This window comes from Sitophilus oryzae, unplaced genomic scaffold (genome assembly GCF_002938485.1).
Source record: "Sitophilus oryzae breed Bouriz unplaced genomic scaffold, Soryzae_2.0 scaffold_1297_pilon_pilon, whole genome shotgun sequence".
Lineage (NCBI taxonomy): Eukaryota > Metazoa > Arthropoda > Insecta > Coleoptera > Curculionidae > Sitophilus > Sitophilus oryzae.
This window is the reverse complement of record NW_022145945.1, coordinates 12,631,113-13,203,297: the sequence shown is the minus strand read 5'-3', so window position 1 is coordinate 13,203,297 and position 572,185 is coordinate 12,631,113. Positions and strand designations below refer to the sequence as shown.

Below are 572,185 nucleotides of genomic sequence, written 5' to 3'. Positions count from 1 at the left end.
GTCTTCGGTCATAAATTAATAGACAAGAGTTCCCAAAACCAACCGTCACCAACAGTAAATCCATAAACTTTCACTTTTGAATAGGATCGAGAAAAACATGTGCATCTTAAACTGAAATTACCTTTATTCTAAAAAATGTAACAGAAATTGTTCCCTAAAAATATATACTGGCTCTGACAGCAATAGACAAGGCCGAATCCATCGTCGTCGCCTTGTATTATATCTCGGATCTGCCGACTGAACAGATTCCTGTGAACTAGTCTTTTAATTAGTTTCTCTAGGTCCGGATCCGATAACATACGGCTGGCACTCCCACGCCTTCCTAGCATCAATCGCGCTGGCCGATCCGTACGTAAAGTGGTCTTTTATTTAGTTCTTCTAGTTCCGGATCCGATAACCTACGGCTGGCACTCCCCACTCCTGCCTAGCATCGATCGCGCTGGCTGATCCGTACGTAAACTGGTTTTTTATTTAGTTCCTCTAGGTCCGGATCCGATAACATACGGCTGGCACTCCCCACTCCTGCCTAGCATCGGGCTACGCGCGCTGGCCGATCCGTCGCCTTCGCTTATTATTATATATCGGTCACAGTCTCGATCCCGGAATAGATCCTGAGGAACTAGTTCTTTGAGAAACCAGGAACTAGTTGCTTTCATTCCGGGGTCGGAATAGTTCATTGGAACTAGTTCGTTGACGAACTATACACCTCTGTCTTGTTATATGGTCTAAAGTAGCTCTAGTAGGCTTTTAAAATTTGAAGTTCTTTTTTGGTTTGTATTAATGAATATAAGAGGCGTCATTAGAGATTACATTTTTACGCTAGTTATAATATACAGGGTGGTCCGAACTGTATTCCGGAAATTTGGGTAGCATATTCTGCAGATAAAAAGAAGTAAAAGACTTCTTATAAATGTATGTCCTAAAATGCTTAGTTTCGGAGACACAGGGTGTAGAAGTTTCATTTTTATTTCGATTTTTTCCAAATAATTTCTGAAGTAACGTCAATATTTGGATAAAAATTGGTGTCTGGTAGTTTTTTGACATGAGAAATTTGATTTTGATGTCATTGTGACTCCTATTTGTTGAGGGCGCCATCTACAAGTGTTTTAACTGTTTTGAAGAGTAATAAATTTTTGTGCGTACCTGTATAGAACTACTGAGTGAAAAAATATACATTTTCGTAATGTAAAAAATATCCCTTGGTAAAAATCGTTATGAGCATCGTTATGAACTGTTGAGTGAAAAAATATACATTTTCGTATTTTTTTACGTAAAAAATGTCTCTTGGTAAAGATCGTTACGAGCAACCCTTCTCGAGATATTTAGATTGGAAATAGTCAATACATGTCATTATTGACAAAAAATAAACATGTTGGGTAGATGGTTATTTGACTGAAATGATAAATTTGGGAAATTTTTATTTTTTTAAATTATAATTATAAAATTTTCTTCGGAAAAATGATGATTGATGATGATTTGGCACAAAAACATATAAAATTTATTCATTATTTTCAGTATATTAACTATTTAGTCAACATGTTTATAATTTATGTCAATGATGACAGGTATTGATAATTTCGATTTCAAATATCTCGAGAACTATTACACGTAGCGATTTTTATTAAGAGACCTTTTTTACGTTAAAAACGTCGTAAATGCATATTTTTTTACTTAGTAGTTTTATACAAGTACGGACGAAAAGTTATTACTCTCCAGTTAGTCTACCAGTTAAAAATATGTAGGTGGCGCCCTCTACAAGTAGGAGTCATTTTGACCTCAAATCCAAATTTCTCATATCAAAAAACTCCCAGACGCCAAATTTCATCTAAATATTGACGTTACTTCAGAAATGATTTAGAAAAAATCGAAATAAAAATGAAACTTCTACACCCTGTATCTCCGAAACTAAGCATTTTAGGACATACATTTATAAGATGTTTTTTATTTCTTTTTATCTGCAGAATATGCTGCCGAAGTTTCCGGAGCACAGTTCGGACCACCCTGTATATTTACATACCGTTGTCCGGCAAAGTCAACAAACATTCTTCATGTAGCTTTTGCTTAGTAACACCGGCTTTCTTTTACTGAAAAGTGCCTTACTGAAAAAAGACAGAACCGGATATTAAAAAGTGGTCTATAGGACGGGAATTCTCATTTGAGTAAGTCGTACAGCCACAAGATAAACATCTAGATATTGAATAAACTTCAATAAACTGTAACTGTACAGGGTGTTCTATTTTCGTATATTTTATGTCTTTTTTTGTTTATGAGTAGAGATACAAAGATGCGGGCTTTATGTAACTTTGCTACTTTTTTATGAAACTAAAGATGCTACAAACATATTTGCCCTAGCCCTCTTAGTTACTGAAATACAGGGCGAATTTAAAATTTTGCATTTTTCGAGTACCTTCGTATCTCGGGTATCCTATAGCTTATGGAAAAGATGAAACCTGAGTTTCGTAGAGTTTTTCACGCAAAGTCTAGTGACGTAACTAGTTTTTCGCTGAGAGCTGTCGTTTTCGAAATATGACTTAAACTTATGTGCTTTTAAATGAGACTCCCTGTAGGTATATTATCTTTTTATTTTATTTGTTTTATAATGTGCTTTCAAAATTTATACTATAATCTACAGGGTTGTTCACCACATACGACACGGAGTATTGTAGCTAAACGATTAGATTTTTACAAACTGTAAGTTTTGGGTTCGTTGAAGGACTATTAGAGCTACAATTTAAAAATAATTATTAAGATACAGAGTGTCCCAAATAAGTAAAAAATATAATATTTGTATTTTTTTAAATAGAACGCCCTGTATATTATTCTATTTTTAGATTCTACGGTTGAAATAAAGGTAAATTTGATTAAGGTCTATCACACTTAAACCTTACCGTTTTTGAAATATTATCAATTTTGTGAAATTGCAGTAAAAAATTTAAGGCTTAATTTGTCAAAGGTTATCAAAGTCCTTAATACTAAATATTTACTGAAGATTATTTATTCATCAGATATTGTGTTGCAATAATAAAAATTACATTACCTTATACAGAGTGCCCAAAAATTTATATTAAATAATTAGTAGCTTTAAACGGCAATAACTTGTTTAATTTAAATGGAACAATCTGTATATTTTAGGAGAATCAGATGCACAATTTAACTGTCTGTCAAATTGTATTATACCATTTTTCACCTATCTCTTCAACTTTTCGTAGAAAATGCATTTTCTTAGAATTTAGACCTCATTTATCACTATACCCATGGAATATTGACATTTTAGATTATTGTTAAAGATGTAACACATGACATTTTTAAAGTGTACCAGATACTAATATTGTCGATATAGTTCGCTCATTTCATTAAAAAAATAAAAACAAAAACTGATGAAATATTTTTTGTTAAAGAGGGTGAATTAATATGATCCGAGTATTCCAACTACATTAATTGACTTTACATTGATTAATAATAATTACTCCAAATGCTCACATGTAACACCTTATAAATTTTATTTCATTTTTTGACGAATGCTTATAACAACAGAAATGTTCATTTTCTTAATTTATTATTGTATTGATTTCTGAATCGAATCTACATTTATTTAGAATAATTTATTAATTAAAACACTTACACAACAAGTATGTAATTAACTAATTTTTAAATTAAATTTAAGGTATTTGGTGTACTCATTTACAAAGATTTAAAAAGTTTTCGATTTGTAAACAAATTGTATTGCAATATTATTATTTTTACCACCTGTACATTTTGTACATATGTTGCTTTAAAAAATCTAAAATGTAAATATTCCATGGATATAGTGATAAATAAGGTCTACATAAATTATAAGAAAATTCATTTTCTACGAAAACTTGACGAGATAGGTAAAAAATTGTATAATACAGTTTGATAGATAATTAAATTGTGCATCTGTTTTACGTAAAATATACAGGGTGTTCTATTTAAATTAAACAAGTTATTGCTGTTTAAAGCTAGTAATTATTTAATATAAATTTTTGGACACTCTGTATAAGGTAGTATAATTTTTATTATTGCAACATAATATTTGATCAGTAAGTAACCTCTAGTAAATATTAAGTATTAAAAACTTTGATAGCCTTGGAGAAATGAAGCCTTAATTTTTTACTGCAATTTCACAAAATTAAAAATATTTCAAAAACGGTAAGGTTTAAGTGTGTTAAACCTTAATCAAATTTACCTTTACCTCAATCGTAGAATCCAAAAAAATAGGATAATATAGAGGGTGTCCATTTAAAAAAAAACTATACTATTTTTTACTTATTTGTGACACTCTGTATCTTGTAAAATTATTTTTAAATTGTAGCTCCACTAGTCCCTCGACGAACCCAAAACTTACAATTTGTAAAAATCTAATCGTTTAGCTACAATACTCCGTGTCGTATGTGGTGAACAACCCTGTATACTTATTTTCATTAAAAAATGCTTTATTTAACTTTTTAACATAATAATAAAAATAATATTATATTATTTCTTTCCCAATGTTAATTTTCATTTACTAAAGTTTGTCTAGTGCGCGTGGATTATATTTCTTTTGTCATTTGTTGGGCGTAGTTTGTGAAAATCGAATAATCTTTTGCCAAATAGAGCAAAATAATAACTAAAACTTTATTTTCAGGTCCTGGAATGGTTTTCATAGTTTATCCAGAAGCAATAGCCACGATGAGCGGTTCGGTATTTTGGTCCATCATATTCTTCCTGATGCTCATCACCCTAGGACTTGATAGTACTTTCGGAGGCCTGGAAGCTATGATTACAGCTCTATGCGATGAATATCCTCGTACTCTTGGCAGACACAGAGAAGTTTTTGTTGCCGTATTGCTTTTTGGCATCTATATATGTGCCTTGCCAACAACAACCTATGTTAGTAACAGGACTCAATAATCTAAAGATTCTATTATTATTATTAATTTAAATGTTCTTAAAAATACAATTTGAGTTATTTTTAGGGTGGTGTTTACCTGGTGAATATGCTTAACATCTACGGGCCTGGTTTGGCCATCCTTTTTGTGGTGTTTGTCGAAAACGCTGGTGTCTGTTGGCTCTACGGTACTGATAATTTTGCTAGAGACATCGAAAAGATGATCGGGCACAAACCTGGCATCTTTTGGAGGCTGTGCTGGAAATATATAAGTCCTATATTTCTTCTAGTAAGTACCTCTTTTAACACAATAGGGGTTGCTTGATCATTTGTCTATTAAAGATAAAACAAACCCTTATAGTCCATTAAATAAGTACACGGAAAGACCCAAATCTTGGCGTAATTTGTCGACCTTCACTTTTTAGTTGGATTGTGTACCTTTTGGGGAGTAGTTTTAAGGGAAAAACACCGTGCTCGGCCAGCTTTGGCTAAAAAATGGCACAAAATGGACGAAAAATCACAGTTTTTCGCAAATATCTGCCAAAATATGTAATTTAGAAAATTTTTCTTGGATAAATGAAGCTACCTCCAAAATTGTCCTTATCATTTTTTACGTAGAATTAGTAGTTTTCAAGATATTCCGCATCGATGATCCCTAAATTTTCTCTCCAAGTCTTAGGGCTCCGAAGAAAAAAAAAGAGCCGCAAGAGTGACAGAGGATTTGAATTTCATAATAACTGCCTATTCTGTGGATCAGAAACGTTAATATAAAAGGAATTGAAGAAGGCATCTGCTAAAAAAAGCGGATCTATATCATTTCAAAGCCAGACTTTTCGATAAAACAGGATGTGATAGAAGATAATACAGCAAACGAAGATGTCAAAAATCTCTTGGCAAGAATTTCATTGATTGATCTGGCCAGTGCGGGTGCCAGATATCACAAGCATTGTGATACACAATTTTATAAGTCATGTTCCTCAGTCTCTGGACCATCAGGAACGTAGGACGTTCCTTGGATGCTGATATTTCAGACCAAATGCTGAAGGTAGTCTATTATATCTGATATAGTGAAGGTAGTCTATTATATCTGATATAGTCAGAGTATCTGACACGAACAATATATTCTGAAAGAGTTGCAACACATTGCAGGCAATTTTGAACTTTTATTATTGATTTCCAACTCCTTATTAATGTTTGTTACTTATAAAGTTATTATGTTTTGTTTTGACACTTTCCGGAAATTCCCAAAAAGCGGAAAAAGCCACTCACGAATAGTTAATAATCATTCGTTAATAATAGTTAATAGCCACTGCCAGAACACAGATCTTGACAAATAAGCTATTATTAGTGAAAATATTAATAAGTTTGTAAAAATCTGAAAATTTTTGGGCTGAGGAATGTTTCCCCGATTACTTTATTATCATAAAATCTGACAAAATTCAAACAAGTTCCAAAATGTGAGAGCTGTTGATTCTACTTTTTAAATGAACTTTGAATCATCAAAAAATATTAAATTTTAGCCGAGTTATTAAACAATTATTTGTCCTATCAATCAATGATACGCTTTTGAAGTCTATCTTCGGAACGTTAAGATTTGGAGAGAAAATTTAGGAATATTTGAGGCGAAATATCTCGAAAACTACTAATTCTACGTATGAAATGATAAGGACCATTTTTGTAGGTAATTACCTAAGCTTCATATTTTATTCCAAGAAAAATTTGTATTTTTCTTGTAAATTGCATATTTTGGCAGACATTTGCGAAAAACTGATTTTTTGGCCATTTGGGGCCATTTTCGGCCAATCACGGTGTTTCAATTTTCCTTCCAAAACTACTCCCTAAAAGGGGTCGACGAATTAGACCGTGATTTCAACATACATTTACCGGATTATTATCTGAATGGGAAGAATGAAAGAATAACAGGAATATTTGAGAAACGTACGTACATTAAATTTGTTATATTTTAGATTATTTTTGGGTGCTCTCTGTGGACTAATCAAGAGATGCTGGGCAAAGAGTACGAATATCCAGAATGGAGCCTTCAAGTGGGATACGTCTTAACTGCCTCTTCTATAATTTGTATCCCCATGTACATTTTATATAAGTTTGCCTTGACACCAGGTAGCATTCTACAGGTAAGTGTGTGTCACGATTTTTAATATAGGCGGTAAAACAGGCGTTAAAAAGGAGCAAAATTAAGATAGCCAACTATTTCAAGTATTGTGGATTGCTCCGTACAAGAGCTCTGTCTGAACATCTGCGTGCATGCAAATGTACCTTTATGTAAAACTTATAGAGTAAAGACGATTATATGAATTTATTTTTATCTGGTAGAGGTGGAGAATGATTTGGCAAGCAGAGCACTCGTCCGACAATGCTCTAACTTACTGCGCCGGAACAGAGGTGTGACCAGAATCAGCGATGGTCAGGTCCCATACCATCGAGTGGTTAGTTTAAGCTTAAATTATGAAATTTACTCTAAAAGGTTATCAAACTAGCTATATTTATGATATTGTTAAAATTAATACAATCTGTCTTGAGAAGTTCTTAAAAAGAGACTTTACTTAATAATATATACAGGGTGAGTTTCCTACGATGTTCTCTATGGGTATCTCGGAAACTACTGGAGATAGAGAGTCGGTTATATGTGGAAAGAATTTCAGTTTTGTGGGGTCATAAATATTCGCCTTTCATATTTTTGAAAAATTTCATGGCTTACTAGATATTTCGAAAAAAAAAACAAATTTTGGCTATTTTGAAAATTGTCCCTAATTCCATTATAATCTATTTTAGACAAAAAGTTTTCAGATAAAAGTTGTAGATAATCACATCCTTAATGAGTTTGTGTTCTCCGATTTTCCATAAAGCCTGTCACTTTTGACATATGACATAAACATATGTTTTTTTAAATGGAAACCATTGTTGGCCATGACTTCATAAAAAGCGAAATCTTTTAATTTCACTTAGCACCCCTGGTATGATATTCTTATTTTGTTATGATTTATAACTTACATTACACAAACTAAAACTCAAACAAATAATATCACTACATACACTTTAAGTTATTTTAGAAAATGTTCAAAAAATCCACCATTGTTTTGAGTACATAAATGCATCTATTTAAAACTGAATTTCTAGCTATTCTCGACCGGTCGACTTAATTAAACTTTTTCTGTACCGCCTCTTCGAGTGCATCTCTTAATTCATAAGTCTTTTTGTAAACCTTGTTAATCATACCGCATAAAAAATCTAAAATAGATAGGTCAGGTGATCGAGGAGACCCATGCAATTGGTCCACCTCTTTCTATCCCCGAGTCTACATAATTATGATGATATAATTTTTTTTTAACATTTCTTTCATTGCAGGGGGGGGGTGTGTCATAATGAAAGTCATGTTGGAACCGCTCTATTAATGCGCGAGTATCTAAATTTAACTTTTCTAACATGTCTTGAAAACCGTTCTCTAAAAAACGACCAAGGAAAGTTGAACTAATAATGCTACACGTTTTTCTTCATTTGAAAAATTCATATTTACAATTTTTATTCATTTTAATTTATAAAATTTGGATGTGACAGTTTCACATTTCTGAGAGCAACGACGATTGGACTTGTTTTCACGGGTAACTAAGTGAAATTAGTCAAGAAAGATAAGAATTGGCCATAACTCACTAATTTTGTGAAAAAAACATATTATAGCTTATATCGCTGAAAAACTTAAAAAATGGCGCTTTTTATGAAGTCATGGCCAACTATGGTTTCCATTTAAAAAAACATATGTATGTTTGTCATATGTCAAAAATTACAGGCTTTAGAAAAAATCGGAGAACACAAACTTATTAGGGATGTGATTATCAACAACTTTTATCGGAAACCTTTTTGTCTAAAATAGATTATAATGGAATTGGGAATTTTAAAAATAGCCAAAATTTGTTTTTTTTCTAAATATCTAGTAAGCCATGAACTTTCTCAAAAATCTGAAAGGCGCATATTCATGAACCCTCAGAAACAATTCTTTCCCCATTTAACCGGCTCTCTATCTCCAGTAGTTTCGGAGATACCCATAGAGAACATCGTAGGAAACTCACCCTGTATATTTAAATCATAGTCATAGTGTATATTTGAAAAAATATATTCATAATGTGCGCTAATATTTTTTGCATTTGGAATACGACCACCTTGTATACAAGTCATTAAGAATCAACCAAAGATATTACATGGAATCAACATTATAACAAATTTTAAATTCCTACATGATACAGGGTGTCTAAAATTTCATGGACTACTATGTATGTTCGCAATCAAAGTAATAAAATTGAACATATCTTTTACCTTTATACAAAAGATGCTTTTATTGTTCATTAGATAGTAACAAATTTAAACGAAAATACAGTTTTTAAAATATTTCAAGAACTGATATTTCAATTAAATGGGGAGTCTCTATATTTTGCTAGATGCTTTAACATTTGACTTCGGAATTGGACGGCGGATTTTCTTTGTCTGGTCTAGGTCTTTCCAGTATATGCTATATTATTTATCTATTGTAGAAAAACGCTATCTGGCATTGTTTTTCTTAAAGAAAATAATATTTTTCCGAAGCTTACATACAACAATAATTTTTTGTTACAAAAATCGTTAAAATCCAGTGGCCAATAATCTAGTTGAAAAAAAATGTGGAATGTTTGATTGATGCCCTCTAACGGACACAAAAAACGAAGCAATTTTAGAGTAGAGTAAAATTGGTTCCAATTATTTTATTTTGATACCAAGAAGAAGGAGTAGTTTTATGGATAACGTAGAGGAAATCGGTTTTCAGCTGAAAAAAGTTAAGAAATTCTTGAGACAGATTGTATTAATAAATTATTAACAAAATAGAAAAAAACATAAAACCAAATCTACTTATATCAAACTAAAAATAGCCCATTTGTGATTTTTTAAAATTGTCTAGCTGGTAAGCAAAACCATTTTTTTAATAATACTCATAGGTTTAGGGGAATGTTAACTAAATATAAATCTACTAACTGTGGTAATACTTTGTACAACTGAATAGATTATTCGTCTATAAATAAAGAAAATTAGATATAATTTTTGATACATAAGAAACTTACGTTTTTTCAAATAGCTTTAATGTGGAAATAGGATTAAGAAATATAAATATTTTGTGTCAAATTCTATGGGATTATATGCCTTCAATTTTGTATAATTTGTCACAAAACGAAGAATGAAAAATTTGTATTTATATGGAAATACTATTTGGTAAAAATATATTATGCTTAAAGATATATTAAAAAAAATAGATATATAAATATAATATACACTCATCGGCACGAAAAACGGGCACCTTAAAATTTTGATGTGTTTTAAAGTTTAATATATTTTGTTCTAATTGGCCGATTTTGATGATTTTTAAGCAGTTTGTAGCTAAATTATTTGACTTTTTAGTATCTCTTTCTAAATTAAAAAAGAAAGTTTCCATCTGTCAATTTAGGAGGGGAAACCACATGTTGATATTTTGGTGAAAGTTGTTTGGTGAAATACCCTGTGGAATATGTTAAAAAAGGAAGGAATTTAAAAATCATTTTACCATCTATTAGGTACGTCTTTTCACGGTAGTTTGCTTTTTGATTAATCTCAATAGCTTTATTTTTATTGGAGATATTCGTTTCTGAATAAGCCAGTAACGATTTACAGCTTTTTTAGCATTGATTTTGGGTCCCCATCAACACATTTATTAAAAGTGCTTATCGTTTTTATAATGTCACTGTCAGTGAAAAGTCATATTATATAATTGTCGTGTACTCTAACGGGGCGGGAAAGTGAAATAGCAAAAGCGGCTCCACCGTTTCCACGGAAATTTCAAATAAAATAGTTCCAGCCTCAGGCGCTAGGTGGTAGTACAATTAATTTTTAGGTTAAGAAGTTGCTACTAGTTATTGCCAGATGGCGTCAAATCAGAATTTTTTTTGTAGTTTCCATAGTTTCCAACGGCCATTGTCATACTATTGTCAAATTCTCAAAAAATATTGTCGTTGTCGTTGTCATAGTTGTCATCATAATCTTATCAAATGATTATCAAAAAGTTTTTCAAACTATAATCATATTTTGTTATGTGTTTTAATTAGACAATTCCTTTTGTTTGTGGCCCTAAAAATATAATGTAAGTCTTTTATTTTTGCTATCATTTAAGTACATATTTATATTTACTCCATTTACAAAACTTTGGGCGTATTAAGTTGGCCTTGTTTTATTATAATAAACGATGTTTAAATATTTGACTTATTAATAAAAACTTTAAATAATAAATAATATTCACACATGTTTGGCTCTAATTTTTTTTAATAATTGTATTAATTATACTGTTAAATCTTATTTTTTACACATCACAACGATACTTGTTATTAGTATTGTTGAATTTGTGTACAAAATAAGATTTAATAATCAAATTTAATTATTTTAGAGTAAAATTCGATAAATACGCTCATTTAAAAAGCCCGCGTTTCGATCCATTTAAAACAAGCCCTGCTCAATAGATGGCGCCACTTCTGTAGGACCATTTTTCAGTATGGCAGAGTCCATTCTTTTTCTAGCTAGGTATATTCTTTGCACTCTAATAGAGATGGCTTTAAGTTCTGAAATATCGGATATTTCTGCTTGAATTGATTATGGGAGTGATCAACTTTTGGGCTTAAAACCATATCTGCTAGAGTAATTGTCCAGTAGATAATAATAATAAATATCAAAGAATATACCTAGCTAGAAAAAGAATGGACTCTGCCATAAAAAAATGGTCCTACAAAGTGGCGCCATCTATTGAGTAGGGCTTGTTTTAAGTGGATCGAAGCGCGGGCTTCTTTAAATGAGCGTATTTATCGAATTTACTCTAAGATAATTAAATTTGATTATTAAATCTTATTTTGTACACAAATTCAACAATACTAATAACAAGTATCGTTGTGATATGTAAAAATAAGATTTAACAGTATAATTAATACAATTATTAAAAAATTAGAGCCAACATGTGTGAATATTATTTATTATTTAAAGTTTTTATTAATAAGTCAAATATTTAAACATCGTTTATTATAATAAAACAAGACCAACTTAATACGCCAAAGTTTTGTAAATGGAGTAAATATAAATATGTACTTAAATGATATCAAAAAATAAAAGACTTTATATTTTAGGGCCCACAAACAAAAGGAATTGTCTAATTAAAACACATAACAAAATATGATTATAGTTTGAAAAACTTTTGATAATCATTTGATAAGATATGATGACAACTATGACAACGACAACGACATATTTTAACAACGAACAATGTTTAATAATATGACAATGAAACTATGGAAACTACAAAAAATTCTGATTTATTGACGCCATCTGGCAATAACTAGTAACAACTTCTTAACCTAAAAATTAATTGTACTACTACCTAGCGCCTGAGGCTGGAACTATTTTATTTGAAATTTCCGTGGAAACGGTGGAACCGCTTTTGGCTATTTCACTTTCCCACCCTGAATAAATATGATGTTTCAAAAACAGTGACATTAGAAAAACCATAAAAACTATTTTTTATAGTTCTGTTGATTAGCATCAAAGGTAAAGGCATGGTTTTAATGTAAAAATTACGAAAAAATAAATGTTAGCGTCTTCTTCAAAACCGAATTTCTCAAAAAAATAAAGCTTTTAAGATGAACAAAAACAAACTATCGACAAAAATGCACCTTGATGATAAAATTATTGTTAAATTCCTTGCTTTGTTAACGAACTCTACAACTCTACAGAGTGTTTCAAAATTTCACCAAAATTTCAACAGTTTGTTTTCACTCGTATAATTGACAGATGATAACTTTCAATTTTAATTTAGAAAGGGATACTAAAAAGTCAGATAATTTAGCTACAAATTGCTTAAAAAATCATCAAAATCGGTACACTAGAACACTATACACAGAACTTTAAAATACATCAATATTTTAAGTTTTCCGTTTTTCGTGGCTATGAGTGTATCTTCAAATTTGTAGACGTTAACTAATTTATGTAAGAAATGGTACTAACAAATTGTAGAAAACTGTGTTTCCTACTGTTATACATAGATGTGACAAGGAGGTTGAAGTTTCCTAAAAGTGACAACCTTTTAAAGGACATCACACAGTGTTATAGTTGGCATCTATTATAAGTTATAAGACAACTAGCTACTACTTCCCCATTCATTGTTCCCAAACATTTGGAATCATAGACACATATCTTTACATATCTTAGTTAATTTTCGTATTTACGAGGGTTGTCTTTTATATTTTGCTATGGAGCTAAAAAAAAAAAAGTAGATACTTTTTAAACAGTATTGTTTTTCGAAGCATTCTCCACGAAGGGAAATGCATTTTTGCGTTCGTTGGAACCAATTCTGAAAGCAGTTATTTCACTTGCTTGTTGGTACATCTTTTGGGGACTGGAACCTTTAAATACACAGTTCACTCTTATTTTTTGGAAAAGTAATAAAGTCTTTAAGACTTTAGTGGGGACTGTACGGAGGATGGTCCAGGAATTTGATGTTTTCTTGCTTTAAAAAACTCAATTGATTTTTGAGCTGTGTGGAAACTTTCATTTTCTTGGTGGAGGATCACTCGTCGTTGATGGTTGGTTTTTCGAAAGTCAGCAATTACCTCCGGCAAACAAATGGACAGTAAAAGCTCTTAGGTTTTGCAGAGGACTTATTGCTATATGACCCGTTTTTGAGACAAATATCGCCACCACCTTTCGTCGGTTTTGGTTCAAGTCGAAGCGATTCCAAACAGCCGATTGGCGTTTATTTTGGGATTCATAAGAGTAAATCCAGTATTTATCACCACTGACAATACTGTATATATCTTTTCAGTTTCCTGCGTTAAACCGGTGTAGAGTCTTTTGATCTGGACCACAGAGATGGACCACAACAGATGCGGTATCCAACGAGAAACTATTTTTTTACAGATAATTCTTCATGTAAAATTTTTTGAATTGAGGTCTCTGAAGTGCTGTGATGCTTCAATTTCGCGATATATGACATGTCGATCTTGTTGGATTAGCTTAGGTACAGCATCGACGTTTTCCTGGGTGACTGCCGTTGTTGGTCGACCTGTTCTTGGATTGTCACTAAAACGGCCTACACACGTAACGATTTATCGTACTGCGCGTTGAGCTGCAGATCGTAAAGAAAGTCGTACGGCTTGCAGTACAGCCATTTTTTGTACACACGATGCAACACATTGTACTGCCGCAGTTCAGATTATTCACTTTTCGTCGAGAAGGGCTACCGTTATGTCAAGAATATCAAAAAAGAAGTTTTAGCGGTATTGCTGATAGATGAAGATGATGAATAAAAAGAAATCAAAAAGCGAAAATTGTGTAAAAAGTGGTTGCTGGAGGGAAATAAATATTCAAAAAAAAAAAAATAAACAAAATTTCATAACTGGAATTTCTTTTCATTTTATTTGCATAATCTTTTGATTTCACATCACATAGGCATCTATTTTCTCTATATAAATCAATACAGTCTTCCCAGAACGTCTTATTTTTTAAATCCATAATATTGATTAAACGAAAAATAAATAAAAATTATATCGTAACTGCGCGCCGCGGCATAGGGAATACACTCCACACGTTCATACTTGCGTTCAAACCCCGCCCCAGACACGACCCGTTGATACGATATTTTACGAAAGCTCCGTACTGCAAACGATTTGACGACTGCATACTGCAAACCATCCAATTGCCCTACACACGCTACGATTTATCGTTAATGCGGCAGTTTCGATGTATATCGTACTGCATGCAGTACGATAAATCGTTACGTGTGTAGGCCGTTTAAGACCAATCCGTCCACATTTAAATTCTCTATACTAACGCGAAATTGTCGACTGATGTGTTCATTGCCAAAAGCAAAAGCCAACTCGGTAAGGCATTTTTGTTGAGACAATTGTATTCGAAAATTGTAAAAAAAATATTGCGCGAACATTTTTCCAGCTTTATTCCATTTTTCGACTTCAAAGCTTCATTCAGAACCTCAATTAGGGGAATAAATTAGAGGTTTCAATTAGCGTAGAAGTTTGTTCCTTTAATTTCAATGCAAGCATTTAGCAAGTCTAAATTAGTGGTAGTAATTTTCAGTTTATAGAAAAAGTAAACAAACTTTTGACTTTTCCACCAATTATACTTCAGAATTTGCGGGTAATGTCATTTTGACCTTTGATTAGCATCTATCAAGAGAAATTGTGGATAGAAATCAAAAGTTGTTTTATAAGCTAAATATTTGACTTTCTCTATGGACACAACTGACTACCGCAAGCTGTTGCTAGGATATTCTATTAATTGTGTTTTTTAGACATTGTGAATGATCGTAAACTAAAAAGTATAAAGTGTAATTGAAACCACTTATTGCGAGATTCTGAATGAAGCTTAACTCGTCAACTTCAAAAATTCAGTTTAGATACAACTTTAAAAAAAGCGTTCCAAGACTTTGGCGTTAAGTTAACTAAATATGACAGTTAATTTTGACATTTGATATATTTTGACAGACGCCTACTATGTTTCTATATGTAAAACGTAAAAGACAGCCCTCGTACAGAATGATCGAAAAAATGTTTATACGGGGGCTACAAAATATTTTGTTTTTAATAGGGGTAGAATTCAGCCATGTTCTACTCACTTCTCAGTCTTAAGGAAATTATATTTTGTTAATATTTATGTAGTAAATATAGTAGGTATATCATTAAATATATGAATGGTCAGTGATAAAAAAAATCTAGTGTTTGTTCAACTAGTTGGCTCTCAATTGAGTTTAACTGAAAACTATTCAATAAACATTCCTTCTTCAATATAACAATTTTAGTAAAAGGATCAAAATACTTTTACTATTAGAATTATTTTAAATTTATATATATTTTAATAAAAAAACTGTTTTAAGACCAGTTATAACTAAAACAATTGAGTCTAGATCCGTATTGTCTGCAAAATAACTGTATAACTATTAAAATTAGTACTTAAACAGAATTAAAGCAGTTTTAAGAATAAAAATAAGTGTAGTGACAGCCATTGTTACACTTAAATCACATAAATATTAAGTAAAATAGTCTAGATATGTTGTAAGGGAGATAATATCTGTAAAACAATCCTCCTAAATCGATGTTTTTGTAAATTAATTAAAAATGTATGTAAGAAATAAACTAAATGCTTTTGACACTGGACAAATACGTATATTTAAATGTAAAAAATGATTTTCATATCCTGCAAATTAACCTTTTATATATTTTTAATATTGTTTGTATTTTTCTTGATGTTAAAGCATACCTTAATATTAACATTAACATATCTTCCGTAACACTTTGTATATATAAAATATCAGCCATATTTTATATATCGGTTAAAGTTAGCCGACATAGATATTAAATTCACTTCATTTACTTATGTTGATTATTGTTTCTTCATAATTTTATTACAAGCGTATTATAAAACTTATAGCAAAAAATCTACACAAATACAGGGTGATCCAGCAATAGTGCCTCGGACATTGGTAGCTCAAAGGGCCTAAAACTTAGAATTTAAATGCAAACTTAAAACGTGCTTTAGGATGTATTTCAAGAAAATATTTTAACTTCTACAGGGTGGCTCAAAAAAGTGTGAGTGGATCGGGATGATTTTTTTAAATGGAACACCCTGTATATTATTGCATTTGTGGCTTCCATTCACGATCACTTTACCTATCTTAAGATATTATTATATAGGTTTTGATAGTTTCAAAGGTAATAATAAGTAAATAAAAATATTTTTTAGACTTTTTCAAAAAAAATATTAAAAATCCAAGAAATGTCCTGAAATCAAAACTATACTAGGTATTTACTATAGTTAGTCTGTATTTACTTTGCTATAAATATAGTAATCTTAAATTATACAGGGTGTTAAAAATTCTATGCCAAACTTTCAAAAATATAAAATAGTTTTTCTTCGTTTTTTAATGATACACCCTGTTTATTTATTTTAAAATATTTTAAAATTTTTAGCGGTTTCCCAAATATTCGCGTTTTTATTACATATGGCTCTTTACACAGTAAAATACCAGACAAAAATCATTACTAGACAGCTTTCATAAAAAATTACTGTTGAAAAACCCATATGGTAGTATAATATTGCGAATATACGCAAAACCGTTAAATTTGAAAAATTTTAAATACAAGAAACGTTAATTTTTTAATTCTCCATCTAACAAAGGTTACAGGGTGTTTCTATTCTAAAAAAACGAAGACAAACTATTTTATATTTTAGAAAGTTTGGCGTAGAATTTTGAACACCCTGTATGATTTAAGATTACTATATTTATAGGAAAGTAAGTACAGACCAATTATAGTAAATACCTAGTATTGTCTTGATTTCAGGACATTCTTTGTATTTTTAATAATTATTTTCAAAAAGACTGAAAAAACTATTTTTTTTATTTACTTATATATTTTCTCTTAAACTATCAAAACATATTTAATAATATTTTAGGATTATGGAAAGTGATCAGACAGGAAGCCAAAAATACAATAATATACAGGGTGTTCTATTTAAAGAAAATTATCCCGATCCACTCACACTTTTGTGAACCACCCTGTAAAACGTAAAATACTTTCCTGAAATACATCCTAATACTGTGCTAATACATACTTTAGGTCTGCACTTATACAAAATTCCTAAATTTTTTATTATAGGAGCTACAAATGCCCGACGCACTATTGCCGGATCCTGTATATCCATTCTACAATGTATCTTATCTTACTTAAGTTACTGTCATCTTTTAGTGATTTTTAATAATTCTAACTCTTTTACAGCCACAAAGAGTTGGATTATACCGTTGTTCCTGAAACTATTATAAATATATTTATTTTTCTGTAAAAAAATCGTACTTTTATTTATCCTACTATAACCAGAGGGCTAATGTGCGGATTGTTTTTTTCGAAAATAAACACTAGACCCGTGTGAAATTGAAATGTAAACATGTGTGGATGGTCGTGAGGCTGAGTAGGATATTATTAAGGGTCTAAACCCTAAGAAAATAAATATAACAAGGGTTTCAGTTTCCGAGACACTTTGTTGATGGTATAATTTTAAGGATTTCTTGAGGTATCAATCCAACCAAACCTAATGAAATCATCATATCGTATCTTCTTTTTATCTTTTGAATATACCGTATGATCGAATAAAAACGGGGTCAGCGATGGCTGTGAAATGAAGATCACTGTCATTTTATATAAAAAAATGTAAAATTATATGGGAAATGTCATCAATTGTCATTTCCAAGCCAACTGGACGCCGTTTTTTTCGATCATAAGGTATCAGGTCATTATGCCATTTTTATACACTTACGAAAAACGGGCACCTTAAAATTTCCATGTATTTTAAAGTTTTATATACTGTGTTCTAGTGGACCGAATATAAATATGAGTTTTCGATGACAGTGGCATTACAAAAACAATAAACGCTATTTTATAAGGGTGTTGATGAGGACCAAATTGAAAAAATATTAAAATTGCTGGAAATCGTTTCTGTCTCATTCAAAAGAGAATATCTCCAATAAAAATAAAGTTATTGAGATAAATCAAGTAACAAACTATCGAGAAAATTATTTTTAAATTCCTTGCTTTTTGTTTTTTGTTAATATATTCCACAGGGTGTTTCAAATTTTCAATAAAATATCAAGATTTTGTTTTCCTTCGTATAATTGACGGATGGAAACTTTCATTTTTAATTTAGAAAGAGATACTAAAAAGTCAAATAATTTAGTTACAAATTGCTTAAAAAATCATCAAAATCGGCCCAATAGAACAAAATATATAAAACTTATTTGAAATACTATTGTGTATTATTGTGAAATTAAAAAATGTTTTTAAAAACTTCTTAAGATTTAAAAATTATTGTAAACAAACCTTTTAATTAGAGATAGGTAACATTATACAGGGTCGATGTCGATCAAATTAAGAAAATGGATTAGGAGGAGGGAGGGGGTAAATATAATTTTTTTCACTTTTTCCCTTATAAAAGGAAAGCACTAAGAGTAATAGTTCTCAAGTTATTTGGAATCGAAATAATTCATACGTCATCATTGACACAATTATATATAGTCTAATAACTATTTGTTGACCAGATAGTTATTAGACTGAAGTAATAAATAGGTCGTAGTGATTTTTGCCTTTTGAGAGACTTTTTGCCTAAAAAACGGCAAAATGTAGATTTTTTCATTCAGTAGTTTAATACTGGTACGGACGAAAAGTTATAACCCTTCAAAACAATAAAAATCATGTTGGTAGTGCTCCCCAAGTGCTCCCTACAAATATAAGTCATATTGACATATTGTCATATTGAAAATCAAATGTCTCATGTCAAAGAACACCCAGACACTAATTTTCATCCAAATATCGATGTTAGTTCAGAAAATATTTGGAAAAATCGAAATAAAAATTAAACTTCTACGCCCTGTATCTTTGAAACGAAGCATTTTAAGACAATCTTATACGAACTTTTTGACTTATTTTTATCTATAGAAAATGCTGCCGAAATTTTCCGAATACAATTCGGAACACCCTGTGTAATACACTAGATATGTTAACCTATTCCACTGACAAAGTCAGAAACATTTTATTTCTGACAGTTCAAAATTCTTGTGTGTAAATATACTGAAACAATTTTTCAAACATTCTAAAATGTATGATGCCAAGGAACTTCACAGTCGATTCCTAAAGGAAGTTGCGGAGTCATCGAAACTACTTCCTAGTTTGTCCTGCACTGCACTTCCAAGTTTTCTGTTTTTGTTTTCAGTGTTTTTGCTGCTCTACTTTCGATTTCATCAGTACGAGACCTATTTTGCTGCATGGTACTCTAAATTATATAAGGTATATAATATATTCAATAGTGTTAGCGGGTGAAGTTTTTTTTACTTGAAATCACTTATAAAAATAAAACAACAAAACATCTAGTATATAGAAGCCTCCCCAAACACAAAATCATAAAAATTTCACTGCGGAACTGCATCATTCTCTTTTTTCCGATTTTAAAATAACTGAAATCAGTTATACGAAAACGTGTTCCTGCTTTACATTCCAAACGCTTTTCTTGTGTAGGTATGAACTTAACCTAGTAGGTACTGTAATTTAGACATCAATACCGTACCGAGAAGAAACGAAAATAAACAAAAACAAACCAACAAACCAAATCAAAACAATCCTAACCGAAGCAATCAAAACACGCTGTAAGCTAAAACGCGTCTGTTTACGAATTCCAATTGCGGAGTAGTTTTCAAATCTTGCTATATTTTATCAATAAATGAAAATTATATATTTCCGCAAGAAGTTTTTTTGCGTGTCTATGTTTAGAAAAATTTCTGGAATGAAAAACAGAAACGTGTTTTCATGTAGGTAACTGGCTTCACCTATTCTAAAGTTGAAAATCTGAAAATTATGCATTTCCATAGACAATTTCTTGTGACATACTAATCAAAAAGGCTTCCAAATACTAAATAAACAAATATTTCTTACATAACTGATTTCAAGTAAACGTAACTTGAGCCGTGTAAGCTTTTTATTATTAGGTCCCTTTACAAACAAAAAAAACTTCAGATCAGAACATAAGTTAATTTTAATTGGTACATTTTTATGTAATCCCAGTAACTTTAAACATGATTTGATACCTAGATTTTTTTGTAAAATAACTAATCTCTTTTTAGGCTTTGTTATTCCACTGGACGTATTTTTATACTACAAGAGTATGGTTTATATTTTTGAAAATTTGCAAATGGATAATCGAAAACGGAGATCATTTATTCACAAATGTAATAATTGGAATTCTTTTAATTGGTTGATTTATTGGTATAGCGATACCAATTAAACTTTTAGTTACGTAATCGAGGGCGCGATTTTTAAATATTCATTATTGCCAACCATGGACATATTCGGCGCCGGGCTGACTAATTGGAATTTAAATTTCCCGCTGGGGATTCAGGTGGCAGTTCTGCTGTAAAAAATGTCAAGTTGCCACATTTATTTATTTATTTCCTGGCATTCGTTTTGACACTTCAGTTTTGTATTACGAGTTTTTGGTTTAAATAAATTGTGTTGTGATACTTTAAGCTTAAACATTTTTATTAGCAGACCTTGCAGTCGAATATTGTTCTTTTTAGAACCTCTTTTAGTTCGAAGTGTACAAGATAGCTTAATAGCCGTTGCAAAAAACTCATTGCAACCTTATTAGAATATTTTGAACGGGAAAGCGGTAGTAATGGCGTTTTCTGTCCCTTAAGTGCTGTTAAGGAGGTGAGTTTTGTTGATGTAAGTAATTGTTTATATATTTATAATTCATTTATTTTTGCTTCCTAAAATATTTGAGCAAGTGGGCAACGTTGTGCCGGTCAAGTTTAATCACGTGACTAAAAGTTTATTCTGGTATGATCTATATTTATATAATATATTTTATAAATATTTTAAGGAAAGTAACTCTTATACGAAAATGCACAAAAATCTAGTTACCTGTGTCATGTTCCTGATTGTCTTGGGCATATCGTTGATTCCATGTATTGTATTGACTATTAAATGTTTTGATAGGACGATAATACCCAATTTTCTGATGATGGGGTAAGTATTACATTCAATATAAAGTATTACTAAAGGTACCCGGTGGCGTAGAGGTACAGGCTCTCGTTTATCAATTTCAAAGTAGTGGGTTCGAATCCTACACCCGGCATTTCATCAGCCGACTATTTTTTATTAAAATAAAAATAGTTTGGGTATATACCTATGCCGACTCAGCCTTAAATAAGTACTTGGGATTCACAATCCTGAGTTTAGTTTAAAAATAGTGTGGATACCTAGGTCGACTCAGCCTTAAATGAGTACTTGGGATTCACAATCCTGAGTTTAGTTTAAAAATAGTGTCGACTCAGCCTTAAATGAGTACTTGGGATTCACAATCCTGAGTTTAGTTTAAAAATAGTGTGGGTACCTAGGTCGACTCAGCCTTAAATGAGTACTTGGGATTCACAATCCTGAGTTTAGTTTAAAAATAGCGTGGATACCTAGGTCGACTCAGCCTTAAATAAGTACTTGGGATTCACAATTCTGAGTTTAGTTTAAAAATAGTGTGGGTACCTACGTCGACTCAGCCTTAAATGAGTACTTGGGATTCACACTCCTGAGTTTAGTTTAAAAATAGTGTAGGTACCTAGGTCGACTCAGCCTTAAATGAGTACTTGGGATTCACAATCCTGAGTTTAGTTTAAAAATAGTGTGGGTACCTAGGTCGACTCAGCCTTAAATGAGTACTTGGGATTCACACTCCTGAGTTTAGTTTAAAAATAGTGTGGGTACCTAGGTCGACTCAGCCTTAAATGAGTACTTGGGATTCACAATCCTGAGTTTAGTTTAAAAATAGTGTGGGTACCTAGGTCGACTCAGCCTTAAATGAGTACTTGGGATTCACAATCCTGAGTTTAGTTTAAAAATAGTGTGGGTACCTAGGTCGACTCAGCCTTAAATGAGTACTTGGGATTCACAATCCTGAGTTTAGTTTAAAAATAGTGTGGGTACCTAGGTCGACTCAGCCTTAAATGAGTACTTGGGATTCACACTCCTGAGTTTAGTTTAAAAATAGTGTGGGTACCTAGGTCGACTCAGCCTTAAATGAGTACTTGGGATTCACAATCCTGAGTTTAGTTTAAAAATAGTGTGGGTACCTAGGTCGATTCAGCCTTAAATGAGTACTTGGGATTCACAATCCTGAGTTTAGTTTAAAAATAGTGTGGGTACCTAGGTCGACTCAGCCTTAAATGAGTACTTGGGATTCACACTCCTGAGTTTAGTTTAAAAATAGTGTAGGTACCTAGGTCGACTCAGCCTTAAATGAGTACTTGGGATTCACAATCCTGAGTTTAGTTTAAAAATAGTGTGGGTACCTAGGTCGACTCAGCCTTAGATGAGTACTTGGGATTCACACTCCTGAGTTTAGTTTAAAAATAGTGTGGGTACCTAGGTCGACTCAGCCTTAAATGAGTACTTGGCATTCACAATCCTGAGTTTAGTTTAAAAATAGTGTGGGTACCTAGGTCGACTCAGCCTTAAATGAGTACTTGGGATTCACAATCCTGAGTTTAGTTTAAAAATAGTGTGGGTACCTAGGTCGACTCAGCCTTAAATGAGTACTTGGGATTCACAATCCTGAGTTTAGTTTAAAAATAGTGTGGGTACCTAGGTCGACTCAGCCTTAAATGAGTACTTGGGATTCACACTCCTGAGTTTAGTTTAAAAATAGTGTGGGTACCTAGGTCGACTCAGCCTTAAATGAGTACTTGGGATTCACAATCCTGAGTTTAGTTTAAAAATAGTGTGGGTATCTAGGTCGACTCAGCCTTAAATGAGTACTTGGGATTCAGAATCCTGAGGTAATAATAGGCGGTTGAAGCGTAGTGCTAGCAACATTACCTTCCTTGTATACCGAACGGCTCTAGCATGGCAAGCTGTACCTTGCTACTCTCAAAGCGTCAAACGCTATATACGGGAGTTATTATTATTATTATTATTATATTAAGTATTACTATTTTACAGGGTGTCTCATTATCATCGTTTTTAATGCAGCTTATTAAGATAACAAGATAGAAATCAAAATTATCTAGTTAAATATAATAAGATTAAATAATAACACTTTTTAAAATAGTTTGATTTTTGTTAAAAAGTTAATACTTACACATTGCATTTTAGTGGAGCTGAGGATCCTTGGATGAGGAGCGAGATAGGTACAGCAGGACACTATCTAGAACGGCCACCTAGAGCAGGAATGTTTTCCTATAAAAAACAGAATGTGTCCTACCGATCCAAAAGGTCAACGAGTGTGGATACGGATATTTATATGCCTCGTCAACCCTTTGTCTTCAGATCCAGTCGATCTCTGCAAAATATAAATAATGAGCAGTAATGTTAAAAAAACTTGTTTTTATTACTAAACTATTGTCTTTCTATATTTTAATAATTCTAAAGTTAATAAATGTTACCAATTTTTTAAATATTATTTTTACTATAGATAGCAATAATATTATGCACAATAAATAGCAGTATAGTTTTTAACATAAGTAACTTTAACATAAATAATAATATAATAATAAGTGTTCCCTAAGAAAAATGTTACAACTTCGATGATATTTGACTTATTTTTCCGTGCGTAGTGGGTAATCCTTACCAAGAAGTAAATCTGAAAAGAGGATATAAAAAATCCGTTTAATAGAAATAACATTTTTCCAATCCCATGTGACGCTTATCCGATTTATGAAATAAAAAAAATGCTGTCAATATAAACAATTTATTATCTCTTGTTTTGCAGAAATAAACTTAAATTATTGATTTTTGAAAATATACTAAATCAGTTTTAAATATCGGCTAGGCGTATGTAGTGTCTGCATCTCGGTAGGTGTTCTAAGTTAAACACTAGTTCACCACAATACACCAAAACACTTTGAACACTGAACACGAAATGCTTGATGCTTACAAGTAATTCACAAAAATCCAAACACTAGTACCATATCCATATAGATTATACAGGGTTAAATTTTGAGAACCACTGGATCTTTTCTGGGTTGTCTTTCTTGTAAATTTAATATTTTATCTTGTTTTTTTAACAAAAATTAAAAAAATTTCGAAACATTTTTTCAAAAAATTCCGAATTTTCAATTTTTTTTTCGCGAAAAAGCATATAGAGGTGTTTCTGGGGTCGAAATATACTACCCCTAAAAATATTTGCACTTATTTAAGACTCACCCTTTATATAGATATTTTATTCAATTATTATTTTATTAATTAAACAAAAGTATAATACTATAAATCTAAATAAAGTCCATAAACTAACTTCGATGTTGAAAACAGCTACTAACTGTTACTAGCAAATTGCCATGGCAATACCTTAGTTGTCTTTTTATTTAAAATAGCTTTTTATTCAAAATCTGAGCTAGATAGGTATAGGAAACGGTATTGTAGTTTGAAAGAACAAACTTAAATCTGTTAAGATTTATTTTAAAAATACATAAGAACATTTTTATTTTTAATTTAATATTTAAAATTGAACAGCAATAATTTTTGGCACCCCTGTATACATTTAAGGGAGTAATCAAATTTTTCAGTAAATTTTGGTTTAAAACACAGCACACTAATTAATTCTAAAGAGTAATGTACAGGGCATCGACAATCTTTTTTATTATAGCATTATTTTTAATATATCATATTTAAATATCTCAAAACCAAAGCTAAACAAATTTGACTCTTATAAGATTTTTTAGGCCCAAGAGCTTTTTAGGCCCAAGTATTTTTTTAGGCCGAAAAATCCAAAAATTAAATAAAAAACCGAGTATAAAATATTGGTATGAATCTTAGTTCTGAAACACCCTGTACATTCCAAAATTTTAAATTGTGCACATGGCCTTGATAAAATATTTTAGTTCTACATCTTTCTGTTTTCGTATAATCCTTGTTTATATATCCATAATCAAGGGTATAATCAACCGAGGCGAATGAGGTGCGCCACCCTGTATTATTTAAAATATCAAGAGACTAATGATATTTCTATTCAATGATTTGTCATGTTGTTACCTATCATTTCTTCCAATAAAAATCTTGTAAAAGTTTGAAAACTGGTACAAAACGCTCAAAATTCGCTTCATTTTCTTCGGCATCGTGTAAATTCATATCAACACCGGTATTTAAAAATAACCCAAAATAATCAATGTTCACGCACTTCGCTCTCAGTCAAATCTGTGCAATTCTATTGGTCCATCTAATTCGGTCCTTAGGGATAGAGGCGGGATTAACAGAACTCCACCCACAAACACACCACTACGTGATGCCATCAATTAAGCAAATTAGTGAAGATTGGGGTAAAGTGAAGTGCTTAGAGGGAATACATAAAAAAGTGAGGAATTATATTAGATATTGATAGTGAGGTAAGGTTGTGAGTTTATTAAGAGTGAAAAAATGCCAAGGAAACGAAGATCAGTGAGTAGTGAGGATTCGGATGATGAGTTTGATGAAATGAGGCATCCTCAGAGGAACGCTGCTAATGCTAGAGAGAGAGCTAGAATGAGGGTGCTGAGCAAAGCTTTTTGCAGGTAAACAAATATAAAAAGCTTTTATTAAAAAAAGTGTTGAGGATATTTCTTAACACTTGTAGGTTTTTAAAAAGCAAAAGCCATTTGATTTTCGGATTATTTTTATTAATAGACTGCTTAAAAAATAAAAAAAAAATACCAGAAGTATGTGCTTACTAAAATAATATAAAAATAAAGTCAAAATAATTCAAACGGTAAATGAATTCACAAACAATGACTGAATTGCCGAGAAAAAATACAGTTTAAACATTATATATCTTTCTGCAATTATTAATAAAATTCATCAACAATCTCTTACACAATGCATTTAATTCAAAACCTTAGTTTTGGTTCACTAACTCTAAATAAATAGATTATGAGAAAATTTCATATTTAGTAGTACAACAATACACTTATTAGCAAAATAAAACACAATTTAACATTGGTCTTGATTAGCATCAGCATCATCATTCATTGATGAACATTGGTCTATTTTAGCATCAGCAGATGGTTAAAATTATTTAATTTATTTAGTTTCAATCATCTGCTGATGATTAAAAGGGTTGGCAACACTCGTCCAATGTTGAAAGTAAAGCGTTTTGATGTATTGTCGGAATTAGTACCATACGATCGAAAAATCACGGCTTCAAAGACGGCTGGGGAATGACAATAAATGATAATTTTTGCGAGGTCAAGCTCTGATGTCATTTATTTGATCGTCCACTTATTTATTTTTTAATGGCGCCTTCTACCAGTTGGCGTATAAGTAAGTTGTATCTAAGTTGTACCTAAGTTGGCCTTAAGAAAGTTGTACCTAATTTATTTTTGTAGAGAGTAAAAATAATGATTTTTAAATGGCGAAATCGTAGTTCTATATTTTTTGATATTTTTAATAATGGGTTAATTTTCGACGAAGTTTTCATTTTTTGAAGATTTACGTCAACTTTTATTAACTGACGTCTAGGAATTAACTGATAACAAAATGATCATCGATTGTCAATCTTTAGCCGTCTTTGACGCCATTTAATTTTGCTATTGTAACACCAGATGTTCCAACCACGAAATATAACATTAAAATCATTATATTTTATGCCTACATGTTTTGCTCAGGATATTATCTATTTGAGATAACATTTATCTAGGAAATAATGAAATAATAATTTTTGAGCAATCACGAAATATCTTGTTTCTTGATAATTATTCCGCCAAATGCAACACGATTTCAAGATTAAATAATCAAGGCACAAAAATGATTTTAGAAAATTCAATAAAAAGTTGTTTAGATTTGAATGATATAATATTTTTATAAACTAAATTTTTAATTTTTTTGGTGTATCATTTTAGCACAAATCAAACACAATACCAAAACAATTTTTATACTAAATACTCTAATACATTTTAAGCCAACGCTTTAATTTCAACACCACCTGCAGATGAATAAGGAAATATATTTGTAAGCATTTTTCATAATTTTTAAAGTATAATGACTTATTTAATTTTTTTTAAACTATTCTTTTAATATAAATTCATAGCTGCGATTAGTGATATATGTATAATATATTCAATAATAAATACAATAAAATAATTTCAGATTAAAAACTACCTTACCTTGGGTACCGGCTGACACCAAACTTTCCAAACTTGATACATTGCGACTGGCCACGAGTTACATTGCTCATTTAAGAGCCGTATTAATGGACCAACCACCACCAAATGACCATCTACATAAGCATCCTCTCACACTCGTAAGTAAACTTAAAAGTAGTATTAAAACTGCAAAACGTATCGCAATGGAACATTGGACCATACTGATTCGGCCATATCATCTCTTTGAAAGACAATAACCCATAGTGTCAATGAGGTAAATAAAGGCAAAATTTGGGCTCGAAAAAATATCGATTATCATAATTATCAATATTTTTTTTTTTTGAAAAATAATTTATTTAAAACATCATTTTTTACAAAATTTAACAGTCCACTTATAATATGTACTACCTATGTTTCCATATTATGAAGAAATATGTTTCTTTAACTAAAAATTTAAAAAGTTTCAATTTTATTTTCAAAAAATTGCAAACCTAATTTTTTTTGGCGGAAAAAAAACACAGTGGCGTGTTTCTGGGGTCGAAATATATCAACCCTAAAAATAGTTGCACTTATTTAAGACTCACCCTGGATAAGTGTCAGCAAATCAGAAATAGCATGGCAACACAACATATTTCTTTTTATAAAAACTAGCTGACTCGGCAAACGTTGTTTTGCCATATAAATATATATTTTATCTACAACCGTTTAGTTATAACGCTTTTATATCACTATTTTTTTAGTTTTTTTCAGTTACGTTATGAGATTCATAACACAACTAGTGGTGTTATGAATCTATAACACAACTAGTTTTTATAATAATGACAATTCCCCACAATTATAATTAAAAAAAATGTGACAAATATCATGTTAAAGGTGTTAAAGGTGGGCGACTAATAAACGAAAATTAAAACAGTATTTTCTTATTTTTCGGTTGTAGATAAAACGTTGTACATGACACGTGCGTTTAAACATGATTACAGCACACGTGTGATTAGAACGACTCGGTCTACGACCCTGATTTAATCAGGAAACCTTAACAACAAATTAATAGAGGGAAAAATTGACCAAAAGGTAAGGCGCAAAAAATTTCCCCTTCTCACAATTCCACCCGGTTAGGTTAGCTCCTCTCGTCCAGTCCGACCCTGTTTGTAGGTACATATTATAAATAGTTCAGGAATCGAGTCTCGCAGTTAAAAAAGTTTTTTTCATTCTTAGGTGTTAATTATTCCTGCTCCTTATCTAAACTTACTCTTTGATTCGTCTAAGAGAGCTGTCGTAAAACCTGAAGAGCGTTTCCTGGTGAATCGAGTGCGCCGCGACCGTGAAGAGGATGCTCTTGCCTATCAAAACAAAGCTCGAATATCAACAGTGTCGCCGAGGACCTTTCCATCCACTTTATTCCCTGCTCGCGTGGTAATAATTAGGATTCCGGCAAATGCGTCCAGCTGTTCCAGGCGGCCGGCGCGCGGAGGCATTTATAGCCGATTTGCGGTGTTTACACGATATTTAAATAAACGTCGAAGACGAACGGGCTTTGTTCTCGTCTTTATTCCCCTTTTTTCTCGTTTTTCGTTCGTAAACAACGAGGAATTAAAATATAGCAGCGCTAAGAACGTTAGAAGTTTGATTTTTTTTTGGTTTTGGTCAAAATCAGCAGTTAATCCCAGGAAGTCCAATATCGTCGTTGTTAATAAAGATATGAAAAAAAATCATATAAATATTGCATGGTTAATAAGGGGCATAACCTAAAAGTATTTTGTTTTATATACAGGGTGTATAAAATAAGTAATAATAATTAAATTGCAGCTTCCGCTTTTCTTTGTAGAATCAGATTAAGCATAAAATTCTGCATATACCGGGTGCGTCTCGAAAGTGATATCTTTTTTATTTGATCAAATAAAAAACGAGATTTGGTATGCTAGTATATTATGACATAAATTAGGATTGATTGGCGTATTCAATTGTTTTTGGTCACTTCCTATTTCACCGAAAATGACTACAATTTTTGATTTTTAAATGGCACCCTCGGTATTTTTTTACTTTATTTGATAGAAAATGACATTCTGAATAGAATGTCATATCATATGTCAACTTTTGACATTCTCGCTTAATAAAAAAATGTATTTTAAATTTCAATATAGAGTGTCATGGCTATATTAAAAACACTGAGAAAAACACTAATTTTTAATCAAGAAGCCTTGGAAAAATAGATTTAATCGTCTAATGTTTTAGTGTCTTGTCCTGACCAGTTAAAAGATGCCTAAATCGTATTTTTAATCATATCTCGTTTTTTTCAAATGGGGCGAGGGTGGCTCATTAGCATATTTGGAAAAAGCATTTTTTTACGAATAATTTGGTACCACACACTTGTTATTTCGACTCAAATTGTCGTTATGAACTACATGTTACAATTTCAAATAAACCCTATTCGAAAAAGTTAAAAGTTGACATATGATATTCATATATCAATATAATATATATTGTCATTTTCTATCGAATAAAGCAAAAAAAATACCGAGGTTGCTATTTAAAAATCAAAAGTCGTAGTTTTTCCGCAGCATTTCCGGTGAAACAGGAAGTGACCGAAAACAATAATTGAATACGTCAATCAATCCTATATAAATCCGGTATAATAATCCGGTATACCGGGTGCGTCTCGAAAGTGGCTCACTCCTATATCTTTTTTATTTGATCAAATAAATAAAAACGAGATTTGGTATGTTAGTATATGATATAAATTAGGATTGATTGACGTATTCAATTGTTTTTGGTCACTTCCTGTTTAACCGAAAGTTACTACAACTTTTGATTAAAATATAGTTAATCAAAAGTTGTAGTAACTTTGCTAATAAAAAAGGTTTTGGGGATAACCTCAGAATATTACCGTAATTTTTTTCTGTTTTATTTCTACACGGAAAATAGTATTTATAAAGAAAAAACTAAAACATTGCACTACAGATTGTACCACAGATTGTTGATTTTCAGATAAACAAACGAGATTTGGTGTGTTAGTATATGACATAAATTAGAATTGATTGACGTATTCAATTGTTTTCGGTCACTTCTTATTTCACCGGAAATGACTGCAACCTTTGATTTTTAAATGGGACCCTCGATATATTTTTACTTTATTTCAACAGAAAATGATACTTTGAATAGAATGACATATCATTCGCCTCATGCATCATACATGTCGACTTTTGACATTTTCGCTTAAAAAAAGTCGTAATTTAAATTTCAATCTAGAGTGCCATGGCTGTGTTAAAATTACTCATTTTATATAGAATAAGTTGGTATCACACACTTGGTATTTTGAGTCAAATGGTCGTTATGAACCGCATGTTAAAATTTCAAATAAACCATATGCGAAAATGTCACAAGTTGACATGTGATATGTCATTCTATTCAGAGTCTCATTTTCTATCGAATAAAGAAAAAAAAAATACCGAGGGTGCCATTTAAAAATCAAAAATTGTAGTTATTTCCGATGAGACAGGAAGTGACCAAAAACCGTTGAATACGTCAATCAATCCTAATTTATGTCATATAATAACATATCAATCCTCGTTTTTTTTTATTTGAAAAAATTAAAAAATTTATAAGAGCCAGCCACTTTTTGCACACAAAAACATGAAAAAAAAATACGAGACCGCAAGAGATGCTTGGTTAGGTCTTGCTCACCACTATTAGCGGCGGATTGGGAATCTACAGACATAAATATATAATATATCAGTGGCTAATGGTTCATCGTTCATCACTTGAACATCAGATTCAATAATGAAAAAATACTTTTTTTAAGTTGTATATTTTCTTCCTTAATCAACAGTCAAAAATTAAATTAATTTTTACTAAATTTTTACCAATACAAATAAATCAACACCAGTACAATCTACATAAATAAAATAACGATTAATAGTCTTATTTATTAGCTTTTTTTTCAGCTTATTTTGACTGTTCCAAGTTGTTTTACAGTAACTATATATTTAGAGACTATGCAGAAAAAAATGTATAACTTTTTCTATATAACTTTCGGAGAGTAATTTTCACATAGGCCGCATTCTTCGAATCACTTTATATCTATCTTTTATAAAAAACATTGTTTTTTTCCAAATTTCGTGGTGTACTTTATTTTTGATTTCCGCCTTCACTTTGTCAACCTCAAAGTGAAGCGAATAATCTGAAAGTGTCTGGCCCGACTTTTAACACTTGTCATTCCCGATGACAAATTAATGGACCAAATGTTTTGTTTCGCGATCAGCACCTTATGGTCCAATGTTTACTTTATTTATTGGCGCGAGCCATTTGACAGATAACTATCAACTTGTCCACTTGGGTGTATTGTTTCGTGTTTGTCTTAAAACCTGAATTAAAAATAAAATATTATATTAATTTAAGCGAAGATAAAAAACATACAAGTTTAATTTATGCAACACTTCGCATTAATTTAAATAACATTTTTAAACACACAATTATTTGCTAATATTAAAAAATAGAGAGTCCTCGAACGAGCTAGGGAAGATTTAGATAGCTATCATTCAAAAAATAACAGAAAATTCTATTTTCCTATGACTGAAAATGACAAATATCTGTCACTGTTATGTATTCTCTCAGAGAGGCTTTATTTTATTTTGAACATAGATTCTTTCAGAACTTAAAGCTTCATTCGGAAGTTCGAAATTAGTGGAATGGTGTTTCTCTAATTTCAATATAATCATTGAAAACGTCTAAATTAGTGGTATAGTAAACGCCACGATTGTTTGGGAGTGATTCGTCGGTCGCTACCATGTGAACTAATCTGTTCAAGTTCACATAAAACTTAATTCCAGTACCGTGGTGTTTCAAGTCATATAATAATCAATATATAATCTGTTGTAATTTGTTGTTTTAACTATCAAAGTCTTGTCAATACATATATTTGGTTATAAATATAAACTGGAATGCCCCATTGGTCGCACTGCAAGCACACCAATGGACTGACGCACAAAAACGAATCAATCAAAGAAACGCGATATGTATCGTCAATCACGCTAACATTTTAGAATAAGTAGGAGGTGCGCAGGCAGATGATTAGACCGGGCCTTTAAAAACCTACGTCTGCGGTAAAAATCTTACTCCAAGGTAAAAATTTACGTTTTTAATGTAAAAATGATAGCGCGCGTGTCGATTCTAACTTCATCAAGCGATGAATCACTCCCAAACATTCGTGGCGTTTACTATAGTAATTTTCAATTAGTAAAAAAAACAACAAATTTTTAACTTTTTTCACTAATTATGCTTTAATATTTGCAAGTAATGTCTTTTTTACCTTTGATAATCATACTCAAAACAAATTGTAGTTAGAAAAAAGTGCTGATTGTTTTATAAGATAATTATTAGGTTTTCTTTATGGATACAACTGATTACAGCAAGCTTTTGCTAGGATACTTTATTAATTTTTGTTGTATTTTTTAGATATTGTGAATGATCATAAGCTTAAAATATAATTGAAAGCACTAATTTATTCCGCTAATTACGAGGTTCAGAATGAAGCTTTAAGCTTCATTCAGAACGTCGAAATTAGTGGAATAAATTAGTGGTTTTAATTAGCGTAGAAGTTTGATTCTTTAATTTCATTGTAAGCATTCAGAATGTCAAAATCTGTGGTAGTCATTTTCAATTAGTAGAAATAGTTAACAAACTTTTAACTTTTCTTCTAATTATTCTTCAAAATTTGCGAGGAATGTTGTTTTGGCCTTTATTTGTCATCTGTCAAGAGACAGTAGCGTAACTTCAAACCCCTTGAATTTTTTTTGGGGTCCTTATATTAAAATAAAAAAAAAACACTAAAAAACATAATATAGCTTTATGTAGGTTTTACTTGGCTAAAAATTATGTGTTTAAATTAAAACATACTACATTATTAAGGTAACAATGTAGCTTAAAAATTAAATCAAGTCCAAAACATTTTTCCTTTTTTTCCATAGACTTAAAATAAAATATAGACTGAGCATCTCATTCATAAATAGCTGGAACATGAGGTCAGACACTGTCTTGTTATTGTTGTGTTATTGTTTTAGGTTATAACGAGTGCGACACGAGCGATAGATAGGTTGTCTCTGTCGTAACGGTCGTTCCCTGACGACTCTGCCGAGAAACACAACACTGTCTTTCGTTTCTCAAGTACACCTGAACTCTCCGTATCATAGCCGGGTAATTTTTTTATTTTAAAGAAAGCTATAATTAAATTAAAAATATATCGTATTTAAACTTTTTTATATTTTATTAAGATTTAGGACAGGTTTTTCAAAATAAAAGTTTAGAAAAACAATTTAGAGTCCAAAAGGATAAAAAAATAATAAAATACACGTTATAGAAGAAATGTTATAATCGAAATTAGGTAATTTTTGAAATTAATAATAAATTATTAATTTTAGTCAAACATTTACAGCCCCTAATATTAATCAAAACAGGATCTATTCCACAGATATAATAGAATCGGCGACAGGGAGAGAAAAAAAAATATGATTCTTGTAATTTTTTTTCTGGTTAAGTGATGTCTTATTATGTAAATTAGAGAAAACATAAATCTGTTCCATTAAAGCAAGGAAGGTGATAGGAAGTGGATAAAATAAAAACTACATTTATTTAACTCGGTACTGTCTTTAATATACCGGGTGCGTCTCAAAAGTGGCTCATCCCCATAATTTTTTATATTTTCAAATAAAAAAACAAGATTTAGTATGTTAGTATATGAAATAAATTAGGATTGATTGACGCATTCAATTGTTTTTGGTCACTTCCTGTTTCACCGGAAATGACTACTAATGTTGATTTTTACTACTACTAAATGTTGATTTTTAAATTTTTTTTAATTTAATCGATAGAAAATGACATTCTGAATAGAATGAAACTTTTGACATTTTTGTTTAAAACAAAATTGAATTTTAAATTTCAATCTAGAGTGTCATGGGTATGTTAAAAACACTAATTCTTAATCAAGGAGCCTTGGAAAAATAACTTTTAATTTTTAAACGGCACCCTCGGTATATTTCTACTTTATTCGATAGAAAATGACACTCTGAATAGAATGACATATCATATGTCAACTTTTGACATTTTCGCATATGGTCTAATTGTAATTGTAACACGCGGTTCATAACGACAATTTGACTCGAAATACCAAGTGTGTGGTATCAATATATTCATAAAAAAATGCTTTTTCCAAATATGCTAATGAGTCACCCTTGTTCCATTTGAAAAAATTGACATATGTATGATTAAAAATACGATTTGTACATATTTTAACCGACTTAGACAAGACACGAAACCTATTAGACGATCAAAACTATTTTTCCAAGGCTCCTTGATTAAAACTTAGTGTTTTTAACAACACCATGGCACCCTGGATTGAAATTTAAAATACGATTTGTTTTTCAGCGACAATGTCAAAAGTTGACATATGATATGTCATTCTATTCAGAGTGTCATTTTTTATCGAATAAAGTAGCAATATACCGAGGTTGCCTTTAAAAATAAAAAGATGTAATCATTTCGGTGAAACAGGAAGAGACCAAAAACAACTGAATACATCAATAAATCCTAATTTATGTCATATACCTATAACATACAAATCTGTTTTTTTTATCTGAAAAAATAAAAAAGTTATAGGGGGTGAGCCACTTTTGAGACGACCCGGTATATTAAAAAATATTGTTTCATAATGTAATATCAATTTAAAATTCTTGTATGTTATTTTATATGCTCAAGATAATTTTAGAATAAACCATATTTTTAATAAAATCATTATTAATTATTAACAGGGTTATAATTATGACTTTGTTACAATGTAAGTAAGTAAATAATGTAATGAGAAAAAATTCAGATTTTACATTTTACTAAAATATTATCTAAATAAGCGCCTTTCTACAACAACGCCACTGGCTCCCAATGGGCAAATTGAGAGTTGTCTACCGGTCGAAAGTCGTTTCAAGACTTAAATGGATTATTTAAGTCAAATTTCTTGCAAATTTGGCACTGGCGAACCATATTTTATAGTTCTTGAACAGAAAAAGTCAATAAAATAAACACTTAAGGACTACAAACTAAGAAAATGCGTTAATACAGCCGGGGACATAGCGGCATCAAAGCTTTACCGCACACTTGCCACGCGTACTACAAGGTAATAAATGAATGAATAGGCTCCCTCGCCTCTAATCGGTGTTATCATATTGTAAAGAACTTATCCTTTTTAAACAGTATCCGACTTATAATTTAGTAGTATAAGGACTATTTAATACATCTATGGAATATTAAAACCTACTTTATTAAACTGTAGTATTAATATCTCAATATATGTGTATAACAAGAAAAAAAATATTGATAATATTAAAGACGTGACAACATAGGCTGGATGAGGAAGGCTCGGTCGACTGTACCCGGAAGTAAACATGTGTACAAAAAAGGTTGTTTGTCCGCGTTGAGATGTAAATAGTGTAGTCTATATTTTATTTTAAGTCTATGTGCCCGACGCACTATTGCCGGACCTTGTATGTATTTAGTAAATAAAATTGGTGGTCAAATTCGCCGTTGCGGGTGCTGCTTAAGCCTAGGGGAAAGGGGGGCACTTTCGGCCATCGGGCACATTCAGCTACCCCAATTATTTCATAAACTGTTTTGAATTTAGCGCCAGTTTTGCCCGTAATCTGTCACTTATCATAAGTGTCCATTCGGCAGTTGAACATTGATGGTGTATAGGTGAAAGAAAATATTTTGTGAAAAAAATTGGTTTTACAAACGAAAAGGTAAGATTTTTTAGCCCTACATTTTCTTTTATAAGTTGTGCATTTTTTGTTCGATCGACGTGGTTTATAAGTCATATGTTAGTGGAGAAATCTCGCTCTTGATTTCTAGCAAAATTATAACCTGAAAACCTCTGTTTACAAATTTTTCGTGTTCAAAACCTTATTTTGGTCGGGTGGGTAACATTCGGCTATGAAAGGTGGGTAACATTCGGCTATGGCCGAACGTTACCCACCTTCGCCTACCCACCTCCACACCTCCCCTTTATCGCACTTCTGCGATAGCTCTTGGAAACAGAAATGGATGGATGGCCGCAGAACTTTTTCCCAAAGTGCTTGAATATTTTGCTGGTCACGTAAAATGCTCTCCTTGGATAATAAGGTTCTCCTTATTATAGGCAACCACGATTCACACATCTTGGCTGACGCCATTAAAGTTTGTCGCGAGAGAGGAATTGTGCTATTAACAGTTCCTCCTCACACACAGGTTACAGCTCCTGGATACGGGAATCCAATACTCATTGAAAAACTATCTTAGGATCGCTCAGCACGATTGGTTACTTGCAAATCCAGGAAGAGTGATAACATTTCGTCACTTGGCACGCATGGCAAAAGCTACTTATGAAGGGGCTTTTACTATGAAAAATATTATCAGCTCTTTTAAAAATACCGGTCTCTGGCCTCCCAATCGACTTGTATTTTCTGATTCCGATATCATGCCGAGTGAAATAACTGACAGGAAGTTGCCCAATGATGAGCAAACGTCGACTGTTGAGCAAGCATCGATTGTTGAGCAATCGCCGACAGTTGAGCAAGTGGTGGATGAGCAAGAAATATTCATTGAACCCATTGATTTATCACCACCAAGGGAAGAAGATTCTTCGTCAAAAGGTTCAAACTTATTGACCGATATAAGACCCTTTCCAAAAAAAGTTTGGTTTGGTTTGGTTTGAATATATATATATATATATATATATATATATATATATATATATATATATATATATATATATATATATATATATATATATATATATATATATATATATATATATATATATATATATATATATATATATATATATATATATAAGACCCTATATATATAGTATATATATATATATATATATATATATATATATATATATATATATATATATATATATATATATATATATATATATATATATATATGTTTATATCGGGACCAAGAAAACCTAAAAAGGCAGATCAGCTATTTACACAGATACTCCTTAGTATAATAAGAGGCAAAAAAAACCGAAAACGATCTGTAAAAGAAAATAAAACAGTTAAAAGAAGCATCACTACAAGTGATAGAAAGAGGAAAATGTCATCATCCAGTGAATCCAGTGTTGATATTTATTACAATGAGTCATCCGATGATGAAGAGTTTTTTGAAAAAATAACAGAAATATCCGAGGGGGATGATATTGTTAATGGCAATTTTGTGTTCGTGAAATGCGTGGTTTCGAAGTTTGATATTTATTATATTGGGAAAGTCCAAGGATTACCTGGTGGTAAATGAGGACTTTAAAGTATCATTTTTAAGAAGAAAGGGGACATCAAATAATTTTGTGTTTCCTGATGCTGAAGACATCGCCTTGATGGAAAAAAAAGATATTGTTTTCATTTTACCCTCTCCTATTACGCAAGGTACTTCAAGAGTTGCGAATTTCCAGAAGTTTAACGTTAGCTTCGGGGGTTTAACTGTGCGTTAATTATTTATTTAGTGACTAAGAAAAAGATGTTTTGCTCAGCTAGTTTTAGTAGCGATATTATTATCATTTATCCTTAACAACCTTATGTTTTATCTTTATTTTGAAGCTTATTATAGAATTTAAGAAGTTTTGTTCAGCTAGTTTTAGTAGAAATATTATTATCACTTATCCTTAATAATCTTGTGTTTTATGTCTAATTTGAAGCTTATTATAACAGACAAGATGTTCTTTCCGAATATTAAAATATTTGTAACGTTATTTTTTTTTTTATTTTGTTATGCTTTAGACAAATATGAAACAATGCCAAATGTTCCCCACCACATAGCCGAAACTGCCCCACCAGTGGGACACATTCAGCTAAATGTCAAAAAAATTATAATCTTAAAATTTTGATATTTACACATTACTTAAAATTACTTTTTTACTTAAAACAAATTCGTAATAGACAACACTTCCATCACTACCAATTAGTTTTTTCTAATTTTTTACTGTTTTGCCAAATTTGTTGTCCAAAGCTAAACTTGCCGAAAGTGCCCCCCTTTCCCCTACGCTACGCTACTGTCAAAGAGAAATTGTGATAAGATTTATCAAAAGTTGACTGTTTGAAAAGCTGGATATTAGGCTTTCTCTATGAATACAACAGAGTATCGCTAGGATAAGCTGTTGCTAGGATATTCTATTAATTTTAATTGTGTTTTTTAGATATTGTGAATGATCGTAAACTAAATAGTATAAAGTGTAATTGAAACCACTAATTTATTCCACTAATTGCGAAGTTCTGAATGAAGCTTAACTTTTTCTACCAATCGAAAATTACTATCACTAATTTTGACATTCTAAATGCTTTCATTGAAATTAGAGGAGCAAACTTCTACGGTAATTGAAAATTGAAACCACTAATTTATTCCACACTCCAAAGTATAAAGTTCTGAATGACGCTTTAGAACTCGAGTATTTTTTACACAAATTTATTTTGCGAACTATTTAATTTTTTTTTCTTTTCAGACTTGGCCTTTCAGTTTTCAAAGAACAGACACATCCGATGGAACCTACTCGGAACAGACCAATCAGCATCAGCATTCCTGGGATGAAATACCATCTTCCCAGCACCCCATCGTCAGGGATAAAGATATGACTTATTATTATTAATCCGTATATTAATGTTATGTGGGTTACGATTTAAATGAAAAAAATCATCAATTAACATTAGGGATTGAAACAAATGTTTAAGTATATGAAATGAAAATCAGAAAACCTCTAATACTTTTTGGAAAATATTGTTTTTTAATTTTGTTCAATGAATTAAAATGAAATAATTCTAAACATCTGTCATGGGTTGATTAGTAGAATTTTGAAAAAAATTATTATTTGAAAAAGTTTTTCAACAGAGCAAAAGTTCTGTTGCATTTCTCAAATTTTTACTATTACGAAACATAGTTTCTGAAAAATTATCTATCATTTTTCTCACCAAATTAACCATTGTGCAAATCTGGTTTTTCTGGTTTGTATATCACTCATCTGTCGTTCAATATCACTTGTTTAGTAAAAAAAACTTAAACTGTGACGAGTTTAGCAGTTCATTTACAAACAATTTTTCAATATTAAATTTTATTGTAAAAATGAATATAGCATGACTTCAATAAATTCTATAATAAAAATATTGGAATTTTTACACATTTTATCAAATGCTTTAAATAAAACATTAAGGACAGAGATCATATCAACATACATAGATAGATATTTAGATAGATATATGTACTTTATTTCTTTTTGTTTAAATGTTAGAATACGCCGATTTTGATATTAGCGAAATGATGAAATATGTGTGTAAATAAATTATAAATACATTAATCTCTTCCTTGAATGGAAAAAAGCATGCCTTCCTTAATCTTTTTGTTCAAAGACTATTCCCCCGTATACTATAAACGATATTTTTTCAGGAATCTTACTAAAATTAATCTTATCAAAACTTTAAGGTTAACCTGATTTTACAAAATTACATTTTTTAAAAAATAATTATGCCTTTTTAACTCTAATTCTAAGAAAAAAAAAGTAACGCCAAAATCAAAATTCAACTAAATCAATTAATAAAAAAATCACATATGATTCAGACTTTCTCTGCGACACTGTATATCATCAAGGATTACTGTGAGACGTGGAGCGACTTCCTGAAACTTTCGCCACAGGGGTGGAGAAAAGTATCCGATTTCACACTCCCAAAAACGCCCCTAGACTAATCGGCGTTAATTTATTCTTTCTGGATGAAATTCGGGAACGGTTTGGGGATTAACAATCGTTTAACGGTGTGAAAAATTATGTCAGTGATGATAGCAAATTTATTAGAAAGATTTATCTTGTATCTTTAATCTTGTGCGTTTGTTTTTATTGTATAATATGTAGCTTATGTTATTTATTTGGTTGTTTTTAGATTGTAATATTTTGTAATAGTGATAAGTATGTATTTTTTGAATGTAATACATGGTATTATAATAGATTTAATTGTGAAGTATAAAAAGGAATATTTATTTTATAAATAAAAAAATATTACACTTTTCTAATAAGCACTGAGAGAAAGTATTTTTTTTAAATCGTCTAAAATCAGTGATTAAGCTTTATATTGTTTGCAGTATTTCAGATAATTATTCTGATGTTTGTAAAAACTGAATGATTCTATTGGTTTCATTACATATCTAGCTCATTTATTTTAGTTCTATAATGCCTTTCATGTAACTTCTCCCAGCATGACAGAAAACGATCTGACAAAATCAATAAAATAATGCTTGAAAAAACTTGATTGTTTCGTAAGTCAAATAGAAATTTAAGAAAGGTATTTTTTTCTCAAACGTCACAAAATTATTCATTTTTGCGACGAGACTTTTTTATATTGCTATAAAAAAGTCATTTTAACGCCCAGGCCTAAAAGCAAAGCAATTTTAGGGTACAAACATAGTGGAGGCAGGTTTCTGCTTACCGGCAACCAGCGTCGTCTCTGGGTACCTATTCTTGACCACTCGCATCTTCAATTTCGCTCGCATCCAGGCTTCGAAAAACTACATGTTACTCTTAAAAACTACATTACATGTAGTTAATGTAGTTTATGTAGAGGATGTAGTTTATGTAATCTATGTATGTAACTTTTAAATATCAAAAGTTTGAGGTAGGTTTGAGGTGGGGTTATAATAAGTTGAAGCTGTAGGGTACAAAGTACAAACATAGTAGAGGCAGGTTTCCGCTTACCGGCAACCAGCGCCGCACAGTGGGGTATTTGACACAGATAGTTGATCGAAATTTTTTTATGTAGACCTTATATAAATTATTGCTATTTTCAATTAAAGATGAAATCGACTGATCCGCGAGCAATGTCCATACCACTAAAGTCGCTACTAATGCCAAATTGTGCTATACTGCTAATGGCACTAATGCGATCGCTTTGTACACAACAATGCCATCGCGGTTTACACCTAGTATATCACTGATTGGCAAATTAGAGGAAACCAAGAATGTTTTTCTAATTTTATCAGTAAAATCGCAAAACGTCGCAATATTTTATTTTACTGTATGAAAGTCCAAAGTTTACTAAGTAAAACGTATATAGACAATGTGCTGAATTCTTCGAAATGCGCAACTAAATCTCTAAGTAATATTAAAAATATCACAAATTTAATCAAATTTTCTGAAAGCCTAACTTTTAGTTGCAAAAAAAATCGTTAGTATAGAGAATATCAAAATAAATAATACGTTTTTGTAGAATACATACCTGTAGCTTGCTGGGTCATTTTCAATCAAAACAATAATATAAATGTAAATAAAAAGAGCACAAGAACAACAATTTATAATTTTAAACATAAAATTTAGCCATTTAACTCTTATCTGTGAGAAGTAACAACTTTGACGTTTCGTTGAAACAAATGAATGCAACTAAACACACCCATAGCAACGCCATTCATGGCAGACATGATTTAACTTATCATTTATCTTTTTTTGGGAAATCTTAAACACATGTGCTTTTTCGAATTTCGATCACCTTTTTCATGCTAATACCCCACCGTGCGCCGTCTCGCGCTTATAACCTTGAAAAATTAAAGCGTGTTGTTAAATCGTCCAGTGCACAGTGAGAGAGCAGGTAGGCGTCGTCAACCAGCGTTCATTGGCGTTCTCGCTTTTACCGGAACGAATATTTTGTTTATTTCTGCTTTTGCAAAAATATCAAAAGTTGTCATACGATATGCCATTCTACTCAGAGTGTTTCTATCGAATAAAGTAAACAAATACCGAAGGTGCCATTTAAAAATCAAAAGTTGTAGTCATTTCCGGTGAAACCGGAAGTGACCGAAAACAATTGAATACGTCAATCAATCCCAATTTATGTCATATACTAACATACCAAATCTCGTTGTTTTATCTGAAAAAATAAAAAAATTATAGGGGTGAGCCACTTTTGAGACGCACCCGGTATACTATTTTTTTTCAAACAACAAGAGTATTAATTTTAATTTTTAAGACGTGATTGAATATAAAAAAGTCATTTTAACACCTAAGCCTAAAATAAAGCATTTTTACGCCGAAGCAAATAGCATGTTCTATTCTCAGGGCTTGACAGTGCCAGTATCTGAGACGGATTTAGAGAGATTAGTTCTTCACCTCCGATATCAGTCGTACCAAAGTTTATGGCACGAATGGTTTTGATTTTTTCTTCACAGAATCTGCATTTGCCGTTATTTCTTAATTTCTTAGCTTTAATCTACTGTTAGGTTAAGACATTGAGGAGACAGTGTTCCGTTAAAAACCCCGTGACCATCCGAAGATTGTTCTTTTTTAAATCAAGGAAAATCTTTGAAATTTTTTGAAAGAAATTTCTTCGAGTGTCTTAGAACTTTGGAGGATTCCCTTCTCAGGGTACGGAAGGAGTCTTCCAGGTTTTTGAGTTCTACTTTAAGTTGGTTTCTATAGGGAAGCAGAACGGTTCTGGTCCAGTTAGTAAGAGTGTTCCCTCCTTTTGTAGCTAGATCGTTTGCTTTTTCATTACCTTCTATCTCCTGGTGGTCTTGCACCCATTGTAGGAGGACTTTATTTTCTTTGCCTAGTTTGTTTAGCTCCTCTAGACATTTTTTAACAAACTTTGAAATTATATACGTAAGACTGTACATATTGTTATTATGATTGGGAGAAATAAACTGCACTTTTTGTTGTAATACAAGCAACTTTATTTATTCTTACACAATACATTCGAAACTTACAAATAACTTTTACCCCTGCTCTCTAAACCAACAGGTGTTGATTCGATCTGAAACCTACAGATTTCACTCTTTCCAAAAAAAATACAGTACTTGTCGAAAAATGTATGTTTCGTTAGAAATACGCTGTTATATAAATAAAAAAAAACGTAGACATTTTTATGAGAGTGGTAGTTATATACTTACACCTAGAGATAGTATTTTACATAATTATTTAGATTGATAATAATAGATTTATTATGTGCACGAACGATGATAATAACTCAAATAAAAACAGGATTTTAGTTTTAAAAGATTTGCTCAAGCTGGTGGTGGTGGGGGAAGAAGGGAAGAATTTTTTTAGATTTCTGCCGCCCGGCTTTCCTGAACTAAGTATACCTGGAAAAAGAAATATGTATTAGTATAACCCAAAATAATTGTAGTATATTCAAAGTGTGATTTAAAATTAATGTGTAAAATTTCACTTTTTTCCTGGCACAGCATGTGTAATATTGTTACATTAGGTGGGCATACACGAGAGGTATTTTTAAACGATCTGTCCCGCTGCTCGATCTGTCATTCCGGGTCTGCCAGGGGATAGATCTTTCATTACCCACTAACGTAAATATCAGATCTTTTTTCTTATTTTTTGACCGGAATTGATCTGTGATTAGTTAGTTGTCAATTTTCTCAAATTTTGAAGGGATTGAATCGCGGGTTAAATATTTTATACTCGTATAAAATCTCGGCAGATTTTCAGTAAAACATCCAGGATAAAGAAAAAAATGGCATTACTGGGTTTGTGTATGCTGAAAATTGTGCAAACAATGAATAAAAAATAAGTCACACAAAACTATGGGCACATATGTATATAAACAGGGTGTCCCAGAAATAAGTGCAAGTATTTTAAGGGGTGGTAGATCTCGATAAAAGAAACATATTTCCTCTTTATCGTTTTTCAAATAAGTCCAAAATAACGGAGTTATTTCACTTTGAAAATTTTGCAAAAAAAATGATTTTTTTGCTAAAATTTTGAGAACCACGGATCTTCTTGTAAATTTAATCTAATACCTATGTTGCCATATTATCAAGAAACTATGTTTTTTAACTAAAAACTAAAATTCCAATTTTTTTTTTTAAAATTTCGAATTTTCAAATTTTTTTTTCGCGAAAAAACCTCATAGGCGTGTTTCTGGGGTTGAACTGTACTACCAGTTAAAATACTTGCACTTGTTTCTGGGACACCCTGTATATCCTTACGTCGTGAAAAAAATGAAAAATTTTAAAAATTATCTGCGAATGTCTACAATGTATACATCTATACAATGTTCTATTTTATCAACAATATGTTCGGCAACGCAAGATTTATCCGGTCTACCATATCTTATCTGAGCTAAATGTTCTTTAAATCTAGTTAATATTGATCTTCTAGTTTGCCCAACATATTTCTGATTACAATCTTTACAAGAAATTTCATAAATACCCGACCTTTCCAGTGGAGGTGTTTTACTGTATAGATCTTAATAATTTAAAATTAATTAAACAAGTCTCAAATTACAGGCAATTAGATGCATATGAAAGCATCAGAATTAATAAATGTAAAGATAGTATGAACAGAGTCAACGGTCCAATTCCTTCAAGTTCTTTGTTCCTACTACTCTAGTGGCGGAAATCTAACTGTTACGCTCAGCGGGCTCTGACTCGGTTGGCTAGATTTTGCCACGCCCACTCGGTGCCCACTGAGCGAGTATATAAACGCTCAACTTGTAGATTGCACTTTAGTTTATAATCATCTGCTGATCATGCTAACATGGTTAGCGAAACGCGCGTCCAGTGTAAAAGTAAAAGTGTTTTGGTGTATTGTGGTGATTTAGTGTTTTTATTTTGCCATAATATTTAATAATAAATTAGGTAGAATATATAATTTATTAATTTTATTTTTATTTTAATTTCATTAATTGTGATTAATAAACTTGCGTTTATCTGATCAAGGAGGCTCAATTACACAAAATATCAACAGATAACTTTTAATTGGCATTAAAAGGCCTACACAATATTGATATCAAAAAAAAAGTCAGTGGAGCACATGTTTTTTTGGAAAATATTCCAGTGATAACCCATATGCACATCCCCGATGAATTTATCCACACTTTTTTAGCATTAAAATATGTAGCACTTATAGTAATTTTTACTGTCAAAATTTCATTCAAATCACTAAAAGTACTTGGAAGGAAATGAAAATAAATCGAAAGATTATTAAGACTTTAACACCCGGTAGCTAAGAAACAAAGCAGAATCGGACCTATTTTGATATGAAAAATAAATCTTATGACGTGAGGAATCTTATTACGTGAGGAATCTCCCCACGAGAGATGGCACATGTTTTTTGAAACATCCTGTAAATACCTGGAAATAGCTGTCGACGTATACATGGACCACATATTTGCAGTTTAATCAACCACAATTTGCTGTCAAGTCGAATCAACTTTTGCAGTTCATTCGACTACATCTCGACCACATTCTTGAAGTAGATTTGCAGTCCCATCAACTGCATCCTGCAGTCGGTTTAAGCTCTACTGTTATGGAATCATAGCCCCACCATACAATAGTTTAGAAATTACTTCTGAGGAGAAAGCATTGCTGTTACTTTTCTTAAGAAAAAAAAGAAGAATATGCACGGATAGTTTTGAATTTCGGAGATAAATGAGTCGGTATCAAAAGCTTCCTCCATGACGTCTAGAAGACAAATGAAATTGCGATTGCAGTTGGCTACAAAAGCCAGGATGTGGTCCGTGTACGGCTGTACCGGCGCGAACGTCAACGCGACCACTCGAAGGTGTCGACAGCAAATGAACTGCAGATGCCCACTTCGAATGCAACTCGACTCCCGTGTATGGCATATACTGTAACTACTACGATGAGCTGCAGTTCGCTGAAACGCGACCACAGTATCTGCAATTATGTGTTCCATGTACGTCGACCATAAGAACTATCTATAGGAAGTATAGTCCCATCTTAGGAAGTGGAAAAATTATGGTTTATGAAGAAAAAGAAGATAAGAGTAAAGAATAGATTATTATCTTTACCTGGCTTCCGGGTACTGAGCTGGTGGTAACGAAGGTGCGGTGCTTGGCGCGGATCAGTGACAGACTGCTTTCGGCCGTATCGGCGCGGTCTTCTGCGGCCTCCAATTCCCTCTGGAAGCGACGGACGCGAGTCACGGATTGGGAGGACACACCTTCCTGTTCCTGGAGCTGTCTCTTGAACAGCACGATCTTCTGGTTGGACTTGTCCAAGGCCTCCTGCAACAGGGCGATGTTCTTCTGGTCCTCTTCGCACTGGATCATCACTTCCTTGACGGTGCGTTCCTTCTTGCGCAGGATCTTGATGGTTTCAGCGTGACGACGTTTCTCTGAAAGTTAAATAATGTGTTAGTTTGGAGATGGAGTTTGAGGGGCAAGCGGTATCTTTTTTGCAGATAGACAAATCTAGGGTTAGATCTTAAAATACTTTTAATAAACGTCTTGTTTGCAAAAACATGTTTAGAAACTAGGATTATATTATGTGTCAATATACAGTGTGGTTCAAATTGTATTCGGGAAACTTATTAGGCAGCATATTCTACCGATATAAACAGATGTAGAATGTAGAATATTTAGAAGGGGAGTTAATCACCGCGACCTTACAGATCTATTGTGTGGCCCTTTCTTGAGTTATAACCACCATAAAGTATCAGGGCCTTAACAAAAGCCAGTATCTGAGATGGCTGCACAGAGGCCAGCTTTCCATTCTCGCCATTACCCGTACCAAAGTTCTTGGCACGAACGGTCGTCGTCTCGGCGCACTCAGTGATGAGGTTTTCTGGTGTTTCTCCATGTTCCCCACAGAATCTGCATTCGCCGTTGTTTCACAGCTTCAGCCTACTGAGGTGTTCGTTGAGGAGACAGTATCCTGTTAGAAACCCTGTGACAATCCGAAGATTGTTTTTACTTAAATCAAGGAAACCCTTTGATTTTTTTCGGTCGTAAGTTCTGAGGAACTTTTTCGAGTGTCTTAGAGCGTTGGAGGACACCCATTCCAGGTTACGTATGGAGTCTTCCAGATTCTTCACTTTCGCTTTCAGTTGGTTCCCGCTTGGAAAACAGAACGGTTCTGGTCCAGTTAGTGGGAGTGTTCGCTCATTTTCTAGCTAGATTATTTGCTTTTTCATTGCATTTTTCTATTATATCTACTATATTGTTCAGCTTCTCTATAGGCATCCTTTGACCAACTTCGAATTGATGGTTACTGAGTTGATCGCGTTTAGTGCTGTTTGACTACCAGAAAAGATGGCTATTTTCTGTTTTCGATAGTACTAGAGTACTATCGAGAGAGCAGTATAGATGCTGGGGAAGGTGCCCATTGATTCGGAGTATTTAGTTTAATATGATAAAAACAGCTAAGAAAGAAAGATAATAAATGAATAAGAAACTTCGTATAAATTTATGTCCTAAAAGACTTCGTTTCGGAGATACAGGGTGTAGGAGTTTCGTTTTTATTTCGATTTTTTCCAAATAATTTCTAGCATAATGTCAATATTTGGATGAAAATTGGTGTTTCGGAGTTTTTTTATATGAAACTTTCATTTTGATGTTAGCATGACTACTATTTGTAGAGCGTGCCACTTATATATTTTGGTTTGAAAGTGGTTTGAAGGGTAACTTTTCTTTTGTACCTGTATAATACTACTGAGTCAAAAATATACATTTGCGCCGTTTTTACATAAAAAAGGCTTCTTAGCAAAAATCACTACGACTAACCTTTCTGAAGATATTTGGAATGTAAATTATCAATACATGTCATTACTGAAAGAAATCAACATGTTGATTATAGATAGTTATTTGATTGAAAAAATAAATCTAGAAACTTTCTTTTTTAAATTAATTAGAGTTTTTTCTAGAAGAAATTTTGATGAAACGTTTCTATTAAAACTTTGGCACAAAAACGTTTCAAATTTTTGATTTAAGTCAAATAACTATCTAGTCGATATTTTCTATTTTTGTTAATGATGCCCGAGATGATGCCATATATTGATTATTTCGATTCCAAATATCTCGAGAACTATTAGTCGTAGTAATTTTTACCAAGAGACATTTTTCACGTAAAAAACGACTGAAATGTATATTTTTCTACTCATTAGTTTTATTTTTCTACGAAAGAAAAGTTATTATTTTTCAAACCAGTTCAAAAATATGGCTCAAAAATATCTCCTAGAAGTAAAAGTCATATTGACATCGAAATGAAATTTCTCATGCCAAAAAACTAGCAGACACGAATTTTTATCCAAATAACAACGTTAAGTTTCAGAAATTATTTGGAAAAAATCGAAATAAAAATTAAACAGACACACATTCTCTATCTCCGAAACGAAGCATTTTAGGACATTTATACGAACTGCTTTTTTTTATCTGCAGAATAAGCAGCCGAAGGAGTCTTTCCAGAATACAAAAATTCACACCACCCTGTATAGTTACCTTCGTCTAACTCAGATTCGAAATCGCGAATGCGGGCTTCCAATTTGCTGATGATTCTCTTTCCACCGACGATAGCGTTGGCTTCGACTTCCTCGAGACGTACGGATAGGTTCTTGACTTCGATTTCCAGAGACTTCTTGATGGCTTCAACCTTGACGACGCGTTCTTGTTCTTCGTGCAAGATTTCGACGGTGTGTTTAAATTCAGCCTAGAGTCGTAAGAAATACATTATACATTAGGGTGTCCGTTATTTACAGAGTTAATAATTAATTTTCATGAGGCCCTCTAAATTTTTAGTTTATTGTATAAAAAAAATAACAGACCATTGTAAACCCTTAATATTCACAAACCTTGCCCCAAAAACGATTCATCTCCCAAGTTTGACGGGAATTTGCCACTTTTTGCAAATATATATTTTTTCTATCGACCTTGTTCTCTTGCAGCCATGGCAATTGCATATTCTTATACAGGATTGAACGCTCTACAACAAAGGTCTCTAACAATTTTTCGATAAACCTACTGCTTCAAAAGTTATTCACGGTTAAAATTAACCACTCGGTAAATTCCTAAATTCTTCAACCTTTTTGACAAAATTATGATTATTTTTGAAAAATTTAATCTATTACTGTAAAAATATACAATTCTGATGGTGTTAAGGTTGTGAAGTATAGCTGATTTATTTTAATAAACATTCTTTAGTTGGATTTTCATATTTCTTCTTATACTCGCTTACAATCTGAATCACATATTGCTCTTCATCTTCACTTCTAGATAAAATATTAATGTATTCTTCTGATAATTTAACAGCTCTTTCTGCAGTATCATTAACTACTCTCAAATTTTTAGAAAACTTATATGTATTATTTATCGGTATCAATATTAAACCGTGTAAAAAATTTTAACGAATTTAAATTTATGAAATAATCAATGTTTTTGTTTATAAACCATTTAAAATCATTCTGATTAAAAAGAAGCGTTTAGAAATATCGAAGTTTTCGTCATTATTCACTTTTAAAGCTTCAACCATTTTCTGTCTGATACTATAATAAGTATTATAATTAACTACCTGTCATGCATTCAATTGTTTTTCATGATTCAAAATTGTTTATTATGGTATCATGAAAATTGCTTTTTTTCAAATAATAGATTAAATTTTTCAAAAATAACTATAATTTTGTCAAAAAAGTAGAAAAATTTAGGAATTTACCGAGTGGTTAACTTTAACCGTAATTAACTTTTGAAGGAGTAGGTGTATCGAAACATTGTAAAAGACCTTTTTTGTAGAGCGTTCAATTCTGTACAAGAGTTACATTTGGTGATTGTCATAGCTGGGAGATAACAAGATCGAGAGAAAAAAACATTTCTAAAAAAAATCCTTTATGTGTATTTCGCCACTGCACTGCAAGAAAATCTACAAAACAAAATAGTTATATTTTGTAAACACTTCTGCGTTAAATCTAAACGGACACTGCTTGTCAGAAGTTATGTTTACAGTTATAAAAATTTGCCTAACAAAGAAAAAAATGCTTAAACTTAACTTAAAATGCTTAAGCTTAACGTTTCGGAAAGTTTATCTCTTTCCGTCGTCGGAAGCAAAAAAAAATACAAAGAATAAAGAAAAAAACAATTTAAAATATTTAAATTCAACTATTCCAGAACACTTTACTTTTTTAAAACAGATACGTCTACAAGAAACGTTCTGTTAAAATGACATTATATATCCAAGTTAAACTTCAAAATTAACAATTACTACCTGATAACAATTACTTAATAAGGTAAAACCAAAAAGCCCCAAACTTTCTGTATGATTATTTTTAAATTTTACGTATTTTATGTTTATTTATGTTATGTTCTTTAAAATCAAAGAAGTGATTGCCATACATTACTAACATCCACAGATGCACGAGCAATACATTTATTTTTATTAGATTGAATTAAAAAAGCCTCTTTTATTTTTCTTTTAGAGGCTATCTCTTCTTTCATTATAATTTTAGCGTTATTAAAATTTATTCTGTGCCCTCTGTCTGACAATGAATGCTGACAAATCTTAGATTTGTGAAAATCTCCCTTTCTTAAATAATCTTTATGTTCTTTAATTCTAACATTTAAGGGTCTAGATGTTTCACCAATATAAAATTTATCGCATTCACATGGTATTTGGTATATATATTTTTGTTTGTTGTTCTGTATTCATTGGTTTAGTATGTGATAAAATGGATCTTGTGTTTTGAAAGTGTATTTTGTGTTTTGAAAGATGTTCGTATGTTATATTGTTTTCCTATCCTTCTTATTTTTTCCGAAACGTCTCGTATGTATGGAATTGTAAGTTGTATTTGTATATTGTTATCATTGTGTCTATGATTTGGATATACATATATGTGTCTATTTTTTGCAGTGCAGTGGCGAAATACCCATAAAGGATTTTTTGAAGAGATGAATCCGTCACATAGGTATAGGCATTTAAAAAAAAATATTTGCAAAAAGTGGCAAATTCCCATGTAATTTAAATGGGAAATAAATCGTCTTTGAGGCAAGGTTTATTGTGAATATTAAGGGTCTACAATGGTCGATTATTTTTTTTAGACAATAAACTAAAAATTTAGAGGGCGTTGTGAGAGAAATTATTTTTTGAGAAAAACAACTTTGTAAATAAGGGACACCCTATTATATATTATCCTCGGTAAAAATCGTACCTGGACACGTTGGTAGCGTTCGTCGGAGATTCTCAATTCCTTGGTGACTTCATCGTAGTCGGCGACGACGGTGGACAATTCCTGTTCGATCTTGCTCTTGGCCGACTGCAAATTGACGTTGAGCACGTTCAATTCGTTGATGCGGGTGCTGGCGTCTTCGAAAAGTTGTTCGGCTTGTTTCTTTCCACGGAGGGCCTGAAAATATTTAGTTATTAGTTTTAACTCTTATACACATGTGCGTTCTTCTACATTAAAATAATTTTGCATAGTTTATACCAAGAACAGTTGTTTATACCATTAGCGTTCAATCTTTTTACTTAACAACCCATTTTCAAATTAATGGTTTCAATATGCCTCCTGTTTCTGTCTGTAGAGCTGTTCCAAATCTGGAGATATGGTGGTATAATAGGAGTTTTTCTTCCGAAGTGTAGTATTAGTTTTTTGTATGTCACATTAACTTTTCCTTGTTCAGTATGATTTCTATTTATTTAGGAAATAATTATGTTTGGCTCTTGGCAACCCATTTCCAATTTTTATTAAGATTTAAAAGGTACGCTCGTGGATTTTCGGAGAGGGCATTCTGATAAAAGCACGGTCACAAAAGAGACAGGGGACAAAAACACTCCAGAAAGAACATCAAAAACACTCCAGAAAGAACACTTCATAACAACAGTCCAAGATGTAGCTCTTTACTCTCTTTTTACTTTTAGTTCTTAATTCAGACTGTTCCTATTCGCGGTTTTTATATCTAAGTTTACTTTTAAATTAATTATTAAAGATTTATTAAATAAAATATTTAATCAAGAAGAAGTGTAAATTATTATTAAAAAGCAACAGAAGAAGATGCAGAAAAAACCTCAGTATTGTCAGAGTTCCTTACACTACTAAAGAAAAACAAAACAAAAACTTTTATCAATAATAAGTATTTTAAATAAACTTTGCTTTAATACTACGGCTAGCAAAGGTTAGTCTTGGGTCGAGATTTCCATATATAAGAAGGAGTACAATGCGTTTATAATGTACTGAACAAAGAGAGAACAGTAAACACGTTGCCAGACGTAGAAAATAAACCGAGACACTGTGCACATTGCTAAGAGACATGAAAGGGGATATAGCAGATACAAAAAATAAAGGTTGTACATCATGCGTTCAGCTGCATGATTTAATTACGTGTCGTGATACTTTATTTGTTTATTTATAAACGAGTCGTTGTAATTTTCCATATGCTTGAAAATTTTTAAGTGGAAGTTAGAAACACTTGCATTTTTGGTAAAAATAAGTGGAATTGGGTTGGTGTTTGACAGTGATCGCGCTATTAGAACTCTGAATTCAGAAATCGATGTTTTGAAATCTATTAGAAATAATTGACTGTAGTTTTTTCAAAAACTTTCTTAACATCTCTGCTATATTTTCTTCGCAGACAGTATGTGAAAATCTTTATAAATAAACAAGTTACGCGATTGCTGAAAATTGCTATGCACTAAAAGTAAATGGGTTGTTTAAAATTTTTGAATGGACAAAAACAACCTTATATCCAATTTTTCATATTTAAACATATTGTAAAAGATCCGATCTTCAAAATAAAAAAAAAGTTTCAATATTTGAAGTGATTTTTAAGTTATGGCGTGTTATTTAACAATGAACGTCACGCCACAAAAGTTATTAAGTATTTAGATTGAGTCTTTACTTTTTTCTTTTACAAAGAATCTCTTTGTTCTATAGATTCTTATCTACTTACGGATTCATAGTTGCCCCTAATTTCTTCGGCTTCAGCGGTCAATGCCTGTACTCTCCTGCTGGCAACGCTCAATTGATCCAAGGTGACTTGCAATTGTCTCTGGATTTCCTCGTAGTGAGCCTGGATCTCGGTCAGTTGGAACGATTGCTTCTTGATGGTCTGTTGCAAGTTGATGTTGGTCTTGTTGGCGCTGTCCAAGGACATTTCCAATTCGGTGATTTGGATCTGGAGCTTCTTCTTGATGCGTTGGACCTCGGTCTTGAGACGAGTCTCGGCTTCGACGACGCGAGCGTTGAGCTGCTCGATTTCGATGCTGGTAGCTTTACTGAAAACGAAAATGAGTGTTACTTATTTCATAAAAAAAGAGCACCAGATAAGTGTCTTTTGAATATTACCTGAAAACAATTTTGTGTGCACTATAAGTGGGCATATCCGGGTGCGTCTCAAAAGTGGCTCACCCCTATAACTTCTTTATATTTTCAGATAAAGAAACGAGATTTGGTATGTTAGTATATGACATAAATTAGGATTGATTGACGTATTCAATTGTTTTTGGTCACTTCCTGTTTCACCGGAAATGACTACAACTTTTGATTTTTAAATGGCACCCTCGGTATTTTTTTAATTTATTTAATAGAAAATGACATTCTGAATAGAATGACATATCATATGTCAACTTTTGACATTCTCACTTAATAACAAATCGTATTATAAAATTCAATCTAGAGTCCCATGGCTATGTTAAAAACACTAATTCTTAATCAAAGAGCCTTGGAAAAATAGATTTGATTTTGTCTAATGTTTTTAGTGTCTTGTCCTGGCCAGTTAGAAAAAGCTCAAATCGTATTTTTAATCATATCTCAATTTTTTTTAAATGGATCGAGAGTGGCTTATTAGCATATTTGGAAAAAGCATTTTTTACGAATAATTTAATACTGTTGCGGGCCGGTGTGGACTCGACCTAACCTCACAATATGGCCCGCCCTCGGATGACCTTAACATCGCATAGACACCGCAATGATTCATTCGTTCGAGAAGAATCGAGTCCCACTGGAATGGACGAGTACATACGAGAACATTCGAAAACCTTCTCTACGCACCTAACGATCTATGGACAATTCTAGAGTTCTTTACCTGCCGGTATAAAAGCCGGCGGCCGTGGCCTTACAGGGGGGCAGTTATAAATATACAGTTGACGCGCTAAAATTCAAAATAAATTCTTAGTTATAAATCGTTTGTAAATAGTTCTATAAGTCTTTTATCGTTATTATTTTTGTTCATTAGTGTTAAATAAATAGTGTTTAAATAAATTGTGACTTTCTATCCACACGGAACCGACGAAAAACGTAACAAATGGTGTCAAGTGTGGCGTGTGTGATAGACTAGAGAAATAAAAAGACTGACGATGGCTCCGAGAAAATTATTGAAAGACCTGAAAGTGTCGGAATTAAAATGCATACTGGAAGAGAGAGAGTGCGAGACAGATGGAAAGAAAAGCATTTTGCAAGCCAGACTGAGAGACGTTTTGGTGGAGGAAGGTGAGGATCCTGAAACATTTTGCTTTGAGTTGGAAGGTGACCTTGACTCGTCCTTACAAAAATTAGAAGATAAAATTACGAAAAATTCCGGGAATTGCAAGACAGTTTGAACGATAAAATTACAGAGAATTCTCAAAAATTAGAAGACAGTTTGAAAGATAAAATTATGGAAAATTCCCAGGATTTAATTAATATTTTAGAAGATAAAATCGCAGAAAATTCTAAAGACATACAGGCCAGCTTTAATAATAAAATACTTAATTTAGAAGAAAAGATAACAGAAATCCAGGAATCTTCCAGGGAATTAGAAGAAAAGATTATAGATAATTCTACAGAACTACAAGACAAAATAACACAAATTGAGGACGATGTAAATAAAAAAATCGAAATTTTAAAACAAGAAATAGAAAAGGCCAATTCACCAAAATGTCAAGAAACATCGGAGGCACCGAAACTAGTCGAAAATAAGTATATCTCAAAGTCAGTTATTAAGCCTCCACAGTTTGACGGAAAAACCGCTTGGGCCAATTATTTTTGCCAGTTTGAGGCCGCTGCGAGAGCGAACGGATGGACAATCGCTGAAAAGGCTACCGCTTTGACTGTCGCACTGCGAGATGCGACTGATATCCTGCAGACATTGTCACCATCGGAACAGGGAGATTATCAGCAATTGGTACGACATTTAGAAATGAGGTACGGCCAAGCTCATTTGGAACATGTCTATCATTCCCAGCTAAAAAATCGCATTCAAAAGTCAAATGAGTCTCTGCAGGAGTTTGAAGCCGACGTAGCCCGCCTCGTTCGCCTTGCGTACCCTGCTACGCCAGAGAATGTAATGGAGCGGTTGGCAGTACAGGCATTCTCCGACGGCTTACGTGACAACGAGACAAGACAAGCACTTCTCCTAGCCCACCCAACGCACTTGGTGGATGCTTTAGCACGTGCCCTAGAATTTGAGGCCGCGAAACAAAGTTCTCGGTCTTTTAGGAAGAGTACGGGCCATCGACGAATGTTCCGACGAATCCGTGGAAGGGATTGTTCGGAAGGTAATGGACCAGTATATGGGCAAGAAGGGACCGATACGTTGCTGGAACTGCGGACAGGTAGGACACGTGCGAAGCCGTTGTAAGGAGAAGAACGAAGAACCGGCTCCGTCGAGGTCGGAAAACTACTAAGGGTCGAAATGAAGGGGCACACGTCGACCTGTACCCAACATGCCCCAACGAAAACTGCTCAAGTCGCCTCGCTACAACACAAATTCAACAGCATTTTTGTGGATGGTTTTGTTGATGGAGAGTTCCGGACCATGCTGTTGGATACAGGTGCGACGAAAACTATCATCAGACCGGACATTCTTAAACATCGAAGAAGGTTAAAACAACACAATGGCGACTACGTACTGCTACGGGGGGCTCCGCTGCTGTCCATGGAGAAGTAAATCTTAATTTTGTTATTGGGAGCACCAGTTTTGAACATCCAGTGTTAGTAGCAGATATCGAAGATGAACTTATTCTCGGAATGAACATCATGACCACTAAAGGTTTTGACCTAAACTTCAAAGAGGGAATTTTGAAAATAAATGAGGAATAAGTGGTTCTACATCGAAAATGTGAGGAGACGCTTCGCGTGGTAGTAGCAGAAGATGTTTCGATCCCTGAGCGCTGTGAGGTATTTTTGGATGGTTGCCTGGAAGGTAAAATGAATAATGGGAGTATTATTCTGTTGGAGCCAAGGAACCATGACAGCGAAATAGGACGAGGGATCGCTGTTGGAAAAGCCCTGCTACGAGCGAAGAAAACTGTACCGGTGAGAGTAATGAATACGAATTATTATTCTGTATCCTTGAAGAAGGGAACCCTGTTAGGGTACTGTTGTTCGGTCTCCTCAGTCATTCGAAGCGTGGAAGCCTCCAAAGTTTCGACTTCAAAAATTCCGGACAAAATGGTGAAGGAGTTAGTAAACGTTAAGGGATTATCTCCCGAAAATAGTAGAAAATTGGGAAACCTGATAATCAAGTATCAAGATGTGTTTGATAAAGGAGAAGCAGGACACAGAGGTCGTACCAATTTAGTACAACATAAAATTGATACCGGAGAAGCACGACCAATCAAACAAAATCCGAGAAGACTTCCGCTCGCCAAACGTGAAGAAGCTGATAAAATCCTTCGAGAAATGAAAGAAGAGGGTGTCATCGAACCATCTAACAGCCCGTGGACATCGCCGGTAGTACTAGTAAAGAAGAAAGACGGTACCACCAGATTCTGTGTTGATTATCGGCAGCTCAATAATGGTACCAAGAAGGATAGCTATCCCCTGCCGAGGATAGACGATACTCTAGACACACTGGCGGGGTCAACGATATTCTCTACGTTAGATCTGAAGAGTGGATATTGGCAAGTCGACATGGCGCCGAAAGACAGAGAGAAGACAGCGTTCTCGGTGGGCTCCGGACTGTGGCAATTTACCGTCATGCCTTTTGGATTGTGCAACGCGCCAGCTACCTTTGAGAGACTAATGGAGTCTGTGTTAAAGGGACTATCCTGGACTACCTGTTTAGTGTACCTGGATGACATCATAGTGGTTGGGAAATCCTTTGACCATCATCTGAAGAATTTGGAAGAAGTTTTCAAGCGACTAGGGAGTTCTGGTTTGAAACTTGCCCCAAGAAATGTCATCTGTGTCAAGAAAAGGTACACTACTTGGGCCATGTAGTCTCCTCCCAAGGAGTTGCGGTAGATCCACAGAAGACCAAGACAGTGGAAGAGTGGCCGATACCTAAAGATAAACATGAACTACGAAGCTTTTTGGGACTATGCACATACTATCGACGCTATGTACAGGGTTTCGCCACATCGCAAAACCATTGACCAGACTTACCGAAGGCGAGAGGCGTTTCTCTTGGGACTCAGATTCTGACGAGGCATTCCGAAAATTGAAGAAAGCCCTGACTAGTGCGCCCATACTTAGCTACCCTCTTGGCAACGGAAACTTTATATTGGATACCGACGCTAGCAATGTTGCGTTAGGCGCTGTTCTGTCTCAGATCCAGCATGGTCAAGAAAAAGTCATTGGTTATTTTAGTAAGACCTTGTCAAAACCGGAAAGGAACTACTGTGTAACCAGACGAGAATTACTAGCAGTAGTTAAAGCAGTGGAACACTTCTACAAGTATCTCTATGGAAGAAAGTTCTTGTTAAGAACAGACCATGCTGCTTTGAATTGGCTGTTGCAGTTTAAGAATCCTGAAGGGCAGGTAGCTAGATGGATTGAACGATTACAAGAATTTGACTACGACACAGAACATCGAGCTGGGGCAATCCATCGGAATGCCGACGCACTTTCCAGAAGACCTTGCGCTAAGGACTGTAAGCATTGTTCCCGAGCAGAAGAGAAAGAAGTGAAACTCCTAAGAACAACTGTGGTTAATGATAGTTGGCAACCCGAAGATCTTGCAAATGACCAAACCAGTGACCCAGAATTAGGTTTAGTAATTAACTGGAAAAACACAGGCCAAAGACCAACGTGGGAAGAAGTTTGCAGATATTCGCCGAACGTGAAGTCGTACTGGTCCCAGTGGAATTCATTGGTAATAGATAACGGATTACTTCGCCGTGTGATTGAGAGACCAGAGGGACAAGAAGAGAGAAGGCAGATCGTCATTCCAAAGAAGAGGGTCCCGGAAGTCTTGGCGGAAGTTCACAATGGAACCAGCGGTGACATCTTGGTGTTACCAAGACACTTGGCAAGCTGCGTGAACGGTTCTACTGGGTGAACTGCAAAGAAGATGTGAGGGCCTGGTGTAAGAAATGTGACATTTGCGCAGCCATTAATGGGCCACAAAAGCGTGGTAAAGCCCCTATGCGCCAGTACAATGTTGGTAGTCCCTTCGAACGAATAGCGATCGACGTGGCTGGTCCTTTCCCGGAGACGAACGATGGCAACAAATACATTGTGGTAGTAATGGATTACTTCAGCAAATGGGTCGAGGCCTACGCGTTGCCAAATCAAGAAGCGTCCACGATTGCTGATGCCCTTGTTAAAGAATGGATCTGCAGGTTTGGTGTTCCCATGGAGCTTCATTCAGATCAGGGAAGAAACTTTGAGTCCAATCTGTTCCAAGGCGTCTGTGAAGTCCTGAACATCCGCAAGACCAGGACGACTGCTCTACATCCACAATCCGATGGGATGGTTGAACGCATGAACAGAACTATCAACCGTTATCTGGCCAAAGTAGTCTCTGACCACCAAAGAGACTGGGACAAATTTCTTCACCTGTTCCTGTTGGCCTACCGTTCATCCGTCCAAGAATCTACAGGGCAAACTCCAGCCAGCATCGTTATGGGACGGGAAGTGCGCCTACCCTGTGATCTGAAATTTGGTTGCCGACCGGGAGAAGAAGTCGCCGGAGAAGATTATGTCCACACACTACGTCAAAGGATGGACGACATTCATCAGAGAGTCCGCCTAAATATTCAAAGTGCTAGTGACCGAATGAAGGAACACTACGACATTCAAGCTGAGCATGGAGGATACCAACCAGGGAAGTTGGTGTGGCTATATAACCCGCAGAGACGTCGTGGGTTATCTCCGAAGCTACAATCCTCGTGGGAAGGGCCATACGAAGTCATGGATAGAATTAATGACGTCGTATACCGTATCAGAAAATTGCCAAAAGGAAAACCGAGGGTAGTCCATTTCAACCGTTTGAGCCCCTACCAAGGCGAAATAGAAGATCGTGCTGGGACCGTGAGAACCTGCAGCTTTGATCCCCCTGATTCGGAGATGTCCTTTGACGATTTCATGGCCCGATACAACAGCAGTGAGAAGGCTCGCTATGGTGTAACCAAAGAAGATCAACGAGACCTCTTTTCCGTGCCTCCTGATTATTCGCTCGCTCATTGTGTGGCTCGAGATTTGCGGATGTCCAGAGGAATCGCTGCGACGTTCAATGAGAAGTTTGGGCGTGTCGGAGAACTACGCCGACAGGATCCAGAGGTTGGAAGCGTCTTGAGGCTAACCGACAATGCACATGGTCAAGCAAGGCACATCTTCTACCTGGTCACCAAGGAATGGTCCCCGAGTAAGCCGACTTATCTCAATCTATGGAAGACCCTGATTGAACTGAGAGAAGCCCTGCTAAACAACAACATTGCACGATTAGCCATTCCGAAGCTGGCGTGTGGACTCGATGGTTTGAGTTGGCGTACAATCCGGAACATGATTGAAGTCTTGTTCAGATTTACGGGAATCGAGATCCTCGTTTGCTGCTACAACCCAAAGCTGAGATCGGGAGAGAAAACTGTAGACTGCTATTTCTACCAGACTTCGCAATGTACCAGGGGCCAGCTTTGCAAATACCTTCATTCACCGTATACATCTCGGGACGAGCATGTACCTAAGAAGGGGGGCAGTGTTGCGGGCCGGTGTGGACTCGACCTAACCTCACAATATGGCCCGCCCTCGGATGACCTTAACATCGCATAGACACCGCAATGATTCATTCGTTCGAGAAGAATCGAGTCCCACTGGAATGGACGAGTACATACGAGAACATTCGAAAACCTTCTCTACGCACCTAACGATCTATGGACAATTCTAGAGTTCTTTACCTGCCGGTATAAAAGCCGGCGGCCGTGGCCTACAGGGGGCAGTTATAAATATACAGTTGACGCGCTAAAATTCAAAATAAATTCTTAGTTATAAATCGTTTGTAAATAGTTCTATAAGTCTTTTATCGTTATTATTTTTGTTCATTAGTGTTAAATAAATAGTGTTTAAATAAATTGTGACTTTCTATCCACACGGAACCGACGAAAAACGTAACAATACCATACACTTGGTATTTCGAGTCAAATTTTTGTTACGAACCGCAAGTTATAATTTCAAATAAACCATATGCAAAAATGTCAAAAGTTGAGATATGATATGTCATTCTATTCAGGGTGTCATTTTATATCGAATAAAGTAAAAAAAAATACTGAGGGAATCATTTAAAAATCAAAAGTTGTAGTCATTTCCGGGGAAACAGGAAGTGACCGAAAACAATTGACTACGTTAATCAATTCTAATTTAAGTCATATACTAACATACCAAATCTCGATTTTTTTTAATAAAAAAGTTACGGGTGAGCCACTTTTGAGACGCTCCCGGTATATAAATTTAACGATTTGAAGGATATGTTTGAAAAAGTGTAGTTTGTTGAAAAAGTAATAAATTTAAAAAGTATTTTTTTACGCGTAAAAAATAATTTTCTACGTGTAACAAATATTTTTTTTTATACGTAAAAAATAGTTTCATGTTTGTAACAAATAGTTTTTTACGTGTAACAAATAGTATACGCGTAAAATAAAATATTAATAAATAATTTGATTCCCTTTCATACAAATAATTTTAATTTTTTTAATAATCACGTGGACTGCTCACAAATACACGTCACGTCACTACGTATATGTAAGCCATTACTACTATCTCGTGTGTCACGGCCTGGAATTTTTACTCCCAGCCCGCGCAATGAATTTTCACCTCAAAAATGTAAATCTTTTCAAAAATTCACTTAAATGTTTTATTAAACACCAACTTTCGCCATGAAGTACAAACATCACTTTATATAAATATTTTTATCTTGATAATAAAAAAATAATATGTTTCATCATATAGTTATCAAAGAATATACTGCGGTCTTCCCGTATGAGCTATGAGAGGATTTGCTAACTCAGTTAACAGCGGCAACCAAAAAGTAAAGAGGCAACCAAGCAATGAGATTTTTGAATGTCCGGAGTGCGGAAGAGAGATAACATCACGTATCGGGCTTTTCAGTCACAGAAAAGCTCATGAAAGGAAACGCCTTGCGTAACCATCTTCTGATGTGTATCAAATACTCGTCAGCAAGTAATGGCAGTAATAGAGTAGAATGTTTAGGAGGGGAGTTAATCACCGCGACGTTACAGATCTATTTTGTGTTCCCCTTTCTTGAATTATAACGAAATATAACTCATTATACAGTCTCAGAGCTTTAACAAAAGCCAGTATCTGAGACGGCTTCACAGAGGCCAGCTCTCCATCCTTTACCTTTTTTATCAGCCGTACCAAAGTTCATGGCACGAACGGTCGTCGTCTCGGCGCACTCAGTGATAAGGTGTTCTGGTGTTTCCTCATTTTCACCACAGAATCTGCATTCGCCGTTGTTTCTCAGCTTCAGCCTACCGAGGTGTTCGTTGAGGAGACAGTGTCCTAATAGAAACTCCGTGACAATCCGAAGATTGTTTTTACTTACGTAAGAAACTTTTATACCCATTCCAAGTTACATCAAGGAAAAACTTTGATTTTGCTTGGTCGTAAGTTCTGAGAAACTTTTACATCCATTCCAGGTTACGGATGGAGTCTTCCAGGTTCTTCAGTTCCGCTTTCAGTTGGTTCCCGCTTAAAAAACAGAACGGTTCTGGTCTAGTTAGTGGAGTGTTCGCTCCTTTTCTAGCTAGATCATTTGCTTTTTCATTGCCATCTATCCTTTGGTGAGCAGGTACCCAGAGTAGGAGGACCTTATTTTCTTTGCCTAATTTGTTGAGCTTCTCTAGGCATTCTTTGACCAAGTTTGAATTGATGGTTACTGAGTTGATCGCGTTTAGTGCTGTTTGATGTAATAAACAAAGTAAGGTTGAACCTGATCACAATAAATTATTATTTTATTCTTTCTTTTAGAAAGCTGCAATTGAAGAATTTCTGTTTATATCAAAAAATTTTACCAATTTTATATCTGCAACCCTGACATTGGAATTCAACTCTCCAATATCACAGACCCCCTGTGATAAATTGTTTGAGACAGGTTTAATTAGAGTCTAAAATTAACTAATGGATTTTTTATTAATAAAATTATTTCCCATCACGTTAATTTGTTTATATTATGGTATATTAGCTGGATGCCAGTCTGCGATCTAAATTTAGCGACATAATTAGCACGGCCAAAAGCGAAACCTATTTAATTTGGCACTGGCTTTCGCCTTTCTTTCATCTTTAACCGTCGCCTATTTTTAGACCTTATAAATTATTGGGGAGCCGCTCTTACACAACTTCCTTATCAAGTGACCTTTGGAGAATCTCTCTTGGAATAACATCTACCACGTTAAGAATTCAACAGTGTCTTTTTTATTTCTATGACAAGGCACACTCCCAGTAGCGTGGCAAATTCTCGCGGGGGCCCCCCCGCAAATTTTTTAGGGGCCCCCCTAAGTACACTCTAAAATTCCTTCAAATACATCATTATTGTGATATCTGCTTGAAATATATTTTTGAATGAACCAATTTCACGAGAACCACAATGTGATATATTTTTTTATATTTTGATAATTGTTTCAACATTTATTTATTTATTATTATAGTACTCTTAAAATACTTAAACTAGAAAACAAACATTTATGCTTCTAATTAATCAAAGTTTTATTAGAAAAAAAACCACTCAACATTTAACTACTAATAACTAAAACACAAATGTGAACAAGAAATTTTAAATATTTATGAAGTACCTTATGGTATATTAGAAAGCCTATTCCTTTTTCCTCGAACTTAACAAAAGGAACTTGTTTACGAAGCTGTCCAAGTCTACCTCTTTTGCTCGATCATTCTTAACTAATATTATGGCCAGTGAGCTTAGGCGATTTTGGGACATAGTAGACCTCGCAAAACTTTTTATTATTTTCAGCTTACAAAAAGTTCTTTCTGGTTCAGCTGATATTGCAGGGAGAACCAGAAACAACTGGGGAATACAGTGCAAATCTCAATCAGTAATTGGTTTTTTTCAAAAATAAAATCTGAAAACTCTGATACTGTGCAAATTTTTGATTTTTTCGTAAAGTAAATTTTTTGCTTGAATAATTATTGTTGAAAAAAGGATTGTGTGCCTAAATGTAATTTTAGTTTTCGGTTTGTTTGATAATTGTTTTTGAAGGATGAGGAGGGGCGGGGGCCTCCAATTTACGGGGGGGTGCCACGCGCCTGCACACTCCAGTCTCAATCTTCGAGGATTATTTTGTAGTCTAATGCTCGGTTTTGAAATGTGGATGTATCGTCGGATGCTGAGAATAAGTTGGACCTCCAGAACAACAAACAGAAGTTTTAAACAGAATGAAAACTCATGTACACCTAAAAATATGCCATATTAATCGCCAACCTCAACAGAGAAGGCATCTAGAGGGAGGAAGGCCAGGTTGTACAAACACAGTTTAAATTCGACTTCATTTGAACTGTGATAAACGCCGAACATTTTTGTTGAGGTATATTTTTCTTGCAATATAAGATTATAAGATGATTAAAGACCCAGTTTCAATAAGTTCCAAGCCTCAATAATGGCTTGCTAAATTTCAATAGTCTATTACCAAATTTTTGATCTAATTTCAACGATAAGAAGTTATTGAACATCTCATTAAAATTTTGAACTTTAAGTCTGAAATCACCTTGAACCAAGTATGTACAATCGGGACTAAGAGGCATAAAATATCGAAATACCTACTTGACAGATGAATTGAAACTTTTAACATTTTTCTACGAATTCTTTTAACTGCTTCTATGATTTTTTTCATTTTTATGTCACATAACTGTACTAATTTACAATAATATTCATGCGAAACCATAGGTATAACACAATACAGTAAATTCGACGACTTGTGTGACGTCATAAATCTTAGGGCTGTGTTTCACAAAGGTCCTGGCAAAATAAGTTAAATTTTGACTAATTTTTTTTGTTTGCTGAAGTGTCGTGATTTTTTGAAACTCCAGAATTATAATATTATTTAATTGCTTCCTTATCAAGTGAACTTGGAGAATATTTCTTGAAGGAACAACTTTACTAACATCTACCAAGTTAAGAATTGTCTCAGAGTAAGACTCTAAAACACACCAAACATCAAATACTTTACATCGTGCATCTTATTGTTGAAAACTATAATAAAGAAATAAAACAAGACGCTTAATAACAAAAAATAGCCAATAATATCTTAGAAAAATTACCATTTTTCATTGCGTAATCTTCAAAACACTGTATTTTTTAACGATGATAGTTGCAGAACAAAACGAAAGTTAAATAAACCCTAACAATCACAAATAACATACATGGTCACCTTTGGTCGATGAGAATGTGCGTAGTTCGACGATCAAACCCTCTTAATTCCTGGCTCAAAGAATCCAGAGGCTGCTTGAAAGCCTGTTCTAACTGTCTGGTGTTTCTTTCATCCATGAACTTCGAGTGCAATTGAATAACTCGTCCAGCTGATGCAGCACTAACATGTTCTTTTTCCAAACCTTGTTCTATGGCCTTACGACTGCTTAAAAGCAGTTGAGCTGCAATTCCACCGGAAGATTTTCCTCTCAAGAATCTTTGTTCTGCTCTGAGTTCACGTTCGATCTGTTTGTCTTCGTCTGGATTATATTCAATATCGTCCTTCATTCTGCTTTTCAGTTTATTAATTTCCTTGACTAGTTTGTCCTTTTTACGTGTTTCCTGTTGGATTTTCGTGGTGATTCTCGCAGCACTGACCGACTCGGACAACAGGAAGCTGGAACTGGCGTGATGACCACGGGCCATACGAAGTTTGGCGTTTCTTTCCGTTCTTTCGGACACTTTCGCCAGGTCTTGCTCGGAGTAACTGCTAATTCGCGTCGGGTCAAACTGGTCCAGGCCCAGTTCCTCGGTCCAGGGAAGGTGGGGGACCGATACGTGTTGTCCGTGCGTTTTTTCATCGATAAAGTCGACCATGGGTTGGTAAAAATTCATACCGACGCCGTAGTTGTACTTGTAAAGCTGGGTTTTCGGTTGCCATTTGATTTCGGCAGGCATAGCGAGCGCTCTTCAGTAAACAAACTCGGAAACTGAGGTCGTTAAGCAATGAAAACTTTATATATGGGTCTTTGGTAATTTTTTGGCGGTGTTCGGAGGTGTTTGTCACTTAGTCGAAATATCGTTTGCTGAACTTTGGGTGTTTTATCAAAGTCTAATTAATTACATAAAGGCTATTTTTAGACGAGTTGTCGTTATTTTTAATTAAACATTTGCGACAATAAACTCTATAGGGTGGACCAAAAATTTAATATTCCTGATTATAATATGCATGTACTATAATAAGCTAACCTACTTGTATTTGAAAGAGAATCATTGCCATATAATAGGTCTGTTCGTTTTCCTGTTATTATTGATTCTGAATCGTCCTAGAACTCTCCAGCGCATGCGCAAATGAAATAATGTCTCCATATTTCCTTCTGCGCATACGCATCACAATTCTAGGACGGTTCAGAATTGGTAATAACAGGAAAACAAAAAAAGCTAATAAAGCAATATAGAGTAGTACTAGATTTAAACAATAGCATTTGAATTTTTAGCAACCAATGGTTAATTTGCAGTTGAAGTTCCTATTAGCACGTAGTCTCCTGCTAGCACTTAGACTACTGGTAGTAAAATGCTACATATGGCCCATCTTACTATAGGGCGCAGAAACGTGGTCTCTCAAGGCTAGCACCCTGAACTGCACCGAGGCTTTCGGAATGTGGACTCTCCAGAGACTCTTACGTGTGTCATGAACCGCACATGCTACCAACGAAGAAGTTTTAAGAACTGCAGGCTATGAATGAGAAATACTTAACATAGTTAAAGAAAGAAACGTTTCCTACCTCGCCCCTATCCTTAGAGGAAACAAATATTACATTCCTAAACTAATTTTACAAGGAAAAATAGAGGGACGGCGAGGCCCACAAAGAAAACAACATTCCTAGCTAAGAAACATACGGGATTGGTGTAATATCAGCGACGCAGCCACCATATTTCAAAGAGCCGAAAACGGCACTCTACACATTATATGAAGAGTACAGACAATCGCCAACGTGCGGCTAAGCACAAGACACAGGAAGAAGAAGAATGGTTAATTTAACTAAATATTTTATTTATTTAAAAAGCTTGAAAATGCCTATTATAACAGAACGTATACGATAGCAATACAACTAAGAGGAGCTCTCTTTGTGTAAAACTGTTTTTAATAATGACTAGAAATTAAACACTTACCGGATAGCTTCGATTTCCTCGTCCTTCTCAGCTAAACGCTTCTCAGCTTCGTGACGGAATTGGGCCAATTCAGAAGACAAGCGCTGAGAACGTTGTTCCTCAGCTTTGCGGCCCTAAAGGCATAAAAATAAAATAAAAAAATTTAAAATGAAATGAAATAATGTAAGCTTCATAGATTATTTTAAGTAATAACTAATTTAATCTAAATAGACAGATTAGATTTTGGATTTAAACAAGTTAATTCTCGTAGTAACTTTATAAGTTCCGTCTAAGGACTGAAACATTGGTCTCTATTCTGACAAACCAATCAACTAGGGCGTATCAAACTGATCCTCATCAAATTGACACCTTGAATTAATCTTGTTAAAGACTTAAATTAATATAAGGTATCAGAAACATCAGACGCTTTAAAATAAATTTTTTGATCTAACAAGTACATCAGAAAGGAAATAAAAGTTATGAAGTATGCAATGCATTCGCCTGATAAAGACACAAACAAATATTGACAATTGCAACTGATGAATGAGATGCTCAATAGATGAAATTATTGAATCTATTAAAAATAGCTGATCGAATGTCCCAGGATTGATAAATAAACCCCTAGACCAACAGATTACCATAAAGATGTCGAGACAGCTGTGAATTTATGGCCCAGAAAAGATTACAAATGCAGACCAAGACAGACTCTCAAAACAACAGAATTGAATTTACTAAACTCAATATGTAGCAACTTCAATATCTCTATTTCTATGAGTTGCAATTTTGAGCGTTAAAGTTATTGTAAATCATATATTAAAAGTACCAGAAAAAAAAGACAGCTAGATATGTTCTTCAGTTTTTATGTAAAATAGGAATAAGAACTGTGTCATCAACATATACATTATACATACCTTATATAACCGGAAAAGAAGTGAGGATATAAGAGAAACATGTGAAATACAGGATGTAGTAAGATGGGCAAGAAACAGGAGAAAAGAGTGGAGAAGACCATGTGGACAGGATGCCAAACGACCGGTTAGCGAAAATTGCTAAGGAGAAAAGATCCAACACTCCTCGACAGCCGGGACGACCACTTATAAGTTGGTATGAAAACTGGTCTTAATCATCCCAACTGTTCTTAGGGAACCATTGAAGAAAACACAGGCCTTGGTCCTAACGTACGAAGAAGAAGAAGAGAAAGACAACATGATCAACTCGATGAAACACATGAAGACACATATCATAGCCAAACTGTTTCCAAAAATCCAGAATGTAGACCGTTTCAACAAAATATTTTTGTTTCTCTACAGAATTGAAACTATTTGAATACGAACACTATGGGATACCATGGAACTTTAAAAGAAGACAGCAGTGCTAAGACTATTTAGGGAAATGTGATAACATTGAGCATTGAATGAGTCTATTCAGAACGGTACTTTACAATGACAATAGAAATTACATTCACATTTCAGGTAGGTTTATTTATTCACTCAAAATAAATTATAAGTTATAATATTATATTATAATAGCGTATAGTATTCTGTTGAAAAAAGTTTAAATATTACTTACAGCTTCAGCTTCTTTGTATGCGGCGGTGAGTTCATCACGTTCATTTTCCAAACGACGAAGTTCAAGTTCCACTTCGTGAAGGCGGCGGGTGAGTTCGGTGATGGTGACTTTGGCATCACCCAAGTCGTCTGAAAATCATTAAGTACATTAATTGAGATTGAAAGTACAAAATCTATTCACAGAGTGAGTCCTTGGAAAAGATTTTGGTTTTCAAAAATGAACTTAACTGATTTTTGTAGTGTAATAAATGGAGTTTAAAAATTAGTATTATATAAATCTTTTATCAGAGACACTAAACGTTATTTTACTGACTTTTTAAAATCCTAAATAAAACATTACTTATCGATAATAATAATTATTGTAAACAATAATTTTAGTTTGATAAATTAGTCAAACCAAGACGTACTGATAGCGTCTAACATATCTAATAATTATTCACATAAAAGACAATATTTTGATTAAGGGAATTACTGCATGTCATAAATTCAAAATTTTTTGGACATAGATATAGGCATTGAAGAACTGGAGGTCAACACTTGCAGTTCTTCAATGCAAATAAGAATCGATGGTTTTATGGACTGTTAAAGACAGGTAGATAAAGAAAGGGACATACCGGCCAACTTCTTGTTCTCTCTGATCAAGGCGTCCTTTTGTTCCCTGGTCTTGTCCAATTCGTGGACGGTGCGTTGCAATTCGGAAACCTTGACTCTGAGATCCCTCTGGCTTTGTTCGTACAACTGGACGGTCTCGTCCAAACGGCTCTTCAAATCGATGTTGATTCTCTCCAGCTGTTCCACGCGCTTTTGCAATTCCCTGTAAAACTTATTTATTAATATCAATTAACAAAATACTTAAATTATTACAGGCTTATGATTTAATGCAAATGGAACTAGGAGAAATTAATTTTTGTAATAATTTTGAAAAAAAAACAACGTCAGGGTGGGCTTTAAGACGCACCACCATGCAATCAGTGAGATCGAAAACTGTGATGGACTGCCGAGAAGTGCTGTCCTGGCTGCGCCAAGGCGGAACAACTCTGTGCTGGGTGTCAGGGCACAGCTATGTGGTGGGCAATCAAGGAGCAGACAAACTCGCCAAAGAGGGCGCCAGGAGAGAGGCTGTGGCAGATGATCCACCACCTGTGACGAATAGCGCACTGAAGGGAGTTATAGAAACTACCATCAAGGCCTATCAGCAAGAGATGTGGCAACACCGTGAGGACTACGCTATAGTTCGAAGACTGTGGCCAGTGGTCAATAGCAAAAAGACAAAACAACTACTATAGCACAAAAAAAATCTAGTACGCATAATTTTATTTTACCCCACGGGGGTAAATCTCGTGAGATGGAAAATTTCCAACGATGACTACTGCGGGGAATAGGGATAAGAAGAAGAAATCATAGAACACCTGCTGTGTCATTGTCCGGCACTGGACTACCGACACTTTAAAACTCTAGGGTACGATTTTTTGGAGGGACTTGAGGAAGCAGCAGAAGCCAACATCAGCGGCATCGGGAACTTTAGGAAGAGCTAGAAATGTTTTAACGCAAAGAAAAAATGAGAGGAAGGTTTTGGAAAAGGCTAGAACCAAAGGAACTATGCACCCATCCCTTCAAAGACCTGCATGAACTGGGTGCAGATATAGAAAATTGACACACAATAGGCCTTTTCCATAGGACGGTCCCTTTACATTGAGAAAAGAAAAACTGAATTAGAAACTCACCATTTTAACATACACCAATGATGAGTTATTAAAATTTAATAAAGATTCAAGTCTAAAATGATAGTTTTATTCAAAATTTGACTTTATCTTGAACATTTAAACAAATATTTTCCAGTCCAGAAAATAATATAGTTTGATTACAAATCATCCCAAGCCTGTCTTATCTAAATCACTTTACCTGGCGGTGTTGTTTGCCTTCTCCAAATCGATGATCAGAACCTCAACCTCCGACTGCAAGCGAGATTTCTGCTTCTCCAAGTTGTTCACTTTCACAAGCAGAGCCTCGATATGCTCCTCCTGTTCCTGAAGACGGGCGTTGAACTTCCTGCGCAGTTCCTCAACTTCTTCGGCACGAGCGGCGGCCTCGGTCTCGTACTTGGACTTCCAGACCTGGACCTCGCCCTGGGACTTGACCAGTTGCCTTTCGAGGTCCAAGCGGGCCTCGCTCTCTTCTTCCAGCTGGACGCGGATGGATTCCAGTTCGACCTCGACCTGGTGGAGCTGGGCCTCGAGGAGGGACCTCCTTCTTTCGTCGTCTTCGGCACGGCGACGAGCGTCATCGAGTTGGCCGGCCAGTTGGGATTTGAGGTAGTTGGCATTTTCGAGGTGGACCTGGGAATTTGTGAATAATAAATAGGTTAGTTTTAATTACTCGTTGATACTACTAACATGGTTAGCAAAACGCACGTTCATATACCGGGTGGCGTATCGTCGTTGGAAACAGAAATACCATGCAAATTTTAAACTGTCTAAATATTGGCTTTCCTATTGATTTTACAGCAAAGTCGTAAATAGATTTTTTTTGAGTATGATAAGTATATACAGGGTGCGTCTCAAAAGTGACTACCCCCTATAACTTTTTTATTTTTTCAGATAAAAAAACGATATTTGGTATATTACATAAATTAGGAGTGATTGACGTATTCAATTGTTTTTGACTACTAAGTGAAGACTACTAAGGTGAAAGAGGAAGTCTTCCTCTTTCACCGGAAATGATCACAACTTTTGATTTTTAAATAACACCCTCGGTATTTTTTTTACTTTAATCGAAAGAAATTAACACTCTGAATAGAATGACATATCATATGTCAACTTTTAACATTTTTGCATATGGTTTATTTGAAATTGTAACGTGCGTTTCATAACGAGAATTTGACTCAAAATAATACAAACCTTAATGTCTTGGACTTCCTTTGTAAGTTCGATGTTCTCTTGGGAAAGACGTTGCTTGTGGGAAGTGATGTCTACGACGGTGCGGTTGAGTTCCTCGATTCTGACGTTGAGTTCGGTGATGGTGATCTCGAGCTTTTCGGAGTGCTTTACGGCGATGAGGCGTTCCTTGTTCACGCTCTCCACTTGGGACAGGAGTTCGTAAACTTCGGTTTGGAATTTGGATTTTTCCTTTTCAGCCCTAAAATCAATAAAATACTGTTACGTTTTTCGTCGGTTCCGTGTGGATAGAAAGTCACAATTTATTTAAATACAATTTATTTAACACTAATTAACAAAAACAATAACGATAAAAGACTTAAAGAACTATTTGCAAACGATTTATAACTATTTATCTAGAAAGAATTTATTTTGAATTTTAGCGCGTCAACTGTACTCGTCTATTGTCTGCCCTCTACAGGCCCCAGCCGCCGGCTTTTATACCCACAGCTAAAGATTTCTCGAATAGTCCATAAATCGTTAGGTGCATAGAGAAGGTTTTGAATGTTCTCGTATGTACTACTCCATTCCAGTGGAACTCGTTTTTTCTCGAACGTTCGAATGAATCATTACGGTGTCTATTCTTTAATGCGATGTTAAGGTCATCTGAGGGCGGGACATATAGTCAGGTTAGGTCGAGTCCACACTGGTCCGCAACAATACATATATTTCATATCAATTAAACTTTTAGTTGCGTAATCGCGCGATTTTTTAATTCATTGTTGCCAACCATGGACATATTCGACGCTGTGCTGACTAACAGGAATTTTAATTTCGCGCTGGGGATTCAGGTGGTAGCTCTGCTGTAAAAAATGTCAAGTTGCCGCATTTATTTATTTATTTCCTGACATTGTCATTCGTTTTGACACTTTAGTTGTGTATTAGGAGTTTTTGGTTTAAATAAATAGTGTTCTGATACTGCAAGCTTAAACATTTTTACCAGCAGACCTTTACTAGTCGAACATTTTTATTTTTAGAACCTCTTTTAGTGCAAAGTGTACAAGATTGCTTAATAGCCGTAAAAAACTCATCGCACCTTTATTAGAATATTTTGAACGGGAAAGCGGTAGTAATGGTTCTTTAAGTGCTGTTAAGAAGGTGAATTTTGTTGATGTAATTAATAACTATTTATATATTTATAATTAATTTATTTTTGTTTCCTAAAATATTTTGATTAAAAGAAAATATATAAAAGTGGACAACACAGTGCCGGTCAAGCTTAATCACGTGACTAAAAGTTTATTTGGCATGAACTGTAGATATGTTGTTAAATTTGGTAGTGTATTGTTTTCTCTTAATATTTAGATATTCATGAAAAAGTCTCTGTATGATTATAAAAACTGGTAAGTAATATAAAATTGAATTTATTTATATCATGAAAAGATCCATCTTTTCATGATATTTTGACAACGTTTTGTGCAATATGAAACTCCATCATCAATGGCGAAAAAATCGTCCAATTTAAATTAAAGGGTATAGCTGGATTAATATGGGAAATCTGCCCCGCAGCTTTTTTGACTAGCACTGTGGGGATCGATTTGGTGTTGAATCAAAATAATTCAACTAAATTTTTAGCCCTTTAACTCAGACGGGTTTCGAAATTTTCAAAAACCCTGTTTTTTCAATTTTATTTTTATTTTTATAGTGAAATTCAAAATTAATTAATGATGATTTTTTTCTAATTCTTAGAAGTCCAACACATGAAAAAATAATATGATCATGATTCTTAAACGAAAAGCCGATTTTTAGCGGAGGAAAATAAATTAAAATCTTCATTTTTTCACCTTTGTGAAATATGTCACTACTAAAAATCGTTCGAAAATGTCTTTTATACTTCTTTACATTGAGGAATTTTTTGAAGTGTGAAACAATATGAAAAAAATTAAAAAAACATAGACACATTTTTCTTCTGAAATCATTTTTGTTTCTAAAATCTTCTCGGACTCATTTTTTATAATAATCTTTTGTTTATTTTTGGCAAGGATGTATTTTTAACGAAAAAAGATTTACTAACGCACTTTTTTAAACTAAACAAAAATATGAGTTAGTTAAAACAAAAGATTTTAGAAAAAAAAAATTAATTTTTTCATATTGTTCCACCACTTCAAAAAATTCTAAAAAATTCCTGAGTGTATAGAAGTATAAAAGACATTTTCTGGCGATTTTTAGTGAGTGACATATTTCACAAAGGTTAAAAAAAATGAAGATTTAAATTTTCTTTCCTCCGCTAAAAATCGGCTTTTCGTTTAAGAATCATCATCATAATATTATTTTTTTCATAAAGCTAAAAATTTAGGTGAATTATTTTGATTCGACACCAAATCGATCCCTTGAGTGGGAGTAAAAATATCCGCGCGGCGGGGGCAGATTTTTTTACTCTAAACTTTTTTAAACTATTTGTGATTTATTTTTTCACCAAAAAATTATAATAACCGTGCCTTAAAACTGACATTAATTGTGTTTAACAATTCTATGTCATAGAATAATAAATAATAATCCTAGTTTGTTTTTTTTTCTTCGGTTAAAATATCAAAATAATGTTTTACTTCACAGTTTAGATTAGCCAGCCGGCTATTTTGTCGGCTAAAACGAGATATTTAGAACACCGGCCGTATATTTCTGTCATCTAAAAATAATTTTCCCCTGTTTACCAGATATTTTCAGCCAGGCGTAGTACGTATATTTTGTCAAAATACCACCGATAGATCATTTCATTACAATTCATAAATGTCATAGCCGAATTCTAGAACTATATTTTACGTAACTATGCAGTTTATTAACTATACCGGGTGCCTCTCAAAAGTGGCTCACCCTTATAACTTTTTTATTTTTTCAGTTAAAAAAACGAGATTTGGTATGTTAGTATATGACATAAATTAGGATTGATTGTCGTATTCAATTGTTTTCGGTTACTTCCTGTTTCACCATAAATGACTACAACTTTTGATTTTTAAATGGCACCCTGGGTATTTTTTTACTTTATTCGATAGAAAATGACACTCTGAATAAAATGACATATCATATATCAACTTTTATATCATTCTAAGGCTGCATTCCGTTGCAAAACCAGGCGAACCAGACCGGTAAACTACGGTAAAGAGCGGTTCCTGAAAAACATCGGTTTGATACGGAACGGTTTGGTAAAATGCTGGAAACGTCAAATGTTGACATTTACTAAATTTCAATACCTCTATTATAAAATTTATCTTTTATGCATTTTTAATGTACAGCTGGTTCCAAAAAAAATGAATACGACTCTTTACACATTTTTTTCGAATATTTGAGCAGTGTATATTTATGTGTCAAGTATTTTGACATGTTAAGGTTATTGTGACATTGAATAAAACGATTTTGTTTTTGACAAAGTGGCAAATACATTTTTCAGAATGTCAGCATGACATGAGTAGAGAAATGGGGGACTGGTATCATAAAATATACTGCCCGAAATAATAAAAATAAGTTTTAAATCGTATTCAATTTTATTGGAACCAGCTGTACCTATTCTCTGCCTTTACGTTTGCTTCTTCCTTTTCTTCTTCTTCGTTTGCGTTTTCTTATTCTCAATGGAGTTTAATCTTCATTCTCAATGGAGTTTAATCTCCTTCAATGGAGTTTAATATTGAAAATTACTTTATTAATAAACTGTAAAACTCGTTAGACAGTTCAAGTGAAGATTTGCAGGTCCAATATTAAAACAGATCAATAATAAATAAACAAATCTAATCAATATTTATATTTTTATAGCTTACAAAACATTCACGATTACTTCTTTTCTTGTTTTTCATGTTTTCTTTAAATGTTTCCGACTTTAAGAAACTATGCGCGGGTGATCTGGCAAATGTTCCTATCCACTGAAACAATAACTTTACAGGAGGCAATAAAAACGGTATTTTCAAAAACGGAACGATTTAAGCTTGATTTTCATGCATCCGTTGTCCGACGATACGATGATACGATATTAATTTTATTGGTTGAATTTAAAGACTTCGGTTGGTTAGAAACGGTTAACCAATCGAAGTCTTTAAAATCAACCAATAAAATTAATATCGTACCATCGTATCGTCGGATAACGGATGCATGAAAATCAAGCTTTAGAAGGCTGGGCTATTGAAAATACATTATAATATATGTTTTCTATTAAATACTATTTATTTGGAAACAATTAAACTGCAAACTTGTTTATTAAATCAGATAGGATTTTTTGCTTTTGATAAAATGGCACATAGGATTATATTTGTATTTTAGGATTATAAAGGATAGGACGTTTTGCTTGTGGTAAAAGTAAGATAGGCTAATTTGCTTTCATAGTTTTTTAGTATATATAGTAAATATATAGTAAATCACCTTAATTTTAGTTCAAAATATAACTAAAAAATCCAACAAGCACAAGAAGCGTGTCACGACTCGCTGGTTTTTAACGCAAAGTTATGAAGATAGGAGAAATTGCTTCTTAATATCACCCGATCATAGATAGGAGCTTTTGCTGTTTAATCAAAATACGTAGATAGGAGTTTGTGTGACCAGAATAACAGCCGGTTTCAGATAGGAGGTTTTCTTTTCTTTGAATTGTGCCGTAAATTTTTTATTTTCAGATATTACCTTTTGTCAATACGTGCATAATGACTCATAGAACGTTATGCTAAAATAATCTCAATTTTTAAAAAAATGACAGATAGGAGCATTTGCCAGATCACCCGCGAATGGTTGCATAATAAGTTTAAATGGTCCTAAAAAGTCATTCTATTTAGTTAATGAAATTTATTCACCCTTACTGCCTACCTCCATTGCTTTTGGATGTAAGTACAAAATATTATCACAAATTTTAGAAATTAAATAAGAATTTCACTCGAACTTCCAATATTTGCTTGATTTGTGTCACATAAATGACATTGATTGACAAACAAAACCAGAAAACCAGCCTTTTCGCGCTGGTTAGTTAGGTGACAGTTATAACCGAATTTTTCAGGAACCGTGTTCCGTAATAAAAAAACTTTCAGGAAACCGATAGAAACGGAACATAAAACCATAACCAAGGTAAGCAACGGAATACACCCTAACTTTTACATATGCCAAAAAATTGTTTCTTAGAAAAACTCGAATTATACAGATTATGGCAAGGTGAGTTAATTACCTACATAATTGTGTGCGTTTAAATAATCTGACGTTTTATCGTATATGGAAATGATGTGCTACATGACATTAGTCTATGATGATGTGGGTGATTGACGTGACACAAAGGGTTGGTTGTGGTTGATTTCTCTTCAAAAATACCTATTTCCCAGAAATGAAAATAAGCTCCTAACAAGATTTCTGGAAGATATGGTATAATATTGTATATGGCATTTTAGTCAATATGAAAATATATGGTTTTAGATTTAATGCTGTTTATTATAGACAAAAATGTGCCATTGTTTAAGAAATGAACATTATTAATATCACAATCGTAATAAAATACTGAGGCTAGAAAACTTCGTTATGCAGGACTAATAAGGCGGGCGAGTGCTATTTATAACTCTATACGACCGGTGTCGAACAAAAACGAGTATTTCGTAAAAATATTCGGAATTTTTGTGGAAAGCTCCGGATTAAAATACTTTTTCTCAATTAATTTTTGTCAAGGATTTAATCTGTTAATTCTGGTTTCGATTGTACTACAAAAAGATGTGGTAAAAATAACAGATATTTGAGGCTTAGGCCGGCTTAGGCAATGAAATTTTCCAAATAATGTGAGAAAAATCGCATATTGAATAAAACGATTAGAAAGGAGCATATGCATAAATTTAGGTGGAACGCGATTGGAGATTAATATGGGTGACGTAATTTCCGGTTCATCGTGCCGTTCTAATTATATTTAAAACGTGTAAAAATATAATGTAGGATAAACTCAAAAATATGTTGGTCTTGTTTTGCGCTGTCAATTAATGTTATTAGTTATCAATTTTGTTAAAAAAATATATATCTAACAAAAATATGTAAGTTATAATAGTTATATATTTAATAACAAAAATATCAGATACACTATTGAAACACCTAAGTCAAATTGCCGTAGCATAATTATTTTTCACAAGTAGAACATTTCTACCAGCTCTATTAATATTTTGCTGATATTTATTTATTCTTTCACCTCTTAATCAAATTTATTACTTTTTTCAAAGGAATCAAATTTTTAAAATAAAACTTTCGTAATGATATAAATTGTAAAATAAAAAGTATGGAACTGATACGGAATGGAACATAGATTTAGTAAGAACAGATATCACATTGTGCATTTTAACCCGATCAAACAACCGGAGGTTGACTACGTACTGTAAAAACCAATTGAGATAGAGAAGGCGACATTGCCACATCTCAAATTTGCGCCTATCTACTTAGTTTGATTTGCAGAAAAGGTGACTTTAAAACCTTCACCGGATATCAATAAATCTCAATTTCTTAATTAAATTAATAGTTTATCTTTAAAGAAGCATGCGTAATAATATGTTATTAACCAGAGGATCTATGCGTTACTATTAAAGGACATGTTTACTGTTTAATGTGCTGAAACGTCTAGAACTATTGGCAACGTCGCTGCTTGCCTTCCAGAATGAAATGAGCCGTCCGTCCCACTACCCCTCGCGACGGCCCTTGGTCCGTTATAGCGTACTACGTTTAGCTTACGGTGTGTTTGAAGTCGGAATCAAGGCCGAAGTGAACTTTTCAGTGGTTTTCAGTAGTTTTTGTTTTTGTTTAACGTACTTTTGAATCTGCTAATTTTCCATATGGTAGGACAGTGTCAAATGTGTAGAAGAATAAGCTCAAATTACCCGAATTTGTCTTTTCACAGGTAGGTATTGTTTCCGCCGTAATCGTACATAGGCGTCCTACAAGGGAGCCTCTCAAAATTAAAATAATTTCTAATTATATTTGTTGAATTTTGATCTATTAAAACAAGAACGTAGTAGCCGGTAATTGAATTATAATTCGTCTCAATTACTACCCAACTGTTGTAGATCATAACAAATTTGAATGTAAACGTTGCATTTGAAACTTTATTATATACCAGAAAGTGACAATTTGATGACTTTTTTTAAATTGCGTCATATTTTGGTCATTATATACGATATTCTAAAGGAATTTTGCTCAACAAATAAACAAAGGTGTTTACCCGACCTTTTTTACATTTTATTGCTTAATTATATCTTGTATCTGCCCCTTCGGTCTTGTTTAGACAAGTTTTTACCACCGTACAATACAAATACCTCTTCCTAGAGTTATTTGTACGGTGTGTTTACCTTTATTTTTTAGGCTACTAGTTTTATACATACCTATATACAGAGTGACCCAGGCCTCCAAAAAAAAGCTTTTTACCTATTACGTTTTTGGTTTGTGATTTTTATTTCAATCTTTACATAAGATCGGGGCCATTGTAACGCACATTTTCAAAATATTTTTGTCAACATACAGGGTGATTCAATACATATGCTTAATACAGTTCATGAAGATTGGGACGTTTAACTAAAATTTGATTGTCTGATTAAGCTACCTAAGTAATGGATTTGTAAATAAACGTAATATCCATTATTATGCGACAGAAATCCCATACTGTAGCACACAGATTTGATACTTTTAATGATAAATGCCCTCTATTGAGAGACTAAAAGGATTAAAATAAATATTGATTTTAGATATAGGAAGTTGATAATAATACAAGATTAAACAACTATTACACAGTACTTCACAGGAAGCTATCGATTGCGAACTAACTAAATCGTTACTAACTACTAATTTTGAAAAGTTCTTTTTAAGATCAAAAAAGGTAAAACTAAAACCTAAACTATCATTTGAGATTAAACGGGAAATTCTAATCATATTCGAATAATGTTGCCTATTCTAAACAAGAAAAATTTACTTATAAGTTTTATAACACCTCTAATTAAATTTGGACGAAAAGAATATTTCTGTTTGCTGTAGGTAATTTTCTCAGAGATTAAACGGGAAGTTCTAAGTTATCTTCTTCTCTCAGGGAAAATACGTAAATAAAATGACTTTTAAGTCAAAAAAGTCAAAAGGACAAGTTATTCCAAAAAGGACTGTCCTTTTCAAAAAGGATAGGTGGCAACCCTAGGTATTTCTGGAATGGAAATTTAATGGCAAATCTACAACTTTAGTTTGAAAATATGTTCCGGCCACCTATGATTACAAAAATGTCTAAAACGTGCTTTACCATTGCCTCCATATTCTAAAAAAAATTGAAAGAAAAGTCACTAACCACAAACCTAATATAGAACTGTTTCGGAAGCCTGAGTCACCCAGTAAGTATTCAAAAGTAACTGAGTGTTTATATAGAAGTAACTGAAAGTTTAAATTGAATATCGACGTTTGGAGCGATTTTCGAAAACTATCTACTAACGTTTCAACATAAGTATATGTGGGATATTAATTATATTATTATATTAGACCTTATAACAAAACTCATCTAACGAAAAGTGTTAATGTAGTATATTAGCATGGAGTAAAAATTTTACTAATTACTTTACTTTTACTTTACTAATTAAATTCGTTCCAAAAAACGATACGCCACTGGCCATTAGAACAATCCAAATGCGCCTAGTTGCCGGGGTCGGAAATTTTAGACTTCTCTGTCTCTTCTGTCCTTGTTTGACACATTGGAATGTTTGATACACTACCAACGAGTATTTATGAATGAGATGTTCGGTCTATCTTTATAATGTCTTTGGAATGGAAGCTTACATATAGCGTCAATACAATAAAAATACGGGACGGATATGGAATGGATTTGGAATGGAAACGGAAGGTATAGTGAGAGTCAACCTTTAAAGGGATCAAATACAAAGCGTATGCGTAAGGTGAATCTCTACTATTGATCGCTACAACAACGGCAACAATGCATATGAGAAAAACAAAAAAGTCTGGCAACGCCATAACCCTATTAAAGGTTCGAGGCCACGTCGGCGTTTATCAGCAAGTTGAAATAAGTGCCACATCTGTAAGTCAATCAGTAAGTTCATCTGTGATGTGCATTGATGGGAATCAGTTATTGACATAACATTTCACTGATCTCTTTTGCCATCACCTGATATGTGTTATTATTTATTTTATTCTAGTTTTTTATGATTTAGTTATTTACTTTTTTTAATTAAGGGGCAAACGGTTAAATATTTATTTACTTTACTGCTTTGTTGACTTTTTTTACTGTACTATTTCCTATTTAGCATTTTTATTCTTTACTATTACCACATATTCGTTTTTTATTTATTAGTTAATAATTCCAATTTAAAAATGATTGAAACTATGTATCTCATTAAACCAACTAGTATACAACACCCGGCATTTCATCAGCCGACTATTTTTATTAAAATAAAAATACCTAGGTCGACTCAGCCTTAATGAGTACTTGGGAGTCACAATCCTGAAGTAATAATAGGCGGTTGAAGCGTAGTGCTAGGCCACATTATCTTCCTTGTATACCGAACGGCTCTAGTATGGCAAGCTGTACCTTGCTACTCTCAAGGCGTTAAACTCTATATACGGAAGCTATTATTATATATTATAATTAATTATAACACTCTTCACGCTGATATTAATAGCAGGGGTGTTTAAGGGTTAAAACCTTAAAGGGGCTCACCTGGATTTGGCCTTGGCAAGAGTGTCGATTTGATCTTGGAAATCGACAACGATTTCTTGATGTTTCTTTTTGAGAATGGCAGCAGTCTCTTCGGATTCGATGTGGACATCTTCGAGAAGTTTACGCAGTTTCAGTAGTTCAGTGTCGCGTTTTTTGTTGATTTCGAACTAGGGAATGCAGAAAAACATAAGTTGATTTTTTTAACTGATATAATCGGTTTCTGTTTTGAACTTACCTGAGTTTCAGCGCCACCTTCGGCTTCTTCCAAACGTTCTGACAATTGAATAACTTGAACGCTGAGATCAGCCTTTTCTCTCTCTATCTATAAGAACAAAATATAAAAAATATTTAGTTTATCTTGAATAGTAAGGTGTTTTCTTCAGTATAGTTATTTTAAAATTAGTAGAATTAATACACGGTGTCCCATATAAGCAGGCACAGATCTCGTTAACCAAAAGAGGTATATAAATGATTAAATTATATTCGAAATGTGAAAAAAACCCGTTTACTTCCGAATCTATCTGGGAAAAACTGAATCTTTACGATTATGTTTTAATTTTTTTTGTCTCTATTTGAAAAGATAATATGATAATACAGATTTCACATTCCCATTGCTGCTTTCCCTGGTCTACAAATTGATTTATTGGATTTTCAATCTAACTTGTTTCTTGACATCTAGTATCAACTTTATTTTTTTTAAATACAGATCTAAAATCTAAAATTTTTGTTTTTAAACTTCATGACCTTCCATATACACTAATTCAAAAATGCTTTTTCCCATATCTCTTTTCAACACATTGTCTCTTATGGGGATGTGGAATGAAGAATGAGAGATGTTAAATCGCGAGTTATAAGGAGTTACAACTCATCATATTATCGTTTTGGCAAAAGCCAATATCTGAAACGGTTTTATAGGTTAGTTCTCCATCTCCAATATTAGGCGTACAACACTTTATGGTACTAATGGTCGTCGTCTCGGCGCACTCAGTAATAAGATGGTCTGGTGTTTCCCTACCTACTAAAAACCTCGTGACAACCTGAAGAGTGTCCTTACTTAATCCAAGAAATGATTTTTCTTTATCGTAAGTTCTAAGGTATCGCAGGTTCAGATCCAGTTAGTGGAGTGTTCGCTATTTTTCTAGCTAGATCGTTTGTTTTTCATTGCCTTCAATGCCTTGGTAGGCCGGCACTCTTATAGGAATAATCATTATTATACATTTTCTGGTCAAATGTGCTGAATCATTGAATTTGCGAGGTCACAATCTTTTAAAAAATGAAATAAAAAATTGGTATCTCGGTAAAGAAACGTGATATTGAAAATATAATAACGTCAACTTGTAGAGAAGAAAAAGTATAAATAAACAAAATACGAGTAGCGGAAAAAGAGGCCAAAAAACCCTACATATATGCTTATTCTCTGCATTAAGTTCATCAGACCGAAGGGAACAGCCATTCGACCACCGGTTTCAGAGATTTTTCTCCATCGTCAGGCCAACTTTGCTGTAACCCTCGATCCGACCAACGAAAAGCAGAGAATAGCATTTCAGTACAAAACGTACTACTATGGCGAGAGTGCTAGACGCTCTACGCCATCTAGCGGTAGCTGTGACAATCACAGATCGTACCGCCAACATTAAAACCAGCGGCCTACTGGACAAACATGCTTGTTTCATCCACGTTATCGTAGTTGGAGCTAAGAAGGCTTAGATAGGGTATATAAAATAAATAAACAAAATACGAGTAGCGGAAAAAGGGGTCAAAAAACCCTACATATATGCTTATTCTCTGCATTAAGTTCATCAGACCGAAGGAAACAGCCATTCGACGACCGGTTTCGGAGATTTTTCTCCATCGTCAGGCCGACTTTGCTGTAACCCTCGATCCGACCAACGAAAAGCAGAGAATAGCATTTGAGTACAAAACGTACTACTATGGCGAGAGTGTTACTATGGCGACGCTCTACGCCATATGTAGGGTTTTTTGGCCCCTTTTTCCGCTACTCGTATTTTGTTTATTTATTATATATACCCTACCTAAGCCTTCTCAGCTCCATCTACGGTAACTATTTATTGAAAGAGAAATTTTTTGATTATCGAAGGTTTAAGCAGTTACAACAAAGTTTTAATTTCTGATAACTCTTGAAATATGTATATTTTCCTAAATCCTGCATATTTTATTATTTAATTAATCAGATATAAAAAAAAATCTCACTGTTAATTGATAAATTTTATGTGTAAGACATTTTAAACTGAGAACCAGGATGGAATTATAGCAATGTAGAATACAAATAAAATTCTTTTACTTGGTTATACAGGGTGTTCCAATATTCCGCGGACATAGAACTAATATGTATTTTTGTAATCAAAATAAGTTAATTGGACATATTCACAACCTCTATACAAAATACGCCAGGGCAGTTAACAAAAATAAGGGAAGTTTTTGCAATCAAGCTGATTTTTTCACAGATGATAGTACTCATTAACAGTACTCTGTAAAAAAAGTTACACCTCCTAGAGCGCTTGCTTCCTCCGCCATGTTGAATTAAAAATGGTGTCTGATCCTATTCTTTAAAAAATCGTAACTTTCTTATTTATTAACCGATTTTCGTCAAGTAAAAATCATTACCTTTATTTTGGGCTAAAGAATGAAATAAGAATACAAAACTATTTTGACAGGTTGTTTTTCTGTCAAAAATAAAAAAAGGGAAAATAATAAAAGAAATCGACTTGCTTTTCTTCAATTTTTTTTTGAACTGTACTCCGTAGCAAAAAAGGTTAATGAATATGCGCTCTTTTGTTCTGATTTTGAAACAGTCCTTGAGTTTATGATAGGTTGAGTAGTGCGGGAGATATAGAGTATAGTGTATCCTTAAGGATACAAACAAAAATAAAACTTTATGCAGGATATAAAAATACTTTATTTTTTGCTTGATTGACATAAAATAAACACAGTTGCTTTTGGTTTTAGGTTAAACACATGAATTAAAAAAAACATTAAAAATAAATTAAAAAGAAAAGAAAAAATTGTTATTCTTAATAATAGATAATAATAAACTCTTGTTATTCCAACAGAAAAGTATAAATTCAACTTTTAATAGCTTTGAACTACAAACACATAATAATAACTTTTTCACATTTGTATTTACACGTCACCATCATCTATTTCCACTTCTTCATAATCGACTCTGGGTGCTTTAGACAGGCTTGATTGCATTCTTTACACAAAATGCTGCATTTCCGATTATAAGAAGCACAAACACAGTTTGCTGTGCAAAGATCTTTGCATTTGCAAAAAGAAGTTGCCATTATAGGTTTTCGGGCCCTGGAGGTTTGGTGTAAGTCACTGGGAAAAGCTCATTGCCACTGGCAAACCACCCCCACTTATGTGGATCTAACTTGTTTCCTCTCCTTGTACCTGTAAATATACTCTAAAAACGTGTTGATTACTGGAGTCTTCTGTGGGAGGAAGATTTGCCAAATCAAAATTAGATCCCAAACCTTGTGTTCTCAAAGTTCAATTTTGGCTTCAAATCTTTTTGGAAATTTTCCTTTTTAGCCCTTTTTTTTTAAATATCTCCCATATCCTTCATTTGTCTGTAATTAGTTATACATTGTTAGATAGAGCATAGGTGGTGCTCATTAACGCGATTTTTTTTACTTTTTAATATTGTACAGAGTGTTGTAGAAATCGATCCAAAGTCAAAAATTTGCAAAATCTAAAAATCCTAAAAATCTCGAAAATGATAAATTGTAAAATGATGGTTGACCCCTGTGTGGATAGAGCTTGTGGAGCCCTACAATTGTCCCATTCAAACTGTGAATGAACCCATCTAAAACGAATAGCTTTGAGATATTTCGAATAAAAGTTTTCAATTGTCGATTTCCTGAGTAGGTACACCCCTTTAAAAAAAATCGATTTTCGAATTTTTCAATTTTTTGTACTTTTTTCACCTGAAACGTGTAAAGTGCGTTAAAATATGAATATTAATAGCATTTTTATCTTTTTTTGCATTATCATGTATTTTAAAAAATTCCCGAAAATAAAAAAAATCGGTTTTTATTTATTTTTCTCGCCCTGTATACGACTTTTTGACAAACTTTTTTATAAAAATAGTCTTAGCTTCCTCCTTAATATGGAGTTTGTTTGAGGTAAATCGGTTAAAAAATAAGAAAGTTACAGTATTTAAAAAAATATTGTGTCGGCCATCTTTAATTAAACATGGCGGAAAAAGCAAGCTTCCTAGTAGGTGTAACTTTTTTTTACAGAGTACTATTGATGGGTACTATCATCTGTGAAAAAATTAGCTTGATTGCAAAAACTTCTCCTAACGGCCATTATTTTACCTAACTGCCCTGGCCTAAAAGCGCTTTCTTTGTGCGTTAGAGGGCTATAATCAAAAATAAACTCAAACTTTAATTAATGTAAAATTTGTGGAGCTCATTGACAAACATTATTATTTGTGACATTGACATAATATTTCATACAAAGATTTCAAATTTTCGCCAACTAGTTTATTATCGCCCACTAGATTTTAACTACTAATATGTATACTTGGGCCATGAGATCAAAATAAGCAGAGATAACCAAACCTGTGAACTGGCTAGACGAATTACCTTGGGATGGGCGGCTTACGGAAAAATGAGGGACATCTTTAGAGCAAATATCCCAATACACCTGAAAAGAAAGGCATTTAACCATTAAAGCAACCGCAGAAAAATTGAAAGTGACACAGAGGCGGATGGAGAGATCTATGATTGGCCTGACTTTGAGAGATCGAGTAAGAAATGAAGAGATACGCCGACGTACGGGAGTGGATGACATTATCCAGCGAATCACAAAACAAAAGTGGAGATGGGCTGGACACATTGCTAGAATGGCAGACGGGAGATGGAAAAAAAGACTAGAGTGGAGACCATTGAATGTAGACAAGAGCCGACAAGCGTAGCCAAGGCAGACCTCCCACCCGATGGACCGACGACCTGAAACGAATAACAACTAACTGGATTGCAACAGCTAAAAACCGCGAGAACTGGAGACGTTTGGAGGAGGCCTATGTTCAACTATGGACGTGAAAGGGTGCTGCGTGATGATGATGATGATGATGAGATTTTAACGCTGGATGTGACAAGAAATCATTTTTGGAGGTCATATGCGGAAAACATTTTGTTTTCTCAATAAACAATGCTAAGTGACGTTTTTTACAATGGTATCTGCGTACAGAAGGACGGATTTACGCCAAAAAAATCAGTCGCCATTGAACTTGCAAAACTTTTCTATAAAAAATATGTAGCAGTGAGGGTAGTTTTTACGTAAAGTCAAATTTTTAAACCCCTAGCAAAACATAACCATCCGCAATCTTATTCAAATCGAACAAGGTACCAATTCTTAAAATATCGTATAAAATGCGATTACTTTTTTAAACTTTGATGCACTCACGGTCAACCGAAGCACTTTTGTACAGGGGTAAATTGTGTTTAGTTAAGTTCTTTTGATTCCAGAAATAACATAGTAGTTCGATGTCCAATACCCCAGTCAAATTAGATAAAAATTGTTTATGGGGCTGCCACATAGACGGACCCCATATGATGTGAGACGAGACTTTTAGAGCGTATAACAGTCTTTGTCAAAACTCTTCTTTCAACAAATTTTTCTAATTTGACTGGACCGTAAGGAATGTTGGAACATGAAGTTACTGTTATGCAGGAAACGGTGCGAGGTCATTTTTAAGCTTCAACTCATACCACTTAACACTTGCCTTTTTCAAATTTACTAAGTAAAATATTGAGTCAGAAGAGTAAATATTTGTTTTGATCCTTACTTCCCCAAAATAGAAAATCAATTTATTATTCTATAATTATAAGTTCACTTATTTCCAATTATTGCCTGTTTACATTTTGTATTTTACAAATCATCACTTGGACAGTTCCAAGTGGCTCAAAGGAATAATTTTGGATCGACCCAATCATCCGAAATGAAATATTTCGCTTTTTTAACCCGTATCCGAAAATATATCCGTTTATTTAGGTTACAGCGGAATGAGAGGCGAATAAGTATTTCAGTAGGTGTGAAAAGCATCGTTGGAAATCATATTTTTGGAGCCTTTCAGCTGGGGTTTTGTTCATTTTCTAGCTCGACCAGAAGTAATAAAGCCTAGGTTATAACACTGTAAGTTAAACATATCTTCATCGCATCGTATTAAATAAAAGCAAACACAGTTGTGAATTAGGATTCGTAATTCGAATAGAGTAAGAGCATGAATTCTGGAAATTTCAGGAGGTTATTCAATACAAAAGATTTGAATTGCTATAACTCAATAATTTTTCGAAAAAAATATATTATAGCTTATATCACCGGAAAGACTAAAATGGTGCTTTTTATGAAATCATGGCCAACTATGATTTCCATTTAAAGAATATGTTTATGTCATATGTCAAAAATTACAGATTCTAAAAAAACAGAAAACACAATCTTATTAAGCATGTGATTATATACAACATCTATCTGAAAGATTTTTGCCTAAAATAGATTATAATGGAATTAAAGAGCATTATTGAAATAGCCGAAATTTGTTTTTGTCGAAACAAAAAACTTTTTCAAAAATCAGAAAGGCGCATTCTATATTTGAGGTAACAAAACGGCAATTCTTTCCCTATTTAACCGAGTCTCTAAAAATCCCACCCTGTATAGATAAGACAATAAATTAAACTTATTATAAAATGTAATAATTTATATTAAGAATATTATAATTTACTATAGTGTGCCAAAGAACTTTTTAATACCTACTCCAAAATTACAATTTGCTAAGCATATTAGTATCATCAAAATCAATCATGAGAATCAAAAACGTTATTTGTATTCTCTATTTCTCAGTTATCTGCTAATAGAGCTCAGTTTAGCAGATAACTGATACAACTAAAGCAACTTAGAAATATTATTAAAGCAGTAGAAGGGGGATTTAAAAACTGTGATAAAAATAAATCAATTGATTCTAACCAACAGTGTAAGTTCAAATATTAAGACTGTGTCAAATTATCCTAAAAGTGACTTTTGTAGTAAATGAAAGTAACCTCCTAATAAAATGGATTACTAAATTTTCGCCTTCCAAAATCTATTTAACACGGAGTGTTGCTGAGTAAATAGTGACAACTTATATTTAGGGTGAGTCTTAAATAAGTGCAAATATAATAATAATAAATTTTCAATTTTTTTTACGAAAAAACCTAATAATCGTGTTTCTGGGGTCAAAATATACTACCCCTAAAATATTTGCACTTACTGAAGATTTACCCTATATGTATATTCGCGAAAATTAGAACATTATCTGAACATTTTTAAATAAATTTCTAAACATTCTTAAAAGTTTAAAGAAAATTTGAAGCTAAATCCTTAATCAAAATTTCTCACGATACCATATCTGTATTTTAGAGTTTAAGCGTATGCATAATTAATATAATAATAATAACACATTCCTTTGAATGTGGTAGACAATGATTTAGTTTTAAAATAATACATGACATTTGAAACATAAAGTGAATAACTTAACCGGAAAAAAAAACAGATAGATCAACAAAAAACAAAATTGCAAATTTACACTAACTAGAAAAATAAAGATAGTACAGGAATAGAGTAATTATTCTAGACATAGTACACATAATCTTTTGAAATAGTTCCATTTTAGTGCGATAGCTGATAAATGTGCGGTTTTTTGTAATTGGAAGTGATAAAGCATTGATAAAGAACTATATGGAAGGCTCAGTCTCTAAGTTATTGCACTTTTTGAAAATAACACGACAGCAAATGAAATTTAGAGATAAGAAGAGGTACCACAATTAATCTGTAAGGTCGAAGTTGAATAGACTAATAGTAAACTCAAAAAATATCGTCTAATCTAATAATTCATAAGTACCTACATTAGTTATAAAATTGCATTTTAAACACAATGGGATAACAAGGGTCTTGCGTTATATTATTCTCTTAGAACAAGAGTCTTGCGTTATATTATTCTCTTATAGCTGCAAAAATGTTTGTAAAATACTTTTAAAGAAAAAATATATTAAAAAGAATCACTAAATTTAGCTAAAATTTCATAACCTAGCAAAATAGTGGGACAATTAAAAACACCACCGTACAAATATTCAAGGAGTACTGCATCAAGAAGAAGCAGATCATCCACTGGAAAAACAGAATTGGACACACGTAACGTCTTCATACAAGATCATAATTCTAAAACTACAAAGGAACTGCTAATGATGAGCGGATCGCAAGCAAAATCTTCTATTTAGGAAATCAATACTAGAGCCGGAGGGACTATTCTCTTATCCTATCAAGGACCTGCACAACTGACCAATTGAAGAAATAACATAAAAGAAAACAATGCAGTGGTAGCCCAAATACTGTAAAAACAGTTCTCTTTTAAAGTATGTATAAAATAGAAATTGATTTGCACTGTAGGTAAAAAAAAATACTTAGGAAAAGAAGATGCTGATTTTGGCTAAAACTTGAATTGAGATTCACGGATAACCTATGAACGCGAATTTTACCGTTTATGATAATTATTGTGTTTCTAGGTTATACGTGAATCATGACCTAAAAAATTATGTTGTTTTGAGGTGATTTCCTTTCTTTTATTTTACTGCCAATATATAACAGGTAGTGATTTTAGATCATTTATAGAACATATGACAGAAGACACTCTCTTCAAATATGATAGTGAGATTGATGAAAATGAGATATTAAGCGATGATACAAACAATAAAGTACATGTATACAAAAGGTAAAATTTAATAGATAGTGAACAAATACTATATGAAAAAACGAGCAAATAACAAAATATATCATTTGAAAAAAAGCGAAAGGAGAAGGATAATTATAAAAACTAGCATATTGAAAAAATACTAACACGAAGCAACAAAAATACTACAAAGAAATGCTGAAAGATAGCTCCATAGCCAGTAAAAATATGACATTGACTGACTAGAGTTATGATGATGATGGAAATTTTTCCATTATCGCGATGAAGGATCTTGCAGATGATTTTTTGCTACTGCACAACAGCACAACAAGTTACCGTTACCAAAAATGCTACGTTACTAAACATGCTAACATGGTGGGTGAGTAGATAAAGATAAACAGTTTGATTCATCTGCTAACGGCGCGACGTGTGGCTCTTTTTTTAGTTTTTGGTACTTTTGATACTTACTTTACTTTGATACAACTGATGAATTGATACGCATGACGGACACGAAACATTAACTGCTGAACATTGTAAAGAAGAGAGAGACGGAATACTTTGAACATATTTATAATTGTAGGCCCCAAATATTAGCTACTGCGTCTTATAAAACAGGAGAAAATGGAAGGAAAAAGGTAGATAGACGTAAAAAGCTATAATGGCTACTATATCAGACAATGTTGAGAGTGCGGCAGCCAATAGAGACAGATTCCATCAGATCATAAACAAGATGATAACCAACGTTTGAAGACAGAGAAAGCACCAGAAGAAGAAAAAGGTTGTCTTAAGATCAGAAAACTCATCAGCCCAATAAATTTTCAAGATTGGTGGAAAAATTCACCAGGGCGCTGACAGGCGAAAAAGTTCATAGTAGAACATTCGCCAAAATTTACGGTAGACTTGATAAGCAAAGTCAGAAAGACATTCACAGCTGTAGTGGGTCTATACTAACAGGGCATTTTGTAAGTTGAATAGGCATCTAAAGCTAATCGGATGGACAGACGGCGCCATGTGCTGGTTGTAATGTCTTTGCCATTCTGAAGGAGAAACAACAGAACACATTGTATCCTGGCAAATGTGCCGTTCTCTGTAATAAGCAATGATTGACAGCTATATGAAGGATGTAGTCTCCAAATTGCTAGATTTTTTGAAAAGTACTTTGGAAGGAAGGACTTAGGACTGGAGAATGGTAACGCAAAGATCAGAAGAGGACCACAATAGATTTGAAAAGGTCGCAGTAGATCTGGCCAATAGCCACCTCCAAGAATCTAAACTATAAGGTCATAAAAATCGTTATCATTAGAAATTAAACGAATTATTGAACTTTACGGACTTGGTCACCTAATTCGATATTTTACATAACTTTGGCCTATTTATCGACGAAACCTGGTAAGCAATTACCAGCAATTTATATCGGTCGAATGAGGTGTATCGAGAAATATTTCACGACGGCCGGCGGCCACCGAATTTGACACAATTTTGGCCTGGCGAAAAACGAATTTTTTCGCATCGGTCGGTCCAAAGTTATTTTCGGCTTTTCCGAAGGCGAGTCGGACCCCAGCGGATTGCCAAATTGAAAATAGCACGGAGCGCGTAGCCGATAGACGACTCCTCAGCTAACTTAGCTGTACGGCGGTTGATTCATTTTTCTAAATTCAGATTGTGTGTAACGGAGACGATATTTCTCTCTAATTCACTTTCGGATTGGCCACCGAAGTGACATTGTTCGAATCGTTCTTCTACAAGATTTTATAATTAATACAAAGTAAATTAAAAGACAAATTTTATCTTAAATAGTTTGTTTTTCTCAGTTATCTGCTAATACAATTCAAGCAACTTGTTGTAGAAGGGATTTAAAAAATGTGATAATAGTTAGTTTTTTATACAAGACGATAAAAAATAAAAACACTAAATCACCACAATACACCAAAACACTTTTACTTTTACACTGGACGCGCGTAAAAGTAAGTGTTTTGGTGTATTGTGGTGATCTAGTGTTTTTATTTTGCTGTGTAACACCAAAGGTTCCAACCCTCAACTGTAATGATAAAAAATGGCATTTTATCGTCGACCGAAAAGATTAATTCACGAGCGATGAAATTGCGAGTGAATTAATTTGTCTCAGACGAGACATTTATTCTTTATCGTCGTGAATAAAACAATATTTTTTTCCATAGCGTTACTTATTAAAAAATATTCAGAAATTATTATTTCAAGGAATTTATTACGAGTAGAAAATATATTATGCTGGGTTGGCGTTGGTTTCTATATAATTTGACAAATATAAATAAAGTTGTCTCTTTAGTTGTCAGTTTTGAGTCAATATTTTTTAATTCTCTTTCGTGTCAATTGCTGATTGAATTGGAGCCAGAAATGGATCAAACGAAATAAGTAAATTACCAACAGATATTCAGGTTGAGGCGACAAACTCCATATACAAACTACTTCCATTTAAATCCCGAATAACTTATGAAAAGGAATACAAACATTTTCAAAAATGGAAGAAATTAAAAAACGTGCGAGAAGAAATAAAGTTTTTAACCTATCCTCGCTGTTAAAGTGTCATTTAATCTACGCTTGCGGTTAAAGTAATATTTTATCTACTATTTTTGATAGATATAAGTCAATTTTAACAGTTGCTATGGAAAAAAGAAATCAACTGATTCTAACCGATATACAGTGTAACTTTAAATATTAAAACGTTATCAAACTCTCCTAAAACTGACTCTTGTAGTAAATGAAAGTAACCTCCTGTATGGATTACTAAATGTGAAAGTTAGCCTTCCATAACCTATTTATTACGGAGTGTTGCTGAGTAAATAGTGACAACTTATATTAGTGGAATGGGGACATGGTAGATATTTCACGGTGACCTAATTTAATATTTAATCGCGAAAATTAGAACATTAAATAAATTTCTAAACATTCTTAAAATTTTAAAGAGAAAATTTAAAGCTGAATCTTTGATCAACATTTCACACTATACCATATCTGTATTTTAGAGTGTATGAAACAAAATAACACATGACATTTGAAACTTAAAGTGAATAACTTAACCGGAAGAAACAGGTAGAACAAAAAAAACAAAAAAGCAGAAATGACACTAACTAACTAACTAAATAAGTACAGAAATAGAATAATTATAATAGGCATAGTCTTTTGAAATAGTAGATTAAACTTTTATAAAGTACTTCCTAAAAGTACTTTTTCATAAGTTCAGCTCGTATTGACAGTATAAGAAGACGTAAAGAAGAATGGCAGTACATATTCCAAGTCAGTGCGATAGCCTGATAAATATGCGTTTTTTTGTAGGTACCTACTTGGAAATGATAAAGCATATTGATATATGGAAGGTTCACTCTCTAAGTAATTGCACTTTATTTTTCAGAATTAAAAGACAAATTTTATCTTAAATAGTTTGTTTATTTAGATTTAATGTATGACTGTAAACTTATTTTACTTGACAGCTTGTATATAGTTTCCGTAACTAATAACATAAAAAATATTTCAACGCGTCTAATTTATAAAACAAGGAGTTCCTGAGACATATAAGAACTTACAACAGTCTAATAAAAGTAACCACTGAATGTGTATATTGCCCATCCAATAAACCCTATCAACATCCAATAAAAAAAGCAAAAAATCCAAAAAAGGAAAAGATAACATAAATCCATTCTTAACTCAACAAGTTTTTACAAGTAGACTCCAAATATAAAGCCAGATGAAAAAGGAGATGTGAAAATATTTTTCATACAACCATATACCGGGTGGTGCATCGGCGTTGTAAACAGGAAATCCCATGCAAATTTTAAACAGCTCAAATATTGGTTCCCTATTAACCATTGTGCAATTATTGGTCCCGAATAACACTTGCGGTGTAATTGACCTCAAATCCAAGGAGGCAATAGAGAAAGAGGGATCTATCCTCTATTATAGATTCGGGACAATACCGGTATCAGGTCTAAAGAAAGACCAAGTTAAAGAGATGGAGAAAATGGAGACAGATCCTTCAGCCTCCACCTCACGGGTACCTCAGCCGGAGACAAGCTCCTCGACTGTGCAGGGCAGGTAGATACCCACTCCAGATGCCACATACTACGGATGAATATACGTTGTCAGAGAAATTATCCCCCCCCTCCCTACAACAGAGAGATCTCAATGTATGATGAGTTATAAATTGTATGATGAGCTATAACTCAAGAAAGGCGGACACAATAGATCTTTAAGGTCGAGGTGATCCTCCCCTCTTACTCATTCTACTACTACTACTACTAATAGTTGATAAAACAACAATATTTTGGCATCCGTGTGTATCAATAGATTTTACACTTTTCCCTTGGACAACAGCACGATACAGAGTTTCGAACCGGTCACCCGTCCATCCATCAGTATCGCCTTACGTCGCTTAACTTCGGTGTTCTAATGGGAACCGATGTTTCAACGTAGCTAGACCGTTGCGTAAAGAAACAAGAATTTAAAATTATTAATAATCGTTGCAGCTTAATTCTGGAATCTCATTTTCTACTATAACGCTTATCATGTTATCATTTACTACCGAACACCTCCTAGTCGTATAAAAATAAAACTATTCGTTAAATAAGTTTATTAGGTGTTTAGCAGAAAACTAAAGCAAGCAAAAACATTATAGCAAAGTGTTTAGGTATTTAAGCATGTACAACAAAGCAAAAAGTGTACGAAAGCAAAGCAAAGTTAGTGTATAAGCAACAATAAAGCTCAAACGTTAATAATTCGATCAAAACTCGTCACTCGTACTCACTCTCGATCTGAGTTCTCTTTCTACTTCGAGGTCATCTTGGAGAAGACGAATTTTGTCCTGAAAAAATAATTTTCATATAAAATTTTGACAATTAAAAAGTTTTTAGTGAGAGCTTTGAAGTTGTAACAAGCTTTAGTTTTCCATGATACCTATGTAGTCTTTTTTTCATCTAATTTTTATAAAATCAAGAGAATATGAGTATGAAGTTTTATATACCTTGACTCAAACTGACTTGGTGAAACTGTAGGGAATGAAATTTGAATTATGATAACTTTGTTATCCGGATTTATGATATAATGATAAATATCATCAAATGACAAATGGCGTTATTAATATGCGTCATCTGCAATAATTATTAAACAACTTTATGATTTTTTTTCATATGACGTTTTGTCAAAATATAGAATAATTATTTTCTTATAGTGAGAGAAAAGTGTCAGCTTTTCGTCAGACTATGCAGTTTTAAAATTGACGTCCATTCATTGCCAAAGGTAAGTCGTTGATATTTGCGTCATTAGTTAATTGACATATTTAACTAGGACTGATGACGTAGGTAGACGTCTATTTAAAAATATGAAACAAATATTTCTTTTACACTTTTTTATAGTATCCTGTAACATTAAAAGAAAAAAAGAAACATAATATATGCGTTATCAACCTACATAAAATGTTTTTGCAAAAAATGGATGCACCACGTATTTTTGATCAGTTTAATATGAAGGACATCATTAAATTAGATCCTTCAAGGTGAGTATATTTTTAGTTATAAGATTACTGTATTTTCATAATTTTAACTAGGTATAGTCTGTGAAACGAATAACTTTGAATTTGACAGTTCCCGCGGGCTTTTCTAGTGTTAATTTTATAAGGTTAGCAACTTGCGGCATGCTGTCTCTTAATAGAACAGCCTCGGAGCGAGATTCATGACGTCACGCTAGTTACATACTACATATTAATATGTTGTAGAATACATGGAAAACATAATTATTCCTCGTATTTTTGGTTTGTATTTTAAAAATGATATAGTTTACATGAAATATGCATAATATACAGTTAATATAAACAGTTAATATAAATAAGTTAATGTAAAAAATATATATACAGTTAATAAATAAAAACGCTGATTAAGTTTTCATTTGGGTTTTCATTATTTTTTTCTGTGTCATATGATTTTTTTTTCATTTTAAACCAACAAAAATAATGAAAACCCAAATGAATACTTATTCAGCGTTTTTCCCGAACCTAAAGCGTTTTTCCCGAACCAAGAAAATCAAAAATTTTAGAATAATTTAACATATAAAAAGACAGCGATTTTTATTTCATAGCCATCGCTGACGCCTTTTTTTCTATGATATTGTATTATTTACATATGTAATTCTTCGAACATTGATACTTGCAAAATATACATATAAATTTTGTGAATGCAAATAATAATACATCACTATTAGTAGATATTGAATGTTTTTTTGTTAAATTAAATCGATTTTTAAACCAAAATTTAAAATATATTTTACATTTTACCCATTATCTTATGTACCTATTCATTATTTGTATATTGTAAAACATTTGCTGCATTTGTATGGTTCATAGTTTATTTGCCCAAGTATTTATTACTATAAATAGGTATATAATATATTGTATTTATTAACTGTATATTATTTATATTTCATGTAAACTATATCATTTTTAAAATACAAACCAAAAACACGAGGAATAATTCTGTTTTCCATGTATTCTACAACATATTTATTAATCCGTAGTATCTAACTAGCGTGACGTCATAAATCTCGCTCCATGGCTGTTCTATTAGAGACATTGTTCTGATATTTAGAAATGTCAAAAGCTGATGATATTTGACTTTTGACAATTATGCCATTTCGTGTTGATTTTTGTAAGAAGAGGCAGAACTGTGACTTGTTTTATAATTTTCCTTTTCTATTTCACGAAAGTAACAAGGGTTACCTATCTGATTCGTTCAGTCACTCAATTTAAAGAATATCAGTAACTTTATTGATAGAGGGATTTTATATTTGCCATGTTGGTAAAAAATAACGGTCAAAATTCAAAGTTATTCATTTTATAGACTATATTTATAGGTATCTTACTTTTGTATAGGTGATAGAATGCCAGTTTTAGAATTAAAAGAGAAATGACACTCCCCCAAAATGTATCCTTATACACTATTCAAATAAATGATTTTCTTTTACACACTTAATATGATATTACATTTGTAATTAAGCGTGGTTAAACTAAGATATACCGGGTGCGTCTCAAAAGTGGCTCGCTCCTATAACTTATTTTTTTTTGGATAAAAAAAGGAGATTTGGTATGTTAGTGTATGACATAAATTAGAATTGACTAACGTATTCAATTGTTTTCGGTCACTTCCTGTTTCACCGGAAATGACTACAACTTTTAATTTTTAAATGGCACCTTCCGTATTTTTTTTACTTTATTCGATAGAAAATGAAGGCATATCATAGAATGACATATCATATGTCTACTTTTGACATTTTCACATACGGTTTATTTGAAATTGTAGCATTCGATTCATAACGACAATTTGACTCGAAATACCAAGTGTGTGGTATCAAATTATTCTTAAAAAAAATCTTTTTCACAATATGCCAATTAGCCACCCTCGTTCCATTTGAAAAAATTGAGATATGATAAAAAATACAATTTGGGCATCTTTTAACCGGCCGGGACAGGACACGAAAAACATTAGACTATCAAATCTATTTTTCCAAGGCTCCTTGATTAAAAATTAGTGTTTTTAACATAGCCATGGCACTCTAAAGCGACAGTGTCAAAAGTTGACATATGATATGTCATTCTATTCGGAGTGTCATTTTCTATCGAATAAAATTAAAAAAAATACCGAAGGTGCCATTTAAAAATTAAAAGTTGTTGTCATTTCCGGTGAAATAGGAAGTGACCGAAAACAATTGAATACATCAGTCAATCCTAATTTATGTCATAAACTAACATACCAAATTTCGTTTTTTTATCTGAAAAAATAAAAAAGTTATGGGGTGAGCCACTTTTGAGGCCCACCAGGTATAGTGGAGGATATTATAGTTAACCACAGAGGTGTAATTAAATTAACTATTTTCGATAAAAACCCATCAAAGAGGATTATAATAATACTTTCGTAAGTAAAATTGTTCCAGGTAAGATTTGCATCATTAAAAATGTGTTTTTTCAAAAATTCCAAATTATAATTGAATTCATTACATCTTTACATATGATATACAAAATAGTATACAACAATTGCATAGGCGAGATAAACGATTGAATTATAATATTATTATTGATGATATAAGTGTATACTTTGAAAACAAATCTATACCTAAAAAAGGACTTTTTAAGCCTGGATCCGCACAATTAATTGCTATAGACTCAAAACAATTGAGAAGGGGTTACACAAGTATTTCCGATAATTTTGCACAATAAGGAGATTGCCAAATTAGGGTTTGAACGTAACATAATATACCAAAATATATTGTGACAAATGTGACGTCACTGTATATGTAAAAGAATCGGACAGTATGTTAAGAATGTCGTTTATTTATACAGGGCGAATCAGAAATAAGCGCAAATATTTTCAGGATTGGTAGATTTTCATAAAAGAAGCATATTTTGTCTTTACCGTTTTTCAAATAAGTTCAAAATAACCGAGTTACTTTACTTTGTAAATTAAAAAAAGATTTTTTGCTTAAATTTTGAGAACCACAGGATCCATTTAATCTACAACCTATGTTGCCATATTATCAAGATATTGTAAGTTTTAACTAGAAATTTTAAAAAATCAAGTTTTAAAAAATCCAATGTTTTTTTCAAAATAGACGTGTTTTCTGGGGTCGAAATATACTACTTCTAAAAATATTTGCACTTATTTAAGACTCACCCTGTATAATGTTTTTGTGGCTGAAATCAAACTAAGATAAAAATAAGGAAGAATCTAACAAGAACTCTTCATCAACTTTGATTAATTACATCTTAAAAACTGAAATTTGAACATTTTCTAAAACTAACTAATTTTGATTTATAGAGAGAAAAGAAATACTTGATGAATGTAAAAGTGTGAATGTAAAATACTTGATGGTGTTATAATTTAAACAAATTTGAGCTGGTTTTTAACTCACTCTTATGTTAATTTACTCGTAATTACTCTTAATCGAACTCTTTGTATTGGATTAAAAATTTGGAAATTTTTATACTGTCTTTTTTGCATGATATGATGTTAAACTTGAAGCAAATGTAAAAATGCGTTGCACCAAAAGCAGCTATCCTCGATCACTGTCACATGAAGGATATCACCAAAATAGGTCGCGACATGTCATCACTTTGTAACCCGATATCACTCAATTTTCGCGAAAAACCTCTTTACCTCGAGCCTGCTCAGGGCGGTCAGATCGGCGCTGTACTCGATGCTGACGTCAGCGGAGGCCCCCTGCGTTCCAGACTTGTACGAATATTTCGAGCTCCTGGCTACTGCGGCACTGGACGAAGCCATCTTTTTTTCGTTCTTCTTCTTCGGTACCTGCGGTACTACTTTCGGATCAGAAACTGACTAAACTAGGTCGATAGGTATATCTCCTGCTTTTTGGCTTTTTTGTGGAAAAAAAAGCACACCGGGTGGCCGAGGAAATAACCGCGCGTGGCAGCCGGGCAGTGCGTCGTTCGTATGAGCGTCGCGGCGCTTTCGACGGCTCGATTAAGGCGTCCCACGGGGGCGGGCAAGGGTGGGGGGTTGAGACGGTTGAGTCGGTCATGCGCGAACGGCGGCGGTTTTCAGAATTCTGGAAGAAGCGCGGAGGACGCCGGCGGCGACGGTTATAAATAGCTTCTAAATAAATAGCCTCGTTTTTTTTAAGTTCTTTGTGAGTCGGCTGCTTTTGCAGTCGTTGCCGTACGGATTTTCATCAAAATAATGATAGTATTATTTCTGACTGTTGGAGCTTAAATTTGACGAAAACTCATATCATAGTAATTTTAAAACAAATACTTTGTTGTATGAGTTTTCACTCTATTAAATTGTATTAACAATTTTGACGCGTTTAGGTCTAGTAGAGAGGCCTAAGCGAGGATTTAGGATTTATTCAAGCATGGCAGAATAACATATAACTCCCGCTATGCCATGCATGAACCTTTTATGCAGAAAAAAAATGATTGTTAAAAAAACTAGAGCGCGTCAGTACGTAGACGTAGTAGAGCAAAGGCACGTCCATAGTGCACCGGGTTTCCGCTTTTCGGTAGCCGGCTTATTTCGCGGCAGGTTTTATCACTTTGTGAACCTGTGCCATTGAAGTAGCTTTATTATTTTTATATAGCTTTATTAGCTAGTGATAATGTTTATATTAAACTGATACCGTTGATTGAAAAAATAAAAAGATGCGCAATTTTATGGGCGACTTGTAGCATAAAACCTGTCCGACATGTAGCTGGAGCTACCGTTAGCCTGTCCGAGAATTCCGAGATTTACTTTAGCTCTGCGCCGCTGCGCGCTGATAGTCGTTTACAGCACAGCAGATAAAGAATACTGTACCATAGTTCTGCTTTCACTCTACAGAGTGGGTGGTTGCCGGAGATAGTGTTGCAAGAACTACGGATTAATCCGTAGATTTACGGATTTTGGGTACAGTACGTTAATAATGCGGATTTTCTATCATTATATATTATACTGTTGTTATTTCATATACAAAATATTACGGTACATGTCAATAGTCGTCATTTTCAAGCCAACTAAACGACTTTTCCGATCACACGAAATATTCAGTACCTAAAAAAGAATTTTAATTTTTGGTGTTTATTCTATGTTCAACACGAATAAATTTTCAATACATAAACGCGGATTTTTCATCCAAAGATATTTTCGTGAAACGTATTACAGATATTACACATTTTAATATGGCAACACTGTGGCTTCCAGTTCCACACCGTTCTTGACATGCCGTCGCTAGCCGAATTAGAGAAAATGAGTGTTTTTTGCGTTGACGGCAGAACGATTGGTGTCTCCACCGTACAGCACTTGAGACGTAAGGAGAAATCAAATCGGCCTTGTCACGAATGCGCTCATGGTGGCGTATCTTCCTAATTCTTTCAATCAACTGTATGATGTATTAATAATAATCATCTTTCAACCAGGCACCATTTGCAACCTGGTTAAGCAGTAGCTCACAATTCGCAAGCGTTACTACCAAAAAACCGCTGCGGAGGTACTTCAACATATACCTCGCCGCTATCACCTTGGCCCAGAGAAAACAATAAACAATAGATGTTATCGTGGGGACTATAATAGAAAAGGAGAATGAAATTATTGGGCAACCCAGTGTTTCTGCCTTCCGGCTTCATCAATACGGGAGGAATCAGCAACGATGAACTAGCGATCCTGAAAAAAGAAAAAGGGGAAGCAAACGAGGCACTAGGCGCCATTTGCAAACTGGTTAAGCAGTAGCTCACAATTCGCAAGCGTTACTACCAAAATCCTACTGTGGAGGTACTTTAACATACCTCGCCGCTATCACCTTGGCCCAGAGAAAACAATAAACAAAAGATGTTATCGTGGGGACTATAATAAAAAAGAAGAATTAAATTATTGGGCAACCTACAGTAAGATTAGCCACGAAACATGGCTAAAATACGACTACCCGTAGACACTTAGTGTTTCTGCCTTCCGGCTTCATCAATACGGAGGAATCAGCAACGATGAACTAGCGATCCTGAAAAAAGAAAAAGGGGAAGCAAACGAGGCACTAGGCACCATTTGCAAACTGGTTAAGCAGTAGCTCACAATTCGCAAGCGTTACTACCAAAATACTACTGTGGAGGTACTTTAACATACCTCGCCGCTATCACCTTGGCCCAGAGAAAACAATAAACAATAGATGTTATCGTGGGGGCTATAATAAAAAAGAAGAATGAAATTATTGGGCAACCTACAGTAAGATTAGCCACGAAACATGGCTAAAATACGACTACCCGTAGACACTCAGTGTTTCTGCCTGTCGGCTTCATCAATACGGGAGGAATCAGAGGAGTTTTCTCTGGGCCAAGGTTATAGCAGCGAGGTATGTTGAAATACCTCCGCATAGGGGCGTAGATAGGTGTACGCTATGGGGGTGGTACTATGATTAAGTCGCAAAAAAAATCACCGTCGGAATTTTTTTGTCGAATTAAAACGACGGCGATTTTTTTGTCTTCAAAAAGATATAAAAACATAACACAAAAATTAAAATATAGAGTTGTAAATAACATAAACAAAAATGAAACAACGACGTTTATTAGTTAATTTTCTATAAACTATAAAAAAAAAACTCTAAACTATCAAAAAAAACTATAAAAACTATAAACTATAAATAAAACTACAAAACAAAATCAAGTTTTCTAGTACGCTGTTTGGAAAACCTATCAATAACAGCATCAACATTTATTTCAATATCTTTATGGATATTGATTAGAGTTAACCCCACTAATCTGTCCTGGCCAATGAGAACACTTTGTGTGCTTTTAATTAGGTCGAACATATTATAAACGATAAATCAACATAATTAAAAGCATACAAAGTGTTCTTATGTCGGATTTTAATTAAAAAAATCCTTTCATAGTCAATGACTATTTCAATTCTCGTATCTCGTCAAGCGTCAGGGGGGGTACTGTCCCCCAGTACCCCCCCCCTTATCTACGCCCTTGCCTCCGCAGCGGTTTTTTGGTAGTAACCGAGGGGTGTCTCACTGTTGGAATTACATGTACATTTTCTTGGCAGTCGCTGGCAGTCTTTGGCAGTCTTTCGGCAGTCGCCTATAATTACATGGCAGTCATAGGCAGTCGCTCGGCAGTCGATCGGCAGTCGCTAGGCAGTCGCGGCAGTCACTGGCAGTCGCTAGGCAGTCGCGGCAGTCATTGGCAGTCTTTTGGAATTCAGAAGTCAATCGGCAAATTCCCAGATGTTTTGTATAAAAACATGTCAATTTTGAAGCAAATATATATATATTTTTTTTCAATTTAATGTAAAAAAACTTGCAGCATAATTCTTCTTTAACAAAATATATATAAAACGAGTCATAATGATTGGATAAATAAAAATTTTCTCGAAAATTTCACGTACATCCAGATAGATTTTTGTTTTATGGTTAATGATGCTAAATTAATTCATAATAACTGCAGCATAATATATAATGAAAAGCTATCGACTACAAGGTATATAAAAAATGTTTTGGTTTTGTTATTTAACGCTTTTTAGAACAAAATGTTAAACAGAAAAGTTATAAGGAAGGTTAAGAAGCACATTTTAAAATTACTGTAGAGTATACAGGGTATATCAAAAAATGTTTGGATTTGTGATTGTTGTTCGGATATAACATATATTTTTAATGAGAATACCCTATTTTTATTTTATAATTAGATTCTACGTACAATTCGGTAACTAATTCGGTTTTTTGTATATCAAAGGTCACAGTGCAGTAACTCGTATCATTTTTGATACGATTTTCCAGGAAATCCCCAAAACATACCCAATTTTACATTAAATTATTATATTTTTTTTAAACGAATTATTATCTTATAGAGCCGAGTTATCAATACTTTATTATCAAATGAAATATTTTGAATTATTTTTGTGAAAATATCGCAAAAATTGTTTTATAATTAATACGAGATCCTGCCTTGTGACCCTCGATATGATATTATATATTAAAATTAATAGATTTAGAGAAATGTTAGATTTCGATACGGTAAAAATTATCAGTGATGCAAAATTTGTAGATTCTATCAGAAAAAATGATAATACATACTTTTTTACTGGTGCGACTAATTCCGGTTATACACTGCGCGTTTTTGTGGTTGCCGCAGAAACGCGCCACCGGCATCGATCTTAAAAAAATTTTCGAATTCTCAAAATTTTTTTTTCGCGAAAAGAACCTCATAGGCGTGTTTCTGGGGTTGAACTATACTATCAGTTAAAATATTTGCACATATTTCTGGGACACCCTGTATAGCACACTTAATATTTTGTTATAGTCCCCGTTGAAATATAGAATTTTTAAAAGTTCGTCACTTTTATCTAGTAGGCTGTGGACCTCTTATTGATGATCTGCCCCTAATCGAAAAACAAAAATTATACAGGGTGTATAATTTACTTTTATATTATTATTATTATTTTTAAATATGTGCCATCTCTCGTGGGGAGATTCCTCACGTAAAATTAAGTCTTATTTTTCATACCAACATAGTTCCGATCACAAAATAGAAATCAACCAGAAGGTTGACTCCCAAAATGCGCGCGAAACGGTGGCTAACCTAAAAATTCCTTTATGAGCGGGTAACACCTGTCAATGTAGCGGCGTTATCGGTTTAGTCAGGGCAGGTCAGGGTTTAGTTGAATTCTGACTATCGCATAATAGGAATATATCACATAAATAGGAATTTTAAAAGCGGAACAAATAAAAATATATTATTAATATGGAGAAATACTGTATTAACCCATCTTAACACAATACTTATTACCTACCTACCTAATCATAATTTTATTATTATAATGAGCCCCATTTATCTGGGTAACATTGTGTTCAAGCGAAACTTTACCAACATTAAAAAAAAATTATTTTGATAATGTGTACCCAAAACGCAGAACGTGCCTCTAAAAAATAAATTCAGGATTGTAAACTGTTACACTTTAGAACGCACCAAACGCAATTCGCGTAATTTCCCAGACCATAAAAACTTCTAAGAAATGTATAGGGATAACCACGGGTTTTTGCCAACCAGTAAAACGCAGCCCAAGGGTTCGAGTAGAAAGTTGACCTTTAATTAATTGGTTTAGTTTATTTTTAAAATTCACATCTCTACCCACTTCCAAATTTTTGACTAATTTTTACTAATTGCCAAAAACCGCTGCATAAAAATTACATGTGGTGGTATCTATACAATACAAACTTTACCTTTCGAAATAACGTATTACGCTAAGTCTATAATCACATATCAGATAATAAAAATACTTATTCAATATAACTCTGACAACAGCCTGCGAAAGCGTTTTAATCCGGCCCTGAGAGTTACCCGCTGCTAATATGGAGTCGCGATTCGTGAAACGTCATCAAATTCGGCAGAGTCGGCGTTCTGGTTGATTTCTATTTTGTGGTTCCGATTCTGCTTTGTTTCGTAGCTACAGGATGTTAGTCTTAATAATCTTTCGATTTATTATAATTTCCTTCCGAGTACTTTTAGTGATTTGAACGGAATTTTGTGGGTAAAAGTTACTATGTTACATATTTTAATGCTAAAAAGGTGTTAATAAATGTATCAGGGACGTGCATACGGGTTATCACTGGGATATTTTCAAAAAAAACATGTGCGCCACTGACTTTTTTCATTTGGTATCAAAATTATGTAGACCGTTTAATGCCAATTAAAAGTTATCTCTTGATATTTTGCCCAGTTCGGCCTCCTTGATGAGATAAATGCAATTTTATTATTACAATTAATAAAATAAAATAAAAATAAAATTAATAAATTATATATTTTACATAACTTATTATTGAATATTATTACTGTTTGTTATCATTACTACTAATATCCAACATACAGCATTTTCAAATAAAAAATAATGATGTTTAAGATAATTATTACAAAAAAAAATTATTTTAAAAAGTTTTAACACCCTGTAACTCTGAAACTATGCATTTCCATACCCATGTTTATAATAACTTTTTTCATATTTTTTGATGAGGAATCAAAAAGTACTTTTTAAAACTTTTGCAAATTAATGATATTATTCTTTTATAATAAGGTTACTATTGCGCTAACAAGAGAAAAAAAGGCAGTGGCGTACATGCTTGTTTAGAAAAATATTCCAAAGAAAACCCATATGCACGTCCCTGGTGAATATGTTGACACTTTTTTAGCGTTAAAATATATCGTATTAATAGTAACTTTTACCCTCAAAATTTCATTCGAATCGCTAAAAGCACTTGGAAGAAAATTACAATAAATGGAAAAAATATTATAAAGACTTTAACACCCTGTAGCTGCAAACAAAGCAGAATCGGACCTATGTTGATATGAAAATAAATCTTATTTTTATGTGAGGAAAGATGGCACATGTTTTTTGAAACCTGTATATACAGGGTGTCCCAGAAATAAGTGCAAGTATTTTAACTGGTAGCATAATTCGACTCCAGGAACAACACGCCTATGAGGTTTTTTTCCCGAAATTTTTTTTTGAAAATTCGAATTTTTTTGAAAAATTTTTTGGATTTTTTTTTTTAGTTTTTAATTAAAAAACATAATTTCTTGATAATATGGCAACATAGGTATTAGATTAAATTTACAAGAAAAAAAATCCAGAAAACATCCAGCGGTTCTCAAAATTTTAGCAAAAAATCATGTTTTTTCGAAATTTTCACGAGTAATACCACTAGAGGTCAAATTATTTCCGGAAATTTTTTCGAGCCCATGAATATTTTGAAAATTATCCCGAGTCGAAGACGAGGGATAATTTTCTAAAAATATTCATGAGCGAGAAAAAATGTCCGGATTTAATTTGACCTCGTGTGGTATTCGGTAAGAAAAATTCCACACCAAATTGTGTTTGAAAATCAAATAATTAAAATGTGTTTTTCGCTTTTTGGTCGAATTGATTATTTAGTTACTATGACAACTAAGAGACACCCAAACTTAAAAACTATTTCAGTTTTTAAGCTGTCAAGCAGCACGGCTTAAAAAAATGTTTCCGCTTCGGTCATGAAAGCAAAGAAAATATTCGCCAGGAGATTAAGCAGTTGACACCCGCGAATACTAGGAAATCGAAGTCAAGCGTATGGAAGCAGTTTACAAACTTTCATCTCAGCTTTGTAATTGAAATGTATCAAAATTATCATGTAAACAAATAAAAACCAGACTCTCAAAAATATATTCTGTCATTATAAACGTCAAAAAATGTCCAGTATAATTTGCTGTTGGGTGCCCACAAGGAAAAAATTTTCACTAAAATTTATCCGTTGCCATGGTGATTTATCAAAAAAACACGTTTTGATTGGTTAAAAATTACAGGTGTGTAATTTTCAAAGAAAAATAAATCCGTTATTTTGGACTTATTTGAAAAACGAAAAAGAGAAAATATGTTTCTTTTATCGAGATTTACCACACCATAAAATACTTGCACTTATTTCTGGGACACCCTGTATATTCGAAAAAATCGAAAACGAAAACTTATTTTCCCAGCAAGACAAAGCACCGCCTCAGAATGCTGAAGTTATCAGCAAATTTTTGCAGCCAATTTCGAGAATAATTGAATAGCTAACCAAGATCCGAGGCGTTGGACATCGAGGCCGGCGCGGCGGACTTAGTTCCTATGGATTTTAATTTTTGCGGGAGAATAAAGGTTCTTATTTTTAAATTGCCCATATATAATCTAGGCAAGAATTAGAACTACTTATGCGGGGGCATCTTTCATTCCCACTGAGTTAATTAATTCCGCGAGAAATGTTCAAAAACGGCCCCGTCTATCCATAACAGAAGACAGTCGACATATCGAACAACCAAAATCTCAAGTCTTGGTTTTATATTAATTTTTATTGTTATTAGATATAGTTCAAATGTGTTGATGTTGTTAAATGTAATTTAAATTGTTATAAAATTCTGCATCTCTCATTGCAAATATTATTCCGCCGTTCAAAGCCGACTTATTCAAAGTGGGCGAATTTTTACAAACTGTATATCTGGAGAGAAGAGGAAACGAGCATAATATCAAGCTAATTTTAAATTCTTTTTCAATGAATTAAAAAATATACAGGGTGTCCCATATAAAAAATCAAATTTTCTATTCATAATTCCTAAATTGTTAATTTAAAAAAATATATTCTTAAACTATTAAATTCTATATAAAAAGGTGCTTTGGAAATGTTTTCATAAAAATACAAAATTTTCTATAGCAAAAAAGTTACGGTGATTTGTTAAAAATGCACTTTTTTGAAAACATCCCGTAACTCCGAAACGGTAACACATATCTGTGTGCGGTTTTCACCGTCATGTTTTTGATAAAAATTAAGCTCCAAACATGTTAGTTTTCGTCTATCTCCTACAGAAAAAGGTGTTTCCCTTTAAAAGCGTCCAATTTGGCCCACCCTGTATATGTGTTGATAAATAGTATATGTCAAGGGTCGACAAAGGCCCGGAACTTAAGATACCGCTGAGTCGGCAGTCGTTGGTAGTCGCTGGCAGTCACTGGCAGTCGCTGGCAGTCGTCGGCAGTCACTGGCAGTCCCTGGCAGTCGTCGGCAGTCACTGGCAGTCGCGGGCAGTCGTCGGTAGTCACTGGCAGTCTTGTATAAAATGACATTTTGGCAATACGTGTACATTTTTTACCCTAGTGAGACACCCCTCGGTAGTAACGCTTGCGTATTGTGAGCTACTGCTTAACGAGGTTGCAAATGGTGCCTAGAACCTCGTTTGCTTCCCCTTTTTCTTTTTTCAGGATCGCTAGTTTATCGTTGCTGATTCCTCCCGTATTGATGAAGCCGGAAGGCAGTAACACTAAGTGTGGGTAGCCGTATTTTAGCCATGTTTCGTGGCTAATCTTACTGTAGGTTGCCCAATAATTTTATTCTTCTTTTTTATTATAGTCCCCACGATAACATCTTTTGTTTATTCTTATTTTTTTATACAGGATGTCCCAATATTCCATGGACATAGAACTATTACGTATTTTTGTGAATCAAAATAGGTTTCTTGTACATAATTTACCTGTATACAAAAGTGCTTCATTTGTCCGTTAGAGGGCATCAAGCTTTAAAAAAATAAACTCATTTTTTAAGATCTTTTAAGTACGGGAAGAGTGAAAACTACTGCCACTTTTACATAAATAAACTCCACTGAATTTTTTTTTGTAAAATGGTCCTTATAATTTTTACTACATTTTTTGTCTCTTGTAAAAAATGCATGTGCGCATACTTTTTGAGAATTTTTATTTTCTAAATCTGACTTCAAAAAAATGTTTGGTTACAGTACAATTATTTATTCACTTTATATTTTAGTTTGGTTAAAGTACACATGTTCACATCAAGATATTTGACAATAAGCTTGTAGCGTTTTATTTTTCTTTTTATAAAATTCCAAATTTTAATATTGCTGGCGCCATCTATTCGCTAGATGTTAAACTTCATTCAGTACAGGTAGCGGTTCCTTTCCATAAAAACAAATTTCATTCAGAATAGACGATAGAGTTCACTTAATTGCCTTTGGTCATATGACCTGTCAATTGGAAGACTTCCGTTTTGCGAAAAAGAGGAAGGGAGGCTTTGTCCGAGAGATTGAGATCAGAAAAAAGACGCGTGGTTCAGCGTCCGACGAATCTCAGAGAAAAAGGGCTTTCTGAAACACTTTTCCTAACAGTAAAGGCACGGGTATCCAAAAGTGGAGATTTGAAATCCTGTAGAATATACTGTTCAGAGCCTAGTTCGTGTTTTTTGGCCTTTTCCTGAATAAGATCACATTATTCCCGTTTTTTTATTTATTTTGATAATGTTTGATTGTGCATTACTGGTTTGGATCAGCATATAGTTTGGCTATATTTTTGGAATGTGTACAGCTGATTTTCAGACCAGTAACTGGCGTATAAGAAATTGACGTATAAGTGGTTGGCATATGAGTAACCACTTTTGAGACAGTATTTATGACTCTACATTTATTCTACTGATATCGAAGACTCCTGCTACTATCGAAGAGTCTACATCCACTTCCGTTAGTCTGGAGACTGCCTGCACTACCTGTTCACTACGTCACAAAATAAAAAAAAAAATACAGATAAGTTCTAAGTTCAACACACAAGGTATTCCCTAAATTTTTTTACTTTGAGACAATATTTTTGAATATCTCTGTAAATTGTTGTCATTTATTCCATATATTATAGTCAAAATTTACCTTTTAGTTAACATTATAAGTCATGCTTTGTCCTTAACGGTACGTTTTTACTTCAGTATGATCTTTTATGTGAGAATCGCTAACACGGATTCATTTTTGAAGGTTATTGTACACGACTTGTTTCGAAACATCATCGTATTGGTACTTACATAAATTTCACCTGTTTATATATTACGTAATATAGTATACTGGAGAGAACTCTAACTAAATTTGAGTTTACTTAAAGTAACTAACGATTTCATTGGGATAATTGAAACTGGGTTTAAACTGATTGATAATTGTGTTCGTTTTTAAATAAATGTTCAACGTAGGATAGTTATATTCTGACTTTTATTCTTGATGAACATAATAGACCCTTATTGCTGTTGATTATTTTATTTTAGCTATTTTCATGATCAAATTTTCTTACTGGTTTCTTACTTTACCTTTTCATACCCAAAGTAAGTGGCGCCCTTTTACTGTCTTTGACCATTACTATTTGAATACTTAACATCAATTTTAGAATCTTTGCAGCCTATACATTATTACTTTTATTTTATTATTTAACAACATTATTAAGTCACCACAGGTCACAAGCCTTACCTACGAACCCAGCTCTCCTCTAACCCTGAGCAACGGATACCTTTTTCTTTCTGTTTGAGTGATGACAGAAAAAGTCGTCACACAAATAGAAGAATAAAGAATATGACGCCCTGTCACGTGGGGCTTTACTTGGTTTAATTGGCTCGACTTAGTTTAATTGGCTCAATTTAATTTAATTTGCTTCACTTATTTGGTAGACTTTGTAAAATAATTTTTGTTAGGCTCAGATAAATTTTCTATAAGGCAAAGACTATAGTTTTGAAATTTTATTTTCATTATTTCTGTAATTAAATTCTAATAATTTCAGTTCAACAGCAATTTTTTTGTTTTATAAATTCTTGAGGGTGTTTGTTTATCTATTTAAAACCCAGATAAATAACTTAATACGTATTTCTGACTACATTTTTTATTGACGTTTCGATTTTGATTTAAATATACAGGTATGGTTATATTTTGAATATACAGAGTGGACATAATTTCAGTATACAGGGTAGCACTGTTAGTATTTCATAAAATTTTGGAATTTGTTTCGAATACTTGAATCTTTTTTGGTTTTGACATTGAACATATTTTCTTTCTGATAGTTTGCGCCGAATCATAACAGCTTTTTGTTAAAATTAGTAAGTTTTTCTGAATCATTTAGTCTTTAGTATTTCATATAGCTGAATTACAATGGAGAAAGAATCTTTTAAAGTTAATCATTTACGACAAGTAGAATTAGATTACGAACTTCTTATTAGGGGTATTAAAACATCTAAAAATGTTGACAGTAAACGTAAAATTTTGTCAGGTCTTTTAAGTAGAGAAGTAAATAACCCTTTTTGTTTAGTTAATATGGAAGATTATCCTGTTTCTTTTGATCAAGAAATTTCAGAAATTAAAGCAACTTTAGATTCAATTTCCTTGTCAATTTCTGAATTTGAGGGTGGAGTAAATGATTCAATGTTCAAAGTTATAAGATCTCGTCTTGCGCATTTGGCTGGTAGAATCAAGAGAATAATTTTAGATGAAAATCGTGCTGATGCAGAAACTATTCAAACTGATGTTTATACTAGTTGTTATCAACTTGAAGCTGACCTGCTTGTCAAAACTTCAGACATTAATGAAACTTTAAACGTTAGTTCTGTTCCTTCAGGACCAGTTATTAATGTACCGCCTCCTATTGTTACTTATGTTGCTAAACCTTGTCCAGTGTCAGACTGGCCTATTAAATTTAATGGTAATCCTCAAGATTTATTTTCATTTTTAGAAACTGTTACTGAGCTTTCTGAATCACGTAAAGTTAGTGAACAAGATTTATTTTCTTCTGCAGTAGAACTTTTTACTGGTAATGCTTTTATTTGGTATAGAAGTATTAAACAACATGTCGCAGATTGGAAATCTCTTGTAGAAAGATTAAAGAAAGACTTTTTACCACCAGATAATGATGATAATATTTGGTCACAAATTAAATCTTATAAACAGCGAAAAAATGAAAGTATTTTAATTTTTATAGCAACTTTAGAGAATCTTTTTAGTAGATTAAGTAAATGCCCTAGTGAGGTTACTAAAATAAAAATCATTAGACAAAATTTACTTCCTGAATACATTACTCAGTTAGCTTTAGTTGATGTTTTATCTGTGTCTGAACTGTCTAATTTGTGTAGAAAATTAGAAAATGCTAAACATCAGAATGAAAAACATTCTAGAAATTTAAATGTTTCTGAATTAAATACCACTCCTGATTCTAGCTCGTTTGATTCTCGTCGCGTACAGTTTAGTAAAAAATCTAAGAATGTAAATGCTCAGAACAAAAATAAAAATACTACTGCTAGGTCTCCTTGTTCTGCTGTAGCGTCGTCGTCTTCTGACCCTGATATGGTAAATACTTCGAGTATGCCCCGATCTGTAGAAAATTCAGGTAAGGAAACAGCTTCGCGTTTAGTTTGTTGGAATTGTTCTGGTCCGAATCATACGTTTCATGATTGTCGACAGAAACGTAGGGTTTTTTGTTTTAAATGTGGTAATTTAGGGGTTAAATCACCGGCGTGTCCAAAATGTTCAAAAAACTAATCGGACGAACTCGTGTTTCTGGTCATGTAGTTCAAAAAAAATTCAAACCCAGAAATTTATTTTCAGAATCTGATTGGAAAAAGTGGTTATTATGTGTTAAAAATTTTTATAGATCCACCACTACCAATCATAAAGTTTCTCCTCTTTTTTGTCCTAAGGTATCTGATAACAGACCTTATATTTTAGTAGAAATTCTTGGCGTTGAAATTTGTGGTCTTTTAGATTTTGGAAGTACATCTACAGTTATTGGAGCTGCTGGTATTCCTGTTATTGAGAATCTAAATTTGAATATTAGGGAACCAACTCATTTGTCAATTAGTACTGCAGACAATACTGAAAAGAAAATAGTTGGTGTAGTCGATCTACCTTTAGTCGTTGATGGTTCATGTCAAGTTATCAGTGCTATTGTAGTACCTTCATTGCCTCATAGTTTTATTTTTGGTTGTGATTTTATCTTGCGGTTTGATCTTATGGAAGATCTTAAGAAGAATTGGTGGGAAGTCAACTCTAGATCTCAGCCAAAGTTTTCTTCATTTCCCTATAACACTCATGCAGTAAATATGTTGTGTACCCTTGATGATTTAACACCAAATCAGAGAAAACCAGCTGAACTTCTTATTAACTCTTTTGACAGTATTAACAGTGATCATGGTCTTGGTCGTACCGATAAAATTACTATGTCAATTGACACTGGTGATGCCAAACCATTTCGTCAAAAACCTTTTTTAATGTCACCTTATATGTCAAAAATCTTAAATGAGGAATTAAATGATATGCTTAAACTTGGTGTTGTGGAACCTTCTAATAGTCCGTGGTGTTCCCCAGTGCTTTTAGTTAAAAAACCAACTGGTGAATTTCGTTTTTGTTTCGATGGTCGATCTTTAAATCAGGTTACAAAGTATGACTCCTACCCTATGCCAAATATAGATAGAATTTTAAACTCTCTTCGTGGAGCTACGTATATTTCGAGTATAGATTTGCGTAAAAGTTTCTGGCAAATTCCATTATCAGAGGATTCAAAACCAAAAACTGCTTTCAGTATAGTTGGTAGAGGTCAATTTCAATTCACTACGGTGCCATTTGGTTTGTGCAATGCCGCTCAGACACAACAAAGACTTGTTGATGCTATTTTTGGACCACGTTATGAACCACACATTTTTTGCTATTTGGATGATATAATCATATGTTCACCCAGTTTTGAGGAACATACCAAATTGCTTTCTGAAGTTAGAGACAAGTTAAAAGATGCTAACTTAACTATAAATATAAAGAAGTGTGAGTTTTTCAAGAAATCTTTAAAATTTCTTGGATATATTGTTGGCTCTAATTCATTAAGAACTGATCCAGAAAAAATTTCAGCAATGTTAAACTTTCCTCGCCCTACCACGACGACTGAAATTAAACGATTTATAGGTTTGTGTAGTTGGTACCGTCGTTTTATAAGAAATTTTTCGACATTAGTTTCACCCATTAATGATTTGTTAAAAGGTAAAAAGAAAGGTCAAGGAATTCAGTGGAGTCCTGCCGCTGAAGATTCTTTTTTGAAAATTAAACAACTTCTGGTTTCTGCTCCAATTTTGTCCCAGCCGGATTTTTCTAAACCCTTTATTATAGAAACAGATGCATCTAACACCGGTCTTGGTGGAGTTCTTCTACAAAAAATTAATGACGAAGACCGTGTAATTTCTTATGCTAGCAGATCTCTTACTAGATCCGAGCGGAATTATAGTGTAACTGAGCGAGAATGCTTAGCTGTTATTTTTAGTTTGGAAAAATTTCGTCCTTGGATTGATGGCGTACGTTTTACCGTTTGTACAGATCATTACTCTCTTTTGTGGCTTAATAAATTACAGAATCCTACTGGTCGTCTTGCTAGATGGGCTGTCAGACTTAGACAGTTTACTTTTGATTTAGTTCATCGTAAAGGTTCACATAACGTAGTTCCTGATTTTCTTAGTAGAATACCTGGCGATGATTCTCCTTCAGATATTTCAGATAATGATTCCTTTGTATGTCCACAAATTTCTATTTTGAATATAGATTTAGATCATACTGATGCATGGTATGAGACAATGAAGCGAAAGATTTTAGCTTCGCCTAGTTCATTTCCACAGTGGAAAGTTGAAGATGGTTTTCTTTTTAAGTTTATTCCGGTACAGCTACCATTTTCATCAAATCTTCAAGAATGGAAGAAGGTTGTTCCACGTCCTCAACGTCGTAATATTATCGAATCATGTCATAATCCGCCAACTTGTTCGCATTTGGGTTTCTATAAGACTTTATCAAGACTTCAAGAACAATTTTACTGGCCCAAGATGAGAGCCGATGTTCTTAAATTTGTTAGGAGTTGTCGTGTTTGTGGAGCTCAGAAATCTTCAAATACTATGCCGTTAGGTAGGATGGGAAGAGAAAAACAAGTTAATATGCCTTTTCAGACAATCGCTTTAGATCTTATGGGTCCTTTTCCTAGATCAAAAAAGGGTCATAAGTGGCTTTTAGTTGTTGGCGATTGGTTTTCGAAGTATGTTCTTCTGTGTCCGTTACGTTCATCAAAATCTCCGTATGTTGTGAAGTATCTTGAGAGTGAAGTTTTCCTTACTTATGGAGTACCTCAATATATAATTTGTGATAATGGTCCTCAGTTTGTTGCTAAAGAGTTCAGAGATTTAGCAAAGAAATATCAAGTTCAGAAGATCTGGTATAATGCTGTGTATTCTCCTCAATGTAACTTTGTTGAGCGAATGAATAAAACAATAGGAACAGCTATTAGAACTTATGTTAAACAACATACAGATTGGGATGTTCAACTCTCTAATATTCAGTTTGCTTTAAACACTTCTAAACATGAGGTCACAGGTTTTTCTCCTTCGTTTTTAGTTTTCGGTAGGCATATTCCCATCTCTGGTAATTATTATGGTCAAGTTAAGTTCTCTGAAGATTTTGAAATTATGCCTGGCGATCGCAACTCTTACGCTTCAGAACTCAAAAATCTTTATAGTGTCTTTAGCGAAGTCCGTAAGAAACTTCATGCTGCTTACGAAAGAAACTCAAAGTCTTATAATTTGCGTAGACGTGATCTATCTTTTCAGGTTGGTGATTTGGTTTGGAGACGTAATAAGGTCTTATCAAATGCTGGTGTTAACTTTTCAGCCAAGTTAGCCCCTCGTTTTGTTTTATCTTCAGTACGAAAGAAAATTTCGAATTTAGTTTATGTTTTAGTAGACGAGGATGGTAATAACGCAGGCCGCTGGCATATAAAAGATCTTAAACCATACCAAGGTCACATGATTGACGACGATGATACAGGAAATGTCTCTACTACGTCACAGTAATTTAAATAATCTATTATGTCCGATTCCTTTTTAGGGTTTAGTCTAAAGGATACATAGATTATATTTTAGTTTTTTTAGTTTATATTAAAAAGTTATACAACAATTCGCTTATCGTTTTTACGGATTTGTCGCGAATCAGCATAACTATTGTGTTATTTAGTTTTTTTGCGTATATTTTCAGTATAATATAGTATTTCTATTTAGAAATGCGAGCATATAGCAGTATTTTTCTTTTTCCGAGTATTCTACAGATTACCTAATTTTGAGTAAATATTTTGTGGGATGGTAATTCTGTTAATCACTCATATGGTTTTGTGCCATTTGCTCCATTCTATGACATTCAGTTCACAAGAATCTGAAATTTAAGCAATTCTTGTATTTTGAGAACACGACTTCGTGACAAAACGAAAAGTTGTTATGATTCTGATTGCAACCTAATGGTGAGACATAGCTGACCTCATAACTTCGTAAGTTTACTGTGTATTGGGTATGATTGTGATTTTCTTTCCATATTTGCAATAGCGTTTCATAGGCTGGAATCCTATGTTACGGATATTTTGGGTCATTCGTGACAATCTTTTCTCTCTTCCTTTATATGTTTATCTATTGTGATTTCTATTGTTATTTTCCTTTCTTTTTCTCATACAGGTGAGTTACCTTGAATGGTTAACCGGTGAGCACACAGGTTGTGGCGAAGGTAGTTTGTTTTGGTCACGCCAAACTTACCTCTTATAGTGATCCGTAGCATGGCTTTTGTTGAGGTTCTTTTGTTGTTTGTTTTGTTCTCCGCTTCCTTGGGTGTGAGGGGTCGCATGACTGATTACACGCGATTTGTGAATCTTTCGTTGCCTCACACTAGGTGGGTTGAGTACGGACAATCAGCTTGAGGATTTCTTCAGGAACATCTGCGCTTCCATGGGATTCTTTCTTTCTTTCTTTTCCTATCCCATACTTTTAGGTTTAGATTTAGTTTTAGTTTTCATATATAGTTTATATGAATGTTTTTATTTGGATTATATGGTGATTTGACTTTCCCGATTGTGTAATCTCACTGATTTGACATACCGATTGCGACTTACCAATAGTGACTCCTTTATGGACGTGTGATACACGAAGTTATCATCCACCAAATTTTCATTTGAAAAATCCAAAACCCTGTACAAACTTAGTTTAGTTTTCCTATGTGGTGTTTGGGCGAAAGTCCTCTTTGAGGGCCTTTCTTTTTTTTGGAGGGGGGCAGTGTAGCGTTTTATTTTTCTTTTTATAAAATTCCAAATTTTAATATTGCTGGCGCCATCTATTCGCTAGATGTTAAACTTCATTCAGTACAGGTAGCGGTTCCTTTCCATAAAAACAAATTTCATTCAGTATAGACGATAGAGTTCACTTAATTGCCTTTGGTCATATGACCTGTCAATTCGAAGACTTCCGTTTTGCGAAAAGGAGGAAGGAGGCTTTGTCCGAGAGATTGAGATCAGAAAAGACGCGTGGTTCAGCGTCCGACGAATCTCAGAGAAAAGGGGGCTTTCTGAAACACTTTTCCTAACAGTAAAGGCACGGGTATCAAAAGTGGAGATTTGAAATCCTGTAGAATATACTGTTCAGAGCCTAGTTCGTGTTTTTTGGCCTTTTCCTGGAATAAGATCACATTATTCCCGTTTTTTATTTATTTTGATAATGTTTGATTGTGCATTACTGGTTTGGATCAGCATATAGTTTGGCTATATTTTGGAATGTGTACAGCTGATTTTTCAGACCAGTAACTGGCGTATAAGAAATTGACGTATAAGTAATTGGCATATGAGTAACCACTTTGAGACAGTATTTATGACTCTACATTTATTCTACTGATATCGAAGACTCCTGCTACTATCGAAGAGTCTACATCCACTTCCGTTAGTCTGGAGACTGCCTGCCTACCTGTTCACTACGTCACAAAATAAAAAAAAAAATACAGATAAGTTCTAAGTTCAACACACAAGGTATTCCCTAAATTTTTTTACTTTGAGACAATATTTTGAATATCTCTGTAAATTGTTGTCATTTATTCCATATATTATAGTCAAAATTTACCTTTTAGTTAACATTATAAGTCATGCTTTGTCCTTAACGGTACGTTTTACTTCAGTATGATCTTTTATGTGAGAATCGCTAACACGGATTCATTTTTTGAAGGTTATTGTACACGACTTGTTTCGAAACATCATCGTATTGAGCGCACATAAATTTCACCTGTTTATATATTACGTAATATAGTATACTGGAGAGAACTCTAACTAAATTTGAGTTTACTTAAAGTAACTAACGATTTCATTGGGATAATTGAAACTGGGTTTAAACTGATTGATAATTGTGTTCGTTTTTAAATAAATGTTAGGATAGTTATATCTGACTTTTATTCTTGATGAACATAATAGACCCTTATTGCTGTTGATTATTTTATTTTAGCTATTTCATGATCAAATTTTCTTACTGGTTTCTTACTTTACCTTTTCATACCCAAAGTAAGTGGCGCCCTTTTTACTGTCTTTGACCATTACTATTTGAATACTTAACATCAATTTTAGAATCTTTACAGCCTATACATTATTACTTTTATTTTATTATTTAACAACATTATTAAGTCACCACAGGTCACAAGTCTTACCTACGAACCCAGCTCTCCTCTAACCCTGAGCAACGGATACCTTTTTCTTTCTGTTTGAGTGATGACAGAAAAAGTCGTCACAAGCTTCATAAAAATCTTAACAAAATTAATAAATTTTAAATTATTAACGTTCAGATTGACGTTCAGACCCTCTATCGGACAAATGAAACACTTTTAAATAGAGGTACTTACTTAAATTAGTGAGTAATTACCTTATTTTGAGTCAAATATTACATAGTTGTTTTAAGTCTGCTTTTTGTTGTTGTAGGTCTGTTCTAAAAAATTCTCAAATTTTTTTTTCAAAAATTATGCGATGTGAAGTTTTTTACAATTGACAAGAAACGTTAGTAAATACTAGGAGGACCATTGAACAAAAAAATCATTTGTCTGTGGAGCTGGAAAATATTTCTACTAAAATTTATTAGGGGTATGGGTAGTTTTCACCGTTCCCGTACTTTCTTTTTTTTGTAAAAGTCAAATGTTAAAGCCCTTAGCAAAACATAGGGATCACATGTCTCATTCAAATCGGAATATCGGTTCCTAAAATATCTTAAAAAACGAGTTTACTTTTTTAAAAATTGATGCCCTCTAACGGTCAAACAAAGCACTCTTTTGTATAGAGGTAAATTGTGCCCAGTGAGTTTATTTTGATTCCAAGAATACGTAGTAGTGCTATGTCCACGGAATATTGAGACACCCTGTATGTAATGAAATGGACAATGTATTTGATGACACCAAGTATCTTTCGAATGCAACGTCGCCTGGATCGGTTTGTTTTGTAAAGTGTTTAAATTGCAATCGTTCCTCTCTTCCCGAGAAAACAAAATAAGACTACAGAAGTATCTCTTCGCGAGCAGGAAATTCTTAACGCGTTTTCGTTTAGGAATGTGACACAGTTTCAGTGTAAAAATAACCGAAAATAGTAGCTCACAGGTTGAAACTTTGTTGCCCACTTGCATATGTCCCAGCGACGCATTAAAACTATAATAAAATTTAACGATTTTCGCCATTTTAATGTAAATTGTTATTTCAATTTTCCAACAGGCGATCAACAATGATCAATAATTAAAAGAATTTGATATACTGATTTTGCTCGTTTGGTTGGTAATAAATATAAAAAATTCGAATAGATAGCAGCTGTTATCATTAACGTCAAAAAGAAACAATTTTTTAGTTAAAAAAATTGCTGATTTAGAAAAGTTGATGCCTGAGAGGTTTTTAATAATGTGCATCAAGAAAGATGTAAATGACTTACTTGAATCACATATTATTGAACTCACTGACGAAGAATTCGAAGAATTGGAGCATAATAAAAGAATGAAGGAAGAAGTGAAGATATAATATAGTCTTGGCACCAAGAGTGTTAACTCTACACAAATATCTTATCATAGCACATGCTCTTTGAAAATTGAAGAAAGATGTTTGGAAATTAAATAAGAGTTCACCGTGGCATTGGCATCATACTTTATGTAGGTATTTGTGTTTACATTTATTGAAGTGAAACTTTTTTACGAGCGATGGGAGTAAATGTTCAAGGCCGCGACACACAACCCTGCATTAAGCGAGGCGTCACGCCAAGGTCGCCAAGCATCACGCCAAGCATCACAAAAATGGTAATAATCTTGGAGCGTCGTAACTCTGGCTCCATATGTGAGCTGGGGGGCTGAAACTCGGAATGTAGATGGAGCTCGAAGAGGCCCATCTTTTCATGATATTTTGACGACGTTTCGTGCACTACGAAACCTCATTATCAATGAATCTAATCAAAAAATCGTCCGATTTTAATGAAAATTTGTATGTCGATAGATTGGACCAAGGCCAACTTGACCGTGTCGATATGTGCCATTATGACAGTTAGTTTTGACGTAAGTAACGTCAAAAGTCAGCTGGGACTAAAGATTTGATATTGAAGAAAAATGTGGGTCGATTTCGGCATAATCGGGGACGGGCTACAGGATGACGCCCTCAACGTTTCGGCACGTAGATAGAGGTCAATGGATTCCTCAGACGGACAGACTGAGACGAGCAGATGGACAGATAGATGGAAGTAAGAAGAAGGTTCACTTCAAATATGCGCACATAATGCACTTTTAAAATTTTACATGTTTTTATGTTTATAATATTTATACAACTTTTTCTTTTCTATGTGCCCAGGTTGGCGAACTGGCATCAACTGGAATTCCACTCTGTCTGTCTAAGAGATTGACACACCTATGAAATAGAATTTTTTGTTTTTCTAGTCACTGCCATGGAAAAATAATATTATTATTGTTTGTTGGCAGGTAATCTTGAAAAGATGTTCTACCATGTTAAATTTTATCAACAATAGCCGATACAACCTCTGGATTTAAAATCATCTCTGCTAGCTGGTTTTAAATCCATCTTGCAGCAAGTTGAGCTTTAATTAAACGTAATAGAGATATCATGTTCAATTAAAGTTTAATATCCTCTAAATAATCTAAATCGACCCAATAGGACAAACTATATTGAACTTTACAGTAATACATCTGTGTAGTTTAACGATATTTAACAATTTAAATACGAAAAAAAGTTATCTTAAGGTAAACATATTTTAAGAGCAATTTTAAAACAACTGTCGACATTTCAATGCCCGCATCTGCAAGCAACATAACAATAATAGATTTTTATTTGCTTTCGATTTAGAATGATTCACAAAACGCCAATTCTCTCTGTTCCTATACGAAACATAAATCATCTTTCCCCATCGTCAAGTTTTACATACAATCGACTTTGGCAAGCAAAGTTCAAACCGTTCTTAAAATAATCCCAAATTGTTTTTTTAATTCGGATAGAAAATATCCCAAGGAATTCTCTATTAATAGAACCTCTGGTTGTTATACGGAGGGACACGCACATATATAACGCGATCTATTTTTTTCGACCGCCAGAAATACCAAATAGAATTCCTGGATTGGAAGGAGTTTGTGCTGCTGGCGGCAACGGCGCAATAATACGCTATCGGTATCGGCGCGTAGCTCAAGTTACCTGTGGGGGGCGTCAGCCTTTTATAGGCACAGCGAACGGCCGCTATCGTCCGAAATCGCGACGGCCGAACGAATGAGAGTTATGTTTACCTGTATGCGACGTCGCCGTCGTTAATAATATTTCAGAAAATTTAAAGAAATACCTAAATATGAGGAGTATAATATCTAATATGTCTGAGTTAAGGAAAAAATCGTAACAATTATTTTTTCAACGTTCTATTTTTGTGGAGTGTTTGTTGGATCGAGAAATGGGGTGGGGGCTAGCCTACATATGAGAGGAATATTGAAAAATTTGGAAATGTTTTGGCCTCTTTCTTTCTTATTATGTAGTCATGAAATAGATGACTTTGATTCGTCTACCGGCAAAATTGAAAGATTTATTTTGTCGAACAAAATTACCATAATTTTTCTAGTATTTTAATCAACAAATCCTGAAAAAATAAGCTCGATATCAATTAAATCTTAAAAATGTTATCGAACTACACAAAAAGTGACAAATATGTCGATCTGGCGATTATTTAAGGTTTATTGACATTTAGTTGATTTTTCCGGGATTTGTTGATTAAAATATTTGAAAAGCCTTGGTAACTTTGTACTATAAAATATTTTCTTTAATTTCTCAGTTGGATTAATTAGTCGTTGACTGGACCAAACCGTTTTCAAAAATTTTCACAGAAGAAAAAAATTATAGTTGAATGAGTTTCTTCCATAAGTATTCCATGCCAACTAGGGTTCCGAAAACCCTTTGAATTTGTGATATTTTTGAGACCGAGATTTCCCGGTTCTGAGGCCTAATCAACACAAATAAACACAAGTGAAGGAAAAATAAAAAAAATATAGGAAATTTAAAATTTACGCCAAACGACATAAACTAATTTATAACTAAATTTAAAAAAAAAACATTTTCAATAAAAATGCAAATGCCTATAAAAGCATAAAATAATATATAACTAATATTGAGCAACATTATACTTAATAATAAAATAACATAGGTATCTAAACTTCAATAATTGTTAATAAACATTATAGGAACTTCAAAATAACTTCAGAAGTAAGAACAATAAGAGATAACATCACTATTTATTTAGAAGAGTTTGATTTCGACCGCTAGAAAGTATCAATGAACTTTGGCATGTAACAAAAATAATTTTTTAATTACATTCTATTATATATAAACGGGATTTGATTTAAGTATTTAATACTCATTTCCAACTACAGCCTATTGCTGCCTTCCCGTTACCCTACGCCACACATCTCGATTTAGAGCGTCATCAGCTTCTAGATTACGAGCTTCCATTGCTTCCGTAACCGTTCCGTTCCAGGATTTTCTAGGTCTACCTCTCTTTCTTCTGCCCTGGGGAGCCCATTGAAAAACTCTTTTTGGCCACCTGTTCTCCGGCATACGCAGAACATGTCCAAACCATTTTAAGCTGGATTTTTCGATTCGATCCAGTACTGTCTCCTCCGATGCATTCATGATACGCCTGACCTCGATGTTTGTCTTTTTTTCCATCCTAGAAAACAAACATTCAACAACTTGGATTTTGCGCTTCGCGTCTGCACTCAGAGTCCACAGCTCTGAATCATAGCAAAGAACTGACTCCACCAATGTTCTTCCAAGTCTCTTTTTAGTTGTTGCAGATAAGTTTCGGTCCCACCAGAGGCTGTTAAGACATCCAATAACTTGTTTGCTCTTCTGAATTTGGGTTTGTATTTCTTCTTTGCCCAAACCCTCGTTGTTGATAGTAGCACCCAGGTATTTAAATTTGTCTACTTGTTGAATTTGGACGTTATCATTAATGAAGACTTCAAAACAAGCGTTGGAATTGACAGCTAAGTATTCGGTCTTCTTTAGACTAACCTGAAGTCCCCATTTGTTGTATTCTTGATAAAGCCTCTTAGTCATGAACTCTAGATCGTATGAGTCCTGCGCAATCACGACCTGATCGTCTGCAAAGCTCAGGGTAAATAGTGTGTTGTCCCAAATGGGTATTCCCATACCTTGACATTTCGTCTTCCATTCCCTACTTCGACGTAAGCGTTGAAGATCAGAGGAGATAAGCTGCATCCTTGTCGCAACCCTTTTGTGGTGTTAATTGGATTAGATAGCCTGTGTCCTATCTTAACGTACGATTCATTTTCTTTATATAACTCTTTTATTATCTTAAGCAAAGGTCTATCTACTTCTAAGATATTCAATACTTCCCATATCTTGCTGCGGGGAATAGAGTCGTACGCTTTCTCCAAATCAATAAATGCTAGATGGACTTCTTGATCTACTGCTATCTTTTTTCCATCACCTGCTGCAGGACAAAAAGGTTATCTGTGCAAGATTTCCCCGGTGTGAATCCGCTTTGGTCTTCCGAGATTTTGTCACCAATACTGTCCCTGAGCCTACCCTGTAGCACCTTTCCAAAAAGTCTGCTGACCGAACTGTTAATGCTTAGGCCTCTATAACAAGTGGGGTCGTTACGATTTCCCTTTTTAAAGATGGACACTATGTGAGCCACTCGCCATTCTCGGGGTAGTTTACTTTGCAGGCAGCACTGGTTAAATAGCTCTGCCAGACGCCAGCGCAGTCTTTGGGTTCCACACTTTAACAATTCGGCTACAATATTACCAGGACCTGGTGACCGTCCATTTTTCATTCTTTTGAGACTTTGATGTACTTCTCTTTCGCTTATCATTAAAGGTGGTCGAAGGCTGGTAACGGATCTCAAGGAGATACTCCAATGTCGAGTAGAAGTATTTCATCAAAAACTGAGAAATGTCCACTGTTTCATAAGCTCTGCCAGCAAGTCCTATTTCCTACGTCCTCGAAGGCTCATGAGAGCCGCGTGACCACTGGTAATGTATGGCATCCAATGGATGGGTGTTATGCAGCTAACAGGAATAGGGCGAAGGCGAGATTCCGGCGCCTCAAAACCGGTTCTCTCGGCTAAGGATGGGCATCCCTACAGAAAGGCCCCTGGTCCTCCAGGTTGGGGGTTGAGGCAACGGGCTAGCGACCTGTTACTCGGAAAAAAACTTAATTGCTCAAAGAACCCTAAACACGCCTCGGAATTCGGACAGATATTCTTTACGACGACAACTGGCTACGAAACGGACTATGCGAATAGGAACTTGGAATGTCAACAGCTTTGTCAACAAGACCTCGGAAGTTACATCAGAGATGGCTAGGTTCAACCTAGATATAGTTGTTCTTTCTGAAACGAAGAAGAAAGGGAGAGGAAGTGAACATCTCGACAACTTCCTTCACTTCTGGTCTGGGATAGATAAGGCAAAACGAGCTCAAGCTGGAGTATCGGTACTGATTGCGAAAAAAAATTACATTCTATTAACTAGTAAAAAAAAATTCGGTACCGAAAGAACCGGGAATTTTTATTTCAAGTCCCGGTTCTGAATCCTAATGCCAACTGACTATATAGGGAAATTAAAACAACTTTGGGTGCACGTCACCAATAACACCATGCGTCGTCTTATGGAGTTTGCTGGTGGTAGTATTATGATGTGCAACCAAAGTTATTTTAATTTCCCTATAGACTACTCATAGTTAACCAACATAGAAAGTTACATCTTATTAGGCATCTATCAATTTGACAAGCTCACGAGAAATTAAGAGAACCAGAAGAACGCCAAACCTGAGATGGGACCCCCAAGTAGCATTTTCACGACTTGCGACCACCATCTTTACTAAACACCCCATACAGCACATCAAATCACATTTACGATGTGTTTACATTATTAGATGTAGACACAGGGTGACACACCCGATGTAAATATGCTACGTTTACACATTGTAGTTCAACACGTATGCACAAAGGTTAAACGTCCGCCTCACAATATAGCCACAGTATAGCATTTACGTATACACAAAGTAAGGGATACACAGTGTGCCGTAGGATACACAGTGCTTGTGTATTACGTTTAAACTATGTTTACACATTGCAGTTGTGACTACCGCGTGTATACGTATGTATTTTTCGCTTCGTGCTAGATAGATCTTGTGCTAGATAAAACTACTTCTTATGAACGAATTTAAGAAATAATACCAGTTTTGATGCCTAACTTTTCGTACTTTTTAAGAAATATTTATTCAATGATACCAATTATATCTTTTTAGAACAAAAATTAGGAAGGCAAAACTTTGTATTTTCCAAAAGAAGTAGCCAAAGTGTCCAAGAGAAGTAGCCTTAAAATTGTTCCATTTTTGTTTCGTATTAAATGTACCATTTTTCTTCCATAAAATGGATTAAGTGGTTAAAAAATAAAATTTTTATATTTCTTTGGAACGCAATAGCGCAAATAACACAATAATAATTATTATTTACACTGCAGAAACCAGAAGTAAGAAAACACTGTAAAAGAACAGAATTTGTATCAAAATGTATTAAAAATATAAGTACCTAGTATAGCAACATACTAAAATGGTAAACACTGGTATATCGCCACGATTTGGCGGACCTCGTTTAGTAATTTTTTCAGTTTTTTTCTCCTCTTTTCCCTCCAAGCAGTTGGTTTATTAGCATACTCATTCATCGAGCACTCTGTTGGACTTATGACTGTATTTTATTTTCAGATTAACAATTTCACCCTTAAATTTTATATGAAACTGATTATTAAATATTAAACATATCTTTATATTGATTCATCAATAACTTACCGAATATCAGTGTAAGAAGTTCTTTGAAGTGTTTAAATCTTTCTTTCTCTGGTCCATTTAGATTTTTATTATTTCCAAATTAAAAAAAATATATTGCAGAGCTAACTCAGCTAACCTCTTTATCATTATACAAGAATATTTGGAGTTTTCATTCATTGGAGTCAAAATTTGGTAAATTGGGTATCGAGTAAGGGAAGAGTCGCTGCTATAATATTAATAATACTCTTACCCCCGGTGTTTTCAGGTACGGATAGCGTGTTATAATCTGCCAGATATATTTTATTTGACGGATAGCAGAAAAACGCGTATCTTCACCTATAGATAACAGTATCTATTAGATAAATTAAACTTATCTCCCAGATACCCTATCTGGCGCCCGAACTGCCAAATAGTGCTTTATTTGTCGGATAAAAATTTGACGCATGTGCAAAGGCATGAGGAGATATTGATTTTATTTGATATTTGACAAAATTGCTTAACATAACCAAGACATTGTTATTATTGAAGATTTCGTTTATTCCAATAAATTCGATTTTAGATTATTTGGAAAAGACTTACCTATTCTGTATGTAGGCTATAATCATTTTAGAACGTATGGGGTATAAACACCAATAAACACATTGAAATGGTGCAAAAAACTATTGTTGCTAGTGCCGGACTTTATAAGGACTGTTACAAAATAAAGAGAGTCTCTGTTCTGTTAGAGTATCAGAACGAAGAGAATGCATTAAGTTAGGATAATAGTGATAAAACAGTAATTTATATATTAGTAACGCCTTGCATTAGAAAGTTGCTTTTTTTACTAAAAGATAGCTAAATGGCTCTTCTAAAAACTGTCGTCGCCGGATTTTTTGTTTTTCATTTAATTAAAAAAAAAATAAAAAGTATTTTTTTTCCTGATCTCGTGGCGGATGCGCCAGGCCTCAACTAGTTTTTAATAAAGCTCTAAAGTAGGTAAAAAATAAATAAAACTTTTTAAATCAAACTATTTATTTCATTTTTAATTCGCATATCTTAATTCATTAATATTATAACAGGAACCTTATAAAACCTGTTATTCAATTCACATTTGCTTTTATTTCTTTTGTGTTACAATTTTAGTTTAATTTCTTGCACTATGTACCTTATACCGAATGATCGAAAAAAAAACGGCATCCAGTTGGCTGGGAAATGATGTTCGATGATATTTCCCATATAAATTTACATATGAAATGACAGCAATCTTTATTTCATAGCCATTGCTGACGCCGAATTTTTTTCGATCATACGGTACATCTCTTCTCCATGCTGTTTTTTAAGTAACTCTCTAGCTAAACCTTGCTAAAACATCTGTATTGTGGTCCTTTGAATTCCAGTTAATTCAACTTTGTTTAGACAAGATTTTTCCTTTATTTTTTCTTTTTTTTCTGAAGTTCCATCACTTTGAGTTCTTAAAAATAAAAGTAATATGACAAAATTGTTTTTATTTAATTTTTTTTATTAAATAATTTGTACATATAATGTGTAAATGTAGCAATTATTATAGGTACTATTCATTTATTATTATTAAGACAAAAGTATAAGTGCATTTATCTATTTTATAAAATAAAAACTCAACTTAATTACTATCATTGATGCTATCCTACCTATTTCTTTACTATGAGAAGCCCTAGAACAACATATTTGTTATTACTAACAGTCTTATGCTATTTTTAATTTTCAATATTAATAACTTACCAGATGGTGGTTTTAGGATTGGTTTATAAATCTCTGCTTGCACTTTACCAGCTTCTTCCATATTTTCTATTATCAATTGTACTAAAATGTTAATATAATAAATATAACAGTAATATCATGTAATTAAACTATAAATTACTTACAGATTATTTTTTCTTGTTTTAATTTCTTATAAATTGCATTCCATCAATAGATATATTGCACCACCACCACTGCTGAAATTGAATTATCTTTCCCTTTTTCCATAAAGGTAAATTTAAATAGCCTATACCATAATAGGACTAGTTGGAGTTGAACACAAAATATATTTTAGTTGAATTTTATTGTTTTTATTTTCATTTTGACGATCTTTTGACAACTGAACAATAACCTCACTTTTTTAATCTAACGATTTGAAATTCCGAGTTTCTGTCTCTGTCTGTTGTATCGACTTTTCATATATAACCATCTCAATTTCAGATATCTTATATTGGCAACACTTTCTCTACGGAGTGTCTACCGGTCCGTAGGCGGCCGTCCTCCAAATTGTTATCTATTGGATTATTTTGTATGAAAATACCCAAATGTTATATCCTATAGATATCAGGCTCTAGATTGTTTATCTTTTAGATGGTTATTTGTCAGATAAAAGTTATTTATTTATAACTGAAGAGACCGCGCCTTAGGAAGATGTAACAAGGTAATTAAAAACTTGTACTTACCTTAAAATCTCTTTTAAACTATACACAAACAGAACATTTATATAGAGCTTCCGAATGATAAAACAATAATGGCTGCTAAACACATACCACTCCTAGAAGGGAGAAAGGAGAGAGGACACATAAGATACACTTGGTCGGTGTATATACGCTGAGGCTATCCGCGCATGCGCACGCCTTCATTTCATGCTAGAATGTAGACACAACAGTACACTATTACAAAGTGTCTATACAGATATTTATATTATGTGTATACGTCACATTTTTACAAGATGCGTACTATAGGCACAACTATAATACGAAGTATCACACATACATATATATGACTTATACATTGTATGTCTCATATACCGACGTCAGATTTCATCATTTTAATAATTATTTGTTATGTTACAAAAAACTCTTTAGAATCTTGAGTACATACGGTATACAACTAGTAAACACTGTATCACACAATTCTATCAATATAATCCTGCGTGTATCTCATATGTATATGTTAGAACTAGATGAACACTTAGGTTCACTTTAACATATGTTGATTCTCATGTGCCCTTGCAGAAACGTAATTTCATTTGGACGTGCTATATGGGACAACGTTGGATTAGTTACAAAAAATAGTTAGCTCCGTAACTTAGGTATTAAAATAAATGTAAACGTTGTTGTAACGTTGTGCCTTGTGCCGACGTTGAACTTGTACTACAACAAAGTAAAAGCTTCTGCGACGTCGAATGAACGTTGTCTTGTAACCTTTTTTGCTTAAGTGATCTTTAGGCGATTCGGACAACGTAGTTACAATGTTGGGCAATAAAGAGTTTTCCGACGTCACTTTCAGGACCTATTCCAACGTTATGCAAACGTCGTCTGATTTACTAATTCTAACGTTGTTTAGATTTCATTATTCTTACGTTGGTAGGACGTCGAGCCACTACCTTTTTGCAACTGTATTGAACCATAACCTTAAATCATAAATTTTCACTTCATTGTTCTGTTCAGTCAGACAGCTCAGTGCTGTTTTTGTTTTTATAAAAAAAACTTAATTAAAATGGGACATAAGAAAGGTACATATAAAACTAAATTTAAATATACTTCGACATATTACCGATACTTTATCCACTCCCTCGTTTATTTAGAATATAGAGGGCGGCACAAGCTAGACTCTAGGATGACTAAATTAGGCAATCTTGCGACTAGTATACTATCTGTTAAGGCTGAACTGCGACTTTATTAGTCCAGTATGCGACTATTCGAACTACTCCATCTTAATCTCCAAAACAACAAAGTGAAAGCCGCCATGTTGTTGAATAAGAAAATGTTTCGTTCCTAAAATAGCAATTCCTGCTTTCTGAATACATTAACTTGAAATATTTGACCCTAAACAACACGCGGAAACAATTTTTTCGACTGCGAATAAATTATTCTCATTCTACTAAAAAAAAATTCAAGACATTTTTTAAAACTTCTTTAATTTTAAGGCGCACTAGTATTTTTCAAAGTAGAAAGAATTCATTTATCAATAAAGTTGTTTGTGTTTAACTTTTTTGCTTTGGGTAACGAGTTACAGAGTCGGTTAAAGAATTTCAAAACTGAAGCGTGGAAATTCAAAAGCGTCTAAGTGCCAAATTGATCGAATATAAGATTTCATTAATTTTTTTTAATTAAAAAAAAGCGAATCGACGAAGAGAATAGTAATGTTATTATTAATTTTAGGGTAAATTATAATAAGAAAATTAATTTACCAGTCGATATCCTGAGGGATTTCTATAAAAAGACCATTTCTTCATTATATTAGATGTATCCTTAGACTTGATAACGTCTAGATGAATTTGCAACAGGTTTTCCAAGTCGCATCAAGTGGGTTCGATGTTAAATTGTCGAATTTGAGGGCTTGAAGGCAGGTCTCAACATCTTCTTCCGGTTCTAAAAGACGTATATCAAAATAATTAAAATGCCAAATATTAAAAGAATATTCGAATTTACCATAATCAGTTCCATGCCTCGACTTGTTACTATGTTTTTCTTCTTTTTGTTTTTTATCTTCTGAAACATATTTGGAATGCGCTGTTTTAATGAATACCAGAGATCTCACACAGCGGAATTTGATTTGACAACACAACAAATTAACTACAATACGATAGGACTTTTATTTAAAATATTTAAAATATTGAAGAGAACACTTACCGCTCTAATGAAACTAAAGCCTCACTGAATAACTCAACCGCACAGACGTTATTAAAGTGCCAAAGTAACCGATCCACATGGCGGACATTAAAGCCCTAATATTTTATTCATGATATTAATAACCGCGTACATTAATATAATGTAGTGTGTTCGTTGTATTAATAACATTGTTCATTGTCAAAATGTACAACTCATTAATCAATGATTTAATACATTAATATAATGAATATGTGTTTATTAAAGTTTCAGCACTAAAATAAAGAATGCGTTCATTGGGACAATGAACGCGTCCATTATATTAATGAAAATCTTACATTAATTTAATAACCAGATTTTTATTATATTGATGAAATTAGATTCATAGTATTAATAAATCGGACATCGATCTATGATTAACAAATCATTATATTAATGAAAAAAATCATTGTCCCAATGAAACAACAGTTAATAATCAATGTTCATTAATATTATGAACAATATTTGTTTCAGTGTAAGAAGCTGTGTATTTCCCGATCTGTAGGAACACATGCGCCCCGAACGGCGATTTTCAAACTTCATTTAGATCATGAAATTTGGGCCCAAAATTTTTGCATTCTATTCAACTCCTCCTTTTAGCCTCCATAGTTTTTGCTAATTCATTTTGAAACCCACTTTATTGCTGGCTGGATTTTATTCATTAATTTGTGTTTGTAGTTCTTCAGAACTAATGGTAATTAGGACTATGTCATCAGCGAATCTTAGATGGTTAAGATATTCCCCATCTATTTTCAATCCTTTGTTGGTCCAGACCAACTGACGGAAGATTTCTTCTAGTGTTGCTGTAAACAGCTTTGGGAGTATCGCGTATCCCTGTCGTACTCCTTTGCCAGTTGGGATAACCATGATAAGAAACAGAAATACAGCCTATGATGTATAGGTAGGTACTACTTGACCTTTAGTTTTTGGAGAAGCAAAAATTACATGTTTTACTAGTCTTGTGCCGCTTTTGGCAAAGTAATGCGGGTATTTTGGCGAACATTTTGTGGGGTATCATGTTTCATGTTAGTTTTAATTATTCATATTTATGACTATTTTTTATTAGAATATAATATAAACACGTCGCACATACAACATTACGATTATTAACTAGCCAAATGACAAGCATTTAATGTTCGCCGACTATAAATATTAAATCCAGTCAGCATCTTGCTCACTGTTCCATTCCAGAACGAAAAATAAACACTTTAATTTTAGGCATTAAATACGCCACAAGCATTTCCATCCAAATACAAGCTTAATATTATTCATTGGGTTTGTTTTCGAATTTTGAGTTCTTTTGAGTCACAACCTAAATATTTTTGTCGAGGTGGAATTTGGACAGGAGCCAGCGTCTTTTAAAAGATTATTCTCAAAATGTTGTGTAAAATTTTTATTTGTATCGTTGGTTTTTCAGATATATTATCAAAGATTAATATAATTTTTGAAGTTACATATATAGTTCTGTAACAATGTCTTGGATTAAATAGAAGACGGGAAATTATTAAGTGGCTTCAGAGCTGTAACAAATCAGTTTGAATAGACTTAAGCCATTTCTAAAATCAAAATGATTTAAATAAATTTTTAAGTTAATTTTAACATAAAGTTTAAATTATTTATATCATAAGTCTTTGGCTAAAATCATTTTCTTTCAAGTCAAGTTATTTTTGTAAAGACTTAAAAATTAATGTAATATGTCGTTTTTAAGACTTTAATTAACATCGGTTTGATACGGAACTGTTTAGTCTAGGGGTAAAATACTGGAAACGTCAAATGTTGACGTTTTCTAAATTTCAATACCTCTATTATAAAATTTATCTTTTATGCATTTTGAGTGTATCTACTCTCTGCTTTTACGTTTGCTCTTCTATTCAATGGATTTTAATATTGAAAAGTGATTTATTAATAAACTGTTAAACTCGTTAGACAGCTCAAGTGACGATTTGCAGGTCCAATATTAAAACTGATCCTGATGATATATAATCTGTTGTAATTTGTTGTTTTAACTGTCAAAGTCTTGTCAAAACATATATTTGGCTATAAATATAAAATGAAATGCCCCATTGGTCGCACTGCAAGCACACCAATGGATTGACGCACAAAAACGAATCAATCAGAGAAACGCGATATAGTATCGTCTTTGTCAATCACGCTAACATTTTAGAATAAGTAGGTGGAGCGCAGGTAGATGATTAGACCGGGCCTGTAAAAACCTACGTCTGCGGTAAAAATTTACTTTTTTAATGTAAAAATGATAGCGCGCGTGTCGATTCTAACCTCATCAAGCATTTAATCACTCCCAAACAAATACGTTTAAATAAAATATACGACGGCCTCCCCATAAGAGCAATAAGAGGATTTACGTCCCAGTATTGAAGGAGGACAGAAAATCGAGTCGAATGTTCAAGACATAGGTTCATCCTTGTTTAGTCAAACCTCCTACAAACCAAGGATAGACTTATGTAGGAAATGCATTGAAATTCTATAGCCATCCTTCAATATCGGGACAGGAATTTAAGCGGTACCCTCCGTATACTTTATTTTAAACGTATTTGCTCCCAAACATTCGTGGCGTTTACCAGGGGCCGGATAGCGAAATAGCAAAGTTCCACCGCATAGAATAACTAACTGAAAGAAATGAAAACTCCTATGTTAAAGCCTGGAAACACGCGCTCGACGCGATCCAAGCGCGGGCTACTGGCAGAACTAAAAGTTCGCGCCATATTTTTAAATGGACCTTTACTGCCAGTTCATAAGTTTTTTACTTATATTTGGTAATTTCAATCTAGATTATGAACTTATTTGTAACAAAACATTTTACAAAATAAAAATAATGTATTTTGATACAAATAAATTAATAATCTAGGTTGAAATTATCCCTGAAATTAGAATAAAACACGAAAAATCTGTAACTTTATTATTTTATTATAACATTGTTAAAATTACATAATAACACATTCAACACTATACAAGTATATATAAAAGTTATCAGAATTTATACAATCAGTTTAAGTAATTATAAAAAAGGTTATAAATTATAAATAAATAATTCATTATATAAAAGACATATAGTTACCGTGAATATAATTTGGTATAACTTTAATCTCAACTTTAATGACCTATTCAAATAGAAACATCTTACAATTCACATTATATAATACACAAAGCCAAGGGACAAAATTGTTATTAAATCTATTCTCGATGACTCGAAGCATTTTTTTTTCAAATAAAACAGGACATATAGGGCTTATAAATAATACAAGGGTATAGAAAATATATAAATAAGTAAATACAAATATATTTTCAACCTAATGATTAATGATTATACTCGTTTAAATAAATAAATGATCTTTTTAAAATTACTTGTTTGTCTTTGCAAATTTGTATATTTAATATTTATCTAAAAGCGTACACTTACATAAATTACTGCACAACCTTTAAAATTAAGCTTTTAATATGTTATACAAATTCTTGATTCGATATAAATACACTTAAATAAAACTTTAAAATTAATGATCTTCCAAATTTCTGAGACAGCCATTTTGTTGAAAGAATTTGTTTTGATTATGAGAAATTTCATAAAAATTATCACAGGGATTAATTAATCTTATATATGAAACTACTTGGCTTTTAAATTTCACAATCCTATCGTCCAAAATACTCTAAATTCGCAAAAATCCGTAAATATTCCCATAAAAACAAATCACAATTCACTTCCACTTCACAGAAACTGACAGACATTGCCAGATATGGAATGACGTTTATTTTTCAATTTATTTTACTGATCTAACTGATCCGGGTCACTTAGAAATTAAATTTTTATTAAATTATTTAATTATAATTGTTTCTGGCGAAAGCAACTTCATATCAATGTTTATTCATAGGGTAACAAAGCACATCGCTGTAAAATTATCAACATTTTATATAAATATTTATATTTTTCAACTACTCCAACTACTCCAATTACTCCACAGAGAATCAAACGAATTGTTAATTAAACTATACTCTGTGGATGACTTGATAAAATCATGATGAAATTAAAGTCCCTAGATGAATATCTAGGGACTTTAGATGAAATTTCTACGCAGCGCCATCTATCCCTCTACTGGCAGAAACTCCGCCGTGTTTCCAAAATTCAAATGGCAGTTTCATCCGCCTGTTCCACCGTTTTCACGGAGATTTCAAGTAAAATAGTTCCAGCCTCGGGCGCTAGTTGGTAGTGCAATTAATTTTTAGGTTAAGAAGTTGCTATTAATTATTGCCAGATGGCGTTCAATCAGATTTTTTTTGTAGTTTCCATAGTTTCCAACGGCCATTGTCATACTATTGTCAAATTCTGAAAAAATATTGTCGTTGTCAAACTATCAAAACGTTTTTCAAATTAATTTGTTATATGTGTTTTTATTAGACAATTCCTTTTGTTTGTGGCCCTAAAAATATAATGTAAGTCATTTATTTTTGCTATCATTTAAGTACCTATTTATATTTACTCCATTTACAAAATTTTGGGCGTATTACGTTGGTCTTGTTTTATTATAATAAACGATGTTTAAATATTTGACTTATAAATAAAAACTTTAAATAATAAATAATATTTACACATGTTTGGCTTTCATTTTATTTAATAATTGTATAAATTATACTGTTAAATCTTATTTTTTACACATCACAACGATACTTGTTATTAGTATTGTTAAATTTGTGTAAAAAATAAGATTTAATAATCAAATTTAATTATTTTAGAGTAAAATTCAATAAATACGCTCATTTAAAAAGCCCGCGCTTCGATCCATTTAAAACAAGCCCTACTCAGTAGATGGCGCCACTTCTGTAGGACCATTTTTCAGTATGGCAGAGTCCATTCTTTTTCTAGCTAGGTATATTCTTTGGCGTTTACTTTAAACAAATCTAATCAATATTTGTATTTTTATAGCTCACAAAACATTCACGATTACTTGTTTTGTTTTTCATGTTTTCTTTAAATGTTCTTGACTTTAAGAAACAATGGCTGCATGATAAGTTTAAATGGTCATAAAAAGTCATTATGTCTAGTTAATGAAATTTATTTACCTTTACTGCCTACCTCCATATTTACAAATTTTAGAAATTAATTGAGAATTTCACTCGAACTTATTTACAATATTTGCTTGATTTCTGTCACATAAATGATCTTAATTGTTAATGATTGACAAACAAAACCAGAAAAACCAGCCTTCTCGCGCTGGTTAGTTTGGTGACAGAGTTTAGATTGGAAAGCCCGTAAAAATTTTAGCAAAGTAAAAAAAAAATAAAAAACACATATAACAAATTACTTTGAAAAACGTTTTGATGGTTTTGATTTGGTTTTGATAATTATTTTTGATAATATTATGATTGGCGCCATAAAATAATAAATACAAGAAGAAGTGTCAAGTCAATGTTAAATTATGGAAACAGCGTGGCTGCCTGGGTAACTAATTTTCAGATATGGCGGCTGGGACATTTGACATGACATAGACATGACAATTTCAATTTTATGAAATTTATTTCCGTTTCCGGTTTTTAATGGCGGGCTGTTCAGGAGGTTTAAATGAGGGTTAATATACTTTTTACTCTTTCTAGTAGTAAATAATACAACAAAATTACTCAAAAATATTTATTTGGAATTTAGAACAATGTAAATATGCAAATCAACACAATTAAAGAGCTATAAACCAATAAACTACTGTATCAATATTAAATATTTAAATAATATCAGAGATGCTGTGTTAAAGCGAATTAGTAAAGTAACAGTGCATTGACTTACAGAAACTTGAAGATAAATAAATGTTTTCACAGCTTCACGGATAAATAACTGGAAGCAGGAAAAAGGCAACCGGAACCCACACAAAACCTGGAATCAAAAAAAATATGTAAAAAATATAAATATAGGTACCTACATAAGACTTTTGTGAATTAAATCAAACAGGACTTGAATGAAAATAAAATGAATAAAAAATATGATACATATACATCTAATACCTCATTTGTATTTTAAAAATAATCTACATACATAGATTTATAGCATTATTGCTATGAAAATACATAATAGGTACCTATGTGATATGTAATTACGCATTTCTGTTCATCTTGTAGAAATTTAACGTAGGCTAATAATAGTTCAATAATCATAATTTACCTTGTATAACTTGCTTTCAATTGCTCAAAATCACCGATCAGTCTTTAAAGTAGAGATACGGAAAAATCCTTGAAAGAATATCCCAAGATCCTTGGGTTTAAAGCTAAAAAAATATAAAAACAGTTAATATATTACCTATTTTTACCTATAATATGGCCCATACCTGCTACACGCCGAAACGTCGATTTCATCATTTTCTTCATGTAATTAATATCATATATACTTTATTAAAGTGTTAACAAGGAACTTTATATCAAAAAACATCTTTGTACTTATAAATTTCAGCCGAAATATCAGAAACAAACTTCCAATCAAATCTAAACGGCAAAAATTAAAATGGCGCCCGACCTTACCAGAGGCCTCGGGAGCTGCCGCTGACACACAGACAAAAGACAAAAGAATAGGACGCGGACGTGCATAAAAATGTTCCGTAGCAGAAATTGACAGAAATCATATAGAAATATTCAGAATATTCAGATTTTTGTCTAGGACAGTCTAGAAGGCCATGCTTTCTGTCTGGGTAGAACCGCGCCACAACTGTTTCCAATTTTCCGGTTTACTGTCACCCCCCTGATTGGCGCTATGACAACGACAATATTTTTTGAGAATTTGACAATAATATGACAATGGCCGTTGGAAACTATGGAAACTACAAAAAAAAATCTGATTTAACGCCATCTGGCAATAACTAGTAGAAGGCTAGTAGCAACTTCTCAACCTAAAAATTAATTGCACTACCACCTAGTGGCTAGGGCTGGAACTATTTTATTTGAGATTTCCGTGGAAACGGTAGAACCGCTTTTGATACTTCACTTTCCCGCCACTGAATTTTAGGTTGCGAAATTATTTTGGGTCGCGACCGTTATACGCGATCTGGCGCTGCTATAGCGGTTGCTATCAGCAACCGCAAACAAAAACAGAAATAATTTTTTATTGTCAAAGTCAGAATCTTCAAAAATGATAAAACCTTTCAAAATCTAAACCGCTCTTATTGAAGAAATTCCGAAAAGTGTTTATAAACATCCATTTTCAAAGTAATTATTGCTATCTTGTGAGTTTAATTCAAGTTTTATTTACTCCAACCCGTGATAATTGTGAAAAAGTGGCATTAAAAACTTAAAAAGCTGTGCTGTGAGCTGTGAACTGCAAAAACCATCGTGGATCGAGGCATAAGGCATAACGTCGGTTTCCAATGTTTCGTACAAGTATTTCGTACATTTCCTTATATAAAATAAAGTCTTGTATGCAACACACTGTATTTTATTTATAGAATTAAAAGAAAATAATAATAAATTTGAATAAACAATATTTGGCGGAAAAAGCCGAACCGCTCCGAAGGTTGCAAAAGCTTTGGGTCGCGACCGTTGCAAGAATAGCGCCAAATAGTGTTTACATTGTCCCACAGCATTGTACTTATGGGCACTTTCTAATCTAAACTTGGTGACAGTTATAACCAAATTTTTCTGGAATCGCGTTCCGTAGTAAGAGAACTTTCAGGAAACCAATAGAAATGGAACATAAAACCATAACCAAGGTAAGCAACGGAATACACCCTACATCGAATGCTGGTGGCTGCGACCTGGTCGTCAGTGCGTTTGAGATCTAATAAGAAATGTTGCTGTTAAAAATGTATCACAAAAATAATTAAAAATCTGACTTAAGTCTTTTATAATAAGACTTAAATCTTTTTAATGACTTAAGTCTTTTCCAAAAAGACTTAAATCATTCTTGACTTGAGTACAAAAACAAAACTTGCAGTATACCGAGCAATTATAATCCCCACCATGATATATGGGAGCGAAACCTGGGTGCCTTACCGCCGACACATGAACGCATTGAACAAGTTGCAACAGAGACACCTTAGACAACTCTTAAGAGTCCGGTGGTTCCATCATGTCTCAAACGTATCGGTCCTTGAAAAATCTAACTGCGAGAGTATTGAAGTCATGGTCACAAAATCCCGCTTAAGATGGGCTGGTCACGTATGCAGAATGCAAGAAAACCGCATACCAAAATCTCTGCTTTACGGTGAGCTTGTGGACGGTAAAGAGGAGGCCGGGTGGACAACTGAAAGATACAAGGACATTTTCCACGAAAATTTAAAGGGAATTAACATGCAGAATGAGTGGGAAAAAGCAGCTCACAATAGAACTCAATGGAGAAGGGTTGTAAACTCAGTTAACAGCGGCAACCAAAAAGTAGAGAGGCAACAAAGCAATGAGATTTTTGAATGTCCGGAGTGCGGTAGGCAGATAACATCACGTATCGGGCTTTTCAGTCACAGAAAAGCTCATGAAAGAAAACGCCTTGCGTGACCATTTTCTTTATGTGTGTCGAATACTCGTCAGCGAGTAACGGCTGTATGTATGTATGTATATGTAAATCATTCTTTAAAAGAGATTTGCCAACAACACAAATTATCCTGAAAAAAACACACAAATTATCCTACATCACAAATTATTCTGAAAATTACTTAAATTTTAAGTCTTAAGTCAGCTTTGAAAAAATGACTTAAAATCAAAAAAAGACTTAAGTTTTCTGTGAGCTCTCAGCTCTGGAAAGGCTTGGTGATTCTGCCATTGGACAGACTATATCTACGAAACTATTAAATAATTGGGAACACTTTAAATACAAAAAATGTTTATTTTTTAATTCTGAATCTAAATGAAAAAATTATACGCTTAAACAATACAATATGATCGAAAAAAAAAACGGTGTCAGTGAAGAAATGAAGATTATTTTTGTCTATGTAAAATTATATGGGGAATGTCATCGATATTCATTTCCAAGCCAATTGGACGCTGTAAAACCAAATATTGTAGGTGCTGAAATTTTTCTATTTACAAAATTTTGTGTTGCAATATAATAAAAGTTATACTACATACTACCTTATATACGGAGTGTCTAAAATTTTACTTTATATAATTACTAACTCTAAACGACAATAACTTGTTTAATTTAAATAGAACACCCTGTATATTTTACAAGAATCAGATGCACAATTTAATTCTCTATCAAATTGTATTAAACCATTTTTCGCGTATCTCTTCAAGTTTCCGTAAAATATATGCATTTTCTTTTAATTTAGACCTCATTTTTCAATATCCCCATGGAATATTGACATTTCAGATTACTTTTAAAGATGTAACATTTTCAAAGAGCACATATTACTAATATTATTGTCGATATACATAATTAGCTTATTTCATTAAAAAATGATACAAAAACTGTTTAAATATTTGATAAAGAGGACGAATTAAGTACCTACCTACTGTATCTCTACCTTTTCTGAAATCCAAATATGGTAAGAGTATTTTAAAAATGTACTATATAAAAATTAAATAAAAAAAATTGCTGTTCAAAATACATTTCAAAATAAATTTCTAAAATCATTTTCAATCTTTTTAAACTTTCCTGTCCACGATGTTAGTATAGCAGTGAAACAATATATCAGTCATCTGGCCCATTAGCTCAGTTGGTTAGAGCGTCGTGCTAATAACGCGAAGGTCGCGGGTTCGATCCCCTCATGGGCCAAAAACTTTTTTATTTTTAAATTTTTTAGTTCTTTATACACTATAAAAAATCAATAGAAATTAAATACAGTTGCATAAGCTTAATACTTTTTTTATATTTAATATAGGTATCAATTAAAATATTGTTAATTTTATCAGTCACTGGAGACAAAAAAAGCAAATGTGTCATATCAAGACGAGGTAAAAATTGGTTAAACACAACAATTAGTATATAAAACAATAAATTAAGGCAATTAGATTCAGTCAGTGTGATATGTTATATAAAGCAAGAAAAAAAAATAGAAATCAAATTGTAGAAAATGACTCTGTCGATGGAGAAATGGGTTGGTAAAGTGGCTATTGTAACTGGAGCTAGTGCTGGAATTGGTGTTTCAATTGCGGAAAAGTTAGTGGAACATGGAGTGCAAGTAAGTCGAATTTGAATAAAAATAATTTGTTAAAAAAATTGCCAAAAGTTTAAAAGATATTGAATAGACTTTTTTTAAGTTTCCCAATTCCCAACAAGCAAAATTTTATTACAGCCACATTTCCGAAACATCTTATAGCAAGGTTATAGCAACATTGCTTAAGTTCAAGATTTTTCACAAGAGGAGTTAAAGTGGAGTTAAAAGAAGTGAAACTACCAAAATTATAATTGACTGGCTTTTTCGCGTTACACCTCGAATCGTTCATGCATTGATTTAAATGATTGTTTATCTCTTTATGCATAGAGCTTATGAGCCTTACAATTGCACTCCTTAAACTATGTTATTAACAGTTTTAGAGCTACTCGTATTTCATATGAAAGTTTGCAATTGTCGATTTTCTGGGTATTATACAGGGCGAGTCTTGAATAAGTGCAAATATTCTCAGGGCTGGTAGATTTCGATAAAAGAAACATTTTCTTTTTAGCGTTTTTCAAATAACTCCAAAATAACTGAGTTATTTTACTTTAAAAATTTCCAAAAAAAAAATTTTTTGCTTAAATTTTGAGAACCACTGGATCTTTTCGGGTTTTTCTGTCTGGTAAATTTAATCTAATACCTATGTTGCCGAATTATCGAGAAATTATGGTTTTAACTAAAACCTAAAACAAATCCAAATTTTTTTTTAAAAAAATCCGAATTTTTAAAAATAATTTTTGCGAAAAATCGTGTTACTGGAGTAATGATCGTGTTTCTGGGGTTAAAATATACTACCGCTAAAAATATTTGCACTTATTTAAGACTCGCCCTGTATATCCTTTCAAAAAATTGATTTTGACTTATTACACATCTCTTACTTAAAATTTATAAAGAGCCGTAAATATAAATCAAAATAATTTTGAAACCTTGCTTTTAACACTCTTTTTCAGTTGGATTTTCTAACTACTTCTATTGACTGAAACTAATTATGTATGGTTTTATATTGCACATTAAAAAATAATTTATAAATATTCTCTATTTGACAACCTTTTCTTTCTATAAAAAATTATGGTTCAAGAAATGTTTATACTTTCTGAAACATTCAAGTGTTTACTCTCCATATCTGGTTTTGTTTTGTTTATTGTTTTATAAAGGTAAATTAAATCTTTATTGGTATATTATATGCATTTTATACAGTAAATTAAATATTTATCTTGTAATCAGAAACAATTGTTACTTTCAAAAAATTCCATCAATGAGTAAAGATATACAGGGTGTCAAAAAATAGTGTACCTAAGCCAGGCTAGAAAACGGCATACAGACGAATGTTTTTTGAATCATCTGTCAAAATCTTCTCTGACTCGCTGGAACTTTATATTCCCTCTCGATTTAATGGATATAGTCTATGAAACGAATAACTTTGAATTTGACAGTTCCCGCGGGCTTTTCTAGTGTTAATTTTATTAGGTTAGCAACTTGCGGCCATGCTGACGCAATGCCGTCTCTAATAGAACAGCCTCGGAGCGAGATTTATGACATCACGCTAGTTAGATACTACGGATTAATAAATATGTTGTGGAATACATGGAAAACATAATTATTCCTCATATTTTTGGTTTGTATTTTAAAAATGATATAGTTTAAATAGAAATATACATAATTCTAACCTAACCTAACACCACATAATGTTTACTGTAATTAATAAATTAATATAAACTTACCAAAAGATGACCACATATTTTTTTCAAATTATTATTCGTAACACTAAAACTATCTACATTGACTATGATGGCTGAAATCGTACTCCATAGTCAATGTAGATAGTTTTAGTGTTAAGAATAATAATATTAAAAAATATATGGTCATCTTTTGACAAGTTTATATTCGTTTATTAATTGCAGTAAACATTATGTGGTGTGTGGTGTAAATATTTTATATGTAATTTTTTGGATTATATTCGACACTATTTTTTTATATGACACAACACTGATGAAGGCTATAATGTTAGCCGCAACGTTTTTTTTTTGAACCAAATAAAAATAATGAAAAACCAATTGAAAACTTAATCAGCGTTTTTCCCGAACCTAAATCCCAAGAAAATCAAAAATGTTAGAATAATTTTACATATAAAATGACAGCGATTTTTATTGCATAGCCATCGCTGACGCCTTTTTTTCTATGATATTGTATTATTTGCAAATATAATTTTTCGAATATTGATACTTGCAAAATATACATATACATTTTGTAAATGCAAATAATAATATTTTACATCACTATTAGTAGATATTGAATGTTTTTTTGTTAAATTAGATCAATTTTCAAACCCCAAAATTCAAAATATATTTTAAATTTTACCCATTATCTTATGTACCTATTCATTATTTGTATATTTTAAAACATTTACGCACTTGTATAGTTCATAGTTTATTTTCCAACGTTATTTATTACTATAAATAGCTATATATATTGTATCTATTAACTGTATATTAAGTATATTTCATGTAAACTATATCATTTTTAAAATACAAACCAAAAATACGAGGAATAATTATGTTTTCCATGTATTCTACAACATATTTATTAATCCGTAGTATCTAACTAGCGTGACGTCATAAATTTCGCTCCGTGGCTGTTCTATTAGAGACGGCATTGGTCTGATATTTAGAAATGGCAAAAGCTGATGACATTTTACTTTTGACAGTTATGACATTTCGTGTTAATTTTGCGAGAAGAGGAAGAACTGTCACTTGTTTTATTATTTTCCTTTTCTATTTCACGAAAGTAAAAAGAGTTACCTATCTGATTCGTTCAGGCACTCAATTTAAAGAATATCAGTAACTTTTTTGATAGAGTGATTTTATATTTACCATGTTGGTAAAAAATAACGGTCAAAATTCAAAGTTATTCATTTTATAGACTATATCTGTAACAGAATCTGTTGTATTTTTTAGGTGGTTGGATTGGCTCGTCGTAAGGCATTAATGGAAGAGCATAAAAATCGCTGGAAGAGTAAAAAAGGGTCTTTCCATCCGGTTCAATGTGACATCAGGAAGGAGTCTGACATTCTAAACGCTTTCGACTGGATAAAGAAAAATCTAGGCCCAGTGTCGGTACTTATTAATAACGCTGGCATAGTAGGCGCTACAACTTTAATAAATGGTAAATAATTGCTTATCAAACGATAAGTTTCAGTGGAATTCGCAATTAGTGGAATAAATTAGTGGTTTCAATTAACGTATAAAGTTTGTTCCTCTGATATTAGCATTCAGATTGTCAAAATTAGTGGTAGTAATTTTCAATTTGTAGAAAAAGTTATCAAACTTTTAACTTTTCCGCTAATTATACTTCAAAATTTGTAAATTAATGTCATTTTGGCCATTGATTATCATCAGACAAGAGAAATTATGGTTAGAAATCAAAGGTTTATTGTTTTATAATCTAAATATTAGACTTTCTCTATGTATACAACATACATACCCCAGTCAAAATAGACATTTCAATTAACAATAATTCGCATAATATTCGCTGAAAATTGGCACAGGTCTTAAATACACTATTATAAATGATATCTGAAAAATCCCCACCCCTTCCACGTCTGCTAAAAAAGTTATTCAAGGTCAAAAATCAAAAACATGTTTTTTGCTTTTTTTCTCCTAAACGGTAAGCGCTATCGCAAAAGTACCTTAAACAAATGTTGTAGACAAAGGTTGTAGACCATTAAATTTTCTACAATAATGGTTCTTATACTTTTATCTTACAAACAAAAACTTTTTCAAAAGTTGAAAAATTCGTTATTTTTCATAATATGCACACCTCTGATGCACACATTTCCGCACCACCTGTGAAGAACCATTATTGCAGAAAATTTAATGGTCTACAACATTAAATTTGTTTAAGGTACTTTTTGGAGGAGAAAAAAGCAAAAAAACATATTTTTGACTTTTGACCTTGAATAACTTTTTTAGAAGACGTGGGAGGGGTGGGGATTTTTCAGATATCTATATATATAAATCTGACTGTTCTGACTGATACTGACTCATCAACGCCCAGACCAAACCCTTGACCCTAGAAAGCTGAAATTTTGCACAGGGGTTCCTTTTATGATGTTTACGTAAGATAAGAAAGGATTTTTAAAAATTCATCCCCTAAGGGGGTAAAAAGGGGGGTGGAATATTACAATATTTTTATTTAAAAACGGTCAAGTTTCCGAAAAACGCTGAAACACGTATATTTTATTTTCTTTTTTACATATTTTCAGATTTTTTAAAAATGTATACAGGGTGTTTCGAAAAATCTGGTCATTGATTAATCACGATCCTGCTTAAAGCGCTTGACGTAAAAAGCTGATTTTGAAAAACGATTGACTTTAGGGTGTAGAGGTTCGATAAGAAGGGATTTTTCGAAACTCGAATTCTAAGGGGGTGAAACCGCCCCTCAAATATTAGAATATTTTTTATTTAAAAACGGTCAAGTTTCCGAAAAAACGCTTAAACACGTATATTTTATTTTCTTTTTTACATATTTTAAGATTTTTAAAAATGTATACAGGGTGTTTCGAAAAATCTGGTCATTGATTAATCACGATCCTACTTAAAGCGTTTGACGTAAAAAGCTGATTTTTGGAAAACGGATTGACTTTAGGGTGTAGAGGTTCGATAAGAAGGGATTTTTCGAAACTCGAATTCTAAGGGGGTGAAACCGCCCTCAAATATTAGAATATTTTTATTTAAAAACGGTCAAGTTTCCGAAAAACGCTTAAACACGTATATTTTATTTTCTTTTTTACATATTTTAAGATTTTTTTAAAAATGTATACAGGGTGTTTCGAAAAATCTGGTCATTGATTAATCACGATCCTGCTTAAAGCGCTTGACGTAAAAAGCTGATTTTTGGAAAACGGATTGACTTTGGGTGTAGAGGTTCGATAACAAGGGATTTTTCGAAACTCGAATTCTAAGGGGGGTGAAACCGCCCCTCAAATATTAGAATATTTTTATTTAAAAAACGGTCAAGTTTCCGAAAAAACGCTTGAACACGTATATTTTATTTTCTTTTTTACATATTTTAAGATTTTTTAAAAATGTATACAGGGTGTTTCGAAAAATTGATTAATTGGTCATTGATTAATCACGATCCTGCTTAAAGCGCTTGACGTAAAAAGCTGATTTTTGGAAAACGGATTGACTTTAGGGTGTAGAGGTTCCATAAGAAGGGATTTTCCGAAACTCGAATTCTAAGGGGGTGAAACCACCCCTCAAATATTAGAATATTTTTTACTTAAAAACCGGTGAGTTTTTCGGAAAAACTCTTAAACATGTATATTTTATTTTGTTGTTTTACATATTTTAAGGTTTTTTAAAAATTTATACAGGGTGTTTCCCCTTTTATACAGGTGATAAAATATAACCATTGAGTAATCACGATTCTACTTAAACTGCTTGACGTTTAAAGCTGATTTTTGGCAAACGGATTGACTGTGGGGTGTAGAGGTTCGATAAAGAGGGGGTTTTCGAATTTCAAATTCCAAGCGGGTGAAAACGACCCACAAATATTACAATATTTGTTTTTTAAATACGGCGAGCCTTTCGGGAAAACACTTGGACACGCATAATTGATTTTGTTTTTTTACATATTTTGAAATTTTTTAAAAAATCATACAGGGTGTTCCAAAAAGTTGGGTAATTGATTAATCACGATTCTGCTTAAACTGCTTGACGTAAAAAGCTTATTTTTGGCAAACGGATTTTTCGAAAGTCAAATTCCAACGAGATGAAACTACCCCTCAAATATTATACCAAGTTATATAATAATATCGCCATATTGTTTTTTCTCATGCTGACATAAATGTTAGAAAATTTTATCTTAGTTTGTATGTTAATGGAAATTCTTGCTTTGCTTGATCATCACCATTACAAATGATTAATCCGACGCGAACGAAGTCGCGGGTACACACTAGTCATTTATAATAGTGTATTTAAGACCTGTACCAATTTTCAGCTCTACGCGAATTATTGTTATTTAACCCCTTTTTGATAGGATATTCTATTAATTTTAATTGTGTTTTTTAGACATTGTGAATGATCGTAAACTAAAAAGTATAAAGTGTGAATGAAAAGACTAATTTATTCCACTAATTGCGAGGTTCTGAATGAAGCTTTACATTTTATTGCTAGTTTACTATCATTTCGCTAATTTTTTTTCTTTATTTTTTATTATATTGTATACTATCAACACGGATAACACAGTAATACTATAACTAATAATATATAAATATAAAAAAGGATACAATACATTTATTTTATTATTTATTATTTTTTATCTTATTGTTTAGAAAACTTAAAAAAATTCCTTCGCCCGAAAGTCAAGAAAGTTAAATTTATTTAAGTATTAACTCAGTTTTTTTTTGGTATTTTTTAGGTGATGCTGCAATATGGAAAGACATTTTGGACACCAACGTTTTAGGTTTATGTATCGCCACAAAGGAGGCAATAAATCATATGAGAGAGGGCAAAATTGATGGACACATAATCCATATTAACAGTATTGCAGGTACCCACAGAAAATACTACCTTTCTAAATACTTATAAAAAATTTAACTTAATTAAGGGAATGTGCTTTATAACTAGGAATATACCAGGTGCATCTCGAAAGTTGCTCGCCCCTATAATTTTTTTTTCAGATAAGAAAACGAGATTTGGTGTGTTAGTATATGACATAAATTATGATTGATTGACGTATTCAACTGGTTTTTGTCACTTCCTGTTTTAGAAGAATTGACTTTGATTGATTGAATGGCGGTTACCTCGGTTTTCTGCATTATTCGATAGAAAATGAAACTCTGAATAGAATGACATATCATATGTCAACTTTTGACATTTTCGCTAAACAAAGCGTATTTTAAATTTCAAACTAGAGTGCCATGGTTGTGTTAATAACACTAATTTTTAATCTAGGAACATTGAAAAAATTGTTTTGATCGTGTAATGTTTTTCATGTTTTGTCCTGACCGGTTAAAAGATGCCCAAATCGTATTTTTAATCATATCTCAAATTTTTTTTCAAATGGAACAAGTGTCATTAGCATATTTAGAAAAAGTATTTTTTTACGAATAATTTGGTACCACACACTTGGAATTTTGAGTAAAATTGTCGTTATGAACAGCATATTACAATTTCAAATAAACATAAAAAAGTTATAGGGGTGAACCAATAATATAGGGGTGAACCAATAATATAGGGGTGAACCAAATAGACATAAAAAAGTTATAAGGTGAGCCACTTTTGAGACGCACCCGGTATTTGTTTTAACGAGGAATTTAACTTTTAAAGTAAATGTAAAAATGTAAGAGTACTAGTAGTATTGACTTGCTGCATTAATGTGTATTTGAATAGGATAATTTTACTGAAGTGACGACTAAAAAACTAATTTAAGGCAAATATTAGTATAATTTTTATAAATTATAGGTTTTATGATACCATTTCATCCTAATTCAAACGTATATCCTGCCTCAAAACACGCAGTTACTGCATTGGTGGAGACTTTGAGAAGGGAGCTCAACCTGATCAAGTCTAAAATTAAAATAAGCGTGAGTATAAGTGGATGGTTATAAAAAAAGTAGTAGCCTTGTTTATACTCGTATATTCTGTAGTAGCAAGCTATCTTAATAGTTTCATTTATTAAGTATAACTTTGATATAGCATTTTAGGGGAAAGTGGGTGGATTATTAATATAAGATTTTTTCTTTATTTAGGATATCAGTCCGGGGTTAGTAAATAGCGAGATAGCAGATGTATTGCCTAGTGATTCCTTTTTAGCTAAGGCTATAGCTAATCCTACCAACTTACGACCTGAAGATATAGCTGACGCTGTTATATATATTTTATCTACACCTCCTCACGTACAGGTTAGTTCACTTCTAGCTAATCTCTTAAATTATGAAATGAAATAAATAATTACACTTAATATTTTAAGAGTCTATTACGCTGTACTGTTCGGGTCGCTTTCAAGTTCGGGTAAAGCGAGTGTGTGGCCGAAGGAAATATATATTACAGTACATCTGCTGGATCTGTGTCTATGAAAGGAATGCGGACAAAAAACATTTAAATAAACAGCAATATATTTTATACGTCGACTTGACGAGTACGTCACCGCAAATCGCTCCGCCCACTCATTTTATTGGCCACTTGCAAATTTGTCGAATTTTTATTGATGGGACGCGTCGTCTAATTTTTTACGAAAAACTTCGAGAGGATATCGTTTCCCCTCTCACTGATACCCCATAGCTACAGAACGGACAGACGTACTGTATTTATCAGAAATCTGTCTAAGACTTAGCCCGATCCTGTCGTGTTATACCACACCTAAAATTCTAAACACACGTGTTTTGATTAAGGCTTGATCACGGTTTGCAGATCTTCAGCATTTGCCATAAAACAGCGAGCAATTTGTCACAAAACCATATAAATTATATATCACTGTAATCACAAAACTTCAATCTATTCCCGTATTGTAACGGAATTTTAAATTATGTCTTTATTTTCTAGAAAATTTAGTTCAAATATAAGGAATATTGTGTCGATGTTTGGGCCTTCAAAATCTTAAAAATAAGGAAGTTGTCTAAAAATGTGCGGATATAGTATACTTACACTATATAGTACACTACAATACGGATATAGTATAATACTTTATCTTTAATTTCCTTCTTCATTTGCGTAAAAATACCTAGCCAGTTTTACATAAAACGTTAAATGCCGAACGCTTATTTTGCTACTTTTTCGGAATAGTGAAATGGATTTTTAAGATGTTACAATATTGTAATCGTCAATGTAAAAATGAGAAGCAAGTTAATATGTACCCATAGCTATGTAATTTATAATATACAGCATAACTTCTGATACTTATGCCATACTTACTTATAAATTATTAGCTAGGTACTGTAAGTTAACGCAGAAAACTTTTTTTCTTGCTAATGTTTCTTTCTTAATAATTTTTATAAAATGTTTGTTTTGCAGATTCACGAACTGGTTATAAAGCCTGTCAACGAAGCTTGGTAAAACTATTTAAGGAACATACAAATTGTCTATTTCTAACCGTAGTTTATAATAAAGCTTTTATAAAATAATAATGCTTTTATTTTGTTGTTCTGTTGACCCCAAAACAAGGAGGGGTAGTTGCAATATTTAAGTGAAGTACTATTGTTTGTACTAAGATTGTACTATATAGATTAAATTTACTCTGAAAGGATATTAGATTGTGAAAAAATAAACTTGCACTGGCATTATTGGCTAGATAATTTTATCTTTTTTATAAATTTTACTTCCTGGGAGGAGTAACGACCACCACCTCTGTATGTACGACGCCACTGCCACAAAACAGTGTTTTTTTGTTGGAGTTAGGTAAAATTAAGCCCGGGTTTTCAATTTAATAAACTTTTCAGTTTGCATAGTAAACTGTGCAAAAATACCGTATGATCGAATAAAAACGGCGTCAGCGATTGCTATGAAATGAAGATCGCTGTCATTTTATTTGTAAATTTATATGGGAAATGTCATCGATCGTTATTTCCCAGCCAACTGGACGCCGTTTTTATTCGATCATACGGTATATTGTATAAAGTGTACAACAGATACGTCTCAAAAGTGGCTCACGCCCTATAACTTTTTTATTTTTTTAGATAAAGAAAACGAGATTTGGTATGTTGGCATATGACATAAATTGGGACTGATTGACGTATTCAATTGTTTTTGGTCATTTCCTGTTTCACCGGAAATGACTACTGATTGATGAATGATGAGATAATGAACTTCTGATTTTTAAATGGCACCCTCGGTAATTTTCTACTTTATTCGAGAGAAAATGACACTCTGACTAGAATGACATATCATATGTCAACTTTTGACATTTTCGCTTTAAAAACATCGTATTTTAAATTTCAATCTAGAATGGAAGTATTAAAAACACTAATTTTTAATTAAGAAGCCTTGGAAAAATAGATTTCATCGTCTAATGTTTTTCATGTCTAGTCCTGGCCGGTTAAAAGATGCCCAAATCGTAGTTTTAATAATATCTCAATTTTTTCAAATCGAACAAGTTTGGCTCATTAGCATATTTGGAAAAAGCATTTTTGGCGAATAATTTGGTACCACACACTTGGTATTTTGAGTCAAATTGTCGTTATGAACAGTATGTTACAATTACAAATATACCATATGCGAAAATGTCAAAATTTGACATATGATATGTCGTTCTAGTCAGAGTGTCATTTTCTATCGAATAAAGTAATATTAACATACAAAATCTCGTTTTTTTATCTGAAAAAATAAAAAAGTTATAGAATACAAAATATACGACCGAATATATACGACCAAAAAATAATTCATGCATTTTTATATCAATTGGAATGTCTACTATTTATTCTTATCAGTACACATTTTTGGCTTTTATTTCTAACCAAACGGTTTTGTCCCGCTAGATTTATCTTCCGCCGCACTGTGCGCTCGTCCGTCAAATGCAAAAATAACTGTCACTGTCTAAAATATTTAGCGCGAACTTCAGCTCCGTCCCTAGATAACGTCAAAAAACTGACAGTACAGGAAGATAGGAATCGAACTATCCTTATCTCTATAGTATCCTTGGGGTAAGCATAAATAAATAAATACAATAAAAGTCCGAAATTGTTTTAGTTTCAATACTGACTGAATCATTGTCTACCACATTCAAAGTCAAAACAAATGAAACCAATATTGTTTTATAAAACGTTTATTATAAACTACAGTTACAAATAGATATAATGTATACCTATATATTACGTAGGTATTTTTACCACGGTTCGTTAACAGGCTTTATGACCAATTCGTGAATCTGCAAGAGAAAAATCTTATAAAAATATGCATGCATATACGCCGAAAAGTTAATATATTCAAAAATCAAATAATTTATCTTTAAATATACATATCTATGAAATATCTATATATTTAATCAACATTATTTGATAATTTAGTATCTTTAATTAACAAATATACAAACATAAAAAATATACACTTTTTATTAAATATTTTAAACCAAATTTCATAAGAAGATGACGATACAAAATTTATAATTGTATAAATAATTAGTCACTTTCATTTATACAACTTCGTTTACATAGAATTATGATTTATATCAATTAAAATGGATTTATCATGAAATAAACTACTATAACCTACAGAACTAGATATTTTTTGTTAAATTAGTGTTCAAGTTAAAAGCGTTAAGATCCTGACACTTAGCTGTTAATGTGCTATAAAAGTTCTTGTTAATAAATAATTAACAAAATGTGTGTAGTTCTTTATTTTATTTATTTACTGACAGTACGTGAGTCAACAAACCTGTACATGCGGTGGCGTGGATAAAATATATATAACAGCGTCAGCTATATCTTCACATTTCAAATTGTTTGGATCAGCTACAGCTTTAGCTAAATAAGAATTACTATCGTATACATCTGCTATTTCGGTATTTACCAACCCTGGACTAATATCCTAAATAAAATAAAGCTTATATAAAAAAAATCTATATTATTGAACTTTCTTTCAAAACACCCTATATCACTATATCATAATAACACTACTTAATAAAACTATTAAGATACCTTGCTACATACTACTTTTTGGTCTAACTATCCACTTATACTCACGCTTATTTTAATTTTAGATTTCATCAGATTCAGTTCCCTTCTTAAAGTTTCGACCAATGCAGTAACTGCGTGTTTTGAGGCAGGATATACATTTGCGTTAGGGTGAAATGGTATCATAAAACCTGTAATTATAAAAAATAAACAAATATTGGTCTAAACGTTCTCTAACCCAGTGTGAGTACATATTATCAAAGCAAAACCTTTGAAGGCGGGTAAAAGGACAATAACTCACAATCTTTAAGTAGTTTAATTTAAATTTTAATGCTTAAAAAAGCAAGGGGGCATGTTTCGGGAATTTAAACTATTCCCATCATCAGGCCCAAAGCTAAAACAATTACAGAGGTCAAATTTATAAAATACAATTACAACAAGTTAAAAAGTCAAGCATTTTTTACATAGTAAAAAAGTTATATCTATCACAAAAATTGTTCAATCACAGATAACAATATGGTATGCTAAATTTGAAAAATTAAAAACAACTAGACTAAAATCATAAGGTGAGGGGAGCCGTATAATCAGCTATAATTAGATAAATTGAAAGAAAAAACCAGGCAATAATCAAATCACACCTCAATGCACAATTCAAAGAAATTTACTTAAGCATTACTTAAATTTATTTTGAGTGATATATTTTTTTATATATTTTTTTGTATTAGTAATGTAAGTTGAGAATTAATTATTTTAATCTGTATATGCTGATATTCAATTTTGTAGGATAATTTTTTTTTTAGTTATGTTAGTTAGGAACAAGTTAAGAATTTTATTATGTTTGTTTTTTTTATTTTTTAATTAGTATATGTTGAATTTTAATTTATATGTCAAATTTATATATTGTAGAAAATTAACATTTACTTAAGTTTAATTTTTAGAGTTTAATATTTATTTTAATTTATATATGTAGAAGAATTATTTTTTATTTTAATTTAATTAAACTTGTGTTCTTTAAAATAAAAGCGTACTCACACAAAAGTCACCTAGGAAGTACAACCACTCGGAAGAAATAAAATTAATTAGAGCTGTTAACATTTACACAACTCATTCATAGTAATTATAAATTGTATAACTCTTCAAGAAGGAAGCCAGGCATTACAACGAAAGATGACACACGAGACTCGAGAGGAAAGATGGATAAAAACTGAAAGAAAATCGTATTTATATTTCAATCTAGACTACCATGGTTGTGTTAAAAACACTAATTTTTAATCTAGGAGCATTGGAAAAATAGTTTTGTTCGTGTAATGTTTTTCATGTTTTGTCCTGACCGGTTAAAATATGCCCAAATCGTATTTTTAATCATATCTCAATTTTTTTTTCAAATGGAACAAGGGTGGCTCATTAGCATATTTGGAAAAGCATTTTTCTACGAATAATTTGGTACCACACACTTGGTATTTCGAGTCAAATTCTTGTTATGAACCGCATGTTACAATTTCAAATAGACCATATCAGTCAAAAGTTGACATATGATATGTCAACTTTTCAAATCATTCTATTCAGAGTGATTTTCTATCGAATAAAGTAAAAAACACCGAGGATACCATTTAAACACTAAAAGTTGTAGTTATTTTCGGTAAAACAGGAAGTGACCAAAATCAATTGAATACGTCAGTCAATCCTAATTTATGTTATACAGGGTGGTTCGAATAGTATTCCGGAAACTTCGACAGCATATTCTGCAAATAAAAATAAGTAAAAAAGTTCGTATAAATGTATGTCCTAAAATGTTTAGTTTCGTTTTTTTATCTGAAAAAATTAAAAAGTTATAGCATAAGTAAGCCACTTTTGAGACGCACCCGGTATAGTAAATTCGCGGGGTGTCTCACTGTTGTCGCTGGCAGTCCTTGGTAGCAGTCTTAAGACAGTCTAGTTTATCACAAATAAATCTTATTATTATATGTGAGAAATCCCCCCATGAGAGATGGTCAATCGCCACGCTTTTTGAAGATCCTGTATAGAGTTTTAAACCTAAATACCTGGTGAAATCTCATAATTTTCTATTTATAAAAAATATTGTCATTAATTATAAGTTTTAATATTTTCAATAAAAGTACTTGAAATATAATGAATATACGGGGTGTCCCAGTAATAAGTGCAAGTATTTTAACTGGTAGTATATTTCGGCCTCAGAAACACAAAATTTTGGAAATGTTTTTAGTTTTAAGTTAAAAAACACAATTTCTTGATAATATAGCAACACAGGTAGTAGATTAAATTTACGTGAAAGAAAATCCAGAAAAGATCCAGTGGTTCTCAAAATTTAAGCAAAAAATCATTTTCTGGAAATTTTCAAAGTAAAATAAATCGGTTATTTTGGACTTACTTGAAAAATGGTAAAGAGAAAAAATGTTTCTTTTACCAGATCTACCACTCCTTAAAATACTTGCACAGCTTGCACTCATTTCTGGGACACCCTGTATATAGTAATATTTGTACCTGCAATACTGTTCATGTGGATTATGTGTCCATTAATTTTGCTTTCTGTCATTTGATTGATTGCCTCCTTAGTGGCCATGCATAAACCAAGAACGTTGGTGTCAAAAATGGCTTTCCATTTAGCAGCATCTCCTAAAAAATATTTAAGTAAATACACACTTAAATTTAGGGTTCTTGACTTTAAGGCGTAGGCACATTTCAAGTTTAAGAAAAAGTCAGATATCAGATAATAAACTGTAAATAAAATTTATTTTTAATAAATAAAATAATAACCATTAAATTCATTATTGTACCAGAAAACTGATACTTTTAATAAGACATTATTTACTTTTCAAATAAAAAAAGAATTCTAAAATCTATACTAATACATATATAAAATCCTTAAGTGACTGACTCACTGATTAATCACGACCCTGCTCAAACCACTCAACCTAAGAAGCTCAATTTTCGCATACAAGTTGACTCTAGGGTGTAGAATCGATAAGAAGGGATTTTTCGAAATTCCAGCTCCAAGGGGGTGAAACCACCCCTCAAATAGTACAATATTTTTTATTTAAAAAACGGTCAAGTTTCCGAAAAAACGCTTAAACACGTATATTTTTTTACATATTTTAAGACTTTTAAAAAATGTATACAGGGTGTTTCGAAAAATCTGGTCGTTGATTAATCACGATCCTGCTTAAAGCGCTTGACGTAAAAATCTGATTTTTGGAAAACGGATTGACTTTAGGGTGTAGAGGTTCAATAAAAAGGGATTTTTCGAAACTCGAATTCTAAGAGGGTAAAACCACCCCTCAAATATTAGAATATTTTTTATTTAACCGGTGAGTTTTTCGGAAAACACGTATATTTTATTTTGTTGTTTTACATATTTTAAGGTTTTTTAAAAATTTATACAGGGTGTTTCAGAAAATATGACCATTGAGTAATCACGATTCTGCTTAAACTGCTTGACGGGTAAAGCTGATTTTTGGCAAACGGTTTGACTTTGGGGTGTAGAGGTTCGATAAGGAGGGGTTTCTCGATTGTTTTTTCTCATGCTGACATAAATGTGAGAAATTTTTTTCCAGTTTGTATGTTAATGGAAATTCTTGCTTTGCTTTATCATCACCATTACAAATGATTAATTCGATGCGAACGAAGTCGCGGGTACACGCTAGTACTGAAATAATTCTTTTCATCCCAACAAACCATCGAAAAGCAGTAAAAATAGGTAAGGGGTCTCCCCCTAAAACATGGGGTGGTGAGGGAAAACGGAGTTTATCTTTTGATTCAGGAGGTAGTTTTACATAACAATGCGTAAGAATTGTTTCAGGGCCGATTTTCATTCAGACCAGTATATACCTATGTTGGAGGCAGATGCCGAATTTCGGCCAATGTCCAAAATAATTAGACATAATATGGCGATTTGTCGATACTAAAACTTGCCAGGGGGTTAATCTTTTTTTGGTATAATATAACAACAAAAGATTAGCACCCTCCGCATACAAGTTGAAACCAATACAATCAAAACTCTTCCGCGTAACTTTGTGGATATAGGTAGGTATATTTAATTATAATCGCTATATGTCTAATTTTCGGCATCTGCCGCCAACATATATAATCTTACCGTTTATTAAAGTTGTATATCCTCCTATGCCAGCGTTATTAATCAGCACGGACACTGGGCCTAAATTTTTCTTTATCCATTCAAAAGCGTTGACAATATCAGATTCCTCCATTACGTCACATTTTATGGGATGAAACGTTCCTTTTTTACTCTTCCATCGATTCTTATGCTCATCCATTAAAAACTTCCGACGAGCCAATCCAACCACCTGAAAATAACATACAATTATTTATAAGAAATTATAAAAAGAGATCTTCCACTAGCCAAAGCCTTTACTTTGAGAAGGATCTCTATTCGATATATCCTAAGGCAATAATAGAAGACCTAGGGAATCAATGAATTGACAGGCCTTACATAGAAACTCTCGCCAATATATACAAAGAAGTCAAAGCAAGAGTATATAAAACAATCCCAGAGTTCCCAACCAGAAAAGGAGTACGACAGGGAGACACAATATCTCCTAAGCTGTTTACAGCAACACCAGAAGAAATATTTCGTCAATTAGACTGGACCAGCAAAGTATTAAAAAGAGATGGAGAATATCTTAACCATCTAAGATTCGCTGATGACATAGTCCTAATATCCAATCTTCTTCTCAGAGTGCCGTCTTCATTGTTCATGGAAGATTGGCAACAATCTTGGCGAACTTCTGATGACGATCTTGGGCAGTTCGAAATAACGAGTCTGCATCCATACCCGTCCAACCTCTGATGTTTTTCAACCATGAATGCTTCTTTCTACCTATACCCCGCTTGCCCTCAATTTTTCCCTCCATCATCAATTTTAGCAGCTTATATCTACTTCCACGCATTATATGACTCAGATAGACTGTCTTACGTTTCTTGGCTATGTGCACTAATTCTCTTTCGCACTGGGCTCGCATCAGCACTTCTTCGTTTGTGACATGTGCCGTCCAAGGTATTTTGAGAAGTCTACGAAGAATCCACATCTCAAGGGCTTCTATTCTGTTAATGGTGTTAGCCTTTAGAGTCCATGATTCACAGCCATACAACAAAACCGGGTGTACATAGCACTTCACACACCGGTATCTAAGACACATACTTAGGGTGGCATTACACAGTAATTGCCGCATCAGGTTAAAAGTGGCTCTTGTTTGCTCGATTCTGGATCTAATTTCTATTTCTGGATCTAGGTTGTTGCAATCCAGGTCCCCAAATATTTCAATTTTTCTACCACTTCTATTCGCGCGCGCGCGCGTTTCCCATATAGTATACTAATATATACAGGGTGGTGCACCTCATTCGCCTCGGTTGATTATACGAAAACGGAAAGATGTAGAAATAAAATATTTTATGGGTATATGTGGAGAGGCAATGTGCACAATTTAAAATTATTTTGAAATATAAGACTAAGATCCATATCATAGTTATATTTTTTCTTATGGAACACCCGGTATTTTATTTTATTTTTGGATTCTCGGGCCCAAAAAAGACATTCATTATAAGGGTTAAATATGTTTAAAATCTTTTGTTTTTGAGATATTTAAAGACTTATTATTAACACCCTGTGCATTACTTTTCAGAATTAATTCTTGTGCTGAGGTTAAAGGTAAAGAAATAAACTTTACTGAAAAATGTCATTGCTTCCTTAAATTTATACAGGGGTACCAAAAATTGGTGATCTACTTTAAGGATTTATTTTACATAAAAACTTTGTTATTTCAAATGCAACACCCTGTATTTTTTTAAATAAATCGAATCAGATTCAAATGCTCTTTCAAACTATATTAGGGTTTCCTTAACCTATCTATTTCATAATTTGAATAAAAAGCGATTTTATAAATAAAATGGCAATCAAGATGGCTGGTGTCGTCATGGCAATTTTCTAGTGACAGTTAGTAACTATTTTCAAAATCGAATTTAGTTTATAGACTTTATTTAAATTTATACCCAGTTTATTATTATTTAATTTACCTACAATAGTTTAATAAATAATATTTATTAATATGTATTTATTATTCTATCAAGAAAAACGAAGATGTAGTTCTTTGTTTTATTTTACGATAACTAGTAGATATATGGATTTTCTATAAAAGAGCCAATTACGACAAATTCAATAAATTCACTTCCAACGATAGGTTTCTGCCTAATAGGTTTTTTTTTATAAACTACACTACCAACTCTGCGAAATAGGAAATAGGACAAGTTGTTTTTCAAAGGAACACTTATCAGGAAGATTCCTATTTGGATATCTTTGAGCATAAGCTCTTGAGGCCAAGAAATAATTTTTCTCACAAAATAAAACCACTAGTAACATATCCATTCGTTCCGTCAGCAGATACGGCTTTATTTTTCTTCATAAAATAAAGAATACTTACTTATTAAACTATTGTGGGTAAATTTTAGTAAACTGTTTAAATAATAATGTCCATAAACTAATGTCGATTTTGAAGATAGTTACTAACTGTCACTAGAAAATTGCCATGGCGATACCAGCCGACTTTTGATTGCCATTTTATTTAAAAATCATTTTTTATTCAAAATCTGAAATAGATAGGTATAGGAAACCTTAATATAGTTTGAAGGAGCATTTAAATCTGCTTCGATTAATTTAAAAAATTACAGGGTGTTGCATTTGAAATAACAAAGTTTTTATGTAAAATAAATCTTTAAAACAGATCACCAATTTTTGGTACCCCTGTATAAATTTAAGGAAGCAATTACATTTTTCAGTAAAGTTTATTTCTTTACCTTTAAACTCAGCACAAGAATTAATTCTGAAAAGTAATGTACAGGGTGTTAATAATCAATTCTTTTGCAGCGTGCATATTTAAATATCTTTAATATCTCAAAAACAAAAGATTTTAAACATATTTAACCCTTATAATAAATGCCTTTTTTTGGGCCCAAGAATCCAAAAATGAAATAAAATACCGGGTGTTCCATAAGAAAAAATATAACTTTGGTATGGATCTTAGTTCTGAGATACCCTGTATGTTTCAAAATAATTTTAAATTGTGCACATTGCCATCCCACATACACCCATAAAATATTTTGTTTCTACATCTTTCCGTTTTCGTATAATCAACCGAGGCGAATGAGGTGCGCCAACCTGTATATGGGCGGCTTTGGGATTTTTGATATTATAAGTATTTTTGTTTTAGTGGTATTTATTTTAAGGCCGTAACGATCTCCGACTGCAGTAAGTTGATTTAACAAGTGTTGCAAGGCTTCTGGACTATCTGCTAGTACCGCGGTATCATCAGCATATTTTAGGTTGTTAAGTGTTACACCGTTGAGCTTAATCCCATCACTCGTGTCTTTAATTGCCTCTTCAAAAATATGTTCGGAGTATAAATTAAATAACTGATAATAATAATAATATGTAATATGATGATAATAAATAAATAATATTAACCAATAGTCCTGAAGAACTACAAACACAAATTAACAAACTAAATACAGCCAGCAATAAAGTAGGTCTCTAAGTCTAAGTAAATAAATCTAGCAAAAACTAAAGTAATGTACAAAGTACAACAAACTAGTAGACAGAAAAGACATTCTAAAAAATAACACAAAACTGGAAATAGTAGAAGAATACACATATTTGGGACAACTAATACACAGCTCGGATCTCTACTACCAGAAATCAACAGAAGAATTAAGTTAGCATGGAATATTTATGGAAGAAACTCAATCATATTCAAATCTAGAATGCCACTCTATTTAAATAAAAAAAAACATTCGATCAATGTGTACTACCATTCTTAATCTAAGGTACTACCATATCACAAATTAACTACAACAGATGCGAAAGAACACCGAATTACGCGTTCAGGTTTCTGTGACCTTCAGAAAGAGTTCATAGACAATCCGCATCAATGTATAGTTTGGGTTATTATTTGTTTGGGTGAAAATAATCTGCACCAATATGTTATCGAGGCATACAAAAAGGTCCACAGACTTCGAGACATACGAAAAATCAAGTCCATTTAGCGTGTGTCGCAATTTTCACACCTTAAAAAAATAGTTTTTTATAGCTATAGCAACTAGTGATGGGCAAAACTGTTATTTTTAGATAACAGTTGAAACTGTTATAGTTATTTATAAAAAACAGCTTAAAATAACAGCTTAAAAATAACAGGTTTCTTTATTTTACTACTAAATATCTGAAAGAGTATGAGACGGTCATCGCCAGGCGTATTAACGCAGTTACAAGTTGCAACAATGACGTGCTCGGTGGTAGTATTTCCAGGGTGTCAAAAACATTTCTAAATATCGATTGTTATCTAAAATACCTCTCTAAAACGGTGGTTATTTACAAATAAGCGCTGTTTACAAATTGCGATATAAAAAAAAGCCAAAATTCGGCCACTCGTCTATAGTATATACCTACGCCCTGCCCCTCGATCCGCGTAGATCCTGAATTGCGTAGCAGTGTACAGGGTGCATCTCACTCGACGGGCGAGAAGCTCTTAGTTATGATTTTACCATTTGCGGTCAAAAAAAATAGCAATATAAGAAAATGTGTAGTATATTCTTCATAAGTAAACCAACTACACACTAGAGTTCGAATTAATTTTACACTTAAACTAGCGTGTACCCGCGACTTCGTTCGCGTCGAATTAATAATTTCTAATGGTGATGATAAAGCAAAACAAGAATTTCCATTAACATACAAACTGGATAAAATTTTTCACATTTGCCAAAAATAAGCTTTCTAACGTCGAGCAGCAGTTTAAGCAGAATCGTGGTTAATCAATTACTCAACTTTTTGGAACACCCTGTATGATTTTTTAAAAAATTTCAAAATATGTAAAAAAAACAAAATAAATTATGCGTGTCCAGGCGTTTTCCCGAAAGACTAACCGTTTTTTAAATAACAAATATTGTAATAATCGAGGGTCGTTTTCACCCTGTTGGAATTTGAGATTCGAGAAACCCCTCCTTATCGAACCTCAACCCCACAGTCAATCCGTTTGCAAAAAATCAGCTTTAAACGTCCAGCAGTTTAAGCAGAATAGTGATTACTCAATGGTCATATTTTATGAAACACCCTGTATATATTTTTAAAAAATCTTAAAATATGTTAAACAACATATTAAAATATACGTGTTTTAAGAGTTTTCCGAAAAAACTCACCGGTTTTTAAATAAAAATATTCTAATATTTCAGAGTAGTTACACCCCCTTAGAATTCGAGTTTCTGAAAATCTCTTCTTATCGAACCTCTACACACTAAAGTCAATCCGTTTTCCAAAAATCAGCTTTTTACGTCAAGGGCTTTAAGCAGAATCGTGATTAATCAATGACCAGATTTTCAAAACACCCTGTATACATTTTAAAAAATCTTAAAATATTATTCTGAAAATTTTTCAGAATAAATATATACCTAAATATTGAAACTTAATAAGTAAGTACTGAAACATAGAGCGCCATAATATCTCGACCTCCGTCCGTTATTCTCGTAACAGGTTGAAACAGAATGTATCTAAAACAACTGATGCGTTATTCCCCAACCTGTTTCGAACCTCCATCGACAATCGACCGATGCAGCAGCGTTCCTTTCCACACCTATTATCTCGTCCGCCGCCCTGTTATGCTTGTAACAGGTTGAAAAACAACATATCTAAAATGACTGCTTCTCCAACCCGTTGCGAGCCTCCATCGACAATCGACCGATGCAGCAGCGTTCCTTTCCCACTCCTGTTATCTCCACCGCCAGGCGTTATGCCCGCAGCTTTGTTTCAAAAACCTGCTTCTTTTATATCCTATTATTTTTTAAAGCTGTTGTAAATACGACCATTGACGGTATCGACCGAAGCAGCTACGTTCGCCGTAGCGCGCTTTCCCCCACCGTTGTCTCGCCGCCTGTATCGATGGTTGACGAAATAATATGTTTTCCATCCATATTAGTTGTTTTTTGGAATTGCTTCGAGCAGCATAGAATTTCGTGGTGATGCAGAGCGCCGACTTCGTTTTCCTTTCACGAGCGGCCGATCTCTGCACGTATCGTTATTTTATATCTGTTATTTTTTAAAAGTAGTAACGGTTGCGTTATGTTATTTATAAATAATTGTTATAAAATAACAGATAGTTAAATAACAACCCATCACTAATAGCAACTGCAGCGACTATGAAAAAAGCTGTGTGATTTTCATAGAAATTAAGGGCACCTGTAATTCATTTGAGAATGTTATAAATCGCTAAAAGAGGTTTCAAATCTCTTGGATTTCTATTAATATTAAATAAATTTTATTAAAAATTGAACTAAAATTGTTAGTATCATTAAAAACAATTCAAATTCAAAATTGTATCCAGTCAAATTCCCTCATTTAAGGTGAATATTAAAGTAAATATAAATACAGCTCATTCTAAGCTCTACTTATCTTTAAGAAAAATTTAAATCATTGTTGCAATTGGGCCTTAATGCCATTTCAGAATGAACAATAGTATTAATAATGTACATTATAATAATAATAAATTTTATATCATAGTGTGTATTAAAACTACTAAAACACTTTTAAATTGGTATTATATTAACAGCTTTTGTTTTTAATCCAAAAAAAGTTACCAATTTTCTCAATCAAAATATTTGTGGTCCTGAAAAGGACCTTCGTTTTCTATGTTCGTCAAAGGTTGGTAATGGGTAAACGGTAAAAAAAAAACAGGATAATGAAATTTAAAAATTACCCAAAAACTGTTCAAAACTGCCTCCCTTGCATTAAACAATAACCCAAACGATCATAAAATCCCCCCCTCTCACATTGGATAACATATCAGGGATGACAGTGTCAAAGGCATTAAATATTTTCTGCCTTAACTGCTCCAAGTTTTGAATTTCTTCATGGCCGTAAATTTTAGATTTTATCTACCCCCATAAAAAGAAATCATTCACCGAGAAGTCAGGTGAAATTAAACGCCAATCTAAACAAAACTGTCCCTTTTTCAAAATTTGGACACAATATACAGCTAAATAGACTTGATTTTCCTATGTCTCGAAGTCTGTGGACTTTTCTGTATAATCACGCAGTAATTTAATAGATTACTCGTCATGTGACGACTTTTTCTGTCATCACTCAAACAGAAAGAAAAAGGTATCCGTTGCTCAGGGTTAGAGGAGAGCTGGGTTCGTAGGTAAGGCTTGTGATCTGTGGTGACTTAATAATGTAGTTAAATAATAAAATAAAAGTAATAATGTATAGGCTGCAAAGATTCTAAAATTGATGTTAAGTATTCAAATAGTAATGGTCAAAGACAGTAAAAAGGGCGCCACTTACTTTGGGTATGAAAAGGTAAAGTAAGAAACCAGTAAGAAAATTTGATCATGAAATAGCTAAAATAAAATAATCAACAGCAATAAGGGTCTATTATGTTCATCAAGAATAAAAGTCAGATATAACTTTATCCTACGTTGAACATTTATTTAAAACGAACACAATTATCAATCAGTTTAAACCCAGTTTCAATTATCCCAATGAAATCGTTAGTTACTTTAAGTAAAACTCAAATTTAGTTAGAGTTCTCTCAGTATACTATATTACGTAATATATATAAACAGATTGAAATTTATGTAAGTACCAATACGATGATGTTTCAGAAACAAGTCGTGTACAATAACCTTCAAAAAATGAATCCGTGTTAGCGATTCTCACATAAAAGATCATACTGAAGTAAAACGTGTACCGTTAAGGACAAAGCATGACTTATAATGTTAACTAAAAGGTAAATTTTGACTATAATATATGGAATAAATGACAACAATTTTAGAGATATTCAAAATATTGTCTCAAAGTAAAAAAATTAGGGGAATACCTTGTGTGTTGAACTTAGAACTTATCTGTATTTTTTTTTATTTTTGTGACGTAGTGAACAGGTAGGCAGGCAGTCTCCAGACTAACGGAAGTGGATGTAGACTCTTCGATAGTAACAGGAGTCTTCGATATCAGTAGAATAAATGTAGAGTCATAAATACTGTCTCAAAAAGTGGTTACTCATATGCCAATTACTTATACGTCAATTTCTTATACGCCAGTTACTCTATAAAAAAACTCTCAGAACGAATCACCGAATACCAAAAAAATAACTTACGGTCTGAAAATCAGCTGTACACATTCCAAAATATAGCCAAACTATATGCTGATCCAAACCAGTCATGCACAATCAAACATTATCAAAATAAATAAAAAACGGGAATAACTGAAATAAAATTTAGTTAGACATGGCGATACAAAAATGGTAGATACACTTACTGTGATCTTATTCCAGGAAAAGGCCAAAAAAAAACACGAACTAGGCTCTGAACGGTATATTCTTACAGGATTTCAAATCTCCACTTTTGGATACGTGCCTTTACTGTTAGGAAAAGTGTTTCAGAAAGCCCTTTTTCTCTGAGATTCGTCGGACGCTGAAACCACGCGTCTTTCTGATCTCCTTCTCTCGGAAAAAGCCTCCTTCCTCCTTTTCGCAAAACGGAAGTCTTCGAATTGACAGGTCATATGACCAAAGGCAATTAAGTGAACTCTATCGTCTATACTGAATGAAATTTGTTTTTATGGAAAGGAACCGCTACCTGTACTGAATGAAGTTTAACATCTAGCGAATAGATGGCGCCAGCAATATTAAAATTTGGAATTTTATAAAAAGAAAAATAAAACGCTACACTGCCCCCCTCCAAAAAAAAGAAAGGCCCTCAAAGAGGACTTTCGCCCAAACACCACATAGGAAAACTAAACTAAGTTTGTACAGGGTTTTGGATTTTTCAAATGAAAATTTGGTGGATGATAACTTCGTGTATCACACGTCCATAAAGGAGTCACTATTGGTAAGTCGCAATCGGTATGTCAAATCAGTGAGATTACACAATCGGGAAAGTCAAATCACCATATAATCCAAATAAAAACATTCATATAAACTATATATGAAAACTAAAACTAAATCTAAACCTAAAAGTATGGGATAGGAAAAGAAAGAAAGAAAGAATCCCATGGAAGCGCAGATGTTCCTGAAGAAATCCTCAAGCTGATTGTCCGTACTCAACCCACCTAGTGTGAGGCAACGAAAGATTCACAAATCGCGTGTAATCAGTCATGCGACCCCTCACACCCAAGGAAGCGGAGAACAAAACAAACAACAAAAGAACCTCAACAAAAGCCATGCTACGGATCACTATAAGAGGTAAGTTTGGCGTGACCAAAACAAACTACCTTCGCCACAACCTGTGTGCTCACCGGTTAACCATTCAAGGTAACTCACCTGTATGAGAAAAAGAAAGGAAAATAACAATAGAAATCACAATAGATAAACATATAAAGGAAGAGAGAAAAGATTGTCACGAATGACCCAAAATATCCGTAACATAGGATTCCAGCCTATGAAACGCTATTGCAAATATGGAAAGAAAATCACAATCATACCCAATACACAGTAAACTTACGAAGTTATGAGGTCAGCTATGTCTCACCATTAGGTTGCAATCAGAATCATAACAACTTTTCGTTTTGTCACGAAGTCGTGTTCTCAAAATACAAGAATTGCTTAAATTTCAGATTCTTGTGAACTGAATGTCATAGAATGGAGCAAATGGCACAAAACCATATGAGTGATTAACAGAATTACCATCCCACAAAATATTTACTCAAAATTAGGTAATCTGTAGAATACTCGGAAAAAGAAAAATACTGCTATATGCTCGCATTTCTAAATAGAAATACTATATTATACTGAAAATATACGCAAAAAAACTAAATAACACAATAGTTATGCTGATTCGCGACAAATCCGTAAAAACGATAAGCGAATTGTTGTATAACTTTTTAATATAAACTAAAAAAACTAAAATATAATCTATGTATCCTTTAGACTAAACCCTAAAAAGGAATCGGACATAATAGATTATTTAAATTACTGTGACGTAGTAGAGACATTTCCTGTATCATCGTCGTCAATCATGTGACCTTGGTATGGTTTAAGATCTTTTATATGCCAGCGGCCTGCGTTATTACCATCCTCGTCTACTAAAACATAAACTAAATTCGAAATTTTCTTTCGTACTGAAGATAAAACAAAACGAGGGGCTAACTTGGCTGAAAAGTTAACACCAGCATTTGATAAGACCTTATTACGTCTCCAAACCAAATCACCAACCTGAAAAGATAGATCACGTCTACGCAAATTATAAGACTTTGAGTTTCTTTCGTAAGCAGCATGAAGTTTCTTACGGACTTCGCTAAAGACACTATAAAGATTTTTGAGTTCTGAAGCGTAAGAGTTGCGATCGCCAGGCATAATTTCAAAATCTTCAGAGAACTTAACTTGACCATAATAATTACCAGAGATGGGAATATGCCTACCGAAAACTAAAAACGAAGGAGAAAAACCTGTGACCTCATGTTTAGAAGTGTTTAAAGCAAACTGAATATTAGAGAGTTGAACATCCCAATCTGTATGTTGTTTAACATAAGTTCTAATAGCTGTTCCTATTGTTTTATTCATTCGCTCAACAAAGTTACATTGAGGAGAATACACAGCATTATACCAGATCTTCTGAACTTGATATTTCTTTGCTAAATCTCTGAACTCTTTAGCAACAAACTGAGGACCATTATCACAAATTATATATTGAGGTACTCCATAAGTAGGAAAACTTCACTCTCAAGATACTTCACAACATACGGAGATTTTGATGAACGTAACGGACACAGAAGAACATACTTCGAAAACCAATCGCCAACAACTAAAGCCACTTATGACCCTTTTTGATCTGGAAAAGGACCCGCAAGATCTAAAGCGATTGTCTGAAAAGGCATATTAACTTGTTTTCTCTTCCCATCTAACTAACGGCATAGTATTTGAAGATTTCTGAGCTCCACAAACACGACAACTCTAACAAATTTAAGAACATCGGCTCTCATCTTGGGCCCAGTAAAATTGTTCTTGAAGTCTTGATAAAGTCTTATAGAAACCCAAATGCCTTGAACAAGTTGGCGGATTATGACATGATTCGATAATATTACGACGTTGAGGACGTGGAACAACCTTCTTCCATTCTTGAAGATTTGATGAAAATGGTAGCTGTACCGGAATAAACTTAAAAAGAAAACCATCTTCAACTTTCCACTGTGGAAATGAACCAGGTGAAGCTAAAATCTTTTGCTTCATAGTCTCATACCATGCGTCAGTATGGTCTAAATCTATATTCAAAACGGAAATTTGCGGACATACAAAAGAATCATTATCTAAAATATCTGAAGAAGAAACTTTATGATTGGTAGTGGTGGATCTATAAAAATTCTTAACACATAATAACCACTTCTTCCAATCAGATTCTGAAAATAAATTTCTGGGTTTGAATTTTTTTTGAACTACATGACCAGAAACACGAGTTCGTCCAATTAGTTTTTTGAACATTTGGGACACGCCGGTGACTTAACACCTAAATTACCACATTTAAAACAAAAAACCTTACGTTTCTGTCGACAATCATGAAATGTATGATTTGGACCAGAACAATTCCAACAAACTAAACGCGAGGTTGCTTTCTTACCTGAATTTTCTACAGATCGGGGCATACTCGAAGTATTTACCATATCAGGGTCAGAAGACGACGACGCTACAGAATAACTAGCAGACCGAACAGTAGTATTTTTATTTTTGTTTTGAGCATTGACATTCTTAGACTTTTTACAAAACTGTACTCGATGAGAATCAGACGAGCTAGAATCAGGAGTGGTATTCAATTGAGAAACATTTAAACTTCTAGATCGTTTTTCATTCTGATGTTTAGCATTTTCTAATTTTCTACACAAATTAGAGAGTTCAGACACAGATAAAACATCAACTAAAGCTAACTGAGTAATGTATTCAGGAAGTAAATTTTGTCTAATGATTTTTATTTTAGTAACCTCACTAGGGCATTTACTTAATCTACTAAAAAGATTCTCTAAAGTTGCTATAAAAATTAAAATACTTTCATTTTTTTCGCTGTTTATAAGATCTAATTTGTGACCAAATATTATCATCATTATCTGGTGGTAAAAAGTCTTTCTTTAATCTTTCTACAAGAGATTTCCAATCTGCGACATGTTGTTTAATACTTCTATACCAAATAAAAAGCATTACCAGTAAAAAAGTTCTACTGCAGAAGAAAATAAATCTTGTTCAATAACTTTACGTGATTCAGAAAGCTCAGTAACAGTTTCTAAAAATGAAAATAAATCTTGAGGATTACCATTAAATTTAATAGGCCAGTCTGACACTGGACAAGGTTTAGCAACATAAGTAACAATAGGAGGCGGTACATTAATAACTGGTCCTGAAGGAACAGAACTAACGTTTAAAGTTTCATTAATGTCTGAAGTTTTTGACAAGCAGGTCAGCTTCAAGTTGATAACAACTAGTATAAACATCAGTTTGAATAGTTTCTGCATCAGCACGATTTTCATCTAAAATTATTCTCTTGATTCTACCAGCCAAATGCGCAAGACGAGATCTTATAACTTTGAACATTGAATCATTTACTCCACCCTCAAATTCAGAAATTGACAAGGAAATTGAATCTAAAGTTGCTTTAATTTCTGAAATTTCTTGATCAAAAAAAACAGGATAATCTTCCATATTAACTAAACAAAAAGGGTTATTTACTTCTCTACTTAAAAGACCTGACAAAATTTTACGTTTACTGTCAACATTTTTAGATGTTTTAATACCCCTAATAAGAAGTTCGTAATCTAATTCTACTTGTCGTAAATGATTAACTTTAAAAGATTCTTTCTCCATTGTAATTCAGCTATATGAAATGCTAAAGTCTAAATGATTCAGAAAAACTTACTAATTTTAACAAAAAGCTGTTATGATTCGGCGCAAACTATCAGAAAGAAAATATGTTCAATGTCAAAACCAAAAAAGATTCAAGTATTCGAAACAAATTCCAAAATTTTATGAAATACTAACAGTGCTACCCTGTATACTGAAATTATGTCCACTCTGTATATTCAAAATATAACCATACCTGTATATTTAAATCAAAATCGAAACGTCAATAAAAAATGTAGTCAGAAATACGTATTAAGTTATTTATCTGGGTTTTAAATAGATAAACAAACACCCTCAAGAATTTATAAAACAAAAAAATTGCTGTTGAACTGAAATTATTAGAATTTAATTACAGAAATAATGAAAATAAAATTTCAAAACTATAGTCTTTGCCTTATAGAAAATTTATCTGAGCCTAACAAAAATTATTTTACAAAGTCTACCAAATAAGTGAAGCAAATTAAATTAAATTGAGCCAATTAAACTAAGTCGAGCCAATTAAACCAAGTAAAGCCCCACGTGACAGGGCGTCATATTCTTTATTCTTCTATTTGTGTGACGACTTTTTCTGTCATCCTCAAACAGAAGAAAAAAAGTATCCGTTGCTCAGGGTTAGAGGAGAGCTGGGTTCGTAGGTAAGGCTTGTGATCTGTGGTGACTTAATAATGTAGTTAAATAATAAAATAAAAGTAATAATGTATAGGCTGCAAAAGATTCTAAAATTGATGTTAAGTATTCAAATAGTAATGGTCAAAGACAGTAAAAGGGCGCCACTTACTTTGGGTATGAAAAGGTAAAGTAAGAAACCAGTAAGAAAGAATTTGATCATGAAATAGCTAAAATAAAATAATCAACAGCAATAAGGGTCTATTATGTTCATCAAGAATAAAAGTCAGATATAACTATCCTACGTTGAACATTTATTTAAAAACGAACACAATTATCAATCAGTTTAAACCCAGTTTCAATTATCCCAATGAAATCGTTAGTTACTTTAAGTAAACTCAAATTTAGTTAGAGTTCTCTCAGTATACTATATTACGTAATATATAAACAGGTGAAATTTATGTAAGTACCAATACGATGATGTTTCGAAACAAGTCGTGTACAATAACCTTCAAAAATGAATCCGTGTTAGCGATTCTCACATAAAAGATCATACTGAAGTAAAACGTACCGTTAAGGACAAAGCATGACTTATAATGTTAACTAAAAGGTAAATTTTGACTATAATATATGGAATAAATGACAACAATTTACAGAGAGATATTCAAAATATTGTCTCAAAGTAAAAGAAATTTAGGGAATACCTTGTGTGTTGAACTTAGAACTTATCTGTATTTTTTTTTTATTTTGTGACGTAGTGAACAGGTAGGCAGGCAGTCTCAGACTAACGGAAGTGGATGTAGACTCTTCGATAGTAGCAGGAGTCTTCGATATCAGTAGAATAAATGTAGGAGTCATAAATACTGTCTCAAAAGTGGTTACTCATATGCCAATTACTTATACGTCAATTTCTTATACGCCAGTTACTCTATAAAAAAAACTCTCAGAACAGTCACCGAATACCAAAAAATAACTTACGGTCTGAAAATCAGCTGTACACATTCCAAAATATAGCCAAACTATATGCTGATCCAAACCAGTCATGCACAATCAAACATTATCAAAATAAATAAAAAACGGGAATAACTGAAATAAAATTTAGTTAGACATGGCGATACAAAATGGTAGATACACTTACTGTGATCTTATTCCAGGAAAAGGCCAAAGAAACACGAACTAGGCTCTGAACAGTATATTCTACAGGATTTCAAATCTCCACTTTTGGATACCCGTGCCTTTCCTGTTAGGAAAAGTGTTTCAGAAAGCCCTTTTTCTCTGAGATTCGTCGGACGCTGAACCACGCGTCTTTTTCTGATCTCCTTCTCTCGGAAAAAGCCTCCTTCCTCCTTTTCTTAAAACGGAACTCTTCGAATTGACAGGTCATATGACCAAAGGCAATTAAGTGAACTCTATCGTCTATACTGAATGAAATTTGTTTTTATGGAAAGGAACCGCTACCTGTACTGAATGAAGTTTAACATCTAGCGAATAGATGGCGCCAGCAATATTAAAATTTGGAATTTTATAAAAAGAAAAATAAAACGCTACAATATCAGTTCGTAGGAGATTAGAAAAAAAAAAGATATTTATAGTATAAAAATTAATTTATTTAACAAAATTTAATTAAAGATGTGACAAAATAGTTACATTTCTATTGGTTCTATCGGACTTTTTTCGACTATATAAATCTTATTTTTTGTAAACTTTAATGCATAAAATATTTTCAATCTAATAAATAATTTAATGATGTAAATAAGAGGAAATTTCTCACATGGGTGGTCAAATTCACATGGGTGGAGAAATTTCCTCTTGTTTACATCATTAAATGATTTATTAGATTGAAAATATTTGATGTATTAAAGTTTACAAATAAAGATTTATATAGTCGAAAAAAGTCCAATATAACCAATAGAAAGGTAACTATTTTGTCACATTTTTAATTAAATTTTGTTAAATAAATTAATTTTTATACTATAAATATTTTTTTTTCCTTATAAATAAACACATTTGCATCCCATTTTAAATAAGATATACAAATTACAAAAACTTAGAAATAACAGTTCAAAAGTTCAACAAAAATCCTACACGCGTTTGTAAAAAGAAACATATAACCACGCACTATGTCATTCCAGCAAGCGAATACGACACAGCATAGGTTTCCGGACCATACGACTGGTGTATTTACACCACTCAATAGGCGTGTCGGGTTTGCCGAGCGGTTTCCGATGCAGTCGCTTTCTTTCGCATCTGATATGATCGAATAAAAATCGGCGTCAGCAATGGCTATGAAATGAAGATCGCTGTCATTTTAAGCAAAATAAAACACTGAATCACCACAGTACACCAAAACACTTTTACTTTTACACTGGACGCGCGTTTCGCTAACCATGTTAGCATCATCAGCAGATGATTAAAACTGCATCAGGAGATGATTAAAACTTCAGTTTTAATCACAGTTTTAATCAAGAATTTATATCATTACGAAAGTTTTATTTTAAAAATTTGTATCTTTTGAAAAAGGTAATAGATTTAATTAAGAGGTGAAAGAATAAATAAATATCAGCAAAATATTCACAGAGCTAGTTAACGTAGCGATGCACCTTCCGGTATATAATTTCTATTTAATTTGGACTTACTTGCATTCCATGTTCAACTAATTTTTCTGCAATAGAAACTCCAATTCCAGCACTAGCTCCAGTCACTACTGCAACTTTACCGACCCATTTTTCCATAGACAGAACCATTTTCTTTATCACATTTTATTTCTATTTTTTGCTTTATATAATATATTACACTAATTGAATATAATTGTTGCATTAATTGATTTATATAATAATTGTTCTGTTTAGTTAATTTAACATCGTCTTACTATGACGTATCCGATATTTTTTTCTGAAAAATTAATTTACTATTATGTTTTATTATTAATAACTATATCTATAGTACTCTAAACATTTATGAGGTTTTTATGAAACAAAGCTACATTTATTTTGCATTTTATTCATGATTTTGTCTGCAAGAAATCAGATGCACGCATAAGCTTTGAAAAAATTACCAGGCGACCAGGTCTAAAAAGACTTTCTTTTGGCTATCAAATCGTAAACATATTTCATTAAGAAAAAAACCAAAAATTCGGTCTACTAATTTTTATTGCCTATGAAAATTACATGTTAATATCATTCTTGTAGTGAAATAAGTAGTTCTAAGTCGATGGTGATAATTGCGAGCTGCAAGTGCACGGATTACAAGTTTACATTGGGCATCCAAAGTTTGACGAATTAGATCTAATATTCTGATCAGTAGTGAACGAATCGTAGAATTCTGTAAACTCTGGCAACGTTCAGGGTACCTATTCTTGACCACACTCATCTTCAAATATCACTTGCATCTCCGAGAAAGCCACATAATAATACATGTAAATGCGCATCCGGAATAGTAACCTATTAAATATTTTTAGTACATTTATTGTATACCGGGTGCCTTTCAAAAGTGAAAAAAACGAGATTTGGCATATTAGTATATGACAAAAATTAAGATTGATTGACGTATTCAATTGTCTTTAGCCACTTCTTGTTTCACCGGAAACGACTACAACTTTTGATTTTTAAATGGCACTCTCGGTTTTTTTTACTTCATTCGATAGAAAATGACACTCTGAATAGGATGATATATCATATGTCAACTTGTGACATTTTCGTATGGTTTATTTGAATTTGTAACATGCAGTATATTACGACAATTTGGGCATCGATTGGCAAGATACTATTTGGGCATCTTTTAAGCGGCCAGGGCGAGACACTATTTTTCCAAGACTCCTTGATTAAAAATTAGTGTTTTTAAAACAGCCATGGCACTCTAGACTGAAATTTAAAATACGTTTTTGTTTTAGGCAAAAATGTCAAAAGTTGACATAGGCTGTCATTCTATTCAGAATGCCATTTTCTATCGAATAAAGTAAAAATATACCGAAGGTGCCATTTAAGAATCAAAAGTTGTAGTCATTTCCGGTTAAACAGGAAGTGACCAAAAACAATTGAATAAGTCCATCAATCCTAATTTATGTCATATACTAAAATACCAAATCTCGTTTTTTTATCTGAAAAAAATAAAGAAGTTACAGGGGTGAGCCGCTTTTGAGACACGCCCGGTATACTGGGTGTTTGGTTTGGTATAAATTTTTATATCACGCAGTATATTGTTTACATCAAAATCCTCCATAGTTAACCTTAGTAAATCAATTTGGCGATTTTCTTCGGTCGTAGAGCGCTATATTTTAAAAAATCTTTCTCATGTTAATTTGTAAATTTGAAGTACCTAACATTAAAAAGAGTACTATCGCAAAAAATCGCAATAAGAAACTGTCATTTTTAATTTCTCAAAACCATTAGGTATTCAAAAATCTAATTGAATTGTTGGCACTTTTTGCCCCATTAACATTTTTCTTCTACCAAAGTTAAAATAATAATAAAAAAAATAGTGCATACTTCAAGCAATCACTTTCCAGCGCAACACTCAATGCTTATTACAGCATTTTTCAACCTGTCAAGCAAAATGGAAACTTAAATGGCAGGCTGTCAACTGGCGTAAACTAAAGTTTTGTTTTCCATAGCCTTCTGTGTTAGACTAGCAGTATAATAAAACGATTTTACTATGGAAATTAAGCATAACTATCTAATTTAAATTACAGTACGAATTTAATTATTAGCCAAAGAAAAACTATGAGATATAACTCTAATTCATTATTATTTTTTATCAAGTTGGAATGTTCTATATAAATGAGATAATATTATCAAAAGTGGCATTTCTAAAGGTTACTTTTTACCACTTAGATTTTAATTCTAGCCCTATGTGGGATAGAGCCAAGTTCTTGAATTCCTCTTTTAGTTGGTTTCCACTTTAGAAAGCAGAACGTTTCTGGTACAGTTAGTGGAGTATTCGCTTCTTTTCTGGCTAGATCATTTGCTTTTTCATTACCTTCTATCCCTTGGTGAGCTGGTACCCAGAGTAAGAGGACTTGTTTTCTTTGCCTAATTTGTTCAGCTTCTCTAGGTCTTCTTTGACCAATTTCGAATTATTGATTGATACTGTTTGGAATTGGGCAGGGCACATTGCAAGTCTAAACGATGACCGATGACACGCTGCATTCAGGAGCAGAGGCCGTCCTTCAGCCAGATGGCATGACGACTTAAGGCGTATCCACAGTAACTGGATGCAAATAGCTCAAGAAAGAGAGTTATGGAAGCAAACGAGGGAGGCCTACGTCCAGCAGTGGACTTTAGTGGCTGGTTGATGATGATGATGATGATTGATAATGAGTTGATCGCTTTTAACGCTGCTTAACTATCAGATAAGATGACTATTTCATGTTTCGGATAATTTTTATCTAAGATAAGTTGTACGCATTTTTATACAAGTCTTGGTCTTTTGTTGGTCTTGCAAACATGGAATCATCAAGAGAGAGAGAGATAGCGAAAAGCGTCTTTGGGGTTCCAGCCTGAGAAAGGAGCCCTAATTCCGAACTTTCTTTAGTATCACAATAGTACAATGTACATTTTATTAGTTATATTGTAATTATTGCAGAAAAAAAATCGGATATGTCATATCAAGACTAGGTTAAATTAGATAAACAGAACAATTACTATTTAAGCTAATTACTGTAATAACATTCTATTAGTGTGATGCCGTTATATAAGCAAGAAATTTTAGTCAAACGTATTAAAGAAAATGACACTGTCAATGGAAAAATGGGTCGGTCAAGTTGCGGTAGTGACTGGAAGCAGTGCTGGGATTGGCCTTTCTATTACAGAAAAACTAGTTGAACATGGAATGAAAGTAAGTCCAAATTGAATAGAAATAATATTCCTGGAAAACACCTGCATTTCGTCAATTTAAGTCTACCTAGTCTACCTACTAGTATAGTCTGTCCAACGAGGAGATCCTTGACAGTGATAGATGTGTCTGTCATTTTAATTTCAAAGTAGTTTATTTTATTTTACAAAGAAATAAGTTGGTACAACTGGAACGCATAGCAGGAAATTAATATATATGTATTTAAAATTTGACTGACAAGTAACTTCAAAATATTGTGAAAAAAACTGTATAAAACTGAAAAATGTAATCGAGTTATTTTATTAATAAAAAACGGTATGTGTTAATACAAAACAAACAAAAACAAGACACCACATACCAAAAAATATAAAAAAGAACCATTTCTTACTTTCAAGCTTTATGAAACTTCCCGCATTTATGATTATATTTATCAATATAACTTATGTACAAATACAAATTTGTAATATTCCGCAGGAATAAATAAAACAACATAAATAAAACAAACTACTTTATTAAGAATAACACTTACCAAATTTTATACGTCACAGGTTGATTAATTAACTTTAATCTTAATTTTTTTTTAAACCAGTACCTTTTGACATTATTTTTCTGCAGTACTAAAATCCATTATTTACCTATAGTGTGATGTCGATATTTTACAGCTACTCCAGTTTTTAGTATGTGTTTAGTATGGTCCTTCTACCATATTCGAGATGCACTTATCTCCGACGACGACGAGATGGTATACGAACTTTATTGATAGTAACTTTAATGGTGTATCTGTATAAAGGTGCGTATTCATTATCCGCACGAACGAACGAACGAACGAACGAATGTTCGCTAGTGGTATGGACGGGGACCGCACGATAGGACCGCACGAGAAGACCGGAGGCATTTGTTGGCGAACGCCTTTGATGTACCGACTCGAAACGGATGGTAGAGCGAACGAACGAACGAACGGCCGCATGCGTTCGGTCCCCGTCTAAATATACCGCACTTTCATTCGTTCGTTCGTTCGTTCGGATAATGAATACGCACCTTAAGACTTTCTGCCTGGGCGGCGAGTATTATCCATAAACTGTACTCTGGGTTCTACAGTTAATTTTCACTCGATTTTTCCTCCACTTGACTTCAAAAGACACAAAACACGTAATAACACGAATCAAAATGCATCATCTTCCAAAACGCAGAGTATTTGACAAAAGTTGTCACAAAATTATAACCACAAACTAACGTTAGGTTAGTCTGTGTTATAACCTATAATTTGGCAAGACTTTGACAAACGTCAAAAATCTAAAGGTGAGTTCATACGCATCGGCGTCCGTTTGTCGTTCATCGTTCCGTCAAACCAATAAAATTGAAATACGATCTGTCATTTTTGAAATAAACCAATAAAACTGGTTAAAAACAACAAGTGACCACGCATGACGAATTTATATTTAAACCCATCCATAGTTAACTTAAAAATTATTAGAAACTTTTTTTAGTAAAATAAATAGATTGGTATGGGACGTCATCTGCTTTTCTTCTGTCATCGTCTGTCGAAATCTTACCTGAGAAAAAAAAACAGAGTATATCATCATCTCTCTACAGTATGTCCCCGGATTGTCTTTACAAGATAAAAAAACTTTTTTGTCGTTGACATTTTCAGAAAAAGGCATACGTTATAAAAAATTTTGCTTGTTTCAAAATGGTTAATCCCGTTTATACTTTTCCAAATTTCCATACCGTTATGGAGAAAATTAAGGAAAACATGAAAATCTGGTTAATTTTTTTTCTACGATCCAAAACTTCTAAAAATCAAAAGGCGTTTCTATGGTAATATAAATTCAATTTCATTTTTTGATAGATGGTTATAGTCTAAGAGCTAGCAATGTTTTCGAGAAAGTATTTTAAGACGTCTGGCTCTTTGATATATCTTTTACTATGCTCTCTGGAACAGCATGCGGCCCGTCTGGCTGCCGATACCCGTTGCGTTTACTACTGCGCATCGGAAGAAGATCCTATATTTTTTATTAATTTAGTCCTATAAATTCTAGTATTGAATATAAATCGAACATGTCTCCATAGCGCAGTGCGTAGAGTTTCCGACCACGAACCGAAGATTCAGAGTTCAAATCCGGGTCAGGTCAAAGATTTTTTTCGTTTATATTCTGATAGTAAAGTATTAAATAATTCTGGTAATTAAAAAAAACAAATATTTAATACTTTACTATCGTAATATAAACCAAAATAAAAATAAAAGTCTTTGACCTGACCCGGATTTGAACTCTGAATCTTCGGTTCGTGTTCGGAAACTCTACGCACTGCGCTATGGTGACATGTTCGTTTTATATTCAATACTAGAATTTAAAGGACTAATAAAAATATAGGATCTTCTTTCAATGCGCAGTAGGGAACGCAACGTTTACCGGCAGACAGACGGGCCGCATGCTGTTCTAGAGAGCATAGTAAAAGATGTATCAAAGAAAAGAGCCAGACGTCTTAAAATACTTCTTTTTCCGACGTTGCTAGCTCTCGTACTATTATAATTAATTTTGATTCATTTCATATTCTCTGCTGTTGTTAAAGTATCATATTTTCCGATAACTATCATCACCCTTTCCGTAGCATTGAACTAAATAAATTTTGTGCTTCTTTAACATTTTGAAACAACAAAAAACATTACGTTAATTCAAATTCTATGAATAACAATCTATGAAAGAATGAAAACGAAGATATATTACCACAGAAACGCGTTTTAATTTTTAGGACTTCAGCTTCATTCAGAACCTCGCAATTAGTGGAATAAATTAGTAGTTTGGTTTGGTTTGGTTTGGTATTAGTAGTTTGAATTAGCGTAGAAGTTTGTTCCTTTTAGTAGACATTTTCAATTTTTTCACTAATTATACTTCAAAATTTGCAAGAAATGTCATTTTGGCCTTTTATTATCTTCTGTCAAGAGAAATTGTGGTTAGAAATCAAAAGTTCATTGTTTTGTAAGCTAAATGTTAGGCTTTCTCTATGGATACAACTGACTAAGGCAAGCTGTTGTTAGGATATTCTATTAATTTTAATTGTGTTTTTTAAACATTGTGAATGACCGTAAACTAAAAAGTATAAAGTGTAATTGAAACCACTAATTGATTCCACTAATTACGAGGTTCTGAATGAAGCTTAAAAAGTATAAAGTGTAATGGAAACCACTGATTTATTCCACTAATTGCAAGGTTCTGAATGAAGATTTAAAAAAGAAACTTAGAACTGTTAAAGTAATGTTAATAAAACTCTAAAAAAATTTATTTGGAATAATCATACTAAATATTAGCAATAATCGCAACCATATCCAGTCCAAAAAAATTGGTGATTTTTTAACGTTTATGCAGAACCGTACACAGTACTTTGATTGAAGCTACTTTTCCCAAATTAAAACTGTCAAAACTATCAAAAACTTCTATATTGGTATTTCGTATTATTTTTAACGTATTATTATTTTTGTATTTAATATTATTTTTGTAAACACCGAACGTCAACGGTTTTTCTAGATGTATCTGTTTTAAAAAAATTAAAGTGTTTTCGAATAGTTGAATTTAAATGTTTTAAATAGTTTTTTTTTCTTTATTCTTTGTAATTTTTTTTTGCTTCCGACGACAGAAAGAGATAAACTTACTTTCCGAAACGTTAAGCATTTTTTTTGTTCGTTAGGCAAATTTGTATATTTGTAAACCTAACTGCTGACAAGTAGTTTCTGTTTGGATCAAGGCAGCAGTCTTTACAAAAAATAACTATTTTATTTTGTAGATTTTCTTACAGTGGCGAAATACCCATATAGGATTTTTTGGAGAGATGAATCCGCCACATAGATATAGATATTTTTTTATCAAAAACTTGTGTAAAACTGGAATAATTTTCTATTTTCTCGGTTAAAAGTACTATCTCATAAATAATGGTATGTTATTTTCAGGTAGTTGGATTGGCTCGTCGGAAAGTTTTAATGGAAGAGCATAAGAATCGATGGAAGAACAAAAAAGGAACATTTCATCCCGTCCAATGTGACATAACGAAGGAATCTGATCTTGTGAACGCTTTTGAATGGATAAAGAAAAATTTGGGCCCAGTGTCGGTGCTGATTAATAACGCTGGCAAAGGCGGCGATACGACTTTAATAAATGGTAATAATTAATAACATATACCGGATATTTCTCAAAAGTGGCTCACCCTTATAACTTTTTTATTTTTTCAAATAAAAAAAACGAAATTTGGTATGTGCGTATATGCAGAGCTGCAACAAGTCAGTTTTAAAACGACTTAAGTGTTAAGTCATTTCTAAACTCAAAATGATTTAAGTTTTTAGTGAAATTTAACATAAAATTCAAATAATTTAAGTTTAAAGTGACTTAATTAAGTCTAAAATGACTTAAGTCTTTGACTTAAGTCATTTTATTTCAGGTCAAGTCATTTTTCTAAAGACTTAAATCAATATAACGTTATTTAAGTCGTTTTTATGACCTAAGTCAATATTTTTGACTTAGAATGTAGAATGTTTAGGAGGGGAGATAATCACCGCGACCTTATAGATCTATTGTGTGTTCCCCTTTCTTGAGTTATAACGAGTTATAACTCATCATACAGTCTCAGGGCTCTAACAAAAGCCAGTATCTGAGACGGCTCCACAGAGGCCAGTTCTCCATCCTCGACATCAGACGTACCAAGGTTCATGGCACGAATGGTCGTCGTCTCGGCGCTTTCAGTGATAAGGTGTTCTGGTGTTTCCCCATTTTCCCCACAAAATCTGCATTCGCCGTTGTTTCTCAGTTTCAGCCTACTGAGGTGTTCGTTGAGGAGACAGTGTCCTGTTAGAAACCCCGTGACAATCCGAATATTGTTTTTACTTAAATCATGGAAAACCTTTGATTTTTCTCGGTCATAAGTTCTGAGGAACTTTTTCGAGTGTCTTAGACCGTTGGAGGACACCCATTTCAAGTTACGGATGGAGTCTTCCAGATTCTTCAGTTCCGCTTTCAGTTGGTTCCCGTTTGGAAAACAGAACGGTTCTGGTACAGTTAGTGGAGTATTCGCTTCTTTTCTGGCTAGATCATTTGCTTTTTCATTACCTTCTATCCCTTGGTGAGCTGGTACCCAGAGTAAGAGGACTTGTTTTCTTTGCCTAATTTGTTGAGCTTCTCTAGGCATTCTTTGACCAATTTCGAATTGATGGTTACTGAGTTGATCGCGTTAAGTGCTGCTTAACTATCGGATAGGATGGCAATTTCCTGTTTTCGATAGTTTCTATCTAAGATAAATTGTACGCATCTTTCGATAGCGCAAATTTCTGCCTGAAGGATACTGGGGTAGGTGCCCATTGGTTCGGAATATTTAGTTTTCGGCCCAAATACTCCTATCCCTGTCCCTGCTTTGGTTTTGGAAGCATCAGTATACCACGTGATGGTATGGTCTTTTATATGCTGAGTAAGCGTTTCTTTCTTCCAATCCTTTTTATTACTCAGTACTACAGTGAGGTGTTTCTCGAAGTTGTAAATTCTTGGTATGGCATCCACTGGGAGTTGGAGAAGTGGAATTTTCTTTTTGAGGGTGTTCCAAGCCCCTGACCTGAAAATTCTCCCAGTACTGTTTCCGTCAATGACCATTCTATTCACTGTCGCATTGGCATAACTACCGACGACAATATGCAGTTGTGTTAGGTCTAGAATGACCTCCATTGCTGCTGTTGGACATGTTCTCATGGCACCTGTGATGCAGATACATGCCAGTCTCTGTACTTTGCACAGGTTTTGCCTTGATGTACGTTGCTCTAGTTTTATATACTAAGCAACTGCTCCATAAGTAATCATGGGTCTTACTATCATGGTATACATCCAGCGCAAAATGTTTGACTGCAAAATTTTTGACTTAACTCATGATGATCTGCAAGTTAAATCAGTAAAATCACTTAAATCAATATAATTACCCTCAAGCCAAGACAATCAGAATTCAATTTAAGTACCTTTTATTATTAATATTAATTTTATTGTATTACCAATAAGCGATTTTCTTATAAGTATCATATTAATTATTTATTAATTTATTGTAAATACAGATGGTACAAAAAACGTAATTGCCAAATGACACTGAAACACTGAAAATTTACACAAAATGTAATTGTCAATATGACATTACCACAATAGTCACCAAAGCCACAACGTCACAGATATCAAACAATATTATCAAAAAGTAATGATATTAAAAAAAAAATGCAAATTGTTGGTGGCAGGATCATTTCGCTCTTTAAAATTAACCAAGGCCTGATGTATTTACATAAATCAAAAAACAAAATTATCAGGAGACTGTAAAATAATGTCTAAGGAATTTTTTTTACAGACGAAATTATTGCACAGGGTGTTTTAATATTAGATATTAGGGTAAAAGACAACCCTTCGATTAACCTTCTACTATAATAAACCAAATATTAAAGTTTAAAAAAAAATGAGTTTACGAATTATAGTCGACATACATATTTATATATACAATTCCTTAAAAAATCATAAAAATAGGGTTAAAAAAATATAACACTTATAATACAGGGTGAGTCTTCAATAAGTGCAAATATTTTCGGGGCTAATAGATCTCAACAAAAGAAACATATTTTCTCTTTACCGTTTTTCAAATAACTCCAAAATAACTTACCGAGTTATTTTATTTTGAAAATTAAAAAAAAAACAGATTTTTTGGTTTAGTTTTGGGAACCATTAGATCTTTTCTGGGTTTTCTTTCTTGTAAATTTAGTTTACTACCCATGTAACTATATCATCAAGATATTAAGTTTTTTAACTTAAAATCATAACATTTTCAAAAAATTCCAAATTTTCCTTTTTTTGCGAATAAAACCTCATAGACGTGTTTCTGGGGTCGACATATACTGCCTCTAGTAATATTTGCACTTATTTAAGACTCACTCTGTATACTAAATTTTCCGAAAAATTTTTCCATTGCGTTTTTTTGCATCTATGTGTATTTTATCTGATTTTGCCTTGTATTTGCATTTTACCTTCGCCTTAATGTCAAGAAAAGTTAGATATAAGTATTCACATAAAATGTTTTTCAGGTGATGTTGAATTATGGAAAGGTATTTTCGCCCTCAACGTTCTAGGTTTATGTATAGCCACTAGGGAGGCAATCAATCATATGATAGAAAGCAATATTAATGGTCACGTAATCCATATAAACAGTATTGCAGGTACAAACTTTACTACTCAACGTACTTCAAAAAAATTAAAACTAATTAATGGCGTACTATGTTTTAAAAATAGGAAACTATTGGATTCAACTAGGTATTTAACTTTTTTTTTAATAAATAGTACTTTAACCGCAAGTATGTAGATTAAATGATACTTTTACAGCGAGGATAGGTTAAAATCTTTATTTCTTCTCGCACGTTTTTTAATTGCTTCCATTTTTGAAAATGTTTGTATTCCTTTTCATAAGTTATTCGGGATTTAAATGGAAGTAGTTTGGATATGGCATTTGTCGCCTCAGCCTGAATATCTGTTGGTAATTTACTTATTTGGTTTTGAGCCATTTCTGGCTCCAATTCAATCAGCAATCGACACGAAAGAGAATTAAAAAATATTGGCTCAAAACTGACAACTAAAGAGACAGCTTTATTTATTTGCCAAATTACATAGAAACCAACGCCAACCCGGCACAATATTTTTTCTACTCGTAATAAATCCCTTGAAATAATAATTTCTGAATATTTTTTAAAACGTAACTTGCTATGAAAAAAAAAATATTTTATACACGTCTTCCGAAATTAATTCACTAGCGATTTCATCGCTCATGAATTAATATTTTCGGTCGACGATAAAATACCATTTTATCGTCTTGTATAAAAAATAACTATTAAAGTCTATGTACAAATATTAATGTGTATTTGAGTTTGTTAATTTTACAGAAATAATGCTCATTCGCCTCGGTTGATTATACAAAAACGGAAAGATGTAGAAACAATGTGCACAATTTAAAATTATTTTAAAATATACAGGGTGTCTCAGAACTAAGATCCATACCAAAGTTATATTTTTTCTTATGGAACACCCGGTATTTTATTTCATTTTTGGATTCTTGGGCCCAAAAAAAGACATTTATTATAAGGGTTTAATATGTTTAAAATCATTGGTTTTTGAGATATTTAAATATGCATGCTACAAGAGAATTGATTATTAAGACCCTGTACATTACTTTTCAGAATTAATTCTTGTGCTGAGTTTAAAGGCAAAAAAATTAACTTTACTGAAAAATGTTATTGCTTCCTTAAATTTATACAGGGGTACCAAAAATTAGTGATCCTAGCTCAGATTTTTAATAAAAAGCGATTTTTCAATAAAATGGCAATTAAGATAGCTGGTGTCGCGATGACAATTTGCTAGTGAGAGTAACTATTTTCAAAATCGACATTAGTTTATAGACTTTATTTAAATCTATACCAGTTTACTTTTATTTAATTGACCTACAATACTGTAAATAATATTTATTAATATGGATTTATTATTTTATCAAGAAAAACGAAGAAGTAGTTCTTTGTTTTATTTTACGATGTAACTTGTAGATATATGAATTTTTTATAAAATAGCCAATTACGGCAAATTCAGTTTCTTCACTTCCAACGACAGGTTTCTGCCTAATAGGTTTTTTATAAACTACACTACCAATTCTACGAAATAGGAAATAGGACAAGTAGTTTTTCAAAGGAACGCTTATCAGGAAGATTCCTATTTGGATATATTTGAGCATTAGCTCTTGCTCTTGAAGCAAAGAAATATTTTTTTCTTACAAAATAAAATCACTGGTAACATATCCATTCGTTCCACCAACAGATATGGCTTTATTTTTCTTCATAAAATAAAGAATACTTACTTATTAAACTATTGTGGGTAAATTTTAGTAAACTGTTTAAATAATAATGTCCATACACTAATGTCGATTTTGAAAATACTAACTGTCACTAGAAAATTGCCATGGCGATACCAGGCATCTTGACTGACATTTTATTTAAAAATCGCTTTTTATTCAAAATCTGAGATAGATAGGTAAAGGAAACCCTAATATAGTTTGAAAGAGCATTTGAATCTGCTTCGATTTATTTAAAAAAATACAGGGTGTTGTATTTGAAATAACAAAGTTTTTATGTAAAATAAATCCTGAAAGTAGATCACTAATTTTTGGTACCCCTGTATAAATTTAAGGCAACAATAACATTTTTCAGTAAAGTTTATTTCCTTATCTTTAAACTCAGCACAAGAATTAATTCTGAAAAGTAATATACAGGGTGTTGATAATCAATTTTCTTGTAGCATGCATATTTAAATATCTTTAAATATCTCAAAAACCAATGATTTTAAACATATTTAACCCTTATAATAAATGCCTTTTTTTGGGTCTAAGAATCCAAAAATGAAATAAAATACCGGGTGTTCCATAAGAAAAAATATAACTTTGGTATGGATCTTAGTTCTGAGACGCCTTGTATATTTCAAAATAATTTTAAATTGTGCACATTGCCTCGACACATATACCCATAAAATATTTTGATTTTACATCTTTCCGTTTTCGTATAATCAACCGAGGCCGATGAGGTGCGCCACCCTGTATATTTAAGACTAGTATTAGTATAATTTTCAAAATTATAGGTCATTATATACCATTTCACCAATACTCAAATATATATCCTGCATCCAAATTCGCAGTAACTGCATTGGTGGAGACATTAAGAAGGGAACTCAATCTAACTAAGTCTAAAATTAAAATCAGTGTAAGTATAAGTTGATGGTAACAGGGGCGGATACAAGAATTTATTTTAGGGGGGGGGCCAAATAAAAAATTATGTAGAATATGCTGTTTAGGGCGCAATTTTTAACCCAAAAGGCTCATATTTAACACAATTTAGAGATTTTAGGGGGGGCCCGGGCCCCATGGGCCCCCCCTGCATCCGCCACTGGATGGTAATAAACTAATATAATAATAAGAGTAGTAGCAGGTCATCTTAATAGTTCTATTAAGTATTATTATGATATATGTACATAGTGATGTAAGGGGTAATATTACCGATAATTTTGGTAATATTACGTAATATTACCACAAGATCGGTAACATTGGAAAGAGATGGGGCTCCTTTGTTTCTTATCTAAAAAGCTTTTTGGACACTAAACGCTCCCTAAAGCTTAGCAGTTGATGACATCCCAGATATTTCTGATGTTCTTTCACCAAACACAGTAGCCCTTCTGCTAAGAAACTTATGACTTGTTCAAGCCACTCTCTAAGTGGATAACGATTTTTGAAGCTAACCGGCCAGCAATACAAAATGTTTTTATCTTGTTTTTTATTTATTATAAGGTCTATATTACGTAGCAACATATCAGATTCTTCTCGTTGGAAAACGAGAAATTGAACTGAAAAAAACAAGCAAGTAAATGTTAAAGACCTATTCATCTTCCTCTACCTATTCATATATTCTGCCTACCTATGGAGAAGAACATCCAAGAATGGTAGAAGCTGCTGAAGAAAGAAATGGAAGAAGCAGATATCGATTTCGAAGGACTAGACTTGTCTCAAGTAACGAAAAAGAAACAGATGACAAGATTGAGGATGATTTACCATTATACACTTTACTACGTACTACAACATAGGCCACTCTGATTCTGGCTAGTTTAAAAAACGTTCTGGTTCTGCTCTTTTTTGTAATGCTTTACAGTTTTAAAATAAAAAATAATATTATTTAAAAATCTGTTTTTTATAAATTACCAATGTTACTCTAATATTACGTTATACTACCGATAATATTAGCGATTTATAAATTACCGGTAATTTTACATTACTATACATACCGGATGCATCTCAAAAGTGGTTCACCCCTATAACATTTTTATTTTTTCAGTTAAAAAACGAGATTTGGTATGTTAGTAGGTATGTGACATGTATATGACATAAATTAGAATTGATGACGAAATCAATTTTATTATTTTCGGTCACTTCAGTAGAGGGAGATGGCCGATTCACCATCCGCCGCAAGGAGACGGAAGTGACGTCATATGACGTCATCAGCTAGGAACACGTAAAATACGCTAATAAACAAGAATAAACAGGTTTGAACCGCTTTGAACCGCTTTTGAACTGCTTTAAACCGCTTTTTAGCTTATTACAACAGACCTGTTCATTTTTTGTTCAAACCTGTTTATTTCTGTTTTAAATCTTTTTCGTTTATGCTTGTTTATTAGCGTATTTTACATGTTCCTAGCTGATGACGTCACATGACGTCACTTCCGGCTCCTTGCGGCGCACGGTGGGGCCGATTGAAGAATCGTTGGCCAAAACCTTCAAAGATATATGAATCAACCAAAAATATATAGAATTTAACAGTTTTTGCTTAATTGAATTTCTAGGTAGTTAATCTTCAAAATTTTAGTTAATTAAATTATAGTTCACGTATATACCCAGCATATTAGCTCATCAATATAATGTGAGAAAAAATACCCGGATGACAAAACTTTTACACATTTGCCTTGCAAGCCATTTCGAATATTGTTGTGGCATGTCTGTGTGTCTGTCTGTCTGTTTATCGGTCTGTTTGATCCGATTTTTTTATCCGTATGTAACCAACAACTTTGATAAAAAAATAAATATTGTTTTTGGATTCTAGTTTTGAAGAAGTAAAAAAATAATTCATTCGTGGTCTCACATGTCTCAAAATGAGTAGTAGGCACGTAATCAAGAAAGTATGGGCTAGATTTTTCGAGTACCTATTCCAGGCAAGCGTCTAAAAATTAATTTCGGATGATGAGGGGGTTCCAAAAATTTTAATAACCATTTCGGGGGAAGGGTGAATTTTTTTTTCTCCTTCTATTTTTGGATTTGAACAACTAAAAGGTTTTAAATTTAGCGCAATGTAATGTGTTTAAAAATAATTTGTTTAAATGCTTAAATTTTTAAAATCGGTTCATTATTTGAGTACGTATCATAGTTTGAATTTACGTGCGGATATTTTAATAAGTTTAGCAGCCATCTTGAAATTTTAAAATGTCATATTTAGATTAAAACGTAATATTTTTAAACATATTGCCTTACTTCAAATCTCCATGTTGTTCCATTAAAAAGATAAAAAAGGAGTGGGGACATTGTATATTATCTAAGCCTCGATCTAAGCATTAATTCAGTTAAAACCCACAAAATTTGTAGATTTGAGGTGGGGTGGGACTGAAGGGTCTAGGACTCTTGGACCCCCTAACTATGTGCTTGATTACAGGCGATTCATGAGTATCAGATTTTATTAAAATCACACGAACTTAATCTAAATAAATCATAAAGACCTATAGTATCTATTACTCAAAGTACCAGGGATATACAGTAGAACCCCAATTATCCGAGTCGCAATTATCCGAGCTCCGGATTAACCGATCCAATCTAAATACCCTGATTATCCGAGGTCGCGCGTCTATGCTCCGTATTAACCGAGCTTCTAAAATATACTATATGTATATTTACATATTTCCGTTTAAAATCGTTGGGACCGACGGGGAATCCCCTTGGCCCGTGTGAGTGGTTCTCTTTATTTATATTTTTGGACTCTTTTAGCATGTAAATTTGAGTGAATGTAGCTCGTTATTGCGTTCACTACGAAGAAGTAGTATACGTACGTACTCGCATGATTTATCGGGGTGGGGTTCTAGTTAAGTGTATACCAACTACTTTGTTTAAATTTTCGTTTGTCGTATTATAATGGAATGAAACAAACGTAAAAGAATTGTCGTTCCTATTGAAGAAAAATTAAAAGCCATTAGGAGAATTCAAGCAGGAGAGACAATTAAAACTGTTGCACGAGATTGTGGAGTAGGTGAGGTAACAGTTGGAGATTGGAACAGAAACTAGGCACTAAAATAGAAGAATGGTGTATAAAACAAGCCTCTTCGTCTTCAAGAACAAAATCAATGAAAAAAGGCGACTATGAAAAAGTTAACGAAGCTTTATTCACGTGGTTTACTCAGCAAAGATCAAAAGGTGTGCCTCTGTCAGGTCCCATTTTGCAGCAAAAAGCAATAAGATTAGTAAACAATTTCCAGAGACAGATAGGGTTACCAGCAGTTCTGGATGGAAAGGTCCTGTACAAATTTAAATGAGACAGAAGAACAAGAAAGTTTATTAGAATTAATGCAAAACTTAAAAGGTTGCGAAAATGTGACAAGACAAGACGTTGATGAATGGGTTACAGCAGATGATTTAGAAGAAGAAATGACTATTGAAGAAATAGCGAACGCTTTTCGGGAAACCGAAAAATCAGATGACGATAACTATGACGAAGAGGTGGATGAACAGCCTTCCACTAAGATTACCCATCAAGAAGGTTTTGCATCTCTGGAAACAGCTCTGAGGTGTTACAATCAGAGGCAACCCCAGCGGATTTGCTTCTTCTTAACAGGTGGAGAAATATGGCAGCGAGAAAAAGAAGATGCAATATGAAACAGCAGCGCATAGATACTTATTTCACTGTTTTATAATGTAGATAGTATCTACATATGTAGGTACTTATGTATTTACATGTTAAAAATGTCAATAAACCGTTTAAAGTATGTATTGGTGCTTATTTTTTAATAAATCCGGATTATCCGAGTTTTCAGTTATCCGAGGAGTTATGTTCAGTTATGTCCCCCCCGTTACCTCGGATAACCGGGGTTTTGCTGTACTTACAATTAAAATTGTTTTTTTAAAGTTGCGCAAAGTTGCGCAAGATGGTAACAAATGAAGGTTAATATCCAATCTTTCAAAAAACATCAGCCAATAAATTGGGCAACTTTGGGCACTCAACAAAACTCAAGGTTAAATAGCGTATTTTATTTTTTATATTATACTAATTTATTAATTAATTTAGTATGCATCAGTAAAAAAGTTTTTTTTTTCAAAATATAGCTAGAAAGAGTCAAGTAGTATTGTACTTTTATAAAAAATGCAAAAAAGTAATTGTATTTAAAAATTAACCAAGAAATTTTACTTATTATTTGGGCCCTACACATTGCAATTATTATACACGGTAGAACTAAACCTTCGACATTACTGCCCTTCACTGGTTACAGATCTGCATCCAAAATTTTTTTCTGTGCATAATATAATATTTCGGTCTTTTCTGTATTCTATGGTCATCAAAACTTTTTGAAAAAGCAACTTCTGTTTTATAAGGTTCTGGCCGCAAAAATGGCAATCGGCCCCACTGTGCGGCGGATGGTGAATCGGCCATCTCCCTCTACTCAATTCCTATTTCACCGGAAATGACTACAATTTTTGATTTTTAAATGGCACCTTGGATATTTTTTTTTTACTTTATTCGATAGAAAATAACACTCTGAATAGAATGACTTATCATTTGTCAACTTTTGACATTTTCGCATATGGTTTATTTGAAATTATAACTTGCGGTTTGTAACGAAAATTTTACTCGAAATACCAAGTGTGTGGTATCAAATTATTCGTAAAACCTTGTTCCAATTGAACCACCCTTGTTCCAATTGAAAAATTGAGATATGATTAAAAATACGATTTGAGCATTTTCTAACTGGACCAGGCACTAAAACATTAGACCATCCAATCTATTTTTCCAAGGTTCCTTGATTAAGAATTAGTACTTTTAACATAGTCATGGCACTCTAGCTTGAAATTTAAAATACAATTTTTTATTAAACAAGAATGTCAAAAAATCATTCTATTCAGAATGTCATTTTCTATCGAATAAAGTAAAAAAATGCCGAGGGTGCCATTTAAAAGTCAAAAGTTGGTTGAAACAGGAAGTGACCAAAAACAATTGAAAACGTCAATCAATCCTGATTTATGTCATATACTAACGTACCAAGTCTCGTTATTTTACCTGAAAAAATAAAAAAGTTATAGGGGTGAGCCACTTTTGAGACGCACCCGGTATAGGGTTAGGTTAGGTTAGGTTAGGAAAGTGTAATAATGATTTATTTGATTTAAGTTTTCTTTTATTTAGGATATCAGTCCAGGGTTGGTAAATACCGAAATAGCAAATGACTTGCCTAGTGATTCTTTCTTAGCACACGCTGTAGCTAACCCAAACAATTTGAAATGCGAAGATATAGCTGACGCTGTTATATATGTTTTATCCACACCACCCCATGTGCAGGTTTGTTGAGTTACCTAGTGACACTTAATAAATAGAATAAACATATCTATAGATATAGTTGCGTTATCAAAAATACTTTTATACACATCGTCAGAACTAAAAACGCAATAATAGCTAGGCGTGTAACTATAGAATGTTTAGCCATCATTCAACGTCACGCCATATATATCGTCGAACTTTCTCAATCACTTGCCAACCAGATGAAAGAGATTGGTGACGTCATTACGGCATTTCGTAAATTACGTCATATTTTTTTAGTAATACTTCTTCTTCTTCTTTCTTCTCAAACTCTCCTTTTCAGGAGAGAGTTGCGTTGCCTAGGCTGCCAGGACCATTCTGGCAAAGTACTTTTCTGCTTTTCTTTTTTCTAGGTGGTCACGTTTTATGGACCTTCACTGATTTATCTTTCTTAACGACTAACAATTATTAAGGCTATTAAACAGGTTGCTTTAGGCTCTGCGACTATTCAGTTATACATGCATTCTACGAGTACTAAGCAGCTCTAAGCACCAATAATTACTGTGCATTTCAAGAAAATGTGATTATGACATTTCAAATTTGCGGCTAGTTTTTTTTTTCTAGATTATAAGGTTAATGTTAGGCTTGTTAATAGTAAATATTTAAAGTTTTAAATTACTAACAATCAAAAACAAAGCGATTTGTTTTATGTGTTCTGTCTTGTTGAATTTGAAAAGGATGTCATGCAGGGAAATCGGTTTTAGCTCTATCTCATTGTCGAAATAGGAGTATAAGATTTTTTGGTGATTAAAATTATTGTGTGGACATTCAATTATCAAATGAAAGACATCAGCAACCTCTCCACACTGACACAAATTGTCTCTGTTGATTCTGATTTTATAGAGATGTGACGGGGATAAGCAATGGTTTGATCTGAGTCGACACATGGTGGTTATTTGTTGCTTGGTCAAGGATTTGTATTGTTTGAACCATGGAGTCCTGTATGACTGTTGAACTGTAGTGCAATATTCTTTCCCTTTCGTTCTACCAATCGTTACAAATCTTTCTTTCCATTTATTGTATATGAATTCTTTAATTTTTTTTGATTAGGGGTTATAATTTTATTGACGGACATCGATCAATATCAAAATTAATATTTGATTGTTGCTGTAAAACAAAATTCAAATTTTTTTATTGCAAAAATACCTCAAAGATTTAACCAAAGCGAACAAGACCTCATTGCTAAGCTTATAAATTATTTTTCGAGAAATAGATGCTGGCAAAACACTCTTGGGGCTCGTGGACGCCGTATACGAAGTAAGCACAATGCAAATGTGTAATATTCCTATGTAAAATACAAATTGATAACGTTTTTAAATAATATAGCTAGTTAATAATATAGGAACGTACTTAAAATTTTCTAAACAATATGAACTGATCTCAAACTAAACCTAAAACTCATATTTGCTAGATAATGATGACGTAACAGTGAACGATGGCTGAACAGCCTTTACTTATCCTATAATGGAACACTTCTAGATAATTCATAAACTAATTTAAAAAAAGTATTTATTACTATAAGTTATGTGAGAGGAAATAGCATGGTTTTCCCACGAAGACGCGAGCGAAACCGAACTTATAAATATAACCAAGCGCATTAAAATTGTCATTCTGTTCTTAACCATTGTATTCATTGTATCTGTTAAACATACTTTATGAAAAATAAAATTTTTTAAAAAAGTATTTTCGTTGTCTTAAATCAATAAATGATGTTGAATGTGACGATTGAACAGACAATGACAATCCGACATGGTGTCTGCGACTAATATCACTGGTCTTTAGTTGGTGGTGATTGGTACTAAAACAACAATCTTTTATGTATAATTTTTATTAGTTTGTAAAAGTAATTTTCAATCGGAGTAATTTTTTGTTCACTTTAAATTTTATTTTAATTTTTAATAAACCTTAAAATTTGCAGTATACCGGGTGCGTCTCAAAAGTCTGAAAACCCCTATAACTTTTTTATTTTTTCAGGAAAAAAACAGATTTGGTATGTTCTCGGGTATGTTAGTATATGACATAAATTAAGATTGATTGACGTATTCAATTGTTTGGGGACACTTCTTGTTACACCGGAAATGACTACAACTTTTGATTTTTAAATGGCACCCTCGGTATATTTTTACTTTATTCGATAGAAAATGACACTATGAACAGAATGACATATCTTATGTCAACTTTTGACATTTTCGCTTAAAAAAATCGTATTTTAAATTTCATCCTATAAATATCATTCTATCCAGAGTGTCATTTTCTATCGAATAAAGTAAAAATACCGAAGGTGTCATTTAAAAATCAAAAGTTGTAGTCATTTTCGGTGAAACGGGAAATGTCCCTAAACAATTGAATGCATCCAATCAATCCTAATGTATGTCATATACTAACATCAAATCTCGCTTTTTAATCTGAAAAATAAAAAAGTTATAGGGGTGAGCTTGTGAGACGCACCCGGTATAAAGGGAAGATAATTATTTGATTTTTGACCATGTTAACAGTTTGTCGAATATGCTGTGATGGAGTCCTTGCTTTTCATAAGATTTTTTTCTTGCAGATTCACGAATTGATCGTAAAGCCTGTTAACGAAGCATGGTAAAAATGCCTAAGGAACACATGCAAATCATCTATTTGTAACTGTAGTTTATAATAAACGCTTTTTAAGACAATATTGGTTTCCATTTAAGCAAGTTGGAATATTAAATTTTGGAGTACCTAAATGAGTATTAGTGTAGGTTTTATTGAAAACTTATTTAGAAACAAAATTAAGCCAAGAAAAAATATACAGGGCAAGTCTTAAATAAGTTCCAATATTTTTAGAGGGGTATATTTCTATAGATAAAGAAAATAATCTACTATTAAGATAGATATGAAACTTAATAGTAAAATTTTGGGGTCAAAGCGCCCTCCGTGTTTTCAGTGGAGACTACGTTTAAGGGTTTAACCCAGCGCCTTTCGCCTTTTTTTCTGCTGTAAATGTTTTTATGTTTATATTTGAATTCAGTGGATTTATTTTTAAAGTTACACTGATATATTAGTATATCAGGGTAACTTTTAATAAAACATAGGAATATATATATATTTTTACAATTTATTTTTTTATTTATTTTACCAGAGTTTCATGTAAAATGATCGTAAGTCGACTGGCTGTCTAATGAATAGACCGAGATTTATAGATTTTAAAGCGAACGAAAAAAATCAAACAACAAATATATACCATATATTTTTCTTTTTATCTAAGATACATACCTTACCGTCTTTTGAAACACGTACATTTGCAGTTTTGTTAGTTTCTTTGCAAGATGCAACACAACAAGAAAAACACCATTTTTACAGTTAATAAATAATAAAACTATTTCTGACTATGATATTTAAAATTTAGATAGATAGAAAATTAAAATACAAACGAGTATTTGCAAACGCAGGCCCAAATTCAATAAAATCAAAATTTTTCCTATGAAAATCAGGCTTTTTTCACTGAAAAGGTATTTTTTGATTTATCAGCAGTCATTGTCAAGTTGACAATATACAGGGTGTTTCTCGAATTAGTCTAAAAAAATTATGGTGTGATTCCTCATGTGTTCTTAAAACACTTTTATATAAACCATTGGTCTAAAGTACTTCCTTTCTGATCTACAGGGTGTTAAAAATTTAAAAAAAAATGATTTTTTGTTGAACATAAATGGTACACCACTGTTTTTAAAGAAAATATATTTTTCTTGACTGGCCATCCTTTTTCAACAAAATTGATCTTTTTGCGTTTTTCTTGTTCATCAAACGGTTGTCGAGAAAAATAAATATACTCTATTAAGAGCCCGCCCTTAATTCGTTTTCTAACGATTTTTTATTTTTTAGATTAATTAGAAAACACCCTGTATATGCATATCACAGGCAACCAAATAAACTAGTAACCTCTAAAAATTATTTTTCCTACCTACCACTTTTTAGTGTGTACTAAATTATTTTATCAAAATTTCACCGTATAAGTTTCCAGGCAATGGGTATATTTCGACTTCAGGAGCATGCTAATAAGGTTTCTTTCGCAAAAAAATGTTAAAATTGACTGAATAGTACGCAGTATTCGACGTTATACCTCTACTCAGTACCTTATAACTAGGGATTAGCAAAACTGCGATTCTTCAACCGCCAACCGCACATGAAATTGCGATTGCGATTTTTAAAACGCAGCGATTGTAACCTGCCATTGATTTTAATATTTATTAAACGAAATTATTCCTAAAAAATGCTTTTTATAAATATGCCAAGGAGCAATCCTCGTTCCATATGAAAAAATTGAGATATGATTAAAAATACGATTTGGGCATCTTTTAACTGGCCTGAACAAGTCGCAAAAAACAATAGACGATCAAATCTATTTTTCTAAGACATCTTGATTAAAATTAGTGTTTTTAACACAGCCATGACATTCTAGATTGAAATTTAAAATACTATTTTTTTAAGCAAAAATGTCAAATGTTGCCATATGATATGTTATTCAGAGTGTCATTTTCTATAATAATAGTAGAATAAGGTAAAAAATATCGAGGGTGTCATTTAAAAATCAAAAGTTGTAGTAATTTCGGTTAAACAGGACGTAAGTGCTGAAAACAATTGAAAACGTCAATCAATCCTAATCTCGTTTTTTATCAGAAAAAATAAAAAAGTTATAGAGGTGAATCACGCTTGAGAAACACCCGGTATATTATTAATCCTGGCCCCAGAAAATAATACCTTCTCTATAAATAAATCATATCAGAAAGAGAATTCAATCGCAGTTTACTATAAAATGCTTCAATAGAACACAAAATTACATTCGCACCAATATCGCAAAAAATTCAAACTCCCAGATAGAAATCACGGTTCCAGTTTGCAAAATCACAATCGCAACAAAATCGCAAATCGCAGCTATAGTAATACTGGTTGCCTAAATTGGAACTCGCAAATCTTAGACAAGGAAAGAGAGGGGACAGGCATTGAACTATATACTAAAGTAACTTAGTTATATAGTTCAATGGGGACAGGTAACACCGCAGCTGAAAGTGAGGCAAGTTGTCACCACTCGAAATTCTCCATTGGCGTAGCATCAGAAATTAGCTTGTACCTAGACGGTACAAAATATTTATAAAACGTAAACTAATATATCGTTAATTTTTGAGTAATGCATATACAATTTTGTATTTTATAGTCTTACCTTTATAATATTATAATATCTAAGTCGATAATGCAAAATTTATTTAACAGTCACAGTGGACTGATTATCAAGACAATTATTTATTTATTAACGTATGTATAATGTATAATTAAATAAAAAAATAATGTAATAACATATGTTTTAAACGTGTATATACATATATACTGTATGATCGAAAAAAACGACGCCTTGTTTGTTTGAAATGACACCATTAGTCGAATATAAAATTACATTATTTCATTGAACTCGTATAAATCGTGAAGGAATTGACTAGAATTTATTATAATATAATCGAAATCGACGTCTAAGTTGGCTTAAATTACGATCGATGATATTCCCCATATAATTCTACATATAAAATGACATAAAAACTATACAAAACGACATCGAAAAAAGACGGCGTCAGCGATAGCTATGAAATGAAGATGGCTGTCATTTTATATGTAACATTATATGGGGAATGTCGTCGATCGTCATTTACAAACCAACTGAACGTCGTTTTTTTTCGACCATACGGTATAATTCTAGCCATTCCCCTTCACACTTGCGTACGGATTCAATAAATAATGTAATTTTTAATATTTGTTACCTTCAATCATAAGAATATCCTAATTTTCCACAAAAAAATAAACAATTCTAGAAGCTTTGTGTTATTTTATTTATTTTTAAATTTTTATTAATTATTCACTGAAACTATTATTATACACCTAAATTAGCAAATTTTTTTGAAAGAATATTTAAAAATATATATGTAGTAAATGCAAGTAGCCCACCACAAGTTTGTCCACCCCCAGCAAAATCTTTGGCAGGTAAATTTAAGTTTTATATAAACTATACATATAGATTTTTATCACTAGAATTTTTATTTTTTTTTATAGTTTACAATTATTTTACATATTTGATAATAATATTTTATACATTTTTTACATGCAAAATATATAAAAAAATAAGTTTATTGCAGAAATTGTATTTCTCTGATTATAATTCCCACGCCACTGGAGAAATCCATGCTGAGTAGCATTATTTACATTATTTATAGTTTCAAACATTAATTATAATAAAGGATATTGAAAATACTACTTGAATTATTAAAATAGTTTGGTTTGATGTGGTACAAAACATATTAAAAGTTATTTTACATATTTTTACTGCTATAATGAAAAAAATGTACATTTTATGACCACATAATAAAAGCTGTGTATCGATTTTTACCTGTGAAATGTAATTCCAGTCACTTTTCTCGCGCTTTCGGCCTTTGCAGCCATACGCTGAGCATCTCACCATACTAAACAATACAGTTTATAAATTTAAAACAAAACAGTTTTCACAAAAAACATAAAAATTCGCTTGGTGTCACCTCGAAATCTTGTCACCAAAGTATGGCCGCCGATCGAATTTTGCTCTCACAAACCGATCACAGGAGAATATGCTTAGCCGTCCCCTCTCTTTCCTTGTCTAAGTCGCAAATAGAAGAAATCGCAATTACTGCAGTTTCCTATGAGAGCCAACCGCAGGTTGCGATTGCGATTTTAAAAACGCTGCGATTGAATCGCAGTTTGCGATTTCTTGCTCATCTCTACTTATAACCTTTCTGACATATCCTCTTTAATTTTTCCTTTCAAAAACCTTTCCATTTCAGACTAAACCTCGGACGATCCTCTCAAAAAACCAAAACAAAACTGTCTGCACCGAAAACATTTTCCAAAATAACACTGGCCGGTCTTTAAATAGTAGAGGCACAGTAGAGGATTGAGCTCCCTCTCTTCGGATATTAAATGCAGTAGATTCTGAATTCTGGCGCGGTTGAAAATATTTATTTTTGCCGGAAACTGTCAAATCGTGATGGTTCGATAACGAAAGTAATAAAAATTAAGGAGTTGTCGTGACATAAAGAAGCAGATTAGATGTTATTGTTTTATTGACAGATAGACAAAATACAGACGCAAAATTAAACAGGCTATAAAATGTTATTTGATTCTAACTTTGATCTTATTTTAGATAAAAAGTGGTTTATAAATTTCTGTTTAATTAATACCGTGTTCATCATGTTTTCAATTCTCTTGTAACTCTTGCTGTTTACTTTAATTGGTTCTTCCTAGTGGTTTTTAAAAATATAAACACTGAGTCTATACTAAAAGTGTATTTATATACCTAATACAATAAAATAATATTCAAACTAGATATAATATTGGAGCAATGCTATTTTTATATAATTTAATCGAATAATTTATGATTAACTGAACTGTTAAAATTGACATTCTTGAGATTGCTAATATGCACATACAATATAATACACAGTATATTTTAGTTTCTATAATACTTTAACACAATACACAATAAATTTATTACAATTTATCAAATGACTCTAAATGAATAATTATGAGAGAGCTTAAACTAAAAATACCTTACTTAATTTTTTTTTAGTGTATAACAGAACTTGATCTCAAATAGTTCTATGAATTAAAATAGTACGAATAGTACCTACTAAATTATTCATAACAGATGTTTTCGACTTAAAATATCTACACTGCAATGCACTAGGTACCTGCTAACAATTTTTTTTATTAATTATTTATCTCCTCATCTCAATTAGTTCTACCCATTATACATAAAATTAGCAAAGGTTATTATACAACCAACAACATAAATATGGCTGCTTATGCTTCAGATTCTCCTGGCGTATTAGATTGGCAGATTCTCCTGGCCTATAGGTATATAAATCTCGTCTTCTAAAATGGGCACAATCAAATTGTCTTTAGACATTAAGTTATACTTAGTAACAAATTGAGTAAATCTTTTAGTGTCAATATATGTTTAGAGTCAAATATAAGCCTGTGATGGAAATAAACATGTGAGAAAATTCAATAAACCCTTCTGCAAACTGATCCTAGCTTGGCTACCGAAGATTCTTTTATACTAACCCTGCTAGGAAAATATTTATTACTATTTAACAAACACGCGGCCCCATCTAATGTATGTCTAGTATAATCTATGACGGGACATTCTTTAGGAGTTTTATGGGCGGCACTAAGAAATATCCACTGTTCAGTTGCTGTCATCTGTGTGCAAGTTTCAGGATGACATTCACCTTGTAACCGGACAGCTAAACGTTTAATTCCACGCAAAATTGCCTTAGATGTTCATACTTCCAAACACTTGTCTTGAGTTTCAAGCATTTTTAGAATTAAATAAATATTGGTTGGATCTTTTCTAATTAATTGCTGAATATATTGCTGCCCCGCTAAGGTGCTATCCATTTCTTCAAAAGGTTCATCTGGCCATCGACAAAAATCCTTAGCTCCAGAATCCAGGTCTATTTCTTCGCAAAATCTTAGAGCTATCGGCCATCTTCATCTTTGACTTTTAAAAAATCCGGTTATAATGTTAAATGTTGTTATACAGGGTGGTCCGAACTGTATTCCGGAATCTTCGGCAGCATATTCTGCAGATAAAAATAAGTCAAAAAGTTCGTATAGATGTATGTCCTAACATACTTAGTTTCGGAGATAGAGGGTGTAGAAATTTCATTTTTATTTCGATTTTTCCAAATAATTTCTGAAGTAACGTCAATATTTGGATGAAAATTAGTGTCAGGGAGATTTTTGACATGAGAAATTTGATTTTGACGTCAATATGACTCCTACTTGTAAAGGGCGCAACCTACATATTTTTTAATTGGGTTTGGAGTAATAACTTTTCGTCCGTACTTGTATAAAATTATTGAGTAAAAAAATATACATTTACGAAGCTTTTTACGTAAAAAGGTCCCTTGGTAAAAATCGCTACGAGTAATGGGACTCGAGATATTTGAAATCGAAATTATCAATGCCTGTCATCATTGACATAAATTAAACATGGTTGACTAAATAATTATTAAACTGAAATCATAAATTTGAAATGTTTTTGTGCCAAAAGTTTAACAGAAACTGTTTTATCATCATTTTTTGGAAGAAAAATTTATGATTAATTTAAAAAAATAAAAAGTTCCTAAATTTATCATTTCAGGTAAATAACTATATACTCAACATGTTTATTTTTTGTCAATAATGACATGTATTGACTATTTCCACTCTAAATAACTTGAGAACGGTTGCTCGTAGCGATTTTTACCAAGAGACATTTTTTACGTAAAATATCACGGAAATATACGGTTATATACAGGTCCGGACGAAAAGCTTCAAAACAGATCAAACACATGTCGGTGGGGCGCCACCTACAAATTAGGAGTCACCAATTTTCAAATATTGACGTTACTTTGTTTGGAAAAACCCGAAATAAAAATGAAATTTCTACACCTCCGAAACTAAGCATTTTAGGATTTAGGACATACATTTATTCCAACTTTTTTACTTCTTTTTTATTGCAGAATATGCTGCCGAAGTTTCCAGAATACAGTTCGGACCACCCTGTAAATAAATTATAAACAGAAACAGTCAATTAAGAAACAAAACAATCAATAACTGATACAATTAAAATTGTTCAAAATTTATTGCGTAGAAAACTTAAAAAATATATATTTCACATATACTGCTCACAGTGTCCACTGTGGGTAGGTTTGATGAGGTAAAAAAGCCCCGAGACTGTGTGATGAGTAAAAGTAAGAAAGGGGAACATAATAGATCTGTAAAGCCGCGTACCCACTGGCGAACTGCAACTGTAACTGCAACCGTTGCTGCAACAGAATCGTCGCGAAGGTATGCACGTTTCTCTCCTCGCGAACCTCTCGATTCGCAGTGTTTGCACAGAGCTCGCGAGCACAATGTCCCATTAAAGAACCAATTTCTGTCCAAGCATCTTCTTTTAAATGTCTCTTGTAATAGTCTTTATTTTTTCGATCCCATATTATAGGCATGTTTTTCTACTTTTCAATTAGCGCCAAAACTTTTTCTTCGGTCCCACGTACTCATATTTTTGTTGGTTGCGAGACTATTGCACGCACACACTGGCGAACGTCCCAAATCGACGTCTACTAACCAACCGAGAATCTCTTTGTGTTCGTCCTGAAAACCGACAACTGGCGGCTCGCTGCGAGCTGTTCGAAGCTAGCTCGCGAACCTGGATCGCAACGCGTCCACACTATAGAATTTGGTTACAGCAACGGTTGCAGTTACAGTTGCAGTTCGCCAGTGAGTACGCGGCTTAAGGTCGCGGTGATTAATCCCCTTTCCACACAAGGACAAGACAACAAGGAAGAGGTAAATACTTTTACGACTAATTAAGATTTTTTTATGGAATCTTCTTCATAAATCTTTCACCCTGTATTATATAGCCATCCGAACAAATTCAAAAAGCAGAAAACGAAGAAAAAACGGTTATTTACCCGACAAAAATCCTCGTCTATCGTTTTGGGCGCTCGCCAGTTTATTTTCGAAAACGTTCGCGTTTCTTCGGGTCCGATCGGCTCGGACGCCGGACGTCGCCGTCTCGCGACGTCTGTAACGGAACCAGTGGTGAAAATTCGGCCGGTATTCGGTTTTCCTTGCCCCGAACTAAGTCAAAATTCGTTAATGAAAAGTTTTAAAGTAGTTTTCGGTTGATAAATAAACATTTCTTGAATTATTTGATCGCGTGCGTTGGTGGGTGAAGTTTTGACAACATTCAGTGACTAGTTTTTGATAAATATTATTGTTAAATGGTTTAAGAAACTTTGATTGGTGATGCTACAGAGTTTAAGAAGGAATGAATGCTGACAATTCAGATTTGACAGAAATACATTCAAAAAGGTATTTGTAATATAAAGTTCTTGTAATTCATTTCTTAATCTTCAATTTCATTATTGAGGCTGTGACTGAATAACAATATTATAAATATTACTACTTGTGTTATAATTTAAGTAATATAAACTAGAAAACAAAGTAAAGTAATCCGCTAAGATTCTAATCTAATCTAAACCGCTAAGATTTCAAAAAATTTCTAGCCATAGTCGAGACGATCAAAAGTTGAAAGTTTTACTGAAGTTTGACAGTAAACATATAAAATGCATGGCAAGTACGCAAGTCTGTTGTTATATTTGATTATAATGGTTTATAAGTATACTTAACATATTGTCATTGTAACTAAGTATGTATATACAATTGGTCAAGTAGTGTTTCAAGAAAAATACTTTATTTAAATTGTTGTGATGCATGATAGGAGTTCTGTTGTTATATTTGATTATAATGGTTTATAAGTATACTTAACATATTGTCATTGTAACTAAGTATGTATATACAATTGGTCAAGTAGTGTTTCAAGAAAAATACTTTATTTAAATTGTTGTTTTTCTAAGAATTAAATACATAGTTAAAAAAAGTAATACAAACTATATCTATTAAAATACAAGTATAATCTATTCCACTAATTTCGAGGTTCAAGTTTTCCCTTTCGTTGTTAATTTTTGTTTACTTTGATACGTAAGGTGAAACCCAGAAATAAAACCCAGAAAAGATCAACTGAAACATAAAAATGATAACACAAGAAAAACTCAAAGACCTGAATATGAAATTAAACAATAATCGCATGTGATATTCAATTTTGAATATCACATAGAAATGAAAATATTTTGAATATCACATATCATACAGGGTGGCCCATCGAAAACGTTCCGCAAGGCATAACGGCCAGGGTATATTTTAAAAAAAAAATCCAAAAACACGTCAATTTTGTTTGTGAGGTGGACAACTTTTGACGCAAAAATGATTGCAAAATCTTTATCCCTCTAAGCGGAGGTGTCATCCCCCAACTTTTTTCAAATGGGAAGGGGAGTGGAGTGGAGTGGCGCCGCAATGAAAAGGACTTTCTATTTTCTATATTTCCCCGCTTCGTTTTTAAAAATCGGTCGAGTTATTTTGAAAATATGAAGGATTGAAATTTGAAAAGTACTTTTTGCAAAAAAAACGCATAAATTGAATTAATTAAAAAAACTTACCTTATTAATGAAGCAAATGCTGAAAATGTTGCCCGTCAACCTCCATACAGTAATACAAATTATTTTCAAACCGTTCTCGAACATTCTGAAGAATTTGCGGGGTCACTTCGCGGCCAACATCAATAATTCGTCTTCGCAGGTCTTCTAATGAGGCGGGTTAGGTTACTAGTGCTATACACTTTACTTTTTATGTGTCCCCATAGAAAAAAAGTCTAAAGGAGTCACGTCGGGTGACCGGGGAGGCCACTCAATTGCACCCCTTCGTCCTGTCCACCGACCGGGAAAGTTATTATTTAAATAATTACGCACATTTTGAGAGTGATTTTAAAGAGATTTTTTTTTGAGGTTTACCGTCTTGTTGAAATATTAGTTTGGCTTCAACGTATCCAGGATTGTTCTCTGTGATGTCAGTTAGGGCTGGGTCGATGGTATTTTCCAGTAAATCCAAGTACATATCACCTGTTAGATTTCTAGGAAGAAAAAAAAGATAGAATTTCCAAAAATACCAGCCCACACGTTCAATTTCTGAGGGTTTTGTGTGTGCACCTCGTGAAAAACCCTGGGGTTGTCCTCAGCCCAGTACCGACAGTTGTGCCGTTTAACTACACAAAAAGAAAGTACACTCATCCGAAAAACACACATTAAATAGGAAATTATTATCATTCGCCACTCGTTCACTCATAGTTTCGCAAAATTGCAAGCGACGGTCAAAATCGTCTTCGTTGAGTTCTTGTACCAATTGAATTTTGTACGGGTGGAAGTTATTTCCACTTTTTCTGCATGTGAGTACATCATAATTGTTAAAAAGTTTAACAATATTGAGAAGAACTTCAACGCACAGTCTTCAAGTCACAGAACAGCTATCTAGCAACTACCGCACATGATCGTCCAACCTTGTGGCAAGTGAAAAAATGTGTATAAACATCTAGAAATGATAAGAAAAAACAGCAAATTGGACGAAGGAATTTATCCTTATCATTTACTCTGATAAATGTTTAAATAAGCTTTTCAAATTTAAATCCTTCAAATATGAATTCTTCTCAATGACTCGACTGATTTTCAAAAACGAAGCGGGAAAGTATAGAGAATAGAAAGCCCTATTCATTGCGGTACCACTTGAGCCCCCTGCCCATTTGAAAAAAACTGGGGGATGACACCCCCGCTTAGAGGGTTGAAGATTTTGCAATCATTCTTGGGACAAAAGTTGTCCCCCGCGCAAACAAAATCGACGTGTTTTTGAATTTTCTGAAAAAAAAATTACTCTAGCTGTTATGCCTTGCGGAACGTTTTCGATGGGCCACCCTCTAGAAATGAAAATATTTTCACGATTTAAAAAAACCTAATTTGAAAAATAGTTTTTTGTACAGATGAGAAATTTAGTCGCAGAAATAAATTTAATTTTGTAAAATCATAAAATGTTCTATACAGGGTGAATCTTAAATAAGTGCAAATATTCTCAGGGCTGGTAGATCTCGATAAAAGAAATATATTTTCTCTTTACCGTTTTTCAAATAAGTCCAAAATAACCGAGATATTTTACTTTGAAAATAAAAAAAATGATATTTTGCTTAAATTTTGAGACCCCCTGGATTTTTTTCTGGGTTTTCTTTCTTGTAAATTTAATCTACTACCTACAATGTTGCCATATTATGAAGATATTAACTAAAAATTAAAAAAAATAAAAATTCCAAATTTAAAAAAAAATCCGCGAAAGAAAATCGTAGACGCGTTTCTGGGGTTAAAATATATTACTCCCAAAAATAGTTATTATTATTCCACTTATTTAAGGCTCACCCTGTATAGTTAATGTAAATATAATGAATAAATAATAATAAATACTAATAAATAATAATACATATAATGTAATTAATATATATGAACATTTTTATACAGGGTGTCTCAAAAAACATGTGCTATCTCTCGTGGGGAGATTCCTCACGTAAAAATAAGACATATTTTTCATATCAACATATGTTCTACTTTGTTTCATAGCTACAGGGTGTTAAAGTTTTAATAATCTTTCGATTTATTTTAATTTTCTTCCAAGTACTTTTAGTTATTTGAATGAAATTTTGGGGATAAAAGTTACTATAAGTGTTACATATTTTAATGCTAAAAAAGTGTCAATAAATTCATCAGGGACGTGCATATGGGTTATCACTGGAATATTTTTCAAGAAAAAAAAACATGTGCGCCACTGACTTTTTTCTTCTTGATATCAAAATTGTCTAGGCCGTCTAATGCCAATTAAAAGTTATCTCTTGATTCCAATTCCAATTCGGACTCCTTGATGAGATAAACGCAAGTTTATCAATCACAATTAATAAAATTAAAATAAAAACAAAATTAATAAATTGCATATTTTACTTAATTTATTATTAAATATTATTACTATTAGTTATTACTACTATTAGTCCAACATACAGCAATTTCAAATAAAAAATAATGGTATTTAAGACAACTACAAAAAACCTAATTTGTATTGTGAAGCAAACATACCCTCTTTAGAAGATCGAAGAAAAATACGGTTGTCAAATTACATGACAAAAATATTAGCCCTGGATGAACATCCTTATAATAAAATATGTATGAGAGAGGCTGAAAACCATCCCCCCTTCAGTAGATCAGCTTTTGGAAGAATTAGGGAGTATCTGAGAATTAGAGAAGTAGACCCACCTCAATTATTACGCCTTGAGTCAAGTGAAATTCCTCCTTGGAAGTGTCCTCCGCCTGTAGTAAATTTCGAATTGGCGCAAGTTAAAAAAGGTGAAATCTCAAATACACACTGGCAGCAGAGCTTCCTCGATATTAAGAATCGAGAGAATGTAGATTTCGTCATCTACACGGATGGATCCAAAACTAATGATGGCGTCGGGTGCGCTTTCGCTACCGAGGACAAGACTTTTTCTTGGACCTTAAGTAATATCTCCACAATTTATTATGCAGAGCAATATGCACTTTGGCAGGCTCTGCTTTTCCTTACCTTATCGAATGGTCCCTCTAAATGTCTAATTGTTTGTGACTCAAAGAGCGTCTTAGAAAGTCTCTTAGATATATTTACTAAAGATCCTATGACACAAAATATCCAAATATTGATTCATGATCTAACAAGGAGAGGTTATAAACTCACATTATTGTGGGTTCCAAGCCATGTAGGAATAGCTGGTAACGAAAAAGTGGATAATGCTGCACAGGAAGCCAGTATAAAAGATGTAGTAGATGTTACAATGGTTAAACCTTCCGATTACCAAGCTTATCTAAAATCTATTATTCTGAACGAATGGCAACAAAGGTGGCAAAATCTAAACAAGAATTTATATAGGATAAAGCCACTGGCTTATGGTAAATATCTACGTGTTGAATTAGATCGAACCAGTTTAACCAAGACTCACAGATTTCGCATTGGTCATACCGCACTGACGCACAAACACTGGGGAAGATGCACCTCTGTGTGCGGATTGTCAGATTAGACTGACAGTCGAACACATTGATTGTGATTGCCCAAGGTATGAACCCCAAAGACACCTGTTTAATCTTGTGAGACCATACGGAGAAAACTTAAAAGATAAACAGTCAATTGCTAATTGTTTAAACTTCTTAAAAGCTATAAATCTGTTTAACGAAATTTGAAAATCTAGATATTTATGTATCTATGCAAATTATTTATTTGTTTGATTATTTGTTTGTCTGTTTGTTCTATTTATTTATTTATTTATTAAATTGTGCTGTACCCTATACTCTTACCTGTTTGTTTTAATATTTATATTAAGATGTTTACTTATACATTTATACCTATATAGTATTTATTAGATTATTTGATTATTTATTTATTTATTTACTTTTACGTTTTTATATTTGTATATATTAAGTGTTCGTGTTATACTTAAAAAATTGTGCTGTACCCTATACTCTTACCTGTTTGTTTTTATATTTATATTAAGATGTTTATTTATACATTCATACCTATATAATATGTTTTTGTTATTATTTTACACTTACTGTTGAAGTAATGTCTCTATAATAGGCGAAATGACCTTGGATGTCGAAGCCTTATTAATAATAAAAAAAAACTAATTTTAAAAAGTTTTAACATCCAGTAACTCTAAAACTATGCATTTCCATACCCATGGTTATAGGAACTTTTTTTCATATTTTTTGATGAGGAATCAATGAGTACTTATTTAAAATTTTGCAAGTTAATGATCTTAATTTTTTTTAAAGGTTGCTATTAGACTTGGAACAAGACAAATTAATAAAATTGCGTTTATCTCATCAAGGAGGCTGAAATCGACAAAATATCAAGAGACAACTTTTAATCGGAATTCAACTGCTTACAGTATTTTGCTAACAAGAGAAAAAAAAGTCAGTGGCGTACATGCTTTTTTTAGAAAAATATTCCAGTGATAACCCATATGCACGTCCCTGGTGAATATGTCGACACTTTTTTAGCTTTAAAATATGACGCATTTATTGTTACCTTTACCATTAAAATTTCATTCGAAATGTTAAAAGTTATACTTGGAAGAAAATTATAATAAATTAAAAAAAATATTAAGACTTTAACACTATGTAGCTATGAAACAAAGCAGAATCGAGCCTATGTTGATATGAAAAATAAGTCTTATTTTTACGTGAGGAATCTCCCGACGAGAGATGGCACATGTTTTTTGAAACACCCTGTATAAATTTTATGCATTCCAGATTTTAAATATCCATCCTTAGGCTGGCTGCATTTTAATTTTTCTTCCGAAATTTTAATTTGCAATAATTTCCGAAAATAAATTCTTTAAATCAAATGTGAATAATAAACAATGTCGACATTGTATTCATAACCCAATTTTCTGTTCTGTTGTTCTATATTTAAAGTGATTCTTTGACACAAAAATCATTAAATCCATATATTCTATATTTAAAACTGAACGTACTTATTGCTACACTCTGCATTTCATCTACTAGCTGAAACCATCAGACGTGAGTAGCTTAAGCCATAAAATCTTAAAAACTTAATAAAGATAAGTGAAGAGGATAGTGCCTTTAATGGGTTAATTTAATTACAGACAACTAATTGTGATGTAAATAAAAAGATAAATATAGTAAAATGTATTTTGTGTTACTATAAAAACTTTCAGTTCATGTAGGATTCTCTTGTGATTGTGAAAAAAGTTTAGAAGCAATTGGATATCAGAGGTTTATATCGTCACCTCCACACAAAGCGTCGTATAACTTGATAACTCGATTTTGAAAATTTTACTTATAATTATTTATTTTTTAAAAGTCTTTTTTATCATCAATCAAAAGTCTTTTACACAAATCTAAAAATTAATTTTTGTTAGTTATGCCTTATACAGGGTGGTCCGAACTGTATTCCGGAAACTTTAGCAGCATATTTTGGAGATAAAAATAAGTAAAAAGTTCGCAAAATGTATGTCCTAACATACTTAGTTTCGGAGATAGAGGGTGTAGAAATTTCATTTTTATTTCGATTTTTCCAAATAATTTCTGAAGTAACGCCAATATTTGGATGAAAATTCCACACCTGTAATTTTTAACCAATCAAAACGTGTTTTTTTGACAAATCACCATGGCAACGAATAAATTTTAGTGAAAATTTTTGGGCACCCAACAGCGAATTATACTGGAAATTTTTTGACGTTTATAATGACAGAATATCTTTTTGAGAGTCTGGTTTTTATTTTTTACATGATAATTTTGACACATTTCAATTACAAAGCTGAGATGAATGTTTGTAAACTGCTTCCATACGCTTGACTTCGATTTCCTAGTATTTGCGGGTGTCAACTGCTTAATCTCCTGGCGAATATTTTCTTTGCTTACATGACCGAAGCGAAATATCTTTTTAAGCCGTGCCGCTTGACAGTTTCAAAACTGAAATAGTTTTTAGGTTTGGGTGTCACTTAGGTGTCATAGTAACTAAATAATCGAAAAATACATTTTAATTATTTGATTTTCAAACACAATTTGGTGTGGAATTTTCTTACCGAATATCAAACGAGGTCAAATTAAGTCCGGACATTTTTTCTCGCTCAATGAACCAAACCAAAAATTTCCGGAAATAATTTGACCTCTAGTGGTATTACTAGTGAAAATTGGTGTCTGGGAGTTTTTTTACATGAGAAATTTGATTTTGATGTCAATATGAGTTCTACTTGTAGAATGAGCCTCGTACATATTTTTAACTGGTTTGAAGATTAATAACTTTTCGTCCGTACCTGTATAAAACACTGAGTAAAAAAGTATACATTTCCGACGTATTTTACGTAAAAAAGGTCTCTTGCTAAAAATTGCTACGAGTAATGCTCCTCGAGATATTTGGAACCCAAATTACCAATACCTGTTATTGACATAAATTAAATATGTTGACTAAATAGTTATTAGACTGAAATCATAAATTTGAAATGTTTTTGTGTCAAATGTTTTATCATCATTTTTTCGAAGAAAAATTTATGATTAATTTAAAAAAAATAAAAAGTTCCCAAATTTATCATTTCAGGCAAATAATAACTATCTCCAGGAATTCCGCTACAATTGGAATATGTAGCGGAATTCAATTACCTCGGCAGTTTGATTTCGGAAAAGGCCAATATCGACTCGAAATTCAGCACAGGATTAGCAGCACCTCAAGAGCATTCTATGGAAAGTAAAAGATTGGGTTTTCTACAATCATGACTTGAGCACAAAAACTAAACATGCAGTGTACCGAGCAATAATAATCCCCACCATGTTATATGGAAGCGAAACCTGAGTGCCGTACCGCCGACACATGAATGCATTAAACAAGTTGCAACCTACTCTGCTAAAATCTCTGCTTTACTGTGAGCTTGTAGACTGTAAGAGGAAGCCGGGTGGACAACTCAAAAGATACAAGGATATTTTCCACGAAAACTTAAAGGGAATTAACATGCAGAATCAATAAGATAATACATCTGTAAGGTCGCAGTGATTAACCCCCTCCCACTCAGGCAGTATCAATGGGAAGAAGCAGTTCACAATAGAATGCAATGGAGAGGAATTACAAACTCAGTTAACAGCGACAACCAAAAAGTAAAGAGGCTACAAAGCAATGATATTTTTGAATGTCCGGAGTGCGGTAGACAGATAACATCACGTATCGGTCTTTTCAGTCACAGAAAAAAGGTCATGAAAGAAAACGCCTTGCGTGACCATTTTCTGATGCGTGTCAAATACTCGCTAGCGAGTAATGGCAGTATGTATGTATATATGTATGTAACTATCTACTCGTGTTCAGTTTTTTGTCAATATTGACATGACTATTTCCATTCTGAATATCTTGAGAGATCGGTTGCTCGTAGCGGTTTTTACAAGGAGACATTTTTTATGTAAAAAATCACGGAAATGTACATTTTTTCACTCAGTAGGTTTATACAGGAACGGACGAAATGTTATTACTCTTCAAAACAATAAAACACATGTAGGTGGCGCCCTCTACAAACAGGAATCATATTTACATCAAAATCAAATTTCTCATATCAAAAAACTCCTAGACGCCAACTTTCATCAAAATATTGACTTTACTTCAGAAATTATTTGGAAAAAATCGAAATAAAAATTAAACTTCTACACCCTGTATCTCCGAAACTAAGCATTTTAGGACATATTATATTTCTAAGAACTTTTTTACTTATATTTATCTGCAGAATATATCTCCGTAATACAGTTTGAACCACCCTGTATATTGTTTTACAGTTATAGCTTCGGTTATAGCTTAAAGTAGCGTTACATTTTATGTTATAAAACCATAAGATTGTTATAGAATTATAAGAATTCTCTTATATTTCTTTTCTATATCTAAAAATAACCCTAATCAATAAACATTTTCGATATAAATTCTCAATCCATTTTAGATTGACATGGGCACGCAATCCTTATTTTAATTCAAATTATACTTTTGGCAATTCTATGCCCAATTATCAAGCGGTACAGAAACACTGAATCATTTCTTCTTCTTTGTATTTTTTAGAGTGAAGACCGCTACATTATTTATCTGTATTAAGACGCCATTTTTATGCCACATCACGAATTTGGAGCTGTTGAATGAACTTGAATCAATGAATGGACATTTAAAAGTTTGATCAGTGGTGTAGATATTTTTGACCAGTTGGCTGGCGTTATTGGGCCTAATGGAAAGTCCTGTTGAAAATGAGCAACTACAGAAATTATGTAAGTATTTAGTAATTAGTTAATACTTGCAAAAATATTGATCATACTTTGGGCAAAGTTAGTACCTAGTTAGGGAAGATTAGCCTAAACTGGTGGTTTTCTGACCATTTAATGTTGAATTTGACAACAAGTTCTTAATAAAATTTATTAGAGTAACTTAAATTAACAAAGGATACCTGGCTATATGCCGGATATAAAGGTGTTTACCTAATTTCAGGCGAGTTTATTAGAAGTATCTAGGGAACTACAATATCTACATCGGAGATTTTTTGCATATCATTGTCTCACAATGAGATCTATCAATTAAAAATATTTTCCATAATCTATCAATTAATATAATATATTTTAAATAGGTACTTTCATTTTTTATTAGATATTTAAATTCTCTGTAAAATTTTATGTATTTTTATATCAAACACTCTATACCGAAAATTAACCGATTTTGAGAAAAAAATATTTAAAATTTTTGGAGGGAAAAAAACTGCCTGCCTAAACGTCAAATTTAGTGATTATCACAGCCACTGTAACATAAAGCGAAGACATGTGGCTATCTATTTCAAAAATTAAATTATTCGAAAGCCATATTATAATACTGTCATGGAATTGAGAGATTAAAAAATTACCATAAATATTTTTTTTTGAAATAGTAATCCACATTTTTTATTTCACCCGTGAAAATGTTTTTCAATTAATTACTTTTTGATTATACATGTTCCAATTTCCAATCCCTAAAATAAATCGTTTTTTAGTTTAGTACAAGATTTAGTTTTAAAGGGTAATTTTTTCTTGATTTTATCTAGCTTCTTTTGACATTAAGTGTCAAACAATCAGTGTCATACATAAATGTCAAACATAAGTGTCAAACAAAATATTTCTTTCTGTCAAAAACTAATTATTTGGATTTCGCATATGATTCATTATACAAGGTCTGAGACACTGATATCTAATAGTTGACATTAACAATACACCATACCTTTGAATAAGAAGACTAAGGAAGGAGCATATCAAAAATCTTAGGTGCACCGCGATAGGCCTCAAATATGGCCGACTTAAATTCCGGTTTATCAGTGCCGTTCTAATTTTATTTAATAAATGTAAAACTATGATGTACGGTAGACGTGGGGTAGACTCAATAATTTTTTTTATTATTTTACGTTGTGAGTAAATGTTGGTAGTTATTAAAATTGTTATAAAAATATAAAATTCAAATAAAAATAGATAAGTTATAATAATTATTTATAACCATAAACATCCGATACGCTACTGAAGCAGGTAAGTCAAATTGACAAGTAGTAAATAAAAGCAAAAATGCAAGAAAAAATATATGATTAGTTAATTTAAGTGAATTTCATAAATGATCGGTTTACTACACGTATGTATATTATATAGTCACTTACTAGCGAAAAGTTGTTCCATTATTTCACTCGATTTTTGCCGAGATCTACCGCACGCTACACAACCAACTATTTTAGAGTCTTTTTCGATAAATCGCGATAGTGTCACTGTTAATTTAAGTTCTGCCACAATTTCCATCTAGATTTACTACCTTTATACAACTATCAGTAGTAGAATAAATAATAAATAACATAAAATAAGCTCAGTAAAGACTGACAAATCCACAAAATTTCAAATCAAATTCAAATGTGTCAAATGAATCGTCAAACAGAACTGTCAAGGATCCCCACCCTAGAGTGCTTTTTCCGCCCACCATGCATGAATACATGGATAGCATTATGCTCCTTCCTTAGTCTTCTTATTCAAAGCACCATACGATCGAAAAAAAAATGGCGCAAGGTTGTCTTGGACATGACGATCGATGACATACTTATTTTTCTTTTATCAAAGTGTCGTAATATGACATGGCCAGATATATTGTTTTACATCGTTTGACGTTTAAAGTCATAACGAAAAAAATTGGCGCCGGGAGGCACGTATAGCCACCCATACTAAAATATGTTAATAAAAAGTTGGTAGGCAGTTCTATTAGTTTAAAAGTAAAGGAATTTTTCCAATTTTTTTTATCTCAAAAACTGCGACTTTGACTGATTTTGATGTTATTACAAATTTTGTTGCAAATATTATTTCTAATCTTAAATTGAAAACCGCGTTTAGCTAGCTACTGTAATTTTGGAGTTACGATTTTGTAAAATTTTTAACCCCCTCCCATACCCCCTTACCAACCCCCCACCACCACCAAACACTAATGGCCAGATTCTCGGGTGCTACAGTATTTTTGTACCAAATTTGGTTAAAATCGGTTTAGCGGTTTTTGAGTTATCGTGTTACAGACGGACAGACGGACAAACACACAGACAGACACCATGAAAATATTTTGTATTCAGGTCATTTATGACCCAAATAACTCATTTTGAGTGAAATTAAGAAAAACTTTTTTTTGTCGATCTTAATAGCCTACCATATCTGTTGGTATGGTCGGCTAAAAATGATTTATGATAATTTTTTAGTCTCCCAATTCCATGACAGCTACGGCCAATATTACATGACATGTAATGTTGTAAGTATGTAATAAACAATGGGGGTACCGGTTTAAAATATGAAAGTTGCTGTCAAATCTCTCACTTCCGGTATTTCTTGAACTGCCGCCATATTGAAAATATTTTTGATCGATAAAAAAAATCTCCGATTTGGATAGTGTAGTTCTCTAGAAACTTCTAATGAATGCTCAGCCTGGGTCACCCTGTATACCGGGTCCAAGACCTTCAGTATTTAATTGAATTTCAATATACTAGGTGTTTGCTCATCACTGCTTATAGTCCTATAAAATACATCCAATTCAATAGTAAGTTTATCTTAAGATTAAGATAATACAGTAGTAATTATATAAAAATATTCATGCCTTACATTATGTGAATCTAAAACAAAATTATGCATCCTAATGTATCATTCCCATGACAAATTGGTCTATTTTAATTCAGCAATAACTTTATAATTTAATGTCCTACTATTTTAAGAGCACTTATTTTGCAAAGGTGACAAACAGGTGTAATTATTCATAAACAACTTTAACTGGAACTGGGCACCAAAAGAATAAACAAATATGTTTGTGAACTTTTGTTTATAATCTTCAGGTATATTTGACTATTTTAATTCAACTTTGATAATAACGCAAAGAAATTTCACAGATGAATGTCACGCTATTTTAAAAGTTGCTTGTTAATATCCATAAATACACTCATAGGCAAACTGAGGACATTTACATGCATCTATCAGACAGGGCGGCATTTTCATTAGTAAAAATAGACGTTCGGGATCCAGAAATAGGTAGATGGAAGAGTAAAACAACCTGCAGAATGACTTTTGGCTCCTTTCAAAGGGTTAATTATTTTCCAGATCAAAGAACTCTTGTCAGATACTTATAATGAATATACTGGAATATTTTCTGGATAATATTACCCCTATCAATTTTGATTTTTATTATGACAGATAAACAATTATTATGGAAAATTATATTATTTATTTTTAAAGCTTGCTTGATCATAAACTACTTTAGAGAAATCTAACTATTTTAGACAAGGAATAGCTTTCTCCGTAATCTATCTTTGGATAGGTTATGGGGAAAATAACGGCAATCCATTATTGTGCAGAAGAAATAATAAGGCAGGAAAGAATACATCTGTTCAGTTGTCATTTTCACAGACAGCCAAGCAAGGTTAAAGACACTCGGTTCCACAGTTGTTAATTCTAGACTTGTGTGATCAGAGAAGAACATGCGGTTGTTCTTCTCTAGTGGGTGAGCTTTGAATATGAGCGTAACAAAGTGTTGGGTACCGTGGTATGATAGTCACACGGCCAAACAAGGTTTATCAATGCCACTCATAGATGCAGAAGCATTCAGAGACAGGTGACAAAGTTCATAGTAGAACGTTCGTGAAAAATTACGGCAAAATGGTAAGGACCTGATGAGCAAAGACAGGAAGACCCTCAAAGCTGTAGTGGGTCTCTGAAGAGAAAACGACAGAACATGTTTTATTGTGCGACAGCCTGAAAAATGTGCAATTTTTTGTATTCGGCAATGATAAGCCATTGAAAAAGAGATATGGAGGGTTCTGTCTCCAAGCTGTTAGTTTTTGAAGTGAAACTTCTTTACGCGCTATGGGAGTAAAAATTGAAGGACACGAGTCGGCCTTGATTGACGGCTGCGGGACGGTATGACCTTGTCATATGACGCGAAGGTCATGCGAAGCATCAGATCAAAGAAGTAATCGTTGACAGGAGATATGCCTTATTTTGAGTATTTTATAGGGTTATGGCACAGGTTATCTTCTTCTTCTTCTTCTTTTTTTATGATGGCTCTACTACAAGGCAACCGCCAGCTCAATTTGAGAGTGACCAAGATGTTGACTGGCTCTAAACCATATCAAGGCCACTGATTCTTATCTGAGTACAATGTATAATGGGTAAATTTTAATATAACTAACTTCTATGAAGGTAACCTGTGACTGTAAAATGTTATTATTATTATTTATTAAATATATAAATGACATGCTGAAAGGAAGATTATATCACAAACAAAGGCACATAGGGTAGAGATCACACAAACAGACTGCATTCGGAAACTGAAACAAAAAGAAAATAAAAAATAGAAAGTTGAGCATTATAATTTAATTCTATTAATGTTTAAAAATATCATAATAGTTTCTATTAATTTTTCACTTGGCTTAGACAAAACTGTAAATATTGATAGTGGAGTAGGAAAATTAATTTCAATAAATTTTTGATATAAATCCAAATTAAACAAAAAAATTATAGGACATTCTAAAAAGATATGATTTAGGTCTTCAACAGAGCCACACTCACAGTATGGATCTTCCTTCACTTTAATTTTATATAAATTGTTTTTTGTTAAGCAATGGCCTGTACGCATTCTAATTAACGTTGTAATATCTTCTATCTATATACTGGAAATTTTTAAACCATTGTTTATCTGGAAAGATTGTTTGCATATTAAAATACACATGCTTTTTTCCTTTCATACGAGATTTCCAATTTTCTTTATAATTACACAAAATATCAGTTTTAATTGAATTAAAAATATCTATTGAATCCATCTCCATACATTTTGGAATATTTAAATCTTTTCCAATATTAGCCAACAAATCTGCCTCTGCATTTCCCAAGATATTGGAATAACCTGGAATCCAGACAATCCTGATGTCAAAACCATTAGAATTTGCTAAACAAATTAAACGTTTGGTTCTTAAGGTCCAATAATCAGTAGATGCTTTAAAGAGATTTTTACTAATTTTTTGAATTGAACTTTAGGAATCTGAAAAGATAATAACACTACGCAAGTTCTTTTTAATAGCAAACTTTACTGCATCATGAATAGCTATGGTTTCTGCCTTACAAATACTTAAAGAATCAGGCAGTCGCGAAGAAAATTTAAAATTTATATATGGAATATATATTCCAAATCCTGTTCTTTTATCTTTTTTAGATGCATCTGTAAAAATAAAAATATGAGAATTTTTAAAACGTTCAGATACTGACAAAAATTGTTTCTTAATAGAAAAATCATGTTTATTAATTTGACAATCAACTAATTTAATAGAATCACATTCAAAATATTAAAACTAACTTCATAACACGGAACATTTTGACTAACATAAATATTATCAATATAAGGCAGAAAGTCATGTAAAGCTGAGACCACATAAGGTACATTATTACTATTAATATAAATTGGATTAACAGTTTTTCTAATATTGTAAATTAAATTTATTAATGGATTATTTTGTAAAGTTAACAATTTAGACAGAAATTTGCCTACAAGTATTTTTCACTACGTTCTAAATCAATCATAGAAGATTCTCCCAACAACGCTAATCTAGGAGTAGATTTCATACAACCTAGACAAATACGTAAACCCTCAAAAAATACTATATCTAATTTATTTAATTTTTTTTGACTAGTTGGTTTAATAAAAATTGTTGCAAGTTCCAAATGAGATCTCACCAGAGCAGAAAAAATAATTAAAAGTGTACAAGGATCAGCTCCCCACCGCACTCTACAAACAGCTCTTAAAACATTTAAGGCTTTTTTAGCCTTATTAGTAATATTTTCAATATGCAAATCCCACTTTGAAAAATAACGATATACCTTATTTTATAAGAGATATGCCTTATTTTGATTATTTTATAGTGTTATGGCACAGGTTATGGTTGAGAATAATTCTCAACCATAACCTGTAGGAACTAAAAAACAATTATTGTTTTTTAGTTCGTTTAATTTAATAATTACTAAAACCAGCAGTTCCAAAAATATATTTAAAAATAAAACATAAAAATCCAAAATATTTATTATCTGTTAACATGAATTTGAACGATAATAGATACAAACACTAAATTAAGTCGAATAAAGCTAACATTTGCCTATAAAGTAGTGTCGCTATCTTAATTCTATGAAAATGTGACATCTGGGTTTTCCCATGTAGTCTTCAAATGGTCTAAAAACAGCAGGAATTCAGCATTATGCAGTAAAGACAATATTGTTGAATCATAGGTCTTTTGTGGGCATTTCACAAATAAAATCAATTGTCTTATTAAAAAAACTGAAAATGCAAAACAGATAGTAAGCTTTATAAATATCTATACAAATAACCATACTTACATCTATTTATGTCCTACAATCCAACCATATTTTAACCAATATTTTAATATCCTAGCATAAGTAAATAATCAAAAATGCACTTTTTAAATCAAGAATAGTAATGGGTATACCCAGTTTCCAAGGATTTCAATACATTTTTAATATCCAGGATACAAAAAACACGATTCTTGATTTGAGGTTAGGTCATTCATTACCAACGATTACCAATATGACGTTAGCCACGGGCAATGGGTCATTCTGTCACCGAACTAGTCAGGCGCTTACTTTTAATATATCGATAACATATTTTTCTAACAGAGAAAAATGCAATTACGCGTGGGCTACTCTCGTTTCCTTGTATGGCAAAATAATGAAGCTGTAACATCTCTGAGACTAAGTGTATATTGCTTTCTTTGATGGTGCCTCGAATAACGCTAACATTTGCAAATAAAGTTGTGTCGCTATCTTAATTTCTATGAAATGTTTAATAAAAATTAAAAAAACATAAAATTATAAATCTAGAATAGTATACGGTTTTATATTAACTTTAATTTTTTTGTTCTATTTTTAAGTTTATAAAAAGCATTTATAAAAAATATATATCCTTCAAATCCTTCAATTTAATAGCTTTTAGTAAGAAGTTTCACTTCAAATATGCGCACATAGTGTACACACTTTTTTTTAAATGATAAAAATGGAGATCAGATATAAGACTGGCAACCTGGAGATCAGAAGAGGACCATAATAGATTTGAAAAGGTAGCAGTGGTTAATAGCCGTATCAAATATCCAATCTAATCTTATCTAAAATATTTTAGGTAGTGTTGCAGCACTTTTGGTTATATTAAAACTATATGCCAATTTGATTATGAATTGATTAGATATTAATGTGGAATTTTGAATGAAGAAATTTTACATGATTTGTATCAACACATATTATTATACTATACGATATTTTTGAAAGTCGATAAAATTATGATTTTGATCCAAAAAATTCTATTTTGTGCGAATTTGTCTAACCAAAGAATGCCTAGATTTGCCAGACAATTTTTTAGATTGGCCAAAGAATGCCTAGAAAAGCTGAACAAATTAGGCAAAGAAAATAAAGTCCTTCCTCTCTGGGTGCCCGCTTACTAAGCGATAGAAGGCACTCCACTAACTGGACCAGAACCGTTCTGTTTTCCAAGCGGAAACACATCCGTAACCTGGAATGGGAGTCCTTCAACGGTCTAAGACACTCGAAAAGTTCTTCAGAACAATCAAAGATTTTCCTTGATAGTTTGAGTAAAAATATTCAAACAAACAAACAAATAAACAACGCTTTATTGTGCAAAAGCCAAAACAGCTTCATCGACAAAGCACTCACAAACAACAAAATCACAAAAAATACAAACAACAAAAAAATACACAATACAAATAATACAATTCAAAAAATTTAAGTTTTTAAAATTACAAAAGAATATACATGGACAATTTTAGAACAGTACGCAGTAAATAGATATAATTTTAAAGTTATAGAATATTAAATACTTGACCTTTGACCAGTGTGTGAGATGATCAAAATTTTAAAATTCAAAATTGTTCATAATCAAACATCAACAAAAAAGTCGTTTACCGCATATAGGGCTCTCTCCAGTAGGTATGATTTTAGAGCCTTGCGAAATGCGGGAAAGAATGAAAGCGATTTGATATTTAAAGGCAGATGATTGTACATTTTTTTGGCATTGTACAGTATTGAACCCTTAACTAGTTCTGAGCTCGGGGTTGGCAGATAAAGATCGTGCTCTGCATTCCTAAGTGGATAGTTATGAGATGGCCTTTCGGGAATAGCAGATATGTGCTTAAGCAAACGGATTCAAAAATGAATAAAGAAGGAAGAGTCAGTATTTTCAAATTTTTATAGAAATTCTGGCAGTGAGTTCTACTGTTCAGTCCCAATAAATATCGAACTGCTCTCTTTTGAAGTATGAAAACACGATCAAATTTTGTTGCGCAGCAAGTACAGCACCATTCTTTGGATTGTCACGGGGTTTCTAACAGGGCACTGTCTTCTCAACGAACACCTTAGTAGGCTGAAGTCGAGAAACAACGGTGAATGCAGATTCGGTGGGGAAAATGGGGAAACACCAGAACACCTTATTACTGAGTGCGCCGATGCGACGACCGTTCGCGCCATGAACTTTGGTACGGCTGATGTCGAGAGTGAAGAGCTGGCCTCTGTCGAGTCGTCTCAAATACTGGCTGTTGTTAAAGCTCTGAGACTGTATGATGAGTTATAACTCAAGAAAGGGGAACACCCAATAGATCTGTAAGGTCGCAGTGATTAACTCCTCTCCTACACATTCTACAAATAATAAGAAAACAAACGATCTATCTAGAAAAGGAGAAAACACTCCACTTAGTGGACCAGAACCGTTATGGTTCCCAAGTGGAAACCATCTTAACGCAGAACTCAAGAACCTGGAAGACTCAATTCGTAACTTGGCATTGGAATCCTCCAACGGTCTAAGACTCTCGAAGAAAAAAAATAAATCGGAGATGGAGAACTACCCGTAATCTACAAACCCGTCTCAGATACCGGCTTTTGTAAAATCCCTGAGACTGTAAAGAAACTGTATAACTCAAGAAAGGGGTGCACAATAGATCTATATGATCGCGCTGAATAATTTCCCCCCCCCAAATAAAATCTAAGATCTCTAGGTGGTACGAAATTAGCCGAGTGAGGTAGTAATTTTATAAATAGCAAATGACGACCATTAGTTTGTTTGTTCTTGAAAATAACGATCACCTTTTCTCTAGATTTTTACCGCGAGCTGTTGTAACAAGGTGAAAAGAAACATCCTTCATTACTCGGTACTTGACAGACATCGTCGGTTTTGTCGAGCGGAGAAAGAACCGAAACGATGACCGTGACACGAAGAAGAACACGAAACGTCGGCCGCCTTCAAGAAAGTACCGACGTCGCCAATAAAAAAGCGAAATGCACTTATATCTCAGTCGCTTCCTTTCGATACGTCTGAAGCTGCATCCGGAATATGCAAATTTGAGCGTTTTAAATTTAACTACCAATTATTTTTAGCGTGTCTACTCATGCGAACGGGATCTTAGAGTCGTAGATAAGAGATTCGAATGGTTTTCGGGATGAAAAACTCAAACTTATCAACGTAATCTTCTGGAAACATATCTAGTGACTAAAGTTCTATTCACACTAGGGTTTCCGGAACCGGAGCTGTTTTTCGGAACCGGGAATTACGGTACTGCGCCTCTTAGGAACCGGGATTTCTCTATTTTCGGTACTGACTAATTTTTGTTCAATGGTGTTGCAGTTCATCAATCAAAAAAAATCGATAAAAAAATTAAGATTTTTAATGAAAATAATATCAAATTATTAAGTAATCAGTCATGAAAAAATTAACATGAACACAAGTAAAAAGTAAAGAAAAAAGTATACGTAATTTAAATTTCACATCACACAACATAAACCAACTTAACTGAATTTGAGATAAAAGCCCGAAAATATTGAATTAAAAATGCAAATATCTACTAAAACATAACATAATAATCATTATAGGAACTTCAAAAGAGAAAAGTAACAAGAACTATAAAAAATAGCATCATTACTTATTTAAAAGAGTTTGATTTCGACCGCTAGAGAGTATCACAGGACCTTCTCACGTAACAAAAAAATATTTTTTTGTTTGTTTGTTACCGAAAGCCGGTTCTGTGATCGCCAAAAAGATCCGAACCCTAATTGGTAGTATTAATTATAATTTCCAGAACCGTACTAAAATGTTTTCGTTCAATGATTGTGGAGTTCGTCAATTAGCAAGCAAGGGATGGTTCCCAAAAGTAAAACCGATAAAAAATTGAGTTTCAAATCAAAATAATATGCAAAAATGCCTATAAAAACATAACACAAAAAAATATAACTAGTACATTCAGCAATATTATACTAAATAATAAAATAACATATTAGAACTTCAATAATTGCTAATAAACATTATAGAAACTTATAAAAAATAACTTCAATAAACTAACTTTTTTTTTTAAAATAACTTTATATAAAATAACTTCAGAAGTAAGAACAGTAAGAGATAGCATCACTACTTATTTAGAATAGGTCATTTCGACCGCTGGAAACGTTGATTAAAAAAGACATTCGCACGTAACAAACAATATGTTTTTAATTATTATTGTTTTAAGTCCCAAAAGTACCGAAAGAACCGGGAATTAATAATTTCGAGTCCCTTTGATGTCTCAAAAAGCCGGGGATTCCCGGTTCTGAACCCTAATTCACACGTTGACTGCGAAACACGAGTTAATTCGTTGTTGGCATAGTTTGCAAAATAGATAATATTCAGTGTTCTTGGCCATCTATCTCCAGATACCAGCCATAAGTTATCTCGTTCTTGACCAACTATTAGTGATGGGCATTACGATTCTTTTTAGTGAATCGATTCACACGATTCAATTTCTCATATTGAATCGACTCCTACGATTTGATCATTTGAACGAACCACCTGCACAATTTACGTTTCATAAAAACAAGATTTGTAACTGCCACTACCGGCGATAATTTGGCCGGACAATTACTTAAGGAACCAGAAAAAGAAATATACAGTTCTTTCATTTTATGACATTGGCGTAATTGAATTGATTATTTTACCAATAATATTAAATTATCAATCCAGTTCATATACAGGGTCAGGCAGTAGTGCGTCGGACATCTGTAGCTTCTAGAATAAAAAACTTGAGAATTTTGTTTAAGTGCAAACCTAAAGTATGTACCAGGATGTATATCAGGAAAATATTTTAACTTCTATAGGGTAGCTCAAAAAAGTGTGAGTGGACCTGGATGATTTTTTTTAAATGGAACACCCTGTATATTATTCCTTTTTTGGCTTCCTTTCAGATCACTTTACATAACCCTAAGATATGAATAAATATATTTCGATAGTTTCAGAGATATTAAAAAATAAATCAAAAATATATATTTTTCAGCCCTTCTTAAAAAAATTTATTAAAAATACAAGTACTGTTCTGAAATCAAAACTATATTAGATATTTACTTTAGATGGTATGTACTTACTTTGCTATAAATATGAAAATCGTAAATCATACAGGATGTTCAACATTCTACGCCAAACTTTCTAAAATATAAAATAATTTTTCTTCGTTTTTTTAAATGGAACACCCTGTATATTATTTTTCCAATAGACGAAGAATTAAAAAATGAACATTTTTGTATATAGAGTATTTCGAAATTTTTAACGGTTTCGCAGATATTTGCGGTTTTATATTTCATATGGCATTTTCAACAGTAAATTTTTATCAAAGCCTTTTTTTATGATTTTTCTCTCGTATTTTACCATTGAAAGCGCCATATGAAATAATACTGCGTGTATCTGCGAAACCGTTAAAAATTTTGAAATATTCAAAATACAAAAAATGTTCATTTTTTAACTCTCCATCTAATAAAAAAATAATATACAGGGTGTTCCATTTAAAAAAACAAAGAAAAAATATTTTATATTTTAGAAAGTTTGGCGTAGAATATTGAACATCCTGTATGATTTACGATTACCATATTTATAGCAAAGTAATAACAGACCATATAAAGTAAATATCTAATATAGTTTTGATTTCAGAACAGTTCCTGTGTTTTTAATAGTTTTTTTAAGAACGGCTGAAAAATATATATTTTTGATTTATTTTTTAATATCTCTGAAACTATCGAAATATATTTATTCATATCTTAGAGTTATGTAAAGTGATCTGAAAGGAAGCCAAAAATGCAATAATATACAGGGTGTTCCATTTAAAAAAAATCATCCAGGTCCACTCACACTTTTTTGAGCCACCCTATAGAAGTTAAAATATTTTCCTGAAATACATCCTGGTACATACTTTAGGTTTGCACTTAAACAAAATTCTCAAGTTTTTTATTCTAGGAGCTACAGATGCCCGACGCACTATTGCCGGACCCTGTATACTATTTATTAAATACTTTTTAATACCAATTTAATATTTCTAGAGCCATATTTTAATTCCACGGCTACTTTTATTCTACGGCTCATCGTTCAAATGTTATGGATCCGTACTGGCCACGATTCAATTGAACGAACCGTATTGCAAGCAATGAATCGAATCTCACGATTCATTTTTAATACTCGTTCAAATGAACGACTCGTTCAAATGAACGACTCGTTCAATATTTGTCCACCTCTACCAACTATTCTTCAGCTCCCAACACGAGTAAATTTGTGGCATTTGCGTTGAAATTTGTGGTGCTGGGCGTCTGCAATAGACTAGTAAAATGTGGTATATTAAAAATGTCGTTTTTAATACATTTTGACGCATTATTTCGATTTTTTCATCATGGCACCCGGGAAGGGTTATTCTACAAATGCCATAACAGTCGTGTTAAGCAATTTGGAGCCAAATTATATGACTTTCTGGTCTCTGTATGTATGAAGAATTATAAACTGTATGATGAGTATGATAACTCATGAAAGGGGGACACAATAGATCTGTAAGGTCGTGGTGATTAACCCCTCTTCTACTCATTGTACAACTAAAACAATAATTCACTACAACTAAAACCACTAATTTATTCCATTGAATTCAAGGTGTGGCATTAGATTGTAGCATTAGATTGTTTTAAGCATCAATTCAAGAGGCATTAGATTGACGAATTGATAGCCCCAAAATTGTCTTTTTTAGTCACTGCAACTATTGTTCTACAGATGCTATTAGCCAAAATACCAGTGTCGACGTTTTTTTCTAAGTATCAAATACTAATTGTCAAAATCGCCGACGCCTGCAGAGCTAAACCTCAGAAATTCATTCCAAATCAACCATTGAAAAAATAATGAAAAAATCTATTAAAAAAGTTTTTTCCGTAAACTATTTTTCGGTAATATTCGTGACAGTTCGGTCACCTCTCCAGATTATATCAGGTATTTTTATGTTCCGTTTGACCTGAATGTTTTAAAATAGATTTTAATATTTTCTACGCGGTTTCGTATAGCGTACTCTCGAAAGCATACTTTATGTTAAAAACTATTAATATTTGTTTATGAGATTATGTTGAATGTTTTATTATATTTTTCTCATTCTATTTTCACCTATTATACACGTGTTTGTAATAAGTTTAAGACATGATTATTCGTTTATAATAAAGTTTCCTATATAGAAGATATAAATTTTTTACAACTTCCTGTTACTCGAGGAGACTCCGTGGAAGTGTAAAAGGGGGCCTTATAAAACTGTCAACGACGGTACTCGTTTCTAGTAATCGAAGCGCCACGCTGCGCTTATTTTTAGAACTATTTTCGTAAACAGGCATTTTGTTTTACCACGTTACGATACTTCTTCGATGCAGATTACAACAGATTGTGTTCTTGATTAGTACTGATAATACTCTCTATTGAGAAACAAAAATAACTTTCGAATTTTTGAAAATTGATCTTTGTAGTATTTTGAATTTTTAAGTAGTGGGGTGTTTTTCAAAAGTGTATATACAGGGTGTCCCAGAAATAAGTGCAAATATTTTAATTGGTAGTATAGTTCATCCCCAGAAACACGAATATGAGGTTTTTTTCGCGAAAAAAAAATTGAAAATTCTTAACTTTTTGAAAAATTTTTGGAATTTTTTTTAGTTTTTATTTAAAAAACATAATTTCTTGATAATATGGCAACATTGGTAGTAGATTAAATTTACCAGAAAGAAAATCCAGAAAAGATCCAGTGGTTCTCAAAATTTTAGCAAAAAATCATTTTTTTTGGAAATTTTCAAAATGAAATAATTCCGTTATTTTGGACTTATTTAAAAAACGATAAAGAGAAAATATGTTTCTTTTATCGAGATCTACCACCCCTTAAAATATTTGCACTTATTTCTGGAACACCCTGTATAGTCCGGTCAATATAGACATATGACCTATATAGTCCGGTCAATATAGACATTCGAAGGTACATAAGTTTACAAGCTTAAAGTGCGTGTAATTGTTTAAACCATAATTAAAAATTACGTTTTAAAATTCCGAATCATTCCGGTTCCTGGAAAAAAAGTTATTCGAGGTCAAAGGTCAAAAATCTCGAAAAAAATGTTTTTTCGCGATTTTCATCAAAACGGCAAGTTTTATCATAAAATTACCTCAGACAAAAATTATAGATCATAAAATCCTCTATAAAAATCTTTCATCAATACTTTTTTCCTTAGAGCCACCGTTTCTGAGATATAACGAGTCAAAGAGTTGTAATCGTCATAATATGCACAGGTTTCCACGCCCCCTGAGGGTAGGTAGTGTACTTTGCGCGTTTTCAACGTGGTTTCCCCAGTAGGCCTCTTCCACATGTCTTTTGTGATCTGTTTAATTGAAAACTATTGCAGAATAAAAGATATTAGTAAGGATTGGAAATAATAAAAGCGATGGAAATAAAAAAAAATAGAAATTTACTAATCTGATTCATAACCTTCCAATACTTCTTCTTATTGTTCTTATTGATCTTCTTCATCTTCGTCTTGTTCTTTTTCTTCATCCTGGATGTAAGTAAATTGAGTCAATAATGATGTATCGCATGTTTCTTCGTTGGTACCAAACGAATCCTCTACTATTGGTGATTAGAACATGACCGGCCTTGACAATTTGTACATGCCAGAGAACAAAACAGTCCAACTTTTTTACAACCACATTTAGCACTGCATTCCTTTTAACTGTAACAAAAAATTGTGTTTAGATGTTTTTCCGGTGCAGGTGAGAGTAAAGTCTGAATTGGTTCTAATGTATTGTCGACCAACTTCCAACCCCAGTCTTTTGGGTCTAGCTGATAATCAAGCCACACTTGAACTTGGTAATATACCCGGAAAAAAATGTTGATGAGCAGCAACTGCGGTTGGAGGAAGACCAGCTAATTGCACCTGTTTTTTATTTTGAGTGTTTTTAACGAAACATGCATATCGATACTTATCTAAGCAGGTGGTTTTTTTTCGGAGCTCCGTATATAGAAAGAAGAAAGCGAATCCCGTATATAGATGATAATATCTTGTTGACTTGAATTACTTTTTTTGAAAACTTCAGTACATTGAACTAAGTTTTGTTTTTCAAACATTTTAAAGACTGTTGTTCTACCCCTCCTGTAAAATGCAGACGTCGTATGCCAGTTATTGCGTGTAAAAATAGTACATGATTGACACTTTGCAAAAGTAGATAAACTTTTTGATGAAAATAGTATTTCGGTTTGATGTTGAGCTTTCCCTGGTTTTAAGAACAAAATAGTTTTTTCAGCTGGAGTTCAAGCAGTGGGTAGTACGAGTAAGTCTACATCTTCACCAACAGCAATAGTAGTATTTGTCAAATTAGATTGCTCTATAGTTGTTTCAACAATCAGTACGTCCGCATCGTTATTAGCCGGTTTAACACATATATTTTCAGCAGTAAACTTATCTTTTAACATTGAAATGAACCGAGATTTGTTGTGAGTATTTGCAAGAAATTTCTGTTGACTGGTAGGAACTGTCATAAGTTCATCAAATAGAATATCAGAAGATGAAGACCAGAGATGAAGACGTTGCTAAAATTCGACGACGTTGTTCTGCAGTTTTAATATTTCTCGTGTAACCATCTTAGCCATCAAATACGACAGTAATTCTGGCACTAAAATGTCCACGTACATCTATCTATCTATCCAGCCTCTTCGGTCCATCGTTGGACATAGGCCTCCCCCAATCTCTTCCACTCTTCCCTCTCTGTCGCCATACTCATCCATCTTGTGCCTGCATGTTTCCTCAGATCGTCCGCCCATTTCATCTGGGGTCTTCCTCTACTTCTTCTATTCTCCCAGGGCCTCCAGTTTACGATGCATTTGTTCCATCGATCATCCATCTGTCTGACATTGTGACCGGCAAACTTCCATTTCAGTTTTGCTACTTCACTTCTAACATCCCTTACTTTAGTTTTTCCTCTGATCCACTTATTCCTTTTTCTATCTGCCAGCCTTATATGTAGCATTTATCTTTCCATAGTTCTTTGAGATTTGGTTACCTTATCCATATTTGATTTTGTCAGTGTCCAGGTCTGTGATCCGTAAGTAAGTACAGGGAGTACACATTGATTATATAATTTGGTTTTGAGGTATTGTGGATATCTTTTGTTTTTTAATATGTAACTTAATTTTCCAAACGCTGCCCAGGCCAGTCTTACTCGTCTCTTTATTTCAGCTGTTTGGTTTTCTTTTTTCAGTTTAATCGTTTGTCCCAGATATATATACTCTTCAACTTGTTCTATTTTTTCTTGGTTTATTCTGGTTGTTATGTTTTCATTTGTGTTTGTTTTGATTTTAATTTTAGTGTAGTTCATATTTATGCCTATTCTTCTAGCTGCTGTATCCAGTTCTTCCAGCATTTCTACCAGTTCTTCTTTCTTTTCTGTTATTAAGGCGATATCATCCGCATACCGGTGATTCAAGTATTGTCCACATATTTTGATACCTTTCTCTTCCCAGTCTAAATTTTTGAAAACGTCTTCTAATGCCTGGTTAAAGAGTTTAGGGGATATTCTATCACCCTGTCTGACACCTCTTCCTATGCGAATTGGCTTTGTTCCTTCGTGGATTTTAATTGTTGTTGTTGCTTCGCTATATATGTTGGCTATTAAGTCTGCGTATCTGTAGTCTATCCTGCTATATATTAAGGAAGTTTTTACTGCCCAGTACTCAATACTATCAAAAGCCTTTTCAAAAACTACAAATGCAATATATAGTGGGATGTATGTATTCATTGGCTCGTTCTATTAGTATTTTTATAGTTAATAAGTGGTCAACTCTACTGTATCCTTTTCTGAAGCCTGCTTGTTCTTTTGCTTGGTATCCGTCAAATTTTATTGTTATCTGTTAATATTTTTTTTTCTATCTGTTAATATTTTCGTGAAGAGCTTATAAATTACGTTAAGGAGTGTTATAGGATGATAGTTTTTTAGATCTGCCCTATCACCTTTTTTATGTAGAATGATGGTTATAGATTCCTTCCAGTCGCTTGGGATTATTTTTTCTATTAGGATTTTATTCAGGAGAATATGAAGAGTATTAACTACAGCTTTTCCGCCGTACTTTAGCATTTCTGTTGTTATTCCGTCCTTTCCAGGTGATTTGTTGTTTTTCATTTTCTATCGTAAATCTAAAAATAAAAATACTATCGTCGTAAGTTCTGAGATTCCCCTACATGATTTGTTTCAAGTAATGCATTATCTATCATCTTTAAACAAAGGATATTTAAAATGTTAGAAATAAAAAATATGTAACAGCACACATTTGATGAATATTTCTTGGAAGTAGCCGATACAGAATCTTTAAAAATACAACACTTCTTCGTTCTCAAAAAAAACACTTCTAAAAATAGTACGGTCGTGGCGCTCGCACCCTCATAAACGCGTACCGTGTCGTTGACAGTTTTATGTTTGGTCGTGAAGCCCCCATTCACACTTTTACTACTTTACAGCAGAGATAAATGCAAATGGGAGAAGTAGGTAAGGAAATATATTGAGTACTAAAAATGGGCGCGACTAAAAAATAGTGCATTTACTATGGGGTGTATAGAGGGTCACAGTAGAAGGGTATCTTTAATTAAATCTCTCTCTCTTCAGTCCTTCACCAGTGAGAGTATGGTGACATCATCTGGGTATCGGGCCACAGCGGCATCCAAGGCAACGAAAAAGCTGATGGGCTAGCTAGGCAGGGATCATCGGGGCATCCCGAGGGGTGTCTCACTATTGGAATTACATGTACATTTTCTTGGCAGTCGCTGGGAGTCATTGGCAGTCTTATGGCAGTCGCCTATAATAATTACATGGCAGTCATAGGCAGTCTTCTTCGTAGTCATTGGCAGTTACTTGGCAGTGGAAGGATATTTTGGCAGTACGTGTACATTTTTTACCCGAGTGAGACACACCTCGGGGCATCCTATCTTGGTCCAGAGCCAGTACTGGGAATCAGGGTTCGGAAAACTACATGTTACTTATAAAAAAACTACATAAACTGCATTACATGTAGTTAATGTAGTTTATGTAGAGGGTGTAGTTATGTAACATATGTATGTAACTTTCAAATATCAAAGGTTTGAGGTGAGGGTATAATAAGTTGAGAAGCTTTAGAAAACACATAATGTATTTAAGGCAACAGAAGAAATATGGCTTTAAATATAACCATTCACATCATATTATTTAGATTCATCATACAAAGCAAAATTATTCATAATATCAATAGATAGTTTATATTAACGTAGTTTTCATGTAGTTAATGAACGGGAAAAGACGTAGTTTTTGAAGAAAAACTACAAGTAGTTAATCAGGTAAATTACGTCTTAATTAACTACTTCCGAACCCTGCTGGGAATACCCAAGTGTATGGCCCGTAGTGCGCTAAAACTCTGGATCAGGGAAAAGCAGAATGTCCATTGGAGAAACAGACAGAGGCACAGGGACAGCAAGGCTTTTATCCAAGGACCTAGCTCTAAAACCGCAAAAGAACTGCTAATGCTTAGCAGGAATAAAGTGCGGATTACAACAGGCCTCTTGACAGGACATATGGCTGTCAAGTGTTACCTGAACAAGCTTAACCTGTATCCAGGAAGTCTTTGCTGCAGACTCTGCGATAAAGATCCTGAAACAGAGGGGGAAAGCTAAGCTAGAATCGGAGGAACTATGCTCCCATCCTACCAAGGACCTGCATAAGCTAGTGCAAAATTACCCTTTTTTTAATAATCTTTATGTTTTTTTATTCGAAAATTTAAGGGTCTAGATAAGTGGCAAAATACCAATAAGACTTTTTTTGAAGAGATAGACCATATTCAATTATTTTCCGTCACTTGCTTTACTGTTTCACCAGAAATCACTACAACTTTTGATTTTTAAAGGGTACACTCAGAATTTTTTTAATTTATTTGATAGAAAATGACATTCTGAATAGAATGACATATTATGTGAAGTTTTAAATATGGTCATAAATGTAACGACACTTTGACTTGAAATACCGAGTATCTATGTGCATGGTACCACTTTATTCGTAAAAAAATGCTTTTTCTACATATTATTCTAGTAAGCCACCTTCGTTCCTTTGAAAACATTGAGCTATTATTATTTATTTGGGCATTTTAACCGACTAGGAAAAGACACGAAAAACATTAGACGATCAAATTTATTTTCCCAAAGCTCCTTGATTAAAAATTAATACCGTGTGATCGAAAAAAAAACGGAGTCAGCGATGGCTGTGAAATGAAGATCGCTGTCATTTTGTGTGTAAATTTATATGGGAAATGTCATCGATCGTCATTTCCCAGCCAACTAGACGCCATTTTTTTTCGATCAAACAGTAGTTTTAACACAGTAATGGCACTCTAGATTGAAGTTTAGAATTATGAAAATAAAATGGCTTTGTTATAACATTGTACAGGGTGGGTCAAATTGGACGCTTTTAAAGGGAAACACACTTTTCTATAGGAGATAGACAAAAACTAATGTCGGTGTCTGCAGCTCAATTTTTATCAGAAACATGATGGTGAAAACCGCACGTCGATATCTGTTACCGTTTATGATTACAGTTGAGGGTTAAAACCTTTGGTGTTACACAGCAAAATAGAAACACTAAATCACCACAATACACCAAAACACTTTTACTTTTACACTGGACGCGCGTTTCGCTAACCATGTTATAAACTGAAGTTTATAATCATCTGCTGATGATGCTAACATGGTTAGCGAAACGCGCGTCCAGTGTAAAAGTAAAAGTGTTTTGGTGTATTGTAGTGATTTAGTGTTTCTATTTTTTATGGTTATTATGGGGTGTTTTTCAAAAATGTGCATTTCTAACAAATCGCTGTGACTTTTTGCTATGGAAAATTTTGTATTTTTATGAAAACATTTCCAAAGCACCTTTTTACGTAGAATTTAATGGTTTAAGTATAATTTTTTTTTTAAATATTAATTTAAGAATTATCAACAGAAAATTTGATTTTTTATATGGGACACCCTGTATATTTTTAATTAATTGAAAAGAATTTAAAATTACCTTTCCAAAAATATAACATACTTAATATTTTGCCCGAATCCTCTTCGAGATATAGAGTTTCTAAAAATTCGCCCACTTTGAATAAGTAAAAAAAAAAACAACGCTTTATTGTACAAAAAGCCAAAACAGCTTCATCGACAAAGCAAAACAAAAAAAGCACTAAAACAAATATACAAATAATAAAAAAATGTCATACAATACAAATCAATTAAAAAAAAAATTACGTCATAAAATTACAAATAAAACATATATGGACATTGCAGAACACAGGCGTATCTAGAAATTTTTTTTACAAAAGGAAAACTGTAAATGGATAAAATCAGGTTATAATAACATAAAATCAAGAGTTGTAAAATATTAAATACTAGACCTTTAACCAGTGTGTGAGATGATCAAAATATTAAAATTAAAATTCTAAATTGTTCATGATTAAACATCAACAAAAAAGTCGTTTACTGCATATAGGGCTCTCTCCAGTAAGTATGATTTCAGAGCTTTGCGAAATGCGGGAAAGAATGAAAGTGACTTGATATTCGAAGGCAAATGATTGTACATTTTCTTGGCATTGTACAGTATTGAGCCCTTAACTAGTTCTGAGCTCGGGGTTGGCAGATAAATATCGTGCTCCGCATTCCTAAGTGGATAGTTGTGAGAAGGCCTTTCCGGAATAGAGAATATGTGCTTGCGGATTAAGCAAACGGATTCAAAAATGAATAAGGAAGGAAGAGTCAGTATTTTGAAATTTTTAAAGAAATTCTGGCAGTGAGTTCTACTGTTTAGTCCCAATAAGTATCGAACTGCTCTCTTTTGAAGTTTGAAAATACGATCAAATTTTGTCGCGCAGCAAGTACCCCAGAATGGAAGGGCATAACGAAGATGCGACTCAAAAAGGGCATAATAGACCATTCTAGAGGTTGATGAGTTAAGTTCCTTAGACACTGATCTTAGCGCAAAACAGGCAGAGCTTAGTTTCTTTGATAAGGCTTCGATGTGCAAGTCCCATTTTAAAGAGTTGTCCACAACAAGTCCTAAGAATCTCACAGAGTCCACGACGTCAATAGTGGTGTTATTAAGTACAAAAGGTTGTATAGTACTTTTATATGACAAAACTTTAGTTTTTGAAAGGTTGAGGCATAGGAGATTAGAATCGCACCAAGATTTAATGGTGCGTAAGTCACTGGATATAGTATCATATAGTGCCGTAACATCTGGGCCGCTCCAAGTGAAACTAGTATCGTCCGCAAAGAGGCAGATTTTACCGCTAATGTCTAGATTTGCAATGTCGTTGATAAACACCAGAAATAAAATAGGACCAAGTACTGAACCCTGAGAGATACCACATTCTATAGGCTTACAAGAAGACATAGACGTATCAATCCTCACAAGCTGCCTTCTGTTGCCAAGATACGACTTAAGCCATTCGAGCGGCACTCCCCTGAATCCATAGTATTGCAATTTGTTAATTAAGATATTATGATTTACACAGTCGAAAGCCTTAGAGAAATCACAGAAAATTGTAGCTGTAGAGTGATGGTTATTCAGGCTAGAGTATACATTATTAAAAAGGTCGAACATAGCATCATATAAGTACAAAGTACTTTATATTTAAGGAGAAAAGATAGAAGCCTTTTTTTAATCAATCTTTCAATGATCTTAGATAATGTGGGCAGGAGAGCAATTGAGCGATAGTTCGAAGCTTGATCTTTATCTCCTCCTTTATACAGAGGAAAATTATTGCTGTCTTAAGGCAGTTTGGGAAAACTCCTTTTTGGAATGACTCATTAATTAAAGTAGTAAGACAGATTAATGTGCATTTCGGAAGTTCAGAGAACATTTTGAGAGTAAGCCCATCAGTCCCCCAAATGAGAATTTATTTTTAATACTTTTAATTGTACTACGGAGCTCATCTAATGCTACGGGCGTGAAACCAAACCAAACCAAACCAAACTGTGTACATTCTCATTTGCTTTAGGGAGATATGAAAGTGAATCATGAGAAGGAGTTATGGTGTTCACTAAATTTTTAGCCACATTAACAAAGTAAGTGTTTAAATCTTCAGGTGAATTAAAGACTGTGCCAGACGAAGAAGTCTTATTCCTTAAGTCATTTACAATAGCCCAAGTCTCTTTAGCAACACATTACCGGATTTGGCTAGCCTCCCATTATAAATGACCTTGGCAGCTTTTATAGTCTTACGATAAACCCTTCTATAAAGTTTCACGTAATTATGAAAGAAACATTTTTTAAGGTGAGATAATGAGCGCATGTTCTTTGCAGATATACACAAGCCTGTCGTAGACCAGGGTATACCTTGCTTACTTTCGATAGGCCTAAGAGGAAACGCCTTGCACGCCAGATTAGACAAGGTATTTATAAATCTAGAAAATTCGGAATCGACGTCAGCCGAGAGGACAACCCACTCAGTTGTTAGACATAGGTGGTGAAAATTTAGAAAATTTTTATCCGAAAAAATACGGCCCAATTTGCGCGGTATTTTTGCATTTGGAATGTGGCAAAAACGTTGTCAATACTGCCTCATGATCAGAGAAACCTGAGTGAAGGACTCTACAGTCAACGAATTCCGGGTCAAAAGACGACACGACATAATCTATAGTACTAGAGCCAGTTTTAGTTATTCTAGTTGGTGAGGCAACATGCATGAGTATACCAAAAGAATGAAAAATAGACTGGAGGGACTCCCTAGCTGCACCCACACTGGAAAAGTCAATATTTAGATCGCCACACAAAATTAATTTACTTTTTATAGGTAGGGATTCAAGCAAGCTTAGCAATTTTTGACTGAAAATATGCACGTCAGCGTCAGGTGCATAAAGGTCAAAAGCATTATGATAACCGACGGAAAATTCAAAAATTTTTTCGGATATTAGAGTATCGAACTTAGTAATTAAAATTGTAGCTGTGAGCAGCAATTAAAACTAAAATAATATTTAAAATGACAGATTTAGAATTTTATAACAATTTAAACTATATTTAACAACATCAACACATTTAAACTATATTTAATAACAATAAAAATTAATAGTAAACCAGGACATGAAATTTTGCTACAGGTGTTCGACATGTTGACCGTCTTCTGTTATGGACAGACGGGATAGTTTTTGAACCTTTCTCGCCGAATTCATTAACTCAATAGGGGTGAAAGATACCCTCGCATAACCCGCTAAGTACTTCTAATTCTTGTCTAGATTATACAGACAATTTAAAAATAAGGATCTTTATTCTTTCGCAAAGATAAAAATCGAGGATCTTGGTTAGCTAATCAATTATTTTCGAAATTGGCTGCAAAAGTTAGCTGATAACTTGAGCGTTCTGAGGCGGTGCCTCGTCTTGCTGGAAAAATATGTTTTCGAGTTCCATTAGGGACAGATCATCAATAAAGCGTCCAAAGCCTATATACTAGTTAAAAGAGGCGAACTTTTAAAAATGCTGTATTTCGAACTGAGAGTTCGAAAACCGAAATGAGAGTACTACGCAGAATAGCTGGAAAGACGCTTCTGAACAGGGAGAGAAATGAAGAGCGTGCAAGGTGGAAAATGTAAATGAGTGGGTACTCACCAGAAAGGAAGAATGGAACGACCATATCAGCAGAATGGACAACAGAAGGATAGTGAGAGTTGCACGCGACAAATCACCGCCAGCGTTGTTACAAGGGCAAAAATTTTTGTACTATAAATGGTGTCGAAATTGTACTTTTTTAAGTGGGATTGTACATTTTTGGTGCAAAAATGTGGGGTCATGTGATCTCTCTATTTACCCCATTTTTACCAAGTTTTGGTACGTAGGGTGCATCCAAGAACAGTTAACCTAATAGGACTGCTCATTCAGCCAAAAGTGTCCGCCAGGTGCATGCGAAAACTACTCGCTTTGTGACGTCATTGTAGCCCTTGTCATGGTTATTAGTCCTTATCCGGCAACCAATAATACACACACGTGCATTATTGGTTATCAAATGCAAAACGTTCATTATTTAGTTTATTTATTTAAACACCTTATATGTATGCAGTATAGAAAATTAACTGTATAAATCGTATTAAATACTCGGATAATGCATTTTTAAGAACAGCAGTTCCCAGTGTATCACCTTTTGCAAGCATTCTTTTTAGAGTACTTCCATATTTTGCTTTAAAATAATTAATAAACAAAATCGTGGGCACTTAGTATGCACTTTGTCACAATCCACAACACAAAATGAACGTATTTATACACTCCATAGCTCTAAAAACTTTAAAGACACCTTTTTCACATTTAAAATTGACAAAATAATTAACTCAAAATTTCTCAGCTGTTATTTTTATAAGTTTACCATAGGCAACTAATATACAGACTATCATGACAAGGTCACGAAGGCTTTGACAAGGGCTACAATGACGTCACAACTGTCAGCTGAAGCGAGGGAAGAGGCGAACGTACGTCTTATGAGGATGAGCAATCCTATTAGTTTACCGTTCTTGGGGTGCATCCACACTATCCTAAAAACAGCGGAATGGCGTATTGGCTTAACGACCTTGAATCGATTTCCTGCAATTCTATTGGCTGAAATTTTTGCCAGGTGAATTTAACAGATAAGATTTCTGACAGATGAATTTTTCAGCCAATAGAATTGCTGGAAATCGATTCAAGGTCGTTACGCCGATACACCGCCGCCGATCCGCTTTTTTTAGGATAATGTGGATGCACCCTCACAGAATTATACACCATATGCTGTCCTCCTTTCACGCAGTTGAGCAGCTCTGAACTTTCAAGAACGCGATACTCTCCCTCCATTCAATTGAGTCATAAAGTTCAGAACTGGTTCCGCGCCATATGGAGGCACCAGGCTATCTCGCACAGCTCCTTTCAGAACCGTTCTGAACAACCCAGGGCGTAAAGCTCTGGAACTTGAAATTCGCAAATGGAGGACAGCAATACAGAAGCTACAAAGAGCTTTGAATAGCATTGGTTAAATGGGAACTCACAATAGATCTCTAAGGTCGCAGTGATTAGCCCCCCTCCTACTCACCGCATGGATATCAAACTTACGTTTGACATCCGTTCGGCTTGAACAGCATTTCAAGTGATGTATATTCTGGGCGTCTGCTCCTAGCGACCTGCATTTCAAATCCACGCATCGCGTATCACCGTTCGTCTAAAAATTTGTACGTGGGTTTAAGTTTGGGTTAGTTTGGGTTTGAGAAGTAAGAATTGTACATTTTTTCTTGCAATTGTACCTATGTACTCCTTGACTATCAAATGTACCCAAAATAGTACAATTGTACCTATTGTAACAACACTGATCACCGCTAGGTCGCAGAAGCTTAGGACGTCCACGAAAACGATGGAGCGACAACTTGTCAGTCTGACCGGTAGAGACGACGAAACCAAACAGGCGATTCGCCTAGTATGAAGAAGGAAGAAGAAGAAGAAGAAGTATTTCGAAGGGGATTATAACAAAATATCAACTGTGCTATATTTTTGGAAAGGTAATTTTAAGTTCTTTTCATTTAATTAAAAATATACAGGGCGTCCCAAATAAAAAATCAATTTTTCTGTTGATAACTCTTAAATTATTAATTTTAAAAAAATTATACTTAAACTATTAAATTCTACGTAAAAAGGTGCTTTGGAAATGTTTTCATAAAAATAGAAAATTTTCCGTAGCAAAAAAGTTACAGCAATTTGATAAAAATGCACATTTTTGAAAAACGTGTGGAGTTATGTGAACCCCTTAACTCCGAAACGGTAACAGGAGATATCGATGTGCGGTTTTCACCATCATGTTTTTGATAAAAATTGAGCCCCAGACACCGATATTAGTTTTCGTCTATCTCCTATAGAAAAGGGTGTTTCCCTTGAAAATCGTCGAATTTGACCCACCCTGTACATTTTTTCTTTTGCAATGGTGACATAAAATTTTCTAATAAATATATGAAGTTTAATAACTGGTAGTCCTTTGTCTATTCTTTCTCTATTTATACAACAGGATTTTCTTCGGTAGTTGTCGCATTTGATTTTGAAATACCTTAAATTATAATACTTTCACTTCCCCGCTACCCTGGCACCGTTCGTTCGCGCAAAACTATTCGAAAGTTGGCACCAGTTCACCGAGAGCGGCAAATTAAAGGGACAGGAAGATAAGTTGAAGTAGCGAGCGGTATTTACGGGAATTTGCCGCGTCAAAGCCGTAAGATAGCGCCTAGATTTAGTGCTGGTTCCCGGTCATAATTCATAAGTTGTGCAAGGCTCGTGCGTATGTCTCCCTTTGGATCGGAGTTCTGTTTGTTTTGACGTTGATGAATTAGAGATGAGTAGGTCCGGGTGGATATACGAATCCACGGACCTCTCTCCGGTGCCGGTACTATTGGATGTAGATTCTACTGAATATGGAATCCTATTCGCGGAACTGCATTGCTGATAAATAATGATGGGATAACTCGAGCGAAAATTCGCTCGATTATTGAAATAATCGACATCGCTCGATTATGAACGGGCGATGCAAGTGACGAGTTACAAGCGACCAACGCAAGCTATCCTAGAATGAAATAAATTGAAATCCGATTTTAATGTGACATAAAAAAAACTTTTAATAAAACATAAAAAAAGACTCGATAAAAAGCCGAGCGAAATTTCTACATACATTGCAGGTAACAAATTTATACGACGCTGTATATATATTTATCCGTTGTGTATCTGAGGGACAAAATTTTACGACCTACAGCGACAATGCTTTTTTTTACTTGCCATTCATCACCATCACCCAAAGAATATGTGCCCTGCGCACGCAACTTACAGCTTGGCGCTTGGCGTTAACGAGTACTTACAAGCGACGGGCGAAAAACCGTATTTTTAAATACGAGTGATATTTCGCTCGAGCGAGCACTCGGTTATTGCTATCGCTTGAAACTCGAGTACTCGATTATTCAAATTAATCGGTTTTTCCCATCACTACTGATAACAAACCGGCCTCGTCGGTCGTGGGTAGGTAACGAAAATATAACGATGCAGCGAAGTTAACCATTCTATTGGAGAGTATTGGAATACAGAAGGAAATTGTAATTACTGCTGAGTTGTATTTCTGTAAATATGAAGGATTGAAATTTGAAAAGTTTATTTAAACATTTATCAGAGTAAATGATAAGTAGAGATAATAAGGATAAATTATTTCGACCAATTTGAGGTTTTTTCTTATTATTTCTAGATGTTTACGCATTTTTTCACTTGCCGCAAGGTTGAACGATCAGGTGCGGTATTTACTAGATAGCTGTTCTGTGACTTGTGCTTTGAAGTTCTTCTAAATATCATTAAACTGAACCACAATTGAATTTTCAAAAATACCAGCCCACACGTTCAATTTCTGAGGGTTTTGTGACACACCTCGTGAAAAACCCTGGGGTTGTCCTCAGCCCAGTGCCGGCAGTTGTGCAGATTAACTACACCGTTCAAAAAGAAAGCATACTCATCCGAAAAAACACACACTAAATAGGAAATTATTATCATTCGCCACTTGTTCACTCATAGTTTCACAAAATTGCAAGCGACGATCAAAATCGTCTTCGTTGAGTTCTTGTACCAACTGAATTTTGTACGGGTGGAACTTTTTTTTGTGGAACGGGTTTTTATAATATCCTTTGGACACTTGTACGATTCATGCCGGTCTCTGGCTAATTTTCTTGTACTCAGCGTACTATCTATGACAACTTGGCCCAATACGAATACCTCCATAGCTTCTACTACAGGATTTTCTCTCTGTCTCTTTTTATTCATAACGGAACCAGAGTTTCGCGAAATTTTGCTACTAACACGCGAACAATTTTGCCATAAAGGTGTTTGTCAGGATGCCGTTCATTGAATATCTGCGCAACCCGATTGCCATATTCATTATTTTTAAAATAAAAGTCGATTATTTCCACTTTTTCTGCAAGTGAGTACACCATAATTATTAAAAAGTTTAACGATATTGAGAAGAACCTCAACGCGTAAGTCACAGAACAGCTATCTATCAACTACCACACCTGATCGTTCAACCTTGTGGCAAGTGAAAAAATGCGTAAACGTCTAGAAATAATAAGAAAAAACAGCAAATTGGTCGAAGAATTTATCCTTTACATTTACTCTGGTAAATGTTTAAATAAACTTTTCAAATTTCAATCCTTCATATTTTCTCAATGACTCGACCGATTTTCAAAAACGAAGCGGAAAAGTATAGAGAATAGAAAGCCCTTTTCATTGCGGTACCACTTGACCCCCCTTCCCATTTGAAAAAAATTGGGGGATGACACCCCCGCTTAGAGGGTTGAAGATTTTGCAATAATTTTTGGGGCTTTTTGTTTTTAAGTTTATTTTTGCGAAACCGTAGCCACATACGTAGTTTTAAATAGCGATCATTTTGCTTCTACCTGCTTCTACCATTAAGCAATCCCTATGCAAATGTGGATATCCCTGATGAAAGGCTCTAATTGTGTCTCGACGATCTTATATTGGCATATAAAGTTCGTAACGATTTGCATCATAGTCATAAATTTGAATATTAAGGTACCTCTACCAAATTAATAGAACAGCTAAGATCAGGTGATAAAGATTTGGCAAAACGTAAACATCAGATTTGCCTAACGGGGTACAAAATTTTGAACGCGAATTGCTTCGTGCAAAACAAAATTCAGTTAAATTAAAATTAAAGGTTAAAATGATATAGATCTTGCAGAACTGGAATCTGGAACCTGGTCCATGAAGCTTGACGTAATTCCGGACTCGACGATATTGATACAAAAATAATTGAATATTAAAGAATAAATATGACCAAAGCGGTAATGTTAATGAAAATGTTAAAATACTAAGAGACAAAGTAGTATTACTTTTAGCGTTGATTGAATAAATAATATCCACTTTTAGAACTCAAAGTACCCTGACGACCAGGTCGCAGCGACATCATTTCATTTAATGGTATTACTAGTCGCAGATTGGTCGCAGCGACCAAGCGTTTGATTTAATGGCCTGGTCGTTAGCTGGTTCCTGCGACCTGGTCGTCAGTGCGATTGAGCTCTTAGGTATAGTGTGACCAACGGATCTGTAGCTACGGGGTATCGGCAGGGGAACGCAGTTGTAAACAAAACACGCCTAATTTCATTCATAAAATAGGCATGGGCGTACGGTGTTTTATGAAAATAATGTGTATCATAAATATAATATTCAGATTAATAATTTTTTTCAAAAAACTTTATCCTGTTTGAATCGTTACTGTTGAATTAGCAGATAAACACTAAAAGCTTTTATTAAAGCTCCCTTAAATATTTTGAATAATTTTATTATTATGTGTTGTTAATATAATTGAAGAAATAATTACAGCTGGGGGTTGGAACCATAAAATAATAAATACAAGAAGAAGTGTCAAGTCAATGTTAAATTATGGAAACAGCGTGGCTGCCTGGGTAACTAATTTTCAGATATGGCGGCTGGGACATTTGACATGATTTGACATGACATAGACACTTCATTGACATGACAATTTCAATTTTATGAAATTTATTTCCGTTTCCGGTTTTTAATGGCGGGCTGTTCAGGAGGTTTAAATGAGGGTTAATTTTTTCTAGTAGTAAATAATACAACAAAATTACTCAAAAATATTTATTTGGAATTTAGAACAATGTAAATATGCAAATCAACACGATTAAAGAGCTATAAACCCATAAACTACTGTATCAATATAAAAATATTTAAATAACATCAGAGATGCTGTGTTAAAGTGAATTAGTAAAGTAACAGTGCACTGACTTACAGAAACTTGAAGATAAATAAATGTTTTCACAGCTTCACGGGCGTAAAACTAACTGGAAGCAGGAAAAAGACAACAGGAACCCACGCAAAACCTGGAATCAAAAAAAAAATATGTAAAAAAACATAAATATAGGTACATAAGACTTTTGTGAATTAAATCAAACAGGACTTGAATGAAAATAAAATGAATAAAAAATATGATACACATATGATATACATGATATGATATACATCTAATACCTCATTTGTATTTTAAAAATAATCTACATACATAGATTTATAGCATTATTGCTATGAAAATACATAATAGGTACCTATGTGATATGTAATTACGCATTTCTCTTCATGTTGTAGAAAATTAATGTAGGCTAATAATAGTTCAATAATCATAATTTACCTTGTATAACTTGCTTTCAATTGCTCAAAATCACCGATCAGTCTTTAAAGTAGAGATACGGAAAAATCCTTGCCAAAGAATATCCCAAGATCCTTGGGTTTAAAGCTAAAAAAATATAAAAACAGTTAATATATTACCTATTTTTACATATATAATATGGCCCATACCTATTACACGCAGAAACGTCGATTTCATCATTTTCTTCATGTAATTAATATCATATATACTTTATTAAAGTGTTAACAAGGAACTTTATATCAAAAAACATCTTTGTACTTATAAATTTCAGCCGAAATATCATAAACAAACTTCCAATCAAATCTAAACGGCAAAAATTAAAATGGCGCTCGACCTTGCCAGAAGCCTCGGGAGTTGACACATGGCTGACACACAGACAAAAGAAGAGGACGCCGACGTGCATAAAAATGTTCCGTAACTGAAATTGACAGAAATCATATAGAAATATTCAGATTTTTGTCTAGGACACTCTAGAAGGCCATGCTTTCTGCCTGGGTAAGACCGCGCCAGAACTGTTTCCAATTTTCCGGTTTACTGTCACCCCCCTGGTTGGAACCTTTCGTGTTACACATCAAAATAAAACACTAAATCAGCACAATACACCAAAACACTTTTACTTTTACATTGGACGCACGTTTCGCTAACCATGTTAACCATGTTAATCATCAGCAGATGATCAAGACTGAGTCATGAGGTATATTTATTTATATATCTGTACTAACTATATTTTTTTCTATAATACATTATTTTAGATATAATTATTTCCAGCAAAAAAAAAAATCTTGAAAATAGTTAACTTTGGAAGCGCAAACAAAACATAATTTTACACACCAGTAGATCCAATATTGCCTATTACACCAAATATGGTATCGCTCCGCCAGCACTTTTTAAAGGTTAGGTCATTGTCTACCCATGTTTTATCCAAATAGATAATACCTACTTGGCGATATATTCGAATTTTGCGTATATATTTATATCTCTCTCTGCCAGATAATGGGCCGCTCCATTAATATTTATCTATTATTTTGACATTTACGCCAAAAAATCCATTTGATTTTAATAACCCCCCTAAGCGTTTCCCTGCCAAAGGAAAATTCAATTCTTCCTGCAATTTTTGGAAAAGCTTTCTAATTGTGGGGACGACTTTGAATTCGAGATAAAATCTATTTATCAAATTCTTGACCACTTGGAAATCAAAGTCGAGCTTTTCAACAGCAGTCTCACGTGGCCGTTTCTTTCCAGGGCTGGATATCATTTTATCGGGGTTAGTTTCCAGTCTTTTTTTTATCTTCTGTGTGAATTTTTTTACAGCCGATACGCTGACTCCGGTATAAAGAGATATCCGCTTAAGTTTACGTTTACGCGGCAACTTAAGCGAAGTCTCTGTAGCTTCTTCGTCGCAAACCCTATTATGAACACAACGAAATAAATCAAATGAGTTTTCATCCACGTTTATTTACATTTATTTAGTTTAGCTAAAATATTTAGGTAAAATGTGTGCTTTTCATTTTAGCCAAATTTAATTTTAATATTCTAATAATTATATTATTATTATTCTACTTACCTATATAAATTAGCTATTATTTCTCTTATTCTGGCTATGTAGCGTCTTACCCTTAACAAATTTATTCATTTTAAAACACAAATATACGATCAAACTTATAATTAAAAACTACGAACGAAAAACATTACAACAAGATAACAAAACAATAAAACACAACTTAACTATTAAATATAAGAAAAATATAGGAATAAAGTTTAGGATAACCGGTATAAAATAACGAAAGAAAGTAATAATGATCAAAAGAATGACACCGCCACTGGATATTTCAATAGTATTCAATATTTCCACTCTTTTCAGAAGCGACCGTGAAGTTGGGGATAAGGCTAGCGAATAGGAAAGGCGTAAAAGCCATGGCAACCGCGTGGTAACAAATCCTTTGACGTACTCTCGCCAATCATGTTCGATGAATAGGCGGCCATGCGCGGCGATGCCGGTTTGTCAATGATGTCCTTGATATATCTTCACCTTTCGTAGTAAGCAGATTATACAGCAAAATAAAAACACTAAATCACCACAATACACCAAAACACTTTTACTTTTACACTGGACGCGCGTTTCGCTAACCATGTTAGCATCATCAGCAGATGATTATAAACTAAAGTACAATCTACAAGTTGAGCGTTTATATACTCGCCCAGTGGGCACCGAGTGGGCGTGGCAAAAACTAGCCAACCGAGTCAGAGCCAACTGAGCGTAACAGTTAGACTTCCGCCACTAGAGTAGTAGGAACAAAGAACTTGAAGGAATTGGACCGTTGTCTCTGTTCATACTATCTTTACATTTATTAATTCTGATGCTTTCATATGCATCTAATGCCTGTAATTTGAGACTTGTTTAATTAATTTTAAATTATTAAGATCTATACAATGTTCTTTATCAACAATATGTTCGGCAACGCAAGATTTATCCGGTCTACCATATCTTATCTGAGCTAAATGTTCTTTAAATCTAGTTAATATTGATCTTCTAGTTTGCTCAACATATTTCTGATTACAATCTTACAAGAAATTTCATAAATACCTGACCTTTCCAGTGGAGGTGTTTTATCCTTTGGATTACCTAATAATTGTTGTAATTTATTATTAGCACTATACACAAGTTTATCTTGATATCTCTATCAAACAGTATCGAAAAATATTTAGACGTATCTTTCTCCACTTGAAAAGTCGAATTTTCAGAAATCATTAACCTATACCTACGTTTTCTAATTAATTTATCAACTAGTGAAGGAGAATATCCATTACACTCAGCTACATTCCTAATGTAATCTCTTTCTATTTCATATCTTTCGTTGGAAAGTGGGAAACTAAGTAATCTATGAACTAAGAAATTTAAACTAGCCATTTTATGTTCAACACTATGATGTGATTCATTAGGAATATATCTGCGTGTGGTCGTATTTTTCCTATAGATATCAAATTCCAGGCAATTATTAGCATTTCTAATAACTAATACATCTAGAAATGGTAATCTGTCGTTGTTCTCAATTTCATGCGTAAATTTAATGGAAGGAAAACGATTATTTAACCATTTTTGGCTAATTTATTCATGAGCAGGTTTGAAGTGGAGGCTAAGAATCAGTTTGAGTATTTTCCAAGAGTTTGGTTTAGGTATGTGGATGATATTTTTGCTGTTTTTGACACACATTCAGACACCATAGATAATTTTATTTCTAAGTTAAATAATCGTTTCCTTCCATTAAATTTACGCATGAAATTGAGAACAACGACAGATTACCATTTCTAGATGTATGAGTTATTAGAAATATTAATAATTGCCTGGAATTTAATATCTATAGGAAAAATACGACCACACGCAGATATATTCCTAATGAATCACATCATAGTGTTGAACATAAAATGGCTAGTTTAAATTTCCTAGTTCATAGATAACTTAGTTTCCCACTTTCCAAAGAAAGATATGAAATAGAAAGAGATTACATTAGGAATGTAGCTGAGTGTAATGGATATTCTCCTTCACTAGTTGATAAATTAATTAGAAAACGTAGGTATAGGTTAATGATTTCTGAAAATTCGACTTTTCAAGTGGAGAAAGACACGTCTAAATATTTTTCGATGCCGTTTGATAGAGAGTTATCCCGTGGTCTAAAAGGAATTTTGAAGAATGTAAATTATAAACTTGTGTATAGTGCTAATAATAAATTACAACAATTATTAGGTAATCCAAAGGATAAAACACCTCCACTGGAAAGGTCGGGTATTTATGAAATTTCTTGTAAAGATTGTAATCAGAAATATGTTGGGCAAACTAGAAAATCAATATTAACTAGATTTAAAGAACATTTAGCTCAGATAAGATATGGTAAACCGGATAAATCTTGCGTTGCCGAACATATTGTTCATAAAGAACATTGTATAGATCTTAATAATTTAAAATTAATTAAACAAGTCTCAAATTACAGGCAATTAGATGCATATGAAAGCATCAGAATTAATAAATGTAAAGATAGTATGAACAGAGACAACGGTCCAATTCCTTCAAGTTCTTTGTTCCTACTACTCTAGTGGCGGAAATCTAACTGTTACGCTCAGTTGGATCTGACTCGGTTGGCTAGTTTTTGCCACGCCCACTCGGTGCCCACTGGGCGAGTATATAAACGCTCAACTTGTAGATTGTACTTTAGTTTATAATCATCTGCTGATGATGCTAACATGGTTAGCGAAACGCGCGTCCAGTGTAAAAGTAAAAGTGTTTTGGTGTATTGTGGTGATTTAGTGTTTTTATTTTGCTGTTTAACACCAAAGGTTCCAACCCTCAACTGTAATACAGATTATACAGAATGAAAGAAATAAGTTATTAAATAAAACATATCCAACAATATGAACTACGTTAAAATTCCTTAGTAATATACGTCAGAATATATGCTAAACACATTATATATAATAAAAATATATTACATTTATAGTTCATGTCTGGCAATTTTGTAATATTATAGATAAACGTGGCAATATCGATTTTTTTTTCTCGCATTCCTTCCGTAGCTTCAGATCCGCTGGTCAAACAGTAATGTAATTAAAGTAATATGAATTTTTCGATTACACTTACCATATTACCATTTAACAGAAAAATACTCGTAAATTTACAGTTCTACAAAAAGTGCTACTTTTAATATTAAGTTTCCAGAAAATATATGATATAGGTACGTGTATTATTTCTGGGTGTTGGCTGCGGACTACTGAAACAAGTATATTTAATTATTAACTAGGAATTATTTTTTATAAGTTTAGATATGATTGTTTTATTGGATTAAGATACCCTGGAAGATACACTTAACGTTCAATTTAATAGACCAATATACAGGGTTCGGCAAAGTGCGTCGGGCATCTGTAGCTCCTAGAATAAAAAACTTGAGAATTTTGTTTAAATATTTTAACTAATAGAGAGTGGCTTAAAAAAGTGTGAGTGGATCAGGATGATTTTTTTAATTGGAACACCCTGTATATTATTGCATTTTTGGCTTCTTCTCAGATCACTTTACATAATCCTAATTATATTTCGATGGTTTCAGATATATTTATAAATAAATAAAAATATATATTTTTTAGCTTTCTTTTAAATTATTAAAAATACAAGAACTGTCCTGAAATCAAAACTATATTTGGTATTTACTTTAAATGTTAGCTTTCTTTTAAATTATTAAAAATACAAGAACTGTCCTGAAATCAAAACTATATTTGGTATTTACTTTAAATGGTCTGTACTTACTTTGCTTTAAATATGGTAATCGTAAATCATGCAGGGTGTTCAAAGTTCTACGCCTAACAACTTTCTAAAATATAAAATAATTTTCCTTCGGTTTTTTAAATTCAACACCCTGTATATTATCTTTCATTTTTAGATGAGGAATTAAAAATAAACATTTTTTGAATTTAGAGTATTGCATAATTTTTAAAAGTTTCCGCATTTTCCACAGTAAATTTATATCAAAGTCACACAATGATTTTTCTCTCGCATTTTACCATTGAAAGAGCCATATGAAATAATACTGCTTGAATCTGCGAAACCATTAAAAGTTTTGAAATACTTTAAATAGAAAAAATGTTCATTTCTTAACTTAATTAAAAAAAAACTAAGAAAAATTATTTTACATTTTAAAAAGTAGAATTTTGAATGCCCTGTATAATTTACGATTACTATATTTATAGCAAATAAGTACAAGCCATCTAAAGTAAGTACCTAATATAGTTTTGATTTAAGGACATTTCTTGTATTTGTAATATTTTTTTACGAAAGGCTGAAAAATATATAGTTTTTATTTATTTATTAATATTTGTGAAACCATGAAAATATAATTACTCATATCTTAGGATTATGGAAAGTGAACTGAAAGGAAGCGAAAAATGCAATAATATACGGGGTTCTATTAAAAAAAATCATCCTGATCCACTCACACTTTTTTGAGCCACCTTATAGAAGTTAAAATATTTTCCTAAAATACATCCCCGTACATACTTTAGGTTTGCACTTAAACAAAATTCTCAAATTTTTTATTCTAGATGCTCGACGTACTATCGCCGGATCCTGTAATTGAAAAAACCAAATTATTCAACCAAATTGAACCATTATAGTTCCACCTTAAGATACAACCGCAGAATCTCTACAATTAACTTTTTTTATTCTGAAGCAGCTTTAATAACACGATCTTAAATTAATTCTAAAATTAGGTGCCATATATTATGTAGTTAATTCGCTTAGGAAAACCTGGCTATATTACCGAAATATGAACGTTAATATTGTATTTTTAAACGCGGGCATTTCTTGACTCGGCGCCAGCGAAATGCATGATACTTCCGACGTGGCTATTGAGTAACACCTTTTGTGACGGTTGTCCTTTATCTGTTCTGGAGAACTTTTATGAATCGGTCGTTAAAATCGGCTATTAGTAATATTTATTTACTAAACAACAGAGCTTCGGATCCTGTCATTAAGAAGAATAACAATAACAATGTTTAGAGAGTAAAAAAACAGTAGGTACTTCAAGTGTTTAAAAATAGAATCTGGAAATTATTCAAAATATTTTTTCATTCTTAACATAGATATATGTATAATTGAATTGCTTCATTCACTCAATTTTATGTGTTAACTGCGAAAAGCACTTAAAACAAGATATGGAAAATATCAAACAAATCTTAAGACAGAATGATAACAAAATAATTAGTCATGAGCGAGACTGGTCTTGGTCTTGTTCTTGCACAGAAAGCAAGACCAAGACTAGCGTTTGGTCTGCTAGACCAAGACTAACTAGTGCAATATTTCAGCAAGGCGAAGACCAAGCATGCAAGACTCTTGCGGTCTTGAGGTTTTGCATTTTTTTCAAGTTTATGTAATATAGGAATTTGTTCAAAACTAATATTTTATTTTATTACCAATAAGGTTTTCCCGACTATTGTATATATTATTATGAAAAGAAGAATGAAATTATTGGACAAACCTACAGTAAGATTAGCCATGAAACATGACTAAAATACGACTACCTGCAAACACTTAAAAGAAAAAGGGAAGCAAACGAGGCACGAGGTAACATTTTGCAACTTGGCTCAGCAGTAGCTCACAATTCGCAAGCGTTACCACCGAAAAAACCAACTCCAACATACCTTGCCGCTATCACCTTGGCCCAGAGAAAACAATAAACAAAAGATGTTATCGTGGAGACTATAATAAAAAAGAAGAATGAAATTATTGGGCAAAACTACAGTAAGATTAGCCATGAAACATGACTAAAATACGACTACCTGCAAACACTTAAAAGAAAAAGGGAAGGAAACGAGGCACGAGGTTCCATTGTGCAACTTGGTTTAGCAGTAGCTCACAATTCGCAAGCGTTACCACCGAAAAAAACCAACTCCAACATACTTTGCTGCTATCACCTTGACCCAGAGAAAACAATAAACAAAAGATGTTATCGTGGAGACTATGTATGACTACCGTATGACTAAAATATGACTACCCGCAGACAGTGTCTCTGCATTCCCGCTTCATCAATACGGGATTAATCATCAACGATGAACTAGCGATCCCGAAAAAAGAAAAAGGGAAGCAAACGAGGCACGAGGTACCATTTTGCAACTTGGTTTAGCAGTAGCTCATAATTCGCAAGCGTTACCACCGAAAAAACCAAACATATTTGTTTCATGGCTAATCTTACTGTAGGTTTGACCAATAATTTAATTCTTTTTTTTATTATAGTCCCCACGATATCTTTTGTTTATATTATTATGTATATTATTGTATATGTGGAGAGTAACTTAACCATCTAAGATTCGCTGATGACATATTAAGTCAATGACATCTCAAAGTCTTCAGTCTTAATTGCCAATAGTCATGAAGAACTAATGTAAGTAATAGTAAGAAAAAGTAATGTACAACGAACTAGTAAATAGAAAAGACATTCTAATAAATAACACAACACTGGAAATAATACAAGAAAGTATATTTTGGGACAACTAATACGCCGCTCGGGATCCCTACTACAAAAATCAACAGAAGAATTATGTTAGCACGGAGCAAGGATACTATAGAGATAAGGATAGTTCGATTCCTATCTTCCTGTACTGTCAGTTTTTTTTTACGTTTTCTAGGGACCGAGTTGAAGTTCGCGCTAAAGATTTTATACAGTGACAGTTATTTTTGCGTTTGACGGACGAGCGCACAGTGCGGCGGAAGATAAATCTAGCGGGACAAAACCGTTTGGTTAGAAATAAGCCAAAAATGTGTACTGATAAGAATAAATAGTAGACATTCCAATTGATATAAAAATGCATGAATTATTTTTTGGTCGTATATATTCTTTGTTTATATATATATCGCTCCTGAGATTTGTCCCGCTAGAATACCCACCCGCCGCACTGTGGAGCGTTGGTCCCTGCGTGACGTAAGCATCCACGGTGACTACGATAGCGGCGATTTGACGCGATCGAACAGTCCTTTAGAATATCTACAGTCCTTGAGCACGGAGTACTTATGGAAGAAACTCAATCATATTCAAATCTAGAATGCCACTTCATCTAAAAAAGAAAACATTCCATAACCTATGCATGTGAAACTTGGACACTTAAAACGGACATTATAAGGAAACTGCAGTTCGCACAATACTCAATGGAACGAAATATACTGGGAATAAGACCAAGACCGTAAAAGAATAGTGAAGATCCGATGAAAGATCCAGATAATAGATGCCATTTAATTCCTCAAGTGGCAATTGGCAGGACACCCGCAAGAAGGACGAACAGATGGACCACAAAATTTCAGCATGGTACCCATGAAGCATTAATCAATTAAGAGAGCTTAAAGGCATTAAAAAAATTAAATTAATTAAGAGAGCTAGAAGAAGACCAAACCGGAGATGGGACCATGATATTAGTAAATTAGCAGGGCAAAACCCAACAACAAAGAGAATATCTGAATATGTGAGGAAGACTACACCATAATTCGAATTGTTTGACTTTTGAATATGTTAAGACAAGCACATATTATAAAATAAAGTTAAAGACACTTTAAGAATAAATCAAGCACATATTAAATAAAGAATCTACCCACCTGAGTTTTTCTAATTTTAAAAATAGGATTTTTTCGGGTCAGTTTGCCGCCAATTCACCTAAACAAAAAGTATCGACTATTTTCAAGGTTATTCCACCTAAGAACGGAAATATAATCAAGAACGAGGCAGGTTTTGTTTAGAAATTGAGCAACTAACAATAGCGCACGCGGCCATCTGGCTGTGCTGTTTTGGTTTTAGGTCAGCATAGACGATATTAGTCTATTTTCGAGTAACTGCTATTGATCCATAAAGATTTGCGCGTTTTTTTTGAAAATCCATGTCAATTACGTTCGTAAATTCTATGGAGCGAGTCCTGTTTTAAATGTTTTGGTTACAAGCCAATCATGGTCCTATATCCTTATTCTCAGCTTACTCAACCATTTCCAATTATGATGTAGCCTCCCTCACATATTTAGATTCTCTCTTTGTAATTGGGCCCATTGTTGTCTATTGTTGGCTATGTGGGCCAAAGTTATCCCTGCTAATTTCCTAATATCATGGTCCCATCTTAGGTTTGACCTTCTTCTAGGTCTTTTAATTCCTCGTGGGTACCATGCTGTAATTCTTGTGGTCCATCTGCAGGGGGGATGGGCCATATGGGAAAACGGGAAAATTCCCGGTGGGCCGGTGGCAAGATGGGCCGGTGGGCCGGTCCCGATAAGAGCTCAAAAAAGATTTGATTAGCAAAAACTAAATGGTTTATCTTCTAACTAAAGTGACGTAAGATCTTTAGTGACTCCATAACTTCCTAATCAATTTGCATCAGTATAATCGTTGGTTGCTATTAAACATAAACACCAATTTGTAAAATAACTATTGTAAAATGTCTTTCTCTGGAGGGGGACGGACTAAAAGCCAAGTCTGAGAACTAAAAGCCAAGTCTAAATTGTTGTTTAAAATGTTGCTAAAATGAATTTGCTAAACATAATTTATCTTTATCGAGTTTCAAATAAGTCCAATCGAGTTATTAAAGTTTGGAAATTTAAAAAATATATATTTTTTTTTAAAAAATTGAGCCACCATTTTTCGGTATTTGCATCTCTTTTAGTGCCGTAATATCAGAGATTAAGAAACAATACCATGGGAAAATTTGCGGTGAACAGGAAGTTCTAAAAGTTTTCTAAAATATACAGGAAAATTTAAAAGAAAATGCTCGATTTTTAACATCTTTTTTGCAAAAAAAGCCCTCATAAACGTGTTCCTGGGGTCGAAATACACCACCCCTGAAAATATTTGCACTTATTTATGGTTTACACTGATAGTTTTACCCACTATTCTTTTATTAATAACTAATAAATATGACTGAAGGCAGGGGCGGATCGTGAATTTGTGGGGCCCTGGGCTGAAACTACTGAGGGGCCTACATAAGTACTCAACTAATAGCCATATCAAAAAACTGTTTCTATAATGATATATTATTATTCTTCTTCTTTACGTGCCGTCTCTTTCGTGGAGGTTGGCGATCACATTGGCAAAATCTTCGCGATTCTCGGCTTTCCTTATAAGTTCTTCAAAAGTTAGGTGAGTCCAGTTTCTGATGTTTCTCAACCAAGATAGTTTCTTCCTGCCGAGACCTCTCTTTCCTTCAATCTTACCCTTAACTATCAATTGTAAGACGTGGTATTTTTCATTTCTCAATATATGCCCTAAGTATGATGTTTTTCTTATTTTTATTATATTGAGCAATTCTCTTTTTCTGCCTATTCTGCTGTAGACTTCGGTATTTGTGATATGTGGATTTAAGTAACATAAATGTTACTTAAATTTACATATTAATATAATGCAAGTATTAGTTGTACAAAAGGCGACCTTATTGCTGTGGTAGCAATCTCTTCCAGGCAAACTTTGGGTGAGAGAGAAACCGAAATAGTGATATTTAATAAGAATATAAAAAAAAACAATAAAACAATTTTATTTATTTACTTATTATGAATTAGTAAAAGAAATTGATAGGTTGTAGTCACAGAAATTGACAGTTATTTGGTCATCACATTCCAAGTCTTTTGTTAGATCACAATTTATGGAAAGAAGTGATAAATTATTTAGTCGATGGTTCGACATTGTTGTCCTATATTTATTTTCTACATAGGACATCTTGGAGAAGAAGCGTTCTGCTTCACAGCTAGTGATTGGCAATGTTAAAAAATTCACAGTCCTTTACAAAGATGCAACCGGGGGGGCATTGAAAATGATGAATAAAAACGTAAAAATATGATTAGTGTTAATATGAGTGTATTACATACATATGTTTAAATAACGAACTTAACAAAAAACAAGAGATTTAAAGATTCACTGAAAAAGTAGTAATGTTAACATTAAATATAACATTATCAATAATAATTATGCGATCGCACCTATCCGTAAAACAAGCAAGCAAAAATATCTCGAAAAAAACAAAATAACATACAAAACATCAGGTTAACATGATGACAGATCATGATCAATGACAGATAAAGAATTCTTACGGAAAGTTACACTTTACGATATAATTTTTTAACTGTTAAAGGCAAACCCCATTTAAACACAAAACTTTTTAATACCTACTACTGTATCTAACAGACTTTTTTTAAATTACTAAATTCTTAGCCACGCTTCTGTTTTTCTTGGCTGTTGTGCGTCACGTCACAGATTAACATGCCCACGTTTGCACCACAAGGCGATGCTGCAGACCACTAGGTAGACCGGTCGTAGAAATTTATGTTATACAACTTGTAGTCAATCTACGCAAATATTATCAAAAACTTTTTTTCTTTTAAAATGTGTTCAGATTTTGTAAAACGTATAAGCCAAAATCGCAAAACTTAAATTTGATATGAGTTTCTTAGTTTTTAACTAATATAGTGGCGAATTACAAAAATTCCTTTTCAATGAAAATTAATGAGTTAAATAAAATAATTTAATAAATTACTAGCTTTTTCTCGCGACTACGTTCGCGTTACACCTCGAATCGTTTATGCATTGATTTAAATGATTTTTTACTTCTTTATAGAGAGCTAGTGAGCATATAGATGTTTTTTATTTTTCATCTTTTTTTTATTTATTAAGAGCACTAATACTCTCTTTATAGGTTATTTTTTATTCTTTGAAGGATAATTGAGGAAGATATATTTCGTTATGATGTCACTAAATAAACCCTTGTATAAAATTTTATACTGTCTGGTTTATAATGTTATAGTATTGCATTTTCGTACAGCAAACTTTCATTCCCTATTTTACTCCCTAAGGGTATAAATTTCATAAATTCGCTTTACCTTTGTGCCAATTTTTATGTGTATAATCCAGACGTCACCAAGTTTTATATAAATTTTTACTAACTTTACCCATTTGGTTGATGAATTTCAAAAATTTCTTCTAATTCTTTTTGTAGGATTTCATTCTTCTAGACGAAATAGTAAGGAATTTTCATACAACAAACTGTTCCGAGATAATTTTACTCTCTAAGAGGATGAATTTCCTAAAATCGCTTTGTGTAGCTAATTCACTAATGTCGTTTAAACGAACCTTTGTGCTAATATTTATGTATCTAAAGCTGGCGGCATCAACTCACTCTAAAATATCTAAAAACGTAATATATAATCTAACTGACACACCACTGACAATGACAACTAATTTATTTCTGGAGGTATTGTGTGTAGGTGTTTTCAGGTATGTTTTAGTATTTAGTCGTTTTACACAAAGAAATAGCCATTAAGCACTATAAAAATACTTCATAACAAATCTACACATATATACCTTTCATTTAAAAAAAGAATCATCAAGATTGGTAAAGCGCTTTCGGCGGGATGGATGCAACAAAAAAACCCTTTGAGCTTTTATATATGTATGGACTAATTATTTTTCCAACATATTTACTTTGCAAATTTTTATAAATATTCAGACTCGCCAATATCGTACTCCACCGTGTCCAGCCTGTTTAGCCAAACGTAGGCCGATTCCTCTTCGGCGGCGTCGTGACCCTGGCCGAAGGAAGAGTCTTGAAGACGCTCATCCGCGCATAGGAATAAGTTGACTGCGTAGCGTATTGCGTATTAATCGATTCTGAAACTTTCTATCTCGTGTATAACATGTTACGCAAGTTTATTATTTTAATCTCGATTTTAATAGATAAATGTGTGAAATGCCACCTGAATATCTTCCGCCATGACATGTTTTTACTTTTTTGTTATGGTAAAGTGATTTGTATAAACTTTATTCAATAACGTATATTTTCCTCCATTTGTGATTTTTTAATTTTAAGCGAAAATTAAGTATAACATTTTAGGAAAAAGAAACACTGTAATATTTAAAAGAATAAGAAGAAATTAGTCTTATTTTGAAAGGAAAATATAGAAAAAACTCTTTCTATAGAAAAAGTCTTTATACTAACCAGAATCCGGTGACATATACGCGGTCTCACCGGAAACATTACTTATTACTTCGCATAACTTGAAGAATATCTACTTTTAATAATGAACACTTCAGAAATACACCAGTAAAAACATTTATTATTTGAGATTAAAACTCGAATTAAATTATAAATATTAGTTACCTATGTTGTTATAGCTTTTATAGGCCTGTTTAACGACTTAATAAGTTACCTAGCGAAAAAATCTGTGCGCGTACCTACCACTATTGTTACAGGTTAATTCGTTAAAGAAATATGTTACACAAGTTAAAAACGCTAAAATTTTAATGGTATTACTTGTGCATTATTGGCCTTATAATGTAATTTGTTGGAATTATATCTTCTTTAAATATAATTAGACTTTTTAACGACTTTTAAGTTACCTAGGAAAAAATCTGTGCACGTACCTACCAGTATTGTTACAGGTTAATTCGTGAAACAAATGTGTTACATATTATTCGTGGTATTAGTGGTATTATATTGGAATCAGCTTGGCATTAGTGGGGCATTATATGAGAAATTTTGGTATTTAATTTGTATTTTTGGCATTACTTTGGCATTAGTATACAGACATTTGTCAGCGGTTTACTCCTTGTAGATAATCAAAAAGTTTTTTGATAAAATTTGCTTTTTATGTCAGATCATTTCTATGAAAAATTACATTAGATTTTTATTAAAGACGCTGGGTAATTAAAACATTGACTAATAAAGCTTGTCCACTTTAAATAAGGGGTCACGAAATATCCTCCTTGGAGTGTTTGGGTTAAGGGGTGTATAATAAATTAATCGTTGTTTTATAATAAAAACCATAAAACATTTCTTATTTGTGAGATTAAAAAAAACAATGCATTGGTTAAAATAAGTACATTCAATACATATGTATGTGTTATAACATAATATAGCCATTACTATTATACTATTATTATTAAAATAATATGTGTGTAACATATTTCTTTAACGAATTAACCTGTAACAGACATTTATATGCCCAGTATATTTTTGTTTAACAAACCAATCAGGAAAAATCCAAAACCTACCGTTATAGGAGGTATAAGATGATTAAACTTATATAATGACAACTACTTATCGGATAACAAATTAATTACTACTGTCAGCTAGTTCAGCTACTGTCTAGGTAGAATATACCTAGAGTACCTACACCTACCTATGATGTAGGTAGATTAAATCTTATTTTGACGTTACCTCTCACTTCGGTGTCACAAGCTGAATTTTTCAGGGATGGAAGTACAGTACATTTGCAGTACATGATATGGGGACCCTTATTCCGAAAGTAGTACAAAATTAGAGCGGGTAAAAAGGCACTATCATCAAAAATCGATATATTAATACCACCGTATAGAGAAAACAAATACTTATTTTTTGATCCAGTACACAATAAAGTCTTCGTAGGGAGTAATTTTTTATAATTATTTACAAAAAAACATTTCCATTAGCGCTTATGACCAAAAAAACTTTAAACATGAATAATCATTTCAATCATGCGAAAATTTGGTTTAAAAATAGATTTTTTAATATAACTTTCATTTAACGAAAAACGAAGGCCTAAATGAAAAAAAAGAAACAATTTAAAAGTTTCGCTTATGTCTTGACAAGGTATCAAAGCAAACCCCATATTTTTTGCTTTTAAACTAATAAAGATATATCAATAAACAATTAGCGATGTAATGGTTTTTGCGCGCGCTGGCCGACTGCCGCCGCTGCGCCGAGATTTCCTATACCCTTGTATATATGACGTCATGGTGTGGCAAATGTAGCATTTTAATTCGATTTGGGCTCCCTTATATAGGATAACAGAAACATTTTCAATGTTAAAAATCTTTAAAATAGTATAGCAGTTAGGGAACACGTTAATAAGTTTATTTTCATACATGAGCATAAAAATGTCACTGCAAGAGGTGTAAGACTCAGACATAGATTGGAGTAAGTACGATTTTAATTGAATGCACTCATTCACTAAATGCTCGTCGACGTCATCGGGATAGTAATCAATAATATGACATGCAATTTCCAAATCTATGTTTTCGATATTTTTGTCTTGCAAATCCATTAAAAATTTGAATTTTTTGCTATATGTCTCATAAACTTGTCTCCTTTTATTTAAATCCATAATCAGCTTATCTAACGCAACTTTTAGCGTGTCTCTTTAAATCTTTCTGCGCCGTATACTGAGAATTCACCTGTAGACTTATCTGAAAATTTTGGGATAATGCGTCTCTTGTTTATGTAATTGTAGTCTATTATTACACTAGTACTTAATTTTTTAGCTTTTTCGTCGTATTCCTGTAACATTTGATCTGATTGATGTCGTATGTTGCTCACAAAGTCTTTTAAAGAAACAATTAACTTGTTGCCTTCACAAATGTCTAAACCAGGGCTCTGTATTTTTTTATTAACTAAATGAAATCTCTCCAAAACTTCTTCCCAAAAGATAATCAAAATTGCAGTCTCGAGTTTCGCCATTTTATTGAATAAATTTCGTGCCTCTTTCCGGAAATCAACTTTCTCAACCTCATTTTCGCTGAAACTTTTGAAAATTGTCATAATGTCATCATAATTATTTTTTAAGGCTTTGAAAGCATCATAGTGGCAAGGCCATCTTGTCTGGCTTAAACTTTTAACCTGAATTTTAATTTTATTTCACGATTCAACAGTTCCCACCTATGGGTCTATTGTTTTTCGCAGGGCCTGGGGGCCACTTGTAACCTCGGGGCCCTGGGCTGCAGCCCAAACAGCCCGTAGGTAGATCCGGCCCTGACTGAAGGTGCCCGGTGGCGTAGAGGTACAGGCTCAGGTATGGGTTCGATTCCCACACCCGGCATTTCATCAGCCGACTATTTTTATTAAAATAAAAATAGTTTGGGTACCTAGGTCGACTCAGCCTTAAATGAGTACTGGGGATTCACAATCCTGAGGTAATAATAGGCGGTTGAAGCGTAGTGCTAGCCACATTACCTTCTTTGTATACCGAACGGCTCTAGTATAGCAAGCTGTACCTTGCTACTCCCAAGGCGTTAAAGTCTATATACGGGAGCTATTATTATTATTATAAATTATAAATATGACTGACTGGCAGCAAAAAAGAAAAAGAATGAATAGCATTAGGTAAATTTAAATAGTCTCGATTTAAGTGTATACTAAGAATACGGTAGCGTAGATTGACAACTGGGGGCCTCGGTGCAATATTTTTGGAGCTCCCCTTTGTAAAAAGGTAGACGAATTTGACGCGAATCCTGTGGTTGACGGAGAATCGGAAAACATATCTATGCTTGGCTTGACTTGGGGACGGACTAAAAACCAAGTCTGAGAACTAAAAGCCAAGTCTAAATTGTTGGGCCTAACCTAAAAAATGTTGCAGCTTTAATGGCGACCGCGGTTCATTCAGTTAAAAACACGTATACACGAGGAGGCTGCTACTGTAGCAGAAAAGAGAGAATTTCTTTCTACAATGTGTAAGAAAGTATATACCCAAAAAGCTAAAAGTAATGTATTTCACAGAGGATTGGGTCAGCTGAACTGAATGAATCAGGAAGTCTTAAAGTTTCTCAAAATCGTGACTCAAAATCGTAGCCTATTCAAGATCAAATTACCGTTCTCGATAATGGAAATAAAGCAGTGGAACCCTGTAAAACTGGGCCATTTTGTAGTAAAAATTCAGATGTCCGACCCAATATTGGTCTTTACTAAAATTTTGATCAAGACAATTTAATTTTTTTTTAAACCGGAGGCAAAAGAGCTTTTTCGCACGAGCGAAAAGCACCCTTATTTATTAATAAATAACTTAACCATTAATAAATAAAATATATTTCTTCGTTATGGTCATTTTGTTTTTGTGGATTTGGGCCGGTTGTCTGTTTTTCCCGGACCGGTTTCCACTTCCCCATCCATTCCTGTCCATCTGTTGTCCGTCCTTCTTGCCAGGGGCCCTGTTCTTTACCACTTGAGGGATTTGATTCTGTGGATGACATAAATTACTTGGGTCTTTTGTCACCTCCATTTTATTCTTTTACGATCTTTTCTGGTTATTCCCAGCACATTTCTTTCCATTGAGCGTTGTGCGACCTGCAGTTTCCTTATAATGTGTACGTTTTAAGATTCCAAGTTTTGCATGCATAGGTAGTACCAGGGGCGGATACAGGAATTTATTTTAGGGGGGGCCCAAAATAAAAAGTAATATAGAATATGCTTTTAGGACGCCATTTTTAACAAAAAAGCCTAATATTTAACATAATTTACAGATTTTAGGGGGGGGGGGCGGGCCCCATCACATCCCCTAATCAATCAATCTAGTTTTAAAAATGGTTGCCAAGAAGAAAATTGTGCGTGCTGGCGTTCGTATGATGTGTGAACATTTAATAAACACAATCAAAAACAGGAAACAAAGAAAACCTCGTCGTTGGTGGGTTAAGCCATGGATTTTAAAACGGAAATTGAAGGCGCTTCATTAAAACTGTTAATTGGCAACAGGTGACTCAAATGCCTATAAGAACCATTTACGAATGAGTGAAGAGCATTTTGACTCAAGACATTTTGCAACATTGAAATCCCTCCATTTAAACGACATTTTGATTTACTTATTTCAACAGAAACACACACCGAAAAACATTTCGATGCGACTGAACGCTTGTTCCAGCTTGTTCTCACGGGCAAGCACTATCCAATTTCATTGAATCAATACGACTGGTCCACCAAAAGTAGAAATGGTTTCCAGTTTTCTAGAAATGCGAAAACATTGAACAATATGGTTGAAATAATGTTCACATTAATCTGTTTTATTTCAATGACATAGATTCAATGATATTGATCAATAAAACTCTGTCTCAAATAGTTTCTGAAAAAAAATATTTTTTTAAAAGGTCCGATAAAATTTATATCTCCGAAACTAAAGTTTCAAAAAAAGTCATACTATACTAAAAATTCATTTACCCGGTAGTAGTTTTAAAAAACATTTTTGGTAAACTCTGTCTAAAACAGTTTCTAAAAAAAAAGATTTTTTTTAAAAGGTCCGATTAAATTTATATCTCCGAAACTAAAGTTTCAAGTTCTGAGATCTCTTATCATTGTTTTTCATTACCGCCTTGCCGGTAGTTTTGTTGTTGAATTATTATTATTAGTTTAAAATATATACACCTTCAAATAATAAATCTATCTTAGAAATATATTTATTCTAAGTCAAATTATTAGTGCGCCTGGATATGCCATTGAATTTCCAGCGGGTATATATAGCAAAAAATTACTTCGGAATGCAATGGGTGTGAATATGCGTAAACTTTTGGCAAGCTATCCAACGAGGATATTTATTATTTTTCAGATAGCTTCCATTTCAATCATTTATTATCTATCTGACAATACAATCGATGCCAATGCTATAACAATAGAACATAATATATTGATTCGGAATAAAAATAAACTACTAAAATATTTAGGATTTCTAGCTAACACAATTATTTTTGTTTTAGTATGATTCTTCATATGGAAAGTCAAGACCAGATTCAGTTTCCAAGAACTTATCAGACACCAGATCTACCCCATCTCGAATTGCTCAAAGGTATGGAGGAGGTTACACAAGTTCTTTATCGACATCTAGAGATACAGGTAAATCAACATAACCTAAATTTATTTTTGAAAATTATATTTTTATTATTATTTTAGGCAGAGGACTTAAAACTGATCCTCATCCACCAGTCTCCTACAAATCTCCATTGTCTCGATCTGGAACACGTTCCAGAGACCCAAGTCCGTCCCTGGAAAAAGTGGAAAGAACAACGCCATCGACTAGCTCAAGTTACTTGAACCCAAACAGACTGTACCCCAGACAGTACACTAGATCCAGTACTAGCAGAGAGAGTACGGTATCTCCTACAGGAAGTGTGAGCAATTTACCAAGACTAGGAAAACGAGATGATAGTACAAATATAGTTTCAAAGTATGGAGGTAGAACACCATTATCAAAAGACTCCTCAAGTCGAAGTTCTAGCGTGTCTAAAGAAGAAAGTATTTCGTCAAAGTACAAAAGTTCCAGGGAAGATTTGTCATCAGGGTCACAGAAATATCTGAATAGTAGGTTTCTGCCTAAAAATTCGGTAGAAAGGAGTTATACAGCATATACTAGACCTTCAACGGTTAGGACACATGAAGTTTCGAGAAAAAATAAAGAGTTACTTAGTGTTTTACACGCCCAACAAGAACAAGAGAAAATGTCCAGTAGACCAGCAAGCAGATGTTCATCGGTTGCTCCAGAAGAAGTTCAAAAAATCAAAAAGAAATCACCTGAAAAAGAAAAAGTAATAAAGAAAGTGGAAATGATTACTCTCAAAGTTTGTACTAGAGGAACCTCACCTACGTTAGGTAGTGCAACTCAACCTAGTTTCCTCAGGAGTAGAAGAATTGAGTTAGCAAAAACTATCGAAAAAACTGTAACTAGGCCAAAAACGGTTAGTGAAAATATGGTGGATAAAGGAATTCAATCGGATAGGCTGGATGATTCCACAAAGTCAAGTCGATTTGCTGGATCATCAAGAATCAACTCTACACCTTGGTCTAGTTTCTTGGATATGAAATTTTCAAGTCCTAGCACCAAAAAGACTGAAAAAACTAAAGCAGATTCGACTGACAGCCCAAAAAGTTTATCAAGAACGAGTTCAACAAAAAGCATTTCTTCCGATAAAGATTCGAAAAAATCCTCCAAATCGAAATTGACACCTCCGAAACAATTGAACGATAAAAAGCAACTGCCACCTCCGATTCCCAAGTCAGAAACATCTACCAAAGGTACTTTACATTCCCTAAATACTCCTAATAAAGATTTCCGAAAGTCAGTATTGAATATGAATCCTGACGGATCCAAAAAACGATTGGGTCGACGAAGTAATTCGGCTAGTTCGGCAGATTCGGATAATGCTGATCCAGATGCGACTGATGTATCAGAAAACCTAACTAGTTGTAAGTCGTACCACAAGAGCAGTTCCAGCTCGAAGTTACCACAGAAATGTTCGACGGACAAACAAAGAGGTAGGAGATCGCCGAGCTCTGATGTCAGTGTTAGCAGCACTACTGGACCTAGTTCCAGCGAGGATGATATAAAGAGGGGCAAAACTAAGAGTGCTGGGTCGTCCAGAACATCGGTAACTGAAGATTTTTCTACTGATAAATCTTCTAAAGAACAAAGTAAATCTAAGCAGAAGATGGATGGAACCAGGAATGAAGCAGACGCGAAAAACTTCTTAATGAGAGCTCTAGCGCCTGTAACGAATTTGTTCAAAGCTAACAGACAAAGCCAAAGTAATTTAGAAATTGCAAATGATAACCAAACTGAAAATTCGGAAAATCCCGACAAAGTAGTGTGGATTTTAGATCCTAGTTCGGACAGTGTTAGCGAAAAACCTAGTTATAGCTTACAGTCTGTAAATTCAGAGCCAAAAAGTGCAAAGATCGTATTACGTAGAGTTGAGTGCGCTGACCAGAGCGGATGGTGGGGAGATAATTCTGAAACACCATCTGAAAACAGTCAAATAAAGCAGATAAGTGAACCCGTTAATTTAAAATACAGAGAACCTGAAAAATTATTTAACCAAAAACCGGTTACGATGAAGCAAAATTCGTCCGGTGAAGCTCCTTGGTGGTTAGATCCCAATCAATCTGCTCCTGAAGGTGTTCAAACGTACCCTGAGAACGTAAACTACAAAGTTAAGCATGCAGATTCGGGAGATTCAAACTGGTGCTTAGATGAAAACTCTGCTACATCAGAAAGTATACCGGCTTACCCTAACTGGAAACCACAAGAACCGGGGCAAATATACAGTCAACAATACGATCAAAATCAATGCAGGTCGAAACCTCCAATTAGACACATTCATTCTGGAGAGTCTGCGTGGTGGTTGGAAGAAAACCAATCCAATGCTCCTGAAGGTGTGTTTGTTTACCCATCTCAAACTCAAGAAATGCTGGATAACCAGCCACAAAATCGCTTGAATCAAGCGAAAATCAGACCGGTAGAGAGTGGAGAAGTTGCTTGGTGGATTAAAAAAGACGGTACACCCCCTGAAGGGATAAAAACTTGGTCGCCATCACCAAACCAAGAACAAAACGACAATCAAAAAACAAAAATGCGTCCTGTTGATAGTGGCGAAGCTCCATGGTGGTTAAATAAAGAAGCCACGCCTCCGGAAGGTGTCCAAACTTATCCCAACTGGGTTCCGGATCCATCCAGCTCTTCTAAGTTATCCAGAAACGATTCGGAGAATTCTAATTGGTGGCAGGACAGTAGTAAATCTGAGGGACAAACAGCGAGTAGTAACGAACAAAAAACTTTCGGAGGAGGCTTAGATTTTCACGAAAAGCACAAACTAAGACATATAGATTCTGGTGAGAGAGCTTGGTGGTTAAATGATGACGATACGCAGCAATCGGAAATAGTTCAAGAAGTGCAACCGAAGACAAAAACAATGATTCGGCATCAAGAGTCAGGTGAAAAACCTTGGTGGCTAGGGGAGGAGAATCATGAAGAATCATACGAAAGTCAGGAGATACCTTTGGGGGATAGAGCCAGTCCAGAAGGGTTAGAAATGCCGAAAGATGACGAGGGAAGGAATAGTCCATATGATAATGTTCCTGGATTACAGGAATCGGCAAAGCAACCGTCGCAATCGATGTTTATTTCAAAGCACAGGAATATCGATGAGTTGCTGGGTGGAATGGGACAATTGTGGGGGACTTTTACTAGTAATTTCTTCGGGTACGATGATGAAGGTGAAAAATATAAGAAAATAGACGCTAAGGAAGTCATCATACATGAAGGCAGTGGGAAACAAAAGTAAGTATTAGTTTATGTGCATTATAAGTGTACTTAACAAAAAGTTTGCGTTACTTTAAAAGTGAAAAATTTGTTTCGGTCTAAGAACACTCACTCATTGTTAATAAATCAGATTTTATACGAATAGTAATGATGTACTATGTAGATGAAACATGTGTTTCAATACTTTTGTGGTGGATTCATTTCTTCAAAAAAAATTTTTGGTCATTTCGCTATTAGATGAAAAGCTAAAAAATAAAATAGTTATTTTTTGTGAACACCGCTGCGTTGATCCAACGGAGACCAATTTGTCAACGAAACAAAACAAAAGAACGTCAACGGTTTTTAATAGACGTATAAAAAAATCCTTTATGGGTATTTCGCCACTGCACTGCAAGAAAAATCTACAAAATAAAATAGTTATTTTCTGTAAACACTTCTGCGTTAAACCTAAACGGACGCTGCTTGTCAGAAGTTATGTTTACAGTAATAAAAATTTGCCTAACAATGAAAAAAATGCTTAACGTTTCTGAAAGTCTATCTCTTTCCGTCGTCAGAAGCAAAAAAATACAGAGAATAAAAAAAAATTATTTAAAATATTTAAATTCAAACTATTATGAGAACACTTTAGTTTTTTTTTAAACAGATACGTCTCGAAGAAACCGTTGACGTTCTGTTAAAATGACATTATATCAAGTTAAACTTCAAAATTAACAATTACTACCTGATAACATTTACTCTATGCCCTGCGTCCCATGCATGCTGACAAATCTTAGATTTGTGAAAATCTCCCTTTCCTAAATAATCTTTATGTTCTTTAATTCTAACATTTAAGGGTCTAAATGTTTCACCAATGTAAAATTTATCGCATTCACATGGTATTTGGTATATTACATTTTTTGTTTGTTGTTCTGTATTCATTGGTTTAGTATGTGATAAAATGGATCTAAGTGTATTTTGTGTTTTGAAAGGTTTACTTTATTCGATAGAAAATGACACTCTGAATCGAATGACATACATATGTCAACTTTTGACATTTTAGCATATGGTTTATTTGAAATTGTAACATGCGGTTCATAACGACAATTTGACTCAAAATACCAAGTGTGTGGTATCAAATTATTCGTAAAAAAATGCTTTTCCAAATATGCTAATGAGCCACCCTCGTTCCATTTGAAAAAATTGAGATATGATTAAAAATACGATTTGGACATCTTTTAACTGGCCAGGACAAGACACTAAAAACATTAGACGATCAAATCTATTTTTCCAAGGCTCCTTGATTAAAAATTAGTGTTTTTAACACAGCCGTGGCACTCCAGATTGAAATTTAAAATAGAATTTGTTTTTGAGTGACTATGTCAAAAATTGACATATGATATGTCATTCGATTTAGAGTGTCATTTTCTATAGAATAAAGTAATAAAATAAAGAGTGAGCCATTTAAAAATCAAAAGTTCTAGTCATTTCCGGTGAAACCGGAAGTGACCGAAAACAATTGAATACGTCAATCAATCCCAATTTATGTCATATACTAACATACCAAATCTCGTTGTTTTATCTGAAAAAATAAAAAAGTTATAGGGGTGAGCCACTTTTGAGATGCACCCGGTATATTGCAATGTTATAATGAAATAATAAGATAAACAAATAATCGCAATTATTTTTATAATTAATTTTTGATCATTTTAATTATAGCATTCTTATGAGGTTGAAGTATTTTATAATAGATTATAATAGAATATATCAAGATCATCAAAAATTAAAGAAAAAAAATATATTCCTAAAACTTTAGTTTTTAATATGTCAGGAATATCAAATTATAATATTATGTTTTTACATACCGGCTGCGTCTCAAAAATGGTTCTCCCCTATAACTTTTTTAATTTTTCAGATAAAATAAACGAGATTTGGTATTCAATTGTTTGGTTAGGTTAGGTTAGGTTGTACTTTTGATTTTTAAATGACACCCTCGGTATTTTTTTTTACTTTATTCGATATGAAATGACACTCTGAATAGAGTGACATATCATATGTCAACTTTTGACATTTTCGCGTATGGATGCGGTGGACGGTATTATGAATGATAATACCGAAGTGTGTGCTACCAAATTATTCGAAAAAAAAACTTTTTCCAAATATGCTTTTTTCCATAATGAGCCACCCTTGTTCTATTTGAAAAAAATGAGATAATGATTAAAAATACGATTTGGGCATCTTTTAACCGGCCAGGACAAGACACATTAGACGACCAAGTCTATTTTTCAAGACTCCTTGATTAAAAATTAGTGTTTTTTACACAGTCATTAAAATACTGTAACGTTTTTAGTTCGTTACATGTTTTTTTTTTATATATAATATATGATGTCTGGCCTATCATCACCGGATTCCCTCTCGTTCAGGCCGGATAGTTTATTTGACGCGCCTGGCGTAATTTTTACGTTCTCTAGTCAGCAACCCTGTTATCGTTTCACTGCTCCGTGGAGGCGCTGTCAACATCGCTTCAAGGCGCCTCTCCGTGCTTAACTTTACTTTGGGTTTGAGAAAATAACAAGAGAGAAAGAAGCAGCCATATAAAACGTAATTTCTAAATAGAAATTAGAACAATCGCCTTTTGTTTTCGTCATCATGACAACCAAGATGACAACATCATGACAATTCGTCATGTTTGTTAATTTTTCTTTTGGTGATTTACCTTTTTTTCTAAACTCTCCATTTTATTGACTTATGAATATGGATAGGGAACAAATTCCTTTGTTCCATATAGGTATTTATATTTTGTTACTTATAATTTTAGATTATACTCTTTGTTATTTTATTTGCTGCAGGAGCCAGTATCATCTATTTTCTATATGTATTGGTGCCCCCTTTCTCTGATAGATATGTTAAAGACACCCGGTAAAATAAAAGTAAGTAGTTATATTTATCATTTTATTAAGAAAAAAGTAGAAGTAGTAGTGTCAAAAATATTTCGAACCTCTCTTAACATAACAAATTAATACAATTAATTTTTTTCATTTTTTGGGTAGGTAGTTTATAGCTGGTTTATAGTAACCAGAAACTTTATTAATATACCTTATTTATTTTACTTTTGTTTTAGGATTAAAACTGGACTTCAAAATGGTTCAGGATCATGATTCTCGTAAAGTCTTCTTTGCTTGGATATTCACTTTGTTATTGCAATTAGGCAGTTTTTCCGAAAATGAGATTTTTAATGCCCTTTAAAAAAATTGGCCAATCGTTTCCTGCAACAGTCAGTTCTTCTGCATTTAAAATTGGTAGGTGGGTGGAATAAACACTGTTATTTTTTGTTATTATATTATAAAAAGTTTATTTATTTTTATGTATAAATAAATATGTTCATAAAACAGTACAATTTTTGCTTTTTTTTATAATTTCCCTTATAATAGTAGTATTCTTTCGTTCTGAAAGAAACTGTAAATTTTCACTTAAACTGATTTATTCCCTACACCACGTTCCCTTTACGTGGTATAGGGAATAAATCAGTTTAAGTGAAAATTTTCAGTTTCAGAATGAAAGAATACTACTAATAATGTTTAATTTAAATTTCCCCCCAGCCAGAATGTGCGATAATGTCTTACGATACGTTTTATACCTATCTCTTTCTTTTTCATATAAAGTACACATAATAAAGAAAGATAGCAATAAAGACGTACGTCCTGCCATGGTCCTGCTAATTGATTTCAAAATTGTTATTCTGAGTTCCGCTACGGGAACGCGGTCCCACTCTTTACCATGGGATTTGTCAGTCTCTTTTTATTTGTTTATCTATGGGTTTGGCCTCGGCCATCTCAACAGTCCCTGATTAGAGAAATTGCAATTATTTAAATCTTGCTGTATAATTTGAATCAGCTGCTATTTCGAAGCTACAGGTAAAGATGAGTTATTATCTTTTTTAGATTCGATATTATTATTGAATATTTTTAGGGTAGAGTTTTAGATGTCCCAACTTAACTTGTATTTGTATTTTGCTGGCACGTTGGCGTCCCTTTTCTTTTGTCCTCCAGAATGTTACATGGAAGGAAGGACAGGTTCTTTATTATTTAGTGAGTCCTCGGAAGTAATTCGAGGTAGGTTCATTTTGGTTATTAGATCTTGTTTGATTTTAAACAAGAGTTTCGTAATTCGAGGGTCCAAGGTACGGGTAGTGTTCCCCTGTACCGTTTTCTTATGGACAGTATCCAAGGTTATGATCCAAGTTACGGACATTGTCCAAGGTACGGGCATTATCCAAGGTCCTAGTAGTGTTCCAAGGTACGGGTAGTGTCCCCATATTGCCACAGTATGGATGCAGCGTAAGCCCCATGCTGCTTCGTTCCCACACACATTTCTAAGCCTAGTCAGTAGTTACGGTTGTATTGATTCATGGTGTCCTCATTCTGGCCTCTTTTGTTGTATTGGCCAATAGTATCGTCGACAGACAGTACAGAGATATGAGCCCACCTCACGCTGCTACTCTTCGAAACAGGATTGCCTCAAGAACTGCTAAGTGTAGATTTAGGTTCTGGTTTTCAGTCGATTTTCAGTCTTAACTTAATAACGTACATCTTAAGTAATATCGTACACACTATGTTTAGTGGTTAGATTATTAAGAACATTTATGTCGATTTAGTAGATACAATATGATTTAGATCTTAGGTTTCATCAAATTACGTCTTGTAATAGTATTACTTTCTATAGATATTATTATTGCGCTGTGTTAACAGATGAATAACCAAACATAGATTCTAGAATCTACGGGTTGCGACATGTTCGATATAACATCATATAAAATATATCAAATTAATTTAAGTAATGCTACATTACATATATTCTCTTAAACTTTACATGTCTTGTTGTTTTCATAGATATTTAGTACAACTCTTAACACCATTTTCTTTGACATATAACCACTATATATTTTATTAGAACTCTACAATGTCATGTACCAGCAAAGAACATCATGAATAAATATAGTCATTAGTTTTAAGTAATATACAACTGTGTTTTCTTTCCCTGTACATGCCTGGCGCCCAATATCTATATTCTTTTTCTTTATTCTTATTGATTAGTTTTCTCTCTAGTGAAATACCTTATCCACGACTGCTCTCCGATGAAAAGCTGCCGTTCGCAGTGGTAATGTTTTATAAAAAACGCTACAATATGATTATTTTTAAACGAAAATGTCAAAAACTGACACATGTTATGTCATTCTATTCAGAATGTCATTTTCTATCGAATAAAGTAAAAATATACCAATGGTGCCATTTAAAAATCAAAAGCTGTAGTCACTTCCGGTGAAACAGGAAGTGACCAAAAACAATTGAATACGTCAATTAATCCTAATTTATGTCATATACCAACATACCAAATTTCGTTTTTCATCTGAAAAAATAAAAAAAGGTTTGAGACGCACCCGGTAGAAAATGAAAATGGTATAATTTTAATATATCTTTTTTCTATTTTAGCGAAAGAAGTTCTCCATACAAGAAGGTAAGTCTGGAATATATTTTTAATAGCAATTATATATTTTGTGTTTTATGAGTGAATCGCAAATATTCTTAAAACAAAAAAGTTACTTGTTCGTTATAAAAAATGACCCGCAAAGAGATTTGTTTGGGGGGTCATGACCCCCCAAAGATATTGATTAGTGCCTTTCTAAAAGTAGACAAAAAGGCAAACTGTATATAAATATATCTACTTTTATTGGTAAATAGGTTTTTTTATATAATCTTTTGTATTTGGCTTATTATACAGGGCCAATAAAAGGGTTGTTTTTTAACCTAACTTTAAAATACAATTTTCCTATAACACACACGTTACATTAATTTTCGGTCAGGAACCATGACTTTTCAGCATTTTGTTTTTTGACTCTTATCAACACATGCCTTGATTAATTTTTAAAGGCGAAATAAACCAACAATTTCTAAATTTTTTACACCGTTTCACCATACTTTTTGACATTATTTTTTAATATGACGAGGTGGCTTTAGTGAATATTATCGTAATATCATATTGACAATTACATTTTGTGTACCTACAATTGAATATGGGTTTTAGAGTCGAAGAGTTTTAGTTGAGTTAAATATGAGACAAATGAATGTAATTGATTCTGTCCAAAAAATAATGTTTTATTTACTCACGAAATTATTACACAGTGTTTTAAATTTATTGTAAAAAACAACTCTTCGATTAACCCTGTATAATAAGCCTAATACAAAAGTTTATAAAAAAACTAATTTACCAATTAAAGTAGATATGTTTATATATAGTTTGTCAAAAAATTCACGAAAATAGGTCTAAAAATAAAAAAATATAAGACCTTAAATTTGAGGAATAAAATTTTCTGTTGCGTTTTTTTGCATCTAAGTGTTGTATGGCGCTGTTTCACGAATTTAGATCCCATATTTGGAAAACAGAAACATTTCCCATGTTAAAAAGTTTGTATCGCTCCATTTAATGGTGTTACCGCTTCTGCCCACCGTGTTCAGCCATTCTTTCATCGCTCATTGGCATAGTTCGGCCTATCGCGTACCTCCCACAGGTCTGAGAAAAATGAGAATAGTGCCTTAATCTGTTTTCTGCGAAGAATAAAACGGAGTGCTTCATATTCTCGGTACGATCATTAAAGACGAGACCAGACAGACAAGACAGAAGAAAGAGAGATAGGGAAAAAAACGAAGATAAAGAAAGAATGAGAGCAGAAACCCTTTATAAACGTTTGTTACCGCTGTGGCTAATCTGGTTCGGTGGTTCGACCGTGTCAAAAGGACCGTAAAAATAATTTGACATTATAAATTGACTTGTGCGAAATTCGATTTCGATATGGTCGATAAAGGTTAAGTACATAGAGTCCAGAGATATAGGAGTAAGGTAAATGGACCAGTACTCGTCACATTAAGAAAAGTTCATAATACTTACGGTGATACATCCAAATTATCTATACTAATATATAAAATCCTTAAGTGACTGATTCACTGATTAAATCACGATCCTGCTCAAACTACTCAACGTAAGAAGCTCAAATTCCAAGAGGGTGAAAACGCCCCTCAAATATTACAATATTTGTTATTTAAAAAACGGTTGGTCTTTCGGGAAAACGCTTGGACACGCATAATTTATTTTGTTTTTTTACATATTTGGAATTTTTTTAAAAAATCATACAGGGTGTTCCAAAAAGTTGGGTAATTGATTCTGCTTAAACTGCTTGACGTAAAAAGCTTATTTTTGGAAAACGGATTTTTCCACAGTCAAATTTCAACGAGATGAAACTACCCCTCAAATATTACCAAGTTATATAATAATATCGCCATATTGTTTTTTCTCATGTTGACATAAATGTGAGAAAATTTATCCAGTTTGTATGTTAACGGGAATTCTTGCTTTGCTTTATCATCACCATTACAAATGAGAAATTCGACGCGAACGAAGTCGCGGGTACACGCTAGTTTGACATACACGCTAGTTTTACACAGGGTTCGGCAATACTGCGTCGGGCATGTGTAGCTCCTATAATAAAAAAATGGAAATTTTGTTTAAGTGCAAACCTAAAGTATGTACTAGGATGTATTTCAGGAAAATATTTTAACTTCTATAGAATATAGAATGGCTCAAAATAGCGTGAGTGGATCAGAATGATTTTATTAAATGAAACACCTTCTATATTATTTCATTTTTGGCTTCCTTTCAGATCACGTTACATAATTATAAGATATGAGTAAATATATTTCGATAGTTTCAGATATATATTAAATAAATAAAAAATATATATTGTTACGGATTCCGTGGGTCCACTATTTAAACTCACGATAAAATACTTAACGAATTTATTTTCTCACTTTATACACAATTACTAACTTATAACACACAACAAACTAACTATTTATAAGATTCCTTCACCAAATTGTCCGATTTTCAATTTCCACGCGGTATATTCAAATTTCAAAAACACCGCATGCTTAGAAAAAATTAATAAATGTTTATATTTCATGATTTTAAATTGTTGTTAATAAACAAATTAGTTCTGTAATTATTAGTATTCAATAAACCAACGTTGCCAAAAAACTTAAAGACTATATTATTTTTAAATAGGATCTAATATAAATAATTTTGACATCTAATTTGTTGTTTATATTTTGCTACTACGTAAAAAAAATTATATTAAATTATTTTAAATTTTGTTTGTAATAGGTATAACAAATTATTACTGTTATTATTATTTTTTATTAAACCAGTCTTTGCTTAAAAACATTAAAAATTATTTTCCTACATCCAAAATAACAAATATTATTGCAGTGTAACAACAGAATATTAATAAAAAAAATGCAAAATATATAGACATACTATCCCTAACTAACTAAAGCCAAACCAAAGGCCAAACAATAATATTCTTTGCTAATATCAACTAATACCAATATATGGCAACAGCGCCTGTAATTACTAGCACCTCAATAAAAAAAATAATGTGTCCTTATCTTTATATGACTCCGTAAAAAAGCAAAGATGCCTGCTTCTTTCATAGCATTGCCACCGACCGCTGTCGGGTTTCTCGGAAAGAAATCGCCGGGCGACAACTAAAATTCAGTTAATATTTTATTATAATCGATCCTGACGAATAAATGAATTTCATAAATGAATGAATTTTATAAATGAATGGTTTTTGCTGCCGAATTACTAGAATACAATATTTCAAGGCAGATGACGGATCTATTCGATAATTTTTATTCGAATAGTTTTCAACGAATGTTTTCTTACTAACTATCGAATTATTCGAATGAATTGCAACTATCGAATGTTTCGATAGTATTCATTCGATAGTTCCCACTACTAGTTGAAAGAGCCATATGAAATAATACTGCGTGTATCTGCAAAACCATTAAAAATTTGGAAATACTTTAAATACAAAAAATGTAATTTTTTAATTCTCCATCGAATAAATAAATATTATACAGAGTGACGGGTTGGAAAAATTATTTTATATTTCAGAAAGTTTGGCGTAGAATTTTAAATACCCGTTGTATGATTTAAGATTCCGAAAGGTTAGCAAAGTAAAAGTAAAAATTAAATAAAATTTCGAATTTTCAATTTTTTTGCGAGAAAACCTCATAATTGGTTTCTGGGATCGAATTATACAAAAAATATTGGCATTTATTTAAGACTCACCCTGTATAATGAAATGACTGATTTCGTTTCGGTTCTATAAACATTTTACTTAGATATCAAACAATGTGCAATGTTGCTTTAATAAGTAGATACATTTTTTTTGGTTTATTTGATATAGCAATGATAGTCTTTTTACGTACAAGTTGTCTTCTCTGCCTCTAGAAGCTCGTTTGATTCCACATCCTTGTATATACCACCTTACGCCATGCCACAAGGAAAATAAGATCGATTTTTGATTAAAATGAAAATTTCCTGCTGCGGAATTTGCATCTCCTTTTTACTACGTGTCTCCCAGTTGTGACAGTGCATGTGTATGCCTGTGTAACGGTACAACAAAATTTCACCGAAAAAAAAACTATGTTGTTTATTATTGATGCAAGAGACAAACAAAAGATTGACAAAAGTAACATTTTGAATTTGTGTCATAAAAATTTGCAAAGGTTTTTTAAAGACTACGAAAAATTAAACAAGATAATGATCGTATTACTGTATCAATTTTTGCGAAATCTGAAGAAGTAATTACCTATTTACTGTCGACGAAGTCTAGAGCACATCACGAAAAATAGTTAGCAATTTTATCTACTACCACTACTTATCCACATAAAATATCACTTTAAATGCGTGAATGGATAAAACTCCTTTAATTATATTATTGTGAATAAAAGTCATTAGATATTTAATTTTCTACTTTTCTTCTTTTAAATGCCTTAAAGCAAATTCAAAAATCCTTAGGTACTATATTTAAATATTCTTATTAATAATTCCAGTGAAAACATATGATTTATAGCCGATTTTCCTTTTATAGAACGTAGTGAAATAAGAAAAATAAAGATAATCTAGCAAACATCTGTGATAGAAAATGAAATACCTCTTACCATTATGGTTCTCCAAAAAGAAAACATACTGAAAACAAAAATGAATAGAATGTGAGTGCTGACAGGCGCTGAAGCGATGTTCTACGTGTTCGAAAAAAAGCTGTTCGGTCATTTTCTTGATTTTATATCGAAACAAATAAATCGTTACAAAAACGGGGATATAATCTCGTAATCGACAGATGATGCGGAACAAAACACTCTCAATTGCGGACTATACAGAGTGGACAAAATGTCAAATGCAATTTTTCCTATTAGATCATAACCAGCCATGAAGACTAGTTTTAATTTTTTTTTCCATAGCAACTGTTAAAATTGCCTTATATCTATCAAAAATAGTAGATAAAATAGTACTTTATACTATACAGAGTGGACAAAATGTCAAATGCAATTTTTCCTATTAGATCATAACCAGCCAAGACGACTAGTTTAATTTTTTTTTCCATAGCAACTGTTAAAATTGCCTTATATTTATCAAAAATAGTAGATAAAATAGTACTTTAACCGCAAGGGATTAGATGATACTTATAAAAAAACTTTATTTCTTCTCGCACGTTTTTTAATTGCTTCCATTTTTGAAAATTTTTGTATTACTTTTCGTAAGTTATTCGGGATTTAAATGGAAGTAGTTTGGATATGGCGTTTGTCGCTTCAACCTGAATATCTATAGGAAGTTTACTTATTTCGTTTTGAGCCATTTCTGGCTCCAATTCAATCAGCAATCGAAACGAAAGAGAATTAAAAAATATTTACTTTAAACTGACAACTAAAGAGACAGCTTTATTTATTTGTCCAGACATAGAAATCAACGCCAACCCAGCACAATATTTTCTCTAATCGTAATAAATTCCTTGAAATAATAATTTCTGAATATTTTTTAAAACGTAATTCGCTATGGAAAAAAAATATTGTTTTATACACGACGATAAAATTGCATTATCGTCTCCCGAAATTAATCTTTTCGGTTGACGATAAAATACCATTTCATCGTCTTGTATAAAAAACTATTATTTAATCGGAAGTAGCCACTAATTTACTAGCTAACTTGGATATCTATGAAAAATAGGTATCGATGCTAAAAAATATTTAATTCTCTTTCGCTCTGCAAATGTTATTTTTGAAATAAAAGTGGAACTATATCTATATTTCAGAAACGACTAAACTTCGGTATATGGCATACCTATGTGGCTTTAGAAGTACCCAAAATGTATTTAGAATTTCATGTAGAATTGAAAATGAAAAATGAAGAATATTTCATTCTTTTCAGTTTAAAATAAACAAATTGACAGCCAGATGTGCCAGAAAGTGGAAAATATACTTTTTAAAAACAAATAGCACCTAGAAATAATCTTAACTTGAAACATTCACAAACATTTAAATTTGTATCTAAGTTAGATCTAAAAAAATGAACCATTTGAAAAACACTACATATATATAATATTACAGACTATACCATTATTACATTCATGTCATGTCAAGCTTTATTCTACTTATTGATATTGTATTCTTTATCCGTTGTATATCCTTATTCGTTTTTGTATTCAAATATCGAATGCCACTTTATCTAAAGATGAGAACATTCGACCAATGTGTACTACTAGTCATAACCAATGCATGCGAAACCTGGACACTTAAAACGAGCATTATAAGGAAACTGCCGGTCGTACAACGCTCAATGGAATGAAATATGCTGCGAATAATCAAGAGAAACTGTAAAAGAATAGAGTGAGTACGACAAAAGATCCAGGCAATAGATGTCATCCAGAGACTCAAATCCCTCAAGTGGCAATGGGCAGAACACCTGACATTCCTGGCAAGAAGGACAGACAACAGATTACAAAAATTACAGCATGGTATACGAGCAATCAAGAGACCTAGAGGAAGACCAAACTTGAGATGGGACCACGATATTAGGAAATCAGCAGGGATAACTTGGGCTCGTATGGCCAACAATAGACAACAATGAGCCCAACTACAAAGAGAGTAACTTAATATGTGAGGGCCGCTACACCATAATTGGAGCTGGTTGAATAAGCTGAAAATAATGATGATGATGATGGTTCTTTAATTAATTGGAGACATATTTTGCTCCTCAATGAGGTGATCTGTCAGATAATCAACCATAGATTTGTAAAGTTTGTCTATTAAGGTTAGCGAGAGAAGAATCGATTTTGACAGACGATATCCCAGTAATAAGTCCGCAACTGTCATTGTCATACAGGCTCTTCACGTATAGGACGTATAATACGCATATAAATAATACGTATATGACGGACTATCAGTGCATCAGTATATTACAGTGATACAAAAAATCAGCAACAGACTGTAAAGGAAAATAATAACAGATATCTTGACAGGGCATATGACATAAATATATCTGTCACGTACTACCTGAACAAGATCAACCTGTATCAATAAAGTCTCTGCTGCAGATTCTGCGATAAATATCCTGGAACAGCATAGCATATATTATATCAGTTTGAAGCTCCGCATTGGAAGCAATATATTTTATCTGGAACAGCAAGGCTAGAACCGGGGGAACTATGCTCCCATCCTATGAAGAATCTGTAGAACAGGCTAGTGCAGGGCACCTGGCTGGAGGAGACTGGGTGCAGACATAGAAAGAAGTCGAACACAATAGGTCTTACAAGTCGCAGTGTTTCCGACGTAGGACAGCCGATTAATATTGGGGGAAAATTAAGAAAGTTGGGTTAGGTTTTCCGAATCCAAAATTGACATTTTGTAGAGGAAAGAAAGTGAATACAAAGTGGAAATTGTTTTCATCTCTCTTTCATAATTTTATTTAAGCCTAAAATTAAAAAAAAGACAACAAATTGAAAAATAAAAAAAATGTGTTAAATATTCTTGAATTGTCTAGTGATATGTTAAACACTCTCATCGACATTAGAACTTTCTGATGCACGCTTGTCTGGTTTTACTCGATGTCCACCCTGTATAAATACACAATCGATGGATAGCTGCAATTTATTGTCGAAAAAGTTCATCTCTTTATGGAATCCACCGGGTTCGAAGCACTCGCCATGAAATTACGGTGAAGGTCATTGAATTTCTTATGGTTACATATTATTCTGCTTCTTTTCTACTAGGAAAACTTTTAATTTTCAAGGTCGATTTTTCTCAACAGTCATTTAAATTCTTTTTATAGCGGAAAAAGAAAAAAACGCAGATAATTTAGTTTTAAGTATAGATTTGATTAAATTTTTAGGTATAATTGTCGTAGATTTTGAAATAGATATGTTTATTGGTTCATAATTTTTAAATAAACATGAAAAAGGGCAACAAAAAACAAGAAATGTCAAAGTTGACAGTTAAAAGACGTAATAATTTTGCAGAGCTACTATTAAAGGTCTGCCCAACCAGAAGATATACGTACACAGAATACCTTTGGTGTTGTAGAATGTAGATTATAAAGGAGTGGAGAAGTTAATCACCGTTTTTGAGTCATAACTCATCATACCTAACCAAAATTTATGGCACGAATGGTTGTCGTTTCGGCGCACTGTTCTAAAATTTCCCCATTTCTTTAACAGAATCTTTAATAGCCGTTGTTTCTTAGCTTGAATCTACTGAGGAGACAGTGTTCTGTTAAAAATCTCGTGACAATCTGAAGGTAGTTCTTACTTAAATGAAGGAAAGCCTTTGAGGTGTGTGTCTTAGACCGTTGGAGGATTCCCATTCTAGGTTACAGCCCAAGAAGCATTTTTTATTTTATAGGTGTGTTAGGAAACTTCCCAACGCCATATTATACAAACTAAACGCATCTAAAGTGGTTGACGTGAATTATTGGTAACCATTATATAACACTTATATGCCCTAAACGGTCCATTTTATAACTGTTTCTATGGTAACCCTTAACACTCAAGGTGTGCAACCAAAGTCCTGAAAACTTTCTCAACACCTTTATATATCCTATCGAGTTACCGCTATAAAACTGAAAAAGGGTATATAATAGTTATATAGTGGTGTTGAGAAGGTTCCCAGAGACTACCTCCATAGAAATATCGCGCATGCGCGTTTTTTTGAAAATATACTTGTCTCTTTCTGACTAACTACTTTAATATTTGCCTCTTTTTTTAACATAAAAAGTAGATATGATCTTATTGCTCCAAGTTGTCCGACCCAGATAATCCAGACCAGAAACAAAAGAGACAAAATAACGCCATCCCTGTCATAGCCTACAAAAGCGTTAGCGTTATGCAAATGACTTTATAGAAATTACTGGCTTAATAACATCTATTGTGCCTATCCAGAGTACTAAATACATATGCGATATTAAATTTACTGTGTGAAAATCAATTTTACCTCCAAAAACACATGCGCCCCCAAAAACAGAATTATTTAATAGATTTTTTTATAAACAAAAAATATGGTAAAATTTTTGTAATAAAAGTCAAATTTATTAATATAAATAATAGAACATACGACTTTTTTAATACATAGAAATAACTGGCAACTGGCCAAAATATAGTTTTGTACCAGTTTTCAACGTTATCTTAGAAATACTCATTGTAGCCAAAAATGAAGACATCAATAATAATGGCGTCCATTATATTTAAAGTGCTATATATTACTTTAGGGTCTATAACATACTCATCAGCCATTGTATAAATTTGGTTACTTAAGGTAGCGTAAATGAGTTTGGGTTATTTAAAACACCAATTTTAGTGTTTTATACAACTAAAGGTGATACAAATCACCATTATAAATGCCGGGGTGTTTATGGCTACTTTTAGTCACCCAGAAAACCTTTATGTAACCCGTGGTGTCGACTGTAGCGACTCCCTCTGAACGAAGTTTGACATTACAGCAACTTGACAGAAAATGTGCAGAAAACAAAACATAACCTCAAAAATAATACTGTTTTAGTTCAATTTGATCTATATTTAAAGTGGTAGGAGTTTCCAAAAGAGTTCTATGGTCCTTTGGTATTTTGGTAGAACAATTATGAATGAATTGACTATAGAAAAAAGCTCTTTAAGTGCAGAATGTGTAATGTTAAATTGCAAAGCTCATTCTCTTATGTTAGAGAATGCCTTAACCAGGCATCTTCCTGTTCCTGATTGTTTTGGCAACTTTATGTTGGAAATATCTCAGGTTGATCCTGATCTCTGCTTGTGGATGGTAAATTTGCATGTTGGCTTTCAATATTGGTAGTTTGAATGAGGTTTGGATTATTCCTATTTTTTTTTAAATTCTGAAGAATCTTTCTTTTGAACGTAGATGTATTTTTGTGTTTTGTCCAGTTTATTTTTTTATTATTCATTATAATACCGAATTGCTTGCTTGCTAATATATTATTTGTTTTGATTATATTAAAAATTTGAGGTTATGTCTCATTAGGTTTGGCATTCGGTAACTACAGGTTATATAAAGCATGCAAACATTTGAAAGGTGCAAAAAACGAGTTGAGGGAACAATTACATAACTTGTAGTATTATTGGTTACATAATGGTTCTCAATAACACATTTAGTTATATAGTGTATATCATGCGTACCTTTATAACACCTAATACCAGAAGTTATATAAAATAGATGTGAACACCCTTATAAAACCTTACTATGAAACCTTTAGTAACAAGAACCTGTAGTTTTATAAGGAAAGTGATAAACAACATTTCTAGGTTACTATTAGTGATAAGTAACCAACGCTACACTTATATAAATCAAAACACTGTAAGATACCAATGACACATTTATTAAACCTTTATATAACTAACCTTGAACATATATAACCTAAAAGAACTTAAAATGTTACTTGGGAGATGGAATCCTCTAGGTTCTTGAGTTCCACTTTAAGTTGGTTTGTACTTGGGAAACAGAACGGTTCTTGGGAAGCAGGTCCAGTTAGTGAAGCGTTCGTTCCTTTTCTAGCTATATCGGTTGCTTTTTCATTACTTTCTAAACCTCTGTAGGCTGGCACCCAGAGTAGAAGGACTTTATTTTATTTGTCCAATTTGTTCAGCTTATCTAGGCATTCTTTGACCAACTTCGAATTGAGGGCAACTTCATATGCTCTTCAAATTTAGCTATTATTGATTTTCTAGTTTGCCCAGGCAGTTGGTTGACCGAAAACTTGGATCAATCAGCAGAAATAAAAGCTCGAATAGAAATAGCCAGAGCATCCTTTGTAAAACTCAAAAAATATCTCTGCAGTGGAGACATCAACTTAAAGCTTAGATTAAGAATACTAAGGGGTTACATATTTGCAACTCTACTCTATGGTTCTAAGGCTTGGACACTTAAAAAGGCCGAAATGGAGAAGCTTGAGGCATTCGAAAGATGGTGTTATCGGCGTATGCTGAGGATTGCATGGACTGACAAGGTTACAAATGTAGAACTGCGACGCAGAATTCAGAAGGACGAAGAGGTGATTAACACCCTTAAAAAGAGAAAACTTGAGTACTTTGGACATATAATGAGAGGACCTAAATATGCCCTGCTGCAGAACATAATAGAAGGAAAGAGGTGATTATAGATAAAGGGCAGAAGGAGCCAAGGAAGAAGAACATCATGGCTCAAGAATTTGAGAGAATGGTTTGGAATGATTTCAAACCAGTTATTCAGAGCAGCCATTAACAAAGTTAGAATTGCCATGATGATTTCCAACCTCCATTAGGAGATGGAACCCGAAGAAGAAGAAGTTTGCCCAACATGTTTCTGATTACAACTCTCATATGAAATTTCACATATACCAGACCTTTCCAGTGGAGATGTTTTATCTTAAGGTTGCTGTAATTTATTACTAGAGCCATACGAACAAGTTCATAATTGACATTTTTAAACATTTTTTTTAGACCATGATTCTAGACCACTCCATATCAAACGGCATTGATACATAATTTGATGTATCCTTTTCCACTTGAAATGTCGAGTTTCAAGTCAACTAACTTAACTTATGCTCCTTCATTACTTGGTATAATTAATTAGAAAACCTAGGTATAAGTTTACAATTTTTGCGTGGCCTAAGAAGAATTTTCAAAAATATCATCAGTTATTTATTACATATTAAATATTAATGTCTTATTACTGACATTTATCATCTGCAAGGATGTTTTCCAAGATGTTGTTCCGATACATTATTTAGCTCCTTTACCAGTCTTAATTGAGCCATATGCTTTTGAATCTTATTATTATTGATATTTTAGTGTGCAACATATTGTTCATCGTACTCCCGACATGATACTTCATAAATACTCGTCCATTTCAGTGGAGATGTTTTATTTGTTAGATTAGTAGTTACACATAGACTAACACTGATTATTTGTCTTTAGGTTAAGTTTAAAAATGACATTAAATGAATTTTTAAATCCTATTTTAGATTTCGATGAAATTTTACAATCTTTTTCTTCTTGAAAGGCAGTAATTACATGAGGAAAAACAAAATTTTGATATTTTGGTGAAAGTTTGAAACACCTTGTGGAGTACGATAACAAAGCAAGGAATTTAAAACTCATTTTGTCATCTAGGTGTATCTTTTCTGGTTAGTTTATTTTTTTATTTATTTTAATAGCTTTATTTTTTTGGAGATATTCGCTTTTGGAGAAGACACTAACATTTTTTCGAATTTTTAAATTAAAGCCATGCCTTTGCTTTTGGTCCTAGTCAACAGACCTATAAAATAGTGTTTATGATTTATATAAATGTCATTGTCTTTGAAAAATCATATTATTATTGTCTGTTGGGCAGTTACTCTAGCAGATATGGTTTTAAGTCGATATCTTGGAATCAATTAAAGCAGCAATAACCGATACTTCAAAACTTAAAACCATCTCTACTAGAGTAAACGTCAATAAACAATAATAATATGACTTTTCAATGACAGTGACATTATAAGAACAATAAACACTATTTTATAAGTGTGTTGATGAGGACCCAAAACGTAACCACCGTAATAACAACGCCGGATAGCTGTGACGTAAAAATCTCGTGACGTCACCAACTGGAGGCCTAACTCTATTTAGCAGCGTTGCAACACTAATAATTACCCGATAAAAGTTCAAATTGTGGATCTTTTTTCACTCAGCAGACATATTTCGAAGTTTTAAAATGTCTTTTTCCGAGTTTTTAAAAATATTATAGTATATAAAAATAGTTTTAATGGAATACGGAAAAAATCATACCAGTCAATAAATGTTTATCTCTCACTTTCTGTCAATCAAATTTAATAAAGGAATATTTTAAGTTCACAATAGTGTATAGTATGAGAAAAAAACAATAAAAAAATAGATATTTTTTATAGTATATATTATGTATTTCATCGATATTTTACGCCCCCTACTCAGGGGCGAAGGTGCCGCGAAGCGGCGCCTGTCGTTTCGGAGTGGTATTGCCGCAGTTGACAGTCATCGATTTATCGGTATGTGTGTGAATGTGGTAATTATAATCGATAATAGAAGGGTGAAAAAGTTCTATTTAAAGTTCTATTCAGAAAAAGTAGCTGGGAGTCAGTACAGTATTTGTGTTCGACATTTACATGAAGGCAAAAAGAAACTTAGGACTCAGTCATTAATGTCCCTAAAATCTACTTGTTTTGGTTCTATAAAAATCGATACTTTTTATGATTTTATTATGACAATACTTTGTCTAAAGAAATACCACGCGATACAAGTACCATATTGAATCAGATTGGTTTAACATCGACATTACTATTTCTGAACAAGATATCGAAAGTGTGAAGAAAGAAAGGCCTATTATTGCTTATTTAGGAGGATATTGCTGTTATATTGTTTTAAAGGAAATTAAATGCGATACATGTAAGAATAATTTAACATTTTCAGACAACATTGATATTGAACAAAATTCACTTATAAAAAACCTTACTAAAGCCAGTCTTGGGTTTCCAAATGATATAGTTTTATTTGAATATATAATTTTTAACAAAGTTTTGCAAAGCCATGAGGAGTTTCTCAAAATTCACAATAAAAAAATATTCTTATCAAAAATATCTTTGGATTACATTAAAAGTAATAACACCATTATTAAAAGTTCCTCAATATACTATTTATAATGCTAAGTTGTAAAAATTGTCATAAATCCTATTAGAAATACACATCTGAAAAACCACGGTTGTAAAAAAATGATAGACTTAGAAAAGGAAATAAAAGAAACTTAGACACACTTACAGCATAAATAAATACAATGACGATGGATAATGTGAGATGGGATATCAATCTGATGTTTTTTAAATTTTATGTTTAATTATTATTTATTAAAAATTCGGTGCAATTAAAGTTTATATCCATTATATACGTATAAAGTGTATCAAATGCAATCAAAGTTTAGGCCTCCAGTTGATGACGTCACGAATAAGCTGTCCGGCCTTGTTATTACGGTGGTTACGCCCAAACTCAACTTCTAAAATTGCTGTAAATCGTTTCTGTCTTATTCAAAAGCGAATATCTCCAATAAAAATAAAGCTATTGAGATGAATCAAAAAAGAAACTATCGAGAGAATACGTACCTAGATGATAGAATTATTCTTAAATTCTTTGCTTTGTTAATATATTCCACAGGGTGTCTCAAACTTTCACCAAAATATCAACATTTTGTTTTCCTCCATACAATTGAACAACCCATTATTTTTGCCGAAACCGAAACGGAAATTTCGGTCGGACACTAGTTTTTAGATAAAATACGAATTGGTCTTAAAATAAAACACACTGTATATATCAACATATTTACGTTTTACAGACAGCTCTATGAGATACAATTACGATTTCTTTACTTGAGCTACTTTTTTCTACATTCAAAAAAGTATATCAAAACACTAATCAATCAGCCAAACACAGATTTTTAACTCGATGACAGCACAAAAGCATTTGCTATCTTTATCTGTCATCAAAACGTATCTTAAAACCTTATCTCTCATAGCCATTCTCTCGCCAGAATTGTTTTTTAAACCGTTCAATTAGCAACTGCACACCGCAAAAAACCGTCGATCGAACCACAACAACAAACAATTCCGAAATGTCAATGTCTCCTTTAACCGTCTTTTAACGTTTTCCTCTACCGGTATAGTTCGCGAATCGGCCACGCGAGCGTCGTTCGGCGCCATCGTCGACCACTGTCCGGTTTCTCTCGGCCCGACAAGAAGAGAATTCAGTCGGCAGCGCGGCGGCCAAACAGCTGAAAATCAGCTGAAAGTGGTCTGTGGTGCGAGCGTACAGTTCGGTCAGTGAAAGTCGATTTTTTCAGTGAAAACCAGTGATCGGTGTGTGTTAAACCCCGCAAATGCGCCTGCTTTTGGATATATTCCGCTTTCCTGTATGAAAATACACGATACAAGTTACCACACCGATTTGTTTCATGGTTTATCTCTTGAACGGTATTTATTTCACGCTTAATTTGACATATAACCACTAGATATTTGCCTTTTGCGATGCGGTTGACGTTTATCGACGAAAAAAATAAACAAACCTGACAGTAACTGTCAATTTTTTTGTTTCTGACGTTGAAAGAGAGGTTATAGTTTTTTTTATACGTCTGAAACTGGTAGTAAATGGGATGGGTTACTATATTTAGAAGGTTTTTAGTTAAATAAGTTCGTAGGTGGTTGAATCTGAGTGCGATTCACTTTTGTTGACACCGTTTTAAGAGCTTTTTCAAGCCGGTAAATCGTACCGGTTCAGGCCAACGAGTTGAGAGGTTTAGAACAATTCACTGGACGTTGTTTTTTTTTATATACTTTTGAGTTTAGAATAAGTGTAGTTATGTTTAGAATAGATAGTAAGGATTGGTGATGAGTGTATTGCAGTAATATTCTGGAGTACATCCAGAATATTAAATAAATAATATCCACAATTAAACATGTTTAAATACCAAAAAATACTGAGGTTTTCAAAAAATTGCATTCGTTTTTATCTAAATCAAAAATTACACAGGAATATAGACTTTAAATCAACTTAATACGAGAACGTGCTTTTATTATTTGGTCAAATTTATGTAGAGGGTGATGCAATAATAGAGGATATCAACTATTGTTATTAAACCATACCGGGTGGTGCATCGGCATTGGAAATATAAGAATCCCCCAAGAACAGTTAACCTAATAGGACTGCTCATTCAGCCAAAAGTGTCCGCCAGGTGCATGCGAAAACTACTCGCTTTGTGACGTCATTGTAGTCCTTGTCATGGTTATTAGTCCTTATCCGGCAACCAATAATACACACACGTGCATTATTGGTTGCCGAATGGAAAACGTTCATTATTTAGTTTATTTATTTAAACACCTTATATGTATGCAGTATAGAAAATTAACTGTATAAATCGTATTAAACACTCGGATAATGCATTTTTAAGAACAGCAGTTCCCAGCATCACCTTTTGCAAGCATTCTTTTTAGAGTACTTCCATATTTTGCTTTAAAATAATTAATAAACAAAATCGTGGGCACTTAGTAAGCACTTTGTCACAATCCACAACACAAAATGAACGTATTTATACACTCTATAGCTCTAAAAACTTTAAAGACACCCTTTTCACATTTAAAATTGACAAAATAATTAACTCAAAATTTCTCAGCTGTTATTTTTATAAGTTTACCATAGGCAACTAATAATACACACTATCATGACAAGGCTTTGACGAGGACTACAATGACGTCATAACTGTCAGCTGAAGCGCGGGAAGAGGCGAACGTACGTCTTATGAGGATGAGCAATCCTATTAGTTTACCGTTCTTGGGAATCCCCTGGAAATTTTGAACTGTTCAAATATTGGATTCTTTCATACATTCGTTTTCTAAAGGTCTACGTATACTGAATGCACATGCCAAGTTTAAAAATTTTTGGACAAACCGATTTTAAGTAATTTAAGATAAAATTGCATCTATTTTTAAATTAAAACTAAATAGATAACATTGTCAAATGTTATTTGTTGTGGTCTCTACACTACTGCGTTGTAGTACCTGCAGTTAGTGTCCCCGAAATGCATTTTTGTAATTTAAAACTGGTTTAAATGAGGCGAAAGCCTAGCGTTTAGAAAATACAAATTGACATTGACAAACTTTTAGGATGATAACTAAGGTACGTTGGCATTTGCTTGGTTTTGCATTGCGAGTTTGCTGTAAAATTAACAGGAGAATCCTTGAGGGAAACAATATCTGGATAGTTCAAAATTTGCATGTGATTTCGTATGGTTCCAACGACGATGCACAACCCGTTAGTTTTTTTTATAAACAAACAACTACTAATTTTGACCACAGGGAATTTTTACATAAAACAAATATTTAGATTTTTAAGTGGCCATATCAGAAGATTGCTGCAATAACTATTTGTGCCTTTAAATATTTAGCGTCTTGGTTATTAGTATATTTTATAAATAAAAATAAAAACATTATTATGGTGGAGGGAGAACAGTTTTTCGCATTAAAACTGTTCTGAAATGAAGTGATCTGTGAAATGGCGTGATCTGTCATGTAAGGTTAGCGCGAGATGAGTCGTTTTGACGGACGATATTCAGATAACGTCATTCAACAACTCTCATTGTCATACAATCTCTTGTTAGACATACTATATGACGAACTATAGCCTATACATCAGTATATTAAAGCTATATAAAAATCAACAACAGACTGTAAAGGAAAATAAATAAAACAAACGATGGTATGCTACATTTTATTTTTGTTTATTTTACACATTATAACAAAATTTTCTGGAGTTAACCATTGTATGTTTAGTATCTAATTACAAAAAAAAGTTAAATAATGTTAAAGTTTAAAAATAAAGTTGAATACTATATAATAAAAAAAAATGATTTCAAATTTTAAAAAAATGTATAAATTTGCTAGATTAGAATAGGATTAGATCAAATATATTTAAATTAAATATCTTTGGATTAGATAGATTTGTTTATAAAAAAAGATGACTACAATTTTTGATGACGAACAATATTCATACAATAATGTATTGTAATATTTTTTTTTGTATAAAATTCTATTATGCCTGTTAGAAAATTTTGGTATATTTGTGTGAAATTTAAGACTAGTTCAACAATTAAACACAAATGTGATTGATGTGTCAACTTCCACGAGTTTAATAATTTATTTTATGGCGTAACCGAAAATAAAATTGGACTGTAAAGCTTCATTCAGAACCTCGCAATTAGTGGAATAAATTAGTGGTTTCAATAAGCATAGAAGTGTGTTCCTTTCATTTTAATGTAAGCATCCAGAACGTCTAAATTAGTGGTAGTCATTTTCAGTTAGTAGAAAAAGTTAACAAACTTTTGACTTTTCCACTAATTATACTTCAAAATTTGCCAGAAATGTCATTTTGTCCTTTGATTATCTTCAGTCACGAGAAATTGTGGTTAGAAATCAAAAGTTGTTTGTTTTGTAAGCTAAATAATATTGGGTTTTCTCCATGGATACAACTGACTAACGCAAGCTGTTGCTAGGATATTCTATTAATTTTAATTTTTTTTAAACATTGTGAATGATCGTAAACTAAAAAGCACACTAAAAAGTGTAATTGAAACCACTAATTACGAGGTTCTGAATGAAGCTTTAGGTTTTTAAAATATTATTAGGAATTATGATTATGAAAATATAAATATAATAATTAAAAAAAAAACAAATGCAGGTTTTTATTTAGTTTCGAAAATATTATAAGTCTGTTCACCGAGTTTTTTAGTGATACAGTTGGTTGTCTGGCATTCTATATCAGAGGGAAACTGTTTTTTTTTATCAAAATTTAGATGTTATCTGTCCAAATCGTTATATTGTTGGACATATTTTAGTAAATTTTGGACAATTTACAATTTTGCAAAATATCCAATTGCGCACTCTATACAACGATCTCGTTGGATTTCTAGATGTCACTTGACAGGTTCTCTTGCGGTTTCGTTTTCAGGTTCGGCGACTGGCAATGGTGCTTGTCGAATATATACTGTTCTTTTTTTGATTCCGCTTGCGGATTTTTTGATTTAACCGTTGGCGAACTCTTGAATGGTCCCTCTGAACCTTGTAACCATCCCGAAATAAAAAGGTACCATCATCGGAGAATTATTCAAATTTTTAAGTGGATGCTTGTGCGTGTGTAAATCAATCGACCAACGTATTCTGAATATTGAATAGGTTGGTAATAATCGTTATCGCTGTATTTTACTTTCGGTTATTTAGTGAATAATTGTCATTCATTTGTCTTCAATTAGAGACCTGCACGGGCCGGTTTTTTGTAGCCCGACCCGGCCCGGCCCGAGAAGAGAAGTAGGTTTTGTAAGCCCGGCCCGGTTTGTGGAAAGTTAAAACTTAAACTAGTCCGGCCCGGCCCGAACCATTAAAATAAAATGATCAAAATAAAATTACAAAAATCCTTTCAATTACAATTATTCCAAGTAGTTCTTTGTCGATTCCAGACAATCTATCAATTTCACAAAAACATAGCCTAAAAACACCTATTATAATACAGGGTGTCTCAAAAACATGTACAGAAGCAAAGTTGTGTTTATTTAAAGTGCGGAACCGGCCCGGCCCGAGGCCCGACCCCTATTGACAGTGTCAGTCATATTGTACATGTGTTTCTTGTAGCGTATTAACCGGTAATAGATAATTTTTATTGAGTTTATGTCCTGGTTTCGCATGCATAGGTCATGACTGGTAACTGGTAGTACACATTGGTCGAATGTTTTCTTCTTTAAATAAAGTAATCTTCTAGATTTGATATGACTGAGTTTCTTCGATAAGTATATACTCCATGCTAACATAATTATTCTGTTGATTTCTAGTAATAGAGATCAAGAGCTGTGTATTAGTTGTCCCATGTATATATTCTTCTACTATTTCCAGTGTTGTGTTATTTTGAATGTCTTTTCTGTTTACTAGTTCGTTGTTCATTACTTTAGATTTTGCTAAATACATTTTAAGGCCTACCTCATTACTGGCTGTATTTGGTTCGTTAATTTGTGTTTGTAGTTCTTAAGGACTATTGGCAACTAATTGCCAAGTCCTAAGACTACATAATCAGAGAATCTTAGATGCTTAAGATATGTCACAATTCCGCAAATTTCTGCAATGTAACCATCCAAAAATAAAAAAATGGTAGCATTATATCCGGTAATTTTATTCCAATTTCTAACTGGTTGCTCGTGTATGTAAATCGATCAACGTGTTGTGAATACTGAATAGTTACGTCCATTGATAATTACTTCACTCTACCTTATTTTTGGTTATTTAACGAACGATTATCATTCATTTGTTTTCAATAGCCTATTTGGATCTTTTATTTATTTTCTACATGCTTTCTAGTAGCATACTAAACAGTTGAATGTTTTTATAGGATTCCATTTATTGATTTTTACGGCATCTAATGAATTTGTCGGGCTTCGTCCGTGTAGTTCGATGTAATAAAACGATAAAAATGTAGGCACCAACCGGGGAAAAATTAGATTGAAGCGCGTAGGTGCTATTAAGCAAACAAAATAAACCTCTCGGTAGGCTATGGGAAATAAAAGACATATAGGTAGGTATGACGAAATATGTAAATTTTCATCAACCATATGGAGATTCCGAGAATGGAGTTATTTAATGTGTTACAATGTTAGTTAGCACTTACAGTGTGCTTGTTAATTGTGGGAATTGATAAAAAAATAATGTCAAATTTTTATATGGAAGTAGGTTGTGTAGTAAAAGTTTTCATGTACCTATTTATCAACAAATTATTTGCTTTTTGGTTAATAAATTAAAAGAGTTGATTTAATTATTTTATAGTGAAGTGATGTTTTGGTTAATAATAATACAATATATAAAATTTTGGGAAATATTTTGATAAATGAATTTGTTTCTTAGCTCATTTTTACCAAGAAAGAAATACCCTTGTAGTCCTAAAAAACTAATCAACAGGTACCTAATTTTATAGACCTCTTTTTTAGTGCCTACTTCTTAAAGAGCATAGGTATACCTCTTAAAAAGAACCTAAAAAGACAGAACATTGTAAGAAAGAAATTATCTAATAAATTCTTGAAACGTTCAAAAGTAATAATAAATAAATAAATAAATAAATGCCTTTATTGTCAAAAAATTTTTCAATTTGTGGACAAAGGTAAACTAACAAACAAAGTAAAAAATAACAAGGTACACAAACAAACAAACAAAAGATAATACAAAACATTATACAAATAATATTGTCAGTCTTATTGTTAAAATAAACATATATAAATGTTTACAATGTCAAAGAACAAAAAAATTAAAATAATATTCAAAAATATTTAGCCAGTTTATAGCAAAATATCAATGACCTCTAAATAAATTAATTTCGATGTCATTAGTAAATATAGCAATAGCAAACATTAGACCAGTGTTTTCAAGATCAAATTCGATTTTCAATTCAAATATAATTCATTACGGCGTAGAAAGCCTTGTCTAGTAAATAAGAGTTCAATGCTTTGCGAAATGAAAAAAATGATGTTATGGATTTGATTTCAAATGGCAGGTGATTGTGCATTTTTTTCGAGTTGTATAATATTGAACTTTTAACTAACTCTGAGCGTGGGGTAGGTAGATAAAGATCTTGCTCCGCGTTCCTGAGTGGATAAGTGTGAGATGGCCTTTCTTGAGAAGCTGATACATGTTTACGTATTAGGCAAACGGATTCAAATATAAATAAGGAAGGAAGAGTCAATATTTTTAATTCTCTAAAAAAGCCCCGGCAATGAGTTCTGCTGTTTAGTCCCAGTGAATATCGAACAGCTCTCTTCTGGAGCTTGAAAATGCGGTCAAATTGAGCCGCACAACACGTACCCCAGAATGGAAGGGCATACCTGAGGTGCGACTCAAAAAGTGCATAATAAACAGTTCTAGCCACTGACAAGTTAAGCTCCTTAGAAACAGACCTTAATGCAAAACAGGCAGAGCTCAATTTTTTCGACAAAGCTTCGATATGTATGTCCCATTTCAGAGAATTGTCCACAACAAGCCCTAAGAATTTTACGGATTTTACGACGTCAATGGTGGTGTTGTCAAGTACAAAAGGCTGCAACGAGTTTTTATACGACAAAGCCTTAGTTTTAGAAATGTTGAGACTCAGGAGGTTCGAATCGCACCAAGATTTAATGGTGATTAAGTCATTTGATATAATCCTATGAAGTGCCGCGATGTCCTTGTTGCTCCAAGTGAAGCTAGTGTCGTCCGCAAAAAGACATATTTTGCCACTGATGTTTATGTTAGCAATGTCGTTAATAAAAAGAAGAAACAAAATAGGGCCTAGTACTGAGCCTTGTGGTACTCCACATTCTATTGGCTTGCTAGAAGACAACGTGGTATCCACCCTCACAAGTTGACTTCTGTTGCTCAGATACGACTTAAACCATTCGAGAGATGATCCCCTGAACCCATAGTGCTGCAGTTTATTAATTAGGATCTCATGATTTACACAATCGAACGCCTTAGAAAAATCACAGAAAATTGTTGCTGTAGAATGATGGTTGTTTAGGCTGGAGTAAACTTTATTAAGGAGGGAAAACATAGCGTCATTTGTGGACTTGTTGCTCAGAAATCCAAATAGTGAAATTATATTTTTTTAAATATTTTCTATGGAAAGTCTTTAATTTGACTGTGGGGTCAGTCAATTAAAAAGTGCAAGAATAGCAAGTATTGTGCTACACCAAGACCAATACTACTATTCGACTGCAAGATCCAGGGGGTCTTGGTCTTGGTCTTGCATTTACTCATCACTAATTATCACTTCTGTAATTCTTTACTTCATTATTGAAATAAATAGATCCATGTTTTTAATTTAAGCTACAATGTTTGGTACTAATCATTAGCTGTAGAGTAGTTTAGATTTGAGACGCTGTCAATATACTTAAGACTTTCTTTAGCACAACATTTTTCACTATTTTTGAAATTATTCACTTAACTTTTGACCTAGAGTGTTTTATAATTAAAATTCACCAAGTTTTACAGAGAATTTGGATCTAAAGTAAAAATAATTTTTGTTTGGATTTCATTTCAATTTTGATACATTCAAAACTTAAAAATCTCTAATTTAGATATTGTAGTTCTCTGAACATTTCTAATGTAAGCTTATCAGTCAGGGACACCTTGTAAAAAACAATTATACAGGGTTGTTCACCACATACGACACGGAGTATTGTAGCTAAACGATGAGATTTTTACAAATTGTAAGTTTGGGGTTCGTTGAAGGACTATTAGAGCTACAATTTAAAAATATTTTTACAAGATACAGAGTGTCTCAAATAAATAAAAAATATCAAAGTTGTTTTTTTTTTAAATGGAACACCCTGTATATTGTTACATTTTTAGTTTCTACGATTAAAATAAAGGTAAATTTGATTAAGGTTTATTATACTTAAACCTTACCGTTTTTGAAATATTTTCAATTTTGTGAAATTGCAGTAAAAATTTTAAAGCTTCATTTCTCCAAGGGTATCAATGTTTTTAATACTAAATATTTAATGAAGTTTATTTATTGATCAGTTATTGTGTTGCAATAATAAAAATAATAGTACCTTATACACAGTGTCTAAAAATTTATTTTAAATAATTATTAGCTTCAAACGGCAATAACTTCTTTAATTTAAATGGAATGCCCTATATATTTTAGGAGAATCAGATGCACAATTAAATTGTCTATCAAATTGTATTATACCATTTTTTACCTATCCCTTCAAGTTTTCGTAGAAAATGCATTTTCTTCTAAATTAGACCTCATTTATCAATATATCTATGGAATATTGACATTTTAGATTGTTTTTAAAGCAACAAATGTACAAAATGTACAGACTAGTAATATTATCGTTTTTAGCAAAACGATAATATTACTAGCCCATTTGTATGCAAAAAGAAAACTATTTAAATCTTTATAAAAGGGTATACCATTAATTAAATATAACACCATTATTTCCGCCCATATACTAATTAATGACATACTTAATTGTGTTCGCTAATAAATTATTATAAATAAATGTGGATTTTTGAGTCAGAAATCAATATAATAATAAGTTATCAAATTAAAGCCTTTGTTGTTATAAATAAGCATTTATTAAAAAATGAAATATCATTTTTAAGATGTTACTTTTTATCACACTGTCTAATGCCCATGCAAAATTCAGTTTTTTAGTATTTGGAGCAATTATTATTAATCAACGCAAACAGTCAGTTAATGTAGTTTGAATACTGGAATCATATTAATTGGTCCTCTTTAACAAATATTTAAACAGTTTTTTTTTATTTTTTAATGAAATAAACGAATTATATCGACAATATTAGTATCTGTACTCTTTAAAAATTTGGTACATCTTTAAAAATAATCTAAAATGTCAATAAGTTCATGGGTATATTGATAAATAAGTTCTAAATTACAAGAAAATGCATTTTCTACGGAAACTTAAAGAGATAGGTAAAAAATGGTATAATATAATTTGATAGACAATTAAATTGTGTATCTGATTCTCGTAAAATATACAGGGTGTTCCATTTAAATTAAACAAGTTATTGCCGTTTGAAGCTAATAATTATTTAAAATAAATTTTTAGACACTCTGTATAAGGTAGTATTATTTTTATTATTGCAACACAATAACTGATCAGTAAATAAACTTCATTAAATATTTAGTATTAAAAACTTTGATACCCTTGGAGAAATGAAGCCTTAAAATTTTTACAAAATTGAAAATATTTCAAAAACGGTAAGGTTTAAGTATAATAAATCTTAATCAAATTTACCTTTATTTTAATCGTAGAAACTAAAAATGTAATAATATACAGGATGTTCCATTTAAAAAAATACAACTTTGATATTTTTTACTTATTTGGGACACTCTGTATCTTGTAAAATTATTTTTAAATTGTACCTCTAATAGTCCTTCATCGAACCCAAAACTTACAATTTGTAAAAATCTCATGTGAACAATCCTGTATAAATATGTATAGTCTGTGCAACGATAGAGTTTTGGCAGTGACACTGACTTGGGTAGACTTTTCGTATGAATATAACATGAAGAAACCATAGCATGGTAAAGAAGAATATTTTAATATTTTAGTAGCAAAAAGGAATATTAATCAAGGCTCAGCTAAGTAATAAAAAAAATCTATAAAAACTATAAACCTTAAGTGAAACATATTCGCACCAGGAAAACATTCAATGTTCCTAGAGTTTTATTTAATTTAAATTATTCACTTATGTATTTTTTTTATGTGACTTATAATTTTTATTTTCAATTGCGGCTTTACTTTCTTATCTATCTGGGTGTCCCAGAAATAAGTGCAAATATTATAAGTGGCAGTATAGTTCAATCTCAGAAACACGTCTAAGAAGTTTTTTTCGCGAAAAATTTTTTTTGGAAATTTTTTTTAGTTTTTAGTTAAAAACCATAATTTCCTGATAATTTGGCAACATAGGTCTTAGATAAAATTTACAAGAAAGAAAATCCAGAAAGATCCATTGGTTTTCAAAATTTTAGCAAAAAATCATTTTTTTTGGAAATTTTCACAGTAAAATAACTCCGTTATTTTGGACTTTGGAATGCTAAGAATACCATGGAAGGCTGTGCAAAGAAATGAAGCAGTCTTAAATAGGGCAAATGCAGTTCGTAAAATTTGGACAACAGTTAAATGCCGAACTCTTTCATACCTGGGCCATGTCCTTAGAGGAAAACATTACCGGATTCTACAACTTATAATGAAGGGCAAAATAGGGGTCCGCAGAAGCGTAGGAAGAAAACAAATCTCCTGGTTGAGGAACAGAATGGATATACTAAAAATTCACAGTCCTTTACAAAGATGCAACCGGGGGGGGCATTGAAAATGATGAAAAACGATAATAATATGTTTCTTTTATCGAAATCTACCACAACTTAAAATATTTGCACTTATTTCTGGAACACCCTGTATTTTTTTCCAGAAATCTGAGAACTTAGCCTAATTTATATTTTTGTTCTTTGAAATTATATACACGTATTTGTCACGAAAAATTACTATTAAACCAAATTTCTAAGAAAATTAGATCGAGTTTCACAACGTGATTGTAGACTGCGTTTTGTGGAAAAAGAATGTACCGGAAGTAAGACAGAAGCATTATTAACTTAATTTTGCGAGAGACCAGAGAATGAACAATTTCAATTTTAACTTTCTCTGTCCAAGTTATAGGTTCTCATTTCATTTGAGTAAAATAGGCTACCTGAGTACCTATTACTTTTTTTGAGTTTCATTGTACATTATTTTATTCGATATTTTGGGAAAAAAATGGACATTAATTTTTAATTACTTTAATACAGTATGATCGAACAAAAAACGGCGTCAGCCATGGCTATGAAATCAGGATCGCTGTCATTTTATATTTAAAATTATATGGGGAATGGTCATCGATCGTCATTTCCAAGCCATCTGGATATCGTTTGTTTTTCGACCATACTTTATTAACTTTATTTAATTTTGTGTCTTGTCTATTTATTTTAAGCGTTTGGACTTCACTTTATATTTTTCTTGATATGTTTTATTTTTCTCTTTTTATATGAGTTTGATTTGGTTAGAGACAATGTATATTTTTGTATATTTTGGAAAAAGGCAAATATCTAGTTTATATGTATATGTCGAGGTTACCTTAAATTTTTAATGTAGCACCTTTGGGAACAGTGCAGTTATCTCAATAATTTCTTATATATTTATAGTATTTTTTTACTGCTCAATATACAACTAATAATTATACATTTTAAAGATACTATATCAAAAAAGTGGTGTACTTAGTGTGTACTTTTCTTCAATACACCCATAGATCAACTTTTTTTCCCAATTTTTTGCTACATTTGTAATAGATGCGTCAATTTATTTTTGGATGTTGTTTTTGGATGTTTTATTCTGGTTTACAGAATTATCAGTGTTGATAAGTACATTAGAAAGGGATTGTATTTATGTATAATAAAACAATATATTTTATAGGTTTATACTTTCGAGTAACATTCACCAAACAATGAAGTGATATTTTGACTTCTCAGAAAAATCATACACATTAGTAAAAGTTGGCTTAGGGCTCGGTTTAGGATTATTATGATGGTTAAAGATGATCAGAAATGTTAATAAACAAAGTTTTACTAACTTTGTCATAGTATTGTTTGAAGATTTTTTGGAACACCAAAAATAAATTGACAAAATATCTTAGTTTATAAAAATACCGAATTTCCAGATTCAAATAAATAACAAATTAGTGTTAATTATAGCGTGTGATGAAATGAAAGTGACGTCACAGATTACAGTAGGCGTATAAATAGCATTTCAGTTCAAACTTTGCTATAGCTACTTTGCTGAAGTCTGAAGTTATTGATAGTGACAGCTAACTGTGTTTAACTAACAATATATTAATAATTTATATAAAAACACGAAATAAAGTATACCGGGTGCGTCTTAAAAGTGGCTCACCCCTATATTTTTTTTATTTTTTCAAATAAAAAAACGAGATTTGGTATGTCATAAATACATGACATAAATTAGGATTGATTGACGTATTCAATTGTTTTCGGTCATCCCATGTTCCACCCGAAAAGACTACATCTTTAGATTTTTAAATGACATCCTCGGTATTTTTGATGATGAATGACATAATGTCAACTTTTGACATTTTCGCATATGATTTATTTGAAATTGTAACATGCGGTTCATAACGACAATTTGACTCGAAATACCAAGTGTGTGGTATCAAATAATTCGTAAAAAATGCTTTTTTCAAATATGCTAGGGAGCCACCCTCGTTCTATTTGAGAAAATTGAGATATTATTAAAAATACAATTTCGGCATCTTTTAACCGGACAAGAAAAGTCACTAAATACATTAAACAATCAAATCTATTTTTCCAAGGCTCCTTAATTAAAAATTAGTGTTTTTAACATAGCCATGGCACTCTATATTGAAATTTAAAGTACAAATTTTTTGTGTGTCTTTTGAGTGTCATTTTCTATTGAATAAAGTAAAAAAATACCGATGCTGCTATTTAAAAATCAAAAGTTGTAGTCATTTCGGGTGAAAGAGGGAGTGACCGAAAACTCAGTCCTAATTTATGTCATATTTTAACATACCAAATCTCGTTTTTTTATCTGAAAAAATAAAAAGTTATAGGGGTGAGCCACTTTTGAGACGCACTCGGTACACCAAGTAAAGTTGTCATTCTCATTATTAAGGACATCAACGATATACATAATACATAATAAAGTTAGAACTGGTCTGTTATTTCTGTCCTACTATAAATTGTTTTTGTTTGATCACATGATTTTTGTTATGTAATCATTATTTCAATCTTTTAAAATTATCAGAAACAAATATGACGAACCTCAATTGAAAAACGACTTTTTGAAATTAAGAAAAACATCAGAGACATTACATTACAGCTGGACTGTATAGAAGGACTCGTTTAATTTATTATGAGTGACCGATAAGTTGTTTGACCGTGACGCGAGATGTCGTTGACGTGCAGAGTGCAATATCTGAACGATATTGATCCGTTCGCGTACACCACGAACTACCCCGATCCCGCCCGACCTCCTCTGCACACCTTCAGCCTAAACTTGCCCCTTATCAACCAATTGGCTGCTGTTCATCGATTGCTCAAGTCGCCTCATAGGGTAAGCATTGATTTTGATCATATTTTATTACTTAAGCTTCGTGCAATAATTATATGACATGAAAAATGTCTTATAAGGAAAGGCAATAAAAGTTGTGTTGCACGTCATCAACATTTTTGATGACGTCGCAGTGTTGTCACATCTACTGTTTTTACTTTGACTTTTGACAAGTGTCAAATAAAATTCGTAATTTTGTCACCGATGATAATGATGTTAATAGATGTACCGACATATGTTTTGCGCTAAGTAAGAGCAACACAAGATGTCACTTTTTACTTGTGTTGCGAAAATATATATTTGAATGTAAAGATAGCGAGTTCAAGCGGGAAAATGGAGACAAAATCAAAATGTCGACGGTGTCAATTGATGTAAAAATCTATGTCAAAAAGTGACACACATTACTTCTAATAGGTAATTAGTGAATGAAAAATTACTTATATTTTATTAGGAGTAAAAATGACACTTTTTGTGGCGAGGCTGTTCGTTTGATATACAGACGAGGCACAAAAAGTCTTTACTCCGAATAGAACAAGCTATTTTCTTTCAAATGCCACAAATAATTGTTTAAACAATTTCAAACGTTCCAAATGATATATATCGACAAACTATGGTTACGCTCGTTGAATTTGACACTTTATGTCAGTTTAATAATATATATTCGTACTTTTATGCTTAGGCGCAAAAGTGCTTTACTTTTATGCCTAGGCGTTAAAATTACTTTTTTGTATTGTCAATCACGTCGCAAAAATTAATACTTTTGTGACGTTTGAAAAAAAAAATTCTAAAGCTGACTTCCAAAAAATGGAAAAATGGAACTTCTAATGAAAAAGCCGATGAGCTGGCTAGGCAAGGATCATCGGCATCCTATCTTGATCCAGAACCAGTATTTGGAATACCCAAATGTATGGCCCGTAGTGCACTAAAACTCTGGATCAGGGAAAAGCAGAATGTCCACTGGAGAAACAGACAGGGGTACAGGCACAGCAAGGCCTTTATCCAAGGACCTTCTGAAACTGCAAAAGAACTGCTAATGCTTAGCAGGAATAAAGTACGGATTACAGCAGACCTCTTGACAGGACACATGGCTGTTAAGTGTCACCTGAATAAGCTCACCCTGTATCAAGGAAGTATTTGCTTCAGCCTCTGCGATAAAGATCCTGAAATCCTGATTGGGAAAGCTAGGCTAGAACCGGAGGAACTATTCTCCCATCCTATCAAGGACCTGCATAAGTTAGTGCAGGGCACAGGGATAAGAGAATGGGTGCAGATATAGAAAGGGGACAAACACAATAGGTCTCACAGGTCGCAGTGTTTCTGGCAGAGGACAGCCTCTTGTTATCGGAACAAAATTTCAACGGAATATTGGGACATCATCTAGAAGCGATGGATAATGATACTGAACCAAGAATTTCTAATATAATCTGGAAGCATATTATAAAGTTTATGAGAAAATTGAGCCACAGTCCTCTGTGTATAAGTTTTTGAATACAAGAGCACTCGAAGCAGTAACCTACTAGATCTAGGTTACTGCTTCTTACTTAATCAAACTACATACATTATTGAAGTAAAAAAGGCTATTTTTTGCTTTGGAGATATACAATAAGCAGGAGCGTTTACAAAGGACGTAATGGTATATAAGGTCTCCGCAACAATGTATGGTATATAAAGCACGCAATGAGCAATATGAGGCTATATGAAGATCGAAAAAATATTCATATAAAAGTACTATACAACCTTTTGTACTTAATAACACCACTATTGACGTCGTGGACCCTTCGTGAAATTCTTAGGACTTGTAGACAACTCGTTAAAATTGGACTTGCACATCGAAGCTTTCAGTTTCTAAAACTTATCAACCTCTAGAATAGCCTATTATGCCCTTTTTGAGTCACATCTTCGTTGTACCCTTCCATTCTGAGGTACGTGCTGCGCAACAAAATTTGATCGTATTTTCAAACTTCAGAAGAGAACAGTTCGATATTTATTGGGACTGAACAGTAGAACTCACTGCCAGAATTTCTTTAAAAATTTCAAAATACTGACTCTTCCTTCTTTATTTATTTTTGAATCAGTTTGCTTAATCCGCAAGCACATATTCTCTGCTATTCCCGAAAGGCCATCCACAACTATCCACTTAGGAATGCGGAGCACGATCTTTATCTGCCAACCCCGAGCTCAGAACTAGTTATAGGCTCAATACTGTACAATGCCAAAAAAATGTACAATCATCTGCCTTTGAATATCAAGTCGCTTTTATTCTTTCCCGCATTTCGCAAAGCTCTTAAATCATACTTACTGGAGAGAGCCATATATGCGGTAAACGATTTTTTTGTTGATGTTTAATCATAAACAATTTTGAATTTTAAAATTTTGATCATCTCACACACTGGTTAAAGGTCTAGTATTTAATATTTAATATTTTATAACTCTTACGTGATTATATCCATTTACAATTTTCCTACTGTAAATTATTTTATTGATACGCCTTCTTTTGTGTTCTGCAATAATGTCCATGTATGTTTTATTTGTAATTTTAATGACTTACATTTTTTTGAATTGATTTGTATTGTATGATATTTTTTATTATTTGTATATTTTTTGTGCTTTTTTTATTTTGTAAATGCTTTGTCAGAATGGAGCTATTTTGGCTTTTTGTACAATAAAACGTTATTTATTATTATTATTATGAGGTATACAAAGTACGCATGGTACGAAAGTGCGCTAAATATATGACGTCAACTATATACAAAGAAGATACTTCCCAATTATACATGAATTTAATAAATGTGTAACGCTTATACCAGCTGATTATAAAAATGATTGAGAAATTAAAATGTTTATTAATACACAATCTAAACCTAACTGTCATTCTAAGTAAACGTTTCCAGCTCGCTCCCAGAGAAACGAAAGATCTAATTCATTAGGTAGAACTATCTCGAGAGCCGTTATGAACATCCTGTTCGAGATAGCTTTGTTGTTGCATCTTCGTCTACAACAAATTGGAATTTTTGTTTCGGTACCCATTCAAATTGGCAACGGTAGTTGCCGCGGCCGGGGCGCTGCTCTAAAGAAAGCAGCCATTGAATTAGAAAAGAAACGAAAAAAGAATTAAGATTCCCATACGGTATGTATAAAATATAATCGTGAGATAAGTCAGAAAGGGACCATTGTGTGATGGAACTGCCGGTCGGGCCATTAATGTATAACAGTTTTTTCCCGCTTTGTTCTTTATTTGAATACGGAAAGATGAAATCTGTAATGTCGTGATTCAGAGTTGACGGAGACGCGAAGATTGGGTCGCTTAAAATGGATTGTTCTCTATGTAGGTTATATAGAGGACTGTAATTTCAGAAGATTATTGCAGGGAATAGCTTTTGAGAAATTGTATCTATTAGGTCCTCTGCAGAACCTACTTTAAAGAATAAAGTCCTCCTGCAAATGATATGATCTGAATTTGAGTTTGAAGGAAAAGAAGATTCGTGATTATTACAAAAAAGATCTAAATATAAATACCTACTACAATATCAATAGACAATATACCAATAAAAAAAATCCAAGAGTTACTACAAATACTTGGGCATAATAATAAATGAAACTGCCGAACAATTATTACAAGAAATAAAATCAATCGATCGAGATAGGCAGAAACTATTTTCTATAAAACTTAGTAAAATTCTTTGAAATAGAGACATCATCATCATCACCATCATCGCTTTCAGCTTATTCATATATATATATAAGTCGGTTCAGAACGTTCTACGACGTTTTCCGACACCTAACCTCCACTCTTGTCTATTTAGCCAGAGATCATCAGGTATTTCTCTATTTTCTAGTTCTTTGTCCACACCCTCCCTCCAGCTTCGTCGCGGCCTTCCTATTTTATTTCTGCCTCGAGGTGTCCACAGTAAAATTTGTTTTGGTATTCTGTGATCGGGCATTCGTTGCACATGACCAAACCATATGAGTTGTTTTGTTCTTATGTCGTCCACAATTGTGTGTTGTGCTCCCATAATCTCCCTTACTCTGTTGTTGGTTATTTGTTCTCTTTTCGATTTTCCAGCAGAACTCCTCCACTAATCCATTTCGGTCGCTAATAGCATGTTCTCTGTTCTGCTTTTCAACTGCCATTCTTCGCTTCCGTAAGTTATTATGCTTTTCACTACCGTATTATATATGTTCTTCTTATTAGCTTTAGAGATTCCTTGATCCCACAGTACACCATTCAATATAATCGTGAATTGACCTTCTGCCTTGCATTATTCGATCTTTTATACCCTCGTCGAGTTTTCCATCGTTAGTTATTTTTAATCCGAGATATTTATATTTGTCACAGTTTTTTATCACGCTTCCATCCTCTAAGACTATGTTCTCTTGTGGCCCCCCTACAGTCATACATTCTGTTTTGGTGATATTTACCTCCAACCCCCATTTCTTATTCTCCTCTATCAGCTTCCTTGCCATATATTCAAGGTCGTCGTGATCTTGGGCTAGGACTATCTGGTCGTCCGCAAAAAATAGAGTGTATAGGGTGTCCTAATTTATTAGGGGGATTCCCGTTCCTCTACACTTAGGCATCCATTTTTTTAGTGCTTGTTGCAGGTATATTTTGAATACTATAGGAGAGAGGCAACATCCCTGCTTGAGGCCTTTTTTAATTTTTATGCTTTCTGACAATGAGTCTCGTATTTTTATTCTAACTGTGGTGTTCTGGTATAAGTTCTTAACTGCTTTAAGTAGGTTGACATTTATATTAGTTATTTCCAACGTTTCCCACAATTTATTTAATGGTATGCTGTCATAAGCCTTTTGGAGGTATATATATGGTAAGTGTACCTCTTGATCTTTTGCCGTTTTTTTCTCTAAGACCTGTGTTATGGTAAACAGATGATCCACAATAGACCTTCCCGCTCTAAAACCATGTTCTTCTATTTCTATCTCTTTATATTCATTTTCTATTTTATTTTTTAGTATCTTTCCATATATTCTACTTAATGTACTTGTCACTGCCAAGCCTCTATAGTTTGCACAGTTTTCTCGATTTCCTTTTTTAAAAATCGTCGTGATATATGAGGTTTTAAAATCTTTTGGTACTTCTGCGCCATCTATACACATCTGGAAGAGTTTTGTTATATGTCGGTACAGATTTTCCGTCCCATACTTTATTAGTTCTCCTGGTATATCTCCCGAGCCTGCGGATTTACCATTTTTTAAATTTTTACATGTCTCCCTTACTTCTTTAGTTGTTATTCTGAGGGGAGATGCGGCTACTGTTATCTTTTCTTGTGTTTCTTTACCTGCCTCAAAATATGTTCTGTTCTCGGTAACTAATGTTTTAAAATACGATTTCCATTTGTCCATTGTTACTGTCGATATTATGTCCTTATTTTGATTTTGTTTTCAGCTTATTCAACCATTTCCAATTATAGTTAGCCTCCCTTTCATACTCTCTTTGTAGTTGGGCCAATTGTTGTGGATTGTTGGCTATGCGGGTCCAAGTTATCCCTGCTAATTTCCTAATATCATGGTCCCATCTCAGGTTCGGTCTTTTTTTAGGTGTCTTAATTCCTCATGGTGTAATTTTTATCCGTTCTTCTTGCCAGGTGTCCTGCCCATTGCCGTTTGAGGGATTTGACTTTGTGGATGAAATCTATTACCGGGGTCTTTTGTCGTATCCACTCTGTTCCTTTACGGTCTCTCTGGGTTATTCCCAGCATATTTCGTTCCATTGAGCGTCGTTGTGCGACATGCACTTTCCTTATTATGTCCTTTTAAGTGTCCAGGTTTGGCACGCATAGGTCATGTCTGGGACTGGTAGTACACATTAGTCGAATGTTTTCTTCTTTAGATAGACAAAGTTACATATATTGAGGTGTTCGCGAACGAACTAAGAAGAAGATATATATAAAACCCGTAAGAAAAAAAAAATAGAATATTTTGCACGTGTTAGACCCCCAAAAAATACCAAGGCATGAAGAAGCAGAAATAATATATATCGAGGAAAATGATATCACTTTACTTACTACAGACCAGGAAAACCTAAATGTATCAGAAAATAATATACCTCGTAATATGCCTGTATAATATGATGTATAGACTTCTCTTAGATCAAAATAAATTTTAGTTGAGTTAATAGTATTCGCTATTGGTTTAAGAAAAGTGACTCTTTAATCAAGAAATGGTCCCTTTTCAATCAAGAATTTTTGCATGAATCAAAGAGATTATTGTTCTCGTAGCAAGAACTTCTTTGCATATTCATTTTGGGTCAAGAGTGAAATACTTTGGACTGATAGATTCTTCTATTCTCTAAAGTAATCTTTTAAAGCTTATGAAAAGATAGTTAATGCTTTGGGCAAAGAAACGTCGTTCTTGGCCCTATTGAAAAGCGCCAATCTTTTGGGTCAAAGTCATATTCATTTCGACTGAGAGATCTTTTTTTTCAGTGTACAGGTCGCACAACGCTCAGTGGAACGAAATATGCTGAGATCAAGAAAGACCGTAAAAGAATAGAGTGGATACGACAAAAGCCCCAGGTAATAGATGTCATCAACATAATCAAATCCCTCAAGTGGCAATGGGCAGGACACCTGGCCAGAAGGACGGACAACAGATGGACCACAAAAATTACAGCATGGTACCCACGAGCAATTAAGAGACCCAGAGGAAGACTTAACCTGAGATGGGACCATGATATTAGTAAATTAGCAGAGATAACTTGGGTCCGCATAGCCAACAACAGACAACAATGGGCCCAGCTGCAAAGAGATTATATAAATATGTGAGGGAGGTACATCATAATTTGAAATGGTTCAATAAGCTGAAACTGATAGACTTTCAAATTGTAATTCTCTAGAAACATCAAATGCAAGCTCAGCCAGATACATCCTGTATATGCTTCTTTACAAAACTCAAGCCGTGTATAACATAATGATATACAGAAAATGATAATGAAGCAGGGTTATTATATCGTCTTCCAAATTAGTCATAGCTTCGCGGATCGATTAGTAGAATTATCTCGATTAGAGCCCTATTGTTTTTCTCTTCCTTTGGCGGCGCAGTGTTTTTTTCGAAAATTCAGTACCATTTTATTGGACGGAGCATGGATTAGAACCAGAAACCTTAAAAAGAATTGATCGCTTATTCGAGCTCCTTTTTGTTCAGTTAAAATGTGATGAATACTGTTAAATATTATGTTAAGATTTCATTTCACTATTCCGAAAAAGTAGCAAAATAAGCGTTCGGCATTTAGCATTATGTGTAAAACTGGCTAGGTATTTTTATACAAATGAAGAAGGAAATTAAAGATAAAGGATTATACTATATCCGTATTGTAGCACATTTTTAGACAACTTCTTTATTTTTAAGATTTTGATGGTCAAACATCAACAAAATATTCATTTTGTTTGGACTAAATTTTCTCGAAAATAAAAACATAATTTAAAATTCCGTTACAATATGGAAATAGATTGAAGTTTTGTGATTACAGTGATATATAATTTATTGGTTTTGTAAAAAATTGCTCGCTATTTTATGGCAAATGCTGAAGCTCTGCAAACCGTAATCAATCCTTAACAAAGCACGTGTGTTTGGAATTTCGGATGTGACTTAACACGACAGGATCGGGCTAAGCCTTAGGCAGATTTCTGAAATGTAATATCGTCCTATTACTGCCAAAAGTCACTAACTAACATTTTTCCGAACAACCAAATTCAATCACTAACTATGTTTTGAATCGGAGAATCGATTGCAAAAGTCATTAACTACGATTTTGGCTATTTATGTTTTATTTTAATACCGAATAGCTACTGACTATAACATCTTGATGCAATGCAATTCTTCTTTAGACGCATTTTTCTCGGAAGTAATAAAAAGTAAGTTGGTGACTTTTGGCAGCAATGTGACGATATATATTTCCTTCGGCCACTACACCCGAGCGACCCGAATAGTACAGCGTAATAGATTCTTAAGCAGATCATTTATTAAGGGACATGTTGAGCAACATGATTGTCAACATCCCTAGCAATACTTACCAATATAGGAGCATACAGATTAACAATCCACTACAAACAATATGTTAACCAATTAGGAACACACACTAGGAAACTCTTTGACAACAACTCAATTTGCCAAAATATGTTGCTCAACGTGCCCCGTAGTGAGTGGCATCTGCTTTATAGATATACAGGGTGGCTCACCTCATTTGCCTCGGTGGATTATACGAAAACCGAAAGATGTAGAAACAAAATATTGTATGGGTATATGTGGGGAGGCATTGTGCACAATTTAAAATGATTTTGAAATATACAGGGTGTCTCAGAACTAAGATCCATACCAAAGTTATATTTTTTCTTATTGAACACCCGGTATTTTATTTCATTTTTGGATTCTTGGGCCCAAAAAAAGGCATTTATTAAAGGGGTTAAATATGTTTAAAATCCTTGGTTTTTGAGATATTTAAAGATATTTAAATATGCATGCTACAAAAGAATTGATTATTAACACCCTATACATTACTTTTCAGAATTAATTCTTGTGCTGAGTTTAATGGTAAAGAAATAAACTTTACTGAAAAATATTATTGCTTGCTTAAATTTATACAGGGGTACTAAAAATTGGTGATCTATTTTAAGGATTTATTTTACATGAAAACTTTGTTATTTCAAATACAACACCCTGTATTTTTTAAAATAAATCGAAGCAGATTCAAATGCTCTTTCAAACTATATTAGGGTTTCCTATACCTATCTATCTCAGATTTTGAATAAAAAGCGATTTTTAAATAAAATGGCAATCAAGATGGCTGGTATCGCCATGGACATTTTCTAGTGACAGTTAGTCACTATTTTCAAAATCGACATTAGTTTATGGGCATTATTATTTAAACAGTTTACTAAAATTTACCCACAATAGTTTAATAAGTAAGTATTCTTTATTTTATGAAGAAAAATAAAACCGTATCTGCTGGCGGCTGACGGAACGAATGGATATGTTACTAGGGATTTTATTTTGTGAAGAAAATTATTTCTTGGCCTCAAGAGCTTATGCTTAAAGATATCCAAATAGGAATCTTCCTGATAAGCGTTCCTTTGAAAAACTACTTGTCCTATTTCCTATTTCGCAGAGTGTAGATAGTTTATAAAAAACCTATTAGGCAGAAACCTGTCGTTGGAAGTGAAGAAATTGAATTTTCCGTAATTGGCTTTTTTATAGAAAATCCATATATCTACAAGTTATCGTAAAATAAAACAAAGAAATACTTCTTTGTTTTTCTTGATATAATAATAAATACGTATTAATAAATATTATTTATTAAACTATTCTAGTTAAATTAAATAAAAGTAAACTGGTATAAATTTAAATAAAGTCTATAAACTAATTTCGATTTTGAAAATAGCTACTAATTGTCACTAGAAACTTGCCCTGGCGACACTAGCCCTCTTGATCGCCATTTTATAGAAAAATCGCTCTATATTCAAAATCTGAGCTAGATAGGTATAGGAAACCCTGATATAGTTTGAAAGAGCATTTGAATCTGCTTTGATTTACTTTAAAAAATACAGGGTGTATTTGAAATAACGAAGTTTTTATGTCACAACCAAACCAGCAATTGTTGGTACCCCTGTATAAATTTAAGGAAGCAATAACATATTTTAGTAAAGTTTATTTCTTTACCTTTAAACTCAGTACAAGAATTAATTCTGAAAAGTAATGTACAGGGTGTTAATAATCAATTCTATTATAGGATGCATATTTAAATATCTTTAAATATCTCAAAAACCAAAGATTTTAAACATATTTAACCCTTATAATAAATGTCTTTTTTTGCGTCCAAGAATCCAAAAATGAAATAAAATATCGGGTGTTCCATAAGAAAAGATATAACTTTGGTATGGATCTTACTTCTGAGACACCCTGTATATTTCAAGATAATTTTAAATTGTGTACATTGCCTCTCTACATATACCCATAAAATACTTTGTTTCTACATCTTTTCGTTTTCGTATAATCAATCGATGTGAATGAGGTGCGCCACCCTGTATATTTATAGCAAATGCAAATGCTCCTTTATAAAACCTTAAACTTTTAGTTACGTAATCTGGAGCGCGATTTTTAAATTCATTGTTGCCAGCCATGGACATATTCGGCGTAGGGCTGATTAATTGGAATTTAACTTTCTTGTCGGGGATTCAGGTGGCAGCTCTGCTATAAAAAATGTCTTGCCACATTTATTTATTTATCTCCTGACATTTTCATTCATTTTGACACTTTAGTTATGTATTACGAGTTTTTGGTTTAAATAAATAGTGTTGTAATACTTTAAGCTTAAAAATGTTGTTTGCTAGCAGACCTTGCAGTCGTACATTGTTCTTTTTATAACCTCTTTTAGTGCGAAGTGTACAAGATAGCTTAATAGCCGTAAAAAACTCAACAAAGCAACTTTATTAGAATATTTTGAATGGGAAAGCGGTAGTAATGGCCCTTTATATCCCTTAAGTGCTCTTAAGAAGGTGAGTTTTGTTGATGTAAAGAATAATTCTTTATATATTTATAATTAATTTGTTTTTGTTTCCTAAAATATTTTGATTAAAAGAAAATATATAAAAGTGCTTAATCGCGCCACTAAAAGTTTATTTGGCATGAACTGTATATAAGAGGGTCTACACTCACGTTTCAGAAAAAAACTCTCAGCTTTAAATGTTTGTAGAGCTTGCAATGTCCTGTTATTAGACCCACTACAATTTTGACAGTTCTCTTGTCTTTGTTTATTAGATCTGTCTTAAAATTTTAGCGATTGTACTACTATGAGCAGTTGTGCTCATCTCTGTTCTGGTGAATTTTTTCAGCATTATAGAGAACCCACTGTTTTTTCATCGTTTTTATAGTGGATTAGCAGTGTCGCAGAAGGGTTCTGAACAAAATTTCATCTATTTTTTGTTGCTCTTGTTACCCCCTCTTGTAGCCAGGCTCGTAACTTTGTTAGATTCTCTTAATATATTACGCTCGAAAGGAATCCCATACGTACAGGTCTAGAATTAAATCATGTAATGATGCCCTGTGAAATCAAGTGATTTTAGTGCGTCATATGTGAAGATGACAACTAAACTTTAACAGTCAAAACAATCTAATGTAATTTCGTTTGATCATAAAACATTTTGATTACATTGCATTGTCTAATCTAACCTATTAATTTTCATGAAAGGTGGTAAATGAAGATTCAGTTTTGCTTATATGTACTCTCTCTGTCTATCATTTATAATATCCATCATTAAAGGCGATGTCGTTGGCCAGTCAATGGACGAACGGGACGGACGGACAATCTGACCGATTATTTTTTGATTTCTTTTTCGTTTTGGACCATCTATCGAGGCGACCGTCATGATCGCTTTTAACTCTTTTTCTTGCTCTGGCCAACATCGATCCCGTTTGTTTCCACCGACAAATTCGTATTTTTAGAACTCATTTTATTATTATTGGCCAAACGTTTGTCTATAAAGCTAAATTATATTTGCTACATTATAGGTAGATATCAACTGTTTTACTACTTTGGTATAATTGAAATATGATTCAGTATATTCTGTGGTTATGCTGACACCCGTTTGAATGAATTCATCACCTGTGATGAACCCGTTTCAGCAATGTGATAAATTGTTGTCACCAAATGTAGTTATTAGCTGCTATATCTAGGGCCAGGGCCCAAATTCTGTAACTTAGGAAACGCTAAGAGCTTTTAGACGCTCAACGTGTATGTCGTTAATATTCGCTTAGCTCGCACTTGACTAGCGATTTGGGTATTCTCATTTGATGCGGTTCGCGTCTTTACCCATTGCGCTAAGCGATTTGAAAACGATCCTTTAAGGAAAGGATTGTACACAACATTGCTAAAAGGGATGTTATATTTGTAGTAACTTACGTTACTACAAATTAAATTACTATGAATTACTACGTTAAATAAGTACAAAAATACGCGGCAAAGATGTAACAACGAAAAAAAGGAATAGCTGCTGTGTTGGAATGGCTCTTACTATAATGGCTAAGTGTACTTTTAATGGACAAGGGCAATAATTGTATTTGCTCAGGCGGACCCTCTAACACCTTTTTTAAGAGCTTAGACTGATTTAGGTATAGTCACAGGTATAGTTGTAGTTTTTATTTTGTGTACTGTATTTTTAACACAGGTAGTACTCACTGAAAAAAAGTATCTCTCAGTCGAAATGAATATGACTTTGACCCAAAAGATTGGCGCTTTTCAATAGGGCCAAGAACGACGTTTCTTTGCCCTAAGCATTAACTATCTTTTCATAAGCTTTAAAAAATTACTTTTCTTGACACATTTCTTGGGACCATTTCTTGATTAAAGAGACACATTTCTTAAACCAATAGCGAATACTATTGACTCGACTAAAATTTATTTTGATCTAAGAGAAGTCTATACATCATAACACAGGCATATTACGAGGTATATTATTTTCTGATAAATTTAGGTTTTACTGGTCTGTAGTAAGTAAAGTGATATTATTTTCCTCGATAGTTATTTCTGCTTCTTCACTCCTTGGTATTTTTTGGGGTGGTTCATCACTCTACAAATTACAAAAAAATGTTACATCACGATTTCAAAGTAAAGCACAAATAAATTATTAAAATTATAAGCTTTGGTAACATTTGAATTTTTTAATACGATGACTTGAAATTCTAAAATGTTTGTAATTATTTGCATAAAAAATCGATACCTATATTCTTATTCTATCTATAGTCACACATGCATTATCTAAACAGGTGCATTAGGTAAATGTCTCTTACCTTCAAATACATAGCAAATAAATGCTCTAATTTCCATTTTTTCAGAAACTCCTTTATAGAATCCATATATCCTAAAATTTGTCCATAAAAAATGACAAATGCATGTTAATAACGATCACTAATTTGTTATTGCAAAATTCCAAGTGGAAAATTCCAAGCAACAAAACCCGTACGTACCAAGATGTTCGACTGATCGGACTGCCGACTGATAGTATACCGTCCTTCGTCATCGTCTTTGCCTTCTTTTGCGTCACCGTCCTTCGTCATCGTGTTGTTATTATTTTTCATCAAAAGAATATTTAGCTATTGGAAAAATGACCATGTTTCTTGAATGAAGTACTTCCTAGCGTATTATCTTAAAACAAAGTAACTTGCACTTGGTTGAATGAAAATAGATTCAAGAGAAATTTTCGAATTTTTCAAGAGAACCAGTTTTCTTGAGTTAAGAGAGTTTTTCTTCAGGCAAAATATTGTTACGGATTCCGTGGGTCCACTATTTAAACTCACGATAAAATACTTAACGAATTTATTTGTTTCACTCTGTACACACAACTTATACTATTTACAACACAACTTATGCAACTACTATTACTCTAACGGTATTTCGCGGTATTATCAAACTTCAGACTATCTTCAGACTTCCAACTGTCAAAGCGCGGGCCTTATATACCCCCTGGCGATGGTTTCTGGAATTTTCTAAAGAATTCTGTAATTTTCTTTTACTTTCTGTCGAATTCGCCAGGTTCCTCAATGCACGTTGCGGTTATGCAACCAGTAATTGATTAGCAACCATTAATCTTGACCTTAACAATATTTTCTTTTATGCTAAAATAAATTCTCTTGCCACTAATTTTTTTTTCAAGAACGATGACGACTTTAGTTCAAGTCTATCTTTTTTATCAGCGTATCCATGCTCTCTCTCACTATTTCTTTTTTAGACTGTCTAATATGTTTAGAATCAAATTTCTAACTTTTGAATTGAAAATTGATTTTTTAATCAATAAACATAGATCTGTGTTGCTTACAAGTAACAGAAAAATGAAATAAATTCTTTTTCTATCGTCTGAAACAATAATTAAAAGCCAAAAATTCTAAGATATAATATAATCTAATGGCTAATGACAGTTATTAAAGATAAGTATAGAAAGTAAAATTTTGTTAATTTTATATGCAATTTGTAAAATTATTACTTTTATTCTTGTATTCTTAATTGGATTAGATCAGATTATATGTTTTTTTTGTTTCACTATAGTAGAATTTGTCACACCTACATTGTAACTGATATATGACATTTATAGTTTTAAGTTTGTGGGTTTATTGTGAGTCAGTACAGAACTAGGTATACTTGGCGTTCCGTATTGTTCAATTTCGGCGGGTAATACAAACACGATGTTTGTCCTTTTCTATTCGTGCTTATCGGACAAGGACGTAAATATTTTATCCGTAATAATAGTGATCAGCATGTGATCAGTATATAAAAAGAATAAAATAATCGTACGATGTAATCAATATAATGGACTTACGTTTGTGACACAAAATTTCCATTTCATGTGATAAATATGGATAAGAGAGAGAATGACAATCTGTGACGAAAGTTCCAAACCTCACGAATTGAACAGTACAAGGTGTAGAGTTCCATTTTTATTTCAATTTTTTTCAAATAATTTCTGAAGCAACACCAATATTTGGATGAAAATTGGTGTTTGTGAGTTTTTTGACATGAGAAATTTGATTTTGATGTCAATATGACTCCTATTTGTCGGGGGTGCCACCTACATGTGTTTTAACTGTTTTGAAGAGTAATAACTTTTCGTCCGTACCTGTATATACCACTACTGATTATACTGATACCACTCTTGATAAAAGCAGCTACGAGCAACCGTTCTCAAGATATTTGGAATGGAAGTAGTCAATACACGTCATTATTGACAAAAAATAAACATGTTGAGAGTAGATAGTTATTTGACTGAAATGATAAATTTGGGAACTTTTTATTTTTTTTAAATTAAACAAATTTTTCTTCGAAAAAATGATGATAAAATAGTTTCTCTTGAACTTTTGACACAAAATCATTTGAAATTTATGATTTTAGTCTAATAGTTATTTAGTCAATATGTTTAATTTATGTCAATGATGACAAGTATTGATAATTAAGACTAAGCATTTTAGGACATACATTTATACGAACTTTTTTAGTTATTTTTATCTACAGAATATGCTGCCATCGTTTCCGGAATACAATTCGGACCACCCTGTAGCACAAGATATCATAAATATTGTAAAATGTTATAATATTTAAGAGTGATGGATTGTTGAGAAAATCTGATAATCTCTTATCTAAATTTTGTAACACTCTACAATCCTAATTAATCAAAATCAACTGATTAATCTTTGTGTTTACAAAAATAACTTGTCTCCGAGCTTGTTAACACTTATGCTTTCAGGATTAAATTAATTGAAAAAAATTTGAAATTGATGTCTCCTTTTTGCTAATGAAGTATTTATTAATATTTTATATTGATTATTTTAAGCCTTTTGCGAGGCTTATTTTCTAAAAACTCATAATCGAATCTAGTGTTTAGTCGTTTCGTACACTATCGGGAGCCGTCGTTAACGATTTTGTTAGGATTTTCGGAACACTATAGTCTGTCCAACGACAAGATTTTATTTTCAATAAATTAGTTTATTTTATTTTACAAAGAATTAAGTTGGTACAATTGGAACGCATAGCAGAAAATTAATATATTTAAAATTTGAGTGACAAGTGATTACTTCAAAATATTGTGAAAAAACTGTATAAAATTGAGATAATCTAATCGAGTTATTTTATTAAAAACAATTACAGTATGTGTTAATACAAAACAAGAAACGGTTTATTTAAAAAAAAACACCATATACCAAAAAATATATAAAAAAGATTTGCTTTCAAGCTCAAGCAACTTCCTGCATTTATTGTTACATTTATCAATATAATTATTCAATATGATTATTATTTACCTATCGTGTGCTGTTATTTTACAGACACTCCAGTTTTTGGTATCATATACAAGATAGTATACAAACTTTATTCGTGGCTAATACATCTCTCTGACCATAATCTCTGGGAAACTGTCTCTGACAGTCTCTGGACACCGAATATTAACTGTAAACTAGGGTCTGGGTCAACACTTAATTTTCCCGCTAGTTTTCCTCCACTTAATTTTAAAAAAAACACGAAACACACGTAATGCAAAATTCAAAATATTTGTCATTTCTATTTGACATAATTTGACACATAATTATAACCTATAAATTGGCAAGAGTTTGACAACTCTCAAAAATCTTAAGTCGAGTTCACACGCATCGGCGTTCGTTTGTCGTTCCTCTTTCCGCCAAACCAATAATATTGAAATTTTTGAAATAATCCAATAAAACTGGTTAAAAATGACGCATGACGGATTTATACATATATAAACCCATCCATCCCATAGTTAACTTAAAAAATATTAGAAACTTTTTTTAGTTAAATAAATGGAGTGGTATGGACGTTCTCTGCTTTTTTTCTGTCATCGTCTGTCGAAATCTTACCTGAGAAAAAAAAACAGAGTATATCTTATTTATTTTGTACCTAGGTACTCCATAGGTACGAACTCGACGGTCCGCTTTTAAAGCATCTCGACCGATTTTATCACAGTCGCATCTTGTGTACCCTGACAATTAACAATTGCCCCGGTACCACGATAAATATGGTTCGGTATGCTTTATCTGCTGTAATGGCATGAGATCATTTTGAACGCAAATAGGAGAGTGGAGGTACTGGCCAGCAAAAATCGAACCGCGTTTTTTCTTCTTCCTTGTTTTTTCCGCCTCAGCATTCGCAATTAATGGGTTGTTAGGCCGTAACATCACATGCTGTTAGATAAGACTATGGAAATGATGATTGAAGCTTAGAGAACACTACACTTTAGGTTTATTATTGATATTTTTTAAAATTTTGAGATGCTTAACCCTTAACTGGTCCGGTAATAGATATGTATCATAAACGGTCCGGCGTAGTCTGTGGGACTACGCCTTCTAAAAAGTGAAAAAACACACAAAAACTAAAAAATAACAATTTTTTTTTTATTATATATTATATTATGTATTATTGAACTAATATAGACAAAAATGGGTTCAATTAATATAAACTTTAAGAAAATATAGTACAAAATAAAATAACATACATATAAATTTGAAAAAAAAACAATTTGATTTTTACTAAGCTCTAAAAAATTAAACCATATTACTAACAGTGATTACAATACAGAAATATGTTTTTAGTACTTATATAAAAAAAATAAACTATAAAACTGAAGTTAAAGAAAAGGTTTTTAGTTACAGCATGAGGCAAAGTTCATTGTTTTCCTGAACATGTTTTACAAAATGGATTCGTACATTCTAGGCATTAAAAATAATTAAACTAGGACATAACATTGTTTAACTAGGATAAGAACTCTGGGATAAGAATATCTCCGTGGGCGTGTTCTGGTTGTACAGGAATTGCAAGTATTCTACCAATTGTAAAGTATTTTTCTTTGGAATATTGGACATTGTCAAACGCATTTGTCTGGCAGATTGTCATATTGTCACTGTCACAATCCTCATCATATCATTTTAATAGAGTTTCTTCATAACTAGAGTCTCCTAAACGCACTCTTTTCGAAGGCCCGGCCATATTTTGCTAAAGTTTGTCAAACACAAAATCTTACGCAAACGGTCCGGCGTCGTCTGAGAGACTACGGCTTAAGTAACTTCTGCCATAACTTCTAAAAAACTAATCCAGTTTGGGCATAAATATGGCTATCAGTAGTTGGCCGAGAGGGGGAGGATTAGCTGGAACGCCAATTGTGTGGGCGGACCCAGTAACTGATGAGAATGAGTTAATTATTTGGCGTAGTCTGTCAGACGACGCCGGACCAGTTAAGGGTTAAATATATTAACTATTATAGAAATAGGAAATAGTAGAAGAATATATATAAACACACCGGAAAAGTCTAGGGATATTACAATTTTATCCAGCCATCATTAGTAATTTTATTATTTGCATTTCTGATATAATAAAATTAAAATAAACAAATAGTTTACGGGACGTATTGGAAATAAAAATGCGAAATTTACCGAATTTTTCAAATTTACCTTGATTTTTATTGAACTCAAAAAAATATACATATTTTTTTTTAATTCTAAACTGTGAATTAAAAAAAAAGATAAAACCGTTTTTACTTAATAAAGGGTATAGCCTCCTCTACTGTTCATTACAGCTCTACATCGTCTCTCCATGCTCCTGATCAGGTTGTCGATCTCTTCTTGAGGTACAGCCTGCCACGCTGCATTCACGGCCCGAACCAGATCCCTACGAGTTTCACGAGGCATACCCATTCTCTAAATTCTTCTTTGGACCGCGTCCCATACGTGCTCGATGGGGTTGAGGTTAGGAGATTGTGCCGGCCAGGGTAAGATGTTTAATTGATGAGCATTGATAAACTCACTTACCACTCTGGCTGTATGAGGCCGTGCATTGTCATGCATGAGAATGAAGTTCTTTCAGAAAAGGTTACGTCTGCTCTCAATCTAGCCTCGACAATGTCTAACGATTCCTTCAAGGGGACGTTGGTATATACATTTTCCACATCAAAACTAACAAATTTGTCTGAAGGGCCTATTTCTATGTTCTTAAGTATTTCTACAAAAGGTTTTGAATTTTTAACAAATGAAGTTGTTTTTCCTACTAATAGTTGGACAATTTGAAGGAGAAATCTGCTTAAATTGCTAGTTGCTGAATCACTTGAACTAGTGATAGGTCTCAGTGGTTTCTTTGTGAATTTTTGTGAAGGATGTGGTTGTTTACTATGATGTGGTGTGAGTGATGTTCTTAAATTATCAGGTATTTCATGCCTTTAGAGCGAGGGGTGTCTCACTATTGGAATTACATGTACATTTTCTTGGCAGTCGCTGGCAGTCGCTGGCAGTCATTGGCAGTCTTATGGCAGTCGCCTATAATAATTACATGGTAGTCATACGCAGTCTTCTTTGTAGACATTGGCAGTCCCTTGACAGTAAAAGATTATTTTGGCAGTACGTGTACATTTTTTACCCGAGTGAGACACCCCTCGCTTTAGAGTCTCTTCGATTGTTCGATCGTATTCATGGGCGCCCAATATAACTATAGGCTTGCCTTTGTCTGCTGGTAGAATCTAATGATGTGTTTTCGTAGCTCTCTAATTGCAGCTTGTTCTTTCTTGGTCCAGTTTTTTCCAGGACTGTCTTTATTTTCCACCTCAGTTCATCTGCATCTGAATCCTCAACCTTCAGTGTTTCCATTGAACATATAATGTCCAGGGTGGGTCTTGTGTAGCAAGGGCAAAATTGAGCCCTATCTGGAAGCTGCCGGCTTCCAAAAAAAAAGAAAATGGAGACAATGGAAGTGCGAAATTCTGTTAGTTTTGATATACTGAATCATTCTCTACCACATTCAAAATAACTGACTTGTTGGTTTTACATGAGGTCTCATAACATTTTGTAGTGGAAAAACTGTCTTGGGAGACTTTTTTACATCTTATTGTGTTTTTGTGGGAATCAATTATTGTACTATATGACTTGATTATACCAAGCCAAAATTTACTTTTCTTTTCTTCAAGATACACGAGGTATCGTAATAGAGCTAAAGATAAACTAGAAATACGATTTTATCATTTGCTTAAGGTTATTTAGTTTAATAATGCTGCGTTTCCAATTGGTAATTCTTAAATATACATAAATAAATCTACCATAATTCTGCGTGGCATTTGGGGTGTTCCGACCATTTGACATTATAATGCCTGTCCGTAAACTATTTCAAACATTATTATTTGTTTGGTCTACAAATCGAAAGGCAAATGTGACATTTAGAGCAGCCGGCCCGCCGATTATACGATATCTATATATCTAAGTTATTGCCGGTCACTACCGCAGCCCGCACGTAATAATAATCGCGTCCAGCAGAAGGTCATTTCATATTTTATATAATTTTTTAACGTCGTGCTTGAGATCCGCTTGTAATTCAGTCCTAAGGCCTAATAAAATCGACAGTCAAAAGATTTTGTCGCAATTTATCTGAATATTATATTGTACGAGGGTTGTCTTTTATTTTCTGCATACAGGCTTGATGCATTTTCCGCCGCCGGTGCTGCCACCATCGGAGAATATCGTAAACAACTAGTCTACAGGGTGGTGACAATTTCGATGCTCAACATTGGCATCTCAGAAACTACGAGAGATACGAATTCGGTTAAATGGGACAAAAGTTGTGTAATTAGATGTTCGACAAACACTTACGAAAAAAACCCCGGTATCTTGATTAGTTTCGGATTTATGTCAAAAAAAAATGAAAATAATACGTTTATTTTAAATGACAATATCTTTAGAACTATTGTATCTATTGCAACGTAAGTTGGTAGTTTTATATTATTGACCTCGGCCAATTAAATGCCGTTTTCAGAAAATTTCTAAGCATTCTAGATTTCGCACAACAACAGTCAAGTTTTTGTTTTCTTATGGCCGCCATTTTGAATTTTTATACTATTAGATAGGGCAAAAAATAATATATATGGTGGTATCTAATTTTTATTCATTATTATGTAAATTCACCAAAATAAAATAGATTTTTTCAAAATTCGCCGAAGATCAAGTCTGCCTTGGAAATCCAATCGACACTTTATGTGTCGGCAAGTTATTTTTTGCTTTTTCTCTTAAGCATCAAATCTGGATGCACAAAAATTGTGTAGTAGAGTTCAATACAGGTCAATACAGAACCTAAAATTTTATTGTCAAGAATGCCAGCCTAGACGTTCAAAGAATATCGTACTTGTGGTCTGATTTCTCTAATTAAATGAGGGTTTTCTTTTGCATAATAATGTGATTTTTTTTCTGTTAAATGTACCAGAATCTGTAAATAAAGATTCATCCGTCCATAATATTTTAGTAGAAAATAGGGGCTCTCTTGAACACTTTCCCGAAACCATTTGCAAAATTGTAATCTTCTCTCGTGATCACCTATTTCTATTATGGAATTTAGAACATTTAAAATTAAAGTAGAATTTCTATTAAACATTTAAATTTAAAGTAATATTTCTATTATTTTTAAGTAAACATCATATATATCTCGTGTTTCCTCACTTGTGAACATATTGTTGACTGTTGTTAATACACTTTACACTATCTACTATAAATTTTTGTGTCTAGATTTGGCAGTTAATTTTTGGTTACTCTATTAAGTAATAGAGTAAACAAAAATTAACTTGCTGTCATATAAAGTGTCAATTAAGTCAGACTTAATCTTTTGAGCGACTGTCAAGGCAGGCTTAATCTTTTGAGCGAATTTTTAAAAAATCTACTTTTTTAGTGAATTTACATAATAATGAATAAAAATTAGATACCACCGTATAGATTATTTTTTGTTCTATCTCATAGTATAAAAATTCAAAATGGCGGCCATAAGAAAAGAAAAACTTGACTGTTGTTGTGCGAAATCTAGAAGGCTTAGAAATTTTCTGAAAACGGAATTTAATTGGCCGAGGTTAAAAATATAATTCTGCCAACTTACGTTGCAATAGATACAATAGTTCTAAAGATATTGCCATTTAAAATAAACGTATTCTTTTAATTTTTTTGACATAAATCCGAAACTAATCAAGATACCGGGGTTTTCTTCATAGGTTATTGTCAAACATCTAATTACGCAACTTTTGTCCCATTTAACCGAATTCGTATCTCTCCAATTTCTGAGATGCCAATGTTGAGCATCGAAATTATTGTCACCACCCTATATCGGGTGCGTCTCATAAGTGGCTCACCCCCTATAACTTTTTTATTTTTTCAGATAAAACAACGAGATTTGGTATGTTAGTATATGACATAAATTGGGATTGATTGACGTATTCAATTGTTTTCGGTCACTTCTGGTTTCACCGGCAATGAATACAACTTTTGATTTTTAAATGGCACCCTCGGTATTTTTTTACTTTATTCGGTAGAAAATGACACTCTGAATCGAATGACATATTATATGTCAATTTTTGACATAGTCACTCAAAAACAAATTCTATTTTAAATTTCAATCTAGAGCGTCATGGCTGTGTTAAAAACACTAATTTTCAATCAAGAAGCCTTGGAAAAATAGATTTTATTGTCTAATGTTTTTAGTGTCTTGTCCTGGCCGGTTAAAAGATCCCCAAATCGTATTTTTAATCATATCTCAATTTTTTCAAATGGATCGAGGGTGGCTTATTAGCATATTTGGAAAAAACATTTTTTTACAAATAATTTGATACCACACACTTGGTATTTTGAGTCAAATTGTCGTTATGAACCGCATGTTACAATTTCAAATAAACCATATGCCAAAAAGTCAAAAGTTGACATATGATATGTCATTCCATTCAGAGTGTCATTTTTTATCTAATAAAGTAAAAAATTACCGAGGGTGCCATTTAAAAATCAAAAGTTGTAGTCATTTCCGGTGAAACCGGAAGTGACCGAAAACAATTGAATACGTCAATCAATCCCAATTTATGTCATATACTAACATACCAAATATCGTTTTTTTATCTGAAGAAATAAATAAGTTATAGGGGTGAGCCAATTTTGAGACGCACCCTGTATACAAATACACGGGTTTAAATAGCGGATATACGAAAAATTTATTATTAAATTATTTTGTGTTAGGAAGTATAATTTGTGAAATATATTATTGTATTGAAAATGTATTGTATATTATATTATATTAATGTTGTAAAAAACTGCACAGGAACAAGATCGGGTGAGTTCGCAGTACAGAATAGCGATCAAAAGCTACAGCAGTGCGCCAGGTGTGCCTTTTTGCCCACGACAAAGGAAACTATGTCAAAAATAGCGCTTAACTGGGCCATAGGTCAACATACCTTCCTGTGGCTTATTTGTTTCGCAGTTCTGTATCTATATTTTCAGAAATAATACAAATAAAGCAGCTTTTAATACTGTAATAACTAATTTATATAATGTTAATATATCTAACAACAAATATCAAATAATAAAATAAATATTTTTGAAACTGGCAGTAGATATAGTTAGTTTTCTTCATGTAATTTTTCAGTAAAGCTTCATTGAGGACCTCGAAATTAGTGGTTTCAATTATTATACTTTATACGTTATACTAAGAGTTTATGATCATTCACAATGGCTTAAAAATACAATTAAAATTAATAGAATATACTAGCAACAGCTTGCGGTAAACAGTTGTATCCATAAAGAAAGACTAATAAAATTAGCTTATAAAATAATAAACTTTTTATTTCTAACTACAATTTCTCTTGAGGGATCATAATTACATTATTCCTAAAATTTTGAAGTATAATTAGTGCAAAAAGTTAAAAGTTTCTTATCTTTTTCTACTAATTGGAAATTAATTAGTACCAGTAATTTTGACGTTTTAAATGCTTTACAGTTGGGGGTTGGAACCTTTGTTGTTACATAGCAAAATAAAACACTAAATCACCACAATACACCAAAACACTTCTGTGTTGTATTTTGGTTATTTAGTGTTTTATTTCTTTTTGTTCTAAATGCTTACATTGAAACTAGAGGAACAAACTTCTACGCTAATTGAAACCACTAATTTATTTCACGAATTTTGAGGTTCTGTATGAAGCTTAAGTACTATTTTCTTACTATTTATGTTTGAATGTTTTTTGTTTAAATACTTCTAAGATGTAATAACAAAATTAAAATTATTTTATATAAATAACAATTCTCAGTTCTATATACTGCGTTATCACTTATTTTAGTAGTACCTAATATTAAAAATATTTAATTTTTCAAGAATTGGAATATTTGGTACTTCATGTTGTCATATCGACAGGTATCGACCTATAAATATCGTACTTAAGTAATATAACACAAATATATATAAAAATTAATTGAAAACGTGTTCACCTAATCTATTTTAAGAAGCTGTAAAAATTATCTCTGGCACATTTCTGAGATAAACATTAGAATATTTATTTATAAAAATGTGTTTAAACTGTGTATAATGTACAAGTTTTCAGAAAATTGGTGCCGGTGAAAAAACCTATTAAGTGAATTACTAATCAAACAAATGAGGTAAACGATTGTTTTACACGAAATACAAGTCCGCGGAACTTATATTTATGAGGTCAATATAAAATTGGTTTAAAAAATAAAAGTGTAGATAAAAATAAGTAGGATAATGAGGTAATGTGGAAATAATCGTAATATAAACTTCGACTTTTATAACTGAGGTTATAACAAAAATGCATTTAGCAGAAGTCTGAGAATTTGTCTACAAAAAGTCTAAAATATTTAGAAGACAGTAATTAAATATCCAAACAAGATGTCAAAAAAAATCCTATTCCTAAAGTTCTTTTTTAAGTTGCAAACACATTAAATTTAGTGTACCGTATGATCGAAAAAAAAAACGGCGTCAAAGATGGCTGGGGAATGACAATCGATAATAATTTTAGCGTAGCCAATCTCTAGACGTCATTTAGTAAAAATTAACATAAAACTTGTCAAAAATTAACACTTATTAAAGATTAAAAGAGGATAGAATGTTTCCAGACACAAAAATCTATATCCAAAAAAAATATTTTTTTAGAATTTTAAACTACGCCATAGAAATCATTTTTACTCAATATAAGAATAAATTACAATCTTCTTAAGGCCAATTAGCAACAAGCGCCATTAAAAAATAAAGAAGGGTACTTACCTTCGCCCAAATTATTATCGATTATCATTTCCCAGCCGTCTTTGACTTGAAATGAATAACTTATATCATCATCATCATCATTTTCAGCTTATTCAACCATTTCCTATTATCGTGTAGCCTGCCTCACATCTACACTAATATATAAAATCCTTAAGTGACTGACATACTGATTAATCACGATCCTGCTCAAACCACTCAACGTAAGAAGCTCAATTTTGGCATACAGGTTGATTCTAGGGTGTAGAGGTTCGATAAAAAGGGATTGTTCGAAATTCCAGTTCTAAGAGGGTGAAACCACCCCTCAAATATTACAATATTTTTTATTTAAAAACGGTCAAGTTTCTGAAAAAACGCTTAAACACGTATATTTTATTTCGTTTTTTACATATTTTGAGCTTTTTTAAAAATGTATACAGGGTGTTTCGAAAAATCTGGACATTGATTAATCACGATCCTGCTTAAAGCGCTTGACGTAAGAAGCTGATTTTTGGAAAACAGATTGACTTTAGGCTGTAGAGATTCGATAAGAAGGGATTTTCGAAACTCGAATTCTAAGGGGGTGAAACTATCCCTCAAATATTAAAATATTTTTTATTTAAAAACCGGTGAGTTTTTCGGAAAAACTCTTAAACACGTATATTTTATTTTGTTGTTTTACATATTTTAAGATTTTTATAAATTTATACAGAGTGTTTCATAGAAGATGACCATTGAGTAATTACGATTCTGCTTAAACTGCTTTTAAAACTGCTTTTAAAGCTGATTTTTGGCAAACGGATTGACTGTGGGGTGTAGGGGTTCGATATGGAGGGGTTTCTCGAATCTCAAATTCCAAGAGGGTGAAAACGCCCCTCAAATATTACAATATTTGTTAGTTAAAAATCGGTTAGTCTTGGACGCTTGAACAAGCATAATTTATTTGGTTTTACTGCATAGTTTTTTAAGAAATTTTTTAAAAACTCATACAGGGTGCTCCAAAAAGTTGGGTAATTGATTAACCACGATTCTGCTTAAACTGCTTGTGAAACTTGGAAAATAAGTTCGTCATAATAATGCTATTCTAATAAACAATATGCATTCCTTCGGAAACTCTCTATTTGTTTATTTAGTAATGCTAAAACACCCTATTTGAAAGTCGATGAGAGAAAATAGTATGATTCATTGGCAAGTAATGTAAATATTTGCGATCCGGTAAAATTGTGATGTAAGAGGAGGCTTAGCTTGCCGGAGGCGAATCAGTGGTTGATAGGCCGGCAGGCTGTTGTGTTGTGTTGTGTTTTGTCATAGAGCTGACATTTGGGGGTTGAGAGTCTCTTGACTATAAACGTTGCATGTACTGTAAGGCAACGGGTCGTTTGACCAGAAGAAAACCTCTTGTGGTGTGACGTCTTGCCTTCGAGGTTGGTCTTGAGAGTTTGAAGTCTCCCTTGTCTTCTCGATTGACACGATGTGGCGTTGGGGTAGTGAGCTACCCCAATTAGCTTATTCGATTGGGATGCGAATCTGTTTAGCGGCAGAATTGCGTCCGGAGGAAGCCCCTATACTATTTCAGGTGACACTAGCTAGTTATTGAAGATGATTAACCAATATATAACCGAATGATATTTGAATTAGATGGAAAATATGGAATGGGATATATTGAATAGAATATATCAGTGGCTAGGGGGCGGAGTACCCCCGGGTGAGTCTTACTATTTAACTATCAATTTTATCCAGATCAGTAAAAGTTTGTTTTGTTATTTTCATGTACAATGAGAGAGTGCTTGCCAATGACCAACTAAATGGATATTTGAGGTAAATTTGCATTGTGAGACCCGGTTGAGTAAGCCCCAAAAATAGCGATTTTACAGTGCTTGACGTAAAAAGCTTATTTTTGGCAAACGGATTTTTGGAAAGTCAGATTCCAACGAGATGAAACTACCCCTCAAATATTACCAAGTTATATAATAATATCGCCATATGGTCTTTTCTCATGCTGACATAAATGTGAGAAAATTTTATCCAGTTTGTATGTTAATGGAAATTCTTACTTTGCTTTATCATCACCATTACAAATGATTAATTCGACGCGAACGAAGTCGCTGGTACACGCTAGTATTTAGATAATATCTTTGTAGTTGGGCCCATTGTTGTCTATTGTTGGCTATGCGGGCTCAAGCTATCCCTGCTAATTTCGTATATCATGGTCCCATCTCAGGTTTGGTCTTCTTTTAGGTCTCTTAAATTCTCGTGGGTACCATGCTATAATTTTTGTGGTTCATCTGTTGTCCGTTGTTCTTGCCAGGTGTCCTACCCGTTGCCACTTGAGGGATTTGATACTGTGGATGATATCTATTTGATGACCTAGGTATTTTGTGGTATCCACTCTATTCTTTTACGGTCTTTCTTGGTTATTTTCAGTATATTTCGTTCCATTGAGCGTTGTGCGACCTGCTGAGTTTCCTTATAATGTGTGTTTTAAGTGTCCATGCATAGGTCATGACTGGTAGTACACATTGGTCGAATGTTTTTCTCTTTAGATAAAGTGGCATTCTACACTCAGATGCAAAAAAAACGCAACGGAGAAGTTTTTGGTCAATTTTAAAGTGTTATATTTTTGTTATTTTTAGCCCTATTTTCATGAATTTTTTAGCAATCTGTGTAATCTATGTATTATATCAACTATAATTCGTAAATTAAGTTGTTTATAAACTTTAGTATTTGGCATATTATACAGGGTTAATCGAGGGGTTGTTTTTTTATCTTAACTTTAAAACACCCTGTGCAATAATTTCGTGTGTAAATTTTCTTAAAATATAATTTTGCTTTCAAAACCATGTCTCCTGAGCATTTTGTTTTTTGGATCATGTCAATATATGCCCTGGTTAATTTTTAAGAGCGAAATGAACTTGACACCAACAATTTGCAATTTTTTCAATCATCATTATCTTTTAATGTAATTTTTTAATATGACGAGGTGGTTTTGGTGACTATTGTCGTAATGTCATATTACGCTGCATTGGATACCTTATACCAAATTAAAAAAAAACGTTTAAGACTAACGATACAGTCCTGGTTTTAATAAACATTAATAACGATAACAGAACTAAGGATATTAAAGAAAGCATCTGTACTACTCAAGTATAAAAACTAAGTATAAAAACAGAAAAAAAAATTGATTAAAAATACTCGAATACTCTCCATTGCTTCCCTTGGTTGATATAATGCCTGTATACGTCCGTTCATACTGTCATTGAGGCTGCTTAATGAAGCTGGTACCGCTTGGCGATCTCCAACTCTCCTGTCATACATATCCTAAACGTCGAACATGATGAGCAGTTCATAGTAGTATATAGTTCACAATAATCATCACAGCCGGCTTGTCATATTGAAAAATAACTTCAAAAAGAAATGATAATTGAAAAAATTGTAAATTGTTGGCGTCAAGTTCATTTCGCTCTTAAACATTAACCAAGGCATATATTGACATGATCTAAAAAACAAAATGCTCAGGAGACATGGTTCTGGCCCTAAAATTATATTTTAAGAAAATTTACACACGAAATTATTGCACAGGGTGTTTTAAAGTTAAAGTAAAAAAACAACTCCCCGATTAACCCTGTATAATATGCCAAATACTAAAGTTTATAAAAAACTGAGTTTACAAATTAAAGTTGATATTATTATATACAGGTTGCTAAAAAATCATGAAAATAGGACTAAAAATAACCAAAATATAACACTTAAATTTGACCAAAAATTTCTCCGTTGCGTTTTTTTTTGCATCTGAGTGTAGATTCATTTGATTATCATTGAGTTTCTTCCATAAGTACTCCATGCCAACTTAATTCTTCTGTTGATTTCTGGTAGTAAAGATTCCGATCTTTGTATTAGTTAAATATCTACATATATAAAATGCTAATGTTTATCTGTGTCGTCTCTACTGAAGTAACGACAAAGAGATAGTTAATTGGCTCTTCTAAAAACTGTCGTCCTCGGATTTTTTGTTTTTCATTTAATTAAAAAAATATAAGTTTTTTTCCTGATGTCGCGTCGTGGCGGATGCGCCAGACTTCAACTAGTATAAAGGTGCGTATTCATTATCTGAACGAACGAACGAACGAATGAAAGTGCGGTATATTTAGACGGGGACCGAACGCATGCGGCCGTTCGTTCGTTCGTTCGGATAATTTGTAGACCATCCGTTTCGAGTCGGTACATCAAAGGCGTTCGCGTCCGGTCTTCTCGTGCGGTTCTATCGTACGGTCCCCGTCCATACCACTAGCGAACATTCGTTCGTTCGTTCGTTCGTTTGTTCGTTCGGATAATGAATACGCACCTTAATATATTCTTCTGCTATTTCCAGTATTGCGTTATTTATTAGAATATCTTTTCTGTCTACTAGTTCGTTGTACCTACACTAGTTTATTTATTATTTATTATATTTTACCATTGTATATAACAATATAAAAAGCAAATTTTTGATAAATTATGAATATGGACTCTCAACGTCCATTACGTCTCATTGAGACAATTAACAAAGTTAAATGTGTAAAAATTCGGTTTAGTAGCAATTAAGTATGTGATTAATGCAAATATATTTAGCAGTGAGTCAGTACTTGTAAATAATTGTATGGAATAGAATGTAAAGAGCTGATTTAATTCCCATTAGTTTCACCTTTAGTCAATGACTTACTTAATTTACCATTATTTTTTTTAAATCTTATAAAAATGAATTCCCTTGCAGACGTAGTAATACCATTTCCCAGTAAGTAGTAAAAAAGCCAGAACTTTACTTAAAAAATACTCATTTCTCTATTTTTCGTTCTGTTATAAAACGATTCAAATTTAAATAGCAAACAGTTTAATAATGTTTTAGAGAATTTAAATAAATATGTAGAAAATTTAAGCTAAATATTGATGGTACTTGATAAACCACCAGTATACAGTATGTCCCCGAATCGTCTTTACAAGAAGATTTTTTTTATTATTTAATATAAAATTAAATGTAAAACAGATATGGTGTGTTTGATAAACCTGCCTTGTGTAGTGATAAAGCCAAACCAAGCAAAAAATAAGGTTGAAGTACTAACAACAGCTGACGCTTTATTTAAACAGGTTACCAGAGCAGGTGCTAAGAATTCTTCGTATAGATGAGAATTTGATTTTAAAATAAATTGGTTGGAGCAGAGTTCCTACTGTATAGTCGGTATTGTGTTCCATCCGCATGGCTTCAAATTAATTCATAGTAAATTAAATGTTGAAACGAGTTCTAGTTTAATAGGTATATTTGTGGAGAAAAGAAAAATACGGTAAGTTAATAAATACTCATCTCTAAACTATTGAAAAAATTAAATACTTGGTTTTATTTTGAAGAATTATCTATACCGGCTCCCAAATTGAACCTCTTCAGTATTTGGTTTATAATTGCAATCGCGAGACATTTTATGGTATATTTTTTGTAAATCCCACAACGACGTCTAAAATACCTAACATTTTTTTCAAGTATCATGAGTATTTGAAGAAGTACCTAATACATATAAAAGATTTTTGTACCTGTCCTCTAAAATTTTGATGAGTTTTAGTAAGTGATATTTTCTATGATTGTGGCCTAAATAGTACCTCTGTATGGATGTTCAATTTGTACGATTTAGGCAAGTAGTTAATAGGGGAATCTTACATTAGAACCAAAGATAGAGCTATAAGCACAGCAAATATTACAATTGGATTTTGGAAGTGTTAGCATTTGGTCTGTAGACACAAACACATATATGCTGATTTAAATTACAGGATGGCCTACAAACTGAATTAACAGTAATAGTCGTAAAAGGAGATAAAAGTAATGGTTTGGATATTTGTAAGTCCTCTTCAACATCCCTTTTCCATCTGGTTCTCACTTCTCAGTCTACCCTATTCTTAATCTTTCCACCTATTTCACATCTCATTGTTTTAGGAACTATTATTTGCGCCGTTCTTTCAATACTCTTCAATATGTCCTAGCCATCTCATTTTTGGTGACCTTGCTACTCCCACGATATGGTTGCTTTATTTCTTCGTTTGTTCTTCTGGTCCACCATGTTGCCTATCTTCTTTTGGTCCAAAAATGTTCCTCAGTATTTTCTCTTCCCAAATCTCTAGCCTCGATTTTTTCGTTACATTGAACGTCCACGTTTTAGAGGCATATACAGCCAGCAGGCAACTCTTACTTCTGGGTCGGTATTTATACGTGTGGTATGGTAGGGATCATATTAAGTCTGAGTGAGAGAAATGTGACGGGGTGCTGTTGCGGCGTTGCCACATTTCTCCGATACGCCTTTCCCTAGCAAGTAAAATCACGATCGCAAACCGCTTATTTTTGGTATTTTTTTTTCGAAAACATAACTAGATAAAACCGTTAGATACGTTTCTGAGCATCTGAAATGGAATTATAGGGATATCGTTAGGGTGTCCATTTTTTTATAACAAGAAAACGTCAGTAATCGCGGTAATTTAAAAACTCAACTCACGTACCTATAACTCAAAAATCACTTTACATATTGAAACTTTTTTTTATTTTGAAGTTCGGATCTTTTACAAGATGTTTAAATAAGAAAAATTCGATAGACTTGTTTTTTTTCATTCTAAAATTTTAAACAACCCATTTATTTACTTTTAGTGCATAGGAATTTTCAGCTATCATGTAACTTTTTTATTTATAAAGATTTTTCCATACTGTCTGCGAAGAAAATATGACAGAAACATTAAGAAAGTTTTTGAAAAAAACTACAATCAATAATTGTTTCTAATGGATTTCGATGTATTGATTTTTGATTTCAGAGTTCTAATAGCGCGACCACTGTCGAACGCCTACTCAATTCCACTTATTTTTACCAAAAGTGCAAGTGTTTCTAACTTGCACTTAAAAATTTACAAGCTATAGGGAAAATTACGACTCGTTAATAAATAAACAAATAAAGTATTGCGAGACGTAATTAAATCGTGAAGCTGAATGCATGATATACACCCTTTCCTAGAATTTTTTTAAGTACTGATTGGGGTTGGGGATTGGGATGACCGTTGACCGGTCAACCGCGACGAATCTGCTATATCCCCTTCCACGTCTCTTAGCAATATGCACAGGTTTTCGTTTATTTCATACGTTTGGCAACGTTTTTACTGTTCTTTCTTTGTTCGATACATTATAAACGCGCATTGTACTCTTCTTACATACGGAAATCTCGATCCAAGACTAACCTTTGCCAGCCCTTAGTATGTAGTACTATTGGCCGTATCATTGTTTGACACATTCTGTCTTTTAAAAGTAAGAAAATAATATAGGACATAGGACAGAACCAATTAAAATAATATGTCATTATTTAATTAATATCACTGTAATTATGGAACGGGAAAAGAACTCTTCCTAAATGAAGAGGACGAAGATTACTACAATAGGCACTCGAAAAATCGGCGATTATGAGTCTAGTACCGGTAAGGCACAGTACAAAAGCTACAGATAATTTATATACTCTTCTTTAAAACCAGTCATAGAAAATTAACGGTTAGGATAGATCCTAATCTCGCTATCTGGCCCTCTCTCTCCTTCGCCACGAAAATTATAAGCAACGGCAATTTCTATTTAAAATTATGATTGAATCGATCTTGTGTTCGGTCGAAACCCGGTTTATTTACATGAAAAATGCGTTTTTGACGACTTCCCTGTTCGCTGTTTGTTTCTCTCTTTAGGTTCCTTTGTAAATCGACGTCAGCATTCCTCATTTTTCTCTGGTTTTGAAAATAAATGTCGAATGTCGAATTTTAATTTTCTTTATTTTCTAATTTATACAGGGTGTTTCAAAAAACATGTGGCGTCTCTCGTGGGGAGATTCCTCACGTAAAAATAAGATTTATTTTTCATATCAACATAGGTCCGATTCTGCTTTGTTTCGTAGCTACAAGTTAAAGTCTTAATAATCTTTCGATTTATTATAATTTTCTTCCAAGTATTTTGAGTGATTCCAATGGAATTATGAGGGTAAAAGTTGCTATAACGGCCTTACACGATGTGGCGAACACTTTTTTTTCACACTTTCGAACGTTGGACGCTGTTGGACGCACGGCATTCGCCACATCGTGTGGGAGCGCAGAAATCCATGTGTCCAACGTTCGAAGCAAGTTCGGGCTCTTGTCGGTAAATTTTACGCGCGTCAAAGGACCTTCCAACGTTCGAAGCAATGCAATGTTTGATGCGCTCCTACACGAGAGTCTTCACGTGGCTGATATTTTACTAGATCAGTAGCGGCCTCGCTTTTAATGCTATAACGTGGTCTCTTCAGGCTGAAAATTTTTCGTGATTTGTTCTTTGTCAGAAATATGTAAGTACATACATAGGTATATAGAAAGATTAATTATTGGTTTTCTTTGTGTTACAATATAATATTATAGATTTGTACATGCCACAACGGTACACAATTAAAAAAAAAGAATTATCAAAAGTATCAAAACATACCTTTCCCTGCTTTTATTTAAAGATAGCATTCATCATCTCCTGTTACGTCTTCTTTTTTTGCTTCTGTTGCAAGAGTTTAGCGCAACTTAAAACTATCATACCAGCGGCAATCCCAGCACTTAATATATTATCCATATCTGCTCAAGCCCAAGCCAACGACACTGACTTGATTTCACAAATGTAGGAGACACATTCGCCAATTGTAATATTGTCGAAAACTGTGTCAAATGTTGGTTCGAACGTTCGTTCAAACGTTGGACGCATCGTGTAGGACCGTCTTAAGTGCTACATATTTTAATTCTAAAAAAGTGTCGATAAATTCATCAGGGACGTGTATATGGGCCTTGTTTATATATTCTATGGGTTAACACTGGAATAATTTTTCAAAAGAAACACATGCGCCACTGACTTTTTAGCCGACCATACCAATATGTATGGTAGGCTATTAAGATCGGCAAAAAAAGTGTTTTTAATTTCACTCAAAATGAGTTATTTGGGTCATAAATGACCTAAATACAAAATATTTTCATGGCGTCTGTCTGTCTGTCCGTCTGTAACACGATAACTCAAAAACCGCTAAACCGATTTTAACCAAATTTGGCACAAAAATACTGTGGCACCCGAGAATCTGGACATTAGTTCTGGTGGGGGTGGGGGGTTGGTAAGGGGGTCTGGGAGGGGGTTAAAAATTTTAAAAAATCGTAACTCCAATATTACAGTAGCTAGCGAAACGCGGTTTTCAATTTAAGATTAGAAATAATATTTGCAACAAAATTTGTAATAACATCAAAATCAGTCAAAGTATCAGTTTTTGAGTTAAAACAGATTGGAAAAATTCCTTTACTTTGAAACTATAATAACTGCCTACCAACTTTTTATTAACATATTTTAGTATGGGCGGCTATACGTGCCTGCCGTCGCCAATTTTTTAGTTTTAAAATACGTCGCATTTATAGTAACTTTTACCCTCAAAATTTTATTCGAAAGGCTAAAAGTACTTGGAAAAAAATTATAATAAATCAAAAAAATATTAAGTCTTTAACACCCTGTAGCTATGAAAGAAAGCAGAATCGGACCTATGTTGATATCAAAGACATTATAAAGATAGACCGCACATCTCATTCATAAATACTCGTTGGTAGTGTATCAAACATTCCAATGTGTCAAACAAGGACAGAAGAGACAGAGAAGTCTAAAATTTCCGACCCCGGCAACTAGGCGCATTTCGATTGTTCTAATGGCCAGTGGCGTATCGTTTTTTGGAAAGCATTTAATTAGTAAAGTAAAAGTAAATAAATTAGTAAAATTTATACTCCATATTAATATACTACATTAACACTTTTTCGTCAGATGAGTTTTGTTATAAGGTCTAATATAATAATATAATTAATATTCCACATATACCTATGTTGAAACGTTAGTAGGTGGTTTTCGAAAATCGCTCCAACGTCGATTTTCAATTTAAACTTTCAGTTACTTCTTTATAAACTTTCAGTTACTTTTGAATATTCACAGGGTGACTCAGGCTTCCGAAACAGTTCTATATTAGGTTTGTGGTTGGTGACTTTTCTTTCAATTTTTTTTCAGAATATGGAGGCAATGGTAAAGCACATTTTAGACATTTTTGTAAACATAGGTGGCCGGAATATATTTTCAAACTAAAGTTGTAGATTTGCCATTAAATTTCCATTCCAGAAATACCTAGGGTTGCCACCTGTCCTTTTTGAAAAAGGACAGTCCTTTTTGGAATAACTTGTCCTTTTGACTTTTTTTGACTTAAAAGTCATTTCTATTTTCGTATTTTCCTGAGAAAATTACTTACAGCAAACAGAAATATTCTTTTCGTCCAAATTTAATTAGAGATGTTATAAAACTTATAAATAAATTTTTCTTGTTAAGAATAGGCAACATTATTTAGAACTTCCCGTTTAATCTGAAATGATAGTTTAGGTTTTAGTTTTGCCATTTTTGATCTTAAAAAGAACTTCAAAATTAGTAATTAACGATTTAGTTAGTTCGCATTCAATAGCTTCCTGTGAAGTACTGTGTAATAGTTGTTTAATCTTGTATTATTAGTAACTTCCTATACCTAAAATCAATATTTAATGAGAAAATTGAAAATTGATTCCTTAAAAGTATCAAACCTGTGTGCTACAGTATGGGATTTCTGTCGCATAATAATGAATTACGTTTGCTTCATCTACGTTACCGTAGATGGAGCTCAAGGCTTGGTAGGGTTTGTATAAATAAAAAAAATACAAGAAGCAAAAAATTATTAAGGCCTAACCCCTACATATATGCTTATTCTCTGCATTAAGTTCATCAGACTGAAGGGAACAGCCATTCGACGACCGGTTTTGGAGATTTATCTCCATCGTCAGGCCGACTTTGCTGTAACCCTCAATCCGACAAAGGAAAAGCATAAAAGCAGAAAATAGCATTTGAGTACAAAACGTACTACTATGGCGAGTGGTAGATGGCGAGAGCAGCTAGTTATAGGTAAAAAGCTTTTTTGGAGGCCTGGGTCACTTTGTATATAGGTATGTATAAAACTAGTAGTCTAAGAATTATTTACAGTTTGTCCCATTCTAAAAAAAAGGTAAACATACCGTACAAATAACTCTAGGAAGAGGTATTTGTACAGTGGTAAAAAATTGTCTAAACAAGGCCGAAAGGGCAGATATAATAAAGCAATAAAATGTAAAAAAGGTCGGGTAACACCTTTGTTTATTTGTTAAGCAAAATTCCTTTAGAATATCGTATATAATGACCAGAAATGACGCAATTTTAAGAAAAAAAATGTCACTTTCTGGCTTATAAGAAAATTTCAAATGCAACGTTTATATTCAAATTTGTTATCATCTACAACAGTTAGGTAGTCATTGAGACGAATTATAATTCAATTACTGGCTACTACGTTCTTGTTTTAATAGATTAATTACAAATATAATTAGAAATTATTTTGATTGTGAGAGGCTCCCTTGTGGGACGCCTATGTACAATGACGAAAACAATACCCACCTGTGAAAAGACAAATTCGGGTAATTTGAGCTTATTTTTCTACATACTTGACACTGTCGTACCATACTGAATTCGCAGATTCAAAAGTACGTTAAACAAAAACAAAAACCGCCGAAAAACACTGAAAGTTCACTTTCGTCTTGATTCCGACTTCAAACACACCGCAAGCTAAACGTAGTACGCTATAACGGACCAAGGGCCTTCGCGAGGGGTGGTGGGACGGACGGCTCATTTCATTCTGGAAGACTAGCAGCGACGTTGCCAATAGTTCTAGACGTTTCAGCACATTAAACAGTAAACATGTCCTTTAATAGTAACGCATATATCCTCTGGTTAATAACATATTATTACGCATGCTTCTTTAAAAATAAACTATTAATTTAATTAAGAAATTGAGATTTATTGATATCCGGTAAAGGTTTTAAAGTCACCTTTTCTGCATATCAAACTGAGTAGATAGGCGCAAATTTGGGATGTGGCAATGTCGCCTTCTCTATCTCAGTTGGTTTTTACAGTACGTAGTCAACCTCCGATTGTTTGATCGGGTTAAAATGTCTAATGTGATATCTGTTCTTACTAAATCTATGGTTGATATGAAAAATAAATCTTATTTTTATGTGAGGAATATTCCCACGAGAGATGGCACATGTTTTTTGAACCTGTATATCTATTTGTTTGCCGGAAATAACTGCTGTATTACCAAACTCGAAAAACCAACCCTTAACGATGAACAATCCTCCATCAAGGCAATGCAAGTTTATACACAGCTCGAAAAACAATTGAATTTTTAAAACAAGAAAATATCGAATTGTTGGACCATCCTTCATTCAGTTCTGACCTAAGCCCTTACGACTTTTTTCCTTTTCCAAAGATTAAGAATGAAGTGCGTGGCCAAAGACTCCAGTTCTCAGAAGATGCAATCAGTGCTTTTCTTTGTATCTCTTAATACTTTCCATGATTCTAATGGTCATCCTTCACATCCTCCACGCCCTGTAATTGCTTATTTAAACCCGATTTTTATTCTTACCACCTAGAAACAGAAAACTATCAATAGAAAATCTAAACAGATACATTACATTTTTAAATTGTTTTCGTTTAGCGACAATATTCTAGGAAGATTGCAACTGCAAAAACACCTTGTACTTGTTCGAGATCGCCTTTTATGTAATCGTCGATTATAATATCTGCACCCAGTCTATGGCGGGAAATTTGCATACAACTTTCGTGCAAGCGTTCTGCATAAGTGCTGTTTGGCCGGCTCACGATTGGGCATTGCACGAACGTTTTTTTTCTGATATCGTAATCCCTCATTTCCTTTCATTTCTTTCAAGGGTAATTATTTTGATATTGTATTATTAAGTCTAATAATCTTTTAATTTGTTTGAAGATGAAAAACAGAGACCGTTTTATTTTGTTAAATTACTGATAGGAAAGTTATTTAATTTCAGATGACATGAACACAGCCAGCAAAGTGATTATTAAATCTAATTGTTAATAGAACACATTGCTGCTTTTAAGAATACAGAAGTTGGAACCGCGCATATTGAAACAAACTTTTTATTACATAAATGGCAAAAAGCAAATACTAATTCACCTCAATACAGGGTGCTACAAATTCGAGGTACGAGCATTGGTATGTCCTCTTCAAACCGTAGTAGATACGAACATGGTTAAATTGGGGCACAGTTGCGCTTTGAGATGTTCATTAAGATGCCATCAAAAAATTTTTAAAAATTTCAAGGATTGCTGAGTTTTTTGGGAAAAACGGATTTTTTTTGAAAATCAATTTTATTTTTTCCTGTCGTTACTTTTTAGAAAATCAAAAAACTAATGCACTTTCTCATAGCCACTTTATTAGGGCTATCTGACAGTATTTTTGGATTTTCAAATTAGCTGATAATTTGTGAGATACAGAGGCCAACTTAATTTTTTTAAATACGGACCTGCATATTTTATTTCAGGTTTTGATAGAACTTGGTTTCCTGAGTACAATGATGTGCCACACTTTTTATACTTTTTTTTGTTTCGGACATTTCAACACAATTTATTTAAACTAATTTCAACTCCAGCTCTGTGTTTTTTAAATATTTAATCTATTCATCGTTGAAACTTGAAAAGTCGAATTTGTAGTAATCGCAAACTTGTATTGAGTAATATATGGTAACCGAAAAACATTTCCCGATGCACGTCATCAATCATATCAAAATGTAGCCTAAAGCACTAAAGCCTATAAACATGCCTAAATGAAATTTTGGCAAAAATCTTTAAATTTATTGTATAATTTAAGATACCGAGCAGTTCTTTATTCCATTTCATAGAGCAAATGATTGTAACAAATATTTTATTTAGATTAAAGCTGCAAAAATTAGTTTAAAGCGATTTTTATTATCGCCTTGTTGGTCACATTGCGCCGTGATCAGCAACTTTGTCGCTTATTATTTGACAATTATCATAATGTCAGTCATTATTTGGTGTAATATCGTATTGTTGTTGAATCTTTGGGAGTAATTCTCGTTGTTTGCCGATTTTCATAGTCTTTTTTTAAAAATTGTACTTTTAAGCACAAACAGGTCTTTTAAGAACTAAATTGTCGATTTTTTGTATTGCATTTTTTGGAATCGTGTGTCGTAAATATGCAGAAGCATATAAGCGATAGAAGCAAAGAGCTTGTAGCTTTCCTGATCAACTATTTTGAACGAAAACGAAACAATAAAGGTCCTTAATTACTCTTAACTGCTGTCAGAGAACGTCATAAGTTTGATTGGTACACTTTATACCACATACCACTTTCACGTACATTATACCACTTTCAAAGTTATTTCTACTTATTTCGATTTGTAGCGAGTAGCTGCTACCTTAAATTTATATATTGCTACTGTGAGTGTTAGTGACTACCGTTAATAAATAAATTAATTACTAAAATATTAATTATTAAATTAAAAATAAAAAAAATCTTAAAAAAATGATATACGAAAAAATATATTGTTCCCCAATTTTAACTTAAGATTCATCTCATAAATCCATCGCAGTTGGGCAGCGCTGTCGCCATCGCTTGTCACTCAAAGATCATCACATGCATCGGAAATTGTTTTGCAATTGTTTTACCTATAAACATTTTCTATCTAATATGAAATTAAGGAAACCGCGTAGAATAAGTCACTGGTGTCAAAAATGCAAAAACGTATCTAAACGAAAGCGTGTATAAATATGTCGTGTAAATTGAAGGACCCTGTTATTTAAATTTTAAAGGGACAATAATTCTCATCTCTCTTAAAAAACGAGAGAAGTGTTCTTTGAACTCAACAACAGGCCGATGTTACATTACTCTCATTAAAGACAAATGTCGAAAATAGGTCACACTAATCCAGGTTTATTTGTATTTCGACCTCGTTATTTCCCTATTTTTGGGAAAAATCTTAAAATAACAGTAATCGTACTCTCGAAATTTATACGTTTCTATTCTTGGGTACTCTCTTAAATTTCATACTAATGCCTACTAAAATTTACTTACCACAACAAATTTTTGTTAGTCAAAATAGTCTGAACTGAAACATCAGCCTTGTTAACTTACTGTTAAAACAATTAGTTGGTTTGTTTATTATATTTAAGAACTTCAGTATTTGTTATGATTAAAACTTGATGAACCCTTGATGAGTCCATATTTAATAGGAACATAAAAAAACATACACACACACCAATTATACACCTACCAATTGCCTCTAGCCATTGTTGATTATTTGTTTTCATTCGTGATACATATTTACAATTATTATTTAATGGAACTATCAACATTGTTAAAAATTAATTCAGACAACAAAAACGATATTGGTAATTAATCCAATAAAATTGTCATTTGAAAAAAAAAATTACGGGCAAGCTGATTTTTTCAGAGTAAAATGCATATTTTTGAAAAACACCCCGTAACTCCGAAACGGTAACAGATATCGATATGCGGTTTTCACCATCATGTTTTTGACAAAAATTGAGCTCCAGACACCGATATTAGTTTTTGTCTATCTCCTATAGAAAAGGGTGTTTCCATTTAAAAGCGTCGAATTTGACCCATCCTGTACTACAACAAAATAATTAGACGCAAATTGTACATAAGTATATTCTCTATGCCAAAGTTCGCCTAATGATTTTTTTTTCATGAGCGGCCGTTTCATGAGCCCTTTGGGGTGGTTTTCAAAAAGTTCGTTTTACAGCAAATTGACCCGTATGAAAGTTGTTCATAATAAACGGACAAGCAACTTTTCCTCATGCTTTTTTTTGTAGCTTCATTATTTTTGGAGATAGCGTCCAGTTCATGAACAAATTGGGGTAGTTTTATAATTTTTGTTTAGTTCTACAAATTTACCAACTTAAAGGTGTTCATATTAAAATTACATGCAAACTTCCCTATGATATGGATTTATTTCCCCAAAACGAAACATGGAATTCATCAAGTGAATGAATATTGTGTTTTTTTCCTGAAAAAAAAAGACATTTAAAGCTACCACCACTTGATCATGATCTGGGCGCTATCTCCAAAAATAATCAAGCTACAAAAAAATCATGAGGAAAAGTTGCTTGTCCATTTATTATGAACAACTTTCATACGGGTTAATTTGCTGTAAAACAAACTTTTTGAAAACCACCCCAAAGGGCTCATGAAAGGGCCGCTAAATCCGGAAATAATAAACTTATAAAAAAAAATCATTAGGCGAACTTATAGAGAATGTTCTTATATACAATTTGCGTCTAATTATTTTGTTGTAGTACAGTTTTAAAAAACACCCCTATTGCTCAAAAACCGCAAGGGGAAATTTTCCGATTTTGTTAATTTTACACTCAGAAGACAGTCGCTGACAAACTCTGGAAAAATCAGCTTGCCCGTATTTATTTTTCACTCCCTATACGGCGATACAATTTGCTCTACGACTCAAGAAAGATTTCTACAGACGAGATCGAAAAAACGACAGAAAATACAATTTTCCTGTGAAAAAAAAATGACGGACACAGCTGCCATTGTCAAGAACTTACACCATCACTTGGATAGTCTAGAACAGCGTTTTTTAACCTGTGGTCTGTGAGTATGTGTATGAGGGTCCTTTATCGTACCTATGAACATTTGAATTAATAACTAAATGTCAGCAAGAAAGTAGGTCATCTTTTCGGGAAATTTTTCAGAACCAGATAGAAATAAAAACTGGATAGCAGACCCATTCAACGCAGATGTTTCAGCTATCAAAGGCTTGACAACGCAAAGTACAGGAAAATCAATTAATAGAATATCATGTGATTCAGCTTTAAAATATAATTTCAAAAAAACTTCTTTATCAACTTTTTGGGTGAATTTAAAAAAAGTTTAAAGAAATATCAGAAGAAGCATTGAAACATTTACTACTTTTCTCATCCACATACCTCTATGAAAAGGCATTCTCTACTCTTGTATGCATCAAAAACAGAAACATATTACAATTGGAATCCGATTTGAGATTACAACTGCAATATTTTAGAGAATTTGCTATAAAATATTATCGGAATAAAATACTAAACTTTTCAAAACCTCGTCTATTAAGTAAAAATATCAAGCCGAATATTACTAATTTAGTTGCAAAAAACCAAACACCAACCTTCACATTAATACAGTATTTTTAATTTTTATAAAATGTAACTTTTTTGTATAATTTGTACTAAAATTTCTGTGCTTTTTTTTTAATTAGGGGGGTCCTTGAAATTGTGTTTGATTTTTTAGGGGTCCGCGAACTGAAAAGGGTTAAGAAACGCTGCTCTAGAATACGTTTTTGTTAAGATAGTTAAATCCATTGTTTAAATCACTGCCCAGTAGCATCTTATTGTGATTTGTTAGATACACTTCTATATATAAAAGGATTAAACAAAATAAAAAAGAAGGTAATATAAATTTAGGAAACGGTAACAAAAATACAGTTATCCGTAGATGTAAACACAGTTAAAAATTTAAATATATTTGAGGTACTAAATTATTTTTAATAGAACACTTGGGATTTTAAATGTCGCATACCATACACAAAGGTACTCTCGATTTTTACATACAATGGCGCCATTGCCTTCTTGTTTATTTTATTATGTCTTCTCTAAGGTTGCCATAGTCAAGATAATTTAATTAGAAAAAGCGGATAATCGTAATTGGAAAACACAAACAATCGTTGAGAGTTTTTCGCGTGGGTATAAAATATGTAATCTTACAAAGTCCCATGCACAGCTAAAAATTAAACTCTAAAGAAAAATTATAACGACTATGAAAATTATTTTAAATTGATTTATTTTTTAATGTTTTTTTTTCTTTCAATTTTGAAACAATATTGTGTAAAACTTGGAAAATAAGTTGGTTATAATAATGGTTTTATAATTCGGAAACTCTCTATTTATTTATGTAGTAATGCTAAAACACTCTATATGAAAGTCGATTAGAGAAAATAGTATGATTCATTGGCAAGCGATGTAAATATTTGTGATCAGGTAAAATTATGATTCCAAGTGGTAACCAACTCAAGGCGGAACTCAAGAACTTGGAAGATTCCATCCGCAACCTGGAATGGAAATCTTGCAATGGTCTAGGACACTCGAAGAAGTTTCTGAGGGCTTATGATCAAGAAAAATCACAGATCTTCCTGGGTCTGAGTAAGAACAATCTTCGGATTGTCACGGGGTTTTAACAGGACACTGTCTCCTCAATGAACACCTCAGTAGATTGAAACTAAGAAGAAACGGCGAATGCAGATTCTGTGGGGAAGATGGTGAAACACCAGTACACCTCATCACTGAGTGCGCCGAGACGACAACCATTCGTGCCATGAATTTTTGGTACGACTGATAATTTTCCTGGAGAACTACCCTCTATAAAACCGTCCCAGATACTGGCTTTTGTCAAAGCCCTGGGACTGTATGATGAGTTATGATTCAAGAAAGGGGACACAATGAATCTGTAAGGTCGAAGTGATTAACCCCCCTCCCACTCATTCTAAAAATTCTAAAAAAAAATTATGATGTAAGAGGAGGCTTAGCTTGCCGACGGCAGGTCAGTAGTAGACGGACCGGCCGGCTGTTGTGTTGTGTTTTGCCATAGAGCTGACATTTGGGGGTTGCGAGTCTTTTGACTATAAACATTGAATGTACTGTAAGGCAACGGGTCGTTTGACCAGAAGAAAACCTCTTGTGACGTCTTGTCTTCGAGGTTGGTCTTGAGAGTTTGAGGTCTCCCTTGTCTTCTCGATTGCCACGATGCGGCTTTGGGGTAGTGAGGTACCACAATTAGCCTATTCGATTGGGATGCGAATCTGTTTAGCGGCAGATTTGCGTCCGGGGAAAGCCCCTATACTATTTCAGATGACACTAGCTAGTTGTTGAAGATTATTAACCAATAGATCCGAATAATATTTGAATTAGATGGAAGATATGGAATGTGATATATTGAATAGAATGTCAGTGGTTAGGGGGCGGAGTACCCCCGGGTGAGTCTTACTATTTAACTATCAATTTTATCCAGATCAGTAAATGTTTGTTTTGTTATTTTCATATACAATGAGAGAATGCTTGCCAATGACCAACTAAATGGATATTTGAGGTGAATTTGCATTGTGAGACCCGGTTGAGTAAGCCCCAGATATAAGCGATTTTACAATTGCTATAGGATAATAAATATTTAAAGAAATCTATAACGCTCATGAGCGATAGTATCCAATATTAACCTGCCAGAATTGACTTAATAGGATTTAACACCAGGTATTTTCTTTCACAGACATACAGACGACACATAAAAATACGTTTTAATAGAGGTTAGTTCTCCATCTCAGATATCAGTCGTACCAAACTTTATGGCACGAATGATTGTCGTCTTGGCACACTCACTGATGAAGTGTTCTGGTGTTTCTCCATTTCCACACAGAATCGACATTCGCCATTGTTTCTTGGCTTCAATCTAATGAGGTGTTCATTGAGGAGACAAAGTCATGTTTTGACAATTGTTCTTACATAAATCAAGGACAATTTTTTGTCCTTCAGTCAACAACATTTTTCTTGAATTAAGTAAGGACTATTTGAATTCTAACAGAGTGGCGTTTTACAAAAACTGCTGCCAAATCGGGAAATTTTTTTCAAAAAATTAACCCGCTATAAATGTATAGAATAGATATTACTTATTCATCTGTAGGTATTAGGTATTGACGTTACAACTCAATAAGTTCTACATACAGTCTTTCATGTGAACAGCAACTCATACCAATCAGTCTTGTTTGCTTCTGCTGTTTGTCTAGTTCTCCTAAGGCTGTGCAAATAAAAATACGTATCCACTATTCGCTCTGTATCGGTATGTAAATTTGGTTAAAATTAACACTCAAACCTCGTCATTAGCACATTTAATGATGTAATGCGTTGTTACGACACGGACAAATAAAAGTCTCGTTGGCCGAGAAGTTTCAACGGGTTTTGTTTACTTTACTAAAAATAATTATTAATAAAATGAAACTGACGTCGACTCTTATTCATTTGTGAGAAACAGAATGAAAAAAAATCAGAAGTTATTTTTCCCCTCAATTTGGAATACATGTTTGGTTTGGACAAAAATAAGTAAGAAAAAATAATGGACAAACAAATCAAATCAAGACATAAGACAGTAGTTAGGTATAAAAATCTCAACAGAAGATTGAAAAGCAGGCGACGAGTATCGTCCAGTTAGCAATCATCAACCAAAGCACTGTCAACTGGTTTATTTCGACAGGTCATCATTTCGTCAGGGTGGATTGTAAATTTGTAGATTGTATAGGAGGGTGAAGTTAATCACCGCGACCTTATAGATATGTTGTGTCCCTCTCTTGAGTTATCTCATCATACAGCCTCAGGGATTTGACAAAAGCTATTATATATGAGACTGTTTTACAGTAGTTAGCTCTCTATCTCCTATATCAGTCGTACCAAAGATTATGGCACGAATAATTGTCATCTCGGCACACTCAGTGATGAGGTGTTCTGGTGTTCCTCCATTTTCCTCACAGAATCTGCATTCGCCGTTGTTTCTCAGCATCAATTTACTGAGGTGGTCATTGAGGAGATAGTGTCCTGTTAAAAAAACCGTAACAATCCGAAGATTACGTACTTAAATCAAGGAAAATCTTTCTAGGGTGGATAACCAACAGCAAATTCTTCTTCTCAAAGTGCCTTCTTCATTGCTCATTGAAGGCTGGCAACAATCTCGGCGAACTTCTGACGATCTTGGGCAGCTCGAAATAACGAGTGTGCATCCATACCCGTCCAATCTCTGATGTTTTTCAACCATGAATGTTGCTTTCTACCTATACCCCGCTTCCCCTCAATTTTCCCACCATTATCAATTTTAACAGCTCATATCTACTTCCACGCATTATATGACCCAGATAGACTATCTTACATTTCTTGGCTATGTGCTCTAATTCTTTGTGACACAACAAATTATAATGGTCATTTTTAGAGATATAATGACAGACTATTTTTTTCCGGCAATTTTTTTTATTTAAACGTGTTTTTTGTCAATTTTTAGTAAGTGACGTGATTGGCTTCGACAAAATTATCATCGATCGTTATTCCCCAGCCGTCTTTGATGCCGTTTTTTTTCGATCATACGGTAGATACGTTTCGGTCTTAAAGCCACATAAGAAATTCGTCCGAGTTAAGGTTGATTCTCACTATACCTTCCGTATCAGTTACCTTCCGTTTCCCTTCCATTTACATAAAATATTATATCATGTAAATCAATAGGACAATGCACACTATCCATTCCGTTTCCCTTCCGTTCCATATCCTTTCCTTCCATATATTTTTTTTTGCCGGACGTACTGAAGCGTATCGGAAACAGCGTTGTCAAGTTCTTTGTCACACTTTCAGCTGATATTTATTTATTCTTTCACCTCTTAAATAAATCTATTACCTTTTTCAAAAGATACAAATTTTTGAAATGAAACTTTGCTAATGATATAAATTGTACAATAAAAATTATTTAAGTATTGGACTGACATTACGCATAGCGTGAATACAATCAAAAATACGGGAAGGATATGGAATGGATATAAATTTTTAACCCTTATTAAGGAACCGCCACTGGTTCGTTAGACTTATGCCTGGTTACCTCGGGTTTAGTTGCCCAAGGTGCTGTATTATTAGCGTACAGTAAATATTTAGACAAAGTCTGTAGCGTTCATAGAGGAATCTCAAGCGAAATCAATTAAGAATTGAGTAATTTCGATGTAATTCGCAGATTAGAGAAGAAAAACTAATGGTAAGACTTTCTTCGGGCAACGCGCTATATCGGGTGGTGCATCGTCGTTGGAAACTTATGAAATCCCATGCAAATTTTGAACTGTCCAAATATTAGCTCCCCTGTTAATTTTACAGCTAACTCATGCTGTACGTGCCAAATTTGAACTATTTTGGACAAGCTAATTTTAAGTAATTTAAGAAAAACTGCATCTATTTTTAAATTAAAACTAAACAGGTAACAATGCAAAACCAGTGAAACGTCAACATACCTTAAGTTGTCAAACTATGATTTTATCATTGTGTTTTGTAACAATGATAAAATGTATGCAGGGGTGGGGTTAGTTTATATCCTTCCGGTACTTTTTCTTGACTTTCGTGAAAGCCAAATATTCGAGCACTTAGAAAAACATAAACACCCAAAATCTCATTCAAATGGGAATGACGACTCTTAAAATATCCACAGAATGTACTACGTTACAGAAGCCCAAGTTCCATGTTATAAATCAGTTCCATTTACATGTGCCATCTCTCGTCGTGTTGGTGAGTTATAAGGGATTACCAGGGGGGTGCCGGGTCGGGAGGCTATTATTTTTATGGGTTATTTGCAATTTTATTTTTAAAACATATTATGTGAAACAGTCACATAATTCAACATTTTTACATGATTTTGGCGATTAGTGCCAACAGTCGTCGTGAATGGAAAACTTTTGCTGGAGCCATTTTAAATATTTCACTTACATGGCCCTGAAAATGTGTTTAGTTAGGTTAGGTTTTTAAAGTTTGATGTCCTCTAGCGGACAAAAACTAAGCATTTTTGTATAGAGGTAATCTGTCCAATGATATTATAAAATTAATAATTCATTTTATGTTTACGTCCGGGTTGTCCACAAAAACCTCGAAAAAAAACATAAACTCGAAGATGCCGTTTATATATGAAACAATAATATCATTTTAGGAATCGTAAGTATGGATATTTGCACAATATGGCAACTTGTAGGTACAAAAAATGTAGGTACCAATGCAGAAAATGTGGTTGTCCACTGGTGACATGGGAGAATCACATCGTTACTTGAAAGTCTTCCAAAAAAATTGTTTGTAATATTACCCAAAAACTCGTCCAAGTCCACGTCTACTTTTTTATTCAAAGGCTTTTCTATAAAATAAACTTGTATGTTGATATAATAATTTAGTTGTTTTAGTAGTTATATTCGTTGAACATTGCAATAGTTATTTTAATTATACTTCAGCCAACAACGCGTCTATTAATAAAATAGTTTTGAAAATACTGGATTTATTGAAATAATACATTTTGTTTAATTTGCCAGAACATACTGATGGTTTATATTCAGTGGGAGTTAATTTATTTTTTGAATAATGTTCCAAAAAACATCAGTAATTGGCCGAAGTTCAAGGCCGAGATACAAATAAATCTATGCCTCACGTTTTGTTAAAACCTATGTTTACTAATTTTGTGTTAAATATTAATTTTAATTTTTTAGAGATATATTTGATTTCTATTTTACTCCTTTTAAATTAATCAAAACGTCCTTTTTTAAACAAAGTAAATTTACCCAAATTTTCACATCACTTCAAAATTTTTTATTTTAAACAAAATACAAAAAATTGTCTAAATAAAAATACAAACGGTGTATTGTGGTACATTTATAAAATCATCGACTTTCAACTTAAACTGTAATTGTAAACATAAATTAACAGTAATAAACACCATGTGTAATTAAATTATTATGGCTAAACATAATAACGTCGGAGATTGTATTGACGAGAGAAAATTGTAAAAAAGGAACCATAGTAATTCTAATAAATACACTAAAAAATCAATTTGTGAATTTAATAACAATATTGAGGGCTATTTCTTGCCACAGATTTTTGTAGTAAATTTACCATCCGTTCTTTAGTTTTTCAACCCGTTTATAAAATCGCTGTGTGGCTAATTTGTGGGATGTAAATGTGTAAATATGTTATAACAAATTAACAAATGTGTATCTCATAGTAAATTTACTTATTCGATGTAAACTTATCTTTTAAAATCGCCAACTTCTTGTAATATTACTATAGAGTAACAACAAATTAAAACATTTTATTATAGTGAATTTACAATTACTGTGGTAAATTCACAAAGCGTTAGTAAATATTAATAAATTTAATAAAACACTTGTTTATAATTATAATGTTTATTATAAAGGTTAATAAAAAGTCACAAAGCAGAACTTATGTATACAGGGTTGTTCACCACATACGACACGGAGTATTGTAGCTAAACGATGAGATTTTTACAAATTGTAAGTTTTGGGTTCGATGAAGGACTATTAGAGGTACAATTTAAAAATAATTTTACAGGATACAGAGTGTCCCAAATAAGTAAAAAATATCAAAGTTGTATTTTTTAAATGGAACACCCTGTATATTATTACATTTTTAGTTTCTACGATTAAAATATAGGTAAATTTGATTAAGATTTATTATACTTAAATCTTACCGTTTTTGAAATATTTTCAATTTTGTGAAATTGCAGTAAAAATTTTAAGGCTTCATTTCTCCAAGGGTATCAAAGTTTTTAATACTAAATATTTACTGAAGTTTATTTACTGATCAGTTATTGTGTTGCAATAATAAAAATAATACTACCTTATACAGAGTGTCTAAAAATTTATTTTAAATAATTATTAACTTCAAACGGCAATAACTTGTTTAATTTAAATGGAACACCCTGTATATATTACGAGAATCAGATGCACAATTTAATTGTCTATCAAATTATATTATACCATTTTTTACCTATCTCTTTAAGTTTCCGTAGAAAATGCATTTTCTTGTAATTTAGAACTTATTTATCAATATACCCATGGACTATTGACATTTTAGATTATTTTTAAAGATGTACCAAATTTTTAAAGAGTACAGATACTAATATTGTCGATATAATTCGTTTATTTCATTAAAAAATAAAAAAAAACTGTTTAAATATTTGTTAAAGAGGACCAATTAATTTGATTCCAGTATTCAAACTACATTAACTGACTGTTTGCGTTGATTAATAATAATTGCTCCAAATACTAAAAAACTGAATTTTGTATGGGCATTCTTTCGCGCTCTCGGCTCCGTTCAAATTAAAAATGTATTTTTCGACGAATGAACTGATCCATTTGTGCGCCCACAGCAGAGTTGTGTTGGCGAAAATAATGGACGACCAAGAAATAGTCGAGGCTGCAGTCATTGTGATGCACAGCTTAATTATTAAAAAGAAGAAAAATCGAAAACATCGTCGCTGGTGGCAAACCCAAATTTTCAGAAATCGATATAATTTATTACAACAACTTAGTGTCTGAGGAGGGCTATGATCAGTTCAAGAACTTTACAAGAATGACCAGACCCGCACTGAAAAAAAGGATCTCTCAGTCGAATATGACTTTCACCCAAAAGATTGGCGCTTTTCAATAGGACCAAGAACGGCGTTTCTTTGCCCAAAGCATTAACTATCTTTTTATAAGCTTTAAAAAATTACTTTAGAGAATAGAAGAATCAATCAGTCCAAAGTATTTCACTCTTGACCCAAAATGAATATGCAAAGAAGTTCTTGCTACAAGAACAATAGCCTCTTTGATTCATGCAAATATTCTTGATTGAAAAGGGACATTTCTTGATTAAAGAGACACTTTTCTTAAACCAATAGCGAATACTATTGACTCAACTAAAATTTATTTTGATCTAAGAGAAGTCTATACATCATATACAGGCATATTACGAGGTATATCATTTTCTGATAAATTTAGGTTTTCCTGGTGTGTAGTAAGTAAAGTGATTATTTTCCTCGATATATATTATTTCTGCTTCTTCATTCCTTGGTATTTTTTGGGGTGGTTTATCACTCTACAAATTACAAAAAAATGTTATATCACGATTAATCAAAGTAAAGCAAATAAATTATTAAAATTATAAGCTTTGGTCACATTTTGAATTTTTTAATACGACGCGCGACGACTTGAAATTCTAAAATTTTTGTAATTATTTGCATAAAATCGATACCTATATTCTTATTCTATCTATAGTCACACATGCATTATCTAAACAGGTGCATAGGTAAATGTCTCTTACCTTCAAATATAGCAAATAAATGCTCTAATTTTCATTTTTTTCAGAAACTCCTTTAAAGAATCCATATATCCTAAAATTTGTCCATAAAAAATGACAAATGCATGTTAATAACGATCACTAATTTGTTATACGATATGCGTTTAAAAAGTAAATTGTGCAAAATTCCAAGCAACAAAACCCGTGCGTACTATGATGTGCGATCTATGAAATGCGACGTACCACTGATCGAACTGCCGACTGATTATATATACCGTCCTTCGTCATCGTCTTTGCGTCTCGTTATTATTTTTCATCAAAAGAGTATTTAGCTATTGGAAAAAATGGCCATGTTTCTTGAATGAAGTACTTCTGTGACGACTTTTTCTGTCATCACTCAAACAGAAAGAAAAAGGTATCCGTTGCTCAGGGTTAGAGGAGAGCTGGGTTCGTAGGTAAGACTTGTGACCTGTGGTGACTTAATAATGTTGTTAAATAATAAAATAAAAGTAATAATGTATAGGTTGCAAAGATTCTAAAATTGATGTTAAGTATTCAAATAGTAATGGTCAAAGACAGTAAAAAGGGCGCCACTTACTTTGGGTATGAAAAGGTAAAGTAAGAAACCAGTAAGAAAATTTGATCATGAAATAGCTAAAATAAAATAATCAACAGCAATAAGGGTCTATTATGTTCATCAAGAATAAAAGTCAGATATAACTATCCTACGTTGAACATTTATTTAAAAACGAACACAATTATCAATCAGTTTAAACCCAGTTTCAATTATCCCAATGAAATCGTTAGTTGCTTTAAGTAAACTCAAATTTAGTTAAAGTTCTCTTCAGTATACTATACTACGTAATATATAAACAGGTGAAATTTATGTAAGTACCAATACGATGATGTTTCGAAACAAATCGTGTACAATAACCTTCAAAAATGAATCCGTGTTAGCGATTCTCACATAAAAGATCATACTGAAGTAAAACGTACCGTTAAGGACAAAGCATGACTTATAATGTTAACTAAAAGGTAAATTTTGACTATAATATATGGAATAAATGACAACAATTCACAGAGATATTCAAAATATTATCTCAAAGTAAAAAAAATTTAGGGAATACCTTGTGTGTTGAACTTAGAACTTATCTGTATTTTTTTTTTAATTTATGACGTAGTGAACAGGTAGGCAGGCAGTCTCCAGACTAACGGAAGTGGATGTAGACTCTTCGATAGTAGCAGGAGTCTTCGATATCAGTAGAATAAATGTAGAGTCATAAATACTGTCTCAAAAGTGGTTACTCATATGCCAATTACTTATACGTCAATTTCTTATACGCCAGTTAGGTCTGAAAATCAGCTGTACACATTCCAAAATATAGCCAAACTATATGCTGATCCAAACCAGTAATGCACAATCAAACATTATCAAAATAAATAAAAAACGGGAATAATGTGATCTTATTCCAGGAAAAGGCCAAAAAAACACGAACTAGGCTCTGAACAGTATATTCTACAGGATTTCAAATCTCCACCTTTGGATACCCGTGCCTTTACAGTTAGGAAAAGTGTTTCAGAAAGCCCTTTTTCTCTGAGATTCGTCGGACGCTGAACCACGCGTCTTTTTCTGATCTCAATCTCTCGGAAAAAGCCTCCTTCTCGCAAAACGGAAGTCTTCTAATTGACAGGTCATATGACCAAAGGCAGTGAACTCTATCGTCTATACTGAATGAAATTTGTTTTTATGGAAAGGAACCGCTACCTGTACTGAATGAAGTTTAACATCTAGCGAATAGATGGCGCCAGCAATATTAAAATTTGGAATTTTATAAAAAGAAAAATAAAACGCTACACTGCCCCCCTCCAAAAAAAAGAAAGGCCCTCAAAGAGGACTTTCGCCCAAACACCACATAGGAAAACTAAACTAAGTTTGTACAGGGTTTTGGATTTTTCAAATGAAAATTTGGTGGATGATAACTTCGTGTATCACACGTCCATAAAGGAGTCACTATTGGTAAGTCGCAATCGGTATGTCAAATCAGTGAGATTACACAATCGGGAAAGTCAAATCACCATATAATCCAAATAAAAACATTCATATAAACTATATATGAAAACTAAAACTAAATCTAAACCTAAAAGTATGGGATAGGAAAAGAAAGAAAGAAAGAATCCCATGGAAGCGCAGATGTTCCTGAAGAAATCCTCAAGCTGATTGTCCGTACTCAACCCACCTAGTGTGAGGCAACGAAAGATTCACAAATCGCGTGTAATCAGTCATGCGACCCCTCACACCCAAGGAAGCGGAGAACAAAACAAACAACAAAAGAACCTCAACAAAAGCCATGCTACGGATCACTATAAGAGGTAAGTTTGGCGTGACCAAAACAAACTACCTTCGCCACAACCTGTGTGCTCACCGGTTAACCATTCAAGGTAACTCACCTGTATGAGAAAAAGAAAGGAAAATAACAATAGAAATCACAATAGATAAACATATAAAGGAAGAGAGAAAAGATTGTCACGAATGACCCAAAATATCCGTAACATAGGATTCCAGCCTATGAAACGCTATTGCAAATATGGAAAGAAAATCACAATCATACCCAATACACAGTAAACTTACGAAGTTATGAGGTCAGCTATGTCTCACCATTAGGTTGCAATCAGAATCATAACAACTTTTCGTTTTGTCACGAAGTCGTGTTCTCAAAATACAAGAATTGCTTAAATTTCAGATTCTTGTGAACTGAATGTCATAGAATGGAGCAAATGGCACAAAACCATATGAGTGATTAACAGAATTACCATCCCACAAAATATTTACTCAAAATTAGGTAATCTGTAGAATACTCGGAAAAAGAAAAATACTGCTATATGCTCGCATTTCTAAATAGAAATACTATATTATACTGAAAATATACGCAAAAAAACTAAATAACACAATAGTTATGCTGATTCGCGACAAATCCGTAAAAACGATAAGCGAATTGTTGTATAACTTTTTAATATAAACTAAAAAAACTAAAATATAATCTATGTATCCTTTAGACTAAACCCTAAAAAGGAATCGGACATAATAGATTATTTAAATTACTGTGACGTAGTAGAGACATTTCCTGTATCATCGTCGTCAATCATGTGACCTTGGTATGGTTTAAGATCTTTTATATGCCAGCGGCCTGCGTTATTACCATCCTCGTCTACTAAAACATAAACTAAATTCGAAATTTTCTTTCGTACTGAAGATAAAACAAAACGAGGGGCTAACTTGGCTGAAAAGTTAACACCAGCATTTGATAAGACCTTATTACGTCTCCAAACCAAATCACCAACCTGAAAAGATAGATCACGTCTACGCAAATTATAAGACTTTGAGTTTCTTTCGTAAGCAGCATGAAGTTTCTTACGGACTTCGCTAAAGACACTATAAAGATTTTTGAGTTCTGAAGCGTAAGAGTTGCGATCGCCAGGCATAATTTCAAAATCTTCAGAGAACTTAACTTGACCATAATAATTACCAGAGATGGGAATATGCCTACCGAAAACTAAAAACGAAGGAGAAAAACCTGTGACCTCATGTTTAGAAGTGTTTAAAGCAAACTGAATATTAGAGAGTTGAACATCCCAATCTGTATGTTGTTTAACATAAGTTCTAATAGCTGTTCCTATTGTTTTATTCATTCGCTCAACAAAGTTACATTGAGGAGAATACACAGCATTATACCAGATCTTCTGAACTTGATATTTCTTTGCTAAATCTCTGAACTCTTTAGCAACAAACTGAGGACCATTATCACAAATTAATATTGAGGTACTCCATAAGTAAGGAAAACTTCACTCTCAAGATACTTCACAACATACGGAGATTTTGATGAACGTAACGGACACAGAAGAACATACTTCGAAAACCAATCGCCAACAACTAAAGCCACTTATGACCCTTTTTTGATCTAGGAAAAGGACCCATAAGATCTAAAGCGATTGTCTGAAAAGGCATATTAACTTGCTTTTCTTTTCCCATCTTACCTAACGGCATAGTATTAGAAGATTTTTGAGCTCCGCAAACACGACAACTCCTAACAAATTTAAGAACATCGGCTCTCATCTTGGGCCAGTAAAATTGTTCTTGAAGTCTTGATAAAGTCTTATAGAAACCCAAATGCGAACAAGTTGGCGGATTATGACATGATTCGATAATATTACGACGTTGAGGACGTGGAACAACCTTCTTCCATTCTTGAAGATTTGATGAAAATAGTAGCTGTACCGGAATAAACTTAAAAAGAAAACCATCTTCAACTTTCCACTGTGGAAATGAACCAGGTGAAGCTAAAATCTTTTGCTTCATAGTCTCATACCATGCGTCAGTATGGTCTAAATCTATATTCAAAACGGAAATTTGCGGACATACAAAAGAATCATTATCTGAAATATCTGAAGGAGAAACTTTATGATTGGTAGTGGTGGATCTATAAAAATTCTTAACACATAATAACCACTTCTTCCAATCAGATTCTGAAAATAAATTTCTGGGTTTGAATTTTTGAACTGCACGACCAGAAACACGAGTTCGTCCAATTAGTTTTTTGAACATTTGGGACACGCCGGTGACTTAACACCTAATTACCACATTTAAAACAAAAAACCTTACGTTTCTGTCGACAATCATGAAATGTATGATTTGGACCAGAACAATTCCAACAAACTAAACGCGAGGTTGCTTCCTTACCTGAATTTTCTACAGATCTGGGCATACTCGAAGAAGTATTTACCATATCAGGGTCAGAAGACGACGACGCTACAGAATAACTAGCAGACCGAACAGTAGTATTTTTATTTTTGTTTTGAGCATTGACATTCTTAGACTTTTTACAAAACTGTACTCGATGAGAATCAGACGAGCTAGAATCAGGAGTGGTATTCAATTGAGAAACATTTAAACTTCTAGATCGTTTTTCATTCTGATGTTTAGCATTTTCTAATTTTCTACACAAATTAGAGAGTTCAGACACAGATAAAACATCAACTAAAGCTAACTGAGTAATGTATTCAGGAAGTAAATTTTGTCTAATAATTTTAATCTTATTAACCTCACTAGGGCATTTACTTAATCTACTAAAAAGATTCTCTAAAGTTGCTATAAAAATTAAAATACTTTCATTTTTTCGTTGTTTATAAGATTTAATTTGCGACCAAATATTGTCATCATTATCTGGTGGCAAAAAGTCTTTCTTTAATCTTTCTACAAGAGATTTCCAATCTGTAACATGTTGTTTAATACTTCTGTACCAAATAAAAGCATTCCCGGTAAAAAGTTCTACTGCGGAAGAAAATAAATCTTGTTCACTAACTTTACGTGATTCAGAAAGCTCAGTAACAGTTTCTAAAAATGAAAATAAATCTTGAGGATCACCATTAAATTTAATAGGCCAGTCTGACACTGGACAAGGTTTAGCAACATAAGTCACAATAGGAGGCGGTACATTAATAACCGGTCCAGAAGGGACAGAACTAACATTTAAAATTTCATTTGTGTCCGAAATTTTTGAAAATAAGTCAGCTTCAAGTTGATAACAACTAGTATAAACATCAGTTTGAATAGTCTCTGCATCAGCACGATTTTCATCTAAAATTATTCTTCTAATTCTACCGGCCAAATGTACAAGACGAGATTTTATAACTTTAAACATTGAATCATTTACTCCACCCTCGAATTCAGAAATTGACAAAGAAATTGAATCTAAAGTTGCTTTAATTTCGAAAATTTCTTGATCAAAAGAAAGAGGATAATTTTCCATATTAACTAAACAAAAAGGGTTATTAATTTCTCTACTTAAAAGACCTGACAAAATTTTACGTTTACTCTCAACATTTTTAGATGTCTTAATACCCCTAATAAGAAGTTCATAATCTAATTCTACTTGTCGTAAATGATTAACTTTAAAAGATTCTTTCTCCATTGTAATTCAGTTGTTATTATTAAGATATTAAAGACTAAATGATTCAGAAAAATTTACTAATTTTAACAAAAAGCTGTTATGACTCGACGCAATTTATCAGAAAGAAATTATGTTCATGTCAAAACCAAAAAAGATTCAAGTATTCGAAACAAATTCCAAAATTTTATGAAATACTAACAGTGCTACCCTGTATACTGAAATTATGTCCACTCTGTATATTCAAAATATAACCATACCTGTATATTTAAATCAAAATCGAAACGTCAATAAAAAATGTAGTCAGAAATACGTATTAAGTTATTTATCTGGGTTTTAAATAGATAAACAAACACCCTCAAGAATTTATAAAACAAAAAATTGCTGTTGAACTGAAATTATTAGGAATTTAATTACAGAAATAATGAAAATAAAATTTCAAAAACTATAGTCTTTGCCTTATAGAAAATTTATCTGAGCCTAACAAAAAATTATTTTACAAAGTCTACCAAATAAGTGAAGCAAATTAAATTAAATTGAGCCAATTAAACTAAGTCGAGCCAATTAAACCAAGTAAAGCCCCACGTGACAGGGCGTCATATTCTTTATTCTTCTATTTGTGTGACGACTTTTTCTGTCATCACTCAAACAGAAAGAAAAAGGTATCCGTTGCTCAGGGTTAGAGGAGAGCTGGGTCTGTAGGTAAGACTTGTGACCTGTGGTGACTTAATAATGTTGTTAAATAATAAAATAAAAGTAATAATGTATAGGCTGCAAAGATTCTAAAATTGATGTTAAGTATTCAAATAGTAATGGTCAAAGACAGTAAAAAGGGCGCCACTTACTTTGAGTATGAAAAGGTAAAGTAAGAAACCAGTAAGAAAATTTGATCATGAAATAGCTAAAATAAAATAATCAACAGCAATAAGGGTCTATTATGTTCATCAAGAATAAAAGTCAGATATAACTATCCTACGTTGAACATTTATTTAAAGACGAACACAATTATCAATCAGTTTAAACCCAGTTTTAATTATCCCAATGAAATCGTTAGTTACTTTAAGTAAACTCAAATTTAGTTAAAGTTCTCTCCAGTATACTATACTACGTAATATATAAACAGGTGAAATTTATGTAAGTACCAATACGATGATGTTTCGAAACAAGTCGTGTACAATACCCTTCAAAAATGAATCCGTGTTAGCGATTCTCACATAAAGATCATACTGAAGTAAAACGTACCGTTAAGGACAAAGCATGACTTATAATGTTAACTAAAAGGTAAATTTTGACTATAATATATGGAATAAATGACAACAATTTACAGAGATATTGAAAATATTGTCTCAAAGTAAAAAAAAATTAGGGAATACCTTGTGTGTTGAACTTAGAACTTATCTGTATTTTTTTTTTTGTGACGTAGTGAACAGGTAGGCAGGCAGTCTCCAGACTAACGGAAGTGGATGTAGACTCTTCGATAGTAGCAGGAGTCTTCGATATCAGTAGAATACATGTAGAGTCATAAATACTGTCTCAAAAGTGGTTACTCATATGCCAATTACTTATACGTCAATTTCTTATACGCCAGTTACTGGTCTGAAAATCAGCTGTACACATTCCAAAATATAGCCAAACTATATGCTGATCCAAACCAGTAATGCACAATCAAACATTATCAAAATAAATAAAAACGGGAATAATGTGATCTTATTCCAGGAAAAGGCCAAAAAAACACGAACTAGGCTCTGAACAGTATATTCTACAGGATTTCAAATCTCCACTTTTGGATACCCGTGCCTTTACTGTTAGGAAAAGTGTTTCAGAAAGCCCTTTTTCTCTGAGATTCGTCGGACGCTGAACCACGCGTCTTTTTCTGATCTCAATCTCTCGGAAAAAGTCTCCTTCTCGCAAAACGGAAGTCTTCTAATTGACAGGTCATATGACCAAAGGCAGTGAACTCTATCGTCTATACTGAATGAAATTTGTTTTTATGGAAAGGAACCGCTACCTGTACTGAATGAAGTTTAACATCTAGCGAATAGATGGCGCCAGCAATATTAAAATTTGGAATTTTATAAAAAGAAAAATAAAACGCTACACTTCCTAGCGTATTTTTCTTATTATCTTAAAACAAAGTAACTTGCACTTGGTTGAATGAAAATAGATTCAAGAGAAATTTTCGAATTTTTCAAGAGAACCAGTTTTCTTGACTTAAGAGAGTCTTTCTTCAGGCAAAATATTTTCTTTTACGCTCAAATAAATTCTCTTGCCACAATTTTTTTTCAAGAACGATGACGACTTTAGTTCAAGTCTATCATTTTTATCAGTGCGACTTTGAATATTTACAAAATGTAATAACACCAAAAATTACGAACAAAATATACAAATTTTAGAATAGCAATTTCATTAATATCGACATATTCAATATTAATTTTATTTACAAGATCTTGCCATGCGGTTTTTTTTATTTTTTAATAATACAAAGAATGTTTAACATCCCATAATATAGGCAACTTTTCATATTCTTCAATTAATAATAACGAAGATTCACTGATCCACTCCATAATTTTAATAAAGAAAACGAAAAAAAATCACACACGCACGCACGAACACAGACAAAACAAATTGCCTGTGCAAACTGAGCGTTCGCGCACACATAAAATCCCTTTGAGCACGGACCAAAACCCGACACTAGACTGCTCACGTTCGCGGCTGCTCGCGCACAGAGATTCAGAGTGAGCGTGCGCGCATAGCCGTTTACACTTGAGCATTCGCGGAGGATTAGTGAGTGCGTGCTCAAGTCTAAACGCACGCATAAAGAGACTCATTGCCTCTCTACTTGTCTAGAAGAACCTTACTAGAATTCTGCGCCTAACCAAAATAGGAACAAAATTGCCATTAGATACAAAATAGAAAGACATGCAAGAAAAAGGTATCTAATCAAAACAGTCAACTTACCAACTTAGAGACTATGGATATATAGAGTCCTCTATTAAATTTGTCCTCCAAAACACAATCTGAAAGAATAAATAATACTTAGAGATATGTTGATATATAGGTACGTGAAAGACCCAACTATTGCATAAGAAATACATAAGTATGTCTATCAATTAGCAAGAATTTAATTTCACTGAAAATATCGCTTCAACTGTCAACTTTGTACAACGGATACAAACAAGGACCTTAGTCATTGCTTTTAATAGAATCAAAGTAGAACTAAATTTTCTAGTTAATAATAATTATTTTCGATTTTCGTGTTATTAGTATTGCTAAATTTAATAGAAAATAACGAAGTTTTTAAGAAAAATGAAAGAAATAATTCAATTTCGTTCTAAAGTCAATAAAAAATTGAAAACGATTAAGGATAGTTACGGCTATTAAACGATATGAATGTTTTTAAATTGCTTCATGTAATACCTGTAATGGTGTGTGCAACAAAATTGCATTCCTTAAAAATAAAACCACTTAATATCAGGAGATGAATTAAAGTTCTGTTTTAAGTATTTATAATCTTGGAACTCTTAACTCTTTCCATCCTCTTTAACTCTTTCCAACGAATAATAATTTAGATAAATATATAAGCTTCTTCAGATATTTTTGGTTGGTTGAATATTATCTGCGTCTTTATTTTTCACATATATTTTAGCAAATAACTAAAAATAGGTATAAACGTTATGTCCAGTTAATATAATAAATAGTTGCATTATTAATGTTACTAAATTCAATGTGTGCAAAATAACTATGATTTTTTAAGAAAAATGAAAGAAATTATTCAATTTTGTTCAAAAGACAATAAAAAATGGAAAAAGATTAATGATAGTTACGGCTTTTTAAATTGCTTTGGGTAATAGTGCCTATAATAGTTTGTGCAACAAAATTGCATTCCACATAAATAAAACCACTTAATATCAGAAGACGAATTAAAATTCTGTTGTAAGTATTTATAATCTTGGAGAATTTTTTTTCTTTTCGACAAATAAAAATGTATATAAATATATAAGTTTCTCAGATATTTTTGGTTGTTTGAATTTATAATGTGGTTGTGTCTTTGATTTTCACATATTATATTTTAGCGAAGAACTAAAAATGGGTGAAAAAATTGCCCAAAAATTAAAATAATTTGATGAAAAATTGACTTATTCATAATCTGACTTGATTGGTGAATTCAGCTTCCTCAAGAGCATTCCGGAAATTAAAAGACAGAGTTTTCTATAATAAATTTTCTAAAACGAAACTTATAGTGTATCGAGCAATAATAATCCCCACCATGTTAATAATAATCCCCAAACCAAACCTGGGTGCCATATCGCCGACTCATGAACGCATTAAACAAGTTGAAACAGAGACACCTTAGAGAACTCTTAACAATCAAATGGTTCCACCATGTCTGAAACGTATCGACTTTTGAAAAAACTAGCTGCGAGATCGTTGAAGTCATGATTAGTAAATCCCGCTTAAGGTGGGCTGGTCACGTATGTAGGATGCAAGAAAACCGCCTACCAAATTTTCTTCTTTACCGTGAGCTTGTGGACGGTAAGAGGCAACCGGGTGGACAACTCAAAAGGTCCAAGGATGTTTTCCACGAAAATTTAAAGGGGAGAAGCATGCAGTATCAGTGGGAAAAGATGCAGCGCACAATCGAACGCAATGGAGAAGAATTGTAAACTCAGTTAACAACGACAACCGAAAAGTAAAGAGACAACAAAGCAATGAGATTTTTGAATGTCCGGAGTGCGGAAGAGAGATAATATCACGTATCGGGCTTTTCAGTTACAGAAAAGCTCATGAATGATGATCTCCTGATGCGTGTCAAATACTCGTCAGCGCGTAATGGCAGTAGTAGTAGTAGTAGAATTCTGTGTTGTTTAATATTCACTTATTACCTAAATATCTATAGTTGCACACACATGATGATATTCAAAAGCAACTCCTGAACAGATAATTTATTTGATGTAATTGACATTATATCACAATTAAATACTTACAATGCTGGTAGTGAAAAAATAACACGCGCATATAGAATTTATATGTAAAATGCTTTTAAATCTATTTAAAATGCATACCGCGCAATATTCTACAAATCTACGGTATCCCAGCTAAAATTTTAATGTTGCTGGCGCCTCAACACCGTTTATATAGATATGCAGTTTACATGCATCACAGAGTGCAGTTATCGTAATTAAGAAATATTTGAAAGGTAAAAATACACGTTTTTACTATCTCCTTCATTTTATTTCACCGTTTTTCTTCTGAAATTTTCGATCCAACTGGTTGTGGTGCGCGAAGCTGCTCCTCTGAAAATTTCGACAGATGTTCTTACGAACCAACGACACAGATCTTTGAGCCACGAGTTCTGTTTTTTTCCCACAGATCTCTGGTTCTCAATTTTACTCTCAGTGACGTCTTTTACTCTCAGAAGTCTGAGTATCTCGTATCGTTTGGCCTCTTATGATGAGACCGTTGTACTGCAGTTTCACTTCCTTTACCATTTGTTACTCTATCTACTCATGACACACTCAGCATACGATAAACAAGTGCATCTGAAAAGCGTTATCGCGGTTTTCCCATGTCTAATTCAGTGTCCGACTCTCGGAGCTCGGAGCTGTAGATAAATACTGGAAAGAAGTAGCAATACGTTGCAAATCTGTTTTGTATCACTCGTCGTTTACTAAGGCTGCTAGATATTTTACGAACGATACTTCTTGTTCTAGTATCTCGGAAACGGAAAAAGCAACAATTTTAGTTTTTCTGACATTTATGTGCAATACGTACTGCATGCTATATTCAACAATGAAGTCCATCATATTCTCTAAATAATATAAGTAGGTAATAGTAGAGTACTATACTATTTATATTCATTAGTGCTAATCACATTAGCATAATCAGGACAATTTGTTAGCTATGCTAACATAGGTAAACGTATCACCAAAATGATAATATGTATTCGATACCAATTAAACTTTTAATTACGTAATCGATTACACAATTTTTAAATTTATTCTTGCCAACAATTGGATATATTCGGCGCCGGGCTGACTAAATGGAATTTAAATTTCCCGCTGGGAATTCAGGTGGTAGCTCTGCTGTAAAAAAACGTCAAGTTGCCACATTTATATTTTCTGACATTGTCATTCATTTTGACACTTTAGTTTTGTATTACGAGTTTTTGCTTTAAATGAATTGTGTTGTGATATTTTAAGATTAAAATTTTTTACTAGCAAACCTTGCAGTCGAACATTGTTCTGTTTAGAACCTCTTTTAGTGTGAACAAGATAACTTAATAGCCGTAAAAAACTCTAAAATTAAGAAGATGAGTTTTTTATGTAAACAATAACTGTTTATATATTTATAAATAATTTATTTTTGTTTGAAATTGAAAATATTTTCATTAAAAGAAAATATGTAAAATTTGGCAACGCTGTGCCGGTCAAGCTTAATCACGTAACTAAAAGTTTATTTGATGTGAACTATATGTTTTGGTGTAGTTTTGTGGTAATAACAAATATTATATACAAAATGAGTTTATAATAACAACTGGAATTCAAAAATAAAAACATATACAGAGCGTTCTATTTTATAAGCGCTAGTATGTTAAATGAAAGAAGCTGTCAGGAAGTAGAAAATAACAGTTGAGGGTTGGAACCTTTTTGGACGCGCGTCCAGTGTAAAAGTAAAAGTGTTTTGGTGTATTGTGGTGATTTGGTGTTTTTATTTTGAAGTAGAAAATATTTAACAAAAAAGAACAACTTGAAAGGATCCTAAAACTTGAGATTTGTATATCTAACTTAAATCCTAAAAAACTGACAAGTCCTGTATATTGCAACACATTTAACAAATATTCGTTAAGTCTAATACGTAATATAATCTTTAAAGCCAATTATTTAATTCAATATCAAGCAATTAATACATCTAATATTGAATTAGCAACGAAAAACTTACATGTAATTAAGTGTACATAGTCAGTACGCGCAATTTAGATAATCTAATCGAAGTACCTATTTGAACTGCCATTAAACGTTCTCAATAAACGAATAACGATTTCTGTACAAACAATTCCATTCAGTTAAATAGGTTTTACCGAGATGACGGACATAGCAAAGAAATAGAATTTATCCATAGAACAGGAAGTTTAAATAAGAAAAAAATGTTTTTTTCAAGTGACCTAATTTTGAGATGCCTAGTCTGCTCAGTCATAATTTTGAATGTGGACCTATAAAGACGACTCATTTACATCTGTGTCTTTTTGACAAGATTTTTAATGATTCACTAAACAAAGATATAAACGACATCAATAAAATACATTAATAAAAACTATCCACCATCTTTTATTGACAAAAAATAGACGAAATACAAACACCAAATCATAGACATAAGAACACAATGATAACAATACACTATATCATACATACGAGATGTTTCGGAAAAAAATAAGAAGGGTGGGAAAACAATATAACATACGAACATCCTTCAAAACACAAAATACAACTACTTAGTTCATACCAAATAAATTTTTGGTTTACACTAGTTCTAGTGATCTTTAACTATCTGCTTTAATCACGTGATTAAGCTTGACCGGCACGGCGTTGCCCACTTTTACATATTTTCTTTTAATCAAAATATTTTAGGAAACAAAAATAAATTAATTATCTACATATATAAAATGCTAATGTTTATCTGTGTCGTCTCTACTGAAGTAACGCCTTCCTCTAGAAAGTTGCTTTTTTTACTAAAAGATAGCTAATTTGCTCTTCTAAAAACTGTCGTCGCCGAATTTTTTGTTTTTCATTTAATTAAAAAAAATAAAATAAAAAGATTAATAATATATTTTTTTTCTGATGTCGTGGCGGATGCGCCAGGCATCAACTAGTAAATATATCAACAGTTATTGTCGGGCTTCAAGAATTTACAGAAGACAGTTTTGAGAACAAATATGGAAAAATACTAGGTTTAACATAAAAACTATAAAAGTAATCAGTAATAGGTAAATCACATTGCAGTATAACAGGAAATAGTAATGTTTATAAAATATTTTTCTTTAAGTGTATAACTTATATTTTAAAAATAGATATTACTGTTTATGCTATCAAAAGTTACGACAGTAATGCGACTACAAATTATACCCGATTTTGGCACATTTCCCAATTCCATTCTATACCGGGTTAGAACGTGACCACCGTAATAACAAGGCGGGACAGCTTATTCGTGACGTCATCAACTGGAGGCCTAAACTTTGATTGCATTTGATACACTTTATAGGTATGTAATGAATATAAACTTTAATTGCACCGATTTTTTAATAAATAATAATCAAACATAAAATTTAAAAAACATCAGATTGATATCCCATCTCACATTATCCATCGTCATTGTATTTATTTATGCTGTAAGTGTGTTTAAGTTTCTTTTATTTCCTTTTCCAAGTCTATCATTTTTTTACAACGGTAGTTTTTCAGACGTGTATTTCTAATAGAATTTATGACAATTTTTACAATAACTTAGCATTATAAATAGTACATTGCGGAACTTTTAATAATGGTGTTATTACTCTTAATATAATCGAAAGATATTTTTGGTAAAAATATTTTTTTATTGTGAATTTTGAGAAACTCATGGCTTTGCAAAACTTTGTTAAAAATTATATATTTAAACAAAACTATATCATTTGGAAACTTGGGACTGCCTTTAGTAAGGTTTTTTATAAGTGAATTTTGTTCAATATCAGTGTTGTCTGAAAATGTTAACTTATTCTTACATGTATCGCATTTAATTTCCTTTAAAACAATATAACAGCAATATCCTTCTAAATAAGCAATAACAGGCCTTTCTTCCTTTACACTTTCGATATCTTGTTCAGAAATAGTAATGTCGATGTTAACCAATCTGATTCATGTGGTACTTGTATCGCGTGGTATTTCTTTAGACAAGGTATTGTCATCATAAAATCATAAAAAGTATCGATTTTTATACATTAATGACTGAATCCTAAGTTTCTTTTTGCCTTCATATAAATGTCGAACACAAATATTGTACTGACTCCCAGCCACTTTTTCTGAATAGAACTTTAAATAGAGCTTTTTCACCCTTCTATTATCGATTATAATTACCACGTCCACACACCTACCGATAAATCGATGACTGTCAACTGCGGCAATACCACTCCGCTACGACAGGAGTAAAATATCGATAAAATACATAATATATACTATAAAAAATATCTATTTTTTTATTGTTTTTTTCTCATATTATACACTATTGTAAACTTAAAATATTCCTTTATTAAATTTGATTGACAAAAAGTGAGAGATAAACATTTATTGACTGGTATGATTTTTTCCGTATTATATTAAGACGAAGAAGATATTTTTATATACTATAATATTTTTAAAATTCGGAAAAAGACATTTTAAAACTTCGAAATATATCTGCTGAGTGAAAAAAGATCCACAATTTGAACTTTTATCGGGTAACTATCAACGCTGCTATAGAGAGTTAAGCCTCCAGTTGGTGACGTCACGAGATTTTTACGTCACAGCTGTCCGGCCTTGTTATTACGGTGGTTATGGTTAGAGACATTTTCAATGTTGAACTAAGCTTGGGGGCGGGGCTTAGATACTCTATGCTCTCTACATGGTATATTATGGAAATACGCGTCCCGTTTAAAATATTCTAATAAAGTTGCGATGAGTTTTTTACGGTTATTAAGTTCTCTTGTACACTTCGCACTAACAGAGGTTCTAAAAAGAACTTCAAGGTCTGCTAGTAAACATGTTTAAGCTTAAAGTATCACAACATTGTTTATTTCAAAACCTCGTTTTATTCAAAAACTCGTAATACAAAACTAAAGTACAAAAATGAATGACAATGTCAGGAAATAAATAAATTAATGCAACTTGACATTTTTACAGCAGAGCTACCACCTGAATCCCCAGCGCGAAATTTAAATTCCAGTTAGTCAGCCCGGTGCCGAATATACCCAAGTAGCATTTGGACGTTATCTAACGTCGCGTATATACGTCGCGTTCAATAAACCCGACGTTGGATACCAACGTCGGTTCGACCGCCTGATGACCCTAAATGGGGAATACAGATTCGGGTCGCCTCGACGTCGGTATCTGACCTAAGAGGGAATGTAATTTTTAACAATTACCAACGTCATATTACGTTGGATTTCAGTCACTTAAAATTCGTCAGTAAGCACTTACGTTACGTTTGGTTTCAAATTCGCTACCAAGAATACATAAAAACCTAACCAAACTACCTAATTACAAATGGATTCATAATCACTCCTCGAATATAACTATAACTGCCTACCTAATTTCATATTATAATAACTCTGAATCATTAATCCAGACATCAGTTTTGTCAACGGAAGTCACTTGATATATCTGATTAAAATACTCCGGAAAACAACGAGCGCCTTTAAAATTAGGTAGGTTTATGAAATAAAAATATCTATAAAAAAGTAACTCGCAATTTTTTTTTTATTTTCTAGCTGGTTTAATCATAAAAGTGTACTGTGGTTCCCCCCAAACTCAACCTTATCAATATTATTCTACTAGAAATCGGAATGTGAATATAAATTTTAAAAACAAAAAACGATTTTAAAATGGCTGACAATCGGATACTTGTTAAGAATGGCGGATTTCTGTGTCCGACTTAATATGAACTACCAATATACCAATTCCGACCGGGTCTCCAACATTAGTCGTCTCACACGACCGAAGTCATCAAACCGTACGACCGGCAATCGTATTATGACGTATATAATTCCAACGTACGCCACGTAAAATTTGTGATTTGCCTTTTTAGTGTTTTTTTAGGTATAATAAAAAAATTAAGTTTGTTTACAAAAACCTTTTATTAGGTTATGTTCATGATGTTCATTAGGCCGCAAATGCTACTTAATGGGTTGTATTTTCGGACGTAAATAGAGATACGTAAATTAGGTTATAAATATGAACATAAAATACAACAAAATATAATTGGGCGTTACTTTAGGGATTATCAGTGAGACGTATCCTATTCGAACAACGCGCAACGGGTAGACGTCGGGCTAGTTCAAGTATTACGTCGTGCAAGCCAACGTGGGAACGACGTTGAGAAATTAATAAAAAATGGTACGTTGTGTCGGATCCAACGACGTTGCTTTTAATAGGAAAGCGACGTCACCGGTCGTATCACCAGCACCCGACCTAAATTTGCACAAAGTCTGACGTCGCTTCAGGTCAGATTTAGTTCGAAGTCAGATAGATGCTACTTGGGTATGTCCATGGTTGACAACAATGACTTTAAAAATCGCGCCCTCAATTACGTATCTAAAAGTTTAACTGATATCAAATATAGATCCATTTAAATCACACTAAACAGTGCAAGTGGCGAAATACTCATAGCACTTTTTGGAGAGGTGAATCCGCCATAGAGGTATAGACATTTTTTAAGATTTTTAATGCTGTGCCCACCAAAAATTTTGGGGAGGGCCAGCTCCAAATTATTTTGCTCGCAGATATTATTCAGTATGTGTTAAAATTACAACATCAATACAAAATATGAAAACATGAACAATTATTAGCCCATAGAAAATGGTTTATACAGGGTGTTACAATATTAACAAAAAATATTTTTGCAAATTCAGGTGAAAATCACACCTTAACTAGTTTCCAAAAAATATATAAACTTTGCAATATATAATAATATAACAAGCATCAAACATGTGAAAAGTTTTGTTATACAGGGTGTCCCAAAAGTCAGAAGTAGTCAACTTTTCATAAAACTAGTTTTTTCTTAAAAATCGATTTTTAAGACTTTTGAGGCATCTGCACATGATACCAGCTGTACCTTCATTTAATTTGTGATTATTTTGAAAATACAATATTTTATCAACTTACTTATTAGTTATATTTTTTATTAGCCAATGTCAAATAATTTTAATTAAAATCTCAAATTTATTTAAATTTATTAGAAGTTATCTTTAAGGCATTTTTATATTATACATATATGCTATTTAAGTGAGAAACGCGTCCTTATATTTTCCACTTCAAAATTTTGAGATGAAAAATACAAGGAATTTAACTATTTTTACACAGTTGCTTCATGCATTTTAATGCACAGAACAAACTTACATCTATCATCTTCATACATCATAAAAAAGTATTTGTAAAATATACGTTTTAAAAAAATTACAAAGTTGAAACTCTTCTGCTGCGATATAATAGCATTTCGCGAATCCTATCATCAAGTGAAGCAATTTTCGACATGTTACGACAATCCATTATTCATTTGTTTTTTTGTGATGCTTCAAAGCCTATTTATTGTGGTAAATTCATAACAAGATTTTGGAAACAATAATATATTTTTTAGAGATATTCAATGTTTTCGCTGTTTTCAGTAACCCTGGCCCTCTGTGCGGCGCCGCTGAGTCTAACAAACACCGATTGATAACGAGACAAAATGAAGCAAAAGGAAGGAACGAAAAAAGAACAGTAAATAAAAAAGCTTCTTCTTCTGAGCTCGTTAGAAAAATAGGGCCCGGGGCCTTTGGTAGTTTGAGAGACCAATCTATCGACTGGATCTTATATAAATGCAAATACTCGGCGCAGACATTTGACAGTCAACCCGGCTTGTATAATTTACTAATTTACATTCGTCGGAATATCTATCTATCTTGTTTAGACACGATAAAACCGTTTTAGGATCGTTTGTTAAGTGTAGAATCGAACTTGCATTTATGTACAGGGTGGGCCAAATTAGACACTTTTAAATGCGGAAACATCCTTTTCTAAAGGAGATAGACGAAAACTAATATCGGTGTCTGGACCTCAATTTTTATCAAAAATATGATCGTTAAAGTCGTACATCGATATCTGTTACCGTTTTGGAGTTACAGGGTGTTTTTCAAAAAAGTGCATTTTTAACAATTCAGTGAAACTTTTTTGCTACAGAAAATTTTGTGTTTTAATGAAAACATTTCCAAAGCATCTTTTTACGTAGAATTTAATAGTATAAGTATAATTTTTTTTTAAATTAATAATTTAAGAGTTATCACCAGAAAAATTGATTTTTTATTTGAAGCAAATGACGCTGAAAAGAACTTAAAATTATCTTTCTAAAAATATAGCACACATGATATTTTGTTCGAGTCCCCTTCGAAATACAGAATTTTTAAAAGTTTGCCGCTTTTAATTAGTTAGGCTTTGGATCCCTCATTGATGATCTGCCCCTAATGGAACTTCAAAACATATTTTTCCAGCAAGACGAGGCACCGCCTCACACTGCTGAAATTATAGACAATTTTTTGCAGCCAATTTCGAGAAGAAAAACCATACTAAAACCAAGATGCCAGTCGTTGGCCGTCGAGGCCGCCAGACTTAGCGCCTATAGATTTTTATCTTTGAGAAAGAGTAAAGCATGGTATTTTTAATTGCCTGTTATGCGAGGGTATCTTTCACCCCTACTGAGTTAATTAATTCTGCGAGAAATGTTCAGAAACGTTTCCGTCTGTGCATAAGAAAAGACCGCCGTGTAGCAAAATTTCATGTCTTGTAGAAACACCTGTAGCAAAATCTCATGTCTTGGTTTGATATTTTACTATTATTGTTATCAGATATAGTGACTAATACATGTTAAAAATGCACATTTTTGAAAAACACCCTGTAACTCCAAAACGGTAACAGATACCGATGTACGACTTTAACGATCATAGTTTTGATAAAAATTGAGCTCCAGACACCGATATTAGTTTTCGTCTATCTCCTTTAGAAAAGGATATTTCCGCATTTAAAAGTGTCTAATTTGGCCCACCCTGTACATAAATGCAAGTTCGATTCTAAACTTAACAAACGATCCTAAAACGGTTTTATCGTATCTAAACAAGATAGATAGATACACAGGATAGATATTCCGACGAATGTAAATTAGTAAATTATACAAGCCGGGTTGACTGTCAAATGTCTGCGCCGAGTATTTGCATTTATATAAGATCCAGTCGATAGATTGGTCTCTCAAACTACCAAACGCCCCGGGCCCTATTTTTCTAACGAGCTCAGAAGAAGAAGCTTTTTTATTTACTGTTCTTTTTTCGTTCCTTCCTTTTGCTTCATTTTATCTCGTTATCAATCGGTGTTTGTTAGACTCAGCGGCGCCGCACAGAGAGCCAGGGTTACTGAAAACAGCGAAAACATTGAATATCTCTAAAAAATATATTATTATTTCCAAAATCTTGTTATGAATTTACCACAATAAATAGGCTTTGAAGCATCACAAAACAAAAACAAATGAATAATGGAATTGTCGTAACATGTCGAAAATTGCTTCACTTGATGATAGGCTTCGCGAAATGCTATTATATCGCAGCAGAAGAGTTTCAACTTTGTAATTTTTTTAAAACGTATATTTTACAAATACTTTTTTATGATGTATGAAGATGATAGATGTAAGTTTTTTCTGTGCATTAAAATGCATGAAGCAACTGTGTAAAAATAGTTAAATTCCTTGTATTTTTCATCTCAAAAGTGGAAAATATAAGGACGCGTTTCTCACCTAAATAGCATATGTATAATATAAAAATGCCTTAAAGATAACTTCTAATGAAGTTAAATAAATTTGAGATTTTAATTAGAATTATTTGACATTGGCTAATAAAAAACATAACTAAGTTGATATTTAATTTAGCAAGTAAGTTGATAAAATTAATTTCGAGTCCCGGTTCTTTTATGTCTCAAAAGAACCCTATTCAAGACAAAAGGATCGTGGGCGACGTTTTTCTGGCCAGAAGTAAAACTTTCTTTCAATCAATTTCTGTATAATTTTTTTCCGATTCTGCTATTCGAGATGGACACGAATCCAAAAAAACAGAGACCATTAAAATTGGTCCAGTCGTTCTTGAGCTAAAAATGCCGTAACTAACCCGACTTTGTTTTATTTATTTAGATACTAAAAGATCGTAATTTGAACAGATTTGGCCTTAATATTATGCTGATTATACAGTGAACTTGGCGCAACAAAAGGCATTTCCGTCAGAACGAGAACAATAATCGGCTGAGAACCTGCGGGCAAGCGCGCGTACCTCGAAAAACCGTTTGCGAAAATACTAATAATAACGATAATAATTGGATGGGTTGGGTCTTTATGGGGGTCGATCTCTATGCAAATCCCGACTATTTATAGAGGTATCTTAATTTCCACGGTCGGGCTGACTGTAGTTACGGAAAGCAAAAAACAAACAATCGTAAAGTTACGATGGGTCAGGGTACTGTCGTTGGACATAGAGATGTCCGAAAGAAAAATACCTCGATATTATGTTTTTTTTTCGATTTAGTGCTTCGATTTATACTTGGCAATTGCACGGCATCGTATACTGAGTGACAAATAAAGAAGAACACCATTGCCATTACTCGCTGACGAATATTTGACATGCATCAGAAGATTGTTAAGCGAAGCGTTTTCTTTCATGAACTTTTCTGTGACTGAAAAGCCCGATACGTGTTATCTGTCTTCTGCACTCCGGACGTTCAAAAATCTCGTTACTTTGTTGCCTCTTTACCTTTTGGTTGCCGTTGTTAACTGAGTTTACAATTCTTCTCCATTGCGTTCTATTGTGCGCTGCTTCCTCCCACTGGCTCTGCGTTCTTATTCCCTTTAAGTTTTCATGGAAAATATCCTTGTAACTTTTGGGTTGTCCACCCGGTTTCCTCTTACCGCCTACAAGATCACCGTAAAGAAGATATTACGGTAGACGGTTTTCTTGCATCCTGCATACGTAACCAGCAGCCCATCTTAACCGGGATTTAGTAATCATGACTTAAGCGCTCTCGCAGCTAGCTTTTTTAATGACCGATAAGTTTGAGACATGGTGATACCAGAATTCGATAATTTCTTGCTGACTGGGCATCTTGTTTTGAATAACTAGTGATTAAATCTTCAGGCGTATCTATTGAGTATTTCAGTACCTACATTGGTCGTTAACTGACACAGTACTATTCGGCTTTCGAGAATTTACCGTAACACTTTAACCGTAGACTTATCAAGGTCTGTTGCGCAAAGTTTTTCTGACGTAGTCGTAATGTCTAGAGTGCCGTAGAATTGATCGGACACCCCAGCTTAGTGACTTTGAAAGGGGTCGAATTGTTGGGTTGCTTAAGGTATGTTTGTCGGTACGGGAAATTTCCAGCCAACAGATCTATAAGTGCCAAGCTACTGCGTTGTCGGGCGTAAACTCAAGAAGGACGAGGATATAGAGGTTTGAACGTCATAGAGGAAACCACAGCTCTTCAAGATCTTCGATTAAGAACTTTGGCTCTCAGAGATCGAATTGGCAGTACCCGCTTCATTGCAGATCAGTGGTTTGAAGAAGACGAGAGGCCAAATGATATGCGTACGGTGTATCACCAAATCCGAAGTTTTGGCCATTTTTCTTATCGTCTGTATTGGTTGCTCTCTCTTACTTCTGAGCATCGCCGACCAGATTATTCTATTATAAGTATTAGTTGGTTTGATTTGGTTTGTCTAATATTGCTACGGTCACTATAACTGTTGATAATTAATTGTTTATTATATTGGCCTGGTTTTACATGAGTTTTTGTATAGTTGAAAAGCTGCGTTCCAAGGCTTGCCATTTTTTACCTTTTATGTTGTTGATAATATCTCATATCTTTTTGTAGGGCATCTTTTTTTATCAGGTAATATATCTTTTAAATAGATAATATCAGTAAATAAATAAGCAAACCTTTCACTCATCAAACCAATAATACTAATAGCAATCGTAATTATAAAACGAAAATTGTAAACGTATATTACAATTAGAACCCATCGAGACAGAAGCTGACTAGTAATTTGACGTAAGACATTTAATTTTAAAATAGGAATATTGAAGGCAGGCAACATTAAAAAAGCAGAATCACTAAAAAGATTCAAGTCAAAATATTCATGCAACTTCATGACCACTGGACGGTTGGTTTGGTCGCTAGTCGCTTGACTTTTAATATTAATTATTATTCTTCTTTAGTGAATAATAAAATTTTGGGACTTCATAGGCGAAATGCTAACAAATATTCAAAATTTGAAGTTTTCTGACTTCTAGAAGCATCTTCTAAAATTTTGATGATCGGTGAGAGTGTCACTGTCGAAATTAAAGAACTTTGGCTAGCTATAATTAATATCTTATAAGGTATAATTATTAGATATACCGGGTGCGTCTCAAAAGTGGCTCACCCCTATAACTTTTTTATTTTTTCAAATAAAACAACGAGACTTGGTATGTTAGTATATGACATAAATCTGGATTGATTGACATATTCAATTGTTTTCGGTCACTTCCGATTTGATTTTTAAATTGCACCCTCGGTATTTTTTTACTTTATTCGATAGAAAATGACACTCTGAATAGAATGACATCATCTGTCATATGTCAACTTTTGACATTTTTGCATATGGTTTATTTGACATTGTAAACTGCGGTTCATAACGAAAATTTGACTCGAAATACCAAGTGTGTGGTATCAAATTATTACTAAAAAAATGCTTTTTCCAAATATGCTAATGAGCCACCCTCGTTCCATTTGAAAAAATTGAGATATGATTAAAAATACGATTTGAGCATCTTTTAATCGGCCAGGACAAGACACTAAAAACATTAAACGGCCAAATCTATTTTTCCAAGGCTCCTTGATTAGAAATTAGTGTTTTTAACACAGACATGGATTGAAATTCTAAAAACACTCTAGATTGAAATTTAAAATGCAATTTGTTTTTGAGCGAATACGTCAAAAGTTGACATTATATGATATGTTATTCGATTCAGAATGTCATTTTCTATCGAATAAAGTAAAAAAATACCGAGGGTGCCATTTAAAAATCAAAAGTTGTAGTCATTTGCGGTTAAACAGGAAGTGACCGAAAACAATTGAATACGTCAATCAATCCCAATTTATGTCATATACTAACATACCAAATCTCGTTTTTTTATCTGAAAAAATAAAAAAGTTATAGGGGTGAGCCACTTTTGAGACGCACCCGGTATTAGCAATATAGTCAGTATACCGGGTGCATCTCAAAAGTGACTCACCCCTATAACTTTTTTATTTCTTCAGTTAAAAAACGAGATTTGGTTTGCTAGTATATGACATAAATTAGTATTGATTGACGTATTCAGTTGTTTTCTGTCACTTCTTGTTTCACCGGAAATGACTACAACTTTTGATTTTTAAATGGCACCCTCGGTATTTTTTTACTTTATTCGATAGAAAATGACACTCTGAATAGAGTGACGTATCTTATGTCAACTTTTGACATTTTCCCATATGATTTATTTAAAATTATAACTTACGGTTCGTAACGAAAATTTGCTTTAAATACCAAGTGTGTGGTATCAAATTATTCGTAAAAAAATGCTTTTTCAAAATATGCTAATGAGCCACCCTCGTTCCATTTGAAAAAATTGAGATATGATTAAAAATACGAATTGAGCATTTTCTAATGTCCCAGGACAAGACACCATAAACATTAGACGATCCAATGTATTTTTCCAAGGTTCCTTGATTAAGAATTAGTGTTTTTAATATAGCCATGGCACTTTAGATTGAAATTTAAAATATATTTTTTTATTAAGCGAGAATGTCAAAAGGTGACATATGATATGTCATTCTATTCAGAATGTTATTTTCTATCGAATAAAGTAAAAAATACCGAGGGTGTTATTTAAAAATCAAAAGTTGTAGTCATTTCCGGTGAAACAAGAAGTGACCAAAAACAATTGAATACGTTTAATCAATCCTGATTTATATCACATACTAACGTATTAAGGCTCGTTTTTTTATCTGAAAAATAAAAAAAATTATAGGGATGAGCCACTTTTGAGTTGCACCCGGTAGATCCTCTTCGTCACTAAAAATTAAGTATCTTGCTTTCTGCCCAACGAAGTTACAGGGAGGTTAAAAGTGCTGAGAGTTGCTTCGAAAAAAGGATGGTTGGGCTGCGCTCGATTTGGCGGGGTCACTTCATTCAATTAAACAATGGGGTTGGAATCATAAAGCTAGACGCGATACTCTCACATATTTTCTGTTTCGAGGGTAAACATTATTGAAATATTATATGGGTCCATGTGTGTAATGATACAATGTTATATAACTATCGACGTTTTCTATCCCTCGATGTGTATAGAACATCACTACTTCGAACTGTCCTTGAACCTGGATCGCATTATAAATGATAGGAAATGTGCAGAGTGCTTTTCTTTGTGATGTTATCGCGGCAAAATTAGCATTTTAAATGAGAAACCTTAAAACTGGGATTTGGTAAAAATTCAAATTTGTTTTAAAATTTCCATACCTATTTACAGTCCCAATAATGCATCGATAATAGAATTCATTAGATATTTCGTTTCGATATTTGATCTTTTGTGCTAGGGTTTATCACAATCTTCTGTCTGTCTGTCGTTTTTACGTCATATATTTTCGTAATAAAATCATTCTTTATTGACTCCTAAAATTCTGCTACAATAAATTGGACCATCTTGTATAATTTCAATCTTCGATTTTATTGTATTGCGCTAGGTGTTGCCTTTTATGTGAGAAGAATAAGGAAATGAATGTAGGTATCACGTTTTCTAAAAATATAATATCGCAACATCATTTGAAGTAAAAAAATAACATAAAACTAGCTTAGTGGAATAGTATTATTGCCTACAAAGTTTTATAGCTATAGTTCTTAAAGAGTTTGAGAACAAAAACAACAATCTTGCCGCACACGAAGAAGATATAAACAATTTATATTATACCTTTTCGAAGGCCTACTTAGATTGACGGCACCAACTGAAAATGTCAGATTAGACATAAATAAATAAAAAAAAATAAGAAACTTATTTTTATTTTGTTATTTATTATGTTTGTATGAAGTAATAAGACAATAAAAACAAAACAATAAAGGAAAGTAGTAAAATGATTTTATTATTTTTAGTTATGTTAAATTTTACAGTATGTAGATATAGTCCAAATAGTTTTTCTTATTTTTGTTATTTTATAGGCGTTAGAAGTCGGTCGTAAATAGATTCTATTACAAAGTACAAATTTTTCACTAGTTTTGTAACCATATAAACTAGTTTTGAGTAGAGTTTCAAAAAACGCTTCATTCGCAAACAACTTTTTTATTTCCATAATTAGTTATTGCAATTAAGTATTTTAGAATATGTTTTAAAATTAGTTTTTAAATAGGCTATTGTCAACAAGTCGCTTTTAATAATTAATTGTCTTACATTCTAACATTCATGCTAACGAATCTAAAACAGCCTCTACACTATGCGGAAAACTCTTCGAAACAGGTCAAGCTCGCATTTCGTCGCACAACTTTGACGCATTTCGATTCATTTCCAGTTGTCTTGACCCACTTCGGTTTGCCTCGACCTACTTTCGATTCTTAAAAGCGTCTGAAAACTACTCGTGAGGAGGGCGTGGGGGGGATTTTATGTTGCCTCGTTCAATTTTGTTTCGTTTTGAGCTATTTCCAAAACGTGCCGGTATCTGTACCCGAGGCAAAGGACTTTTTATTCGTAAATCTCAGTGAAATCAGTAAACCTGGACGTTTCTAAGATAGCTGTTGTTACGATGATATTTCGTTAATTACATCTCGTTTTATGTTTATATATTTAATATTAGTATTTGAGCACGCGTTTATAATATACAGGGTGGCGCACCTCATTCGCCTCGGTTGATTATACGAAAACGGAAAGATGTAGAAACAAAATATTTTATGGGTATATGTGGGGAGGTAATGTGCACAATTTAAAATTATTTTGAAATGTACAGGGTGTTTCAGAACTAAGATCCATACCAAAGTTATATTTTTTCTTATGGAACACCCAGTATTTTATTTCATTTTTGGATTTTTGGACCCAAAAAAAGGTTTTTATTATAGGGGTTAAATATGTTTAAAATCTTTGAGTTTTGAGATATTTAAATATGCACGCTACAAAAGAACTGATTATTAACACCCTGTACATTACTTTTCAGAATTAATTCTTGTACTGAGTTTAAAGGTAAAGAAATAAACTTTACTGAAAAATGTTATTGCTTGCTTAAATTTATACAGGGGTACCAAAAATTGGTGATCTATTTTAAAGATTTATTTTACACAAAAACTTTGTTATTTCAAATGCAACACCCTGTATTTTTTTTTAAATAAATCGAAGCAGATTCAAATACTCTTTCAAACTATATTAGGGTTTCCTATACCTATCAATCTCAGATTTTGAATAAAAAGCGATTTTTAAATAAAATGGCAATCAAGATGGCTGGTATCGCCATGGCAATTTTCTAGTGACAGTTAGTAACTATTTTCAAAATCGACATTATTATTTAAACAGTTTACTAAAATTTACCCACAACAGTTTAAAAGTGCTTTATTGTATGATTATATTATGATGAAATGTTTAATTAAATATTTTATTCTTTATTTTATGAAGAAAAATAAAACCGTATCTGCTGGCGGCTGGCGGAACGAATGGATATGTTACTAGTGATTTCATTTTGTGAGGAAAATTATTTCTAGGCCTCAAGAGCTTATGCTCAAAGATATCCAAATAGGAATTTTCCTGATAAGGGTTCCTTTGAAAAACTACTTGTCCTATTTCCTATTTCGCAGAGTGTAGTTTATAAAAACCTATTAGGCAGAAACCTGTCATTGGAAGTGAAGAAATTGAATTTGCCGTAATTGGCTCTTTTATAGAAAATTCATATATCTACAAGTTATCGTAAAATAAAACAAAGAACTACTTCTTCGTTTTTCTTGATACTATAATAAATACGTATTAATAAATATTATTTATTAAACTATTGTAGGTAAATTAAATAAAAGTAAACTGGTACAAATTTAAATAAAGTCTATAACCTAATTTCGATTTTGAAAATAGCTACTAATTGTCACTAGAAACTTGCCCTGACGACACTAGCCCTCTTGGTTGCCATTTTATAGAAAAATCACTCTTTATTTAATATTTTAGCTAGATAGGTATAGAAAACCCTGATATAATTTGAAAGGGAATTGGAATCTGCTTCGATTTATTTAAAAAAATACAGGGTGTTGTATTTGAAATAACGAAGTTTTTATGTAAAATGAATATTTAAAATAGACCAACAATTTTTGGTACCCCTGTATAAATTTAAATAATTGTGAACTAATAAAAATTATAAGGCACATTTTAAATTTTATTCACTGTTTTTTATTGTAGTTGTAAAATTCATATAGGTATATAATAATAAAGTTTGTATTATTTTATATATAAAATATTGGTGTTATTAGGTTAAAATAACTATTTTATTTTGTACTTGCTAATAGAGGGAATCTCATTCGCCGGAGACGAACAAGGTTTGGAACAAGATATTGAAACTGCATTTACTAATACACCTAAAATTTAATATTTTATTTAATAAAATAAAGTAAAAAACGCTTATTAATTTTTTAATCGTTATTCTTATGTGAAAAGCCATCTTATAATAAAAAATTATGCCGGTTTTTATTTTATTTCGTTATCCTCCCTCAACTTATTTTTTTTACAATGCGACAAATATGTAAGATGTAAGTTTTATTATTATTTTATTTTAATTTATTAAACAATTATTTTAATTTCCTTAAAATACTGTCGGTTGATCGGCACGCCACTGGAAATTGGCCTCAAACGTCTAATCTTTGTACACAACTACATTGTTGCCATCGAGCAGATACCCCTATTTCCTTCTCTATCCATTCTCTTTTGCACTCGTTGATTTTCGCAAACCAATGTGTGATGAAGCTTTAGAGCGTTTTATGAATGGATCATTGTATCTCCCGAGTTTAAATATCTTTGGTTGTGATAGTTTAAGCAAATGAAAATGTTAACTAGCAGAACTTGCAGTCGAACATTGTTCTTTTTAGAACCTCTATTAGTGCGAAGTGTACAAGATCGCAACTAGAATATTTTAAACGGGAAAGCGCTAGTAATGGCCCTTAAGAGTTTAGTTACGAAGTTACTAAACTCTTAACGAAGTTACTTAGCTACGAAGGTGACTATTGTTGATATAAATAATAACTATGTAAATAGGTCCTTAATAACAATATTTATAACTGATTTATTTTAATTTAAAATATTTTGATTAAAAGAAAATATATAAAACTGGGCAACGCTGTGCCGGTCAAGCTTAATAACGTGACTAAAATTTTATTTTGTATGACCAGTAAAATCCGTCAGTATCAACTAACTGAATGTGTAAACAAAAAACGAACTACTTTACTTTGATATGTACTCACACTGGGTTGGTGAACGTTTAGTTTTTTTTTTACAAAAAACTAGGTTTGCGCAAATTTTGTACAAATTGGCTTGCGCAATCCAGTTTGCGCAAGTTATTCAGGAGACATGATTCTGAGCAAACATTTTTTTTTAGGAAAATTTATCTGAGAGTCTAAACGACCCTTTATGATTTATTGGTACAGTTTGATTTGCGCAAATCAGTTTGCGGAAATTATCTGAGAGCTTAAACGGCACTTAATGCATGAATATACAGATAGCATTATACTTCTTCTTTAATGTTTTTATTTAAACAACGAGAAGATACATGACAGTGAGAGTTGTCTGTCATTTTAGGATACAGGTAAATTGTATTTTCTGCAATTTTTTGGATGTCGAAATCTTAGTGGAGTGCTTTAAGCCCTTATGGGATACAAACCTCGCAATTCATTTACTGTGAACGAATTTTTATAAAACTTTTTTCATTGTACTGTTAATAAGATATATTACAAATTATATTCATTTAAATTCGTTGCTTTTACTTTCGTACCTATTTAAATAAACACACATATACAAATGCATACATACAAGATAGCTCCGTATTCCGGAAAAGCTCTGTATCAATATTCCTATTTGAGATTTTCACTCCAAAACTTTTACATAATATGTGTTTAATGGCAGTTCACATTTCAAAAATATTTTTATAGATGTACAGGGTGAGTCAAGTTTATATCTATATTTGTTTACTTCAGTGAAATTGCTATAAAATTCACAACCCAAAAATACCTTAAAATACCATAGAGTATACTCAGTGGTTTATGAATTATGACCACGTCCATGAGGACGTCAATCTAGACGTCCAAGAACCTTCGTATGAGAACTTCTAATCGAGGTGATCGACTTATTGTAAGTCTATCGGTAAGAAACCGCCGTTTGCCAGCTTTACAAATTGATAATGAATTGCTTTTAAGGAACGTACATATTAACTAACGGACTATGAGAAGAAGATTAAATGAAGCAAATCTTAGTCAAGAACGCCTGCTTCGGGACCAGAACTTACTAGATGTGTTGATTAGGCCCAAAAGCAAAGACATGGTCTTAATGTAAAAATTACGAAAAAAATGTTAGTGTGTTCTTCAAAAGCGAATATTTCCAACAAAAATAAAGCTAATGATATGAACTAAAAAACAAACAATCGAGAAAGGATGTATCTAGATGATAAGATGATTTTTAAATTATTTGCTCTTTTAACATATTTCACAGGGTGTTTCAAACTTTCACCAGAATATCAACATTTTGTTTTCCCTCGTATAATTAACAGATGGGGAATTTCATTTTTAATTTAGAAAAAAATTTAGAAATTTTCTAGTGACAGTTAGTAACTATTTTCAAAATCGACATTATTATTTAAACAGTTTACTAAAATTTACCCACAACAGTTTAAAAGTGCTTTATTGTATGATTATATTATGATGAAATGTTTAATTAAATATTTTATTCTTTATTTTATGAAGAAAAATAAAACCGTATCTGCTGGCGGCTGGCGGAACGAATGGATATGTTACTAGTGATTTCATTTTGTGAGGAAAATTATTTCTAGGCCTCAAGAGCTTATGCTCAAAGATATCCAAATAGGAATTTTCCTGATAAGGGTTCCTTTGAAAAACTACTTGTCCTATTTCCTATTTCGCAGAGTGTAGTTTATAAAAACCTATTAGGCAGAAACCTGTCATTGGAAGTGAAGAAATTGAATTTGCCGTAATTGGCTCTTTTATAGAAAATTCATATATCTACAAGTTATCGTAAAATAAAACAAAGAACTACTTCTTCGTTTTTCTTGATACTATAATAAATACGTATTAATAAATATTATTTATTAAACTATTGTAGGTAAATTAAATAAAAGTAAACTGGTACAAATTTAAATAAAGTCTATAACCTAATTTCGATTTTGAAAATAGCTACTAATTGTCACTAGAAACTTGCCCTGACGACACTAGCCCTCTTGGTTGCCATTTTATAGAAAAATCACTCTTTATTTAATATTTTAGCTAGATAGGTATAGAAAACCCTGATATAATTTGAAAGGGAATTGGAATCTGCTTCGATTTATTTAAAAAAATACAGGGTGTTGTATTTGAAATAACGAAGTTTTTATGTAAAATGAATATTTAAAATAGACCAACAATTTTTGGTACCCCTGTATAAATTTAAGGAAGCAATAACATATTTTAGTAAAGTTTATTTCTTTACCTACTACCTACTCGGTACAAGAATTAATTCTGAAAAGTAATGTACAGGGTGTTAATAATCAATTCTTTTGTACCATGCATATTTAAATATCTTTAAATATCTCAAAAACCAAAGATTTTAAACATATTTAACCCTTATAATAAATGCTTTTTTTTTATTTTTATGATTTAATTTAGTATATAAAATTGTGTATGATATGTTTGTTTACGATTAATTGATCAATATGATGAGTAATACTGGTAACATTATCAATATATCGCTGATTGGGAAAATTATTGATTGACCCGATGTCAACAAAAGTATGGTAATTGGACATTTTATAAAAGCAATGTTTCTTTTTTGTTCTTAAGAGAAATCTGTAAACGATACTTTTATTAGCACCCAGCATGGTTTGATCTAAATCTATTCAACTTGTATTTATTATGCAGGGATTTAGACAATTATAACTAGGAAAACAAAACCAAATTCGTAAACTAAACTTTGCTACAGACTACAGTATATGTATGTTACTTTACCATAACCAGAAATAATAAATAATAAGACGATTTTTTAAATAATTTTCTGTATATTTTGTTCCCATGAGGCGCAATACCGTGGATTATAATCCGATTAATGGTAGACCGCTAGTTAGTCACTGTTTTATATTTTTTTTGCTATATTGTAATTAAGAATATTAGAGAATGATTAAAACTAAATATTCTTGTGTAACCTTCGAGGAATAGTCATTTTAATTTGCCATCGGTAACTCTTTTCTTATCAGTTTTTCCATGTTTACTTATTTTTCTGAAGCCACCACAACGTTTGACCTTGATTGCTCCGTGCTATTTCACAAAATAGTACGATAAATGTAAGATTATTGTTAACCCAGATTAACAATAAAAAACAAACAACCAATCGCGGCTCATCTCGATCTATTTCAGGAAACGTGGGAACTAATTTTTATAACACGGGCTTATATTTATCGCACTATTTCCAGAAATGTTTTGCTAAATGTTTTGCGAAATATTTCCGGAAATATTTCGGGGATAATGTAGAGGCTGTTTAAGATTTGTCAGCATTCATGGGACACAGGACACAGAGCATTCTTTTCAAATAAATTGTTGAATAATTATTTTCAATAAATACCAATCTTGAGTTACTTTATATAATATAGAAATGGTCCCAGTGCTTGCAATATTAAAGAAATGAGGTACCCGCAAAACTCCTCCTTATCTTCCGTACGGCATCGCCACAGCCCAGGCTTGTATCTAGTCGTGTACACGGCACGAAGGTACGACCCCATTGTTGTCTGCCCGCTGACCCATGAGCACCGTCGCTTTCATTAAGACGGCGAACCCGATCGGGGGAGGGTGGTACCCACCGCGCCGGAACGGGCCATTTCCGATGGTGGTTCGGATGCCAGGTTCAAGGGCATTTCCCAAGACGTTTAGGTGCATGACTTCTTCGTCCGTTCTTATACTAAAAATGCTGAAGTCGAGCCATGAATCTTTTTTGACAGAACACATACAAAAAATACAGAAATATACAATTTATCTCATTATAAAATACCTAGCTCTGATAACAGAACTTATAAAAAGCATGGTACTCAATCACTTAAACCTATTATTCCGTGCTACAACTCACAGAAGTACAATTAAGAGTTGATTACGTTGTACTGTTCGGGTCGCTTTCAGGTGTCGGGTAAAGCGGGTGTGTTGCCGAAGGAAATAAATATTATATTTCAGAAATCTGCCTAAGGATTAGCCCGATCCTGTCGTGTTAAGCCACATCCAAAATTCCAAACACGCGTCCTTTTATTAAGGCTTGATTAAGGTTTGCAGAGCTTCACCATTTGCTATAAAATAACGAGCAATTTGTTACAAAACCATATAAATTATATATCACGTATTCACAAAACTTCAATCTATTTACGTATTGTAACGGAATTTTAAATTATGTCTTTATTTTTGAGAAAATTTAGTCCAAACATCTACATATAATATGTATATAAAATGCTAATGTTTATCTGTGTCGTCTCTACTGAAGTAACGACTTGCTCTAGAAAGTTGCTTTTTTTACTAAAAGATAGCTAATTGGCTCTTCTAAAAACTGTGGTCCCCGGATTTTTTGTTTTTCATTTAATTAAAAAAAAAGAAGTATTTTTTTTCTGATGTGGCGGATGCGCCAGGCTTCAATTAGTAAGGAATATTTTGTTAATGTTTGGACCATCCAAATCTTAAAAATAAAGAAGTTGTCTAAAAATGTACTACAATACGGATGTAGTATAATCCTTTATCTTTAATTTCCTTCTTCATTTCTGTAAAAATACTTAGCCAGTTTCAAAGAAAACGTTAAATGGCGAACGCTTATTTTGCTACTTTTTCGGACTAGTGAATCTTATTTTTTTTTTAACTCGAATAAAGTATTGCAAACGTTACCAAGACGTTTAGGTGCATGACTTTTTCGTTCGTTCTTATTCTAAAAATGCTAAAGTCGTTGGACAGACTTGGAACATTTCGACAGACCACATACAAAAAATACAGAAAAATACAATTTGTCCGTGAATTAAAATGACAGGTAGTAACTGCACTGTCACTTTCATGTAGGATTAAAAATGGTATCTATACTAATATATAAAATTCTTAAGTGACTGACATTCTTAAGTGACATGACTGATTAATCACGATCCTGCTCAAACCACTCAACGTAAGAAGCTCAATTTTGGCATACAGGTTGATTTTAGGGTGTAGAGGTTCGATAGGAAGGGATTTTTCGAAATTCCGGTTCCAAGAGGGTGAAACCACCCCCCAAAAATTACAATATTTTTTATTTAAAAAACGGTCAAGTTTCCGAAAAAACGCTTAAACACGTATATTTTATTTTGTTTTTTTACATATTTTAAATTTTTTTATAAATGTATACAGGGTGTTTCGAAAAATCTGGTCATTGATTAATCACGATCCTGCTTAAAGCGCTTGACGTAAAAAGCTGATTTTTGGAAAACAGATTGACTTTAGGGTGTAGAGGTTCGATAAGAAGGGATTTTTCGAAACTCGAATTCTAAGAGGGTGAAACTATCCCTCAAATATTAAAATATGTTTTATATAAAAACCGGTGAGTTTTTCGGAAAAACTCTTAAACACGTATATTTTATTTTGTTGTTTTACATATTTTAAGATTTTTTATAAATTTATACAGGGTGTTTCATAAAATATGAGCATTGAGTAATCACGATTCTGCTTAAACTGCTTGACGTTTAATGGTGATTTTTGGCAAACGGATTGACTGTGGGGTGTAGAGGTTCGATAAGGAAGGGTTTCTCGAATCTCAAATTCCAGTGTGAAAACGCCCTTGAAATATTACAATATTTGTTATTTAAAAAAAGGTTAGTCTTTCGGGAAAACGCTTGGAGAAGCATAATTTATTTGTTTATTTTTACATATTTTGAATTTTTTTAAAAAATCATACAGGGTGTTCCAAAAAGTTGTGTAATTTCTTAACCACGATTCTGCTTAAACTGCTTGACGTAAAAAGCTTATTTTTGGCAAACGGATTTTTCGAAAGTCAAATTCCAACGAGATGAAACTACCCCTCAAATATTGCCAAGTTATATAATAATATCGCCATATTGTTTTTTTTTCATGCTGACATAAATGTGAGAAAATTTTATCCAGTTTGTATGTTAATAGAAATGTTTGCTTTGCTTTATCATCACCATTACAAATGATTAATTCGACGCGAACGAAGTCGCTGGCCCACGCTAGTATTGTTATAAAACAATATACTATTTTTTAAGTAATAAGTAACTTTTACTCCTAAATAATTTTTACTCCTAATATATTTTTTAAGTTTATTTTTACTCCTAATAATAGGAGTAAAAACGATACTTCTTGTGGCGAGGCTGTACGTTTGATGTAGTTTTGACAATAGGCGAGAAACTAAAAGTACATTTTTACTCCGAATAGAACATGCTTTTCTTTCACGCGTTTACAAATATTTTTTAAACAATTTGCCAACATCGCAAATAATATAAGAAATATTTCTTCTTCTTCGTCGTCGTCTCTTCATGTCTGAAGAATCGTGACATTATGGCATTATGTGATGCCGAGTTCATCGAGAATTGACTGGTTCATTCTTCGAGCTGTCCATGGGATACGGAGCATTCTCCTCCAGCACCACATCTCAAATGCATCTATACGGTGTCTACCAGCGCTCTTGACGGTCCATGACTCAGACCCGTATAGGAATATGGAGAACACCAAAGATCGAACAAGGGTCTAAAAAATATTTACCTAGTAATAATATCCTTGATTGAAGAAATAAGAAGATACGGCGTAACCTTATGGACAATTTTGTGGCACAAAACCTGTCCGAGATGTAATAGCTGGCGATACCGTCGCCGCTAGTCAACCTGTCCGAGACTTACTTTAGCTCTGCGCCGCGCCGCCGCCACGCCGCTGCACGCTGATTGTCGTTTACAGCGTAGCGGATAAAGAATACCGCACTGTAGTTCTGTTTTCAGTCGACAGAGTAGGTGGGTTGCCGGAGGCAGTATTTCCAGAACTATAAATTAATCCGTAGATTTATGATTTTTTACAGTACGTATAAAATCCGTATTATTTTATCATTTCTTCATCATCTTTTTCCTTTGTTCCTTTTGTTTTTCTTTTGTCATTAAAAATTTAATATAATATTATATGATTAAATAAAGAACGGCGTCAGAGTTAGCTTGGAAATGAAGATCGCTGTTATTTCATAATGTAAAATATTATAGTAAATGTCAATTGTCTTCATTTCCAAGCTAAATGACTTTTTTCTATCATACGACATATTCAGTAACTATAAAATAATTTTGATTCTTGTTTATTCTATGTTTAACACGAATAAATTTTCAATACATAAATGCGGATTTTTTTATCTAAAGATATTTTCGTCAAACGTATTACAGATATTACACATTTTAATATGGCAACACTGTCACTTTCAGTTCCACACCATCTTCGATATGCCTTCGCTAGTCGAATTGGAGAAAATGAGTGTTTTATGTAGTAGAGGAACGAGTAGAGGCTCCACGGTACTGCACTAAGGGGAAATCAAATCAGCCTTGTCACGAAGGTTACGTATCTTCTCAGTTCTTTCAATCAACGATATATAATACCTTGCATTTATATACATATATGGGAAATTATGGTTACGCTCGTTGAATTTGACACTTTATGTCAATTTAATATAGTGTTGCCAACCTCCTCTATTCCAGACGACAGTTTTCTTTTTGATCTCACTCTTTTCTCTTGCGCATTGAAAAAGTCCTCTTATTTACATACCAAACACAAAATTTAAAAAATATTTGTCTATCTCCATAATGCTTTAAAAAATTGTTAATCTTTATCTTTTGCTACCCCTCGTTTGTACAGAAAATAAAATGAAGAAATATATATGTACGTACAAGAAGTATTAGTCGAAGCGATAAACATGTTTAACTATTTTATGTTTACTTACTGTTAGCTGATGTTTAAAAAAAGTTTTGTTGAAATTCGTTTGTTTTATTTCAAGTTTTGAGTATATTTTTTTAAGAAAGTAAGAAAGACCATCGCATACCTTTTACATAACTTTTTGGTAAATTCTAGACGTTTATTGAGGGAGGTTTCAAAAAATGTTTTGCCTGTGCCTTTTTTACCCTCTCGTCATCTATTTTTTATTTTGAAATTTGGTAACCCTACTTTAATAATATATTTTTGTACTTTTGTACTTAAGCGTTAAAGTGCTTTACTTTTATGCCTAGGCGTTAAAATGACGTTTTTATATTGTCAATCGCCTCGCAAAAATTAATACTTTTGTGACGTTTGAAAAAAAATGTATTTTTTTATTTAAAATTTATAAACAGTTTGTGTCAGTGGATTCAACGTAAAATTAACTATCGTTAAGAATATTTTAGTTACAATCTGAGACATTTTGCTTACAAAGTTTGCTAAATAAAACAAATAGAAACATTCAATAAAAATCTTAGAAAGTACAAAAATTGGATCACCCTATATAAACGATGCCGCACTTAATAAATAAACATTATGGGAAAATCAATAAAAACCACCCCCGTCATGCTCCGCGTGTGGTCTATTTACCCACATAGGTCTCGATTATAGTACAAATACATTCTAAACACGCCCACCGCTTAATTAAATATAATCGTCGACGATTAGAATGTATTTCTTTCGTTTCCTTTATACGGATGTGGCTATTAATTCGCCGGCGGGATTATTTTTTTAAAGCGTTATGGTTCCGCATTTAACTTCGGAGAGGTTTTCATAGAAGTAGCGTATGGTAATAAATAAATTTAATTAAACAACATGAAGCCATAAAATTTTATTTTTATTACGTTTTCTTTTATTATTTATATTTCTATTTTTGTTTTTTCTTTTTTACTTTTGTTCCAGTCAGTGGGCCATTTTGATGATTGTTTAAGCAATTTGTATAGCTAAATTATTTGACTTTTTAGTCTTTTTAAGTAAAAATTAAACTCTCCATCTGTCTATTACACGAAGGAAAACAAGATGTTGTTTTTTTTTAGTTTCAACAAAGTGAGGAATTTAAAATCCTTTTATTCATTAAGGTGAATTTAAAAAAAAGCTATTTAAGAAAAAACCTTCATTAAGGTGAAATAAAAAATAATAATAATAAAAAAAAATTAAATAAAATTGCTAATAATCTTATACTTCTAAAATATAGTACCTAACATGTATCTAATTAAGAAGACAATTTGAACATGGTGAATGAATAATTCTGCTATATTTTGTAAGTAAATATTTTTACTATTTTGATATTTAAAATATTTCTTTATTTAGTTATAGTTAACATAGCAGTAGTATGTGAAATAGGTATATAACATTTGTCTTTGTATAACAGAGATAAAATAAATAAATTATACATATTTATTCATTATTTTAAGAGATGGACAATACATACATATTATAACAAGAACCTATGACTAGTAGGACTTTGATTGAAACTGAAAAAAATAGGCACCTCATCTACAAATTAGTATTGTAATAATACTTATTGTTTGATTGAAAAATGTGCCTGAACTACCCTTACGAAACCAGCTTAACCAAGAAGAGCTAAATTATTTTACTATTATAAGTAATATTTCTGAAAATGATCTTGTAGAGAGGGATAAATTACAAATTTACTATAGTAATGTATGTAGTATGTTATTTATTATTTATTTCATATTTATCATTCTAACCTAACCTAACACAAATTAATTTGTTTTTTTTAACATAAAATTTTATTAAAGTGTTTCAGTTACAACAATTAGCAATTAAAGCTCTATGGAAGTCAATTTAACTTATTTTTAAGATTCTTGAGGGTTAGAAATGTAACAAAATAAAAATAGTTAACACAAAATTGATAATTTTTATTAACTAAATTAATAAACAGTTATGACCATAATGATTTTTTTGTAGTTATCTAGCGTATCATTTAAATATTTTTCTATTACTAGAATGTCTTCAATATTAGGCTTCTTATGTTAATTTTAGAATAATGAGGCAAAATTCATCTGTTCTAAATTATATCCTGTAAAACTTTGTTCATAATTTTGGTTTCTATTTTCTGTTCAAGGCTGTAGTGCAAAACTATATATTATATTAAACAATTATCATTTTCCACTGCTTCCACAATTAGTATTTGATTAATGCAAACCATTTGTTTTTATTATTCCCAGTTATCCTTTAAATACCGTTTGTCCTTTGTAGGGCTTTATTTTGAAATAGCTATGTACTTAAATTTATTATACATAATCAAATAAATTATTTAGATATAAAATATATAAATTAAAACGTTTTTTTAATATTGCCATTATCTACCTATTTATACTAACTACGTATCCTATGTATGTGTGTTTTTATATTTTACATAAATATGTATAAATTTAAATATTAAAGGCAGATAATTTTTTGGCAATCAATTTTGATTATAATATTGTGGTAATTAGAAAATTGAGAGTTAGCTATTTTATTAGAAAGAAGCAAACCACTTATATCAAGGATAAATGGCAGTTTTTTATGTACGTACCTGATATATTTCGAGAACATTCCAATGTACTACTCTTAGGTATAAATTACTAAAATTCTGTTCATTTTTAGTTCATATTTAGTCAGATATCACAATCTACAAAATCCCAATTATACAGGGTTGTTCACCACATACGACACGGAGTATTGTAGCTAAACGATTAGATATTTACAAATTGTAAGTTTTGGGTTCGTTGAAGGACTATTAGAGCTACAATTTAAAAATATTTTTACAAGATACAGAGTGTCCCAAATAAATAAAAAATATCAAAGTTGTATTTTTTTAAATGGAACACCCTGGATATTATTGCATTTTTAGTTTCTACGATTAAAATAAACGTAAATTTGATTAAGGTTTATTACACTTAAACCTTACCGTTTTTGAAATATTTTCAATTTTGTGAAATTCCAGTATAAATTTTAAGGCTTCATTTCTCCGAGGGTATCAAAGTTTTTAATACTAAATATTTACTGAAGTTTATTTATTAATCAGTTATTGTGTTGCAATAATAAAAGTTATACTACCTTATACAGAGTGTCTAAAAAATCATTTTAAATAATTACTAGCTTTAAACGGCAATAACTTGTTTAATTTAAATGGAACACTCTGTATATTTTATGAGAATCAGATGCACAATTTAATTGTCTTTTTACCAAACCAAACCAAACCACAACCCTGTATATTGTACATGTCCTGTTACGGTTGTAATTTTGACTTATCTACTTTCAAATGATACAAATGCTGTCCTAACACTATCTTAAATGCTTTCTCAAATCATTATTTCTCTAAAAATAAATAGTATAATCCTCCAGGAATTGAACATTAACTAAATTTTGATCATATTATAACGAAATAAAGCTAGGGTTCCCAACCGTCCCGGTTTGGCCGGGATTAACCAGGAATCAGAATGTTTGTCCTGGCGAAAGTTTTACCTTGGTTCGGACCTAAAATACATATTTTACACACATAATATATTTTAATTTCTAATATTTAATGTTTTGTTTCAATTATTTAAAAGCTTAAAAATAATTGTACCGGAATCGCCGATGCTCAAGTTGGGAACCCTAAATAAAGCTCGAGTATATTTGAATTTCTTGAAATTACCCTGAAATGCCCTGAAAAGGAAATAATTTCTGGCGGACAATGCAATAGAAATTCACTACTAAATCTTATTTTTTTAACTGCTCTGTAATCTTCCATTTGGGTGCTCAAGTGTTGCTTTTTGTAATAAACAAACAAATTTTAAGGACATCTCTCACATTTCAATAGTGAGGTTAAGTCGCTTCTGTCACTTTCACTTTCGTTCAAAAATAGTTCGCAAAGCGTTCGGGTTTCATCAAGTAGTTCGTAGTCCTCAAAAGGTCCAAAAACAGTTGTAGAATTCAAACCACTGCGCAAGTAGTTCTGCGCAGTGCGAGAACGATTCTAGGACGGTTCTCAAAAACGAACCCGAATAAAGCTAATAAATAGCATGAATAGCATGACATTAAGACGTCATATAGAGAAATCGCGATTTTTCAACGATAAAATAGTGAATCATCAACCAACCAAACAAGTCAGATTTTAAAGAAAAATGATTCAGGAAGATCTTCCGCAAGTACTAGGGCCTACAACATCCTGAGCAATACACTGGCCATTGTATGAGAAGATCATCCGCTACGTTACTGGCAAATGCAGGAGTGAACATCACAACGTTAAAAATACACGGCGGATGGCGATCTGCAATTGTTGCGGAAGGATATATCGAAGAGTTCATCAGCAATAAAATAGAGATTGCGAAAAAGATTCAAGGAGTTGTAAGTGTTCCAGAACGAGCCGTTGTAATGACAGAGCCTATTTCAAGCAATGGAGGGACAGCATCTGGAGGCATACAGGGTTTTACAATTTCTGAATCTACAGAAAAAAATAATTTTCATTTAATCTTAATGTTAATTTATATAAAAAAGTTATAACACGCTAGTTTGTTATAACTTCAAAAACTCACGCGTATGTTATTATTTATTTTATATGCATGTATACATGTGAGTAATGTCTGCATAAGTAGTGGCTGTTGGATAAAGGTCATATTTTTATTTTTTTCTTGGCAGTTAGTCTAGCAGAGACGGTTTTAAGTCCAGAAGTTGATCCCTCTTATGTTCAATTCAAGCATTATTTTTTGGTATTACATACTTACTATTTTTGATGAGAAATATTACACCTCTTTAAGTAGACATAATATTCTAACTTTGGTAGACTTATAAATTGCTTAAACATATTAAACTTAAAGAGCTAATTTGAAAGGTAAGCAAGAAAATGTGAATTTTCAATTAGACCTAATGAATGCTATACACAAAACTCGTACATACCGATGACAATAATATTTCTTAGACGCCTACTAGTATAATGAACAATTTATATTACCACGATAGATGTTTCACATTCTGCAAAATTAGAATATCTTGCTGATCTAAATGATTTGCTTAACATAATTTAACAATTAGTTATACATGTACCGAGTGTAAATGAGTAAGTGCGATGAAATTCAGGTAATTTTTGCTTATTTAATTTTTTTTTAAAGTTTCTTAGGTATTAAAAAAAAATATTGGTAGTTACTTATTTGCTTATAATACAGGGTGGTCCGAACTGTATTCCGGAAAATTCGGCAGCATGTTCTGCAGATAAAAATAATTGAAAAAGTTCGTATAAATGTATGTCCTAAAATGTTTAATTTCGGAGATACAGGGTGTAGAAATTTTATTTTTATTTCGATTTTTTCAAAATAATTTCTGAAGTAACGTCAATATTTGGATGAAAATTGGTGTCTGGGAGTTTTTTGGCATGAGAAATTTGATTTTGATGTCAATATGACTCCTACTTGTAGAGGGCGCCATCTACATATTTTTAACTGGTTCGAGGAGTAATAACTTTTCGTCTGTACTTGTATAAAACTATGAGTAAAAAAATATAAATTTACGATATTTTTTACATAAAAAAAGGTCTCTTGGTAAAAATCGCTACGTGTCATGGTTATCGAGATATTTGGAATAGAAATTATCAATACCTGTCATCAATATCATAAATTCAACATGTTGACTAAATAGGTATTAGCCTGAAATCATAAATTTAAAATGTTTTTGTGTTGAAAGTTCTTCAGAAACTGTTTCATTATCATTTTTTGCAGAAAAATTAATGATTAATTTTAAAAAAAAATTTCCCAAATATACTATTTCAGTCAAATAACTATCTACTCTAGGTGTTTATTTTTTGTGAATAATGGCATGTATGGACTATTTCCATTCTAAATATCATGAGAATGGTTGCTCGTGGCGATTTTTACAAAGAGATATTTTTTACGTAAAAAATCACTGAAATTTATATCTTCGCACTTTGTAGTTTTATACAGGTACAGGCGAAAAGTTATTACACTTCAAAACAGTTAAAGCACATGTAGGTAGCGATTTTTACCAAGAGACCTTTTTTATGTAAAAAATATCGTAAATGTATTTTACTCCTTAGTTTTATACAAGTACAGACGAAAAATTATTACTCTTCAAACCAGTTAAAAATATGTAGGTGGCGCCCTCTACAACTACTTGTAGAGGGCGCCACTCCTACGAATCATATTTACATCAAAATCTGATTTTTCATGTTAAAAAACTACCAGATACTAATTTTTATCCAAATATTAACGTTACTTCAGAAATTATTTGGAAAATATCGAAATAAAAATGAAACTTCTACACCCTATATCTCCGAAACTAAGCTTTTTAGGACATATATGTATACGAACTTTTTTACTTATTTTTATCTGTAGAATATACTGCCGAAGCTTCCGGAATACAGTTTGGACCACCCTGTATAGTATACTTTCAGTTTGCCGGAAGAGTGGCTGCCAAATTGTTTATTTTAATAGAATACCCTCTATACTTTTTGAATTTAGAATTTTACATGAACTTTCTCAACTGGCAAAGGAGTACGCCAGGGAAACGCGATATCCCAAAGCTGTTCAGCTAGACTGGTCCAACAAAGGATTAAACATAGATGGAGAATATCTCAACCATCTAAGATTCGCTGATGACATTGTCCTAATTGTCAACTAAAAGCACAAATTAATGAACTAAATACAGCCAGCAATAAAGTAGGTTTCAAAATGAATTTAGTAAAAACTAAAGTGATACGTGATGCTTTTGAAATGTGGATGTATCGTCGGATGCTGAGGATAAGTTGGACCTCCAGAACAACAAATTGTGAAGTTTTAGACAGAATGAAAACTCGTCCACACCTAACACAATTAAAATCAAAAAGACTTCCTACCTTGGACATATATAATGCGGCACTCAGAATATGAAAAAATACAGCTCATAATAGAAGGAAAAATCGATGGAAAACGTAGTATAGGGAGGAAAAAGAAGTCATGGCTACGTAACATAAGAGATTGGACCCACACCGACGGAAACACTCTTATTCACCAAGCTCTGGACAGAGAGTCATACGCAATATTAATCGCCAACCTCAACAGAGAAGGCACCTAGGAGGAGGAGGAAAGTGATACGTACAAAGAACTAGTGGAAATAAAAGACATTCTATAATAAATAACACAACACTGGAAATAATAGACGAATATATATGATATTTGGGACAACTAACTAATACACCAGCTCGTGATCTCTACTACCAAAAATCAACAGAATAATTAAGTTAGCATGGAGTACTTATAGAAGAAATTCAATCGTATTCAAATCTAGAATGCCACTCTATCTAAAGAAGAAAACATTCGACCAATGTTTACTACCAGTCATGACCTATGCATGCGTAACCTGGATACTTAAAACGGACATCATAAGAAAACTGCAGGTCGCACAATATTCAATGGAAAGAAATATGCTGGGAATAACCAAGAGAGACCGTAAAAGAATAGAGTGGATACGACAAAGAACCCAGGTTATAGATGTCATCCACAGAGTTAAATTCCTCAAATCAAATCATTTATTGCATATTAATAGATACAAGTATCCTTACACAAAGTCATATTTTGTAAAATGCAAAATTATAAAATAAGCACAATAATTATCAAACAGTAATTTAAAGTACACAAAAAAAAAACAATAAAACAAAAAAACAATAAATACACAATGTAAATGTTTTGACCTATAACCACGCTATAACCCTTCACTGCTTTCTAAAAAATCAGTAACACTAAAATAAGCCATATCAAGAAGGTAGCTTTTAATTGTCGTTTTAAATTGATGTCTTGGTAAATTTCTGACATTTTGAGATAATTTATTAAAGCATGCAGGAGCATAATGAAGGCTGGAGTTCCAAGATCTTCCGAGGCGCAAATGAACAGACTTTATATTCATTCTGTTTCTGGTTGCATAATTGTGTTGTTCATCATGCGTAGCATATAGTTCTAGGTTATCCTTCACAAATAAAAGACATTGGAGGATATAGCAACATGGAAGTGTCAGTATTCCCAGTCTTCTGTAGGCGTTTTTTGTATCTGCTTGATAACTTAAATTTGACAAAATTCTCAATGCTTTTCTTTGCAGTCCAAACAGTCTCTCAGCATGAGCTGAGTGACTCCAAACAAGTATTCCATAAGTAAGCACCGAGTGAATGAGAGCATGATAGGCAGCTACTAACACATCACTCTCCACACACTTAGCCAATCGCCGAAATGCATACATGCTTATGGAAACCTTCCTTGCCACATAGTCTACTTGACTTTCAAAACTCAGTTTTGTGTCAAATTTTATTCCCAGAAATCGGACACTGCAGAAATCTACTTTATATTTTGTTTTAAGAGAAAAAATAACTCTTTCTGTTTTAGTGTTATTCAGGCATAATCGGTTGTCACAACCAGTCACCAACATTTAGCAAAATCGATTCAAAATTAGTTTGAATTTCTTCAGGGGATTTCCGAGCACATAAGATAGTAGTGTCATCGGCAAACAAAATCAAATTATTCTGAAGTGTAGCCACGGGTAAATCATTAATGTAAATTAAAAACAATAAAGGTCCTAATACTGAGCCTTGCGGAACCCCATATTTTACAACACTCACTTCAGAGAGCGTACCGTTGGCAAATGTTTGTTGAGATCGGTTTACAAGATAATCAGCCAATAATTTCGAACTCATATTATTTACTCCATAATATGAAATTTTCTGTAAAAGTATGTTGTGCTCCACACAATCAAAGGCCTTGGTAAGGTCACAGAAGACCGAACCAACATAGTTACCGCTCTCAAAACCCTCAATTATATCTTCCATCAAACGAATGCAAGCCATTGTAGTAGATTTTCCTTTACGAAACCCAAACTGATTCTCTATGAACAAGTTATTACATTCAAAGTAATGTGTTAACTGGTGTTTCAATAAACATTCAAAAATTTTTTGAAAAAGTGTGGGTATTAAAGCTATAGGTCTATAATTATTCACACTTTCAGGATCACCTTTTTTAAATACTGGTACGATTTTGGAAATTTTTAAACAACTGGGATACGTACCGTCTCTTATACATCTATTGAATAATTTAGTTAGAGGATATATTAATAAATTTATTACTTTTTTAACTAGTGGAATGGTCATGTTATAAATATCTTTACTATGCTTATTTTTTAATGAATTTACGGCGTTTCGAGTTTCTATGAAAGTTACCTCTGTAAAGGAAAAATTTAGATTTAAAGGTTTATTAGAAAATTTTGTTATATAGTCAAGCGCTGTGCGATTTTCTACGCTCAGAGACTACAATATTTTCGGTTATATTCACAAAAAAAATAGTTAAAATCATTTGCTCTAACATTCGTACTCACAGTATATTTTATAGGACCTCTGTATGATTTATTATATCCCATGTAGCCTTCACCATATTGTCAGCGTCTTTAATATATTTCGAGTTTGCTTGTTTTTTGCAAAAAGTAATTTTTGCTTTGTATTTTTTCCTAAAAGACCTTAATTCAGTATTGATTTCCGGGAAATTATAATTGTTTTTTAATTCTGTTAGAAATTTTAAATGGTCACGCATACGTTTCAGCTCATCATTAAACCAAGAAATTATACGACGTTGATTTGCCCTTTTTTTGACTAAAGGGAATGATATATTCAGATACTCAACGAGTTTAGAATAAAATACACCGAACTGCCACTCCACGCTCTGCGAGTTTTCCAAGCAACTCCAGTCTTCACCATCCAACAGGTGAAAAAAATGGCAATGGTCTCAAATGGCAATAGACAGGACACCTTGCAAGAAGAATAGACAACAGATGGACCACAAAAATTACAGCATGGTACCCACGAGGAATTAAGAGACCTACAGGAAGACCGAACCTGAGATGGGACGAAATTAGCAGGGATAACTTGTGCCCGCATAGTCAACAATAAACAACAATGGGCCCAACTACAAAGAGAGTATGTAAGGCTACACTATAATTGGAAATGGTTGAATAAGCTGAAAATGATGATGACGATGACATAAACTTTCTAACCGCATTTTTACTACAATTTCATATACCTAAGTTCAGGTATTTGTACGTAATTAAAATAATTTTCACCATCAGTGTGTTTTTTGTATATTTTTTACTGAAGGAAAAACGTTTTGTCAAATGTATAGTGTAAGAGATTCAAAAAGAAAATAGGATTTCATTTCTGTATGGAATAATTTTTTAGTTAAAAAACACACAAATTTACATTTCTCTGCAATGTTTATTTGTGTCTAATTCGATTGTAACTTATGCAGAACATTATAAACAATTAGGCGATGCCACGGTGCGTGCCATTCCGCCAATTTCCTGTCGATTCAGTCGAAAAGTAAAATTTAATTTGCTGCTGCTGCTGGCGGCGCGCTGTTCAATTTTACAACACTTATTTTTAATGGACTTTCTCACGGTAGTCGGTTTTGTTCTTATTCGAACAAAGAAAATTGAAAAGATCGATTCGCTGAACTGGGACAACGGTTGGTTAATAGGTCGTGTATACAAGTCCGTCTGCTTGGACAAGTTCGAACTGCATAATAACATGCTATATATGTGACAAAAATTAAAATATTTGTTTTAAATATTTTTACTCATACAGTATATCCCCGGATTGCCTTTACAAGAGGATTTTTTTTTATTATTGAGATTTTGAGAAAGTGCATTCTTCATAAAAAATTTTGCTTGTTCTAAAATGGTTAATGCCGTATATATAATTTTTCAAATTTCCATACCTTTTTAGAGGAAATTAAAAAAAAAACATGAAAATATAGTTGAATTTTTTCCTAATTCCTAAAAATCAAAACGCGTTTCTATTTTCTATGGTAATATAATATCGTTTTCATTCTTTAATGGATTTTTATTGATAGCATTTTAATTGGCGTCATATTTTTGCTGTTTTGAAATGTTAAAGAAGCACAAAATTTATATAGTTCCATGCTAAAAAAAGGGCGATGATAGTTTTTGGAAAATTTGATACTTTAACAACAAAAAATATGACATTAATCAAAATTAATAATAACCACCTATCAAAGAATGAAATCTAAATTATATTTCCATAGAAACGACTTTTGATTTTTAGCAGTTTGAAAAAATTCAACGATAATTTCATGTTTTTTATAATTCTCTCTAAACGGTAAGGAAATTTGGAAAATTATAAACGGGATCGAGGGGTGTCTCACTTGGGTAAAAAATGTACATGTACTGCCAACATATCGTTTTACTGCCAAGCGACTGCCAGTGACTGCGTCGAAGACTGCGTATGACTGCCATATAATTATTATAGGCGACTGCCGTAAGACTGCCAATGGCTGCCAGCAACTGCCAAGAAAATGTACAGGTAATTCCAATAGTGAGACACCCCTCGAACGGGATAAACCATTTTAGAACAAGCAAACATTTTTATGAAGAATGCATTTTTCTCAAAATGTCAATAATAACAAAGTTTTCTTCTTGTAAAGACAATTCGGGGATACAGGGTGATCCGAATTGTATTCGGGAGACTTCAGCAGCATATTCTGCAGTATGTCTTAAAATGCTTCGTTTCGGAGGTACAGGGTGTTGAAGTTTTATTTTTATTTTGTTTTTTTCCAAATAATTTCTGAACTACCGTCAACTTTTGGATGGAAATGTATTGTTTTATGACATGATAAATTTGATTACGATGTCAATATGAGTCCTACTTGTGGGGGGCGCCACCTACGTATTTTTTAACTCATTTGAAGAGTACCTTTTCGTCCGTACGTGTTTAAAACTACTGAGTAAAAAAAATATACATTTCCGTAATTTTTTACGTAAAAAATGCCTCTTGGTAAAGATATCTACGAGCAACCGTTTTCAAGATACTTGGAATGGAAATAGTCAATACGATGTCATTATTGACACAAAATAAACATGTTGACTAGGTAGTTCTTTGACTGAAATGATAAATTTCGGGACTTTTTAATTGTTTAAGCTAATCATAAAATTTTCTAGAAAAAATACAGTAAAACAGTTTCCGTTTAATCTTTGGCACAAAAATATTTCAAATTTATTATTTCACACTTTTTTGGTTTTACTTATTTTTATGTGGAGAATATGCTGCCGAAGTTTCCCGAATACAATTCGGATCACCCTCATTACTCTGGTAAATGTACCAGAGTAATCGGTACTGTACCAGTGTTCATCATTTTCTTTGTCACGTCACAGATTTTGTCAGAAATTAAGGAATTTTTATATAGTACAGTAATAAATAAAAATGAATGTATTTCATTTTCATCAAATCATCATTTAAATCAAAAAATATATTTTACATTAAAGAATATTTTTAGTTTATTTTCGGGTTTCGATTAATTTAATTTCGGGTTTTATAAAAGTGGTGGTGTCCTAATAATCGGCACATATGACGGTTACTGGTGCATGGAAGTAAAAATTATAATTGCGTATAGACTAATTAATTTTGTTGGTATGTCTAAACCTTATCTTTAATGGTGTTATTTTAAGCAGTAAGAATATGCGTAGCAGTCTCCGTCATACCATTTTATTTTGCGATTTTAAAGAAAATATATCTTTCCGGAAATTAAATAATTATTGAAACTTTCGAAAAAGGAGATTCAGAGTAAAGTGTAAAAATTCTTCTAAAAATTGTGTAAAACTAATATTTAACTCAAAACGAAACAAAGCAAAATAAAATTTTGATGGTACAAACAACTTAACAAACAATCAGAAAACAAACCTTCAAGAATAATTTCAAGAGGGCAAGATCCAGTCCATGAAATGTTAGAGGGTGCACGAAAAATGTACTGAAATAAAAAAGTCTTAATAAAAAAATCTAATAAAAGTAATGTAATGGAGTAAAAAAGTCTTAATAAAAATAACAATTGTTCATATTAAGTAAATATTAGTTTAATGTTAATACTACTATACTACAATAAATACAGTATTTCATTCAATATATGACGATTAGGGGTGACGAATACTGAGGCAATGTGTACGTGTACTTAAAAGAAAAAAAAAGATTTATAGCTATAATTGGGGCTACAGAAACTCAAAAATACGACCTAGAATAATGAATTCGAATATCTGCTTACGAATGAAATTATTACCACAAGCAATATACCATATAATTTGGATATATCACCATACGTATTATAAACTTTTCTTAATGTGACGAGCACTGGTACATTTACCTTATATGTGTGTGTTACATGTATATGTTACGGTTAAAGTCCGATATTCGGTTAATGTCGACATTAACAGGTTGATGTTTAGGTTTGGTTTTGTTTTTGGTTGTTTTGTTGTGTGTTATTCTCGAGATTAACCGGGTAATGTCGATTTTAACTGAATATCGGACCTTAACCGTAACATATACATATTTCATATTCCCTTTATATCTTGCAATGCTTGATAATATGACGATTGTAAACCATAATGGTAATTTAACATGAATAAAAGTTTGAATTTGAGCATCATTGTACAACTTCCTGTACTTAACCCACCTCGTATTTCTTCCAGTTTCCCAGAATACAATGATTTCGACATCAAATTTTGTCTGTTTTGACAATTGTCTACCACTTTATTATAAGTCCTGTTTTCTATGTGAAATAATACATTTTTTCCGATTGGGTTTATTTTCGAACTGACCAGCGAAGCCTTTGAATCGAAAAATGCACTTTCCAAAATAACTCTTCGCCTTGCAATCTCGGTGTTTTGTCGCCGCCAGTCGTCTAGGCCGTTGCCGTTGCCAAAGCTTTTTAAATAGTCTGCGCCGCGAGTGTTATTTTTTCTCTCGCGTTTCTTTTGCCGATTCCCCTGATTACTTCCTCGTTCGAATAATTATCTGCCATCTGTCGCCGTTCGTCATTCACCGTTTAACGGGTTTGAGAAGAAGCTGTGAAATACGCGGGGCATAGGAACTAGGTCGAAATGGGAAATATGCGACGACAGATTTTTATATTTAGAATCCTAACGGAAAATCTAAAAGTTTGTTTTCATTACGATTTTCTTTGACTTTAGAATTATTTTACTTTCTACATCTTATATGTAAATACAGGGTGTTCCAACATTCCGTGGTTTACACTACCATATACAGGGTGGCCCGAACTGTATTCCGGAAACATCGGCAGCATATTCTGCAGATAAAAATAAGTAAAAAAGTTCCTATAAATGTATGTCCTAAAATGCTTAGTTTCGGAGATACAGGGTGTAGATGTTTCTTTTTTATTTCGATTTTGTTTAAATAATTTCTGAAGTAACGTCAATATTTGGATGAAAATTGGTGTCTGGGAGTTTTTTGATATGAAAAAATTGATTTTGATGTCAATATGACTTTTATTGGTAGGGGGCCATGCCACCTACATGTGTTTTAACTGTTTTGAAGAGTAATAACTTTTTGTCCGTACCTGTATAAAACTACTGAGTCAAAAATTACGCATTTTCGTGAATTTTTACGTAAAAATGAATCTTGGTAAAAATCGCTAGGGGCAACCGTTCTCAAGATATTTAGAATAGAAATTAATAATCAATGCATGTCATTATTGACAAAAAAAACACATTGAGTATAGTTAGTTATTTGACTGAAATAATAAATTTGGGAAATATTTATTTTTTTAAATTAATCATAATTTTCTCTGCGAAAAAATGATGATACAACAGTTTCTGTTGAACTTTTGGCACAAAAACATTTCAAATTTATGATTTCAGTCTGATAACTATTTAGTCAACATGTTAATTTATGTCAGTGATTGGACCACCCTGTATACTAGGTATACGAAAAAGAAATGCTGCTGTTGGTTTGGTTTGATTTTGTTTTCGTTTTTGTTTGGTTCGGTTGGGTTTTAATTTTGTTGTGTTTTCTGTTTTTGTTTGGTTCAGCTTTCGAAAAATGACTTAAAATCAAATGACTTAGTCATTAAAATGATTCAAATTAAAAAAAGACTTAAGTTTTCTGTGAGCTTTCAGCTCTGTTCCTATTCTCCACCTTTCAGCTCTGTACCTATATCTCCTCATTCATCTACTTTTGAACGAAAAAACTTCTTTCTCAATACTCTCTCTCCAGTTTTTGCATGGTTTGCCTCTTCTTCTTCTGCCTTTTCTTTGGAATTCGATGTTCTTCCATTCTTTGGATAAGTCCATATCATATTAATTTTAATTTGGAACGAGAATCTTCCAATGGTCTAAGACACTCGAAGGAATTTCTCAGTACTTACGACCGAGAAAAATCAAATATTTTCCTTGGTTTAGGTAAGAACAGTGTTCGGATTGTCACGGGGTTTTGAACATGCTCCTCAACAATCAACAAACACCTCAGTAGATTGAAGCTAAGAAACAATGGCATATGCCTTTGGAGAGATTATGTAGGGGAGAATGGGGAAACACCAGAACACTCATCACTGAGTGCGCCGAGACAACAACCATTCGTACCGTGAACTTTGGTACGACTGATATCAGAAACCGAGAATTATCCTCTATAAAACCAATTGTATTGCAAGCAATAACAATATTTTTAGCAATCCTGGTACTGAAATATTTACGATATGGCAACCAACTGATAAAACGCAGCAATGTAGGGATTCTAAGTGAGCAACCTCACGGTTGACTACACCCAACTTTTTCACGGAGGAAAGCCTGGCTGTAGTATAACAGCTCAGTAGTTTAAGGAATAATATTAGGTTACACTAGGTTATATTAGGTTGTGCATTTCCCGGAAGATCACAACAATGCTATAAAAATCGGAGAAGAACTATTGGAATATGTAGCGGAATTCAATTACCTCGGCAGTTTGATTTCGGAAAAGGCCAATATCGACTCTGAAATTCAGCACAGGATTAGAAGCGCCTCATGAGCATACTGAAAATTAAAAGACAGGGTTTTCTACTATCATGACTTGAGCACAAAAACGAAACTTGCAGTGTACCGAGCAATAATAATTCCCATCATGTTATATAGAAGCGAAACCTGGGTGCCGTACCGCCAACACATGAACGCATTAAACAAGTTGCAAAAGAGACATCTTAGATAACTCTTAAGAATCAAATGGGTCCATCATGTCTCAAACGTATCGGTCGTTGAAAAAGCTAACTGCGAGGGTATTGAAGTCATGATTACAAAATCCCGCTTAAGGACTGGTGTACCGAGCAATAATAATTCCCATCATGTTATATAGAAGCGAAACCTGGGTGCCGTACCGCCAACACATGAACGCATTAAACAAGTTGCAAAAGAGACATCTTAGATAACTCTTAAGAATCAAATGGGTCCATCATGTCTCAAACGTATCGGTCGTTGAAAAAGCTAACTGCGAGGGTATTGAAGTCATGATTACAAAATCCCGCTTAAGGACTGGTCACGTATGCCGAATGCAAGAAAACCGCATACCAAAATTTTTGCTTTACGGTGAGCTTGTAGATGGTAAGAGGAGGCCGGGTGGACAACTCAAAAGGTACAAGGATATTTTCCACAAAAACTTAAAGGGGATTAACGTGCAAAATGAGTGGGAAGAAGCAGCTCACAGTAGAACGGAATGGAGAAGAATTGTAAACTCAGTTAACAGCGACAATTAAAAAGTAAAGAGGCAACAAAGCAATGAGATTTTTGAATGTCCGGAGTGCGGTAGACAGATAATATCCTCCCCCCGGCTTTTCAGTAACAGCTCATGAAAGAAAACGCCTAGTGTGACCATCTTCTGATGCGTGTCAAATACTCCTCAGCGAGTAATGGCAGTAGGTTACACTTGATAATGGTCAGTCATCGTCCTGAGTGAAACGAAAGAAGACAATGGAAGTCCGAAATTATTTTAGTTTCAACACTGAATCATTGTCTACCACATTCAAAGTAACGTTTGAATACAAAGATTAAGGAAGAAAGTATAATGCTATCCATATATTCATGAATGAGAGACAGAATCATTCAGGTTTACTGCTCACCAATCAGAACCCACATGTCTAATTAACAGACAAAATTGTTCGGAACCCAGACCATCATTTTGACATAAAAGGCGACTGACTGACTCTACGCAAGATCGCGGCCATTCGAATCAATAGCCCCCGGCTAAAATTATAGCTGGTTGTGAGATTTAATATCTGGGCTTGTAAAATATCGTGTTTTATTGTTGTTTATTACCTGGGAACAAATATTGTAATGGATGTTATCGATACGGATATAAATAATTTTCAGAATTCAGTGTGCCCGTGTGTCTTTCTCGCTCTCGTCCGCTCAATATCGCGCTAATCCGCTCTTTTTCTCTAGATTCCTCGTACTTTCTAATTCGCCACGGAGACTGCAATCGTTTCTTCCTTTTGTTGGGAGTTTTCGCGTTGTGCGGTACTATACTGATGCATACATTTTATTAGTATTAACTAAAAGTAAAGTAAAGTAAAGATTTGAAAAGTTAACGTCTCCTTTTTGCTGCCAGGCCTAATTTGGACGGGGCCTACTTTGTTTACGCGGAATCCGAATCGCGGTCCTCGGCCATATCATGGTCAATGGCCTACCGACTTGGCAAGTGTCTAAATCGACTCTTACTCACGAAATATATCCGATCTCATCCTGCCGTGAACCGGCGTGAATGAGCAGTGTGTGTCAATAGATTTTACACTTTTTCCTTTACTGAACAACAGCACGATACAGAGTTTCGAACCGGTCACCCGTCCATCCACTAGTATTGCCTTAAGTCGCTTAACTTCGGTATTCTAATGGGAACCAGTGTTTCGACGTAGCTAGGCCGTTGCCAGTAGTAACTAAATGTTGATAGATTAGATTTTCAGGTCCTCTTTTCTCGGAAAGATCATCTATAGGCTTGGTGCATTCTCCGCCGGTGCTGCCACCATCGGGGTATATCGTAAAAAACTAGCATATACAAATACACGGGTTTAGATAGCGAGTATACGAAAAATGTATTATTTAATTATTCTAAAAGTATTAGGAAATATAATTTGTGAAAATTTTGAAAATAAAAATAATAAAGTAAATATTTCCATATCTTCAGAAGGTCTTGTATTATAATTTATTTCTCCAGATAAAAAAAAACTTTTTAGATGACTACTACGGTATTTTTTTTTTATCTGAAAATGATTACTACGGTAGCGAGCACAGTTTTAATCACCGGTTTTGCTAGTGAGGCATAATTGGGGCTATTTCAGATATAACGAAATTTTTTAAAGGTACCTACATAATTATAATTTTAGAAAATGTTCATAAAACATTTAATCACTAGTTGATTAATATTGCACCCAACAACGCCCTAATTACGCTCTCCTTTACGCGTTTTTAAACATTTTTTCGGCAATTTTATTAACATTAGAAATTGTCAAAACACAACACGACGCCTAGTTCGATTTTTTTTTCACTTATTTTTTACTACCCGAAACAGCGTCACATCACATGAACCTCGTACCTGAGTGTTTTATAGTTTCAATAACTGCACTAGCAAAAAACCAAAATACTTAAATATTATGACAAAACCACGATTTCAATATTATTTTAATGCGATCAACATGACGGCGGCGTGAACTATATATTGATAATTTCAGATTTTTTCCGTTGAAGCGCGTTGAAGTGACTGACTCAGTGATTAATCACGATCCTGCTCAAACCACTCAACGTAAAAAGCTCAATTTTGGCATACAGGTTAATTCTAGGGTATAGAGGTTCGATAAGAAGGGATTATTCGAAATTCCAGTTCCAAGGGGGTGAAACCACCCCTCAAATATTACAATATTTTTTATTTAAAAACGGTCAAGTTGTTTTTTTACATATTTTAAGATTTTTTAAAAATGTATACAGGGTGTTTCGAAAATGCTGGTCATTGATTTATCACGATCCTGATTAAAGCGCTTGACGTAAAAAGCTGATTTTTGGAAAACGGATTGACTTTAGGGTGTAGAGGTTCGATAAGAAGGGATTTTTTGAAACTTGAATTCTTAGGGGGTGAAACCACCCCTCAAATATTAGAATATTTTTTTTTATTTAAAAACTGGTGAGTTTTTCGGAAAAACTTTTAAACATGTATATTTTATTTTGTTGTTTTACATATTTTAAGTTTTTTAAAAATTTATACAGGGTGTTTCATAAAATATGACCATTGAGTAATCACGATTCTGCTTAAACTGCTTAACGTTTAAAGCTGATTTTTGGTAAACGGATTGATTGTGGGGTGTAGAGGTTCGATAAGGAGGGTTTTCTCGAATCCCAAATTCCAAGGGGGTGAAAACGCCACTGAAATATTACAATATTTGTTATTTAAAAAACGGTTAGTATTTCGGAAAAACGCTTGGACACGCATAATTTATTTTGTTTTTTTACGTATTTTGAAAATTCGTAAAAAATCATACAGGGTATTCCAAAAAGTTGGGTAATTCATTAACCACGATTCTGCTTAAACTGCTTGACGTAAAAGCTTATTTTTGGCAAACGGATTTTTCGAAAGTCAAATTCCACCGAGATGAAACTACCCCTCAAATATTACCAAGTTATATAATAATATCGCCATATTGTTTTTTCTCATGCTGACATAAATGTGAGAAAATTTTACCCAGTTTGTATGTTAATGGAAATTCTTGCTTTGTTTTATCATCACCATTACAAATGATTAATTCGACGCGAAGAAGTCGAGGGTACACGCTAGTTGTTATACAAAATTTCTCTATTGGGTACCTTCAAATTTTTTTAAAGAAAATATGACATCACATTTGACAATGGCACAATCACATTTTTGCTAGTACTTTAATTGTAACTTTCTCTGGGTCGTATTATAAATTTTACTAATTTGAAGATTTCTGCAAATAACTTTTAAATAACTACTCCAAATGAAACGAAATTCTAAACAAAAGTACAACTTTAACGCCTTTTCAAAAAAGTCTAATACGACTTTTGCATAAAATCATCTGGGGAGATAATATTTGACCTTTTCAAAATTAACATGGGATTTCCTATGTCCCTTGTTTCGATGCAGCACACGGTATTTTCTATCCACAGCCACAGTACCTATCAGCGGAAATATAATTTAAATTTAGCCACTATCCCTCTCAGACTCATTATTTTGATGTGCCCACTGTTCACAAAGAAAACCAGTCACAGTACTATTTTATTATTAAATTTAGCGCATTCACCATTTTGTCTAGGCGTTTCTCTTCCTACAAAATTTCGGATTTTTTTTTCTTGTACTTATTTCTATTCTTTTTTATTTTGGTTGGTAGGATGGACACGTGCCTCTGTTCTCTTTACGACTTTCCGTAACCCTTTTTTGATACTAAAAATTGATATTTATCCATGGGGCCCTACTTACGACAGTCCATATTGCTGCAAACGTTTCTTTATTATTATAACGAATATAAATTAAATAAAAATATACGCATACGCCTCCAATTAGTAAACTAAACGCGCCAATGCTTATCAAACTAGTAAATCTACCTCCAAAGTGGAACGAAAAATGCAAGAGGCAACGCGTGGCCGAGAAAGAATTCTGTTAAACAATCTGAATTTGTTGTTTCCTAATCTGTGGCGGTTTCACTTTTTATTTATACCTACGCCAACGCCTTGTAAGACCCCTACGATATGGTCCGAACAATATGACATAATTAGGTAGGTGCACGAGTGAGGTAAAATAAACCTGAATTACTTTAAACAGAGTGGATAATGTTACATACACATATTTCTGAACTATTTTCTTATTTTTAGGTTTTTGTAAAACTAAGTATAATACAACCGTATCAGTTTAATGCACTATTATTTTGAAATAGCTTTTATTTCTTACTGAATTAATATCAGCTTATATCGTCTTGGTTACGCTAACCATAAATATACTCTGTTTTTTTTTCTCAGGTAAGATTTCGACAGACGATGACAGAAGAAAAGCAGATGAGGTCCCATACCAATCTATTTATTTCACTAAAAAAAGTTTCTAATAATTTTTAAGTTAACTATGGATGGGTTTAAATATAAATCCGTCATGCGTCGTCTCTTGTTGTTTTTAACCAGTTTTATTGGTTTATTTCAAAAATGACAGATCGTATTTCAATTTTATTGGTTTGACGGAACGATGAACGACAAACGGACGCCGATGCGTATGACCTCGCCTCTAGATTTTTGACGCTTGTCAAAGTCTTGTCAAATTAAAGGTTATAATTTTGTGTCAACTTTTGTCAAATACCCTGCGTTTTGGAAGATGATTCATTTTGATTCGTGTTATTACGTGTGTTTTGTGTCTTTTGAAGTCAAGTGGAGGAAAAATCGAGTGAAAATTAACTGTAGAACCCAGAGCACAGTTTATGGTTAATACTCGCTGCCCAGGCAGAAAGTCTTATACAGGTACACCAATAAAGTTACTATCAAAAAAGGTCGTATACCATCTCGTCGTAGATAAGTGCATTTCGAATATGGTAGAAGAACCATACTAAACACATACTACACATACTTGGTATACTGATGCTTCCAAAACCAATACGGGAACAGGGATCGGAGTGTTTGGGCCGAGAGCTAATTACTCCGAACCAATGGGCACTTACCCTAGTATCCTACAGGCAGAAATCTACGCTATCGAGAGATGCGTACAACTTATCTTAGATAGGAACTATCGGAAACAAGAAATAGCCATCTTATCTGATAGTCAAGCAGCATTAAAGGCGATCAACTCAGTATCAATCAATTCGAAATTGGTCAAAGAATGCATAGAGAAGCTGAATAAATTAGCCAAAGAAAACAAAGTCCTCCTACACTGGGTGCCTGCTCACCAAGGGATAGAAGGCAATGAAAAAGCAAATAATCTAGCTAGGAAAGGAGCGAACACTCCACTAACTGGACCAGAACCGTTCTTGCTTTCCAAGTGGTAACCAACTCAAGGCGGAACTCAAGAACTTGGAAGATTCCATCCGCAACCTGGAATGGAAATCTTGCAATGGTCTAGGACACTGAAGAAGTTTCTGAGGGCTTATGATCAAGAAAAAATCACAGATCTTCCTGGGTCTGAGTAAGAACAATCTTCGGATTGTCACGGGGTTTTTAACAGGACACTGTCTCCTCAATGAACACCTCAGTAGATTGAAACTAAGAAGAAACGGCGAATGCAGATTCTGTGGGGAAGATGGTGAAACACCAGTACACCTCATCACTGAGTGCCGAGACGACAACCATTCGTGCCATGAATTTTGGTACGACTGATATTGAGATGGAGAACTACCCTCTATAAAACCGTCCCAGATACTGGCTTTTGTCAAAGCCCTGGGACTGTATGATGAGTTATGATTCAAGAAAGGGGGACACAATGGATCTGTAAGGTCGAAGTGATTAACCCCCCTCCCACTCATTCTAAATTCTAAAAATTCTAAACACATACTAAAAACTGGAGTAGCTGTAAAATATCGACATCACACGATAGGTAAATAATGGATTTTAGTACTGCAGAAAAATAATGTCAAAAGATACTGGTTTAAAAAAATTAAGATTAAAGTTAATTAATAACCTGTGAGGTATAAAATTTGGTAAGTGTTATTATTAATAAAATAGTTTGTTTTATTTATGTTGTTTTATTTATTCCTGCGGAATATTACAAATTTGTATTTGTATATAAGTTATATTGATAAATATAATCATAAATGCGGGAAGTTTCATAAAGCTTGAAAGTAAGAAATAGTTCTTTTTTATATTTTTTTGGTATGTGGTGTCTTGTTTTTGTTTGTTTTGTATTAACACATACCGTTTTTTATTAAATAAAATAACTCGATTACATTTTTCAGTTTTATACAGTTTTTTTCACAATATTTTGAAGTTACTTGTCAGTAAAATTTTAAATACATATATTAATTTCCTGCTATGCTTTCCAGTTGTACCAATTTATTTCTTTGTAAAATAAAATAAACTACTTTGAAATTAAAATGACAGACACATCTATCACTGTCAAGGATCTTCTCGTTGGACAGACTATAGTTATAACTTCTTTGGGGCATTATTAACGGGAATTAAGATGCCATCATTTCCTCGATTTTATAGGTAACAACCAGGAAATACAATAGAGATTTTGAGTAAAAATATAAAATGAAAACGGGCACTCATATGGGCATACTCTAATAATTTATTTACATCATTAATGTCACATATAATAAATTTACGAGAGATTAGTTTCATCCAGCAGCAGCGTTAATACAAATATACTGGAAGATTAATAAATGCAACATTTGTGTCGTTTTAAAATGGGACAAAATACCGGGTGCGTCTCAAAAGTGGTTCACTCCTATAACTTTTTTATTTCTTCAGATAAAAAAAACGAGATTTGGTATGTTAGTATATTACATAAATTAGGATTGATTGACATATTCAATTGTTTTTGGTCACTTCCTGTTTCACCGGAAATGACTACCACTTTTGATTTTTAAGTGGCACCCTTGGAATATGCTTACTTTATTCGATGGAAAATGACACTCGGCGAATAGAATGAAATATAATATCTCAAATTTTGACATTATTGCTTTAAAAAAATCGTATTTTAAATTTCAATCTAGAGTGCCATGGCTTTGTTAAAAACACTAATTTAATCAAGGAGCCTTGGAAAAATAGATTTGATAATCTGAAATTTTTTGTGTCTTGTTCAAGCAGGTTAAAAGATGCCCAAATCGTTAATTATATCTCAATTTTTTTAAATCGAACAAGAGTGGCTCATTAGCAAATTTGGAAAAAGCATTTTTACGAATAATTTGATACCACACACTTGGTATTTCGAGTCAAATTTTCATTAAGAAAACGCATGTTACAATTTCAAACAAACCATATCCGAAAATGTCAAAAGTTGATATGTCATTCTATTCAGAGTGTCATTTTCTATCGAATAAAGTAAAAAAATTTTGAGTGTGTCATTTAAAAATCAAAAGTTGTATTCATTTCCGGCGAAACAGGAAGTGACAAAATCAAATGAATACGTCAATCAATCCTAATTTATGTCAAATGCTAACATACCAAATCAAGTTTTTTTATCTGAAAAAAATAAAAAAGTTATATAACTATTAACGTACTAGCTGTGGTACTAAGGATGTATCAATATGCACTCACAAAAAATATTTTTTTTGTTATTTTTCATTTTATATTATTTGTTATTTTTAAGTTATTTAGTTTTCAATCCACACACTTGGTGGATTGACTTTAATCGTATTTGTCTGATGATGCTGGTATATGAGCGAAATACGTCTCACTGTTTAACTTACTATATAAACGTTGAGACCCAGACTGTCAGTCTATTTTCGTCTTCTTTTTAATTACCTATAAGGTTGAGTTGGAAAATATTTATACCAAAATTTATGTAGGGATGGGGGCAGTTTTTACCCTTTCAAATGTCAAATGTTAAAGCACTTAGCAAATCATAAACACGTAAAATTTCATTCAAACCAGAATAAATTTCTTAAAATATCTGAAAAAAATGTGTTTATTTTTTATTTTATGTTTTTTCCAATGAACTTATTTTGATTCCAAAAATACGTAGTTGTTCTATGTCCACATAATATTGAGACACCCTCTATATCTTGCGGAACTGGAACCGGGATGTAGGTCCATGAACCTGGATGTAACTCGGGACTCGAATCTTTTAAAATACCGGATCTACCCATCTCTACTGTATAGCGTGCTGTCCAAGTCAGAAAAATAAGATAGACATCTTTCGAGAGCGGGAAATAAATGGAACTTCATATACACAATCAAATAAAATCTTTATGATTTTTCTTATTGCGCCAAAGTGTACTCTCGTGAGAAATAAACATCGTTCGACGGACACCACCACCGCATCAGATAAACCGACACGATTTTTTCCCAAAGAGCGCTCTAACAATACCTTGTAATCACTTGATTTATCGTTTTTACATCCGATAAAATCGGAGCTGGCCGTGCCATAGGTCTCATCGGGCGTTCTGGTCGATTCGATGCGCCCTTGGTACGACTAGGCGCACTTATTTCATGTCAATGGTCCATCGAAGGACATGAGGCAAGAGAGAAAGTGATTGCCGAGAGTTTCTCTTACTGTACTATTAGTACTTAAGGCGTACATTTATCTTCTAATTATTCAGGAAGAAGATTTTTTTCAATCTTTCCTTGAACGTGGTAGAGAATAAGTTGTACGAATTATGAAATAACAATTCTTCGTGGGCTAACATTGTTCTCAGTCCTCAAAACAATCTTCAGATTATCACAGGATTTTTAACAGGACACTGTTTCCTCCAAAGATATTTAAACTCAAGAGATACAATTGTTTACCTTTTTCCTTCATCGGCCATTATTCTATCCTTATTTTCGCATCTCTCTTACACCGAAAACATTTGCCAGATTTACCTGTATTAGTATTCGATTAAATACCACAACCAATTATTGAGTAATAAATCATTTCCTTATATTTCTATAATATATCAAATACATTAATTTGCTAACGTCAATTTTTTCATTTAATGCTTAACTGCTTAACTATTTTAAATTTTATAATGGAATAAAAATATCATGATCGTGTTTCTTTTAATAATAAAAAGCAGTTTGGCAACGTCAGTTTCAGAAATATGCCGGCGTAGTACGACGGATTTCGAGGATAAATGAAAATTCCTAGATTCTCCTGTTGCGATGTTGCTATGCCGCCGATCAAGCTCCGTATTCTTTATTTGCAGTATTATAGTATTTTTGCGTTATTTTATGGACTTCTGTGGACATTAATTTGAAAATATGGTGCATTCATGTATTGTGTACAAGAGAGTGTATCATTTAAATCCAAATTTAACTTTTCACCGGTAAATAAAAATAAGTAGGGTTAGGTATATTATTATATCCTCTTCTCTGTAGATCAGAGGCGGACCTAGACATAAAAAATAGCAGATTTCTAAATTATATTTATTTTTAGGTTTATTTTTTAAATTGTATATTTATTAATTTATTATGTTTTTTAAATTATATATTTATTAATTAAATTATTTGTAGAAAAAAGGTACATGGTACGTACTAATTAATAATAACTTAATAACAATTTCTGTTTCCCTTTTAAGAAAGGATATTGAATAAGTACCGTATGATCGAAAAAAAAATGGCGTCCAGTTGGCTGGGAAATGAACATCGATGACATTTCCCATATAAATTTACATATAAAATGACAGCGATCTTCATTCCATAGCCATCGCTGACGCCGTTTTTTCTCGATCATACGGTATAATCTAGATACCCACTTTTTATTATTTATAAACAATATGAATTTTCCTTTGCAAACCAGAGAAAAAAAAATAATATTTTTTAAGACTAAGGGAAGAGCCGTTTACTAAACAATCGCCATTTTATTTTATTTATGATTTTCTAAAATTATCGCTAGACTTTTCTGATGACTGTATTATAATATCAAATAATTTTGTTTAGATTTGTAATAATATCATTTAATGACATTCATTTATCGAATTTTAACTACAGAGTAGACTCCCTATTTGTTCTCATTGTTTCACTACGTTGACCATGATCGTTGATGATCATTCGAACTAGGCAAGTGCATTATTTTAAAATTTCTCAACACCGAACAGCTAACTTCCAAAAATCTTTCAGTTTCATAGCGCCACATTTGTGGAATAATATTTCTAATAACTTTAAATTTCAATCCTTTACAGATTATAATAAATAAATTAAAAATCATTTACTAAATTCATAACAATAAATCATTTAAAAAATTATAATTTTTTTGACTGATTTGTGAGGTTCTTGTTCTTCTGATATGCCCGTCATTGATTGCTGTTCCGGTTACACTGTTTCGTTATGACCCTCTCTGCTTATTTCCGCTCATCCCTGATAAAATTATATTTTCACTTTTTTTATCTAATTTTATTTTTTTAATTCTGTTTATTTTTATAATTTAATTTATTTCTATTTTGTTTTTGGGGTCGCACCACTCTGGTATTTTGTATCATTGTATCGGTTTTAATCGCGGTGCGATTCCTTTAGACACACATTTTAGTAGTTGTAAAATTCATATAGGTATATAATAAATATACATATAATAATAAAGTTTTTATCAAAAATATGTGAAGTCTACAGATATTAGTTTTTGGTAAAATATTGTGTTACTAGGTTAAAATAACTATTTTATTTTGTTATTGCTAATAGAGGGAGTCTCATTCACCGGAGATGAACAAGGCTTGGAACAAGATATTGAAACTGCATTTACTAATACACCCAAAATTTGATATTTTATTTAATAAAATAAAGTAAAAAACGCTTATTGATTTTTTTAATCGTTATTCTTATGTGAAAAGCCATCTTATAATAAAAAATTATGCCGGCTTTTATTTATTTCGCTATCCTCCCTCAACTTATTTTTTTCCTATTAATATCCTCCCTCAACTTTTTACAATGCGACAAATATGAAGTGTTATTATTATTTTTTTAAATTTATTAAACAATTATTTTAATTTCCTTAAAATACTGTCGGTCGATCGGCACGCCACTGGAAATTGACCTCAACCGTCTAATCTTTGTAAACAACTACATTGTTGTCGTTGCGCCGATACCCTATTCCCTTCTTTGTTCATTCTCTCTCGCACTCGTTGATTTTCGCAAACCAATGTGTGATGAAGGTTTACAGCGTTTTATGAATGGATCTTTGTATCTCCCGTGTTTAAATATCTTTGGTTTCCTCAATGAACACCTCAGTAGATTGAAACTAAGAAACAACGACGAATGCAGATTCTGTCGGGAAAATGAGGAAACACCAGAACAATTCGTGCCATAAACTTTGTTACGACTGATATCGGAGATGGAGAACTACCCTATATAAAACCGTCTCAGATACTAGCTTTTGCCAAAGCCCTGAGACTGTATATTGAGAAAGGGAGAAAATTCCCCCTTCCCATACAATCTTCATCTACATCAATCTAGCAGGTATACATAAAAAAAGTTTTCACAAGAATGGACACAAAACGGTGGCTGGCCAGTAAATCTCTAAAATGGTGGAGAAATTCACTAGGACAGAGACAGGCAAGCTGCAGTGGGTCTATATACTAACAGAGCATTGTAAGCTGAAAGACATAAAGGTAATGGAATAATTGGCCGAAGCCAGGTGCAGGTTCTGTCAATCTGAAGAAGAAACGACAAAAGACATTTTGTGTCCTGGCAAATGTGCGATTCTTCGTACTAGGCAATGAGAGCTATATGGAGGATTCAGTTGGTTCATCAGGTTCATCAGTCTCTAAGTTGGTAGATTTTTTGAAAAGGATAGAACTGGAGAATGTAACGTAAGGATGAAGGATGTAAAGAGGACCACAATAGATCTTCAAAGGTTGCAGTGGATCTGGTAGATAGCCATCTTGAAGAATCAGATATAAATGGTTTGGTCCAGCACCCATCTCTTTTCATAGTAAACTGCGACTTGCCATTGAAGCATGTATCTGCCGACTTTGAATTCTTAGGCAACCAATATTATTATACCTTATTTGCACAATTGCAGTTTGCAGCAATTTATAAATCACAACTGCGATTGGAAAACCGCAGTTTTACTCACTCTAGCTCTAACATTATTCAAGATAGGTTTCAAGTAAAGACTGTAAGGACTGTAACTCATAAAACACCTTGGCTTGTAGGTTTATAGGAACTTTTTCTTTTATTTTTATCTGTTGTATTACCCACTGAATCTTGATGCACTGTTTTTTACACAAACCCTGTACATACAGGTTGTCCTATTATCGTGTGTTTTACACACGTAAATCGCTATCTCGTTTATAGGTAGAGATACAAAGATGCGGTTTTCACATCACTGTACTACTTATTTTCATAAATAAACTTAAAAATACATTTTTTTTTTCATTTTAACACACAGGCAGCCGGTTTGTAATAGATAGTGTCATAATGTGGTAATGTGATAATGTCAAATTGTGGCTATTGTTATTTTCATGGTACTTTTCGTGTTGTTTTTTGATTCACTGTAGGTGAATCGTAGTAGTAGTGACTCTTGAATATTTTTGTACCTCCTTGTATATATTTTCTCTTTTAAATAACCCCATAAAAAGTAATTTAAAACCGAAAGGTCTGGAGACCGTGGCGGCCATCGAGTAGGTCCGTGGATGCCTATCCAAATATTAGTGAAATGTTGGTCCATCCAGTGCTTTATAACACAAGAGTTATGTGCAGGAGCTCCATCTTGTTGGAAGAATATTTCATTTACTTGGGCCAAGGGAACATCTTTCAAAATCGTCATTGCTTTTTCTTGCAAGATTTGCATACGTCTTTGAGAATTTATGAGAATTTAAATTCCCTTAGTATAAATACAATATTCAATTCTTCTTCCCAAAATGAAACAGGACAGGCTGAAACCGAAACTCCCTTGGCGTTGCCTGGGAAAAATAACATGTTCATTTTTCTAGCTCCAAAATTTTGAATTCTGCCTATTTCGGATACCCGTACTAGTAAAATGCGCTTCGTCCGACCAAGTGGTCCTCTTGTGAAAATTATTCACTCTTTCACACAAACATGTCAATGTACAAGTTGCAAAACTCGACTCTACGCGCAGGATCCCCAGGGTAAAGATGATGCACAAGTTTATATTTTTTATAAGGTTTGAATTTAAATTGTTTTAAATTTTTTGTACTATGGTTTTAGATACACCCACATCTTCCTCTATGCATCTACAAGATGTCTCTGGTGTGGCTTCAACTGATGCCAAAACATTTATCTCAGATTCTTCATTTCCATTGTTATATCTTTTTGATCTGGGTTTGTTAAAATATCCATATTGAATTAGGTTGCTCTATATTTTCCGAAATATGCGCTTATCTGTCTTCTCTCGGGATATCTGGAATACGATAAATTACGAATGTTTTAATTACAAGGATACCTGTACCTGGTAACCTACCTGTCCAAATAGAGCTCTCCGCTGCATCAGAATCTTCGTTGGCTAATATAAAACATTTATTCGTGTCATATTTTTCAAAATAATCAAAATTTTGTTGTTCGGACATGTTTAGTACCTACAGTGAATCAAAAAAACAACACGGAAACTAGCATCAGAGACAACTAGTTATCTCTGGATGGAAAAGACAATAGCCAAAATTTGACGTTGAATAAATTATTTTATCGTCATGACTATCTATAATAAACCGGCTGCCTATGCTAAAAACGAGGCTAAAAAGTTAAAAATATATTTTTACCTTATTTACGAAAATAAGTCTAGGGTATATTATATTTTTTGAAAGCTCATGACAAGGAAAATTTAATAAAAAAAATAATATACATGATGTCCCATTTAAAAAAAAACATAAGTTTAGGTTATATTTCGAGAATTATAGCTCTCAACCGAAAAATAGTATCTAGATATATATATATATATATATATATATATATATATATATATATATATATATATATATATATATATATATATATATATATATATAATGCATATAATGTATGAATTTAGAACGTTTGAAATTGTTTAAAATTTATTTATGGCGTTTGAAAAAAAATAGCATTAATTTCTATTCGGAGTAAAAATGACCTAATAAAACAATATATTATTTTTTGTTTGAACTCATTTTGTGCTCTTTCAATATTCAACTTGATGACCGTCCATTAAATATTGCGAATTTCAGTCTGTTTCCAAATGATTTATTAGATTACTACATGGTCTATTAACAGGAACACCACTTAACTCTATCGCAATTCCTACTCTAGATGTCTTAATGCTCGTTGATTACCGTTTTTTTTTAATTGAGGAGGTGTCATGTTTTCTCGGTCAATGTTGGCCAGATTCTTTCTTTTTTTTTACTACGTTTCTTAAACAAAAGAACGACATTATGAAATTTCGCATTGTTTTAATGACAATGAATTAAAATATCGTTATAAAAATTACCCCTTTATTAGTAATCTAGCATTATTGTTTTCTGATGGGCCACATAGATATATGAGATTTTAATATGACATTTCTGCTTTATAAACAATATAATACTGCTTTATAAACGATATAACTTTATAACTTTTTTGTGAAAAAACCTCATAGACGTTTTTACTGTATACCTATGCGTCTCAAAAGTGGCCCACCCCCAGATAAAAAAACGAGATTTGGTACGTTAGTATATGACATAGATTAGGATTGATTGACGTATTCAATTGTTTTCGGTCACTCCCTTTTTCACCGGAAATGACTACAACTTTTGATTTTTAAGTGGCACCCACGGTATTTTTTTACTTTATTCGATAGAAAATGACACTCTGAATCGAATGATATATCATATGCCAACTTTTGATATATGGTATGTATTCGATTATATTCGCTCAAAAACAAATGATTGTGTTTTAAATTTTAATTTAGAGCGCCATGGGGCTGTGCTAAAACACTAATTTTTAAGCAAATAACCTTGGAAAAATAGATTTGATCGTCTGATGTTTGTCAGGTTAAAAGATGCCCAAATCGTATTTTTAATCATATCTCAATTTTTTCAAATGGAAAGAGGGTGGCTCATTAGCATATTTGGAACAAGCCTTTTTTTACGAATAATTTCATATCACACACTTATTGGTACTTCGAGTCAAATTGTCGTTAGTCGTTATGAACCGCATGTTACAATTTCAAATAAACCATATGCGAAAATGTCAAAAGCTGACATGTGATATGTCATTCTATTCACAGTGTCATTTTCTATGGAATAAAGTAAAAAATATCGAGAGTGCCAACAAGTGTTTAAAAACCAAAAGTTGTGGTAATTTCCGGTGAAACCGGAAGTGACCGAAGACAATTGAATATGTCAATCAATCATAATTTATGTTATATACTAACATTCCAAATCTCGTTGTTTCATCTAAAAAAATAAAAAAGTTATAGGGGTGAGCCACTTTTGAAACGCACCCGGTATAGCCAAAACATAAGACCACTAAAAAAATTTGCACTTATTTGTATATTTTAAAGAACAAAAAGGTGTTCTCATATTTACTACAGTATGACCGAAAAAAAAACGGCGGTCAGTTGGCTTGGAAATGAACGTCGATGACATTCTCCACATTATTTTACCGAGGGCTGTCTCACTTGGTTAAAAAATGTCCAAAAAAAAACAAGAAAATGTACATGTAATTCTAATAGTGAGACACCCCTCGAATTTTACATATAAAATGGCAGCGATCTTCATTTCATATTCATAGCTAATGCCGTTTTGGGTGCTATACACTTGGGTGCAGTATTATCGAAAATATCGAAAAAAAAAACGGTGTCAAAGAACGGCTGGGAAACGACAATCGATGATAATTTTAGCGAGGTCAATCTCCAGACGTCATTTACTAAAAATTAACATAAAACTTGTCAAAAATTAACACAGGTTAAAAAAGGCTAGAACGTTTTCAGACACAAATCTAGTTCCAAAAAGACTTTTTTACGAATTTTAAACCACACCGTTTAAAAATAATTTTTACTCAATATAAAAATAAGTTACAACCTTTTTATGGCCTGGCAATTAACTGGCTATAACGGGCCAAGTACATGTCTATGACTTGACCTCGCAAACATTGTGATCGATTGTCATTTCCCAACCGTCTCTGGCGCCGTTTTTTTTTCGATCGTAGGTATGGTACTTTTCAAATGAAAGAAATGCTGAAAATAATATAAGTCGAAGGAGCATGCATGTACGTTTATATAAGAATACAAATTAAAAACATGATATTATATCTACTAGTAACTCATCATCGATCGTGAATCACCCTGTATATTACTAAGACATGAAATCTATTTTCATAGTTCAATTTTTAATATTTCTTATGCATTACAATTTTGTATATTTTAATTCGATTATATCTCGCCCTCTTTAAATTTTAAAACGGTTTTTAGACGCTACTGTTAGATAGAAAATATTTTTGACCATTTTTCTTGTTCTAGTTGGATGATGCAGCACTCCAGCTGTACAAAGATGGCGACTACGGCTCTTATCTTGACCTTGAAGCTTCCATCTCGGAACAACAAGAAGAATTTGAAGGATTTGAATTAAAGTAAGTACCATCAGTTTTTTTACATATTTTATATCTTTTTATATATTCTTGACCCTTTTTTATTCGTAAAAACACGATAAATTGTATTATATTTAGTACTATTGTTCAATTTTTAAAGAAGATTCGTTTGTATATTTTAAAAATTTAAAAAACGAGCCGTTTGCCGCTGATTTAAACTTGAAAGCTTGTCGCTTGGTTATGCAACATAGCTGACGGCAAGGCGTATTTGTAGTTGCATACCCAAGAACTATACTTTAGAATATCGCTATTAAAATGCCGCTAGATATAAATAATGAAGGAAATTTGTATAAATAACACATTAAATGGCATATTTCGTGCATGTTATAAACTTCTCTAGGTAATTACTCTGTTTTTACTGCTTAAAAGTTGCAAAAAGGGTAATAAAATTAAAATTAGCTTGAAACATGCCAAAGTAAACTTATTTTTAGCGCGTGATAGTTGTATTTAAATACTTGTAAATTTCTTACAAGCGATGTGCAGTTATTCAAGGTTTTGGATACACCTGGATACCCAATTGGAATGCATCCAAACATTTGTAATACTTAGTGTTTATTTTCGGCAGAAAGAGAAACCCGGTATGAGGAAACTCTAGAAACTGGTGAAATATATTGAATAACATATTTTTTCACATTGTTTACAAATACATTTTTCTTTGAAGTTGGTTTTGGTTCTGCAGTAAATGTAAGAAAAAAGTTTTTTAATAACTAGAGCATTGAAAATATATACAAGGTCTATTTATATATACGAATATTTGCAAAAAACAGGACATTATATTTTTTTTAGAAAAAAAGGGATCTTATAGAGTTAAAAATGGATCTTTCCTTATTTTTTTGCAAAAATTCACTAAAACCACAGTTTACCAATTAGAACTTTGTTAAAATTATCGATTCTTCAATTATTCATGCCTTTTTTTGCAAATTTTTGTTTTCTAAATTTTTAATAATTTTAGTGATACATATTTTAAAGTAAATATATTAGTAAAGTAATTTATTATTAGTAGTAATTTAGTAGTATATTTAAAATAAGATATATATTTCTACAGTGCGTGTCAAGAAGTTCACGAAAAAAAGGATTTGTTATTCAATTTTTGAAAAAAGTTAAATATTGAATAAAAGTACTAAGAAGACTTTAATTTCTTTTTATATTTATGCATTAATGACGGAAGCTACTTTATAGAATACTTTCTTTTGCCAGTTTTGTTTGACGTTTCAGTTGACAGATTTGACTTTTTGCGGGTTTGTTGCCCTTTTCTGTGTTTGTTTTTTGTTATTTCCCCTTTATTTTAAAATTGGTTTGATGCCTATTTGAAGTGTCTAAATCTGGAAAGAAGTTGTGTTAAGACTTTAATTGTAATGAGATTATACTGTAAATCTTAAAAAGAGACTTAGAAAATTCCAACTTTGGCAGCATTCGTCCCCAGATTAACAACGTGAAATATATCCCGGGTGCGTTTCAAAAGTGGTTGACCCCTATAACTTTTTTATTTCTTTAGATAAAAAAAAATTTAGTTTGTTAGTATATAACATAAATTAGGATTAATTGACGTATTCAATTATTTTTGGTCACTTCCTGTTTCACCGGAAATGGCTACAACTTTTGATTTTTAAATGGCACCCTCGGTATATTTTTACTGTATTCGATAGAAAATGACACTCTGAATAGAATGACATGTCATATGTCAACTTTTGAAATTTTCGCTTTAAATAAACCGTATTTTAAATTTCAATCTAGAGTGCCATCGCTATGTTAAAAACACTAATTTTTAATCAAGGAGTCTTGGAAAAATAGATTTGATCGTCTAATCTTTTTCGTGTCTTGTTCTGGCCGGTTAAAATATGCGCAAATTATTTTTTTTTTTAATTATATCTCAATTTTTTCATGATGGAACAAAGGTGGTTCATTAGTATATTTGGAAAAAGCATTTTTTTACGAATAATGTGGTACCACACACTTGGTATTTCGACTCAAGTTGTCGTTATGAACCGCATGTAACAGTTTCAAATAAACCACATGCGAAAATGTCGAAAATTGACATATGATATGTCATTCTATTCAGAGTGTCATTTTCTATCGAATAGAGTAAAAAATACCAAGGGTGTCATTTAAAAATCAACAGTTGTAGTTATTTCCGGTGAAACAGGAAGTGGCCAAAAACATTTGAATACGTCAATCAATCCTAACTTATGGCATACACTTGAACAGCTAAGCTGGCTTCTAATCTACATGTCGTCCCTAAGTCACTAATTTACTTTTTATTACTTCCGAGAAAAATGCGTCTAAAGATGAATTGCATTGCATAAAGATGTTATAGTTAGTAACTATTCGGTATTAAAATAAAACATAAATAGCCAAAAATCGTAGTTAATAACTTTTGCAATCGATTCTCCGCTTCAAAACATAGTTAGTGATTGAATTTGGTTGTTCGGAAAAATGTTAGTTAGTGACTTTTGGCAGCAGTGGGACGATCTATAAAATGCTAATGCTTATCTGTGTCGTCTCTCTTGAAGTAACGACTTGCTCTAGAAAGTTGCTTTTTACTAAAAGATAGCTAATTGGCTCTTCTAAAAACTGTCGTCGCCGGATTTTTTGTTTTTCATTTAATTAAAAAAAAATAAAAAGTATTTTTTTTCCTGATGTCGCATGTCGTGGCGGATGCGCTAGGCTTCAACTAGTACGGATATATAAACACCTACAATTAACTTTTAAACCGCGCTTGTACCTTCAAGTCAATCCCACTTTTTTCTGAGATCGGCTTAAGGCAAGCTGGTTTGGACCCGAATATATTGGAATCAAATTTCCCTACTGGCAATTTTAAATAAACGGTTACAGATTAGGAACGAGATTGAAGCCTGCTTTAAGTGGAGCTTGCTTGAAACACTCGAAATAAACCTGGTCTAGGTTAACTAACTCTTTGCGGTTTTTTAATCGATATTTTTTCATTTTTTTCTCATTTTATTTCAAACTTGTTGACAATATTTTGGCACATGCCAAAGAATGGGTATTAACATATTCTTTCCACATACGTAAACAAATGCCGCTTATTATGCCTGTTCTATTTCTCGCAATTTTATGAATACTACAGAATTATAACTTATATGATTTCTGCACCATTGCCAAAGTCTTCGTTAAACTAGGGATATTAGTTGTGGACTGTCTAGTTGTATTTTTGGCCACTGAGATTTCGAAAAATATCTGGTATTTTCGAATTGCAGTCCGGTGCCGATACCGTGCGGTCAGTGCGACCTATATTTCGATCCGATTTTTCGACTCTGTAACGAAAATTTTGCTGATTAACGCCAGCAAAATGCGGTACTTATTTTGTGAGAGTTTTTCAAATAGCAGGTAAGAGTTCTTTAGTTTTATGAGACTCATTTTCATATAATAGTGTGTTGTGTAGCTTAATATCTTCTTTATTGAAAAGGATTGTAAATAAGCAGCTGAAACACTGGAAAATAAAAAAAATAGTCTTTGTTCTTTTCAAAGCTAGGTGTTCTTATTCTTCTATATTTTGATATAGATACACTATATCTGTTGATACTGCTGGTACACTGTTCTTATACTTCTAAATTTTGATATATATTACAGGGTGAGTCAAAAATTGTTTTTATTTTTTTTAACTTTTTTCGCATGACATAAACGTAGTTTTTTATCCGTGTTATCCAACTTCTGATGTTCTGAAATTTCTTAAATGTATTTTTGGGAGAGTAAAACTTTAAGAATCGCTGTAAACGATATATTTTTAACTAGAAGATAGAACTATTTTTTAGTTTTTGTTAAAATCTATAAAATAAAGTAAAATAAACATTAATATATATTATTATTTCCTTACTCTATAACTCTCATACTCGAATATCTACTGACTTACAGAATCTCTAAAAGACTGTAAAATTATTGCTATTATACATACCTTGTTAATGCCATATCAAAAATAGACATGATTTATTACATGTCTTATTTTTTGCCATTAAATTTATTAACCACATTAGTTGTTTCCTCGCCGAGACCTGCGGAATGCTAAATGTCTGCGGAAATGTCAAGAACACCTCATTGCTCGTCATATAATTACTATTTTCTATATAATTAATATATTATTATAAATCTCATTAGCGGCGGAGAATCCGTTAGAAGTTTTCTCACGCCCAAAAAGTCAACGAGTTCGAAGATATGAAAATCAATCTGCGATATCCAAAATACCCAGATACTTTGATTGCTTCCGTTAATGTATACAGGGGTATCAAAAATTGCTGGTCTATTTTAAGTCGTAGAAGATTTAAATGTTTCTCTTTCAAACTATATTAGGGTTTCCTATATCTATCAGGCTGAAATTTTGAATACAGAGCTGGTTCTTCATGGCAATTTTCTAGTGACAGTTAGTAGCTATTTTCAAAATCGAAAATAGATTAATAAATAAGTATTTATTATTTTAAAAAGAAAAACGAAGACGTAGTTCATTGATTTATATTACGATGACTTGTAGATATATTGGATTTTCTATAAAAGAGCAAATTACGGCAAATTCATTTTCTTCATTTCCAAGGAGAGGTTTCTGTCCTAATAGGTTTATCACACTATCAGCTTTACGAAACAGGAAAAGTAGTTTTTTAAAGGAACGCTTATCAAGAAGATTTCTATTTGGATATCTTTGAGCATAAACCTTTCAGACCAACAAGCAATTTTTCTCGCAAAATAAAATCACTCGTAACATATCCGTTCCTTCCGCCAGCAGATACATTTTTCTTGATAAAATAATAAATACTTACTTCTACACATATACTATGTACTTCTTCAACAATCGTCTTCTAACGAAGATTGGCTATAATCATGGCGATTTTTATTTTGCGGCTGCTCTAAATAGTCCATTTGATGTCATTCCATACCATTCTCTGAAGTTCTTCAGCCAGGATTTTCGTCTTCTGCCTCGACTACATCCTCCTTCGAATTTTCTTTCCATAATATTCTGGAGTAATTGGTATTTAGGACCTCGTATAACATGTGCCAAATATTCTAATTTTTTTCTTTTAAGGGTTTTACGAGGGGTTTTATGTATTTCTAACATAAATTAAACATGTTGACTGAATACTTATTAGACTGAAATTATAAATTTAAAATGTTTTTGGGCCAAATGTTCAATAGAAACTGTTTTATCATCATTTTTTGCAGGAAAATTTATTATTAATTAAAAAAAATAAAAATTTCCCAAATTTATTATTTCAGTGAAATAACTATCTACTCAACGTGTTTATTTTTCGTCAATAATGACATGTATTGACTATTTCCATTTTAAATATCTTGAGAATGGTTGCTCGTAGCGATTTTTACAAAGAGATAGTTTTTGCGTGAAGAGTCACAAAGATGTATATTTTTTTCCTCGGTAGTTTTATGCAGGTACGGACAAAAAGTTATTACGCTTCAAAACAGTTAAAACACATGTAGGTGGCGCCCTTTATTAGTAGGGGTCGTATTGACATTAAAATCAAATTTCTCATGTCAAAAAACTCCCAGACACCAATTTTCATCCAAATATTGACGTTAGTTCAGAAATTATTTGGAAAAAATCCAAATAAAAATGAAACTTCTACACCCTGTATCTCTGAAACTAAGCATTTTAGGAAGAAATACATTTATACGAACTTTTTTACTTATTTTTATCTGCAGAATATGCTGCCGAAGTTTCCGGAATACAGTTCGGACCACTCTGTATATTGAAACGGAGGGGAGACAAAATACATCCTTGACACCGTTAATATTACCTTTTGTACAAGACTAAGATCAAGATCTCAAGACCAAAACCAGGCTGGCTCAACAGTACTACCTCCAAGCATCCTTAATCTAAAATATTCAGATTTGTAGATAAATTAGATCCAAAAATACTTTTACCTTTGACAGGTGGTTTTCAGAGAATAGAAATGACTTTTCACAAAACAATCACACTTTTACAGAAATTTGCAGTCGTCGCGTCGGGTCAGTTAGTTATAAAATAAAAAAAGTGAAACTGTGTGTTTTACTTTCAATCATCGATACGCCTTTGGAATATGTAAACATCCTACTTGATACGCCGCTGTCTGTATCGAACTGTGCGGAATCCGAACTCATGAAATCCCCATTATTTGCAATCCGATCGACTTTTTTGCGATGTAATTTCCATTCATCGCGGTCTAGGATGATTTTTTCGGCTTTGTCCTGCGGCTTTTACTCGAATTTCGTGACCGGGGAATCGATGTCAATGGGTTAAAAATGTCCACGCAGTATGGACCGTGGGGATTTTATGGTAAAAAGTGAAAATGATACGGTTGAACTCCGATCGCTAATTAATCGTTTAATCTAATGGGTTAATTTGTGCTTACAGTTTAGCGGTGCATAAAATATATGGAATTCGAATTTTTTGAGGTACCTGTAGATACCTATTGTTTTGAGGTACCTGTAGGTAGACGACACAGATAAACATTAGCATTTTACGAGTATATGTATATGTAGATATGTAGTTAAATGGCTGTCATAAACAGAGTCTAAATGAAGAACTAAATGTAAAGTTCAGGAGGTGGAGGCTAGTAAAAGAAATAGTGGGGTTCGTGTATAAAATATTCACCTTAAAATTTTCTTGTAAAGTTGGTTATTATACAGGGTGATTCACCTCATGGCGGTAAATCACCCTTTATGAATAGGTGAATCACTTAAATGTTTATGTAGAATAGGATGATAGGATTTTTTTTAAATTTGGATTTTTGTATAAAGGCGCCTACTTGCTCCATCTGTCCAATTATTTTCAGCATTATAGTGTTGCCGCTTCATACTAAAAGTAGTAGCATCTTTGTTACTTTTAATGGAACACCCGGTATATTATTACATTTTTCTAAATTACGTTCATATCTCCTAATTTTTCTATTATATTAACCTCTACCTATCTCTAATAGTTTTCGAGATAAAAAATAAAACATGTGTAAAATTGACAAAAACATGATCTTGAATAAGCGTTGGTTAGTTAAATCATAATTCGGTATATTGAGAGCTGAAATTTGGTTTATAGGTTAAGGAAAGTCGACATATTCGACCTGTCTAAAAATCAACCTATTGGATATCAAACATCAGGGAGAACAAAAATAATATTTATTTCCTTTTGTTATAAAATCGCTAAAATCATTGTTATTTTAAATGAAAGCCTTAAAAAATCGAAACATAAATAAAACTATATATCATGTTCATATACTTAAACTTTCTGGTTTCTTCAGTAAATCCATTTAAAAGATAATCATTCTATATGTAGTTGTTTTGTTTAAAGAAGACCGTTACTATATTCAAACTTTATAAGTATCAAAATTAGATTTTGCTTGTTAAATTTCTAAAATTGTCATGGTAACAAAATTTTTGAAATGACACTATAATAATAGAATTGTTAATTTTTAAAGAGCTGTAACCACGGGGGTGTCACTTGTATGGGAAAATAGGCAACAGTCAAATTTAAACGTGCCAGGACCAACGACAAAGAAAGCAACATCTGCCAGGCATTGGCTTTCTTTGTCACTCACATTGCTTAAATCATGATACCGCGGCCATTTTGCCAACATAGAAGCTGGCCGGTTGTGCTGGCCGGGCTGTCCTGGCAAGTGATTTAAAACAATTTTGCTTTTTTACAATATTAAATTACCATTTGGATGTATTTAATGCGATTATTCAGTTAACTGGTAAGTCAGAAATTACACACAAATACTTTATTCGTAAATACAACTAAGATGTAAACGTATTTTTGTATTTTTAGATTTCAACTTTTGCAAAGACCCGCCGATAGAACTTACCTGGCAGCGTACCTGTTTAACTAAACGTATTATTTCCTGATAATAATATCAAAACACGTAAGTACCTCTATAATTTATGATGAAAAATGATTTTGATTATGTTTTATATTATTTAAATACTTTCTAACCTCAAATAATAGTAAGATCCTTGTTTATATCGCACAGCCCGTTCAAAACTGTATTGTCTTCAAAAAATGTTTACAAAACAAACAATTATTACAAAAACAATGTCCTTTTTAATCTGATTTATACCTCAGAAGGATGCCAGTAAAATTTTATTAAATCAACATTATATTATTTGGCCATTAATAGGCAAAAAGGAGCATATTGCCTTAACTTAAATTTTCTTTTTACTTCTCCTGACAATGTTCTCTATATTCTCTATTTTGAGTTAGTAAACTTTTTGAACGGATGTGCGATATATAAAATACATAAAATATCCAAGGGTATGATCTGATAAAAGTATTTTTTGATGCATTTTTTGGTTGTTTATGCACGTTGGCTTGGTTTATGTTTTATTCAGCTTATATTTATTTGGTATAACAGTTTTTTTTTGCCTTTGGAATAGCATGCATTGAGGCTAGATAGTGTTTCATTAGATCATTAAAAGGAATTTAAATTAGCATATATTTTTTGTGATATTAGTGTGTTATCATGATACAGGTAGCTGTATCATAGTGCCTTATGCATGTTATTTACCTATTATATACTTATGTATTATCAGTAAATAGATGATAATATACTACTAAAATGTCTTTTAATAGTATGTTTATCTTTCCAATTCACTAGTTATTTGCAAAATGTATTTTGAACTAATTTAAGTCATTAATTGATTATCTTTCTTTTTCAGGTTCCGGGATATTCTTTTCATTGTTAAAAAAATATATATATTTCAATATTATTGTAATATAAATCGCAGCTCTAAAAAATAAATGATATTGTTTACTAATGTGTAATTTATTTACTATGAATTTTCTCTGAGAATAATAAGCCTTTAATAATATCATTGATTTGCTGTGTAAACTTAATAGACATATTGTTTAATACATTAAATTATATTAAAGTAATAAAAAATATGTTTATTAACTTTAAACAGTAAGTCAGTGATACTTACAAATTTTTTTTTTAAATTTCCCCTCTTTTAAGCCCCGCCCCTCCAATTCCCCTCAATTTAGCTAGTACTGCCAGGCGACACCAGGTGGCGTCTGTTTCCATTTTTTAACATGAAGTTAGCATTTCTTTAATGTACCTATTCTCTGGCTGTAACTTAAGAAACCGGAAGGTTTAGGTATAGGAACATGATATATGGTTGAAAAGCTATTTTATTAGTCTTTTGATTTTTTAAATAACATACATAGGGTTGAATTTAAAATAAAAAAGAGTTGGGCTGTTTTATAACAAACGGAAATATATAATATTTTTGCTCTCTCTTTTTTCTCTCTATCAGTTGGTTTAGAGTGATCGAATATATATACCAACTTTCCAAATTTCAACTTTTAAAATGTTCAATTCATGATTTTACCAATGCTTATTCAAAATCATGTTTTTCTCAATTTTACTCATTTTTTATTTTTTATCTCAAAAACTATTAAAAATAGGTGTAGATTAGCATAATAGAAAAATTATTATATATGAAAGTAGTTTTCAAAAATGTAATAATATACTGGGTGCTAAAATAAGAAATAAGATGCCACACAGGCAACACTGTAATGCTGAAAACTCGGCTGAAAATAATTGGTGCGATAGATTAATAGATTAAACAACTTATATAAAATTGTATAGACGTTATATACAATTGTATATAAGCTGTTTAATCATCAAATTGGGGGGGGGGGGTTTGTATTGGTATTTTCTGCTATTTCAAATAGTACATCCTTGAGTAAGTATACATGGGTATACATAAGACACCAGAGCTTTTATCCATCTTTATACAGGGTTGAACAAATATCCAATAGAACCAAATAATACACTAAACGGCACCAATTATTTTCAGCCGAGTTTTCAGCATTACAGTGTTGCCTGTGTGTGGCATCTTATTTCTTATTTTAGCACCCAGTATATTATTTCATTTTTGAAAACTACTTTCATATAAAAAAAAAATACAAAAATTATGACCACCAGTTAAAAAATGTGAATAGTTTGCGATTTAACTTACAAATTTCCTGAGATATATCGGAAAAATTTAAAAAATACCTCGAAAAATACAATGTTTTAAAATAAACGTAAGATTTAAGGGCAATTTTGGCGCAAAGTTAATGCCTTCCAAGAACTTTGATCCCAATCTTTTTTAGTTGACGTAGACCCAAGGAGTAGTTAGTGAAATAGTTATATGTTATTACCCATATGTTACTGAAAACATAAAAAAAATATGGAATTTTACGTCTAGCCGTTGTCAAATGTTCAACGTTATTTAATTTAATTATATTTATTAATATTACCGTAATAATACACCGCGTGACAGGTGTAAAAAGTAAAGTTGGAGTAAATGAAAAGCGAAGAAAGCCTAAAATTATAGGTTTTGGCAGAGACTTAAGAATGAAAAACGTCGAATTTCACTTAAGGATGCTTTAGAAACAATAAAGGTTTTAGGTTAGGCTTCTGAAGAGTTTATTGAATTTACTGTTAACAGTGGCATGTTACTGTATGTATTTTACATTTTTATTATACAGGGTGAGTCTTAAATAATTGCAAATACGCGTGCAAATATTTTTAGGGGTGGTCTATGAGTTTTTTTTTCACAAAAAGAGTTGTTGTGAAGTTGAAAATCGTGCATTTTCTTTTAAATTTTCTCGTATATTTTATAAACTTTTTAGAACTGCCTGTTCACTACTTATTCTAATGATTATGATACTAAAAGGGATGCAAATACAGAAAAAATCCGGTGGCTCTCAAATTTTTTTAAAAACAAACCAATTTTTTAAAAAAATTCAAACCCGAATAACCGGGTTATTTTGGACTTATTTGAAAAACGGTAAAGAGAAAACATGTTTCTTTTATACCAGCCCTGAAAATATTTGCACTTATTTAAGACTCACCCTCTATATTTAGATCGTTTTACTCAATTTTCTCTATTTAATAGTAGCTCCGTTAAATAACTTTAACCTTCAACAGGTTTAGAAATTCTCCTCTTATATTGAATTTTTTTTTCAATATCATTGGAAAAGCAAATGCCTTCTGCGACGGGAATTTTTTAATTATTTAAACCTACTATTATTAGTCTATAGTATAGAACGGTACTACATATAATAGCATAATAATATAATCAAAGTAATAAGAAATAATAATGAACATAATAACATAATAAAGAAAACGATTAAATCATTTATTAGAAGGTTTGGCCATTGTTTATGAACCAGTTCTTATATTGTGGTCGAGATATTACTTAGGATTGCTAGCTTTGTTGCATGAATGGAAAATAAAGATATGTAGAGGGAGCTTTTTAATTATGCATCAACAACGTAATTTATCTTAAGAGGTCTTCCAACCTTTGATGTACAGGGTTTTCAGAAATATTCTGGGCGATACCTGCAGATTTACCTATTGGAGGTAGTAAAAAAATTAAATGTAGGACTTGTAATGTTTAATCTGAAAGTCACCAGAAAGTGAAATAAAAATAAACGAATGACGATCAGAAAGTTAAGAAAAATTGATAACTTTTTAGAGTGGGACTTCTACTTTAGATGCCTCTTCTTAGGCCCGTATTTATAGTTGCGTCTCGAGACGCCAAGACGGTCTTGGGCTCTTGAGAGCGGAATCCACAGAATACACGAGCAAACGTCATTTTGGAGATTGCGATTTTCATTTTGGATAGTTTATGTGATCTGTGGATAGTTTCTTAACCTAACTTTTTTAGTAAACAAAATAAATCCCTTGTAAATCCGATTTGTCTGATTAAACAGTTTTGAATATGTTAGATGAGTTTGAGGATATTTCGGACCATGTGGAAGAAGAAAATCGTCTTCGAGTTCCAAAACGATATATAAGGGATGCAGGAAATCCAATAGACATGTTTAGCGAGGGGGAATTTAAATACCGATATAGGTTTAGCAAGGCTACAATTACAGAAACTATTTTACCTCTTGTAATTGACTTGCAAAAACCTACCAATCGTGGTTTACCTATTCCCCCCGTTATTCAATTATTAATTTGTTTACGGTTTTATGCGACTTCTAATTTTCAGATAGTAAGTGGAGACTTGCATGGTGTTAGCCAACCTACAATAAGCCAAATTATCAAGACGGTGTCCATTTTAATAGCAGAACATTTGAGTGAATTTGTGTGATACAACCATAAATGGTTGAACAGCATTATTATTCCAATGATACTGGCTTTGGCTTGTGCGGATGATGACAACAAATGGGATACATATATTAAGAATATAGAAAGAGCTATAAATACATCTGTGAATAAATTCACTGGCGAAAAAACACCTGAATTATTATATGGATATATTCCGAGGATTGAAGATTTATTTGAAGATGGACAAGTGAGGTTATTGACAGTAGGGAATGAAAAGTACTCGATTACCTGAAAAATTGAGAGAAGAGGTCAAAGAACATATAGAAATGGAATATGAAAAGGAAGTATAAAAAATTTATAGGCTAGCAGACTAGCAAAAAAAGAAGAGAGAATGTCATCTAGACGACAAGAAATAAGGAAGCAGTAAAAATGCAATAATCGTAGAATGTGTATTGTGAAATATTATTTGAAATAAAACTATAAAACATGGAGTATCTACTTTATATAGAGTGGTCAACTCAATAAGAATACAGAATTTACACCAAGCAATAAAATCTTGAAAATTATAGGTATACGGTGTATACATCCAATATTGTATATTATGTGATATGATATTTATGTAAATATTCATGATGAAAATAAAAAGACATTTTTTTTAGTTTTAATGTATTAGTGGGAAAATTCTGTGTGACCAGTTAAAACAAGCACTTAGCTGTCTGGTCATAGTGAGCGTAAAACTACTAAGAAATCATATATTATTTAAGTATAGAAAAACAGTATATTTAAGATAACCAATAAAAGACTATAAGGAATTACTTACAATTATGTTACATGTAAATATATAAATACTAACTTAACACTAATAGAAAAGTAAATAAAATTATTATATAGGTACTACTTACCTTGGAACATTACTTAACATATTACATAATTACTAGATATACATATATTAATACAATAAATACATTAATTTGCAAAATGTTGAATAAGATTCCTTCAAAAATCTAACCCTCTTCCTTTTTATTTATAATTGGAATGTGTAAATTAGCATCTTCAAAATTATCTAAATTTTCCCTTAAACCAATATTATGAAGAACAGCTGTTGCACAAATAATAGCAACAGTTGTTTTGTAAACCTCGAAGACATGGAAGACGTTTTTTCCAAGTCCCAAATAAGCCTTTCAACATTTCGCGTTCTTCTATGGGCAAAATTATACCTGGTTTCTTCTTGATTACCTAGCTGTAGAACAGGAGTCAATAGAAATGGCCTACATCTATATGCATTGTCTCCAAGAAGTAAATCAGGAATATCACTCCTTTCCATTAGCATTCTTAAATTACGATTTTGGATCGAATATAACACTATCATGACTTGACCCTGGATATCCAACTATAATATCCATAATTTCCCTTTTAGGACCTGAACATTTAGACTAAAAAAACTTTTGCAATTTTGAAATACTTCCACATTATTGAATTATTCTTGATTATCTGGCTTATTGTAGGTTGGCTAACACCACGCAAGTCTCCATTTACCATCTGAAAATTACAAGTCGCATAAAACTGTAAACAAATTAGTAATTGAATAACGAGGAGAATGGGTAAACCACGATTGGTAGGTTTTTGCAAGTCTTCAATTTATAAGAGGTAAAATAGTTTCTGTAATTGTAGCCTTGTTAAACCTATATCGGCATAAATCCCCCCTCGCTAAACATTTCTATTGGATTTCCTGCATCCCGTATATATCTTTTTGGAACTCGAAGACGATTTTCTTCTTCCACATGGTCCAAAATATCCTCAAACTTTCTAACATATTCAAAACTGTTTAATCAGACAAAACGGATTTACAAGGGATTTACTTTGTTTACAAAAAAAGTTGGGTTAAGAAACTATCCACAGATCACATAAACTATCCAAAATGACAATCTCCAAAATGAAAATCGCAATCTCCAAAATGACGTTTGCTCGTATATTCTGTGGATTCCGCTCTCAAGAGCCCAAGACCGTCTTGGCGTCTCGAGACGCAACTATAAATACGGGCCTTAGTGAAGGTTGGCGATAACTATAGCGATTTCTTGTTTCTGCTGTTCTGACGAGAGTTTGAACATTCATTCCTGTCCAATCCCTTATGTTTTTTCATCCACGATATCTGTCTTCTACCTGGGCCTCGCTTCTCTTCAATTTTACCTTTCATGATAAGGTAGTGGATGGTATTTGTCGTTCCTGAGAATATGTTCAAAGTATGCCGATTTCTTTTTATATGTATATTTGCGATTTAGATTACAACATTTTGTCGTTTCTCGCATCCTAGTTTCCATTGCCCTCAATCTCGCCAGTCTTCTGCATTTAGACCTCTGTCTCCCATTGCAGACTCCACACCATCTCCCCAACTTGTCCTTGGCCTTCCTCTTCTTCGGTGTTCTGACGGGTTCCAATTCAGTATTCTTTTAGGCCATCTCGTATTTTCCATTCTGCAAACATGCCCATACCATCTTAATTTTTTTGCTTTTATGGTATCTATAATACTAGTTGCTATGTTCATTCGATCCCTGATGTCGTTTCTCATTTTATCTAGTAGGGTTAGTTTACTGCACCTTCTACAATATCCCATTTCCATTGCAAGAAGTCTCCTTTTCATATATTCTGTAGTCTCCCAAACCGTTATTATGGCGTATGGGGCAGACATACGCCATAATACTTTCTATAGTTTTATATAATCTTATTTTGGTAGCAGTTTTTATTTGGTTGCTCCACAGAATTGAATTTAGTTGTTTAGTTACGATTGATACTTGATTTATTCTAGATTTAATCTCTTGGGTACATGAGCCGTCACTAGTGATCATTACATCAATTTACACCCTTAACCACACCTTTTTGTAAATGAAGATTTCTTTGTACATTTCCAGCTACAATATATTCAGTTTTATCAATGTTTATGGTTAGGACCCATTTGTCATTCTTTTCGTCTAGTTTTCTAAGCATTTAGTACACAACATCTTCATCCTCAGCAATAATAATCTCAGTGTAAATAGTTTCTCTCCCTCTATTTCTATTCCCATATTACAGCACATACGCCTCCAACATCTAAGTGTGGAATTTAGATATATTTTAAAAAGAGTTGGAGCTATCGGGCATCCTGGGCGAAGTCCTTTTGTAATTGGGAAAGATTCCGATATTCTGTTATTTTCGATTTCTCTTTTTTAATTATAATTAGAAGCTCTCTTTTGGTTCACGCGATGTAATACGGAGGCATTGTCCAAGTACTTTGTACTTTGTCCAAGGTTTCTTCAGCATCCGACGAAATTAGCACATTTCAACGGCTTCGATCTTCCTCATCGTAGTCACTTTCAGGGTCCAGGATTCCTTTCCATATAGGAGCATAGAATAGATATAGCACTTAAGAATACGACATTTGGGTGTTCAATGTTAGAACTTTATTACAAAAGAATTGTTTCATTTTGAGGAATGTGCTAGAACCTCTACAACCTCTTCATTCTCATCTAAATTCTCAGTGATCCTCAATTTAACTACCTATGTTATGTGATTCTGGTTTACTTTTCTGTTCGTTGGCTGATGTCCTTTTTGGAAACGACCATGACTTGGTTTTACGAACATTGATGTTCAATCCGTATTCGTTCACTGCTGTTGTAATTGTGTTCAACAATTCTTGTATAAGGAAGCTTCTCAGTCAGCTCATAAAACCGTATCTTATGTTGTTTAAAAGACCGTCCACACACGGGTTAGGGTCGTCTGGCATTCGAAGCGGAAGCGTCTCGAACTCAAGCGAATCTCCCTCGACTCTACCTTCGTATGTAGCACCCAGTCCGCAGCCACTTAAGAGCCTATTACGCTGTACTGTTCGGGTCGCTTTTATGGGTCGGGTAAAGCGGGTGTGTGGCCGAAGGAAATATATATTATATTTCAGAAATATGCCTAAGGTTTAGCCCAATCTTGTCGTGTTAAGCCATACCCAAAATTCCAAACACACGTGCTTTGATTAAGGCTTGATTAAGGTTTGCAGAGCTTCAGCATTTGCCATAAAAGAGCGAGTAATTTGTTACAAAACAATATAAATTATATATCACTGTAATCACAAAACCTCATTCTATTTCGGTATTGTAACGGAATTTTAAATTATGCATTTATTTTCGGGAAAATTTAGTTCAAATATAAGGAATGTTTTGTTGATGTTTGACCAGCAAAATATTAAAAATAAAGAAGTTGTCTAAAAATGTGCGACAATACGGATATAGTATAATCCTTTATCTTTAATTTCGTTCTTCATTTGTGTCAAAATACCTAGCCAGTTTTACATAAAACGTTAAATGCCGAACGCTTATGCTACTTTTTCGGACTAGTGAAATGGACTCTTAAAGCCTGTGAAAAAAATATTTTTAGAGTGCGACTAGATGGATAAAAACATAGACAAAAAAACAGCAGACATCACACAGCGCTCCAAAGAAATACATGAGCACAAATGAGAAAATATGCTAGATAGTTTCGTTTTAGAGCGGGGGAGAGTACATTTTTTACAAACAATATTTATCATTGACATTTTGTCAAGGCAGAAATATATTTTTCAGTATATTTACATGAAAATGAAAAGTTCCACCTGCTTTTTGCATAATTTATATGCATGTCCTATGCCTTGAATAAATTTAATTTCTTTAACGCAAATTATATATGCTACACCTTTAAAAGTCTATGTACCTTTCACTTGTCGCGCATATAACGGAAACAGTTTAAGCTAATTTAGAAAAGTTATTTGTTTATATTTTTTGCTCTAATTATTGGAAATGCCATATTAATACTATAATGGGCCAGAAAAATAACTTTGGAACTCAATAAACGAATAAAATATATCTTTGAATCTATACTTGGAATGCTTTTACTAGGAAATTATATTGAGGTTTTCATTTTTTTAGTAAGAATTTTTCTTGGTAAGAAAAAACAATTTTATTTATCAACTAGAATAAATGGTTTAGGTATTTATATGTACATATTTAACATTGTACTTCGTTATATTATTTTATTGACAAATGGATACATGTGAATCCTTTAAATACATACATTTATAAATAGGCTCTTGCATCTATAATTCGTCCTATTTATAGGCATACCTGGAAATGCTAATCCTGGAGAAATGTTATTGAAAAACCAATATTTCCTTTTATTTATCTCTGTATTTATCATAATATCCTGTTGTAATTCGCATTTTAGCCGTATGCGTTTTATTTTTAAATCCTATATTACATTATATCTATTGGAAATAGGGCCATAAAAAATAAAAGAAAATTAAATAAAGTTACATCGCAAATATTCGTTTTTTTTTTAATATCTTCTTATATCTTATCTTCTTTCTTATAATATTTAGAATCTTTAAACTTTTAAGGTGGTGTTTTGACCAGCATCAAATTGACATTTCACCAATATTCACATTTATTCGCATCAATATTCACATTTCCTTTTCTTTTCTCTTTAATTAATTTTTCTTTATTTCCCAGATTCCAATGATAAGGTTCGAATTTGGTACACCCCGTAGTTATAGAGTAGACGAAACACGATTTTTTAAGTTCAGAAGCTGGATTGGTTATTGTTACTTAAATTTCTTCTTTCCTAGAATAACTAGCAACAAACAATAATACTTTTTCAAGCCAGTTAGCACATTAGAAAAACACTACACTATATTTTATAGATGTGTTGATGAGAATGCTAAAATAAAAATGTTATTAACTGTGATAGTCTTCTTCAAAAGCGAATATGTCCAAGAAAAATAAAGCTATTGAAATGAACCAAAAAACAAACTTTCCAGAAAACAATACATCTTGCCCATTTTTAAATTTCTTCCTTTATTAAATCATCTCGAAGTGTTTCAAACTTTTGCTAAAATAATATTTGTTTTTCTTCGTATAATGGACAGATGAATAATTTTTAATTTAAGAATACACTAAAAAAATAATAATAATATAAAGCTACAAATTGCTTAAAAAATCATTAAAATTGACCCACTGGAACAAAATGTGCTGAACTTTAAAACACATGAAAATTTTAAGGTCTCCGTTTTTCGTGCTGGTAGAGTGGTTTTTCGTGCTGGCGAATTAACTGTCAAAGACGCCAATTCTATCAGTCATCTAATAGATGGATTTGAGACATCGGATTGGCAGAAAGAATCAAGAAAAAGTTGGAAGCAACACAAATGGATGCGTTGGGATGATCTGCTATTATAGAATATCAAGACTACAAGAAAAAGCAATACGGAGACCGACTTCAAATGGGAATAGAAGACACTATTGCACATATTGTGAAGCATATTATTAGCGGAATCTACGATTGTCGATGATCTAAAAACCAAACACTTGATATGGTACAAAAGATGCCCAAAACAACAGCTGTAATGGATGCCTCAATGGATAAGAAGAGGAAGACCGAGCACAAGCTGGAGATCAAGGAAGAATAAGGAAGGAAATGGAAAAAAGAAAAACAGCTTGCAGATAACCTGTGGCAAGACAAAGAAGAGGGGCAGTTAGGAATTGGAAAACGTCGCAGAACGTTCTAAAGCAAATATTATGTTTACTACTGCCATTAGTCGCTGACGAGTATTCGACACGCATCAGAAGATGGTCACGCAAGGCGTTTTCTTTCATGAGTTTTTCTGTGACTGAAAACCGCACTCCGGACATTCAAAAATCTCATTGCTTTGTTGCCTCTTTACTTTTTGGTTGTCGCTGTTAACTGAGTTTACAATTCTTCTCCATTGAGCGAATTGTTGTGTTTTTGCCCTGAGTCTTTTTATGTTGAACAGACCGCCGTCATATCTGTATCTAATGCCTCTCTCCTGCAGTTCGCTGTCCACTATAATGGAGAGCGCTGCCATGAATATGTTGAATAGGAGAGGCGCTAAGACACATCCCTGCCTAACTCCTGTATTTGTCAGGAAGGGATCGCTCAGTGATCCATGATGTGACACTCTTGACTGGTTGTTGTTATGGAGGCTTTTACACTGTAAGAAATTTGTTGGGTACTCCGAACTTTTTCATAATTGCCCAAAGTGCATTTCTGCTCACAGAGTCGAAGGCTTTTGTTAGATCGATGAATTGAACATAAAGTTTAGACTACTGCTCTTTTACTTTTTCCTGTAGTTGGCGAATGGAAAATATGGAATCGACGGTGACACGGTTGGTGCGAAAACCCGTTTGCGATTCTGGAAGGATTTTTTCTATATGTGGGTGCAGTCGATTTGACATAATTTTGGCAAGAATTTTTCCTCCGATAGCCAATAGTGAAATTCCCCGGTAATTTCCGCAGTCTGATGCACTTCCTTTGTTCTTAAATATATTCACTATATTCGCGTTGCAAAAGTCCTGAGGTACCTCTCCGCTTTCCCATATGACATCGAAGAGAGCCTTAAGGTGACCAATAAGTTCTTTACTTGCACACTTATAGATTTTCGCCGGGATCGCGTCACAGCTAGCTGATTTATTGTTTTTAAGCTGTTTTATGTATGCCATTATTTCCTGTTCTGTTATTGGGGTATCCAATACATCGAGGCTGTTATACTGAGGTATTGTGTTTAGTGCTTTCATATTGGGGTTGTTTTCTTAGTTAAGGATATGGCTGCAATGCTCTTTCCAGCGGTTTCTAATTTGCTCTTCCTCTTTTAGAAGCTCGCCTTTTTGTGCCGAAGAATTTACAATAATCGTGATGCGTGGCGTACTCTTGAATCTGATTAGTCTTTTGTGACCACCAATCATCCTTTAATTGGCGCAGATTTCTTCGAAGTGTGTTGTTGGCTGCTTTAAAGTTGTCTACCAGCCTTGGATTGTGTGGATTTGCAGTGACTGCTTGATGTGCTCTATGCTTTTGTTCCAATAAGGTCTGTATATGAGGTTGATTTTCGTTAAACCAGTCTGGTTGTTTCTTTTTGTTGGACTTTCCCAGTACTGCTTCGCTAGTTTTATGAATCGCATCCCTTAATTGTGTCCAGCCTTGTTCAGCTTCCAAGATTGAGATTGAAATTATCGGTGGAAGTGATTCTTTGATGGCTTCCCGGAGGGCGTCGGCGGTATTTTTGGTCTCTAGACCCCGTACTTTCAATCTGGTCATGTTGTTTTGCTTTTTACAGTGTGTATGTTTGGGCTTTAACTGGATTTTCATTTTTGAAATTAAAAGTCGGTGGTCAGTGCCGCATTCGGCATCTATTCTGGCTTTTGTGTGTCTCACATCGTTTAGATACGTCCTTCGAACGATTACGTGGTCCAATTGATGCCAGTGACCTGATCTGGAATGTTTCCAGGTACCTTTAACCTTGTCCTTCAACGTGAACCACGTATTGGTGATGCATAGATTATACTCTGTGCATGTTGTTAATAAGCATTCACCATTGCTATTTACGTTTCCCATTCCATGTCTTCCCAATACGTCATGCGTCAGCAAAATGTCACCTAGCAAAATGATTCTTTCGTGCTTTGGAATTCCTTGAAAAGCATTTTGTAGACCTTGGTAAAATGTATCCTTATGCTCAATTTTAGCATCACCGGTTCCCATTAGAACACTGAAGTTAAGCGATGTAAGGCGATCCTAGTGGATGGATGGGTGACCGGTTCGAAACTCTGTATCGTGCTGTTCAAAAAAAAAGGCAGAAGTGTAAAATCTATTGACACACACTGCTCATTCACGCCGGTTCGAGGCCGGATGAGATCGGATATCTCGTGAATAAGAGTCGATTTAGACACTTGCCAAGTCGGTAGGCCATTGACCATGATATGGCTGAGGACCGCGGTTCGGATTCCGCGTAAACAAAGTAGGCCCCGTCCAGTGGCAAAAAGGAGACGTTAACTGAAATCTTTACTTTTACTTATTACTAATGATGTTGACGTAAGATTTGTCTGATATGGGGTACCTTAGGGTCATAAGACGTTCGGAGACATCAATAGGTACTTCTGTTAATTTGTTGGCGAGTTTGTTTTTGATTGCAATGCCTACGCCATGAATTCTCCTGTGTGTTGCGTGGTGACCTTTCCAAAAGAAGGTGTAATGTTCCTCAGTGAGACTACCCTCATCCGCGAAGCGCGTTTCGCGGATTCGAAGAGCGGCAACATCTATATTTAGTCGGTGGAGTTCCTGTGAGACCAGTGCTGTTCTTCTCTCTGGTCGATGTGAATTTATCTTGTCCAGTAGAGTGCGGACGTTCCACGCCGCAAACGTGAAACATTGATGTTTTTTGTTTCTCCGATGATACGCTCGAGTAGGCACCCTCTCCCGGAGATCCGATTGAGGTGGTATTTTACCTCCGCTAAAAACTTTTACTCGAATGTTCCATTCCTTGCACCCCATATTATGTATATGTATTATCCAGAGGTCGGAAATTTTCAGTCTACCCTCGTATTACACTAGTGTATGTAGTACTCTTCAATGCACGCAGAAAGAGATAAACACGCAGATTCGGACGCACTCTCATCTCGACTAACGGGACCCGGGCGTCTTGATCGCGCCCGGCAGCAACCTCTCCGATTTGTCCCGATTCCGTCTGACGCGCCACGTCCGTCTATTAAATCATACATAAATCAGTTTTGATGGTTCTGTAATACTTTTTTTCGAAATTCGTACCACTTTACGCGGGCAGATTTACGGATTCCGTAATCTCTCTCGGTGGGGTTCTTAAAGTATACGAAATACGATCGTTACATTGTATGGACGTTGTTATTTTCATATTTAATCCCTTTTATAATTATAGCGTATTTTTTTATATGGGTAAAAAATCTAGACCAGTGATTTCCAAAGTGTGTGGTTCGCAAAATTTTCCAAAATGAGACAACATCTTTGTTAAGATATGTAAACGCCGTAAATACAAATTAACAATTAATTATCAAACGACACACAACAGGGTGTCCCAATATTCCGTGAACCTAAAACTACTACGTATTGTTGGAATCAAAATAAGTTCATTGGACACAATTTACCTCTATACAAAAGTGCTTAGTTTTTCCGCTAGAGGGCATCAAACTTTAAAAAATTAAACACGGTTTTTAAGATATTAAGAACCAATATTCCGATTTGAATAAGATTTGGTGTACCTGTTTCGCTAAGTGTTTTAACATTTGATATACACAAAAATCAAGAAAAAGTATGGGAAGGGTGAAGGGTGAATACTACCTCCACCCCTACATAAGGTTTAGTAGAAATATTTTCCCACTTCTGCACCGACTAGTGATTTTTTTTTCGTAAAATGGTCCTTCTAGTATTTGCTACATTTTTCTCTGTAAAAAAACGCCAAATCACATTATATTTTATTACCAAAGCAGACCTATACGAAATATACCGGGAGTTCCAATATTCCGTGGACATAGAATAATTAAGTATTTTTTGGATCAAAATAAGTTAATTGCACACAAAAATTACAGTATATAAATGTGCTTCGTTTGTTCATCAGAGGACATCAATGAAAAATAAACCAGAACGTTTATTAATTTAAAATTTATTTATTTTTTAAGCTTGATAAAAATCTATACTAATATATAAAATCCTTAAGTGACTGACATACTGATTAATCACGATCCTGCTCACGTAAGAAGCTCAATTTTGGCATACAGGTGATTCTAGGGTGTAGAGGTTCGATAAGAAGGGATTTTTCGAAAATCCAGTTCCAAGAGGGTGAAACCACCCCTCAAATATTACAATATTTTTTATTTAAAAAACGGTCAAGTTTCCGAAAAAACGCTTAAACACGTATATTTTATTTTGTTTTTTACATATTTTAAGATTTTTAAAAATGTATACAGGGTGTTTCGAAAAATCTGGTCATTGATTAATCACGATCCTGCTTAAAGCGCTTGACGTAAAAAGCTGATTTTTGGAAAACAGATTGACTTTAGGATGTAGAGGTTCGATAAGGAGGGATTTTTCGAAACTCGAATTCTAAGGGGGTGAAACTATCCCTCAAATATTAAAATATTTTTTATTTAAAACCCGGTGAGTTTTTCGGAAAAACTCTTAAACACGTATATTTTATTTTGTTGTTTTACATATTTTAAGATTTTTTATAAATTTATACAGGGTGTTTCATAAAATATGACCATTGATTAATCACGATTCTGCTTAAACTGCTTGACGTTTAAAGCTGATTTTTGGTAAACGGATTGACTGTGGGGTGTATAAGGTTCGATAAGGAGGGATTTCTCGAATCTCAAATTACAAGAGGGTGAAACGCCCCTCAAATATTACAATATTTGTTATTTAAAAAACGGTTAGTCTTTCGGGAAAACGCTTAGACAAGCATAATTTATTTGTTTTTTTACATATATTGAAATTTTTTAAAACATCATACAGGGTGTTCCAAAAAGTTGGGTAATTTCTTAACCACGATTCTGTTTAAACTGCTTGACGTAAAAAGCTTATTTTTGGCAAACGGATTTTTCGAAAGTCAAATTCCAACGAGATGAAACTACTCCTCAAATATTACCAAGTTATATAATAATATCGCCATATTGTTTTTTTCTCATGCCGACACACATAAATGTGAGAAAATTTTATCCAGTTTGTATGTTAATGGAAATTCTTGCTGTGCTTTATCATCACCATTACAAATGATTAATTCGACGCGAACGAAGTCGCTGGTACACGCATACAGTAATTATATATATATATATACTAATTTTAAGCTACAAATCCGTAGAAATAAAAGAGAAGTAAGAAAGAGAAATAAAATTAAGTGAAATATTGTAATAATAATGAGACCTATGCACCTGTGTTTTTAACAACTAGTCTTTTGTAACTAAAGGGGTGCCCGGGTGTGCCTGCCTCACTCTTCCCCCCCGTACTTCTGGGCAGCCCTCAGAGAAATCCTGAATTATGACTCTTGGCTAAGCATTAATTTTTATTTGCTTGTGATGCAGTAAAAACGACGTTTTTTAGTTTTGTTTAGTTAATATTATTTTGTTGTGTTTAAAAAATATGTTAATTTTTTTTTTAAATTCGTAGGTATTTAAGTAATCTACGGGAACACGGTTTGATAACGAAGTCTGTGAAATTTATTGATAGAGAAGTTCATGTAAACGTTTTATTCAAAAAATGTGTTTTTTAAAATTATTTTCATTTTTAAAAAAAACAAAGAGCACTAGGCCCCCCCTGGGCTCCACCCCCCCCCCTCACAGGCCCACCCTAGGATAAATTGCTAATGGATACACATAATTAAATCGTTTTCAAGTGCGAGAAGATTTCTCACTGTTGTAATAACAGTCACAGACTAGAAACTTAACTAACATAAATATGATGTTCCAAATAGAACCCACCATTTCAACATACTTCATCATTATTTCTGCGTTTTTTGATCGAAAATTTCTGGGTCCAATTGAAAATCGGAAAATTGGATTATATTTCAGGTAGAGGAACATGCTCGGGAATATGTGTAATCAAAAAATAACGAATTGAAAAACTCTTTTACTAGTAGAATAAAAAAAATGGGGTAGTCATTTGAAAAAAAATCTTTATGCTAATTTTTTAATCGTTCAATTCCATGACAACTATCGCCAATATTATTTGACATTCGAACAATTTAATTGTTGAAATAGATAGCCACATATTATATTCTCTTTATGCCACAGTGGCCGAGATAATCACCAAATTTGACGTTTAGGCTATACAATTTTGACAAGCAATTCTATTACAATTCTAATACAATTTTATTTCCTCTTTTAATTTTTTTTTTCAAAAACGGTTAATGTTAGATATAGAGTGTTTGATATCAAAATTCACATAAAATTTTACAGAGAATTTAAGTATGTAATAAAAAAGGGTGGTACCCATTTAAAATAAGAAAGCTGTTGTCAACTTAGGATATTTCCGGAAGTGCCGCCATATTGAAAATATTTTTAATCGATAGATCCCGTTGCGGAATACTGATGTGCAAAAAATTTCCCATCTAGATACATTTCTCTATAAACTTCTAATGCACGCTCAGCCTGGAACACCCTGTATAACAATATGCACCTTTTTTTTCATACTTACCAATATTTTTCAGCTGACTGATATTTTTCAGCTATTAAATACGCTGTGACATTATTCTAAGTGTGCTAAGCACTCTTTATATACATGGTGACTAAAAACTAAATATTGTATTTTTCTAAAAGCCACTGGAAAATGTTCTTTCTGATTTTTTTTTACTTAAGAATGTCAGTATATTTTGATTTTTTGATATAGCCAGGTATTTTGATCATCAAAATACGTGGAATGTAACAAAAAATATCAATAATCTGGCTTTTAATTTTCTTTAATGCATTATACGGCACATACTATATTATCTTCGGTATGTTATACATGTCTATTTGTCTACATGGATAATAACAGTTTACGTGTATTAGTTTGAAACTGCAGCATTCTTAGAAGGATTAGCGAGAATGATTTACAAGTTGGAATCAGGCGAGCGTAAGACGTTATTACTAAAATTTATGGGCCAAAACTACTCCGACCGTGACTACTATCCAGACGAACGGATTGTTCGAAAATTCGAGAAACTGATTATGGGGAAAATTTATGCATTTCGAAAGTGATAAACCATTTCGATTGTAAATAGAAATCCGGAATTTTTCAGTAAAACTCACAATTTCTCTATATCTATTTTTTAAATATTATTTAATTGTCAATAATCCCTAACAACACCCCAGAAAGTAGGTTTTTAGTACAAATTATTATTATTATTATTTTCTTTTGGAATAAAACAATTAATTTAAGTTTTTTTATCGAGATTTTTTTTATTGTAATTATTTCCTGTTCTAAACATTGTTGGTGCTTCTTTCAAATGTAAAATTTTTGCTACAATAGCGTCATATTAATTGCTCCTGTGTTAACCCGTAAACTAATATACCCATTTATAATAATATATTTATTCAAATATATCATACAAGTTTATATACAAATTTATATAGTGTAAAGTCCAGTCCAGTCCACTCCACTCTGATTGGATTGGACCAACAAAGGGTTAAAAATAGATGGAGAATATCTCAACCATCTATAAGATTCGTTGATGACATAGTCCCAATTGCCAATAACCCTGAAGAACAACAAGCACAAATAAATGAACTAAATACAGCTAGCCATAAAGTTTGTCTCAAAATGAACTTAGCAAAAACTAAAGTAAGTGTACAACGAAATAGTGGACTGAAAAGACATTCTAATAAATGACACAGCACTGAAAATAGTAGAATAATACATATATTTGGGATCTATATAGCTCGTGATCTCTATTACCAGAAATCAAAAGAAGAATTAAGATGGCATGGAGTACTTATGGAAGAAACTCAATCATATTCAAATCTAGAATGGCACTTTATCTACAGAAGAAAACATTCGACGAATGTGTACTACCAGTCATGACCTATGCATGCGAAAACTGGACACTTAAAGGTTGAGTCTCATTATACCTTCCGTATCAGCTATGATAATATAAAATATTATCATGTAAATGAATAGGACAATGCACACTATTCGTTCCGTTTCCCTTCCGTTCCATATCCTTTCCTTCCATACATTTTTTTGGCGGACGAACAGAAACGTATCGGAAACAACGTTGTCAAATTCTTACATTTGTACCAGCTCTGTTATCATTTTGCTAATAGTTATTTTCACCTCATAATTAAAACTATTACCTTTTTCAAAAGATACAAATTTTTAAAAGAAAACTTTCGTAATGATATAAATTGTACAATAAAAAGTATGTAACTGATACGGAACGGAAGCGTCAATACAATAAAAAATACGGAACGGATATGGAATGGATATGGAATGGAAACGGAAGGTATAGTGAGAATCAACCTTAAAACGGACATCATAAGGAAACTGCAAGTCGCACAACGCTCAATGGAACGAAATATGCCGGGAATAACCAAGCGAGACCGTAAAACGGGGTTGCCAACATTCAAAATAAAAATTAGAGGACGAGAGGGTAAAAAAGCGACGCAGGCCAAACATTTTTTGAAACCTCTTCCAAATGTTGTCAAGAATGTATCCAAAACTTATGTAAACGTTATGCAGTTGATGCTCTTTCTTACTTTCCCAAAAAAATATTTATATCTACTCAAAACTTGTTAAACATAAGCTAACAGTCAGTAAATATAAAAAAACGTTAATGATGCATCGCTTCCACAGGTATTTCTTGTGCATAAATATTTCTTTTCTGTACGAACGGAGTGGGAGTAGCGAAAGACATTTTGTTGGCATATTACCAATGTTATTAAACATTTTGGAGATAGACGAAGATTTTTTGTATTTCGAGTTTGGTATGTAAAAGCAGGGCCGCCGCTACCATGTGTGCAAAGTGTGCGGTGCACACGGGCGGCCAGGTATAGGGGCGGCCAAAACAGGCACCACTGATTTTTTTTCTTAAATACAAACAAAAAAAAGATAATGATTCTATTTTCCCTAATAACATCCTTATTAAATATTTTATGACCACATAATCATCTTTGATCACAAGCAGAGAAAAAGACAAGTCGAACAAGTCGGACAAAAAATTTAGGATCTTCAACTTCAAAAGAAGTTCTTTGTGAAGGAGATGAAGAAAATTCTATTTCAGAGCAAACTACTTCGGTTGCAGCTAGTGACATAAATAATGAAAGGTCAAATAACAGTGATAGCAATAATAGTGCCAGTGCTGAGGCTGAAACCATAATCAACACAGTTAATCTGGCCGTTACGGTTGCTGTGTAGAAAGTTCCAGCCTATACTTGGTTTCGAACTATCCCGAAACATGGCCTGCAAAATTTAATCCAAATGAAGTTCAATTTATTATTGAAAATTGTCCAAAGCGAATTAAAAACTTTCACTTTTCCAGAGATAAAAATATCAGGAAATGTTCATTGAAAAATGATACCAAAAGGGATATGAACACCAGAACGTTAGCAAAATCACTAAAAAATCAAATTTTTGAGTTTAAATTTATATGCTCTATTATAATATGGCACGATATTTTAAGTAAAATTAATGTTAGCAAAATAAAACACTAAATCACCACAATACACCAAAACACTTTTACTTTTACACTGGACGCGCGTTTCGTTAACCAGCATCATCAGCAGATGATCAGGATTGAAGTTGAAGATGGTGCCTTGATCACCTGCTGATGAAGCTAACATGGTTAGCGAAACGCGCATCCAGTGTAAAAGTAAAAGTGTTTTGGTGTATTGTTGTGATTTAGTATTTTATTATGCTGTGTAACACCAAAGGTTCCAACTCCCAACTGTAAAATTAATGTTTGAGCAAAATTCTTCAGTCATCAAAACTTGACATAAAATCTTCATTAGATGTACCCAATAATTTAAAAATTATTTCCTTACCAACACGTTCTGATGAACATTTTTAATTTTTTTAAACGAATCGAGGGAAATAGCTACAAATGACATTCAAGTAGCATTCCCCAGCTTACGTACCCGAAGAAGAAAAGGCATTTTGAGTATGAAGGAACTGATGAACCCATATTGTCACCTGAATTGTCATTTAAAATAAATTTTTACTTTAAAATTGTGGATACTGCCATAATGGCAATTGAAAAACGGTTCGAATTACTACAATAACACTATTTTTTACAATAGTACACTACAATACTACAATAACACTATTTTCAATATAATATATAGGATAACTATAACTAAAAACAATGACGAAACTAAAATTAATTGTAAGAAAATCCATCAGGCCTTTAGAGACACAAACAGCTCGGAGAGTGATATCAGCGAAACCGATTTATTCGAGGAAATTAAAGCTATTCGACTCTATTTTAACACAGAAAAATATCCTAGTGATATACTACTAGTACATGTACGAAAATAATCTACATTCAATATTTCCAAATTTACCACTAATTATACCTAACCTCCTAACCCTAATATTCCTAACACTACCGGTTGCTGTAGGACCTGTAGGTACCTCAAGACTTAATATTATTAGACTTTTTATCTTCGATGACGCAAGAAAGACTTTCTGCTTTAGCTTTGTTATCTATCGAACAAGAGGTATGCACGACATTGGATATTAAAGATATCGTCAAATTTTCGGAAACGAAAGCCCGAAAAGTTCGATTTCAATAATTTTTTATGTTGTTTAGTTATAAGTGTTTTATTTTACTGGACATTTATTTTTTTAATTTGGAGACTAGTCTTGACTCTGCGGGATTATAACTTTTGAGTAAGTACTTATTTACGGGTATTAATGATATCATACATGTCCCGGCTAATATAGACATAATATTATATATAGGTATGTCAAAAAATCTATGCAATTTTTATACATTTTGTTTAATATAAGGGGGCGGCAAATATTGAGTTGCACACGGGCGGCTAACACCTTAGCGGCGGCCCTGTGTAAAAGAGGACTTTTTCATACGCGAGAGAAAAGAGGACAGTACGATCAAAAAGAGGACTGTCCTCTCGAATAGAGAACGGTTGGCAACCCTACCGTAAAAGAATAGAGTGAATACGACAAAAGACCCAGGTAATAGATATCATCGACAGAGTCAAATCCGTTAAGTGGCAATCGGCAGGACACCTGGCAAGAATGACGGATAACAGATAAACCACAATAATTACTACATGGTACCCACCAGGAATTAAGAGACCTAGAAGAAGACGGAACTTGAGGTGGGACCATGATATTAGGGAATTAGCAGAGACAAATTGGGCCCGCTTAGCCAACAATAGACAATAATAAGCCCAACTCCAAAAGAGTATCTAAATATGTGAGGGATGCTACACCATAATTGGAAATGGTTGAATAAGCTGAAAATGATGATGATGATGATGATTTAAACATTTTTTACACAACACACCTTTTTTTACACTTATACTGTAATTTGATGTAAAATTTAATTTATCATTTTTAATTTTTCGACTGGAATTTTCCAAATCGACTGGCTGCCTAATGAATAGGCTGTGCCTATATCATTTTCGCTACAGCATTGAGTCCACTCGTTTCTCTATCGCTCTGAGTTGGAAATAGACCGCGCAACACGGCCATCGCAGCACCAGATCGTTTTGACCTCAAATTTAAGATGGTAAACAATGGAAAACGTGCTCGTATTTGAATAATAAATCAACGGCGGAGGTAAAACAAAAAGGCGTTCCCCAGTTTTCTTCTTTCCCGACGACGACGACTACGATTAGAATGTCGATACTTATTGGGAAGTCAAATAAAAACGGATTCCGTGGCCTGTCGTTTCTCACGCTCAACAAGTACTAAGGTATTAATCTTGAATTATTGGTGTGCTAATGTACTAAATTATGCATTTTTGAATGAGAAGATGTTGTGTGTTTTGTTGTTGTTTAGAGATATCATTTGTATAAGTAGTTCAAAGATATAATATTTGTATTGTTTTTAAGTATAGCGTATGGAGGGTTAGAGGAGAATTATACCATCCTAATTACAGGGTGTTCCTTAATGACATGCTAATATTTAAGGATGTGATTCTTGGACGTATTCTAAGAAAAAAAACTTCATATGAATATATGTCCTAAACCTCTTTCTTTTCAGGTACAGGGTGGTAAAATGTTCTATTTTTTTTCAAAATATCTATAATTTTATATTTGATATACGTATTCCACGCATCAAAATACTAATTTTGATATAAAAAAATTGTTTTGTTTCTTAATGAAAAAATGGAGATTTTCAAAATAATTTTTATATTAAGAGAAGTCAGTGGTGTACAACTTTTTTCTCCAAAAATAAATGTTTGTTAAATTGTAAGACAACGCCCCCTAGCGTCGACGTTCAAAAACTTATTATTATTGTTTATACGGTACAATATAGAGTAAGAAACGCTCTTTTAAACGAGCCCTCGCTTGTTGGATTCCGATAATCCAGTCTGGAGTTATTAATATTTAAATAAAAACAGATCTAATCTCCCCCCACCACTTTATTTTAGCAGATAGGGTTCGAATAAAAAATATCCAAAATTTACTAAAGATTATGAAGCTATTATTTATAATATATCGTATCTAGGAAATTTTTCTTAAAAATTCCATTTTGTTATTTTCCATAGCAGTTACGCCCTCTAGCGGCCGTCCTACCAAAATTGAAAATAATTTCCAGCAATTTCTCATGGTCTCATTAGTTATAATTATTTTTTTTTCGCAAGCTCTGCGACTAATACTTTCCGAGATACAGCCGAGAGATATTTTTAGTGGGACACTCTGTACATTCAAAGTTTGCAGTTTTGTTGAAAATAATTTATGTTTATTACTTTTTAGCTTCACATTTCAGTTGATTTTTTGATAGGGGAAAATCATAAAATATATATGTTTTTAGTTTCTATGGGTTTCTTAGCCAAGTTATATTTCTGTTGTCAAAAATTCCTAAAAAATGCGTGTTCCTTTATTTTTGTGTCCGTTTTTATTAATTTATTGAAAATGAATGAGAGAAATTGTTTGTTCAAAAGTTTGAATATACAGGGTTGTTCACCACATACGACACGGAGTATTGTAACTAAACGACTAGATTTTTACAAATTGTAGACACACAAGTTTTGGGTTCGTTGAAGGACTATTAGAGCTACAACTTAAAAATATTTTTACAAGATACAGAGTGTCCCAAATAAATAAAAAATATCAAAGTTGTATTTTTTTAAATGGAACACCCTATATATTATTACATTTTTAGTTTTTACGATTAAAATAAAGGTAAATTTGATTAAGGTTTATTACACTTAAACCTTACCGTTTTTGAAATATTTTCAATTTTGTGAAATTGCAGTATAAATTTTAAGGCTTCATTTCTCCGAGGGTATCAAAGTTTTTAATGCTAAATATTTACTGAAGTTTATTTATTGATCAATTATTGTGTTGCAATAATAAAAACTTTACTACCTTATACAGAGTGTCTAAAAATTTATTTTAAATAATTACTAGCTTTAAACGGATATAACTTGTTTAATTTAAATGGAACACCCTGTATATTTTATGAGAATCAGATGCACAATTTAATTGTCTATCAAACTGTATTATACCATTTTTTACCTATCTCTTCAAGTTTCCGTCGAAAATGCATTTTCTTGTAACTTAGAACTCATTTATCAATATACCCATGGAATACTGACATTTTAGATTATTTTTAAAGATGTACCAAATTTTTAAAGAGTACGGATACTAATATTGTCGATATAGTTTGTTTATATCATTAAAAAATAAAAAAAAACTGTTAAAATATTTGTTAAAGAGGACCAGTTAATATGATTCCAGTATTCAAATTACATTAATTGACTGTTTGCGTTGATTAATAATAATTGCTCCAAATACTAAAAAACTGAATTATGTATGTGTATTAGATAGTGTGGTAAAAAGTAACACCTTAAAAATGATATTTAATTTTTTGACAAATGCTTATTTATAACAACAGAGGCGTTCATTTCATAACTTATTAATATATTGATTTCTGATTCAAATCCACATTTATTTAGAATAATTTATTAACGAACACAATTAAGTATGTAGTTAATTAGTATTTGGGCGAAAATACTGGTGGTATATTTAATTAATGGTATACTCTTTTATAAAGATTTAAATAGTTTTCTTTTTACATACAAATGGGCTAGTAATGTTATCGTTTTACTAAAAACGATAGTATTACTAGCCTGTACATTTTGTACATTTGTTGTTTTAAAAACAATCTAAAATGTCAATATTCCATGGGTATATTGATAAATGAGGTCTAAATTATAAGAAAATGCATTTTCTACGAAAACTTAAAGGAATAGGTAAGAAGTGGTATAATACAATTTGATAGACAATTAAATTGTGCATCTGATTCTCATAAAATATACAGGGTGTTCCATTTAAATTAAACAAGTTATTGCCGTTTAAATCTAGTAATTATTTAAAATAAATTTTTATACACTCTGTATAAGGTAGTAAAGTTTTTATTATTGCAACACAATAACTGATTAATAAATAAACTTCAGTAAATATTTAGTATTAAAAACTTTGATACCCTCGGAGAAATGAAGCCTTAAAATTTATACTGCAAAAAATACAACTTTGATATTTTTTATTTATTTGGGACACTCTGTATCTTGTAAAAATATTTTTAAATTGTAGCTCTAATAGTCCTTCAACGAACCCAAAACTTACAATTTGTAAAAATCTAACCGTTTAGCTACAATACTCCGTGTCGTATGTGGTGAACAACCCTGTATTATAAAAAATGTTAGAATAACAAACTTTTTATAAAATCTCTACATCATTTATTTTTAACTGAAGAAAAGGACCCCAGAACGCCATAAGCGGTACAAAAATTCACCACGCTAGTTGAGGGTTAAAACATAAAAACTCTCATACTAAGTAAATATAAGTAATTAGCAAAGAGTTATATAAAAGGATTAGTTTCCAAGTTAATAAACGATATGAAAAGGATACAAATGAAAAATTTAATATAGAGTTATAAAAAGAACACAATAGACCTGTAAAGATCACAGTGCGATGGGCCAATAAACCACCTCATAAAAACTAATCTAATCTATAGAGAAAATAGAGGCTTAATACTGCCCCTCGCTATACAAGTCACACTGTTCCAAGAAGCAGTCTGTCAAACAGTTTGTTGATGAATTTATGATTTTACCTGTACCGTTTTAATCTATCTCCATATTTTCATCAGAAATTTCATAGGAACGAACTAAGGAGTGTCTGTCGTTCTACAGGAATTTTCATCCTTGACGTGCATCGTCGCAAAAAAAAATGGAAAAAGCATTTAGATTTCGGTTTTGAACGAGTTTATTCTGTAATTTGCCTAGGAAGAATATTTAATGGATTTCTAGTACGTTTCTGCATCTCGTATCAGATGGTTGATGGACAAGAACACATGCCAACGAGATCGGCGATTTAGAGATATTTATAGCGTCGTTATTAGCAAACAAAACTAATACTGTCATTTTGTTAAGGAGAAAAAGTTGCCTTAAAAATGTAGTACTGTTGTAAATTAAACTGTTAAATATTGATGTAAATATTTATTTGTTTTGTTTCTGTATCAATAGTTAATAACATCTCAGAGAATTGAACATTAAACGCTCTAATTACGTTTCAAGAAAACAGGAGAGTCTTTTTAAAAAATAAAGTTTTAATTTTATTTGATAAAGTACAAGATGTTTACTGTAAGAGCAAAGACAATGGAATGATTTTTAACAATGAGAAAAGAGTCTCCTCGGCTTGGTGAAGGCTTCGTGGAAACTGCAAGGACCGCATCTTCCCATCAGGATGGCCTGATCTTTTTTAGCAGGTGTGCAGGAATCCGTGGGCGTAACTCCTCCCTCCTTAAGACAAAAAGAAAATGGGGGCTTTCTTTTTGGTTGGACCTCTTCGGGTTGATTTTCTTCATTCGTAGGGGCAGTTTTTTCAGTCGAGCCAAAATAGGGTTGAAGATCTTTTTCTTGTATAAGACGAATACCAGGGTGAGGATAACCATGACAAACAAGATGATGGATATAATAGGGGTTGATTTCTCTGCTAAGCTTTCTTCCGATACTGGAATCAATTGATTAGCCATTTTTCGAAGTTGATAAATTTCCTCCATATTTATTCTTGAAATATTGATTGTTTCGTAATTATTTAATGTATTGATTTGTTCAAATTTGATCGATGGTAAAATAAGTGGTTTTCCTTCATCAATTTGAACATCATTGAAATACTTCTTGTTGTTTATTTCGATTTCACATTTCTCTGGTATTTTTATTAAGCTTGGCTTATCGATTTCTATGTATTGATCGATTTTACACTTGGAAAATATTCGATCTTTTCCATTTGGTAGTATTAGTACTTCGTTCTGTGTTATCTGCTGGACTACGGTTTCTTGGACATTGATATTGAGGGTGTCGCAATTTTCAATTGATTGATCTTCGATTAGTTGAAGGGTACAGCGATCTTCAGGGTGGAAATCTTCTATACAGTAGAAGGTGTCTTCTAATTTCGGGCAAATACTTTCTTCGAATTGATTTCTGACTGCTCGTGCGAGGTAGGGGTATTTAGGGATAAAAACTTTATGATTCTGGATGATAGGATATAAGTGATAAAAGGTAAATATATTCGATTGTACGATTGGGACATGTATTGCAAATATAAGCTTTGTATTTGAGAATGATATTTGTGTCCCAAAGAATTGGTAATAAGACAAGATATTTTTAAATTTTGGAATTTGATTTTCATTATAGATTGATTTTAAATAATTTAACATGTGTTCTAATTCAGAGCTAGGCAGAATCGAATTATGTAAAGTATTTAATTTTGCAAACATTATTGCATCTTCGATGTTGTCAAGAAAGGTGATAATGTTTTGACAATCTAGATTTATTTGTGTTAAAATTCCTTGAAGACTAATATAGTCGTGAAGATTACTGATTTGTTTATTCATTGCATTTTGAAATAGTCTTAATCCATAATTTAAGTTTTCTTGATTTTTACTAAGAATTGTGATAGTTTTATTATAATTGTTAATTAGATTTTTTTGATAACGAAATTTGCATGTTTACTTCGTTTATAATGTTTTTGTGATCGTTTTTTTAGTTTATTTATTATATTATTGTATCGTTCACCGTCGTCTGAGTCAAGAGTACCAAATAACCATTTATTTGCCTTTCCTACGATGTTTAATAAACCTCTTTTACTTCGTATATGTGGATGAAGATTTTTTAATTTATTTAATGTTATTTGAGTTAATGTTTCGGTCCTTAAAAAGAATATTTTGGGATAACCCGTGATAAGAAATAGGGTTAGAACTATTTTCTTGATCTATAAAATTCTTAATAGTTAAAACTTACTTTCTATATCATTAAATTGATTAATAATAGTACCTAAGTCTATAAAATGTATAAATGTATGTTTACTATAAACTAGTTTAGATTCACCTAACTTAAGGGGTAATAAGTAATTATTAAGGGTTGTTATTTGGGCGTCGTCCATGCTGTGAACTTGGACCAGCGCAGGGTGATTTTGATCATTTTCAACCTGTAATGAAATATTTTGTTTAGGCTTTCTTGCGCTGTTTTTATGGTAAAACCCTTTATTTGTCTCAATTTTAATATCTGTTTCGTTTAAAACAGAGAGCTTTTTAAATTTTGGAAGATCTTTCCCACGATTTTTAGTTTTTATGTACGCCGTATCTGCGTTAAGGTATTTAGGTGGGTCTATTCTATCTTCGTTTCTTTTGTTTATAATTTGTTCTTTTTATTATGATTATTTTCCTGAATTTGATCGTAAAGTTTCTTAGTTGTTTCTTTATGATTTTGGACATAGTTTGATATAATTATATTGTCATTTAAATCGAAGGGGTTGTTAGTATTTATGTGTCCTTTGATTATTTCGAAGGGTGTGAATTTTGTGACACTGTGTATAGCGTTGTTATATCCCAAAACTGCACGTTTTATTAATTGATTTGGTGTAAAATTATTATTTTCTTCTCTTAAACATCTATAGTGTTCAATAAGGGTTGAATGAAACCTTTCTACGGGCGAGTTTGAGTTGCTATTCTTTGGAGTGGTATAATGTAGATCTATTTTATATAATTTACAGAAGTTTTCTAGTTCTTTATTTTTAAATTCTGTCCCACTATCCGTAGTGATTTTTAAGGGTAATCCGTGATGTGTAATAAAGTTAAATAATTGTTCGATTACTTCGATTCCTGAAAGAGTTTTCAAGTGATAGGCTTGTCCGTATCTTGAGAAGGTATCGATAATAGTTAAATAAATTTCGTTAGCTATTTTAAAAGTATCGACATGGATATGTTCGAAAGGTTTAGAACATGTGGGTGTTAGATTAAATTTTATTACAGGGGGACTTCTGTCGTATTTATTCTTTTGACACGTCTCACAGTTATTTATGAAATTTTCGATGTCGTTTAGCATTTTTGGCCAATAATATTTAGCTGACAATGCGTTTTTCATTTCTGTTATTCCACGGTGACAAGTTTTAGTGGTATGGTACATGTTTAACTTCTCTATCTGATCGTCTTGTTTTTCTATGTCTTGTAAAAATCTATTAGCTTGAACAAATTTAAAGGAAGAATTTTTAAATAGATTTTGAAGAGTTACAGTGAAGAATTTTGCGAAATTATCGTCTCTAAAATACAACGCGTATGTTTGTTTTGGATCGATAAATTCTTTTAATAATTTAATAATATTTTTGGTGGTATTTTTAATAGATATGGTTACATAAAGTCGAGTATTTTGAAAAACTGTGTCATATCGACAATTAATATTTTCGATATCACCTGTTGTTAAAATAATTTGATGTTTAAATACATTTATTGATTTTTCAGATATTGGTAAATTAAAAATAGGATTTTCTAGAGATGTATGTATTGTCTCTAGGTCTGTCGATGTTTTACTAGATTTTTTACTAGGAGTTTTAAAAGGTGGTCGAATTTGTATATCAGATATTATATTGATTTTATTTTTGGGTTTCGTTAATTCTGGTCCCAAAATTTCTGATACTATCGAAGGGTCTAATTGTGGATACTGTTGTAAATCATTTAAGAAGGTATCTATGACATCATCTGCGTCTCCCGAATTGTTTGCAATTGATTGAGTTTCGAGTGCATTCAGATCTTGTATGGGGTTTCTTGACAAAGCGTCAGCTGCTTGATTTAACTTACCCTTTTTGTACTGGATTTTGTAGTCAAATTCCTCGAGCTTTAATCTCCAACGTACAAGTCTTGAATTTGGTTCCTTGAGTGAAAATAACCATTGTAAGGGTTTATGATCTGTGTTAATTACAAATTTTTGTCCAAATAAGTATGGTCGAAAATATTTGCAGCTCCAAACAATCGCTAGCAGTTCTTTTTCGATCGTAGAATAATTAATTTCGGCTGAATTTAGGGTTCTTGATGCATAGCATATTGGATGGTTATTTTGTGATAAAATAGCACCAATAGCATAGTTAGAGGCGTCTGTAGTTAGTTCAAAGGTCTTCGTAAAATCTGGGTATGTTAGTACGGGCTCTGATGTTAAAACATTTTTACATAAATTGATACTTTCGATGAATTCTTTGGTATGGACTATTTTTGTGTTCTTCTTCAGACATTGGGTGAGAGGCTTTGTAATTTTAGCGAAGTTCTTTATAAATTTACGGTAATAACCAACTAGTCCAAGAAATGATTTTATTTCTCTTGGTGTCTTGGGTATAGGGAATTTTTTTATTGCTTCGATTTTGTTCTTGTTTGGTTTTATTCCTTCTGCCGTTATGATATGGCCTAAAAATTCCACTTCCTTTCTCAAAAATTCCGACTTATCTAGTTGTATTTTTAGTCTAGCTTCTCTCAGTTTTTTGAATACTAATTTTAGGTTTCTTATATGTTCGTCTAGTCCTGTGCTGAAAATAATTATATCGTCCATATATACCATACAGATTTTATTCTGAATATCCTTCAAGATCTCGTCCATCACACGTTGAAATGTAGACGGCGCGTTCTTTAAGCCAAAGGGCATACGTGTGTACTCATAATGTCCTCTGTCTACAGAAAAAGCGGTCTTCTCAATGGAGTTCTTTTCCATTTCGATCTGATGGAAACCATTGGCAAGATCTAGTGTAGAAAAATAGTTACACCTACCTAATTTATCTAGGATGTCATTAATGTTTGGTATAGGGTACCTGTCGTCTATCGTTTTTTCGTTGATTTTTCGGTAGTCTACAACTACTCTCCATTTTTGTTTCCCGGACGCATCCATCTTTTTTGGAACTATCCATATGGGCGACGACCAAGGGCTTGATGAAGGTCTTATTATACCCTTGTCTAACATTTCGTTAATCTGTTTTTGGATTTCATTCGTGTGTACATATGGGTATCTATATGACTTAGAATGTACGGGTATTTCATCTTCTGTCCTGATATTATGTTTTACTTTTGATGTGAATGTTAATCTATCTCCTGGCTTATAAAATATATCGGAGTATTCTCTGCACAATTTGGATATTTCTCTTCGTTCTTCGGTATTCATATGACTTGTCCTTATTAGTTCGTCTATTTCAGTGTTTGTCCTGTTTAGATGGTATTGTTCCATTTCTCTGGAGACATTTTCAAATGTGTATAGTTCACAAACATTTGACTCGAATTTATCTACAGGTATTGGTTCTTGTAGTGTTATTGAAATGGTCCTATCCGTGTAATTTTGTATTTCTACAGGGGCAAAACCGTCCTTAGCGTAAGATAAAATTTGGGGAAAATAAAGTTCATTAATTTTACCTGGTTTAGTAAGAATTTCTCCCTCGAAAACACTGACGGGTAAATTTTTAATAAACTTTTCATAAGGATTTACACTAATTGAAAAATTTACTTCATAAGGCTGTCTAAATTTAAAAGGTATCTGAATATTATTTCCAATCAATTTTTGATCGACTAGGTTAATATTTAGATTCATTTGGCAAAGATCATTTAAACCAATCACTCCGTCAAAGTAATCGTGAAAGTCAAAAAGTATAAAATCAATATCATGATTGATACCGTAATCGAGAAGAATCGGTACAGTGGCTTGAAATTTCGTTTGTTTACTACCTAAAGCTGTTTTTATATTATTTGTTGTTTGATAAATACAATTTGGAAATTTTTCTTCTATAATCGAAGGTTTTATTATCGATTTTGTGCTTCCTGTATCTATTAATAGTTTCAAAGGCGGGTTGATAGTTTCTATATAAGGTAAGGCGTTATTCGATGAGATATTTATCTCAATCAGCTCTGTTGATTTGTTGGCCCGGTATCTTGAAAATTTTGTTCTTGGGTCATTTCTTCGGTACCTGGTTGAGTGTATTGATACTCATTATATTGATTATTGTCAATATATTGATTAGTATCTTCGTCTTGATTGTAATCTGTTGTATTCTGATCACAATAATTTTCTGTAGAATCCGTGTAGTTTTCTTCTGTACTACAATCATTATTGTACAATTCTTGGAAATTTAAATTCGGATTTCTATCGAACATTCTGTTCCGATTATAGGAGTTCTGCGAAAATCCTCTACTACTATTTAAAGTGGGTATCCTGGAGGTTGTTGACATTGGCTCCGGTTTTGGTAATTGTCCTGGTGGTATAGGCTTAGGTTTAAACACGTTTACGGGAGGTCCAAAAACTTCTCGGTTTGTTGGAAACCTTTGTGGTGGAACTTGTCTAGTTTGAATATTTATTGGCTGACAAGGCCATGCCGGTTTATTTTGGTGATTTTGGTGATTATAGTTAGTATTGTTAAAATTAGGTACATTATTTTGTCGATAATTACTAAAATTATTTTGGGGGTTTTGATTATTAAATGAATTATTCGGATTATTTTGATTATACGAATTAAAGTTTTGGTTGCCAAAATTATTCGTATTATGTTTTGGATTTTGAAAATTATTTTTTGGTTTATCAAAAACGTTATTACACTGGCCATAAAGTCGCTCAAAATTCTCAAATTCGGTTACGTACGCAATTGCGTCTTCGAGACTTTTTGGTGTTTTTATATGCATGTTATTTTTAAGCGTCCCTGTACAACCAGCTATGAAAGTGTTTAAGGCTGTTTTATCAAAGTAACTAATGTGACATAATTTTTGTTCCCTATTTAAATTTGTGTCATTACTAACCCTTTGTATGACATTGCTTCTTAACAATTGTAATCTACTCCCGAAATTTAACAAGTGTTCGTTTTTAAAAGGCCTAGTTCTGGTCAGTTCTTGTACCAAACAATCGATATCGCGACGATCAGAAAAACATTGTATTAAAGCATTTTTTAAACTAACCCAATCATTGAGTTCGGCGCGATTACCGACCATCACCTCAGCTCTACCTATTAATTTTTCTTGTATACATTCGAAAATATGTTTTTCCAAATCTGGACTATTCATAGAAGAATAACTATCAATAAAACTTTCACATCTCTTTATAAATTTGTTTAAAGTGTTACTATCTCCGTCAAAATTTCTTATATTGTCCAATTTAGATTTAAACAATTCCCAATTTATTTTTAATTCGGTCATTTTGGTAGAAATAGTACTACTTTTCACTGGATTTTTGGAAAAAGATAAATTGTCAAATTTACCTATAATATCGTCTAAATCGGTCATTAACTTATGATCTAAGAAAATAAAATATATTTAATTTTATATAGCAGTTAAATTGTTATAACTAAAATCAAATATTACGTTTTTTTATTAAAAGAAAATTACGTTCTTTTAGTATTATTATATGATAAAAAAGTATTTTTATTTTAGATTTATTTAATATTGATTATTGATTGATTTTTCCTAAAAACTATTCTTAAAATAAATTCTCACAATGAGTAGCGAAAGGGGTTGCGCAATGCAAAGCTTAAATTATCCCAACCGAACACCTTAACCAGAGGGCGGAATGGGGCGAAAAGGAAAAATGCACTTACAGTTTGATGCCGAAGTACGTCGTTTTTTTTCTTTTCCTGATTCCCTGTCGTTGTTGTTGTGGACTCTGCTGCCGTTTTCTGGGGTTGTTCTTTCTCGATCCGTGCTTAAGGGTAGATACCACAAGTGGAAAACTAGTCCCGATATTCGCTCGATTTTCTAGGATCTCCACCGCACAGATCCTACCGACTGCGCCAATTACGTTTCAAGAAAACAGGAGAGTCTTTTTAAAAAATAAAGTTTTAATTTTATTTGATAAAGTACAAGATGTTTACTGTAAGAGCAAAGACAATGGAATGATTTTTAACAATGAGAAAAGAGTCTCCTCGGCTTGGTGAAGGCTTCGTGGAAACTGCAAGGACCGCATCTTCCCATCAGGATGGCCTGATCTTTTTAGCAGGTGTGCAGGAATCCGTGGGCGTAACTCTCTTTAAAACTTCTAATATACAAGGTTGTTCACCACATACGACACGGTGTATAGTAGCTAAACGATTAGATTTTTACAAATTGTAAGTTTTGGGTTCGTTGAAGGACCATTACAGCTACAATTTAAAAATCATTTTACAAGATACAGAGTGTCTGAAATAAGTAAAAAATATTATAGTTGTATTTTTTTTAATGGAACACCCTGTATATTATTCTATTTTTAGATTGTAATAAAGGTAATTTTGATTAAGGTTTATCACACTTAAATCTTATCGTTTTTGAAATATTTTCAATTTTGTAAAATTGCAGTAAAAAATTTAAGTCTTCATTTCTCCAAGGGTATTAAAGGTTTTAATGCTAAATATTTAATGAAGATTATTTATTGATCAGATGTTGTGTTGCAACAATAAAAATTATACTACCTTATACAGACTGTCCAAAAATTTATATTAAATAATTACTAGCTTTAAACTGCAATAACTTTAATTTAAATGGAACACCCTGTATATTTTGCGTGAAATCAGATGCACAATTTAATTGTCTACCATACCATTTTTTTTTCCTATATTTTTTCTACCCTAAGTTCTTGTAGAAAATAAATTTTCTTATAATTTAGACCTCATTTATTACTATATCCACGGAATATTGACATTTTAGATTTTTTTTAAGCAACATAATATGTACAAAATGTACAGGTGGTAAAAATAATAATATTTCAAGCCCATTTGTTCATAAAAATATAACTGTTTAAATATTTGTAAAAGAGTATACCAGTTAAATATACCACCATTCTTTCCGCCCAAAAATTAGTTAATTACATACTTAATATAAATGAGGATTTGACTCAGAAATCAATATAATAATAAGTTATGAAAATGAACGTCACTGTTGTTATAAATAAGCATTCGTCAAAAAATCAAATAAAATTTATAAGATGTAACTTTTTACCACACTGTCTAATACATATATATAATACAAAATTCATTTTTTTAGTATTTGGAGCAGTTATATTATTAATCAACGTAAACAGTCAATTAATGTAGTATGTAGTTTGAATACTGCTGATGATCAGCTGTTGATGAATACTGCTGTTAAACAGTTAATTTTTTATTTTTTTAATGAAATAAGCGAACTATATCGACAATATTAGTATCTGATACTCTTTGAAAATTTGTTACATTTTTAAGAATAATCTAAAATGTCAATATTCCATGGGTATAGTGATAAAGGCGGTCTAAATTATAAGAAAATGCATTTTCTACGAAAAATTGAAGGGATAGGTAAAAAATTGTATAATACAATTTGATCGACAATTAAATTGTGCGTCTGATTGACGTAAAATATACAGGGTGTTATATTTAAAATAAACAAGTTATTGCCGTTTAAAGCTAGTAATTATTTAATATAAATTTTGAGACACTCTGTATAAGGTAATATTTTGTTTATTATTGCAACACAATATCTGGTGAATAAATAAACTAATAAGTAAATATTTAGTATGAAAAACTTTGATACCCTTGGAAATGAAGCCTTAACATTTTTACTGCAATTTCATAAAATTGAAAATATTTCAAAAATGGTAAGGTTTAAGTATAATAAACCTTAATCAAATTTACCTTTATTTCAATCGCAGAATCTAAAAATAGAATAAAATACAGGGTGTTCCATTTAAAAAAATAATAAAATATAATATTTTTTACCTATTTGGGACACTTTGTATCTTGTAAAAATATTTTTAAATTGTAGCTCTAATAGTCCTTCAACGATCTGAAAACTTACAATTTATAAAAATCTAATCGTTTAGCTACAATACTCCAGGTATCAGGGCCTATTTTTCATCTTGTCGGGCCCTAAGGCCCAAGCAAAAATTCGGGCCCTCTTATCCAATAAAATTCAAAAATTCTCTTGTTAGTTTGAGTTAAAAAAATAAAACAATAAAAAAATAAAAATAAAAATAATTGTTTTAATAAAAAAATAAAAATTTTAATAAAAAAATAAAAATAATTAATTTTAAAAAATACATTAATTATATCAATCTAAAGCTTATTTTATTTAATTCTATTTCCTTTATCAGAGGTAACTGTTTTTTTTCTCTGCTATGTAAATTTACATTTGAAATTATGAATATTTTACAACCTTTAACGGGCCCCCCAGACCACCGGGCCTAAGGCCCGGGCCTTATGGGTCTTATGGTAAAATAGGCCCTGCCAGGTATGTGGCGAACAACCCTGTATAGTTAAGGTTACTATTAAATAATAATATCACTTCATAGGTATATGTTATATTTTTTAGTTTTTTGGTAGAAACGTTTTAAATATAAGCAACTGAAAATTATAAGTCACGTACTGAAGAAATTTTTTAACTGCTGTTTTTGGTATAATAGGTTGATTTAATGAATTTATTCCACTTTAAGAAGATGTATAAAGACCGCCGGCGCCAGCGGTAATTTAGAGAGGTAGGATGTTATCTGTAGACTGTAGGCTATAGTTGCACCTCTATCTCGGCTTCTCGTTGGTCGAGTCGGTACCACTTCGAATGGAACCTGGTGGTCAGAGTCGTGTCTTTCGCAGACTTGACGCTCGCTCATTCATCGATGTCTCCGCGGTACTAGCGCGATAGAGTTTTATATCGGATATACGGGACCGATTCGGGAACCGGTGGTTTGTTAAAGAGATTTTTTAAGCGATTATGATGAACATTAGTGATATGTAAAGTGTGTTTTTTATTAAAGTGTCGTACTTTTATGTTGTGGTGTTTTAAATATGGACTTTGTTTGTTGTTAAGGGTAAACGTAGGTTTTAGATCTTTTTGCGGATTGAGGATTGGAAAAATGTTGTTATGTTTTGTGGCCGTTGATTTTTACGTGTATGTTCGGATATAAATTATTATTTTTAATTTTTGGTAATTTTTTTGTGATTATTTTTTTTTTTGGATTATTTGATATTCGAAAAACAGATATTTAATACATTTTTCGTAAATTTATGAATTGGCCAAAAATAACGAGATGTTCTATTTGAACAAATAACCTGTATTTAGCCTACAAAAGTCTGTAATACTTCTTCGCATACCTACCTATATTCTTCAAATGGGAATATATTTTTATTAAACTGAAAGAAATGAATTTCTGAAAAAAATACACCGGTTTAATAAAACTAATCAAAATTTAATGCAAGTGAATACTGTTTTATTTAATGTTAATCGATTAGTTGAATAAAACATTTATTTGTAATTTTTCGGATATTTTTTTCAGTGTAGTGATGAATTGAAAAAAATGATTTTATTTTCAATCCCAGGTTTTTTTCGCGAAAAAAATTTTTGTTTGTTTTCAAAATAAGCAAAAATATTTAATTATTTAAAATTTTAAAGTAAAATACCCAACCCGGCTATTTTTGATTTATTTGAAAAATGGAAAATATATTTCTTCTATCGGGATCTACCAGCATTGAAAATATGTGCACTTATTTAAGACTCATCTTCTATGTATTTTTCCTGCTCACAAGAAGGAAAAACATATACAGTATAACTTCAATAGTCCGGGCAGATATCCTTGATTACTTGATATCGTTAGAAAACATAAAAAAAAAACTCAAAAATTGTCAAATATAACGTTTATTAATTAAATTTATAGATTAAAACTATGTTTCCCATAAAACTGATTCATGTCTGTATTGCAGCACAATATCAATGTTAATAGATCTTTCGATCTTTCAACATCGAGCTCATTTCTCGTCTTGTTCTTTGCTTTTGTCATCATGGCCCTTGAAATAATTTTAATATAAAAATCTTTATTTTTCCACCTTTTTTTATTTATGTCAAACACTGCAGATTTTGGAACCATAATCTGCTCCGCAATTTGACGAGTATTTTTCCCGAATCAAGACAATCTAATATTTCTTTCAATAATATACTTTTTTGAGATACATAGCAACATGTCTTCTCTTTAAGATACAGTATTTTTACACATCACTAACTTTTACGTTTAGGAAATATGACTTTTCTTTTTTTTTCCTCAATAACAAGGGGCCGTCCTCTGCCGGAAACCCTGCGACCTGTGAGGCCTATTGTGTTTGTCCCCTTTCTATATCTGCACCCATTCTCCTATCCCTGTGCCCTGCACTAACTTATGCAGGTTCTTGATAGGATGAGAGCATAGTTCCTCCGGTTCTAGCCTAGCTTTCCTAAATAGAAAGTGTCGCTTGCGATCTAAAGCCTCGCAGTGACATATTATGTGCTCTACTGTTTTAGGATCTTTATCGCAGAGTCTGTATCAAAGACTTCCTTGATACAGGTTGAGCTTGTCAGGTAACACTTGACAGTCATGTGTCCTGTCAAGAGGCCTGTTGTAATCCGCACTTTATTCTTGCTAAACATTAGCAGTTCTTTTGCTGTTTTAGAGCTAGGCCCTTGAATAAACGCCTTTCTGTGCCTATGCCCCTGTCTGTTTCTCCAGTGGACATTCTGCTTTTCCCTGATCCAGAGTTTTAGTGCACTACGGGCCATACATTTTTCGTTAACTTGGATGTCGCTGTGGCCCGGCACCCAGAATAATTTAATTCTTAATAATTTAATTAATGACTTTTCTTTGATAGACAACTCTTGGCTCCATCATTATGTCTTCCTTTATAAAAGCGATTATAATTAATTTTAAATATAGAGAGTTTGATATTAAATTTCCTCAAATTTTGCAGAAAATTTAAATCAATAATTGAAGTAACCAATTTAAATAAAACGCTTCTCTCTAAAAAGGTTTTTGTATTTCGGGATATGCCGCATATTGAAAATATTACTTACTACCTGACCCAGCTAACATTGTACTACCTATCAGTAAAGTGAAGTGAAATGACAGTTGTTTTATCAAGCTTCTGGAAGCAACTGCTTGACCGAATGATCTGGAAAGATTGAGACTGTTGTTATTTGATCTCTATATTATTTTTATATCGTTGGTCCAACCACAGATTAGGTATCCTATAAGTATACAGATAAAAATCTTGTCCCTAATTCGTGGTACGAAAATTGTTTTTTATGACGATGTGCAAACGAGTCAAATTTCCTGTGCGCAAAAATAAAATCGCGTAAAATAACAATAAACAGCGTAATAGAGAGATATCGCTAAACAGAATAGCGTGCATGGACGTTAATAAGGCCAGGTGTTATTTTCTTTACGTGAGGTGGTATTAACTCTCTTCATTTATAGTTATCGGATCGGAAAGAATTCTGTTCGCGTCGCGTCCGCTATTTAAACTTAACCTAACTTTGAATTTAAAACTTTGAAATTGTTTTGTTTACTAGGTATTTTAAAACTAAAGGGCTAAAGTGCTTGTTTCCAGTGCTTGAGAGTGCAATGAGTTTAGGGCAACAAGCAACAAATTCTCTTAGAAGGGCTAAGTCGTCATCTGCTGTAAACCTAAGCCTCTTTATAGGTTCTTTAGTATTGGAAGAGGTGGAATCCATATTTTGGGCCATATTTATTTAATTAAAACTAACCCCAGCTACTTAAATATCAAATTAGGTACCTAATAAAACTAAAGCAATAATTCAAAACAATTCAAACATAACCTAAAATAAAAGATCTCGCCGGCCGGCTCCGGTTGTCAAATACCCGCACATGACCATTTAAGCAATTTTTAAACGTTATCAGAGGTTATTTAGAAACAGCGCTTTGTGTAATTTATCCGCAAATTACGTCAGGCGATAACGTTATTAGCGGGTGTTGCGTTGACTCGCGCATATCGTAACCATGATAAGGTACGCGTAAATACTGGATGACGCTATTCGGTTTTCCGATATCTCTCTAATAACTGTGCCGGTCAGGCGCTGTGCACAATTTTAGAGGCCATAAGTGGGCGTGCTATGTGCGCAAACTAGTCACCTAACTAGTGTCCGATTCCGAAAATTGGAACCACGAAAAACAATAAAGAAAAAACAAAGATTATAATCTGTATAATCTGTGGTCCAACGTTGTAACCAACATTTGGCACAGGTTTCGACAATATTGCGATTGACAAGTGTGTCTCCTACACGATGTGGCAAATATTCGTGTGAACTGAATGTTTGCACCATCGTGTGGGACTGGCTTTATCAAAATCAAGAGAAGCTGACCATCTATTACTGAGTGATTTCATTCTATCCCTTGGTGGGCTGGTACCCGGAGTAGGAGGACTTTATTTTCTTTGCCTAATTTGTTCAGTTTCTCTATGCATTCTTTGACCAGCTTCGAATTGGTGATTATTGAGTTGATCCCTCTTAAAACTGCTTGACTTCAGATAAGATAGTTTATGAATAACATAACTGAGAGCAAATATACTTTTCCGGTTTTTTATTTGATTTCGTTTGTATACTTTTATTCCTTTCCAACTAGCAGTTTTATATCAAATAGCGAAACATATATATGTCGATACATGATACAGTCAGTTTGTTTGACACCGATAAAGAGTATTTTTATTACGGAAACGGTCTTAATCTTAAATTACATAAAGCCTCAACCTACTTTTCGCTAGTGTGAATAATTACGCATATATCGTAGCTAAACGTGTCCAGAGTCGCAGTTTTAATTTTTAATCGCTGTTAATGACACGCAAATTATAGATTTTAGGTTAATTCTAGTCTGTTTTAGTAATATACCAATCAATAAAAAATAAATAATTATTTATTTTTGGACTTTTGTAATGTTTTTTCGACATTCTTTGGCTGTGTAAACTGTATTTTATTGGAGCTTGAAATAATAAAGTATTTTCTAAAATAAGGTTTTTCTTTTTTGAAATTAGTAGCATTCGATTACAATATACCGCGTGGTCGAAAAAAAAACAGTGTCAAAGACGGCTGGGGAATGACAACCAATGATAATTTTGGCAACGTCAATCTCTACACATTATTTACTAAAAACTGTCATAAAACTTACCAGAATTTAAGTAGCATTAATTATAGGAATATTAAAAAAGGATAGAACATTTCCAGATTGTTACAACCTCCTTAAGGCCAACTGGCAAGCGTCGTCAAAAAATAAAGAAGAGTACGGGCCAAGAAATGACGTTTATGGCTTGACCTCGTCAAAATTATCGATTGCCATTCCTCAGCCGTCTTTGACGTCGTTTTTTTTCTCGGTCGTATGGTACGTACTAAAAATAAGAAATCAATTAAAAAAATTGGTCAAGTGCGAGTCGGACTCGCGCACGAAGGGTTCCGTACCATTCATTATCTATACAACATTAGACACTATATTATTATAAACTTTTTTTCCGATTTAGCTGAAATGTTTAATGCGCGTATAAGTACCTAGTTAAAAAAAAATGAAGAAACACATTACTAAAAATTGTATTAATCAATAATAAATATGTAAGATGTAAAAATAAATATGTAAAAATATGTAAAAATTAAAAAAAAACGATTAAAAAAATGTCGCCTTGACTAGGATTCGAACCTGCCTTACTACGGCTCCAACGTAATAGCAGCGTAAAGTCCTAACGCTTTAACCACGCGGCCACCGAGGACTTGAAAGATTCTATGTAAAATTCTTACTTAAAAGATAATGTTTAGTGAACGTACTTTTTATTTATAAACATTTATTTAATTCTGTTTTTAGTATTTGTTCTTATAGCGGCAACACAGATACATTATCTGTAAAAATTTCAACTGTCTAGCTATAACGGTTCATAAGATAGACCTTTGTGACAGACGGACAGCGAAGTCTTAGTAATAGGGTTCCCGTTTTTACCCTTTGGGTACGGAACCCTAAAAATATCAGAAAAACACTATTATCAAAATATGTTTTGGAATTTAAATTAAATTTTAAGCATTCTGAGGATAATGCTTAATTTTATCTAAATATTTTTACTTTTGTATGTCTAAAATATTTATGCATTGTTTTTGATAAGCTTATGTTACCTATCTTTCAGAAATGGTTTCATTCTATTAATTCTTCTTATCACGCCCTCTCCTGCCGAAGGTTGGCGATCCAAATGGCAATTGTGGCTCTGGAAACTGCAGCCCGGAAGATTTCCGCAGACGAGCGTTCAAACCATCTCCTCAAATCTTTTAACCATGAGTTCTGGCGTTTTCCTACTGATCTTTTCCCTTGCACTTTGCGCTCTATTATGAGGCGCAGTATTTCGTATCTACCACCTCTCATTACATGACCCAGGTATTATATTTTTCTTTCCTTGATGGTGTTCAGTATCTCTTTTTGTTTCTGCATGAGCTGGAGTACTTCATCGTTGGTGATCCTTTCTACCGATCTACTTTTAGATTCGCAGCATCCGTCTGTATTAATTCTATTAATAGGATTGTTTAAATATTTTACATGGTATATATTCTACACCACGATATCCAAATATTGAAAAAAAGCAGTTTATTTAAACATTAGAGAACTCTTACTGTCAGCATTCATTTGTTGGACAGACTATATTTGAAATGGGAAATCTATTAAATGGAATCCCTCGAACCTAAATCCATTAGAAACAAATTTTAAAGATTACACAAAAAAATATATTAAAATATGAATGCTAAAAGGAATAATAGATTTATTATAGCACTGTAATAATTTGGTGCATTATTTTTTAAAAATGTCTTGCCTAAAAATCGAATTCAGGGAGTTTTCTTTTAAATTGGGATTTTAATTTGGGAACTTAAAGTCGGTTTTTGTATGTTAAGGGCTGTAAATTCTCATGTTTTGACTAAAAACGTCGAATGTAATCAAAATAAAATGATTCTGTTGTTTTATTGACAAACAATGAATATTAGTACACATCATAATTTTTAAGTAAGATGTGACATTAAAATCAAAATTTTTATACCCCGATTAGATTTGCCTGATTAAATCGTGTTGTTAATGGGACAAAATTCGACGTTTTATAACAGATTTGATCTGGCTCGCGATCTTTTGGAAGTCCTGAAAGATTTAACCAGTGGTCTTAGATTTACTGGGCATATTTGTACTCAGTGAGTTGTAAAAACGAATAGCAATCGTAGAAGACGCGCTATAGCTTTTTTTTGAAACAAACTCCCGATTAGCTTCGGGTATTGTTTTCCTACAATACTCAACTAACCTCTCATATGCTTTGTTTTTTAAATTTTTGTTCATGTACTCTTCGCATTTTACTTGCCACAAACATGGATAGCTTTGGTAAATGTTTATGAATTCTGTTAAAAATACTTTGGAAAGGTAACGTGAGTCGGCAGACAGTATTTTTAATAATTTGATCCAAATTCAAAATTCAAAACTTTATATAATATTCAAAATACTAAACCCTATATAATATTCAAAATACTAAATTTTATAAAAAACTGAGTTAAAGAATTAAAGTTGATATAATTATCATTATCATATCATATTATTATTAATTAAAAATAACAAAAATATAATACTTTAAATTTGACGAAAAATTTCTCCGTTGAGTGTACAATATGAAATTATCAAAACTCTGGAACTCATAGCGTATTGTGCATCTTTATGCTGAATTGTTTTGAAACCACTAACAACCATTAACTAGCACTAACAAAGCCATTAAACGAAACAGTTTTTCATCAAAGCTCTCTTTTTTATAGATCTCGTTAAAAAACTGCTCGTACCCCGTTTTCGAATCTACTAAACTTATCTACCAACGAATGCGTATCCATGTTCTTGAATATTAATGAAGATTTTCCATCATCGGAACAGTTATAGAGAGCAGTCGCTCTCGGTAGCGCTTTGATTTCTCTCAAAGATACGCCGGGTATTTTTCTAATTTGCTATGGAAAACACATACTCGAGCATATTTTTATTACGTAGATAAATATAACGGACAGATGCTGCCACTGCCTTATCTTTGGTTGTTTTGCATCTTGCGCCATTAACTTATTCTCAAACATGCACATGCATAAACCAAAGCTAACTGTAACGGCGAACTTTTTTCAATTGGGAATTGGGTTATGTAATAAATTAGTAGATATATTTATCGTATGAAGTAGATTGGTTATATGTATATGACATGGTGATTCATGAATAAATCAATTAATATTTTTGAAAGACTTTTTTGTATATTTTTTTGTATTTTTTGCGTTTCTATATTCCAGTTCTTCTAGTTCTCGCAGACATTAATTCATTTAGATTTGATTTGTTTTATTTTGGAATCTCTCTGAGCGATCAAAACTTTTTGATCGCACGGTATTCATACAAATAATGTAAATAGACAAACCTTAAGCTTCATTCAGAACCTCGCAATTAGTGGAATAAATTAGTGGTTTCAATTACACTTTATACTTTTTAGTTTATGATCATTCACAATGTTTAAAAAATAGAATTAAAATTAATAGAATATCCTGGCAACAGCTTGCGTTAGTCAGTTGTATCCATAGAGAAAGCCTAATATTTAGCTTGTAGAATGTAGAATGTTTAGGAGGGGAGTTAGTCACCGCGACCTTAAAGATCTATTGTGTGTTCCCCTTGCTTGAGTTATAACTCGTTATAACTCATCATACAGTCTCAAGGCTTTAACAAAAGCCAGTATCTGAGACGGCTCCACAGAGGCTAGCTCTCCATCCTTGACATCAGCCGTACCAAAGTTCATGGCACGAATGGTCGTCGTCTCGACGCACTCAGTGATGAGGTGTTCAGGTGTTTCCCCATATTCCCCAGAGAATCTGCATTCGCCGCTCTTTCTCAGCTTCAGCCTACTGAGGTGTTCGTTGAGGAGACAGTGTCCTATTGGAAACCCCGTGACAATCCGAAGATTGATTTTACTTAAATCAAGGAAAACCTTTGATTTTTCTCGGTCGTAGGTTCTGAGGAACTTTTTCGAGTGTCTTAGACTGTTGGTGGACACCCATTCCAAGTTACGGTTGGAGTCTTCCAGATTCTTCAGTTCCGCTTTCAGTTGGTTTCCGCTTGGAAAACAGAACGGTTCTGGTCCAGTTAGTGGAGTGTTCGCTCCTTTCCTAGCTAGATCATTTGCTTTTTCATTGCCTTCTATCCCTTGGTGAGCAGGCACCCAGAGTAGGAGGACTTTATTTTCTTTGCCCAACTTGTTGAGCTTCTCTAGGCATTCTTTGGCCAACCTCGAATTGATGGTTACTGAGTTGATCGCGTTTAGTGCTGCATGACTATCGGATAAGATGGCAATTTCCTGTTTTCGATAGTTCCTATCTAAGATAAATTGTACACATCTTTCGATAGCGTAAATTTCTGCCTGAAGGATACTGGGGTAGGTGCCCATTGGTTCGGAGTATTTGGTTTTCGGCCCAAATACTCCTATCCCTGTCCCTGCTTTGGTTTTGTATACCACGTTATGGTATGGTCTTTTATATGCTGAGTAAGCGTTTCTTCCTTCCAATCCTTTTTATTACTCAATACTACAGTGAGGTGTTTCTCAAAGTTGTAAATTCTTGGTATGTCATCCACTGGGAGTTGGAGAAGTGGAATTTTCTTTTTGAGGGTGTTCCAAGCCCCTGACCTAAGAATTCTCCCAGTACTGTTTCCGTCAATGGCCATTCTAATCATTGTCGCATTGGCATAACTACTGACGACAATGTGCAGTGGTGTTAGGTCTAAAATGACCTCCATTGCTGCTGTTGGACATGTTCTCATGGCACCTGTGATACAGATACATGCCAGTCTCTGTACTTTGCACAGGTTTTGCCTTGCTGTACGTTGCTCTAGTTTTGTATATGCTTACAGCTTATAAAAGAATATAAATATAAATAATAAAGAATGCTTACAGCTTATAAAACAATCAACTTTTGATTTCTAACTACAATTTCTTTTGAGGGAAGATAATCAAAGGCCAAAATGACATTTCTCGCAAATTTTGAAGTATAATTAGTGGAAAAGTTAAAAAGTTGATAACTTTTTCTTCTAATTGAAAATGTCTACCACTAATTGACGATTGCTTGCATTGAAATTAAAGGAACAAACTTCTACGCTAATTGAAACCACTACTTTATTCCACTAATTAGTGGAATAAATTAGTGGCTTCAATTACACTTTATACATTTTAGTTACGATCATTCACAATGTCTAAAAACATAATTAAAATTAACAGAATATCCTAGCAACAGCTTCTGTTAATCAGTTCAATCCATAGAGGAAGGCTAATATTTAGCTTATAAAACAATCAACTTTTGATTTCTAACCAATAAAAGGCCAAAATGACATTTCTCGCAAATTTTGACGTTCTGAATGCTTACATTTAAATTAAAAGAACAAACTTCTACGCTAATTGTATAAACCACTAATTTAGTCCACTAATTGCGAGGTTCTGAATAAAGCTTTACTGTACTAAATTATTGGATTCAAGATATACAGGGTGTTCATTGTATTCGGGAAACCTCGGCACCACATTTTGGAGATACAAATAAGTTCGTATAGAAATTACAGAGATAGAGGGTGTAGAAGTTTCATTTTTATTTCGATTTTTTCCAAATAAATTCCGAACTAATATCCATATTTGGATGAAAATTGGTGTCTGTGTGTTTTTTGATATGAATTTTTTTATTTTCTATGACTTGCAAGGGGCGCCATCTATATACAAATTTTTTAACTGATTTGAAAAGTAATAACTTTCCGTTCGTACCTGTATAAAAAAAACTAGTGAAAAAATATACATTTCTTTCGTTTTATAAGTAAAAAAGGCATGTTGGTAAATGTTGCGCGTCGCTACGAGCAACCGTTCTCAAGATATTTGAAATATAAATTATTAATACATGTTACAAAAATTAACACGTTGACTAGATAGTTATTTGTCTGAAATAATATTTTTTTTATTATTTTTTGAAACTTTTTGTTATTTTATATTATTCATATTTTTTCCCAGGCAAAAAATAGGCTAATCCAGAAAGGACCTACTTTGTTTACGCCAAATCCGAACCGCGGTCCTCCATATCCAACCATATCATTGCCAATTAACCTTATTATTACCTTTAATTTCTTTTTGTGGTTAATTTTTATCCATACTATTTTTGAATGATGATGACAAATAAAGAGGAAACATGCGATATTTCAAATTATTATAAACAAATAAATAAAAACAATAACACACATTTGTTCGATTTAATGCATAAAACAAAACCATGAGCTCACGTGGGAACAAAAATAGAAGAAAAGTTAAAAACAAACTTGAAATATTTATGAGGAAAAAGTTGTTCCAATTATAGAAATTTCTAAATTCAAACACTTTTATAGGAAAAAATTGTTATTTTGCATATATACGGCCTTGTACTGAAAGAAACGTAATGAATATTCAAGCAGGTATCTCACTGATTAATTAAATATAATTAATAAAGTAAATATTTAAATAAAATGAACATAAACGTGTGTGTATCGTATGCATGCATTATTGGCAAAGTGACAATTTACGACAAAAACCATACATATAATGATATTTTTTCTAAGGTATCAGATTTATAAAAGACAACCCTGTAGAATATAGAATGAGTGGAAGGTGGGTTAATCACCGCGATTTTAAACATCTATTGTGTCCTTCTTTCTTGAGTTATAACTCATCATACCTGTTGTAGGGGGTGCAGGGTATTTCCCATCCTCCTCTGACAACAGCTATTCATCCTCCGAGTAGTGGATATCTACTTCATACGAAGTTATACACCCTTCCACGGTTGGGGTTTAGCTCTTCGATCCGTTCACAGTTGAGAAGCCTGCTGAGGTACCCTTGAGGGAAGGCTGGAGGATCAGTCTCCAGTTTCTCAACTTCTTTTACTTGGTCTCCTTAGACCTGATATTGGTGTTTTCCCTGATTTGTAATAGAGGATATATCTCTTTTTCTATTGCTTCCTTGTATTTGAAGTCAATTCCTATTGTGAGGACCTGACCATGGCCCTCCTCCCTCGAGTTGATGACTCGCCAACTCGATGTCCTTACATTGAAGTTCTAACAAAGCTGGTGATACACCGCAAGGGTTAGTCGGTCTACACTCTACAGCGCCCCGCATGTATAAGGGAGACGAGAATACAATGGGTTACCACCTGGTGCCCCAAGGATGAGACCAGTAAAGGCTAGTCTTCTATCTAGCTACGCATCTCTTTGACCTGGTCCTGCCATCATCGTAGGATTTAAGTTTTTGTTGAGGTTGTATCCTCTTGGTCCGGGCGATTCAGACAAGAGGCTGGTCACGACACTACATCTAGGGACAAGACAGTGAGATGCTCCTTAGATCTAGTCAAAGTGCAAGAGGGGATTCCCCCTAGCTCCTGACTAGGAGCTTCCCCACCGACGACAAGGTCTTGCATCTCCTAGAATAAGACGAGATCGGATATCTCGTGAATAAGAGTCGGTTCAGATACTCTCCAAGTCAGTAGAAATAGACTATAATAAGCAACGTACTTATTTTCTAGACCATAAATTTTAACATATTTACGAAAACATCACCTGTGTATAATAAAGTGTTATGTTTGTTTGACAACAGGTTAATATTAATTGCAATCATTAATCTCGAATTAAACTTGCCTAGGCATTTCAATGCCAACTTTAACTATTAATTTTAGTATTAATTTTCTGGTTCATACACTACATAATTTGATTTATAGGTACTTATAAATTATTGAAATTTTCTTTGACTCGCAATAAAACGCCAAAAGTATTCTACATATAGAAATAAAAGCGTTGTGCCCATAATTTTATAACATGTGAAATATTAAATTTTTGGAGATCAAACATGACTGATGACATCAATAATAATCATTGCGACTTTGAAAGGCTCGAAGAGAATGTTTTCGTGATATTTTGATGGCGTTTCGTGCATTGTGAAACTCTATCATCAATGGCGAAAAAATTGTCCGGTTTAAATGATATTTGGTATGTCGATAGATTGGACTAAATCTAACTTGACAGTGTACGACACGTGTCACTCTGACAGTTAGTTTTGACACAAAAAACGTCAAAAGTTTATGTCGTCCGATCGCAACCAAATTTGATGGGTCGGTTGTGAGCACACGGTCCCACCCTGCAAAGTTGGATACGACGTTTCGTTAACATCTTCATCAGGGTGGGACTAAGGATTTGATACTGAAGAAAAATGTGAGTCGATTTCGGCATATATGGGGACCTGCTATAGGATGACGCCCTCGACGCTTCGAAGCGATGCCTCTAAATTGACGGAATCGTCAGGATCTTTCTTAATTACGCATCGATTGGAACCAAACTCGGCACGTGGATAGATGTACCCCTTGAGGCACCCTAATGGAGTCCTCAGATGGACAGATGGAAGTAGCAAGAAGTTTCACTTCAAATATGCGCACATAGTGCACACACGATTTTATATTTTATTTTTTTGTCGATGTGGTCTATTTTTGTATTAGAAATCGTACTTTTCCATTTATCTAGAATTCGGAACATCCTGTACAAATATGTAGTAACGAAATCAATCATAATTAAGTAGCTTATTGATGGTCGCATAGGTAACTGTAAACAAAGAAGTAAAGATGTTTTATTATTTCTCTTTATTACCGTCTGACCAACTTATGTGTCAAATTCGTGCCGCCGATGACGGATGGTGGGAAAGCCGTGCATATTTTCTGAACGGAAGATTATTATTATACAAGCTGTCGCGTTTTTTGCCGCCGTCTCTCTTCCTATTCCATTCACTGACCGTGCCGATGAATAATACAGGACACTCGAGAAAATCGAAGATTAGGCTAGTACAGCGAGGCTGCTGCATCTGCAATATAAATCCTAAGTTATTCATGAGTTTAGTAATTTATTATTTTTCTTCGGATTATTCTTTTTTGCCACTAGAGGATATTAGTTTTGAAATAATTAAATTAATTTTTATACGGAACGATCAACAATGATGAATTTTGCTTGTTTGGTTGGCAATAAATTTAAGAATTTCGTATATTATCTGTCACTGGCGTCAAAACAAACCAAAAATTAAATAATATGATTATTCTTTTGACAAGATCTATTTGTTTTTTATAGTAATGTGAGATGAAAAAACGAGATGAAAAATAAATGGATTTGATCTGAAGGTTTTCTAATTTTTTTTAAACTGCGACCTGTAAGGACTACTGTGTTTGTTCCCTTTCTATGTCTGCACCTATTCTTCTATCCGTGTATCCCGCATCGACTTCTGTAGATCTTTTTGATAGGATGGGAGCACAGTTTCTCTGGTTTAGCCTATCTTTCCCAATTAGAAAGTGTTGCTTGCCATCTATAGCCTCGCGGTGACATATAATGTGCTTTGCTGTTTCAGGATCTTTATCGCAGAGTCTACAGCAAAGACTTTCTTGATGCAGATTCAGCTTGTTCAGTCAGCACTTGACATCTATATAATATCCTGTCAAGAGACATTATTCCTGCCAAGCATTAGCAGTTGCTTTATGGTTTTAGAATTGGATGAAGACCTTGCTATGCGTGTGTACTCAGACAGTCAGGCGGCACTTAAAGAACTTATGAGCCTAAAAGTATCGTCGATACTCGTCTGGGAATACGATACTCCACTGGAAAAACAGACAGGGGGTTTCTCCAGAGGACATTCTGCTTTTCCCAGATCCACAATTTTACTACACTACGAGTTATGCATTTGAGTATTCCCAGGACTGGCTCTGTTTCAAGTAAGTTTTTTTGAACAAGCTTTTTGATTTCCATGGATGCAGCTGTGACTCGGCACACAGAATAATTTAATTATGCTTCTTTCTGCCAGAGTTTCTAGTTCACCCAGGCATTTCTAGTCGAATATCGACAATACTTTTTGGCTCATAAGCATCACCTGACTGTCTGAGCACATATTTATGTGTTTACTTGTAGATTGATTGGATGGGAGGGGGGACGTTAATCACCGTGATCTTTTTTTTCGATGAGGAGGGAAAAAATCTTGTATAAGATACCCACAGTTGGGTAGTGCCGGAGTCCTACCGGCTAAAGAAACCTCCTCCATCTACCACTTTACACTGGAATCCGCTCTCGCATTGCTTCAGTGCAAAGGGTGGCTATAGATTTACTTCATGATGCTCATTGTCTCTCTTCCCTCTCTTTATAACTTATTATATTTTGGACTATCCGATATATTAGCTTCTATTGTTCTTCCCCTTTAACTAAGTACATCTTAAATGCGGGTAAGTCAAAGTCTCTGCCGGTTTCTATACGGAATTGTTCCCTAAAAACCTGTTATTGTTTACACGCAAACAGTGTATGTTGAACATCATCATCTTGACCACAGTAGATGCATGATGCACTATCAACTCTACGACGATCGTATAAATATTTTCTAAAACATCCATGGCCAGACAATGCTTGACTCAATGACTCAAGTACTCGACTTCTCCATATTGTCTATTTAACCATATGTTGTATGTCGGGTATTAACCTGTATGTCCATCTGCCATATATTCCGTTATTCCATTTCTCTTGCCACTGTCGGAGAAATTTTGCCCTTGCTAGATTTTATCCATAGGCGCTAGTTCAGCTGTAACTCCTATAGCCTCTACAGATACGGTTTTGTGCATACCCTAATAGACATAATGCCGTTGTATTCTGCGTAGTTTTTGCATTAACTTGCGATTATTAGTAACTTTATGCCATGCCGATGTAGCATACATAACAGCTGCGAGTGACCTTATCGATCTACTGTGTCCCATAGTGTCCTCTTTGTCGAGTTATAACTCATCATACAGTTTGGGGGCTCTGACAAAAGTCAGTTTTTGAGACGGTTTTACAGAGGTTAGTTCTCCATTTCCGATATCAGTGGTACCAATGTTTATGGCTCTGGTTTAAGTTGATTTCCACTAGGAAAGCAGTACAGTTCTAGTCCAGTTAGTGGAGTATTCGCTCCTTTTCTAGATAGATCATTTGCTTTTTCATTATCTTCTATCTCTTGGTGAGCTCGCACCCAGAGTAGGAGGACTTTATTTTCTTTGCCTAATGTGTTCAACTTTTCTAGTCATTTTTGACCAGCATCCACTTGTTGGTTACTGGGTTAATCGCTTTTAATGTTTCTCGACTCTCGGATAAGATATTAGTTTACCTGAGTAAACTCTTGTGTTCGTCAACAAATGATCTTTACGTAGCAATGGAGGTTCTCCAGTATGAGACACACTTTTAGTTGAAAAAGCAGAGAGAGAGGTAATCACTTCAGAAAAATGATTCAACCTGAATTGATTTAAATAAGCACTTATTCCTGCTTGTTTTCTTTCCTGTCCCACACTTTACTGCCGCTCGCAGGCACGGCGTTGCCATCGCCGTCACCGTCGACGACAGCAGCGGAGGCGCCCAGCAGGCATAGGTAACCCACTGACCGAGGTACCCGGCCCCTCCGCGAACGCAGCGGCAGTCGCGGGGCCCTCAGTACTTCTTATCGATCTCACGACGATGCCATCGAGACGACGGACGAGGATTCTTCTCGGTACCGCAGCCGCACGCCCGCCGACGGACCAAATAACCCCATTCTCGCGAGCCGCGGACTCGACCGCTCAATTTTACTCGAAATATTTTAATCTGATTATGGTGCCGGGTGATGGACATGCACTGGCTGTGCGAATTTCGAGACCAGTTGGCAGGGTTGCCAACTCTCGATGTTGAATACACCCTAGATTCGTATATTAAGAGTCTATTACGCTGTACTGTTCGAGTCGGGGTTTCTCAGGGGTCGGGTAAAGCGGGTGTGTGGCTGAAAGAAATATATATTAGTAGTTGAAGCCTGGCGCATCCGCTACGACATCAGGAAAAAAAATACTTCTTATTTTTTTTTAATTAAATGAAAAACAAAAAAATCGGCGACGACAGTTTTTAGAAGAGCCAATTAGCTATATTTAAGTAAAAAAAGTAACTTTCTAGAGCAAGTCGTTACTTCATTAGAGACGACACAGATAAACATTAGCATTTTATATATGTAGATTATTGATGTGACTATCGGCCTGTTGAACTGCGAGCTTTTTAGATCTATTGTAGTAACTTAGCGTTGTTTTTTTGCTAAGTTGCTATAGGTTTAAGGTGATCTTTTTAGATTACATAGGTACATATATGTAGATTTCAGAGATCTGCCTAAGCCCACGGCCACACAGAAAGCGTTTTTTGCGTTTTTAGCTTGAAGCGTCTTTAGCGACTAACACAAAATAATAGGATTATATAGGAGTGGCCACACCAAAAGCGTGTAGCGTTCGGCGTGTCTCGCAAAAAACGCAAATGAAAACAAATCAGTTTGTTTTCTGTAGCAGCGTTTTCTAAGATGAGACCCCGTCATAGGCGGACGTTATATTTAATAATACAATAAAAATAAATTAAATAGTATGCATTTTTTTCATTTTAGGATATTATCTAAAAATATTTTTATAAAGAACATCTACTGTTTAGGAAGATTTTATTAAATTCAAAAATTTGAAGGAAATGTTTGAAAAAGTGTAGTTTGAAATGTTGAAAAAGTAATAAATTAAAGGAATATTTTCTTACGCGTAAAAAATAGTTTTTATGCGTAAAAAGTGTTTTTTCTGCGTAAAAAAGGGTTTTCTAACGTTTTTGACGCGTAAAAAAATACTTTTTTACGTGTAACAAATAGTTTTTTTACACGTAAAAAATATTTTTTTTGGGTAAAAGAGTTTTTTACTAGAAACAATAAGTTTTTGACGCGTAAAAATTAGTTTTTTACGTTTAACAAATAGTTTTTTACACGTAAAAAATATTTTTTTTTGCGTAAGAAAGGTTTTCTACCTGAATCAATAAGTTTTTGAAACGTAAAAAAATAATTTTTTACGTGTAACAAATAGTTTTTTACACGTAAAAAATATTTTTTTTGCGTAAGAAAGGTAAGTTTTTAAACAATAAGTTTTTAACGCGTAAAAAAATAGTTTTTTACGTGTGACAAATAGATTTTTACGCGTAACAAATAGTTTTATAAGCGTAAAAAATAGTTTTTTACCAGTAACAAATAGTTTTATACCCGTAAAAAATAGTTTTCTACCAGTAATAAATAGTTTTATACGCGTAAAAGTAGTTTTTTACGTGTAACAGTTTTATTCGCGTAAAATAATAATAGTTTTTTACGTGTAACAAATTTTTTTTACACGTAATAATTTGATTCACTTTTACAAAATTTGTATTAAAATATCAATATTTTTTTATAAACACGTGGACTGCTCACAAATATACGTCGCGTCACTACGTATTTCTAAGCCGTTAACACGTTTCGTTAGAACGAGCTCGTGTGTCAGGGCCGTCTCACTAGCTCGTATGCCACGGCTTTGAATTTTTACTCCCAGCGCGCGTAAAGAATTTTCACTCCAAAATGTTTCATAAATCATGTCCTAAAATTGCATTAGCAACTAGAGATATTTATTATTCTATTATATAATTATAATTATTTATTATATTATAATTATATCAAGTACTAACCACAACACTACAACATAAAAAAACTATAGACCTAAAAATTAAAATTCGTAAAATAAACGGCAAATAATAATAATTATTTTTACACACACCACTGGCATTAGCAGTAGATTGTGTTTGTCTCCGAATATATGCCCCGGCCCGTCCACAATTCAATCCCAGCATCTTTTATCTTCGTCTCTTCAACGCTAACGGCGCCGATCTCGCCTATCTCTTTCTCACAGGATTGATTGTTGGACGGGCCGGGAATCCACGAGCTTGCGACCGCGACGTTACTAATTGACATATTGATAGAAACTGCAGACCTGCCGCGTTTTTTGCGTGTTTTTAATGGACACAAATCGAAAAAAGCGCTTAAAACGGTAAAATCGCAAAAGGCGCTTAAGACGCAAAAAACGCAAAACGCTAAAATGCTTTCTGTGTGGCCGTGGGCTTAGGCTTAGTCCGATCCTGTCGTGTTAAGCCATACCCAAAATTGCAAACACACGTGCTTTGATTAAGGCTTGATTAAGGTTTGCAGAACTTCAGCATTTGCCATAAAATACCAAGCAACTTGTTACAAAACCATATAAATTATACAGGGTTGTTCACCACATACGACACGGAGTATTGTAGCTAAACGATGAGATTTTTACAAATTGTAAGTTTTGGGTTTGATGAAGGACTATTAGAGGTACAATTTAAAAATAATTTTACAAGATACAGAGTGTCCCAAATAAGTAAAAAATATCAAAGTTGTATTTTTTTAAATGGAACACCCTGTATATTATTACATTTTTAGTTTCGACGATTAAAATAAAGGTAAATTTGATTAAGGTTTATTATACTTAAACCTTACCGTTTTTGAAATATTTTCAATTTTGTGAAATTGCAGTAAAAATTTTAAAGCTTCATTTCTCCAAGGGTATCAATGTTTTTAATACTAAATATTTAATGAAGTTTATTTATTGATCAGTTATTGTGTTGCAATAATAAAAATAATACTACCTTATACAGAGTGTCTAAAAATTTATTTTAAATAATTATTAGCTTCAAACGGCAATAACTTGTTTAGAACACTTTGTATATTTTACGAGAATCAGATGCACAATTTAATTGTCTATCAAATTATATTATACCATTTTTTACCTATCTCTTTAAGTTTCCGTAGAAAATGCATTTTCTTGTAATTTAGAACTTATTTATCAATATACCCATGGACTATTGACATTTTAGATTATTTTTAAAGATGTACCAAATTTTTAAAGAGTACAAATATTAATATTGTCGATATAATTCGTTTATTTCATTAAAAAATAAAAAAAAACTGTTTAAATATTTGTTAAAGAGGATCAGTTAATATGATTCCAGTATTCAAACAACATTAACTGACTGTTTGCTTTGATTAATAATAATTGCTCCAAATACTAAAAAACTGAATTTTGTATGGGCATTAGACAGTGTGATAAAAAGTAACACCTTAAAAATGATATTTCATTTTTTAATAAATGCTTATTTATAACTACAGAGACTTTAATTTGATAACTTATTATTATATTGATTTCTGACTCAAATCCACATTTATTTATAATAATTTAATAACGAACACAATTAAGTATGTAATTAATTAGTATATGGGCGCAAATAATGGTGTTATATTTAATTAATGGTATACTCTTTTATAAAGATTTAAATAGTTTTCTTTTTGCATACAAATGGGCTAGTAATATTATCGTTTTGCTAAAAACGATAATATTACTAGTCTGTACATTTTGTACATTTGTTGCTTTAAAAACAATCTAAAATGTCAATATTCCATTGATATATTGATAAATGAGGTCTAAATTATAAGAAAATGCATTTTATACGAAAACTTGAAGGGATAGGTAAAAAATGGTATAATACAATTTGATAGACAATTTAATTGTGCATCTGATTCTCCTAAAATATACAGGGCATTCCATTTAAATTAAAGAAGTTATTGCCGTTTAAGCTAATAATTATTTAAAATAAATTTTTAGACACTCTGTATAAGGTAGTATTATTTTTATTATTGCAACACAATAACTGATCAATAAATAAACTTCATTAAATATTTAGTATTAAAAACATTGATACCCTTGGAGAAATGAAGCTTTAAAATTTTTACTGCAATTTCACAAAATTGAAAATATTTCAAAAACGGTAAGGTTTAAGTATAATAAACCTTAATCAAATTTACCTTTATTTTAATCGTCGAAACTAAAAATGTAATAATATACAGGGTGTTCCATTTAAAAAAATACAACTTTGATATTTTTTATTTATTTGGGACACTCCGTATCTTGTAAAAATATTTTTAAATTGTAGCTCTAATAGTCCTTCAATGAACCCCAAACTTACAATTTGTAAAAATCTCATCGTTTAGCTACAATACTCCGTGTCGTATGTGGTGAACAACCCTGTATATCACTGTAATCACAAAACTTCAGTCTATTTCCGTATTGTAGCGGAATTTTAAATAATGTCTTTATTTTCGAGAAAATTTAGTCCAAACATAAGGAATATTTTGTTAATGTTTGACCATTAAAATCTTAAAAATAAAGAAGTTGTTTAAAAATGTGCTACTATACGGATATGGTATAATCCTTTATTTTTAATTTCCTTTTTTTTTAATTTTCTTTTCCTTCATTTGTGTAAAAATACCTTGCCAGTTTTACATAAAACGTTAAATGCCGATGAAATGTACTCTTATAAAACCGCTAAAATCCTCTGGGAACTATATTGAAACTAAGTTCTGCCGTGTCGTTTAGTTTTGAATCTATTAGTAAGGCTCTCGTCAAAGAAAAATGAAAGATCTTCCTGGATTTAAGTAAGAACAATCTTCGGATTGGCACGGGGTTTTTAACAGGACACTGTCTCCTCAATGAACACCTCAGTAGATTGAAACTAAGAAGAAACGACGGGGAAACACCAGAACAGCTCATCACAGAGTGCGCCGAGACGACGACCATTCGTGCCATGAACTTTGGTGCGACTGATATTGGAGATGGAGAACTACCCTCTGTAAAACCGTCCCAGATACTGGCTTTTGTCAAAGCCCTAGGGCTGTATGATGAGTTATAACTCAAGAAAGGGGGACACAATAGATCTGTAAGGTCGCAGTGATTAACCCCCCTCCCGCTCATTCTAGATTCTAATTCTAAGGCTCTCGTCACGAGATGAGACGGATTTAACGTGACTTCGAAGATTGTAGACAATTCTACGCCTAGGTACTTTAAGAATATGATAGTTATGCGATTATTATTGCAAATTTTGAAAAAAAAATTATTATTGAAAATTTAAATAATTATTCTTGTGTCAATTTTGTGTCAACAATTTTCAAGAAGTTTCCACCAAGTTTACACTTCTTACAGACGCTGTTAATAACTTTTACTACCTTGAAACAACACCATTGTTAGAATACCTTTGTTATTTTAAAAAAGTAGAAGAAAAAGGGTTAAAGAATATTTTTTATAGAAATATAAAAGTGAAGTTTGATCATTTATAAACAATCGAGATTTATAAAAAAAATTTTCTTACGAATTCGGATTTAATGTAAACGCCGCCTTTAAGACCGTTTATTATTTTCAAATCGTTTACAGAGAATAGAACCTAATTGTTGCAAAAAAATAAATAGTTTGAATGGAAACCGCTATGACGAACCTACGTTGTTTTGATTCTCAAAGTTAGACAATTTTGAACTATTATTAGCCCTGAAAATAGTTCCAGACGTTATTCTGTTTTCCAATATGGCCAGTTTTCTCTGAGACACCCTCTTATGTAAGGAACCTAAGATAAAGCCAAAGGTTTTGATTAGTTGAAAGAATATATCAACAAGACTATTGTCAGTGTGCAAAACCTTAAATTAGAGAATTATTAGGAACATTACACCATAACAATAAAGGGGGCGATATTAAAATCAAACAATCATATCAAGTACAGATGTCTGAGACAGTTATAAAAATCCTTCATCTCATGCATGTTTTCTTTTCAATTAAACCTAATTTCTCTTTAGAAGAATATTATTTATACGTTGATTAATGTAGCATATGCGCCAATAACTGTTTAATTTTTTCAAGAAATGCGAGAATGATATAGTTAACGCACCATTAAACTTAATGCGATAATAAAATATGAAAATACTTTTCTGATTTCGTCCTTTTATAGAGCATTTTACACGCATATACATATAAACTATTTATTTTACACCAGCCATTACGAGTTGCTTGCTTAATATTATTGACATATCACTTTAAAGGTCACTGTTGAAGTTCACGTCTGAATGACGTTTGAAGAAAAAAATGTAATAGTATATTAAACAACGAGTTTCGAAAACGACGTTTTGCACACAAGTCGGACAGTTTGTTGGCTCGAGGCGCAGGCAAGAGCCACAAGTCGAACGAGTGTACAAAGAAGTTTTCGAAAGAGTTTTTACGCTATTTTTTCTACGACTACAAATTAGCAGCAGACTCACTCACCTAATGATAATTAACCTCACTAATGATGACACTTTTCTGACGGCTGCGTTGCGTTTGGCGTTTCAGCTAAACATTGGAGGTTAAAAATGTTAAAATTGGCACATGTCGTGTGCAAAATGACACATATCGTGCTTAGCGCACGACAGTTTGCAAAACGCCAATTTCAGATCGAGTTTTCCGTGTATCAAACTGCATTTTCTAGGCTAGTCGTAGAAAAAAGATATAAACAAATCTATTACTACAAACTAGTGCTACCACAGTCTATTCAATACTAGACGGTAAAATCATAGACAAATGTGAAATATGAACTAATCTTATATATTTTTGTAAAAAAAATTGTGAATTTTTGTTGAAGATTTCAAAAATTATGCACTTTATTGGTACCATCGGCATCGCACAGAATTAGTCTCACAACGTCTAAGCATCGATTCTCACTAAAAAAACACGTACCATGAATCTTAAAAATGTAAACAAACCAAAATATCCAATGCCTTAACTTCCAAATAAATAAGTCAGGTATTGCCAAATTTAATTTTGAAAGCCAAAAACTAAAGTATATATTTTTTCAATTCTGAGTTTTAGTATTATGATTTTTTGATTTTTAAAATGCTTGGTTTTTGAATTTTTCTATTCAGTCAATATTATAGTTATAATTAAGATGCAGTATATACATATTATATATTATATACATTACAGCGACTAATACTACCTAAAAAGTCTAATTTTGTTTTTTAACAATCTTCAAGAGGCTAGCTTTCATATCACTAAATGTAACTAATAATATTTGCTTAACGTTTGAAAATCTAAGAAATATTCTTTTTTTTAATGTTCTTGTTTCTAATAGCTAAATCTTTAAATACGGTAAGTTAATAATGTTTTACGAATACAACGGAACATATCATTAAACGGATAATATAGAGAAAAAGAGAACAGACGACGTCCAAAAAAGGACAGAAAATACAATTGCCTGTAAATTAAAAATTAAAATTATAGATAACTCTAAGGGATTCTCCAGTTGGACAGATTATAATAATTATTATAATAAAACAAATTACAAGACTCTAAGCTGGTGCAGAATAAGAGTAATTACCAAACATAAAGTTTATACCCTGCTGGCAAACGAAACCTTGGGTCGGCGTTTACATGTATAAGAGTGAATCGCTATGGCAGTCTAGTAAGTCGGAGAGAGCAAAAATATGAAGTATTTATTGCATAACCACTTAATCTGATGCACTAAATCATGCTCTTGGGAAAATACTTGGCTTCTCTCTTTATTCAGTACATCTTATTTTGCTAAGCGTATTGACCGTACTCTTCGTACACACGAAAATCGGCACCCAAGACCAGAAATGTTAGCCCTAGTATATGCAGTATAGTAATTTTAATCTACATTCTATATAAAACAACCAAACAAAACATAGATACCAAGAACAAATCTCAAAGGATGTGGGTTAAATACGTATACTCTTCTATTTTCGCGGAGTGAAGCCTGATATAAGATCTCTTAAATAATAATAATACACGTGATATAACTGTTGCGGCTGCACATTTAGTCGTCTGATGAATTATAGCCGGTTTTATCAGTAGTTGCCGGTCGGGCTGGGGCATCCACTTTATCTAACACCTGCCGGTTAGCGTTCCGTTCGGGCATTTTTGCCCCCAGTTGCGGAGGGGCGTGGTGGCTAACTGTTGTTAGCCGTAGCTAACCGCGGCGTTACAGATTTGATCTCGATACGGATCGCGTCGGTAGAAAGGAGTGTTTTCAGTTACAGGGTGTGCATTCGCATCAATGATTTTTTTTCTAAAATTTCAAGACAGTAATTCACCCAACAATACACCAAACCCTAAATACTTCACGAAAAATAAAATTGTAATAAACTCCACAATGTAGAGAACACTGCTACATTTTACATCTAAAACGGTACTAGGCATTAGGGTTCAGAACAGGGAAATTCCAGTACCGAAAGTATCAGGAATTCTCGGTTCTTTTGGTACTTTCGGGACTCGGTAACAATAATAAAAAAAAAATGTTTTTTTTACATGCGACAGGCCATTCATACTTTCTAGCGGTAGAAACAAAACATTCTAAATAAGTAGTGCTGCCAGGGGTGGATGGGCCATATGGGAAAACGGGAAAATTCCCGGTGGGTTGGTGGAAATATAGGCCGGTGGGCCGGTCCCGATCAGAGCTCAAAAGAAGATTGGATTAGCAAAAATTAAATGGGTAATCTTCTAACTAAAGTGACGGAAGATGCTTAGTGACTCCATAACTAACTACCTAATCATTTTGCATCAGTATAATCGTCAATTGCTTTTAAACATAGCACCAATTTGTAAAATAACTATTGTAAGATGTCTTTCTCTGGGACACTTATAATTTTAATAAACATCTGTTGTTTGTTCGGATTGAAAAATTTTATTATAGAAGGGGAGTCTATAAGTGCAAATATTTTCAGGGCTGGTAGATATCTCAATAACGGAAATATAATATATTCTCTTTACCGAGTTTCAAATAAGTTCAATCAAGTTATTAAAGTTTGGAAATTAAAAAAATAGATTTATTTTTAAAAAAAAATTGAGCCACCTCAATTTTATGGTATTTGCATCTCTTTTAGTGCCGTAATATCAGAGATTAAGAAATCATACCGTGGGAAAATTTGCGGTGAACAGGAAGTTCTAAAAACTAAAATATACAGGAAAATTTAAAAGAAAATGCTCGATTTTAAACATCTTTTTTTGCAAAAAAACTCATAGACGTGTTTCTGGGGTCGAAATATACCACCACTGAAAATATTTGCACTTATTTAAGACTCACCCTGTATAGTTTTACTACTATTCTTTTATTATTCACTAATAAATATGACTGATGGCAGCAGAAAACAGAATGAATAGCATTAGGTACATTTAAAGAGTCTCGATCTAAGTGTATCTCTATGCTTGGTTTGAATTGGGGATGTACTAAACGCCAAGTCTAAATAGTTGTTTAAAATGTTGCTAAAATGAATTTACTAAAAATACTAAGACAGCAGAGAAGAGTTAAATAAGGTTTAAACTAGATTAGATAATAAAATATTAATATGTCTCGAACTCGAAGATCCAAATATTCTTATTATGGACTGTAACATAGCATTATATTAGAACACATTTATATCCACTATACCCACTGCCTAGGTTTTTTTTTCGTTTAAGTCATGGCATTATCATACAAGATGCCAAATGTAGAAATGTAAGAGGAAACGTTTCGTGATAAGAACTAATATAATAACCTAAAAAATGCAGCAGTTTTAATGGCGCGACCGCGGTTCATTCAGTCAAAAACAGGTATACACGACGAGGCTGCTGTTGTACCAGAAAAGATGGAATTTCTTCTACAATTTGTAAGAAAATATATAGCTGAAAAGCTAAAAATAATGTATTTCACAGAGGATTGGGTCAGCTGAACTGAATGAATCAGGAAGTCTTAACGTTTCTCAAAATCATGACTCAAAATCGTAGCCTATTCAAGATCAAATTACCGTTATCGATAATGGAAATAAAGCTGTAGAACCCTGTAAAACTGAGCCATTTTGTAGTAAAAATTCAGATGTCCGACCCAATATTGATCTTTATGAAAATTTTGATCAAGACAATTTAATTTAGTTTCGCACGAGCGAAAGACACTCTTACTTGCTATATTATTGTTCTTACTTAAGTTTTTTTGAAGTTCCTATAATGTTTATTAGCAATTATTGATGTTTAAAAATATGATTTTATTACTTAGTATAATGGTGCTAAATGTATTAGTCATATTAATGTTATTATGTTTTTATAGGCATTTGCATTTATATTGAAAATGTAAGATTTTTTTAAATTTAATTAATTTGGTTTATGTTGTTTGATGTAAATTTTTAGTTACGTATGTTTATTCGTTTTTTTTTTCGCTTGTGTTCATGTTAATTTTCTCATGACTGATTACTTATTAATTTGATATTATTTTCATTCCAAACTCAATTTTTTATTGCTTTTACTTCTGAAAACCATCCCTTGCTTGTTGATTGACGAATTGCACAATCTTTGAAAAAAGATTTGCTAGTACCGAAAAAATCGGGAAATCCCGGTTCCTTAGAGGCACTGTACCGAAATTCCAGGTACCGAAAAACAGCTCCGGTTTCGGAAACCACTCCGAATTAGGATTCAGAACCGGGAATTCCCGATACTTTCAAAACCGAGATCTTTTTGGCCATCACAGAACCGGGCCTCAAAATTAATTCCCGGTTCGTTCAAAAATTTTGTTATGGAGTCGGGAGTAGAGAGTTCTTTGATACTATCTAGTGGTGAAAATCAAACTCTTCTAAATAAGGAATGTATAATGTTATTTTTGATTATTCTTGCTATACTTTTCCCTTTTGAAGTTCCTATAAAGTTTAGTAGCAATTATTGAAGTTTAAATATGTTATCTTTTAATAGATATTTGCATTTTTTAATTTTTAAAATGTAGGACTTTTTCTCAAATTTAATTAAATTGGTTTATGTCGTTGGATGTGATTTTTAAAGTACCCATATTTTTTGCTATGCTTGTTTTCATGTTCATTTTCTCATAACTGATTACTTAATAATTTTACATTTTCATTAAAAATATTTTATCGATTTTACTTTGGAAAACCATACCTAGCTTTCTACTTGACGAACTGCACCGTCATTGAACGAAAATTTGTACCGAAAGTACCGAAAAAAAACGGTGAATCCAAGTCCCCAGGAGGCGCGGTACCGAAATTCCCGGTTTCAAAAAATAGCTTCGGTTGCGGAAACCCTACTAGGCATTACGTTGCAGCTTTTATTTCTATCAATTTGTAGATTTTCAAAATAGCTAAATATAAGTACTTGATTTTATAGGAAAATAACGAAAAAGTGTGCTGGTAATTTTCACAATTTGTGTCAGAATATTCAGATTGTATTTAGATAGATATTTTAGATATATAGACCCCTAGAGTAGGATTTTTTTTATTTTTTTTTTATTTTCAATAGTTTCTTATTAAATGGGCTAAGCCACAGTGATCAGTCGCGAGGTTCAAGGCAGGTTTAAGCTCATTTAGTCACAGTAAGAATGTGACTACACATTTTTGACTAAAACAGTTTTTCTCTTTCTGTGTTAGTGTCTGTCTAAGTGGATCTGTTAACAACTCAGTTATCTAACTAAATTTAAAACAACAAATATTAGATAACATTACAAACTGCATTCTTGGCCTACTGAGTATAAGATTACATTCTTATAATTAGCAAGATTTTTTTGGATAATTATCGAAAATCTGTTAATAGTAGATATATAAATCCTTCATGTGATAATTCACTGGAGAAAGTATCACACTATTTATATATTTTGGAAGATTTTATTTTATAACAAATATTTCAGGGCATTTCATAATTCAATTTCTATCAGAAAAATTAGCACGCAAATATTGCCGCATTAAATTTTGAAATTATAAATATTTATATTTTTTTTGTTATTTATTAGTTTGTTTAAAAGTTGACATTATAATAATATTGCTATTGTTTGACATTTTTATTACTAGAAAATAGCGATAAATATATCTATTAATGTAAAAATTCAAAAATCTGCCACGCCAAAAGCATGTTGATTTAACATAAACTTTTATTTATAATAAATAGATATACCATATGATCAAAAAAAGGCAGTGTCAGAGTTAGCTTGTAAATGAAGATTGCTGTCATTTTATATGTTAAATTATATAATTTATCTTTTCATTTCTATGCCAACTTGATGTGTTACATATGTTATAATATAATATTATTTATTTATTTATATGTTTCCCGTTTCCGATTAGTCTGTTCATACTGGAGAATGTGACAGACTGTCACTTTATTGAAAAATTAAATTATTTTTTCTGTCAATTTTTTAATGTCGTCTGTCAAAATGGCCTCTTTACTGTTTTTGAACAAATTTTAAATAGCCCACCAATGTCATAATATACAGGGTGAGTCTGAAATAAGTGCAAATATTTTCAGTGCTGGTAGATCTCGATAAAAGAAACATATTTTTTACCGTTTTTCAAATAAACCCAAAATAGTTGCTTTACCTTAAAAATTCCCAAAAAGAATGTTTTTTTGCTAAAATTTTGAGAACCACTGATCTTTGGCCATTGATATACTACTTTTGTTGACATTTTATCAACAAATTATGTTTTTTTAACTGAAAACTAAAAAAAATCCAATTTTTTTTTTCAAAAAATTTCAAATTTTCAATTTTTTTCCCGAAAAAAGCTCATAATCCTGTTTCTGTGGTCAAAATATACTACCCCTAAAAATATTTCCACTGATTTAAGATTCACCCTGTATAAGCAACTAAACAAACACAAATTCAAAATAAAAATTCACAGATTTTGCAACATGCGCAACCATCATAGGCGTATTGAAAATACCAGACACAAAAGTCGGCGGTGGTCAGCAATCACCTGTTTTTTACATTTTATATTAACTTGTGACGTCATTTGGAAGAGCTCAATAGAAATATGAAAGAACTAAAGCTTGTTTGGAAAGCAATTTGACATTCGTGACGTCAGCACTCCGGCAGTCTAACGTATCGCTAATTGCCATTCGCAAATATATTCCAGATACGTATAGTGATATTGTATTAGTATTTTGATATTTGATTTTTATCGTGATGGCTTTTTATAAAAGTGAAGAATTTAGTAAGAAAAATATTAATGATGGAGATGAACGTGTACGGATTCATGAAGGTTCACGATCACGGTCACGACACTATAGAAATGTGAGGTATGTATGTATACATACATACCTACATAGTACATAGAATTAATGGCATACATGTACATAGAATTAATGGCATTAATTTGCAATAGCACCTCGAACCCACAGTTTCATTATGGAGCCAGATTAAACCAATCAGAATGAGTATTATGTTACCGTAAAAGCCCGAATATTGGTTAAACGTAGGGTTACCCACGTAGGAGCCCGAAATATGCAAAAAAGTCACTTTAGGTTAAGTTTAGATTAGGCCTATATTTTTATTAATGCAAAACCAACTAAAACCTAATTCTAATCTAACCTAAACTCACTCCCTCTTTTGCATATTTCGGGCTATTACCTGGGTATTTCTAGGTTTAACCAATTTATGGACGGTCCATAAATTTAAATTCGCTGTACAAAAAATAAGTAATAGTTACTGTAGATAAAAATAAATTAAAATATAGTTCCACGATAACTTAGTTTGCAGCTTCTTTTCATCATACCTAGTAAAAACCTGTCACAACCACTACTCATAGTATGTATACCTATGTATTTTTAAACATCATTATGAGATTTAAGTCATAGGTGCCCAAAATATGAGTAGCGGTATTGACGGTTTTTTGTTACGATGAAAATGTTGTGTGATATGAAAAAGCAACAAAATATATTATCGATTGCAGCAACTATACCTAGTTTAGATTCAGTAGGTCCAATTAATATAGAACATTATAGCTATGCATGATTTTAAAAATTTGCTACCATTATATTTTGATAGTTGAGTTTTTGAAATTATTTGTTAGCTTCTTAAACAAAACAGACCCATAATAATTCAAATATTTATCATCCAAGATTTCCAAGAATTATAAAGTAATCTCACGTCAAATTTTTTTAAAATTATTGCATGCCTCAAATGTTTGCAAAGTTAACAAAAATATGTCTTTGATTACCTGCAATTAATATATTTGGTCCAATTTATCAGTTCTGCATCATATCCGAAATTCAGATTGTGTGTGACACAACGAAGAGTCAACGTGCAACGTGAACGACAAGAAAATGGCAAGTAAGAAAAATTGTAAAGTCTTAATTACTAATTACACAGTCGTTCTCTTGAGTTCTCCTGCCTAAAATCTATATTGCCTTCCCTAAGATTTTAAATATAAATGATTGAAACTCATACAGGTTTACCACAATTTAAACTTAAGATAATTATTTAATTATTAAATCCATAATTATATTAAAATATAACACTTACGAAGTTACTAAATATTAACTATTTCTACTTAATCATTTAATAATTCTGATAGACATAAAATAGTTGGCCCACACTAATAAGACCTCATTTCGGCCCTCGGACGGCCTTGCTCTATTCAGCTAACGACTTACGTGTTGACAAGTTGATTAGGCAGGTTATTGAACTCCATGTCGCCTCTAGCATGTCGTTTTTTCAAAGATGGGTCCCATATGAACGCGGCCAGAAGTATTTTCAATACTAAAAATACCGTATGATCGAAAAAAGTCGACGTCGTTGTGAAAGTTACCTTACAAATGACCATCGCTCGGCATTTCTAAGGTAACTCAACGCTGTTTTATTTTGATTAAACCGTATTTCGATGCAAAAATTACTGCATTGAAAATTTGAACAGTTAACGTTAAGATAAATATATACATATGTGTCTGATCGAGGTATACATGTGTCTGATCGAGGTAACACAGACACATCCATTTTATTTGTATTTATGAATTGAAATTAAATTCAGAAACCGGCTTGATAAGTAATGCCAAAACATAATTAATTGGAGAGGAAGTCAAAACAGTTATTAAATACTGAAAATGATTTCAAGGAAACTCGTAACTAACGAGTTGCTACAGTAAAATATTAAAAAAATCACAACAAGAAGAAAGTGTCATTATAAATATTCAACTTATAAGATTTATTATAGAGAAATAAACGGGTTTATAAACAAAATTTTTTGTTTATAAAACATGCATGGGAACTTTAACAAGTCTATAAATTTATTCATTTTCTAAACGAATAAAAAATTGAAATGTATAGAAATACAAAATCTGCGCAAAAACTTTATTTTTCAAGAAGCATGATCTAAAATGATAGGCAAAATATCTGCGTCATCATCATTTTCAGCTTATTCCTCCATTTCCAATTATGGCCTCCCTCGCATATCTATAGTCTGTCCAACGACAAAATTCTTGACAGTGATAGATGTGTCTGTCATTTTAATTTCAAAGTAGTTTATTTTATGTTACAAAGAAATAACTTGGTATAGTCTGTCCAACGAGAAGATCCTTGACAGTGATAGATGTGTCTGTCATTTTAATTTCAAAGTAGTTTATTTTATTTTACAAAGAAATAAGTTGGTACAACTGGAACGCATAGCAGGAAATATTTAAAATTTGATTGACAAGATGACAAGTGATTACTTCAAAATATTGTGAAAAAAACTGTATAAAACTGAAAAAATGTAATCTAGTTATTTTATTTAATAAAAACGGTATGTGTTAATACAAAACAAACAAGAACAAGGCACTACATACCAAAAAAATATAAAAAAGAACTATTATTTACTTTCAAGCTTTATGAAACTACCCGCATTTATGATTATATTTATCAATATAACTTATGTACAAATACAAATTTGTAATATTCCACAGGTATAAATAAAACAACATAGGTAAATACAACAACTATTTTATTAATAATAACACCTACCAAATTTTATACCTTAAAGGTGGATTAATTACCTTTAATCTTAATTTTTTTAAACCAGTACCTTTTGACATTATTTTTCTGCACCAGTACTAAAATCCATTATTTACCTATCGTGTGATGTCGATATTTTACAGCTACTCCAGTTTTTAGTATGTGTTTAGTTTGATCCTTATATACGAAATGCACTTATCTACGACGAAATGGTATACAAACTTTATCGATGGCAACTTCATTGGTGTATAAGACTTTCTGCCTGGGCAGCGTGTATTAACCATAAACTGTGCTCTGGGCCTACAGTTAATTTTCACTCGATTTTTCCTCCACTTGACTTCAAAAGACACAAAACACACGTAATAATACGAATCAAAATGCATCATCTTTCAAAATGCAGGGTATTTAACAAAAGTTGACACAAAATTATAACCAATAATTTGGCAAGACTTTGACAAGCGTCAAAAATGACAAAAATCTAAAGGCGAGTTCATACCCATGGGCGTCCGTTTATCGTTCATCGTTCCGTCAAACCAATAAAATTGAAATACGATCTGTCATTTTTTAAATAAACCAATAAAACTTGTTAAAAACATCAAGACACGACGCATGACGGATTTATATTTAAACCCATCCATAGATAACTTAAAAATGATTAAAAACTTTTTTTAGTAAAATAAATAGATTGGTATGGGACGTCATCTGCTTTTCTTCTGTCATCGTCTGTCGAAATCTTACCTGAGAAAAAAAACAGAGTATACAATGAGGAAAATGCATGTTTTTAAATAATGGTTTTAAAAAATAGTTCATATAATTACAAATTGAACAAAAAAAAATCGTTGATATCGGTTAAGAAATGCCTCTAATATAAAATAATTAAATATTGTTAACTTAAATGGCCGGCCAAACGCTCTCTACCGCGCCTTGCCGCTGTGACGTCACCCGCCGTTCTTCTGGTTGAGTGGAGCCAGACGCGTGTTTATTTTACACAGTTTGCTTTTAAACGCTGTTGAATCCGAGTCAAAATTTTAGTTATTTGTGTTAATTAATACATAAATAGTAATTAGTGATATTTTTAAATAGTAATGGATGAGTGAAAACAGAAAAAAATGGTCCAAGGCCATGAGAAGAGATGCAAAGAAAAACGTTAAATTATCCTCTATTTTTACGATTTATTGTTGTGAAGATCATTTTGATGTAAGTTCATATATTTATGTATATTGTCTTACATAGGTATATGAAATTTGAATGTACAGGGTTTTTCATTATATTTTGACACCCACATACAGCCTTAACTGCAAGTTTTAGAATAAAACATTAAATAAAAAAGTTGCATGGTTTTTCATATACTCTCTTTTAAAATTAATTCTAGTTATACAGGGTATCTCAAAAAAGGTGGTGCAGAAAATTGTAGGTATTTTTCGCTTTTCAACTGTCAATATTTCGTAAACATTTGAAGATAGGTATAGGATATTATACATGAAATATATCTAGAATATCTAGAAATTTCCTAAGGATGCAAAAATATATAGGGGTTTTCACTTAAAAAAGTAACTTAATTTGGCGTAATTATGGGACACCTTGTATAATATTTTCATTACTGATAAACAATTTATTTCCTATAATTTCGTAAAAAAACAATCTTTGAAAATAACAAGGGCAAGGGGGTGTCAATATATAAAAAAAAACTTTCTTTTTCACGCTATGCTCTGGAGTTATTTTTCCACGTACTAAACAAATATTTTTGTCTCTTTTCACTTCTACATAACCTACAGCATTATCTCCATACGTCTCCCTACCTGACTGAAAAATAAGTTTATAACATTAATTCATAACTATATAATAGTTCGTAACAGTAGGTACCTACTTATACTTAAATATGCCTCAGTACTACAAAGAATAAATGTTACCTCTCTGTTTTTTTTAATACCTCTCTGTTTTTTTCCTCGTAATTCAGCACCAATAAATTGGGAATTTGTATTTATAAAAGCAGCCAACATAAAAGCATCGACTTTTGAAAGTTATCTGATTGTGCTTTTACAAACCCGGAATCTGCCATTACTTAAAAAATTTTCAGAACACACAACACATACAAATAATAACTGCACAAAAAAGCATAAAAAGCACCTTCAATCAACGCTACAAGCAACACAAATGTCTTAGTACGCCACCTAAATACGTACATAAACGGAACACGTCTGGCTGCTGCTGGCCATCGCGCGTCGACGAGAACGGCGGGTGACGTCAGACCAATAGAATATCGTTTCAATTCGCGAGGCGTCGTTTGCGTTATCCATAGTATTTTAATGGCCCGTTTTATAAAATTGTGGTACTGCTTTCAAGAAAAAAGTTTTTTTTTGTATTTATACATATTTATTCTAATAAATTGAACAGTTTCTGGCGAAAAATAAAATATATGCATCTTCCTCATTGGAACGCATAACTAATATATTTAAATTTTGAGTGACAAGTGATTACTTCAAAATATTGTGAAAAAAAACTGTATAAAACTAAAAAAATCTAATCTTGGTTAATTAACTTTAATCTTAATTTTTTCTGTAGTACTAAAATGTATTATTTACCTATCGTGTGATGTTATTTTACAGATACTCCAGTTTTTTAGATCATATACGAGATGGTATAGAACTTTATTTGTGGCTCATACAACTCTCTGGCTATAGTCTCTGGCAAACTGTATTTCTGGTGGTCTCTGGGCACCGAATATTAACTATAAACTATGATCTGGGCCAACACTTAATTTTCCTTCGAGTTTTGCTCCACTTAATTTTAAAAAACACGAAACACAAGTAACAACCAAGTCCAAAATGCAAAATGCAAAATGTTTATCATGTCTATTTGACATAATTTGACACAAAATTATAACCTATAATTTGGCAAGAGTTTGACAACTCTCAAAAATCTTAAGTCGGGTTCATACTCATACGCATCGGAGTCCGTTTGTCGTTCATCGTTGCGTCAAACCAATAATATTGAAATATGATCTGTCGTTTTTGAAATAAACCAATAAAACTGGTTAAAAACAACAAGAGACGACGCATGACGTATTTATTTATAAATCCATCCATAGTTAACTTAAAAAATATTAGAAACTTTTTTTAGTGAAATAAATGGATTGGTATGGAAGTCATCTGCTTTTTTTCTGTCATCGTCTGTCGAAATCTTACCTGAGAAAAAAACAGAGTATAGATAGTTTCTTTGTAGCTCAGCCCATTGTTGTCTACTGTTGGCTATGCGGGCCCAAGTTAAGCTTCATTCAGAACCTCGCAATTAGTGGAATAAATTAGTGGTTTCAATTAAACTTCATACTTTTTACTTTACGATCATTCACAATATTTAAAAAACACAATTAAAATTAATAGAATATTCTAGCAACAGCTGGCGTTAGTCAGTTGTATCCACAGAGAAAGACTAATATTTAGCTTTTAAAACAGTCAACTTTTGATTTCTAACATGGTACAAAGAAAACAAGGTATGACCGATAGCGGCTCCAATGTCGTTCAGTTCGCGCATACCACCCGTGACGTCACTAGGAAAATAAGGAATAAACAAAAAATAAAGAAAGTTGACAGGAGATCTGCATTTTTTGCATTTTTTAAGGTTATGGTTAAGAATTGTTTATTTTTTCTGACTTTTTAGTTCGTTTAATTTAATAATTACTAAAACCAGCAGTTCCAAAAATATATTTAAAAATAAAAGACAAAAATCCAAAATATAAACTAATTATCTATTAACATGGATTTGGACGATAATAGGTAAGAATACTAAATTTATTTCTATATTCGGTATAAAATTGTTTTAGTGGAGTGCTTTAAGCCCTTATGTGATACAAACCTCGGAATTCATTTACTGTGAACAAATTTTTATAAAACTTTTTGCATTGTATTGTTAATAAGATATAATTACAAAGTTTACCTATTTAAATTCGTTGCTTTCACTTTAATATTTAAATAAATAGCCTAAGAGCTGACGACATATTTAGAGAACATATTTTAGGCAAGCTAGAATAACTAAAAATGTATAGTTTATTAACTGGTGAACCCAGAATCCTAAGTCTGGCTGGGGGGTTGGGGGTATTTCGTTACTGCGCAACCCATAACATTTGCAAAAAAATAAATCCAAAAAACATTCTTTAGGCAACTTGAAATTTGTTTATTCTTAAATTTTAGCAGCTATTTAACCTAGAAATAAGTGTGCCAGACTTTTTTTTCGGGTTTAAAGTGTAACCAGACCATTCCAAATGTGTTTAATTATTATACCTGGAAAACATACTTTAGGCATTCTAAAATTTTTACAGCGTGTTTATTAGATGATATAAAAAAATATGTGTTAATTGCCAGACGAATTCAATGGGATTTAATACTTGCCAGACGCGAATAAAGATTTTAAATGAGCGCGATAAGAAAGTCATGAGTATCTATAAGCGCGAGAAAGATAGTTTATTGAGACCCGGTCCGCAGCCGATGCGGCTGACGTAACAGCATTTTGGAGTCGTAAAAACTTAAAAAAAAACTAACTAATATTGAATAAATAAAAATGTATGATTAAAATGCTTTCAATAAGAAGACTTTTTAATTTAAGTATTTTGTATCTGAAAGAATAAAAAGACGAATAATTATTTAAAAATTAGCATAATATAAAATATATTTTTTTGAAACGTCACAAAAGTATAATTATTATTATACTTTTGTGATATATTATATTATTATTGATTTTTGCGACCTAATTGACAATATAAAAAAGTCATTTTAACCCCTAAGCATAAAAGTAAAGCACTTTTACTTACTTTTGAATCTATTTAGAAAGATTAACAATGGTACTTTAATAAAATTCCAGAATATTAATTTTTTTAGCACTGTACATGGTACCCTTTTGTCGGGACTACGTTTTCTGGTAAAACCACTTCTTTAAATTTTAACCATGTTGTTGGCGCACTTTAAAAATTCTTTGCATTTTTGTAGTCTGCCTTCATCAAAAACAATAACTTTGTCACTAGTAACTTTTTTACAAACTACACAACTTAAATGTTTTTTATCCATTGTGATTTAGTAGTTAGTAGCGAAATTAGTAGTTACTAAAATATTTATTTGCAGTAATTATTCTAAACTATTTACACTATGCACGTCAATATTTAATTTATAAATACATATTTGTACATGGTAACTTAATTCCAACAAAATAATCTCTGAATAAGCCTGCAAATAATTGAAATGAAACCGAAAAAAAATTGTTTTTATGAAAATTTGAAGTACTCCAAAATACTGTTACGTCAACCGCATCGGCTGCCGACGGGTAGATACTCTTAAGACTTTGTTTGTCGCGCTCATTTAAAATCTTTATTCGCGTCTGGCAAGTATTAAATCCCATTGAATTCCTCTGGCAATTAACACTTATTTTTTAATATCATCTAATAAACACGCTGTAAAAATTTTAGAATGCCTAAAGTATGTTTTCCAGGTATAATAATTAAACATATTTGGAATGGTGTGGTTACACTTTAAACCCGAAAAAAAAGTCTGGCACACTTATTTCTAGGTTAAATAGATGCTAAAATTTAAGAATAAACAAATTTCAAGTTGCCTAAAGAATGTTTTTTGGATTTATTTTTTTGCAAATGTTATGGGTTGCGCAGTAGCGAAATACCCCCAACCCCGCAGCCAGACTTCTGGGTTCACAAGTTATTAAACTTTATTTTTTTTGTTATTCTAACTTGCCTAAAATATGTTCTCTAAATATGTCGCCAGCTCTCCGGCTAAAACACACACATATACAAATGCATACATACAAGATGGCTCCGTTTTCCGGAAAAGCTCTGTATCAGGATTCCTATTTGAGATTTTCACTCCAAACCTTTTACAAAATATATGTTTAATGGTAGTTCACATTTCAAAAACATTTTTATAGATATACAGGGTGAGTCAAATATATATCATTTATTTATTCGAGTTTAGTGAATTTGCTATAAAATTCTAATTCTAAAAATACCTTAATACCATGGAGTATATTAAACGGTCTGAATTATGACTACGTCAATATAGACGTCCAGGAACCTTCGTATGAGAACTTCTAATCGAGACGGTCGACTTATTGTAAGTTTATCGCTAAGAAACCGCCGTTTGCCAGCTTTTCAAATTGATAATGAATTGCACTTAAGAACCGTACATATTAACTAACGGACTACAAGAAGAAGATTAAATGTAGCAAATCTTATGTCAAGAGGGCCTGCTTTGGAACCAAAAGTTACTAGATGTGTTGACTCGGCCCAAAAACAAAGGCATTGTCTTAATGTAAAAATTACGAAAAATGTTAGTGCCTTCTTTAAAACTGAATATTTCCAACAAAAATAAAGCTAATAAGATGATCCAAAAAACAAACCATCGAGAAAGAATGTATCTAGATGATAAAATAATTTTTAAATTTCTTGCTATTTTAACATATTCACAGGATGTTTCAAACTTTCATCAAAAATATCAACATTTTGTTTTCCCTCGTATAATTAACAGATGGGGAGTTTCATTTTTAATTTAGAAAAAGATACTAAGAAGTCAAATAATTTGGCAACACACTGCTTAAAAAATTATCAAAATCGGCCCATTAAAATAAAATATATTAACCTTTAAAATACATCAAAGTTTTAAGGTGCCCATTTTTCGTGCCGGTGAATGTATTTCAAAAACTATACATTTTAGTCATATACTTTTCTAATGAAACAAACCTTTGTTTTTTTACTAGGATCCAAAAATCAATTTATATAGGGGTGTTCCATTACAAAAAACATAACTTTGATGTGTAACGTTTTTTGGGGACACCCTGTAGAACTCTACATAATTTTAGAAAATACTTTAAATCGACTTACATAAGCTCAGAATTTTCACTTCAATATAATATTTTGTTCTCCTTGAAAAAACCGCGTCGTATATGACGCGCCACCCTGTATAATTCGATTTCAATCAAAATTTCAATAATTAGAGTATAAGCAGAATAGGTATAGTTTATGCATTAGATTTATTTATTTCAATAAATTTACTTGGAAAAAGAATTAAAATATTAAGAGAAGGAAATAATTAAGAATTTACTAAAATTACTAAAATAAAAAATTAAAAGCAACGAAAAAAATGGGTAAACATTTTAGTATTTTATCTAGAAAACACAATACAGAAGGTTTCACATTAATACATTGACAGTAATTGAATTCCGAGGTAAAAGTCTCTGGGCACTCCACTATTTATTAGGTTTTTACTTTGCGATGTTTGTGGTAAATAATTTTCATGTTCATCGTCCCTGAATTGACATGAGTATATCTATGGAAAAGTAACCAATCGGAAAATAAGCCAATATATGCTTTGTCCAATATGTCCTTTGTGTGCTCACAAAAAGATTTTCTTTTTTTGTATTCTGAGGAATTGTTACATTATTTAAAAAATGTTGGGAAGTTTGATTGTTTTCCATCGAAAAGTAGAAAATGCGAATGCAGATGAATGTATATTATAATTGTAATAGAAGTAATTCCAAGAGTGAAGTTTATTATAATTAGTAACCCGTGCTTTTCTTTTTATATGTAGATGTTTCAGGTTTTGAGAATAAATCGATAGAACAAAACCCAAAATTTGGGGAAGTATTTGCATACCCAGAATATGCCCATCAAGGATTATAGCTCAAATTTGCTTTAATGGTAGGCAATTATTCAATACATATTAACTTTTAAGTGACTGAAATATTAAATAGTTTACAATATGGTATATCACTGTATAAATATATTACTTTTAGGTACAATTAGGGCCCGATACATTTCAAAAAGTAGAATATTATTTGATATTAAATGAGGTATTGTACCAACAATGAATTTATATTAATACCGGAGATTAAAAAATAACAGAATAAATAGTTCTTTTTTATACTATAAATAAACTATAGAATACAACAGTATTTAAAAAATTAAATAAAAAAATTATACCCCGGCCGAGATTTGAATTCCGGTCTCTCGCTTCCTAGCCTGACTCTTCACGCACTGCTCCACAGTAACTTGCTTAGCGATAGTTCAATGATAGTATATAAACAAACAACCTAAATCATTACAATACTTTGACGATTTGAATTGGCGCGCGGAGCGTGCTGACCAATAACGCCTGTTATCACCTGTGACGTAGCGACCAACCTGCGCAATATCATACCTTGTTTTCTTTGTACCATGGATTTCTTACCACAATTTCTCTTGATGGAAGATAATGAAATACCATAATGACATCTCTCGCAAACTTTGAAGTATAATTAGTGGAAAACTTAAAAGTTTGATAACTTTTTGTACTAATTGAAAATGTCTACCACTAATGTTGAATGCTTACATTGAAATTAAAGGAACAAACTTCTACGCTAATTGAAACCACTAATTTATTCCACTAATTGCGAGGTTCTGAATGAATATTCCTTTCTTTATCCCTGCTAATTTTCTGATATCATCGTCCCATCTCAGGTTTGGTCTTCTTCTAGGTCTCTTAATTCCTCGGTATCATGCAGTAATTTTTGTGGTCTGTCTGTTGTCCGTCCTTATTGCCAGGTGTCCTACCCTTTGCTACTTCAGTGATTTGATTCTGTAAATGACATCTATTACCTGGGTACTTTTTGTAGTTTACATTTTATTCTTACGGTCTTTCTTCGTTATTCCCAGCATATTTCGTTCCATTGAGTATTGTGCGATCTGTAGTTACCTTATAATGTCCGTTTTAAGTGCCCATGTTTCGCATGCATAGATCATGACTGGTAGTATCTGGTGAAGTAAATATAATATACGAAGCAGTATATCTTCTACTAGTAACGCTACTACTTGAGGATTGTATAGATATAAAAATGCCATTAATAGATAATGTACGACAGCGGTAGCAAATAGTTTTAGGGTAAAAAAAAATTAAAAAACAAATTAAACATAGTTAAGTTCTAAACTCACTATTGCCTGATGCGGTTCGCCGATGCGATTTGTCAATTCTGTTCGTTAATTCGTTTGGTAACTTGTCCAGTGTGTTCGTGATATTTTTTTGATGGTTTAATGTTAAACAAAACAATTAACGTCAGTGAATTGATATAATTTGCTAAATTTTTCGATCGATAATTTGTTTTAGCTTCACTAATCCTAAAATTCTCTAATACCTACATTTTACAAAGTTTTTCAATTATTGTTGGTCGCTCCGTATATATTACGTATAAGGTATGTCGGTATGTGTGAAAATATTTGATTGCTTGAGATTTAACAACTATTAAACATGATACTGCACAGAAGAAACAAGGAAAAAAAGAACAGACACCGTATATTACTTTCTATCTAAATATTTATGGTAATATCTAGTATGACAGCCCAGTTCATATCACTGCATCTGTTCTAAAGTACCTGTTGGATTGTCAGGCGGTATTAGATCAGGTCTGTAAGAAGGTTTTCTCTTATTATTCATTAATAGTGTTTTGCTGAACGAAACCTGCTAAATTATATACTTTTGTATATACAGGTTGTATTGAATGTCATTTACCAACAGGAACTTTTTCCGCAATTTTTTTGATACTATTTTATTATGTATGTTTTTTATAAATGTTCTATGTACCTAAAAAATCGAGACATACTTCGCTTCTTGAACACAAACATGGTTAATGCGCAATATACTATTGACTATTCAAAAGCTACAATTAAAAATAATAAAAGTAAAAGCATCAGAATTTTCACACATAGTAGGCAGTTATTATAAAACGACCATAACGACAATGAAGTTGCAAGAAAGACAGCTTATCCTTGTTTGCATTACAGAAATCATAGCACAATATTAGCAGATTCTTCCATTTATGAAAGTCCTGAGCGAACCTTCACAAAACGCAGCTACTCACTCCAAAGGAGGAACACTCCAGTTAGTGGAGTGTTCCTCCTTTTCTACCTGCATCGTTGCTTTTTCATTACCTTCTATTTCTTAGTGAGCTTGCACCCAGAGTAGGAGAACTTCATTATCTTTGCCTAATTTGTTCAACTTCTTTAGGCATTCTGTGACCAACTTTGAATTGATGGTTACTGAGTTAATCGTTTTTAATGCTGCTTGGTTGTCGAATAAGGCTTGATTTCATGCATTCGTTATCCGACGATACGATGATACGATATTAATTTTATTAGTTGAATTTAAAGACTTTGATTGGTTAAGATCAGATGTACGATTTGCTTGTGATTGGTATCATTTTATATTTTCATTTCCATAACAATTTCGCTATTTTACTTATAGTCTAAGAGCTATAGCAACGTTTTCGAGGGAGAATTTTATGAAAGCTGGTTCTTTAATATATATTTTGTTATGCTCTCCTGAACAGAGCGTGGATCGTCTGGCTGCCGGTAGGCGTTGCGTTCATTACTCCCCATCATATCTGTATTCAACATCTGGTCACTACTGCGCATCACAAATTCGCCCTGTATTTTAGGAACTAGAGTTTTATAAAGTTTAGTTTCATAAAAAAGTAGCAAGGTAATGTAAAAATCGCACCATTGTATCTCTACTCATAAACGAGAAATTTCATAAAACACACGAAAATGGGGTTCCCTCTACAGATGTGATGCGCAGTATTGAACCGCAGTAGTCTACCGGCAGCTAGACGGTCCGCATCTTGGTCAGGAGAGCATAGCAAAAGATATATTAAAGAACCAGCTTTCTTAAAATTCTTGTTTTCCTAACATTGTTATAGCTCTTGAACTATTATGTTTATTAAGGTCAGATTAAATTTGCCAAAAAAGCGTCAAAACGTCCGTTATCGTACGATCTTTCTCCGTTGACGGGCTGGAGCAAAAAAAATTACGGATGAAAAGTGGCGAGAAAACGCTATGACCAATCAGAGCGTCGTCGGACCATCGTATCAACATCAACGGATAATGGACGCATGAAAATCAAACTTAAGATGGCTCTTTCTTGTTTCCGATAGTTCCTATCTAAGATAAGTTGTACGCATCTTTCGATAACGTAGATTTCTGACTGAAAGATAATGGGGGTAGGCGCCCATTGGTTTGGACTATTTAGTTTTCGGCCCATTTACTGCTATCCCTGTCACTGCTTATAATTTTAATTTTATTAGGTTTTGGCAGTATCAACATCAGTGTACCACGTATGATCTTTTACCTGTTGAGCAAATATAGAGCTCTACTACCTTTTTTAAGTGTGAAATATATAAACTATTCTTATATAAACACCTTTAGGAATATAGACAATGAAAGTCCACGTTTCCAATGCATTTCGTTACAGGATTAAAGAAATTCTAACGCCGTAGGAACGATTTTGAAGTGGATATCTCGCCGATAAATCAAGAAATAGAAAACATGTAGTCGGTGGTGTGATTAGGAGGCGAGAAAGAATAAAAGTGAAACGCAGCGCGGGCAAATTGAATTTTCCGCGTTTTACGTGGAAGCGAACGGCGCGCCCCCCGCGGCGTGGCTGACAGCTAGAACGATCGGCGGGGCAGCTAGAACGATTGCCGGCAGCTAGATGTCGCTCGCGTCTGACAGATTGTGTTTCTTCCGCTATATGCTGTACGCTGAGATGGAACTACGGTAAATTATGCAAATATCCCAGCAGCACGGGTAAAATCTGTTTGGGAAAAATACTGAACAAGACGTGCGAATTTTCCTTTAAAATAATTTAAATATATTTGGTTTTCTTTATCAAAACATTTTATTTTGAATACTACACGTGCGTTTCGCTAGCCATATTAACATCATCAATAGATAATTACCTTTATCAAAAATATGTTGAGCAACACAAGATTTATCTGTACAGGGTGATTCACAGCCATGGCACGTTAAACGTTTATGAAGAACCGGTGATAGGATTTTATTGAAAATTTGGATTTTTGCATAAAAGAACCTGCTCCATCTGTCTAAATTATTTTCAGCATTACAGTGTTGCCGCTTCATACTAAAAGTGATAGTATCTTTGTTATTTTAAATGGAACAATGTGTATATTAGTATATTTTTTGAAACTGCATCCATATCTCAAAATGTTTCTATTATACTAATCTATACCTATCTCTTGTACTTTTCGGGATAAACCACACGTATATAAAATTGAAAAAAAACTTCATCTCGAATAAGCATTGGTTAAATCATAAATTCGGCATATTGAAAGCGGAAATTTGGTTTATAGGTTAAAGAAAGACGTTCGATCTATCTGATCAACTGATTGGATATCATACAGGGAGATCAAAAAATATTTATTTCCGTTTATTATAAAATACCTCAAGTCATTGATATTTTAAATTTAAGCCTATGTATAGGTATTATTTAAAAATCAAAACACAAATCAAATTGCTTTTCAATGTTATATCATGTTCCTATACCTAAACCTTATGGTTACTTTAGTAAAGCTATTTAATAGATAATAATTCTATTATAATTGTTTCGTTTAAAGAAAATCGTTACCATGACAAAGATTCAAACTATGTAAGTATCAATCTGTATCAATTAGACTTTACTTGCTAAATTTGGAAAATTGTCATGGTAACGAAATTCTTGAAATGAAACAATTATAGTAGAAATATTATCTTTTAAATTGCTTTACTGAAAAAAAACAGAAGCTTTAGGTGTAGGAACATGATATATCGTTGGAAAGCAATTTTATTTGTGTTTCGATTTTATAAATAATATACACATAAACTTTAAGTTAAAATAACACAAAGATTTGAACAATTTTTTAACAAACGGAAATAAATATGTAGTTTGCTCTCCCTGTGGAACATGCAATCGGTTGATTTAGATAGATCGAATATATCGCCTTTCGTTAACTTACAACCGAAATTTCAACTCTAAAAAATTTCAATTATGATTTTACAAATGTTTATTCAAGATCATTATTTTTCAATTTTAAACATGTTTTATTTTTTATCTCAGAAACTATTAGAGATACATATAGGTTAGTATATATATAGGTTTCCATAAATGTAATAATATACCAGGTATTCCATTTAAAATAAGAAACATGGTACCACTATGTATGAAGCGGCAGCAGTGTAACGCTGAAAATATTTTAGATAGATGGAGCAGATGCCTTTTGTAAAAATTCTATGACTGGTTCTCCATAAACATCTAACGTGCCGTCACCGTAAATCACCCTATATATTTTGCCATATCTTAATTGAGCCATATGCTCTTTGAATCTAGATATTATGGATCTTCTATGTTGCCCAACATATTCCATGATTACAATTATTCTTACCTGATATGTAATAATCTATAAAATATTATTATATTATGAGTATTTATGAAATTCAGTATTCGTTATTTCATTAGTTAGTGACCCTATATATACTATGTATGTACAAACAGTCAGGGAATATTTCGACAGACATACAAAAAATGACAGAAAATTCAAATTACTTGTTAATTAGATAACGACAGACAGCTACAATCACTGACAAATATCCTCTCCTTAGACAGAAATTACACACTAAAACATACATTTAATGTGCCCATTAAAGATGTACAAACTATGTTTTGGTTGATTTGCTAAATCAGGCTCAATGTTTTAATAACTGTAAGAAGTCAATTAAACTATGTTTCAACAAACTATAAAATATTTTACGATTACCATTTCTACCTAATTTAAACACCTTGGTATATTATGTCTATTAAAGTACATACTCTTAATTAAGAATATTATATTTTATGATAGTCACCTTTAAATGTATTTTACATAAAATACATTTAATATGACATTTAAGATTTAATATTCTAGGCCTCGTTTTGTAGAAAGGAACCTCAGTCTTAAATAACATGTATAATAAAACGTAACTTTTGCAAAGGGTAAAATAAATACAGTAAGTATAAAAAGTTTTATGACCAATTACAGTTAGGCTTTGACAGTTGAAAATAATGTTGTAATCATTTAATAAAAAAAAATGACAAGAAAGAAAGGACAACAGCGTTGGCGAGACCACAAGAGCGTTTCAATATAGTCCGTTATCTATACTAATATATAAAATCCTTAAGTGTCTGACATACTGATTAATCACGATCCTGCACAAACCACTCAACGTAAGAAGCTCAATTTTGGCATACAGGTTGATTCTAGGGTGTAGAGGTTCGATAAGAAGGGATTTTTCGAAATTCCAGTTCCAAGAGGGTGAAACCACCCATCAAATATTACAATATTTTTCATTTAAAAAACGGTTAAGTTTCCGAAAAAAACGCTTAAACACGTATATTTTATTTTGTTTTTTGGCATATTTTAAGATTTTTAAAAAATGTATACAGGGTGTTTCGAAAAATCTGGTCATTGATTAATCACGATCCTGCTTAAAGCGCTTGACGTAAAAAGCTGATTTTTGGAAAACAGATTGACTTTAGGGTGTAGATTTCGATAAGAAGAGATTTTTCGAAACTCGAATTCTAAGGGGGCGAACCTATCCCTCAAATATTAAAATATTTTTTATTTAGAAACTGGTGAGTTTTTCGGAAAAATCTCAAACACGTATATTTTATTTTGTTGTTTTATATATTTTAAGATTTTTTATAAATTTATACAGGGTGTTTCATAAAATATGATCAATGAGTAATCACGATTCTGCTTAAACTGCTTGACGTTTAAAGCTGATTTTTGGCAAACGTATTGACTGTGGGTTGTAGAGGTTCGATAAGGAGGGGTTTCTCGGATCTCAAATTCCAAGAGGGTGAAAACGCCCCTCAAATATTACAATATTTGTTATTTAAAAAACGGTTAGTCTTTCGGGAAAACGCTTGGACAAGCATAATTTATTTGGTTTTTTTTACATATTTTGAATCTTTTTAAAAAATCATACAGGGTGTTCCAAAAAGTTGGGTAATTTCTTAACCACGATTCTGCTTAAACTGCTTGACGTAAAAAGCTTATTTTTAGCAAACGGATTTTTCGGAAGTCAAGTTCCAACGAGATGAAACTACCTCTCATATATTACCAAGTTATATAATAGTATCGCCATATTGTTTTTTCTCATGTTGATATAAATGTGAGAAAATTTTATCCAGTTTGTATGTTAATGGAAATTCTTGCTTTGCTTTATCATCAACATTACAAATTACAAATGATTAATTCGACGCGAACGAAGTCGCTGGTACACGCTAGTATGATATACAGGATCAGTCTTAAATAAGTGCAAATATCCTTAGGGGTAGTTTTTCGCGAAACATTTTTTTGAAAAAAAAATTTTTAGTTTTTAGTTAAAAACATAATTTCTTGATATTATGGCAACATGGGCAGAAAGTAGATTAAATTTACAAGAAAGAAAACCCAGAAGAGATCGAGTGGTTTTCAAAATTTAAACAAAAAATATATATATTTTTTAAATTTTTAAAGCAAAATAACTCCGTTATTTTGTACTTTTTTGTGTGTAGCATCTTTAGTGTCATAAAAAAGTAGCAGATTGATGTGAAAATTGCATCTTTGTATCTCTACTCATAAACATAAAACCGTGTAAAACATACAAAAATGTGTAGAAAACTTTTTTTTTATTTAAATAATCTTAATAACTGTTAAATATAAGTTGTGGTGGCTTCAGAAAAATAAGTAAACATGGAGTATGAATAAATATCCATTAATTTGTAATGGAGTGTAATGTAATACCACTATATTAAACTGATATGAAAAATCAAAAACCGTGCATTTAGAAAGCAGTTACCGATGGTAGATTAAATTAGCTATTCCTCTAAGGTTACACAAGAATATTTAGTTTAAATCATTGTCTAACACTATTAATTACAATATAGTAAAAAATATATTTTCAAAAATTAAAATTGTAAAAGTTCAGGGCAATACGAAGTGACTAACTGTTCTGGCAGTCCGCCTTTAATATAATATATCATATTTTGTAAAAGGTTTGGAGTAAAAATCTCAAATAAGAATCCTGATACAGAGCTTTTACGGAGCCATCTTGTATGTATGCATTTGTATATGTGTGTTTATTTAAATACTAAAGTAAAAGCAACGAATTTAAATGGGTAAAGTTTCTAATATATCTTATTAACAATACAATGCAAAAAGTTTTATAAACATTCGTTCACAGTAAATGAATTCCGAGGTTTGTATCCTATAAAAGGGCTTAAAGCAATCCACTACATCGCTGTACAAGATATTTCAACATATCAGGGTAAGTCTTAAATAAGTGGAAATATTTTAGGGGTAGTATATTTCGATTCCATGAACAAAATTATAATTTTTTTTTCGCAATTTTTTTTTTATTTTTAATTAAAAACCATATCTTGATAGTATGGCAACATAGGTAGTAGATTAAATTTACAAGAAGTAAAACCCAAAAAAGATCCAGTGGTTCTCAAAATTTAAGGGAAATATATATTTTTTTTAATTCAAAGTAAAATAACTCGGATATTTTGGACGTATTTGAAAAACGGTAAAGAGAAAATATGTTTCTTTTATCGAGATCTACCAGCCCGAAAATATTTGCTCTTATTGAAGACTCACCCTGTATAAGAAAAAAGTGTATTTTAAAAAAGTTCTGGGTTTTTCGCCACTACAAAAAAAACGAGATTTGGTATATTAGTATATGACATAAATTAGGATTGATTGGTGTATTCAATTGTTTTTGGTCAATTCCTGTTTCACCAGAAATGACTTCAACTTTTGATTTTTAAATGGCACCCTCGGTATTTTTGTACTTTATTCGATAGAAGATGACATTCTGAATAGAATGACATATCATATGTCAACCTTTGACATTCTCGCTTAATAAAAAATTGTATTTTAAAATTCAATCTAGAGTGTCATGGCTATGTTAAAGACACTAATTCTTCATCAAGGAGCCTTGGAAAAATAGATTTGATCGTCTAATGTTTTTAATGTTTTGTCCTGACCAGTTAGAAAATGCTCAAATCGTATGTTTAATCATATCTCAATTTTTTCAAATGGAACGAGGGTGACTCATTAGCATATTCGAAGAAAGCATTTTTTTACGAATAATTTGATACCACACACTTGGTATTTCAAGTCAAATTTTTGTTACGAACCGCACGTTATAATTTCAAATAAACCACATGCGAAAATGTCAAAAGTCGACATATGATATGTCATTCTATTCAGAGTGACATTTTCTATCGAATGAAGCAAAAAAATATCGGGGGTGTCATTTAAAAATCAAAAGTTGTAGTCATTTCCGGTGAAACCGGAAGTGACCGAAAACAACTGAATACGTCAATCAATCCTAATTTATGTCATATAATAAAATACCAAATCTTGTTTTTTCAACTAAAAAAATAAAAAAGTTATATGGGTGAGCCACTTTTGAGACTCACCCAGTATATTAATTAATTCATTATAATAAAATTAAATAATAAACATATTGTAATTCTATTCCTGCAGATTGAGTGAAAATTTAATAACTAATATTTAATAAATTAAATATCTACTGGACATATTAGTATAAACGCGTGTTCAAACATAAAACGATATGTAATGAACGAAATATCATCGTAACAACAGCTATTTTAGAAACGTCTAGGTTTACATATTTCACTCAGATTTATGAAAAAAAGGCCTTTGCCTCGGGTACAGATACTGCCAGGTTTTGGAAATAGTACAAAAAAAAGTCTTTACAAAAATGACTTCACTTGAAATAAAATGATCAAAGTCAAAGACTTAAATCATTTGAACTTTATGTTGAATTTGACTTAAGATTTAAATCATTTTAATTATAGGGATGACTTAAGACTTGAATCTTTTTAAAACTGACTTGTTGCTGCTCTGCACCCTGTTCACTAAACAATGAATTATTACTTATAATGCAATGTGCGAACAAAACGTAACAACAATATTTCCAATCCAACCATCATATTATTTTAACGCCACGACCTTTTTAGACCACACCATTTTTTATCGAAAAAATGTCCAACGATGACATACTGATCATGCGTGAATATACCGGCACCGATTGCGACGTAAACTACCAGAAAGCAATCATACTCAACGACGACACAGAACCCACGCTGCTCAGCCAATGGCTGAACGGGTTCCATCGCCGATCCACCGTTTTCTGGGTTCATTTCACTGATGACGATGCTCCCACAACGGTCGAAACCTCGACTATAGTAAGCAAACGGCCCGATTCGCTCGGATCCGGTTCCGAGCACTCGTCCGCGTCGAACTCACTCAGTTCGAGTGTGAACTTTGATGAGGTCGATGAGGTGGACGATGAGGACGTGCTGGAGAAGATAGAGGACGTTTTTGTGCCACCCTGTAGGAGTATAGCGCACAGGGAGAGCGAGTTGTTGGTCGCTCTTGCGGAGAATTGTTCTCTAGGGCCTGTGTGTTATTTTTGCAGGTAAAGTATTGAAAAATAATGTACTTTGATAATAATAATTTTCATGAAACTAATGAAATAGTACTTTTGATTTAATGTGAAGGGACATAAAACAAAAAAAACGGAATATATGAAGGTTTCTAGGATTTTCAATAAAATATTCAAAATTAGTGATCTCATTACCGGTTTATCGATTTACCTGTTTACCGGTTAAAACCTATGTATATTAAGACAAGAAATCTACACTAGGTTAAAAGCCAGAAGCTAAATTTTTAATGCCTAGACGTTAAAATTACTTTTTTATGCCAATCACGTCGCAGAAATTAATACTTTTGTGACGTTTGAAAAAAAAAATATTTTTTTCAAATAAAAAAAAATATTTTTCCCAACGTCACAACAAAAAAAATATTTTTTTTCAAACGTCACAAAATTATTAATTTTTGCGACGTGACAATATAAAAAAGTAACTTTAACGCCTAGGCATAAGTAAAAGTAAAGCACTTTTACGCCTAAACATAAAAGCACGAAAATGAATTATTAAACTGACATAAAGTGTCAAATTCAAGGAGCAAAACTATAGTTTCTCGAAATATAATTATTACATACAAGGCATGAATTTGAAATCTTTTTATATTATTTGGAACGTTTGAAATGGTTTAAAATAGTATATTGTTTTATTAGGAATAAAAATGACACTTTTTGTGGCGAGGCTGTACGTTTGACATACAGGCAAGGCACAAAAAGTAATTTTTACTCCGAATAGAACATGCTATTTTTTTTCAAACGCCAATTTTTTTGTCAATCACGTCGCATACATAATACTTTTGTGACATTTGAAAAAAAAAAACTTATCTGTGGCGTTTGAAAAAAATAGCTTGTTCTATTCGGAGTAAAAATGACTTTTTGTGCCTCGGCTGTTAGGCAAGTCAATCTGGAGGTTGAAGTGGAAAAAATTAGTAACCAGCCGATCTCAACGGGAATGTGTAGATAATGATCTCCTATTTAACCCCTCAAAAGTCTCATTCGGTCCCAGTGGGGGAAGTTTGAAAAAAACCGCCGCCATCTTGGATTTTTTCGTTTTATTTTTCAAATATCTCCGTTTGCATATTTTTTTTTCGAAAAAACTAAAGACATGCTTTCTGTAGAGAATTAAATTTAGAATATTTTACCTTCAATCATTTCTTTTTTCTAAAATAAATAGTAATAGAGATAGAGCAATTTTTTACTATATACGTTTTATAAATTTTCTTGTTTTATTTTAAACCAAACAGCTGTAATTTTTGCGTTAACAGTATAGTGTTAATATAGATAAATAAGGTATAAATTTAAGCATTAAAACACTTCAAAATAACGTTTAGATATTATTTATTAAATAAAATTATTTTTGAACAAATTGTTGTTAAATTAAAGTTATTAAATAAATCTGCTATGACGTCATCCTGAGCGTCATTTTCGTCCTCAACTAAAATACAAAAGTATGAGCAACTGATCCCGTAGCACTGACCACACTTTGAAGAACATTTAAGATCCAGTTTTCTACTAGAGTAATTTTTAGGGCACTGATTCTCTTTGCAATTGCAAAAAAATAATTTTTGTAGGCCAGAGGGAGCCATTTCTTCTGTTGATTGAATAGGTGTCAGATTGTCTTTTTGATCTTTCTTCCATCCCTATTGTAAAAGATCTAAATAATAAAAAGGTTATCAAATATCAAAAATATCTGAGGTTTTTTCGAAAAAAGTTATGCAAACGGAGATATTTGAAAAAAAAAGAAAAAATCTAAGATGGCGTTGGGTTTTTTACATACCAAACCAAAAGTTCCCCCACTGGGACCGAATGAAAATTTTGGAGGGTTAAATAGGAGATCATTATCTACACATTCCCGTTGAGATTGGTTGGTTCCTAATGTTTCCACCTTTATAATACTCGGCTACGTTTACTGGCCTATCTGTGTCGGACTCGCTAACGCTCGTCAAACGTAGAGCCTCACCACAAGAAATGAACTTTTTACTCCTAATGAAACTATATACTATTATTAATCAGATGTCATTTTAGATAACAGTAATAAATAATTTTTCTTCAATTAATTGCTTCCTAGTTTACCAAATTTAGAACAAATTTACACATGATATAGTTTACATTAAACAAACTATTCAAAAATCTCCCATGCATCATCTTTTAAAAACGATCAAACAGAACAGCCACCAGCTGTTCTTAAACAATGGCTGTTGGCAGCAATGAAAAGTGTTATTCGTCTTCATTAACGTAGAGCACCTGCTTAACATCATAAGTATCTGACAGGTTCTTTACTTTTTGAGAACAATGGACGCAGTCTAGGACCATATGTTGGGAAATAGCTCTTAATTTAACTGCTATAGAAAATTGAACTTGTACAAAAATATTTTAAGTGTTTTAAATTTTTCTTTTAAACGACTTCTCTCTGTCTTTTATTGAACTTGAATTTATAAGAACCGTTTTATAATTATATAGGCATTTTAATGTATTTATATTTGGGTTGTTTACACTGACTGACATGAAACAGAGACAAAAATTTTCATATATTTTAAAGTTTAATATATTTTGTTTTGGTTTCCCGATTTTGAAGATTTTTTAAGCAACGATAAATTGTTTGACTTTTTAGTCTTTTATTAAATTAAAAATTAGTCCTCATCTTCATAACTATCATACGAGGAACACCCGATGGAATGGCTTAACAAAGTAAAGAATTTAAAAATCGCTTTATCGTCAAGTTGCCAGCTTTTCCGGATAGTTTATTTTTGGATTTATTTCAATAGGTGTATTTTTGTTGGAGATATTCGGCTTTTGAAAAGGGCATTAACGATATACAGCAATTTTAGCATTAAAAGTATGTCTGCTTTTGGTCCTCACAAACACACCTATAAAATAGTGTTTACTATTTTTCTAATCTTATGGAAAAGTCATATTATTGTTGTCGTTAGTTATTCTGGCAGTGTTGGTTTTAAGTACAGAAGTTGATCTCTACCATGATCAATTAAAGCAACAATAACCGATACAATTTCTGGGCTAGAAAATAGTTATTTATGATATAAGTGCTAAAAGTGGTATTTTATTTTGTGAGAAATTCTGCTTGGGAAACGACTTCGAAGGATATCGGACTTTTTTCGACTATATAAATCTTTATTTGTAAACTTTAATGCATAAAATATTTTCAATTTAATAAATAATTTAATGATGTAAATAAGAGGAAATTTCTCACATGGTTGGTCAAATTCTATAGTTTTCATTATATCAAACAGCCTCTGAATGTTTTCTTCAGTGCAAAACTCATCAAAATTTAATATAAATAATTTTTCCAGCCAGTAAATAAAATGAACAAATTTTTCCACTTTCATGATCAAAGGCTTTTAAATGGGTAAATAATTTCGAGTTATCCAGAGATTCGGATTCTTTTGCAAATTTTAGACAAATATCACATTGATGTATTTGAAGACTCTTTTTAATGATGTAGTCAAACATAATTAAAGGCATTTTGAGTTGAAAACATTTCTCAGAGGCTGTTTGATATAATGAAAACTATAAAATTTGACCACCCATGTGAGAAATTTCCTCTTATTTACATCATTTAATGATTTATTAGATTGAAATATTTGATGTATTAAAGTTTACAAATAAAGATTTATATAGTCGAAAAAAGTCCGATAGAACCAATAGAAAGGTAACTATTTTGTCACATTTTTAATTAAATTTTGTTAAATAAATTAATTTTTTATACTATAAATATCTTTTTCTTCCTTATAAATAAACACATTTGCATCCCATTTTAAATAAGATATACAAATTACCAAAACTTAGAAATAACAGTTCAAAAGTTCAACAAAAATCCTACACGCGTTTTTAAAAAGAAACATATAACCACGCACTATGTCACTCCAGCAAGCGAATACGACACAGCATGGGTTTCCGGACTAAACGACTGGTGTATTTACACCACTCAATAGGCGTGTCGGGTTTGCCGAACGGTTTCCGATGCAGTCGCTTTCTTTCGCATCTGTTATAGGTAATTTGTGGTAATAGGGTTCCCGTTTTTACCCTTTGGATACGGAACCTTAAACGGGATATTTATTTAATAATTCATCATTATCTACCACTTTCAACTACAAGGATTAGAACAATTAAGTTCATTATTATTCTAAGATAGGAACAGTTATTTAATATCGATGGCTGTGTCGAGTATGTGTTTTTAAAATTGAAGTACTTAATGACCATTTTGTATTCAGCCTGGGTCCTTTCGGCCGAATACAATGCCTATTTAAATAAATTCTGAGCGGTGCATTTCGTGGTGCAACTTCTATAGAAAAGTTCCGGTGAGAACGCTACAAAGACACCAAGCAAATACGTTTGTGACATATTTGTTTTTATTATTCCCAACGATGTTTCTTGTACAACGAGGAATCGAAGAAAAAGCCCAGATGGCGAAATTGTTTTATGTCTTATTGTTTATATATTTCATTGTTATACGGTTGTGAATATTAATTTAGTTCAAATAAAAACAATCAAATGTAACTTTCTAAGTCTTTTAATTTGAAAAAGTGTTTTAACATTGAAAATGTTTCTGTTATCCTATATAAGGGAGCCCAAATCGAATTAAAATGCTACATTTGCCACACCATGACGTCATATATACAAGGGTATAGGAAATCTCGGCGCAGCGGCGGCAGTCGGCCAGCGCGCGCAAAAACCATTACATCGCTAATTGTTTATTGATATATCTTTATTAGTTTAAAAGCAAAAAATATGGGGTTTGCTTTGATACCTTGTCAAGACATAAGCGAAACTTTTAAATTGTTTCTTTTTTTCATTTAGGCCTTCGTTTTTCGTTAAATGAAAGTTATATTAAAAAAAATCTATTTTTAAACCAAATTTTCGCATGATTGAAATGATTATTCATGTTTAAAGTTTTTTTTGGTCATAAGCGCTAATGGAAATGTTTTTTTGTAAATAATTATAAAAAATTACTCCCTACGAAGACTTTATTGTGTACTGGATCAAAAAATAAGTATTTGTTTTCTCTATACGGTGGTATTAATATATCGATTTTTGATGATAGTGCCCTTTTACCCGGTCTAATTTTGTACTACTTTCGGAATAAGGGTCCCCATATCATGTACTGTACTTCCATCCCTGAAAAATTCAGCTTGTGACACCGAAGTGAGAGGTAACGTCAAAATAAGCTTTAATCTACCTACATCATAGGTAGGTGTAGGTACTCTAGGTATATTCTACCTAGACAGTAGCTGAACTAGCTGACAGTAGTAATTAATTTGTTATCCGATAAGTAGTTTGGTTTGGTTTGGTTTGGTTTGATAATAAGACTAATTTCTTCTTATTGGTAATAAGACTAATTTCTTCTTATTCTTTTAAATATTACAGTGTTTCTTTTTCCTAAAATGTTATACTTAATTTTCGCTTAAAATTAAAAAGTCACAAATGGAGGAAAATATACGTTATTGAATAAAGTTTATACAAATCACTTTACCATAACAAAAAAGTAAAAACATGTCATGGCGGAAGATATTCAGGTGGCATTTCACACATTTATCTATTAAAATCGAGATTAAAATAATAAACTTGCGTAACATGTTATACACGAGATAGAAAGTTTCAGAATCGATTAATACGCAATACGCTACGCAGTCAACTTATTCCTATGCGCGGATGAGCGTCTTCAAGACTCTTCCTTCGGCCAGGGTCACGACGCCGCCGAAGAGGAATCGGCCTACGTTTGGCTAAACAGGCTGGACACGGTGGAGTACGATATTGGCGAGTCTGAATATTTATAAAAATTTGCAAAGTAAAATATGTTGGAAAAATAATTAATCCATACATATATAAAAGCTCAAAGGTTTTTTGTTGCATCCATCCCGCCGAAACCGCTTTACCAATCTTGATGATTCTTTTTTAAATGAAAGGTATATGTGTAGATTTGTTATGAAGTATTTTATAGTGCTTAATGGCTATTTCTTTGTGTAAAACGACTAAATACTAAAACATACCTGAAAAAACACCTACGCACAATACCTCCAGAAATAAATTATTTGTCATTGTCAGTGGTGTGTCAGTTAGATTATATATTACGTTTTAGATATTTTAGAGTGAATTCATGCCGCCAGCTTTACATACATAAATATTAGCACAAAGGTTCGTTTAAACGACATTAGTGAATTAGCTACACAAAGCGATTTTAGGAAATTCATCCTCTTAGAGGGTAAAATTATCTCGGAACAGTTTGTTGTATGAAAATTCCTTACTATTTGGTCTAGAAGAATGAAATCCTACAAAAAGAATTAGAAGAAATTTTTGAAATTCATCAACCAAATGGGTAAAGTTAGTAAAAATTTATATAAAACTTGGTGACCTCTGGATTATACACATAAAAATGGGCACAAAGGTAAAGCGAATTTATGAAATTTATACCCTTAGGGAGTAGAATAGGGAATGAAAGTTTGCTGTAATGAAAATGCAATATTATAACATTATAAACCAGACAGTATAAAATTTTATACAAGGGTTTATCTAGTGACATCATAACGAAATATATCTTCCTCAATTATCCTTCAAAGAATAAAAAATAACCTATAAAGAAAGTATTAGTGCTCTTAATAAATAAAAAAAAGATGAAAAATAAAAGAAGAAAAAAATCTCTCTATAAAGAAGTAAAAAATGCATGAACGATTCGAGGTGTAACGCGAACGTAGTCGCGAGAAAAAGCTAGTAATTTATTAAATTATTTTATTTAACTCATTAATTTTCATTGAAAAGGAATTTTTGTAATTCGCCACTATATTAGTTAAAAACTAAGAAACTCATATCAAATTTAAGTTTTGCGATTTTGACTTACTTAATACTTTTTACAAAATCTGAACACATTTTAAAAGAAAAAAAGTTTTTGATAATATTTGTGTAGATTGACTACAAGTTGTATAACATAAATTTCTACGACCGGTCTACCTAGTCGTCTGCAGCATCGCCTTGTGGTGCAAACGTTGGCCTGTTAATCTGTGACGTGACGCACAACAGCCAAGAAAAACAGAAGCGTGGCTAAGAATTTAGTAATTTAAAAAAAAGACTTTTAGATACAGTAGTAGGTATTAAAAAGTTTTGTGTTTAAATGGGGTTTGCCTTTAACAGTTAAAAAATTATATCGTAAAGTGTAACTTTCCGTAAGAATTCTTTTTTTGCTTGCTTGTTTTACGGATAGGTGCGATCGCATAATTATTATTGATAATGTTTTATTTAATTTTAACATTACTACTTTTTCAGTGAATCTTTAAATCTGTTGTTTTTTGTTAAGTTCGTTATTTAAACATATGTATGTAATACATTCATATTAACACTAATCATATTTTTACGTTTTTATTCATCATTTTCAATGCCCCCCCGGTTGCATCTTTGTAAAGGACTGTGAATTTTTTATCGGACAATAGATTTTTTTACTGTAATATGAAAAATGGTTTTATTAATCATTAAATCTACCAATAATAATACCCAATGAATTAATAATTACAAAAAATAAAACACGCAATATTATTTCATATGGCTCTTTCAACGGTAAAATACCAAAGAAAAATCAAAATTTATATACCGGGTGCGCCTCAAAAGTGGCTCACCCCTATAACTTTTTTATTTTTTGAGATAAAAAAGAGATTTGGTATGTTAGTATCTATCTACATGTATAAAATGCTAATGTTTATCTGTGTCGTCTCTACTGAACTAACGACTTGCTCTAGAAAGTTGCTTTTTTTGCTAAAAAATAGCTAATTGGCTCTTCTAAAAACTGTCGTAGCTGGATTTTTTGTTTTTCATTTAATTAAAAATAAATAAAAGGTATTTTTTTCCTGATGTCGTGGCGGATCCCCCAGGCTTCAACTAGTATGACGTAAATTAGAATTGATTGACGTATTCAATTGTTTTTGGTCACTTCCTGTTTCACCGGAAATGACTAAAACTTTTGATTTTTAGATGGCACTCTCCGTATTTTTTTTACTTTATTCGATAGAAAATGACATACTGAATAGAATGACATATCATAAATATGTCAACTTTTGATATTCTCGCTTAATAAAAAATCGTATTTTAAAATTGGATCTAGAGTGGCTATGTTAAAAACACTAATTCTTAATCAAGGAGCCTTGGAAAAATAGATTTGATCGTCTAATGTTTTTAGTGTCTTGTCCTGGCCAGTTAGAAATTGCTCAAATCGTATTTTTAATCATATCTCAATATTTTCAAATGGAACGAGGGTGGCTCATTAGAATATTTGAAGAAAGCATTTTTTACGAATAATTTGATACCACACACTTCGAGTCAAATTTTCATTACGAACCACAAGTTATAATTTCAAATACACCATATGCGAAAATGTCAAAAGTTGGCATATGATATGTCAGTCTATTCAGAGTGTTATTTTCTTTCAAATAAAGTAAAAAAATACCGACGACGACGGTGCCATTTAAAAATCAAAAGTTGTAGTCATTTCCGGTGAAACAGGAAGTGACCGAAAACAATTGAATATGTCAATCAATCCTAATTTATGTCATATACTAACATACCAAATCTCGCTTTTTAACTGAAAAAATAAAAAAAGTTATAGGGGTGAGCCACTTTTTTAGGGGTGGAAAATGCCATGTGAAATATAAAACCTCGAATATCTGCGAAACAGAAATTATTAAGTACAATATTATTATTATTATTAAATACAAAAAATGTTCATTTTTTAATTCTCCATCTATTTAAAAAAATAATATACAGTGTGTTCCATTAAAAAAAACGGAGAATTATTTTATATTTAAGAAAGTTTGGCATAGAATTTTGAACATCCTGTATGATTTACGATCACCATAGTTATAGCAAAGCGAGTACAGACCATCTAAAGTAAATACCTAATATAGTTTTTATTTCAGGACAGTTCTTGTATTTATAATAATTTTTTAAAAACGGCTGAAAAATATACATTTTTTATTTATTTATTAATGCTCTGAATCTATCGAAAATATTTACTCATATCCTAGGATTATGTAAAGCGATCTGAAATGAAGCAAAAAATGCTATAATATACAGGGTGAACTTTTAAAAAAAAATCATCCCGATCCACTCACTTTTTTGACCCACTCTATAGAAGTTAAAATATTTTCCTGAAATACATCCTATTACATACTTCAGATCTGCACTTAAACTAAATTCTCAAATTTTTTATTTTACCAGCTACAGATGCTCGACTTACTATTGCCGGACGCTGTATAAGTATTAAATTTTACATCAATAATCACCCTTTGGATTATACCGTATGATCGAAAAAAAAACGGCGTCCAGTTGGCTTGGAAATGAACATCGTTGACATTCCCCATATAATTTTACATATAAAATGACAGCGATCTTCATTTCATAGCCATCGCTGACGCCATTTTTATTCGATCATACGGTATCTACTTATATACATTTTTTTGCTCCAATCAAAGACTTTCTTATATCATTTAGTGAAAACAACCTGCACCGAGTAATTAAAACTAACAATTTCATTTTGTTTTTGTTTCAGCAAGAAAAACTCGATAGTACTACGAACTCAACTTTCAGTACGGGTCCACACGATAATAGGTGAGTTTAGATTACTAATTGCATAGAAACAGCGTCTGTCTGTTGTCAGTTTTTATAGCAGAGAAAAACCGAAGTAATTGCTTTATTATTCTAATTACATGCTTTTGTTGTTCGTGTATGTGTATACATTCCTTTCACTGGCACTGAGTGGAGATTAATTGTCAACGTGACGAAAATTATTTGGTACTGCTACAGTAGTACTGCTTAGGGCGGTAATTTTAATTTTTATGTGTTTGTTTAATTATACACGGTAGGTAGTAAATTATAACTGAATTATTTTATGGAAATCGAATTGAAAGATAGGTATTATGCAATATACACCTTGTACTTGACATTGAATCATATTCAAATCTAGAAAACCACTGTATGTAAAGAAAAAAACATTCGATTAATGTGTACTACCAGTCATGACCTGTGCATGCGAAACCTGGAAACTTAAAACCGACATAATATCGAAACTGCAGGTCACACAATGCTCGATTGAACGAAATATCTGTTGGGAATAGCAAAGAAAGACCATAGAAAATGTAGAACAAGCGGAAGAGGGGTTAATCACCGCGACTTTGAAGATCTATTGCGTCCCCCTTTCTTGAACTATAACTCATTATACAGTCTATAACTCATCATACATGGGGATCTATCTGTTGTAGGGGGGACCTCGGACAACTGTTGGTTCTCCGAGGAGTGGACATTTACCCTCACTCATGGACAGGACATGACTTTGGCCCCCCCTCTCGAATTAATGACTCGCCAACTCGATGTTCTTACACTGCAATTCTGGCAAAGTTGGTGATACACCACCGGTGTTAGCCGGTCCACTTCTACAGATACCCGCATGTAGAGTCTTGCATGTCAGTCTTTGTGCTCTCGATATAGTTGTTTTAATTCTTCGTTTGTTCTTCTGGTCCATATATGTTGTATATCTTCTTTCATCCAAAAATCTTCCTCAGTATTTTTCTTTGCCAAATCTCTAGCCTCGAACTTTCCGTTGCATTGAACGTCCACGTTTCACATGCATACAGCACTATTGGTCGTATCATTATTTTTTACATTCTGATTTTTAAACTTCTAGAGATGTTCTTACTCTTAATAATTTTCTGTAGTGCGCTAACACATCTATTTTCTGCCATTATTTTTACCACAATTTCCTGAGTTACATTTGGTTTCCTTAGAAAGACGGCTCCTAGATATGTAAATGTATCTACTTTCTCAAACTTGTATCGTTTCCCTCTCTCAGAATCTATTTGTCACATCTTCCCTTCTCACAATTCCTATCTGACCACTCCATAAATTTCGTTTTCTTCTCATTACACACTAAGCCTACTTTTTGCACTTGGTCTTCTAGTCTCTTTCCGATCTCTTGTTAAGATAAATAAATCATCTGCAAAGGCTAAGCATTGGTGTCTTTTTGTATACAGAAGGCCCTCTCTGTTGGTTCCCTCATTTTGTATTACTTTTTCTAATACTACACTAAACAGTACTGGAGTTAGTGGATCCCCCTGGACCTCATGCGTCTCTGATTATAAATTTTTCCGTTGTTTTCTTGTTTTTCTTTGACTTTATTTACTGTCTCTTGGAGTGTCAATTTTATCATCTTGGTCAGTTTCTTGCTAACCCCTAATACGATTAATGCTCTAAACACCTCCGTCTTTTTAACTTTGTCATATGCCTGCTGAAAGTCGATAAATACCAGCATTGTCTGTTTTCCGTATTCATAACTCTCCGCTTGTATTTCTCTAAGGGTAAATATTTTGTCAACGGTACTTCTTTTCTCATCAACCTCCCCCACTAATATTTCTTTTATTATGTTGCCAGTACTTCATAAGCTACATTTAGGAGAGCTATACCACTGTAGTTTTGACACACACTCATATCTCCCTTCTTATGTATAGGGCAGATTATTGCTTCTTTCCACTCTTTTGGTATATTTCTTCTTTCTCCCATTCGTCTTTCAGTAGATCCTGGATGTGTTCCGTCAACTTGGACCCTCCATACCTCAGCCGGTAAATGATCATTTCCGGGACTTTTGTCGTTCTTTAAATTCTGGATTACATTCGTGGTTTAAATTCTTTGTACACTTTCATAATTCGGTGGGAGTACCTCTTTATTCTGATGTTCTACAGTGTGTTTCAAAACAAATGCGAAAAACTTCAGGGGGTGATTTCTTGTTCAAAATAAAGGGTAGTTTGCTTCATAAACGTTGGGTCAAAAGTCAACCATTAGGGAGATATCGCCGTACAAAAATGGCGGATAAATAATGTTTTTATTTTTTATCTTGAAAACGAAAAGAGATAGACTAATGAAATTTTATGAAAGCATTACTGTTATGAAAACACCCTTTCTGGTAATTTTTTTACTTTTTTAAAATGAGTGGAAGGGATTGAAATAAACTACCCCTATCATTCTTGTTAACGAAATTTAAAGAAAAATCTTATCAAACACATGCAAAAAAATTAATTTGGGTAGTTTAGTTTGTTTAGAAACTTTTTTATCTCTTGTATTTTTTTGATAAAACTCACCGATTTGAAATTAAAAAATAAAATGTAAAGCATTACATGTCAGGACAAAAAAAAATTTTAGATTAAGAATCTAGTGATAATAACAATAATAATAATCATCTAGATAATAACCTATTGCAGTAATGTCAAATAAAATAATATTAGAAACATGCTCAGCGGCCGACTAAATTTTTTCCTAAAAAAAATACAGCAGCCCACTAGATTCTTTATCAGAAAATGTTTTTTGTCCTGACATGTAATGCTTTACATTTTATTTTTTAATTTCAAATCGGTGAGTTTTATCAAAAAAACACAAGAGATAAAAAAGTTTTTAAACAAACTAAACTATCCAAATTAATTTTTTTGCATGTGTTTGATAAGATTTTTCTTTAAATTTCGTTAACAAGAATGATAGGGGTAGTTTATTTCAACCCCTTCCACTCATTTTAAAAAAGTAAAAAAATTACCAGAAAGGGTGTTTTCATAACAGTAATGCTTCCATAAAATTTCATTAGTCTATCTCTTTTCGTTTTCAAGATAAAAAATAAAAACAATATTTTTTCGCCATTTTTGTACCGCGATATCTCCCTAATGGTTGACTTTTGACCCAACGTTTATAAAGCAAACTCCCCTTTATTTTGAACAAGGAATCACCCCGTGAAGTTTTTCGCATTTGTTTTGAAACACCCTGTATATTTCTTTCATCATCCTCCTTCTTGTCTCTCATATCCTCGCTTTCATTTATATTAACTTCGCGGTTGATATTATTTGTCCTTCTTTGTCTTTAATATACTGGGTCGCTTTTATGTATGGAAACGGTCGATTATTAGGTAAAATATAGGAGGTACCGCAAAAAGTTAAATACAAAAGTTATAGGATTTTTAAATATCTATTAGCGAGTAATCCATTCTTCCATCAATTGTAAGCAAAAATCGAAATACACACAATGTACTTCAAACCAACCGTTTCCGAGTTATTCGCTTTTGAAAATATCACTTAAAAAATTCAATTTAATTAATTTCGATGTGTTTGGTTTGATTTGACGATGCCATTCTGCCGAAACTGTGATATTGTTGTAATGGGGTTTTTAAATTCCTATTAGCTACTAGTAAATTTAAGTATACAGGGTCGGTCATAAAGCTGTGTCACATAAAACTTTTTTTTAATGTAACCGCCTGTATATTATTGCATATTTCAATTCTTCATTCAGTTTTAAGCAATAATCGTTATACACAATGTACAGGGTGGTCGGAATTGATCTGTTTTAACAGAGAAAACCTATTTCCTGACTAGATAGAGCAAAACCGACATAGATATCATGGGCTCGATTTCTGAGACGTGTTTAATAGCATAAACCGCCTGTTGATATTTTCACTGCCAACTCAGATACGGGGTCTTTTTGAGTTTTTTACCATTTTGAAAATTGTCCATAACTTTTTTAATTCGGGGAATAATAAAATTCTGTAAAGACGTTCTTAAGGCACTTTTTTAAGCACAATCCAGTGGCGTAGTAAGTTTTTTCTATGCTTGCTCTTTTTGTCAGAAATAATAAAACATATAATTTTTTAAATGGAAATCATACTTGGCTATGAACTGTATAAAGTTATGGGTACCTATTTCTAAGAATGAGAGAAATATTAGGTTTCTCATCTTTGTATCGAAGTGTGCCTTGATTTTGTGTTGACCTAGTTGTCGAATTATCTTTTATCGCAATTTAATATTCTATATTATTATTTATCTGCATAATTAGAGACTTTTGAAAAGGTAAATTAATATTCTATATTAGTTTTAGTAATTACAATTGAAATCGATACAATAAACAAAGAACAAAGCTAAAAAACATATTTTTTGAGTGACGATTATAGTTTTCTAAAAAAAATAATCAGATGTCCGACCTCCTTGTTGAATATATAATAAACATCTTTTGCGCACAGAGTTACAGCGATTTATTAGGCGAACTGGTGTAATAAGTCCAAAAGCTTGCCTATTATAGTAGCCTTCTGCAATTCTTCTCTCGTCCCAATGGTTCCTCCTTTATATATAAGGTCTTTTAATTTTCACCATAAAAAATTCGAAAGGAGTTATGGGGTCCCCTGTTTCAATCCGATTCTCTATAAATTCTCCATTTAATGACGTTTTAATTGTAATTTGTAAAACTAATACAGAATGTTGATTTATCTTTTCAAAAGTCTTTAATTTTGCAGATAAATAATAATATAGAATATTAAATTGCGATGAAAAATAATTAGGCAACTAGGTCAACACAAAATCAAAGCCCGCTTCGATACAAAGATAAAAAAACCTAATATTTCTCTCACTGTTAGAAATAAATACCCATAACTTTATATCGTTGCAAAGGGTTAAATATCAGCATTTTTGTAAGTTCATAGCCAACTATGATTTTCATTTAAATAATTATATTTTTTATTATTTCTGACAAAAAAAGCAAGTATAGAAAAAAACTGACTACGCCACTGGATTGTGCTTAAAAAAGTGCCTTAAGAACGTCTTTACAGAATTTTATTATTTCGCGAATTAAAAAAGTTAGAGGTAATTTTCAAAATGGTAAAAAAAATCAAAATGACCCCGTATCTCAGTTGGCAGTGAAAATATCAACAGGCGGTTTATGCCATTAAGCCTGTCTCAGAAATTGAGCCCATGACATCTACGTCGGTTTTGCTCTATCTAGTCAGGAAATAGGTTTTCCCTGTTAAAACAGACCAATTTCGACCACCCTGTACATAAATTGAAGAATTGAAATGTTAAACGAAAATTTTGTAATTTCGAGACTTGATACACTCTCATTTTATGCATGTATAAATGCTAACTTGATTACTATTGTCAAATATTGGCATCGTTAAATAAAAGTGAACATATTGACATTAATTAAATCAAATTGTTTAAATATTTTCAAAAGTCAATAACTCGGAAACGGTTGGTTTGAGGTTCATTGTGTATTTCGATTTTTGCTTAGAATTGAAGGAAGAACCGAAATATGAAATAATATACAGGGGTTTCCATTTAAAAAAATGAAACTTTGATGTACCACGACTGTACAGGACCGACCCTGTATACTTAAATTTATAACCCGCTAATAGGTCTTTATAAACCCTATAACTTTTTTATTTAACTTTTTGCGGTACCTCTTATGTTTGACCTAATAATCGACTGTTTCTATACATAACAACGACCCTGTATAGTATCCTACCTTGATATCCCTTTCTTTCATTCCTCCTTCAGTTCCAAATATAAATTTTTAATTTGCCGTGTTTTATAATGCTCTTCTATTTTCATTAAGTTTTCTTCATAAAATTTCCTCTTTTTATTATGAAGAGTACTGGCCAAATAAACGACGTCTAGGGCTTCACCTCGCATTATCATCGATTGTCATCGCCAGCGGTCCTTGGTATTTAGCACAAACCTTTGAAGTACAATTTTCTCGATAACATTTTCAAATATTTATCTGCCTGAGGTAGGTATCTGTATTTTTCCCTTGTCTCTAGATAGTACAGTTTCCTGCTACCACTCTAGAATCTGCTCTAGGGCACCATGTCCGAAAGACCACGTGAATTACGGCCGACAAAACGTTCGTTTGCTCGTTTTAGATTAATTCTAATCGAATGGCATAATTATCGGTCATAAAAAAGTGACCATAATTGTCGGGTTGGAGCGTTAAACCAGTAGCACGGAACGCAAATACCTCTACAAGAAAATGTATGCGTACGCGGTCGCATTTATGAATGCGATTATTTCATTCTGACTGTATCTGGATCTAGCTGATGATTTTATTAGTTTAACCGTTGGTACGGTTTATTTATTAAGTTATTAAACGAAAAAAAGATACATTTTAAATTATATAATTATATTAATTATATGAATATTTCTTGTACTTATTATTTATATAAATCTTTCAAATCCACTGGGTAACAACTAGGGATTAGGGATGCAAACATCGCAAAAAGAAACATCGATATATTATAAATATCGATGTTACATCGCAAAAAGAAACATCGATATATTATAAATATCGATGTTTTTCATACTCTCTACAGGGTGAGTTTTAAATATGAGCAGATATTTCCAGAGCTGTTAAATTTCGATATAAGCGATATACTTTTTTCTTACTTTGAAAATTTAAAACAAATTGAATTTTTGCTAACATTTTGTGGTGATTTGCCAAAGGTTCCAATCCCCAACTGTAATCGTAAGTGGCAAGTAGCAAAAAGAAATTCTAAAAGGATTGAATTATTTTATAACAGTCGAATAGCGTTGTCTTAAGGACTGCTTGATTTTATTAAGCGTTTGGTTTCGACCATTCTGTTTTTTAATAAAAGTTGTCATATTAAACTATTTTGTAGTGGTTTTTACAACGTATCCTATAACGCATTAAACGATAATTTCTTTTAGTATGATATAACACTTAATAAAATAATGCTATATGATAACAAACATATTATTTTATTAGACTCTTATACCCACCATGTAAGAGTTCTATAATAGTCATATAACTAGTAGTCACAAGATCATATAATAGTTATTTAAACTTGTCTTATTAAAGTTGTATTACGTTGTATGATAGAATGTTTTATTGAATGTTTTATTGCGTTAAACTACGGTGCTGTATACAACACCAGTTATATAGCCTTATATGATAAAATTGTGATTAACAAAATAAATTCGCTGTAATATCTGCATTATAAAACTGGTAATGTATAATATAACCTCATTTTAAATTAAATGATATACCTAGTTATTTATTTTGTTATTGTTGTTGTTGCAAAAGTAATATCTACGTACGAGTATAATCAAGCACAGCTATTATGAATTCTGGACAAAGTTAGAAGAAAGTTAACAAACGCAGTGGTAGTTATAAAGAGCATGTAAGAAAAAACTCCTCGAAATTACGGCAAATAATCCCGAGAATTCCCTGGGTTCTCAAAAGCCAAAACCTCTCGGGTTGTCTGGCTTCTTCAAAGCATGGTTGCCAATTTGATGTAAAAGTTTTACTGTAGTAATGTTTGTATTGTTTTATTGTTGTTTTTCCAAGTCCTTAGGTTACCGCTCACTCGTCGGGCACGCATGAAATGCATTGCGTTCATGAATCCATGAAAATCTGATCACGTTTGTTAGTTTAAATACTAATCAAATGAGATTTGGCAACATCTATTTGTCACAAATCTCAATATGTCCAAAATAGTTCTATAGTGCCTGGAAATTCTGCGTAATGATAGATATTTATCCTATACCGTTTTATTTTACAACAAAGACTTATTTAAGGGATTTAGTTATAATAAAATGGTTGCATTATAATTCGCCATGTTTAAGGCAGAATTTTTGTATGGCCTATGGCCGCCATTATATGAAGCAAAACTAAAAACATCAAAATAAATTGTAAAATGTTATTTTTGAAAATTATTTTGTGATAAGATTCCCACATACAGTAATAAAGTGTCTAATTAAATTAAAAACAAGAATTTTTGAAAATTTTATTTTATTTTATTGTTTAAATTTATACGTAAACCTTAATCGTAATTAAAGCGCTTTAATTTTTTGCCAAATACATACCTATAATCTACCAGTAAAATTTTCGGCGCAACAAAAATTGTCCCTACTTTTCAAACCCTATTAATGATTTTTTATATTACATATTTGGTTGTACCTTCTGGCTCTACCCGCCATTTTCATTGTCGAGTAAAGTCTCCTTTTTAACAATCCACATCCTCTAGATTCATTTTACGACACGCTTAAAATATAATTTGCTCTTAATATTCTTCGGTAAAAAATAAAATACTCTTGTACCTCGCTAAATGATCAAATGTTTTTATTGTTCTCTTTCTTAGATGTGACAACGTAATACACAATAAAACTAGTTTTATAATAGTCATATAACGCTGTGTAAAATAGTTGCATAAGAGTTGTATACCCTTTTTATAGAACTTCTATACTACTAAACGGTTGTATAAAAATGGGCCTTTTTTGGTTGTAAAGCTATCATATTACGGTTATATAGCACGTTATATGAATTGAGGTATCCTATAAAAATTATCACATAGCTGTTTATACAGCCTTTATAAAATAAAATTTGCTACTTGGGTAAGCAGCGATTTTTGGAAATTCAATCCCTAGAGTGTTAAATTAGAAGTGAAAAGTTGCATAAAATGTGTTAACATCAGTTCTGGGAATATGAAATGTTGCAGATATTGCCGTAATTGCGTAACATAAAAAATATTTTTGGAAATACGCTCCTTAAGAGAGTGAAATGAGGGATGAACAGTACTGTAACGTAATTAATAACTATCATATTAATAAATTACTTTATTTAAGGATAATAACAAAAAATAACATCATTGTCCGCCTTCAGCTAAAGTCTAGTCTATGGCTACTCAACTTAACCTGTTATTGAACACTAAGGCTAAGAACATAGTGGAGCGACGAGGATAGCGGCGAGCAAGCAGCGCCATACCGCGCCGAGCAAGCCTCGAGGTGCTGAAACATAGTAGAGCGGCGAGGAATAGCGAGATACTTGTGCAAATTTATTATTTTCATTTGCTTATTGATAATTTAAAATTTTAACAGTGGCTAAAATGCTGGGCAGTAATGTCGCAAACATTTGGTTGTAGAATGTTTAGGAGGGGAGTTAATCACCGCGACCTTATAGATCTATTGTGTGTTCCCTTTCTTGAGTTATAACGAGTTATAACTCATCATACAGTCTCAGGGCTTTAAGAAAAGCCAGTATCTGAGACGGCTCCACAGAGGCCAGCTCTCCATCCTCGACATCAGACGTACCAAGGTTCATGGCACGAATGGTCGTCGTTTCGGCGCACTCAGTGATAAGGTGTTCTGGTGTTTCTCCATTTTCCCCACAAAATCTGCATTCGCCGTTGTTTCTCAGTTTCAACCTACTGAGGTGTTCGTTGAGGAGACAGTGTCCTATTAGAAACCCCGTGACAATCCGAAGATTGTTTTTACTTAAATCAAGGAAAACCTTTGATTTCTCGGTCATAAGTTCTAAGGAACTTTTTCGAGTGTCTTAGACCGTTGGAGGATACCCATTCCAAGTTACGGATGGAGTCTTCCAGATGCTTCAGTTCCGCTTTCAGTTGGTTCCCGTTTGGAAAACAGAACGGTTCTGGTCCAGTTCGTGGAGTGTTCGCTCCTTTTCTAGCTAGATCATTTGCTTTTTCATTGCCTTTTATCCCTTGGTGAACAGGCACCCAGAGTAGGAGGACTTTATTTTCTTTGCCTAATTTGTTGAGCTTCTCTAGGAATTCTTTGACCAACTTCAAATTGATGGTTACTGAGTTGATCGCGTTAAGTGCTGCTTGACTATCGGATAGGATGGCAATTTCCTGTTTTCGATAGTTCCTATCTAAGATAAATTGTACGCATCTTTCGATAGCGCAAATTTCTGCCTGAAGAATACTGGGGTAGGTGCCCATTGGTTCGGAGTATTCAGTTTTTCATTCCCAAATACTCCTATCCCTGTCCCTGCTTTGGTTTTGGAAGCATCAGTATACCACGTGATGGTATGGTCTTTTATATGCTGAGTAAGCGTTTCTTTCTTCCAATCCTTTTTATTACCCAATACTACAGTGAGGTGTTTCTCAAAGTTGTAAATTCTTGGTATGTCATCCACTGGGAGTTGGAGAAGTGGAAATTTCTTTTTGAGGGTGTTCCAAGCCCCTGACCTGAAAATTCTCCCAGTACTGTTTCCCTCAGTAACCATTCTAATCATTGTCGCATTGGCATAACTACCGACGACAATGTGCAGTGGTGTTAGGTCTAGAATGACCTCCATTGCTGCTGTTGGACATGTTCTCATGGCACCTGTGATGCAGATACATGCCAGTCTCATTTGGTTAGATGAAGTTTTTAAAAACCGGAGAAAGTATGGCAAGTTACTACAACCTTTACGAAAATTTGTTGCTACTTCATCTCATAACTTATCTAAAATGTACTGGTTAGGGTGATTACTACCTTTCTGATCCCATAAAATCTCTCTTACAAATACTTAATCTATTAATTTTTGAGAATTTATCATTTTCTATAGCGCGACAGAGCGACGAAAACAAAATTATTTGAATCGATCTCGCCGCCCGATCTAACCGCTCGAGCAGATCGCTTTACTATGTTCGCACGTACTTGTCTTCACAGCAGGGTCTATTTTACCATAAGGCCCATAAGGCCCGGGCCTTGGCCCCGGTGGTCTGAGGGCCCGTTGAAAGTTGTAAAATATTCATAATTTCTTGAATTTTTTAATTTTATTGGAAAACAGGGCCCGAATTTTTGCTTGGGCCTTAGGATCTGACCAGATGAAAAATAGACCCTGCTTCACAGGTTTGTTTCGGACGCGATGTCGCCCTGCTTGAAACTTTCTGCTAACAGCTATTAAATTGACGGCGTTGAAGGACATGTTTGAAAAAGTGACATATAATGCTGTTTTAATATAAATATTGTTTTCAATTTATTTCTGTAATCTGTACATTTTCGATTCCCTCAAGAGCCTGCAAATTTTGTGGCCACCCAAAATACACACCGTTATGCAAATGCCTAATAATGTTAACGCTTAAATGTATTTAAGAAGAGAAAACATTTTGAACAAAACCAACAATTTGTATTTATAGTGATTTACAGTAATTTTGTTAAATTATACGAATATTCTCGTTGATTATTGGTTTAAAATAAATTTGACAATGTCTTCCAATGAAAATGCGTGTTACTAACCCTAAACCCTAATAATTCTAAGCTGCTTAACTCTATTAGTTCTAATTCAGATCTAGCAAATGAGCTAGATGCTTTACCTAGACTGTTATTCAGAAGCTACAAACCTATCGATGAAAATATGCTCATGCATATTTTTTTACACCAATCACGATCAGAGTATATTGGTACACAGGTACCTGATCAGGTTGAATCAAATGTTTTTGGTGTTTGCGCTATTGTGCGATCCTTACCTCTTTTATTCTCGCCAGCTCGTGTGTCAAGGCCGTGTCGTGTCAAAGCCGTGGAGTGTCAAAGCCGGCTTGTCGTGTCAAAGCCGGCTTTGAATTTTTACTCCCATCGCGCGTAAAGAAGTTTCACTTCCAAAATTAAAACAGTCCTAAAAGTATGAAATTTTGCACAGAAGTCTCAGAAGCAATTTATGGAAATCCATCCCCTAAGAGGGTGAAATTAGGGGTGAATGTTTGTACAAAAATTTGTTAAAATCGGCTCTAGAAGCCTGAAATTTTGCACAGAGGTTTCTTAGGTGACTTAATTTACCAGTTAGGAATGATTTTTAGAAATTCATCCCCTATGGGGGTGAAATGAGGGGTTAATGTCTCATACCCAGAATCAAGGATATAGTACATCGACCAGCCTCCTCTGACCAATCCATAGATTCCCGAGGCACTGTTGCAGTACTCTGGATATGATAAAAAAACGAGTGCCTACCGAGGGAGAGTTCCGTACAAATTTGCCGGTTCATAGGACACTTTTTTTACTCTTCGTCATAAATCGAAAACTATTCATCATAAAATTATATTAAAAATCTGTTTAAGTTGGTATATGGTCTTAATTTCAACTCGATACCTTCACGCATTTCCGAGATAAATGGTTTTGACAGACAGATAGCCCGACGAACGGACAGACAACAAAGTAATCCTATAAAGGTTCCGTTTTCCTTTTGAGGTACAGAATCCTAAAAATGTACCAAATCGTGTACAATATACACAACAACCCTATCCTAGAGAAAGTAACGGACCCACGCCACGGTTTAGTTCTGGTACTTATCTATCTCGCAATTACTTTTAATAGAAATAACTTCGGTTAGGATGCGAGAGAGGCGCTATCGCTTTCCTTCGTTAAGTTTTTTGTCTAATTAAAATGGTAAAACCGCCGCGTCGTTTGTAGGACGGTCGTTATTTTTTCAATGCCACAGTAAAATGTTGTTAGCCCTAGGGCTAGCCAGGAAATGAATCTGATTGCGGGGCTTTCGTTTCAAACCAAGGCACTTGAATGTCTATTGTTATGTAAAAATATAGGTTTTGTGTGTGTAATACGTACGTTTTGATATTGTTCTGATGCTGCACGTCAAATTTGAAACATCACCTTTTCAGAGACATCGAAGTTTTCACCAAGCTTTTATTTAACTTGTCTCAGTATACCGACTGTTTTTTAAAAGTGGATCACCCCTATAGTGTACCACCACAGATAACATACTGGTACCACATACTATTACGTTACATTAGCGTTACGTTACACTTAGGTGAAACACCTGGTATGTCTCGACTTATTTTTCAAGAGGTTGCATATAAAATATATTAATAATGTCCAAAATAGTTTCGATCTAGCAACATTGTATATTGAATAGGCACACGATTAATGTAACTTCAATGACATTACTAGATAGAAAATCAAAAGGCAGACGCTTAAATTGCCTCGGACTGCTAGAAATATTAAAATCTGTAAAAAACGTCAATAATGTAAATGAGCAGGAAGAATTTTTGAATGCATATTTTATTGCTCTTGTTGTAAACCCTCTATATCAAATAATTTTCGTTGTGCGAGGGTTGTCTTTTAAATTGACCAAACATAACACCTGACGAGCCTAGATCTCAACTCAAGGTCCAATCTGGCGTTCTGGAAAATGTTCTTCATTTTTAAAAATGCATTTCTGGCTTGTTCTATTCTGGTTTTTATTTCCACGTCGTTGTTCAAGGGGTTAACTATCCAGGACCCCAAATATTTGAACTTGTAGACCTGTTCTAAGATATTTCCCTCTATTTTATTGGGAATTGGTACATTTTGGTTTTTTCAAATACCATGACTTTGATTTTTGAGAAATTGATCTTCATCTCGTATTTCTTACAAGAGCTCCTCTAAACTCTGGAGTCCAATATCAGAGCCGGCAATAAGAACTCTGTCATCGGCAAATCTAATGTTGTTAATGACTTCACCGTTGACTTTTATACCGCAATCTCTCTGTTGAAGAGAAAGCTTTCCGAAAAATCGCCTCAGAATAAACATTAAACAGCGAAGGAGACGGCACACGTCCCTGTCTTACTCCCCTCTGTATATTGACTGGATTGGAATTGTCATTTTCAACTTTCATGGGGGCTGTTTGTTGCCAATATATATTTTCAGAAGTGTTACATCTTTGCTGTCAACAGTGTCAACTCCCAACTCATATAACATTTCGATAAGTCTCGTGACTTTGACTCTGTCGAATGGTTCTTCGATATCTACAAAACACACATACATCGGTTTTTGTTGGCCTGTACACTTCTGCGCCATCAGTTGTATACAGAATAAGGCTTCTCGTGTTCCCAATCCACTCTTAAACGCAAACTGTTCATAGCCGCTTTTTTATGACTGCTACTGCAACATATCTATTGGGTGATACGTTAGATTAAGAATAAAGTGATACCCTTTTACTAGCTTCATAATACACTGTTTCAGTTGCGAAATTAGGTCAGGTGCGGAAAACGGAGGTGCTCTTTCACGTTTCTTTCCATTTCGAACTACGCCCAATCTGGGTGATTTAATGGGCACGGACCCATTCACATACTGTTTTTCCCCGCACGCGACGTCTACCGGCCATTTATCTTGTCGAACAATGTACCGATAGGTCGGACTCTAATTGAGTTCAAGTATAGCGAATAATAAACAAATTAAGTCCTATTTTCAACATTACCGCATACGAAACAATGGTTATATAATAGTGCATACTTGCACTGGATAAAATGAACGGAGTGTAGCAACTATATGCTCGTCAATTGGTAATTTTTGCAAGCTTATAGTTTTTATGTATTTTAAAGTTCGATATAAACTAATCAAAACGAATTATGGATCACATATATGTGTATCTGTATTTACTATATTTATAAACCATCATATAAGAACAATTTCGTTTATTTTCATGCATAAATTTATACAAAAACGAAATGATTTCCGGTCATAAAAAATAACAATAAAGACGCACTCGAAAACGCATACATTCCATAAAATCAGTTCTTATTTAGTGAGATCGTCAAAATTGGTGTTAAATATGGCAAATGTTAATGTTTTGGGAAGACCAAAGGGTGTTAGAAGGGGTTTAAATACTGAAAAAGTTATCAAAGCCACAACTTTATTGCAAGAAGGTCGGTCGCAACGATACGGGTCGCACCTTTTTCATGTTACACAATCGGTCATTTCCAGACAATGGAATCGACATAAAGAATATGGTTTTGTTGTCCGCAGACCATATTCTCAACGACTATGGAGGACAACGAGGCGGGAAGATCGGTATCTTGTTCAAGATACCTACCTTCCTGAAAGAACACTTACCGCAAGAAACCTACAAAATATTCTTACGATCGCCAGAGGAACTCGAATTTCAATTCAGATTATAAGAAATAGGCTGCATGAAGTTAATATTTGGTCAAGCCGAGCAGTTGTTGTGGCGCATTTAACTTCTAATCATCCTAGGGCACAAAGGATATTTGCTCAAGAACATCTTCACTGAGGCATGGATCAGTGGAGGCACGTCTTTTTTACAGACTAGTCCTGTCATAATGATGTCATAATGATGCCCGGCGGAGAATTTACAGAATAGAAGAATTTACAGAAGACCGAATGAACGGTATCTGGACACAACAGTCAGAGAAGCGATTCATTTTGGTGGAGGTTCCGTCATAGTATGGGGAGGTATAACTTTAAATGGGCGTACGGACTTGCATGTGTTTCTACACGGCATAATTAATCCTGAACTATACAGAGATGAGATTCTTGAACTCAATGTTATTCCATTTGCTGCTCAGCATGGTCCAGAATTCATCTTACAACAAATCTGAGAGAAAGTTGATCTCTACCGTGTTCAATTAAAGCAACAATAGGGCGATACAACTTTTGAACTTAAAACCATCTCTACTAGAGTAACTGCCAATATACAATAATAATATGACTTTTCATAGATGTGTTAATGAGGACCAAAACAAAGACATGCGTTGAATGCTAAAATTGTTGTAAATCCTTACTGTCTTCTTCAAAAGCGAATATCTCCGATATAAGGAAAGCCTATTGACATGACTCAAAAAACTGTTGAGAAAAGACGCACCTTGACTATGAAGTGGTTTTTAAATTCCTTACTTTGTTGAGCCATTTCACAAGGTGTTTAAAACTTTTGCCAAAATACCATTGTACGACTGTTGAGTGATTTGTATGGTAGAAACAAAAAATCCTATTAGAATTAGAATCCTTTTAGCATTCATAGTCAAACCCAACTTTTTGATGAATGAATAAGTGTTTTACGGAAAAATGAAACGTTGATATTAATATTCTATAAAATTTTTGATTGTTTTTTCGACAAATGTAGGCAACTTTATAGATTTCCAAAAAAAATAATTAATTTGAGCTCTGAAAATTGCCACAAATATCTACTAATGTGAAAGGCCAAAGAAACTATTTTTGAAACTATGCTTTTTAAAATTCTACAAAAAATGCCATTTGGACTATATGATGAAGACGTTGTCTCATAATAATATATTGTAATGCATGTTGAAAGTAAAGAACAAAGCAACAAAATTCTGCTGGCTCCTTTTATGATGAAAGACCTTTTATTAATAATCTTCATTAATAATGAGTATTTTTCTTTCTTTTCAGAAAAATTATTGACATCCGAAGGAAGAGAACTCAGAAGGGCCCTGTTCTCCCTGAAACAAATCTTTCAAGAAGACAAAGATCTCGTCCACGAATTTGTCCAGAACGATGGCCTGTCCTGTCTCATTAAGGTCGGATCCGAGGCGGATCAGAACTACCAGAACTACATACTCAGAGCCTTGGGACAGGTGATGCTCTACGTAGACGGCATGAATGGTAAGAATAAAATCATTTTAATAATAATTGTTATACAGGGTGGTCCGAACTGTATTCCGGAAACTTCAGCAGCATATTTTGCAGATAAAAATAAGTAAAAAAGTTCGTATAAATGTATGTCCTAAAATGCATAGTTTTGGAGACACAGGGTGTAGAAGTTTCATTTTTATTTCGATTTTTTCCAAATAATTTCTGAAGTAACGTCAATATTTGGATGAACATTAGTGTCTGGGAGTTTTTTGACATGAGAAATTTGATTATGATATTAATACGACTCCTATTTGTAGTGGGCGCCACCTTCAAGCGCTTTAACTGATTTGAAGAGTAATAACTTTTCGTCCATACCTGTATAAAACTACTGAGTGAAAAAAAATACATTTCTGTGATTTTTTACGTAAAATCTCTCTTAATATATCTCTTGGTAAAAATCGCTACAAGCAACCGTTCTCAAGATATTTAGAGTGGAAATAGTCAATGCATGTCATTATTGACAAAAAATAAACATGTTGAGTATATTATAGTTATTTGACTGAATTGAAAATTCAACTGGGAACTTTTTATTTTTTTTAATTAATCATATTTTTTCGTAATATTTGATGATTTCAGTCTAATAACTATTTAGTCAACATGTTTAATTTATATCAATGATGACAGGTATTGATAATTTCGGTTCCAAATGTCTCGAGAACCATTACTCCTAATGATTTTTACCAAGAGACCTTTTTTACGAAAAAACTTCATATATGTATATTTTTTTACATAGTAGTTTTATACAGGTACAGACGAAAAATTATTATTCTTCAAACCAGTTAAAAAATATGTAGGTGTCGCCCTCTACAAGTAGGAATCATCAAATTGAAATTTCTTATGTCAAAAAACTCCCAGATTTTCATCCAAATATTGATGTTACTTCAGAAATTATTTGAAAAAATCGAATTAACTAACTAAGCATTTTAGAACATACAAATTTATACGAGCTTTTTTACTTATTTTTATCTGCAGAATATGCTGCCGAAGTTTCCAGAATACTGTTTGGACCACCCTGTATATATCATACTGTATAGTAAAACATACCTTTACATACTTGATTTCAGTCTGGAAAATAAGATTTTACACTAATAAGCCCGGTATTTTTTTTACAGAACGTATTTTGTCATCATTTACAGCATTTAAAAGCAAATTATTTTTCATACTGGTCAAGCTTAATCACGTGATTAAAAGTTTATTATTTGGTATGATCTATAAAATGTTTTATTTCTTAATTTCATTTGGATAAAACTTATGTTTTTAAATAATGAAACATTCATTTATTCTCTAATTTATTTGAATTTTATTTTGTTTTTTTTAGGGTTCCGTACCCAAAGGGTAAAAACGGGAACCCTATTACTAAGACTTCGCTGTCCGTCCGTCCGTCTGTCACAAAGGTCTATCTTATGAACCGTTATAGCTGGACAGTTGAAATTTTTACAGATAATGTATCTATGTTGCCGCTATAAGAACAAATACTAAAAACAGAATTAAATAAATGTTTATAAATAAAAAAATACTGTCACTAAACATTATCTTTTAAGTAAGGATTTTACACAGAATCTTTCAAGTCCTCGCTGGCCGCGTGGTTCAAGCGTTAGGACCATAGACTTAAAATAAAATATAGACTACACTATTTACATCTCAACGCGGACAAACAACCTTTTTTGTACACATGTTTACTTCTGGGTACAGTCGACCGAGCCTTCCTCATCCAGCCTATGTTGTCACGTCTTTAATATTATCAATATTTTTTTTCTTGTTATACACATATATTGAGATATTAATACTACAGTTTAATAAAGTAGGTTTTAATATTCCAGAGATGTATTAAATAGTCCTTATACTACTAAATTATAAGTCGGATACTGTTTAAAAAGGATAAGTTCTTTACAATATGACAACACCGATTAGAGGCGAGGGAGCCTATTCATTCATTTATTACCTTGTAGTACGTGTCGCACGTGTGCGGTAAAGCTTTGTTGCCGCTATCTCCCCGGCTGTATTAACGCATTTTCTTAGCTTGTAGTGCTTAAGTGTTTATTTTATTGACTTTTTCTGTTCAAGAACTATAAAATATGGTTCGCCAGTGCCAAATTTGCAAGAAATTTGACTTAAATAATCCATTTAAGTCTTGAAACGACTTTTGACCGGTAGGCAACTCTCAATTTACCCATTGGGAGTCAGTGGCGTTGTTGTAGAAAGGCGCTTATTTAGATAATATTTTAGTAAAATGTAAAATCTGAATTTTTTCTCTTACATTACATTATTTACTTACTTACATTGTAACAAAATCATAATTATAACCCTGTTAATAATTAATAATGTTTTTATTAAAAATATATTCCGGTTTATTCTAAAATTATCTTCAGAATCTAAAATAACATACAAGAATTTTAAAATGATATTACATTAGAAACAATATTTTTAATATAGCTGGGTCATCTCAAAGTGGCTCACCCCTATAACTTTTTTTTATTTTTCAGATAAAAAAACAGATTTGTATGTTAGTAGGTATATGACATAAATTAGATTTATTGATGTATTCAATTGTTTTTGGTCTCTTCCTGTTTCACCGAAATGATTACATCTTTTGATTTTTTAAAGGCACCCTCGGTATATTGCTACTTTATTCGATAAAAATGACACTCTGAATAGAATGACATATCATATGTCAACTTTTGACATTGTCGCTTAAAAACATATCCTATTTTAAATTTCAATCCAGTTTTTTTCAATCCACTAAGTTTTAATCAAGTAGCCTTGGAAAATAGTTTTGATCGTCTAATAGGTTTCGTGTCTTGTCTAGGCCGGTTAAAAGATGTACAAATCGTATTTTTAATCATACATATGTCAATTTTTTTCAAATGGAACAAGGGTGACTCATTAGCATATTTGGAAAAAGCATTTTTTTATGAATATATTGATACCACACACTTGGTATTTCGAGTCAAATTGTCGTTATGAACCGCGTGTTACAATTACAATTAAACCATATGCGAAAATGTCAAAAGTTGACATATGATATTTCATTCTATTCAGAGTGTCATTTTCTATCGAATAAAGTAGAAATATACCGAGGGTGCCGTTTAAAAATTAAAAGTTATAGTCATTTCCGGTGACACAGGAAGTGACCAAAAACAATTGAATGCGTCAATCAATCCTAATTTATTTCATATACTAACATACTAAATCTTGTTTTTTTATTTGAAAATATAAAAAAATTATGGGGATGAGCCACTTTTGAGCCGCACCCGGTATAATAAAGACAGTACCGAGTTAAATAAATGTAGTTTTTATTTTATCCACTTCCTATCACCTTCCTTGCTTTAATGGAACAGATTTATGTTTTCTCTAATTTACATAATAAGACATCACTTAACTAGAAAAAAAATTACAACAATCATTTTTTTTTCTCTCCCTGTCGCCGATTCTATTATATCTGTGGAATAGATCCGGTTTTGATTAATATTAGGGGTTGTAAATGTTTGACTAAAATTAATAATTTATTATTAATTTCAAAAATTACGTAATTTCGATTATAAAATTTCTTCTATAACGTGTATTTTATTATGTTTATCCTTTTCGGACTCTAAGACGTTTTTTCTAAACTTTTATGTAAAAAACCTGTCCTAAATCTTAATAAAATATAAAAACGTTTAAATACGATATATTTTTAATTTACTTATAGCTTCATTAAAATAAAAAAATTACCCGGCTATGATACGGAGAGTTCAGGTGTACTTGAGAAACGAAAGACAGTGTTGTGTTTCTCGGCAGAGTCGTCAGGGAACGACCGTTACGACAGAGACAACCTATCTATCACTCGTGTCGCACTCGTTATAACCTAAAACAATAACAAGACAGTGTCTGACCGCATGTTCCAGCTATTTATGAATGAGATGCTCAGTCTATATTTTATTTTAAGTCTATGTACTGTATAGTAAAACATACCTTTACATACTTGATTTCAGTCTGGAAAATAAGATTTTACACTAATAAGTCCGGTATTTTTTTTACAGGACGTATTTTGTCATCATTTACAGCATTTAAAAGCAAATTATTTTTCATACTGGTCAAGCTTAATCACGTGATTAAAAGTTTATTATTTGGTATGATCTATAAAATGTTTTATTTCTTAATTTCATTTGGATAAAACTTATGTTTTTAAATAATGAAACATTCATTTATTCTCTAATTTATTTGAATTTTATTTTGTTTTTTTTAGGGTTCCGTACCCAAAGGGTAAAAACGGGAACCCTATTACTAAGACTTCGCTGTCCGTCCGTCCGTCTGTCACAAAGGTCTATCTTATGAACCGTTATAGCTGGACAGTTGAAATTTTTACAGATAATGTATCTATGTTGCCGCTATAAGAACAAATACTAAAAACAGAATTAAATAAATGTTTATAAATAAAAAATACTGTCACTAAACATTATCTTTTTAAGTAAGAATTTTACACAGAATCTTTCAAGTCCTCGCTGGCCGCGTGGTTCAAGCGTTAGGACCATAGACTTAAAATAAAATATAGACTACACTATTTACATCTCAACGCGGACAAACAACCTTTTTTGTACACATGTTTACTTCTAGGTACAGTCGACCGAGCCTTCCTCATCCAGCCTATGTTGTCACGTCTTTAATATTATCAATATTTTTTTTCTTGTTATACACATAATATATTGAGATATTAATACTACTGTTTAATAAAGTAGGTTTTAATATTTCATAGATGTATTAAATAGTCCTTATACTACTAAATTATAAGTCGGATACTGTTTAATAAGGATAAGTTCTTTACAATATGACAACACCGATTAGACGCGAGGGAGCCTATTCATTCATTTATTGCCTTGTAGTACGTGTCGCACGTGTGCGGTAAAGCTTTGTTGCCGCTATCTCCCCGGCTGTATTAACGCATTTTCTTAGCTTGTAGTCCTTAAGTGTTTATTTTATTGACTTTTTCTGTTCAAGAACTATAAAATATGGTTCGCCAGTGCCAAATTTGCAAGAAATTTGACTTAAATAATCCATTTAATGTCTTGAAACGACTTTCGACCGGTAGGCAACTCTCAATTTACCCATTAGGAGTCAGTGGCGTTGTTGTAGAAAGGCGCTTATTTAGATACATTACTTAGTAAAATGTAAAATCTGATTTTTTTCTCTTACATTACATTATTTACTTACTTACATTGTAACAAAATCATAATTATAACCCTGTTAATAATTAATAATGTTTTTTTTTTAAATATATTCCGGTTTATTCTAAAATTATCTTCAGAATCTAAAATAACATACAAGAATTTTAAAATGATATTACATTATGAAACAATATTTTTTAATATACCGGGTGTCTCAAAAGTGGCTCACCCCTATAACTTTTTTTATTTTTTTCAGATAAAAAACAGATTTGTATGTTAGTAGGTATATGACATAAATTAGATTTATTGATGTATTCAATTGTTTTTGGTCTCTTCCTGTTTCACCGAAATGATTACATCTTTTGATTTTTAAAGGCACCCTCGGTATATTGCTACTTTATTCGATAAAAAATGACACTCTGAATAGAATGACATATCATATGTCAACTTTTGACATTGTCGCTTAAAAACATATCCTATTTTAAATTTCAATCCAGTTTTTTTCAATCCACTAAGTTTTAATCAAGGAGCCTTGGAAAAATAGTTTTGATTGTCTAATAGGTTTCGTGTCTTATCTAGGCCGGTTAAAAGATGTACAAATCGTATTTTTAATCATACATATGTCAATTTTTTCAAATGGAACAAGGATGACTCATTAGCATATTTGGAAAAAGCATTTTTTTATGAATATATTGATACCACACACTTGGTATTTCGAGTCAAATTGTCGTTATGAACCGCGTGTTACAATTACAATTAAACCATATGCGAAAATGTCAAAAGTTGACATATGGTATGTCATTCTATTCAGAGTGTCATTTTCTATCGAATAAAGTAGAAATATACCGAGGGTGCCGTTTAAAAATTAAAAGTTATAGTCATTTCCGGTGAAACAGGAAGTGACCAAAAACAATTGAATGCGCCAATCAATCCTAATTTATTTCATATACTAACATACTAAATCTTGTTTTTTTATTTGAAAATATAAAAATTATGGGGATGAGCCACTTTTGAGACGCACCCGGTATAATAAAGACAGTACCGAGTTAAATAAATGTAGTTTTTATTTTATCCACTTCCTATCACCTTCCTTGCTTTAATGGAACAGATATTATGTTTTCTCTAATTTACATAATAAGACATTACTTAACCAGAAAAAAAATTACAACAATCATATTTTTTTTTCTCTCCCTGTCGCCGATTCTATTATATCTGTGGAATAGATCTTGTTTTGATTAATATTAGGGGTTGTAAATGTTTGACTAAAATTAATAATTTATTATTAATTTCAAAAATTACCTAATTTCGATTATAAAATTTCTTCTATAACGTGTATTTTATTATTTTTATCCTTTTTGGACTCTAAATTGTTTTTTCTAAACTTTTATTTAAAAACCTGTCCTAAATCTTAATAAAATATAAAAAAGTTTAAATACGATATATTTTTAATTTAATTATAGCTTCATTAGAATAAAAAAAAAATTACCCGGCTATGATACGAGAGTTCAAGTGTACTTGAGAAACGAAAGACAGTGTTGTGTTTCTCGGCAGAGTCGTCAGGGAACGACCGTTACGACAGAGACAACCTATCTATCGCTCGTGTCGCACTCGTTATAACCTAAAACAATAACACAACAATAACAAGACAGTGTCTGACCGCATGTTCCAGCTATTTATGAATGAGATGCTCAGTCTATATTTTATTTTAAGTCTATGGTTAGGACTTTACGCTGCTATGACGTTGGAGCCGTAGTAAGACAGGTTCGAATTCTAGTCAAGGCGACTTTTTTTAATCGTTTTTTTTAATTTTTACATATTTATTATTGATTAATACAATTTTTAGTAATGCGTTACTTATACGCGCATTCAAAATTTCATCTAAATCGGAAAAAAAGTTTATAATAATATTGTGTCTAATGTTGTATAGATAATGAATGGTACGGAACCCTACGTACGCGAGTCCGACTCGCACTTGACGAATTTTGTTTAATTTTTTATTAATGTTCTTTTATTTTTTTAGGTGTCATGGAACATAACCAAACGATTCAGTGGCTGTACAGTTTGATATCATCCAAATTTCGCCTAGTAGTGAAAACCGCATTGAAGTTACTGCTAGTTTTCGTTGAATATACAGATTCGAACTGTATGCTTCTTGTGAAAGCCATTCATACGGTGGATTATACTCAAGGATTATTTCCCTACCACAACATCATGAAACTTCTTAAGGATTTTGATTCTGCCGATACAGAGTTACTAATCTATGCCACCACTTTAATAAATAAGGTATTATTCACACTGCTCTTTATGGCATTGCAAATATATTAATTACATTTATTTTTATAAAGATTTTGAATGCTGTGCCTGACCAAGATACGTACTACGATCAAGTGGATGCTCTGGAAGAACAGGGTATCGAGTCTATTATCCAAAGATACATGTCGAAACCTGGCACTGATTTGGACTTGTTGCAACAATTCCAAATATACGAGGCTGTGTTACAGTTTGAGGATGGTGAAGAGAAAGGTGGATGTACTCCTATTAGACACTTAGGTAACTTAACTTATATTGATAAATGATACACTAAGTATATACTGAACATTTATTTCCATTTTGTACCATCTACATATATTACAATGATGATTACGTCATTATAAAAGGTAAGGTTATTATTCTACTGTTGAACTTTTTGTTACTTTTCTCAGATGAAAACATCAGAAAAACTTTACGGTCAAGGAAATCTATGACCGATAATTCGGAAAGACGAAAAAGCAGAAGACATTCGACTGGCACTGCTCCTCTATACGGTGGCCTCATTCCTAGAAACAATAACCACATCTTGCCAGAAGACTTCGACGAATCGTCTAGCTCCAACTCCGGCTTGAACTCATCGCAATGGAACGGAAGCTATAAAGATAGTAACAAAGGTAAGATACTTTTATTATTAACTACTAAATTGCCCATATCATTATAATAAATATAATTGTTTTATACAAAGCGAATAATAATGATTTAAATAGTTGGCAATACTGTCGCGACCTTGGATTATATATGGTTGCGACTAGAGACGTTCAGGTTAAACATTATTTTTAAGAAATGTGTTTTTATTAATTATCATCATCATCATTTTCAACTTATTAAACCATTTCCAATCATGGTATAGCCTCCCTCACATACTCTCTTTATAGTTGGACCCATTGTTGTCTATTATTGTTGGCTATGCGGGTCCAAGTTGTCCCTACTAAATTCCTAATATCATGGTCCCATCTCAGTTTGGTCTTCTTCTAGGTCTCTTAATTCTTCGTGGGTACCATGCTTGCATTGTTGTTGTCCGTCCTTCTTGCCAGGTGTCCTGCCCATTGCCATTTGAGGGATTTGACTCTGTGGATGACATCTATTATCTGGATCTTTTGTCGTAACCACTCTATTCTTTTACGGTCTCTCTTCGTTATTCTCAGCATATTTCGTTCCACTGGGCGTTGTGCGACCTGCAGTTTCCTTATGACGAACGTTTTAAGTGTCTAGGTCTCGCATGCTTAGGTCATGACTGGTAGTACACATTGTTCGAATGTTTTCTTCTTTAGATAAAGCGTGGCATTCTAGACTTGAATATGATTGAGTTTCTTCCATAAGCATGCTAACTTAAATCTTCTGTTGATTTCTAGTAGTAGGGATCCCAGCTGTGTATCAGTTGTCCCAAATATATTCTTCTACTATTTCCAGTGTTGTGTTATTTATTAGAATGTCTTTTCTTTCCACTAGTTCGTTGTACATTACTTTAGTTTTTGCTAAATTCATTTTGAGACCTACTTTATTGCTGGCTGTATTTAGTTCGTTAATTTGTGCTTGTAGTTCTTCAGGACTATTGACAATTAGCACTATGTCATCAGCCAATCTTAGATGGTTAAGATATTCCCCATCTATTTTTAATCCTTTGTTGATCCAGTCCAGTTGACGGAAAATTTATTTTTATTAATTATCGTAGTAGAATAATAAAATATAGAATAAATTAATTTATGAACACAGTTGGGAAATTTCCAAGGTTTGTGTGTACAGAAGCTGAGTACTTGCAATAATCTGAACATCGCTGACTTTTTTTAAGATTGTCTTCAGGACTAATTTTAAGACTTGCTATATGACTGCAACTATCTGATTCTGAAACTATCTTCAAGGGCTGCCCATAAAACTATAGACTACCCACGCTCTCTTCTGTATACTCTTTTTCTATCCGTCTCGTCGATCGATGATTTGAAATGAGATGTTTTAGGAATAAATGTAATAACAGTCATTACCCATACCTAACAAGAGACCGAAGAAAAATGCAGCATACGTTTTTACGGTTCCGTACCCAAAGGGTAAAACGGGAACCCTATTACTAAGACTTCGCTGTCCGTCCGTCTGTCACAAAACTCTATCTTATGAACCGTTATAGCTTTAACGGTTCATAAAAGTTTCAACTGTCTAGCTGATAGTTGAAATTTTTACAGATAATGTATCTATGTTGCCGCTATAAGAACAAATACTAAAAACAGAATTAAATAAATGTTTATAAATAAAAAAGTACTTTCACTAAACATTATCTAGGTAAGTTATAATACATTATCTAGGTTATCTAAGTAAGAATTTTACATAGAATCTTTCAAGTCCTCGGTGGCCGCGTGGTTTAAAGCGTTAGGACTTTACGCTACACGCTACTATGATGTTGGAGCCGTAGTAAGGCAGGCTCGAATCCTAGTCAAGGCGACTTTTTTTTAATCTTTTTTTTTTAATTTTCGCGCATTCAAAATTTCAGCTAAATCGGAAAAAACGTTTATAATAATATAGTGTCTAATGTTGTATTATATATATAATGAATGGTACGGAACCCTTTGTGCGCGAGTCCGACTTGCACTTGACCAAATTTTTCTTCACAATGGAATACATAATTTTATGTTTTAATTGTGTTATAAGTAAATTAAAATGTTTTAATTATTTTTATCAGGAGTTTTGATTGGCGTTGTTGACAGGTGACTAGTTCGAAATTTCTACACAGATAGCGTTAAATTGAAACATTTTGGAAACAAGGTTTTTATTTATTGTCGGATTCATTTTGGAAACACGAGTTTCTCTCTTGTTTGTGGCCGACTCCATGTCAATTTTATAAAATAATGAATTAAAATTCCGCCATGTTGGCTAGTGATAGCGTTTTTAACTAGAAATATATGTTTTTATCGGCTGTTGAGCTTTTAAACTCATAATAACGCGTTCTACTTACATTACTTTTTAAAAGTAAAAATCTTTATTTCAAACAGAGAATATTTTGTAGCAACAAATAATGATATATAGAAGGGGCATTAAAAATATAAAACTACATTATTAAATTAAACGATGAATTTGCTTTTGCAAGACATTTTTTATGCGAGAAAACCTAAAAACAAAGATCTTAAGACAAAAAAAATAATTTTGAAATCCACACACAGATATACAATACTATTTTAGTTTGGTATTTTGTTTCTTCACATTTAGAAACAGTGACTGCTGAAATCTTGGACACAAATTGCAGAAAATTTGAAACATTTCCTCTAAAAGTTTTGATTCCGCTTCGAAACATTTCAGGAAACGGCTAGTGCCATCACACTGGAAACTCATGTAATAAAGCCATATAAAATATATAGGTTTTGACAATATATTCTATTTGTGGCATACCGTTTCCATTTTGTGTCAAGAAACACACACAATTATTAGAAATATTACCTAAAATGTGTCTAAAAATGCTATTTAGCTAGCAACTGATATCCCTTGGGTTTACATCACATTGGCTTACTGAAATTATATTTTACATTATTTTTTTCCAAGGCAACAAGGCAGTATTATTGCTAACCAAACGAGCAAAATCAGAATTATCATCTATTTCAATCATTGTTAATCGCTTCGTATTTTAATCATTGTTATCTAATTTCCATCAAGTAACACACATATCGTTTTTAGCTTACCTTATAAGTTTTTAGTGTGTCGCATACAGAAAATAATAAAAAGTTTTTATTATCATTCTCTATGGTGTGTCGCTTTAGCTTACCCTTTTCTTTGCTCAGCTAACGACGCAGGCGTCACCCCCGCTTTGAAGCGGCGCCGCGAGAGGGCCGAGCGGCAGCGCAGCTTTATGCGCGAACAGCAGGAAACGGCCGCTTTGCTTAAGAGTGTGCAGGCGCATCAACAGCAAAATAACAACGAGGAGAACAACATTAACGTGCTTGCAGGAAACTATACGAACGCGCTGCAGCAGCGCCTGTCCAACGGCAACAAGATCTCGAACCGGAAGGACATGACGCCGTACCTGAACGCGATGAACAAGATGGACTCGGAGGAGAAGCAGCCGTGGATCATGTCGATGATCCAGAGTCAGGAGGGGTTGCAGGAGTCGGACATAGCGAATGAGAACGATAGGAATATTCTTTTGCAGTTGAAGAAAGATAATACCATTAAAGGTGAGAAGCATGTAATATCAAAAAAGTGGTGGGAGAATTTTGTATTTTTATGAAAACAAATCCAAAGCACCTTTTTACGTAGAATTTAATGGTTTAAGTCATATCCAAACCAAACCAAACATAATAATTTCAGAGTTATCAACTGAATTGATTTTTTATTAGGGACACCCTGTATATTTTTATTTAACTGAGAAGAACTTAAAATTACCTTTCCGAAAATATAGCACACTTGATATTTTGTTATAGCCCCTTCGAAATACAGAATTTTTGAAAGTTAGCCACTTTATATTAGTAGGCTTTGGACCCCTTATTGATGGTCTGTCCCTATTGGAACTCGAAAACATATTTTTCCAGCAAGACGAGGCACCGCTTCAGAACGATGAAGCTAATCAGCAAATTTTTGCAGCCAAGTTTGAGAATAATTGAATAGTTAACCAAGATCCCAACCGTTGGCCGTCGCGTCCGCCGGGCTTGGCGTCTATGGATTTTTATCTTTGCGGAAGAATAAAAGTTTTTATTTTAAATTGCCCGTATAATCTAGACAAGCATTAGAATTACTTAGCGATTATGTGAGGGTATCTTTCACTCCCACTGAGTTAATGAATTTCGCGAGAAATGTTCAAAAACGGCCCCGTCTGTCCATAATATAGAAGACGTTCAACATGTCGAACGCCTGTAGCAAAATCCATTTCTTGGTTTGCTATTTATTTTTATTGTTATTAGATATAGTTTAAATGTATTGATGTTGTCAAATATAGTTTAAATTGTTACAAAATTCTGAATTTCTCATTGCATATATTATTTCAGTTCTAGTTGCTGCTCACAGCTATAATTTTTTTGCATTACAGCTGGCGCCGTTCTAAAAAAAGTGGGCGAATTTTTAAAAACTCTATATCTCGAAGAGGAATCACGTAAAATATCAAGTATGTTATATTTTTGAAAAGGTAATTTTAAATTCTTTCCTATATAAAAGTGTCCTAAATAAAATATTCCTAGTGTCCCATATAAAAAATCAAATTTTCTGTTGATAATTATTAAATTATCAATTTTAAAAAAATTATACTTAAACCATTAAATTCTATGTAAAAAGGTGCTTTGAAAATGTTTTCATAAAAATACAAAATTTTCCATAGCAAAAAAGTTACAGCGATTTGTTAAAAATGCACATTTTTGAAAAACACACCGTAACTCCAAAACGGTAACAGATATCGATGTGCGGTTTTCACCATCATGTTTATAATAAAAACTGAGCTCCGGAAACCAGTATTAGTTTTCGTCTATTTCCTGTAGAAAAGGGTGTTTCCCTTTAAACGCGTCCAATTTGGCCCACCCTGTACACTTACACTAATAATGCTAAAAATATTTAATTTTTGAGTTCAACAATTCAAAATTAATACAATATTGTTGCAATATCTTATATTTTCGAATATATTGTTTCCAAAAGTTGTTTTCGTTAAAAAAATTACCGTCTCCCATCATCTTACCGCCCTAGGCAGCTGCCTTTCTTGCCTAATTGGTAAATCTTTACTACTCCTTTGTACTTCTAATACTTAAATTGTTACACTTCAACGGTGTGTTATTTTAATTTATTAATATACCCCCGAGGGGTGTCTCACTATTGGAATTACATGTACATTTTCTTGGCAGTCGCTGGCAGTCATTGGCAGTCTTATGGCAATCGCCTTTAATAATTACATGGCAGTCATAGGCAGTCTTCTTCATTGTCATTGGCAGTCGCTTAGCAGTGGAAGGATATTTTGGCAGTACGTGTACATTTTTTACCCGAATGAGACACCCCTCGTATACCCCACTAGCAAGCGAAATCTTGGGTCGGTGTTTACATGTCTAGGAGTGAATCGATATGGCGATCTAATAAGTAGAGAGAGCAAAAATGTATTTATTTACAGAACTACTTAATCCTACGCTAGATTTCATACGGTTGGGACAATACTTGCTCTTCTTTCTTTATTGAGTACATCTTATTTTACTGAGTCTATTGATTGTATTCTTCGTAAACACGAAAATCGGCACCCAAGGCCAGAAATGCCGGCCTGGTATAGTATTTTCTGTTATTCTTCGGACGTCGCGTCGTCCGTCAGAATATTCCATGGCTTGCTAAACAGACTTGCTGAATTCTGAATTTGTGTTTTTTCTTATTATTTTTGTGTGTGTCTTTTTTAGATATTACCCAAAAACTAGCAAACCAATCCATAGTCCAAAGCCCCACCGAAGAGATGAAAGTGAACCGACTAGGCGACATGAGCGGCCTGATCTCCAAAGCGAAAGAAGGCCTGGCCAAGTCCAAATCCAAAGCCGACGTCCTTAAAAACCCAACCAGCGAGAACATTTTGAAAATCGAACCGAAAAAATCCGAAAACGAACTGCGATGGGAGGAACTAGTGGCCAACCTCAACAGGCCGCTGAACCTCTGCGACATGGACTTCACCGATCTAGTGAGCGACGACGAGACCGACGTGTTGGCACCGGCTACGCCACTGAACGGGATACCGCCGCCTCCCCCTCCGCCTATGGGCGGTAGAATGCCCGGGGTACCACCTCCGGTTCCCTCAGCTCCTTTGTTCGCGCCTCCCGTCCCAAACGCACCCTTGTTTGCTCCAAAAAGTAACAGTTCGAAGAATGGCGATACTAGAATACCAGTAAGTAGTTTTTGGTTGAAATCATTGATCATACAGGGTGATTTATGGCGATGGTAGGTTAGACGTTTATGGAGAACCGTTGATATTTTTAAATTTTGGATTTTAACATAAAGACACTTGCTACATCTAAATATTTACACTTAAGTTTCACCCTGTATACTCATCCTATAACTTCGAAAAGTCGTGTCAATTTTTTTTAATCAAAAGTCCTCCCTTATATTTTAACAAGCAAATCAGTTATATCACCTATTTTTTCGCACTTATTCATTTACAACTCTGTATATTATAGTAAGTAAGTATAATAAAAGTAATTTTATATTATGTATAGGTAAAGAAAAACAAGAAGACGGTGAAGCTGTTCTGGAAAGAAGTACGGGACGACCCCATCAGTCATTCCAAACTGAAAACTGGCTACATTTGGGATGAACTAAGTGCAGTGACGGTAGATACTCAAAAACTGGAACACCTGTTCGAATCACGGGCCAAAGATTTAATTTCTAAGGTAAAGAATTTTGTTACTGCAATTTTTATATCTTTCATTTTACACTAAAATAAAATTATCATAGTATATAATTTGATTTATTATAAAACAGTAAGGTTCACAATTCATATTAATATTTTAACACAATTTTTTTAAATGGGTTATGGGATTATTTTTAGATTTAAGCATTTCTATACTGCTTTTTACTTCTGAAAATAATGTGGTTTTTCTCTTTTTTTTTTCTTCTGCTGATCCTGGGGAACACCTGACTTGGTGACCGCAGGAGGTGAGTTAATTCATTTTTTTCGGTGGTAGTATATGTCAATGTCTCTTCTCTCTTTTTGGATTGTTATCTGTCGCCCTTTCTCCTCTGTAGCCCTTGATAGCCTGGATACTTTTTTTTTGGTAAAATGTAGACCACAACCCACTATATTGTGATAAAACAGACTGTTCTACTCCTATTCTAGTTCTTAGACTATACAGCATGGTACTTTGAAGTTTGCATGTACTTTTTTCATTTAGATAGACAAAAGTCATATACAGTATCATCAATAAAGTCAGCCAAAAATGATTTTTTTCAAATCCTTGCAAGTTTTATTCTAATAATAACATAGGAAATTTTTATTCCTCATATTTAAAATTTATGTTTAGATATTTCCTATGTTTAATGTTCAGGTTAGCAATACGTGTGTTAGAAGGTATCAATATACAATAAAATACATTTGGATTTAGTAGTAAAGAACCAATTACCGATTATAATAAAACGGTGCTCAAAATTACGATTTCGTATTGATTAAAAGTTACTTCACCGATTATGTTCAATTTCTAACTTTGTTTTGAACGCCAGGATGAAAATAACCCGTGATTATGTAAGTAGAGGTGTGTAGTTCGTGAACGAACTAGTTCCAATGAACTATTCCGACCCCGGAACGAAAGGAACTAGTTCTCGGTTTCTTAAAAGACTAGTTCTTAAGGATCTATTCCGAGGACCGAGACTATGACCGAGATAGTATGTTATCGGTCCTGGACAGAGAGGAACTATACAGGGTGCTACAAATTCGAGGTACGAGCATTGGTATCTCGGTAACCGTAATAAATACGAACTGGTTAAATTAGGGCAAAGTTGCATATTGGCATGTTCACCAAGATGCCATCAAAAAAGTTTTAAAAATTTCAAGGATTGCTGAGTTTTTTGGAAAAACTGATTTTTTTGAAAATCAGTTTTATTTTTTCCTGTAGTTACTTTTTCGAAAATCAAAAAAACTAATTGCACATTCTCATAGCCACTTTATTGGGGCTATCTGACAGTATTTTTAGATTTTCAAATTAGCTGATAATTTGTGAGATACACAGGCCAACTTTATTTTTTTAAATACGGACCTGCGTTTTTTATTTCAGGTTTTGAAAGAACTCGCCCAAGTAGCATTTGGACGTTGTCTAACGTCGGGTCTACGTCGCGTTCAATAAACCCGACGTAGGGTACCAACGTCGGTTGGACCGCCTGACGACCCTTATTGGAACCTAAATGGGGAATACAGATTCGGGTCGCCTCGACGTCGGTATCTGACCTAATAAGGAATGTAATTCTACCAATTACCAACGTCACATTACGTTGGATTTTAGTCACTTAAAATTCGTCGCTAAGCACTTACGTTACGTTTGGTTTCATATTCGCTACCAAGAATACATAAAAACCTAACCAAACTACCTAATTACAAATGGATTCATAATCACTCCTCGAATATAACTATAAGTGCCTATCTAATTTCATATTATAATAATTCTGAATCATTAATCCAGACATCAGTTTTGTCAACGGAAGTCACTTTTTTTGATATATCTGATTAAAATAATCCGGAAAACAACGAGCGCCTTCAAAATTAGGTAGATTTATGAAATAAAAATATCTATAAAAAGTAACTCGCAAAATATTTTTTTTTAATTTTCTAGCTGGTTTAATCATAAACTGTACTGTGGTTCCCCCAAACTCAACCTTATCAATATTATTCTACTAGAAATCGAAATGTGAATATAAATTTTAAAAACAAAAAACGATTTTAAAATGGCTGACAATCGGATACTTGTTAAGAATGGCGGATTTCTGTGTCCGACTTAATATGAACTACTAATATACCAATTCCAACCGGGTCTCCAACATTAGTCGTCTCACACGACCGAAGTCATCAAACCGGACGACCGGCAATCGTATTATGACGTATATAATTCCAACGTACGCCACGTAACCTCACTTTGCGTATCAGTGATTTGTGGATTTGTGCAACAATATTTTAGTTTTTGTTTTCTCTTTAAAAAAAATGGACAGCCACTTTTTTAAGCCTAACCTCACATGTGGGAGGGGGATGGGGTCTGCTGGTTTCCTAAGCTAAAAAATGAAATTAAGATGCATCAGTGTAATGCAGCATCTCTTCCGGATAAAAAGCATTTATGGGTGGAGGCAAGACATCACTACTACTATTATTATTTTGCAAAAGCCTCGACCTCTTTCTGTAAAATGTAGATGAATGTCTAAGTGCCTTTTTAGTGTTTTTTAGGCATAAGTTTATTTACAAAAACTTTTTATTAGGTTATGTTCATGATGTTCATTAGGTCGCCAATGCTACTTAATGGGTTGTATTTACAGACGTAAATAGAGATACGTAAATTAGGTTATAAATATGAACATAAAATACAACAAAATATAATTGGACGTTACTTTAGGGATTATCAGTGAGACGTGTCCTATTCGGACAACGGGTAGACGTCGGGCTAGTTCAAGTATATGTACGTCGTGCAAGCCAACGTGGGAACGACGTTGGGAAATTAATAAAAATGGTACGTTGTTATTTTGTACGTCGACAGATCGTTGGATTTACCGACTCGGATCCAACGACGTCGCTTTTAATAGGAAAGCGACGTCACCGGTCGTATCACCAGCACCCGACCTAAATTTGCACAAAGACTGACGTCGCTTCAGGTCAGATTTAGTTCGAAGTCAGATAGATGCTACTTGGGCGGTCTCCTGAATACTATGATATGCCATAAATTATGCTTTTTTTTGTTTTGGATACTTTGACAGCAACAAAACTATTTAAATATTATTTAAAATAATTTAATAATTTTACCTAACTTATTGAACTTAATAAAGTCCGCCTCTGGTTTCTTAAATTATTTAATCTGATTATATTCATGGCAACAATATTGATCAGCGCAATTAACATTGAATAAGGAAAATCGATCCAATTGGAAGATTCAAATAAATAATATCCAGGTCAGAAATTTAAAGAAATTATTTTTAACTTTTTTTATTGTGAATTTGAAATCTCAGTGTGCGATCTAATAATATGCATAGGTAATATTAATCGTAGTTATTATAAATAAATCAACTTTTACGAACTAGTTTCTAATGTTCTACATGTTCGAAAGGGTTACCACCCTCCCTATTGCACAAATTTATTTTTCGCTGAATTTTATTTATAGCTCTTTGAACTTTCTTCTTATACTTCTGAACGCATTTTGTACTCTTTATTGTAAATGTTGAGATAAATTGATTTCACTTTTACAAATGACGTCAAATAATGTAGCCCCTTGGTGATAGCCCCATTTCCAATCGATCTTCTGGAAATATGATTTTATTGTTTATATTATATTATTTTGATATTAATTATTTTACATTATTTTATTGCATTTGATTCTCCGTATTCAATGTTTCACCCCACGTCATTCTTAAGCTTGAAAGCTTATCAATATTTTAACAATGGATAGATTAAATATTTAAAAAAAAAACAGAGCCGGACTTGAAATTAGTTTAAATAAATTGTGTTCAAATGTCAAAACAAAAAAATATTAAGTGTGGCATATCATTGTACTCAGGAGACCCAATTCTTTCAAAATCTGAAATAAAAAATGCAGGTCCGTATTTAAAAAAATAAAGTTGGCCACTGTATCTCAAAAATAATGAGCTAATTTGAAAATATAAAAATACTATCAGATAGCCCTAATAAAGTGGCTACGAGAATGTGTAATTAGTTTTTTGATTTTCTAAATAGTAACGACAGGAAAAAATAAAATTGATTTTCAAAAAAACTCAGCAACCTTTAAAATTTTTAAAACTTTTTTGATGGCATTTTGGTGAACCTATGTTACACCTATGTTAAATATGTTCGATACCAATGCTCGTACCTCGAATTTGTAGCACCCTGTATAAAAGACTAGTTCATGGATGGATCGCCCAGCGCGAAAGTAGACCGATGTTAGGCGGGAATGGGGAGAGCCAGCCGTATGTTATCGGTCCCGGACCGAAAGAATCGAGAAACTAATTAAAAGACTAGTTCACGGGAATTTATTCGGTCTGCAGTTTCGAGATATAATACAAGGTGATGACGACGGATCCGGCTTTGCCTATTGAAATATTTTACTTTTGGTTCCTCAAATTAAGAAATATCTTATAAAGCGAAGTAGATATTCTGACTTTTTAGACAAAAATAAAGAGCTTGAAGTGACGAAAAATGTAATTTTAATTAATAGAAAACCTTACCTTTTATTTGTCATTTAGCTTCACCTACATGTGTCAGTATTAAGTATTTTATTATTTGCTCCAATTGATTTGTGCTATAGTTTTTTAAACTCTGATCTGAGTTTCTTTTTAATTTTTTGTTCTTATCTGCAATAAAACTTACCTATCCGTTTTTCATATAAGCAATTACACGTCTCGTAATATTTCGGACATTATAAAAATTATACAGATCATGCTATGAATAGTTCTGACTTATAACGAAACCCATGAGCAAGCAACAGTGATGTCAATGTTAGTCGGGAACTAATTCAAGGAACTATTTCCTCTGGATGAACTTGAACTAAGAAACTAGTTCCTCACATAGAACTAGAATTTCCACCTCTATATATAAATATTCCTTTTTTATGTTGAACAATATAGTATTATTGAAAGACAAGAAATTTTTACATTGAAAAAGATGTCAATTTCACAAATAACAATGTCAAAACTAGTAAATCTATAAGAAAATAAAGAAAAAACGGCAAAAAAATCACGTTTTTGAATTGACATAATTTGCTAAAAATTTTGGATTGATCAGTACCAATCACTAATACAAAAGACCTCTAACACAGTATTGCCACCTATTCCAGGCATTGTTCATCGCTCTGTACTTCATTGAATGATATTGTATAGTATGTATATTATTCAATATCCTGTGACGTTTTTCAACTAACCCCTCATGTTTACAATACGTTTAATGTAATATACTAAACGAATTTACTTATATTACATTCGACTTTTGCTTGATATAGAAACAGCAAGAGTTGAACAAGAACAAAGAAATCATCGTGTTGGATCCCAAGAGATCGAACGCGATCAATATCGGAATGACGAAGTTGCCTCCTCCCAGATCAATTAAAACGGCCATTTTGAAAATGGACGCTACCATTATGAACAGGGAAGGCATAGAGAAGTTACTAACGATGCTACCAACGGAAGAAGAGAGAACAAAGATACAAGAAGCCCAAGCTGGTAAGTTTAACACTTTAGTTAAAATTCTTTGGCAATAAATTGGTGTTCAGATGCACCATAAAAAAAACGGTATACAGTATTTATGAATAAACATTATGATTCATTTTGATATTTTACTTTCTAATCTGTTTAATTTGTGAATTTCCAGCAAACCCCGACCTGCCTCTAGGAAGCGCCGAACAATTTCTACTAACATTGGCATCGATCTCAGAACTACCTGCCAGATTGAAATTGTGGGCGTTCAAGTTGGACTTCGAAAACTCCGAACGGGAAATAGCCGAACCTTTGATGGACCTGAAGCAGGGCTTCGAGGTTCTTAAGATTAACAAGACCTTCAGGGCGATACTCAGCACTCTGCTCTCCGTCGGAAATTTCTTGAACGGCAACGAGGTGAAAGGGTTCCAGATAGAGTACCTTACCAAAGTACCTGAGGTGAAAGATACCGTTCACAAACATTCGTTGCTTCATCATCTTTGTCACATCGTTATGGAGAAGTTCCCCGAAGCTACGGATTTGTATTCTGAGGTTAGTTAATTTAGAGATTTTTCTCTGATTTTATCTCACAGAAAATTTACGTTCAAATTACATCTAACGTTTTTTTTGAGATTACCATCGGCCTATTCCGACCTGTAACCAGGGTTCGGAAAACTACATGTTACTTTTAAAAACTACATAAACTACATTACATGTATTTAATGTAGTTTATGTAGAGGGTGTAGTTTATGTAACCTATGTATGTAACTTTCAAATATCAAAGGTTTGAGGTGAGGTTATAATCAGGGTTCGGAAGTAGTTAATTAAGACGTAATTTACCTGATTAACTACGTGTAGTTTTTCTTCTAAAACTACGTCTTTTCCCGTTCATTAACTACATGAAAACTACGTTAATAAAGTATGTATTGATATTATAAATAATTTTCCTTTGTATGAGGTGTAATAGAGATAATATGATGTAAATATTATATTTGAAGCCATATTTCTTCTGTTTTCTTAAATACATTATGTGTTTTTAAAGCTTCAACTTATTATAACCTCACCTCAAACCTTTGATATTTGAAAGTTACATACATAGGTTACATAAACTACACCCTCTACATAAACTACATAAACTACATTAACAACATGTAATGTAGTTTAGTAGTTTTTAAAAGTAATATGTAGTTTTCCGAACCCTGGTTATAATAAGTTGAAGCTTTAAAAATACATAATGTATTTAAGAAAACAGAAGAAATATGGCTTTAAATATATTATTTACATCATATTATCTCTATTACACCTCATACAAAGGAAAATTGTTCAAAATATCAATATATAGTTTATTAACGTAGTTTTCATGTAGTTAATGAACGGGAAAAGACGTAGTTTTTGAAGAAAAACTACACGTAGTTAATCAGGTAAATTACGTCTTAATTAACTCCTTCCGAACCCTGCCTGTAACCTGTTTAGACTTGTTTAGAATTGTGGTCCTATTCTGATAACTACATTCTACAGTCCTATTACAATTTCATTGGTATGTTAGTATATGACATAAATTAAGATTGATTGACGTATTTAATTGTTTTTGGTCACTTCCTGTTTCACCGGAAATGACTACAACTTTTAATTTTTAAATGACACTCTCGGATTTTTTTACTCTATTCGATAGAAAATGACACTCTGAATAGACCATATGTCAACTTTTGACATTTTCGCATTCACATTTGAAATTGTAACATTCATAACGACAATTTGACTCAAAATACCAAGTGTGTGGTACCAAATTATTCGCAAAAAATGCTTTTTCCAAATATGCCAATGAGTCACCCTTGTTCCATTTGAAAAAATTGAGATATGATTAAAAATACGATTTGGGTATCTTTTAACTGGCCAGAGCAAGACACGAAAAATATTAGACGATCAAATCTATTTTCCCAAGGGTCCTTGATTAAAAATTGATTAAAAATTAGTGTTTTTAACACAGCCATGGCACTCTAGATTGTAATTTAAAATACAATTTTTTTTAAAGCGAAAATTTCAAAAGTTGACATATGATATGTCATTCTATTCAGAGTGTCATTTTCTATCGAATAAAGTAAAAATATACCGAGGGTGCCATTTAAAAATTAAAAGTTGTAGTCATTTCCGGTGAAATAGAAAGTGACCAAAAACAATTGAATACGTCAATCAATCCTAATTTATGTCATATATTAAAATACCAAATGTCGTTTTTTTTATCTGAAAAAATAAAAAAAGTTTTAGGGGCTTTCAGACGCACACTTTTGAGACGCACCCGGTATACTATCCTTGTTTATATATTCTCATATACAAGTATACTATTATATATAGCATCAGCATGTTTTCCTGTGTCACTCAGTTAGTAAATAAGTGAAGTAATAGATAAATTATTGGAGTCAGTGCTTTTTTTATATGTTGTACAGGATTCGAGTCGTGAGTAAACGATAAATTTCATTATTTCATTTGTTTTGCGAATTATGAAAATTTTTTAAATAAATAGGTTTTATGAAATCGTAAAATACACAATATAAAATTATTTTTTTTTTAATTTTACTAAACCCTTTAACTTTTATTTAATATATCACATACCTATTTTTAATTGTTGACGATTTGACCTAACCAAAAATTATTTTTTTTCATTTTCAAACTAAAATTACTCGGTTATTTTAAAATTATTTGAAAAACGTAAAGAAAAAATATGTTTCCTTTATGGAGATATACGAACCCTGAAAATATTTGCACTTATTTAAGACTCACCCTGTATCATCAATGCTTTTGGCGTAGAGATATTTAATTATGAAATACTCGTTTTCTGTTTATATGAAGATCCCGAAACTACACCACCCAAGTAGCATTTTCACGACTTGCGACCACATATTTACTAAACACAACGTTGGATTAGTTACAAAAAATAGTTAGCTCCCTACCTTGGTTATTAAAATAAATGTAAACGTTGTTGTAACGTTGTGCCGACGTTGGACTAGTACTACAACAAAGTAAAGGCTTCTGCGACGTCGAATATACGTTGTCTTGTAACTTTTTTTGCTTAAGTAATCTTTATAGGTGATTCGGACAACGTAGTTACAATGTTGGGCAATAAAGAGTTTTCCGACGTCACTTTCAGGACCTATTCCAACGTTATGCAAACGTCGTCTGTTTTACTAATTCCAACGTTCTTTAGATATTCTTATTTTTACGTTGGTAGGACGTCGAGCCACTACCTTTTTGCAACTGTATTGAACCATAACCTTAAATCTTAAATTTTCACTTCATTGTTCTGTTAAGTCAGACAGTTCGGTGCTGTTTTTGTTTTTATAAAAAAAAACTAATTAAAATGGGACATCAGAAAGTTACAGTTCGTCTGCTGGATCTGTGTCTATGAAAGGAATGCGGACAAAAAGCATTTAAATAAACAGCAATATATTTTATACGGCGACTTGACGAGTACGTCACCGCAAATCGCTCCGCCCACTCATTTTATTGGCTACTTACAAATTTGTCGATTTTTTATTGTTGGGACGCGTCGTCTAATTTTTTACGAAAAGCATCGAGAGAATATCGTTTCCCCTCTCACGGATACCCCGTAGCTACAGAACGGACAGACGTACTGTACATATAAAACTAATTTTAAATATACATCGACATATTAACGATACTTTATCCACTCCCTCGTTTATTTAGAATATAGAGGGCGGCACAAGCTAGACTCTAGGATGACTAAATTAGGCAATCCTGCGACTAGTATACTACCTGTTAAGGCTGAACTGCGACTTTATTAGTCCAGTATGCGACTACTCGAACTACTCCATCTTAATCTCCACTTATCAAATGATTATCAAAAAGTTTTTCAAACTATAATCATATTTTGTTATGTGTTTTAATTAGACAATTCCTTTTGTTTGTGGCCCTAAAAATATAATGTAAGTCTTTTATTTTTGCTATCATTTAAGTACATATTTATATTTACTCCATTTACAAAACTTTGGGCGTATTAAGTTGGCCTTGTTTTATTATAATAAACGATGTTTAAATATTTGACTTATTAATAAAAACTTTAAATAATAAATAATATTCACACATGTTTGGCTCTAATTTTTTTTAATAATTGTATTAATTATACTGTTAAATCTTATTTTTTACACATCACAACGATACTTGTTATTAGTATTGTTGAATTTGTGTACAAAATAAGATTTAATAATCAAATTTAATTATTTTAGAGTAAAATTCGATAAATACGCTCATTTAAGAAGCCCGCGCTTCGATCCACTTAAAACAAGCCCTACTCAATAGATGGCGCCACTTCTGTAGGACCATTTTTCAGTATGGCAGAGTCCATTCTTTTTCTAGCTAGGTATATTCTTTGCACTCTAATAGAGATGGCTTTAAGTTCTGAAATATCGGATATTTCTGCTTGAATTGATTATGGGAGTGATCAACTTTTGGGCTTAAAACCATATCTGCTAGAGTAATTGTCCAGTAGATAATAATAATAAATATCAAAGAATATACCTAGCTAGAAAAAGAATGGACTCTGCCATACTGAAAAATGGTCCTACAGAAGTGGCGCCATCTATTGAGTAGGGCTTGTTTTAAGTGGATCGAAGCGCGGGCTTCTTAAATGAGCGTATTTATCGAATTTTACTCTAAGATAATTAAATTTGATTATTAAATCTTATTTTGTACACAAATTCAACAATACTAATAACAAGTATCGTTGTGATATGTAAAAATAAGATTTAGCAGCATAATTAATACAATTATTAAAAAAAATTAGAGCCAAACATGTGTGAATATTATTTATTATTTAAAGTTTTTATTAATAAGTCAAATATTTAAACATCGTTTATTATAATAAAACAAGACCAACTTAATACGCCCAAAGTTTTGTAAATGGAGTAAATATAAATATGTACTTAAATGATAGCAAAAATAAAAGACTTACATTATATTTTTAGGGCCACAAACAAAAGGAATTGTCTAATTAAAACACATAACAAAAAATATGATTATAGTTTGAAAAACTTTTTGATAATCATTTGATAAGATTATGATGACAACTATGACAACGACAACGACAATATTTTTTGAGAATTTGACAATAGTATGACAATGGCCGTTGGAAACTATGGAAACTACAAAAAAAATTCTGATTTGACGCCATCTGGCAATAACTAGTAACAACTTCTTAACCTAAAAATTAATTGTACTACCACCTAGCGCCTGAGGCTGGAACTATTTTATTTGAAATTTCCGTGGAAACGGTGGAACCGCTTTTGCTATTTCACTTTCCCACCCCTGAATAAATATGATGTTTCAAAAACAGTGACATTAGAAAAACCATAAAAACTATTTTTTATAGTTCTGTTGATTAGCATCAAAGGTAAAGGCATGGTTTTAATGTAAAAATTACGAAAAAATAAATGTTAGCGTCTTCTTCAAAACCGAATTTCTCAAAAAAAATAAAGCTTTTAAGATGAACAAAAAACAAACTATCGACAAAAAATGCACCTTGATGATAAAATTATTGTTAAATTCCTTGCTTTGTTAACGAACTCTACAACTCTACAGAGTGTTTCAAAATTTCACCAAAATTTCAACAGTTTGTTTTCACTCGTATAATTGACAGATGATAACTTTCAATTTTAATTTAGAAAGGGATACTAAAAAGTCAGATAATTTAGCTACAAATTGCTTAAAAAATCATCAAAATCGGTACACTAGAACACTATACACAGAACTTTAAAATACATCAATATTTTAAGTTTTCCGTTTTTCGTGGCTATGAGTGTATCTTCAAATTTGTAGACGTTAACTAATTTATGTAAGAAATGGTACTAACAAATTGTAGAAAACTGTGTTTCCTACTGTTATACATAGATGTGACAAGGAGGTTGAAGTTTCCTAAAAGTGACAACCTTTTAAAGGACATCACACAGTGTTATAGTTGGCATCTATTATAAGTTATAAGACAACTAGCTACTACTTCCCCATTCATTGTTCCCAAACATTTGGAATCATAGACACATATCTTTACATATCTTAGTTAATTTTCGTATTTACGAGGGTTGTCTTTTATATTTTGCTATGGAGCTAGATACAAAAAAAACTTTATTAAAATGGGACATAAGAAAGCTACATATAAAACTAAATTTAAATATACATCGACTATTACCGATACTTTATCCACTCCCTCGTTTATTTAGAATATAGAGGACGGCACAAGCTAGACTCTAGGATGACTAAATTAGTCAATTTTGCGACTAGTATACTACCTGTTAAGGCTGAACTGTGACTTTATTAGTCCAGTGTGCGACTATACTCGAACTACTCCATCTTAATCTTCAAAACAACAAAGTAAAAGCCGCCATGTTGTTGAATAAGAAAATGTTCCTAAAATAGCAATTCCTGCTTATTGAATACATTAACTTGAAATATTTGACCCTAAACAACACGCGGAAACAATTTTTTCGACTGCGAATAAATTATTCTCATTTTACTAAAAAAAAATTTAAGAACTTTTTTAAAACTTTTTTAATTTTAAGACCCATTAGTATTTTTCAAAGTAGAAACAATACATTTATCAATAAAGCTGTTTGCGTTTAACTTTTTTGCCTTGGGTAACGAGTTACAAAGTCGGTTAAAGTGTTTTAATAATTATGATCTTTAAACATTCTCCACATTTAAATACTTTTGTTTTGTTTTTCTTTACTGCCATCTGGCATATGTCTCTAACTAAATCATAAAAATAATAGTTTTACTATAATTATCCCAACATAGGATAAAACGCGACTTAGACGCCATATTATTATAGTTTTGTATTTCTGTGAATTAGGAATTTAAACAACGTTGCAGTTTGTACTAAATTAGGCTGCTAGCCAACGTCGGTATCCAACGTCGTTTCGACCCAAAAATTATTCTCCAAACTAGTGCAGACTAGGGCTGGCACGAGGTTGTGCCGACGTTGCGCCCCAACGTTTGGTCGCGTGACACAACGTTGTCCCGACGTCCAAATGCTGCTGGGGATAAAATATATAGTGTGTAAAATTTGAAAAAATACAACTTTGGGTAATATTAAACTAAATAACAAATTATGGCAAAATATAGTAGTAAAAATACCAGTTTCTAGCTACTTATTCTCTATATGTTGAAGAATAATAGAGATAAGAGGATGATCTCGCAAAATACAACTTTCGTAAAATCCTCAATCTTTTAACTTCAACAATAAAGAAGTTATCAGAAGTTATCAGACAAGGACAAATGAAAAAGGAATCTTTACAGTACGATAATTTCTATTAACCACTAAAAATGCGTTTATATGCTTTCCTAATGCGTCATGCGTCATGCACTTGTTCCTTCACTCCAATCATTTTCAAGTATGAGGTGTAATTTTTGAAATAAACCAATAAAATTGCATAAAACCAACGATGAACGAACTATTACGAGAATGCATGGTAAACCCGTACTAAATCAATACTCCCATTGTTTTTGTTTTTGCCACTCTGAACAATAAAATGTTATTACTCATATGAATAGGCACTTGTTTCTTTATAAGATGCAGATTGTTTCAATTAATTTTTCTGAGTCGATGCAGTAGAGTGCAGAGATGCAGTAGAGTGTGTTATTTATAAAACCTTCTTATTAAGTTTTAAATTAGTGTCTTAGTATGCTTTACAAATGTTTTTAAAACAATAATAATTAGACTTATTTTTTTTTATATATAATATCTTATACACAATTATGCCGCATGAAAAAAAACGGCGTTTAGTTGACTGGGAAACGACAATCGATGACATTTTCCATATAAATTTACATATATATATATATATATATCTGCAACATCAGCCGAAGATTGTTTTTACTTAAATCAAGGAAAGTTTTTGATTTTTCTCGGTCACAGGTTCTGAGAAACTTTTTTGAGTGTCTTAGGCCGTTGGAGGATTTTCATTCCAGGTTACGGAGTCTTCCAAGTTCTTAAGTTCCGCTTAAAGTTAATTTCCGCTTGGCAAGCAGAACCAGCAGCAGGTCCAGTTAGTGGAGTGTTCGCTCCTTTTCTAGCTAGATCGTTACAGCCAGAGTAGAAGGACTTTACTGCCTAATTTTCTCAATTTCTTTAGGCATTCTCCGACCACCTTCGAATTGATGGTTACTTGGTTGATCGCTTTTAATGCTGCTTGACTATCGTATAAGATCCTATTTCCTGTTTAGGATAGATTCCTATCTAAGATAAATTGCATCTTTTAAACGCATCTTTCGGTAGCAGAGATTTCTGCCTGAAGGACGCTGGGGTAGGGGCCTATTGGTTGGGAGTATTTAGGTTTCGGCCCAAATACTCCCATCCCTGTCCCTGATTTGGCTTTGGAAGCATCAGTATACCATGTAATGGTATGGTCTTTTACATGATGAGCGAACGTTTCTCTCTTCCAATCCTTTTTATTGCTTAATACTACAGTAAGGTGCTTCTCAAAGTTGTACATTCTTGGTATGTTATCCACTGTTAGTTAGGGAGTGGAATTTATTTTGGGGGTGTTCCAAGCTCCTGACCTGAAAATTCCCCCAGTGGTGTTTCCGTCAATAGCCATTCTAATCATTGTAGAATGGCTATTAGGCCAAAATAACTGTAATCCATTATTTTGTAGAAGAAATAATTTGATTTTGAGCAATGTTATGTTAGGCTGAATATCGCGGCACGACGGGCACAAGGGTCACGAAAAAGTAAATAAAATTTGAAAACAAGACTTCTCAATGCAATTCATCCAGTATCGCGGTCCAGAATCCTTCTACGGTACTGCATAAGCTGTTACAAGAATGACCACAAAACAATGGGTAGAATGTAGTATGTGTAAGAGGGGGGTTAATCACCGCGACTTTAAAGATCTATTATGTCCCCCTTTTTTTAGTTATTATACTACATTGATGATTGTGGATCATACAATCTTCCTGTTGTAGGGGGAACAGAGTATTTCCCATCCTCCGCTGACAACAGATGTCTATCCTCCGAGGAGTGGGCACTTTCTACGTGGGTATACACCCTTCCGCGGTTGGGTTTAGCCTTCCATGCCCTTCACAGACGAGGAGCTTGTCTTCGGCTCAGTTACCCGTGAGGTGGAGGCTGGAAGATCTGTCTTCATTTTTTTCACCTCTTTAACTTGGTCTCTCTTGATACCGGTGTTGTCCCGAATATATGATAGAGGATAAGTCCCTCTTTCTTTATTCCTCCTTGGATTTAAGGTCAATTACATCGCAAGGGTTAGTCGGTCCACTTCTACATAGCCCCGCATGTAGAAGTAAGGAAGACGAGAATACAATGGGTTGCCCACTGGTGCTCCAAGGTTGAGACCAGTAGAGGCTAGTCTTCTATCTAGCCATGCATCCCTTTGACCTGGTTCCGCGCGCCATCATAGGATATAGGTTTTTGCCCGTGACAATAGAGTACATATATACAGTATGACTATAGATAGTACAGTGTGCCTGGTATGACGGAAAAGGTAGTCCATCCGGCATCATTATACGTCTCGGTGCAATTCCCTGGCCAAGACATTACAGCCAGGGACAAGACAATGAGATGCTCCTTAAACCCAGCCAAAATACAAGAGGGGATTTCCCCGATTTCCCCTAGCACCTGACTAGTCAAGCCCAACAAAGCCCAAAGAAACCAAACTTGACTTAGACCTCTACATTCTACATTCTACAGGACTAGCCCTGACCAACGACAAGGTCTCGCATCTTCTTGAGGAAGAAAACAGTGGGTAGCCAACAATTCTCTCAATAGCAAATAAATGTACTAGGACAAAAACAGCTGAAAGAGTTCATATCAAAATATTCATGAAAATTTACGGCAGATCTGAAAGCAAGACCAGGTAGACTGTAGACTGTCTCAAAACTATAGTCGGTCTACTAACAGAGGGCACTGCAACCTTAATAGGCATATAAACGTCTGATTTCTTAGCGACGCGACGTCTGGCGTCCGCGGCCCGCCGCGCATCTTGTTTGTTTCCCTATAAAGTGATACATTACTTTTCATTGATATAATAGCTTTGTTCGGGTTCTTGTTATTACCGACTCTGAATCATCCTAGAACTAATGCGTATGCGCAGAAGGAAATATGAAGACATTATTTCATTTGCGCATGCGCTGCAGAGTTCTAGGACGGTTCAGAATCGGTAATAACAAGAACCCGAACAAAGCTAATAAATACAGGTTTTAGCCACGTATGTTCATAAAAACGATCCAATGTGCGGCGAGACGCGGACGCCAGACCTCACATAGCGATATCACCAAGGATAGAAGTAAAAAATGAAATATAGAGATCAAAAGAGGACCACAATAAATCTGAAAAGGTCGCAATGGAACTGGCCGATGCCCACCTCAAAAGTCGAAACTACCACAAATATCAATTATTTTTTTATCAACATCAGAAAAAATTGTTGAATAAAAAATAGTCGATTTGACACTTTTTTGCTAAAAATATATTTATGAATATAAACTTAACTATAAATAAAAAAATAATTATTGGTAATGCATGTGTCAAATTACATGAATAAATGACAATAACCTACATAATTAATAGTTGTTGGATCAATTCCCCTATGAATAAAGGTATTTAAAAATAAAATACATTATTGAATGGTTTTCGTAAACACGAGTAGCAGGAAAAAGTCGATATGATTATAGAGAACTTGGAATAGCTTGTTTTATTGATTGATTAGGGAGCTTAAAATAACGTTATTGTTAATTCCTTGGGATAATTTTAATTTTTTAAAGTTACATACGAGTTTCCTACTTTAAAGTCTTTCTCCTCAAATAAAAGAAGAAAGTTTTATTCATATTGAGTAAAATTTCGTAAAAAAATTATGTAAAAAACTATAAGACGATTTTTATAATAAAGTTTTAATAAAAATCGTATTACTACAAACAAAAACACGAGCAAAACATATCATTTATTTACTTTGCTATCTTGGTACAGATCCAAACAGCAATATCCGTCACAACAATTGTATCTGTCGTTCCTATTCTATATTTTATCAAACTCGTCTAACCGACCATATCACATATCAAAATAACCTACATTTCGACGATGGAATTAAAAAAGAAAAGATAAAAAATAGGTCAGCGCGCTTCTATTTTTAGTTTTCTTTTTCAATTAATTTTCTTTTGAAAGTAATCCGTCATCCCAGATAAGTCTTATATAAACGGAGAAGCTCCGTACAGAAATAGTAAACAAAGGCTTCTTTGAATTAAATGGCCTGGAGTTAAGATAATATTCAAATGCTTTTTAAATATAATTTGTTAACAGATATGGATTCAAAAATGAAAAAAGATACTACATTTTCATATACAGGGTGTCTCAGATTTTAATCGGGAAAATTTAATAGACGATAGCACTTGCAAAAATAAAACAAAAATTTCATATCAACTTGTAAGATTTAAAGCTTCCTTTTCAAAATACAGGGTGTTAAAGTTACTTAAAAAAGAAAAAAAAAATTAAGATATTTGAAAAACTATTTAATCGATTTTGATATAACATGACCCGTTTATAATGCTTACTATGGGACTTAATTTGATATAATTAGATTTAAGTTTAATGGCCATGGGCGGCGGTGGGGCATCACTGTTAAATTATTTTAAAGGAAAAAATAGCGACGCCACTGCTTTTTTAGAAGTTTAATATTATTTTTGGATTAGTAATTAAAAATATTATTTTTTTGTCTCCTGACTTTTTTGTCTATCTTGCTTACTTCTTGCGAAAAAAATTAAATTCATTTATTCACTCCACCCTGGAGTGTTTTTTGATTAAAATCTGAGACAACCTGTATAGGTCATATAGTGTCAATCCATGGTACAAAGAATACAAGGTATGATATTGCGCAGGTTGGTCGCTACGTCACAGGTGATAACAGGCGCTATTGGTCAGCACGCTCCGCGCGCCAGTTCAAATCCTCAAGATATTGTTATAAACCTGTTTTTTTGTTTATATACCGTCATTGAATTATCGCTAAGCAAGTTACTCTGGAGCAGTGCGTAAGGAGTCGGGCTAGGAAGCGAGAGACCGGAGTTCGAATCTCGGCCGGGACATAACTTTTTATTTATTTTTTTAAATACTGTTGTATTCTATAGTTTATTTTTGTAGTATAAAAAAAGAACTATTTATTCTGTTATTTTTTCATCTCCGGTATTAATATAAATTGACTGTTGGTACAATACCTCATTTAATATAAAATAATATTCTACTTTTTGAAATGTATCAGGCCCTAATTGTACCTAAAAGTAATATATTTTTAATGATATACCATATTGTAAACTATTTAATATTTCAGTCACTTAAAAAGTTAATTTGCATTGAATAATTGCCTACCATTAAAGGAAATTTGAGCTATATAATCTTTGATGGGCATATTCTGGGTATGCAAATACTTCCTCTAAATTTTGGGTGTCGTTCAACGGATTTATTCTCAAAACCAGAAACATCTACATATAAAAAGAAAAGCACAGGTCACTAATTATAATAAACTTCACCCTTGGAATTACTTCCACTAATTATAATAAACTTCACCCTTGGAATTACTTCTATCACAATTACAATACATTCATCTGCATTGGCATTTTCTACTTTTCGATGGGAAACAATAAACTTCCCAATATTTTTTAAATGATGTAACAATTCCTCTTGTGGTTACTTTTCCATAGATATCCTCAACTCTGTCCTCATGTGAATTCAGAGGCAATGAAAATGAAAATTATTTACCATAAACATCGCAAACTAAAAACCTAATAAACAATTTTATACCGAATATAGAAATAAATTCAGTATTCTTACCTATCGTCCAAATCCATGTTAATAGATAATTATTATTTTTAAATATATTTTTGGAACTGCTGGTTTTAGTAATTATTAAATTAAACGAACTAAAAAGTCTTAAAATAAACAATTCTTAACCATAACCCCAAAAATTGCAGATCTCCTGTCAACTTTCATTATTTTTTTATTTATTCATTATTTTCCTAGTGACGTCACAGGTGGTATGCGCGAACTGAACGAAATTGGAGCCGCTATCGATCATACCTTGTATTCTTTGTACCATGGTGTCAATCTGTCTTTCAAGAAAAACTTTAAAATGCGCACCACTTTTCTTCAATAAAATTAATAGATCTTTGTGGTAGATGGACCACACGGTATAATTTTTGTCATAAAACTATGCCGTGTGATCCATCTACCTTTAAACTAGTAAACATTTTAATACTGTTATGGAGCATTTACTTTGAAATTTTTAATATAGTTTTGTAACGTTTTTAGTTCGTTACATGTCTTTTTTATATATAATATATGATGTCTGGCCTATCATCACCGGATTCCCTCTCGTTCAGGCCGGATAGTTTATTTGACGCGTAATTTTACGTTCTCTAGTCGGCAACCCTGCTATCGTTTCACTGTTCTTGGAGGCGCTGTCAACATCGCTTCTGTCAACTCTCTCCGTGCTTAACTTCACTTAGCTTTGACCGTCCGACTGTCACCATCAAAAAATCCTTGCTTCGAGAAACTGCAATTATAAAAATTTTGCTGTATAATTTGAATCAGCTGCTATTTCGAAGTTACAGATAAAAATGAGATATTATCTTTTTTGATTCGTTATTATTACTGCGTATTTTTAGGGTACAGTTTTGGATGTCCCAACCTAACTTGTATTTGTATTTTGCTGGCACGTTGGCGTCCCTTTTCTTTTGTCCTCCAGAATGTCACATGGAAGAAAGGACATGTTCTTTATTATTTAGTGAGCCCTCGAAGTAATTCGAGGTAGGTT

At 32.8% G+C, this 572,185-nt stretch overlaps 9 protein-coding genes, 1 non-coding gene and 1 pseudogene across 11 annotated transcripts in view; 7 read left to right on the top strand and 4 right to left on the bottom strand.

Annotated features, from left to right (window-relative positions):
• Nucleotides 1–7,374, top strand: part of LOC115874818 (sodium-dependent serotonin transporter) — an 88,069-nt gene extending 80,695 nt beyond the window's left edge. The window contains exons 8-11 of the mRNA XM_030890117.1: nucleotides 4,646–4,890; nucleotides 4,977–5,177; nucleotides 6,856–7,023; nucleotides 7,223–7,374. Coding sequence (XP_030745977.1) covers nucleotides 4,646–4,890; nucleotides 4,977–5,177; nucleotides 6,856–7,023; nucleotides 7,223–7,297 — 689 coding nt within the window. The 3' untranslated portion in view covers nucleotides 7,298–7,374. The remainder of the gene's footprint in view (nucleotides 1–4,645; nucleotides 4,891–4,976; nucleotides 5,178–6,855; nucleotides 7,024–7,222) is intronic.
• Nucleotides 7,375–19,521: 12,147 nt separating this feature from the next.
• Nucleotides 19,522–23,923, top strand: LOC115874454. The gene is made up of 4 exons (XM_030889608.1): nucleotides 19,522–19,785; nucleotides 20,616–20,720; nucleotides 21,374–21,519; nucleotides 23,638–23,923. Exons 1-4 carry the CDS (start codon nucleotides 19,597–19,599, stop codon nucleotides 23,849–23,851), a joined length of 654 nt encoding a protein of 217 aa, XP_030745468.1. The 5' UTR covers nucleotides 19,522–19,596; the 3' UTR covers nucleotides 23,852–23,923.
• A 1,861-nt stretch (nucleotides 23,924–25,784) lies between these two features.
• LOC115874453 (transcription factor 21-like) lies at nucleotides 25,785–39,271 on the top strand. The gene is made up of 3 exons (XM_030889607.1): nucleotides 25,785–26,027; nucleotides 27,598–27,751; nucleotides 39,115–39,271. Exons 1-3 carry the CDS (start codon nucleotides 25,894–25,896, stop codon nucleotides 39,256–39,258), a joined length of 432 nt encoding a protein of 143 aa, XP_030745467.1. The 5' UTR covers nucleotides 25,785–25,893; the 3' UTR covers nucleotides 39,259–39,271.
• Nucleotides 39,272–43,289: 4,018 nt separating this feature from the next.
• Nucleotides 43,290–99,176, bottom strand: LOC115874816 (paramyosin, long form-like). The gene is made up of 14 exons (XM_030890115.1): nucleotides 98,851–99,176; nucleotides 94,458–94,514; nucleotides 81,185–81,271; nucleotides 80,950–81,116; nucleotides 71,289–71,526; nucleotides 70,294–70,727; nucleotides 69,006–69,205; nucleotides 68,393–68,520; nucleotides 66,845–66,957; nucleotides 53,267–53,591; nucleotides 51,529–51,723; nucleotides 48,836–49,043; nucleotides 46,409–46,734; nucleotides 43,290–43,721 (listed from the first exon to the last, which is right to left on the bottom strand). The coding sequence occupies exons 1-14, from the start codon at nucleotides 98,974–98,976 to the stop codon at nucleotides 43,683–43,685; spliced, it is 2,643 nt and encodes an 880-aa protein (XP_030745975.1). The 5' UTR covers nucleotides 98,977–99,176; the 3' UTR covers nucleotides 43,290–43,682.
• LOC115874817 (paramyosin, short form-like) lies at nucleotides 64,895–65,672 on the bottom strand. Its single transcript, XM_030890116.1, has one exon. It carries the CDS (start codon nucleotides 65,627–65,629, stop codon nucleotides 64,910–64,912), a length of 720 nt encoding a protein of 239 aa, XP_030745976.1. The 5' UTR covers nucleotides 65,630–65,672; the 3' UTR covers nucleotides 64,895–64,909.
• A 40,705-nt stretch (nucleotides 99,177–139,881) lies between the features above and the next one.
• Trnai-aau lies at nucleotides 139,882–139,955 on the top strand. The gene has a single exon. It is a non-coding gene; the product is annotated as a tRNA-Ile (tRNA).
• A 240-nt stretch (nucleotides 139,956–140,195) lies between these two features.
• Nucleotides 140,196–149,461, top strand: LOC115874815 (farnesol dehydrogenase-like). Its single transcript, XM_030890114.1, has 6 exons — nucleotides 140,196–140,361; nucleotides 143,292–143,499; nucleotides 146,758–146,889; nucleotides 147,804–147,925; nucleotides 148,091–148,243; nucleotides 149,352–149,461. Exons 1-6 carry the CDS (start codon nucleotides 140,254–140,256, stop codon nucleotides 149,391–149,393), a joined length of 765 nt encoding a protein of 254 aa, XP_030745974.1. The 5' UTR covers nucleotides 140,196–140,253; the 3' UTR covers nucleotides 149,394–149,461.
• A 1,621-nt stretch (nucleotides 149,462–151,082) lies between these two features.
• Nucleotides 151,083–172,184, bottom strand: LOC115874814 (farnesol dehydrogenase-like). The gene is made up of 6 exons (XM_030890113.1): nucleotides 172,071–172,184; nucleotides 156,057–156,264; nucleotides 154,448–154,579; nucleotides 152,015–152,136; nucleotides 151,707–151,859; nucleotides 151,083–151,200 (listed from the first exon to the last, which is right to left on the bottom strand). The coding sequence occupies exons 1-6, from the start codon at nucleotides 172,176–172,178 to the stop codon at nucleotides 151,159–151,161; spliced, it is 765 nt and encodes a 254-aa protein (XP_030745973.1). The 5' UTR covers nucleotides 172,179–172,184; the 3' UTR covers nucleotides 151,083–151,158.
• A 2,937-nt stretch (nucleotides 172,185–175,121) lies between these two features.
• On the top strand, nucleotides 175,122–193,101 carry LOC115874812 (farnesol dehydrogenase-like). The gene is made up of 6 exons (XM_030890112.1): nucleotides 175,122–175,266; nucleotides 179,207–179,414; nucleotides 182,345–182,476; nucleotides 184,929–185,050; nucleotides 190,268–190,420; nucleotides 192,990–193,101. The coding sequence occupies exons 1-6, from the start codon at nucleotides 175,159–175,161 to the stop codon at nucleotides 193,029–193,031; spliced, it is 765 nt and encodes a 254-aa protein (XP_030745972.1). The 5' UTR covers nucleotides 175,122–175,158; the 3' UTR covers nucleotides 193,032–193,101.
• A 5,179-nt stretch (nucleotides 193,102–198,280) lies between these two features.
• Nucleotides 198,281–198,977, bottom strand: LOC115874813 (annotated as a pseudogene).
• Nucleotides 198,978–201,029: 2,052 nt separating this feature from the next.
• LOC115874811 lies at nucleotides 201,030–558,947 on the top strand. Of its 2 annotated transcripts, none has more exons than XM_030890110.1 (16): nucleotides 201,030–201,346; nucleotides 210,530–210,729; nucleotides 260,564–260,699; nucleotides 260,757–263,916; nucleotides 269,364–269,388; nucleotides 417,647–417,756; nucleotides 521,703–521,761; nucleotides 537,886–538,098; nucleotides 545,290–545,552; nucleotides 545,615–545,819; nucleotides 545,972–546,193; nucleotides 549,503–549,730; nucleotides 551,912–552,387; nucleotides 552,716–552,890; nucleotides 558,171–558,392; nucleotides 558,541–558,947. In XM_030890110.1, exons 2-16 carry the CDS (start codon nucleotides 210,709–210,711, stop codon nucleotides 558,924–558,926), a joined length of 5,901 nt encoding a protein of 1,966 aa, XP_030745970.1. In that variant the 5' UTR covers nucleotides 201,030–201,346; nucleotides 210,530–210,708; the 3' UTR covers nucleotides 558,927–558,947. The 2 variants fall into 2 exon arrangements, with proteins under 2 accessions (XP_030745970.1, XP_030745969.1); XM_030890109.1 differs by having other exon boundaries at nucleotides 549,338–549,730; nucleotides 552,716–552,889; nucleotides 558,173–558,392.
• Nucleotides 558,948–572,185: the final 13,238 nt, after the last annotated feature.

Coding starts and splice junctions, on each gene's coding strand:
- LOC115874815 (XM_030890114.1), top strand. CDS start 140,254: ATGACTCTGTCGATGGAGAAATGGGTTGGTAAAGTGGCTATTGTAACT. Junction 146,890..147,803: donor CCATATTAACAGTATTGCAG/GTACCCACAGAA, acceptor TATAAATTATAG/GTTTTATGATACCATTTCAT. Junction 147,926..148,090: donor AGTCTAAAATTAAAATAAGC/GTGAGTATAAGT, acceptor TTCTTTATTTAG/GATATCAGTCCGGGGTTAGT.
- LOC115874814 (XM_030890113.1), bottom strand. CDS start 172,178: ATGGTTCTGTCTATGGAAAAATGGGTCGGTAAAGTTGCAGTAGTGACT. Junction 154,580..156,056: donor ATATACAACTTTAATAAACG/GTAAGATTATAT, acceptor AATATTTTTTAG/GAGATGCTGCTAAATGGAAA. Junction 151,201..151,706: donor CCACGCCACCGCATGTACAG/GTTTGTTGACTC, acceptor TTTCTCTTGCAG/ATTCACGAATTGGTCATAAA.
- LOC115874817 (XM_030890116.1), bottom strand. CDS start 65,629: ATGCCTGCCGAAATCAAATGGCAACCGAAAACCCAGCTTTACAAGTAC.
- LOC115874812 (XM_030890112.1), top strand. CDS start 175,159: ATGACACTGTCAATGGAAAAATGGGTCGGTCAAGTTGCGGTAGTGACT. Junction 179,415..182,344: donor CGATACGACTTTAATAAATG/GTAATAATTAAT, acceptor AATGTTTTTCAG/GTGATGTTGAATTATGGAAA. Junction 185,051..190,267: donor AGTCTAAAATTAAAATCAGT/GTAAGTATAAGT, acceptor TCTTTTATTTAG/GATATCAGTCCAGGGTTGGT.
- LOC115874811 (XM_030890109.1), top strand. CDS start 210,709: ATGAGCAACTACAGAAATTAT. Junction 521,762..537,885: donor ACGGGTCCACACGATAATAG/GTGAGTTTAGAT, acceptor CTTTCTTTTCAG/AAAAATTATTGACATCCGAA. Junction 552,890..558,172: donor CCAAAGATTTAATTTCTAAG/GTAAAGAATTTT, acceptor TGCTTGATATAG/AAACAGCAAGAGTTGAACAA.
- LOC115874816 (XM_030890115.1), bottom strand. CDS start 98,976: ATGGCTTCGTCCAGTGCCGCAGTAGCCAGGAGCTCGAAATATTCGTAC. Junction 71,527..80,949: donor CTTGCCAAGGCCAAATCCAG/GTGAGCCCCTTT, acceptor TATTGATTTTAG/GGCTGAAAAGGAAAAATCCA. Junction 66,958..68,392: donor CATACAAAGAAGCTGAAGCT/GTAAGTAATATT, acceptor TTATGCCTTTAG/GGCCGCAAAGCTGAGGAACA.
- LOC115874454 (XM_030889608.1), top strand. CDS start 19,597: ATGTATGATGCCAAGGAACTTCACAGTCGATTCCTAAAGGAAGTTGCG. Junction 20,721..21,373: donor GAGATCATTTATTCACAAAT/GTAATAATTGGA, acceptor AAATATTTTAAG/GAAAGTAACTCTTATACGAA. Junction 21,520..23,637: donor CCCAATTTTCTGATGATGGG/GTAAGTATTACA, acceptor ATTGCATTTTAG/TGGAGCTGAGGATCCTTGGA.
- LOC115874453 (XM_030889607.1), top strand. CDS start 25,894: ATGCCAAGGAAACGAAGATCAGTGAGTAGTGAGGATTCGGATGATGAG. Junction 26,028..27,597: donor CTGAGCAAAGCTTTTTGCAG/GTAAACAAATAT, acceptor AAATAATTTCAG/ATTAAAAACTACCTTACCTT. Junction 27,752..39,114: donor ATAAGCATCCTCTCACACTC/GTAAGTAAACTT, acceptor TTTTCTTTTCAG/ACTTGGCCTTTCAGTTTTCA.